This window comes from Oncorhynchus keta, chromosome 12 (genome assembly GCF_023373465.1).
Source record: "Oncorhynchus keta strain PuntledgeMale-10-30-2019 chromosome 12, Oket_V2, whole genome shotgun sequence".
In the NCBI taxonomy this organism is placed as follows: domain Eukaryota; kingdom Metazoa; phylum Chordata; class Actinopteri; order Salmoniformes; family Salmonidae; genus Oncorhynchus; species Oncorhynchus keta.
The window spans coordinates 39,754,151-40,186,650 of record NC_068432.1 but is presented as its reverse complement, the minus strand read 5'-3'; the positions used below and the strand labels follow the sequence as shown (position 1 = coordinate 40,186,650).

The 432,500-nt window shown below is 43.8% G+C and overlaps 12 protein-coding genes and 2 long non-coding RNA genes across 62 annotated transcripts; 8 read left to right on the top strand and 6 right to left on the bottom strand.

Annotated features, from left to right (window-relative positions):
• Positions 1-7,433: 7,433 nt before the first annotated feature.
• On the bottom strand, positions 7,434-182,087 carry LOC118372715 (A disintegrin and metalloproteinase with thrombospondin motifs 6-like). Its single transcript, XM_052458315.1, has 25 exons — positions 181,621-182,087; positions 179,474-179,977; positions 178,288-178,688; positions 170,211-170,391; positions 165,980-166,230; positions 165,177-165,260; positions 160,619-160,764; positions 143,483-143,526; positions 138,784-138,889; positions 128,372-128,518; positions 116,313-116,454; positions 102,350-102,457; positions 93,760-93,905; positions 91,360-91,423; positions 68,727-68,829; positions 67,801-67,934; positions 48,300-48,423; positions 43,994-44,074; positions 39,710-39,873; positions 37,847-37,985; positions 32,127-32,256; positions 20,919-21,123; positions 20,563-20,739; positions 15,059-15,215; positions 7,434-7,910 (listed from the first exon to the last, which is right to left on the bottom strand). Exons 2-25 carry the CDS (start codon positions 179,571-179,573, stop codon positions 7,801-7,803), a joined length of 3,444 nt encoding a protein of 1,147 aa, XP_052314275.1. The 5' UTR covers positions 179,574-179,977; positions 181,621-182,087; the 3' UTR covers positions 7,434-7,800.
• Positions 118,984-125,993, bottom strand: LOC127906369 (uncharacterized). Of its 5 annotated transcripts, none has more exons than XR_008061062.1 (4): positions 125,610-125,993; positions 123,349-123,426; positions 120,134-120,237; positions 118,984-119,207 (listed from the first exon to the last, which is right to left on the bottom strand). It is a non-coding gene; the product is annotated as an uncharacterized LOC127906369 (long non-coding RNA). The 5 variants fall into 5 exon arrangements; XR_008061059.1 differs by having other exon boundaries at positions 120,134-120,341; positions 123,375-123,426; XR_008061061.1 differs by lacking the exons at positions 118,984-119,207; positions 120,134-120,237 and adding an exon at positions 120,680-120,881.
• A 12,985-nt stretch (positions 182,088-195,072) lies between the features above and the next one.
• Positions 195,073-195,988, top strand: LOC118372718 (serine protease inhibitor Kazal-type 1-like). Its single transcript, XM_052458314.1, has 4 exons — positions 195,073-195,215; positions 195,304-195,329; positions 195,469-195,578; positions 195,843-195,988. The coding sequence occupies exons 1-4, from the start codon at positions 195,164-195,166 to the stop codon at positions 195,886-195,888; spliced, it is 234 nt and encodes a 77-aa protein (XP_052314274.1). The 5' UTR covers positions 195,073-195,163; the 3' UTR covers positions 195,889-195,988.
• On the bottom strand, positions 195,979-203,731 carry LOC118372717 (COP9 signalosome complex subunit 4-like). 3 transcript variants are annotated; one of them, XM_052458313.1, is made up of 10 exons: positions 203,621-203,731; positions 202,463-202,542; positions 202,160-202,311; positions 201,943-202,046; positions 201,510-201,814; positions 201,144-201,314; positions 200,928-201,043; positions 200,398-200,442; positions 197,553-197,637; positions 195,979-197,271 (listed from the first exon to the last, which is right to left on the bottom strand). In XM_052458313.1, coding segments are annotated over exons 2-10 (1,113 nt in total). In that variant the 5' UTR covers positions 202,464-202,542; positions 203,621-203,731; the 3' UTR covers positions 195,979-197,137. The 3 variants fall into 3 exon arrangements, with proteins under 3 accessions (XP_052314273.1, XP_035614575.1, XP_035614576.1); XM_035758682.2 differs by lacking the exon at positions 203,621-203,731 and adding an exon at positions 203,104-203,271; XM_035758683.2 differs by lacking the exons at positions 200,398-200,442; positions 203,621-203,731 and adding an exon at positions 203,104-203,271.
• LOC118372716 (protein lin-54 homolog) lies at positions 202,283-223,856 on the top strand. 4 transcript variants are annotated; one of them, XM_035758680.2, is made up of 14 exons: positions 202,283-202,406; positions 211,441-212,206; positions 212,526-212,637; positions 212,857-212,969; positions 214,370-214,498; positions 214,710-214,911; positions 215,037-215,110; positions 215,254-215,448; positions 215,525-215,616; positions 215,822-215,893; positions 216,059-216,161; positions 216,344-216,481; positions 219,921-220,123; positions 220,372-223,856. In XM_035758680.2, the coding sequence occupies exons 2-14, from the start codon at positions 211,472-211,474 to the stop codon at positions 220,565-220,567; spliced, it is 2,364 nt and encodes a 787-aa protein (XP_035614573.1). In that variant the 5' UTR covers positions 202,283-202,406; positions 211,441-211,471; the 3' UTR covers positions 220,568-223,856. The 4 variants fall into 4 exon arrangements, with proteins under 4 accessions (XP_035614573.1, XP_035614570.1, XP_035614574.1 ...); XM_035758677.2 differs by lacking the exon at positions 202,283-202,406 and adding an exon at positions 208,917-209,138; XM_035758681.2 differs by lacking the exon at positions 202,283-202,406 and adding an exon at positions 210,209-210,507.
• Positions 220,892-240,822, top strand: LOC118372713 (stearoyl-CoA desaturase 5-like). The gene is made up of 6 exons (XM_052458731.1): positions 220,892-220,900; positions 224,381-224,488; positions 236,464-236,577; positions 239,322-239,527; positions 240,131-240,363; positions 240,599-240,822. The coding sequence occupies exons 1-6, from the start codon at positions 220,892-220,894 to the stop codon at positions 240,820-240,822; spliced, it is 894 nt and encodes a 297-aa protein (XP_052314691.1).
• A 9,104-nt stretch (positions 240,823-249,926) lies between these two features.
• LOC118372721 (transmembrane protein 150C) lies at positions 249,927-255,336 on the top strand. 3 transcript variants are annotated; one of them, XM_035758704.2, is made up of 10 exons: positions 249,927-250,384; positions 250,854-250,990; positions 251,161-251,200; positions 251,390-251,471; positions 251,556-251,609; positions 251,704-251,736; positions 251,829-251,896; positions 252,244-252,371; positions 253,795-253,972; positions 254,203-255,336. In XM_035758704.2, the coding sequence occupies exons 4-10, from the start codon at positions 251,398-251,400 to the stop codon at positions 254,409-254,411; spliced, it is 744 nt and encodes a 247-aa protein (XP_035614597.1). In that variant the 5' UTR covers positions 249,927-250,384; positions 250,854-250,990; positions 251,161-251,200; positions 251,390-251,397; the 3' UTR covers positions 254,412-255,336. The 3 variants fall into 3 exon arrangements, with proteins under 3 accessions (XP_035614597.1, XP_035614598.1, XP_035614595.1); XM_035758702.2 differs by lacking the exon at positions 250,854-250,990 and having other exon boundaries at positions 249,928-250,384; XM_035758705.2 differs by lacking the exons at positions 250,854-250,990; positions 251,161-251,200.
• Positions 255,337-255,475: 139 nt separating this feature from the next.
• LOC118372723 (enolase-phosphatase E1) lies at positions 255,476-267,135 on the bottom strand. Of its 3 annotated transcripts, none has more exons than XM_052458311.1 (6): positions 266,994-267,135; positions 261,416-261,517; positions 257,762-257,964; positions 257,094-257,226; positions 256,874-256,997; positions 255,476-256,128 (listed from the first exon to the last, which is right to left on the bottom strand). In XM_052458311.1, the coding sequence occupies exons 1-6, from the start codon at positions 267,021-267,023 to the stop codon at positions 255,989-255,991; spliced, it is 732 nt and encodes a 243-aa protein (XP_052314271.1). In that variant the 5' UTR covers positions 267,024-267,135; the 3' UTR covers positions 255,476-255,988. The 3 variants fall into 3 exon arrangements, with proteins under 3 accessions (XP_052314271.1, XP_052314270.1, XP_052314269.1); XM_052458310.1 differs by lacking the exon at positions 266,994-267,135 and adding an exon at positions 262,128-262,376; XM_052458309.1 differs by lacking the exon at positions 266,994-267,135 and adding an exon at positions 261,633-262,158.
• On the top strand, positions 263,029-268,203 carry LOC118372720 (heterogeneous nuclear ribonucleoprotein D-like). 5 transcript variants are annotated; one of them, XR_004823273.2, is made up of 10 exons: positions 263,029-263,264; positions 264,023-264,191; positions 264,354-264,515; positions 264,752-264,883; positions 265,103-265,223; positions 265,652-265,813; positions 266,493-266,599; positions 266,875-266,922; positions 267,012-267,115; positions 267,871-268,203. XR_004823273.2 is itself a non-coding variant. In XM_035758701.2 (8 exons), exons 1-7 carry the CDS (start codon positions 263,176-263,178, stop codon positions 266,561-266,563), a joined length of 906 nt encoding a protein of 301 aa, XP_035614594.1. In that variant the 5' UTR covers positions 263,029-263,175; the 3' UTR covers positions 266,564-266,599; positions 267,871-268,203. The 5 variants fall into 5 exon arrangements, 3 of the variants coding, with proteins under 3 accessions (XP_035614594.1, XP_035614592.1, XP_035614591.1); XR_004823271.2 differs by lacking the exon at positions 266,875-266,922; XM_035758701.2 differs by lacking the exons at positions 266,875-266,922; positions 267,012-267,115.
• A 709-nt stretch (positions 268,204-268,912) lies between these two features.
• hnrnpd (heterogeneous nuclear ribonucleoprotein D) lies at positions 268,913-273,432 on the top strand. Of its 16 annotated transcripts, XR_004823268.2 has the most exons (9): positions 268,913-269,073; positions 269,804-269,972; positions 270,325-270,486; positions 270,763-270,894; positions 271,110-271,209; positions 271,357-271,521; positions 271,920-272,019; positions 272,374-272,475; positions 273,289-273,422. XR_004823268.2 is itself a non-coding variant. In XM_035758697.2 (8 exons), exons 1-7 carry the CDS (start codon positions 268,913-268,915, stop codon positions 271,988-271,990), a joined length of 945 nt encoding a protein of 314 aa, XP_035614590.1. In that variant the 3' UTR covers positions 271,991-272,019; positions 273,289-273,432. The 16 variants fall into 16 exon arrangements, 12 of the variants coding, with proteins under 12 accessions (XP_035614590.1, XP_035614586.1, XP_035614583.1 ...); XR_004823265.2 differs by having other exon boundaries at positions 271,920-272,864; positions 273,289-273,429; XR_004823266.2 differs by having other exon boundaries at positions 271,920-272,666; positions 273,289-273,427.
• Positions 273,433-273,711: 279 nt separating this feature from the next.
• LOC118372722 (vesicle-associated membrane protein 8-like) lies at positions 273,712-276,040 on the bottom strand. Its single transcript, XM_035758706.1, has 3 exons — positions 275,810-276,040; positions 275,091-275,252; positions 273,712-274,911 (listed from the first exon to the last, which is right to left on the bottom strand). The coding sequence occupies exons 1-3, from the start codon at positions 275,810-275,812 to the stop codon at positions 274,768-274,770; spliced, it is 309 nt and encodes a 102-aa protein (XP_035614599.1). The 5' UTR covers positions 275,813-276,040; the 3' UTR covers positions 273,712-274,767.
• Positions 276,041-278,488: 2,448 nt separating this feature from the next.
• Positions 278,489-322,257, top strand: mat2al (methionine adenosyltransferase II, alpha-like). Of its 4 annotated transcripts, XM_052458306.1 has the most exons (10): positions 282,422-284,334; positions 284,549-284,729; positions 287,461-287,733; positions 287,851-288,048; positions 316,594-316,706; positions 319,802-319,945; positions 320,765-320,983; positions 321,314-321,496; positions 321,617-321,750; positions 321,969-322,257. In XM_052458306.1, the coding sequence occupies exons 4-10, from the start codon at positions 288,018-288,020 to the stop codon at positions 322,069-322,071; spliced, it is 927 nt and encodes a 308-aa protein (XP_052314266.1). In that variant the 5' UTR covers positions 282,422-284,334; positions 284,549-284,729; positions 287,461-287,733; positions 287,851-288,017; the 3' UTR covers positions 322,072-322,257. The 4 variants fall into 4 exon arrangements, with proteins under 4 accessions (XP_052314265.1, XP_035614601.1, XP_052314266.1 ...); XM_035758708.2 differs by lacking the exons at positions 282,422-284,334; positions 284,549-284,729; positions 287,461-287,733; positions 287,851-288,048 and adding exons at positions 278,490-278,726; positions 282,050-282,127; positions 282,265-282,387; XM_052458305.1 differs by lacking the exons at positions 282,422-284,334; positions 284,549-284,729; positions 287,461-287,733; positions 287,851-288,048; positions 321,969-322,257 and adding exons at positions 278,489-278,726; positions 282,050-282,127; positions 282,265-282,387 and having other exon boundaries at positions 321,617-321,754.
• Positions 285,031-286,913, bottom strand: LOC127906368 (uncharacterized). Of its 12 annotated transcripts, none has more exons than XR_008061049.1 (7): positions 286,690-286,815; positions 286,538-286,613; positions 286,386-286,461; positions 286,082-286,233; positions 285,626-285,853; positions 285,322-285,549; positions 285,031-285,094 (listed from the first exon to the last, which is right to left on the bottom strand). It is a non-coding gene; the product is annotated as an uncharacterized LOC127906368 (long non-coding RNA). The 12 variants fall into 12 exon arrangements; XR_008061052.1 differs by lacking the exon at positions 285,031-285,094 and adding an exon at positions 285,106-285,246 and having other exon boundaries at positions 286,538-286,689; positions 286,766-286,913; XR_008061046.1 differs by lacking the exon at positions 285,031-285,094 and adding an exon at positions 285,106-285,246.
• A 666-nt stretch (positions 322,258-322,923) lies between the features above and the next one.
• LOC118372726 (uncharacterized) lies at positions 322,924-372,714 on the top strand. Of its 3 annotated transcripts, XM_035758709.2 has the most exons (11): positions 322,926-324,567; positions 332,618-332,808; positions 349,238-349,356; positions 350,059-350,148; positions 356,295-356,415; positions 365,484-365,623; positions 365,801-366,003; positions 366,263-366,372; positions 366,528-366,669; positions 366,789-368,846; positions 368,988-372,714. In XM_035758709.2, the coding sequence occupies exons 1-10, from the start codon at positions 324,509-324,511 to the stop codon at positions 368,809-368,811; spliced, it is 3,198 nt and encodes a 1,065-aa protein (XP_035614602.2). In that variant the 5' UTR covers positions 322,926-324,508; the 3' UTR covers positions 368,812-368,846; positions 368,988-372,714. The 3 variants fall into 3 exon arrangements, with proteins under 3 accessions (XP_052314263.1, XP_035614602.2, XP_052314264.1); XM_052458303.1 differs by lacking the exons at positions 349,238-349,356; positions 350,059-350,148; positions 356,295-356,415 and having other exon boundaries at positions 322,924-324,567; XM_052458304.1 differs by lacking the exons at positions 322,926-324,567; positions 349,238-349,356; positions 350,059-350,148; positions 356,295-356,415 and adding an exon at positions 329,943-330,522.
• Positions 372,715-432,500: the final 59,786 nt, after the last annotated feature.

Sequence of the window (432,500 nt, the reverse complement as noted above, 5' to 3'; positions counted from 1 at the left end):
CTGTAGCCAGACCAGACCTAGTCGAAGTGGGGACGGAGGAGGTACTGTAACCTGACCAGACCTGGTCCCAGTGGGGAAGGAGAAGGTACTGTAGCCAGACCAGACCTGGTCCCAGTGTGGATGGAGGAGGTACTGTAGACAGACCAGACCTGCTCCCTGTGTGGACGGAGGAGGTACTGTAGCCAGACCAAACCTGGTCCCCGTGTGGACGGAGGAGGTACTGTAGCCAGACCAGACCTGGACCCAGTGGGGACGGAGGAGGTACTGTAGCCAGAACAGACCTGGTCCCAGTGGGGACGGAGGAGGTACTGTAGCCAGACCCGACCTGGTCTCAGTGGGGATAGAGGAGGTACTGTAGCCAGACCAGACCTGCTCCCTGTGTGGACGGAGGTGGTACTGTAGCCAGACCAAACCTGGTCCCCGTGTGGACGGAGGAGGTACTGTAGCCAGACCAAACCTGGTCCCCGTGTGGACGGAGGAGGTACTGTAGCCAGATCAAACCTGGTCCCAGTGCGGACGGAGGAGGTACTGTAGCCAGACCAAACCTGGTCCCTGTTGTGACGGAGGAGGTACTGTAGCCAGAACAGACCTGGTCCCAGTGGGGACGGAGGAGGTACTGTAGCCAGACCCGACCTGGTCTCAGTGGGGATAGAGGAGGTACTGTAGCCAGACCAGACCTGGACCCAGTGTGGACAGAGGAGGTACTGTAGCCAGACCAAACCTGGTCCCAGTGGGGATGGAGGAGGTACTGTAGCTAGACCAAACCTGGCCCCTGTGGGGCCGGAGGAGATACTGTAGCCAGACCAGACCTCTTCCCAGTGGGGACGGAGGAGGTACTGTAGCCAGACCAAACCTGGTCCCAGTGGGGATGGAGGAGGTACTGTAGCTAGACCAAACCTGGCCCCTGTGGGGCCGGAGGAGATACTGTAGCCAGACCAGACCTCTTCCCAGTGGGGACGGAGGAGGTACTGTAGCCAGAACAGACCTGGTCCCAGTAGCCAGACCAAACCTTGTCCCAGTGGGGACGGAGGAGGTACTGTAACCTGACCAGACCTGGTCCCAGTGGGGAAGGAGAAGGTACTGTAGCCAGACCAGACCTGGTCCCAGTGTGGATGGAGGAGGTACTGTAGACAGACCAGACCTGCTCCCTGTGTGGACGGAGGAGGTACTGTAGCCAGACCAAACCTGGTCCCCGTGTGGACGGAGGAGGTACTGTAGCCAGACCAGACCTGGACCCAGTGGGGACGGAGGAGGTACTGTAGCCAGACCAAACCTGGTCCCAGTGGCGACAGAGGAGGTACTGTAGCCAGAACAGACCTGGTCCCAGTGGGGACGGAGGAGGTACTGTAGCCAGACCCGACCTGGTCTCAGTGGGGATAGAGGAGGTACTGTAGCCAGACCAGACCTGCTCCCTGTGTGGACGGAGGTGGTACTGTAGCCAGACCAAACCTGGTCCCCGTGTGGACGGAGGAGGTACTGTAGCCAGACCAAACCTGGTCCCCGTGTGGACGGAGGAGGTACTGTAGCCAGATCAAACCTGGTCCCAGTGCGGACGGAGGAGGTACTGTAGCCAGACCAAACCTGGTCCCTGTTGCGACGGAGGAGGTACTGTAGCCAGAACAGACCTGGTCCCAGTGGGGACGGAGGAGGTACTGTAGCCAGACCCGACCTGGTCTCAGTGGGGATAGAGGAGGTACTGTAGCCAGACCAGACCTGGACCCAGTGTGGACAGAGGAGGTACTGTAGCCAGACCAAACCTGGTCCCAGTGGGGATGGAGGAGGTACTGTAGCTAGACCAAACCTGGCCCCTGTGGGGCCGGAGGAGATACTGTAGCCAGACCAGACCTGTTCCCAGTGGGGACGGAGGAGGTACTGTAACCTGACCAGACCTGGTCCCAGTGGGGATGGAGGAGGTAGTGTAGCCAGACCAGACCTGGTCCCAGTATGGACGGAGAAGGTTCTGTTGCCAGACCAAACCTGGTCCCTGTGTGGACGGAGGAGGTACTGCAGCCAGACCAGACCTCTTCCCAGTGGGGACGGAGGAGGTACTGTAGCCAGAACAGACCTGGTCCCAGTAGCCAGACCAAACCTGGTCCCAGTGGGGACGGAGGAGGTACTGCAGCCAGACCAGACCTCTTCCCAGTGGGGACGGAGGAGGTACTGTAGCCAGACCAGACCTGGTCCCAGTAGCCAGACCAAACCTGGTCCCAGTGGGGACGGAGGAGGTACTGTAGCCAGACCAGACCTGCTCTCTGTGGGGATGGAGGCGGTACTGTAGCCAGACCAGATAGACTGAAGTGTGGACCTTCATCTCAACATTTCCTTAGTAACCAAGGGTGACAGTTACCCTGAGGAGAATAGGGAATTGTAGAACTATACCCTCTATAAGGGAGTTGTGGTCGCCACTGGATGGGTTAGTGGCAAAGTCAAAATCGGCTATATTTTAAACATTTATCAAAACAAAGGTTTCTGTTAACCTTAGTTGTAGGTTGTCAATTTGATTTTAATAAGTGAAATTGTAGAAATAGGTGGGGTTTATGACTTTGCCACCTGCCCAGATACTGACAATCGGTAAGGGTGGCGAAGATTGGGTAGCCTTGCTCTGTGGTAGTAACTGCAGTGAATAGATGCACTTGTTGGTTGTTGTTAACAGGTATTCAGTATTCTGGAGTGCTGTCATCAGGTGTTGGAGCCTCAGGTTCCCAGTACTGGAGGAATGGACTGACTACTATCACATTATGGATGGTGGCCAAAGCTTTTACCAGCCGGACAACAAATAGCACCCTGCTTGAATAAGAGTTGTTAATAATTAAGTCCACTAAGCCCCTTCAGTCTGTCCACTCTCTTTTAGAACCTCGGAAGAGTCTTAGAACGTCCTTAGAAGAGTCTCAGAACGTCCTTAGAACAGTCTTAGAACGTCCTTAGAAGAGTCTCAGAACGTCCTTAGAAGAGTCTTATAACGTCCTTAGAAGTCTTAGAACGTCCTTAGAAGAGTCTCAGAACGTCCTTAGAAGAGTCTTATAACGTCCTTAGAAGAGTCTCAGAACGCCCTTAGAAGAGTCTTATAATGTCCTTAGAAGAGTCTCAGAACGTCCTTAGAAGAGTCTTATAACGTCCTTAGAAGAGTCTCAGAACGTCCTTAGAAGAGTCTTAGAACGTCCTTAGAAGAGTCTCAGAAAGTTCTGAGAATAGTGTCAGAACGTCCTTAGAATAGTCTTATAACGTCCTTTGAATAGTGTCAGAACGTCCTTAGAAGAGTCTCAGAAAGTCCAAGAGTCTTATAACGTCCATAGAAGAGTCTTATAACGCCCATAGGAGAGTCTTAGAATGTCCTTAGAAGCTCAGAAAGTCCTTAGAAGAGTCTCAGAACGTCCTTAGAAGAGTCTTACAACGTCCTTAGAAGAGTCTTGTAACGTCCATAGAAGTCTTATAACGTCCCTTAGAAGAGTCTTATAATGTCCTTAGAAGAGTCTCAGAACATCCTTAGAAGAGTCTTAAAACGTCCTTAGAAGAGTCTCAGAACGTCCTTAGAAGAGTCTTATAACGTCCTTAGAAGAGTCTCAGAACGTCCTTAGAAGAGTCTTGGAACGTCCTTAGAAGAGTCTTATAGCGTCCTTAGAAGTCTTATAACATCCTGAGAAGAGTCTCAGAAAGTTCTGAGAATAGTGTCAGAACGTCCTTAGAATAGTCTTATAACGTCCTTAGAATAGTGTCAGAACGTCCTTAGAAGAGTCTCAGAAAGTCCAAGAGTCTTATAACGTCCATAGAATAGTCTTATAACGTCCATAGGAGAGTCTTAGAATGTCCTTAGAAGCTCAGAAAGTCCTTAGACGAGTCTCAGAACGTCCTTAGAAGAGTCTTACAACGTCCTTAGAAGAGTCTTAGAATGTCCTTAGTAGAGTCTTAGAACGTCCATAGAAGTCTTAGAACGTCCTTAGAAGAGTCTCATAACATCCTTAGAAGAGTCTTAGAACGTCCTTAGAAGAGTCTTATAACGTCCATAGAAGAGTCTCAGAACGTCCTTAGAAGTCTTATAATGTCCTTAGAAGAGTCTCAGAACGTCCTTAGAAGGGTCTTACAACGTCCTTAGAAGAGTCTTATAACGTCCATAGAAGAGTCTTATAACATCCATAGAAGAGTCTTATAACGTCCATAGAAGAGTCTCAGAACGTCCTTAGAAGAGTCTTATAACGTCCATAGAAGAGTCTTATAACGTCCATAGAAGAGTCTTATAATGTCCATAGAAGACTTAGAATGTCCTTAGAAGTCTTGGAACGTCCATAGAAGAGTCTTAGAATGTCCTTAAAAGTCTTAGAACATCCTTAGAAGAGTCTTAGAATGTCCTTAGAAGTCTTAGATCGTCCATAGAAGAGTCTGAGAATGTCCTTAGAAGTCTTAGAACATTCTTAGAATAGTCTTAGAATGTCCTTAGAAGAGTCTTAGAATGTCCTTAGAAGAGTCTTAGAATGTCCTTAGAAGAGTCTTAGAATGTCCTTAGAAGAGTCTTGTAACGTCCTTAGAAGAGTCTTATAACGTCCATAGAAGAGTCTTGTAACGTCCTTAGAAGAGTCTCAGAACGTCCTTAGAAGAGTCTTATAACGTCTTTAAATCTAAAATCTGGAAGCACAGACACAAGTTTTGTTGGAGAAAACAGAAGCCAGCAAACACAGAGTCTCTTCAGAAGCTGTTGTTTTTATTGACCTGATATATCTACAGTAATACAGTTTGGTGAAGGGGCCTATTTCACTGTATTTCTTTGTCACTAGACTAACGTTCTGTTTGCATGCAGTGAACAAAAATCTACAACAAGTGACACATGGAAATAAATTAGCATATCATTTACAAAAAAAACAATTGTAACAGTGTACCAACATTAATACTGAATATGAAATAAACATAACTCTTCAAATAATGCTTTTTGTTTTCCATTCTCTCTTGCACTTGAAGGTACAGGGTAAAGCAGTGACATTGATAACATCTATGAGTACCAGTTTAATTGAGTGTCTTCTAGAGTGTCTCTGTCAGTCCATCTGTCTCATTGTCTGTAGGCCCCGTGTCCCAATGCCAGTAGATGGTTACTTCAAGCCTCAGGATTTATGGAAGAGAACGAACAGCTCTGGAAGAAGAGCCAGCATGTTGAGTTGAATGTAGTTGAAATGCTTTAGTTTTCATGGTCCACTAATGTCCAAATGTCCTGGTTCAATGTTTCATCACCAAAGATCACGGGTCTCACATCCTTAGTTAAACTGAGGGTGGCTACCAAGTAGCATAGTCCTATGATTTTAGCAGTCCACATGTGTTTCCTTTGTGACTCTTTAATTGTCTTTCCGATTGGTCTGGGGGTTCCATCAAGTCCTATTGGTTTATCCTCCACAGCAAGGTTCCATCTGGGCCTGGTCTGTCTGGTCCGCTGGGTCAGTACCACACGGGTGGCGGTCCCTTTTCACAACCCCAACCAACGCCAGAAGCAATGTCACTTGTGGAGGTTTTATATTAGAAGAATGTTTGACACCACTAGGAATAACACAGGATACAACTGGGGAAGTCCATGTGAAGGGGTGAGAGGTGAGGGGTGAGAGGTGAGGGGTGGTGTGTTGGTACTACACCATCAATGAACATTCCCAGTGTGAGGTAAGAAGATATAATTTTAAACAAACAACAACATTGCTAGCATTAACCAACATATAGATATGAATGTCTTAGTGTTCATATTACTCAGATCAGATCCAGCCTATAGTCACTGTATAGTAGTGGGAGTGAAAGCACCAATTATATAACACCATGGGTCAGAGAGAAGAGTCAGGGAGAATAGCCAGGGAGAAGAGTCATGGAGAAGAGTCAGGGAGAAGAGTCAGAGAGAAGTGCCAGGGAGAAGAGACAGGGAGAAGCTCTAGGGAGAAGAGTCAGGGAGAAGTGCCAGGGAGAAGAGTCAGGGAGAAGTGCCAGGGAGAAGAGTCATGGAGAAGAGTCAGGGAGAATAGCCAGGGTGAATAGCCAGGGAGACCTGAACCCAATAGAAAATCTTTGGAGGGAGCTGAAAATCCATATTGCCCAGCAACAGCCCCGAAACCTGAAGGATCTGGAGAAGGTCTGTATGGAGGAGTGGGCCAAAATCCCTGCTGCAGTGTGTGCAAACCTGGTCAAGAACTACAGGAAATGTATGATCTCTGTAATTGCAAACAAAGGTTTCTGTACCAAATATTAAGTTCTTCTTTTCTGATGTATCAAATACTTATGTCATGCAATAAAATGCAAATTAATTACTTAAAAATCATACAATGTGATTTTCTGGATTTTTGTTTTAGATTCCGTCTCTCACAGTTGAAGTGTACCTATGATAACAATTACAGACCTCTACATGCTTTGTAAGTAGGAAAACCTGCAAAATCGGCAGTGTATCAAACACTTGTTCTCCCCACTGTATGTATGTATGTATGTATGTATGTATGTATGTATGTATGTATGTATGTATGTATGTATGTATGTATGTATGTATGTATGTATGTATGTATGTATGTATGTATGTGTGTGTGTGTATGTGTGTGTGTGTGTGTGTGTGTGTGTGTGTGTGTGTGTGTGTGTGTGTGTGTAGTACTGTCCCTTCCCTTAACTCCAGTCACAGTGCTGAAGAGGCTGTGAGATCTTCCCATGCTGATGAAATCTCAACACTACACAATATACTGTGAAAGGGCTGATACAGAGATCCTCTGTGTTTGATAACAGTATGGTTCACTAATTGTTACTATCTCCAATGTTCACAAGAGGTGGATTATCCGAACTACATGATATTAACAACAACAATAATAAGCTATGGTTCTTCAACGTCAATACAGTACTTTAATGCCAAACTGTGCAGTTTGCAATATTTGTGATTATTCACAAATCCACAATTTGGTCTCCTTTTGAAAGGTTCTGGCACAAAGTGAGTGTTGTTCAAAACGAAGCACCCCTCTTTTAGAAAAAAGAAACCAAAAAAGAGAAAGGACAATAAACAGAAGAACGATTTGACCGTACCTGACCTCTGATAACATGAAGTAGAAATAACCTCTAATTGTAGCACCTTTTTTCCACTTCCAGCACAGAACATTCTAGAAACATGCGCTCTGCCATCCCACTGGCCTCCACTGACAATATGTGGCATAACCACAGACAGATTTAAATCAATTGCTTGAATGACACTACGGGCGATGACATCTCGAACAGTTCATTCCAGTACTGGTGTGTTTTGTGATGTGTTTGGGTATAATTTATGGAATATTCTGTCTGTCTGTCTGTCTGTCTGTCTGTCTGTCTGTCTGTCTGTCTGTCTGTCTGTCTGTCTGTCTGTCTGTCTGTCTGTCTGTCTGTCTGTCTGTCCATAGTACCATTACACCCCCATCCACTCTTCAGCTACACTCCCTCCTCCTCTCCCCTCTCCTCCCCTCCAGTGGCTATTCCTTCCATCCCTCCTTCCCTGTGGTGATTCTGCTCTATGTGTGATGTGTCCAGCACTTTGGATTCAAAAACAACTACAAAAAAACAATAACAACAAACAGATGACAATAAAATAATAAAAATAATATTAATATTATTATTATAATAAAAATAACATCAGTAACAACAATCCTCTAAGGTTCCCACTTCACAGAAGTGACAGTAATAAAAATGTGTGTCAGCGTGTCTGCTGAGCAGTGGTTAGGTTTCCACGGTGATGGGGAGGGGGGAGGAGGTGTTTTCACTCTGCCCGTTGCCTGTGTGTCTCTTTCTCCTCCAGCTCCCTCTGTTCCTCTCCTTATTTCTCTCGTTCTCTCTCTGTGTGGGTCAGCGTTCTTGGCACGTCTTGCAGCACATCTGTCTGAAGTACGCACGGCCACAGAACTTGAACTTCAGCACCAGTGGGCAATATGCCACTTTGTTTACGTCTTTGCATTCTGGAGAGAAAAATACAAAAGTTACACAGGAAATAAAGGAAAGAAGAAGAAGTGGAAGTGGGTGTCTATTAACCACCTGGGCTTGTGTGTGTGTTTGTGTGTGTGTGTGTTTGTGTGTGTTTGTATGTTTGTGTGTTTGTATGTTTGTGTGTTTGTATGTTTGTGTGTTTGTATGTTTGTGTGTGTGTGTTTGTGTGTGTGCGTGTTTTGGGTGTGTTTGTGTGTGTGTGTGTGTGTGTGCGTGTGTTTGTGTGTGTGTGTGCGTGTGCGTGTTTGTGTCTGTGTGTGTGTATGCGTGAGTGTGTGTGTGTGTGCTGAAGTGCGTGTCCATGTTGTAATATTGCTGTTCTGTTAAAATGTATTAAACTCTTTCTAGACTAGTACTTGTCAACCTCCGTCCGGAGCACTGGCACCAGTCCCACAGATAGTTGTCTGACGCCTATTTAGTCAGTTCTCAGCTGTTAGTTTTAATATAAGCAGCCCTCCGGGCACGTCCCTGGAACAAAAAGGTTGAGCAACTGTGGAGTACTCCAAGTTCCTGTTGTCTCGGACAATGACCGGCCCATAATACATTTTCTGATAATGGGCCTCTGTACGCCTATGTAGATATTCCATTAAAAAATCACCTGTTTCCAGCTACAATAGTCATTTACAACATTAACAATGTCTACACTGTATTTCTGATCAATTTGATGTTATTTTAATGGACCAAACATTTGCTTTTCTCTCAAAAACAAGGACATTTCTAAGTGGCCCCAAACTTTTGAACGGTAATTGTCTTTGGATGACATAGTGTACATAAACAGATTGGTGGTATTTACAGTGTTGTCTGTGTTCCACCGGCTCCTCTTTTCTCATGGTAACGGGCCACACACATTGCAGATGTGATGCACATTGTGGTATTTTGCCTAAAAGATATGGTAGTTTATCAGTGTTGGATTTGTTTTCAAATTCTTTGTGGATCTGTGTAATCTGAGGGAAATATGTGTCTCTAATATGGTCATACATTTGGCAGGAGGTTAGGAAGTGCAGCTCAGTTTCCACCTCATTTTGTGGGCAGTGAGCACATAGCCTGTCATCTCTTGAGAGCAAGGTCTGCCTACGGCGGCCTTTCTCAATAGTAAGGCTATGCTCACGGAGTCTGTACATAGTCAAAGATTTGTAAAATGTTGGGTCAGTCACAGTGTACTCGTTACCACTGTGTACTCTCTGTTTATGGCCAGGTAGCATTTCAAGTTGCTCAGTTTTTTGGTTGATTCTTTCCAGTGTGCCAAATAGTTATATTTTTGTTTTCTCATAATTTGGTTGTGTTGCTGTCCTGGGGCTCTGTGGAGTCTGTTTATGTTGGTGAACAGAGCCCCAGATACTGGTGGAATGTGTGGGCATCACTTCCTTTTAGGTGGTTGTAGAATGTTACAGCTCTTTTCTGGATTTTGATAACTAATTCTGCTCTGCATGCAATTGTTTGGGGTTTCGCGTTGTACACAAAGTATATTTTTGTAGTATGCTGCATGCAGTTTCAATTGGGTGTTTGTCCCATTTTGTAAATTACTCTTTAGTGAGTGGACCCGAGACCTCACAACTATAAAGGGCAATGGGTTTTATAACTGATTAAAGTGTTTTTTTGATGTCATAGAAGGCTGTTCTTGACTTGTCTCTCAGATCGTTACCTGCGGTGTTGATGTTTTGGCCAAGGTAGGTATAATTCTTGGTGTGCTCTAGGGCAACAGTGTCTAGAAAGAATGTGTATTTGTTGTACTGGCAACTGGACCTTTTTTTAATCTCTCTCTCTCTCTCTCTCTCTCTCTCTTTACACTTTTTATCCCCCCCTCTGCGTGCTATACGTTTATGTAAGGAGAACACACCATTTTTATTTTTTATTTCACCTTTATTTAACCAGGTAGGCTAGTTGAGAACAAGTTATCATTTGCAACTGCGACCTGGCCAAGATAAAGCATAGCAGTGTGAACAGACAACACAGAGTTACACATGGAGTAAACAATTAACAAGTCAATAACACTGTAGAAAAAAGGGGAGTCTATATACAATGTGTGCAAAAGGCATGAGGAGGTAGGCGAATAATTACAATATTGCAGATGAAAATGGGTGGGCTATTTACCAATAGATTATGTACAGCTGCAGCGATCGGTTAGCTGCTCAGATATCTGATGTTTGAAGTTGGTGAGGGAGATAAAAGTCTCCAACTTCAGCGATTTTTGCAATTCGTTCCAGTCACAGGCAGCAGAGTACTGGAACGAAAGGCGGCCGAATGAGGTGTTGGCTTTAGGGATGATCAGTGAGATACACCTGCTGGAGCGCGTGCTACGGATGGGTGTTGCCATCGTGACCAGTGAACCGAGATAAGGCGGAGCTTTACCTAGCATGACCTTGTAGATGACCTGGAGCCAGTGGGTCTGGCGACGAATGCATACAAGTCGCAGTGGTGGGTAGTATAAGGTGCTTTAGTGACAAAACGGATGGCACTTTGATAAACTGCATCCAGTTTGCTGAGTAGAGTGTTGGAAGCGATTTTGTAGATGACATCGCCGAAGTCGAGGATCGGTAGGATAGTCAGTTCTACTAGGGTAAGCTTGGCAGCGTGAGTGAAGGAGGCTTTGTTGCGGAATAGAAAGCCGACTCTTGATTTGATTTTCAATTGGAGATGTTTGATATGGGTCTGGAAGGAGAGTTTGCAGTCTAGCCAGACACCTAGGTACTTATAGGTGTCCACATATTCAAGGTCGGAACCATCCAGTGTGGTGATGCATGCGGGTGCAGGCAGCGATCGGTTGAAAAGCATGCATTTGGTTTTACTAGCGTTTAAGAGCAGTTGGAGGCCACGGAAGGAGTGTTGTATGGCATTTAAGCTCGTTTGGAGGTTAGATAGCACAGTGTCCAATGACGGGCCGAACGTATATAGAATGGTGTCGTCTGCGTAGAGGTGGATCAGGGAATCGGCCGCAGCAAGACCAACATCATTGATATATACAGAGAAAAGAGTCGGTCCGAGAATTGAACCCTGTGGCACCCCCATAGAGACTGCCAGAGGACCGGACAGCATGCCCTCCGATTTGACACACTGAACTCTGTCTGCAAAGTAATTGGTGAACCAGGCAAGGCAGTCATCCGAAAAACCGAGGCTACTGAGTCTGCCGATAAGAATCTGGTGATTGACAGAGTCGAAAGCCTTGGCAAGGTCGATGAAGACGGCTGCACAGTACTGTCTTTTATCGATGGCGGTTATGATGTCGTTTAGTACCTTGAGTGTGGCTGAGGTGCACCCGTGACCGGCTCGGAAACCAGATTGCATAGCGGAGAAGGTACGGTGGGATTCGAGATGGTCAGTGACCTGTCTGTTGACTTGGCTTTCGAAGACCTTAGATAGGCAGGGCAGAATGGATATAGGTCTGTAACAGTTTGGGTCCAGGGTGTCTCCCCTTTGAAGAGGGGGATGACTGCAGCAGCTTTCCAATCCTTGGGGATCTCAGACGATATGAAAGAGAGGTTGAACAGGCTGGTAATAGGGGTTGCGACAATGGCGGCGGATAGTTTCAGAAATAGAGGGTCCAGATTGTCAAGCCCAGCTGATTTATACGGGTCCAGGTTTTGCAACTCTTTCAGAACATCTGTTATGTGGATTTGGGTAAAGGAGAACCTGGAGAGGCTTGGGCGAGGAGCTGCGGGGGGGCCGGAGCTGTTGGCCGCGGTAGGAGTAGCCAGGCGGAAGGCATGGCCAGCCGTTGAGAAATGCTTGTTGAAGTTTTCGATAATCATGGATTTGTCGGTGGTGACCGTGTTCCCTAGCCTCAGTGCAGTGGGCAGCTGGGAGGAGGTGCTCTTGTTCTCCATGGACTTCACAGTGTCCCAGAACTTTTTGGAGTTGTAGCTACAGGATGCAAACTTCTGCCTGAAGAAGCTGGCCTTAGCTTTCCTGACTGACTGCGTGTATTGGTTCCTGACATCCCTGAACAGTTGCATATCGTGGGGACTGTTCGATGCTATTGCAGTCCACCACAGGATGTTTTTGTGCTGGTCGAGGGCAGTCAGGTCTGGAGTGAACCAAGGGCTGTATCTGTTCTTAGTTCTGCATTTTTTGAACGGAGCATGCTTATCTAAAATGGTGAGGAAGTTACTCTTAAAGAATGACCAGGCATCCTCAACTGACGGGATGAGGTCAATGTCCTTCCAGGATACCCGGGCCAGGTCGATTAGAAAGGCCTGCTCACAGAAGTGTTTTAGGGAGCGTTTGACAGTGATGAGGGTGGTCATTTGACTGCGGCACCGTAGCGGATACAGGCAATGAGGCAGTGGTCGCTGAGATCCTGGTTGAAGACAGCGGAGGTGTATTTGGAGGGCCAGTTGGTCAGGATGACGTCTATGAGGGTGCCCTTGCTTACAGAGTTAGGGTTGTACCTGGTGGGTTCCTTGATGATTTGTGTGAGATGGAGGGCATCTAGCTTAGATTGTAGGACTGCCAGGGTGTTAAGCATATCCCAGTTTAGGTCACCTAACAGAACAAACTCTGAAGCTAGATGGGGGGCAATCAATTCACAAATGGTGTCCGCAAAAGGGCACAGCTGGGAGCTGAGGGGGGTCGGTAGCAGGCGGCAACAGTGAGAGACTTATTTCTGGAGAGAGTAATTTTCAGAATTAGTAGTTCGAACTGTTTGGGTATGGACCTGGAAAATATGACAATACTTTGCAGGCTATCTCTGCAGTAGACTGCAACTCCTCCCCCTTTGGCAGTTCTATCTTGACGGAAGATGTTATAGTTGGGTATGGAAATCTCTGAATTTTTGGTGGCCTTCCTGAGCCAGGATTCAGACACGGCAAGGACATCAGGGTTAGCAGAGTGTGCTAAAGCAGTGAGTAAAACAAACTTAGGGAGGAGGCTTCTGATGTTGACATGCATGAAACCAAGGCTTTTTCGATCACAGAAGTCAACAAATGAGGGTGCCTGGGGACATGCAGGGCCTGGGTTTACCTCCACATCATCCGCGGAACAGAGAAGGAGTAGTATGAGGGTGCGGCTAAAGGCTATCAAAACTGGTCGCCTTGAGCGTTGGGGACAGAGAATAAGAGGAGCAGGTTTCTGGGCATGGTAGAATATATTCAGGGCATAATGCGCAGACAGGGGTATGGTGGGGTGCGGGTACGGCGGAGGTAAGCCCAGGCACTGGGTGATGATGAGAGAGGTTTTATCTCTGGACATGCTGGTTGTAGGAGGTATCAGGGGTATGATGAGTGGGAGTGGGGGCTCCATTGTGAACTAAAACAATGATAACTAACCTGAGCAACAGTATACAAGGCATATTGACATTTGAGAGAGACATACAGCGAGGCATACAGTAAACACAGGTGTTGAATTGGGAAAGCTAGCTAAAACAGTGGGTGAGACAACAGCTAATCAGCTAGCATAACAACAGCAGGTAAAATGGCATTGACTAGGCAACGGGGCCGACAGATAAAACAAACAAGCAGAATGGAGTACCGTGATTAATGGACAGTCCAGCGTGCATCAGCTATGTAGCCAAGTGATCAGAGTCCAGGGGCAGCGGTGGATGGGGCAGGGGGGCTGGACTGGCGAGTGTTATCCAGGTTTAAAAAAACTAACAATGACTAAATAGCTTGTAGCTAGTTAGCTGGTTAGCTTCTGGAGGTTCTTGAGTGTGTTCTAAAAATAAAAAATAATAGCGATTCCGTATCACATTGGGTGAGGCAGGTTTCCGGAAGGTATAAACAAATTTTAAAAATCGGGAAGAGATAGAAAGTACATATGGGCCACTGCGATGCAGACGGTTAGCAGGCCTGTGCTAACAAGCTAACAGATTAGCAGGCCGGGGTAAACAAGGTAGTAGTTAGCGGACCTGGGCTAAACAAGCTAGCAGTTAGCATGCCGAATTAGCAAGCAAGGAGATAGCGAGGGCTAGAGAGTTAGCCTTTGGAGGAGGTCGCGATGGGGTGAGTCTGTTTATTCCTCTTCATGCAGTGACATCGATAGACCGGTCGTGGGTCCGGGTATAGAAGCCCAGGAGTATGCTAGGAGCACAGGAGCTCTGGCTGGGCTAGCTTCAAGCTACGTGGGTGGAAACGCTAGCCAGGAGTAATCAACCAGGGTTGCGGTTTAGCTCGATAGCTAGTTGTGAAGATCCAGCTGAAAAAAATGTTCCGTTTGCGGAGGAAATTCGGGGATAAAAAATAAATAGGTCCGTTATGCTCTGGTTAGCGTCGCGTTGTTCGAACTGGCGAGAGCTTTCCGAGCTAAAGGTTAGCTGATGACCGCTAGCATAGCTGGTGGTTAGCTGGCTAGCTTCAGTTGAGGGGTTCCGGTTCCGAAGTAAATATAAATACTATAGGAAAAGTAGCTACATTGGGTGAGGCGGATTGCAGGAGAGTATTTGGAAGCTTAGGTTTAGCAAAATGTTTTTAAAGATATGCGAAGAAAAATATCTAAAACGAAAAAGAGACGATATTTACAGATATTTACAGAGAGACGATACGACAGGATGACTTACTGCTACGCCACCTTGGATGCCAAAGGAACGTCTGGAATTATCGGACTTCAAATGAGCGGTGCGCACTTTTCTGTTAATCCATTTGGCCCTCTCTTCTGAGGACTATCATTTGTGTTTTCTAAGCTCTTACTGTTACCGGTTTTGTGCAGACATTTGATTTATCAATTCAGGTTGGTCTAGTAAAACTTATTTTTTAAGAAAGACATTCATAATCATAAGCAACCCCCACGCTGCTGTCTGTCTGTCTCTCCGTCTGTCTGTACGGGACAATTAGCCGAAGCTCTTCTCATTAGCCGTTAGCGTCTCCACACACCCTGCTCTCCCTACCGGTTCCATTCAGCTCGATTGACGAGTGGACTGGGCCTGTCTCTATGCATCCTAACACACATCTGTCATAGCATGGAGAGGATGGAGGGTCCAGGCTGCTCTGACCAGCAGACAGCTCAACCTCACTGGGAAGATGAATGCGCTCTGTAAGAGCTGTGTCATCCCAACGGCTGAATGGAGCTGAGATGGAACTCCGGTATAGGGATGGCTGGATCGTTGTGAGGGGTCTGTGTGTGTTTGTGTGTGTGCATGGGTGGTGTGTTTGTGTGTGGGTGCCAGTATGCTTGCACACGTTTCTGTACTCACCGTCTCCGTTAGCGATGGGCGTGGCGCCACACTTGCTCTCACACTGCTGCATGTTGGGGGGTCTGAGGGCCTCGGGACAGTCACTGGAGAGCTGGCCTGTGTAGGAGAGACACTGCACTGTCCGCATCTGCTGGCCCAGCCCACACTGCGCTGAACACTGTGGTGAAACACACACACACACACTATTAACCACCCTGCACCAGACACTGACCACATAAACACTATTAACCACCCTGCACCAGACACTGAACCACATAAACACTATTAACCACCCTGCACCAGACACTGACCACATAAACACTATTAACCACCCTGCATCAAACACTGAACCACATAATCACTATTAACCACCCTGCATCAAACACTCAACCACATAAACACTATTAACCACCCTGCACCAAACACTGAACCACATAAACACTATTAACCACCCTGCACCAAACACTGAACCACATAAACACTATTAACCACCCTGCACCAAACACTGAACCACATAAACACTATTAACCACCCTGCACCAAACACTGAACCACATAAACACTATTAACCACCCTGCATCAAACACTGAACCACATAAACACTATTAACCACCCTGCACCAAACGCTGAACCACATAAACACTATTAACCACCCTGCACCAGACACTGAACCACATAAACACTATTAACCACCCTGCATCAAACACTGAACCACATAAACACTATTAACCACCCTGCATCAAACACTGAACCACATAAACACTATTAACCACCCTGCACCAAACACTGAAACACATAAACACTATTAACCACCCTGCATCAGACACTGAACCACATAAACACTATTAACCACCCTGCATCAGACACTGAACCACATAAACCATATTAACCACCCTGCACCAGACACTGAACCACATAAACACTATTAACCACCCTGCACCAGACACTGAACCACATAAACACTATTAACCACCCTGCACCAAACACTGAACCACATAAACACTATTAACCACCCTGCATCAGACACTGAACCACATAAACACTATTAACCACCCTAAACCAAACACTGAACCACATAAACACTATTAACCACCCTGCATCAGACACTGAACCACATAAACACTATTAACCACTCTGCACCAAACACTGAACCACATAAACACTATTAACCACCCTGCACCAAACACTGAACCACATAAACACTATTAACCACCCTGCATCAGACACTGAACCACATAAACACTATTAACCACTCTGCACCAAACACTGAACCACATAAACACTATTAACCACCCTGCACCAAACACTGAACCACATAAACACTATTAACCACCCTGCACCAAACACTGAACCACATAAACACTATTAACCACCCTGCACCAAACACTGAACCACATAAACACTATTAACCACCCTGCATCAGACACTGAACCACATAAACACTATTAACCACTCTGCACCAAACACTGAACCACATAAACACTATTAACCACCCTGCACCAAACACTGAACCACATAAACACTATTAACCACCCTGCACCAAACACTGAACCACATAAACACTATTAACCACCCTGCACCAGACACTGAACCACATAAACACTATTAACCACCCTGCATCAGACACTGAACCACATAAACACTATTAACCACCCTGCACCAGACACTGAACCACATGAACACTATTAATCACATACTGCATTCAAAAGACACAGACATAGTTATTTCCCCTCAGCACAGCCACACTGTTAAAACTCCTACCCACTACATGTGTTAGAACTTAGAGTAACTGAGTCACTGAGACAGTCAAACAGCACTTCTCCTGGCTGTGTCATTCTGATGACGTCCTGTATGGGCCAAGCCAAGCTTAGCCTGAGTTTGAAGATTCTCACTGCACCCTGTTTTACTTTCCCAGCAGACACTCAACAGTTCTGTCTAATCACTAGGGATACTGTAGCTTATCCTATGAGAGAGAGCGAGAGAGAGAGAGATGGAGAGAGATGAAAGAGAGAGAGAGAGAGAGTGAGAAAGAGAGATTGAGCAAGAGATGGAGATGAGAGAGATAGAGAGAGATGAAAGAGAGAGAGATCGAGTGAGAGATGGAGATGAGAGAGATGAAAGAGAGAGAGAGAGAGATCGAGCAAGAGATGGAGATGAGAGAGATAGAGAGAGATGTAAGAGAGAGAGAGAGAGAGAGAGAGAGAGAGAGAGAGATCGAGCGAGAGATGGAGATGAGAGAGATAGAGAGAGATGAAAGAGAGAGAGAGAGAGAGAGAGAGAGAGAGAGAGAGATCGAGCGAGAGATGGAGATGAGAGAGATAGAGAGAGATGAAAGAGAGAGAGATGGAGATGGAGAGGAGAGAGATGAAAGAGAGAGAGATAGAGATGAGAGAGATATAACTAGAATTAACATGCATTAATGGGAGAGGGCAGAACTGGTGGGTTCTCCTTCCTCACAGAGAGGCCTTAGTGTGTGTGTGTGTGTGTGTGTGTGTGTGTGTGTGTGTGTGTGTGTGTGTGTGTGTGTGTGTGTGTGTGTGTGTGTGTGTGTGTGTGTGTGTGTGTGTGTGTGTGTGTGTGTGTGTGTGTGTGTGTGTGTGTGTGTGTGTGTGTGTGTGTGTGTGTGCGTGTCTCTTCTGTTCAGGCCAGTTGAACCTGGTATGACCTGGGAAGAAGGTAATAGTAATTCTTTAATGGGCATCAGTGAGACTGCAGTCTGCTGGACTACATTAGAAGAGAGAGGTGGTAGCTACCAGCTAGAGACACAAGAGAACATGTAGTTTGTTGCATCAGCTTGGTATATGTAGTCGATTACATCAGCTAAGAATATGTAGTCAATTACATCAGCTAGGAATATGTAGTCAATTACATCAGCTAGGAATATGTAGTCAATTACATCAGCTAAGAATATGTAGTCAATTACATCAGCTAGGAATATGTAGTCAATTACATCAGCTAGGAATATGTAGTCAGTTACATCAGCTAAGATTATGTAGTCAATTACATCAGCTAGGACTATGAAGTCAATTACATCAGCTAGGACTATGCAGTCAATTACCTCAGCTATGAATATGTAGTCAATTACATCAGCTAGGAATATGTAGCCAATTACATCAGCTAGGAATTTGAAGTCAATTACATCAGCTAAGAATATGTAGTCAATTACATCAGCTACGAATATGTAGTCAATTACATCAGCTAAGAATATGTAGTCAATCACATCAGCTAGGAATATGTAGTCAATTACATCAGCTAGGAATATGTAGTCAATTACATCAGCCAGAAACATGTAGTCAATTACATCAGCTAGGAATATGTAGTCAATTACATCAGTTTGGAATATGTAGTCAATTACATCAGCTAGGAATATGTAGTCAATTACATCAGCCAGAAACATGTAGTCAATTACATCAGCTAGGAATATGTAGTCAATTACATCAGCTAGGAATATGTAGTCAATTACATCAGCCAGAAACATGTAGTCAATTACATCAGCTAGGAATATGTAGTCAATTACATCAGCTAGGAATATGTAGTCAATTACATCAGCTAGGAATATGTAGTCAATTACATCAGCCAGAAACATGTAGTCAATTACATCAGCTAAGAATATGTAGTCAATTACATCAGCTAAGAATATGTAGTCAATTACATCAGCTAGGAATATGTAGTCAATTACATCAGCTAGGAATATGTAGTCAATTACATCAGCTAGGAATATGTAGTCAATTACATCAGCCAGAAACATGTAATCAATTACATCAGCCAGAAACATGTAGTCAATTACATCAGCTAGGAATATGTAGTCAATTACATCAGCTAGGAATATGTAGTCAATTACATCAGCCAGAAACATGTAGTCAATTACATCAGCTAAGAATATGGAGTCAATTACATCAGCTAGGAATATGTAGTGAATCACATCAGCTAGGAATATGTAGTCAATTACATCAGCCAGAAACATGTAGTCAATTACATCAGCTTGGAATATGTAGTCAATTACATCAGCTAAGAATATGTAGTCAATTACATCAGCTAAGAATATGTAGTCAATTACATCAGCTAGGGGTTATCAGTGCAACTCAACAGTTCTCCTGTATATGTTATTCTCTGTACCGTAGTAGTTCTGTCTGTAACATACTAGTCATATTACAGAAAGAATTTCTCTGGTCACGTTCTCGAGTAGACTTTACGGACACTTCTAGATATACCTGGATGTTATTTAGTGGCCTTGTTGTGGGATTGCAGTGGTGGACTTTGTTGTGGTAGTAAAGTGGGGGTTAGAGGTCAGACTCCAGAGGTTAGAGGTCACGGGCTATGGTTCAAGGGTTCTAATGGCAACCATATGTACGCTCACACACAAACAACAACATCCGGTGTCCCAACTTCAATCAGAAGGCCGGGGGCTCTATTCAATCCGTATCGTGGAAGTTCAGCGCCAAAGCCCAATTGTATTTTAAAGGCAATTCTCCCGTGTTGGTGGAGAAACCATTCACGGTAAACGCTGCATTTGTCGGCTCAATCTGAAATGTATAGCAAACACTTCAGGGATACATATTGAATTGAGCCAATGGCTGATAACCTCTCTGTGGCCCGTCAAAGGACAGGGTCAGTATCAGTGTGGCCTATTACACACCAGAAACACCAGTTTTAAGTCTATTTGGATTAAGGACTTTCTCACGCACTGGCCAAGGTGATGTCTGTCTGTCTCTCTCTCTCTCCCTCTCCCTTTCTATCTCTCTCTCTCACACTATATATATCTCCCTCTCCCTCCCTCCAGCCCCTCTTTGCCTCACCTCCTCCTCTACTCCTGTCTCTCACCCGTCTCTTCCTGAGCTGTATAAAGGGCAGATTGAAGTGAAGACAGTGCTTTCCTCCACAGTCTCGCTGGCGGAGGCCAAAAGGTCACTGGTTCAAATCCCACTTAAGACCATGCATTGACGTAGGCCATCTGTCAGGGCCGGCCTGGGCCCTAATAAAGACTGTCTAATTTGGAGGGGATGACATGCAGGCTGGGATGTGAGGCTCCACAGAGTCTGATCTGAAGGGAAGGTAAGCCTGGTGGCCCGGTGGGCACAGAAGTCAGACACAAGTTGATGGGATGGCTGAGACCTGACTGGGGCCGCAGTACTCAATCACACACACACACACACACACACACACACACACACACACACACACACACACACACACACACACACACACACACACACACACACACACACACACACACACACACACACACACACACACACACACACACACACACACACCGGCATGCACAAGCACAGGCAGGCAGACTGGTTGGACAGGCACATGTGATCAGCACTAGGGACACCAGTTTATGATCAAAGTGTAAATTCTGTTGACTGTTCACCAAAACAGGATGTGGTGTCTGTTCATCTTACAACAGTTCATTTGAATTGCCAACAAAAACGTTGTTGTTTTGATATCCCCATGTCAAGACATATCAAAGCAATGAAAAGTGAAAGGAAGCAATGATTTCTGAAGGGGGAACAATCGTACCTGTCCCCATTCCCCTAGGATCCATCTAGGTGGTGGACAGTGTCCCAGACTGCAGCGGGTCCTGATGGGGGGCTTGTTGTGGCCGGAACAGTGGGCGGGGGGAAAGGTCTTGGTCAGGTTGCTGCTCTTACACAGAATGATGCGGTGCTTGAACCCAGGGCCACATCTGGGTGTACACTGGGGGACAGAAGGAACAACACACAAGCTCAATAAAACTATTCAACTTATTCTAGGTCTCTATTGAAACCACTGCTGTAACTCAAAGTGATTCCAGCTGAAAGAAGCGGTTAAAATGACAACATTATGTTTTTCCTGCTGGGACGTCAACAAGTGAAAAGGAGTAGTCCTTCTCTCACCTCTGACCAATCCAGAGTGATCCACTGAGGGGGGCAGGACTGGTTGTTGCAGGCTTCTCGTTCTATTGGTCGGTGCGTCAGACAGTGGCTGTCCTCCAGGGTCTCTTCCTCGGCAGGCCCCATTTTCCTGATACAGAGAACCGTCCGTGTCCGTATCCCGCCATCACACGTCTTCCCACAGGCCGACCAGTCCCCGATAAACCACCTACAACAACAACCACACAATGGTGTAAAGTACTTAAAGTACTACTTAAGTCGTTTTTATGGGTATCTGTACCCTACAACACCTTTTACATCACTACATTCCTAAAGAAAATAATGTACTTTTTACTCCATATATTTTCTCTGACACCCAAAAGTTACATTTTAAATGCTTAGCAGGACATGAAAATGGTCCCAATCATGCACTTATCAAGAGAACATCCCTGGTCATCTCTATTGCCTCTGATCTGGTGGACTCACTAAACACAAACACTTTGTTTGTAAATGATTGTTAAAATGTTTAAGTGTGCCCATGGCCATCCTTAAATAAAGTATTTGCTTAGTATGAGGAATGTGAAATGATTTATACTTTTACATTTACTTTTGATACTTAAGTATATATATATATATATATTTTTACATTTTATTTCACCTTTATTTAATCAGGTAGGCCAGTTGAGAACAAGTTCTCATTTACAACCTGGCCAAGATAAATCAAAGCAGTGCGACACAAACAACAACACAGAGTTACATATGGAATAAACAAACATACAGTCAATAACACAGTAGAAAAGTCTATACACCGTGTGTGCAAATGAAGTAAGATTAGGGAGGTAAGGCCATAAATAGGCCATGGTGGCGAAGTAATTACAACTTAGCAATTTAAACACTGGAATGATAGATGTGCAGAAGATGAATGTTCAATTAGAGATACCGCGGTGCAAAGGAGAAAAATAATTAAAATAACAATATGGTGATGAGGTAGTTGGATGGGCTATTTACAGATGGGCTATGTACAGATGGGCTATGTACAGATGGGCTATGTACAGGTGCAATGATCTGTAAGCTGCTCTGACAGCTGATGCTTAAAGTTAGTGAGGGAGATATGAGTCTCCAGCTTCAGTGATTTTTGCAGTTCGCTGCAGTCATTGGCAGCAGAGAAATGGAAGGAAAGGCGGCCAAAGGAGGAATTGGCTTTGGGGGTGAGCAGTGAAATATACCTGCTGGAGCGCTTGCTACGGGTGGGTGCTGCTATGTTGACCAGTGAGTTGAGATAAGGCGAAGCCTTACCTAGCAAAGACTTATAGATGACCTGGAGCCAGTGGGTTTGGCAACAAATATGAAGCGAGGGCCAGCCAACGAGAGAATACAGGTCGCAGTGGTGGGTAGTATACGGGGCTTTGGTGACAAAACGGATGGCACTGTGATAGACTGCATCCAATTTGCTGAGTAGAGTGTTGGAGGCTATTTTGTAAATAATATCGCCAAAGTCAAGGGTCGGTAGGATAGTCAGTTTTACGAGGGTATGTTTGACAGCATGAGTGAAAGATGCTTTGTTGCAAAATAGGAGCCGATTCTAGATATAATTTTGGATTGGAGATGCTTAATGTGAGTCTGGAAGGAGAGTTTACAGTCTAACCAGACACCTAGGTATTTGTTGTTGTCCACATATTCTAAGTCAGAACCGTCCAGAGTAGTGATGCTAGATGGGCGGGCAGGTGTGGGCAGCGATCGGTTGAAGAGCATGCATTTAGTTTTACTGCAGTTGGAGGCCACGGAAGGAGTGTTGTATGACATTGAAGCTCGTATGGAGGTTAGTTAACACAGTGTTCAAAGAAGGGCCAGATGTATACAAAATGGTCTCGTCTGCGTAGAGGTGGATCAGAGAATCACCAGCAGCAAGAGCGACATCATTTATGTATACAGAGAAAAGAGTCGGCCCGAGAATTGAACCCTGTGGCACCCCCATAGAGACTGTCAGAGGTCAGATTGCCTAGCGGAGAAGGTACGGTGGGATTCAAAATGGTCGGTGATCTGTTTCTTAACTTGGCTCGCGAAGACCTTAGATAGACAGGGTAGGATAGATATCGGCCTGTAACAGTTTGGGTCTAGGGTGTCTCCCCCTTTGAAGAGGGGGATGACCGCAGCAACTTTCCAATCTTCGGGGATCTCAGATGATACGAAAGAGAGGTTGAACAGGCTAGTAATAGGGGTTGCAACATTTGCGGCGGATAATTTTAGAAAGAGAGGGTCCAGATTTTGCAGCTCTTTTAGAACATCAGCAATCTGGATTTGGGTGAAGGAGAAATGGGGGAGGCTTGGGCAAGTTGCTGTGGGGGGTGCAGAGCTGTTGACTGGGGTAGGGGTAGACAGGTGGAAAGCATGGCCAGCCATAGAAAAATGCTTACTGAATGTGGATTTATCGGTGGTGATATTTAAAAACAAATACTTTTACTCAAGTAGTATTTTACTGGGTGACTTTCACTTTTACTTGAGTAATTTTCTATTAAGATATCTTTACTTTTACTCAAGTATGACAATTGGGTACTTTTTCCACCACTGCAACCACATTGGAACAACGACTTAACCAGAATGAACTGTCCCTTTAACTTAGCTATTGGAACCATATGGATCAGATCATTATTCATACAGCTGACAGTACTAGTACTATACAGTTTATATAAATTGCATATTGTTTCAGGTGTACACTGAGTGCACAAAACATTAGGAGCAACATCTTACGTCTCACGTCACCCCGCTCCTCCGCTCTCTCCACTGGCTTCCAGTTGAAGCTCGCATCCGCTACAAGACCATGGTGCTTGCCTACGGAGCTGTGAGGGGAACGGCACCTCAGTACCTCCAGGCTCTGATCAGGCCCTACACCCAAACAAGGGCACTGCGTTCATCCACCTCTGGCCTGCTCGCCTCCCTACCACTGAGGAAGTACAGTTCCCGCTCAGCCCAGTCAAAACTGTTCGCTGCTCTGGCCCCCCAATGGTGGAACAAACTCCCTCACGACGCCAGGACAGCGGAGTCAATCACCACCTTCCGGAGACACCTGAAACCCCACCTCTTTAAGGAATACCTAGGATAGGATAAGTAATCCTTCTCACCCCCCTAAAAGATTTAGATGCACTATTGTAAAGTGGCTGTTCCACTGGATGTCATAAGGTGAATGCACCAATTTGTAAGTCGCTCTGGATAAGAGCGTCTGCTAAATGACTTAAATGTAAATGTAAAATGTTAATATTGAGTTGCACCCCCTTTTGCCCTCAGGACAACCTCAATTCGTCGGGGCTTGTCTCTATAAGGTATCTAAAGCGTGGCACAGGGATTCTGGCCAATGTTGACTTCAGAGCTTCCAACAGTTGTGTCAAGTTGGCTGGATGCCCTTTGGGTGGTGGACCTTTCTTGATACACACAGGAAACTGTTGAGCATGAAAAACCCAGAAGTGTTGCATTTCTTGACACACTCAAACCGGTGCACCTGACACCTACTACCATACCCCTTTCAAAGGCACTTAAATATTTTGTCTTGTCCATTCACCATCTGAATGACACACATACACAATCCATGTCTCAATTGTCTCAAGGCTTAAAAATCCTTATTTAACCTGTCTCCTCCCCTTCATCTACACTGATTGAAATGGATTTAACATCAATAAGGGATCATAGCTTTCACTTGTATTCACCAGGTCAGTCTATGTCATGGAAAGAGCAGGTGTTCCTAATGTTTTGTACACACAGTGTGTATTCTGTAGTAAATAAGAGTGTTTTCTTGTATATATACCAAGACTAATTCAGAAAACAGCGACAGGGTCGTCTCCAGGGTCGCTCTTAGGCTCTGGAACTCCCTCTCTCCAGCCATCTGTGACCCCCCCCGAATTTATTCACGTTTTTGTTTCGTCTGATGTTGTGTTTGAAAAGCTTTGTATAAGTCACATGTAAAATATTATTATTATTATTACTATTATTAGTATTATTACTACAATCAACACAGATATATAGACTGTGAGCCGTTACAGTCCTGAATCCATTTCACATCATCTACAGGAATGTATCCTAAATTAACAATGTCTCCCAATATCTGGGTTGCCAACAATCATGTTTAAACAGCTCATGTTGAGACTGTACTGTGAACACTATGTTAGCGTTGCTGATTGAAAAATCACAGCATGTGTTTGTTGCAGTTCAGTTTGATACTGCAATGTACAACAAGGGATTGTCTGAGATTCTGAGAAGAGTAGAAAGGAGTCCACTAACAAGCTGAATACACATAGAAAGTGGCCCTTAATGAAGTGAGTTGATAAATTCAAAGATAACTTTCTTGGACATTGGGTGAAGCCAGGAACAGCTTAAGACCAGAACTTCACATCGGTTCATTACAGATGCCCATCTAATGGTAATGACTCACTCATATACACCCCTATATACACACACACCACTATTGGCAGACGACTTCAGCCCATTGGCCAACAGTATTTAATCCCTTCACCTTATTGGCCAACTATTTTTAATCCATTCAGCCAATTGGCCAACATAAATTAATCCCTTCAACCCATTGGCCAACAGTAATTAATCCCTTCAGCCTATTGGCCAACTGTTTTTAATCCATTCAGCCTATTGGCCAACTGTTTTTAATCCATTCAGCCTATTGGCTAACATAATTTAATCCATTCGGTCCATTGGCCAACAGAATTGAATCCCTCTTTTTCCAATGGAACATATGAGACATGATTGAACTCTGTCTGACCGTTCCCCCAGCCCTCGTAAAAGAAGCTAAGCACATTTGGCCACAACACATACACACCTACACACACTAAGGCCTCCAGTTCTCCAGAGAAACCACCAGTTCTGCCCTCTCCCATAGCAACAATTCACCTGGTCATAATAATTACAGAAAGAAGAGTTACCACGCCAACAACTTAATTCCACAGAATGCTTTCTAAACCAATGGCCTGATAAACGTCTGTGCATGTAGAATGTTCATTCTACTTCTATGCATGTACTTGTATTTGTGAGAGGTATTGCCATGATGAATGCACCAAGCTGTCTGTCTAAACTACTGGCACACAGCTCAGACACCCATGCATACCTCACAAGACATGCCACAAGAGGTCTCTTCACAGTCCCCAAGTCCAGAACAGACCATGGGAGGCACATGTATGTATGTATGTATGTATGTATGTATGTATGTATGTATGTATGTATGTATGTATGTATGTATGTATGTATGTATGTATGTATGTATGTCTCTCTCGCTCTTATGTGGTTCAGTGTCTGATGCAGGGTGGTTAATAGTGTTTATGTGGTTCAGTGTCTGATGCAGGGTGATTAATAGTGTTTATGTGGTTCAGTGTTTGATGCAGGGTGGTTAATAGTGTTTATGTGGTTCAGTGTCTGATGCAGGGTGATTAATAGTGTTTATGTGGTTCAGTGTTTGGTGCAGGGTGGTTAATAGTGTTTATGTGGTTCAGTGTCTGATGCAGGGTGGTTAATAGTGTTTATGTGGTTCAGTGTCTGATGCAGGGTGGTTAATAGTGTTTATGTGGTTCAGTGTTTGGTGCAGGGTGGTTAATAGTGTTTATGTGGTTCAGTGTCTGATGCAGGGTGATTAATAGTGTTTGATGCAGGGTGGTTAAAAGTGTTTGATGCAGGGTGGTTAATAGTGTTTATGTGGTTCAGTGTCTGATGCAGGGTGATTAATAGTGTTTATGTGGTTCAGTGTCTGATGCAGGGTGATTAATAGTGTTTATGTGGTTCAGTGTTTGGTGCAGGGTGGTTAATAGTGTTTATGTGGTTCAGTGTTTGGTGCAGGGTGGTTAATAGTGTTTATGTGGTTCAGTGTCTGATGCAGGGTGATTAATAGTGTTTATGTGGTTCAGTGTCTGATGCAGGGTGGTTAATAGTGTTTATGTGGTTCAGTGTTTGGTGCAGGGTGGTTAATAGTGTTTATGTGGTTCAGTGTCTGATGCAGGGTGGTTAATAGTTTTTATGTGGTTCAGTGTCTGGTGCAGGGTGGTTAATAGTGTTTATGTGGTTCAGTGGTTGGTGCAGGGTGGTTAATGGTGTTTATGTGGTTCAGTGTCTGATGCAGGGTGGTTAATAGTGTTTATGTGGTTCAGTGTCTGGTGCAGGTTGGTAAATAGTTTTTATGTGGTTCAGTGTTTGATGCAGGGTGGTTAATAGTGATTATGTGGTTCAGTGTTTGGTGCAGGTTGGTAAATAGTGTTTATGTGGTTCAAAATGTGTAGAATTGCAGAAACTCGCTTTAAAATTGCAACATTAAATATTTCTTAGGGCCCCCAAAATGCTGAATTTTCTGAACCCACTCCACTCAATAACTACTGTTAGTTGGTCTCTGGTTGTCAGTCATTAAAAGGTTGTATGTAATACATGTTCTGGACCTGAGGTCCAACACTATTAGTATTTTCTCTGAGCCAAGTTAGCATACAGTACATCCATCCAGCATAGTTTAGCACAATTATCTTTCTGTTCCAAGATGGACATGAGGTTCACAGCGTCTGAGGGTCTTACATGCTGTACGTGATCCCTGTATTGTATTGTATTGTACTGTACTGTACTGTATGTGATGTTGGTTGAGCGTGACAGGCATCTACTAAGCTTGACCACTGTATAGGACTGTGTTGAGCCGTATTGTCCTGTATAGTACTGTGTTGAGCCGTATTGTCCTGTATAGTACTGTGTTGAGCCGTATTGTCCTGTATAGTACTGTGTTGAGCCGTATTGTCCTGTATAGGACTGTGTTGAGCCGTATTGTCCTGTATAGGACTGTGTTGAGCCGTATGTCCTGCATAGTACTGTGTTGAGCCGTATTGTCCTGTATAGTACTGTATTGAGCCGTATTGTCCTATATAGTACGGCGTTGAGCCGTATTGTCCTGTATATTTTTATTTATTTTATTTTTATTTCACCTTTATTTAACCAGGTAGGCTAGTTGAGAACAAGTTCTCATTTGCAACTGCGACCTGGCCAAGATAAAGCATAGCAGTGTGAACAGACAACACAGAGTTACACATGGAGTAAACAATTAACAAGTCAATAACACAGTAGAAAGATGGGCAGTCTATATACAATGTGTGCAAAAGGCATGAGGAGGTAGGCGAATAATACAATTTTGCAGATTAACACTGGAGTGATAAATGATCAGATGGTCATGTACAGGTAGAGATATTGGTGTGCAAAAGAGCAGAAAAGTAAATAAATAAAAACAGTATAAAAACAGTATGGGAATGAGGTAGGTGAAAATGGGTGGGCTATTTACCTATAGACTATGTACAGCTGCAGCGATCGGTTAGCTGCTCGGATAGCTGATGTTTGAAGTTGGTGAGGGAGATAAAAGTCTCCAACTTCAGCGATTTTTGCAATTCGTTCCAGTCACAGGCAGCAGAGTACTGGAACGAAAGGCGGCCAAATGAGGTGTTGGCTTTAGGGATGATCAGTGAGATACACCTGCTGGAGCGCGTGCTACAGATGGGTGTTGCCATCGTTACCAGTGAACTGAGATAAGGCGGAGCTTTACCTAGCATGGACTTGTAGATGACCTGGAGCCAGTGGGTCTGGCGACGAATATGTAGCGAGGGCCAGCCGACTAGAGCGTACAAGTCGCAGTGGTGGGTGGTATAAGGTGCTTTAGTGACAAAACGGATGGCACTGTGATAGACTGCATCCAGTTTGCTGAGTAGAGTGTTGGAAGCCATTTTGTACATGACATCGCCGAAGTCGAGGATCGGTAGGATAGTCAGTTTTACTAGGGTAAGCTTGGCAGCGTGAGTGAAGGAGGCTTTGTTGCGGAATAGAAAGCCGACTCTTGATTTGATTTTCGATTGGAGATGTTTGATGTGAGTCTGGAAGGAGAGTTTGCAGTCTAGCCAGATACCTAGGTACTTATAGATGTCCACATATTCAAGGTCGGAACCATCCAGGGTGGTGATGCTAGTCGGGCATGCGGGTGCAGGCAGCGATCGGTTGAAAAGCATGCATTTGGTTTTACTCGCGTTTAAGAGCAGTTGGAGGCCACGGAAGTAGTGCTGTATGGCATTGAAGCTCGTTTGGAGGTTAGATAGCACAGTGTCCAATGACGGGCCGAAAGTATATAGAATGGTGTCGTCTGCGTAGAGGTGGATCAGGGAATCGCCCGCAGCAAGAGCAACATCATTGATATATACAGAGAAAAGAGTCGGCCCGAGAATTGAACCCTGTGGCACCCCCATAGAGACTGCCAGAGGACCGGACAGCATGCCCTCCGATTTGACACACTGAACTCATTTACATTACATTACATTTACATTTAAGTCATTTAGCAGACGCTCTTATCCAGAGCGACTTACAAATTGGTGCATTCACCTTATGACATCCAGTGGAACAGCCACTTTACAATAGTGCATCTAAATCTTTTAAGGGGGGGGGGGGGTGAGAAGGATTACTTTATCCTATCCTAGGTATTCCTTAAAGAGGTGGGGTTTCAGGTGTCTCCGGAAGGTGGTGATTGACTCCGCTGTCCTGGCGTCGTGAGGGAGTTTGTTCCACCATTGGGGGCCAGAGCAGCGAACAGTTTTGACTGGGCTGAGCGGGAACTGTACTTCCTCAGTGGTAGGGAGGCGAGCAGGCCAGAGGTGGATGAACGCAGTGCCCTTGTTTGGGTGTAGGGCCTGATCAGAGCCTGGAGGTACTGAGGTGCCGTTCCCCTCACAGCTCCGTAGGCAAGCACCATGGTCTTGTAGCGGATGCGAGCTTCAACTGGAAGCCAGTGGAGAGAGCGGAGGAGCGGGGTGACGTGAGAGAACTTGGGAAGGTTGAACACCAGACGGGCTGCGGCGTTCTGGATGAGTTGTAGGGGTTTAATGGCACAGGCAGGGAGCCCAGCCAACAGCGAGTTGCAGTAATCCAGACGGGAGATGACAAGTGCCTGGATTAGGACCTGCGCCGCTTCCTGTGTGAGGCAGGGTCGTACTCTGCGGATGTTGTAGAGCATGAACCTACAGGAACGGGCCACCGCCTTGATGTTAGTTGAGAACGACAGGGTGTTGTCCAGGATCACGCCAAGGTTCTTAGCGCTCTGGGAGGAGGACACAATGGAGTTGTCAACCGTGATGAACTCTGTCTGCAAAGTAATTGGTGAACCAGGCAAGGCAGTCATCCGAAAAACCGAGGCTGTTGAGTCTGCCGATAAGAATATGGTGATTGACAGAGTCGAAAGCCTTGGCGAGGTCGATGAAGACGGCTGCACAGTACTGTCTTTTATCGATGGCGGTTATGATATCGTTTAGTACCTTGAGTGTGGCTGAGGTGCACCCGTGACCGGCTCGGAAACCAGATTGCACAGCGGAGAAGGTACGGTGGGATTCGAGATGGTCAGTGACCTGTTTGTTGACTTGGCTTTCGAAGACCTTAGATAGGCAGGGCAGGATGGATATAGGTCTGTAACAGTTTGGGTCCAGGGTGTCTCCCCCTTTGAAGAGGGGGATGACTGCGGCAGCTTTCCAATCCTTGGGGATCTCAGACGATATGAAAGAGAGGTTGAACAGGCTGGTAATAGGGGTTGCGACAATGGCGGCAGATAGTTTCAGAAATAGCGGGTCCAGATTGTCAAGCCCAGCTGATTTGTACGGGTCCAGGTTTTGCAGCTCTTTCAGAACATCTGCTATCTGGATTTGGGTAAAGGAGAACCTGGAGAGGCTTGGGTGAGGAGCTACGGGGGGGCGGAGCTGTTGGCCGAGGTTGGAGTAGCCAGGCGGAAGGCATGGCCAGCCGTTGAGAAGTGCTTATTGAAGTTTTCGATAATCATGGATTTATCGGTGGAAACCGTGTTTCCTAGCCTCAGTGCAGTGGGCAGCTGGGAGGAGGTGCTCTTGTTCTCCATGGACTTCACAGTGTCCCAGTACTGTGTTGAGCGGTATTGTCCTGTATAGTACTGTGTTGAGCCATATTGTCCTGTGTTGAGCCGTATTATCCTGTATAGTACTGTATTGAGCCATATTGTCCTGTATAGTACTGTATTGAGCCGTATTGTCCTGTATAGTACTGTGTTGAGCCGTACTGTCCTGTATAGTACTGTATTGAGCCATATTGTCCTGTATAGTAAGTACTGTGTTGAGCCGTACTGTGCTGTATAGTACTGTATTGAGCCGCACTGTGCTGTATAGTACTGTGTTGAGCCGTATTGCCCTGTATAGTACTGTGTTGAGCCGTATTGTCCTGTATAGTACGGTGTTGAGCCGTATTGTCCTGTATAGTACTGTGTTGAGCCGTATTGTCCTGTATAGTACGGTGTTGAGCCGTATTGTCCTGTATAGTACTGTATTGAGCCATATTGTCCTGTGTTGAGCCGTATTGTCCTGTATAGTACTGTGCTGTATAGTACTGTATTGAGCCATATTGTCCTGTATAGTACTGTATTGAGCCGTATTGTCCTGTATAGTACTGTGTTGAGCCGCACTGTGCTGTATAGTACTGTGTTGAGCCGTATTGTCCTGTATAGTACTGTGTTGAGCTGTATTGTCCTGTATAGTACAGTATTGAGCAGTGTTGTCCCATATAGTACTGTATTGAGACGTTTTGTCCTGTATAGTACTGTATTGAGCCGTATTGTCCTGTATAGTACTGTGTTGAGCCGCACTGTGCTGTATAGTACTGTGTTGAGCTGTATTGTCCTGTATAGTACTGTATTGAGCAGTACTGTGCTGTATAGTACTGTATTGAGCAGTACTGTGCTGTATAGTACTGTATTGAGCAGTACTGTGCTGTATAGTACTGTGTTGAGCAGTACTGTGCTGTATAGTACTGTGTTGAGCAGTACTGTGCTGTATAGTACTGTGTTAAGCAGTACTGTGCTGTATAGTACTGTGTTGAGCAGTACTGTGCTGTATAGTACTGTGTTAAGCAGTACTGTGCTGTATAGTACTGTATTGAGCAGTACTATGCTGTATAGTACTGTATTGAGCAGTACTGTGCTGTATAGTACTGTATTGAGCAGTACTGTGCTGTATAGTACTGTATTGAGCAGTACTGTGCTGTATAGTACTGTATTGAGCAGTACTGTGCTGTATAGTACTGTGTTGAGCAGTACTGTGCTGTATAGTACTGTGTTGAGCAGTACTGTGCTGTATAGTACTGTGTTAAGCAGTACTGTGCTGTATAGTACTGTATTGAGCAGTACTGTGCTGTATAGTACTGTATGTGATGTGAAGGTCTTACTGTACGTACTCTGGGGGGCAGAGTTCAGTGTTGCAGGACCTCTGGTTCCCTGGAGGTTTGCTTTCTGCTTCACAGTAGCTGTTCTGCACCACAGAGTTATCATCCAGACGCTTACACACCACTCCCTGCTTCTGGGAACCTAGCAGGCAAAGGAGTACAAACACAACACCCAGTTAATATCCACCCTCTTACTGTGTGATGCACTGCTTCCTGAGAACCCTGACAGAGAAGTAGTCTGGGACATCCCCGACCTTGGAGCAACGTAAGCTCATAGGCAAATGCATTCAAAGATGGCAGAAGTAAACCGCTTGGCTCAAGAGTCTAACAGAGAAGAGGAGTAAAAATCCACACAACAGCCATGTCCCTGATTAACTACTGATTCCTGAAAATGTAAGAAAGTACAGTACCGAAATCACTGTGTTATTCTCCTGCACGTGACCCAGAGTGCAGTGTGTCCTGTGTCTCTGTGTCTGGGTGGAGAAGTAAGGTATGGTTTCAGTCTGTAGTAGAAGCAGATGAATGCCTGGTGCCTTGCAGGATACCTTGTCAAATCACTTTTATAGAGCTGCAGCCCTTTACTCTGGCTGCTGGGGTCTGATGGCTACCATATCACTGTCACCGAACTCTGTGTGTGTGTGTGTGTGTGTGTGTGTGTGTGTGTGTGTGTGTGTGTGTGTGTGTGTGTGTGTGTGTGTGTGTGTGTGTGTGTGTGTGTGTGTGTGTGTGTGTGGCCTCTCTATGGAGTCTAAATGGGACATACCCTACACCATACTGGTCTGACCGTTGTAACGAGATGTGCATGTGTGTGTATGGTGACAGAGAGAGAGTGTGTGTGTCTGCCTGCTTGTCTGTGAGCGTGTGTACATGTGGGACAGTGCATACATGGTGGGACAAACACCAATAGTATAGCTGACATATGGATTGGTGGTAGAGAATCATGCTTGGAGAGGGTAGGGAAACTGAAGTGGCCAGGATGGATGTCAGAAGAGCTTGTATTAGCACAGCAATGCATTCAATGAATCTTTCTGATTAAGGGTGTCAGCTAAATTCACCGGCTATATGAATCAAGGCCCACATCCAAAGTGTAAGGATCTGTTGTGTTGAGATTGATACGGTATAAAACGTTGCTTTGTAGAAGTCCTGAACCCCAGAATGTCATCTACATTACAATACAAAGGTATACACATCTACATTACAATACAAAGGTATACACATCTACATTACAATACAAAGGTATACACATCTACATTACAATACAAAGGTATACACATCTACATTACAATACAAAGGTATACACATCTACATGACAATACAAAGGTATACACATCTACATTACAATACAAAGGTATACACATCTACATTACAATACAAAGGTATACACATCTACATTACAATACAAAGGTATACACATCTACATGGCATCTAGAGCTCTTTGCTTTGGTCCAGCATAGATCTCTTTTTAAAAACTTTTGTTTTTGTTTAATTTGTTGCTAGAATATTGCAGGTATTTAGTGGCCATTCTTGAGAGGAACAGTATTTATTTTTTCATAAAAGCCCATTGCTTTTGGGGGTAAAATGATTTTGTTTAGTCATTGTTGAGGCAGTGGTGGACATTTCACTGTGGTTTCAGAGTTAGGCGGTTCCAGTATGCAGTAGGACACGGGTTTTGGAGAAGCAGGCATCTGTGTGTTTGGCTTGTCTCTCTCTCACCACAGCCACTGTATCTCTGGCAAGTCAGACTGTATGCTTGCTAGCCCTGGTTAACCAGAAGACATTCAAAGCAGCTCATTCATAGAAATTACACCATATTCTTGTGCTTGGCTTAAATATGTAAAACACATATTCGTTTTTTCTTAAAAGCTAAATCTCCATTTAGAAAGCAATAACGTTATGATCCTACACACCCATGTCAAAGTATCATACTGGGTTAGCCCCAAATTATTCTCCACTATTTCTAGAAGTATTGGTTGGTCAGGATTGGAAAGACACAATGTACCTCATGAAAGATACTATTATTTAAAAGAAAACAATAAAAGAAAACAATAAATGGCCTCCAGAGTGGAGCAGTGGTCTAAGTAAGGCCCTGCATCGCAGTGCTTGAGGCGTCACTACAGCCCCAGGTTTGATCCCAGGCTGTGTCACAGGTGGCCGTGACCGGGAAACCCATGAGTTTGGCCCAGTGCCAGTGCCGTCCGTCACACCTTGTGATGGGCTGGGCGCCTGCAAGCTGACTCCGGTCGCCAGTTGTAAGGTGTTTCCTCCGACACATTGGTGCGGCTGGCTTCCAGGTTAAGCGAGCAGTGTGTCAAGAAGCTGGCAGGGTCGTGTTTTCGGGGGACGCATGGCTCTCGACCTTTGCCTCTACCGAGCCCATACGGGGGTTGCAGCGATGGAACAAGCGATGGGACAAGACTGTAACTACCAAACGGGAAGAAATTGAAATGGAAAATAATTAAATAATAAATAACTGAAAAACAGCCCCAGCCTGTAACCATATTCTAAAGAAAAATAACATATGTTGTATTGTCACATACACCGCAGGTGAAATGTGTTGTTTTACAGCATCAGCCATAGTAGTACAGCGCCCATGGAGGAAATTAGAGTTACAGTTGAAGTCGGAAATTTACATACACCTTAGTTAAATACATTTAAACTCAGTTCTTCACAATTCCTGAGATTTAATCCTAGTAAAAATTCCCTGTTTTAGGTCAGTTAGGATCACCACTTTATTTGAAGAATGTGAAATGTCAGAATAATAGTAGAGAGTTATATTTATTTCAGCTTTTATTTCTTTCATCACATTCCCAGTGGGTCAGAAGTTTACATACACTCAATTAGTATTTGGTAGTATTGCCTTTAAATTGTTTAACTTGGGTCAAACGCTTCGGGTAGCCTTCCACAAGCTTCCCACAATAAGTTGGGTGAATTTTGGCCCATTCCTCCTGACAGGGCTGCTGTAACTGAGTCAGGTTTGTAGGCCTCCTTGCGCGCACACGCCTTTTCAGTTCTGCCCACAAATTCTCTATAGGATTGAGGTCAGGGCTTTGTGATGGCCACAATACCTTGACTTTGTTGTCCTTAAGCCATTTTGCCACAACTTTGGAAGTATGCTTGGGATCATTGTCCATTTGGAAGACCCATTTGTGAGCAAGCTTTAACTTCCTTACTGATGTTTATACTTGCGTACTATTGTTTGTACAGATGAACGTGGTACCAATTTCCGTTTGGAAATTGTTCCCAAGGATGAATCAGACTCGGCTGATTACTTTTGATTTTTCCATGATGTCTAGCAAAGTGGCACTGAGTTTGAAGGTAGGCCTTGAAATACATCCACAGGCACACCTCCAATTGACTCAAATTATGTCAATTAGCCTATCAGAAGCTTCTAAAACCATGACATCCTTTTCTGTAATTTTCCAAGCTGTTTAAAGGCACAGTCAACTTAGTATATGTAAACTTCTAACCCACTGGAATTATGATACAGTGAATTATAAGTGAATCTGTCTGTAAACAATTATTGGAAAAATTACTTGTGTCATGCACAAAGTCGATGTCCTAACCGACTTGCCAAAACTATAGTTTGTAAACAAGAACTTTGTGGAGTGGTTGATAGAGGAATTTCTAAATTCCTTATAGTTTTACAGCCAAAACCAAATTCGCACTCGTTTCTAATTCATTAATGAGGTGTAAGTTCATTAATTATGTATGAAGTAGATCGAGACCAGTCTCAAAAGTCAGGTAAGAGCGTTTAATTCCAGAGAGTACTAAATGCATACACACATTTCCACAGGTTATAAACTGAAAATGACGTCAGCGTTTTCCAAACGTTCTATTTCACAAGCAGAGGGGGGCCCCCTAGCTCTTGAGCCTTCGCGTTATCAGCACGAAGTCAAGGCCAGTCAGTATAAATCAACATTCTCGACAATCTGGAGATGGCCCGTTCCCACCACCTGGAGATTTGTACAACTGAATGAACTAAGGAACAGACCTTCATTGTTAGTAAACTCCTGACTACATTATATACAATTGGGAAAGGGAGCAAGAGAGAAAATTCACATGTACAGTACATTATAGCATTTGGACTAGTCAGTTCTGATTGGAATGTATACATAATTAGTCATTTCAACCATAATTTCCTCTATCAGTGGTTTAAAAGCAAGTTTTAATGACACCAACCTAAGTGTATGTAAACTTCCGACTTCAACTCTAAGTGCCTTGCTCAAGGGCACATCGCAAGATTTTTCACCTTCTCCGCTCAGGTATTAGAACCACCTTTTGGTTACTGGCCCAACACTCTAACCACTAGGCTACCTGCCATCCTATTCCATTAACAGATAGCTCGAACAGCACTGTTAATAGGGAAAGGGGGATACCTAGTCAGTGGTACAACTGAATGCCCTCAACTGAAATGTGTCTTCTCTGAATCAGAGAGGTGCAAGGGCCTGCCTTAATCAACATCCATGTAATCGGAGCCCGGGGAACAGTGGGTTAACTGCCTTGCTCAGGGGCAGATCAACAGATTTTTACCTTGTCAGTTCGGAGATTCGATCCAGCAACCTTTAGGTTACTGGCCCAACGCTCTAACTAATAAGCAATAGACGTCTGACACCTAAATGAATGATCCCCAGAGTCTCCATATTTCCAGTGATGTGTTCAGTAGGCACAATGATGTGCGTAGCCAAACTGTTTTGCAATAGAATGCAGAAATCCACTTCTTTATTGAAGTAGCACCTCAAGTACCTCCCAGTTTCAAAATGATTTACCCTGTTTGGTGGCTACTGAACAGGACCCAGGTCAGATACATTCACTGAGTGTACCAAACATCGGCTTTTAGCTTTTAGGTTATATTTATTCGCACCAAACAAAAGAAGTGAAAGACAAAACAGTAGAGATAAATAACTGGTAAAAACGGTGTGCCCAAAAGTGCTGATATGTTTGTTCAAGCATATTCATTATAATTGTACATGATATGCTCAGTATACAAGAAAACCATGTTTGATTATGTGTAAGTGTGAGGGTTAGGCTACATGGAGGGGACTATTGGTAGATTGATTCATCAGGTTGACCCCCAGTATTCACTTGAAGTTATTGAGGGATGAGGTTTTCGCAATCTAAAGATAATTATTCCAGAGTATGGTACCTCTGTAACTGATAGATAATTGACTATGTGAGGTGTGTCAGTGGGGAGGGGGAAGATCGTCACAGTGTCTTGTGTTATATAGATAGACACCTTCCTAATACTGAGTTGCCCCCCTTTGCCTTCAGAACAGCCTCAATTAGTCAGACCATGGGCTCTACAAGGTGTCGACAGCGTTCCACAGGGACGCTGGCCCATGTCGACTCCAATGCTTCCCACAGTTGTGTCAAATTGGCTGGATGGTAGAGCATACCTTGATACAAACGGTTGAGCATTAAAACCCCAGCAGCGTTGCTGTTCTTGACTCAAATGTTGCGCCTGGCACCTACTACCATACCCCGTTCAAACGCACTTACATCTTTTGTCTGAATGACACACACACACAATCCATGTCTCTATTGTCTCAAGGCTTCAAAAATCCTTCTTTATTAACCTGTCTCTTCCCTTTCATTTATACTGATTGAAGTGGATTTAACACTTAAGGGATCATAGCTTTCACCTGGATTCACCTGGTCAGGCATGGAAATGAGCAGGTGTTCCTAATGTTTTGTACACCCAGGGTACATCAGCATGTAGTTGGTGCAGTGCCTACCTCCAGCGCAGGTGGCGGAGCAGTCGGACCAGGCCAGATGGTTCCAGGAGAAGCCCACCTCATTGTCTCCACTTCCTGTCCTCTGGATGGGAACGTTGAATTTATAACGGATCCCCGTGTTCTGCTCCTGGAGAAGAACCTGGAGGTGAGACGAAGACATTATTTGATTACATACATTTATAGCATTGGTTTCAGTTCCATATTAAATCATTTCAAGGTCATTATTTCATGTCATGACTTCCCTGTCAAAATAAAGGTTAAATAAAATTAGAAAAAAATGAAATCAAACAACTCAAATGGAATTGACCTAAGCCTTAATCAACAGAAAATGTCCACACTATTTGCTGTTTCTCTGCTATACTGAAGCAGAGACTCAAATGTTATCCAATGGGCAGTGGCGGCACTGTGTTTATGTTCGTGTATGTGATGCAGAAAGGGACCAGAATTCTGCACAGCTTTCAGTTGCCACAAAGGAATGGCCTGTGGTGGGATGGAAAGCTATGTCTATTCCTAACCCTAACCGGCTTAACCCCAGCCCTATTCCTAACCCTAACCGGCTTAACCCCAGCCCTATTCCTAACCCTAACCGGCTTAACCCCGGCCCTATTCCTAACCCTAACCGGCTTAACCCCAGCCCTATTCCTAACCCTAACCGGCTTAACCCCAGCCCTATTCCTAACCCTAACCGGCTTAACCCCAGCCCTATTCCTAACCCTAACCCTATTCCTAACCCTAACCGGCTTAACCCCAGCCCTATTCCTAACCCTAACCCTAACCCTATTCCTAACCCTAACCGGCTTAACCCCAGCCCTATTCCTAACCCTAACCCTAACCCTATTCCTAACCCTAACCGGCTTAACCCCAGCCCAATTCCTAACCCTAACCCTAACCCTATTCCTAACCCTAACCGGCTTAACCCCAGTCCTATTCCTAACCCTAACCCTAACCCTATTCCTAACGCTAACCCTAACCCTATTCCTAACCCTAACCCTAACCCTATTCCTAACCCTAACCGGCTTAACCCCAGTCCTATTCCTAACCCTAACACTAACCCCAGCCCTATTCCAGTGAAGCTGTGGGGTCTGGTATTTCATGTCCAGGGAAAAGCCACTGTGGTCCTGAGTGCCAATGAATGGGACGGCTTAGAGAAACACACACAGCACACACAACACACACACCACGCACAACATACACACACACAATACACACACTATCATGCACATGCACACACTCAGATACTCACACATTCCATTACACACACACACACACACACACACACACACACACACACACACACACACACACACACACACACACACACACACACACACACACACACACACACACACACACACACACACACACAGACTTTCACATGCCAGAAAACGCTCGCACACTCAAACACACACCCTCACCAAAACACATGCCCATGTGCATTTGAATTTAGCCAGAAATTGCTTTTTCAATATCCACATTGCACATTGTTGTATGTATATTGCTGTGTGTATATATATAGCTGTTAACCCCAAACCACCATGGTCTTACTGGTCTGGAGGTCAGCTAAGGTTTGCTAGGAGCAGCTGTTGGGCTTTATGTGAATTCAAACTGACAATCTCTCTAGACATTACAAACAACAATGACCCGTTTCTCTATAGGTGGGTAACATCTGAAGGTTGTCTTTGTGAAATTCCCTTTTCCATGGAAAACCCCCATCTCCAACTTCCCAAATAGACTAAAGACTCCCGGTAGGCTGAAAGATGCCTGAAAAAGCACTTCTGAGTTTGATCATCTTTCTGTGCCAGAAAGGCAAAGCCCTCCCACATTGTTTACCTGACACACAACAAAACAGCAAAGTGTGGTTACCATGACGACTAGGATTTCCGTGGTGGCTCCCAGGGCCTCTATTGACTCGGGTTCGTCAAGGGGTCTCTTGTAGTGAAACGCCGTGCCTGCGATATCAAACTTTCTGGGCCAGTCGATGGTCCACGCTCCGTTTATGTAGTAGTCATCTCCCTCCGACTTCAGCGCTACAGATGGGTACAGATAGAACACATAGAAGCCCCAGGTAGAAGAATTTTGCTGGGGGAGCTAAGACAAGTCTTCAGCTCATAGGCAGGGTTGAGTGTAGTTCACTGAACCCCCTACAGCTATATAAGCAGCCTGTTAAAATGCTGATAAGAGTATTGAGCAAGAGACTGCCCAGGAACGGTTGCCAAGACAACAGGTTGTGGTAATGTTTTGGTGTGATGTCATCGCCATCAATCATCATCATCTTCATCCAGGAGCTCCCCTAATGTCATTGGGAAATTTCGCACACACACGCGCACACACACACACACACACACACACACACACACACACACACACACACACACACACACACACACACACACACACACACACACACACACACACACACACACCTTTCAGAGGGAAATGGAAAAAAACACACACACACACACACACACACACACACACACACACACACACACACACACACACACACACACACACACACACACACACACACGCACACACACACACACACACACACACACACACACACACACGCACACACACACACACACACACACACGCACACACACACACACACACACACACACACACACACGCACACACCTTTCAGAGGGAAATGGAAAAAGCACACACACACACACACACACACACACACACACACACACACACACACACACACACACACACACACACACGCACGCACGCACGCACGCACACACACACACACACACACACACACACGCACACACACACACACACACACACACACACGCACACACCTTTCAGAGGGAAATGGAAAAAGCACACACACACACACACACACACACACACACACACACACACACACACACACACACACACACACACACACACACACACACACACACACACACACACACACACACACACACACACACACACACACACACACACACACACACACACACACACACACACACACACACACACACACACACACACACACACACACCTTTCAGAGGGAAATGGAAAAAGCACACACACACACACACTTCAGGTGAAAGCCTGGAAGAATCCCATGAATACCATTCCTGCATGTCGTCAAAACAATGGAGTCGTCTCCAAGCACAACACATCTCAAAATATCCACTTTCTCTGGGTTGAATGGGGAGAAACGATCCAACCACTCTGTTGTCTGTTCTCTCTCTCTCTCTCCATGTGCATGCACTTCACAGCATTTACTTTATTTTACTCCTGTTTAGGGGGATAACTTAGAGTTCATTCTTTACTGCCACCTCCTCTACACAGAAAAACGCTATAATGTTCAGCTCTCAGTCCATCTTTACTGTTCAAATGGTCAGCTCTCAGTCCATCTTTACTGTTCAAATGGTCAGCTCTCAGTCCATCTTCACTGTTATAATGGTCAGCTCTCAGTCCATCTTTACTGCTATAATGTTCAGCTCTCAGTCCATCTTTACTGCTATAATGTACAGCTCTCAGTCCATCTTTACTGCTATAATGTACAGCTCTCAGTCCATCTTTACTGCTAAAACAGTCAGCTCTCAGTCCATCTTCACTGCTATAATGTTCAGCTCTCAGTCCATCTTTACTGCTAAAAATGGTCAGCTCTCAGTCCATCTTTACTGCTAAAAATGGTCAGCTCACAGTCCAGCTTTACTGTTAAAACAGTCAGCTCTCAGTCCATCTTCACTGTTATAATGGTCAGCTCTCAGTCCATCTTTACTGCTATAATGTTCAGCTCTCAGTCCATCTTTACTGCTATAATGTACAGCTCTCAGTCCATCTTTACTGCTATAATGTACTGCTCTCAGTCCATCTTTACTGCTATAATGTACAGCTCTCAGTCCATCTTCACTGTTAAAACAGTCAGCTCTCAGTCCATCTTCACTGTTATAATGGTCAGCTCTCAGTCCATCTTTACTGTTAAAACAGTCAGCTCTCAGTCCATCTTTACTGCTATAATGTTCAGCTCTCAGTCCATCTTTACTGCTAAAATGGTCAGCTCTCAGTCCATCTTTACTGCTATAATGTTCAGCTCTCAGTCCATCTTTACTGCTATAATGTTCAGCTCTCAGTCCATCTTTACTGCTATAATGTTCAGCTCTCAGTCCATCTTTACTGCTAAAATGGTCAGCTCTCAGTCCATCTTTACTGCTATAATGTTCAGCTCTCAGTCCATCTTTACTGCTATAATGTTCAGCTCTCAGTCCATCTTTACTGCTAAAATGGTCAGCTCTCAGTCCATCTTTACTGCTATAATGTTCAGCTCTCAGTCCATCTTACAGATATAATGTACAGCTCACAGTCCATCTTTACTGTTAAAACAGTCAGCTCACAGTCCATCTTTACTGCTATAATGTACTGCTCTCAGTCCATCTTTACTGCTAAAATGGTCAGCTCTCAGTCCATCTTTACTGCTAAAATGGTCAGCTCTCAGTCCATCGTTACTGCTAAAATGGTCAGCTCTCAGTCCATCTTTACTGCTATAATGTTCAGCTCTCAGTCCATCTTTACTGTTAAAACGGTCAGCTCTCAGTCCATCTTTACTGCTATAATGTTCAGCTCTCAGTCCATCTTTACTGCAAAAATGGTCAGCTCTCACACATTACTTGGAAGGGAAATAGAGAGTGCAGTCTACACAATAGGACACAGTGACAATCGTTAAACTTGGAGATAACAACAACTTTTATATATTTATATGTTTTATAAACATCATTGTATCCACTTGAATCCATGAGAGATGTCACCACATGGCTGTCACAACTGAGATGTCACCACAGGGCTGTCACCACAGGGCTGTCACAACTGAGATGTCACCACAGGGCTGTCACCACAGGGCTGTCACCACAGGGCTGTCACAACTGAGATGTCACCACATGGCTGTCACAACTGAGATGTCACCACAGGGCTGTCACCACAGGGCTGTCACCACAGGGCTGTCACCACAGGGCTGTCACAACTGAGATGTCACCACAGGGATGTCACCACAGGGCTGTCACCACAGGGCTGTCACAACTGAGATGTCACCACAGGGCTGTCACAACTGAGATGTCACCACAGGGCTGTCACAACTGAGATGTCACCACAGGGCTGTAACCACAGGGCTGTCACCACAGAGCTGTCACCACAGGGCTGTCACCACAGGGTTGTCACCGCAGAGCTGTCACCACAGGGCTGTCACCACAGGGCTGTCACCACAAGGCTGTCACCACAAGGCTGTCACAACAGGGTTGTCACAACAGAGCTGTCACCACAGGGCTGTCACCACAGGGCTGTCACCACAGAGCTGTCACAACAGAGCTGTCACAACAGAGCTGTCACCACAGGGCTGTCACCACAAGGCTGTCACAACAGAGCTGTCACCACAGGGCTGTCACCACAGAGCTGTCACCACAGGGCTGTCACCACAAGGCGTTCACCACAGGGCTGTCACCACAAGGCTGTCACAACAGAGCTGTCACCACAGGGCTGTCACCACAGAGCTGTCACCACAGGGCTGTCACCACAAGGCGTTCACCACAGAGCTGTCACCACAGGGCTGTCACCACAGAGCTGTCACCACAGGGCTGTCACCACATGTCTGTAACTCTAATGACGCCTGACATTTCAAAGCCTGACTTCAGTCCTCCATCAACACCCTCAGCAGTAAACTTCACCACTCTGTCACACGGCTCTGTCTCTAGTTAATGTCAGATCAGACAACAACACTATATTAAGTCCCCTTGTTTGATTGTTTTTCTGTTTAGTCTGGAACTAAGACGGAGAGACTAACGCCGAGACTACCTCTGGACATGCACGGAATACTTCATGGCATCGTCTGCTCTGCTCTAGACTGAGAAAGCACTAAGGGATGAGGAAGACTGAATCTTTAAACAAAGAACAGAACCAAACTGCTAATATTATACAGGTTGATTTCACACTGCTTTCCATTACTGTTAAAAAGTTGTGTGGAGTTAAGGACAGGCCATAATGACTCTTAACATTCACAGAGGGATAGAATGATAAGAAATAAAGGGTCATCAAAATAATGAAATAATCTTATTTCTTATAATGACGATGGTCACTTTTCTTGTTGGTTTCATTTTATAGCGTATGAATGAGATCCCTTACCGATGTAGTTTTTGGACATGGCAATTTCTTTGATTTCTATGTGGACTGACCCCCTTGGTATCTGAACAGCCTCCATGTAGCCTGGAAGAGAAGGGGACAAAACCATTACAGACACAGCATAGAAGGAAAACGTGTTTTTATCTAAAATCAAATCAAATTGTATTTGTCGCATGCGCTGAATACAACAACCTTACCGTGAAATGCTTACTTACGAGCCTTTAAGCAACAATGCAGTTCAAAAAATGTATTTAAGAAAATATTTACTATATAAACTAAAGTAAAAATAAAATAAAAAGTAACACAATAAAACAACAATAATGAGGCCATATACAGGGGGTACCGGTACAGAATCAATGTGCGGGTACGGTTAGTCAAGGTCATTTGTACATGTAGGTAGGGGTAAAGTGACTATGCATAGATAATAAACAGAGAGTAGCAGCAGTGTAAAAACAAAGGGGGAGGGTCAATGCAAATAGTCTGGGTGGCCATTTGATCCATTGTTCAGAAGTCTTATGGCTTGGGGTTAGAAGCTGTTAAGGAGCCTTATGGACCTAGACTTGGTGCTCCGGTACCGCTTGCCATACCGGAAGCAGAGAGAACAGTCTATGACTTGGGTGACTGGAGTCTTTGACAATTATTTGAGCCTTCCTCTGACACCACCTAGTTTAGAGGTCATGGATGGCAGGAAGCTTGGTCCCAGTGATGTACCGGGCCCTACGCATTACCCTCTGTAGTGCATTATGGTCGGATGCCGAGCAGTTGCCATACCAGGCGGGGATGCAACCGGTCAGTATGCTATCGATGGTGCAGCTGTAGAACTTTTTAAGGATCTGGGGACCCATGCCAAATCTTTTCTTTTCAAATCGTCTCCTGACTGTTGTTGTGCCCTCTTCATGACTGTCTTGGTGTGTTTGGACCATGACAGTTTGTTGGTGATGTGGACACCTTTCGACCCGCTCCACTACAGCCCCGTCAATGTGAATGGGGGCAGGTTCGGCCCTCCTCTTCCTGTAGTTCACGATCAGCTCCTTTGTCTTGCCCCTGTTGAGGGAGAGGTTGTTGTCCTGGCACCACACTGCCAGGTCTCTGACCTCCTCCTTATAGGCTGTCTCATCATTATCAGCAAACTTAATGATGGTGTTGGAGTCATGCTTGCTCACGCAGTCATGGATTAACAGGGAGTACAGGAGAGGACTAAGCATGCACCCCTGAGGGGACCTGTGTTGATGTGTTGTTGCCTACCCTTACCACCTCAAATCAAATCAAATTTTATGTGTCACATACACATGGTTAGCAGATGTTAATGCGAGTGTAGCGAAATGCTTGTGCTTCTAGTTCCGACAATGCAGTAATAACCAACAAGTAATCTAACTCTAAATTCCAAAACTACTGTCTTATACACAGTGTAAGGGGATAAAGAATATGTACATAAGGATATATGAATGAGTGATGGTACGGGGCTGCCCTTCAGGAAGTCCAGGATCCAGTTGCAGAGTGAGGTGTTTAGTCCTTAGCTTAGTGATGAGCTTTGAGGGCACTGTGGTGTTGAACGCTAAGCTGTAGTCAATGAACAGCATTCTCACATAGGTGTTCCTTTTGTCCAGGTGGGAAAGGGCAGTGTGGAGTGCAATTGAGATTGCGTCATCTATGGATCTTTTGGGGCGGTATGCAAATTGGAGTGGGTCTAAGGTTTCCGGGATGATGGTGTTGGTGTGAGCCATGACCAGCCTTGCAAAGTACTTCATGACTACCAATGTGAGGGCTACAGGGCGGTAGTCATTTAGGCAGGTTACCTTCGCTTTCTTGGACTATGGTGGTCCGCTTGACACATTACGGACTTGGTCAAGGAGAGGTTGAAGATGTCAGTGAAGACACTTGCCAGTTGGTCCGCGCATGCTCTGAGTATACGTCCTGATAATCCGTATAGCCACGCGGCCTTGAATGTTGACCTGTTTAAAGGTCTTGCTCACGTAGGCTACGGAGTTGTCCGGAACAGTTGGTGCTCTCATGCATGCTTCAGTGTTGCATGCCTTGAAGCGAGCATAAAAGGCATTTAGCTCATCTGGTTGGCTTGCTTCACTATGCAGCTCGCGGCTGGGTTTCCCTTTGTAGTCCGTAATAGTTTTCAAGCCCTGCCACATCCAACGAGCGTCAAAGCCGGTGTAGTAGGATTCAATCTTAGTCCTGTATTGACGCTTTGCATGTTTGATGGTTTGTCTGAGGGCAGAGCGGGAAGCCATATCTTCACTAGTCTTGAACCCAGAGCCGGAATGAAGGCAAATCTCAACTAGTCTTGGACCTGGAGCCAGAATGAAGCCATATCTCAACTAGTATTGGACCTGGAGCCAGAATGAAGCCATATCTCCACTAGTCTATGACACAGTGGCAGGATGAAGCCATATCTCAACTAGTCTATGACACAGTGGCAGGATGAAGCCATATCTCCACTAGTCTATGACACAGTGGCAGGATGAAGCCATATCTCAACTAGTCTAGGACCCAGTGCCAGGATGAAGCCATATCTCAACTAGTCTTGGACCTGGAGCCAGAATGAAGCCATATCTCCACTAGTCTAGGACCCAGTGGCAGGATGAAGCCATATCTCAACTAGTCTAGGACCCAGTTCTAGGATGAAGCCATATCTCCACTCTGAGTTCTTCATTGGATGATGTAGTTAATGTGAATATATTATTCTTCCATTTATGTTTTGACAACATGTTTCTCAACTCCCAAAAACATATGCTTTATCATTGGGTGACAAAGGGGGGAAAGATTTCCATGAAAAATTAAGTGTTTTGGCTACATTGGCCCTTGGACAGGGCTGCTCTGCCAAAAATAGTTTTTACCTTGCTTTTCAGCATGGGGATGTGTCTCCCGGAAAGTGATTACAAATGTGCAGTGTTTGGCAGCTTTCAGTTCGCACAGAGTAGCGGACACTCTCAGAAACATAATTTACTCTTCTCTATACACTTGTCTTCTCTACACTATAAACTCCTCTCTACTCCTACATTCTCTCCACTATAAACGCTTCTTCTCTTCTCTACTCCTGTCTTCTGTACACTATACACTCTTCTTCTCAACTCCTGTCTTCTGTACACTATACACTCTTCTTCTCTACTCCTGTCTTCTGTACACTATACACTCTTCTTCTCTACTCCTGTCTTCTGTACACTATACACTCTTCTTCTCTACTCCTGTCTTCTGTACACTATACACTCTTCTTCTCTACTCCTGTCTTCTGTACACTATACACTCTTCTTCTCTACTCCTGTCTTCTGTACACTATACACTCTTCTTCTCTACTCCTGTCTTCTGTACAATATACACTCTTCTTCTCTACTCCTGTCTTCTGTACACTATACACTCTTCTTCTCTACTCCTGTCTTGTGTACACTATACACTCTTGTTCTCTACTCCTGTCTTCTGTACACTATACACTCTTCTTCTCTACTCCTGTCTTCTGTACACTATACACTCTTGTTCTCTACTCCTGTCTTCTGTACACTATACACTCTTCTTCTCTACTCCTGTCTTCTGTACACTATACACTCTTCTTCTCTACTCCTGTCTTCTGTACACTATACACTCTTCTTTCTCTACTCCTGTCTTCTGTACACTATACACTCTTCTTCTCTACTCCTGTCTTCTGTACATTATACACTCTTCTTCTCTACTCCTGTCTTGTGTACACTATACACTCTTGTTCTCTACTCCTGTCTTCTGTACACTATACACTCTTCTTCTCTACTCCTGTCTTCTGTACACTATACACTCTTGTTCTCTACTCCTGTCTTCTGTACACTATACACTCTTCTTCTCTACTCCTGTCTTCTGTACACTATACACTCTTCTTCTCTACTCCTGTCTTCTGTACATTATACACTCTTCTTCTCTACTCCTGTCTTCTGTACAATATACACTCTTCTTCTCTACTCCTGTCTTCTGTACAATATACACTCTTCTTCTCTACTCCTGTCTTCTGTACACTATACACTCTTCTTCTCTACTCTTGTCTTCTGTACACTATACATTCTTCTTCTCTACTCCTGTCTTCTGTACAATATACACTCTTCTTCTCTACTCCTGTCTTCTGTACACTATACACTCTTTTTCTCTACTCCTGTCTTCTGTACACTATACACTCTTCTTCTCTACTCCTGTCTTCTGTACACTATACACTCTTCTTATCTTCTCTACGCTTCTCTTCTTCACACAATACACTCCCCTTTTCTTTGTATGGAACTTAAACATTTGCACACCTGAAGTAAGGAGCCCTATCAGGTTCTGTCCCCAGCCTGGGGCTTACCTCCTCTGGGCAGAGAGTCATTGAACAGTCCCTCTGTGGCCTCACAGGTGCTGCCGTCCCCTCCACACACCCGGCAGCGGTCCTCCTTGGCATCTGAGCTCAGGATGTTGTCACAGCCTACGTGCTGAGAGAGGAGACATGGTACCATGTTATATTACATTAAGTACAACTTACAATATACTATAATAATACTGTTTAATAATACCATAATAATATCAGAGTAATAAAGACAAGTGCTAAAGAAATGACTTTATGTCTGTGGAGACTGCATGGAGCAGCAGTTTTACGTCAATTAAAATGCTGACTCATGATTGGATAGTACCTGGGTACTACCAACAGTAGTAGTATTTCCAACAGTAGTATTTCAGCATTTTACACACTCTGTTTTAAGATAATTGAGACTAAAACATGTGATGGGGGAATTATGGGTGTCACCTTAACAACAGGAGAGAAAAATACATTCTCACAGACATCCCTCACAATCACTCTTTGTCTCTTTCTCTCTCACTCTCTGTCTGTCTCTGTTTCTGTATGATATGTCAGATTAAATAATAAAGACAGACACAAATGTCAAGTTCAATAGTCATGTTCAAGTATTGTACAAGTCCCTACATACAGGGTCCGTGGAGCAGCCCAGCTAGTTGATTACCAATCAACTAGACTCCGTAACATCATCCTTTTCAATAGAAAGTGCAAACATAACAGCATAACATTACGTTTTTAACACTCAAGTCATAACAAATTAAAATTAATTACATGTTCTTTTTACTTCAGTTGTCGTCTTCCTCTTTTCTTAAAACTATTGTTTTAAGTAACAGAGGACAGGTTAACACAGTCACTTCCTTACAGAGTAAGTCTGTCCGGTGGCTTCCACAGCCGAACCACCTGTGAGTAAGTATGGGCCCTGACAGGGGTAGGTCAAGGGTCACGAGCTGGTGAGCCTGGTAAGGTAGAAGCCTCACCCTCAGTTGGCTCATGTCTCAATTCTGCACCCCTTGCCTTTAGGCCTGGACTGTGATCCAGCTCATCTAGGTGAGTGTATTGTGTGTTCTGGTTTGTCTGCTCTGCTACGCGCAGATCCACCTGACTACAACGTTAGAGGGAGCCACCAACATCCAGCAGGTAAGAATGTGGTGCTACTCTATGCAGGCATGTGCCCGGGCTCCAAAGTCCTGAGTGGTCTCCCGACAGCGGTTTCATCCTTATCGTTTCATCTCCAGCTCTGGTAGGTCTCAAGCAGTCCGGTCGTAGAAGCACTTAGCGAGCTGCTTTCTGTGACGTAGTTTGTCCGTGACACCAACCATGACTCAGGGCTCAAGTAGCTTGTTGGCTACAGGGATGGTAGTCTTCAGACGTCAGGACAGAAGACGTTGTTGCTGGGCTGCTGTCCTTTCAAGGGGTAATTTCCGTCACACAAGGCCCTGCGTAACAGGTTTATATCAGGGGTCGTTGCCATCATGCAAGGCCCTGCGTAACAGGTTTATATCAGGGGTCGTTGCTATCATGCAAGGCCCTGCGTAACAGGTTTATATCAGGGGTCGTTGCTATCAAGGAAGGCCCTGCGTAACAGGTTTATATCAGGGGTCGTTGCTGTCACGCAAGGCCCTGCGTAACAGGTTTATATCAGGGGTTGTTGCTATCAAGCAAGGCCCTGTGTAACAGGTTTATATCAGGGGTTGTTGCTGTCACGCAAGGCCCTGCGTAACAGGTTTATATCAGGGGTCGTTGCTATCATGCAAGGCCCTGCGTAACAGGTTTATATCAGGGGTCGTTGCTATCATGCAAGGCCCTGCGTAACAGGTTTATATCAGGGGTCGTTGCTATCATGCAAGGCCCTGCGTAACAGGTTTATATCAGGGGTCGTTGCTATCATGCAAGGCCCTGCGTAACAGGTTTATATCAGGGGTCGTTGCTGTCACGCAAGGCCCTGCGTAACAGGTTTATATCAGGGGTTGTTGCTATCATGCAAGGCCCTGCGTAACAGGTTTATATCAGGGGTCGTTGCTATCATGCAAGGCCCTACTTAACAGGTTTATATCAGGGGTTGTTGCTGTCACGCAAGGCCCTGCGTAACAGGTTTATATAAGGGGTCGTTGCTATCATGCAAGGCCCTGCGTAACAGGTTTATATCAGGGGTCGTTGCTATCATGCAAGGCCCTGCGTAACAGGTTTATATCAGGGGTCGTTGCTATCATGCAAGGCCCTGCGTAACAGGTTTATATCAGGGGTCGTTGCTATCATGCAAGGCCCTGCGTAACAGGTTTATATCAGGGGTCGTTGCTATCATGCAAGGCCCTGCGTAATAGGTTTATATCAGGGGTCGTTGCTATCATGCAAGGCCCTGCGTAACAGGTTTATATCAGGGGTCGTTGCTGTCACGCAAGGCCCTGTGTAACAGGTTTCTTGCAATCTTGACAGCTGACTCTGCCTTGCCATTTGCTTATGGGTGCCTTGAAGAGGAGGTCACGTGGTCAAACTCCCATTCTGAGGCAAAACACTTTAACTGTGCAGTGAATTTTGGGCCATTGTCTGTGATTACCTTGTCAAACTGCGCCTTGCAGCGCTTTATGACCGTCTCTGCAGACAAGTCAGGGAGCAGTTCAATTTCCCAAAAGTCAGAGTAGTGATCAACGATGAGAAGACAGTCCTTTTGTCTGTGGCTGAATAAGTCCATGCTGATGATTTGCCAGGCCCTTGTGGGCCATCTGACATCATGCTTTCCTTTTGCTGTTCATGAGTGTACTCGTTGCACGTGGTACAGCTGCTGACAAAGTCTTTCATTTCTGCTTACATGTTTGCGTGCCTGGTGATAGCACCTACAATGTGACTGGAGTGTATGCGGGTAAACATCTCTGGACGTAGTGATTTGGAGATAATGATCTTCTGATCTCTGAACAAGATGCCATTTTGCACGCTGATCCCGTCTCGAAAGGTCCATTATTCTCTCATGTGAAAGGTGTCTCCTCCTTCAGTATGGCCAACCTGTGAGAACCATGGACTTCAGTGACTGCAGGTGTTCGGCCTAGTCAGTGTGTTGTCTGATCTGGGCTAGGCGGTGATCTGTGATGTTCAAGTAGTCTGCCTGATTGATCTGTCGAACATCTTGTTGTTCCTGCTGTAGCAAACAGATGGCATGTCACTGATAGGCAGTGCCTCTGCCTGTACATTGTGCTGTTGCCCTGCTCAGTGTGTATACATCTCTGGTCCTGGCTTGTAGATGACCTTCAGGCTGTAATTTTGCAGAGTCAGGAGCATGCTTTGAAGCATCTTGGGCTCGTTGAGGAGAGTTTTACTGAATATGGCAATGAGTGGTTTGTGGTCAGTTTCAGCTGTGACCATATAAGTAGTGATGGAATCACTGGAGAATAGACCATGCTGAGGCACTCTTTCTCAATTTGTGCATAGTTTTGTTTGGTGGGGCTGAGCGCTCTTGAGGCAAATGCAACGGGCTGGCCTTCCTGCCTAAGGCAGCACCCAAGTCCACATTGCCTGGAGTCGCCCTGGATTGTGACAGGCTTCGTAACGTTGTAGTCGCGCAACACAGGCATGGATGAAGCCAGAGATTGAATCTCTTGCACTGTGGCCTCGTGTTTGGATAGCTGTGCCATGGTGTGTCTTAGTCCACCAGCTGCTGATAGGTATGCCGATTAGACGCTGCACTCATTTTGCATCAGACGGGTTTGTCGAGGATCGCTCTGACTTTGTCTGGGTCTGGCTTCAGGCCTATGGCTGAGAGAATGTGACCATGGAAGTGGACGTCTTTCACCTTGAGCTGCAGCTTCTTCAGGCCAAGGCGCAGCTTAACTGATCGGCAATGCTCCATCAGTGCCAGGAGCTTCACATCGTGGTTGCATACTGCTTCTTTGTCACCGCAACCTACAATCAGGACATCATCAGCAATAGGTTCAATGTCCTTGAGCCCAGCCATTAACTCGTGCTGCTTGTGTTGGTCTACCTCAGGCGCCTCAGAGACACCAAAGAGGTGAAAATCCTGGCCTTGGGAAGCTTGTAGAGGACATCCTTCAGTGTCGGCATGATGTAGTGGAAATTTTGCAGTTCTTGGTTCAGATGCTTTGGGTCAATGCAGACTCTCAGCTTCTCTGGTTTTTTCACTATGACCATATTGCTGATCCAGTCAGTTGGTTCAGTCACAGATGTCATGTGGCCATCGCCCTCATACTTGTCAGCTGGGCCTTCACAGCCACTTTCATTGCAATGGGCACATTACGAGAAGCACGCTAGACTGGAGTGACACTGTCATCCAATTCAAAATGTACCCCTGCAGGTACTGATTCAACAGGTCTGTTGAATACATCGTCATATCTGCTGAGTAGTTGTTCTTTGGCGGGGGATCCATGCTGGACATGCTCCACAATGTGCAGGTCATTTGGTACGGGGAACTGCATCAGTTCCAGGCGTTCACATGTATAGCCTTAGAGGAGAGGATGTTGACTGCTTTTCACGATCTCAAACTCCAGCTTGTATTTGTGTCCCCGAATAACACATTCAGTTTCAAAGATGCCCATAGAGCTCATTAGCTCTCCTGAGTACAACTTTAGTCTAGTATCGCTGGGCAAGAGATGTGTGTCAGGTGCCAGATTGATTCCGTTGCACGTAGCACCGGAATCCAGTTTACTTTTTGCAGCTTGTTGTGTTATCGTAGTGTCACAAACAATTTCTTCCCTCTTGAGTGTACAATCCCAATGGATTCATACATGTAAATGTCACTTTCACTGTTCTGAACATTGAGTGACATCATCAACACAGTGACTCTTGCCCTCACTCACCCTTCTTTTGCTTTTGAGACACACTTTTGCAAAGTGATTATTAGTTCCACAAGCTCTGCATGGCTTTCCATAGGCAGAGCAGTGGTCTTTGCGTCTTGCGTGTGCATTTCCACAGTATTTGCATGCTATGGGGCTATCTGTGTTCGCCATTCGTGGTGAATTACTCTGCCTTGATTGGTTTTGTCTGAATGTTTGCCTGGCAACAGCGTGAACAGTCTCAGCGTCAGTGTGTGGGGTTTCCATTTATATTGCTCTCATTCTCATGTCAGTGACGACTTCAGCAGGGCGGCACATTTCAATGGAATTTACTAGAGGTTGACCGATTGTGATTTGTCAACGGCGATACAGATACCGATTATTGGAGAACCAAAAAAAGCCGATATTTTATATATATATTTGTAATAATGACAATTACAACAATACTGAATGAACAATGAACACATATTAGAACTTAATATAATACATCAATAAATTCAATTTAGTCTCAAATAAATAATGAAACATGTTCAATTTGGTTTAAATAATGCAAAAAAAGTGTTGGAGAAGAAAGTAAAAGTGCAATATGTGCCATGTAAAAAATCTTAACGTTTAAGTTCCTTGCTCAGAACATGAGAACATATGAAAGCTGGTGGTTCCTTTTAATATGAGTCTTCAATATTCCCAGGTAAGAAGTTTTAGGTTGTAGTTATTATAGGACTATTTCTCTCTATACAGTTTGTATTTCATATATCTTTGACTATTGGATGTTCTAATTGGCACTTTATTATTACCAGCCTAATCTCGGGAGTTGATAGGCTTGAAGTCATAAACACGCTTGAAGCATTGCGAAGAGCTGCTGGCAAACACAGGAAAGTGCTGTTTGAATGAATGCTTACGAGCCTGCTGCTGCCTACCACCGCTCAGTCAGACAGTGCTATCAAATCATAGACTTAATTATAATATAATAACAACCAGAAATACGAGCCTTTGGTCATTAATATGGTCAAATCCGGAAACTACAATTTCGAAAACAAAATGTTTATTCTTTCAGTGAAATACGGAACCGTTCCGTATTTTATCTAACGGGTGGCATCCATAAGTCTAAATATTGCTGTTACATTGCACAACTTTCAATGTTATGTCATAATTATGTACAATTCTGGCAAATTAGTTCGCAACGAGCCAGGCGGCCCAAACTGTTGCATATACCCTGACTCTGCGTGCAATGAACGCAAGAGAAGTGACACAATTTCCCGAGTTAATATTGCCTGCTAACATTAATTTATTTTCACTAAATAGGCAGGTTTAAAAATATATGCTTCTGTGTATTGATTTTAAGAAAGGCATTGATGTTTATGGTTCGGTGCAGTCGTGCAACGGTTGTGCTTTTTTCGCAAATGTGCTTTTGTTAAATCATTCCCCGTTTGGCGAAGTTGGCCGTCTTTGTTAGGAAGAAATAGTCTTCACACAGTTCGCAACGAGCCAGGTGGCCCAAACTGCTGCATATACCCTGACTCTGTTGCACAGAACGCAAGAGAAGTGACACAATTTCCCTAGTTAAAAGAAATTCATGTTAGCAGGCAATAAATATGCCAGTTTAAAAATATATATTTGTGTTGATTTTAAGAAAGACATTGATGTTTATGGTTAGGTACACATTGGTGCAACGACAGTGCTTTTTTAGGCTGTAATTCGATGATAAATTAACAGGCACCACATTGATTATTTGCAACGCAGGACAAGCTAGTTAAACTAGCTACCATGTGTAGTTATCTAGTGATTATGTATGATTGATTGTTTTTTATAAGAGAAGTTTAATGCTAGCTAGCACCTTACCGTGGCTCCTTGCTGCACTCGCGTAACAAGTGTTCAGCCTGCCACGCAATCTGCTCGTGGATTGCAATGTAATCAGCCATGATCGGTGTCCAAAAATGCAGATTACCGATTGTTATGAAAACCTGAAATCGGGCCCTAATTAATTGCCCATTGCGATTAATCGGTCAACCTCTACCATTTACTAATGTTAAACTTCTCTCTCTTAGTAGACACCGGCGTGTGTCCTCATTTGCAATTCCCAATACTATTTTGTCACAAATCAGTTCATCTTTCAATCCCCCGTATTCACAAGTAGCGGATCTTTCCCTCAAACCGGTTACAAAGTTGTGTACTGACTCACCCTCTTCCTGTTTGCAGCTTCCAAAAACGAATTCCCCAATGCATCCATTATGGCCTTTGCATCACCCTGTTGTTGTGTTGCGTGGGTGAGATTGTGCGTGCCGGCAGATGTGCCTGCATTCGCTGCCCACTAAGCTCCTCAGAGTTGCCGCTTGGACCTCATTGGGTTTTTCATGTAGACCAGTCCCTAGCGCATAGTCCTCGAATTCATCCCTGAAGTTGTCCCAAGTAGTATTCCAGTCCCCTGTGAGAACCACGGGTTTTGGTAGCGGAATGTTTGCTGCCATAGCGATGAAAAAGGAGATCTCTTTGCCTTCAGCCATCGAGGTAGGTGGTGATGGTAGCCAGACAGCCAGCTAACAACAATTTGATCAGTGGTGTGACTAACATTAGCAGTAGACTACGGCATGCGTTCACATTTGGAACCTAACTGCGCCTATAATGTACTTAGCTACAAAAATAACAAACGTCGAGGTTTTCGAGCTGATACCATGTTTCTGTATGATATTTCAGATTAAATAATAAAGACAGACACAAATGTCAAGTTCAATAGTCGATTCAAGTAATAGTATTGTACAAGTCCCTACATACAGGGTTCGAGGAGTAGCCCAGCGAGTTGATTACCAATCAACTGGACTAAACTAGAGTTTTATTTGTCACATGCGCCGTTTTCAACAGTGAAATACTTACTTACAAGCCCTTAATCAATAATGTCGTTTTAAGAAAAATAAGTGTTAAGTAAAAAATAGATACAATTGTTTTAAAATTTTAAAATAATTAAAGAGCAGCAGTAAAATAACAGGAGCGAGGCTATCAGGGGGCACCAGTTAGTCGAGGTAATTGAGGTAATATGTACATGTACTGTAGGGAGAGTTAAAGTGACTATGCATAGATAATAAACAGAGAGTAGCAGCAGCATAACAGAGGGGGGGTAAAAACAAAGGGGGGGGTGACAATGCAAATAGTCTGAATAGCCATTTGATTTGCTGTTCAGCAGTCTTATGGCTTGGGGGTAGAAGCTGTTAAGAAGCCTCTTGGACCTAGACTTGGCGCTCCGATACCGCTTGCCGTGCGGTAGCATTGAGAACAGTCTATGACTAGGTTGTCTGGAGCTTTTGACAACTTTTAGGGCCTTCCTCTGACACAGCCTGGTATAGAGGTCCTGGAGGGGCCCCGTGTTGAGGATCAGCGTGGCGGATGTGTAACATTCTCTGCTCTGTCTGTTCTCTCTCCTTCTCAATCTCTTAATTTCTCTGCTCTGTCTGTTCTTTCTCTCCTTCTCAATCTCTTAATTTCTCTGCTCTGTCTGTTCTTTCTCTCCTTCTCAATCTCTTCATTTCCCTGCTCTGTCTGTTCTTTCTCTCCTTCTCAATCTCTTCATTTCTCTGCTCTGTCTGTTCTCTCTCCTTCTCAATCTCTTCATTTCTCTGCTCTGTCTGTTCTTTCTCTCCTTCTCAATCTCTCCATTTCTCTGCTCTGTCTGTTCTCTCTCCTTCTCAATCTCTCCATTTCTCTGCTCTGTCTGTTCTTTCTCTCCTTCTCAATCTCTCCATTTCTCTGCTCTGTCTGTTCTTTCTCCTTCTCAATCTCTCCATTTCTCTGCTCTGTCTGTTCTCTCTCCTTCTCAATCTCTCCATTTATCTGCTCTGTCTGTTCTCACTCTCCTTCTCAATCTCTTCATTTCTCTGCTCTGTCTGTTCTCTCCTTCTCAATCTCTTCATTTCTCTGCTCTGTCTGTTCTTTCTCTCCTTCTCAATCTCTTCATTTCTCTGCTCTGACTGTTCTCTCTCCTTCTCAATCTCTTCATTTCTCTGCTCTTTCTGTTCTCTCTCTCTCCTTCTCAATCTCTCCATTTCTCTGCTCTGTCTGTTCTCTCTCCTTCTCAATCTCTCCATTTCTCTGCTCTGTCTGTTCTTTCTCTCCTTCTCAATCTCTCCATTTCTCTGCTCTGTCTGTTCTCTCTCCTTCTCAATCTCTTCATTTCTCTGCTCTGTCTGTTCTTTCTCTCCTTCTCAATCTCTTCATTTCTCTGCTCTGTCTGTTCTTTCTCTCCTTCTCAATCTCTTCATTTCTCTGCTCTGTCTGTTCTCTCTCCTTCTCAATCTCTTCATTTCTCTGCTCTGTCTGTTCTTTCTCTCCTTCTCAATCTCTTCATTTCTCTGCTCTGTCTGTTCTCTCTCCTTCTCAATCTCTCAATTTCTCTGCTCTGTCTGTTCTCTCTCCTTCTCAATCTCTCCATTTCTCTGCTCTGTCTGTTCTCTCTCCTTCTCAATCTCTCCATTTCTCTGCTCTGTCTGTTCTCTCTCCTTCTCAATCTCTTCATTTCTCTGATCTGTCTGTTCTCTCTCCTTCTCAATCTCTCCATTTCTCTGCTCTGTCTGTTCTCTCTCCTTCTCAATCTCTTCATTTATCTGTTCTGTCTGTTCTCTCTCCTTCTCAATCTCTCCATTTCTCTGCTCTGTCTGTTCTTTCTCTCCTTCTCAATCTCTCAATTTCTCTGCTCTGTCTGTTCTCTCTCCTTCTCAATCTCTCCATTTCTCTGCTCTGTCTGTTCTTTCTCCTTTTCTCAATCTCTCCATTTCTCTGCTCTGTCTTTTCTCTCTCTCCTTCCCAATCTCTCCATTTCTCTGCTCTGTCTGTTCTCTCTCCTTCACAATCTCTTCATTTCTCTGCTCTGTCTGTTCTTTCTCTCCTTCTCAATCTCTCCATTTCTCTGCTCTGTCTGTTCTCTCTCCTTCTCAATCTCTCCATTTCTCTGCTCTGTCTGTTCTCTCTCCTTCTCAATCTCTCCATTTCTCTGCTCTGTCTGTTCTTTCTCTCCTTCTCAATCTCTCCATTTCTCTGCTCTGTCTGTTCTCTCTCCTTCTCAATCTCTTCATTTCTCTGCTCTGTCTGTTCTTTCTCTCCTTCTCAATCTCTTCATTTCTCTGCTCTGTCTGTTCTCTCTCCTTCTCAATCTCTCAATTTCTCTGCTCTGTCTGTTCTCTCTCCTTCTCAATCTCTCCATTTCTCTGCTCTGTCTGTTCTCTCTCCTTCTCAATCTCTCCATTTCTCTGCTCTGTCTGTTCTCTCTCCTTCTCAATCTCTTCATTTCTCTGATCTGTCTGTTCTCTCTCCTTCTCAATCTCTCCATTTCTCTGCTCTGTCTGTTCTCTCTCCTTCTCAATCTCTTCATTTATCTGTTCTGTCTGTTCTCTCTCCTTCTCAATCTCTCCATTTCTCTGCTCTGTCTGTTCTTTCTCTCCTTCTCAATCTCTCAATTTCTCTGCTCTGTCTGTTCTCTCTCCTTCTCAATCTCTCCATTTCTCTGCTCTGTCTGTTCTTTCTCTCCTTCTCAATCTCTCCATTTCTCTGCTCTGTCTGTTCTCTCTCTCCTTCTCAATCTCTCCATTTCTCTGCTCTGTCTGTTCTCTCTCCTTCTCAATCTCTTCATTTCTCTGCTCTGTCTGTTCTTTCTCTCCTTCTCAATCTCTCCATTTCTCTGCTCTGTCTGTTCTCTCTCCTTCTCAATCTCTTCATTTCTCTGCTCTGTCTGTTCTTTCTCTCCTTCTCAATCTCTCCATTTCTCTGCTCTGTCTGTTCTCTCTCCTTCTCAATCTCTCCATTTCTCTGCTCTGTCTGTTCTTTCTCTCCTTCTCACTCTCTCCATTTCTCTGCTCTGTCTGTTCTCTCTCTCCTTCTCAATCTCTCCATTTCTCTGCTCTGTCTGTTCTTTCTCCTTCTCAATCTCTTCATTTCTCTGCTCTGTCTGTTCTTTCTCTCCTTCTCAATCTCTCCATTTCTCTGCTCTGTCTGTTCTCTCTCCTTCTCAATCTCTCCATTTCTCTGCTCTGTCTGTTCTCTCTCCTTCTCAATCTCTCAATTTCTCTGCTCTGTCTGTTCTTTCTCTCCGTCTCAATCTCTTCATTTCTCTGCTCTGTCTGTTCTCTCTCCTTCTCAATCTCTTCATTTCTCTGCTCTGTCTGTTCTTTCTCTCCTTCTCAATCTCTTCATTTCTCTGCTCTGTCTGTTCTCTCTCCTTCTCAATCTCTCAATTTCTCTGCTCTGTCTGTTCTCTCTCCTTCTCAATCTCTCCATTTCTCTGCTCTCTCTGCTTCTCAATCTCTCCATTTCTCTGCTCTGTCTGTTCTCTCTCCTTCTCAATCTCTTCATTTCTCTGATCTGTCTGTTCTCTCTCCTTCTCAATCTCTCCATTTCTCTGCTCTGTCTGTTCTCTCTCCTTCTCAATCTCTTCATTTATCTGTTCTGTCTGTTCTCTCTCCTTCTCAATCTCTCCATTTCTCTGCTCTGTCTGTTATTTCTCTCCTTCTCAATCTCTCAATTTCTCTGCTCTGTCTGTTCTCTCTCCTTCTCAATCTCTCCATTTCTCTGCTCTGTCTGTTCTTTCTCTCCTTCTCAATCTCTCCATTTCTCTGCTCTGTCTGTTCTCTCTCTCCTTCTCAATCTCTCCATTTCTCTGCTCTGTCTGTTCTCTCTCCTTCTCAATCTCTTCATTTCTCTGCTCTGTCTGTTCTTTCTCTCCTTCTCAATCTCTCCATTTCTCTGCTCTGTCTGTTCTCTCTCCTTCTCAATCTCTCCATTTCTCTGCTCTGTCTGTTCTCTCTCCTTCTCAATCTCTTCATTTCTCTGCTCTGTCTGTTCTTTCTCTCCTCAATCTCTCCATTTCTCTGCTCTGTCTGTTCTCTCTCCTTCTCAATCTCTCCATTTCTCTGCTCTGTCTGTTCTTTCTCTCCTTCTCAATCTCTCCATTTCTCTGCTCTGTCTGTTCTTTCTCTCCTTCTCAATCTCTTCATTTCTCTGCTCTGTCTGTTCTTTCTCTCCTTCTCAATCTCTTCATTTCTCTGCTCTGTCTGTTCTTTCTCTCCTTCTCAATCTCTTCATTTCTCTGCTCTGTCTGTTCTCTCTCCTTCTCAATCTCTTAATTTCTCTGCTCTGTCTGTTCTTTCTCCCCTCAATCTCTCCATTTCTCTGCTCTGTCTGTTCTCTCTCCTTCTCAATCTCTCCATTTCTCTGCTCTGTCTGTTCTTTCTCTCCTTCTCAATCTCTCCATTTCTCTGCTCTGTCTGTTCTTTCTCCTTCTCAATCTCTCCATTTCTCTGCTCTGTCTGTTCTCTCTCCTTCTCAATCTCTCCATTTATCTGATCTGTCTGTTCTCACTCTCCTTCTCAATCTCTTCATTTCTCTGCTCTGTCTGTTCTCTCCTTCTCAATCTCTTCATTTCTCTGCTCTCTGTTCTCTCTCCTCAATCTCTTCATTTCTCTGCTCTGTCTGTTCTTTCTCTCCTTCTCAATCTCTTAATTTCTCTGCTCTGTCTGTTCTTTCTCTCCTTCTCAATCTCTTAATTTCTCTGCTCTGTCTGTTCTTTCTCTCCTTCTCAATCTCTTCATTTCTCTGCTCTGACTGTTCTCTCTCCTTCTCAATCTCTTCATTTCTCTGCTCTGTCTGTTCTTTCTCTCCTTCTCAATCTCTCCATTTCTCTGCTCTGTCTGTTCTTTCTCTCCTTCTCAATCTCTCCATTTCTCTGCTCTGTCTGTTCTCTCTCCTTCTCAATCTCTCCATTTCTCTGCTCTGTCTGTTCTTTCTCTCCTTCTCAATCTCTCAATTTCTCTGCTCTGTCTGTTCTTTCTCCTTCTCAATCTCTCCATTTCTCTGCTCTGTCTGTTATTTCTCTCCTTCTCAATCTCTTCATTTCTCTGCTCTGTCTGTTCTTTCTCTCCTTCTCAATCTCTTCATTTCTCTGCTCTGTCTGTTCTTTCTCTCCTTCTCAATCTCTTCATTTCTCTGCTCTGTCTGTTCTCTCTCCTTCTCAATCTCTTAATTTTTCTGCTCTGTCTGTTCTTTCTCTCCTCAATCTCTCCATTTCTCTGCTCTGTCTGTTCTCTCTCCTTCTCAATCTCTCCATTTCTCTGCTCTGTCTGTTCTTTCTCTCCTTCTCAATCTCTCCATTTCTCTGCTCTGTCTGTTCTTTCTCTCCTTCTCAATCTCTTCATTTCTCTGCTCTGTCTGTTCTTTCTCTCCTTCTCAATCTCTTCATTTCTCTGCTCTGTCTGTTCTTTCTCTCCTTCTCAATCTCTTCATTTCTCTGCTCTGTCTGTTCTCTCTCCTTCTCAATCTCTTAATTTCTCTGCTCTGTCTGTTCTTTCTCTCCTCAATCTCTCCATTTCTCTGCTCTGTCTGTTCTCTCTCCTTCTCAATCTCTCCATTTCTCTGCTCTGTCTGTTCTCTCTCCTTCTCAATCTCTCCATTTCTCTGCTCTGTCTGTTCTTTCTCTCCTTCTCAATCTCTCCATTTCTCTGCTCTGTCTGTTCTCTCTCCTTCTCAATCTCTCCATTTATCTGATCTGTCTGTTCTCACTCTCCTTCTCAATCTCTTCATTTCTCTGCTCTGTCTGTTCTCTCCTTCTCAATCTCTTCATTTCTCTGCTCTCTGTTCTCTCTCCTCAATCTCTTCATTTCTCTGCTCTGTCTGTTCTTTCTCTCCTTCTCAATCTCTTAATTTCTCTGCTCTGTCTGTTCTTTCTCTCCTTCTCAATCTCTTAATTTCTCTGCTCTGTCTGTTCTTTCTCTCCTTCTCAATCTCTTCATTTCTCTGCTCTGACTGTTCTCTCTCCTTCTCAATCTCTTCATTTCTCTGCTCTGTCTGTTCTTTCTCTCCTTCTCAATCTCTCCATTTCTCTGCTCTGTCTGTTCTTTCTCTCCTTCTCAATCTCTCCATTTCTCTGCTCTGTCTGTTCTCTCTCCTTCTCAATCTCTCCATTTCTCTGCTCTGTCTGTTCTTTCTCTCCTTCTCAATCTCTCAATTTCTCTGCTCTGTCTGTTCTTTCTCCTTCTCAATCTCTCCATTTCTCTGCTCTGTCTGTTATTTCTCTCCTTCTCAATCTCTTCATTTCTCTGCTCTGTCTGTTCTTTCTCTCCTTCTCAATCTCTTCATTTCTCTGCTCTGTCTGTTCTTTCTCTCCTTCTCAATCTCTTCATTTCTCTGCTCTGTCTGTTCTCTCTCCTTCTCAATCTCTTAATTTCTCTGCTCTGTCTGTTCTTTCTCTCCTCAATCTCTCCATTTCTCTGCTCTGTCTGTTCTCTCTCCTTCTCAATCTCTCCATTTCTCTGCTCTGTCTGTTCTTTCTCTCCTTCTCAATCTCTCCATTTCTCTGCTCTGTCTGTTCTTTCTCCTTCTCAATCTCTCCATTTCTCTGCTCTGTCTGTTCTTTCTCTCCTTCTCAATCTCTCCATTTATCTGCTCTGTCTGTTCTCACTCTCCTTCTCAATCTCTTCATTTCTCTGCTCTGTCTGTTCTCTCCTTCTCAATCTCTTCATTTCTCTGCTCTCTGTTCTCTCTCCTCAATCTCTTCATTTCTCTGCTCTGTCTGTTCTTTCTCTCCTTCTCAATCTCTTAATTTCTCTGCTCTGTCTGTTCTTTCTCTCCTTCTCAATCTCTTCATTTCTCTGCTCTGTCTGTTCTTTCTCTCCTTCTCAATCTCTTCATTTCTCTGCTCTGACTGTTCTCTCTCCTTCTCAATCTCTTCATTTCTCTGCTCTGTCTGTTCTTTCTCTCCTTCTCAATCTCTCCATTTCTCTGCTCTGTCTGTTCTTTCTCTCCTTCTCAATCTCTCCATTTCTCTGCTCTGTCTGTTCTCTCTCCTTCTCAATCTCTCCATTTCTCTGCTCTGTCTGTTCTTTCTCTCCTTCTCGATCTCTCCATTTCTCTGCTCTGTCTGTTCTTTCTCCTTCTCAATCTCTCCATTTCTCTGCTCTGTCTGTTATTTCTCTCCTTCTCAATCTCTTCATTTCTCTGCTCTGTCTGTTCTTTCTCTCCTTCTCAATCTCTTCATTTCTCTGCTCTTTCTGTTCTCTCTCTCTCCTTCTCAATCTCTCCATTTCTCTGCTCTGTCTGTTCTCTCTCTCCTTCTCAATCTCTCCATTTCTCTGCTCTGTCTGTTCTTTCTCTCCTTCTCAATCTCTCCATTTCTCTGCTCTGTCTGTTCTCTCTCCTTCTCAATCTCTTCATTTCTCTGCTCTGTCTGTTCTCTCTCCTTCTCAATCTCTCAATTTCTCTGCTCTGTCTGTTCTTTCTCTCCGTCTCAATCTCTTCATTTCTCTGCTCTGTCTGTTCTCTCTCCTTCTCAATCTCTCCATTTCTCTGCTCTGTCTGTTCTTTCTCTCCGTCTCAATCTCTTCATTTCTCTGCTCTGTCTGTTCTCTCTCCTTCTCAATCTCTTCATTTCTCTGCTCTGTCTGTTCTTTCTCTCCTTCTCAATCTCTTCATTTCTCTGCTCTTTCTGTTCTCTCTCTCTCCTTCTCAATCTCTCCATTTCTCTGCTCTGTCTGTTCTCTCTCCTTCTCAATCTCTCCATTTCTCTGCTCTGTCTGTTCTTTCTCTCCTTCTCAATCTCTCCATTTCTCTGCTCTGTCTGTTCTCTCTCCTTCTCAATCTCTTCATTTCTCTGCTCTGTCTGTTCTCTCTCCTTCTCAATCTCTCAATTTCTCTGCTCTGTCTGTTCTTTCTCTCCGTCTCAATCTCTTCATTTCTCTGCTCTGTCTGTTCTCTCTCCTTCTCAATCTCTTCATTTCTCTGCTCTGTCTGTTCTTTCTCTCCTTCTCAATCTCTTCATTTCTCTGCTCTGTCTGTTCTCTCTCCTTCTCAATCTCTCCATTTCTCTGCTCTGTCTGTTCTCTCTCCTTCTCAATCTCTCCATTTCTCTGCTCTGTCTGTTCTCTCTCCTTCTCAATCTCTCCATTTCTCTGCTCTGTCTGTTCTCTCTCCTTCTCAATCTCTTCATTTCTCTGATCTGTCTGTTCTCTCTCCTCAATCTCTCCATTTCTCTGCTCTGTCTGTTCTCTCTCCTTCTCAATCTCTTCATTTATCTGTTCTGTCTGTTCTCTCTCCTTCTCAATCTCTCCATTTCTCTGCTCTGTCTGTTCTTTCTCTCCTTCTCAATCTCTCCATTTCTCTGCTCTGTCTGTTCTCTCTCCTTCTCAATCTCTCCATTTCTCTGCTCTGTCTGTTCTTTCTCTCCTTCTCAATCTCTCCATTTCTCTGCTCTGTCTGTTCTCTCTCTCCTTCTCAATCTCTCCATTTCTCTGCTCTGTCTGTTCTCTCTCCTTCTCAATCTCTTCATTTCTCTGCTCTGTCTGTTCTTTCTCTCCTTCTCAATCTCTCCCTTTCTCTGCTCTGTCTGTTCTCTCTCCTTCTCAATAATCTCCATTTCTCTGCTCTGTCTGTTCTTTCTCTCCTTATCAATCTCTCAATTTCTCTGCTCTGTCTGTTCTCTCTCTCCTTCTCAATCTCTCCATTTCTCTGCTCAATCTGTTCTCTCTCTCCTTCTCAATCTCTTCATTTCTCTGCTCTGTCTGTTCTTTCTCTCCTTCTCAATCTCTCAATTGCTCTGCTCTGTCTGTTCTCTCTCCTTCTCAATCTCTCAATTTCTCTGCTCTGTCTGTTCTTTCTCTCCTTCTCAATCTCTCCATTTCTCTGCTCTGTCTGTTCTCTCTCTCCTTCTCAATCTCTCAATTTCTCTGCTCTGTCTGTTCTCTCTCTCCTTCTCAATCTCTCCATTTCTCTGCTCTGTCTGTTCTTTCTCTCCTTCTCAATCTCTCCATTTCTCTGCTCTGTCTGTTCTCTCTCTCCTTCTCAATCTCTCCATTTCTCTGCTCTGTCTATTCTCACTCTCCTTTTCAATCTCTCAATTTCTCTGATCTGTCTGTTCTCTCTCCTTCTCAATCTCTCCATTTCTCTGCTCTGTCTGTTCTCTCTCCTTCTCAATCTCTTCATTTCTCTGCTCTGTCTGTTCTTTCTCTCCTTCTCAATCTCTCCATTTCTCTGCTCAATCTGTTCTCTCTCTCCTTCTCAATCTCTTCATTTCTCTGCTCTGTCTGTTCTTTCTCTCCTTCTCAATCTCTCAATTTCTCTGCTCTGTCTGTTCTCTCTCTCCTTCTCAATCTCTCCATTTCTCTGCTCTGTCTGTTCTTTCTCTCCTTCTCAATCTCTCCATTTCTCTGCTCTGTCTGTTCTCTCTCTCCTTCTCAATCTCTTCATTTCTCTGATCTGTCTGTTCTCTCTCCTCAATCTCTCCATTTCTCTGCTCTGTCTGTTCTTTCTCTCCTTCTCAATCTCTCCATTTCTCTGCTCTGTCTGTTCTCTCTCCTTCTCAATCTCTCCATTTCTCTGCTCTGTCTGTTCTTTCTCTCCTTCTCAATCTCTCCATTTCTCTGCTCTGTCTGTTCTCTCTCTCCTTCTCAATCTCTCCATTTCTCTGCTCTGTCTGTTCTCTCTCCTTCTCAATCTCTTCATTTCTCTGCTCTGTCTGTTCTTTCTCTCCTTCTCAATCTCTCCATTTCTCTGCTCTGTCTGTTCTCTCTCCTTCTCAATCTCTCCATTTCTCTGCTCTGTCTGTTCTTTCTACTTCTCAATCTCTCCATTTCTCTGCTCTGTCTGTTCTCTCTCTCCTTCTCAATCTCTCAATTTCTCTGCTCAATCTGTTCTCTCTCTCCTTCTCAATCTCTTCATTTCTCTGCTCTGTCTGTTCTCTCTCCTTCTCAATCTCTCCATTTCTCTGCTCTGTCTGTTCTTTCTACTTCTCAATCTCTTCATTTCTCTGCTCTGTCTGTTCTTTCTCTCCTTCTCAATCTCTTCATTTCTCTGCTCTGTCTGTTCTCTCTCCTTCTCAATCTCTCCATTTCTCTGCTCTGTCTGTTCTCTCTCCTTCTCAATCTCTCCATTTCTCTGCTCTGTCTGTTCTCTCTCCTTCTCAATCTCTCCATTTCTCTGCTCTGTCTGTTCTCTCTCCATCTCAATCTCTTAATTTCTCTGATCTGTCTGTTCTCTCTCCTTCTCAATCTCTCCATTTCTCTGCTCTGTCTGTTCTCTCTCCTTCTCAATCTCTTCATTTCTCTGATCTGTCTGTTCTCTCTCCTTCTCAATCTCTTCATTTCTCTGCTCTGTCTGTTCTTTCTCTCCTTCTCAATCTCTTCATTTCTCTGCTCTGTCTGTTCTCTCTCCTTCTCAATCTCTCCATTTCTCTGCTCTGTCTGTTCTTTCTCTCCTTCTCAATCTCTCCATTTCTCTGCTCTGTCTGTTCTCTCTCCTTCTCAATCTCTCCATTTCTCTGCTCTGTCTGTTCTCTCTCTCCTTCTCAATCTCTCAATTTCTCTGCTCTGTCTGTTCTCTCTCCTTCTCAATCTCTCCATTTCTCTGATCTGTCTTTTCTCTCTCTCCTTCTCAATCTCTCAATTTCTCTGCTCTGTCTGTTCTCTCTCTCCTTCTCAATCTCTCCATTTGTCTGCTCTATCCCTATCACGTTCTTCTTTCTTTCATTTTCTAATTGTTCTCTCTCCCCCTCTGTCTTTCTCCCAACACGTGTGTAGGCCTATACACATTATATTGAGCATTTCTGAGCAGCCTCCAAGCCTCCATAAGACCAACTGCTGCTGAAATAAAAAATACACCTTGGACTGTGACTAGGAATAAATGTGTCCCAGTACTCTGCAGGAAGAAACCTCCAACACACACACACACACACACACAGGCATACATACACACAAAAACACACATACACAAAAACCCTAACTCATTGTTCTGTATAGTGCACACACACAGAACAAAGACAACATTAGGTCCCAGATCTCAGTAATAAACAGCGATTTGCAGATGACTCCTATCTCTCTCTCTCTCACCTTGCCCTCTCCATTGATGCAGATGTCCAGTGAATCTAATCAACACAAACACTGTGACTACAAACTGAGTCAGCGGGTCAGGTTTCCTGGTCAGGAAAGCCTCATGGACACTTCCATTACATTATGTTACAGTCATCTATTTTATTAGCTTGTTGGTTATAATGTAATAAGGTCATGTCCATGGTAGAGTGCTTCTCCTATGGGTTAGTCAGTACCCACTGGTGGGCTCTGGGCCACAGGCTGTCTTATTTAGGGTCTGGATCCTATCTGGAAGCAGCGTGGGTCTGGTTGATCTTTGTCTTGTTGACTGGGGTGACTCACAGCACAAAGTGTGGGAACCAGAAGGGGAAAAATATGCTACAACCTAAAAGGGATCTTCGGCTGTCCCCATAGGAGGATTGGCTGAAAGCCGTGTCCCCATAGGAGGCTTGGCTGAAAGCCGTGTCCCCATAGGAGGATTGGCTGAAAGCCGTGTCCCCATAGGAGGATTGGCTGAAAGCCGTGTCTCTTTGAAGAACATTTTGGAGTTCCATGTATAACCCTTTAAACAGAGGGTTCTACATGGAAACAGAAGGGGTGATCCTATGGGGATAGCCGAAAAACCCTTTTCAAACCCTTTTTTCTACCAGTGTACTTTAAGCAGACGCTCTTATTTGGAAAAATGTACAGTCATTGAACCTTGATGTAACCACCACTAAGTTACAAGAACACTTACCACACTCAAGACACGCAGACAGACACGCAGACAGACAGACAGACAGACAGACAGACAGACAGACAGACAGACAGACAGTCTCTCTCTCTCTCTCTCTCTCTCTCTCTCTCTCTCTCTCTCTCTCTCTCTCTCTCTCTCTCTCTCTCTCTCTCTCTCTCTCTCTCTCTCTCTCTCACCTTGCACTCTCCATTGATGCAGATGTCCATTGAGTCGGCCTGGCAGCGTGTTCCATCGATGACGGCCGGGGAGCGCTCAGTGTAGAAGTTATATCCCTCCGCCAGACAGTTCAGAGCACACGGCTTCACACCACCTGGAGCACACAGGGCAGAGGTCACAAGGTCAAACATAGTGGACACACTTCCACAGGGCAGGTGACAAGTCATGTACACTTAGTTATAAATACAGTAGAGAGAGTTCAGCAAAAACAGAATATATAATATATGCCGTTTAGCAGACGCTTTTAACCAAAATAACTTATAGTCATGCATACATTTTACATATGGGTGGCACCAGGGAGAGTCAAACCACAGCCCTTGGCTTTGTATGCACCATGTTTTACTGACTGAGCCACACTGACCACAAACTTAGTGTCATTAGAGACATTTGTCACAGAGACAGTAACCTGGACCAACACCCACAAACAGGAAGTAGAGGGCCCAGACAGAAAACTAAGGTTCAGCCAGAAGGATTACAGGTTCCCACACAAATTATAACAGGTTCTATAACATCATCCATGATGAGTGACATCAGTAGGAATTCATCTATCTACAGTAAAATAAAATAATTCTGTTTACTATATTGATTTAAAAAAGCACAGAATTCCTTTTGTGGTGTTAGTTGTGAGCTAGGAGTCCCAGGAGACCAAGCAAGGCCAGGGCTGAGCTGTGCTCCTCTGCTCTCCTCTAGAGTTTGTTGATAGTAATAAAGAGTTCTATTCGTCAGCCCCCAGATCCTGGACCTGGGGAATGACGTCACTACAGCACTGTCACCGGGAGAGATAGCTGGGGCTGCCAACATAAACCACCGTTACACACACACACAACTACAAACGGGTGGAGAAAGACAGAGCGATGGATGGATTGACACATTATTCCGATCTCACCTCCGGTGTAGGGCTTCCAGTTGTAGTATTTCCCACGGAACGGCAAACTGTCGAAGTCGGCACACTGCTTCTCACGGAAATCCCGCGATCCCAATGGACACGCCTGGAAAACAGAAAAACAAAACGTTAGAATATGTCAGGGTATGCATCGCAGTGCTAGCTGTGCCAGCAGAGATTCTGGGTTTGAGGCTCATGGGGTGACGCACAATTGGCCTAGCGTCATCCAGGTTAGGGAGGGTTTGGCCGGCAGGGATATCCTTGTCTCATCGTGCACTATTTTTATTTTTATTTTACCATTATTTAACTAAGCAAGTCAGTTAAGAACAAATTCTTATTTTCAATGACGGCCTAGGAACAGTTCAGTTCAGATCTACTTCCGGGTTGGAGCGAGCGGTCGCATTCGCACTTCGCTCCGCAGGTAGTATTACTTTTCATTACTTTTCATTACATTTCATTATAGTACAACGGTATGATTTGTCTAATCTTAGCAATTTCTTCTTAGTTAGCTACATAGCCGTCTTTGTATCAAAGATAATTGCGTAATTATCGTATTTCGTCGTCCTAACGTAGTCTACTGCCCAGCAGCTAGCCACATAGCTAACGTCCACCGTATAACAGCACTGTAGAAACTATTACACTCAACTGAACGACTTGATTAGTGTAGTGTTAGCTAGCTACATAGTTGTCTTTGCTGTCTTCGTATCCAAGATAATTGTGTAGTTTAGAGTGTGTAGTCTTAGAGTGATTATCTTAATTTACCGAGGTTAGCTAGCCAGCTATTTGTCGTCCTTAACGTAGGAGCCACTGCTAGCTAGCTAACAGCTAACAGCTAACAGCTAGCCAACGTCTACCGAATATAACTTCTGCACTCAACAACCCGGTCGCATTCCGCTTCACTCCACAGGTAGTATCACATTTTCATTGCATTTCATTACAGCACAACGGTTTGATTTGCTTGATCGTAGCTAGCTACATAGCTAGCTACATAGCCGTCTTTGTATCAAAGATAATTGTGTAGTCTAGAGCGATTTTCTAGGTTAGCTAGCCAGCTATTGTCGTTCTTTTAACGCAACGTAACGTAATCAACACTGCTAGCTAGCCAGCTAGCCCCCGAATAGCTGCACTGTAGAAACTATTACACTCAACGGAACGACTTGATTAGTGTAGTGTCAACAACGCAGCCACTGCCAGCTAGCCTACTTCAGCAGTACTGTATCATTTTAATAATTTTAGTCAATAAGATTCTTGCTACGTAAGCTTAACTTTCTGAACATTCGAGACGTGTAGTCCACTTGTCATTCCAATCTCCTTGCATTAGCGTAGCCTCTTCTGCAGCCTGTCAACTATGTGTCTGTCTATCCCTGTTCTCTCCTCTCTGCACAGACCATACAAACGCTCCACACCGCGTGGCCGCGGACACCCTAATCTGGTGGTCCCAGCGCGCACGACCCACGTGGAGTTCCAGGTCTCCGGTAGCCTCTGGAACTGCCGATCTGCGGCCAACAAGGCAGAGTTCATCTCAGCCTATGCCTCCCTCCAGTCCCTCGACTTCTTGGCACTGACGGAAACATGGATCACCACAGATAACACTGCTACTCCTACTGCTCTCTCCTCGTCCGCCCACGTGTTCTCGCACACCCCGAGAGCTTCTGGTCAGCGGGGTGGTGGCACCGGGATCCTCATCTCTCCCAAGTGGTCATTCTCTCTTTCTCCCCTTACCCATCTGTCTATCGCCTCCTTTGAATTCCATGCTGTCACAGTTACCAGCCCTTTCAAGCTTAACATCCTTATCATTTATCGCCCTCCAGGTTCCTCGGAGAGTTCATCAATGAGCTTGATGCCTTGATAAGCTCCTTTCCTGAGGACGGCTCACCTCTCACAGTTCTGGGCGACTTTAACCTCCCCACGTCTACCTTTGACTCATTCCTCTCTGCCTCCTTCTTTCCACTCCTCTCCTCTTTTGACCTCACCCTCTCACCTTCCCCCTACTCACAAGGCAGGCAATACGCTCGACCTCATCTTTACTAGATGCTGTTCTTCCACTAACCTCATTGCAACTCCCCTCCAAGTCTCCGACCACTACCTTGTATCCTTTTCCCTCTCGCTCTCATCCAACACTTCCCACACTGCCCCTACTCGGATGGTATCGCGCCGTCCCAACCTTCGCTCTCTCTCCCCGCTACTCTCTCCTCGTCCATCCTATCATCTCTTCCCTCTGCTCAAACCTTCTCCAACCTATCTCCTGATTCTGCCTCCTCAACCCTCCTCTCCTCCCTTTCTGCATCCTTTGACTCTCTATGTCCCCTATCCTCCAGGCCGGCTCGGTCCTCCCCTCCCGCTCCGTGGCTCGACGACTCATTGCGAGCTCACAGAACAGGGCTCCGGGCAGCCGAGCGGAAATGGAGGAAAACTCGCCTCCCTGCGGACCTGGCATCCTTTCACTCCCTCCTCTCTACATTTTCCTCCTCTGTCTCTGCTGCTAAAGCCACTTTCTACCACTCTAAATTCCAAGCATCTGCCTCTAACCCTAGGAAGCTCTTTGCCACCTTCTCCTCCCTCCTGAATCCTCCTCCCCCTCCCCCTCCTCCCTCTCTGCAGATGACTTCGTCAACCATTTTGAAAAGAAGGTCGACGACATCCGATCCTCGTTTGCTAAGTCAAACGACACCGCTGGTTCTGCTCACACTGCCCTACCCTGTGCTCTGACCTCTTTCTCCCCTCTCTCTCCAGATGAAATCTCGCGTCTTGTGACGGCCGGCCGCCCAACAACCTGCCCGCTTGACCCTATCCCCTCCTCTCTTCTCCAGACCATTTCCGGAGACCTTCTCCCTTACCTCACCTCACTCATCAACTCATCCCTGACCGCTGGCTACGTCCCTTCCGTCTTCAAGAGAGTTGCACCCCTTCTGAAAAAACCTACACTCGATCCCTCCGATGTCAACAACTACAGACCAGTATCCCTTCTTTCTTTTCTCTCCAAAACTCTTGAGCGTGCCGTCCTTGGCCAGCTCTACCGCTATCTCTCTCAGAATGACCTTCTTGATCCAAATCAGTCAGGTTTCAAGACTAGTCATTCAACTGAGACTGCTCTTCTCTGCATCACGGAGGCGCTCCGCACTGCTAAAGCTAACTCTCTCTCCTCTGCTCTCATCCTTCTAGACCTATCGGCTGCTTTCGATACTGTGAACCATCAGATCCTCCTCTCCACCCTCTCCGAGTTGGGCATCTCCGACGCGGCCCACGCTTGGATTGCGTCCTACCTGACAGGTCGCTCCTACCAGGTGGCGTGGCGAGAATCTGTCTCCTCACCACGCGCTCTCACCACTGGTGTCCCCCAGGGCTCTGTTCTAGGCCCTCTCCTATTCTCGCTATACACCAAGTCACTTGGCTCTGTCATAACCTCACATGGTCTCTCCTATCATTGCTATGCAGACAACACATAATTAATCTTCTCCTTTCCCCCTTCTGATGACCAGGTGGCGAATCGCATCTCTGCATGTCTGGCAGACATATCAGTGTGGATGACGGATCACCACCTCAAGCTGAACCTCGGCAAGACGGAGCTCCTCTTCCTCCCGGGGAAGGACTGCCCGTTCCATGATCTCGCCATCACGGTTGACAACTCCATTGTGTCCTCCTCCCAGAGCGCTAAGAACCTTGGCGTGATCCTGGACAACACCCTGTCGTTCTCAACTAACATCAAGGCGGTGGCCCGTTCCTGTAGGTTCATGCTCTACAACATCCGCAGAGTACGACCCTGCCTCACACAGGAAGCGGCGCAGGTCCTAATCCAGGCACTTGTCATCTCCCGTCTGGATTACTGCAACTCGCTGTTGGCTGGGCTCCCTGCCTGTGCCATTAAACCCCTACAACTCATCCAGAACGCCGCAGCCCGTCTGGTGTTCAACCTTCCCAAGTTCTCTCACGTCACCCCGCTCCTCCGCTCTCTCCACTGGCTTCCAGTTGAAGCTCGCATCCGCTACAAGACCATGGTGCTTGCCTACGGAGCTGTGAGGGGAACGGCACCTCAGTACCTCCAGGCCCTGATCAGGCCCTACACCCAAACAAGGGCACTGCGTTCATCCACCTCTGGCCTGCTCGCCTCCCTACCACTGAGGAAGTACAGTTCCCGCTCAGCCCAGTCAAAACTGTTCGCTGCTCTGGCCCCCCAATGGTGGAACAAACTCCCTCACGACGCCAGGACAGCGGAGCCAATCACCACCTTCCGGAGACACCTGAAACCCCACCTCTTTAAGGAATACCTAGGATAGGATAAGTAATCCTTCTCACCCCCCTAAAAGATTTAGATGCACTATTGTAAAGTGGCTGTTCCACTGGATGTCATAAGGTGAATGCACCAATTTGTAAGTCGCTCTGGATAAGAGCGTCTGCTAAATGACTTAAATGTAAATGTAAATGTAAACAGTGGGTTAGCTGCCTGTTCAGGGGCAGAACAACAGATATGTACCTTGTCAGCTCGGGGATTCAAACTTGCAACCTTTCAGTTACTAGTCCAATGCTCGAACCACTAGGCTACCCTGCCACCCCAGAGACTCCTGTGTCGGGCCGGATGCAGTGCACGCTGACCAGGTCGCTAGGTGTACGGTGTTTCCTCTCTGTGTGTGTGTGTGTGTGTGTGTGTGTGTGTGTGTGTGTGTGTGTGTGTGTGTGTGTGTGTGTGTGTGTGTGTGTGTGTATGTCTGATTTGGTCCTGCCGTACATACCTACACGTACACTACGGTCACAAGACGCAGGCCTCCTAATTGTCCCTAGAATTTCTAAGCAAACAGCTGGAGGCAGGGCTTTTTCCTATAGAGCTCCATTTTTATGGAACGGTCTGCCTACCCATGTCAGAGACGCAAACTCGGTCTCAACCTTTAAGTCTTTACTGAAGACTCACCTCCTCAGTGGGTCATATGATTGAGTGTAGTCTGGCCCAGGAGTGGGAAGGTGAACGGAAAGGCTCTGGAGCAACGAACCGCCCTTGCTGTCTCTGCTTGGCCGGTTCCCCTATTTCCACTGGGATTCTCTGCCTCTAACCTTATTACAGGGGCTGAGTCACTGACTTACTGGGGCTCTCTCATGCCGTCCCTGGAAGGGGTGCGTCACCTGAGTGGGTTGATTCACTGATGTGGTCATCCTGTCTGGGTTGGCGCCCCCCCCTTGGGTTGTGCCATGGCAGAGATCTTTGTGGGCTATACTCAGCCTTGTCTCAGGATGGTAAGTTGGTGGTTGAAGATATCCCTCTAGTGGTGTGGGGGCTGTGCTTTGGCAAAGTGGGTGGGGTTATATCCTTCCTGTTTGGCCCTGTTCGGGGGTGTCCTCGGATGGGGCCACAGTGTCTCCTGACCCCTCCTGTCTCAGCCTCCAGTATTTATGCTGCAGTAGTTTATGTGTCGGAGGGCTAGGGTCAGTTTGTTATATCTGGAGTACTTCTCCTGTCCTATTCGGTGTCCTGTGTGAATCTAAGTGTGTGTTCTCTAATTCTCTCCTTCTCTCTTTCTTTCTCTCTCTCGGAGGAGAGAAAGGACCGTGCCCCAGGACTACCTGACATGATGACTCCTTGCTGTCCCCAGTCCACCTGACTGTGCTGCTGCTCCAGTTTCAACTGTTCTGCCTTATTATTATTCGACCATGCTGGTCATTTATGAACATTTGAACATCTTGGCCATGTTCTGTTATAATCTCCACCCGGCACAGCCAGAAGAGGACTGGCCACCCCACATAGCCTGGTTCCTCTCTAGGTTTCTTCCTAGGTTTTGGCCTTTCTAGGGAGTTTTTCCTAGCCACCGTGCTTCTACACCTGCATTGCTTGCTGTTTGGGGTTTTAGGCTGTGTTTCTGTACAGCACTTTGAGATATCAGCTGATGTACGAAGGGCTATATAAATAAATTTGATTTGATTTGATATGTGTGTGTGCGTATGTGTGTGTGAAAGCCAGCAGCACTTTCCCTCAGGACAAATAAAAACTCTGAGTTTGCTCAGGTCAAAGCTATATCTCACAGGCTGAAAGTAGAGCAGGCTAAACAGGACTGAACACCCCCACACACACACACTCCAGGCCTGAACCCAGCTGAAGGAAAGGGTGACCGACGTTCATTACTATGCTGCATCAGATGGAGTGCTGCATCAGATGGAGTGCTGCATCAGATGACCTGGCCTACACAGTCACTCGGCCTAGACCCAATTAAAATGGTTTGGGATGAGTTGGACTGCAGAGTGAAGGAAAAGCTGCCAACAAGTGCTCAGCATATGTGGGAACTCCTTCAAGACTGTTGGAAAAGGATTCCAGGTGATGCTGGTTGAGGGAATGCCAAGAGTGTGCAAAGCTGTCATCAAGGAAAGGTGGCTACTTTGAGAATCTCAATTCTCAAATACATTTTTGGGTTACTGCATGATTCCATATGTGTTATTTCATAGTTTTGATGTCTTCACTATTATTCTACAATGTAGAAAATTGTAAAAATAAAGAAAAAGCCTTGAATGAGTAGGTGAGTATGAATCTTATGTCTTAATTAAAGGGGCAGTGTTGTATTTTTAGACAGGCTTGATAATGGAAATAAGCCAATAGGCAGAGGGGTTAACTAGATTTTATTTTATTTATCCGTTATTTTACCAGGTAAGTTGACTGAGAACACGTTCTCATTTGCAGCAACGACCTGGGGAATAGTTACAGGGGAGAGGAGAGGGGATGAATGAGCCAATTTTAAAGTGGGGATTATTAGGTGACCGTGATGGTTTGAGGGCCAGATTGGGAATTTAGCCAGGACACCGGGGTTAACACCCCTACTCTTACGATAAGTGCCATGGGATCTTTAATAACCTCAGAAAGTCAGGACACCCGTTTCACGTCCCATCCGAAGGACGGCACCTTACACAGGGCAGTGTCCTGTCCTCACTGCCCTGGGGAATTGGGATATTTTTTCTTCGACCAGAGGAAAGTGTGCCTCCTACTGGACCTTCAACACCACTTCCAGCAGCATCTGGTCTCCCAGCCAGGGACTGACCAGGACCAGCCCTGCTTAGCTTCAGAAGCAAGCCAGCAGTGTTATGCTGGGTGGTATGCTGCTGGCAAATCGTCTAATTCTCTGTATGGCAATAATAATGAATTTACAACACAATTACAATGCATTTTACAGCCACCTATTTGACCCATGGTGTTACAGACAATGTACAAAATCATGAATTAATGTCAAGCCCTTCATAATGTAAAAACCTTTTTAAAAGTCTTACACAATGTAGGCCTCATTGAACACCACATGTAGGCTACTGTAGGCTACATCATAGAAATCAAAAGCTATTTCCATGTGAAAATGTTCTGGGATTTGTTCCATTTGGTTTTGTTGGTAGGCCTACATTGTGCTCCAATATCCACAATAGCCTATTGGCTACAGTCTAAAACTCAAATTGCACAAGTTTCCACTCACAACACCTAAACATTTGCTCAGTGCCTCAAAATATCAGAAGGAACATTGGTGAGTGCGCAGTGCGGACCACTGCTCTAGAGAACAACATATACTCAATTGTACCTGCATTCAATACTAATTTCAGGTCAATAAAATTTTCTGTAATAAAATGAAGGCAGTCTGCAGTTCAGATAGAGACTGGTCAACCTTGGGGGCAATAGCATACACAACAGTATCATCGGCATACAAGTGCAGGTTACAATTTTTTACAGACAAGATATTGTTAATGTAAACAATAAAAAGTACAGTACTTGGGCTGCCTTCCAAACCTTGTGTCACGCCCTGGCCATAGAGATGTTTTATTCTCTATTTTGGTTAGGCCAGGGTGTGACTAGGGTGGGCATTCTATGTTGTTTTTTCTATGTTTTTGTATTTCTTTGTTTTTGGCCGGGTATGGTTCTCAATCAGGGACAGCTGTCTATCGTTGTCTCTGATTGGGAACCATACTTAGGTAGCTCTTGCCCACATGGGTTTTGTGGGTAGTTGTTTTCTGTATTGTTGGTTTCCTTACAGAATTGTTCGGTTTCCTCTTTGTTATTTTTTGTTGTAGTGTTCTGATTTTAATAAAATATCATGAACACGTCTCATGCTGCGCTTTGATCCAGTCATTCACAGGAAGAGGATCGTTACACCTTGGGAATAGTACCAGATATGATCGTCAGGTTAAACATATCGGTTAATGATCCAGCAATCAGGGGGGCAGAGAGCTGCAGTATAAATGGATGAAGCTCATCAGCCCTAGCTGATTTTATTTTTTTACACCAATCTTAAGGCATCTACTGTAGCACATCACAGGTAGAAAATTGTTGAAATGAAAACAAAGATGCACTAGAAGTTGAAAGGTTACCCGTCAGAGGGAAGAGGAGTCGATTGACTGACCAAGGTCAATTAAAACACTGTTTCTCTCAAATAAAAAGCCTGCAGAGATAAAATGATAAAAAGCATCACTTATCTCATTCTTCTCAGTTCTGATGCCAGAGTCAGACAGAACCTGCTCAGGCAGGGAAGAAAAGGGATTTGTACGCTTCAGTGCATTACTGTTTTCCAAAATGTTGAAGGATCAGAGAGAGCTTAAAAAGAAGCCTGATTTAGCAGTCTTAATGGAGATAGTACATCTGTTTCTCAATTGTCTGAAAGATTGCCAGTCCATTAGAGTCAATTTTCCTTGCTTTGGCCCAGGCCTGATTTCTCATCTGAAAGAGCTCAGATAGCTCATTGTGTTAATTTGCCAGAGGAATATATTTGAAGGAGAAAGGGTCAGGAATACAGGGTATAGTGGCTAAATCAGATAAACTGGGTGGTTCGAGCCCTGAATGCTGACTGGCTGAAAGCTGTGGTATATCAGACCACATACCATGGGTAAGACAAAACATTTATTTGTACTGCTCTAATTATATTGGTAACCAGTTTAAAATAGCAATAAGGCACCATAGGGTTTGAGAAATATGTTTGGGTTTGTGAAATATGGTCAATATACCACGGCTAAGGGCTGTGTCCTTGTCACGACTGTTGAGGTGAGGACCAAGGTGCAGCGTGGTACGTGTTCATCCTTTTATTAATGGAACTGAACACTGATTAACAAAGAGAACAATAAAAAAAGTTCTGTCTGGTGCAGACACAAAAACAGAAAGCAACTACCCACAAAACCCATGTGGGAAAGAGCTACCTAAGTATGGTTCTTATTCAGAGACAACGATAGACAGCTGTCCCTGATTGAGAACCATACCCGACCAAAAACAAAGAAATACAAAAACATAGAAAAAACAACATAGAATGCCCACCCTAGTCACACCCTGGCCTAACCAAAATAGAGAATAAAAGCCTCTCTATGGCCAGGGCGTGACAGTCCTAGCACCACACGTTGCGTTGTGCGTAAGAAAAGCCCTTAGCCGTGGTATATTGGCCATATACCACACCCCCTCGGGCCTTATTAAGTAGAAAATGTCATGTAAAAAGCCTTGAGGAGAAAAAAAATATACTCTTAATTAAACAAGGATGAGTATTTTGCTGTTTCGTATCTCTAACACATGCACTATATATACAAAAGTATGTGGACACCCCTTCAAATTAGTGGATTCGGCTATTTCAGCCACATCCGTTGCTGACAGGTATATCAAACCGAGCACACAGCCATACAATCTCAATAGACAAACATTGGCAGCAGAACGGCCTTACTGAAGACCTCAGAGCACTCTGTCTAGAGGTAACGCACTCTGTCTAGAGGTAACGCACTCTGTCTAGAGGTAACGCACTCTGTCTAGAGGTAACGCACTCTGTCTAGAGGTAACGCACTCTGTCTAGAGGTAACCCACTCTGTCTAGAGGTAACCCACTCTGTCTAGAGGTAACGCACTCTGTCTAGAGTTAACGCACTCTGTCTAGAGGTAACGCACTCTGTCTAGAGGTAACCCACTCTGTCTAGAGGTAACCCACTCTGTCTAGAGGTAACCCACTCTGTCTAGAGGTAACCCACTCTGTCTAGAGGTAACCCACTCTGTCTAGAGGTAACCCACTCTGTCTAGCGGTAACGCACTCTGTCTAGAGGTAACGCACTCTGTCTAGAGGTAACGCACTCTGTCTAGAGGTAACGCACTCTGTCTAGAGGTAACGCACTCTGTCTAGAGGTAACCCACTCTGTCTAGAGGTAACCCACTCTGTCTAGAGGTAACCCACTCTGTCTAGAGGTAACGCACTCTGTCTAGAGGTAACGCACTCTGTCTAGAGGTAACGCACTCTGTCTAGAGGTAACGCACTCTGTCTAGAGGTAACGCACTCTGTCTAGAGGTAACATACTCTGTCTAGAGGTAACACACTCTGTCTAGAGGTAACACACTCTGTCTAGAGGTAACCCACTCTGTCTAGAGATAACATACTCTGTCTAGAGTTAATGCACTCTGTCTAGAGTTAATGCACTCTGTCTAGAGTTAATGCACTCTGTCTAGAGGTAACGCACTCTGTCTAGAGGTAACGCACTCTGTCTAGAGGTAACGCACTCTGTCTAGAGGTAACGCACTCTGTCTAGAGGTAACGCACTCTGTCTAGAGGTAACCCACTCTGTCTAGAGGTAACATACTCTGTCTAGAGGTAACGCACTCTGTCTAGAGGTAACGCACTCTGTCTAGAGGTAACGCACTCTGTCTAGAGGTAACGCACTCTGTCTAGACGTAACCCACTCTGTCTAGAGGTAACGCACTCTGTCTAGAGGTAACGCACTCTGTCTAGAGGTAACGCACTCTGTCTAGAGGTAACGCACTCTGTCTAGAGGTAACATACTCTGTCTAGAGGTAACGCACTCTGTCTAGAGGTAACGCACTCTGTCTAGAGGTAACGCACTCTGTCTAGAGGTAACGCACTCTGTCTAGAGGTAACGCACTCTGTCTAGAGGTAACGCACTCTGTCTAGAGGTAACCCACTCTGTCTAGAGGTAACCCACTCTGTCTAGAGGTAACGCACTCTGTCTAGAGGTAACCCACTCTGTCTAGAGGTAACCCACTCTGTCTAGAGGTAACCCACTCTGTCTAGAGGTAACGCACTCTGTCTAGAGGTAACATACTCTGTCTAGAGGTAACGCACTCTGTCTAGAGGTAACGCACTCTGTCTAGAGGTAACGCACTCTGTCTAGAGGTAACGCACTCTGTCTAGAGTTAACGCACTCTGTCTAAAGTTAACGCACTCTGTCTAAAGTTAACGCACTCTGTCTAGTTTTAACGCACTCTGTCTAGAGGTAACGCACTCTGTCTAGAGAAAACACACTCTGTCTAGAGGTAAAGCACTCTGTCTAGAGGTAACGCACTCTGTCTAGAGGTAACGCACTCTGTCTAGAGGTGACGCACTCTGTCTAGAGGTGACGCACTCTGTCTAAAGTTAACGCACTCTGTCTAAAGTTAACGCACTCTGTCTAGAGTTAACGCACACTGTCTAGAGTTAACGCACTCTTTCTAAAGTTAACGCACTCTGTCTAGGGGTAACGCACTCTGTCTAGAGGTAACGCACTCTGTCTAGAGGTAGCGCACTCTGTCTAGAGGTAAAGCACTCTTTCTAGAGATAACGCACTCTGTCTAGAGGTAACGCACTCTGTCTAGAGTTAATGCACTCTGTCTAGAGGTAAAGCACTCTGTCTAGAGGTAACACACTCTGTCTAGAGGTAACACACTCTGTCTAGAGATAACATACTCTGTCTAGAGTTAATGCACTCTGTCTAGAGTTAATGCACTCTGTCTAGAGGTAACGCACTCTGTCTAGAGGTAACGCACTCTGTCTAGAGGTAACGCACTCTGTCTAGAGGTAACGCACTCTGTCTAGAGGTAACGCACTCTGTCTAGAGGTAACCCACTCTGTCTAGAGGTAACATACTCTGTCTAGAGGTAACGCACTCTGTCTAGAGGTAACGCACTCTGTCTAGAGGTAACGCACTCTGTCTAGAGGTAACGCACTCTGTCTAGAGGTAACGCACTCTGTCTAGAGGTAACGCACTCTGTCTAGAGGTAACCCACTCTGTCTAGAGGTAACCCACTCTGTCTAGAGGTAACCCACTCTGTCTAGAGGTAACATACTCTGTCTAGAGGTAACGCACTCTGTCTAGAGGTAACGCACTCTGTCTAGAGGTAACGCACTCTGTCTAGAGGTAACGCACTCTGTCTAGTTTTAACGCACTCTGTCTAGAGGTAACGCACTCTGTCTAGAGAAAACACACTCTGTCTAGAGGTAAAGCACTCTGTCTAGAGGTAACGCACTCTGTCTAGAGGTAACGCACTCTGTCTAGAGGTGACGCACTCTGTCTAGAGGTGACGCACTCTGTCTAGAGGTGACGCACTCTGTCTAAAGTTAACGCACTCTGTCTAGTTTTAACGCACTCTGTCTAGAGGTAACGCACTCTGTCTAGAGAAAACACACTCTGTCTAGAGGTAAAGCACTCTGTCTAGAGGTAACGCACTCTGTCTAGAGGTGACGCACTCTGTCTAGAGGTGACGCACTCTGTCTAGAGGTGACGCACTCTGTCTAGAGGTGACGCACTCTGTCTAAAGTTAACGCACTCTGTCTAAAGTTAACGCACTCTGTCTAGAGTTAACGCACACGGTCTAGAGTTAACGCACTCTTTCTAAAGTTAACGCACTCTGTCTAGGGGTAACGCACTCTGTCTAGAGGTAACGCACTCTGTCTAGAGGTAGCGCACTCTGTCTAGAGGTAAAGCACTCTTTCTAGAGATAACGCACTCTGTCTAGAGGTAACGCACTCTGTCTAGAGTTAATGCACTCTGTCTAGAGGTAAAGCACCCTGTCTAGAGGTAACACACTCTGTCTAGAGGTAACCCACTCTGTCTAGAGATAACATACTCTGTCTAGAGTTAATGCACTCTGTCTAGAGTTAATGCACTCTGTCTAGAGGTAACGCACTCTGTCTAGAGGTAACGCACTCTGTCTAGAGGTAACGCACTCTGTCTAGAGGTAACGCACTCTGTCTAGAGGTAACGCACTCTGTCTAGAGGTAACATACTCTGTCTAGACGCACTCTGTCTAGAGGTAACGCACTCTGTCTAGAGGTAACGCACTCTGTCTAGAGGTAACGCACTCTGTCTAGAGGTAACGCACTCTGTCTAGAGGTAACGCACTCTGTCTAGAGGTAACCCACTCTGTCTAGAGGTAACCCACTCTGTCTAGAGGTAACATACTCTGTCTAGAGGTAACGCACTCTGTCTAGAGGTAACGCACTCTGTCTAGAGGTAACGCACTCTGTCTAGAGGTAACGCACTCTGTCTAGAGGTAACGCACTCTGTCTAGAGGTAACATACTCTGTCTAGAGGTAACGCACTCTGTCTAGAGGTAACGCACTCTGTCTAGAGGTAACCCACTCTGTCTAGAGGTAACCCACTCTGTCTAGAGGTAACCCACTCTGTCTAGAGGTAACATACTCTGTCTAGAGGTAACGCACTCTGTCTAGAGGTAACGCACTCTGTCTAGAGGTAACGCACTCTGTCTAGAGGTAACCCACTCTGTCTAGAGGTAACGCACTCTGTCTAGAGGTAACATACTCTGTCTAGAGGTAACGCACTCTGTCTAGAGGTAACGCACTCTGTCTAGAGGTAACGCACTCTGTCTAGAGGTAACGCACTCTGTCTAGAGGTAACGCACTCTGTCTAGAGGTAACGCACTCTGTCTAGAGTTAACGCACTCTGTCTAAAGTTAACGCACTCTGTCTAGAGGTAACGCACTCTGTCTAGAGGTAACGCACTCTGTCTAGAGATGACGCACTCTGTCTAGAGGTGACGCACTCTGTCTAGAGGTGATGCACTCTGTCTAAAGTTAACGCACTCTGTCTAAAGTTAACGCACTCTGTCTAGAGTTAACGCACACTGTCTAGAGTTAACGCACTCTTTCTAAAGTTAACGCACTCTGTCTAGGGGTAACGCACTCTGTCTAGAGGTAACGCACTCTGGCTAGAGGTAGCGCACTCTGTCTAGAGGTAAAGCACTCTTTCTAGAGATAACGCACTCTGTCTAGAGGTAACGCACTCTGTCTAGAGGTAACGCACTCTGTCTAGAGGTAACGCACTCTGTCTAGAGGTTAACGCACTCTGTCTAGAGGTAACGCACTCTGTCTAGAGGTAACGCACTCTGTCTAAAGTTAACACACTCTGTCTAGAGTTAACGCACTCTGTCTAGAGTTAACTCACTCTGTCTAAAGTTAACGCACTCTGTCTAGACGTAACGCACTCTGTCTAGACGTAACGCACTCTGTCTAGACGTAACGCACTCTGTCTAGAGGTGACGCACTCTTTCTAAAGTTAACGCACTCTGTCTAGGGGTAACGCACTCTGTCTAGAGGTAACGCACTCTGGCTAGAGGTAGCGCACTCTGTCTAGAGGTAAAGCACTCTTTCTAGAGATAACGCACTCTGTCTAGAGGTAACGCACTCTGTCTAGAGGTAACGCACTCTGTCTAGAGGTAACGCACTCTGTCTAGAGGTTAACGCACTCTGTCTATAGGTAACGCACTCTGTCTAGAGGTAACGCACTCTGTCTAAAGTTAACACACTCTGTCTAGAGTTAACGCACTCTGTCTAGAGTTAACTCACTCTGTCTAAAGTTAACGCACTCTGTCTAGACGTAACGCACTCTGTCTAGACGTAACGCACTCTGTCTAGACGTAACGCACTCTGTCTAGAGGTGACGCACTCTGTCTAGAGGTAAAGCACTCTGTCTAGAGAAAACACACTCTGTCTAGAGGTAAAGCACTCTGTCTAGAGGTAACGCACTCTGTCTAGAGGTGACGCACTCTGTCTAGAGAGGTGACGCACTCTGTCTAGAGGTGACGCACTCTGTCTAGAGGTGACGCACTCTGTCTAAAGTTAACGCACTCTGTCTAAAGTTAACGCACTCTGTCTAGAGTTAACACACACTGTCTAGAGTTAACGCACTCTTTCTAAAGTTAACGCACTCTGTCTAGGGGTAACGCACTCTGTCTAGAGGTAACGCACTCTGTCTAGAGGTAGCGCACTCTGTCTAGAGGTAAAGCACTCTTTCTAGAGATAACGCACTCTGTCTAGAGGTAACGCACTCTGTCTAGAGTTAATGCACTCTGTCTAGAGGTAAAGCACCCTGTCTAGAGGTAACACACTCTGTCTAGAGGTAACCCACTCTGTCTAGAGATAACATACTCTGTCTAGAGTTAATGCACTCTGTCTAGAGTTAATGCACTCTGTCTAGAGGTAACGCACTCTGTCTAGAGGTAACGCACTCTGTCTAGAGGTAACGCACTCTGTCTAGAGGTAACGCACTCTGTCTAGAGGTAACGCACTCTGTCTAGAGGTAACATACTCTGTCTAGAGGTAACGCACTCTGTCTAGAGGTAACGCACTCTGTCTAGAGGTAACGCACTCTGTCTAGAGGTAACGCACTCTGTCTAGAGGTAACGCACTCTGTCTAGAGGTAACCCACTCTGTCTAGAGGTAACCCACTCTGTCTAGAGGTAACATACTCTGTCTAGAGGTAACGCACTCTGTCTAGAGGTAACGCACTCTGTCTAGAGGTAACGCACTCTGTCTAGAGGTAACGCACTCTGTCTAGAGGTAACGCACTCTGTCTAGAGGTAACACACTCTGTCTAGAGGTAACGCACTCTGTCTAGAGGTAACGCACTCTGTCTAGAGGTAACCCACTCTGTCTAGAGGTAACCCACTCTGTCTAGAGGTAACCCACTCTGTCTAGAGGTAACATACTCTGTCTAGAGGTAACGCACTCTGTCTAGAGGTAACGCACTCTGTCTAGAGGTAACGCACTCTGTCTAGAGGTAACCCACTCTGTCTAGAGGTAACGCACTCTGTCTAGAGGTAACATACTCTGTCTAGAGGTAACGCACTCTGTCTAGAGGTAACGCACTCTGTCTAGAGGTAACGCACTCTGTCTAGAGGTAACGCACTCTGTCTAGAGGTAACGCACTCTGTCTAGAGGTTAACGCACTCTGTCTAGAGGTAACGCACTCTGTCTAGAGGTAACGCACTCTGTCTAAAGTTAACACACTCTGTCTAGAGTTAACGCACTCTGTCTAGAGTTAACTCACTCTGTCTAAAGTTAACGCACTCTGTCTAGACGTAACGCACTCTGTCTAGACGTAACGCACTCTGTCTAGACGTAACGCACTCTGTCTAGAGGTGACGCACTCTGTCTAGAGGTGACGCACTCTGTCTAGAGGTGACGCACTCTGTCTAGAGGTGACGCACTCTGTCTAAAGTTAACGCACTCTGTCTATAGTTAACGCACTCTGTCTAGGGGTAACGCACTCTGTCTAGAGGTAACGCACTCTGTCTAGAGGTAAAGCACTCTTTCTAGATGTAACACATTCTGTCTAGAGCAGGGGTGTCAAACATACGGCCCGCGGGCCGGAACCGGCCCCCAAGGAGGTTCGATCAGGCCCGCAGGATAATTTGAAAGTGGAAAAAATGCATAAAAGACATGGAATTAATATTTTTAATTCGCTGCAATTCATGGATTATCCGCTAAGGGGCGCACTCTTTCCATCAGAGTAGAAGACAAGCCGCATCACTGAGACAGACTGAAAACAGCAGACGGTATCAATGCGCCATCTGCTGCTTGTTACGACGTTGTTAATATCATTAGCCAAAATGTCGTTATCCAAACGGAGAAAAGTAGATAAGGAGTGTAGAATTTTCAAAGAAAAATGGACCACGTCCTATTTATTTACAGAGATGCACGGAAAACCTTTGTGCTTGGTGTGTTTGCAACAAGTTTCAGTATTGAAGGAATATAATATTCGACGCCACTACGAGACTCATCACAGCGAAAAATATGACGGCTTGCAAGGACAACTGAGAAGAGATAAGATTAACGAATTGCTGGCGGGTCTGAGGAAACAGCAGTCAACTTTCATCCAGAGCCGAGAAGTCAGTGAAGCAGCGGTAAAAGCCAGCTACCTAATTGCTAGCGAAATAGCATTAGCATCGAAGCCGTATTCCGACGGTGACTTTGTTAAACGATGCATGATGAAGGCGGCTGAACTTGTATGTCCCGAGAAGCGACAAGCTTTTGCCAATATTAGCCTGACGAGGAATACTCGGCAGATTTGAAGGGCAAATTTGCCTCTGTAGGTCTGGACAGATTTTATCAGTATCTACTACCAGGGTACCCCAAATTAACAGCCCTGGCTGCTAAAATTTTGTGCATGTTTGGGACAACCTACCTTTGTGAACAAATTTTCTCAGTGATGAATATCAATAAAACAAAAATGCGTTCAAGGCTCACAAACAAGCACTTAAATGACATTCTGAAAGTGACAGCTAGTCAGGACATGACACCTGGTGTTGATGCACTTGTACAGGCCAAAAGATGCCAAGTTTCAGGTACAAATACAAGTCCAGACTAGACTAACACCTTTAAAATGCTGCCTTAGATACTGTTTGCATTGAAAGAATACAGCTCTGTGAAGATGAATCCTTACTGTGGTGATTTAAAAAATGTGCACTTTAATGTTAGTCAGCAGCTTCAAAACAAAAGTTGTGTGATGGAATTCTACTGTTCATACAACTCCATAAATTTTCAGTATGTATTGTATGTGTATGTATGTTTCATGTATGAAGTTTACAGATTTACAGGACAGGCGAACACTTTCTTCATTACACATTTAAAATCACTCTCCTTAGTTTGTAAGGTGTACGCAGGGATTACATTTAGATTTTATATGCGTATGTGTAAGTGGTTTAAAAATTCCTTTCTTTAAAAGTCTCATTTAATCTTAAAGTGCATTACTATATTTTTCAGTACCAATTAAAGTTTTGTGCCTTTGTACAATCAGTGGGATCAGTTGCAATGCATATTTGTGAATGATAAAAGTAAATTGCACATTTGTCTAAGGAAATATGAGGTGTTTCATGAAATGTTTTGTAAAAGGATAGTTCATTAAATTTCAATATTTTCCTAATGTTCTTGTGCTTCTTTACACCAAAACAAAGGAAAGACATGATATTTTGGTTATTTATAGCAGAGTATGGTATAATTTTAATGGTCCGGCCCACTTGACATCTCCCTAGGCCGTATGTGGCCCACGATGCGAAATGAGTTTGACACCCCTGGTCTAGAGGTAACCCACTCTGTCTAGAGGTAACACTCTGTCTAGGGGTAACGCACTCTGTCTAGAGGTAACGCACTCTGTCTAGAGGTAAAGCACTCTTTCTAGATGTAACACATTCTGTCTAGAGGTAACACTCTGTCTAGAGGTAACACTCTGTCTAGAGGTAACACACTGTCTAGAGTTAACACACATTGTGTGAGGCACTACAGAGGAACCTCTAACACCCTGCAGGGCCTCCCTACCTCCATTGTTGCCATGCTTCCAATTAAATTAGGAGGTGACATTTAATAGTACAAAGATCTCCTGAACTAGGGCTCTGATATCACTAACAGTCCTGAACTGGTTGCAGGGGACAGTGGGAGGGAGGCAGGGAGGGGGGTGTTGAATTATCATTGTTGTGAAAGCGAGAACAAATGAGTGCTGACCTCAGCAGGGAACAATGACGAGGACAGGAACCACAGGCAGTAGGGGAGCTGGGAGTGTGTGTGTGCAAATTAATTAAGTCATTACACACACACACACACACACACACACACACACACACACACACACACACACACACACACACACACACACACACACACACACACACACACACACACACACACACACACACACACACACACACACACACACACACACACACACACACACACACACACAGGTCAAGGATGTGGGAGAAGTTATCTTCTCTGAGAGCCATGAGCGATCTTCTCTGAGAGCCGTGAGGTTATCTGTGAATGTGTGTGTGTGCGTGTGCGTGTGCGTGTGTGTGTGTGTGCATGCGTAGGATCTTTGTGGACCGTACTACAACGCGTTTGTGTTGGACGTGCTACAGTCGGGGTAAGGAAGCAGAGGTCGGGGATGGTGTTTGTTTTCCAAAGTAAACATTCAATGCTTGCTCTCAGCTGTTATTTTTAAGATTTGTGGTCAAGTATCCACAAGTCTCCAAACTGGCTAAATGTTCACCTTCAGAAATAAAGGCCACCTAGAAATAGTTAGGAGGAATGGGGGGCTTGCAGCCTTACAAGTTTGCAGCCTTACAAAATATTTTTTCAATGTATTTTTTGGGACTGAAGTGCTGCATTTAAATGAACTTTTAATAGACTTTAAAGTAAAAATGGTAATTGTGCATTCAACAATGTCATTCAACAAGGTGACTAAGAAACGCTACAAACAACCTAAATTCCCCAGGACCAAAACATTTCCCCATTGACTAGTTGAATCGATGTTGTTACCACATAATTTCAATGAAATTATGTTGAATCAACGTGGAAAAGACGCTGAATTTATGTCGGTGCCCAAGGAGTAGTATCCTCAGTGCTCTCTGTTTTCCCAAAACCGCTCTTGCGTTAAATCTGTTCCATCAATCAAACAGTCAGTGATACTCCATTCATTATCTTGACACAGTCAGATAGTCAGGCTTTAGTGAATGGCTTTAGGGATATTGGCTGATGTTTACTTCCAACAGAGAACAATGAACAACTTAGTATGTTCGTCCTCTTAGCAACCTTAAAAACAGAGGGATTGCCCAACAACCTTACAGGAGTGAGAGAGAAATGGGAGGGAGGGAGGGAGGGAGGGAGGGAGGGAGGGAGGGAGGGAGGGAGGGAGGGAGGGAGGGAGGGAGGGAGGGAGGGAGGGAGGGAGGGACATAGAGAGAGACAGAGAGAGACAGAGAGAGAAATAGAGAGAGAAATAGAGAGAGAGACAGAGAGAGAAATAGAGAGAGAAATAGAGAGAGAGACAGAGAGAGAAATAGAGAGAGAAATAGAGAGAGAGACAGAGAGAGAAATAGAGAGAGAGACAGAGAGAGAAATAGAGAGAGAGACAGAGAGAAATAGAGAGAGAAATAGAGAGAGAGACAGATGGAGACAGAGAGACAGAGAGAAAAAGAGAGAGAGAGAGAGAAAGAAAGAAAGAAAGACAGTGAGAGACAGAGACAATGCGAGACAGACAGAAAGACACAGAGAGAGAAGGAGAGATGATCTAATAATGATTGCATCATGATTTTCCAGAGAAGATCCAGGTTTCAGGGAATTATAACAAAGTTCTCAATTGGTGCAAAATATATAGAGTACTACAAAAAATACAACTGCTTAGGTTTAACAAGAAGCTCAACTGGACACCTACATGAGGCAGTGAATGAACTGAGAGAGAAAGCAAAAAACACACTTAAATGCGTCATTGAACCAATTGCACTTTATGCCAGTGAGGTGTGGAGTTGACTTGCAAAACAAGATTTCATCCCATCGAAACCCTGCATGCAGAGTTCTGTAAGATTATCTTACATGTCCAGAGGAAAACTACAAACAATGCATGCAGGGCAGAATTAGGCCAATATCCACTAATAATAATAACTAAAAAAATAACAATAAAGTTTTGGAAAAAGGCAGTGACCCCATCTCATATCATTACCAAGCCCTGCAATGCCAAGAGCTGAGCAAAGAAATGAGTCCCCTCATCCGGCTGAGTTCACAAATCTGTTCTACTAACACACTGAAGCCTCGGGACCAGAAAATCCAATCAATCAGAATAAACCAAATTACAACACAGTCAAAACAAAACTACATGACCTATTGGGAAAGCAAAATGCAGTGCTATCTGGCCCTACATCTAGAGAGAGAATGTGTTTTCAAATAGCATAGAATGCCCTGCGTGCTTCCTCTCTCTCCTCTCTGATTCTCTGATCCACCTCTACTCAGACAACACCATTCTGTATACTTCTGGCCCTTCTTTGGACACTGTGTTAACTAACATCCAGACGAGCTTCAATGCCATACAACTTTCCTTCCGTGGCCTCCAACTGCTCTTAAATGCAAGTAAAACTAAATGCATGCTTTTCAACAGATCGCTGACTGCACCTGCCCGCCCGTCTTGCATCACTACTCTGGACGGTTCTGACTTAGAATATGTGGACAACTACAAATATCTAAGTGTCTGGTTAGACTGTAAACTCTCCTTCCAGACTCACATTAAGCATCTCTAATCCAAAATTAAATCTAAAATCGGCTTCCTATTTCGCAACAAAGCATCCTTCACTCATGTTGCCAAGCATACCCTCGTAAAACTTGACTATCCTACCGACCCTTGACTTTGGCAATGTTATTTATAAAATAGCCTCCAACACTCTACTCAGCAAATTGGATGCAGTCTATCACAGTTTTGTCACCAAAGCCCCATATACTACCCACTTGCGACCTGTATGCTCTCGCTGACTGGCCCTCGCATCAAATTTGTCGCCAAACCCACTGGCTCCAGGTCATTGATAAGTCTTTGCTAGGTAAAGCCCCACCTTATCTCAGCTCACTGGTCACCATAGCAACACCACCCGCAGTACGCGCTCCAGCAGGTATATTTCACTGGTCTTCCCCAAAGTCTATTCCTCCTTTGGCCGCCTTTCCTTCCAGTTCACTGCTGCCAATGACTGGAACGAATTGCAAAAATCACTGAAGCTGGAGACTCATATCACCCTCACTAACTTTTAACATCAGCTGTCAGAGCAGCTCACAGATCATTGCACCTGTACATAGCCCATCTGTAAATAGCCCATCGAACTACCTCATCCCCATATTGCTCCTTTGCACCCCAGTGTCTCTACTTGCACATTCATGTTCTGCACATCTTTCACTCCAGTGTTTAATTGCTAAATTGTAATTACTTCGCCACTACGGCCTATTTATTGCCTTACCTCCCTAATCTTACCTCATTTACACACACTGTATACAGATTTTTCTATTGTGTTATTGACTGTACTTTTGTTTACGCCATGTGTAACTCTGTGTTGTTGTTTGTGTCGCACTGCTTTGATTTATCTTGGCCAGGTCGCAGTTGTAAATGAGAACTTGTTCTCGACTGGCCTACCTGGTTAAATAAAGGTGAAATAAATCAAATAAAAACAAATATGAGGAAGTACACCATGGCTATTTGACCATGGTTACTGACCTTCGAAAAACCTTTACAAAGTACTTTCTCAGTGAGCACAGCCTTGCCATTGAAAAGGGTAGACAGGAAAACCTGGCTCTCTGTAGAGGAAAGGCTGTGCAACCACTGCACAACAGCAGAACCTGAGACAGACCCAAATGTAAAAAATCTAAAACAATTAGAGAGTGTCATTTCCCCAAATTTGAAACACTTATTCAATGTTTCAAAGATCTCTCTGATGAGAATAGGCTCCCCGTCCTGTTGGGGGAGGAAGCAGAGAGCTGTGGGTTGGCAGCGTACTACATTGCTGCCTGCCATAAAATGAGGGGCAGTGTCTGAGTGACCAACCAACCTGCACATGTCCTCTAAACCATTGTTATTGTTATTGTTCAATGTATGGTTATTTTGACCCTTGATTATTGAAGTTACTGTTGTCCTGTTGACAGTATTGATTATTATTACTTTAATTTAATCTCCAAAGTAAGCTTTGGCAATATGCGTATTGTTACGTCACGCCAATAAAGCACATTGAATTGAATTGAGAGAAAGAGAGACAGAGCGAGAGAGAGAGTGAAGAGAAACAGCGAGAGAACGAGAGAAAGAGTGAGAGAGAGAAGCAAAGAGAGGAGGGGGGGTGGAAGAAAAAGAAGGGGAATGTGAACTCACATCTGTGTTACACGATCTGTAGCGCTTCCTCTCTCCGAGACAGTACTTCCCTCCTCCAGAAGGCCTGAAAGAGAGGAGAGAAACGAGGGAGGAATAAAGGGTTCCAAAAGTTTTTTGGTGCTGTCCCCAGGAGAACCGTTTTTGGTTCCAAGTAGAACTCTGTTAAGTTCCATGTAGAACCCTCTGCGATTCTGGTGCAGCCCATGCGGCCTACAAAGTTACAAAGTTACAAGCATAGGCTAGCAAATGTTATTTTCATTTTGAAATATAATAGGGCCTATTTGTATAACTAGTAGGCTGACGCATATATTCCTTTCATAATATTTCCCATTATTAGCCTACCTCCTCTTTCTCTCTCTATTGTTGCTTCAATTCTTCCTCGATTTCAACAGTTCAATTAAATAAGTTTAGCTGTCTTTATCTTAATCCTTATTGTTTTGTATTTTGGGGGGGTATTTTAACCCCTTTTTCTCCCTAATTTCGTGATATCCAATTGCGATCTTGTCTCATCGCTACAACTCCCCTGTCACGCCTTGGTCATAGTATTTTGTGTTTTCGTTATATATTTGGTCAGGCCAGGGTGTGACATGGGTTTATTTGGTTGTGTTTCGTATTGGGGTTTTGTAGGTATTGGGATTGCGGCTGAGTAGGGGTGTAGCATAGGTTTGGCTGCCTGAGGCGGTTCTCAATCAGAGTCAGGTGATTCTCGTTGTCTCTGATTGGGAACCGTATTTAGGTAGCCTGGGTTTCACTGTGTATTTCGTGGGTGATTGTTCCTGTCTCTGTGTAGTTGTTCACCAGACAGGCTGTATAGGTTTTCACGGTCCGTTTGTTGTTTTGTATTTGTATCGTTATTTCATGTATTTCGCTATTCGTCATTAAAGAACATGAGTAACCACCACGCTGCATTTTGGTCCGACTCTCCTTCAACAAACGAACGCCGTTACATCCCCAACGGTCTCAGGAGAGGCGAAGGTCAATTCATATGTTCTCCAAAACATGATCCGCCAAGCCTCGTTCCTTAACACCTGCTCACTTAACCCTGAAGCTAGCCGCACCAATGTGTCAAAGGAAACACCGTTGAACTGATGACCGTCACTAGAGTAAAGCCCCCCCAGCCAAAACCTCCCCTACCCCAGACAACGCTGGGCCAATTGTGCGCCGCCCAATGGGACTGGGATCAATCCCAGATCTGAAGTGATGCCTCAAGCACTGCGATGCAGTGCCTTAGACTGCTGCACCACTCAGGAGGCCTATCTTAACCATTCTAATGACATCCTTGAATCATATAGGACTAGAAGTGGATGTAGAAGGCGTTCACTTCTCTTCAGGAACATTGAATGTTTATGGGTCTGAATAAATAACTGCTATAGCTTACCGGCATCGTACGTTTGCTCTTCTTTCAAACTGCAGCGAGTTCTATTGGCTGCTGTTTTTAACATTCATCAAAAAATAGCTTTTTAATTGGTATAAGAAATGCAAAAAAGTGTAATAATTATGTACAGCAAGCTATTCTAGTCTAGCTTTTCCTGCCTGGGACTCCAAGAGCTAAGGAGCGTTTTTTTAAGGAGAGGCCAGCAGAGCACAGATGCTTTTGTATTGCGCAAGAGACAAAGGCTATAAGTTATAAACGTATTATACATAACCCATAGTTAATTAGCTAAATATAAGTCTAATACTGCATTGAATGTATAACTTGAAAGAGGTAGGCTAGGACATCTTTATATAGGGCTATATTTCAATCTAGAACAGGATGATCTATTTTGGAATGGAGTTAATGAAGAGAGAGAAAGACTGGGTGCACTGATTTAAAGCAACGATATTCAAGTGATAGGCTGTTTTACTTTTGCAACACATTTTTACAATGTATCTTTACAATGAAAAAACAAGGTGATCCCTGAAAGCCTGATGGAGCTGGGTAAATTAGACGCGCATTCAGTCTTTTATTACTGTAGCAGAGGCTATGGTTCAGCAAATGTAGGCCTACCTGTCACAAGATAAAAAGTTAGCACGCTGTGAACTGCATTGTAAACGGCGCTCCATAGTGAGATGGGTCTGTTCCCACCCTGAGCGTTGATTCATGCAGAGGCCGTAGGGAAGACAGATTTAAACATTGCATATCATTTAACAGTTCCGTTTCACACCATGCTGTTCATATAAATAATTGATTATAATTTACCGGTTCCTCATAGTTATTTATCCCGGGAAAAGGGAGTGGTTTTGGGCGGAAGATCTCAGTAACCGGGTTCCCGCCATTCAACCTAGTATCTACTGGTTATCGACACAGTATACTTAATAAATATTTATATGATCAACGCATTAGTGATCACACACACACACCTGTAGGTGAGGTCCTGGATGTGTGTGTTCAGCTTGCTGTGGCTTACTTTGCCTACTTACGCTGGGCTGTCACAGTGTCTCATGGAGGATGAGACTCCCCCTCCGCAGGTCCTGCTGCACTCCCCCCACGATGACCAGGGACCCCAGCCTCCGTCCACACTCTGGGGCCACGTCCCGAATATCACACACTCCCCCTGGTAGCACCACTGAGAGGATGGAGGGGTTTAATCATGGGTTAAGGTTGTAGAGGTTGTAGGTCTGTAACTGTGTCAGTGAGTACGGTTACATGCACACAATAATGTGATTATTGTGGATAATCAGATTAGTATAATAGTTTGATTCAACCGTTTTTCATGCTTTGCAAGAAGAATGATTTCCTTAATAATCCTGTTTACAGGGACACATCTGAATTCAGGCTACCTGATGGCACTCTGATAAATGCAGAAAATCTCCATCAAAATAAACGTTCTATCACAGCAACCGTGTTCTTTTTGGGAAACATATCTAGTTCTGAGTTGGAACATATCAAGTTGGTATGTGAAAACTACTTCTAAGACACACATATTCAGTTGTTCTGAACTCACTTCCCTCACGGGAGTTAGCATATGTGCAGATCAAATACACCGCTGGAACGCCCATTAATAGTTTGAAAGATTGCTTTACACCGATTAAGATAAGCAGAGTAAGATGTTTACATGACTGTTGCATAATCTGCCTAGGTGCCATAATCAGTTTAAAATTGAATTATTACCCTCCCTCCCTCCCTCCCTCCCTCCCTCCCTCCCTCACTCACTCACTTCCTCACACACTCACTCACTTCCTCACTCATTCACATCAGAGATGAACAATGCAGAAGGACAGAGGCAGACAATACACAGTGGCAGAATACCTGACCACTGTGACTGACCCAAAATTAAGGAAAGCTTTGACTATGTACAGACTCAGTGAGATTAGCCTTGCTATTGAGAAAGGCCCCGTAGGCAGACATGGCTCTCAAGAGAAGACAGGCTATGTGCTCACTGCCCATAAAATGAGGTGGAAACTGAGCTGCACTTCCTAACCTCCTGCCCAATGTATGACCATATTAGAGAGACATATTTCCCTCAGATTACACAGACCCACAAATAATTTGAAAACGAATCCTATTTTGATAAACTCCCATATCTATTGGGTAAAAAAACGCAGTTTGCCATCACAGCAGCAAGATTTGTGACCTGTTGTCACAAGAAGAGTGCAAACAGTGAAGAACAAATACCATTGTAAATACAACCCGTATTTATGTTTATTTATTTTCCCTTTTGTACTTTAACCATTTGCACATCGTTACAACACTGTATATAGACATAATATGACATTTGAAATGTCTTTATTCTTTTGGAACTTCTGTGAGTGTAATGTTTACTGTTCATTTTTATTGTTTATTTCACTTTTGTTTATTATCTACTTCACTTGCTTTGGCAATGTTAACATATGTTTCCCATGCCAATAAAACCCCTTGATTTGAATTGAATTGAGAGGGATAACCAGGTCAGTGTACTCATTCTCCTTGGCTCAGAGCAGAGAAAGGCAATGCACTAACATACTGTATAAACAAGATTAACACTGCAGGGAGAGGGAGAGAGAGGTCAGTGAAGGAGAGAGAGAGACGGCAGTGAAGAAGAAAGACGGAGAGTGAGAAAGAGAGAGAGAGTCCTTAAGACCTTGTCTGTGTTTCCAGTTTGACTGAAATAGCCTGGGAGAGAATGCCTTATCAGAGAGGAGCTGACACACACTACCTATCTATCACCCCGCACACCTATCAGCCTTTCACCACCTGCAAGTGTGTGTGTGTGTACCTGTGTGTGTGTGTGTGTGTGTGTGTGTGTGTGTGTGTGTGTGTGTGTGTGTGTGTGTGTGTGTGTGTGTGTGTGTGTGTGTGTGTGTGTGTGTGTGTGTGTGTGTGTGTGTGTGTGTGTGTGTGTGTGTGTGTGTGCCACAGAAAGCTGTGACCTTTGGGTGACACGACTACTGTACCAATGTCTAGGACAGTAGCATAATAGTCTTTCCTGGGAAACCACTTATTTTCTCTCTCTTATCTCCTTTCTTCTCCTTATCTCTCCCCCTTCTCTTGCTCTACCCCATACCTCATTCTTCCCTCTTAAACATCACTACTTCCTTTCTATCCTCTACCTTTCTCACCACCAACACTTTCCCCTTTGTCCCCCTCCACTTCTCCCTCCCTCTCCTACCATATCTCCCCCCCTTCCCTCTAGTTGGCAGGGCCTCTCCATTACAGGCCTGGTGACAAATGGTTGACAGTCGTGTTCCTTTGAAGCCGCCCCACATCCCCCTCACCACCCACCCTCAACCCAGACAGGAGCGCGTCATCAGCCTCCCCCCAAAGCCCCCTGTCCTAAAGCCCCCTGAGCTGATCTCAACTTGGGCCCCCTGTGTAGCCGAGGACCTGGTCGGTGGCCCCGAGCTCTGAAAGGCTCCAGTCAGCAGACAGTAATGACACATGACAGCCTCCTATTCTTTCCTTTTAGACCTCAGACCATCCAGTGACAATGGCCGCCGTAATCTGTGTTAAAACTGTCTCACTGTCGTCCGTCTAACCTGACCGCGGCGTGGCGAGTCACACTGGGACTAGGGTCAGTGCTATGTGGAATCCTTGGGACGTCCCTACCCTAAACTCTAAAGGCTGGTTTACAGTCCGTCTATCGTCTGTAGACAATTGCCGTAGCGACATCATGAACAGTCTATTGTCGTCTGACATCAAACTTGTCGTTATTTATTTTATTTTATTTAACCTTTATTTAACTAGGCAAGTTATGAGAAAGTAGAAACACTAAACGACAGTCTTTGCATGACATCAGCAGCCCAGGGCTCCAAATAGCGTACGTGCTCTATTTTAACTCCAATAAACCCATCCGTTTAAATAGATTCAATAAATGTCAGCCTAGCAGGCGAGGCAACTAAAATACATTTTCTAAACAATGTTTTTGTTTGTTGCTAGCTAGTTAGCCACCAAGTTGGCTAGCTATTTAAAATAATGACCGGAGTATAACTGACAACATCTTAACTTAAGCTATTTTTTTATTAATTATTACAGGAAAATAAACCCACAACAACATAATTATTTACAAGGTAAACAGAAAATAGCGTACTGCCACAGTGTGGAGATGGCCGCCTCGCTTCGCGTTCCTAGGAAACTATGCAGTTGTTTGTTTTTTTACGTGTTATTTCTTACATTAGTACCCCAGGTCATCTTAGGTTTCATTACATACAGTCGAGAAGAACTACTGAATATAAGATCAGCGTCAACTCACCATCAGTACGACCAAGAATATGTTTTCCGCGACGTGGATCCTGTGTTCTGCCTTACAAACAGGTCAACGGAATTGATTCCATGCAGCGACCCCAAAAAAAAATGACTTCGTAAAAGAGGGAAACGTAGCGGTCTTCTGGTCAGACTCCGGACACGGGCACATCGCGCACCACTCCCTAGCATTCTTCTTGCCAATGTCCAGTCTCTTGACAACAAGGTTGATGAAATCCGAGCAAGGGTAGCATTCCATAGGGACATCAGAGACTGTAACGTTCTCTGCTTCACGGAAACATGGCTCACTGGGAAGACGCTATCCGGGGCGGTGCAGCCAACGGGTTTCTCCACGCATCGCGCCGACAGAAACAAACATCTTTCTGGTAAGAAGAGTGGCGGGGGCGTATGCCTCATGACTAACGAGACATGGTGTGATGAAAGAAACATACAGGAACTCAAATCCTTCTGTTCACCTGATTTAGAATTCCTCACAATCAAATGTAGACCGCATTATCTACCAAGAGAATTCTCTTCGATTATAATCACAGCCGTATATATCCCCCCCCAAGCAGACACATCGATGGCTCTGAACGAACTTTATTTAACTCTTTGCAAACTGGAAACCATTTATCCGGAGGCTGCATTCATTGTAGCTGGGGATTTTAACAAAGCTAATTTTTTATTTTTTATTTTATTTCACCTTTATTTAACCAGGTAGGCTAGTTGAGAACAAGTTCTCATTTGCAACTGCGACCTGGCCAAGATAAAGCATAGCAGTGTGAACAGACAACACAGAGTTACACATGGAGTAAACAATTAGCAAGTCAATAACACAGTAGAAAAAAATGGGCAGTCTATATACAATGTGTGCAAAAGGCATGAGGAGGTAGGCGAATAATACAATTTTGCAGATTAACACTGGAGTGATAAATGATCAGATGGGCATGTACAGGTAGAGATATTGGTGTGCAAAAGAGCAGAAAAGTAAATAAATAAAAACAGTATAAAAACAGTATGGGAATGAGGTAGGTGAAAAAGGGTGAGCTATTTACCTATAGACTATGTACAGCTGCAGCGATCGGTTAGCTGCTCGGATAGCTGATGTTTGAAGTTGGTGAGGGAGATAAAAGTCTCCAACTTCAGCGATTTTTGCAATTCGTTCCAGTCACAGGCAGCAGAGTACTGGAACGAAAGGCGGCCAAATGAGGTGTTGGTTTTAGGGATTATCAGTGAGATACACCTGCTGGAGCGCGTGCTACGGATGGGTGTTGCCATCGTGACCAGTGAACTGAGATAAGGCGGAGCTTTACCTAGCATGGACTTGTAAATGACCTGGAGCCAGTGGGTCTGGCGACGAATATGTAGTGAGGGCCAGCCGACTAGAGCATACAAGTCGCAGTGGTGGGTGGTATAAGGTGCTTTAGTGACAAAACGGATGGCACTGTGATAGACTGCATCCAGTTTGCTGAGTAGAGTGTTGGAAGCCATTTTGTAGATGACATCGCCGAAGTCGAGGATCGGTAGGATAGTCAGTTTTACTAGGGTAAGCTTGGCAGCGTGAGTGAAGGAGGCTTTGTTGCGGAATAGAAGGCCGACTCTGGATTTGATTTTTGATTGGAGATGTTTGATGTGAGTCTGGAAGGAGAGTTTGCAGTCTAGCCAGACACCTAGGTACTTATAGATGTCCACATATTCAAGGTTGGAACCATCCAGGGTGGTGATGCTAGTCGGGCATGCGGGTGCAGGCAGCGATCGGTTGAAAAGCATGCATTTGGTTTTACTCGCGTTTAAGAGCAGTTGGAGGCCACGGAAGGAGTGCTGTATGGCTGTATGTATAATCTGAAAACAAGACTCCCTAAATTTTATCAGCATATCGATTGCGCAACCAGGGGTGGTAAAACCTTGGATCATTGTTACTCTAACTTCGGCGACGCATATAAGGCCCTGCCCCGCCCCCCTTTCGGAAAAGCTGACCACGACTCCATTTTGTTGATCCCTGCCTACAGACAGAAACTTAAACAAGAGGCTCCCACGCTGAGGTCTGTCCAACGCTGGTCCGACCAAGCTGACTCCACACTCCAAGACTGCTTCCATCACGTGGACTGGGACATGTTTCGTATTGCGTCAGATAAAAATATTGACGAATACGCTGATTCGGTGTGCGAGTTCATTAGAACGTGCGTTGAAGATGTCGTTCCCATAGCAACGATAAAAACATTCCCTAACCAGAAACCGTGGATTGATGGCAGCATTCGCGTGAAACTGAAAGCGCAAACCACTGCTTTTAATCAGGGCAAGGTGTCTGGTAACATGACCGAATACAAACAGTGCAGCTATTCCCTCCGCAAGGCTATTAAACAAGCTAAGCGTCAGTACAGAGACAAAGTAGAATCTCAATTCAACGGCTCAGACACAAGAGGCATGTGGCAGTGTCTACAGTCAATCACGGACTACAAGAAGAAACCCAGCCCAGTCACGGACCAGGATGTCTTGCTCCCAGGCAGACTAAATAACTTTTTTGCCCGCTTTGAGGACAATACAGTGCCACTGACACGGCCTGCAACGAAAACATGCGGCTTCACTGCAGCCGAGGTGAGTAGAACAGTTAAACGTGTTAACCCTCGCAAGGCTGCAGGCCCAGACGGCATCCCCAGCCACGCCCTCAGAACATGCGCAGACCAGCTGGCTGGTGTGTTTACGGACATATTCAATCAATCCCTATACCAGTCTGCTGTACCCACATGCTTTAAGAGGGCCACCATTGTTCCTGTTCCCAAGAAAGCTAAGGTAACTGAGCTAAATGACTACCGCCCCGTAGCACTCACTTCCGTCATCATGAAGTGCTTTGAGAGACTAGTCAAGGACCATATCACCTCCACCCTACCTGACACCCTAGACCCACTCCAATTTGCTTACCGCCCAAATAGGTCCACAGACGATGCAATCTCAACCACACTGCACACTGCCCTAACCCACCTGGACAAGAGGAATACCTATGTGAAAATGCTGTTCATCGACTACAGCTCGGCATTCAACACCATAGTACCCTCCAAGCTCATCATCAAGCTCGAGACCCTGGGTCTCGACCCCGCCCTGTGCAACTGGGTACTGGACTTCCTGACGGGCCGCCCCCAGGTGGTGAGGGTAGGCAACAACATCTCCTCCCCGCTGATCCTCAACACGGGGGCCCCACAAGGGTGCGTTCTGAGCCCTCTCCTGTACTCCCTGTTCACCCACGACTGCTTGGCCACGCACGCCTCCAACTCAATCATCAAGTTTGCGGACGACACAACAGTGGTAGGCTTGATTACCAACAACGACGAGACGGCCTACAGGGAGGAGCCCTCGGAGTGTGGTGTCAGGAAAATAACCTCACACTCAACGTCAACAAAACTAAGGAGATGATTGTGGACTTCAGGAAACAGCAGAGGGAACACCCCCCTATCCACATCGATGGAACAGTAGTGGAGAGGGTAGCAAGTTTTAAGTTCCTCGGCATACACATCACAGACAAACTGAATTGGTCCACTCACACTGACAGCGTCGTGAAGAAGGCGCAGCAGCGCCTCTTCAACCTCGGGAGGCTGAAGAAATTCGGCTTGTCACCAAAAGCACTGGTACGGCAACTGCTCCGCCCACAACCGTAAGGCTCTCCAGATGGTAGTGAGGTCTGCACAACGCATCACCGGGGGCAAACTACCTGCCCTCCAGGACACCTACACCACCCGATGTTACAGGAAGGTCATAAAGATCATCAAGGACATCAACCACCCGAGCCACTGCCTATTCACCCCGTTATCATCCAGAAGGCGAGGTCAGTACAGGTGCATCAAAGCTGGGACCGAGAGACTGAAAAACAGCTTCTATCTCAAGGCCATCAGACTGTTAAACAGCCACCACTAACATTGAGTGGCTGCTGCCAACACACTGTCATTGACACTGACCCAACTCCAGCCACTTTAATAATGGGAATTGATGGGAAATGATGTAAATATATCACTAGCCACTTTAAACAATGCTACCTTATATAATGTTACTTACCCTACATTATTAATCTCATATGCATACGTATATACTGTACTCTATATCATCGACTGCATCCTTATGTAATACATGTATCACTAGCCACTTTAACTATGCCACTTTGTTTACTTTGTCTACATACTCATCTGATATGTATATACTGCACTCGATACCATCTACTGTATGCTGCCCTGTACCATCACTCATTCATATATCCTTATGTACATATTCTTTATCCCCTTATTGTTAGTTAGATTACTTGTTGGTTATCACTGCATTGTCGGAACTAGAAGCACAAGCATTTCGCTACACTCGCATTAACATCTGCTAACCATGTGTATGTGACAAATAAAATTAGATTTGATTTGATTTGAATAAAAGTATCAGAGAATCTCTGAACTCCTACATCCTCTTGTCAGAGAAGAATTTGGTTTGGTTGCTGTGGCAGTCCGGTAACCACAACAACGGATGTTGTGACAGTCGCAGAGACTGAAGGCCAGTTTATACTTGGTCTAATGACATGTCAACATCCGCTGTCGTGGTTACCGGAATGCCACAGCAACCAGGCCAAATTCTCCTGTGACAAGATGATTCAGAAGTTCAAAAATGGAAAAATGTTTGCGGCCCCAGCATGTTAAAAAAAAGGTGCGGTAATCGACCAATATTTAGTTTTTTAATTGGGTCTATGACAGTATATTACAAATCAGTCTGACAGAATTTCAATCTGAAATGACAAACGTATCACAAAGATATTGGGTTCAGAAGATCATCAGGCAATAATGTTGTATTTTTTATTTAACTAGGCAAGTCAGTTTAGAAAAAAATATTATTTTCAATGACGGCCTAAGAACATTGACGGCCCCTGAACTGCCTTGTTCAGGGGCAAAACGGCAGATTTTTACCTTGTCAGCTTGGGGATTGGATCTAGCAACTATTCGGTTACTAGTCCAACGCTCTAACCACAAGGCTACCTGCCGCCCAATGATCTTCTGTGTAGAAAATAACATAATCATTGAGGGAAACAGTGAGTATGTACATGTTCCTGATGGAGCCATAATATTTTGTGGCTTAAACCATTCAAAAGATAGAGCCACATTTGTAGGAAGAAAACCGAAACCGCTCTGTTGATTACAACCACATCTAGCAGCTACCGGAGGTTACTGATATAACCCCGGTTCTATGAACCAAGCGCACCTTTTCTCTCGTGACCCTATTTTCAAATCCGGCGACCCTACATCGGGTTGCGACCCGTAGTTTAGGAAACCCTGGTGTAGACTATAAGAGACAACAAGTGTGTAGACAATGAGACTGCTAGTATAGACTTACCCCTTTCTCAATGCTTCCCGTCTGACACAAGGTCCCCTCGGCAGCAGGGATACTGTTGGTGACACAGCGGTTGCTTTTGCTAAGGCACCAGAGCTCTCTACACACTTCCTAGGAAAGAAGGCAAAAGCAAGTTGGTCAGAATAAAGCAATTCACTGCAGAGAGTGTATTACAAGCAGAGCAATTGCCATAGATCGAGCTGTTGAAGTGAATTAGAGATCTACTCCAAAATTTAGTGTAACTTCCCCTCCTCATCTCATGTCCTTCATCTGCACTGAGGTGAAAGAACTGAACAGAAGGCGAGGAGCATATCCCTGGCTGTAGTCAGCCGACATATTGGCAAACCTGGGTCAAATATAGGTTGCACAGTTTGGAGACACTGTGGACTATTCCATAGGCTCCATTTCACCAGGCAAACTAACTCAAGCTCAGCTGAAATATGTGGAAGTAGTAGACATATATATTTGACCCAGGTCTGATGGAGTAGCTATATATTTGACCCAGGTCTGATGGAGTAGCTATATATTTGACCCAGGTCTGATGGAGTAGCTATATATTTGACCCAGGTATAATGGAGTAGCTATATAGTTGACCCAGGTATAATGGAGTAGCTATATATTTGACCCAGGTCTGATGGAGTAGCTATATAGTTGACCCAGGTATAATGGAGTAGCTATATATTTGACCCAGGTCTGATGGAGTAGCTATATAGTTGACCCAGGTATAATGGAGTAACAGAAACCACTGTTAACCAGTTGTAGGAAATCACTCTGGCACAACAGAGAGCATATTCAAACTGCCCCTCAGAGAGGAGACAGTCTCAGGGAACAGAGACTGTAGACATAACAAACATATTTGTCCCACAGGAAGTTATAAAACAAACAACTTCTTCTGTTTCTACGATTTCTCCATCTTATCTCCTAGCTCTTATAACAGAGGGAGAACTCTTTATGTCTGGACAGAGACAGAGACAGAGAGAGAGAGACAGAAAGAGAGAAAGAGAGAGAGAGAGAGAGAGAGAGAGAGAGAGAGAGAGAGAGAGAGAGAGAGAGAGAGAGAGACAGAAAGAGAGAAAGAGAGAGAGAGAGAGAGAGAGAGAGAGAGAGAGAGAGAGAGAGAGAGAGAGAGAGAGAGAGAGAGAGAGAGAGAGAGAGAGAGAGAGACTTTTGACTTTTGGTCTTTCTTTATTGAAACATTCTTAATTCATTTAAAACTCACCCCCCCACTCCTAAAATAAAAAAATAAATAAAAATATATCCTATACTGCATACATGTACCATACTCACCTTTCCATCTGCCACATGATACAAATCACCATACACAAAAACCCTCTCCTACAACCGTATATCCAAAACATCTTCCCCAGCAATACAGACAGCCCCCCCAACACACCATATCTCCTCAAACATCTCCACACATTTGATCATTTTATAGAACTCAAACTCAACCCTAAGGCGCGCAGAGACCATCCCATTAAACAGTAGTAAAGGGTCTGTTATCCCCCCACCTTTGACCCTGTTCCTCCTTGTTAGCCAAATAGCTAACTTTGCCTGAGCAAACAGAAAATTAAACAAAACACATTTTTCCTTCTCCTTACTCGAATACCTGTATCCCATTATAAACATCCCAACAGCAAAAACCACCCCCAACCTGTCACACAGACATTCCAACAGAGACATTAATGACATTAACCTGGTGCACACAGAAAACACATGAATTACAGTTTCTTTCATTTGACAGAAAGTGGTCCTTCTGTAGCTCAGTTGGTAGAGCATGGCGCTTGTAACGCCTGGGTAGTGGGTTCGATTCCCGGGACCACCCATACGTAGAATGTATGCACACATGACTGTAAGTCGCTTTGGATAAAAGCGTCTGCTAAATGGCATATATTATTATATTATTATTAGAAAGGACACCAATGCCCAATTCCCGGATCAACCCGTGCCAACCAGCTGTTAGTGGCCAGGGCTCCATGAAGAACCCTCCACTGGAGGTCCCCTGACCTCTTTGGTACTGGGGGTTTGTAGAGCGCCCTCCATCTAAAACCCACCATACTCTCCGCCCCACATACCCCCTGCCACTGATGTGCCTTCACTCCTGTTAGGCTTCTAATGCTCCTCACCTTAACGCAGAGGTTGTAGAGGGCTTTACCTCCCACCCCCTCAAACTCCCCCAGGCTCGGAGTGTTAAAATCTAACAAGTCCTCCAGACCCCCTTGCCAGTCTCCAGTCTCTGCCGTCACCTGCAGTGGCGGGAACATTGGTGGCCCCTCTCCCTTTGGCCTCTCAAACACCCCCCTTACCGGCTCAGACAGTGCCTCCTGGACCTCCTCCAGAAATCTCTCCAGCAGCCTAAGAGACGTTATTCCTGTTTGTTGCGCCAAGACCTCCGGGGTTTTCCACCCCTCCTCTCCCAGCAGTCTCAGGTCACCCAGCCTTTGTAAACCCCCTGCCATCAGTTGCCTCTGCAGGGTGGCCGACTGAACCGATCTCAAAGGGATGGCTGGGTTGTGGAAGATGGGTTCCTCCCACACCCACTGCCCAGGCTCCACACCCCCTTCTCGTGTGGGCCTTAGCAGCTGCCAGGCCCTCAGCACCGCAGAGTAAAACTCTGAGAGACCTGCTGTACTCAGCCTCTCCAGCTTCATGAGGAACAGCTGCCGGTCCAACCCTAATCCGCCAGCTCTCCTCAGCAGCGCATGCTGGTTCCCTCCAGCCAACATCAGTGTGGTACAGCAGTCTCTGCACCGCCTTTAGTCGGAAAGCAGCCATCCTGCTCTCCAGTTCCACCAGGCCCTGTCCTCCTTCGTGGACGGTCATGTACAAAACTGCTGCCTTCAGCCAGTGATGTCCCGACCAAAAAAAGTCCACCAGCTTGCGTTGCAGGTCTGCAAGCAGACCGGCGGGGGGGTTGAGGACAGCCAGTTTATGCCACAAGGAAGATGCCACCAGGTTGTTGATTATCAGCACCCTCCCTCTATATGACACTTGGGACAGGAGCCACCTCCACCTGGCCAGTCTTGACACCACTGCCTGTGTCAGCCCCTCCCAGTTCTTGCTAACCCACCTCTCCGAGTCCAGGTACACCCCCAACACTTTAAGCCCTTCACAACCCCACTGCAAACCCCCTGGAAGCAGAGGAGGAGCCCTATCCCCCGATGCCCCACATAACAGAGCTTTGCTCTTTCCCCAGTTTACCTTAGCTGATGAAGCTCCCTCGTACACCTTCAGACTGGTCTCTAGTTCCTGCATATCTTGCCCATCCCTGACCATCACAGAAACATCATCTGCATATGCTGAGACTGCAATTCCTCTCACCACATCCATGCCTGTCCAGCACACTCCCCGCAGTCTCCTGCGTAGCAGTCCTAAAAAAGGCTCAATGGCTAGTGTGTACAGCTGCCCAGATAGAGGGCATCCTTGTCTAATGCCCCGTCTCACCCAGACTGGCCTACTGAGCCCCCCTCCCACCTTAACCATACATGACGCCCCAGCATACAACAGCTTCACACAGGTCACAAAACTCTTCCCAAACCCTAACACAGACATCACATTAAACAGATACTCATGATCCACTCTATCAAAAGCCTTCTCTTGATCTAAAGAGACCAGTCCAAAGTTCACATTAGAACCTCTCGACAAGTCCAACATGTCCCTAATCAAGAACAAGTTGTCCGTGATTGAGCGTCCCGGTACACAATATGTCTGGTCCTTGTGTATTATAGAGTCCAGATGGGACTTCAGTCTGTTAGAGAGGACCTTGGCAAAAATCTTGTAGTCCGCACAGAGTAATGCCACAGGCCTCCAGTTCTTAAGTTCACACAAGTCCCTTTTTTGGGCAGGAGAGTCAGAGCCGCCCGACGGCAGCTCATCGGCAACTCTCCTACCCCGACGCATTCTCGCAACACGCAAAAGAAATCCTGTCCAATTGTTCCCCAGAATTTTTTGTAAAATTCCACTGGAAGTCCATCGACCCCGGGTGCACGACCGGGGGACATCTGGGTTACTGCCTCTGACAGTTCATGTGACAACAGAGGAATGTCCATTTCATCCCTCTGTGCCCGAGATAGCTTAGGGAGTCCTGCGAACAAGACCTGAGCACACATAGGATCACACATTTCTGCCCTATACAATTCAGTATAAAACTCCACAGTCCGCTCCCGCATCTCCCCCACCACAGAGGTCACCCGCCCATCAGACAGCCGTAGACAATGCATACCCTTGGCTTCACTGCTCTGTCTTTCCAAACCAAAGAAGAAGGAGCTGGGAGCATCCATCTCCTTGAGCATGGAGAACCTAGCTCTTACAAGTGCTCCCTTTGCTTTAACCTGGAAAAAACTGCCCAGGTCCCTACGTAATTCGGCTAAGTTAGCCTGGAGGCCTACATTGCCTTGCCCCACCATCTCTACCTCCATCTCACTAATACACCGCTCTAGTTCCCCCAATACTCTCCTAGCCTCTGAGGATGAGAGAGCTGTGTACTGTTGACAGAAAAGCCGAATTTGCACTTTCCCCACATCCCACCACTGACTCAGAGACTCATACTCCTCTCTTCGCTGCCCCCATCTTTCCCAAAAAGTCTGGAAACCTGAGCAAAAAGTGGCATCTTGTAAGAGCTTTACATTGAACTTCCAATAAGATGCCTGCCGGGGCCCTGGTGAAATAGACAGCCGAGCCATGGTTATGTGGTGATCCGAAAACCCCACTGGGAGAATGGTAGCACCCAGTAGCCTATTGCTCTGATTCCTGGACATGTAAAAACGATCAAGTCGAGCTGCACTCACCCTAGCTCCAAAAACCTTCACCCACGTATACTGTCTTGTGTTTGGATGTTTAGTTCTCCAAACATCCACTAGGTCAAACTGATTAAAGATGCCCCTTAACACTCCCACTGACACTGAATGAGGCTCTTCCCCATTTATGTCTTTTGTCAAATCCATTGTACAGTTCCAGTCACCTCCGATCACCAGCGTCTCCTCAGGCGCTACTTGTGAGAGTTCCTGTCTAAGACTCCCAAATAGAACCCCTCTTTCTCTCCCTGTGTTAGGCGCATACACATTTATAAAGACAAAACACATGTTGTTAATTTCTGCTTTAACAACAAGCAACCTACCCCTACACACCTCCTTTGAGGAGCAAATTTTTACAGCCAGACCCGGTGCAAAAAGGACTGCCACCCCTGCACTAAGATTTGTCCCATGGCTCAACACACTTGCCCCTTTCCACCAGAGCCCCCAATCAACTTCATTCACCACATCACTATGCATCTCCTGCAGAAACAACACCTGTACTTTTTTTTGTTTTACATATTCACTCAACACACTCCTCTTTCCCGCATCTGGTGCCATTTATATTGAGAGAGCCTACCCGAAGAGTCTCCATAAGAAGTGGGAGAAAAGCCAGCAGAGAAATAGACCAATAGCAAAGCTCAAAAAGCCCCAGTGTCAGTAAGAAATTAAACATTTAAACAGTGTCTGAAGGTAAACCTTTAGCCTTGCTATTGAGAAAGGCCGCCGTAGGCAGACATGGCTCTCAAGAGAAGACAGGCTATGTGCTCACTGCCCACAAAATGAGGTGGAAACTGAGCTGCACTTCCTAACCTCCTGCCCAATGTATGACCATATTAGAGAGACATATTTCCCCCAGATCACACAGATCCACAAAGAATTCGAAAACATATCCAATTTTGAAAAACTCCCATACCTACTGGGTGAAATTCCACAGTGTGCCATCACAGCAGCAAGATTTGTGACCTGTTGCCACGAGAAAAGGGCAACCAGTGAAGAACAAACACCATTGTAAATACAACCCATATTTATGCTTATTTATTTTATCTTGTGTCCTTTAATTATTTGTACGTTGTGTGTATATATATATATATATATATATATATATATATATATATATATATATATATATATATATATATATATATAATATGACATTTGTAATGTCTTTACTGTTTTGAAACTGTTGTATGTGTAATGTTTACTGTTAATTTTTGTTGTTTTTCACTTTATATATTCACTTTGTATGTTGTCTACCTCACTTGCTTTGGCAATGTTAACACATGTTTCCCATGCCAATAAAGCCCTTGAATTGAATTGAATTGAATTGAGAGAGAGAGAGAGAGAGAGAGAGAGAGAGAGAGAGAGAGAGAGAGAGAGAGAGAGGTAGAGAAAGAGAGCAATACTCAATCATGAGGCATCAAAGCCAAAGGAACTGAGTAACATTAAAAAATGCTATAGATGGAAGGAATGCAGTTTGGAAACCTACCAAAAAACAATTAGGCAACAACAAATTCAATCCCTTTTAGACAATTTCCTGGGTAAAACGTTCCACTGTAATAGTGAAGGTGTAAACTTGGCAGTAGAAAATCTTAACAGTATATTTGACCTCTCAGCTTCCCTATCAAATCTAAAAATCTCAAATAGAAAACCGAAGAAAATTAACAATAATGACAAATGGTTTGATGAAGAATGCAAAAATCTAAGAAAGAAATTGAGAAACCTGTCCAACCAAAAACATAGAGACCCGGAAAACCTGAGTCTACGCCTTCACTATGGTGAATCACTAAAACAATACAGAAATACACTACGGAAAAAGAAGGAACAGCATGTCAGAAATCAGCTCAATGTAATTGAAGAATCCATAGACTAACCACTTCTGGGAAAATTGGAAAACACTAAACAAACAACAACACGAAGAATTATCTATCCAAAAGGGAGATGTATGGGTAAACCACTTCTCCAATCTTTTTGGTTCTATAACAAAGAATAAAGAGCAAAAACATATACATGATCAAATACAGATCTTAGAATCAACTATTAAAGACTACCAGAACCCACTGGATTCTCCAATTACATTGAATGAGTTACAGGACAAAATAAAAACCCTCCAACCCAAAAAGGCCTGTGGTGTCGATGGTATCCTCAATGAAATGATCAAATATACAGACAACAAATTCCAATTGGCTATACTAAAACTCTTTAACATCATACTTAGCTCTGGCATCTTCCCCAATATTTGGAACCAAGGACTGATCCCCCCAATCCACAAAAGTGGAGACAAATTTGACCCCAATAACTACCGTGGAATATGTGTCAACAGTAACCTTGGGAAAATCCTCTGCATTATTATTAACAGGAGACTCGTACATTTCCTCAATGAAAACAATGTACTGAGCAAATGTCAAATTGGCTTTTTACCAAATTACCGTACAACAGACCATGTATTTACCCTGCACACCCCAATTGACAACCAAACAAACCAAAACAAAGGCAAAGTCTTCTCATGCTTTGTTGATTTCAAAAAAGCCTTCGACTCAATCTGGCATGAGGGTCTGCTATACAAACTGATGGAAAGTGGTGTTGGGGGTAAAACATATGACATTATAAAATCCATGTACACAAACAACAAGTGTGCGGTTAAAATTGGCAAAAAACACACACATTTCTTCACACAGGGTTGTGGGGTTAGACAGGGATGCAGCTTAAGCCCCATCCTCTTCAACATATATATCAACGAATTGGCGCGGGCACTAGAAAAGTCTGCAGCACCCGGCCTCCCCTGCTAGAATCCGAAGTCAAATGTCTGCTGTTTGCTGATGATCTGGTGCTTCTGTCACCAACCAAGGAGGGCCTACAGCAGCACCTAGATCTTATGCACAGATTCTGTCAGACCTGGGCCCTGACAGTAAATCTCAGTAAGACCAAAATAATGGTGTTCCAAAAAAGGTCCAGTCACCAGGACCACAAATTCAAATTCCATCTAGACACTGTTGCCCTAGAGCACACAAAAAACTATACATACCTTGGCCTAAACATCAGCGCCACAAGTAACTTCCACAAAGCTGTGAACGATCTGAGAGACAAGGCAAGAAGGGCATTCTATGCCATCAAAAGAAACATAAATTTCAACATACCAATTAGGATTTGGCTAAAAATACTTGAATCAGTCATAGAGCCCATTGCCCTTTATGGTTGTGAGGTCTGGGGTCCGCTCACCAACCAAGACTTCACAAAATGGGACAAACACGAAATTGAGACTCTGCACACAGAATTCTGCAAAAATATCCTCCGTGTACAACGTAAAACACCAAATAATGCATGCAGAGCAGAATTAGGCCGATACCCACTAATTATCAAAATCCAGAAAAGAGCCATTCAATTCTACAACCACCTAAAAGGAAGCGATTCACAAACCTTCCATAACAAAGCCATCACCTACAGAGAGATGAACCTGGAGAAGAGTCCCATAAGCAAGCTGGTCCTGGGGCTCTGTTCACAAACACAAACACACCCTACAGAGCCCCAGGACAACAGCACAATTAGACCCAACCAAATCATGAGAAAACAAAAAGATAATTACTTAACACATTGGAAAGAATTAACAAAAAAACAGAGCAAACTAGAATGCTATTTGGCCCTACACAGAGAGTACACAGCGGCAGAATACCTGACCACTGTGACTGACCCAAAATTAAGGAAAGCTTTGACTATGTACAGACTCAGTGAGCATAGCCTTGCTATTGAGAAAGGCCGCCGTAGGCAGACATGGCTCTCAAGAGAAGACAGGCTATGTGCTCACTGCCCACAAAATGAGGTGGAAACTGAGCTGCACTTCCTAACCTCCTGCCCAATGTATGACCATATTAGAGATACATATTTCCCCCAGATCACACAGATCCACAAAGAATTCGAAAACAAATCCAATTTTGAAAAACTCCCATATCTACTGGGTGAAATTCCACAGTGTGCCATCACAGCAGCAAGATTTGTGACCTGTTGCCACGAGAAAAGGGCAACCAGTGAAGAACAAACACCATTGTAAATACAACCCATATTTATGCTTATTTATTTTATCTTGTGTCCTTTAACTATTTGTACATTGTATCTATATATATATATATATATAATATGACATTTGTAATGTCTTTACTGTTTTGAAACTTCTGTATGTGTCATGTTTACTGTTAATTTTTGTTGATTTTCACCTTATATATTCACTTTGTATGTTGTCTACCTCACTTGCTTCGGCAATGTTAACACATGTTTCCCATGCCAATAAAGCCCTTGAATTGAAAAAATTGAATTGAATTGAGAGAGATGTAGAAAGACAGGGGGAGAGACAGAGAGAGACAGAGAGAGAGGGGGGAAAGAGTGGAAGGAGAGGTAGAAAGAGAGAGAGAGAAAGAGACAGAAAGATAGGGAGAGAGACATAGACAGAGAGAAAGAGAGCCAGAGAGAGCCAGGGAGAGAGGGGAAAGAGTGGAAGGAGAGGTAGAGAGAGAGAAATAACAAAAGAGACAGAAAGAGAGGGAGAGAGACAGACAGAGAGAGAGAGAGACAGAAAGAGTGGAGAAAGAGTGGAAGGAGAGGTAGAAAGAGAGAGAAAGAGAGAGAGATATTTGCACATCATTACAACACTGTATATAGACATAATATGACATTTGAAATGTTTTTATTCTTTTGGAACTTTTGTGAGTTTGATGAAAGAGGAGATAGAGAATCCAAGTCAGAGTCACTCTGGAGTAAATTCAATCGTAAAACCGAGTGTGTGTAACAAGGACAGCTCTGCACAACCCTGTATTCGATTTCTCATTAAAGCTCTTTGGTTCCCCTCCGCCTCTCCACTTCAAAGGCTTTACTGGATAACTGTGTACGGCAGAGCAGAAGAGGAGCAGCGTCATGAAGAAGAGTTACGGCCCTGAGCCCAGGCTCTGACCCCACGGGTCAGTAAATAAGGTCCAGGCCCTGCTGGTCTCTACAGGTCTCATCTACTGCTGCTAGACGCTATAGATTAAATAAAGCTGTAAACTGCCACTCTGAGTCGGCCCTGTCTCACTGCGCCACCCCCCCTAAACCAGGTCTAAATGAACATGTGTCCCTGGTCTGGTCTGGTCTGGTCTGGGGGATATACACTATCTAGCTAACAGAGAGGAAGTTAACCCTAACCATTTTCCTAACCTTAACCTCACTCTCTTTTTACCTACTACGTTCATTCTCCTAACCTGCTGCATAAGTTCTTCTAACCTACTATGAAAAAGTCCATTCCGGTCATAGCTGTATTCCACTTAGATAGAACCCCTGGTGACTTCAACATTCTGAGAGTGTCAGTTCGAAATGACCATTCAATTGACCCTTCACTAATTCCCGCCCCTGAGTCCGACACACCCATGATCACAAGCCATTGAGGGCTATGGCAAAAACTGAGTTCTTTAAAAAAAATACATGTTTAAATGGCTAAATAATTTAACAGAGCACCAGAAGTACTTGCTACTGTGATTCCTGGAATGCAAAACCTGCTGATGGTGTATTTTTTGTATCTGAAATGATAGTTTTGTTACATTGTTTGCTAGCTCAGCTGGTTAGCTAGCTCTCAGTCTCATTGATCACCAAACATTGCTAACGCTAGCTAGCCACTTAATATAACCTGTTTTCTCAAAATGTATGTTCGCTAGCTAAGTCAGCAATGCTGTAAATACACCTACCATCTGCTGTCGACATCATGATACATACAATTTGAGAGCACTAGTTAGCTCCAAAAGAGGTTATAGCTTTGACTGTATGCCAACAGTGAATTCAGAGCCATTCAGTGGCTAGCTACACTACCAATATAATTTGACCAGGTTCCTGTGAAGTAATTGTAATAACAGTCCGTCACAACATACTCAATAGTTTCCTGATTAGCAAGGGAAAGTCTGTGTTTCATTTCATTGTGTATTAAAAACACAGTTTGAGATCACTGTGAGGGGATTTCACCAGTGGTTGAATGGGGAATTGGGCTTCCCTGGAAAATGTTGTCTGAGGTTGCAACAGGGCTTAGTGAAGGGTCAATTAAATAAGTTCTGTGAGTCCAAAAATGTTTCAACAACTATTTCTCGGCTTCTTTTATACCATTTCACAGGAGAAAGCATTGAAACACTTCACTAAACCACTGCTATGCTGTCGGGTCTTATCAGTAGGAGCAACAGCAACTTTCTCTCCCCATTAGAACCTGGGTTGGGAATGGAGAGTTCTACTTCCAGGTCAAAAACATAATGGGCACCACAACCATTATGTGTAAGAGTGACTGTTAAGTGTTACTGCACCTCTCTTACCCCACCATATCTTTTAGTGGTTCTCTTTAGTCTTTAGTGGCACTAAAGCAGGCTCTGCTCTGCTTTATGTGTTGTACAGAGTAACTGTCTCCCAGATAAGAGAGGTCACCTTTCCTACACTCTTAGAAAAAAGGGTTCCAAAAGGGTTATTCGGCTGTCCCCATACGATAACTCTTTTTGGTTCCAGGTAGAACTACCCAAAAGGGTTATTCAAAGGGTCCCCTATGGGGACAGAACTAGATAGCATCTTTTCTTCTAAAAGTGTAACATCAACTCTGAAAGTAAACTACACATTCAGTCATAGATATTTGACTTGTTTATATGGTTACATGGGTTTGATCAGCGAGCTCTTAATTAAAGACAACTCTTTACTAGACATCTGGCTGGCTGAGTGAAACCGATCTGATTCCAGGTCAGAATCCAGAATCCTAGCAGATAAAAGACTACATTCTGGAAGCAGCCCGGCACAGAGCAGCGCAGAGCAACACAGCTGAGCCAGGCTCTGGAGGAATGCTTTCCTTTCATAAATGTTTGTCTTTCATGCTGATCTAAAACCACAATTAAGAGCTTAAGAGACAAAATGACAGGGTTTAATTTGGGGCCTGTGGTAATCTGCTGTCAGATATGTCTTTCAATGAAACAAAATAAACTCTCTTGATCTCGGCTAATGGTAGACTCTTTTTCTGTCCTTATTGGTTCATTAATTCGTTGTGGCTTTCATTCAACATCTCCTGTTTCTGTGGCTTGGTTTAGTTCTCCCTCTGCTCGTGTTTCTTTATTTACCCTGGGTTGTTATTCTACAAGGTGGTGGGAGGGGGGTAATCATTAGCATTCCATGAAACTGTGGTGTGTGTGTGTGTGTGTGTGTGTGTGTGTGTGTGTGTGTGTGTGTGTGTGTGTGTGTGTGTGTGTGTGTGTGTGTGTGTGTGTGTGTGTGTGTGTGTGTGTGTGTGTGTGTGTGTGTGTGTGTGTGTGTGTGTGTAAAAACCTCCCTCGTCAGACCTGTGATGAGACGCCTCTATCCCATGTGCCAATGATGTCTCCTTCTGGTGATATGAAGATTACACCCGTAACCCTGATTATGATGATAACACCCTGATTATGATATTAACACCATGATTATGAGAATAACACCATGATTATGATAATAACACCCCGATTATGATAATAACACCCCGATTATGATAATAACAACATGATTATTATAATAACACCCCGATTATGATAATAACACCCCGATTATGATAATAACAACATGATTATGATAATAACACCCCGATTATGATAATAACAACATGATTATGATGATAACACCCCGATTATGATAATAACAACATGATTATGATGATAACACCCCGATTATGATAATAACACCATGATTATGATAACACCATGATTATGATAATAACACCCCGATTATGATAATAACAGCATGATTATGATGATAACACCATGATTATGATGATAACACCCCGATTATGATAATAACATCATGATTATGATAACACCATGATTATCATAATAACACCCCGATTATGATAATAACACCATGATTATGATGATAACACCATGATTATGATGATAACACCCCGATTATGATAATAACACCATGATTATGATGATAACACCCCGATTATGATAATAACACCATGATTATGATGATAACACCCTGATTATGATGATAACACTCCGATTATGATAATAACAACATGATTATGAGAATAACACCATGATTATGATCATAACACCCTGATTATGATAATAACACCCTGATTATGATCATAACGCCCTGATTATGATCATAACACCCTGATTATGATGATACCACCCTGATTTTGATAATAACACCCTGATTATGATAATAACACCATGATTATGATAACATCATGATTATGATAATAACTCCATGATTATGATAATAACACCCTGATTATGATAATAACACCATGATTATGATGATAACACCCTGATTATGATGATAACACCATGATTATGATAATAACACCCTGATTATGATGATAACACCCTGATTATGATGATAACATCATGATTATGATGATAACACCCTGATTATGATGATAACACCTTGATTATGATAATAACACCATGATTATGATGATAACACCCCGATTATGATAATAAGACCATGATTATGATAATAACACCCTGATTATGATAATAACACCCTGATTATGATGATAACACCCCAATTATGATGATAACACCCTGATTATGATAATAACACCATGATTATGATAATAACTCCATGATTATGATAATAACACCCTGATTATGATAATAACACCTTGATTATGATAATAACACCATGATTATGATTATAACACCCCAATTATGATAATAACACCATGATTATGATAATAACACCATGATTATGATAATAACACCCTGATTATGATAATAACACCCTGATTATGATGATAACACCCCAATTATGATGATAACACCCTGATTATGATAATAACACCATGATTATGATAATAACTCCATGATTATGATAATAACACCCTGATTATGATGATAACACCCTGATTATGATAATAACACCATGATTATGATAATAACACCATGATCATGATAATAACTCCATGATTATGATAATAACACCCTGATTATGATAACAACACCATGATTATGATGATAACACCCTGATTATGATAATAACACCATGATTATGATAATAACACCATGATTATGATAATAACACCCCGATTATGATAATAACACCCTGATTATGATGATAACACCCTGATTATGATCAACTATTCCCTTAACAGCATGGTCCTCCGATGTAGGGGAGAGAGACTGTATGCATACTGTAGAGTCAGAGAGACGCGGGTTTCTTACCCCATATTTACACTGTCGTGAAGAGGCTCCGTACTGGAAGCGACACTGCTCGTCTGCGTCGTACACCTGCCCCGGGGCCACTGTTGGGTACAGGAAGTCTCGTTTCAGAGGTTCATTGTCCAGACACGTCCCCCGACCTGAGCTGTCAAAAAAACAAACCTACAATAGGATTGTTTCTTACACACCACACCCACAGAGCCTATGGTGGCGGTTCCCAAACTTTCCTCCAGTACCCCCCAGCTGTTCAAGACTAGCTCTCCTCCAGTACCCCCCAGCCGTTCAAGGCTAGCTCTCTCCTCCAGTACCCGCCAGCCGTTCAAGGCGAGCTCTCCTCCAGTACCCCCCAGCCGTTCAAGGCTAGCTCTCCTCCAGTACCCCCCAGCCGTTCAAGGCTAGCTCTCTCCTCCAGTACCCGCCAGCCGTTCAAGGCTAGCTCTCTCCTCCAGTACCCGCCAGCCGTTCAAGGCGAGCTCTCCTCCAGTACCCCCCAGCCGTTCAAGGCTAGCTCTCCTCCAGTACCCCCCAGCCGTTCAAGGCTAGCTCTCTCCTCCAGTACCCGCCAGCCGTTCAAGGCTAGCTCTCTTCTCCAGTACCCGCCAGCCGTTCAAGGCGAGCTCTCCTCCAGTACCCCCCAGCCGTTCAAAGCTAGCTCTCCAGGTCTGTTCCAGGTCTACCGCACCTTATTGGACTAATCAAGGGCTTGATGATTAGTTGAATGGTTGAATCAGGTGTGCTAGCGTTGGAATAGATCAAATAAATGGAATGGCTCCGGGAGAGTTTTGGAAACACGGGGCAGACGGAAGCTACTAGCTAAGTAAACATACTGCAGCCCTCCATGACCAGGAGAGAGGATCACTGGTTTAGCAGCATAACATCAATCCTTTCTTTTACAGGCCACCTCTCACCCTATACTGTACACATTCTCTCACAATTTCACCACAATGAATTCAAATGACTTATGATGAAAATACAGTTTATAACAACCCTAGTCACACCTGTCTTGTATGGTTTCAATTGTGTGGCACTGCATCATTCATGTGTCAAAACAGAGAGGAACCCTTGTCTGCCTCTAACCTTACAGATAGAGTGAAGGGGGAGAAGTCTGCCTCTAACCCTATAAATAGAGTGAAGGGGGAGAAGTCTGCCTCTTACCCAATAGATAGAGTGAAGGGGGAGAAGAGGTGAAAAAATGTATAGACGAGGAAAAACACAACAAGGAGTAGAGAGGAGGAAAACCCAGACTATGAGCAGCCAACGGTGTCTGTTTGTCTGTCTGTTTGTCTAAAACTCACTGCTCTCCGCTGATATGGCGCTGTGACGGCACCGTAAGTATGGAATCCACAGAGGAGCCAGTAAAATGACAGAAGGAGAGAAAGAGAGAGAAAAGTCCTGAGGTCACCAGTCCAAAGCTGGAACTCTGTTTAATCTGTTTGTCAGATAGAAATATGTCCGATGCACACACGCACACACGCACTTACACACAAACACACACACAGAGAACTCACTCTGAAAACAAGCACACACACAAAAACACACAAACACACACACAAAAACACACACACAGAAAGACAAAGCACAGAGAACTCACTCTGAAAAGTCACACAGAGAAAGACTGCAATTTTGTATTCTGGTTTAGCAACTTTTTAACGCTGCCCGAAAAAACAGAAATACTAAAAGTGTGGCCAGGAAAGCAGGCAGGACAGACAGAGCAGCTTTTGTTAGGTTGGTTGTGTGTGTTTATTCTGGGTTGGGAAGTTGAGCTTGTTTAAGACATGGTGGTGTTGCTGAACGGATGCGTCTCTGTTCTCTCCCTGTCTCCCTGTCCGCTCTGAGGGCAGACGACTGGCTCTTACCGAAGACTATTACTATGTCCTGCTCTGCTATATTTACGATAGCTATAACTTTTACTTCTACGATAACCACTGGTACTATTATTACTACAACTACTACTACTCAGGGTTAGTAATAGTCATTGTAATACACATTAGAGTCATTGTAATACACATTAGAGTCATTGTAATACACATTAGAGCCATTGTAATACACATTAGAGTCATTGTAATACACATTAGAGTCATTGTAATACACATTAGAGCCATTGTAATACACATTAGAGTCATTGTAATACACATTAGAGTCATTGTAATACACATTAGAGTCATTGTAATACACATTAGAGTCATTGTAATACACATTAGAGCCATTGTAATACACATTAGAGTCATTGTAATACACATTAGAGTCATTGTAATACACATTAGATCCATTGTAATACACATTAGAGTCATTGTAATACACATTAGAGTCATTGTAATACACATTAGAATCATTGTAATACACATTAGAGTCATTGTAATACACATCAGAGCCGTGGCAGCAGTAGCAGTGTGCTGCAGAATGCTTCTCATCCCTCGAAAGGATAAGATGGCTCGCTGACAACATAAACGCTTAGATACGTTTAGTTTATGAATTCACAGACCCAGAAAGAGAGAGGGGGAAGGAGAGAGAGGAATGACAGAGAGAACAGAAAGAAACAGAATAGAGGAAAGAGGGAGTGAACTCGAGAGCTGTGCCATCACAGTCTCCCTCTTCTTGATCAGAGGTTGGGACTGTCTGATCAGAATAACCATTTCACCTACAAGTTGTCTCATCAGTAGGAGCTACACCGAAACTATCAGACTGCACATCTAATCCACACTATCAGACTGCACATCTAATCCACACTATCAGACTGCACATCTAATCCACACTATCAGACTGCACATCTAATCCACGCTATCAGACTGCACATCTAATCCACACTATCAGACTGCACATCTAATCCACACTATCAGACTGCACATCTAATCCACGCTATCAGACTGCACATCTAATCCACACTATCAGACTGCACATCTAATCCACACTATCAGACTGCACATCTAATCCACACTATCAGACTGCACATCTAATCCACACTATCAGACTGCACATCTAATCCACACTATCAGACTGCACATCTAATCCACACTATCAGACTGCACATCTAATCCACGCTATCAGACTGCACATCTAATCCACACACAGACTGCTGCACATCTAATCCACACTATCAGACTGCACATCTAATCCACACTATCAGACTGCACATCTAATCCACACTATCAGACTGCACATCTAATCCACACTATCAGACTGCACATCTAATCCACACTATCAAACTGCACATCTAATCCACACTATCAGACTGCACATCTAATCCACACTATCAGACTGCACATCTAATCCACACTATCAGACTGCACATCTAATCCACACTATCAGACTGCACATCTAATCCACACTATCAGACTGCACATCTAATCCACACTATCAGACTGCACATCTAATCCACACTATCAGACTGCACATCTAATCCACAATATCAGACTGCACATCTAATCAGACTGCACACTAATCATCAGACTGCACATCTAATCCACACTATCAGACACTAATCAGATCTGCACATCTAATCCACACTATCAGACTGCACATCTAATCCATACTATCAGACTGCACATCTAATCCACACTATCAGACTGCACATCTAATCCACACTATCAGACTGCACATCTAATCAGACACATCTAATCCACACTATCAGACTGCACATCTAATCCACACTATCAGACTGCACATCTAATCCACACTATCAAACTGCACATCTAATCCACACTATCAGACTGCACATCTAATCCACACTATCAGACTGCACATCTAATCCACACTATCAGACTGCACATCTAATCCACACTATCAGACTGCACATCTACTGCACCTCACACTATCAGACTGCACACCTAACCCACACTATCAGACTGCACATCTAATCCACACTATCAGACTGCAAACCTAACCCACACCATCCGACTCAACATCTAATCCACACTATCAGACTGCACACCTAACCCACACTATCAGACTGCACATCTAACCCACACTATCAGACTGCACATCTAATCCACACTATCAGACTGCACATCTAACCCACACTATCAGACTGCACACCTAACCCACACTATCAGACTGCACATCTAATCCACACTATCAGACTGCACATCTAATCCACACTATCAGACTGCACATCTAATCCACACTATCAGACTGCACATCTAATCCACACTATCAGACTGCACATCTAATCCACACTATCAGACTGCACATCTAATCCACACTATCAGACTGCACATCTAATCCACACTATCAGACTGCACATCTAATCCACACTATCAGACTGCACATCTAATCCACACTATCAGACTGCACATCTAATCCACACTATCAGACTGCACATCTAATCCACACTATCAGACTGCACATCTAATCCACATCAGACTGCACTAATCCACACTATCAGACTGCACATCTAATCCACACTATCAGACAGCACATCTAATCCACACTATCAGACTGCACATCTAATCCACACTATCAGACTGCACATCTAATCCACACTATCAGACTGCACATCTAATCCACACTATCAAACGGCACATCTAATCCACACTATCAGACTGCACATCTAATCCACACTATCAGACTGCACATCTAATCCACACTATCAGACTGCACATCTAATCCACACTATCAGACTGCACATCTAATCCACACTATCAGACTGCACATCTAATCCACACTATCAGACTGCACATCTAATCCACACTATCAGACTGCACATCTAATCCACACTATCAGACTGCACATCTAATCCACACTATCAGACTGCACATCTAACCCACACTATCAGACTGCACATCTAACCCACACTATCAGACAGCACATCTCCAATCAGACTGCACATCTAACCCACACTATCAGACTGCACATCTAATCCACACTATCAGACTGCACATCTAATCCACACTATCAGACTGCACATCTAACCCACACATCAGATCTAATCCACACTATCAGACTGCACATCTAATCCACACTATCAGACTGCACATCTAATCCACACTATCAGACTGCACATCTAATCCACACTATCAGACTGCACATCTAATCCACACTATCAACACTGCACATCTAATCCACACTATCAGACTGCACATCTAATCCACACTATCAGACTGCACATCTAATCCACACTATCAGACTGCACATCTAATCCACACTATCAGACTGCACATCTAACCCACTATCAGACTGCACATCTAATCCACACTATCAGACTGCACATCTAATCCACACTATCAGACTGCACATCTAATCCACACTATCAGACTGCACATCTAATCCACACTATCAGACTGCACATCTAACTGCACCACACTCAGACTGCACATCAGACTGCACATCTAATCTAATCCACACTATCAGACTGCACATCTAATCTAACCCACACTATCAGACTGCACATCTAACCCACACATCTAATCCACACTATCAGACTGCACACCTAACCCACACTATCAGACTGCACATCTAATCCACACTATCAGACTGCAAACCTAACCCACACCATCCGACTCAGACTGCACATCTAATCCACACTATCAGACTGCACATCTAACCCACACTATCAGACTGCACATCTATTCTACACTATCAGACTGCACACCTAACCCACACTATCAGACTGCACACACTAACCCAGCACATCTAACCCACACTATCAGACTGCACATCTAATCCACACTATCAGACTGCACATCTAATCCACACTATCAGACTGCACATCTAATCCACACTATCAGACTGCACATCTAATCCACACTATCAGACTGCACATCTAATCCACACTATCAGACTGCACATCTAATCCACACTATCAGACTGCACATCTAATCCACACTATCAGACTGCACACCTAACCCACACTATCAGACTGCACATCTAATCCACACTATCAGACTGCAAACCTAACCCACACCATCAGACTGCACATCTAACCCACACTATCAGACTGCACATCTAACCCACACTATCAGACTGCACATCTAATCCACACTATCAGACTGCACATCTAACCCACACTATCAGACTGCATCTAACCCACCTAACCACACTAAATATCAGACTGCACACCTAAACCCACACTATCAGACTGCACATCTAATCCTAATCCACACTATCAGACTGCACATCTAATCCACACTATCAGACTGCACATCTAATCAGACCACACTATCAGACTGCACATCCCCACACTATCAGACACACTATCAGACTGCACATCTAATCCACACTAATCAGACTGCACACTATCAGACTGCACCCTAACACTATCAGACTGCACATCTAATCCACACTATCAGACTGCACATCTAATCCACACTATCAGACTGCACATCTAATCCACACTATCAGACTGCACACCTAACCCACACTATCAGACTGCACATCTAATCCACACTATCAGACTGCACACCTAACCCACACTATCAGACTGCACATCTAATACACACTATCAGACTGCACATCTAATCTACACTATCAGACTGCACATCTAATCCACACTATCAGACTGCACATCTAACCCACACTATCAGACTGCACATCTAATCCACACTATCAGACTGCACATCTAATCCACACTATCAGACTGCACATCTAATCCACACTATCAGACTGCACATCTAATCCACACTATCAGACTGCACATCTAATCCACACTATCAGACTGCACATATAATCCACACTATCAGACTGCACATCTAACCCACACTATCAGACTGCACATCTAACCCACACTATCAGACTGCACATCTAACCCACACTATCAGACTGCACATCTAATCCACACTATCAGACTGCACATCAAACCCACACTATCAGACTGCACATCTATTCCACACTATCAGACTGCACACCTAACCCACACTATCAGACTGCACACCTAACCCACACTATCAGACTGCACACCTAACCCACACTATCAGACTGCACATCTAATCCACACTATCAGACTAACCCACACTATCAGACTGCACATCTAATCCACACTATCAGACTGCACATCTAATCCACACTATCAGACTGCACATCTAACCCACACTATCAGACTGCACACCTAACCCACACTATCAGACTGCACACCTAACCCACACTATCAGACAGCACATCTAATCCACACTATCAGACAGCACATCTAATCCACACTATCAGACTGCACATCTAACCCACACTATCAGACTGCACATCTAATCCACACTATCAGACTGCACACCTAACCCACATTATCCGACTGCACATTTAATCCACACTATCCGACTGCACACCAAACACACACTATCAGACTGGACATCTAATCCACACTATCAGACTGCACACCTAACCCACACTATCAGACTGCACACCTAACCCACACTATCAGACTGCACATCTAATCCACACTATCAGACTGCACATCTAATCCACACTATCAGACTGCACATCTAATCCACACTATCAGACTGCACATCTAACCCACACTATCAGACTGCACATCTAACCCACACTATCAGACTGCACATCTAATCCACACTATCAGACTGCACACCTAACCCACACTATCAGACTGCACATCTAATCCACACTATCAGACTGCACATCTAATCCACACTATCAGACACTATCAGACTGCACATCTAATCCACACTATCAGACTGCACACCTAACCCACACTATCAGACTGCACATCTAATCCACACTATCAGACTGCACATCTAACCCACACTATCAGACACACACTATCAGACTGCATCTAACCCACACTATCAGACTGCACATCTAATCCACACTATCAGACTGCACATCTAATCCACACTATCAGACAGCACATCTAATCCACACTATCAGACTGCACATCTAATCCACACTATCAGACTGCACATCTAATCCACACTATCAGACAGCACATCTAATCCACACTATCAGACTGCACATCTAATCCACACTATCAGACTGCACATCTAATCCCACACTAACCACACTAATCCACACTATCACATCTAACCCACACTATCAGACTGCACATCTAACCCACACTATCAGACAGCACATCTAATCCACACTATCAGACAGCACATCTAATCCACACTATCAGACTGCACATCTAACCCACACTATCAGACTGCACATCTAATCCACACTATCAGACTGCACACCTAACCCACACTATCAGACTGCACACACCTCAGACTGCACCATCAGACTGCACATCTAACTATCAGACTGCACACCTAACCCACACTATCAGACAGCACATCTCCACACATCAGACTGCACATCTAATCCACACTATCAGACTGCACATCTAATCCACACTATCAGACTGCACATCTAATCCACACTATCAAACGGCACATCTAACCCACACTATCAGACTGCACATCTAACCCACACTATCAGACAGCACATCTAATCCACACTATCAGACAGCACATCTAATCCACAATATCAGACTGCACATCTAACCCACACTATCAGACTGCACATCTAATCCACAGCATCAGACTGCACTTCAACCCACACTATCAGACTGCACATCTAATCCACACTATCAGACAGCACATCTAATCCACACTATCAGACTGCACACCTAACCCACACTATCAGACTGCACATCTAATCCACACTATCAGACAGCACACTAATCCACACTATCAGACTAACCCATCAGATATCTAACCACACTACTCAGACTGCACACCTAACCCACACTATCAGACTGCACATCTAATCCACACTATCAGACTGCACATCTATCCCACACTATCAGACTGCACATCTATTCCACACTATCAGACTGCACATCTAACCCACACTATCAGACTGCACACCTAACCCACACTATCAGACTGCACATCTAACCCACACTATCAGACTGCACATCTAATCCACACTATCAGACTGCACATCTAACCCACACTATCAGACTGCACATCTAATCCACACTATCAGACTGCACATCTAACCCACACTATCAGACTGCACATCTAATCCACACTATCAGACTGCACATCTAATCCACACTATCAGACTGCACATCTAACCCACACTATCAGACTGCACATCTAATCCACACTATCAGACTGCACATCTAATCCACACTATCAGACTGCACATCTAATCCACACTATCAGACTGCACACCTAATCCACACTATCAGACTGCACATCTAATCCACATCTAATCCACACTATCAGACTGCACATCTAATCCACACTATCAAACGGCTAATCCACACTATCAGAATAACCCACACACATCTAACCCACACTATCTAAGACTATGCACATCTAACCCAGACTATCAGACTGCACATCTAACCCACACTATCAGACTGCACACCTAACCCACACTATCAGACTGCACATCTAATCCACACTATCAGACAGCACATCTAATCCACACTATCAGACAGCACATCTAATCCACACTATCAGACTGCACATCTAACCCACACTATCAGACTGCACATCTAATCCACACTATCAGACTGCACATCTAACCCACACTATCAGACTGCACATCTAATCCACACTATCAGACTGCACACCAAACCCACACTATCAGACTGCACACCTAACCCACACTATCAGACTGCACATTTAATCCACACTATCCGACTGCACACCAAACCCACACTATCAGACTGCACATCTAATCCACACTATCAGACTGCACATCTATCCCACACTATCAGACTGCACATCTATTCTACACTATCAGACTGCACACCTAACCCACACTATCAGACTGCACACCTAACCCACACTATCAGACTGCACACCTAACCCACACTATCAGACTGCACATCTAATCCACACTATCAGACTGCACACCTAACCCACACTATCAGACTGCACATCTAATCCACACTATCAGACTGCACACCTAACCCACACTATCAGACTGCACACCTAACCCACACTATCAGACTGCACACATCTAATCCACACTATCAGACTGCACATCTAATCCACACTATCAGACTGCACATCTAACCCACACTATCAGACTGCACATCTAATCCACACTATCAGACTGCACACACTATCACATCCACACTATCAGACTATCACATCTAATCCACACTATCAGACTGCACACCTAACCCACACTATCAGAATCAGACAGCACATCTAATCCACACTATCAGACTGCACATCTAATCCACACTATCAGACAGACTGCACATCTAATCCACACTATCAGACTGCACCTTCTAATAAGAACCGGTCCCTCAACTCCCACCTTGGTCAGCTATGTTAAGACTAGATATTTTATTATTTATTTATTTAACCTTTATTTAATTTGGCAATTCAGTTAAGAAATGTCTTATTTACAATGGTGGCCTACCCGGGCCAAAACCAGACGACACAGGGGCAATTGTGCACCGCCCTGCGGGACTCCCAATCACGGCTAGATGTGATACAGCCTGGATTCGAACCAGGGATTGTAGTGACGTCTCTGCGCTGGATTTACAGTGCCTTAGACCGCTGCGCCACTCGGGAGCCCATAGATATTAACTAGATTAACTCGGAATTATTACTAGTTATAATAATATAAGAACGTATTTCATTCTATGTAATGTAACTTTCAAATTACAGCAATCGTCCCTGTATGATTCATTTTGCATTATGTGGGGACGATTTCTATATTAAGAAAGTTACATATCTTGAAAACTTGATTGTTGACAAGCAAACCATTTTTGGGACTATGTCAACAATGGACTAATGAAACAAATACCAAAAGATAGTATTTGGGTGGAATATTCCTTTAAGACTAGATATTGGTTCAATACAAAAGCTCAAAAGGATTGGCCAGTGACCACACTGGAGTGTTCGCCATGTCCTATGTCTATAGTGAACGTAACTAGGCTAAAAGTTACTAAACTATTGATTTATGACATACTGTGTCTGAACTATGTTTGCATTCATAAACCATTCTTCAGAACCCCAAAAACCAGCCACATATTGCACCAGTGTATCTAGGCCAAGACCACAGCCAAAGTTTTTTACTTGGCAAGAAGAAACGTGTGACATATCTACAAATCTGTTGGAGGGAGAGAACCCTCGGGAGGGTGAGTCTAGTTTACAGACAAAACTTCATAGGAGAAAGACAGACATGAAAAAGTAAAAAGCAGAACTGAAAAGACACAGACAAAAATGAATTCTGTGAAAGCTTATACAATCCATCTACAACAGACTTTCAAAGGAGAAACAGTGCCAGAAATAAGGGGTCACAAAATATGAATCCTCTATGCCCATGGTCTGAAACAGTACTAGACTCCAAGATGATCCAACTGTGAGAAGAGAAGGCCATAGTGAGAAGGTCCAGAAACCGTGAAGAGGCATCCCTGTGTGTTACTGTGAGAAGTTGGCACATGGTACTGTAATGTCTATGTTTATGTGCCAATGCTACTTTGTGTTGCAAGTAGCACTCTGAAGGCTTTCACCAAAGAACACACTCTGACAACCAGAACCACCATTATCCCTGCTCACACACACACACACACACACACACACACACACACACACACACACACACACACACACACACACACACACACACACACACACACACACACACACACACACACACACACACACACACACATATATGCTCACTGAAAACCATTCAACGAGTTTAAGAGTTGAGGACCTTCAAGGCCAAGTGACTTTGTTTTCTATGGACGCTGTCTGACTGGAAGATTTATTTCATACTTCTAAACCCAGACTCTATCTGCTACCATCAGCCAGTCCTGAGGGACACTTATCAAATTAAGACAAATATTTGAAATAATCTAAGAATTATCCTTCTTCACTGAAGCAAGAAAACAAATCGATCTGTTATTCAAGGCATGGAGAGAAAGATCATCTTGAGGAGGAGAAGTGTAGGCTTTCTGTTTGTCTCAAAACCTAGGATCAATGTTTGGATGGCTGGAAGGCCATACATGTCTTTTTACAGACTGAGGAAGTTAAGGATTGGTTCAGGATATGTACAAGAGTTTCAATAGGTGGTTTTAAGTGAGAATAAACTGAGATATCTACACACAGGCAGAGATAGGTACACACACACACGCTGAGGAATGTCCCTCTTCCACTTACTCGAGGAAGCTGGTGATGTAGTTCTTACTGCAGGCCGACCAGGAGAAGGGGTTGGTGTTAGCTGTGATGTGGGCCGCCATCAGCTTGGCTGCTTCATGGCCTTTAGTCCCACATGAGTTTCCTATTCCATCATGGTTCATCCCGAAACTGTAAGTGCAAAATGGAGGACAGAGAGGAGGGCGGGTCAAACATGGAGAAAGATGAAATTGCCTCAAGACTTAAAGATCTACAGTCAGTTTTTCTTTTTCCAACCATATAGGTTAAGGTATGGTTTGGGGGAGGATCAGATTATCTTAGATCTGTGCCTGAGGACAGCTTTTACCCAGATTGGCCAAAAATGCCATTCAAAGAGAGATGGGTGGTGTCACTGAGAGAGATAACTAATACTGTGGCCGATGGGTGCAGAGCAGTCAGATAAGGTTCAAACTTAATTACCTCTGGGAATGTATCTCTACCACCCTCTATCTCATTTTACAGACACTCTTATCCAGAGTGACTTACAGGACCAATTAGAGTTAAGTGCCTTGCTCAAGGGCACATAGACAGATTGGTCACCGAGTCGGCTCGGGGATTCAAACCAGCAACCTTTCAGTTACTGGCCCAATGCTCTTAACCGCTAGGCTACCTGCAGCCCTTTTCTACCTCTTCTATAACTTTGCCCGACACCTCCCCTACATGTAGGGCAGGGTTAGAGATGTTAGAAAGGGCTCCGTGGCTCCTGGATGTAGCAGCTGGTGTAGAGGGGACTAGAGGTCAGGGGTCAGGCTTTGTCTGGAGCGCTGGAGGGAGCAGAGAGTTTTAATCACCACCCTGATGCTACCTGCCTGTCAATCAGTCACCATCTACAGGTCTGGACTGGCCAGTTACAGAACAGCAGCCAGCTACAGACAGGGGAAGAGGGAGGTGGGGATAGACCAGAGCCAAACTCTCTATGCTCTCAATGAGACTTGGGGAGACAGACAGAGACACAGACAGACAGACAGACAGACAGACAGACAGACAGACAGACAGACAGACAGATAAAAAAAAAAATTTTTAAAAATTAATAAAAGATAAAAGATAAAGAAAGAGGTTCAACCTAGGGTTGGGCGATATCGCCAAAATATCATATCATGGTATTTTTGATGGTATTTGATGGTATTTTATGTTTTTGATGAATAAAAGTTCTAAATTTGCTTCATGAGTAGTGCGTGACCCTAGGGTGGTATCACATATATTAAACATTATTTCAGTGAGTCTTTCTGCATTCGGATTGTTTTATACTGTTCAATTCAACTTCAACCTAAAATAATTTCCTGCATTTCATTAAGCTCTGCATTTCCTGCACTCATGTGAGATCATATCCACACTGCCACGATATGGGCAAAAAACTAGGACTTATATTTAACCAAATGTTGCAATTGCGAATTTAGAGCAAAACACTTGGGTGAACTTTTGGAATCATGGAAATAGGATGTTTATTCTAATTATATAGTTAGCATATAAATCATAATGGGCACTTTGAATACAGTGTTGATTGACATGACAACAAATGGAAATGCCATGGACGATGTTCAGTGTTTCCTAGGGGACCCTATAATCTTTGGCTACATTAAATCTTTATTCATATAGCCAACATTTTCATTCTTCACCTATTCCTCTTTGATTTAGAAGATACTAATATTGTAATTATAAAACACTGGATTTCTATTAAGATCAAAGTGGAAACAACATTGTTGCATGTGCTGCATTGACCACGCAGACTGAACGAAAGTGTCTCGTGGTCAAGCAACAACAAATGCAAACCTTGAGTGACAGGGGGTGGGACTAGGTCTGTATGGAAAGCGGCATGGAGAGAGAGAGAGAGAGAGAGAGAGAGAGAGAGAGAGAGAGAGAGAGAGAGAGAGAGAGAGAGAGAGAGAGAGTGGCAGAATACCTGAACACCGTGACTGACCCAAACCGAAGGAAAGCTTTGACTATGTATAGACTTAGTGAGCATAGCCTTGCTATTGAGAAAGGCCGCCGTAGGCAGACATGGCTCTCAAGAGAAGACAGGCTATGTGCTCACTGCCCACAAAATGAGGTGGAAACTGAGCTGCACTTCCTAACCTCCTGCCCAATGTCCAATTTTGAAAAACTCCCATATCTACTGGGTGAAATTCCACAGTGTGCCATCACAGCAGCAAGATGTGTGACCTGTTGCCACGAGAAAAGGGCAACAGTGAAGAACAAACACCATTGTAAATACAACCCATATTTATGATGATTTATTTTCCTTAACCATTTGTACATTGTTACAACACTGTATATATATACACTGCTCAAAGGAACTTAGGAAGCAACACTGATTGACAATAAATTTCACATGCTGTTGTGCAAATGGAATAGACAACAGGTGGAAATTATAGGCAATTAGCAAGACACCCCCAATAAAGGAGTGGTTCTGCAGGTGGTGACCACAGACCACTTCTCAGTTCCTATGCTTCCTGGCTGATGTTTTGGTCACTTTTGAATGCTGGCGGTGCTTTCACTCTAGTGGTAGCATGAGACGGAGTCTACAACCCACACAAGTGGCTCAGGTAGTGCAGCTCACCCAGGATGGAACATCAATGCGAGCTGTGGCAAGAAGGTTTGCTGTGTCTGTCAGTGTAGTGTCCAGGGCATGGAGGCGCTACCAGGAGACAGGCCAGTACATCAGGAGACGTGGAGGAGGACGTAGGAGGGCAACAACCCAGCAGCAGGACCGCTACCTCCTTTGTGCAAGGAGGAGCAGGATGAGCACTGCCAGAGCCCTGCAAAATGACCTCCAGCAGGCCACAAATGTGCATGTGTCTGCTCAAATGGTCAGAAACAGACTCCATGAGGGTGGTATGAGGGCCCGACATCCACAGGTGGGGGTTGTGCTTACAGCCCAACACCGTGCAGGACGTTTGGCATTTGCCAGAGAACACCAAGATTGGCAAATTCGCCACTGGCGCCCTGTGCTCGTCACAGATGAAAGCAGGTTCACACTGAGCACATGTGACAGACGTAACAGAGTCTGGAGACGACCGTGGAGAACGTTCTGCTGCCTGCAACATCCTCCAGCATGACCGGTTTGGCGGTGGGTCAATCATGGTGTGGGGTGGCATTTCTTTAGGGGGCCGCACAGCCCTCCATGTGCTCGCCAGAGGTAGCCTGACTGCCATTAGGTACCGTGATGAGATCCTCAGAACCCTTTGTGAGACCATATGCTGGTGCGGTTGGCCCTGGGTTCCTCCTAATGCAAGACAATGCTAGACCTCATGTGGCTGGAGTGTGTCAGCAGTTCCTACAAGAGGAAGGCATTGATGCTATGGACTGGCCCACCCGTTCCCCAGACCTGAATCCAATTGAGCACATCTGGGACATCATATCTCGCTCCATCCATCTGTCCATCTGTCCAGGAGTTGGCGGATGCTTTGGTCCAGGTCTTGAAGGAGATCCCTCAGGAGACTATCCACCACCTCAGCAGGAGCATGCCCAGGCGTTGTAGGGAGGTCATACAGGCACGTGAAGGCCACACACACTACTGGGCCTCATTTTGACTTGTTTTAAGGACATTACATCAAAGTTGGATCAGCCTGTAGTGTGGTTTTCCACTTTAATTTTGAGTGTGACTCCAAATCCAGACCTCCATGGGTTGACAAATTTGATTTCCATTGATAATAGGATGTGTTATTTTGGTGTTTCCTTTATTTTTTTGAGAAGTGTATATATATATATATATATATATATATATATATATATATATAATATGACATTTGTAATGTCTTTACTGTTTTGAAACTTCTGTATGTGTAATGTTTACAGTTAATTTGTATTGTTTATTTCACTTTTGTATATTATCTACCTATCTAACCTTTGGTTAACATACGTTTCCCATGCCAATAAAGCCCGTTGAATTGAATTGAATTGAGAGAGAGAGAGCGGAGAGAGATGACTCAAGTAGCAGAGTAAACTATAAAAATGGACATTACACACGGCGTATCACATTTAACAAACCAAATATTCAAATACCGTTATAGAATATACAGTACACAGCCCAGGCCTGGATCAAACCCCTACTCTTCCACCCTCCCCCATAAACACAAATACTGCTCTCTCTCTCTCTCTCTCTCTCTCTCTCTCTCTCTCTCTCTCTCTCTCTCTCTCTCTCTCTCTCTCTCTCTCTCTCTCTCTCTCTCTCTCTCTCTCTCTCTCTCTCTCTCTCTCTCTCTCTCTCTCTCTCTCTCTCAGCGTCCATCTGATCAGAGCTGCTCTCTAGTGTGAACTTCCTGACAGAAAGAAAGGTTTCTGCTTTCTGGTTTCTGCTGCCCAACTTGACTGAGCACTGGCTTGGCTGCAAATAAATCTGTTTCACAAAAAAATGTATGTAACTCAAAAACTGTATCTGTCTGAATATCTAAACGAAAGAAAAGCTTGCGTTACGGCAGGAAGCCGAAGCTCAGTTGTAATGTATATAACAACCCACCACATCCCACAGCCCGGCCTGTTTTTCTAACGCTGGCGTTTATGACATTTTACCCTACTCTGGAAATAAATCAGCCGTCCTGAGACCGTGGCTAAGTTTTTTTTATACATCCTCTCCTTGCAGAGACCATTTTTACAACTGCCCCAAAACAGAAGCAGACACGAGACATTATAAAGGAAATGGCCATCTCTGTGAACCCCAGGGAGTGGATACGTAGACCAATATATCATCATTATTCAACTTTATATTCAGGAGGTATGTGGACACTGTCATTAGCATGAGCAAACACAGCATGCATTGCATTCGGAAAGTATTCAGACTCCTTGACCTTTTTCACATTTTGTTACAATTCCTCATCAATCTACACACAATACCCAATAAAGACAAATCAAAAACAGGTTTTTAGAATTTTTTGCAAAGTTATTACAAATAAAAACAGTAATATCACATTTACATAAGAATTCAGACACTTTACTCAGTACTTTGTTGAAGCACCTTTGGCAGCAATTACAACCTTGAGTCTTCTTGGGTATGACGCTACAAGCTTGGCACACCTGTATTTGGGGAGTTTCTCCCATTCTTCTCTGCAGAACCTCTCAAGTTCTGTCAGGTTGGATGGGTAGCGTTGATGCACAGCTCTCTGTACTTTGGGGACCTTCAATGCTGCAGACATTTTTTGCCACCCTTCCACAGATCTGTGCCTGGACACAATCCTGTCTCTAAGCTTTACGGACAATTCCTTCAATCTCATGGCTTGGTTTTTGCTTTGACATGCACTGTAAACTTTGGGACCTTACATAGACAGGTGTGTGCCTTTCCCAACCATGTCCAATCAATTGAATTTACCACAAGTGGACTCCAATCAAGTTGTAGAAACATCTCAAGGATGATCAATGGAAACAGGATGCACCTGAGCTCAATTTTGAGTCTCATAGCAAAGGGTCTGAATACTTATGTAAATAAGGTATTTCTGTTTTTATTTTTAATACATTTTTATAACTTTCTATAAACCTGTTTTCGCTTTGTCATTATGGAGTATTGTGTGTAGATTGATGAGGAAATGTTTTATTTAATCAATTTTAGAATAATGCTGTAACGTAACAAAATGTGGAAAAAAGGAAGGTGTTTGAATACTTTCCGAATGCACTGTATATTAAAAAGTATGTGGACACCCTTTCAAATTAATATATTCATATAAACCCATTGCTGACAGGTGTATAAAATCGAGCACACAGCCATGCAATGTCCATAGACAAACATTGGCAGCAGAATGTCCTTACTGAAGAGCTCAGTGACTTTCAACTTGGCACCGTCATAACAACAAGTCAGTTCATCAAATTTCTGCCCTGCTAGAGCTGCCCTGTAAGTGTTATTATTGTGAAGTGGAAACATCTAGGAGCAACATCGGCTCAGCCGTGAAGTGGTAGGCCACACAAGCTCACAGAACGGGACTGCCGAGTGCTGAAGTGCTTAAAAATCCTCTGTCAAGGTTGCGACACTCACTACTGAGTTCCAAACTGCCTCTGGAAACAACCTCAGCACAGTAACTGTTCATTGGGAGCTTCATGAAATGGGTTTCCATGGCTGAGCAGCCGCACACAAGCCTAACATCACCATGCGCAATACCAAGTGTCGTCTGGAGTGGTGTAAAGCTTGCCGCCATTGGACTCTGGAACAGTAGAAACGCGTTCTCTAGAGTGATGAATCACGCTTCACCATCTGCTAGTTCGATGGGCAAATCTGGGTTTTCTGAATGCTAGGAGAACGCTACCTGCCCGAATGCATAGTGACAACTGTAAAGTTTGATGGAGTAGGGAAAATGGTCTGGGACTGTTTTTCATGTTTCGGGCTAGGTCCCTTAGTTCCAGTGAAGGGAAATCTTAAAGCCATAGCATGCAATGATATTCTAACTGCTTCTGTGCTTCCAACTTTGTGGCAACAGTTTGGGGAAGGCCCTTTCCTGTTTCAGCATGACAATGCTCCCGTGCACAAAGCAAGGACCATATAAAAATGGTTTGTACACAGCCCATCTGTAAATAACCCACCCAATTACCTCATCCCCATATTGTTATTTCTTTGTTGTTGCTCTTTTGCACCCCAGTATCTCTACTTGCACATCATCATCTGCACATCTACCACTCCAGTGTTAATGCTAAATTGTCAATTTTTCACCACTATGGGCTATTTATTTATTGCCTTACCTCCCTAATCTTACTACATTTGCACACACTGTACATAGATTTTTATATTGTGTTATTGACCTTTAAGTTTGTTTATCCCATGTAAAGTACTGACCTATTGCACCCTTGACAACCACTGTGATTATTATTATTTCACCCTGTTGGTCATCTATGAACATTTGAACATCTTGGCCATGTTATGCTATAATCTCCACCCGGCACAGCCAGAAAAGGACTGGCCACCCCTCATAGCCTGGTTCCTCTCGAGGTTTCTTCCTAGGATCTGGCCTTTGACATCTACTTTTTGCATGACACACATAATTTTTCCAACAATTGTTTACAGACAGATTATTTCACTTATAATTCACTGTATCACAATTCCAGTGTGCCTTTAAACAGTTTGGAAAATTCCAGAAAATGATGGCTTCTGACAGGCGAATTGACATCATATGAGTCAATTGGAGGTGTACCTGTGGATGTATTTCAAGGCCTACCTTCAAACGCAGTGCCTCTTTGCTTGATATCATGGGAAAATCAAAATAAATCAGCCAAGACCTCAGTAAACAAATTGTAGACCTCCACAAGTCTGGTTCATCCTTGGGAGCAATTTCCAAATGCCTGAAGGTACCACGTTCATCTGTAGAAAAAATAGTCCGCAAGTATAACCACCATGGGACCAGCCGTCTTACCACTCAGGAAGGAGACACGTTCTGTCTCCTGGAGATGAACTTACTTTGGTGCGAAAAGTGCAAATCAATCCCAGAACAACAGCAAAGAACCTTGTGAAGATGCTGGAGGAAACAGGCACAAAAGTATCTATATCCACAGTAAAACAAGTCCTATATTGACATAACCTGAAAGGCTGCTCAGCAAGGAAGAAGCCACTGCTCCAACATCACCATAAAAAAAAGACTACGGTTTGCAACTGCACATGGGGACAAAGATCGCTCTTTTTGGAGAAATGTCCTCTGGTCTGATGAAACAAAAATATAACTGTTTGGCCATAATGACCATTGTCATGTTTGGAGGAAAAAGGGGGATGCTTGCAAGCCGAAGAACACCATCCCAAACGTGAAGCACGGGGATGGCAGCATCATGTTGTGGGAGTGCTTTGCTGCAGAAGGGACTGGTGCACTTCACAAAATAGATGACATCATGAGGATGGAAAATTATGTGGATATATTGAAGCAACATCTCAAGACATCAGTAAGGAAGTTAAAGCTTGGTCGCAAATGGGTCTTCCAAATGGACAATGACCCCAATCATACTTCCAAAGTTGTGGCAAATTGGTTAAAGGACAACAAAGTCAAGGTATTGGAGTGGCCATCACAAAGCCCGGACCTCAATCCTATAAAACATTTGTGGGCAGAACTGAAAAAATGTGTGCGAGCAAGGAGGCCTACAAACCTGAATCAGTTACACCAGCTCTGTCATGTGGAATGGGCCAAAATTCCTCAAACTTATTGTGGAAAGCTTGTGGAAGGCTACCTGAAACGTTTGACCCAAGTTCAACAATTTAAAGGCAATATTACCAAATACTAATTGAGTGTATGTAAACTTCTGACCCACTGGGAATGTGATGAAAGAAATAAAAGCTGAAATAAATCATTCTCTCTACTATTATTCTGACATTTCACATTCTTAAAATAAAGTGGTGACACTAACTGACCTAAGACAGGGAATATTATCTTGGATTAAATGTCAGGAATTGTGAAAAACTGAGTTTAAATGTATTTGGCTAAGGTGTATGGACCCTCAAAGCTCATGACTAAGCTAAGGATCCTGGGACTAAACACCTCCCTCTGCAACTGGATCCTGGACTTCCTGATGGGCCGCCCCCAGGTAGTGAAGGTATGTAGCAACACATCTGTCACGCTGATCCTCAACACTGGAGCTCCCCAGGGGTGCGTACTCAGTCCCCTCCTGTACTCCCTGTTCACCCACGACTGCATGGCCAGGCATGACCCCAACAGCATCACTAAGTTTGAAGACGACACAACAGTGGTAGGCCTGATCACCGGCAACGACGAGACAGCCTATAGGGAGGAAGTCAGAGACCTGGCCCGGTGGTGCCAGAATAACAACCTATCCCTCAACGTAACCAAGACAGAGGAGATTATTGTGGACTACAGGAAAATGAGGACCGAGCATGCCCCCATTCTCATCGACGGGGCTGTAGTGGAGCAGGTTGTTCAAGTTCCTTGGCGTCCACATCAACAGCAAACTTGAATGGTCCAAACACACCAAGACAGTCGTGAAGAGGGCGCGACAAAGCCTATTCCCCCTCAGGACACTAAAAAGATTTTGCATGGGTCCTGAGATCCTCCAAATGTTCTACAGCTGTTCTACAGCTGCAACATCGAGAGCTGGTTGCATCACTGCCAGGAATGGCAATTGCTCGGCCTCTGACCGCAAGGCACTACAGAGTGTAGTGCGAATGGCCCAGTACATCACTGGGGCCAAGCTGCCTGCCACCAGGACCTCTACACCAGGCGGTGTCAGAAGGTCCTAAAAATTGTCAAAGACCCCAGCCACAGACTGTTCTCTCTACTACCGCATGGCAAGCGGTACCGGAGTGCCAAGTCTAGGACAAAAAGGCTTCTCAACTATTTTTACCCCCAAGCCATAAGACTCCTAAACAGGTAACCAAATGGTTACCCAGACTATTTGCATTGAGTGCCTCCCCCAACCCCTCTTTTTACACTGCTGCTACTCTCTGTTTATCATATATGCATAGTCACTTTAACTATAGATTCATGTGCATACTACCTCAATTGGGCCGACCAACCAGTGCTCCCACACATTGGCTAGCCGGGCTATCAGCATTGTGTCCCGCCACCCGCCACCCACCACCCACCAACCACTCTTTTACGCTACTGCTACTCTCTGTTCATCATATATGCATAGTCACTTTAACCATGTCTACATGTACATACTACCTCAATCAGCCTGACTAACCGGTGTCTGTATGTAGCCTCGCTACTGTATATAGCCTGTCTTTTTACTGTTGCTTTATTTCTTTACCTACCTATTGTTCACCTAATACCTTTTTTTGTACTATTGGTTAGAGCCTGTAAGTAAGCATTTTACTGTAAGGTCTACTACGCCTGTTGTATTCAGCGCATGTGAAAAATACACTTTGATTTGATTTGATGTAAACTTCCGACTTCAACTGTACCAACCCAAACCAACACACACCAACCCAGACCAAACCAACCCAAAGATCTGGTTATTCTTTAGGAATAGTTCCAAATAAAATAAAATACAATTTTATTGGCAGATGATATTGCAAAATAGCGAGTCACATTCTCTGTGTAGTAATATATGTATTATTATATACATACCGTTCAAAGGTTTGGGGTTACTTAGAAATGTCTGAATGTAAACAGTGAAGAGGCGACTCCGGGATGCTGGCCTTCTAGGCAGAGTTCTTCTGTCCAGTATATGTGTCCTTTTCCCCATCTTAATCTTTTCTTTTTATTGGCCAGTCTGAGATATGGCTTTTTTTTTGCAACTCTGCCTAGAAGGCCAGCATCCCGGAGTCGCCTCTTCACTGTTGACGTTGAGACTGGTGTTTTGCGGGTACTATTTAATGAATCTGCAAGTTGAGGACTTGTGAGGCGTCTGTTTCTCAAACTAGACACTAATTTACTTGTCCTCTTGCTCAGTTGTGCACCGGGGCCTCCCACTCTTCTTTCTATTCTGGTTAGAGCCAGTTTGCGCTGTTCTGTGAAGGAAGTAGTAAATGTGAGCGGACTCACTTGTGGCCAATCTCGTGAGCGATGGTGAAAGCAGAACCCAGGCCGATGTCTTCATTGATGCTGCAACTCCTCTCCGTCTCACACATCCCAGCTACCGACGCCAAGCCTGGACACACACACACACACACACACACACACACACACACACACACACACACACACACACACACACACACACACACACACACACACACACACACACACACACACACACACACACACACACACACACACACACACACACACACAGAGAACTTCTTAGGAGTGGTGGCTCTAAAAGCTGGATCTCCCTGGTGTTAAAGGAAGAGCAGCAGGAGGGAGGTAGAGAGAGAGGTAGAGAGAGAGAGAGAGAGAGGTAGAGAGAGAGAGGTAGAGAGAGGTAGAGAGAGAGAGAGCGAGAGCGAGAGAGGTAGAGAGAGAGAGCGAGAGAGAGCGGTAGCGAGAGAGAGCGAGAGAGAGGTAGCGAGAGAGAGCGAGAGAGAGGTAGCGAGAGAGAGAGAGCGAGAGAGAGGTAGAGAGAGAGAGAGAGAGAGAGAGAGAGAGAGAGAGAGAGAGAGGTAGCAAGAGAGGGGTAGAGGGAGAGAGAGCGAGAGAGAGAGAGAGAGGTAGAGAGAGAGGTAGGGAGAGGTAGAGAGAGAGCGAGAGCGAGAGAGGTAGAGAGTGAGAGCGAGAGAGAGAGGTAGCGAGAGAGAGCGAGAGAGAGGTAGCGAGAGAGAGAGAGCGAGAGGTAGCGAGAGAGAGAGAGCGAGAGAGAGGTAGAGAGAGAGAGAGAGAGAGAGGTAGCAAGAGAGGGGTAGAGGTAGAGAGAGCGAGAGAGAGAGAGAGAGAGAGAGAGAGAGAGAGAGAGAGAGAGAGAGAGAGAGTAGAGAGAGAGGTAGGGAGAGAGCAAGAGAGAGAGAGAGAGAGAGAGAGAGAGAGAGAGAGAGAGAGAGAGAGAGAGAGAGAGAGAGAGAGAAGAAGGCAACTCTAAACTTCTCAGGCTGCACCCTATTCCATTTATAGTGCACTACTTTTGACCAGGGCCCATATTGGAAATATGGTTCTATTTGGGACGTTGGCTAAGAACTTTGAGAGTTAACTTCTTCTCTCAGGGCTCTGGAAAATTGTAGTGCACTACATAAGAAATAGGGTGTGATTTGGGACACAACCTCAGTTCATGCTGCTGCTGCTATTCTCACCAGCAGGACCTGACTTCAGCATCAACTGGCTAGACATTAACTTTTTTCAACCTAAAGTCAGAGCTGGAAAATGTCTAGACAGGCTTGGATTTATACATTTCACTTCAAGTAACAAGGGACCACCTAGTGATGCAGGATATTGAATTTAAGAAAACATCCCCACCCCCCCTAAAAAATATAGAGTTCCAAAGAGAAAGCAATAGGCATATTCTTTATATTGGAGAAAGAGCTCTTTTGGAAAGAGAAGCAGAAGAGTGAAAGAACGCTGAGTAAACTATACATTTGCCTGTCTGTGTGTGTGCGCTTGTGTGTTGGCGTGTCACTGTAGTATGTGCATTTCATCTTATGCAAGATAAGATTAAATGCAGGTTATTTTTAGCTTTGTCAAGAAGCAAGCATATATAGTTCTACATGTTTTGTGTGTGTGTGTGTGTGAGGTTGGAGAGTAGAGCCATCCAGGTGTCTCTATTCTTCCCCCAGAGGGTAACAGGTCAGATAGAAAGAGAAGAGATTCCATCTACAGGTTACTGGGAAGGGTTTCACATAACACTCAGAAGTGGGGTTGGTTAGGTATTATCTCCAACTCAGATTACCCAGAGACCCAAGGGGAAAAGAGCTGACCTGTAGCATGACCCCTAATGATAGGGTGAGGAGGGAAGGAGATGAGAAGGGTTGAGAGGGACGGAATGGAGGAGAGGAAGAGATGAGGAGGGTGTTGAAAAGGGAGGACAAATGGAGAGGGAGAGGGGAAGGAGGAGAGGATATGGGGAAAAGGGTGAGGGGAACGGGGTTGAGACGGGAGAAGAAATGGAGAGGGAGAGGGGAAGGAGGAGAGGATATGGGGAAAAGGGTGAGGGGAACGGGGTTGAGACGGGAGAAGAAATGGAGAGGGAGAGGGGAAGGAGGAGAGGATATGGGGAAAAGGGTGAGGGGAACGGGGTTGAGACGGGAGAAGAAATGGAGAGGGAGAGAAGAAGGAGGAGGAGAGGAGAAACAGAGGAAAAGTGAGTGAGGAGAAGTGAGTGAGAGAGAACGAGGAAGCCAAGCAGATGCTGGTGCAATTAAAGCGACGGGGGGAATGTGACGAATGCGGTCAATCTGTCAAACCCCCCCAGAGTCCCAATATTACCTCCAAGATATACTGTGGAGCCTGCAGGGGCTCTACACCATCAGAGGGAGGGAGGCAAGGAGGAGGGGAGATGCTGACACTCCCTGCCGTCCTTTCTCCACCACAACGCTCTCTTTCTCTCTCTCTTGTTATCTCTGAATTTCATCCTTCACTTTCTATATGTCCCTCTATCTTTCTGTTTTTTCTCCCCCTTGCCTTCCTGAGCTTGGTTACAGAAGCTTAACAAGTTTGTAATTTAAGTTTGCCACAGTTTCTGTCACAGTGGAGACACATGTCAAACCAAACCCCTGGCAAAAATGACTGGAAACCAGTGTCCTTAAAGTACTGTAGCAGGAGAAAAACACGCCATATGGACTTATAAATATCCACATTATTTGAGCTATATTGGTAGAAGGACACAGTCAAGTGCACTTGGAGGTTACCACGCCTGTGCCCTGCCCTGCACGGACCTAACCCCGTCTGTACCCACCCCGACGACAGTAAACGCCACCTGGTCTCTCTGACCTGTCTTTCCTTGCCTCCAGGCCACAGAACAGAGAGCAGAGAGCAGAGAACGGAGAAGAGATAAGAGAACAGAGAACAGAACAGAGAGCAGAGAACAGAGAGCAGAGAAAATAACAGAACAGAGAGCAGAGCAGAGAAAAGATCAGAACAGAGAACAGAGAAAGGAACAGAACAGAGAACAGAGAACAGAGAACAGAGAACAGAGAAAAGAACAGAACAGAGAACAGAGAAAAGAACAGAGAACAGAGAGCAGCGAACAGAGAAAAGAACGGAACAGAGAGCAGAGAACAGAGAAAAGAACAGAACAGAGAACAGAGAAAGGAACAGAACAGAGAACAGAGAAAGGAACAGAACAGAGAACAGAGAAGAGAGAAAAGAACAGAACCGAGAAAAGAACAGAGAACAGAGAAAAGAACAGAACAGAGAGCAGAGAACAGAGACAATAACAGAACAGAGATCAGAGAACAGAGAAAATAATAGAAGAGAGCAGAGAACAGAGAACAGAGAAAAGAACAGAACAGATAACATAGAGCAGAGAAAAGAACAGAACAGAGAGCAGAGAACAGAGAAAAGGGCAGAACAGAGAGCAGAGAAAAGGACAGAACAGAGAGCAGAGAACAGAGAACAGAGAAAAGAACAGAACAGAGAGCAGAGAACAGAACAGAACAGAGATCAGAGAAAAGAACAGAACAGAGAACAGAGAACAGATAAAAGAACCGAACAGAGAGCAGAGAGCAGACAAAAGAACAGAACAGAGAACAGAGAGAAGAGAAAAGAACAGAACAGAGAGAACAGAGAAAAGAACAGAACAGAACAGAGAACAGAGAAAAGAACAAAACAGAGAGCAGAGAACAGAGAAAAGAACAGAACAGAGAGCAGAGAAAATAACAGAACAGAGAGCAGAGAACAGAGAACAGAGAAAAGGACAGAACAGAGAGCAGAGAAAAGAACAGAACAGAGAGCAGAGAACAGAGAAAAGAACAGAACAGAGAACAGAGAAAAGAATGAAACAGAGAGCAGAGAACAGAGAACAGAGAAAAGGACAGAACAGAGAGCAGAGAAAAGAACAGAACAGAGAGCAGAGAACAGAGAAAAGAACAGAACAGAGAACAGAGAAAAGAACAAAACAGAGAGCAGAGAACAGAGAATAGAACAGAGAATAGAACAGAACAGAGAGAAGAGAAAAGAACATAACAGAGAGCAGAGAACAGAGAACAGAGAAAAGAACAGAACAGAGAACAGAGAACAGAGAAAAGAACAAAACAGAGAGCAGAGAACAGAAAATAGAACAGAACAGAGAGCAGAGAGCAGAGAAAAGAACAGAACAGAGAGCAGAGAGCAGATAACAGATAAAAGAACAGAACAGAGAGCAGAGAAAAGAACAGAACAGAGAGCAGAGAAAAGAACAGAACAGAGAGCAGAGAAAATAACAGAACAGAGAACAGAGAAAAGAACAGACCAGAGAACAGAGATAAGAGAAAAGAACAGAACAGAGAACAGAGAATAGAAAAGAACAGAACAGAGAGCAGAGAGAAGAGAAAAGAACAGAACAGAGGGCAGAGAAAAGAACAGAACAGAGAGCAGAGAAAAGAACAGAACATAGAACCGAGAAAAGAATAGAACAGAGAGCAGAGTGCAGAGAAAAGAACAGAACAGAGAACAGAGAGAAGAGAAAAGAACAGAACAGAGAGCAGAGAGAAGAGAAAAGAACAGAACAGAGAGCAGAGAGCAAAGAAAAGAACAGAACAGAGAGCAGAGAAAAGAACAGAACAGAACAGAGATCAGAGAAAATAACAGAACAGAGAGCAGAGAAGAGAGAGCAGAGAAAATAACAGAACAGAGAGCAGAGAAAAGAGAAAATAACAGAACAGAGAGCATTGCCACTCACCTAGAGTCCCACAGGGTTTGTTCTTGTAAGTGCAGATGTCGTACCTGAGGGAGAAAAAGAAGAGAGAAAAAAACATGAGACATGATTCTTCTGTCAGGCGCTCTCTAGTTCTATTCTATTCTACTATATTCTACTCTACTCTATCCTAGTCTATTATATTATACTAAATTCTACTCTACTCTATCCTAGTCTATTATATTCTACTCTACTCTATCCTAGTCTATTATATTCTACTATATTCTACTCTACTCTATCCTAGTCTATTATATTATACTATATTCTACTCTACTCTATCCTAGTCTATTATATTCGACTCTACTCTATCCTAGTCTATTATATTCCACTATATTCTACTCTACTCTATCTTAGTCTATTATATTCTACTCTACTCTATCCTAGTCTATTCTATTCTACTATATTCTACTCTACTCTATCCTAGTCTATTATATTATACTAAATTCTACTCTACTCTATCCTAGTCTATTATATTCTACTCTACTCTATCCTAGTCTATTATATTCTACTATATTCTACTCTACTCTATCCTAGTCTATTATATTATACTAAATTCTACTCTACTCTATCCTAGTCTATTATATTCTACTCTACTCTATCCTAGTCTATTATATTCTACTATACTCTATCCTAGTCTATTATATTCTACTATACTCTATCCTTGTCTATTATATTCTACTCTATCCTAGTCTATTATATTCTACTATATTCTACTCTGCTCTATCCCAGTCTATTATATTCTATTAAATTCTACTCTACTCTATCCTAGTATATTATATTCTACTCTACTCTATCCTAGTCCATTATATTATACTCTACTCTATTATATTCTACTATATTCTACTCTACTCTATCCTAGTCTATTATATTCTACTATACTCTATCATAGTATATTATATTCTACTATATTCTACTCTACTCTATCCTAGTCTATTATATTCTACTCTACTCTATCCTAGTCTATTATATTCAAATCTACTCTATCCTAGTCTACTATATTCTGCTCTACTCTATCCTAGTCTATTATATTCTACTATATTCTACTCTACTCTATCCTAGTCTATTATATTATACTATACTCTATCCCAGTCTATTATATTCTACTCTACTCTATTATATTCTACTATATTCTCTTCTACTCTACTCTATCCCAGTCTATTATATTCTACTCTACTCTATCCCAGTCTATTATATTCTACTCTACTCTATTATATTCTACTATATTCTACTCTACTCTATCCCAGTCTATTATATTCTACTCTACTCTATCCCAGTCTATTATATTCTACTCTACTCTATCCTAGTCTATTTTATTCTACTATATTCTACTCTACTCTATCCTAGTCTATTATATTATACTATACTCTATCCCAGTCTATTATATTCTACTCTACTCTATCCCAGTCTATTATATTCTACTCTATCCCAGTCTATTATATTCTACTCTACTCTATCCTAGTCTATTATATTCTACTATATTCTACTCTACTCTATCCCAGTCTATTATATTCTACTCTACTCTATCCCAGTCTATTATATTCTACTCTACTCTATCCCAGTCTATTATATTCTACTCTACTCTATCCTAGTCTATTATATTCTACTCTACTCTATCCCAGTCTATTATATTCTACTCTACTCTATCCCAGTATATTATATTCTACTCTACTCTATCCTAGTCTATTTTATTCTACTCTAAGCACCTCTGCTGTTGAAATGGGGCATCTCGGGCATCCACCTGCAGTATTTGACCGTGGTTTTTATACTGCAACTGTCACGACTCCCACAGAAGGTGGCTCCCCTGCCTGTTCGGGCGGCGCTCGGTGGTCGTCGTCGCCGGTCTACTAGCTGCCACCGATTTTGGGCGTTAGCATTGGATACCGAAATAAAGTCCAGTTTCCCCAGTATCCTCTGCTCTCTGCATTTGACTCCGCACCCACCACTCCAGGCGTTGTGACAGCAACAGATTAGTCAAATCATGAAGGTTTGTCCTTCTATAAATGTATTTAAATGTCAACCAGCTAACACACAGGCAGGCAGGCAGGCAGGCAGGCAGGCAGGCAGGCTGGCAGGCAGGCAGGCAGGCAGGCAGGCAGGCTGGCAGAGAGCAACACAGTCTTTGAAGTCTATTAAGACCCTGCTGTGTCCCTGTTGTAGCCCTCTCTGTCTGTCTGTCTGTCTGTCTGTCTGTCTGTCTGTCTGTCTGTCTGTCTGTCTGTCTGTCTGTCCCTCCGTCCTCCCATTTATTTGTCTGTCTCTCTGATAGAATACTAATCCAATCCAACGCAGGACAAACCCCTGAATGTTAAACAACACATCATACATTTACCAGTCATTCCTAAACTTTTCATCTACTAAAAACCCAATGACACTGCAAATAAAATGTTGTTTTGCCCCCCTCGGTCCGTCTCCCCTCCACCCCCCTACCCTGGTAGACCGGTTCCAAACCCATGAGGTACGGTCTCCAGGACAAACAGACTCCACCTCATTTACAAAATCTATTTATTTAGATTTATGTCCTTTAATTTCCCCCTGGGTTTCTCAAACACCACGGGCCACGTTCCAAACTAGACACAAACCCAGAACCTAATAAAGCAACAACAGCGAGGGAAGGAGAGGTCACTATGTATAGCACAGTGCCTAGAGGGATGAGCTGGACCTGTACCATACATAACCTCCTCAGGGATAATGACTGTAACGACGGCAGAACAAGAGAACCATAAGAACATAGGAGAGAGAGAGAGCGAGAGAGAGAGAGATGTATTATTTTATTACAATGTATATTGTATACATTATTGCTTTGGTAATAGTTGGTTTTTCATGCAAATGAAGCAGCTTGAATTTGAGAGAGAGCGAGTGCGAGAGCAAGGGGAGCGGAGATAGAGAGACAGAAATAGACATACAGACAGGATAGTGAAGGATATGTCACCATCATTCCTCGAAGAATGAGCTATCAGAACAGACCGTCCACCTCAAGGATAATGTCTCTTCCTTATGTTTCTGACTGACCACAACCAGACCGCAACCACAGGATACCAACGCCATGACAACCTCTGCCATGAACACTTCTACTATGACATCATGCTTGCTGTGTGCTCACTGTAACCACAGTCTGCGCTCTGCAGGGTGAACCAACCTCACATTGCACGCTTAGAAGTTTGATTTAATTTTATGGATCGTGGGCTTGCGTTAAGGCTAGGGATTCCCTTGGTGTCGTTAGATCGACCTTTCCCCGTGCACTCCTTAGATAGCCGACCATTAGGGTCAGGAGTAATTAGGGAGGCTACGGTGCCGCTGGACATGGTAACGCAGGGTGATCATAAGGAGCAGATTAGCCTGTTCCTTATAGATTCACCTGCGTTTCCAGTGGTGTTGGGGGTTCCCTGGTTAGCTCAACACAGCCCAGTGATTTCTTGGCGACAGGGGGCTCTTAAGGGGTGGTCAGAGGAGTGTTCAGGTAGGTGTATAGGAGTTGCCGTTGGTGCGACTACGGTGGAGAGTCCAGACCAAGTTTCCACCGTGCGCATTCCCTCTGAATATGCCGATTTGGCTATCGCCTTCAGTAAAGGGAAGGCGACCCAATTACCACCTCATCGTCGAGAGGACTGCGCGATAAACCTTCTGGAAAACGCTGCACTTCCTAGGAGTCACGTGTATCCATTGTCCCAGGAGGAGACAGTTGCGATGGAAACATATGTTTCCGAATCGCTGGGACAAGGGTACATTCAGTCCTCCATATCACCCGTCTCCTCAAGCTTCTTTTTTGTGAAGAAGAAGGATGGAGGTCTGCATCCGTGTATTGATTATAGAGGTCTAAATTCCATTACAGTGGGGTTTAGTTACCCACTACCTCTCATCGCTACGGCAAATGGAATCATTTCACGGGGCGCGATTCTTCACAAAACTGGACCTGAGGAGCGCGTATAATCTGGTACGTATCCGGGGAGGAGATGAGTGGAAAACCGCATTTAGTACTACTTCTGGTCATTATGAGTACTGCGTCATGCCATACGGGTTGAAGAATGCTCCAGCCGTTTTCCAATCCTTCGTAGATGAGATTCTCCGAGACCTGCTCGGGCAGGGAGTGGTAGTGTACATTGATGACATCTTGATCTATTCTGCCACACGCGCGGAGCATGTGTCTCTGGTGCGTAAGGTACTTGGGCGACTACTGGAGCATGACCTGTATTGCAAGGCGGAGAAATGTGAGTTTTTCAAACAGTCAGTTTCCTTCCTGGGGTATTGTATTTCCACCTCCGGGGTGGTGATGGAGGATGATCGCGTTACAGCCGTGCGTAATTGGCCGACTCCGACCACGGTGAAAGAAGTGCAGCGGTTTTTAGGGTTTGCCAATTACTACCGGAGGTTTATCCGGGGTTTTGGTCAGGTGGCTGCTCCCATCACCTCACTGCTGAAGGGAGGACCGGTGCGCTTGCGCTGGTCAGCAGAGGTGGGCAGAGCTTTCAGTCATCTGAAGGAGCTGTTCACCAATGCGCCCGTGTTGGCGCATCCGGACCCCTCTTTAGCGTTCATAGTGGAGGTGGATGCGTCCGAGGCTGGGGTTGGAGCCGTGCTGTCCCAACGCTCGGGCGTGCCATCCAAACTCCGCCCGTGTGCTTTCTTTTCGAGCAAGCTCAGCCCAGCGGAGCGAAACTATGATGTGGGGGACCGGGAGTTGTTAGCTGTAGTCAAGGCTCTGAAGGTGTGGAGACATTGGCTTGAGGGGGCTAAATACCCTTTTCTCATCTGGACTGACCATCGTAATCTCGAGTACATCCGGGCAGCTAAGAGACTAAATCCACGTCAGGCTAGATGGTAAATGTTTTTTACTAGGTTCCAGTTTACCCTCACATATCGGCCAGGCTCCCAAAACACCAAAGCTGAAGCACTGTCTCGCCTCTATGATACCGAGGAACGGTCAGTAGAGCCCACTCCCATCATTCCACCGTCATGTCTCGTGGCACCGGTGGTATGGGAGGTGGATGCTGAGATAGAGAGGGCCTCACGGTCAGAGCCGGCTCCTCCTAACTGTCCAGTAGGGACCAAGTACGTGCCGAGGGTGGTCCGGGACAAGCTGATTAGGTGGGCTCATACTCTTCCCTCCTCGGGTCATCCTGGTATCAAGAGGACAGTGCAGAGTCTGAGAGGGAGATACTGGTGGCCCACACTGGCTAAAGACGTGAGATTTTATATCTCCTCCTGCTCAGTGTGTGCTCAGAGCAAGGCTCCTCGGCACCTACCTAGAAGGAAATTACAACCCCTCCCCATTCCACAACGGCCGTGGACACATTTATCGGTGGATTTTCTTACCGACCTTCCCCCGTCCCAGGGAAGTACTACGATCCTGGTCGTTGTGGATCGGTTTTCTAAGTCCTGTCGTCTCATTCCGTTGCCCGGTCTTCCTACGGCCCTGCAGACTGCTGAGGCTTTGTTTACCCATGTCTTCCGGCACTATGGGGTGCCTGAGGACATCGTCTCTGATCGGGGTCCCCAATTCACGTCCAGAGTGTGGAGGGCGTTTATGGAGAGACTGGGGGTCTCGGTTAGCTTAACCTCAGGTTTTCACCCCGAGAGTAATGGGCAGGTGGTGCGCGTTAACCAGGATGTGGACAGGTTTCTGCGGTCCTATTGTCGGGCCCGGCCTGGTGAGTGGGCAAGGTATGTTCCATGGGCCGAACTAGCCCAGAACTCCTTACGCCACTCCTCTACTAACTTCTCTCCTTTTGAGTGTGTGTTAGGTTACCAGCCGGTCCTGGCTCCATGGCATCAGAGTCAGACCGAGGCTCCTGCGGTGGAGGAATGGGTACAGCGCTCCAAGGACACCTGGAAAGCCGTTCAGGACTCATTACGGTTAGCGGGAGAACGGCACAAGAGGAGCGCTGACCAGCACCGCAGTGAGACCCCCGTGTTTGCACCGGGGGACAGGGTCTGGCTCTCGACCCGAAACCTGTCTCTCCGCCTGCCCTGTCGGAAGCTGGGGCCGTTCAAAGTCCTGAGGAGAATAAACGAGGTGTGTTATAGGTTACAACTGGACATCGATGGGCCCCCGGCGTATACAGTTCGAGGCATTCTGGATTCTAGGCGCCGGGTGGGGGGCCTACAGTACCTCGTGGACTGGGAGGGGTACGGCCCGGAGGAGAGATGCTGGGTTCCGGTGAGGGACATTTTGGACCCTTCTCTCCTGATAGAATTCCACCGCCTCCACCCGGATCGCCCAGCACCTCGTCCTCCGGGTCGTCCTCGAGGACGGTGGCGGCGCACTGCGGGAGCCGCGCGTCAGGGGGGGGTACTGTCACGACTTCCGCCGAGGTTGGCTCTCCTGCCCGTTCGGGTGGTGCTCGGCGGTCGTCGTCACCGTCCTACTAGCCACTACCGATCCCTTTTCGTGTATCTGTTGGTTTTGTCTGATTGTTTTCACCTGTGTGTTGTTTAGTTAATTAGTGTCTGTATATAATGTAGGTTGTCCCGCCCTTGTTTTGTGCGGGATTGTTTATTTTGTCATTAATTTCGTCTGTCTGTGTTTTTGTGTTTATTATTCTCCGGTTAGTCTGTTATCCTGTTTTGGATCATTTCACCCTGTGTGTATTTGGGTTGACCGTGTTTATTTTGTTCACCGGAGAATAAACTTTATATCGCTATTTGCTCTCTGCGCCTGATTCCACCCACCTTGATTAGACGTGACACTAGTAGTGTATTCAAGGTTTAAAAAGGCTTCTAAAGTTTGTAATTTCTATTTTAAAATCTCAACTTGATTTTTCCTAACAAAAAATGTATCAACCCCTACAAAAAAAATGAATTAATTTTAATCCACATAATAATTCACATTTCCCGTTGCTGCAGGATTATTTTCCTGCTGTAGCAAACTGGCTCAAATGAAGATCCTACATCTGTATACACATCAATACGGACTTAGTAGTGACAGAGTCTCCAATGCAATACACAAATATCTGTTAAAAACAGTAAGCACACAGCTGAAACAAGGAGATGGAGAACTATGATAAACTGCATGGCCTAGGGCAACCCTCATCAAAATCACTCATTGTCTTGGCTAGGTATTATCTCTAACCCAGATTACTTAGAGACCCAAAAGGGTAAAGAGCTGACCTGTAACATGACCCCTGATGAGGAGGAAGGCGAGGGGTAGGGTAGGGGAGAGGTTGCTGGTTCAAATCCGTGATCAGACTACGTGAAAAATCTGCCAATGTGCACTTTAACAAGACACTTAACGCAAATGTCTCCTGTAGGCTGCTTTGGATAAGAGTGTCTGCTACAGCAGCCTTCTGCTGCTACAGGTACTGGTCTGTACTGGTAAACTTACATCACATCAGCCTTCTGCTGCTACAGGTACTGGTCTGTACTGGTAAACTTACATCACATCAGCCTTCTGCTGCTACAGGGACTGGTCTGTACTGGTAAACTTACATCACATCAGCCTTCTGCTGCTACAGGTACTGGTCTGTACTGGTAAACTTACATCACATCAGCCTTCTGCTGCTACAGAGACTGGTCTGTACTGGTAAACTTACATCACATCAGCCTTCTGCTGCTACAGGGACTGGTCTGAACTGGTAAACTTACATCACATCAGCCTTCTGCTGCTACAGGTACTGGTCTATACTGGTAAACTTACATCACATCAGCCTTCTGCTGCTACAGGGACTGGTCTGTACTGGTAAACTTACATCACATCAGCCTTCTGCTGCTACAGGTACTGGTCTGTACTGGTAAACTTACATCACATCAGCCTTCTGCTGCTACAGGGACTGGTCTGAACTGGTAAACTTACATCACATCAGCCTTCTGCTGCTACAGGTACTGGTCTGTACTGGTAAACTTACATCACATCAGCCTTCTGCTGCTACAGGTCTCTCCAGCATGTGTCTGATGCTAAACCAACACTAGCTGCTAGCCGTTCACTAAAGCCTTTTGTTGTATGCACAGGGAATGCTGTACGCTGCTTACAGAGTTCAGTGATGTTCAGTGACTGTGTTTGTATTATATGCCCTCTACAACATCTCATTATTGTATGAGAGAACTCAATGTCATTGAAGAATCCATAGACTCTAACCACTTCCGGGAAAATTGGAAAACACTAAACAAACAACAACACAAATAATTATCTATCCAAAATGGAGATGTATGGGTAAACCACTTCTCCAATCTTTTTGACTCTATAACAATGAACAATGAACAAATAGCAAAAACATTTACATGATCAAATACAAATCTTAGAATCACTTATTAAAGACTCCCAGAACCCACTGGATTCTCCAGTTACCTTGAATGAGCTACAGGACAAAATAACAACTCTCCAACCCAAAAAGGCATGTGGTGTTGATGGTATGCGCAATGAAATGATCAAATATACAGACAACAAATTCCAATTAGCTATACGAAAACTCTTTAACATCATCCTTAGCTCTGGCATCTTCCCCAGTATTTGGAACCAAGGACTGATCACCCCAATCCACAAAAGTGGAGACAAATTTGACCCCAATAGCTACCGTGGGATATGCGTCAACAGCAACCTTGGGAAAATCCTCTGCATTATCATTTACAGCAGACTTGTACATTTCCTCAGTGAAAACAATGCACTGAGCAAATGTCAAATTGTTTTTTTTACCAAATTACCGTACAACAGACCACGTATGCACCCTGCACACCCCAATTGACAAAAAAACTAAACAAAACAAATTCAAAGTCTTCTCATGCTTTGTTTCTAGGTTAGACTACTGCAATGCTCTACTTTGCGGCTACCCAGATAAAGCACTAAATAAACTTCAGTTAGTGCTAAATACGGCTGCTAGAATCCTGACTAGATTGGTCCTGCCGAACATACCTACCTGAACAATATTAACATATGTTTGCAGCATGTTACATTTCTAATCCTGAGTTAAGAGTAAAAAATAAAAACATCGTAGGTACGCTACGGTCACAAGACGCAGGCCTCCTAATTGTCCCTAGAATTTCGAAGCAAACAGCTGGAGGCAGGGCTTTCTCCTATAGAGCTCAATTTTTATGGAATGGTCTGCCTACCCATGTGAGAGACTCAACCTTTAAGTCTTTACTGAAGACTCATCTCTTCTGGCCCAGGAGTGTGAAGGTGAACGGAAAGGCTCTGGAGCAACGAACCGCCCTTGCTGTCAATGCCTGGCCGGTTCCTCTCTTTCCACTGGGATTCTCTGCCTCTAACCCTATTACAGGGGCTGAGTCACTGGCTTACTAGGGCTCTTTCACACCGTCCCTAGGAGGGGTGCGTCACTTGAGTGGGTTGAGTCACTGATGTGATCTTCCTGTCTTGGTTGGCGCCCCCCCCTTGGGTTGTGCCATGGCGGAGATCTTTGTGGGCTATACTCGGCCTTGTCTCAGGATGGTAAGTTGGTGGTTGAAGATATCCCTCTAGTGGTGTGGGGACTGTGCTTTGACAAAGTGGGTGGGGTTATATCCTTCCTGTTTGGCCCTGTCCGGGGGTGTCATCGGATGGGGCCACAGTGTCTCCTGACCCCTCCTGTCTTAGCCTCCAGTATTTATGCTGCAGTAGTTTATGTGTCGGGGGGCAAGGGTCAGTTTGTTATATCTGGAGTACTTCTCCTGTCCTATCCGGTGTCCTGTGTGAATTTAAGTATGCTCTCTCTAATTCTCTCTTTCTCTCTTTCATTCTCTGTCTCGGAGGACCTGAGCCCTAAGACCATGCCTCAGGACTACCTGACATGATGACTCCTTGCTGTCCCCAATCCACCTCCAGTTTCAACTGTTCTACCTGTGATTATTATTATTTGACCATGCTGGTCATTTATGAACATTTGAACATCTTGACCATGTTCTGTCATAATCGCCACCCGGTACAGCCAGAAGAGGACTGGCCACCCCACATAGCCTGGTTCCTCTCTTGGTTTCTTCCTAGGTTTTGGGCTTTCTAGGGAGTTTTTCCTAGCCACCGTGCTTCTACACCTGCATTGCTTGCTGTTTGGGGTTTAAGGCTGGGTTTCTGTACAGCACTTTGAGATATCAGCTGATGTACGAAGGGCTATATAAATATATTTTATTTTATTTTATTTTGATTTGTTGATTTCAAAAAAGCCTTAGACTCAATTTGGCATGAGGGTCTGCTATACAAATTGATGGAAAGTGGTGTTGGGGGAAAAATAACATTATAAAATCCATGTACACAAACAACAAGTGTGCGGTTAAAATAGGCAAAAAACACACACATTTCTTCCCACAGGGCCGTGGGGTGAGACAGGGATGCAGTTTAAGCCCCACCCTCTTCAACATATATATCAACAAATTGGCGTGGGCACTAGAAAAGTCTGCAGTACCCGGCCTCACCCAATTCGAATCTGAAGTCAAATGTCTACTATTTACTAATGATCTGGTGCTTCTGTCACCAACCAAGGAGGGACTACAGCAGCATCTAGCTATTCTGCACAGATTCTGCCAGACCTGGGCCCTGACAGTAAATCTCAGTAAGACCAAAATAATGGTGTTCCAAAAAAGGTCCAGTTGCCAGGACCACAAATACAAATTTCATCTAGACACCGTTGCCCTAGAGCACACAAAAAACTATACATACTTTGGCCTAAACATCAGTGCCACAGGTAACTTCCACAAAGCTGCAGGGGCAGCAGCGTAGCCTAGTGGTTAGAGCGTTGGACTAGTAACCGGAAGGTTGTGAGTTCAAACCCCCGAGCTGACAAGGTACAAATCTGTCGTTCTGCCCCTGAACAGGCAGTTAACACACTGTTCCCAGGCCGTCATTGAAAATAAGAATATGTTCTTAACTGACTTGCCTGGTTAAATAAAGGTAAAAACAAAATATAAAAAAAAAACCTGTGAATGATCTGAGAGACAAGGCATCAAAAGGAACATAAAATTCAACATACCAATTAGGATCTGGCTAAAAATACTTGAATCAGTTAAAGAACCCATTGCCCTTTATGGTTGGGAGGTCTGGGCTCACCAACCAAGAATTCACAAAATGGGACAAACACCAAATTGAGACTCTGCATGCAGAATTCTGCAAAAAAATCCCCCGTGTACAATGTAGAACACCAAATAATGCATGCAGAGCAGAATTGGGCCGATACCCGCTAATTATCAAAATTCAGAAAGGAGCTGTTCAGTTCTCCATCCACCTAAAAGGAAGCGATTCCCAAACCTTCTGTCTGCGATTCCCAAGCCATCACCTACCGAGAGATGAACCTGGAGAAGAGTCCACTAAGCAAGCTGGTCCTGGAACTCTGTACACAAACACAAACACACCCCACAGAGCTCCAGGACAGCAACACAATTATGAGAAAACAAAAAGATAATTACTTGACACATTGGAAAGAATTAACAAAAAAACAGAGCAGACTAGAATGCTATTTGGCCCTAAACTGACTGACCCAAAATGAAGGAAAGCTTTGACAATATACAGACAGTAGCATAGCTTTGCTACACAGAGAGTACACAGCGGCAGAATACCTGACCACTGTCACTGACCCAAACCGAAGGACAGGTTTGACTATGTACAGACTCAGTGAGCATAGCCTTGCTATTGAGAAAGGCCACCGTAGGCAGACCTGGCTCTCAAGAGAACACTGCCCACAAAATGAGGTGGAAACTGAGCTGCACTTCCTAACCTCCTGCCCAAATTATGACCATATTAGAGACACATATTTCCCTCAGATTACACAGATCCACAAAGAATTAAAAAACAAAACCGATTTTGATAAACTCCCATATCTACTTGGTGAAATACCACAGTGTGCCATCACAGCAGCAAGATTTGTGACCTGTTGCCACAAGAAAAGGGCAACCAGTGAAGAACAAACACCATTGTAAATACAACCCGTATTTATGTTTATTTATTTTCCGCTTTGTACTTTAACCATTTGTACATCGTTACAACACTGTATATATACATAATAAGACATTAGTAATGTCTTTATTATTTTTGAACTTCTGTGAGTGTAATGTTTATTGTTCATTGTTATTATTTATTTCACTTTTGTATATTATCTACCTCACTTGCTTTGGCAATGTTAACATGTGTTTCCCATGCCAATAAAGCCCCTTGAATTGAATAGAACACAGACAGACAGACAGACAGACAGACAGACAGACAGACAGACAGACAGACAGACAGACAGACAGACAGACAGAGTGAATCAGAACTTTGTTAGGGCCTGAGTATAATGGAACATCAAGTTGTGTGTAGGCGATGAGATGAGCTGTGCTGAGCGTCAGGATGCTAACATGCATCTATAAATAGTTAATGATGGACCCAGGAAGCTTTCATTAACCACTGTGTCTGCTAGAAAATCCCCCCATTCCCTGATGGAATCCACCTAAAGAAAGAGCACAGCGATTTTAAGACTGTTTACGTTAGCAACGCGCAACTTTACTGTGTGGCCATTACATTTATGACTAAAAATATCCCTGGAAAAATATCAGGTTAAAACAGGGTTTTATGAGACGATGAGTGATTTTGATGAGGGTTGCCCTCGGCCATGCAATTTATCATAGAACGACACTATCTATACTAAAGTATGTGGAAACCCTTTCAAATGAGTGGATTGGGCTATTTCAGCACCCCTTCAAATGAGTGGATTGGACTATTTCAGCACCCCTTCAAATGAGTGGATTGGGCTATTTCAGCACCCCTTCAAATGAGTGGATTGGGCTATTTCAGCACCCCTTCAAATGAGTGGATTGGGCTATTTCAGCACCCCTTCAAATGAGTGGATTGGGCTATTTCAGCACCCCTTCAAATGAGTGGACTGGGCTATTTCAGCACCCCTTCAAATGAGTGGATTGGGCTGTTTAAGCACCCCTTCAAATGAGTGGATTGGGCTATTTCATCACCCCTTCAAATGAGTGGATTGGGCTGTTTCAGTACCCCTTCAAATGAGTGGATTGGGGTATTTCAGCACCCCTTCAAATGAGTGGATTGGGCTATTTCATCACCCCTTCAAATGAGTGGATTGGGCTGTTTCAGCACCCCTTCAAATGAGTGGATTGGGGTATTTCAGCACCCCTTCAAATGAGTGGATTGGGCTATTTCATCACCCCTTCAAATGAGTGGATTGGGCTGTTTCAGCACCCCTTCAAATGAGTGGATTGGGGTATTTCATCACCCCTTCAAATGAGTGGATTGGGCTATTTCAGCACCCCTTCAAATGAGTGGATTGGGCTGTTTCAGCAAATCAAATCAAATCAAATTTATTTATATAGCCCTTCGTACATCAGCTGATATCTCAAAGTGCTGTACAGAAACCCAGCCTAAAACCCCAAACAGCAAACAATGCAGGTGTAAAAGCACGGTGGCTAGGAAAAACTCCCGAGAAAGGCCAAAACCTAGGAAGAAACCCCTTCAAATGAGCACCCCTTCAAATGAGTGGATTGGGCTATTTCAGCCACGCTCGATGCTGACAGGTGTATCAAATCCAACACACAGCCATGCAATCTCCCTAAACAAACATTGGCAGTAAAATGGCTCAGCGACTTTCAACGTGGCACTGTCATAGGATGCCACCTTTCCAACAAGTCAGTTTGTCAAATTTGTGCCCAGCTAGAGCTGCCCCGGTCAACTGTAAGTGCTGTCTCAGCCGGGAAGTGGGAGGGCACACAAGGGTCTCTGGAAGTGACGTCAGCACAAGAACTGTTCATCAGAAGCTTCATGAAATGGGTTTCTATGGCAGAGCAGCCACACACAAGCTTAAGATCACCATGCGCCATGCCAAGCGTGGGCTGAAGTGGTGTAAAGCTCGCCACCATTGGACTCTGGAGCAGTGGAAACATGTTCTCTGGAGTGATGAATCACACTTCACCATCTGGAAGTCAGACGCACGTATCTTGGTTTGGAGGATGCCAGCAGAACGTTACATAGTGGGAAATGTCAAGTTTGGTGGAGGAGGAATAATGATCTGGGGCTGTTTCTCATGGTTCGGCTCTCATGGTTCATGCACAGAGCCCTGACCTCAAGCCCATCGAACACCTTTGGGATGAATTGTAAAGCCGACTGCGAGCCAGGCCTAATAGCCAAACATCAGTGCCCAACCTCACTAATGCTCTTGTGGCTGAATGGAAGCAAGTCCCTGCAGCAATGTTCCAACATCTAGTAGAAAGCCTTCCCAGAAGAGTGGATGCAGCAAAGGAGGGACCAACTCCATATTAATGCCCATGATTTTGGAATACTATTGGTCATGTAGTGTATGACTATCTCCTTTCCGTCCTTTTCAAGAAGTTCCAAAATAATAAAGACATTACTGATGTCATATTATGTATGGTTACAGTGTTGTAACGATGTACAAATGGTTAAAGTACAAAAGTGAAAATAAATAAACATAAATATGGGTTGTATTTACAATGGTGTTTGTTCTTCACTGGTTAACCTTTTCTTGTGGTAACAGGTCACAAATCTTGCTGCTGTGATGGCACACTGTGGTATTTCACCCAGTAGATATGGGAGTTTATCAAAAACGGGTTTGCTTTTCAAAATTCTTTGTGGATCTGTGTAATCTGAGGGAAATACAGTATGTGTCTCTAATATGGTCATAATTTGGGCAGGGGGTTAGGAAGTGCAGCTCAGTTTCCACCTCATTTTGATGGCAGTGTGCACATAGCCTGTCTTTTCTTGAGAGCCAGGTCTGACTAGGGTGGCATTTCTCAATAGCAAGGCTATGCTCACTGAGTCTGTACATAGTCAAAGCTATCTTTAGGTTTGGGTCAGTCACACTGGTCAGGTATTCTGCCACTGTGTACTCTCTGTTTAGGGCCAAATAGCATTCTAGTCTGCTCTGTTTTTTTGTTCATTCTTTCCAATGTGTCAAGTAATGATCTTTTAGTTTTCTCATGATTTGTTTGGGTCTAATTGTGTTGCTGTCCTGGGGCTCTGTGGGGTGTGTTTGTGTTTGTGAACAGAGCGCCAGGACCAGCTTGCTTAGGGGACTCTTCACTGTAGGTGATGGCTTTGTTATGGAAGGTTTGGGAATCGCTTCCTTTTAGGTGGTTGTAGAATTTGACAGCTCTTTCTTGGATTTTGATAATTAGTGGGTATCGGCCTAATTCTGCTCTGCATGCATATTTGGTGTTCTTCATTGTACACGGATGATATTTTTGCAGAATTCTGCGTGCAGAGTCTCAATTTGGTGTTTGTCCCATTTTGTGAATTCTTGGTTAGTGAGCAGACCCCAGACCTCCACAACCATAAAGGGCAATGGATTCTATAACTGATTCAAGTACAACAAAAGGCATACAACAAAAGGCTTTAGTGAACGGCTAGCAGCTAGTGTTGGTTTAGCATCAGACACACGCTTGAGAGAACTGTCGCAGCAGAAGGCTGATGTGATGTAAGTTTACCAGTACAGACCAGTTCTTCGATATTTATCAGACACTCTTATCCAAAGCAGCTCACTGGTCACCATGGCAACACACACCCGTAGCACACTCTCCAGCAGGTATATTTCACTGGTCATCCCCTAATCCAACACCTCCTTTGGCCGCCTTTCCTTCCATTTCTCCGCTGCCAGTGACTGGAACGAATTGCAAAAATCACTGAAGTTGGAGACTTATCTTCCTCACTAACTTTAAGCATCAGCTCTCAGAGCAGCTTACCGATCGCTGCAGCTGTACACAGCCCATCTGTAAATAGCCCATCCAACCAACTACCTACCTCATCCCATATTTGTTTTTGTTTTCTGCTCTTTTGCACACCAGTGTTTCTACCTGCACATCCTCATCTGCACACCTCTCACTCCAGTGTTAATTGCTAAATTGTAATTACTATTGGCCTATTTATTTCCTGACCTCCGTACCTCCGTACGGTTATTTCCTTACCTCCGTACTTCATTTGATCACACTGTATACAGATTTTTCTATTGTGTTATTGACTGTACTTTTGTTTATTCCATGTGTAACTCAGTGTTGTTTCTATCGCACTGCTTTGCTTTATCTTGGCCAGGTCGCAGTTGTAAATGAGAACTTGTTCTCAACTGCCCTACCTGATTAAATAAAGGGGAAATAAAAATAAACAAATAAAAAGCAACTTACAGGAGAAATGTGCATTAGGTGCCTTGCTAAAGGGCACATTGGCAGATTTTTCATGTATTCTGATCGGGGATTTGAACCCGCAAACTTTCGGCGATTGGCCAAAAGCTCTTAAGCACTAGGTTACCTGCCACCCCTATCTTTATGGTCACTCCTATGGTCACTTCACCAAGTGGTAACTTTACAACAACAGGACTCTGAAGCTGGAGAACGTTACTTGACAGACAAACAACTAAAGTAAACTAGCACTAGTCTAACATTAGTAGAACACCTGGTTTGTACACATCCAGGCAAGGAGAGACAAAAGCAGGGCTTTAACCCATGCCATTTAACCCACAAAACAACAACCCCCCTGCAGTCAAAATAAGTAAGGAATACACATGTTAGTTGCTAGGTTATGTGGTCAAAACAGCTCAGGCAACAATTTAGCCAATAGCAGGTAATGAAATAGATTTTGCTGCAGCAAGGTTACCATGCATTAATGTAGTATGACTGGTATGACAGAGAGGATAGTTTCCCGTTGTCGGTAGCTGTAAGAGGTACAGTACAGTAGGTACTACATACAGACTGAAGCCAGTAATAGATATGAGTAATGACTTGGCTGTGTGTTTCAAAGTTACTGTAGTGTTCTGTCTGTGTAATGCCAACGCAGCACAGAGTCGGAAGGACAGAGTCGGAAGGTGGAAGGACTTCTAAAGTAGGACTGCTAAAGTATTTAAGTAAACATGCTCTCATTGTCCAATGAGTCATCTAAATAAATGTTTGGTCAAGAAGAGTAAGAGACGAACAGTAAGCTAAATAATGACACACTCTTACCACTGGAATAATAATAACAGTGTGTGTGTGTGTGTGTGTGTGTGTGTGTGTGTGTGTGTGTGTGTGTGTGTGTGTGTGTGTGTGTGTGTGTGTGTGTGTGTGTGTGTGTGTGTGTGTGTGTGTGTGTGTGTGTGTGTGTGTGTGTGTGTGTGTGTGTGTGTGTGTGTGTGTGTGTGTGTGAGAAGTTGGAAAGTAGAACCTTTCCCCCATCCAGGTGTCTCTGTTCTTCCCCCAGAGGGTAACAGGTCAGATAGAAAGAGAAGAGATTCCTACCTTGTGATGAGGACAGCGTTGTCATGGTGAGCCATGCCGTTCTCTGGGATGCTGTTCCCATCTCCTTGGTGACTGAGGATAGACTTCTGCCACTTACAAAAGCTGTCTAGAGACTTGTCTGCATGGTGGTTGATCTCCAGGTTGGGCTGGATAGAACATACAGACATTACAACACAGTCTGAATATACAATCCAGATCAGTCTGAATACATCCACAACCCAGAAGAGTCTGAATACATCCACAACCAAGAACAGTCTGAACACATCCACAACCCAGAAGAGTCTGAATACATCCACAACCCAGAACAGTCTGAACACATCCACAACCCAGAAGAGTCTGAATACATCCACGACCCAGAACAGTCTTAATCCACAACCCAGAAGAGTCTGAATACATCCACAACCCAGAACAGTCTGAACACATCCACAACCCAGAAGAGTCTGAATACATCCACGACCCAGAACAGTCTTAATCCACAACCCAGAACAGTCTGAACACATCCACAACCCAGAAGAGTCTGAATACATCCACGACCCAGAACAGTCTTAATCCACAACCCAGAACAGTCTGAATACATCCACAACCCAGAAGAGTCTGAATACATCCACGACCCAGAACAGTCTGAACACATCCACAACCCAGAACAGTCTGAACACATCCACAACCCAGAACAGTCTGAACACATCCACAACCCAGAACAGTCTGAACACATCCACAACCCAGAACAGTCCGAACACATCCACAACCCAGAACAGTCTGAACACATCCACAACCCAGAACAGTCTGAACACATCCACAACCCAGAACAGTCTGAACACATCCACAGCCCAGAACAGTCTTAATCCACAACCCAGAACAGTCTGAACACATCCACAACCCAGAACAGTCCGAACACAATCCACAACCCAGAACAGTCTGAACACATCCACAACCCAGAACAGTCTGAACACATCCACAACCCAGAACAGTCTGAACACATCCACAACCCAGAACAGTCTGAACACATCCACAACCCAGAACAGTCTGAACACATCCACAACCCAGAACAGTCTGAACACATCCACAACCCAGAACAGTCTGAACACATCCACAACCCAGAACAGTCTGAACACATCCACAACCCAGAACAGTCTGAACACATCCACAACCCAGAACAGTCTGAACACATCCACAACCCAGAACAGTCTGAACACATCCACAGCCCAGAACAGTCTTAATCCACAACCCAGAACAGTCTGAACACATCCACAACCCAGAACAGTCCGAACACATCCACAACCCAGAACAGTCTGAACACATCCACAACCCAGAACAGTCTGAACACATCCACAACCCAGAACAGTCTGAACACATCCACAACCCAGAACAGTCTGAACACATCCACAACCCAGAACAGTCTGAACACATCCACAACCCAGAACAGTCTGAACACATCCACAACCCAGAACAGTCTGAACACATCCACAACCCAGAACAGTCTGAACACATCCACAACCTAGAACACACAACACAGTCTGAACACACAGAACCCAGCATTCCGACCAGAACAGGCCCAACATTCTGCACTTGACATATCTAGTGCTGAATTAAGATTAATGCAAGCCACTCAGACTTTCACTTAAATCTCCCATTTTAGATACATTTTAGGACGGGGCAGCAGCGTAGCCTAGTGGTTAGAGCGTTGGACTGGTAACCGGAAGGTTGTGAGTTCAAACCCCCGAGCTGACAAGGTACAAATCTGTCGTTCTGCCCCTGAACAGGCAGTTAACCCACTGTTCCCAGGCCGTCATTGAAAATAAGAATATGTTCTTAACTGACTTGCCTGGTTAAATAAAGGTAAAATTAAAACTGAGATTAGAGAAATACATTTATGTTGATGTCGATAGAAAGAGGGGAACACAGAGAGATAACGAGGAAGACAGAGAATGAGAGAGATGTAAAGAGAGAACGATGAAGACAGAGAGGCAGATTAGGCACATGATCCTATCCGGTTGTATCATTTCCGGTCAAAACTTGTTAACTTGTTGCCAACCTTTGCTACCTGACAACTTTACGGTTTTTACTTTTTAATTACCGTTTATATTTTTTGTTTTTCCCTCACTCAACTTTTTTTCATTCAACTTTTTCACTCCGGACGCTTTATCTGGACGTGGTTCGTCAGGACCTCCACCAGCCGAAGCTAAGTAGTAACATTAACATGATGCCTTCTAATTCCAGTCGCTGTACTCATAATGTACAGGAGAATGATCGCCTTACGGCGAGGATAGCTGTGCTACAAGCCCAGCTTCAGACGCAACCGTTAGGCAAGGGTAATGTCAGTGTAGGAAAAGATGAAACAGCGTCTGTGCCACCAGTAAGTACAGGTAGTAACGTTAGTATAAATCCCCTCGCACGGTCCCTGCAGGACAACTTTCTCATGGCTTCTGGAGGAAAATGCTGTAGGAATGCTCAACCGGTGTCGTTCATTTAGCCGACAGAAACTTTCAACTGGTTTTCCCCATTAAGCAGCGAGTCGGAGTCTGAGGCCAAGCCTTCTCTGGTCTTTTCTCCTCCCGTTACGGGGTCTGAGACGCCGAAGCTTCCCACCATTAGCTTTGACAAATTGAAAACCCTAGTCATTGGCGATTCCATTACCCGCAGTGAGTTCCCTGAATTCCTATTGGACCTTGTAGTCATAGCAGATAATATTCTAATTTTTGGTGACTTTAATATTCACATGGAAAAGTCCACAGACCCACTCTAAAAGACTTTTGGAGCCATCATCGACTCAGTGGGTTTTGTCCAACATGTCTCTGGACCTACTCACTGTCACAGTCATACTCTAGACCTAATTTTGTCCCATGGAATAAATGTTATGGATCTTAATGTTTTTCCTCATAATCCTGGACTATCGGACAGAAAAATGTAGAAAAAATAATCCTTGCTTTTGTTACTTCTAGGTTAGACTACTGCAATGCACTACTTTCCGGCTACCCGGATAAAGCACTAAATAAACTTCAGTTAGTGTTATATACGGCTGCTAGATTCCTGACTAGAACAAAAAAAATGTATCATATTACTCCAGTGTTAGCCTCCCTACACTGGCTTCCTGTTATGGCAAGGGCTGATTTCAAGGTTTTACTGGTAACCTACAATGCATTACATGGGCTTGCTCCTACCTATCTTTCTGATTTGGTCCTGCCGTACATACCTACACATACGCTACGGTCACAAGACACAGGCCTCCTAATTGTCCCTAGAATTTCTAAGCAAACAGCTGGAGGCAGGGTTTTCTCCTATAGAGCCCCATTTTTATGGAATGGTCTGCCTACACATGTGAGAGATGCAGACTCGGTCTCAACCTTTAAGTCTTTACTGAAGACTCATCTCTTCAGTGGGTCATATGATTGAGTGTAGTCTGGCCCAGGAGTGTGAAGGTGAACGGAAAGGCTCTGGAGCAACGAACCACCCTTGATGTCTCTGCCTGGCCGGTCCCCCTCTCTCCACTGGGATTCTCTGCCTCTAACCCTATTATCCCTAAGATATCCCTCTAGTGGTGTGAGGGCTGTGCTTTGGCAAAGTGGGTGGGGTTATATCCTTCCTGTTTGGCCCTGTCCGGGGGTATAATTGGATGGAGCCACAGTGTCCCCTGACCCCTCCTGTCTCAGCCTCCAGTAATTATGCTGCAGTAGTTTATGTGTCGGGGGGCTAGGGTCAGTTTGTTATATCTGGAGTACTTCTCCTGTCTTATCCGGTGTCCTGTGTGAATTTAAGTATGCTCTCTCTAATTCTCTCTTTCTCTTGGAGGACCTGAGCCCTAGGACCATGCCTCAGGACTACCTGGCATGATGACTCCTTGCTGTCCCCAGTCCACCTGGCCGTGCTGCTGCTCCAGTTTCAACTGTTCTGCCTGCGGCTATGTAATCCTGACCTGTTCACCGGATGTGCTACCTGTCCCAGACCTGCTGTTTTCAACTCTCTAGAGACAGCAGGAGTGGTAGAGATACTCTTAATGATCGGCTATGAAAAGCCAACCGACATTTACTCCTGAGGTGCTGACTTGCTGCACCCTCGACAACTACTGTGATTATTATTATTTGACCATGCTGGTCATTTATGAACATTTGAACATATTTGAAAACATACTGGCCACCCCTCATAGCCTGGTTCCTCTCTAGGTTTCTTCGTAGGTTTTGGCCTTTCTAGGGAGTTTTTCCTAGCCACCGTGCTTCTACACCTGCATTGCTTGCTGTTTGGGGTTTTAGGCTGGGTTTCTGTACAGCACTTTGAGATATCAGCTGATGTACGAAGGGCTATTGATTTAGATACAGAGAGAGAGGAAGACAGAGAGAGAAGCAGAGAGAAGCAGAGAGATACAGAGAAAGAGGAAGACAGAGAGAGAGGCAGAGAGAGAAAGAGGAAGACAGAGAGAGAAAGAGGAATACATAGAGAGAGGAAGACAGAGAGAGAAAGAGGAAAACATAGAGAGAAGAAGACAGAGATAGATAGAGGAAGATAGAGAGAGAAAAAGGAAGACAGGGAGAGAAAGAGGAAGACAGAGAGAGAAGAGTGCCCTCACCTGGTCCTCAGTCAGTACGATCAGGCGGGTTACTATAATGTTCACAACGTTTCCTAGGCTGGCATCACGGTAAAGTTTGGCAACCTGACCTCCAGAAAAGAAGAAAAGACACAAAGTCAGACAAACTGTCACAACACTGGATCTGTGTTTTCTTCACACATACTAGGGTTGAAAACAGCAACCACACATCCAGATCACGCTGCGATTTAAATGTCTGTTTTCAGTTAGAGAGAACATTCTGTTAAAATGTTAATGAAAACAAAATTCTATCCAAAGAGAGAAACGCTTCGAATAAGTCCATTGTTCATGTTCTAATACTCTACATTGGCCTGTTTCCAATATCAGCAGGCTAGAGGTGCATCTTAATATCTTTCCTCCAGTCCTTCATCTGTATTGATGTGAAAGACCTGGACAGGTGAAAGTGAGTCCTGACTGCTTTGTAATATTCTGTGAACTCAAACTAACAAAGGGCAGGAGATGAGGAAACAACTACATTAGACCATTGACATGAACCCATTTAAATTGTTTTTTGACCTTTATTTAACTAGGCAAGTCAGTTAAGAACAAATTCTTATTTACAATGACAGCCTACACCGGTCAAACCTGGACGACGCTGGGCCAATTGTGCGCCGCCCTATGGGACTCCCAATCACGGCAGGATGAGATTCAGCCTGGATTTGAACCAGGGACTGTAGTGACACTGCGCCCCTCGGAAGCCCTAGTGATTGACTCCAACTCTATTGTCAGGCTTTTCTTTGAGGCAAAACAACAGTAATCAAAGCGAAAAGCCGGATCAAACTTACAATATTCATCACAGACAGGATATAGTGCTCGATGTCTTTGCGTCCATGGTAACCAACCATCATCTTATCAGCTACCACCAGAGTCTCTACAAAGCGCTCCATGCTGACCGACCGCCTCGGTCTGTAGCCCCTGCCGGGAAGGGAACTGTTGGACCCAGGGGCTGGGGTGGGAGAGAAGGAGTGAGAGGAGGAGGTTGGAGAGGTTGGGGAAGGAGTGCTATGTTGGCAGGGGCTCCCGCTTTTTGTGAGGTCTGCGGATGAAAGAGAGGGAGAGAAAAAAGATGCTCAACCAAGTGAGTAAAGTTGTTGTCTGATGATATGCTGTGAAAAAGAACCATCTCAGATGATTAAATGAAATGGTTTATCTGATGATCATCTTCACAGGGTGTGGTAACTTCAAAAAGAAAGGGAGCCTTTCATACTGTTCACCTCGAGGAAGATTATAAACCCCTGATGATTTGATAACCAATAATCAGTTGAACATTTATTAAACATTAAAAAAACTATTCACTAAATTAAAACAAAATGAATCAGATATACAGTAGCAGTCAAACGTTTGGACACACTTACTCATTCCATGGTTTTTCTTTATTTTTACTCTTTTCTACATTATAGAATAATAGTGAAGACATCAAAACTATGAAATAACACATATGGAATAAAGTAGAAAACAAAAAAGTGTTAAACATTATTTTTTTTATATATATTTGAGATTCCAACCTTTGCCTTGAGGACAGTTTTGCAAACTTGGAATTCTATCAAAAGGCTTCATGAGGTCGTCACCTGAAATGTAAGTCGGACCCGAATTCACTCAACCAGATTCATGAGGTCGTCACCTGAAATGTAAGTCGGACCCGAATTCACTCAAACAGATTCATGAGGTCGTCACCTGAAATGTAAGTCGGACCCGAATTCACTCAAACAGATTCATGAGGTCGTCACCTGAAATGCATTTCAATTAACAGGTGTGACTTGTTAAAAATAAATTTGTGTAATTTCTTACCTCCTTAATGCGTTTGAGCCAATCAGTTGTGTTGTGACAAGGTAGGGGTGATATACAGAAGATAGCCCTATTTGGTAAAATACCAAGTCCATAATATGACAAGAACAGTTCAAATAAGCAAATAGAAACAACAGTCCATTACTTTAAGACATGAAGGTCAGTCAATCTGGAACATTTCAAGAACTTTGAAAGTTTCTTCAAGTGCAGTCGCAAAAACCATTAAGCGCTATGATGAAACTGGCTCTCATGAGGCCAAGCAGGGTGGCCAGGAGGAATGGACATGGGAGGAAATCCTGGATGGAGAAGGACCCTGGACGCAGGCCGGAGAGTATCGCCGTCCAAGAGAGCAGTTGGAGGCAGCGAGAGCGGAACAGCGATGATACGAGAAGATAGAACAACGACGGAAGCACGAGAGGCAGCCCCCCCCAAAATATGTGGGGGGAGGCACACGGGGAGATTGGCAGAGTCAGGGTTTAGACCTGAGCCAACTCCCCGTGCTTACCGTGGGGAGCGTGTGACTGGTCAGGCACTGTGTTATGTGGTGATGCGCACGGTGTCTCCAGTGCGCATTCACAGCCTGGTGCGCTCTGTTCTAGCTTCCCGCAGTTGCCGTGCTAGAGTGGGTATTCAGCCAGGACGGATTGTGCCGGCTCAGCGCTCCTGGTCTCCAGTACGTCTCCTCGGTCCAGGACATCCTGTGCAGGTTCTACGCACTGTGTCGCCAGTGCGCCTTCACAGCCCAGTGCGTCCTGTGCCTCCTCCCCGCACTCGCCCTGAGGTGCGTGTCATCAGCCCGGTGCCACGCACCAGGCCTCCAGTGCGCCTCCACAGTCCAGTATGTCCTGTGCCTCTTCCTCACACTCGCCCTGAGGTGGGTGTCATCAGCCCGGTGCCACCTGTACCGGTCCCATGCATCAGGCCTCCAGTGCACCTCCACAGTCCAGTACGTCCTGTGCCTCCTCCCCGCACTCGCCCTGAGGTGCGTGTCACCAGCGCGGTACCACCAGTTCTGGCACCACGCATCAGGCCTCCAGTGCGCCTCCACAGTCCAGAGCTTCCAGCAACAGTTCCCAGTCCACAGCTTCCGGCGACAGTTCCCAGTCCAGAGCTTCCGGCGACAGTTCCCAGTCCAGAGCTTCCGGCAACAGTTCCCAGTCCAGAGCTTCCGGCAACAGTTCCCAGTCCAGAGCTTCCGGCAACAGTTCCTAGTCCAGAGCTTCCGGCGACAGTTTCCAGTCCAGAGCTTCCGGCGTTGTTTCACAGTCCGGAACCTCCTGAGAAGGTCCACGGTCAGGAACCTCCAGAGACGGTCTAGGGTCCGGAACATCCTGAGACGGTCTACGGTCCGGAACCTCCTGAGACGGTCTACGGTCCGGAGCCTCCTGAGACGATCTGCGGTCCGGAGCCTCCAGCGACGGTCTGCGGTCCAGCGCCTTCAGCAGGGGTTCTCAGTCCAGAGCCTCCTGCGACGATCTACGGTCCGGTTCCTCTGGCGACGATCCACGGTCTGGAGCCTCCGGCAACGATCCACGGTCCGGAGCTTCCGGCGATGCGCCCCACACAGGAGCCGCCCCCGACGCCCTGTGTCATCCATCATAGATGCCCACCCGGACTCTCGCCTATTGAGTCAGGTTTTGCGGTTGGAGTCCGCATCTTTGGGGTGGGTACTGACCATAGTAAGCTGTTTATTCTCTGTGTTGGTTGGGGCGTGATAGTGACTTGGGTGGGTCATCTAGGTGAAATGAAAGGTGAAATTTCTATGGTGGCCTGATATGGTTCCCAATCAGAGGCAGCTGTTTATCGTTGTCTCTGATTGGGGATCATATTTAGGTAGCCATCTCCCTCATTGTGTTTGTGGGATCTTGTCTACATTTAGTTGCCTGAGTGCACAATAGTAGCCTTACGTTTCGTTTGGTTGTTTGTTGTTTTGTTCAGTGAGTTTCAGTTTATTAAAATTATGTGGAACTCTACGCACGCTGCGCCTTGGTCTACTCATTACGATGAGCATGACAGGAAGTCAAAGTTTCAGACAAAACAACTGACATACGCTAACACAACAATCCCCCGACCTCAACCGAATTAAGATGGTTTGGGATGAGTTGGACCACATAGTGAAGGAAAAGCAGCCAACAAGTGCTCAGTATATGTGGGAACTCCTTCAAGACTGTTGGAAAAGCATTCCAGGTGAAGCTGGTTGAGAGAATGCCAAGAGTGTGCAAAGCTGTCATCAAGGCAAAGGGTGGATACTTCGAAGAATCTAAAATCTAAAATATACTTTGATTTGTTTAACACCTTTTGGTTACTACATGATTCCATATTTGTTATTTAATAGTTCTGATGTCTTCACTATTATTCTACAATGTATAAAATAGTACAAAGAAAGAAAAACCTTGAATGAGTAGGTGTGTCCAAACTTTTGACTGGTACTGTATGTCCATGAAGGCATAGCCAGAGCAGAGCCAGGAGAGGGCTGGAGATAGAATGGCAGTCAGACACACATTGGGAATCTGGTCCTTTGAACCTTGCAGCTGAAGGCTTCCCTTCCTTTATGGCCCAGATGCTCTGGGGAAGGGCTATAAGATAGAACATGTCAGGGCAGGTCAACTTCCTGCCCGTGACAGCCTTCGCTGCTACTTATAAGATAAAACCTTGGCCCAAATACCTCCACATCCACCTGGTTCCCCTCCAATTCCCATCCCACCACACCACATCTCACAGGACACAGCTCTGCGGAGAGCCAGAGTATGTGTATTGTTCATAAAAACACTTAATGTGAAAAGGAGTGTCCATTTGAATTCAGTGGTAGTAGTTGCTCTAGTTCTATAGTGCCCAGTCACAAGGCCTTTTTAGGATCCGTTTCTGGTGTATACACCAGGCTGAGTGGAGGACAGAACGGGTCAAGCTTACAGCAGCATGGTCATATACACCGGAACCTGGGCCTAGAACCAAACCAGCACATCCTCTGTCCTGCTATGTATAGCTGCTTGTTTATGTCAGTCACCCAGTTCAGAGTCGGTCCAGGCTGAGAAGAGGGGAGGGGAGGGGAAGAGAGGAGAGGAGAGAAGGGTAGTGAAGAGAAGGGCAGAGCAGAGAAGAACAGAGAAGAGAAGTGCAGAGAAGTGCAGAGAAGAGAAGAGCAGAGAAGAGCAGAGAAGTGCAGAGAAGTGCAGAGAAGAGAAGAGAAGTGCAGAGAAGAGCAGAGAAGAGCAGAGAAGATTCTTCACCAACCTGAGATGCCACAGCTGAACTCGTGTTGGCTGGGTTGCTGCTGCGGCGAGGGAATGGAAGACTTTTTATATATAACATGCTGCTGTCCTTCTCCCTGGTCCCATTGGCTGGAAGTTGTGGAGGATATATTCTTGAGTGGCTCTATTAAATACTGCTCTTCTTCTGTTGTAATAACACCGTGCTTGTTGAGAAACAAGAACATCGAGAGAGACAGGTTATAAGTAAAGAATGCAAACAATGTCACAACACTCACACTTAAACACAACATTTCAATTGATCTTATTGTAGTTTTTAAATAATTACATAATACCATAAAAAATATCTAACAATTTTGCCAAAACTAATTCCAAGTATGACCAGCCTACATGGCCTTACAGTAAACCATTTTAAGCTGTTTATATGAAATTGCTTTTGACAAATAACCATTTTCAATATAGTCATCAACATATTGTTTTACGAATGAGTATTATTAACCAGTATTATTATTATTAACCAGGTTGAACGCTTTGTTCAGCACAACAACAATCATTTGTCAGGGCTAAATGGCTAATGGTGTGTTACAGCCTGAGTCAGGGCTAAATGGCTAATGGTGTGTTACAGCCTGAGTCAGGGCTAAATGGCTAATGGTGTGTTACAGCCTGAGTCAGGGCTAAATGGCTAATGGTGTGTTACAGCCCGAGTCAGGGCTAAATGGCTAATGGTGTGTTACAGCCTGAGTCAGGGCTAAATGGCTAATGGTGTGTTACAGCCCGAGTCAGGGCTAAATGGCTAAATGGTGTGTTACAGCCTGAGTCAGGGCTAAATGGTGTGTTACAGCCTGAGTCAGGGCTAAATGGTGTGTTACAGCCTGAGTCAGGGCTAAATGGCTAATGGTGTGTTACAGCCTGAGTCAGGGCTAAATGGCTAATGGTGTGTTACAGCCTGAGTCAGGGCTAAATGGCTAATGGTGTGTTACAGCCTGAGTCAGGGCTAAATGGCTAATGGTGTGTTACATCCTGAGTCAGGGCTAAATGGCTAATGGTGTGTTACAGCCTGAGTCAGGGCTAAATGGCTAATGGTGTGTTACAGCCTGAGTCAGGGCTAAATGGCTAATGGTGTGTTACAGCCTGAGTCAGGGCTAAATGGCTAATGGTGTGTTACATCCTGAGTCAGGGCTAAATGGCTAATGGTGTGTTACAGCCTGAGTCAGGGCTAAATGGCTAATGGTGTGTTACAGCCTGAGTCACATAACATTGCAGGCTGCAGCACATAGAACTAACAAACAGCTCCGCTTTGCTCTGTGTGTTGCATTGCAGTCAGATGTCGAAACACCCCATACTCTGAAGCAATTTGATAAATCATGTTATAACAACCAATTACACCTAGAACAACGCTGTAATTACTGTGATTGGAACCAAAGTACACAGCTCTCTGCCCTTGAACACCCCCTTTGTAACATAAATTGAAAAAGTACTTCAGAATGTGTTTATAAAAAACATTGGCATGCTGTTTCCCTCCGTAAAAACCCACAACAAAACCTATTAACCAAATATGACAACTTGGCACACTCCGGCAAGAAACACTGATTTGATAAATGCAGAGTGTGATGTCAAGATATCAAATATGTCTAGCAACTTACAAGATTACACTTCAGATACATTTCAGTTTTGTCCATTTTTGGTACTATTAAAATGGTCAGAGGCGAAACAGACCTAATTCAACGTATGATACTGTACATTTGGTCGCAGCAACAGTAATACATGTTTTTCTCCACGTAATTGTGATTGGCACAGAGGAACAGAGCTTTCTTCTTGTTCTGAGATGTTTCAAAGTAAAAGAGGGGGATGAGAGGGGGATAGGGTGATAAGAGGGTGGATAATGTGGTATAAGAGGGGGGATAAGAGGAGGTATACGAGGGGGATAAGAGAGGGGATAAAAGGGGGATAAGAGTTTGGCCAGTCTGTCAGTGGTGAGTTTTAATGAAGACAGTCTGGCTGTCTATCAGTGGTGAGTTTTAACAAAGACAATCTGGTCAGTCTATCAGTGGTGCGTTTTAACAAAGACAGTCTGGCAGTCTATCAGTGGTGAGTTTTAACAAAGACAGTCTGGTCAGTCTATCAGTGGTGCGTTTTAACAAAGACAGTCTTGCAGTCTATCAGTGGTGAGTTTTAACAAAGACAGTCTGGCAGTCTATCAGTGGTGCGTTTTAACAAAGACAGTCTGGCAGTCTATCAGTGGTGAGTTTTAATAAAGACAGTCTGGCAATCTATCAGTGGTGAGTTTTAACAAAGACAGTCTGGTCAGTCTATCAGTGGTGAGTTTTAATGAAGACAGTCTGGCAGTCTATCAGTGGTGAGTTTTAACAAAGACAATCTGGTCAGTCTATCAGTGGTGCGTTTTAACAAAGACAGTCTGGCAGTCTATCAGTGGTGAGTTTTAACAAAGACAGTCTGGTCAGTCTATCAGTGGTGCGTTTTAACAAAGACAGTCTTGCAGTCTATCAGTGGTGAGTTTTAACAAAGACAGTCTGGCAGTCTATCAGTGGTGAGTTTTAACAAAGACAGTCTGGTCAGTCTATCAGTGGTGCGTTTTAACAAAGACAGTCTAGCAGTCTATCAGTGGTGAGTTTTAACAAAGACAGTCTGGCAGTCTATCAGTGGTGCGTTTTAACAAAGACAGTCTGGCAGTCTATCAGTGGTGAGTTTTAATAAAGACAGTCTGGCAATCTATCAGTGTTGAGTTTTATTGAAGACAGTATGGTAGTCTATCAGTGGTGAGTTTTAATGAAGACAGTCTGGCAGTCTATCAGTGGTGAGTTTTAACAAAGACAGTCTGGTCAGTCTATCAGTGGTGCGTTTTAACAAAGACAGTCTGGCAGTCTATCAGTGGTGAGTTTTAATAAAGACAGTCTGGCAATCTATCAGTGGTGAGTTTTAATGAAGACAGTCTGGCAGTCTATCAGTGGTGAGTTTTATTGAAGACAGTCTGGCCAGTCCATCAGCGGTGAGTTTTCACAAAGACAGTCTGGTCAGTCTATCAGTGGTTATTTTTAACAAAGACAGTCTGGTCAGTCCATCAGTGGTGAGTTTTAACAAAGACAGTCTGGTCAGTCCATCAGTGGTGAGTTTTAACAAAGACAGTCTGGTCAGTCTATCAGTGGTGAGTTTTAACAAAGACAGTCTGGTAGTCTATCAGTGGTGAGTTTTAATGAAGACAGTCTGGCAGTCTGTCAGTGGTGAGTTTTATTGAAGACAGTCTGGCCAGTCCATCAGTGGTGAGTTTTAACAAAGACAGTCTGGTCAGTCTATCAGTGGTGCGTTTTAACAAAGACAGTCTGGCAGTCTATCAGTGGTGCGTTTTAACAAAGACAGTCTGGCAGTCTATCAGTGGTGAGTTTTAACAAAGACAGTCTGGCAGTCTATCAGTGGTGAGTTTTAACAAAGACAGTCTGGCAGTCTATCAGTGGTGAGTTTTAACAAAGACAATCTGGTCAGTCTATCAGTGGTGCGTTTTAATAAAGACAGTCTGGCAATCTATCAGTGGTGAGTTTTATTGAAGACAGTATGGTAGTCTATCAGTGGTGAGTTTTAATGAAGACAGTCTGGCAGTCTATCAGTGGTGAGTTTTAATGAAGACAGTCTGGCCAGTCCATCAGCGGTGAGTTTTAACAAAGACAGTCTGGTCAGTCCATCAGTGGTGAGTTTTAACAAAGACAGTCTGGTCAGTCTATCAGTGGTTATTTTTAACAAAGACAGTCTGGTCAGTCTATCAGTGGTTATTTTTAACAAAGACAGTCTGGTCAGTCCATCAGTGGTGAGTTTTAACAAAGACAGTCTGGTCAGTCCATCAGTGGTGAGTTTTAACAAAGACAATCTGGTCAGTCTATCAGTGGTGAGTTTTAACGAAGACAGTCTGGCAGTCTATCAGTAGTGAGTTTTAATGAAGACAGTCTGGTCAGTCCATCAGCGGTGAGTTTTAACAAAGACAGTCTGGTCAGTCCATCAGTGGTGAGTTTTAATGAAGACGGTCTGGTCAGTCCATCAGTGGTGAGTTTTAACAAAGACAGTCTGGTCAGTCCATCAGTGGTGAGTATTTAACAAAGACAGTCTGGTCAGTCCATCAGTGGTGAGTTTTAATGAAGACAGTCTGGTCAGTCTATCAGTGGTGAGTTTTAACAAAGACAGTCTGGTCAGTCCATTAGTGGTGAGTTTTAACAAAGACAGTCTGGTCAGTCCATCAGTGGTGAGTTTTAACAAAGACAGTCTGGTCAGTCTATCAGTGGTGCGTTTTAACAAAGACAGTCTGGCAGTCTATCAGTGGTGCGTTTTAACAAAGACAGTCTGGCAGTCTATCAGTGGTGAGTTTTAACAAAGACAGTCTGGCAGTCTATCAGTGGTGAGTTTTAACAAAGACAGTCTGGCAGTCTATCAGTGGTGAGTTTTAACAAAGACAATCTGGTCAGTCTATCAGTGGTGCGTTTTAACAAAGACAGTCTGGCAGTCTATCAGTGGTGAGTTTTAACAAAGACAATCTGGTCAGTCTATCAGTGGTGAGTTTTAATAAAGACAGTCTGGCAATCTATCAGTGGTGAGTTTTATTGAAGACAGTATGGTAGTCTATCAGTGGTGAGTTTTAATGAAGACAGTCTGGCAGTCTATCAGTGGTGAGTTTTAATGAAGACAGTCTGGCCAGTCCATCAGCGGTGAGTTTTAACAAAGACAGTCTGGTCAGTCCATCAGTGGTGAGTTTTAACAAAGACAGTCTGGTCAGTCTATCAGTGGTTATTTTTAACAAAGACAGTCTGGTCAGTCTATCAGTGGTTATTTTTAACAAAGACAGTCTGGTCAGTCCATCAGTGGTGAGTTTTAACAAAGACAGTCTGGTCAGTCCATCAGTGGTGAGTTTTAACAAAGACAATCTGGTCAGTCTATCAGTGGTGAGTTTTAACGAAGACAGTCTGGCAGTCTATCAGTAGTGAGTTTTAATGAAGACAGTCTGGTCAGTCCATCAGCGGTGAGTTTTAACAAAGACAGTCTGGTCAGTCCATCAGTGGTGAGTTTTAATGAAGACGGTCTGGTCAGTCCATCAGTGGTGAGTTTTAACAAAGACAGTCTGGTCAGTCCATCAGTGGTGAGTTTTAACAAAGACAGTCTGGTCAGTCCATCAGTGGTGAGTTTTAATGAAGACAGTCTGGTCAGTCTATCAGTGGTGAGTTTTAACAAAGACAGTCTGGTCAGTCCATTAGTGGTGAGTTTTAACAAAGACAGTCTGGTCAGTCCATCAGTGGTGAGTTTTAACAAAGACAGTCTGGTCAGTCCATCAGTGGTGAGTTTTAACAAAGACAGTCTGGTCAGTCCATCAGTGGTGAGTTTTAACAAAGACAGTCTGGTCAGTCCATTAGTGGTGAGTTTTAACAAAGACAGTCTGGCCAGTCTATCAGTGGTGAGTTTTAACAAAGACAGTCTGGTCAGTCCATTAGTGGTGAGTTTTAACAAAGACAGTCTGGTCAGTCCATCAGTGGTGAGTTTTAACAAAGACAGTCTGGTCAGTCTATCAGTGGTGCGTTTTAACAAAGACAGTCTGGCAGTCTATCAGTGGTGCGTTTTAACAAAGACAGTCTGGCAGTCTATCAGTGGTGAGTTTTAACAAAGACAGTCTGGCAGTCTATCAGTGGTGAGTTTTAACAAAGACAGTCTGGCAGTCTATCAGTGGTGAGTTTTAACAAAGACAATCTGGTCAGTCTATCAGTGGTGCGTTTTAACAAAGACAGTCTGGCAGTCTATCAGTGGTGAGTTTTAACAAAGACAATCTGGTCAGTCTATCAGTGGTGAGTTTTAATAAAGACAGTCTGGCAATCTATCAGTGGTGAGTTTTATTGAAGACAGTATGGTAGTCTATCAGTGGTGAGTTTTAATGAAGACAGTCTGGCAGTCTATCAGTGGTGAGTTTTAATGAAGACAGTCTGGCCAGTCCATCAGCGGTGAGTTTTAACAAAGACAGTCTGGTCAGTCCATCAGTGGTGAGTTTTAACAAAGACAGTCTGGTCAGTCTATCAGTGGTTATTTTTAACAAAGACAGTCTGGTCAGTCTATCAGTGGTTATTTTTAACAAAGACAGTCTGGTCAGTCCATCAGTGGTGAGTTTTAACAAAGACAGTCTGGTCAGTCCATCAGTGGTGAGTTTTAACAAAGACAATCTGGTCAGTCTATCAGTGGTGAGTTTTAACGAAGACAGTCTGGCAGTCTATCAGTAGTGAGTTTTAATGAAGACAGTCTGGTCAGTCCATCAGCGGTGAGTTTTAACAAAGACAGTCTGGTCAGTCCATCAGTGGTGAGTTTTAATGAAGACGGTCTGGTCAGTCCATCAGTGGTGAGTTTTAACAAAGACAGTCTGGTCAGTCCATCAGTGGTGAGTTTTAACAAAGACAGTCTGGTCAGTCCATCAGTGGTGAGTTTTAATGAAGACAGTCTGGTCAGTCTATCAGTGGTGAGTTTTAACAAAGACAGTCTGGTCAGTCCATTAGTGGTGAGTTTTAACAAAGACAGTCTGGTCAGTCCATCAGTGGTGAGTTTTAACAAAGACAGTCTGGTCAGTCCATCAGTGGTGAGTTTTAACAAAGACAGTCTGGTCAGTCCATCAGTGGTGAGTTTTAACAAAGACAGTCTGGTCAGTCCATTAGTGGTGAGTTTTAACAAAGACAGTCTGGCCAGTCTATCAGTGGTGAGTTTTAACAAAGACAGTCTGGTCAGTCCGTCAGTGGTGAGTTTTAATGAAGACATTCTGGCCAGTCCATCTGTGGTGAGTTTTAACAAAGACAGTCTGGCCAGTCTATCAGTGGTGAGTTTTAACAAAGACAGTCTGGTCAGTCCATCAGTGGTGAGTTTTAACAAAGACAGTCTGGCTAGTCCATCAGTCTAAGATCAACAACTTTAAGAGGAACAATACCTAAGCTTTGATTAGCTGCCTCGTTAAGGCCCACAAAAAGCAACACAATCCTTTCTTTATTTTTTCACTGGAGAAACTCAAGCCCCGTTCATAACCTCCTTGTCTAGTCCCTTACCTCCAAACAGACACGTCTCATAGATCTGACACTACCAGATAGTCCTGGGCTGGGGCTGTGTGGAGCTATTACCATATCACCTGCACTCATCCATCCAACCTCTTCAGATCTACAACAAATGCCTAGGGGTAAGTTAGGGGCTAGGGGTTGATTTGGGACTGGGCATTAGTTTATCTGGGGAAACTGAAACCTGAGGAAAAGTTTGATGCATCCCCAAAACAAGAGAGTTGGTCCTGACTGTTTAGTAAGCATACAGAAAGACAGCCCTGCATATTTACTGTCACAGTCCATTGAGAAGGATAGGTGTGGGGTACACTATGGTGAACTGACTGGCTGGCTGCCTGGCAATGTGTTAGGTTCTTTATAGTGGGCAGACTAACTGGTTGGCTGTCTGGTTTCTGGCTGGCTGCATATTAGGTTCTTTATAGTGGGTGGACTGGCTGGCTGGATGGCTGACTGCCTGGTTGGCTGGCTTGCTGGCTGGCTGTGACTAGAGCTCTGATGATCCTGTAGAGAACTTTCCTCATCAGCCTTATCTTACTGTGCCCTATCCTAACAGTGTCACTGTTCCCTATCTTAACAGTGTCACTGTGCCCTATCCTAACAGTGTCACTGTGCCAGGTGGAGGGAGGCCAACATGCTATTTAGCAAACTACACTCTGTCTAATCCTGTAGAGCTGTGGGTTTGTCTGAGGTAAGCAGAGCAGCAGAGCAGAGAGACGGCATAGTAATAACTCTCTGTGACTCAGACAGGGAGAAGACTGGTCAATGGGGGCCTCCTGGCCTCCTCACAAAACAGGTCCTTGAGTACTATTCAAACACACTCAAATATACACAAATACACTCAGACATACTCAAAACTAAAGTTACAGAAAGCTATGAAGGGGAGTAGAGTGGTGGTGGGTGTTCTACGAAACACAAAGATCAGGTTGTCCTCTCTTCCATCCCATCATCACACATTCCAATACTGCTTGGCTACTACATACAGCAGCTTCCTTCCAACACACCGCCGAACCAAACACATCCCATGGTACTCACCAAGCCCTTACAGTTACTGAGCGCTACTCTGGTGGAGCTGTACTGATCCTGCAGGTATCCTACATAGTGGCAGTTCTCCACCATGTCATGTCTCCACTCCAGGCCCTCTCTCCCCCAGTACTCCACCGTGAAATGTTTGGACACCAGGTGGGGGTTGAGGGTCAGGTTTAAGTGAAAGTGCTTTCCGTAAGCCGACAGTCTGTAGAAGAGCCGGGACTGGGCCGGGTCCTGTTCGGCGTGGTCGGTTGGCTCTGGGCCAATGGTGGTGTTGGTGGCGTCAGCGGTTCGTCTCCTGCGACCGGGCTTGTGATGTTTCACAGTGTAGCTGAGGAAGTCCCCGTTCTCGTCCACTCGCACTGGCACAGTCAGCTGGAAGTGCTGCAAGTAGGACAGGTACTCGTCTTTTACAGAAAATAATGAATGGGGGGATGGAGGGACGAGCCATCGGAGGAGGGGTGTATGAGGAGGAGAAAGAGACAAATGAGAGGGATCTAGCCATTGCAGAATACATACAGGATACACACTACAGATAGTAGGACTCATAGAAAGTAGAATGTTAGTGTATGTCTATAGTGGAACTCAGACAGTGACAGGACAGACATGACCTCACAGTGTGCCAGAGCTAGCAGGTTGTGATTCATCCCTCTAAAACAACAGTGAGGTCAGGATCACCAGATGTTACAGATGTCTCAATGACTGACTGACCACTGACCATGTGCAGCAACCATGCCTACACCTGCCTCACTGCTTAGAGAAATCACTTTCTCTAAAGGAGAGCATTTCTAGTACCTTGATAGATGTGCACAAACCCCTTTTATGCAGTCTATCACGTATAGTGTCCTCTAGTGGCCACATGGATGGAATGTTAATCATAATTTTCATAATTTCATAATTAATAAAGGTTATAAAAAATAAAAATGGTATTTCTATGTCAAACAGTTTTGGTATATTTCAATCTTCTGTGATGTATATAAAGTGTAATATTGGGATGCAAACTCAAAATGGAATAAATTTCTACTCTATATCTAACATGGTACAGGTGTCGTCTTTTTTTAAGCCCATAACCATTTGTTTGAGGTGTATCCTTTTGTTTCAAAGTAGATCTATTTAAGACGACCATGAATCACTGTATGACCCAGATTTAGTCCACTTCAGTAAAAGGTTATTAAGCAATGCGCAATCATACCTTGTGAGTTGTGCGAAAGTCTTTGAAATTCAGAGGAAGCCATGACCACCACCATACTCAATATCAATATCCAAGTCAGCGTCTTCCACAAAATCTCCATAATTTAGAGAAAGGTCTGACATGGGATTGGGGGGAGGAGGGTTGAGGGGGGTGGTGGTGCTATTGATGGGCTAGGAAAACACGTTCAGTACGGCGTGCCTGGCACCATAACAAGCCCATGGTTTTAGGTTCTCTGTGTGGGAAATGTTATCACTACTTCTCCTTCTCTTCTCGTCTCATCCAGGTCTCACACAGAGAATGTCTCAGAGACACTCAGCTTCTTCCTGAGGGCAACTGACACTTCCAGACCTCACTGGCGTTTCCCTCTGAGCTCATGTCAGCCACGCGGTGGTGATGCTAGAATCCAGCAGTAGATCAGTCAGTCTCTTCAAACACATTCCATGCAGCAGATCTATAGATCTAGATCTATATTGAAAGCTTGTCTTGACCAATCCATATGCATACCTGTGAATACATAATTTCATAGGTAAATAAGCATACCTGCTACAAAATAACTGATAAACCAGTACTGATAAACCAGCCTGATAAAACAGCCTGCTAAAACAGTACTGCTAAACCAGCTTGCTAAACCAGTACTGCTAAACCAGCCTGCTAAACCAGTACTGATAAACCAGCCTGCTAAACCAGTACTGCTAAACCAGCTTGCTAAACCAGTACTGCTAAACCAGCCTGCTAAACCAGCCTGCTAAACCAGTACTGATAAACCAGCCTGCTAAACCAGCCTGCTCAACCAGTACTACTAAACCAGCCGGCTAAACCAGTACTGCTAAACCAGCCTTCTAAACCAGTACTGATAAACCAGCCTGCTAAACCAGCCTGATAAACCAGAGGTGTGTGTTTAAGGACGGTTATGACACACACAGTTCAACAGCAAGTCAACAACCACAACAACTCATCGATCAAGTACAAAAGCAGCGTGTGCTGATGTCCACCAGCCTCCCCAGTCAACACAGCACCTGTCTCTATAACAGGTTGCACACATTCATCACATTCATACATTATTAACCTATCAAGCAATTGATCAATAAATCAATAAAAACATGTATATTTCAAATCACTTACCGGATATTCTTCAAGAAAGAGAAGGTCACTCACTCACACAGCTCATAAATTGCATGTCATACTGTTAGAACCAAGCGCAGGCGAGGTTCCAAGTTTAGGTCCTAGCGAAAATGACGCGTAAATTCCACCAATCACCTCTGATCTATCCGATGCGCGTAAAGACAGTACGGGTGGGTATCTATCTGTGGATAGGATCCATAGTGTTGGAAGCGGCGTGTTGTATCTTCTCTAAAGGCTATATAACCAACATAGCTGCACATATCCAGACAGCAGCGCTAAATCTACTTGGCCACTCCGTCTGACCCAGACAGTTGGCACTCGGCCCGAATACATCAGACTGCAACGACCGACCAAGCGACAAACCGATCGCTCAAATAAAAACAAGTGACTTTACACTGCTCCTGTTAATCTGTAATTCAACTACAACTGGAATGTAATACAAACAGTCCAGCGCTGTTCTTATTTTAGGGATTTCGAAAAGAGTTTGAAAATGCCGGGAATCATTATTGTTAGTAGCCTCGCCTAGGCACTCTATCTCGGCAAGTAATTTGGGTTTGTTTGACTTTGCCGACACAGACAGACTGTTCTTACAGATGTGGATCTGTTTTAGTGAGTTACAAATGTAACAGTGCAAGTTAAAGTAGCCTGGGCTATGCCAAGTGCTCATAGGCATCAAACCAGTTTTAAAAGATACACTGTTCTATAAAAATTATGGAATAAATAGTGGATGCAAGTTTGCAACTTTAACCAACATTTAGGCTACTCACCAAACACCGTGTCAGGAATTGTAAGTGCCTATAGGGTATACTTTTTCACTTTTGATCTATTTCTCGTGTTGTTAAAATCACAAAAGAGATTTTCCAAAATATGTAGTCCACAATGTGAAAGATGAGTCATTGCATTTTCTGTTATTTTCTAAAGATGGATAGCCTACAGGTTTTAAAGAAGAGGGATCTGCGTTGGCTCCGTTAAACGTGCATGAGTTGTGTCTATGGAGTGCTGATAGACTTCAAGCAGATAGTTACCGTCTTCATTTTCATTGGCAGCGACAAAACCCAACTGTGGAGAGTAGAGTACAGATTGCAGACAATAGACTTCGTCTACACTGAGTTCCGTGGTAGCCAGATCACTTCTCTCCTCTGTGCATCTCTTCTCGGTTTATGCCATTCTCTTTTTCTTGGACTCTCATACCGCTACTGCAGTGGCTCGCTCCCCTTGAGAAAACAGAGGAGCACAGGCTAAAATACAACTCACTTTGCAGAAAATAGTCTATCCCCAAGAATAAGGAGACCTAATTTATAGCCCAACTGTCCTTTTTAAAATAGACTTGGTGTGTTTGCTGAGTTGTTACTTTTGGATAACGCAGGTAGTACTCTACTTAATAATAGCAAATAGACTAGGTCTATGACAGTGCATGTAACACAGCTAAATTGAGATGAAGTATAGCTCCCTTTAATACAGTATACCCGGTCTGGAACCACAGCCAAGTTCCGAGCTGCTTCAAATTGGCAGCTTTTTCAGGCTGGGCGGTTCAGTTTACGTCATTGCAGATGTGCCTAGCCTAACCATGTGTGCGCATGCTCCGATCTAATATCACGTGCGGGGGGGGGGGGTAGAAATAGGGCGCAAGAACCGTCAGCGCAAAGTGTAGCATCATTTTTATTTTTATTTCACCTTTATTTAACTAGGCATGTCAGTTAAGAACAAATGCTTATTTACAATGAAGACCGAACAAACGGCAAAAGGCCTCCTGCGGGAACGGGGGCTGGGATTGAAAAAAATAAAAGCATGTAAATATAGAACAAAACATACATCATGACAAGAGAGACAACATAACACTACATAAAGAGAGCCATAAGACAACAACATAGCAAGGCAGCAACACACGACAACACGGTAGCAACACAACGTCACAACAACATGGTAGCAACACAACATAGTACAGACATTGGACACAGACAACAATACATCACGCAAATCAGCCACAACTGTCAGTAAGAGTGTCCATGACTGAGTCTTTGAATGAAGAGATTGAGATAAAACTGTCCAGTTTGAGTGTTTGTTGCATCTCGTTCCAGGGGCTGCAGCGAACTGAAAACACGAGTGACCCAGGGATGTGTGTGTTTTGGGGACCTTTAACAGAATGTGACTGGCAAAACGGGTGTTGTATGTGGAGGATCACAGCTGCAGTAGATATCGCATTGACAATATATGCCAACAATAAAAACACATAACTATTTGAAGGACTGTTGCGCCATCAAGTGTTCAAAAACTATATAGCAACTTTCACATTTCACAATTACCTGTCATCATTACCTGATTGAATTCCAGCCTAAATTGCAAAACTGAAATGTAAATAATCCTCCAGGGAGTCTTTGATCAAAGGGAATCCCATCCAGTTCTCTCTCTCTCCCACACACACACACACACACACACACACACACACACACACACACACCTGTAATCAGAGTATCCCTCCAAAAAACATGATCCACTATGCTTATGGTAGATATGTGACTAGGGTTAGATGGTTTAACCCCAGTCCACATGTGTATTACAGACACCAACACATGGGGTGCAGCTGCCAGTTTGAACCTAGACCTCATAAATTCAAATTACCTGCCAAAAAATCAATACAGGGATCCTTGGGGATTGTTATCGGTTTGTAAGGTTAGCCCCTTTAGTCTTGGTCCTTAACCTGGTACTTACTCACCCTCATGCATATACAGTGCTTTTGGAAAGTATTCAGACCCTTTCCCTTTTACCAAATTTTGTTACATTATGCCTTATTCTAAAATGGATTAAATAAAAAATAATCCTCATCGATCTACACAGAATATCCCATAATGAAAAAGTGAAAACAGGTTTTTAGACATTTTCGCAAATGTGTAATAAAAGAATAAAGCTCAAGTGCGTCCTGTTTCCATTGATCATCCTTGAGATGTTTCTACAACTTGATTGGAGTCCACCTGTGGTAAATTCAATTGATTGGACATGATTTTGAAAGGCACACACCTGTCTATATAAGTTCTCACAGTTGACAGTGCATGTCAGAGCAAAATCCAAGCCATGAGGTCGAATGAATTGTCCGTAGAGCTTCAAGACAGAATTGTGTCCAGGCACAGATCTGTGGAAGGGTACCAACAAATTTCTGCAGCATTGAAGGTCCCCAAGAACACAGTAGCCTCCATCATTCTTAAATGGAAGAAGTTTGGAACCACCTAGACTCTTCCTAGAGTACTCAACCAATCAGGCCTTTATGGTAGAGTGGCCAGATGGAAGCCACTCCTCAGTAAAATGCACATGACAGCCCGCTTGGAGTTTGCCAAAAGGCACCTAAAGGACTCTCAGACCATGAGAAACAAGATTCTCTGGTCTGATGAAACTTTGAAAGTTTCTTCAAGTGCAGTCGCAAAAACCTTCAAGTGCTATGTTGAAACTGTCTCTCATGAGGACCGCCACAGGAAAGGAAGACCCAGAGTTATCTCTGCTGCAGAGGATAAGTTCATTAGAGTTACCAGCATCAGAAATTGCCGCCCAAATAAATACTTCACAGAGTTCAAGTAACAGACACATCTCAACATCAACTGTTCAGTTGATGTTCACGCAGAATCAGACCTTCATGGTCAAATTGCTGTAAAGAAACCACTAATAAAGGGCACCAATAAGAAGAAGAGACTTGTTTGGGCCAAGAAACACGAGCAATGGACATTAGACCAGTGGAAATCTGTCCTTCGGTCTGATGAGTCCAAATTAGACCTTTTTGGTTCCAACCGCCGTGTCTTTGTGAGACGCAGAGTAGGTGAATGAATGATCTCCGCATGTGTGGTTCCCACCGTGAAGCATGGAGGAGAAGGTGTGATGGTGTGGGGATGCTTTGCTGGTGACACTGTCGGTGATTTATTTAGAATTCAAGGCCCACTTAACTAGCATGGCTACCACAGCATTCTGCAGCGATACACCTTCCCATCTGGTTTGCGCTTAATGGGACTATCATTTGTGTTTCAACAGGACAATGACTCAACACACCTCCAGGCTGTGTAAGGGCTATTTGACCAAGAAGGAGAGTGATGGAGTGCTGCATCAAATCATCTGGCCTCCACAATCACCCGACCTCAACCCAATTGAGATGGTTTGGGATGAGTTGGACCGCAGAGTGAAGGTAAAGCAGCCAACAAGTGCTCAGCATATGTGGGAACTCCTTCAAGACTGTTGGAAAAGCATTCCAGGTGAAGCTGATTGAGAGAATGCCAAGAGTGTGCAAAGGTGTCATCAAGGCAAAGGGTGAAATGCCTGGAAATTCCCTGGAACAAAGAATCCCATTTTCAAACTCTCAAAAAATAGAAAATTGACTATTCTAAAAAATTGCTATTAACTGAAAAATAATTGGATGTAGTTTCTTGCAATAGTCCTTTGTGACTAGAGAATATTGATCTCAAAACTTTGATTCCTGAAAGATTTGGTTTACTCCATCAGATTTGTCTATAATCCAAATTGAATCAGGAATGAGCAGGGTCAGCTATACCATAAAGACCCCTTCTTCCTGTCCTCATTACATGTAGTGCAACAAATCAAATCAAATCAAATGTATTTATATAGCCCTTCGTACATCAGCTGATATCTCAAAGTGCTGTACAGAAACCCAGCCTAAAACCCCAAACAGCAAGCAATGCAGGTGTAGAAGCACGGTGGCTAGGAAAAACTCCCTAGAAAGGCCAAAACCTCGGAAGAAACCTAGAGAGGAACCAGGCTATGTGGGGTGGCCAGTCCTCTTCTGGCTGTGCCGGGTGGAGATTTTAACAGAACATGGCCAAGATGTTCAAATGTTCATAAATGACCAGCATGGTCGAATAATAATAAGGGAGAACAGTTGAAACTGGAGCAGCAGCACGGTCAGGTGGGCGGCAAGGAGTCATCATGTCAGGTAGTCCTGGGGCATGGTCCTAGGGCTCAGGTCAGTTGAAACTGGAGCAGCAGCACGGCCAGGTGGACTGGGGACAGCAAGGAGTCATCATGTCAGGTAGTCCTGAGGCATGGTCCTAGGGCTCAGGTCCTCCGAGAGAGAGAAAGAAAGAGAGAAGGAGAGAATTAGAGAACACACACTTAGATTCACACAGGACACTGAATAGGACAGGAGAAGTACTCCAGATATAACAAACTGACCCTTGCCCCCCGACACAAACTACTGCAGCATAAATACTGGAGGCTGAGACAGGAGGGGTCAGGAGACACTGTGGCCCCATCCAAGGACACCCCCGGACAGGGCCAAACAGGAAGAATATAACCCCACCCACTTTGCCAAAGCACAGCCCCACACCACTAGAGGGATATCTTCAACCACCAACTTACCATCCTGAGACAAGGCTGAGTATAGCCCACAAAGATCTCCGCCATGGCACAACCCAAGGGGGGGCGCCAACCCAGACAGGATGACCACATCAGTGAATCAACCCACTCAGGTGACGCACCCCTTCCAGGGACGGCATGAGAGAGCCCCAGTAAGCCAGTGACTCAGCCCCTGTAATAGGGTTAGAGGCAGAGAATCCCAGTGGAAAGAGGGGAACCGGCCAGGCAGAGACAGCAAGGGCGGTCCGTTGCTCCAGAGCCTTTCCGTTCACCTTCCCACTCCTGGGCCAGACTACACTCAATCATATGACCCACTGAAGAGATGAGTCTTCAGTAAAGACTTAAAGGTTGAGACCGAGTTTGCGTCTCTGACATGGGTAGGCAGACCGTTCCATAAAAATTGAGCTCTATAGGAGAAAACCCTGCCTCCAGCTGTTTGCTTAGAAATTCTAGGGACAATTAGGAGGCCTGCGTCTTGTGACCGTAGCGTACGTGTAGGTATGTACGGCAGGACCAAATCAGAGAAATAGGTAGGAGCAAGCCCATGTAATGCTTTGTAGGTTAGCAGTAAAACCTTGAAATCAGCCCTTGCTTTGCCAGGAAGCCAGTGTAGAGAGGCTAGCACTGGAGTAATATGATCAAATTTTTTGGTTCTAGTCAGGATTCTAGCAGCCGTATTTAGCACTAACTGAAGTTTATTTAGTGCTTTATCCGGGTAGCCGGAAAGTAGAGCATTGCAGTAGTCTAACCTAGAAGTGACAAAAGCATGGATTAACTTTTCTGCATCATTTTTGGACAGAAAGTTTCTGATTTTTGCAATGTTACGTAGATGGAAAAAAGCTGTCCTTGAAATGGTCTTGATATGTTCTTCAAAAGAGAGATCAGGGTCCAGAGTAACGCCGAGGTCCTTCACAGTTTTATTTGAGACGACTGTACAACCATTAAGAATAATTGTCAGATTCAACAGAAGATCTCTTTGTTTCTTGGGACCTAGAACAAGCATCTCTGTTTTGTTCGAGTTTAAAAGTAGAAAGTTTGCAGCCTTCCACTTCCTTATGTCTGAAACACATGCTTCTAGCAAGGGCAATTTTGGGGCTTCACCAACAAGACCCCTCATGTTCTGTATAGTTTTCTACTTTTGATAGATTGAAGCAAAACATATTGGAATCACCATGGTCACAAGCATAAACTGTCAACTCCATCTGCCTGAGAGATTAAAATTGAATATGAATTTTGGTTTGAATATGTTACATTTAATTCGGTTCTAGAGTTATAAAGCAACTGTGGAAAAACAAAATTGCAACTATGTATACCACTTGAATGAAGAAGAAAAATTACATAAATGCTGTCAGATTTTTGTCTAACATAAACTCAGTCAGATTGCTGAAAGATCTTATAGAATGGTTATGTTTTTATTGGGGATTTTCAAATAAATAATTTTCCATATTTTACAAATATTTGTATTGAACTTTTATTTTTAGAGGCAAAAAATATGTCTGTTTTAAGTGTCTGTTGTCAACTCCGTCACTGATGGCTAACTCCTTTAAGATGTTTTTTTTTGTCAATATTATGGAGTTGGCAGACAGCACAAACAGATCTGGTACCAGAGTACATACACTGAGTATACAACACATTATGAACACCTGTTATTTCCATAACATAGACTGACCAGGTGAATCCAGGTGAAAGCTATGATCCCTTATTGATGTCACTTGTTAAATCCACTTCAATTAGTATAGATGAAGTGGCGGAGACAGGCTAAATAACGATTTTTAAGCCTTGAGATAATTGTGATATGGATTGGGTATGTGTGTTATTCAGAGAGTGAATGTGAAAAACATAAGATTTAAGTGCCTTTGAACAGGGTATGATAAAGGTGAGGGTTTTTTGCTTTGGGGAGGGTTGTGTGGTTTTTTATTGGGCACAAGGGAGGGTAGTGTGTTTTTTATTGGGCACAGGGGAGGGTAGTGTGTTTTTTATTGGGCACAGGGGTGGGTAGTGTGTTTTTTATTGGGCACAGGGGAGGGTAGTGTGTTTTTTATTGGGCACAGGGGAGGGTAGTGTGTTTTTATTGGGCACAGGGGAGGGTAGTGTGTTTTTTATTGGGCACAGGGGAGGGTAGTGTGTTTTTCATTGGGCACAGGGGAGGGTAGTGTGGCTTTTATTGGGCACAGGGGAGGGTAGTGTGGTTTTTTATTGGGCACAGGGGAGGGTAGTGTGTTTTTATTGGGCACAGGGGAGGGTAGTGTGTTTTTTATTGGGCACAGGGGAGGGTAGTGTGTTTTTTTATTGGGCACAGGGGAGGGTAGTGTGGTTTTCTATTGTGCACAGGGGAGTGTTGTGTGTTTTTTATTGGGCACAGGGAGGGTTGTGTGGTTTTTTATTGGGCACAGGGAGGGTTGTGTGGTTTTTTTATTGGGCACATGGAAGGTTGTGTGGTTTTTTATTGGGCACAGGGAGGGTTGTGTGGTTTTTTATTGGGCACAGGGAGGGTTGTGTGGTTTTTTATTGGGCACAGAGGAGGGTTGTGTGTTTTTTTATTGGGTCTAATGGTCTATCCTGCCCTCTATCCACCATTCATAGTGACAGTAGTGGTAGGTGGATCGTTTGTCCAGATATGCAATAGGCTAACTAAAAATATATTAACCATAAAAGCATTCAAAACTGCATCAATTTTCAATATGAATTCACAAGAACAAATCCGAATAGCTGATAGGCAGTGGAGAGGCAAGGTGCATCATTGAGCATGAAAGAATATCAAAGACACAGAAAGGCACAGTAGCAGACCAGTCTGGCTGTATTTTTATTTCTGATACTGAATGCGCTGTCTATTGCAAATCATTATTCTCCCAAGTCCTATAATCATATGGCCACATAGATAAACAAAGATAAATCACATAAAGAATTATATAAAAATGTGAGTAAAAAGCTTAAATGAAAATTTGGGCAAAAAGGCAAACTCAGCTCCATCATTCAATTAATCAAATGGCTCATTCATCACAAAACCCACTGATATGACCAATTACTTTAATTGCCTTTTTAATTGGGAAGATTAGCAAATTTAGGCATGACATGCCAGCAACAAACACTGACACTAAACGTTGAAGTATAACTGATAAAATTATGAAAGACAAGCCTTGTAATTTTGAATTCTATAAAGTGAGTGTGGAAGAGGTGAAAAAAATATTGTTGTCTATCAACAATGACAAGCCACTGCGGTCTGACAACGTTGATGGAAAATTACTGAGGATAATAGTGGATGATATTGCCACTCCTATTTACCATATCTTCCATCTAACCCTACTAGAAAGTGTGTGACCCAGGCCTGGAGGGAAGAAACGTAATTCCGCTACTTAAGAATAGTAAAACCCCCTTTACTGGCTCAAATAGCCGACCAATCAGCCTGTTACCAACCCTTAGTAAAGGGAAGGACATTCAACAAGCACTTCACTTACACAAATGGCTGCTGATTGTCTCAGAGAAATTGCTAATAATAGCTTTTTTCTTAGATTTCAGTGTGGCTTTTGACATTATCGATCATAGTCTGCTGATGGAAAAATGTATGTGTTATGGCTTTACACCCTTGCTATATTGTGGATAAAGAGTTACCTGTCTAACAGAAAACAGAGTTATTTAATGGAAGCCTTTCTAACATAATCCAGGTAGAATTAGGAATTCCCCAGGGCAGCTGTCTAGGCCCCTTAACTTTTTAAATCTTTACTATTGATATATGCAGGTCAATCTCTCATGGCTCAAAGTGGAGGAGAGATTGACTTAATCACTACTTGTTTTGTAAGAAGTGTTGACATGCTGAATGTACCGAGCTGTCTGTTTAAACTACCAGCACACAGCTCGGACACCCATGCATACCCAACAAGAACATTTCACAAGAGGTCTCTTCACAGTCCCCAAGTCCAGAACAGACTATGGGAGATGCACAGTGCTACATAGAGCCATGGCTACATGTAACTCTATTCCACGTCAGGTAACTGATCCAAGCAGTAGAGTCCGATTTTAAAAGCAGATAAAAATACAACTTATGGAAAACCAGGGACTGTGAAGAGACACACATACGGACACAGAAACACATACAAATGAAGTCGAAAGTTTACATACACTTAGGTTGGAGTCGTTAAAACTCGTTTTTCAACCACTCCACAAATTTCTTGTTAACATACTATAGTTTTGGCAAGTCGGTTAGGACATCTACTTTGTGCATGACACAAGTAATTTTTCCAACAATTGTTCACAGACAGATTATTCCACGATATCACAATTCCAGTGGGTCAGAAGTTTACATAAACTTAGTTGATTGTGCTTTTAAACAGCTTGGAAAATTCCAGAAAATGATGTCATGGCTTTAGAAGCTTCTGATAGGCTAATTTATATAATTTGAGTCAATTGGAGGTGTACCTGTGGATGTATTTCAAGGCCTACCTTCAAACTCAGTGCCTCTTTGCTAGACATCATGGGAAAATCAAAAGAAATCAGCCAAAACCTCAGAAGAAAAATTGTAGACCTCCACAAGTCTGATTCATCTTTGGGAACAATTTCCAAATGGCTGAAGGTACCACGTTCATCTGTACAAACAATAGTACGCAAGTATGAACACCATGGGACCACGCAGCCGTCATACCACTCAGGAAGGAGACGCATTCTGTCTCCTAGAGATGAACGTACTTTAGTGCAAAAAGTGCAAATCAATCCTAGAACAACAGCAAACGACCTTGTGAAGATGCTGGAGGAAAAAGGTACAAAAGTATCTATATCCACAGTAAAAACAAGTCCTATATCGACATAACCTAAAAAGCTGCTCAGCAAGGAATAAGCCACTGCTCCAACACCGCCATAAAAAAAGGCAGACTACGGTTTGACACTGCACATGGGGACAAAGATTGTACTTTTTGGAGAAATATCCTCTGGTCTGATGAAACAAGAATAGAAATGTTTAGCCATAATATCCATCGTTATGTTTGGAGGAAAAGGGGGAGGCTTGCAAGCTGAGGAACACCATTCCAACCATTAAGCACGGGGGTGGCAGCATCATGTTGTGGGGGTGCTTTGCTGCAGGAGGGACTGGTGCACTTCACAAAATAGATGGCACCATGTGGATGAAAAATTATGTGGATATATTGAAGCAACATCTCAAGACATCAGTCAGGAAGTTAAATCTTGTTCGCAAATGGGTCTTCCAAATGGACAATGACCCCAAACATACTTCCAAAGTTGTGGCAAAATGGCTAAAGGACAACAAAGTCAAGGTATTGGAGTGGCCATCACAAAGCCCTGACCTAACACACCTGACTCAGTTACACCAGCTCTGTCAGGGTGAATGGGCCAAAATTCACCCAACTTATTGTGGGAAGGTTGTGGAATGCTACCTGAAACGTTTGACCCAAGTTCAACAATTTAAAGGCAATGCTGCCAAATACTAATTGAGTGTATGTAAACTTCTGACCCACTGGGAATGTGATGAAAGAAATAAAAGCTGAAATAAATCATTCTCTCTAATATTATTCGGACATTTCACATTCTTAAAATAAAGTGGTGATCCTAACTGACCTAAAACAGGGAATTTTTACTAGGATTAAATGTTAGGAATTGTGAAAAACTGAGTTTACATGTATTTGGCTAAGGTGTATGTAAACTTCCAACTTCAACTGTGCAATTGATGACACACACTCTACACATGTGCACACATGGACCTTGAATTGTAGATATGTGATAGTAGAGTAGTGGCCTGTGGGAACACACTTAATGTGTTGTGAAAAGTGTTATGAAATGTAATGTAATATTTTAAACTGTATATTATTATTACCTTTATTTAACTAGGCAAGTCAGTTAAGAACAAATTCTTATTTTCAATGATAGCCTAGGAACTGTTCAGGGGCAGAACAACAGATTTGTACCTTGTCAGCTCGGGGATTTGAACTTGCAACCTTCCGGTTACTCGACCATCACTCTAACCACAAGGCTACCCTGCTTTAATGTTGCTGCACCCAAGGCATCCTTAATGAATACAAATACTCCTGGCAGGCCCAGTTATTCAAGAAAGCTTACACATCTTTCCAATTCCCGAACTATTCCTTGTGAACCTAACACTTCAATATAACCTAAATATGTCACGGGCGGCATAAGAAGTGGACCAAAGTGCAGCGTGGTGAGCGTACATTACTTTATTTCTAATGTCGCCAACAAAACGACCGTGAAGCTTAAGCAGGCTATAGTGCCACTAACAAAGTCAACTACCCACACTGAAAGGAGGGGAAAAAGGGCTACCTAAGTATGATTCCCAATCAGAGACCACGATAGACAGCTGTCCCTGATTGAGAACCATACCCGGCCAAAACATAGAAATGATGATCGATGCTTGGCTGCCATTTGACCAATAAAAACAATCTCGCACTTTTGTCTATAGTAATCTCATCATGTAGTAGGCTATACCTTAACTGTAGCTGTTGGCTAGAGAGCACGTGCCCATACCAGAGTGGGCACAAAAGCTATACTTACTTAACAGTTTTAGTGACAGTAGGGCTAGAGTTGAAAATGCCATGGAAACCCATTTAACTTGTATTTTTTATTCGGTACATGGGAATTTAACCTCAAAAGTTATATTTATGTGCACTATGTATTTATTATGCACAGACTTTTATTTGCAACAAGTCAACTGGATGGAAACACAACTGTGATAGGAAAATGGAATAGTGGACAGTAATGAATCTCTTAACTTTACTGAACAAAAATATAAACGCAACATGTGAAGTGTTGGTCCCATGTTTCATGAGCTGAAATAAAAGATCCCAGAAATGTTCCAAGAATAAAAAGCTTATTTCTCTCAATTGTGGTGCACAAATTTGTTAACATCCCTGTTAGTGAGCATTTATCCTTTGCCAGATAATCCATCCACCTGACAGGTGTGGCATATCAAGAAGTTGAATAAACAGCATGATCAATAATTACACAGGTGAATTGAATGAACTGTAACTCAGTAAAATCTTTTAAATTGCTGCATGTTGCTTTTATATTTTTGTTTAGTAAATATTTGAACCCAGACACTGAATGTGGTTACATAGCAGTACTAACGTTGATAACATTATAAAGCATAGAATCACATGACCTATTGTATTGACTTATTTGTGAAGTACTATGTATACTACATATTACTACATATTAATACATTTTATATCTATGGTATATACAGTATATACATTTTAATATCACAATCAGACCATTTTGGCACCAGTGGATTCATTTCTTACACTAGCTGAAAGAATAATCCATTTGATTCTGCATTTCACTACAAACAAATGGAGTGATTTGCATCTTCTACCAAAGTAGAAGGCCCAGGACACAGTCACTGTAGTAGGGAGAGGTAACTTCTACTGATCACTATCACATGTACACAGTACACCCACAGTACCATATGCACGCAATACTGTCTATGCAAAGGTGTTCTTTATGTAAGCTGATGAGGACACTGTTGTGCAGTAACAAGGCTTTCTATGTAGTGTTGACACCGATGCTGTTAGTCTCAGCCTCCTGTCCTTTAAAGGTTAGAGTCAGGTTCAATTGTGTCATTTGCGTTTGAAGTGAAAAAACAGCACATTCCAGTAAACAACAAATTGCCATATTCAATTGATGGTTCCCCCCTCTCATTGACTCCCTCCCTGCCTCCCTGCCTCCCTGCCTCCCTCCCTCCTTGTTGTGGTTATTGGTGCTTCCCATGTCTGTGCTGCTCTGTCGCCAGTGATATGGATGAGTGTTGTCTGTGTGGGTCTTCCATGGACATGCGCACCATGTACCGCACCAGACACAACATTAGGGTGAGTTCCTTTCACTTAGCTTATACTCTAACAGTCATAGGCTGCTCTAGGTCTGTTATTCTGTCACATGAAACATTCTAATCAGATGGAAAGGCTCTGGTGTATGTATGATGACGCTCTCCCTGTCTCTCCCCTGACCTGGACTAAGCGTCTTGTTTGGTTTGGTGTCTCCCTGTGTGGGGACTTCTGTGCCATCTTGTGGTGTCAGCTGTGCTCTACCTGTCAGCTGAAAAGAGACATAGATCTACGTAAGGAGCAGGGGATCTTCTGAGCTAAGGTACAACCACAAGTCTGTTAATGTTTCACAGAGCAATACACTGAATATCCCATAGTTCTGTGGAAACTGTAGTGGCACCTGATTACATAGCTTTAGACCTACTGACACTTGAACCTTACTGTATAAAGTAATGTTTGACTATAAGTGTAAGACAGTGAGTCATTTTAGTACTTTGTGGTATGGGTCATCATTGTACAGTAGAGTAGGTCAAGTGTTTCAGGCAAAAACGAAAATGAAAAAGTGTGTTGTGGTATTCATGTCTATTTTCCTCTAGATGGCGTCAGAGATCTGAAGAAAAAAATCTGAGATCGAATTCCGGTATCCTGAATACGTTTTTACTTTTGAATTATATTTTCTTGATGTAGGAAATACATTGCAATAAATGTAATTTTTGCCGATTTGTTAATATGAATGCTATAGAAATGCTAAAATGGGACATACATTGTGGCTTGATCATTCAGTAATTCCTAGAAAGTGTATATCATCAGTAAAAGATATTCTGAGCATCAACATAACTCCAACACACCTCGGGCCAGTGTGAAGCACTGAACACATGTATTGGTTAACCTGGTAATGATTACTATAGGACTACTAGCTACTCATGGTTTGTCATCCAGATAAAGTCAGTGAGAAACTATGGGAAACACGCGTGGACAGGATGAAGCTGTAGAGAGACCATTAGAGATAAATGAATCATTGACTTGTCAAACGGAGCCCTATACCATGCAGGTCTGTTTGATATGTTCCCCTCTGTTGTGTGTGATTTGTGTCCCCCTGACATGATCATTCTCAATAAGTACAAAACTATTGTTTGTCCTTCTGAATATTGCCTTGAAGAGACATCATAACAGCTAGCTGAATGAATGAATGAACAGGGAGTGTGGTTGTAACAATAGTAATGTTCAACATTGGTCTTCACAAGAGCTTGGATGTCTGCATGGTGCTACTGTTTGACATTTTGTTTTAAGACTAGAGACAAACATGTGTGTCACTGTCAATAGAACCGAAGGGGGACTTTGGCCAGAAATGAGGTCATTGAAGTTTCCCAAAACACTAATAGAGTATATAGACATGTATTACTAGGAGAAACACTCACTGTAGCGAACTACTGCAGTTGCCAATATGCCTGGAAAACCTATTTTTTTCCTTCTTCTCATCATATCTTGCCTCTCAAGTAAGCATACTTCTTCACCATTGAAATGTACTTTTAGTATGTATTGTTAATGTTGTGTCACTATCAATGACAATGTTTTGTCCAACAGATGTGCAGGGGGCAAATTTTAAGAAGGTAATGTATCCAGTTATTCATATTTTGACACAAAGAGTTAACTAGTTTTTCTTGTGTAACTGATCATAATGGTCCATTGAAATGAATTAAAACTGGGCGGAAAGACAAAGCTCACAACACTGAAACATCTTTCCTTTAGCCAGCGTGCTACAACTATCAGCAGCCTGGCTGTCCCTTCCACTTTGAGCCTGTGTGTGGATCCAACGGAGTCACTTACACCAACGAGTGTGTGTTGTGTGACACCGTAAGGTACAACAAAGAAACACTATCAGTCATTGTTGTTATAAAAGGAGTTGTTTGGATCCTGTATGCTGATTATAAAGAGGGACTGGAGATGGAAAGTACATGGTTAAATCTAGTTGTAAAACCTTATGTTACCTGATTACTATATGCAAGTCATCATCTATAAGCTGACTATCTCTATCCTGCTGATTCCAATCAAACTGGTGAGAGTACAATGTCATTTATACTGACAGGGTCGAAGGAAATTGCAATTAATTTTTCCTCTTGCAGAGAAACCAGGGAGAAGATACTTATTGTCAAACATGGACCTTGTTGAAGAAGTCAGATATGGCAAATGCAACATTATAAACCACGGCTGAAACACAAAGTGATGAAAAAGAGCTTTTCTGAACAAATAAAAAATGTACACTGACTTATTTTTTGATTTATTCATCTCTTTGTTGAAGTTGCACTCCAGGTCTGACAAAATGTTTCCAAACAGAATGTAATAAAATCATTGTACAAGAATACAGCAACAAATTAAGTGGCGGTAGGCATGGCCTGTGTGTCTTTCACATTTCAAATAGAATCACTAACACCTTTGTCGTGGGACATCAGTGTTTGCGTTCTCTGGTTTGTATTACATGAAATCAAAGTATATATGAGATTGCAACCACTGGTAACTTGATGAGCCTATGGATTCAAGTATCCATTTATTAGTCCTAGAAAGATGGTAAACTCCAAGCATAATATACAGCAGCCTTCTTCTGAGAAACATGCTAGAGAAGTACCAGATTGGAACATGTCTCACACTTAACTGGGCGAGACAGTGAGAGAGAGAGTGAGAGTGAGAGAGAATGTGGGGAGGAGTGGCCAGTGTTTCCCCTACCACTACTAAGACGGGCGCTCGGCTAAGCTCTACTAACCCCTGCCAAAATACAACAGAATTTGGCTTCAGCTGGTTTCAACTGAACAATTTCGTGTTTGCAGTCTTCAGTACAGTACGATCTTACAAAACTTTGCACTTAGCCCAGCCACCCAGCCAAAATCGCACCCTCCATAGTGAATAGGGAGTAGGGTGCCATGTGAGATGTGCCCTGGTGTGTGGGGTATTCCAGGCCAGGTGTGCCCTGGTGTGTGGGGTGATGTGAGATGTCCCAGGCCAGTGGGTGTGCCTGGTGTGGGTGATCATGTGAGATGTCCCAGGCCAGTGGGTGTGCCTGGTGTGGGTGGTCATGTGAGATGTCCCAGGCCAGTGGGTGTGCCTGGTGTGGGTGGTCATGTGAGATGTCCCAGGCCAGTGGGTGTGCCTGGTGTGGGTGATCATGTGAGATGTCCTAGGCCAGTGGGTGTGCCTGGTGTGGGTGGTCATGTGAGATGTCCCAGGCCAGGGGGTGTGCCTGATGTGGGTGGTCATGTGAGATGTCCTAGGCCAGGGGGTGTGCCTGGTGTGGGTGGTCATGTGAGATGTCCCAGGCCAGGGGATGTGCCTGGTGTGGGTGGTCATGTGGAGTGTTCCAGGCCAGGGGGTGTGCCTGGTGTGGGTGGTCATGTGGAGTGTTCCAGGCCAGGGGTTGTCAGTCAGTCTACTGGGTCATCTGAGCCTCCATGGCCTGGGCTGTCCACTCAGGAGCAGCAGCAGTGATCTTTTCCAGCAGGTTGTTCACCTGAAAACATAGAGACTGGATCTGCTTGTCCCAGGTGGGCAGGGGCTCCCGTGCTGAGAGACAGAGAGGAAGGGAGAAAGAGGGTTAGGTATCTATTTGAAAATAAATAACACATTTTAATAAGAACATTTAAAAAAAGCATAGGATTACATTAGCTAGAAAAGCAGAAACTTAAAAAGGAACCATGGAATCTTACACTGACAGGAATTAACCAAGAGGAACCAGGCCCTAGCCTAGAGAGAGAGGCATTTCATCCTCCTAGAGCTAACTGAGCAGTGGGCATAGCCTTCTGTAAATAGAGAAGTCCATGCACAGCTAACGGCTAAGTACTCACTCTCAAAGTGGACGATTCCGTCTATCTGGTCAATAAAGCCGTTCATGCGTCCCTCTGTTATCATCTGGGAGGCGATCTTCTCAGCCTGGGGACAGGGACAGACACACAGGGATAGTTCACTGGCATCGCCATGGCACACACACTATACTACCAACTACACATAGGAACATGTCAGTAACATGTTAACAGCCCTGTCCAGAAACAACAGCCTCATGTGCTATTAGCCATACTGCTAAGTAGTGTTTGGTTTTTCTTTGGGACCCAAATTGAATCAGGTTGTTTCAGTCTTGACCCAATTTTTTGAGGTTCAAAATACAATCTGAATGTTTGTATTTTTATGCTATATTGATAGTAAATGTAGCAATTATATGATAAGGGAACAACATTCCCACCTTTTTTGTTGTCAATAATTAAATATCGAAATCAACTTATATTTTGTTAAATGCAGGTTCATGATAATTTCTACACACCTTCTACCTGGTTTTAGTTTTTCTTTTTACTCAGACACCCCTGACCAATCGACCCAAATTTAGGTCACAACCCACCAGTTGAGAATCACTGGCTTATGGTACAATCCTTTCAGGTCCCCATGAAGTGGGTAGTGGTAGGTACTAGGGGTTGTTTCTGGATCAGGCCAGTGAAACATGGTCAGATTCATTTCAGGCCGATACAACAAGTGTTGTTAAGTGCTAGTTAGTCTGTGTACATAACTACTGTAATATTTCACAATACAGCCAACATGTACAGGTAACTGCCAAAATACAGGAAACATTTGAGTAAATTAAGTATATTGAACAAAAATTTTAAAAACGCAACATGCAACAATTTCACACCTGACAGGCACAGCCATGAGTGGGCATAGGCCCACCCACTGGAGAGCCAGGCCCAGCCAAACATAATTATTTTTTCCCCCCACAAAATGAGCTTTATTACAGACAGAAATACTCCTCAGTTTCATCAGCTGTCCGGGTGGCTGGTCTCAGACAATCCCGCAGGTGAAGAAGCCGGAAGTGGAGGTCCTGGGCTGGCGTGGTTACACGTGGTCTGCGGTTGTGAGGCCGGTCAGACGTACTGCCAAATTCTCTAAAATGCCGTTGGGGGCGGCTTATGGTAGAAAAATTAACATTCAATTCTCTGCCAACAGCTCTGGTGGACATTCCTGCAGTCAGCATGCCAATTGCACGCTCAATCAAAACTTGAGACATCTGTGGCATTGTGCTGTGTGACAAAACTGCACATTTTAGAGTGGCCTTTTATTGTCCCCAGAACAAGGTGCACCTGCGTAATGATCATGCTGTTTAATCAGCTTCTTGATTATGTCACACCTGTCAGGTGGATGGATTATCTTGGTAAAGGAGAAATGCTCACTAACACAGAAATAAACAAATGTGTACAGAACATTTGAGAGAAATAAGCTTTGTGCATATGGAACATTTCTGGGATCTTTTATTTCATCTCATGAAACATGGGACCAACACTTTACAAGTTGTGTTTATATTTGGTTCAGTATATATTGAAAGCAGGTGTTTCCACACACGTTTCCTTAAATAATTAAGAAATTAACTTCCAATCATGCTTAGGGTCATGTATACCATGGCTAGAATAGATCTCAGTGACATTGAAAGCAGGTTCCCAAAGGAGCATAGGGGTTTAAATTGTGTGCGTGTGTCAGTCACCAGATTTCAATCTAATTGAACACTTATGGGAGGTTCTGAAGTGGCAACAAGACAGTGTTTTCCACCACCATCAACAAAACACCAAATGATGGAATTTCTCGTGGAAGAGTGGTGTCGCATCCCTTCAATAGAGTTCCAGACACTTGTAGAATCTATTCCCAATGCCCTTAAAGTTGTCGTTTCCTTTATTTTGGCAGTTACCTTTATGCGTCAGCAGTAAATGTATGCATTACCTACAAATGACAATGTCTTTTGGTCTAACCCAGCCCAATGGAGAACTGTAGTGTAGCGTCTCACTCCCGTTATAATTGACTAACACCATCCCACTTTTCAATTCAATATGTACACTAAGTCCACTGTAACCAGACATGCAGTTCACAATCTTTCAACAACAAATATCTCATAGGTTTACTCTTTATTTAGATGTTGTAACCTAGTGCACTAACACACAAACCAATGAGTAGTTCACATAGCTAACTAATATTTTCAATTCAGCAGAGTTGAAAAAGTCATACTGGGGAGAATAGCAACAGAAACGTTCTGTACTTGAAACATACTGTGGGATATAAGATATGCATGCAATAAATGACTGGGTAATAAGAATAAACTATATATACAATAGGGAATTCAGTAGGCACTGTTCCATGATGATAGAACAGAAATACTAAGCAACCTTTCTAATGTCTGTATCATTCAACTTTAACAATCTCAACAGCTTTCCTATCATTGCAACACAGGCTATTTATTTGTACAGTACAAGGTTTGTTTTCAGTAGAAACCTAATTGACTACTTACCACAGAAACAATAAATTACAGATCAATGTCATACCTAGGTGCCCCTTATCAACTTGATCATCAAATAAGACTACAATTTCACATGGTTATGAGTAATGTATCCCCAATCCCACTACCCAAAATAACCTACTTCCCTAAATATGACACAATATGAGTCTTTAGGAATTACAAGAACACCCTTTATGTTAACAAAAACATCAGCCACAGCATTTAGCTGGTATTATAAGGGGAGTGCACATTCCATTCTGATTACCTCTATCTTCAACCAAGAAGTTGCGAGAGAGAGCCAACAAGGCTTTATTTCACTGTATTTTAGTTGTGTATTTTTGGTTTCACACCCCATTCATTAGTAAAGTAGTGATTATGTTCCCTACCAGACTGCATCTGTAACCAGGGACCTCACCATGGAGATAATCGTCCTGCACAACAACATGTATATTCAAAATACAAGCCTTCTAGGTAATGCTGCTGCTTTAAAACTGACACTTCAACTTTCATAATAACGGACCACAAAATATTATTCTGTTTATATTTTGGGATAAATACTGCATGCCTGTGAAAATACTATAAATTGTTTTTTTAACTTCAACCTCTCATACTAAAGGTGTTGGTTATGCCCTCAAACGCTACATTCATCATAAATTACATCCCGAACTCTTTCCCTGAAAAGTGATTTTCTCCATCAGATACTTAACGTCTTGAGGAATAAGATGATATGCATACACCAACTGTCAATCTTGATAACAAATTAAAGAATTGTTTAAAACGCACCTGATTTTCAATATTTACAAATACACTAAATTAAACGATGCATTACCAAAACCCTAGACCTACCCCCCCCCCGGGAAAAAAACATACACCTGTGAAAGTGCTACTGAGTCTTGTATGTTGAAATCCATCTTACCTTAGCGGGAGGGATCTCCAGAAGCGCCCCTAGCTCTTCAAACGTGATGTTGTTGTAAAGTTTGCTAGCAGACAGCAGGTTGTGTTCAATAACAGCTCTGTCTAATATGCTGGAGCCTAAAAACAGAATCCCACAGTAATGGAGCAGAGCATTTTTCTTATTACACAATCAATTAAATAACTAGTGACTATGGAGAGGATGAGTTGGGAGACTGACCATCCCCAGTGGTGGCTTTCTGGTGGGGCATAAGCATGGCAGCAAACTCCTGCAGCTGGTTCCCCCTGATTATGCGGTCCAGGTACATCTTCTCTAGGATGCCGTAGGCCGCCAGCTGCTGACAGCGCTCGTCTTTAAACAGGGTGGCTAACATACGGGAGCGCTGCTGGCCTGGAGAGAAAGAGGAGAGAGGGAGGGAGAAGAGAGAAGGAAGAGGGAGAGTGAACTTTACTGTTAATACATTGCAGTCCAAATATAGTGCAACAAAAAACTGGAGCCAAAAAAGTAACGACACAGTTAGAGCTGCTTTGACTACACGCCTTTCTCAATGTTGTGAAAGATAATAGACAAACCAGTGGCAGGTACCTGCTGATGCCAGGATGGTGCAATGAAGAGCGTGCTTCAGGGCCTCTAGACGCTCTGTCTCGTGGACGATGGACTTGTAAGAGAGCTCGTTGTACCGCTGTGCAGCCTCGATAAACTTCCTCCTGTAGTCCAACACTCTGGCGTAGCACACTTTGTAGTGGACCTGTAGCTGTTCGTTGGTGGACTCGTTCTGGAGCAGAGAGGCTCTGTTGATGTAGGCCTCGGCCTGAACAGGGTCATCATCCTCCAGGTACAGACGGGCGATCTTCAGGTACGTGTCCAACTTATAGTCTACGTTGTACTGCCTGACCAAGAGGACAAGAGGGTTTATAAGTTGAATCAGACGTGTTAGTGCTCAGCGAGAACCAAATTGTACACTCCCGGCGAGTCGCGCAACATTATATTGGGGAAACACTGGAGTAAATTGACTTACTTCTGTCCTGTCTCCAGAGGAATGCCCACTAGAACCTGAGCAGCGTTTCTCCAGTCCTCCTCCTTCTCATAGATGGTGGATAAGTGCTGTCTGATGGAGGCCACCTGGGGGTAGACATGGGATTTAAACATAGGGTAGACATTTGTGTTATTTATTTCAAACCAGTCTCTAGGCTAGATCTGGGAAACCAGGTGTGTGCAATGAACACAGTACTCACCTGTTCTTCAAACGAGATGACCCTGGGCTGTATCTTCTCTAGTGTGAAGTGGTAAACTGACTTGGCTGTGCTGTCAGGAAGACTGGGTATGTTTGTGCAGAAGTCTGTCAGCAGCTGTCTAGAGATCACTAAGCTGACATTCTCATTGACCACTGCAGGACAGGAGAGGATTAGTTAGACAGGATATACAGTAATGTGATTTATGAGTAATGATTGTACAAAGGAAAAGGTGGACTTTATGTAACAGGTGAGTAAATGGTAAGCAGGATTTATTCCACCCTGTACTTTATACAGGATACGTACTTGCTTCGACGAATGCTTTTAATGATTCCAATTGTTCTGCATCTGTAAATTGGATGGCCTTCTCCAGAATCTGTCGATATCTACAATTGATCAAACAAGGGGTGTATTAGCTAGCTAGCTATCTTAAATGAAAAATGATATTCATGACTTGAGAATTTACCATTATTTTCAATTACAATTGAAATGGAATAGCAAGCCTGCAATATCAAATGCAAATCAATGCACACATCAAATCAAAAGCCAACTACAGTTAGCTAGCTATATTTAGCTAGCCATCTACATTACCAAAAGCCATAGCTAGCTGACGTTAATAAACTAAACTGTAGCTAATCGACTAGTGCACACTGTTGACAACACAATATATTTGGCAATCATTTTATCCAGACACTGTCTAGCTAGCTTGCTGATAATTAACATTAGCTAACATACCGGTAGATAACGTTAGATACATACAGTACCGGTAAAACGTCTAACCTATGCTAGCCGCAATGTGATGCTAATAGCTATTGCTAGCTAGCATAACTAGCATCGGCGGGCTGCTCATTGACACTTTCATAATTCACTGTAAACGTCACACTCGGGTCTAAAGTAATGTATATCTCCACGCACATATATTTTCATCTATCTTGGCCAATACATACTTTCCAGCGAGATCTTTGTGAGATCCGCTTGAATTCATAAGTTGTGCAAGCTCCTGTCTCACTCCAGCCGCCATTTTCTCCGACGAAGTGTCAACGAGAATTATCAGCGGACAAGAGGGTATGCTGTCCACGCTACACTGGGAACGCCTAGAAGGTCCTCCAAGACTTGTAACAGATCTGTACAGCAGATTTAGACGTTCAAATCAAATCAAATCAAATGTATTTATATAGCTCTTCGTACATCAGCTGATATCTCAAAGTGCTGTACAGAAACCCAGCCTAAAACCCCAAACAGCAAGCAATGCAGGTGTAGAAGCACGGTGGCTAGGAAAAACTCCCTAGAAAGGCCAAAACCTAGGAAGAAACTTAGAGAGGAACCAGGCTATGTGGGGTGGCCAGTCCTCTTCTGGCTGGCCAGGTGGAGATTATAACAGAACATGGCCAAGATGTTCAAATGTTCATAAATGACCAGCATGGTCGAATAATAATAAGGCAGAACATTTACATTTACATTTACATTTAAGTCAGACTGGAGCAGCAGCACAGTCAGGTGGACTGGGGACAGCAAGGAGTCATCATGTCAGGTAGTCCTGGGGCACGGTCCTAGGGCTCAGGTCCTCCGAGAGAGAGAAAGAAAGAGAGAATTAGAGAGAGCATATGTGGGGTGGCCAGTCCTCTTCTGGCTGTGCCGGGTGGAGATTATAACAGAACATGGCCAAGATGTTCAAATGTTCATAAATGACCAGCATGGTCAAATAATAGTAAGGCAGAACAGTTGAAACTGGAGCAGCAGCATGGCCAGGTGGACTGGGGACAGCAAGACGTTGGTCTCTAAAACAGATATTCGTTTTCTCTTTAGACTTTTCTGATATTACTATGCAACAGCGCAACGTCTAACAACGTTTTACTGAATAAAAAGTTATTTTCGTGTCTGTATTTTCCAAATAATTAGACTCGTGTGCCTGGTCACGTTTTATGCTTAGGCAGCTGTCATTTTATTATGTTAATTAACACAGGTGTGATTTAAAAATATATTGGTCAACCTTGACACAACACACCTTAAGATAGATAGAGCCCATACAGTATCTGAACAACTAAATGAGACATGAGAAAAGAATGACTGTATGCCAAAACAAACAATGTGACAAGGCACAAGAGTAATTGCCAGCTGAAAGGTAAAAAGTTAGCTCTACTACTATAACTAAAGTTATAACCCAAATGGTACCATATTCCCTATGTAGTGCACTACTTTTGACCTGGTCACAAGTGTTACACTTTATAGGGAATAAAGTGCTATTTGGGACAGACACTTAGATCGGGTGGCAGGTAGCCTAGTGGTTAGAGCGTTGGGCCAGTAACCAAAAGGTTGCTAGATCCAATCCCCAAGCTGACAAGGTAAAAATCTGTCATTCTGCCCCTGAACAAGTCAGTTAAAACGCTGTTCCTAGGCCGTCGTTGTGAGAATTTCTTCTAAACTGACTTGCCTCGTTAAATAAAGGTTTTAAAAAATCTAATCAAAATGTATTTCCTGAATACAACCTTACCATGAAATGCTTACTTACAACCCCTAAACCAACAATGCAGTTAAGAAAAATATGACAGTTAATAAAATATTTACAAAATAAAAATAGTAACACAATATAATAACGAGGCTATATACAGGGGTACCAGTACTAAGTCAATGTGCAGGGTACAGGTTGAGTGTGGTAATTAAGGTAATATGTACATGTAAGGGTAAAGTTACTATGAACAGATAAACAGCGTGTAGCAGTGTGAAAAAAACAACAATGCAAATAGCCATTGGATTAACTGTTCAGCAGTTTTATGGCTTGGTGGGTACAAACTGCTAAGAATCCTTTTTGACCAAAGACTTGGCACGCCGGTACTGTTTTCCATGCGGTAACAGAGAGAACAGTCTATGACTAGGGTGGCAGTAGTGCTTGACAATTTTTAGGGCCTTAGATGAAATAGAACAAAAGAGCAAAAAAGGGCATCTTTGGACAATATCATAATCCATAATGCTTCAGGAAGGATCATATTTCTGGACAACACAAGTATTACAGTACAGTATAGTGCTCAACTAGCAATAAACATAGTTTGAATTTGACAAAAGCATCTTCCCTGTGTTCTTTGTCTGAAAATGTCTTGTTGCATTTCAGCAGAATACCATTTTTTTTATAAACTAAAACCACACACACATCTGAACACCCTCCCCATTCCCTGTATTTTCTAAAGAATCATACTAGGATGGACAAAATACATGCCTATGGGAACCCTATGTGCCCTGGTAAAGTTTCACTAGAGGCAAGAAAAAGTATGTGAACCCTTTGGAAATAGCTGTATTTCCACATAATTTGATCTGATCTTCATCTAGGTCACACCAATAGACAAACAATCAGCTTAAATTAATAACAAACGATTATATGTTAATGTCTTTATTGAACACACCGTGTAAACATTCCTAGTGCAGGGTGAAAAATGTATGTGAACCCTTGGATTTAATAACTGGTTGACCCTCATTTGGCAGCAATAACCTCAACCAAATATTTTCTGTAGTTGCGGATCAGACCGTTGTACTGGTCAAGAGGAATTTTGGACCATTCCCCTCTACAAAAAACTCTTTCAGTTCAGCAATATTATTGGGATGTCTAGTGTGAACTGCTCTCTTAAGGTCATGCCACAGCATCTCAAATCGGGTTGAGTTCAGGACTGACTGGGCCATCTCAGAAGGCATTTCTCTTGTGCGTTTTGGGTCATTGTCCGGTTGAGTCACCCGACTTCTGTTGAGCTTCAATTGGTCGGACAGATAGCCTAACATTCTCCTGCAAAATGTCTTGATAAACTTGGGAATTCATTTTTCCGTCAATGATAGCAAGCTGTCCAGGCCCTGAGGCAGCAAAGCAGCCTGTGGAACATCCAGGTGTAATTTTGCAAACTTCTGACATGCAGCAATGTTGTTGTTTTTTTGGACAGCAGTGGCTTCTTCCATGTTGTCCTCCCATGAACACCATTCTTTTTGAGTGTTTTACGAATTGTAGACTCGGAGAAGTTAGCATGTTCCAGTGATTCATGGAAGTCTTTAGCTGACATTCTATGATTCTTCTTAATAACCTCATTGAGCATTCTGCACTGTGATCTTGCAGTCATCTTTGCAGGACAGCCACTCCTTGGGAGAGTCACAACAGTGCTCTCCATTTATAGACTATTTTTATACATGATCCTAAGCATGATGGGATTTTAATTAACTAAAATCACACCTGTGCAGAAGCACCTGCTTTCAATATAGTGAGGGGGTTAGATTATCTGTCCCAGGTTACTCTGGTGGGAGGCTAAACATCAATACATATTTATTTGTCACATGTGCCATAAACAACAAGTGTAGACTAACAGTGAAATGCTTACTTACAGGCCCTTCTTAACAATGCAGAGAGAAAAATAGAGAAATAATTGAAAAATACTCATTTACGGAATAAATACAGAATGAGTAACGATAACTTGGCTATATACACGGGGTAGCAGTACTGAGTCTATGTGCAGGGGTATGAGGTAATTGATGTAGATATGTACATATAACCAGGAATAGGGTGACTATGCAACAGGATAGCAAATTAACAGTAGCAGCAGCATATGTGATGAATCAAAAAAGTTAGTGCAAAAAGGGTAAATGCAGATAGTCTGGGTAGTTATTTGGTTAATTATTTAACTAACTATTTAGCAGTCTTATGGCTTTGGGGTAGAAGCTTTTCATGGTCCTGTTAGTTTCAGACTTGGCATGATATTTCCACCTTCAGATTTTGTGGCATAGAGAAAGTTAAGATATCAGACAGGGGAGGAGATAATAATACTGAGTAAAAGAGAATGTTTTTGGATTTTCACCCTCCAGACATTATTTCCTAAAGGACTTAATTAGGAAATGCCTATGTATGTTATGTTGTGAACTAATGAAAACTTGCTATGTCCTCATTGAGATTTTACAGACGTGTTTAATACGCCTTATTTATACACATTTGTAATATTTATGAAATGCATATTGTTATATTTGGTAGCAGTTATTTATTTTTCCTGTGCCTCCAACTCCCTTCGATGTGTAGAACGGATGTGGGTGGGGCCAGATCCACATAATGGTGCAACTTTCAAAAAATCCCCAAAGCTCTCCCGAAGGCCGTGTGGCCGGTACGTAAGCTTATTAAAGATCGGTGATACTATCAAGAGCAGTGTGCTGTTTCCTTTTTCCTTCAGTTTCAGACCTGGTGCATTGGTACCGCTTGCCGTACGGTAGCAGAGACTACAGTCTATGACTTGGGTGACTGGAGTCTTTGATATTTTTTTTTAGTTTCCTCTGACACTGCCTGGTATAGAGGATGGCAGGAAGCTTGGCCCCAGTGATGTACTGGGCCGTACGCACTACATTCTGTAAAGCCTTGCGGTCAGATGCCAAGCAGTTGCCATACCAAGCAGTGATACATCCAGTCAAGATGCTCTCAATGGTGCAGCTGTATAACTTTTTGGGGATCAGTGGGCCAATGCCTAATATTTTCTGCCTCCTGAAGGGGGAAGAGGCGTTGTCGTATTATTATTATTATTATATTATTCAAGACAGTGTGGGTGTTTGTAGACCATAATAATTCCTTAGTGATGTGGACACCGAGGAATTTGTTAATTATATGACCACCCTACCTTAAATTCTTGGGCTTGAGTTACTGTAATGATGTTTTCCGTACTGTTTAATTAGCATATTAACTGCCTAATTTGCATAATACCGCATATTCATTTAACACATTTGACTTGTATTTGAATCATCTCTGTGTTCTACTCCAACCCTGAAAGTGTCATAACAATATGACCACCCTATCTGGAAATATTGGACAAAAAGTGTTGAATTTAAGATTTCAGACAGGTGCCTTATTGATAACAGATTATCAATGACCTATCCGCAACCTTTTCCGATCACTTCAAAAAAATCTCAGCAATGGTAAATCCTATCCTCGTGAAATAAATTGTGTTCCCAAGAAGCTGGTCTACAACATGGAATACAAAGTATCCCCCTGGGAACACACTGGTTGAATCAACGTCTTTTTCACTTCATTTAAAAGACGTTGAAACAACATGGAATAGACCTTGAATTGACGTCTGTGCCCAGTGGGATAACACCATAACCACATTGAGTAGGATTATGTTTTCACATGCAAATGTGATCGCTTTTGATTAAAAAAACACGCTTTTTCAGCCTTTCCAGCGAAAAAAGGATCGACAATAAGAACATATGTTTGATGGAAAATAAATGTTTGTTTCTGGACGATGCATCATGCTACCTTGATAACATGCCCAACTGGCGCAGATTACTGTTCGATTTGAGGATGGCCAACTACTTTACCGCTTTTACCCGTTTACGTCATGGGTCTAGGACATATTGGCACTCCCAAGTAAGAGTAGTTCATGTTTTAAGGACAAAATGACATGGCTTTTTTTGTTGCAGTTGGGCCTGTAACATTAGTCATCTCTAAAAATTATACTTATATTTTTCTGTTTAGCTCACATAATATCAGTCAACAGTATGCATGAAGGTGTCTGTAATATAATACATGTGGTAAAAACGAATGTAAAGGTTAAAATGATGACGGCACTGTGGCTTCAACATAGCGCCCCTTATTAGAAATCGAGTCTATATATACATAATTTGGTGCACCGCGGCTCAGGTTAATACAATTTGCCTCGCTCTGTAACTCTCATTTACTCAAGTGTTTCCTTTATTTTGTCAGTGCCTACCGAGTTGTTGTGTAGATCTGTCACACGCTGAGAGCGAGACCGGAAGTACTTCGATCAATGACGCGCCATGTGGTTGTCAAGGAGTGCGTGACATTATTATGGGATGTTGGGGGTGAAATGGCGCTCGGCGCGGTATTTTGAACAATCGTCTACGTTTCTGTGCTTTTTACCGATATGTTGCTCCGCCTGTATGGACCGGTGAAAGTGTATCTGAGTTAAGGCGTTTCGAGACACTAAAAATCATAGCTTCAAGGGGAAAAACAAACCACGTAAGAATCTGTTCGCTGTGTGAAAGGGGCAATACTTTGTGTTGCTGCTGGCTAGGCTTGCTAGCTAGCTAACAGCTGATGATATCAATTTGGCCAGTTAGCAGACAGCTAGCAGCAACACATGAAGATACAATATATAGTAACGTTACTTGTAGTATGTAGTATGTACTTACAAACTGTGGAAATACCTTATTCTAGTTAGCTAACGTAGCTTTGTTGTAGGATTCATGTTGTTGGAGCAATATGAAGTTGGAAAATATCCATTAACTTTATTCACCATTCATTCGGATAAAGGAAACTAACGTTGCATATATTTCATAGATAATTATTATTTTACTGATGTTTGAGAGTTACATTGATTATTCAGCCTGTAGCTTTGTGTGATTATAATGACCTAAAATTCATTGCAAATGCAGCTCTCTCTCTTTTCCAGCACTACGACAGATGGACAGCAATTTCTGATTTTGCTAAGCCAGTTGTCCATTAGGGCCTGTCATTGTTTAGCTTCCAGAGGTTAATGCCGCTGTAGTAATCCTGTCTATTCAATATTGGCTAGACGGAAAAATACCTTCCTAGTATAGTCTGTGTGTCTGCTTTGTGAAATGACTTGAAGGCAGCTGGGGCTTTGACTGTCAAATAGATGATTACGTCGAGGGTTCCTCTCAAGGTTTCTTTCTTCCAAAAGGAAGTCATATCCCCATTTGATGTAGGTCTCTGGGGGTTTGTTATTTGACAAATGACTATTAAGCGTTGGTCTAATGAATGTTCTTATTCTACATTTGAATATGTTTACCAAAAACACGTAACAGTTCACCAGTTGTCTTCAAATGTGGACATTTGAGATAATTTAGATGTATTATTCGTGACGTTATTTACGTAAGTTGTATAGTTCTACACAGTACACAGAGTATCATGCAATTATTTACAGGCTCATAAGGCTTGTTACAGTATGTGACACAAGGCGGAGAACTCGTAATATTATTACTGTTTTACACTACCAGGTAATCTATTGCAAGCTGTGACCCCATTACTTTATTGGGAAACAAGATTCCTGACATGGGCGTTCATATCTATTGCTCGTTCTTCCTCTCATCTCTTTAGTTGAACTCATGACGAGGTGAAAATGGCGGATATTTCGAAATCCAACCCGGCCTGAAAATAGAAACGTAGCTAGCAAGCTATAGCTGGTCGTTTTTACAGTGCTGCTCCTGTCACAAATTCATGATTTTGACAGGCTGCTTAATAGTTGAGAGAACAAAAAGCAGGCCCCGATCATATATCCTATCGAAAATTGAGGGGATGAACATCGACCCCTCCCCCTAGTTTATCAACTTGTATATTATCCTGTCTTATTTTGCGTATGCCGGAGGTAGGACAAAGATTTATTTTCTGGGATGTCCAAAGCGGCCTAGCCAAGCTAACTAACCAGCTATCTACACCTCCGCTATGCAATCCATGACATGTTAGCCAAACTATTTAATTGGCACCGTTCGAGATTCGGCGGATTGTGTTGCAAAGTAGGCTTTTGATCTAGTTGTGTTGCAATCAAAGTTAGGATCATAACGTCGTTGCATAAACATGTTTGTTATTGTTCTTGGTGGCTAGCTAAACTAACGTTAGCGTATTCAGCTTCGTTTAGCTAGCTAGCTAGTGTTAACAACCATAGAAAGCACTGTTAGTTACCGCTGCAGAGCCATTGCAACACTGCTAATGCTAGCGAAACAGATTATTTATGAATTTATATTGTAACGTCAAGTACTTTATTTTCTATTGCCTGTGTGTGTGTTCTGTAACACCCTTTTCATTGCTTATGAATTAATCGCTGTCTTTGAAACTATTTGGTGTATTTGCGCTTGTGTTTTTGATAGTAGATGTATAAATCTAATATATTCACTAATGTCACACACTGCATGTTTTTGCTGTGTATTGTGACAATGACATCATTCAAATCCATGGTGATTTGCGCCTTCCATTGTCTTTGCAGTGGTGTGTGTGTGCAACATCATATGCAGGAATTGGTCATTCTGTTTTAGGCTTCTCACTGTATTTTGTTCACATAGAAAATACTTTTGTAATTGTTCTTGGTTGCCTAACAATTGCTTATGGGCACTAACCAATAGGTATAAAAACCTATTGTTATAAATGCACGTTTATAGCCCAAGTAGCAGCTATCTATATCTGTTTTATAATGTACTGGTACTTTCCTGTCAGTCATTCTACTGAAAGAAAAGTTGTTTAACACATCCAATGGCTTGGTGGAGCTATTGGACTGACATTCTGATGCTTCCTGTTCTGTTTCCAGTAGTGACTGAGCTGAGTGTAAACCTACAGACATGGACGTGGTGTCGCCAGAGCTGAACAGTCTGCTCCCTGATGAGATCATGGACACAGAGGCCATCATCATGGATGACGACCCCCCCGCCGAGTCCCCTGCAGCCTCTGGCCAATCACAGCCTAGTGACGACTCACCAGTCCCCATGGAAACGGATGTGCCCGCTGTCCCAGAGATCGTAAGCCTGTGTTCGGACGCCCCCCCAACCCAGCTGACCCAAGCCGGGACCACCTCCACCCCCACAGGTTCCACCCTCTGTAGCACCACCTCTGCTACCCAGCTCCTCCTCACCTCTTCCACGATTTCATCCTCCTCCCTCACCTTGCGACCCGCCACAGCCTCCACCCTAACCTCAACCACCCCTAAAACCACCAGCAGCCTCTCCCGGGTTAGTCTCACCTCGGGGGGCTTACAGAAGCTCTCAGCCCCCTTCACCCTCTCAGCTAACCACCAGATCATCCTCAACAAGGTGGCCTCATCCCCAGGCGCAGACACCACCAGGTCTCAAGGCACCACCACCACTTCCACTACTCCAGGGGGCCAGCAGTTCATGGTGACGGCCATAGGAAAGTCTGGCCAGCCTATTGTGCTGCAGCTGCCCCACACAGGCTCCAAGTCTGCCTCAGTGCAGGGTCTTGGGGAGGCCAAGGCCAACCCGCAGCATTTCAAGGTGGTGACGGTCAGCTCAGCCAGTCAGGTATCCACCCTGCAGGCCCAGCAGCTGAAGACTGTACAGGTGAGACCTGTTTGTTTACTTGTTTATTGACTTGTTTACCTTTTTGTCTCAAGGGTCTGGATTCTTTGCAATTTATCAGAAAGTAATTCGGTGGCTTTGCTATGCTGTGCTCACATTGTTTAGTGAGGAGATTCATTTAGTTATGTGTTGTCATGAAGAGCCTTATAAGGCTGGAAATCAATCCCCAACTGTAACCCCTCCACAAACACCATATGTGATCATCTTGGTGGTGGATGAAGTTGACGGGATTTATAGGTCTGGGCTTTATCTCTAAGCTGTAGTTTGTGCAGTGAAGGTAAATGAACATATTTCTCAATAGATTGCTAAGAAAACTCAGGTGTCTTCGGCTGGACCAATCAAGTTTGTCTTCACTAAAGCTGTCAACAACAAAGGTCTGACTGCCCAGACATCAGTATCCAATGTCATTACAGGTAATCCCCCTGACATGCTCTTCATATTGACGTCTTCATAGAAAGAATGCTTGGTTTCCAATGTGCCACACACACCCATGGATAGCTGTGTAATTGAAAGTTCAGACTATTATAACTGCTTTGAGCCATAGAAATGTATATAGACTTTGATCCCTGCCCCAATTGGTTCTGACCTTTATTGTTGTGATTCTGTGCCCTCCCCTAACCCCACCCACCCAGGTCGGGTCCTGTCCACAAGCAGCCCGGTGACCCCCCCGCGGACCATCACCCTCTCTGAGACCCTCGGCTCCAGCAACAAGATCGCCATCTCCCCCCTCAAGTCGCCGAGCAAGGTCAGACATGCTGCCACTCAATCCCTCTGACCCCACTTTGAGTGAGGGAGACAGAACCAGTGCAGTTTCAGGGTCTGACATTAGAGTGGCCTACTGGCCCAGGGCCAGTAAACGCATTTCCAGTCAGTGGATCTCCTTTTTGCGTTCCAGTTCAACGTATACTTGCTCTGTCGCAGTCTACCATTGAAGACTACATACGTAAAAGTCATGTTATTTCTATTTGCGCAATATGATTATGATTAGCCATTCACTAAAGCACCACCACGCTGCCGTGAGTCACAACGTCTTGAGAAGTAGAAGAGTTCGGCACGCGCAAGCACGGCGCATGGTGTCCAGAGCAAAAACAAGCACCCATCAATCTACTCGCTCAGCTTATTTATTTTAACTAAGGAAAGTGATTTACAAAAGTGAACATACTAGCAATATACTGGCTACTGTTGATAGTCTGCAAAAGACACTTTAGCATTTGTCTTGGCTTGTCTACTGTAGCCAGGTCAATATCTTTTGAACCCAATTCTCTTAAAGGAGCATTGTCCTATTTTGAGATGATACATTTTTTTTAGAAAATCATCTCAAAAGGACATGCTTAAGAAACAAAAATTAATGCAGTTAATACATTTTAAATTCTAAATAATAGAGTAATGACTTGCATTGTACAAAACGTTAGGAACACCTTCCCACTATTGAGTTGCGCTCAGAACAGCCTCAATACGTTGGCGTATGTACTCTACAAGGTGTCGAAAGCGTTCCACAGGGATTCTGGCCCATGTTGACTCCAGTGCTTCCAACAGGTGTGTCAATTTGATTGGATGTCCTTTGGGTGGTGGACCATTCTGAATACACACAGGAAACTGTTGAGTGTGAAACCCAGCAGCATTGCAGTTCTTGACACACTCAAACCGGTGCACCTACTACCATACCCTATTCAAAGGCACTTAAATATTTTCTTTCCCATTCACCTGCTAAATGGCACAAAAACACAATCCATGTCTTAAGGCTTGAACATCCTTATTTAACCTGCTTCTTCCTCTTCATCTACACTGATTGAAGTGTATTTAACAGGTGACATCAATAAAGGATCATAGCTTTCAACTGGATTCACCTGGTCAGTCTGTCATGGAAAGAGCAGGTGTTCCTAATGTTTTGTACACTCAGTGAATATTACACCACTATTTAATACATATCATAATAACCAAATCTAGCATATTTAATAGCTGCAAATAAAGAGAAAGCATGCCAACCTATAGGTCCCGCATGACCCCAATCCATTTCGAGACTATACCATGTCTGGGCCAGTGAGTGGGACCCTGAGTTTTCTCCCATGTTGTGTTTGGATGACAACTTGGAGCTATTGACATGTATTAGTAAACATATCATTCTGTTTTCTCTTTGTGTGACAGCTGACGGTGGTGTCGGTGGCCTCACAGGTCCCCAACTCCCCTCAGAAGTCAGTGTCTCTGCCTCTCAACATGGCCCACCTGGGACATCAGATACTATTACAACAGTCTACAGCCACCTCCCCAGCCAAGGTAGTCTCAACCCATTCTACTGTGCGGCTACAACTAGCTTTTATAACAGTGTTTCTCAACTGTGACCCCCAGAACTGCACATTTTTTGTTTTATTCAAACACTGGAACACCTGATTCAACTAGCCAACTAACCACCAAGACCCTGATCATCAGGTATGCTACTGCTGATGCTCTTGGAAATAATCTTGACTGTTTTCTCCCCTCCTCACAGACCATGAAGCCTGTGCAGACTGTGACGGTGGGAGGGGTGGGCGCCACCCAATTTAAGACCATCTTTCCCCTGTCCACCCCATCCAACGTGCAGCAGATCCAGGTGCCAGGCAGCCGCTTCCACTACGTCAGGCTGGTCACTGCCACCACGGGCAGCAGCACGGGACATGCCGGCAGCCCCATCACTAACTCATCCATGACAGGTAGGAGCCAGACTCCCAACTCACCATCCATACAGAGTGGCAGGGAAAGGATTTTAGGTCCAAACAGTGCCATAAATATATAGTGTATGTACAATGGTATATAATGACCTGTTTTCCTTCCACAGCCAAGCCCATGGTGGTCAACACAACCCAAGTCAGGATGTCTGTCCCCATTGTCCCAGCACAGACAATGAAGCAGGTGAAACACACGTGACACGAACACACTACTTACTTACAGATTGAATTGGTCCCCTAATCATACTTTCACTCAGCCACGACAACATGCACTATCAATAAGGTGAGTGTAATTGAACACATTTAATTGTTCTCTTCCTCTCTCAGGTGGTGCCTAAGCCCTTGACATCGTCAGGCCAGGTGCTGACCACTCAGACCCAGCAGAGGTTGATCATGCCCGCCACATCTCTACCCCAGATTCAGCCCAACCTCACCAATCTACCCCCGGGTACCGTATTGGCGCCTGCCCCTGGCTCTGGGAACATGGGCTACGCCGTGCTGCCCGCACAATACGTCACACAGGTACAGGGCTGGAATGTGTGTTGAATGCATTTTAAACGTGTGTGTTTGTGCTCTCACTTCTCTCTCTCTTCTCCAGCTCCAGCAGTCGGCGTATGTGACTCTGGCCAGCAGCTCTGGGTTCTCCACCCCTACAGGCATCCAGACTCAGGCCAGACTGCCTCTCAATGGGTAAGCACAACACCACACAGGAAATCCCCAGCTGGAGTATGATCTGTGGTTTGATGGCAAAGAAGTCCTTGTCAGTAGAATAAGTCAGTACAATAAAGCACCTTTGTTTGAAGGTTTTAAATTCCTTTTGATATGAAATGTTATGACAACGTTGAAATAAACTCACTGACCTGACTAATTATAAGCATATTCCCTTCTCCCACAGCTTATCAACATCAGGTGCTGCCTTCAGACCACGGAAGCCCTGTAACTGCACCAAATCTCAGTGTCTCAAACTGTACGTACTATAATAACTTACAGGGAACTCAACCTACTCAACTATTGATGTTTAAAAGGATTCCTGCTTTAAAAAGTAAATGTCCTGTATTTAGACGTGTAGACGTCATTTGAGATGGGCCTAACCTCTAGCTGTCTATGTTGTGTCTGAATGCTCTCTCTGCAGGTACTGTGACTGTTTTGCCAACGGGGAGTTCTGTCAGAACTGTAACTGTACCAACTGCTTCAACAACCTGGAACACGAGACGGACCGAGCTAAAGCCATCAAGGTGAGGAACAAGACCTCAGATTTGACTCAACTTTATTTGTCTCACCTTATTCTTCCTTTATGTGAAAGAAAAGCTTGGTGTGACAAATGTACTCTTTGATTTGTGATATGATTTGGCCTTGTGTAATATATCTGACTCCTTGTGTACAGAGTTGTTTTAAAAGGAGTGTATCATTTCCCCAGGCGTGTCTGGACCGCAACCCGGAGGCGTTCAAGCCGAAGATCGGTAAAGGTAAAGAGGGCGAGTCGGACCGCAGACACAGCAAAGGCTGCAACTGTAAACGCTCAGGCTGCCTGAAGAACTACTGCGAGTGTTACGAGGTGGGTCTCTCTCTCGCTCGCTCTCACGCTCTCGCTCTGTGTGTGTCAAGCAAGTGAAATGGTACAAGCTGTAAACATTACACTCACAAAAGTTTCAAAGCAATGGAGATGTCATATTATGGCTATGTGCAGTGTTGTAATGATGTACAAAAGGGAAAATAAATAAACAGAAATATGGGTTGTATTTACAATGGTGTTTGTTCTTCACTGGTTGCCTTTTCTTGTGGCAACAGGTCACAAATCTTGCTGCTTTGATGGCAAACTGGTATTTCACCCAGTAGATATGAGTTATTTTCAAATTCTTTGTGGGTCTGTGCAATCTTTTTACATTTTTTTTATTTAACTAGTCAGTTAAGAACAAATTCTTATTTACAATGATGGCCTACCGGGGAACAATGGGTTAACTGCCTTGTTCGAGGGCAGAACACCAGATTTTTACCTTGTCGGGGATTCGATCCAGCAACTTTTCAGTTACTGGACCAACGCTCTAACCACTAAGCTACCTGCCACCCCAATCTCAGAGAAATATGTGTCTAATATGGTCAAACATTTGGTGGGAGGTTAGGAAGTGCAGCTCAGTTTCCACCTCATTTTGTGGGCAGTGAGCACTTTGTGCCTACTGCGATCTCTCTGAATAGCAAAGCTATGCTACTGTCTGTATATTGTCAAAGCTTTCCTTCATTTTGGGTCAGTCAGTTTAGGGCCAAATAGCATTCTAGTTCTCTTTTTTTGTAAACTCTTTCCAATGTGTCAAGTAATTATCTTTTTGTTTTCTCATGATTTTGTTGCGTCTAATTGTGTTGCTGTCCTGGGGCTCTGTGGGGTGTGTTTGTGTTTGTGCACAGAGACCCAGGACCAGCTTGCTTAGGGAACTCTTCTCCAGGTTCATCTCTCTGTAGGTGATGGCTTTGTTATGGAAGGTTTGGAAATGGCTTCCTTTTTAGGTGGTTGTAGAATTTAACGTCTCTTTTCTGGATTTTGATAATTAGGGGATATCGGCCTAATTCTGCTCTGCGTTCATTATTTGGTGTTCTACGTTGGACATGGAGGATGTTTTTGCAGAATTCTTCATGCAGTGTCTCAATTTGGTGTTTGTCCCATTTAGTGAATTCTTTTTGTTGGTGAGCAGACCCAAACCGTAGAGGGCAATGGGTGGTTCTAAAACTGAGTCAAGTATTTTTTTCCCAGATACTGACTGGGTTGTTGATTTTTTTTTTATGTTCCTGGAGAGTCCAGTTGGTTCTGGTATTCTTTAATAGCTTATTCTAAGATATGTATTTGATCATGGACATGTTTTTTGCTGTTTGAATTTTGTTATAGAAACAAAAGGATTGGAGAAGTGGTTATCCATACATCTCCATTTTGAATAGTTGCAGTGCATTCCGAAAGTATACAGACCCCTTGACTTTTTACACATTTTGTTACGTTACAGCCTTATTCTAAAATGGATTCAATTGTTCCCCCCCCCCCTCATCAATCTACACACAATACCCCATAATGACAAAGCAAAAAGAGGTTTTTAGAAATTTTAGCAAACTTATAAAAAATTAAATGGAAATATTACATTTACGTAAGTATTCAGACCCTTTACTCAGTACTTTGTTGAAGCATCTTTGGCAGCGATTACAGCGTTGAGTCTTCTTGGGTATGACACTACAAGCTTGGCACACCTGTATTTAGGGTTTCTCCCATTCTTTTCTGCAAATCGTCTCAAGCACTGTCAGGTTGGATGGAGAGCATTGCTTTTCGTATAATATTCTAATCAAGTGAGGGAGACTCATTTCTTCAACAATCCCCCGATTGAGGCCACTGTGTTCTTGGGGACCATCAATGCTGCAGACATTTTTTTTGTACCCTTCCCCAGTTCTGTGCCTCGACACAATCCTGTCTCTGAGCTCTATGGACAATTCCTTCCACCTCATGGCTTGGTTTTTGCTCTGACATGCACTGTCAACTGTGGGATGTTATATGTGTGTGCTTTTCCAAATCAGGTTATAAAAACATCTCAAGGAAGATCAGTGGAAACAGGATGCACCCAAGTTCAATTTCAGGTCTGAAAGCAAAGGGTCTAAATATTTATGTAAATACGGTATTTCTGTTTTGCAACAACAAAAAAAGTCCATAAACCTGTTTTCGCTTTGTCATTATGGGTTATTGATTGAGGATTGTATTTAATCCATTTTAGAATATGGCTGTAATGTAACAATGTGGAACATGTGAAGGGGTCTGAATACTTTCTGAATTAACTAACTCTTCGTGTTTGTTCCAATTTTCCCGGAAGTGGTTAGATTCCATGGATTCTTGAATGACATTGTGTTGATTTCTGACGTGATGTTCCTTTTTCTGTAGTGTTTCATTGATTCACCATAGTGAAGGTGTAGGCTCAGGTTTTCTGCATCTGTTTTTGGTTGGACAGGTTTCTCCATTTCTTTTGTAGGTTTTGCATTCTTCATCAAACCATTTGTCATTGTTTTTTTATTTTCTTAGGTTGCCTGCTCAATTTTTAGGTTTGGGAAGCTGAAATGTCAAATATACTGTTTAGGCTTTCTACTGCCAAGTTTACACCTTCACTAAATACAGTGAAATGTTTTATCCAGGAAGTTATCTAAAAGGAATTAAATTTGCTGTTGCCTAATTGTTCTGGTTTTTTTCGGTAGGTTTCTACACTACTTTCATTCCATCTATAGCATTTTTGTTATATTGTGCAGTTCCTTTGGCTTTGATGCCTCTACTTGAACAGAGCAATATTCAATCATAACTATGATTTTGCTGATAGGGGTGTCAGTGGGATGACTGAACACTCTGAGAGACTGGGTTGAAGTCGGTGATAAAGTAATCTACAGTACTACTGCCAAGGGACGAGCTGTAGGTGTACCTACCATAGGAGTCTCCTCGAAGCCTACCATTTACTATGTACATACCCAGCGTGCAACAGAGCTCCAGGAGTTGTTTTATTTTTTTATTGAACCTTTATTTAACTAGTTGGGGGGGACGGGGCCCATATAGGGTGTGGCCAGGGTTTGTTGGGGGGGGTCTCAGCTGGTTGGGGGTAAGGGCTGTGATCTGGGTGTATGTCCTCTTGGCGTGGCTTCTCTTGATGCAGGTCCTTCTGGAAGGGGTCTCGCAGGTCTGAGATGGTGTCTTGGTGGGATATCTGTTGCTCCTGTGTGAGGTGCTGCGGTTGAGGGTGACTTCCTTCAGGGTCCGGGCAAAAGTTGGGATTGCTGCCTTGTAGAGGTGGACCTGGTCGTAAAGACTGTTCAAGTCCAGGGTGGACTATAACGTTGTACTCTGTTCTATTATATGTTGCACGCCACTTTACATCAGGTGTGGCCAGTCTTATCCCTGAAGCGGTGGGTCCAGGCTTCTGGTCCGACCTTCTAGTAGCACACCACGTTCTTGGTCACGCCTGCTTATTTATTGAGACTCTCTCTGCCAGGCCAAGATCATGTGCTCGTCTACCTGTAAGTGTGTGGGCTGTAAGAACTTTGAAGAGAGCCCTGAGAGGAAGACTCTGATGCACCTGGCCGACGCAGCTGAGGTCAGAGTTCAACAACAGACGGCAGCCAAGACCAAGCTGTCATCACAGATCTCAGACCTGCTTACACGGACCACTCCCGCCATCACCAGCGGAGGGGGGAGGTAAGACTCCCTCCCTCTCTACACTCGCCCTCTCCAGCCTCACCCCTCTCTACTCACCCCCTCTACCTACCCCCTCTCCTCAACGCATCTTCTCTAGATTTATTTTCTCTATCCTTAACGCCTCCTCCCTCTCACCCCCCTCTCTCCAGCCTCGGCTCCCCCTCTCTCCAGCCTCGGCTCTGTACTCCCCATCTATGCTGTATCTTGTTCTAGAGCAGTGGCTAATCTCTTCATCCTCTCTCAACCAGGATGCCCTATACGTTTGTGACGAAGGAGGTGGCGGAGGTGACGTGCGAGTGTCTGCTGGAGCAGGCTGAGCAGGCAGAGCTGAACCAGCAGCCCCAGGCCACCGCAGAGAGGATGATCCTGGAGGAGTTTGGACGCTGCCTCATGAGGATCATCAGCTCGGCGGGCAAGACAGACTGTCCCTCCATCAACTGCTAGGCTAGGTCCAAGGGCTCTCTCGATTTGCCTCTCACCCAGCGCAGAGAGAACTCGTTCCTGGGATACTGAAAGGGTGGCCCCCTTTCTCCCCAAGCCCCAGAGCTAAACATTGGTACTGGCGAGTGGTGGTGATCCCTGGGAGGTCCTTGGTTTCTCTGTCTCCCAGGCTAGCTATCCCCATAGACATTGGATTGGGAGGAGAGTAGACTGCCCCGTCAACTGTTATCTAGCTAGACCCAGCACCAGGAGGCAAGGACAGCCCTGTGCAATGCTTACCCAGCCTCAGAGCTCTAGCATTGGGAGAACTAAGGGACATTAATTGCTATGGCGCTGGTGCTGCTCCTTCTTCACAGTTAGTGGGAACAGCCTTGGCTGAAGGAAGGGGCTGTCCCCATGCCTGCCTGAAAAAACAAGGATTGTGGGAGAGACTTGGCTGAAGGGAGGGGCTGTCCCCATGCCTGCCTGAAAAAACAAGGATTGTGGGAGAGACTTGGCAGAGAAAGAGGTGCAAAGGTAGAGCAAACGAGCGGGACCAGGATTTGGGTTTTAACCAGTTCTTGGTTTCGGTGCACCCTCTGACTGAGTGGAATAGCACAGTTTGTTTGTGTTTTTGGAAGGGGGTTGTTTTAGACTTACCGTGCACACTTTTTGATAATGGGTATTTTTACATGTTTTGTTTTTTCTTCTAATGTACTTTTTTTCTACCATCTTATCATGGCTGTGTTTGTCCCTCTCCTTCTCTCTGGTGTGATATTAACATGTTTTAATCATTTCTGATGATTCTTCAGTTAGTAGCCCAGGTTCTAATCATGATGCTGATCTCTCTACAGTTGCTAGCTTTTACTGTAGCCCACAAGATACCCCCACTATTTATTTTCCTCAACCACTGTTTCAACTTGTGCTTATAAAAATGTCTAGGAACAAATTCTAAATTCCCGCTTTTGATTTTATCATGGATATGGAGTCTATTTACCATTTTTAAACAAATAATTGGTAACTATTTAAATTTACATTCACCAGATTGGGTTTTGGGGTAGCATACAGTCCTGTTTCTGACACTTTCAGGTAGGGTAAAGTTTCACAATATCAAATCCAAGTTATTTGCTCTGCTAAAGTGCTTATGGTACTCTAAATGAATTGTGAAGGTAGGAAAGTTGTCCACTTATTAGGTAAATAGGAATATTGGAATCTAAGTGACCCTACTTTAACTTCTTTGTGAATAACAAAGATGTAGAGTAATGTATGTAGAATAGTGCACACATCCATGTTGGATCACTGTCAAGGGGCAGATTGTTGGATTGGATAATGAATCTAGCCATCGTATCACCGTATGTCAGGAGCACTGCAACTATTTTAGCATAGCAGAGTGCCTTTAGTCTACAGTGAGCTGATGATATGGCATGGTAACATTTTTCTACAATGTCATCATGGATTAGGCTACCAGGTAACCCATGGTTTGGCCTCTGTGTGTCACACTAACTCTGTCTTCAGGTATGTGTTCAACAGCATCTGGGTGGTGTTTCTAAAACCCGTATTATCATGTCCACTAGTCTGGCTAACACACAACTCTCAAGTCCTCCTGACTTCAGTCTGGAATGGCTCCTCCATGTTGGCACAATGCGTTGATAAGGAGGAGGGCCGTGTTTTTACTGGTTGGTTCTCTTCTGTATTATTCTCACTCAAACACCAACATGCATGGCCACACAGCCCCCTGAGCGCTGCCCCTTCCATTACAATGGTTGTATTTTAAAAACAACAAGAGGTCTCAACCTCTGAGGGGGAAAAAATCACATTTGATTGAACCAATCAAAGCCATTGCTCAATTTCTGAGTGAATATTGCATTAACGGCCTTCTTTCCAGACCAGTGTACGACAGCTGTCCCTGTGTTGTGAGTCATGTGGGTCGCGCCAGCCTACATTTCCCCCTCACAAAGCCGATCCCTCTCTGTTTTTGTATTGGGTGAGTCTTGTGTGTGTTTGGGTGTTGTTTTTAAAATACTGTTATTAGTAGATGTATTTCCCCCCAGAATACCTTTGCCTTACGTTCCCCAGTCTGCTCAGGGCATTGAAGGACTTTTACTACGTTGTCAATTGTTTCCCCCAATGTTGTTGAAGACTCACACATACTTATTAAAACACGCTCAAGATCTATCAAAAAGCAGCCGTTTGTTGATATAGATTGCCCTTGTCCAAAAGAGCATGACCATGTTATAAACCATCACACATCCTTTTTAAAGTTGTAATCATCCCTATGCACTGAAAACTTTGTTTATTGTATGGGATGATCTTGCAGGTTATTACAAAATTGCTGTACAGGAGCATCAACAATTGGTTTGAGCAGCGTGATGCATCCCTAATAAAACACATTTCTCTAGGCCCTGTTCAGGAGGGTGCAATGTTACAGAACGTTCAGATAGAAATGTATTGTGTAGAACTAATACAGTGGTATTTCAGGTAGAGGATTGGAATTATTGGCACTGTTACATTTCTATTTGTAACATTTGTTGAGTCTCCCCTCATTGAATACAGCCCTAGTATCCATTGTCAACCCACAAAGTGGGATGTTTCAAAGGGCTTCCAATAGTTGAGCACAAACAGAACGCTGCTCTGAAAGTGCTCTGCCCAGCTCACTCCCTTAATCTGATGTTGAAAGGTGGTGGGAAATTGTTTTTAGATTGTCTTCTAACAGAGAGAAATGTAACAAAAAATACATTTATATTATCAATAAAACTAAACAGCAAAGTTGTGCTCTGTCTGTGAACAGAAAAGTTCCTATCAAATCTATATATTTCAGGAGAAACCTAGCCTTCTATCAGGTAACCTAACCCATGGCATCTGGCAGTGCTCTGTACACTAGACAAAACAATAAACCTTCTTTGTACCTTCTCAATGTTTGCAATATCAGGCTTTTTTCACTGAGGGAATCTCTGTACTGAACTGATCTGTGTAAATCTGTTACCTGCTGCCCCTCCATGTATAAAAGCCCCTGTGCAACAGCTTAGTAGTACTACTTGGTTGTTTGATTGTATATCGTATGTTAAGTGACCATTGCCTGTTGCTTTTTAGGTGAAATCATGTTTGTCTTTTTTCTTATGTCACCGTTCTTGTAAACATCTGTCTGTCTGGAATTATTTATCTCATGTTATCCTGACTATAACACAATATCACCAAAATTAAAGTACTTTTAATTATTTTCAGATTTCTATTGAGTAAAGCCTATGTAAGATGTTGTGACTGTAATGTAAGCTAAATACAAAGCAAATAAAATTTATACAGTTCTGTAAAAAAATGTTTTCTCAATCTTTGCACTAAATTGCATTCATAATTCACTAATTACATAGAATAGGGCGATCAGATATTGTCATATTTCTGATAAGCCAATTTTCTGATTTCAGATGTCTGATTGTTTTAGACAATAACATGAAGTTGATTTGTACGTGATTGATGCTGTGCATTAACACTACACTGTAATTAACACTACACTGTAATTGTAAGATATTTTATGATCAGATGAATTGCAATTAATTGCAAAGTCCCTCTTTGCCATGCAAATTAACTGAATCCCCCCCCAAAAGATTTCCATTGCATTTCAGCCCTGCCACAAAAGGACCAGCTGACATCATGTCAGTGACTCTCTCGTTAACACAGGTGTGAGTGTTGACGAGGACAAGGCTGGAGATCACTCTGTCATCCTGATTGAGTTCGAATAACAGACTGGAAGCTTCAAACGGTGGGTGATGCTTGTAATCATTCTTCTTCCTCTGTCAATCATGGTTACCTGCAATGAAACATGCCGTCATCATTGCTTTGCAGAAAAAGTGCTTCACCAGCAAGGATATTGCTGCCAGGAAGATTGGGGCGGAGCATCTGGAGAAAACACAGAGGAAGTACTTAACCAAGACTCCCAGCAAGATCACCAAGGTAACTAAACACAGTAACATAACGTGACATGCTGGTGTGAATAACCAATGCAACGGTGTTGTAGCAAGGTGCTTCCCACTGGGCAGCAGTTGCTTCACAGGGAGACTGTATCCCAGGTGGCTGGTGGTAGCTAATGTGGAACATTTTGTTCCACACTCAATTATATTTTGAATAGTATAGCAGCCTACAGGATAAATAACTTGTAATATTGGAAGTAACCATCTGGATGTCACCGTGATAGTCTACTGCTCAATGGGGAGAGTTTGCGCTGCAAGCCGGCAACACAACAGCACCGTGCAGTATCCTTCGCTCCCGGGTCCCGCTTGCCGAGGACTTCTGTCTTGCAGTAACTTAGAGGGAAGTAGCTAGATAGTGTAGCTAATGTCAGGCCAGGGTGACAGACAGCTAAAGCACATTTATTGCTTTTGCAGTTCAGTATAAACAGAATGATTCTGAACACTCCCAACTTCAGCAGACCAGTTTTAAATTGTCTCTGAAGTTTCTAGCCGCAAACCTAAACTATCTATCTTGGGAGGGCTCATCAGGACGACTGACTGAGCTGATTGAACCGAATCCGTTCGTCTCCACTTAACTTGTGACATACGTCATGAATTTTGGGTCTGTCCGTATAGCCTCTCCCATCACAAGAGTACCTCTATCATGATGAGGGCCACGGCCATGTGATCAGGTAGTTTTTAATTCATGGTATTGGCTACTGTTCTACTCATTGATTATTGACAACATATCATTCTTCAGCTGATCAGTGGGGGTGTTGAGGAACTGGCAGAGGGAGGTGTATTATCATATTGATAATTGGTTATTGATTTGCAGCTGATCAGTGCAGTGGTGATGAGGGCCTGGCGTGATGTCCAAAATCCCAGAGTATCCCTTTTAAAGGTCAATTCCACAACTTTCAACTTCATATTCATCATCTCCAGCACCATACCTGTGTCTACATGTGACATATCAGCATGTTTCTATGATCTGTGGTTGAAAATATATTTTTTTAATTCTTTAAAAATGTGAAGTAAAATACGGTATTGTCTTGCTCAACATGTGAATCTGTGCTTGAAAATATATATTTGAACTTTTGTTGTCATGGGGTATAACTTTTGAACTTTATTTTTTTTACTACAAGATGTAGAAACGTGCACTTTTCACACATGTATACTCTGGTATTGTGCTGGAGGTAATGAATATGAGTTTGAAAAGTGGTGGAATTGCCCTTTAAGACATAGGAGAGGGAACGTCTCAAGTTGGGGTTACGTAAGGATTCACCGATATGCAGATGCCAATGCAACCGATCCAAATGAAGCATAAGTCCTTTAGTTGAGAGACAACCAAGGTTATTTGTTAGCTTATTTTCTACAGTACATTAAGCTTCCACCGGAGACCACTCTCATCTGGCTGTAGGTAGGCTACATGCTGATCGAGGCTTACATTAGAATTTTTGCTTGAATCAATCATTGTGTATGGTCATTTTTAGATATACAGAGTAAAGTTGATAATTTCATAACGAGGAGAGCAAACTTTTGCGAGGCACACTGCATGTTCGAAGCGGGAGAAGAAGAGAAGCTCACTCCAACAGGGTTGTTAGGTCTAGTAAAAATTCCTTAACCAATGACCTTTCTGAACCCTCCCTAAATGCCTGAACTAGCCCAACATTTGTTTTGCAGCAAGAGAGGAGGTCCCACATTTATACAATAAACCCTTTTCCCATCATGTTATCGACGTAACCTGTAACAATGTTAGAAACTACATTTGTTTATTATCAAAATAATTATTGTTGGGACATAAATTAATTTTAATATGTTGCATGAGAGAACATAATTCACCCTTTATAAAACTTGCAAAATCCTTTTCCATCAATGGATGTCGATTTAACTCGTTTGACTGTTATGATTAAGAAATAAGACACAAGGAGGTGTGGTATATGTCCAATATACCACGGCTAAGGGCTTTTCTTATGCATGATGCAATGTGGAGTACCTGTATACAGCCGTTAGCCGTGGTATGCTTTCCAGTGATTTGCCGACATTATTTCTTGATGGACATCAGTTCTAGCATGTTAATATGTTTTTGGGAAAAAAATAGGTGTCTCCAAAATGACAATCTAAATAGCCTACCTACAACCGTTAAAAAGTCATGACGTGTGCGCGTGCTGCTCTGTCTCCTCTCTCACTCATGTGACTGAGCCATTAGGGGATTAAGATGCCTGCTGCAGTGATCTCAACACACACACACACACCTGCAACATAGTTTTCAAAGTAGCCTAATCTAATTGATAGTGGGGTGGTAGATGCCCAGTTTCCCTTATGGCTCAGGTCAGGTGCCTACAGTGCATACTCCATAGACATACACTACATGACCAATAGTATGTGGACACCTGCTTGTCAAACATCTTATTCCAAAATCATGGGCATTAATATGGAGTTGGTCCCCCCTTTGCTGCCAGAACAGCCTCCACTCTTCTGGGAAGGCTTTCCACTAGATGTTGGAACATTGCTGCGTGGACTTGCTTCCATTCAGCTACGAGCATTAGTGAGGACGAGCACTGACGTTGGGTGATTAGGCCTGGCTCGCAGTCGGCGTTCCAGTTTATCCCAAAGGTGTTCGATGGGGTTGAGGTCAGGGCCCCAAACACACTTCAAAAAGCACCAATGAATGGTTCAAGATCAAATGCTGGACTGTTCTGAAGTGGCCAGCAATGAGTCCAGATCTAAATCCCATTCAAAAGTTGTGGAGAGATGTGAAAACTGCAGTGTGGAGAAGATACCCTTCAAATCTGGGAGAATTGGAGCTGTTTGCACAAAATGAGTGGATCAAACTGCCAGTACAGAGGTGCAGGAAGCTCATTGATGGCTATAGGAAGCGCTTGATTGCAGTTATTTTGACCAAAGGCTGTGCTACCGAATATTAATTTAGTCAATGCCATCTGTTTATTTTTTAGATTTAAATGGATATATTAAGTTCTGAATCAAACAAAGGTTCTGTAATATTGACAGTGAAATAAAGAATTGTGGAGACCAAATACTTTGGTCAATTTCAACAAATTGTGAGTTACTTGAAAAAAGTGCCGATATCTTTGGCAACAACTGTACTTTTGAACTAAGTTGAAGCATTTGTCTGTACTGTTACCATATATTGTAATTATTAACAGAGAAAAATGCTTCCATTTCACATTTCCTGAACTGCTAGAAATTAGAATGTATGTTACTTTTGTATGTTACTTTTGTTAAAGACCCACAGTGAGTACTGTTAGTTATGGGGTCGCCTGCCTCGTACATGCTGCCTCCTCCACCAACCGGATCATCATGTACGCAGCCTGATCATGGCTCTGCCCCTCTCGCCATCCACCAATCATCTACAACATGCCAGTTCTCAGAGGTGTCACTTGACCTGTTCCAACATCACAATTGCCCTTTAGAAAAAACGATGTATCGGACCTGTATTCTAAAGTGCTATGCTAGTGTGGATATTGGAACAAAGCCATATTTCAGTTTAAATGGCCAATCAAATGTCATGTATAGGTTTAGAGACCAGCATAGGAAGCTAGGGCTCCATATGGAACTGGTCTTAAAATGGAGTAAGTGACAGACAGCTGCGTAGACAGTGTCCAAATATAAGGCCATAGGGAGGCAGGAGTCAGTGTGTGTGCTATCTATCTGCTTAGTGAGCACAGTGCAGACAGCCTTCAGACAGTCAACAGCTGCTGTTCCAAGCATCTCTCACCTATATCCCTGGGTGGGGAAAGCTGAGGAAGCGTTTCTCAACTGACACACTGTTACTCCTCTGAAATATGGCTGATACTTATTAACATGGCCCTTTCTGGCCTTCTGGGGTAACCGAAGTGTGCGACGTTATTAGGATCTTGTTAAATGAAATGGGACTTTATTAGGTGTAAACAGGTACAGTAACAACAACACATTTGTGGGAGGTGCGGCAGGTAGCCTAGCAGTTAAGAGCGTTGGTCCAGTAACCGAAAGGTCACTGATTCGAATCCCGAGGTGAAAAATCTGTCGATGTGCTCTTGAGCAAGGCACTTAACCCTAATTGCTCCTGTAAGTCACTCTGGATAAGAGTGTCTGCTAAATGACTAATTTAAATGTTGAGTGCGAGTGTACTATTAGTAGTTCCCTAGCTATCATTGTCATTATCAAATTACTGTTCTCTCACATGTGCCCTGTTGGTTCTGGGAAATGTTGTAGAGTGTATTTGTTTCATTCACAGAAGGATATTTTTATTTATTTATTTTTTATTTCACCTTTATTTAACCAGGTAGGCTAGTTGAGAACAAGTTCTCATTTGCAAATGCGACCTGGCCAAGATAAAGCATAGCAGTATGAACAGACAACAACACAGAGTTACACATGGAGTAAACAATTAACAAGTCAATAACACAGTAGAAAAAAGGGGGGAGTCTATATACAATGTGTGCAAAAGGCATGAGGTAGGCGAATAATTACAATTTTGCAGATTAGCACTGGAGTGATAAATGATCAGATGGTCATGTACAGGTAGAGATATTGGTGTGCAAAAGAGCAGAAAAGTAAATAAATAAAAACAGTATAAAAACAGTATGGGAATGAGGTAGGTGAAAATGGGTGGGCTATTTACCAATAGACTATGTACAGCAACAGCGATCGGTTAGCTGCTCAGATAGCTGATGTTTGAAGTTGGTGAGGGAGATAAAAGTCTCCAACTTCAGCGATTTTTGCAATTCGTTCCAGTCACAGGCAGCAGAGTACTGGAACGAAAGGCGGCCAAATGAGGTGTTGGCTTTAGGGATGATCAGAGAGATACACCTGCTGGAGCGTGTGCTACGGATGGGTGTTGCCATCGTGACCAGTTAACTGAGATAAGGCGGAGCTTTACCTAGCATGGACTTGTAGATGACCTGGAGCCAGTGGGTCTGGCGACGAATATGTAGCGAGGGCCAGCCGACTAGAGCATACAAGTCGCAGTGGTGGGTGGTATAAGGTGCTTTAGTGACAAAACGGATGGCACTGTGATAGACTGCATCCAGTTTGCTGAGTAGAGTGTTGGAAGCCATTTTGTAGATGACATCGCCGAAGTCGAGGATCGGTAGGATAGTCAGTTTTACTAGGGTAAGCTTGGCGGCGTGAGTGAAGGAGGCTTTGTTGCGGAATAGAAAGCCGACTCTTGATTTGATTTTCGATATAATCCAGACAGTACCTGTTTCATGGAAGGTGAAGGTGAATTTAAATAGACAGCTCTGCTCTGCTACCTTATATAAATACTGCCCGGAAATGTCTGCCACCGGGCCTGACCAGATCATACTAATCAATGTAATCAAAATCATAAAAAGTGCTTGCCAATATTCCTGATGACCAACAGCATGTTAGTTGCATTTCCGCTTCTGTTTTATAGATTCATATTTAATCAAAGAACCAACTTTTTAAAAAAATTAACCAGCTGATTTTAACGGGAACTATCACGTTATAACGGGAGCTATCACGTAATAATGTTTTGTTACACTGTAACTGTCAGCTTTTTGTTTTGTTACACTGTAACTATCAGCTTTTTGTTTTGTTACACTGTAATTATCAGCTTTTTGTTTTGTTACACTGTAACTATCAGCTTTTTGTTTTGGTACACTGTAACTATCAGCTTTTTGTTTTGGTACACTGTAACGATCAGCTTTTTGTTTTGGTACACTGTAACGATCAGCTTTTTGTTTTGGTACACTGTAACGATCAGCTTTTTGTTTTGGTACACTGTAACGATCAGCTTTTTGTTTTGTTACACTGTAACGATCAGCTTTTTGTTTTGTTACACTGTAACTATCAGCTTTTTGTTTTGGTACACTGTAACGATCAGCTTTTTGTTTTGTTACACTGTAACTATCAGCTTTTTGTTTTGTTACACTGTAACTATCAGCTTTTTGTTTTGTTACACTGTAACTATCAGCTTTTTGTTTTGTTACACTGTAACTATCAGCTTTTTGTTTTGTTACACTGTAACTATCAGCTTTTTGTTTTGTTACACTGTAACTATCAGCTTTTTGTTTTGTTACACTGTAACTATCAGCTTTTTGTTTTGTTACACTGTAACTATCAGCTTTTTGTTTTGTTACACTGTAACTATCAGCTTTTGTTTTGTTACACTGTAATTATCAGCTTTTTGTTTTGTTACACTGTAACTATCAGCTTTTTGTTTTGTTACACTGTAACTATCAGCTTTTTGTTTTGTTACACTGTAACTATCAGCTTTTTGTTTTGTTACACTGTAATTATCAGCTTTTTGTTTTGGTACACTGTAACTATCAGCTTTTTGTTTTGTTACACTGTAACTATCAGCTTTTTGTTTTGGTACACTGTAACTATCAGCTTTTTGTTTTGTTACACTGTAACTATCAGCTTTTTGTTTTGTTACACTGTAATTATCAGCTTTTTGTTTTGTTACACTGTAATTATCAGCTTTTTGTTTTGGTACACTGTAACTATCAGCTTTTTGTTTTGGTACACTGTAACTATCAGCTTTTTGTTTTGGTACACTGTAACGATCAGCTTTTTGTTTTGGTACACTGTAACTATCAGCTTTTTGTTTTGTTACACTGTAACTATCAGCTTTTTGTTTTGTTACACTGTAACGATCAGCTTTTTGTTTTGGTACACTGTAACTATCAGCTTTTTGTTTTGGTACACTGTAACTATCAGCTTTTTGTTTTGGCACACTGTAACTATCAGCTTTTTGTTTTGGTACACTGTAACTATCAGCTTTTTGTTTTGGTACACTGTAACTATCAGCTTTTTGTTTTGGTACACTGTAACTATCAGCTTTTTGTTTTGGTACACTGTAACGATCAGCTTTTTGTTTTGTTACACTGTAACTATCAGCTTTTTGTTTTGGTACACTGTAACGATCAGCTTTTTGTTTTGGCACACTGTAACTATCAGCTTTTTGTTTTGGTACACTGTAACTATCAGCTTTAGATACAGTAATTCCTATGATTTCATAACTAAAAGGTATTCTCATGTAAGAGGTGTTACATCCAAGTCAACAAATATGTAGATATGTTGATGTATATTCTTTTTGCTGTGAGAGCTTTTCAGATGACAATTGAACAGCATGAACAGATTGTGCCTTTAAAGTGTAATGGCATCAAGTACTCTCCATGTCAGAAACAGCGGGCATCTGAATTGGGGAACTCGCTATACAACCAGGGTCTTGTTTTATAAGCATTTCTAAATGAAACCTGTTAAAAAGATCAAGTGAGGAAGTGTATTGATTACCTAAAATATGAATATATGTTAGGCAATATCCAGAACTAATTTAAACTAATTTAAAATCAAGTTGTGTTATCGTCTGCCAAATGAGCATATTATTATTGGCTGCATCCCCATTTTGAACTATTAAGATATTAAGGGATTACCATAATCTGTCATTTGTTTATTTTCCTGGAAAGCGTTGAAGCTGAACCAATCCCAGTTTGTCCAGCCCTCTATGGGCAGTGTCTGTCTGGGTCGCACTCTGGATGGGTGTTTGTCAGTCAGTCATAGTGATGCACAGTTCCTGGAATCAATTCCATGAGACACCAGACAGCATAGCTTTCCAAGTGGAACCCTTTTCATTAGTCTAGTAATTCATCGTTTGAACACAGGGGACACTATTTTTAGCTGCATAGCCTCCACTATATGAGGCCACATCAGAGACGGAAGAGGAAGCGAGACACTCCACTTGCTGTATTTTTTTTATGGTTCAATGAATGTCAGTTAACTAAGTATACCAGACCCAGCTGCTATAAAGACATCCATTTAAGTAGACCAGAACCAACCATTTTTGTTCAATGACAAACTGCCTGAGTGAACTATCTTCATTTATCAATCATCTATGGCCACGTTATTCAAAAGCACCTATTTTTGTGACCTGTGTGCCTTACAGATATATTTGGTTAAGCCTAAACTCTCAGCCTGGTATCCACCTGTAACATGTAATACACTGCTGACCCTGCCTCTCTTGCAAAAGCGATTTAATTTCAGTGAGACTAATCTATACTGAACAAAAATATAAACACAACATGTAATGTGTTGGTCTCATGTTTCATGAGATGAAATCAAAGATCCCAGAAATGTTACATACGCACAAAAATTGTATTTCTCAAATTTGGTGAACAAATTTGGTTACATCCATGTTAGTAAGCACTGCTCCTTTGCCATGATAATCCTTCCACTTGACAGGTGTGGCATATCAAAATGCTGATTAAGCAGCATGATCATTACACAAGTGCACCTTGTGCTGGGGACAATGAAAGATCACTCAAAAATGTGCAGTTTTGTCACACAACACAATGCCACAGATGTCTCAAGTTTTGAGGGAGTGTGCAATTGACATGCTGACTGCAGGAATGTCCACCAGAGCTGTTGCCAGATAATTGATTGTTAATTTCTCTACCATAAACTGACTCTAATGTCGTTTTAGAGAATTTGTCAGTACATATACAACTGGCCTTACAACCACAGACCACATGTATAGCGTTGTGTGGGCAAGAGGTTTGCTGATGTCAACATTGTGAACAGAATGCCCCATGGTGGAGGTGGGGTTATGGTGTGGACAGGCATAAACTACAAACAATGAACACAATTGCATTTTATTGATGGCAATTTGAATGCACAGAAATACCGTGAAGAGATCCTGAGGCCCATTGTGAGGCCCGTTTTTGTAAGGTATCTGTGACCAACAGATGCATATCTGGATTCCCAGTCGTGAAATCCATAGATTAGGTCCTAATACATTTTTTTCAGTTGATTGATTTCCTCATATGAACTGTAACTCTGTAAAATCTTTGAAATTGTTGCATGTATATTTTTGTTCAATATATATATATATATATACAGTGCTCAGTGGGGCGGCAGCGTAGCCTAATTGTTAGAGCGTTGGACTAGTAACCGGAAGGTTGCAAGTTCAAACCCCTGAGCTGACAAGGTACAAATCTGTCGTTCTGCTCCTGAACAGGCAGTTAACCCACTGTTCCTAGGCCGTCATTGAAAATAAGAATTTGTTCTTAACTGATCTTGCCTAGTTAAATAAAGGTAAAATTAAAAAAAATAAAAAATAGAAAGTCTACCCCCCACCCCCCTTTGTCACGATCGTCGTAAGCATACTCAGACCAAAGTGCAGCGCGAAATGGGTTCCACATGTATTTTTAATGAAACGCACAAAAACAAAGAACAAATGAAGCGTGACGTTCCGGAGTGCTCACAGGCAACAACACAAAAACAAGATCCCACAAAACACAGTGGGGAAATGGCTGCCTAAATAGGATCCCCAATAAGAGACAACGACAAACAGCTGCCTCTGATTGGGAACCATACCAGGCCAACATAGACATAAACAACCTAGATTAAGTACACCCCCCCTAGTCACACCCCGACCTAACCAAAATAGAGAATAAAAAAGTATATCTATGGTCAGGGCGTGACATCCTTGGATTTCTTCACATGTTATTGTGTTACAAAGTGTTACAAATATATTTTTTTGTTAGTAATGTACACAATACTTTGCAATATTAAAGCGGATGTAAAATTAAACAATAATATTCCTCCCGAGTCAATATATGTTAGAATCACCTTTGACAGCGATCACAGCTGATTCTTTCTGGGTAAGTCTTTGACAGCGATCACAGCTGATTCTTTCTGGGTAAGTCTTTGACAGCGATCACAGCTGAGTCTTTCTGGGTAAGTCTTTGACAGCGATCACAGCTGAGTCTTTCTGGGGAAGTCTTTGACAGCGATCACAGCTGAGTCTTTCTGGGGAAGTCTTTGACAGCGATCACAGCTGAGTCTTTCTGGGGAAGTCTTTGACAGCGATCACAGCTGAGTCTTTCTGGGGAAGTCTTTGACAGCGATCACAGCTGAGTCTTTCTGGGGAAGTCTTTGACAGCGATCACAGCTGAGTCTTTCTGGGGAAGTCTTTGACAGCGATCACAGCTGAGTCTTTCTGGGGAAGTCTTTGACAGCGATCACAGCTGAGTCTTTCTGGGGAAGTCTTTGACAGCGATCACAGCTGAGTCTTTCTGGGGAAGTCTTTGACAGCGATCACAGCTGAGTCTTTCTGGGTAAGTCTTTGACAGCGATCACAGCTGAGTCTTTCTGGGGAAGTCTTTGACAGCGATCACAGCTGAGTCTTTCTGGGTAAGTCTTTGACAGCGATCACAGCTGAGTCTTTCTGGGTAAGTCTTTGACAGCGATCACAGCTGAGTCTTTCTGGGTAAGTCTTTGACAGCCATCACAGCTGAGTCTTTCTGGGTAAGTCTTTGACAGCCATCACAGCTGAGTCTTTCTGGGTAAGTCTTTGACAGCCATCACAGCTGAGTCTTTCTGGGTAAGTCTTTGACAGCGATCACAGCTGAGTCTTTCTGGGTAAGTCTTTGACAGCGATCACAGCTGAGTCTTTCTGGGTAAGTCTTTGACAGCGATCACAGCTGAGTCTTTCTGGGTAAGTCTTTGACAGCGATCACAGCTGAGTCTTTCTGGGTAAGTCTTTGACAGCGATCACAGCTGAGTCTTTCTGGGTAAGTCTTTGACAGCGATCACAGCTGAGTCTTTCTGGGTAAGTCTTTGACAGCGATCACAGCTGAGTCTTTCTGGGTAAGTCTTTGACAGCGATCACAGCTGAGTCTTTCTGGGTAAGTCTTTGACAGCGATCACAGCTGAGTCTTTCTGGGTAAGTCTTTGACAGCGATCACAGCTGAGTCTTTCTGGGTAAGTCTTTGACAGCGATCACAGCTGAGTCTTTCTGGGTAAGTCTTTGACAGCGATCACAGCTGAGTCTTTCTGGGTAAGTCTTTGACAGCGATCACAGCTGAGTCTTTCTGGGTAAGTCTTTGACAGCGATCACAGCTGAGTCTTTCTGGGTAAGTCTTTGACAGCGATCACAGCTGAGTCTTTCTGGGTAAGTCTTTGACAGCGATCACAGCTGAGTCTTTCTGGGTAAGTCTTTGACAGCGATCACAGCTGAGTCTTTCTGGGTAAGTCTTTGACAGCGATCACAGCTGAGTCTTTCTGGGTAAGTCTCTAAGTGTTTTGCTCCCCTGGATTGTGCAATGTTTGCTCAATTATTATTTTCTAAATTATTCAAATCAAATCAAATGTAATTTTTTTTGTTACATGCGCCGAATACAACAGGTGTAGGTAGACCTCACAGTGAAATGCTTACTTACAAGGCCTTAACCAACAATGCTTTAAGAAGTTAAGGAAAAATTGTGTTACGTAAAAAAGCTCTGTCAAAGTGTTGGGGATCATGGCTAGACGGCCATTTTCAAGTCTTGCCATAAATTTTCAAGGAGATTTTATTTTAAAAAATGTAATGAGGAGGATTCACTGTCTTATGTACTGTGTATACTGCTATTTCTATTGTTGTTTTTTAATGAACATTTGAATTGTTTTATTTAACTTAGTCCTGCATGTTCGGGCTCAGAGCCTAAGATGTTTACTGTACCCTGCAATCACACATGCATCCCTGTACATGTGACTATTAAACACTGTCAATCTGAATTGAGTGTAGATTTGTTGTAGGTTGTTGTCTTTCTGAAAGGTGAATACCTCTCCCAGTGTCTGGTGTAAAGCAGACTGAAGCAGGTTATCCTCTAGGATTTTGCCTGTGTTTAGCTCCATCCTGTTTCTTTTCCTCCTGAAAAACTCCCCAGTCTTTGCCGATGTCAAGCATACACATACCATGATGCAGCCAACCCCATGCTCGAAAATTACTCAGTGACGTGTAGTGTTCGACTTGCCCAAAACATAAGGCTTTTTATTTAGGCAAAAAAGTGTATTCGTTAGCCGTGCTTTTTTTCAGTATTAATTTAGTGCCTTGTATACATAACCATGTTTTGGAATATTTATATATTGTTTCCTCTGGTGTGTAACAAGCTGGTATTCACCCTTTCGGTTTTTAAATGGCTCTGTTGTGTTTTCTGGTGTGTGTGTTACAGCCTGTGTGTTTCATCGTTACAGCCTGTGTGTTTCATCGTGACAGCAGGGGTCCATCGGCTGTGGAGCCACCGCTCCTACAGAGCCAAGCTCCCTCTCAAAGTCTTCCTCGCAGCCGCCAACTCCATGTCCTTCCAGGTTAGTTCAAGTTCATTTTCTTATTATTTCTTATTCACATTAAGTGATGAATGCATACAATGATAAAACTACAGCAGCAACCCAGCAACCCTTCAGCATCCAACCATAACAACAGGATGTAACAACAGGGTTTATCGGCTTAATCAACCATTGTTTTCCAAATCAAATACTGTCGAAGTACCTCTCCTCCTTTATTCTACTCTTCCTCTTTTCTCAAGTGTCCTCCATCCCTCTCTCCCTCAGCTGTTGAAGTGTCCTCCATCCCTCTCTCCCTCAGCTGTTGAAGTGTCCTCCATCCCTCTCTCCCTCAGCTGTTCAAGTGTCCTCCATCCCTCTCTCCCTCAGCTGTTCAGGTGTCCTCCATCCCTCTCTCCCTCAGCTGTTGAAGTGTCCTCCATCCCTCTCTCCCTCAGCTGTTCAGGTGTCCTCCATCCCTCTCTCCCTCAGCTGTTCAGGTGTCCTCCATCCCTCTCTCCCTCAGCTGTTGAAGTGTCCTCCATCCCTCTCTCCCTCAGCTGTTGAAGTGTCCTCCATCCCTCTCTCCCTCAGCTGTTCAGGTGTCCTCCATCCCTCTCTCCCTCAGCTGTTCAGGTGTCCTCCATCCCTCTCTCCCTCAGCTGTTGAAGTGTCCTCCATCCCTCTCTCCCTCAGCTGTTGAAGTGTCCTCCATCCCTCTCTCCCTCAGCTGTTGAAGTGTCCTCCATCCCTCTCTCCCTCAGCTGTTCAGGTGTCCTCCATCCCTCTCTCCCTCAGCTGTTCAGGTGTCCTCCATCCCTCTCTCCCTCAGCTGTTGAAGTGTCCTCCATCCCTCTCTCCCTCAGCTGTTGAAGTGTCCTCCATCCCTCTCTCCCTCAGCTGTTCAGGTGTCCTCCATCCCTCTCTCCCTCAGCTGTTGAAGTGTCCTCCATCCCTCTCTCCCTCAGCTGTTGAAGTGTCCTCCATCCCTCTCTCCCTCAGCTGTTGAAGTGTCCTCCATCCCTCTCTCCCTCAGCTGTTGAAGTGTCCTCCATCCCTCTCTCCCTCAGCTGTTCAGGTGTCCTCCATCCCTCTCTCCCTCAGCTGTTGAAGTGTCCTCCATCCCTCTCTCCCTCAGCTGTTCAGGTGTCCTCCATCCCTCTCTCCCTCAGCTGTTGAAGTGTCCTCCATCCCTCTCTCCCTCAGCTGTTCAGGTGTCCTCCATCCCTCTCTCCCTCAGCTGTTCAGGTGTCCTCCATCCCTCTCTCCCTCAGCTGTTGAAGTGTCCTCCATCCCTCTCTCCCTCAGCTGTTGAAGTGTCCTCCATCCCTCTCTCCCTCAGCTGTTGAAGTGTCCTCCATCCCTCTCTCCCTCAGCTGTTGAAGTGTCCTCCATCCCTCTCTCCCTCAGCTGTTGAAGTGTCCTCCATCCCTCTCTCCCTCAGCTGTTGAAGTGTCCTCCATCCCTCTCTCCCTCAGCTGTTCAAGTGTCCTCCATCCCTCTCTCCCTCAGCTGTTCAAGTGTCCTCCATCCCTCTCTCCCTCAGCTGTTCAGGTGTCCTCCATCCCTCTCTCCCTCAGCTGTTCACGTGTCCTCCATCCCTCTCTCCCTCAGTTGTTGACAACCTCTGAAGATATTTGTTAATTAGTCCAGGTGGGAATTTTAATTTTAATTAGCCGCCACTGTTTTGGGCAAGTCGAATCTGTCACGATAGACTAGGTGTGTGAGGTAGGAATCAGGCGCAGAGAGTTCCAAGGGAGAAGTGCACTTTAATGTGGCACCAAAATACAATGCCCAAACACAGGGCGCGAAAATACGGACCAACCTAAAACACAGGGTACCAGATCCGGAGCATGAACACACCCAACAACACAACAAGTAACACTAGAATAATCCCGCACAAAACAAGGGCGGGTTTGCTAGCCTTAAATAAGGGACGCCCATCAGGAAAACATAATAGGACACAGGTGCAACTAATAAAACAAAACAAACAGAAAAGGGAAAAGGGATCGGTGGCGGCTAGTAAACCGGTGACGACGACCGCCGAGCACCTCCCGAACAGGCAGGGGAGCCACCTTCGGTGGGAGTCGTGACAGAATCATTATAGAGAACCTTCATAAAGCACAGGGATGAAGATACAGCTTCAATGTAGTATTGCTGGTCTTTCTGCCCTTTCAGACACATAAAAGACATAAAAGAAACAGGTGGATATTAATTATTTACTTTTACTTCTACAAATCAAAAGCTATTTCTTCCAAAATGTCTCTGAGAGGCGGCAGGTAGCCTAGTGGTTAGAGTGTTGGGCCAGTAACCGAAAGGTTGTGGGTTCGAATACCTGAGCCGACAAGGTGAAAAATCTGTCGATGTGCCCTTGAGCAAGGTACTTAACCATCATTTGCTCCAGGGGCACCATACTACTATGGCTAATCCTGTAAAACAACAACTATAGACAAAACTCCCCTCTGGAACCTATGACTCCATTTGATTTGAGTTTCAGGTTAATGATTCTAATTAAGTTGCTGACCACTGTGCTCTCAGTCTCGTCCTAGGACCTGAACTATATTACATCACTGGTTTCTAATTATGACAAAGCAATAGAGCCATCTAACGCAGGGAGACGATGGCTGCTGTGGGGGGTCTGCTGGACAGAAAGAATAGTAGTGTTGTCATGACTACCAAGGTGCACTGTGAGAGACTGTCCTCTTTATGGAAAATTTGCCTGAATGCAGGATTCAAAAAGTTCACTTCACACATTTCCACACATCTTTTTCCTCCTCTCTCCTCCAAAGAATGACATCTATGAGTGGGCGAGAGACCACCGTGTGCACCACAAGTTCTCAGAGACAGATGCAGACCCCCACAATGCAACACGAGGCTTCTTCTTTGCTCACATTGGCTGGCTGTTTGTGCGTAAACACTGTGATGTCATCGAGAAGGGAAAGAAGCTGGACGTTACTGACCTCTTGGCTGATCCCGTCGTCCAGTTTCATAGAAAGTGGGTCCACTGCCCCATTTCACATTGACCCCTAGCTCTAGCCCTGTTTGATTGATCAGAACACAACAACACCCTAGCTTTGCACTTGTCTTCCTGTAAGTCAGGGTTCCCCAACTGGCCCACGGGTGGTTTTATTTGGCCCCCCAATGTTGTTGTTTTTTGTAGAATTTTCATTGTTGGACATAAGACTGTAAAAAAAATCACCAGGTCATTTTCCTTTAAGAAATCTGTTTCCAAGTTTTCCCACGCATAATAGAGTGACATGACGTGATCGTATACAAATGTAATCTAGGTTTGAAATTATTATGTTTTAGTCAAACTTAAAATTTGTTTGGGCTTCTTCTGGACAATTTGCAGTCTACAAATTATTTGTAATTATGTTCCGGTCCCCTAATTATCCGCTCAAGAAAAAATCGTCCCATGGCTGAATCTGCTTGATGATCACTTCTGTAAGTCATAAATTACTCTGGATAAGCCCTATAAGATATTCTCCTCTCCGCTCATCTCTGCTCTTCTCCTCTCCTGTCTTCCATCGACTCTCCTTTCTTCTATTCCCTCTCCTCTCTTCTCCTCTACCTTTCTTTTGACACTATTCTATCCCAGGTACTATAAGACCACGGTCCTGATAATGTGCTTCCTGGTTCCCACCATGGTTCCCTGGTACTTCTGGGGCGAGACACCGTGGAACTCCTACTTCCTGGCGTCCATCTTGCTTTACACCGTCTCGCTCAATGTCACCTGGCTGGTGAACAGCGCCGCCCACATGTACGGGAACCGACCGTACGACCAGAACATCAGCCCCCGGGAGAACCACTGGGTCACCTTCGGAGCTATCGGTGAGTCTGGCTATGACCTGTTATAACATGTTATTAACTCATAAACAATTTATTCTACTGTAGTGTCTCATAATGTTGTTATATCTATGGTCCCTCCTTTAGTGATTCTACTTTGTATTGTCGGATATTGTAAGATTCAAATTAATGGATTGAAATGATTGGAATTGTATGCAAAAGAATGCATCTAACATTTGTACTTCCACTCCCTACCCATCCCCCATCCACATCCCCCTAGGTGAAGGTTTCCATAACTTTCACCACACATTCCCCTTTGACTACTCTGCCAGTGAGTTCCGGCTGCGTTTCAACCCCACCACATGCTTCATGAATCTCATGTGCTGGATGGGCCTGGCCAGTAACGGCAAGAAGGCATCCGTGGAAATAATACAGGCCAGGAAACTAAGGACAGGGGGTGGGAGCTACGGGGCAGTCAACACTAGACAAGAGAAAGAAACATGAGTGGTGGTTCTCACTGAACCAAGTTGTGGTTCAGAAGTCCATGATGAAGATGTCAATATTTTCTTATGCCGCCATGCATTATGATTTCTAATCATGATTTGCCTGCTATATTTTCTACTTTGTTCTTTTTGGTCCCCACAATTGCATATTATGTTCTGACACAAAGGTGTAGTTTTTGACTCACTGGTTAGTTAATCCAAGGATTGATGTGGAAACCAAAGACAACCAGACACCTTTTGAAATCAGAATATCAAATCCTAGCATTGATACTGACCTGTTGCAAGAGCTTCCACAAGCTAGGTTCTACAGTGCAATACCCTGTGGAGAAGGGTTTCTACTGCAGGGTGACTGGTGGTGAGACATGACCACTCCTGCATTCAGGAGACACGTGCTGTTTATTGTCAACATTTTGGTTGTCGTGGCTTGGAAAAGGTCACAGAATGAAACGTGGACAGTAAATGTCACATGCAGAGGTAATGGTGTGTGGGAGTTTACTCCTGTCACCTGTACCAAGTCACCCCACCCCCTCCAATCCTTCATCACATCTAGAGATCAACATAGGTGGTGTGAAAAATGTGTTCTGGGTACAGCCTACCAGACACCCAGACATACAGAATACATGAATGTCTAAATAAGTTTATTGCTAGTGTCACTCTGACTGAGTGACTGACTCACTGACTGACTGACTGATGACTGAGGACTCACTGATTGACTGAGGACTGAGGACTGACTGACTGAGGACTCACTGACTGACTGATGAATGAGGGCTGACTGAGGACTGACTGACTGACTGACTGAATGATTGACTGACTGAGGACTGACTGATGACTGAGGACTGACTGACTGAGGACTGACTGCCTGATGACTGAGGACTGACTGACTGAGGACTGACTGACTGCGGATTGACTGACTGACTGAATGATTGACTGTGATTGAGGACTGACTGAATGACTGAATGACTGATTGACTGATTGACTGAGGACTGACTGACTGACTGAGGACTGACTGACTGACTGAGGACTGACTGATGACTGAGGACTGACTGAGGACTGACTGAGGACTGACTGAGGACTGACTGACTGAGGACTGACTGAGGACTGACTGACTGAGGACTGACTGACTGAGGACTGACTGACTGAGGACTGACTGACTGAGGACTGACTGAGGACTGACTGACTGACTGACTGACTGACTGACTGAGGACTGACTGACTGAGGACTGACTGACTGAGGACTGACTGACTGAGGACTGACTGACTGAGGACTGACTGACTGAGGACTGACTGACTGAGGACTGACTGACTGACTGACTGAGGACTAACTGACTGACTAACTGACTGAGGACTGACTGACTGACTAACTGACTGAGGACTGACTGACTGAGGACTGACTGACTAACTGACTGAGGACTAACTGACTGAGGACTGACTGACTAACTGACTGAGGACTAACTGACTGAGGACTGACTGACTGAGGACTGACTGAGGACTGACTGACTGAGGACTGACTGACTTACTGAGGACTGACTGACTGACTGAGGACTGATGACTGAGGACTGACTGACTGAGGACTGACTGACTGACTGACTGACTGACTGAGGACTGACTGACTGACTGACTGATGACTGAGGACTGACTGACTGAGGACTCACTGACTGACTGATGAATGAGGGCTGACTGAGGACTGACTGACTGACTGACTGAATGATTGACTGACTGAGGACTGACTGACTGAGGACTGACTGACTGAGGACTGACTGACTGCGGATTGACTGACTGACTGAATGATTGACTGTGATTGAGGACTGACTGATTGACTGATTGACTGAGGACTGACTGATGACTGAGGACTGACTGATGACTGAGGACTGACTGACTGACTGAGGACTGACTGATGACTGAGGACTGACTGACTGAGGACTGACTGACTGACAGGACTGACTGAGGACTGACTGACTGAGGACTGACTGAGGACTGACTGACTGACTGACTGACTGACTGACTGACTGAGGACTGACTGACTGAGGACTGACTGACTGAGGACTGACTGACTGAGGACTGACTGACTGAGGACTGACTGACTGAGGACTGACTGACTGACTGACTGACTGACTGACTGAGGACTGACTGACTGAGGACTAACTGACTGACTGACTGAGGACTGACTGACTAACTGACTGAGGACTGACTGACTGAGGACTGACTGACTGAGGACTGACTGACTGACTGATGACTGACTGAGGACTGACTGACTGAGGACTGACTGACTGAGGACTGACTGACTGACTGACTGACTGACTGAGGACTGACTGACTGACTGACTGACTGACTGACTGACTGACTGACTGACTGAGGACTGACTTACTGAGGACTGACTGACTGACTGACTGATGACTGACTGAGGACTGACTGACTGACTGACTGACTGACTGACTGAGGACTGACTGACTGACTGACTGACTGAGGACTGACTGACTGAGGACTAACTGACTGACTGACTGACTGAGGACTGACTGACTAACTGACTGAGGACTGACTGACTGAGGACTGACTGACTGACTGACTGATGACTGACTGAGGACTGACTGACTGAGGACTGACTGACTTACTGAGGACTGACTGACTGACTGAGGACTGACTGACTGAGGACTGACTGACTTACTGAGGACTGACTGACTGACTGAGGACTGACTGACTGATGACTGAGGACTGACTGACTGACTGACTGATGACTGAGGACAGACTGACTGACTGACTGATGACTGAGGACTGACTGACTGACTGAGGACTGACTGAATGACTGAGGACTGACTGACTGACTGACTGAGGACTGAATGAATGAGGACTGACTGACTGACTGACTGAGGACTGAATGAATGAGGACTGACTGACTGATGACTGACTGACTGACTGACTGAATGACTGACTGACTGACTGACTGACTGACTGACTGAGGACTGACTGAGGACTGAGGACTGACTGACTAACTGACTGAGGACTGACTGACTGAGGACTGACTGAGGACTGACTGAGGACTGACTGATGACTGACTGATGACTGAGGACTGACTGACTGAGGACTGACTGACTGACTGACTGACTGACTGACTGATGACTGAGGACTGACTGACTGACTGAGGACTGACTGACTGACTGAGGACTGACTGACTGACTGAGGACTGACTGAATGACTGAGGACTGACTGACTGACTGACTGAGGACTGAATGAATGAGGACTGACTGACTGATGACTGAGGACTGACTGACTGACTGACTGAATGACTGACTGACTGACTGAATGACTGACTGAGGACTGACTGACTGAGGACTGACTGACTGACTGAGGACTAACTGATGACTGACTGATGACTGAGGACTGACTGACTGAGGACTGACTGACTGACGACTGAGGACTGACTGACTGACTGAATGATTGACTGACTGACTGACTGACTGAATGACTGTGTGGATGAGTAATACTGGTCTTTAACTGATCAGTCTTGAATGATAAGAGGAGTTGAACTATTTTTTCAGAGAATCTAACAGACTGTGGAAGAAGTGTTAGGCAGATATTCAATATGTACTTCAGAGCAAGGACATACTGTAGTTTTAAGTTTTGCAGGATAACTTTTCTCATCACTAGCTGGCATAGCCACAAAGTAATAAAATATTATTTAAAACCTAACTCTCAACTTAACCACACTGCTAACCCTAATGCCTAACCCTACCCTAACATTACATTAAGACCAAAAAGCAATTTTTGTTTTCATGAATTTTTACAATATAGGCAATTTTGACTTTGCAGCTAGCCCATCTAATGGAAATTGCTCAGTTCTGCCTCAAGGACAAGACTCGTCCCAACAATTGTCAACCTGCTCAAGTTTCAAAGTTTCTTTGTCACGTGCAAAGGATGCAAGCTTTTCCCAACATTGAATGCAGTAGTCAATTACAAAGTGAGAGGAAATGTGTAACGGGGTGAGTGACTGGTTGCCGGGAAGTCAGGCGCAGGAGAGCAGAGATGGGTGATAACAGTAGAACTTTAATATACACCCTGGCTCAAAGGCACAGGCGAGGCAGCACAAAGCACAACCACGGTAACATGAACCGGATTAAACAAAACAGGTTATAAACAAACCTAGCGCAAGCCAGGCTGTAGCGTAACACCCTACACAAAGAACAATTCCACATACAGACATGGGGGAAACAGAGGGTAATGTACATTTAGTCTGATGAGGGAATGTGAACCAGGTGTGCGGGAGAACAAGACAAAACAAATGGAAAATTAAAGGTGGCGCGGCGATGGCTAGAAGACCGGTGACGTCGACCGCCGAACGAACAAGGAGAGGGACCGACTTCACAGAAGCCATGACAAAATGATATAAAGTAAAAATATAAAGTAATAATATAAAGTAAACATGAAAACACAAGCTACAGTGGCAAGAAAAAATGTGAACACTTCGGAATTACCTGGATTTCTGCAAAAATCAGTCATAAGATTTGATATGATCTTCATCTTAGTCACAACAATAGACAATCACAGTGTGCTTAATAAACTGATAACACACAAATTATTGTATTTTTCTTGTCTATATTGAATACATCCTTTAAACATTCACAGTGTAGGTTGGAAAAAGTATGTGAACCCCTTGGCTATTGACTTTTCCAAAAGCTAATTGGAGTCAAGAGTCAGCTAACCTGGAGTCCAATAAATAACACGAGATTGGAGATGTTGGTTAGAGCTGCCTTGCCCTATAAAAAAACACTTACAAAATTTGAGTTTGCTATTCAGCATTGCCTGATGTAAACCATGCCTCGAACAAAAGAGATCCCAGAAGACCTAAGATTAAGATTTGTTGACTTGCATAAAGCTGGAAAGGGTTACAATAGTATCTCTAAAAGCCGTGATGTTCATCAGTCCACGGTAAGAGACATTGTCTATAAATGGAGAAAGTTCAGCACTGTTGCTACTCTGCCTAGGAGTGGCCATCCTGCAAAGATGACTGCAAGAGCACAGAGCAGAATGCTCAATGAGGTAAAGAAGAATCCTAGAGTGTCAGCTAAAGACTTACAGAAATCTCTGGAACATGCTAACATCTCTGTTGATGAGTCTACGATACGTAAAACACTAAACAAGAATGGTGTTCATGGGAGGGCACCACGGAAGAAGCCACTGCTGTCCAAAAAAAACATTGCTGCATGTCTGAAGTTCGCAAAAGTGCACCTGGATGTTCCACAGCGCTACTGGCAAAATATTCTGTGGACAGATTAAACTAAAATTGAGTTGTTTGGAAGGAACACACAACACTATGTGTGGAGAAAAAAAGGCACAGCATGCCAACATCAAAACCTCATCCCAACTGTAAAGTATGTTGGAGGGAGCATCATGGTTTGGGGCTGCTTTGCTGCCTCAGGGCCTGGACAGTTTGCTATCATCGGCGGAAAAATGAATTCCAAAGTTTATCAAGACATTTTGCAGGAGAATGTCAGGCTATCTGTCTGCCAATTGAAGCTCAACAGAAGTTGGGTGATGCAACAGGACAATGACCCAAAACACAGAAATAAATCAAGAACAGAATGGCTTCAACAGAAGAAAATACGCCTTCTGGAGTGGCCCAGTCAGAGTCCTGACCTCAACCCGATTTAAAATGCTGTGGCATGACAACGAGAACAGTTCACACTAGACATCCTAAGATTATTGCTGAACTGAAACAGTTTTGTAAAGATGAATGGTCCAAAATTCCTCCTGACCGTTGTACGGGTCTGATCCGCAACTACAGAAAACGCTTGGTTGAGTTTATCACTGCCAAAGGAGGGTTAACCAGCTATTAAATGTAATGGTTCAAATACACTTTCCACACTTCACTGTGAATGTTTACACAGTGTGTTCAATCAAGACGTAAAAATGTATAATTGTTTGTGTGTTATTAGTTTAAGCAGACTGTGTTTGTTGTTGTGACTTGATGAAGATCAGATAAAATGTTATGCAGAAATCCAGGTAATTCCAAAGGGTTCACATACTTTTTCTTGCCACTGTATATACAGGCTCAGTGTTAGTACCAAAATTACAATGTGCAGGGGTAGTTGAGTAACTGTTGCTTCGATGGTGATGAATTCATCTCCAACAATAATTTTAAAAAGTAATAATTTTAACAGGTGCCCTTATACTTATAGATGGAGTTCATTCTCCATATTTACTTCAGCCTGAAACAGGTTGACAACTTCACATTCTTAAATTCTTTGCACGAATTGGTATTTTGTTTTGTAATCAGATCAGATCTGCAATAGATATGATGTGAAAAGATCTAATGTTATTGGTCAAAATACCAATTAGTGGAAAAAATATCTGAATTTGTCTGCCTGCGTAAACGCAGCCATAATGGGGTTAGATTGTGCTAGGAATATTCTCAGTAACTATTCGTTTTTATCCAACTCTTCATGATGCATACTGATATAATAGAATGTTAATATGGTTTCCCTGTTTGAATCAGTTTGGTTTCCCTGTTTGAATCAGTTTGGTTCCCCCTGTTTGAATCAGTTTGGATCCCTGTCCCCCTGTTTGAATAACACAAAACCGCACCACTACTCTCAGGAAGACGTGTGTCACTCTGTCATGATGTACTTTATAGTGGGAGTAATTCAGATTTAATTAAATGCAAGACAGAATGTGACAAAAAGCTATATGAGATATGAGAGCATCTACCAAACTTTGAATCTATCCATTTGATTCATTGGAAATATTAATTTCACTCTACTGTTATGTATAGTGAGAGTTAGTGTTGCCGTAGTGCTTCTAGCTATTACAACGGTACTGTGTTTATATCAGAGTATCTTTGACAATTGAGCTTGTGTTATATGCTTGTATTTTCCTGTCAGTTGTGGAAGGACTGTTTTAGTTGTATTCTGTACCTGTCTTCGGCAGGCTTTATACTGGGTCTATATCAATAGCCAAAACTGTTTATTTCTGGTTTAGTTGTTTATACACTGTCTGATTGGGGGGGACACAGAGAGTATGGTGGCGTTTCCTTTGTGATGATTGGATCTGGCTGAGATGATGCATATGATTAATCTGATGTGTAGGTAACTGAATGTACGTACAGTTGAAGTCGGAACTTTACATACACCTTAGCCAAATACATTTTAACTCAGTTTTTCACAATTCCTGACATTTAATCCTAGTAACAATTCCCTGTCTTAGGTCAGTTAAGATCACCACTTGATTTTAAGAATGTGAAATGTCATAATAATATTAGAGAATGATTTATTTCAGCTTTTATTTCTCTCAACAAAGTCCCAGTGGGTCAGAAATTTACATACACTCAATTAGTATTTGGTAGCATTTCCTTTAAATTGTTTAACTTGGGTCAAACATTTGGGCTAGCCTTCCACAAGCTTCCCACAATAAGTTGGAGGAATTGTGGTTCATTCCTCCTGACAGAGCTGGTGTAACGGAGTCAGGTTTGTAGGCCTCCTTGCTCGCACACGCCTTTTCAGTTCTTCCCACAAGTTTTCTATAGGATTGAGGTCATGGCTTTGTGATGGCCACTCCAATACCTTGACTTTGTTGTCCTTTAGCCATTTTGCCACAACTTTGGAGGTATGCTTGGGGTCATTGTCCATTTGGAAGACCCATTTTCGGCCAAGCTTTAACTTCCTGACTGATGTCTTGAGATGTTGCTACAATATATCTGCATGATTTTCCATCCTCATGAATCCATCTATTTTGTGAAGTGCACCAGTCCCTCCTGCAGCAAAGCACCCCCACAACATGATGCTGCCACCCTCGTGCTTCACAGTTGGGATGGTGTTCTTCAACTTGGAAATTGCTCCCAAGGATGAACCAGACTTGTGGAGGTCTACAAATTGAAATACATCCACAGCTACACCTCCAATTGACTAAAATTATGTCAATTAGACTATCAGAAGCTTCTAAAGCCATGACATCTTTTTCTGGAATTTTCCAAGATGTTTAAATGCACAGTCAACTTAGTGTATGTAAACTTCTGACCCACTGGATTTGTGATGCAGTGAATTATAAGTGAAATAATCTGTCTGTAAACAATTGTTGAAAAAATGACTTGTGTCATGCACAAAGTAGATGTCCTAACCGACATGCCAAAACTATAGTTTGTTCACAAGAAATTTGTGGAGTCTTGTGACTTCAACTATATGTATGTATGTGTATCATCATCATTATTATAGCTAAGATAAATTATTTTATAGATATACTTCATGTGTGTGTTAGTTGACTTTGTGCCATTCATTAGAGAGGACTTTTTCAATAATAAACTGTTGGATATGAAAGTTCGGTGTTTATGTTTATTGCCTGGAAAATAAGCAGATTTTCCTCCCAATTCCTGTGAGGGTCGAGGTACATTTATTAATTTGCTTTTTCAATTGAATCACAGAAGATCCAAGATGTTTTTCTTAAATGAACAACATGCCAACGTAACATGATGCTATTATAGTAGCATTATTTCATTAGCATAATTGAATAACATTAGCTGAATTGAATAAACCAGAAATCCACATACAGTGCATTCGGAGAGTATTCAGACCCTGAATGAAGCATGGTGGTGGGAGCATCATGCTGTGGGGATATTTTTCAGTGCCAGGGACTGGGTGACTAGTCAGGATCGAGGGAAAGATGAACAGAGCAAAGTACAGAGAGATCCTTGATCCTTAATGAAAACCTGCACACCTTCCAACAGGACAACGACCCTAAGCACACAGCCAAGACAACGCAGTAGTGGCTTCGGGAAAAGTCTCTGAATATCCGTGAGTGGTCCAGCCAGAGCCCGGACTTGAACCCAATCAAACATCTCTGGAGAGACCTGAAAATAGCTGTGCACTCCCCATACGACATGACATAGCTTGAGAGGATATGCAGAGAAGAATGGGAGAAACTCCCCAAATACAGGTGCCAAGCTTGTAGCATCATACCCAAGATTCAAGGCTGTAATCACTGCCGAAGGCGCTTCAACAATGTACTGAGTAAAGGGTCTGAATACTTATGTAAATGTGATATTTCAGTTTTTTATTTTTAATAATTTTGCAAAAGTGTCTAAAAAACTGTTTTTGCTTTGTCATTATGGGGTATTGTGTGTAGTTTGATGAGAGGGGATTTTTAAAAAACAAGGCTGTAATGTAACAACATTTGGATGAAATGAAGGGTTCTGAATACTTTCTGAATGCACCCTACCTCTTAGTGAAGTGTCCCACAGCAGAGCAGCTACAGGTTGCCTACTATCATGTCACAGGTTATAGTGTAGGATAGGACAGTTTACATGCTGGAAACGAGGCTTACTGCTATTGCTCTTTCCTACGGTAGAAGGCTCTTTCCTCGCTCGCCTAAATATTCAGTGCTGCAAAGAAAAGGTTCGCCCATGGCCACAGTGTATATTCGCGACTGCACACTCCATTTCACTATCTCCGGATTTAGTGCTCTCAGGCACATGTTTATATGACCATTTGTGACTACGACTGATAACAAAACTGCGTGTTTCAGTCAATTATGAAATTAGAAGAAGACGGAATCTAAATCCAACAGGCGCTGGCTGGCAACGAGGTATTTCATTTTTCTGTCTGACGATTGATCAGAGACAGATAGAGGGGGGTATTGGGATTGGGGAAGGTATCCTCCATTTTAAAGGTTGTGGGGAACAATACAATAAAACACTGTTTGGGAAAGTGAGCTGTTATCAGTGACCTACATGTCAATCTGTCGATGTTGTGAAAGTATCATGGTAGAAATTACATAATATATTGACAGGGTAGGTGTTAAATACCTAACCGGCCCGCGGTAGAATGTAAAATGTAGGCCTACATGCTCGCTACATCGTTTTCATTCAAGGCTATGCACTAGGCAAACACATTCACCTATCTATGCAGTCATCACAAAAATATACATTTTCTTGGCTCAATCTGATGCACGTGCAAATTGACTGTCGGTGAGTGATTGTTATTGCTGTTGCTGTACTGAGTGGCTATAATAAATAGTGCTTTATTGGTCGTCCTTGGCTATTTGCATTCCCCAGCTTTGTAGACACGGGAGCTGTCCAGTAGCAGTGGTGCTGAAATCAACGGCTGCAGAACATTGGCCCAATGGGCTTTTCGCCGCTATCCAGTGCTGAAATTATTCTGGTTCTAGATACATACACCTTTCCGTTTACATGTCAGTTAATTCAAGGTTTTAATAAGTGCAATTAATTACACGAGCCTTACGTTAACTAATTGTTGTAAGAGCCTAGCAAGCTACTAGCCATTCAATGTTAGGTTAATCCGGAAAAGATAACTGCAGTCTCAAATTGTAAAAACACATAATATTGTGTTTTTCTTCTGTAGATTAACCCCCGGACCTGACTTTGGCTTGGTCTTATCATTCGTAAGTGTGGCATTGGAACAGAACAGCATTTCTGTACTTCTATTTTGAGTTACAGTAATTCCCTCAAACATCTCAGGACAGGTTTTACATGTTCTGCCGCAGGTGGTTCTAAAACAGTTCTACCTCCTTCCATTTCCTGTCTCACCATTTCCAGGGAGTGGAGAATTTTTAAATGTTTTTTGTTTACAGGAGACACCATGAGGAAGTGCAGTCCCTGGACGTTTCTCCCTATCATGTACTCTCTCTTCACAGCCGCTGGACTCTGGGTTGTGTAAGTGTCTTATTTTTCCAGATCTCACGCACCATTCGGCTTTACAGCTGTGTGTGACTTTAACATAAATTACTTTGGTTACAGGTATTTTATAGCTGTTGAAGATGAGAAGATAACACCCCTGAGTTCAGAATACAAGTAAGGTGGAATATAAATGAAGAATGTAGAAATATGTTATTCCAGTCATTATGACCATGCACTATTTCTAAACATTAGATGCAATTTTTCACAGGCGATCTGGAACTAAATCCCCTCCATATATAAGGTACACAGCCTATGAGTACCAACCTAATTGGTTAGTGATCTTTACCTAGGATTCGTGCTTCCTGTCAATACAATTCTCTCTCTCTCTCTCAGCATTGCAGGCAATGCTCCCCCAGCCAGCTGTGTTTTTAGCCAGGTCATGAACCTGGCTGCCTTCGTAGGTAAGCCTGATGCATGTTCTCCTATCTTCTATCATAGAAAGTTTACATGTACATGAAAACATATTGGACATTGTACCATAATAATGGCAGGATATGAGATGGACGATAGAGACAAGAATAGAAACAACAGGATTATAAAATGGGGAAGTACTGTCTATTGATTTGGATGGATTTACAGTCAGCAGTTCCAGCAGCAGAACATGTAATGCTCATTACAAAGTTATTGATGAGGTTAGTATTGAGCAGAAACAAAAGCCTGCACACCCTGTGGGTCCCCAGTACAAGGAATGAAATGGCTAGAGAGACTGCCAGAACAGAGAGATCCCTTATGGGTCTTCTCCTTTCAGGGTTCATCATTGGTGTCCTCAGATACCTGCAGCTGAAGCCCCGGGTCCATAAACCCTGGCTCAATATTGGCAGTCTGGTGGCCCTGTCCCTGGCCTGCTTCGGCATGACCTTGGTGGGAAACTTCCAGGTAGGAGTCGCTGGCTCTGTCCAGAAAATAAACCTTCAGCCCCTAGACACTTCCCCTAGTCCCTAACTTCCCCTTTCCCAAACTTGGTCCTTGGGACCCAAAGGGGTGCACGTTTAGTTTCTTGCCCTAGCACTACACAGCTGATTCAATCAATCAACTAATCATCAAGCTTTGATTATTTTAATCAGCTGTCTAGTACTAGGGCAAAAACCAAAACATGCACCCAGGGCGGGCCCCAGGACCGAGTTTGGGAAACACTTCCTTAACCGCTAGACCAGGGCTCTCCAACCCTGTTCCCAGAGAGCTACCCTCCTGTAGGTTTTCGCTCCAACCCTGTTCCCAGAGTTCTACCCTCCTGTAGGTTTTCGCTCCAACCCTGTTCCCAGAGAGCTACCCCCCTGTAGGTTTTCGCTCCATCCCTGTTCCCAGAGAGCTACCCCCCTGTAGGTTTTCGCTCCATCCCTGTTCCCAGAGAGCTACCCCCCTGTAGGTTTTCGCTCCATCCCTGCTCCCAGAGAGCTACCCCCCTGTAGGTTTTTTTTCGCTCCAACCCTGTTCCCAGAGAGCTACCCACCCCCCTGTAGGTTTTTTTTCGCTCCAAAAATGTTCCCAGAGAGCTACCCCCCTGTAGGTTTTCGCTCCAACCCTGTTCCCAGAGAGCTACCCCCCTGTAGGTTTTCGCTCCATCCCTGTTCCCAGAGAGCTACCCCCTGTAGGTTTTTTCGCTCCAACCCTGTTCCCAGAGAGCTACCCCCCTGTAGGTTTTCGCTCCAACCCTGTTCCCAGAGAGCTACCCCCCTGTAGGTTTTCGCTCCAACCCTGTTCCCAGAGAGCTACCCCCTGTAGGTTTTTTCGCTCCAACCCTGTTCCCAGAGAGCTACCCCCTGTAGGTTTTTGCTCCAACCCTGTTCCCAGAGAGCTACCCCCCTGTAGGTTTTCGCTCCAACCCTGTTCCCAGAGAGCTACCCCCCTGTAGGTTTTCGCTCCAACCCTGTTCCCAGAGGGCTACCCCCTGTAGGTTTTCGCTCCAACCCTGTTCCCAGAGAGCTACCCCCTGTAGGTTTTCGCTCCAACCCCAGTTATAACTAACCGATTAAACTTTTCAACCAGCTAATTATTAGAATTAGGTGCGCTAAATTTGGGTTGGCACGAAGGAGGTAGGCTCTCCATGAACAGGGTTGGAAAGCCCTGCCCTAGACTGTCCCTGGCGTACTTCGTAGGAGTCACTAGTCTTACACAACCCTTAGCCCCTACATACAGACCCAAAACGTTTGAGAACCACTGACAAAATCTACAAAAACCTCATCTTGGTATGCAGTGATAATCAGAATTTTATCAGTGTGTGTAGCAGGGTCACAGTAATGAAATGAAACAGATAACAGCCATCCATGTCTGTCATCTGTCTGTAATGTGTCTGATCCAGCTGTCAAATGACGAGGAGCTCCACAACATTGGGACGTCCATGACGTTTGGCCTGGGGACGTTGTTCTGCTGGGTGCAATCTGTCATCACCCTGAAGGTCAACCTGAGGAACGAGGGCCGGAGGGCGGGCATCCCTCGCTTCCTACTGTCAGGGGCTGTCACCGCCTGCATGCTGCTCTGTATCCTTCCTCTGGATTGCACCAGGGACTCACTCTGTCACTTAGTAATACCCATAGTAATGAGGGCATTACTATGGGTATGTTGGCTGGATACAGCTGTAGTAGTGGAAACCTTTCTTTCACTTATTCAGTTAAATCAGTGTTTACCATGAAAGAGGAAGCCAGGAATTACGCATTTTGAAAGTACATTTTGTAGTGTTTGTTTGACCCTTAACCCCCACCCCGTTCAGACTTTGCCCTAATGGCGCAACGTCTTCACATGCACGCGGCGCGGGCGCAATGGGCGCTGGTCATGTTCTTCCTGGGCTTTCTCGCCACCTTTGCCATCGAGTTCAGACACTACCACTTCGAGATTGTCTGCACCGACGACCGTGATCCACCTCTCAGCCTCTCAGAAACCTTCTCCGAGGTGTCAGAGTACCAGTCGGACCAGCTATAGGGCGGCTCCAGAGAACAGAACCAGCTATAGGGCGGCTCCAGAGGACAGAAGCAGATATAGGGCGGCTCCGGAGGACAGAACCAGCTATAGAGCTTTGGCGTACTACAAAAGTTAGCTTGCCTGTGGTTGTCAGTTGGGGGTAATTTACAAATTAACATATTTGTAAGGGCTCCAGTTTGTCTCTGTTAGTTACTGAAGAAGAGTTAGTTAAAAACTACTGCATGTCTGAACACAGCCTGTGAACGACTGTCTTTCTACTACTACTGTACCTTGAGGTGATATTTCAAAAGCAACAAACTCTTTCCATGAGCACAAAGAAGGCATCATTATCTTTGTCAACTCATCAACAGTAACAGGGATGTTCGCTAAAAGTTGCTAAATGGTTTAATTGAAGATGGCTGTTTTATGTAGCTGTGAGTTGTAGAAGGATAGATATCTCAGATTGATAGTGACACTACCCCACTGACCTTCCTTTCATATGAATGCAGCCAAATCCTCAATAGAATGTGTGATGGGAGTCATCACCACTCCCATTTTGAGTCTTCTCATTCTACCGACAGAGGTATTCTGCTGCGTTCTCTCTATTTCCTGTCCGTCTGTCTACCTCCCTCTATTTTCAATCTGAATTAAGACAGACAACAGTTTGTGATGAAGCCGATCTCAGCTTCTCTGTGAAGATGAGTAGTACAGTAGTATTATCATCCAGGTACAATGATGCCATTTTGAACCATATCACTGTTGCACCCATTAAACACAAGTCATGGGAACCTTTTTCAGTGTTCTCTCTATTTCACATTTCTTAGTACAACACTAGGCTTTATTATTACCATTCAAGCATAACAGACAAATGCATCTTAGTGTTGTACTGCTGTTTGTTAGAACATTACAATTATATTTTACAATAAAACTTGTCTTTGCATTCTGATTGATGGACTTGTTGAGTATAGCCCAATCCTGTACATGTTTCAAAGTGACTCAATGTACAAAACCCGCTGTGCAGTGATGTAGCACTCAACTTCCAAGAGCCTATTTAACCATATTACAGTTAAAGAAATACTAAGTGATCAACTTAAATAGTTTTTATTTAAAATGTTTAAAAAAAAGAAGCCCTGTCATGTCCCTTAAACGTGCAGTCTGCAGACTGGTACGGCTCTTAGTGCTTGTTGCCCACCACCCACCCTGTGCGTAGCCTGAATACCCGACAGTTCCTGTGTTTAACAACAGAGGAGCGTCCATCACGTGGCTCTTACCGTTCCAGTCCTTTCATTAGACCTAAGGGCAGCAGGTGCTAGGGGAAGTGGGAACTTGATAGAACAGGGCCAGTGAGTGAGTGTATTCTCCCACTCTCTGGTTGTGTTCTGTTTCTCTACCCTTCTTCTCCCTGAAGTGTGCATTCGTTACTCCCCCTCAGATTTAAAAACAATGCAAAGGTGTAAGATATGGTGAAAACTCCCATGTGAAGACCAATACTTTTTTGTATCCCCAAGGGGGAGTCAATGAGCATACACTTTGGGGAGGTGAAGGGGAAAATCAGACGGCAGCATTTCTACCCCCTCCCCCTACCCTCTTCTCCAGTGTTAAGCGCTGCCATTCACTTCCAGTTGGCTGAAGGTTGTAATGAGGTTATAGTGAGACCTTTCTTCCTCTGTCAACTCCATGTTCCCTGGACGCACCACTACAGCCACGTTCACACCAGCATCCTCCGCTGCCTTGGCCTCTGCAGGGTAGAACAAAACACACTACTGTAATATCCTCCTCTCAGTCATCCATGTCCCATGAGCTACACTAGGATCCCACAACAGCAGGCTTACTCAAGTCCCAGTCATGGTTTAACAGAATGTTTTAAGTTAACATTCTACACAACAAAGGAAAGTAGAACATGTGACACGGAGGCCTCATGGTGGTTGTGGTCCCAGCCCCTGAGGTAACTGTATGACTCTCTATGCGTTAGTGCACCGCTACACTAACATGATGGCATCTGCATTCCCTCAGGGGGAGGCCCTCGCTGCAGTGCAGTAGAGCACTAATACAGTACTGATTTAACTCTGATACAACAGCCTTTCCAAATGCTATTCTGGATTAGTGCAGGGCTAGCTACATGGCTTTGGATATAAACATCTGATCAATGTATTATTTCCCTTCCTTCATGTTAACCAGTAGGTTATTGGGAACATGTGTGTCCATAAAACAGTTCATAATATAGTCAAATAAATAAAAGTTCAAATATACCTAATTGATATTCTATAAGAAGCAGCTCTCCTGGCCTAATGCTGGCTGGGTTGTTGTAGTTCAGGACAAGCCCTTTGACTAGCTAGTGGAAAAATCCACTGTTGAATTCAGAGTAACAGCTAAGGCTGGCAAGGCTTCGGAGGGGGATCCTGCTAGATAGAAAGGCTCTGGCTCAGTCTGATTTATGTAAATGACATTCAGTGTTAAACTAATCCGCCTGCTACAACACTTACCTCGTGTGACATCTGTCAGGAACATGATTTCTTCAGGTGGGCAGCCCATTCTCTCTGCAATCCTCACATAGCTTTTGCTTTCTACTTTAGTGCCTATGTTTGTGTCGAAGTGGCCATCAAATAGCTGAAAGGAAGAGAGAATCTGAATTTAGCTGGGAGTGTATTACAATGAAGATTAGTGTGTGTTCTAAACAGTGTATAAAAGAGAAGAGTTCCTTACATCTAGTACGTCTCCCTCTACAGAGTATCCAAACAGTAGTTTCTGAGCCTCCACACTGCCAGAGGAGTAGATATAAACCTTCAGGCCCTGCCGTCTCCACCTCCTGATGGATGGAACCACGTCCTGGTACACCCTGGTTCACACACACACACACACACACACACACACACACACACACACACACACACCTTAGTAATCCTGTGTTTTCATCGGGATGAATCATCGGGTTTGAAGGTGACATTTGGAAGAAATGCGACAGTACAATAGGACTTGATCCTCCCACAGGCGGTTTAGAAGCCATCACCTTGAGTACAATAACATTGGGCTACACATTCATGCAGGGAAGAATCTAATCTTGCAATCTGTGCACACATATCTCTGACTTATGTTAACCATGAAGTGAGATTTGCACTAAGATTGATTAAGGATTCATCCCTCCTACAATAGTACCCTCAGACAGTAGTAACCTTTAGTCATTTTCAGCAGATGCTCTTAGGTTAAGTGCCTTGCTCAAGGGCACAGACAGATTTTTCACCTAGCTGGCTCAGGGTTTCGAACCAGTGACCTTTAAGTTACAGGCCCAATACTCTTAACCGCTAGGCTACATGCCGCCAGTAACCTCCGACATCCCCATCCGTCCAATAGAAGGAACACTCCCAGCTACTTACTCGCCTTTGATTCTCCCAGCAGCGTAGGCCGCCCTCCACATGTGTCCCTGCAGCTGTTTCAGAGCCGTGGACTTCCTGTCCGAAGCCATCTGCCACAGCACGTTGTCCACCACCTCCCTGATGGCTTTCTCCTCGTCCGTGTGCCCAGACTGGTCCAGGGAGTGCTGCGCACAAGCCCGATGCAGACGCAGGTCCTCCTCAACCTAACATGATGACCGGGACAGAACATGGTCAATCAGGTCATGTTCATTAGGAAGCAGGGTTCGATTACACATTGACAGCCATCGTTCTGCCTTCTCCAATTCAGTAAGCTCATTGGAGAAAAGATCTCATTGCTCAAACCTCCTGGCTGCATATCTTATTGAGGAACCTAATAATGTTCACTAATTTACTTTAAATTGGTTTGTCTGGTGAAAAAAAGCAGCATCCTGTAGTAGCCAGTGAATATGAATGCAGCTCTGAAAGCTTGTCTCATCTCCTGCACTCACATCATCCCATATGACTTCTATGGTCGGTAACTAATCAAATACACCAATTATCTGTGACCTACATAGCTATATAGTGGGACAAAAAAAAGTATTTAGTCAGCCACCAATTGTGCAAATTCTCCCACTTAAAAAGATGAGAGGACTGTAATTTTCATCATTAGGTACACTTCAACTATGACAGACAAAATGAGAAAAAAAATCCAGAAAATCACATTGTAGGATTTAATGATTTTATTTGCAAATTATGGTGGAAAAATAAGTATTTGGTCAATAACAAAAGTTTATCTCAATACTTTGTTATATACACTTTGTTGGCAATGACAGAGGTCAAACATTTTCTGTAAGTCTTCACAAGGTTTTCACACACTGTTGCTGGTATTTTGGCCCATTCCTCCATGCAGATCTCCTCTAGAGCCAGTGATGTTTTTCCCTCCAAATATTTTCTATGGGGTTGAGATCTGGAGACTGGCTTCAAGGCCACTCCAGGACCTTGAAATGCTTCTTACGAAGCCACTTCTTTGTTGCCTGGGCGGTGTGTTTGGGATCATTGTCATGCGGAAAGACCAAGCCACGTTTCATCTTCAATGCCCTTGCTGATGGAAGGAGGTTTTCACTAAAAATCTCACGATACATGGCCCCATTCATTCTTTCCTTTACACGGATCAGTCGTTCTGGTCCATTTGCAGAAAAACAGCCCCAAAGCATGATGTTTCCACCCCCATGCTTCTCAGTAGGTATGGTGTTCTTTGGATGCAACTCAGCATTCTTTGTCCACCAAACACGACGAGTTGAGTTTTTACCAAAAAGTTATATTTTGGTTTCATCTGACCATATGACATTCCCCAATCTTCTTCTGGATCATCCAAATGCTCTCTAGCAAACTTCAGACGGGCCTAGACATGTACTGGCTTAAGCAGGGGGACACGTCTGGCACTGCAGGATGAGTCCCTGGCGGCGTAGTGTGTTACTGATGGTAGGCTTTGTTACTTTGGTCAAAGCTCTCTGCAGGTCATTCACTTGGTCCCCCGTGTGGTTCTCGGATTTTTGCTCACCGTTCTTGTGATCATTTTGACCCCACGTGGTGAGATCTTGCGTGGAGCCCAAGATCGGGGGAGATTATCAGTGGTCTTGTATGTCTTCCATTTCCTAATAATTGCTCCCACAGTTGATTTCTTCAAAGCAAGCTGGTTACCTATTGCAGATTCAGTCTTCCCCTGGTGCTGGTCTACAATTTTGTTTCAGGTGTCATTTGACAGCTCTTTGGTCTTGGCCATAGTGGAATTTGGAGTGTGACTGTTTGAGGTTGTGGACAGGTGTCTTTTATACTGATAACAAGTTCAAACAGGTGCCATTAATACAGGTAACGAGTGGAGGACAGAGGAGCCTCTTAAAGAAGAAGTTACAGGTCTGTGAGAGCCAGAAATCTTGCTTGTTTGTAGGTGACCAAATACTTATTTTGCACCACAATTTGCAAATAAATTCATTAAAAATCCTACAATGTGATTTTCTGGATTTTTTTCCCTCATTTTGTCTGTTATAGTTGAAGTGTACCTAATGATGAAAATTACAGGCCTCTCATCTTTTTAAGTCAATACACAGAAGTGTATATTTTTTAAACCTGCATATTTAGCTAAAATAAATCCAGGTTAGCAGGCAATATTAACCAGGTGAAATTGTGTCACTTCTCTTGTGTTCATTGCACGCAGAGTCAGGGTATATGCAACAGTTTGGGCCGCCTGGCTCATTGTGAACTAATTTGCCAGAATTTTACGTAATTACGACATAACATTGAAGGTTGTACAATGTAACAGGAATATTTAGACTTAGGGATGCCACCCGTTAGATAAAATACCGAACGGTTCTGTATTTCACTGAAATAATAAATGTTTTGTTTTCGAGATGATAGTTTCCGGATTCGACCATATTAATGACCAAAGGCTCATATTTCTGTGTGTTATTATGTTATAATTAAGTCTATAATTTGATAGAGCAATCTGACTGAGCGATGGTAGGCAGCAGCAGGCTTGTAAGCATTCATCCAAACAGCACTTCCGTGCGTTTTGCCAGCATCTCTTGGCAATGATTCAAGCATTGAGCTGTTTATGACTTCAAGCCTATCAACTCCAAAGATTAGGCTGGTGTAACCGATGTGAAATGGCTAGCTAGTTAGCGGGGTGCGCGCTAATAGCGTTTCAAACGTCACTCGCTCTGAGACTTGGAGTAGTTGTTCCCCTTGCTCTGCATGGGTAACGCTGCTTCGAGGGTGGCTGTTGTCAATGTGTTCCTGGTTCGAGCCCAGGTAGGAGCGAGGAGAGGGACGGAAGCTATACTGTTACACTGGCAATACTAAAGTGCCTATAAGAACATCCAATAGTCAATGGTATATGAAATACAAATGGTATAGAGAGAAATAGTCCTATAAATACTATAATTACAACCTAAAATCTCTTACCATGGAATATTGAAGACTCATGTTAAAAGGAACCACTAGCTCTCATATGTTCTCATGTTCTGAGCAAGGAACTTAAACGGTAGCCTTTTTTTTTTCTTTTACATGGCACATATTGCACTTTTATTTTCTTCGCCAACACTTTGTTTTTGCATTATTTAAACCAAATTGAACATGTTTCATTATTTGATGCTAAATTGATTTTATTGATGTATTATATTAAGTTAAAATAAGTGTTCATTCAGTTGTAATTGTCATTATTACAAAAACAAAAATGGTTCCATTAATCGGTATCGGCTTTTTTTGGTCCTCCAATAAATCGGTATCGATGTTGAAAAATCATATATATATATATATTTGTGCTAAACCCAAACCCACTGGATTACAGCAAACAATGAAAACACAGGAAATCTCAAATCCATGTAGGCCTCACTCTTTAGAAAAAAATAAAAACATTGTTTAAATATTTTAAAACAGGCGACAATAATAGTTAACTACACGAGATGAGGTTGCTATGGCTGTTGGCACCAAACTCTGAACAGCAGTCGTTTAATGTACTAATCACACCACACAAGCAATCATTAACTGGTTCAACAAATCAAAATGTACAGGTTTTCAACCAAAATTAATGCATGGGTGTTGCATATTCTGTCTGAGATTGTGTGCAGTCACTGCTGACTGGTCATCATTGTCCACAGTTTGCAGAAAACCAGTTACCTGTTTCTTAAGGAGATGCACGTCTTGTTTGCATTCATCTTCTTCCCAGTGCGCCGACAGATACTCCTCGAGATGATCTTTGATGTATGGGAATAAAATGTCCTATAGTAGAGAAATAGCACCGTTATCATGTAGCTAGCTAACTGTCAAACCATCGGTCTACCAAAAAAAAACCACCACAAAAGCCATGCATGTCTCGGTTTGTTGTCCTAGCTACCTTTACAAACGTTATTGGTGTCGTAGTTCCTTCAATATCCAGCAAAAGTGCGGTAGTGTTTTCAGGGATTGAAACACTGGCCATTTTCCTGTCTGAAGCCGTCTACTGTAGTTAGTAGCTAACTGTTAGCTTGGCTATCTAACGTTACCCCGCTACCCAGGCTGGAGAAAAGCGAGCAAACCCTAACAGGGGATTACCAACTCCTTTCCAAATATATATATATATTTTTAGGTTACTTTTCAATTAGCTATTGTTGGGTAGAGCAGACTCGTCAGCACACATGAAGCAGCCAGACCCATTGAACGTGCTCAAGAGCAAAGAAAGTATTCTGTTTCCAGGAAGGCGTGATAATGACGACCACGAGGGTAAAGCACTGCTACTCATAAAATGTTAAATGACAAAACCAAACATTTAGCTAGGTTAGGAAAATAGAAAAGGAAACAGTGTGCTGCAATATCATAACATTGCTCATTTCGCTACAATAGTTGTATTTACTGGTGGGTGGGGCACAGGCCATGCGCAGTCGAACGTCCCATTCCACATATTCTAGAATGTGTGACGCGTTGCATAACCATATCAAGAGATTCTCTGCTCTGTCGTAGCTAATTATAAGGCCAGTGTTTGGGCACAACATGTGTACAGTGCTTTCAATATATTTGGCTGGTACTGTATGAGTATGACCGGTGTGAAATGGCTAGCTAGTTAGTAGAGCGCGAGTAGTACTTTATAAAAAAAACTTCGTTAGTAGCGTTTAAATCGGTGACGTCACTCACCCTTGAGACCTTGAAGTAGTTTCAATTCAATTCAAGGGCTTTATTGGCATGGGAAACATTGCCAAAGCAAGTGAGGTAGACAACATACAAAGTGAATATATAAAGTGAAAAACAACAAAAATTAACAGTAAACATTACACATACAGAAGTTTCCCAGACCGCGGCTTTGGTGGCGCCATAGGCAACGATGCTTCGAGTGCCACTGTCTGAAAAGTAAACCTAGATGGCGACAGAGCCACATGCGTTTGCGCAGATATCATACTTTCCTGGGTAAATATTACAGTATCTGACAGAAGTGTTTGCAGAGATGTTTGAAACCTCTGTTCAGTCTCTTTGGTGTTTGTTGATAATAATGGAAATCATATGCAGTATTTCGTTTTGAGTCAACAAAAAGGTCATTTACTGTGTTGCTTTTAATTTTCGAACCATAATGAAGAAAGTAAAAACAGAGATTTTAGAATAAATTGCCATTGGTAAAATGTTATTAAACCCAGGAAGTTGTTTGTAATGACGATCATCTGTGATCAGAAGGTAACATCACCAATCAGTAATTTCCGTAAAAAAGTGCTTGTAGCAAAGACAACAGCGCCTCCCCCACTGAGCCGCCGCAAACAAACCACATCATCTGCGTCACTCCCCGCAACCCAGTCCGCCCTTGATGTCAGCCATTTTACATAGCAATCGCGACTGAATTCGTCCCCAAAAGTATTTTGCAATCAGGCCTAACGTTAAATACACATTTCTATTTAACAACCGGGTGACATTCGAAAATGGAGACCGAAGGCCAGGTTGACTTCAGTACAGACGAGTTTCCAGAGGGCTCCAAGATAAATGCAAGCAAAAACCAGCAGGACGACGGGTAAAGCGGCTTGACGTTAGCCTAGCTAGCTACTTTCAGCAAGAGTAGCTAGCTAATAGGTGTAGCTAACCAGCTACTGTTATTTCTGCCAGCTGGAGACAACCTACGTTGTCTTTGATTCAAACGTAGCGTGTTATTGGAGTGGTAACACGTTAACGTGTATTAGGTTACTAGCCAATATTAGCCAGACCCTGTTGTGATCATGCATGCAAAGCTAGCTAACGTGAGCAAACTAACTGGCGTCATGTCATTCAGGCCAAGTTCCCTAAGTGGGCAAACGGGGTTGGCTATGTGCTGTGACATGTAGTCACCGCGTTATTTGTAGTTAGCTAGTTTATCATCAGATTGACGTAGATGGTTATTGGCGCTCTTTTTTTCTCTTACACTACGTTAACGTTACTGCTGGTTTTTCGAATACTGACAGAACAACAAATAGCTACACATGTCCTGTACATGCACTTAGTGGCCACCCAAGCTAGAATCAGAAGTGTGTGTGTGTAGTATCTAGTTAGATACAGTTTACTGATCTAGCTGTTGCCTTTATAGCTAACCGTTATATACAGTTTGAATCGTTAGGCCTAATCAGCTAGCTGGTGACAACCGCTTGACCTAAAGTAAATTAGGCATTTATTTAACTAAGCAAGTCAGTTAAGAACAAAGTCATAGCTAGTGACTCAGGTTGTTAGGGATGTATAACAAAGATGTAGTTATGACTGTCTGATAAGACTGCATTTGTCTCCTTGGTTCTCCATTCACAGCAAGATGTTCATTGGAGGGCTCAGTTGGGACACCAGCAAAACAGACCTCACGGATTACCTGTCGAAGTTTGGAGAGGTTCTGGACTGCACCATCAAAACAGACCTGATGACGGGCCGGTCCCGGGGCTTCGGCTTTGTTCTCTTCAGAGACTCAGAGAGTGTAGACCGGGTAAGCACTAGAACAGACTCTATGAGCAGAGAACAGGACAGGCTGTCTCTAGTCTTGCTCTCTTAATTCTGAACAAAATAATTTCAAGACATACATAGTTGGCATCCACTCACATCACTTGATCGCACACCCTGTTTTACTGACACATTATCCTGTATGCAGGTGTTGGAGCTGAAGGAGCACAAGCTGGACGGGAAGCTGATCGATCCAAAGAGGGCCAAAGCCATGAAGGGGAAGGAACCGCCCAAGAAGGTGTTTGTTGGAGGCCTCAGCCCAGATACCCCAGAGGAGGAAATCAGAGAATACTTTGGCGCTTTTGGAGATGTAAGAGTGACAGAATGAGTGCACTGTCAATGTATTCATATGTTTTATTCTACGTTTTTAGATATGGTAAACCCACACTTTTTTAGGAAGCTGTAAGTCCACTGAGCGAGTGTGGCAATGGAGCTAGAGCTGATGCTATTGTATAATTTACCGCCTTCACATGGTACAAAGACTGAGGTACGCAGAATTATATGATTACTGTCTTCATTAGCCACTGAGAGAAACCTTGTTTCCAGATTGACAGCATTGAGCTTCCCATGGACACCAAAACCAACGAGCGACGTGGGTTTTGCTTTGTGACCTACTGTGAGGAGACTCCTGTTCAAAAGCTGTTGGAGTGCAGATACCACCAAGTTGGGAGTGGAAAGGTAGCTGGATTCCGCTTATTCACAATGACCATTTGAACGCTGTTACACATCTTGCGCTGATAGGCAAAGCTATTATTTCTATGCTATTTAACCAACTTAGTTTAGACAGCCATTTTGAAGAATGTTGGCAGTCAAATAACATGTGACTGTAGGTACTTGAAGAAAGTGTCATCACTGTTTTCCACAAGTGTCTTGGTTAATGGGCTGATTTCTCTGCAGTGTGAAATCAAAGTGGCCCAGCCCAAAGAAGTGTATAGACAGCAGCAACAACACAGAGGAGAGCGGGGAGGCTACGAAGGAGGGAGAGGAGGTGGCGGATACAGGGGCCGGGGACGAGGAGGTAAACACTGAAGAATGCACATCTTTTTTCTTCTCCCGTCTGTCCGTATCATTATTTATTCTTCCAAAAAGGAATTTCTTGTGTGGCATTTGACACATGCAACAATGACAGTACTGACAACTGAAAAGGGCATGTATTTTTTATTTTACCTTTATTTAACCAGGCAAGTCAGTTAAGAACACATTCTTACTTTCAATGACGGCCTGGGAACAGTGGGTTAACTGCCTGTTCAGGGGCAGAACGACAGATTCGTACCTTGTCAGCTCTGGGGTTTGAACTCACGACCTTCCGGTTACTAGTCCAACGCTCTAACCACTATGCTACCCTGCCGCATTACAGTACATTGAAAAGAAAATCAAGACATACAAATGCCTTTGAAACTACAATATAGGCTTGTCACACTGAACCTCTCCATTGTCTCTGTGCAGGTCAGAGTAACTACAACCAAGGTTACAACGGCTACTACAGCCAGAACTATGGTAGCTACGGCAATGGATACAACCAGGGCTACAATGGCTACGCGGGCTATGACTACTCTGGCTACAACTATAATAGTTATGGTTATGGACAGGGATACGACGACTACAATGGTAAGCTACACTATTGATGCCAACTATCGAAACAAGCAGTGCCTTTCAGCCCCCAACAACAACTCATGTACTTCTAGCTAAGACAACAGGCGGAAAAAATTATCCTTGTATGTAATCAATAGCTCTGGAAAAAAATAAAACAGATGTCTGTAATGCTGCCTGCCTTGGGTCTCTTTGCTCTGGTGCATGTTTGAGGGGTCCTCCATATCCAGGCAATGCACTTTTATTTTACGGGGAACACTTGCAACATTAATGATCATTCAGCCCATGTAAAGTTCTAAGATTACATTTGTATTGCACACACTTCTGAGAGTACTTGTAGTTCAATTCCTGGGTATATAATATAAAACACAGCTGAGCTTAGAGTTTTTGGTACATATGTCTTGACACATGATTGTGCATCTCAATACTGATACAATAACATTGAATTTGAAAGTCCAAGCAAAAATAACACAACTGGGTTAACAAACACTGCAGACTACATCCCACTGATGTGATTACTGCTGCCATTTACCCCAAAAAAGAAAAGTGAACTTTAAAAAAACTCCCATGCACCGTGACTGCCATGTCAACTGAACACCATTGATAAAACCTTGATAGGATTTCCTTTTGCTAAGTTTTTGTTTAGTTAGCCTGTGACACTCATCTTCCTGATCTCTAACCCTTGACCTTCCCATAGGCCAGCAGAGCAGCTATGGGAAGGCCTCTCGAGAGGTCACAACCCACCAGAACAACTACCAGCCTTACTGAGCTGATCTGATCCAACAGGACCTGCTTAGAATTCTGGTAAGACAACACTCCCACCCAAGGCTTGACTTTTAAAACAAAACTTCAAAATTTAAAGATCAATAGACACTAAACAATTACTCAAACCTATCATGAGAGAAAGCAAGTGGTTACTATTACGATGCACACCCCCATTTTGACAAAACTAAAAAGTAATGTCTATAGATCTTTAATTGCAAAAATGGTTGTGCAGCGTTTTATTTTTATTAAGCTCTCCAGAAAAAAACGTATGCTTTTTTTCTGTAGATTCTCCTTTTTCCCTTGCTTTTTAACAGGTGTTCATAAGGAAATAACATAAAGAGACTTGATAGCATTGTTAACAGGTAAAGTACTGCTATGGGTACAGAGTAAGGACCTATCCTTAGTTTTCCTTTTCCTAACTCTGATGTTGTACCTTGTTTGTACCTGCCAGCGGGGACTTCATTGCAGGCCGTGTGTCGCCTGATCACGACAATCTCTGGGCGACGCACATAGCGGGCAGAGAGCACGGCATGCACAAGAAAACGCTGTCCTGTGGTATGGTCTCTTCACACTTCCTGTAACCAGCGATAAACAAAAAGAAACATAAGAGAAAGGAAATTAATCTCTTTTCAGTTTTTAAAGTGTTTGCTATAACGATTTGTTTGAAATTGATTTTTTACAGGATATTAATATGAAAGTGTAAAAATGTACGTTTGACTTGTATGTGTTTCTCTTAATTTTAGTGGTCTTGTTTCAGTTCTGGACCAACAGTGTTTTTTCTATAATGAACCCCTTAAATTGCTAAAACTCATAATGATTGCTTTTTCTTTATAGCCCTTAGAGAACTTCACTTGATAAACACCAAAAAACTTTTTATTTGATTTTTTACTTAGGTGTTAAAGATCATATGTAAACCAGCTTTATGGTGCCATAAAAAGCTGACAACTCAAAATATATTATGAGCTATTTGTGTATCTGTCTTTAAATGTCCACCAAAGTTGTTATCTTTTAGTTTAGATAGGGTCACATTTGGGCTTGGTCCTTAATGGTGAAATTTACTCACCAATTCATTGGAGCTGAAGCTTTTGCTGGCCGGTGAGCTGTTACAGGACCGGTTACAGAACCTTGGTGAAGCTGAGTTCTACACATGATCTTTAAAACGGAATGTGGAAAAATAAACTATTAATAGTTTAAGTTGACGACACAAGCAGAAGTTAAACAGTGAAACATGGACGTGCAAGGTTCACTGTGCCCTGCAGAGCTCCAAAGTTGGTAACATCTACTGTGTTGTGTTGTGTCCTTGTTTGCAGACGGGCTGGCTGGAGAATGACCCTGTACCCAGGTGGAAGCTTTGGGGGCTGAATCCTGTCCTGTCCTCAGATCAGCTCATGTTTTAAACACCAGGCCCTTATTTCGTTGTCCTCTTCCTGAGTTGAAGCTGGCATGCAGTGTGTCTGACTTTGTAAATAGCGAGGTTGCTGCTTTTTGGTTCCAGTCCCCCCCTTCCCTTCATCTTGTAGGTCTAGGTTTCATGTAATGTGTTCTTATCACCTTGATTTTCAACCTGTCCTGCTTTTGTTTTAAACGTGGATTTTCTGCAGTTTTTTGGATAAAGGGATTATTAAAGAGGGTACAAAACTCAAGAGCTTGACTTTGTCATACTTTATATTCTGTTTTGCATTTCATAACACCGAACTATAGCTGCCGCGTCATTCTTTGACTTGAACATTTAGGCCTGTAGGTACTTCAGCCTAGGTGCAGTCATCGATACACACAACAGTAATGTACTAAGAGTTTGTTTATCGTGACATGAGAATAAACCCTGCCATATTTTCTAGATCTGTTTAGCGATATTATTGCGTATGGAACCTGTCAAATTCAGTCAGTGCGAAAAATATCAACCTGTTGTCATACAAAGCAGACGGTTATATAACATACTGCAGTGCAATACGTTTCAAAGCATAGCAAAAGTTGTTCTATTTGAGAATTGCTTTCAATAGTCTGGAAATACACCTCCCTGAAGCAAGTCCCACCATTTTATACATGACGCCATTATGTTTACGTAGCTGGCTAGCAAAATAGCAAGCTGCCAACAGCTGGTATCTTGCAAACATATAAAATAAAGTAGTACAGTTGGTCATTGTCAGCAAATGCAGAGTGGGTGGTTCTGTTGTGACTGTTTTATGCCTAGTGTCTGATCTTTAGCAACCTACTAACCTGGGGCAAAATAGAACGAGTCCCATTTCGAACGCAAACGAGACAGACAGCAGCTGTAGTACGCTCGCGTTAGCACGCAACCTCGACAGCAGCTGATTAGCTAGCTACCTTTAGCAATTTGTGCCATATAAAAAAATGTCGGACCTTGAAACAGGTGAAGATCCAACTGTGGTGAAAATGGAGGAGGACGGAGAGGCTAGCACCGAAGAGCAGACGCCGACTGTTGCAGAGGGCGGCCAGGCAGGAGAATCCGAGGGATCAAAGATTGATGCCAGCAAAAACGAAGAGGATGAGGGGTGAGACCGCTAACTAGCTAGCCTAACGATAACTGTCGTTCCCTATATGGCTAGCTAGTTAGCTCAGTTTTGAAGAAGGGACAAGTAGCTAATTGTCATAATTTTGACATTTTCTCGCATCGTTGGCAAGCTTAAATGGGGAATAACTTGAGTTGAATGCCGATACCTAAATATTACAGACAGGGTACTGATGATGGAGGGATGGATGATCCCTCCAGGGCAGGTCAGTCAGGTCAGCAGCATCACTGTCTCTGTTGTGGCTGTCATCCTTCAGCTCTCATGCGACCAGAACCTTCCATTTTGCTAACATAGACAGACGGTGCTTGCTGGATTTAGAGTTGTGTATGTGAGAAATGGATAGAAATAGGATACTGCTAGGCAGATGCTGGGGTGGCCTAGGGATGCTGTCTCTGGGTAAGTTTTAGTGGCGACCTGGGAGATGTTAGTTAAATCATCCACTACAAACATACAGCTTGTAAAAGCTACAGCATTATCAAATGATGTCTTTGCTAATTGTCATAATCATAGCTATAATGATAACGTTGACCCTAAACCAGGACTTTGGCTATGTTCCCTCTCTAAAGGTTTTAACTCTTTCTTTCCTTCTTCCTACTGACGGGTGAAAGGAAAGCATATGAGAAAATAACATTATTAGAGATAATTGGAACACAGCTGCAGTCTGAGAATTTGTATGCAGAATGGAAATATCCGTATCTGTCTCAAAATGCAGGAAAATGTTTGTTGGTGGTCTGAGCTGGGACACAACAAAGAAGGATTTGAAGGATTACTTCTCCAAGTTTGGGGAGGTGGTAGACTGCACCCTGAAGCTTGACCCCATGACAGGCCGGTCCCGAGGGTTCGGCTTTGTTCTGTTTAAAGCAGCTAACAGCGTTGATAAGGTATTCCTGATTGTGTTCAATGGTATTGATCATGCTGGATGATTGTGATATATTATTTTATATCTATCTCTCTTATATAGTGTGAATATGGTATTATGTTTACATTTTAGTCATATAGCAGAAACTCTTATCCAGAGCGACTTACAGGAGCAATTAGGGTTAAGTTCCTTGCTCAAGGGCACATCAACAGATTTATCACCGAGTCAGCTTGGGGATTCGACCTAGCATTGTTCTGGTTACTGTCCCAGCACTCTTAACCTCTATAGCATGGCAGCAATGGGATGGGAATCTTTTTTTGCTCTATCAGTTTCTTTATTATAATGATGTTTTATCTGTGGCTTGCCTCTGGTAGGTAGTTTTACAGAAGGACCACAAGCTGAATGGGAAGGTGATCGACCCTAAGAAGGCCAAGGCCATGAAGAACAAGGAGCCCATCAGAAAGGTCTTTGTAGGAGGTCTTTCTCCAGATACTCCAGAGGAGAAGATCAGAGAATATTTTGGTGCCTTTGGAGAGGTAGGCTACTACAGTAGACTTAAAATATATGCTATATATATTAAAAAAAAATATATATAGAAAAATATATATATATATTACGTTGTCAGATGTTCTGTAGAGTTTTCTAGCCTGGGTGCCATTTTGAATGATAGGATCAGACCAAACTAGTTAGCGAAACGAGCTGATATTGAGTGTTTGTTTCCTCACAAGTCGACAAGCCTTCTAAATATTTCCAAACTTCCAAACCTTGCTGAATAAGAGGTTATTATATTCCTGTGTTGTCTGTGTGAACAGGTGGAGTCCATTGAGCTCCCCATGGAAACCAAAACCAACAAGAGACGAGGCTTTTGCTTCATCACCTTCAAAGAGGAGGAGAGAGTAAAGAAGATCATGGAGAAAAAGTACCATAATATAGGATTAAGCAAGGTACAGTACATCATGGCTTGCCCTGCTAATACTTCCCACAGAATATGTTTGGTAGCTCAAAATTTGCCTTCAATGCATGTTTTTCAGATGGCATTTCCTTGCCAGGTCCAGTTAGATCTATTAGTATTATTAATGAGAATACACTGCAGTGTAATGTCAGTCAGAGTTTGAAGCTTTAAAGCATGGTTATTGAAACGTTTTATTCCTGTCTTCAGTGTGAGATTAAGGTGGCCATGTCCAAGGAGCAGTACCAGCAGCAGCACTGGGGGGGAGGAGGCAGAGGGGGATACCCCTCCAGGCCTCCCGGCAGACAGGGTAAGTTGGCTGGATAGAATAGGTTGTTTCCTGCACCAATACTAGTACTGTATTACATTTGAGTAATGATATGTATGATGTTGTTTGTTAAATCATATGTTTTTGGTCAATTCAATCATACCAAATGGACAATTTGTTGTATTTCAGGACCCAATCAGAATTGGAACCAGGGATATGGCAACTACTGGAACCAAGGTTACGGCAACAACTACGGCAACAACTACGGCAACTATGGCTACAACAACCAAGGCTACGGTGGCTATGATTACTCTGGTTACAACAACTATTACGGCGGATATGGTGACTACAGCAGTATGTAATCTTTTTGGTGAAGGCACACTAAGAAAACAATGTACTTATTAAGTATGTAAATAACATGTATGTATGGATAATTTGACAATGGATTTTTTTCTCTTTAATCTTTAATCTTATTGATTAACTGTATGGTTTATATTTTAGTATTTGAGTGAAATTCCATCATGCTGTAAATAAATATAAAAAAATGACATTAAAACCAACAATATTGTTTAAAACGCATTACCTTTATTCATTGTTTTCTGTTTCCTAAATGACTAAATATTCAACACAACAAAGGATATATGTAATGAAAATGACTGATTTTGAATATGTACTACTATCTTAACTAAGAGCTAGAACTATCATTTACTCATATAATTATGCTTTTTCTGTGTGTGTTTGTGTCCAATCAGCAGACCAGCAGGGTGGTTATGGGAAGTCCCCCAGGCGAGGTGGTCACCAGAACAATTACAAGCCGTATTGATGTAACAGAAGTACCACACCCACAGACAGGTATGTTTTATAAGTCACCTACAACAAACCTAGATAATGTGCAATGTATCTACCTCTGTATAATAATAATAATAATAAACCCTCATAATGTTTTTCTCTTTATAGTTTTTCACAGCACCTGAAAAGTGCTTTACAGTAGTCTTAACATAGAGGCTACAGTCTTTTTTTGGTGAATTATTTCTGCTGCCTCTTATGAGCCATTTTGTAACTGTAAAGTTAACAGGTATAGTACTACTATTACTACAGTAAAATGGATACCAAGAGTTAAGGATTTACAAGGGAAAAGAGAGTGAAAGAGAGAAAATAATAATGTTGTCTCCTAACTCTGACATATACCTTGTTTGTACCTGCCAGCGGAGCTTCCTTGCAGGCCATGAGCTGACCTCCCCGGTACTCTCTGGCCCGCTCAATGCGGACCGGGTACGAGAGGCGTACGCTCTCGAATGCTGCCATTTGGTATGGTCTTCCAACATCCTGTCTCAGCATTGTAAATAAAAACTAAGTGGGACATGTCCGGCTTTGTCCACTTTTTTTATTTTCATTTGTTTAATTTCTGTAATGTGTTTTTTTGTAATGTAAAACTTAAATACAAATTATGTAATTTTAATGCCATTTTTTACAGGCCCTTACTCCCCCGTCAAGTAATGGTAAATTACAACATGATACTGAGAAAATAACTATTTACTTTTCAAAGGACACGGCTTTCTCTGGACTTTCCAGTGTCTTTTTCATTCCTAATCATACCTGTAATTCTTGCTTTTCTTTATTTAGCTCTTGTAGCAGTAATAGCCAGTAGTCCATGAGCTAAAACCTGGTTTGTACTTGGATGCTACTGCGTTGGAGAAGTGCGTTATTTTTGTACTTGTATTGTTTGCTTGTGTTACTGACAGCGGTGGGAAAACTTCTCCTTTAAACGTTAATTTTCCTCTAACAAAATTCTCTTTTTAACCTTTTGAGAAAGTATCAAAGTATCTCTACGTTTCCTGGAAATTTGCATGTAATGCTTTCTTTAATGTGTATCCTTTTGACCAATTGAAGGCTTTACTCATTGGTTTTGTATTTGGGCTTTGAACTCTTTAATTTGTCACACTTCAGGATTTCTAGCTTATGGACTAACTTGTTTTTAATTCTTAATTGTAAGACATATTTTTATCTATTGTATTGTGTTTTCTTAATGGAAATGGTAAAGACGGGATTCCTTTGACATTAAGTTGTAGCCCTACTAGTAGTAACCATCATTAACAGTTTGACTTGTTTTGTCTTTTTCAGGATGGAAGATTGAAGGATATCTTGTGAAGGAGCGTTGGCAGACGAAGTGACAGGTTTCAGTCAAGAGTTTCCTTTATTATGGACGGCTTGAGGCAGGACACAGTCAGAGTATTCAGTTGATCTACGCACATTGAATTTATGTTCAGTGTTGTATTTCGTTGTTTCTTCTTGCAAAGCTTTTAAAAGTTTCCTATTCGTCTTGTATTGAGTTACACTGTGTGAAAGGAATATATGCAGAATTATATTTAAGAGTTGATTGTTCACTTAAGCTCAGTGTTATCCCTTTTGTTAAATGTGTGTAATATTCTATGTACATTGCTTTTTGTTAAGGCATAAATGACCATTATTGAAACCCAAATAGGACTAGGATACTTAATTGTCCCTGAGGTGGAAATTTGTCTTCGATAAATAAAATTGGATTGGTCAGGGCCAGAAAATAAATGATTTATATTGCGGTCAAAAGCAAATGGGCCCTTAAATAAATCTACATCCTTTATCGTAGTTATCACAAGTAAACATTTTGTTAATATATATTTGACATGGTACACAGAAATATAGAACATTCAAGAAATCATCAAAACATTTAAATAAAAAAACGTATCTGAAATTGAAATGGATTGTTTTTTTACAGTGTGAACTGTTTGTTACATTAAGCTTTACCTTTGGACAGTATTATATTGCTAGTGGAGTGTAACTATATACTGTAATGAAGTGAACTATTGTGGCCATCATTTCTAAAGCAGTAAATCAGCAGTTGAAACAATAACAAAGCGACCCCCCCCCCCCCTGTTTCGGTTAAAAGTTGAGGGATGGGGTTGGAGAAATGTAACTACTCAAATTCATAGACGGTGCCATGGATGAAAGGACTGACTATCCATGATATAGCATTTGTAGTTTTAACCATGGTTTGAGGATATAGTGTTTGTTTACATTTACTTTGTTTACAAACATTGAAGTAAAACAAGCTCGTATTTTGGGTTCTGATGGGGTACGACAGTTGAACTAAGCTCATGAGGCATTTATAAGTTATATTCTTCAAGAATCAATGGGTATAAATCATTAACTTATAAATCAGAATATGTATGTAGTAACTGCAGATTGCCCCTTTAAGCACAAATATAAAGCATTCAATGAACCCTAATGCTGTGGGAAGAGACTCCTTACCTGTAATGTTTCTCTTGGGACAAAAATACACAATCAAATGTATCTACAAAAATGATGAGATGTATGTTATTAAACATCAAATGAACAGATATAATCTAAAAACAATCAAACAAATTCCAGGATGCTTATTTACAGAAGTCATAATGTGAAATGTTATATTTTGTCACGATACTATACATAATCCACCTTGAGCCTTGGGGAGAAGACCAGAATGAAACTACAGTTTCATCAAATTCAAAACATGACTGTTGGTGATTGTGGTTCATCCTATTCCTTTTAGCGAGAATGTAGTACTGTAGGAGTCTGTGAGGCAATTTAACTGGGGATGACACCTGTAGCAAACAGGATGATGAGGATGAGGATGATCAGAACTATCACTCCAATGATGATCATCATCTTGGCGTTCTTCCACCAGTACTTCCGGGCTACCCGCGTGGATGTCCTCTGAAAGGAGTCTGCCTGAAAATTCAAGGAATTATGGAAGGTTAAGTCAAATATAATTGGGTTTCAAGCAAGTTTAAGCAGAAACAGACAGGCAAACCAGAAGCATATTGGCTGTTCAACACCTTTCTCTAGACTAGAGGGACCACTACTTATCACCTCAAAAAATACTATTGTCTTTCTCTTATAATACTTACGGTTGCTTGTAGGTCATGTGTCTTGTCAACCAAGTCATCTAACCTCTCTCCCCTCTCCAGTACTTTGTTGATGTTGTCTTTGAGTATAACTTTAACTTCATTGACTTGGCCCTGCACTGAGTCCATCTTAGAGGAGGCTGGCTGTTGAGAACTGTAGTCAGCCTACGGAGAGGAAGAGGAGAGAATCTGCTCTGAATATTATCAATATATTAGGTTTGACATACCATAGTTTTCAGAATAACATGACACTGCTATTGTATTGAAATGTTAATCTGACTTTGCAAAAAAAACAAGACTCATCCATATCAATTCACACAAATACAGGAGCCAATACACAGGGCAGAATGCAATTCAACAACACCAGGATATACAGTATAATTTGAACATACCTGAAAGCAAATATTGCTCTATCGCTCAGCCTCAGCCATTCCTGTATTGACACATTCCCGACTAGACAGTTTTTTTATCACTTCCTACAAAACAGCTAGGTCACTGCTTTCTTTAGTCCCAAAGGTTATTGGACTGTCAGACATTTACTTACACGGAAGTCACATGTAAATAACTATATTCACAGCCTAGCCTGCCTGATCCTGTTGTTTATAGTCTTTGTTCCTTTAATACCACTGCTCTACTCACTGTAGTGCTTATAGTTCAGATCATTAGTGTGCCCTCAAGGCCTCACATTCACAGCTTCCACATGACAAAGTAAATACACTTACCATGTCAGAACAAATTAATTTATCCACAAAATAACTACTCCACTTCAGAGGGTAAATGTTTCACAAAGATGTATTATCCAGACGAATTACTAGCATAGAAAATAAAGAGACAAGTAAAGTATGCTTCAGACAGCTGTAGATTGAGACACAGGCGAAAAGGCAGGTACAGACACAGGTTCCACACAGCGCTGCCCCTCCCTGTAGTTACACATTAACTACTTCTGCTGCACTGGAGCTCTACCATTGGCCTGACGTTAGTCACTCATCTCTTTACATAGAACTAGGATTAGTAGAATTGAGATTGCTCTGAAACCCCCCAGATGTCCATGGTCCACCCCAAAGTGCACATATAGCACTTGAGATAGAAACAAGATTTGGAGAAATTACATGACAAGCTGAACTTCTGAATTTGAATGCCCATTCTACCTATTCTGATTCTATGTGTCTTTAGGACATACCATCAGCTGTCCTAGCACCTGATGCAGGTCAGCACTGGTCAAAGGTCACTTTATTTATCAGGGGGCTGTTAGCAAAGGAACTGCAGATCTTGAAGGCAATAAAAAGTGAAGTCACTTGCTTGCTACATAAGCTACATCTGATTTCATAAGAATGCTAAATAGTTAGTTAAATAGTTACCCGGACTATCTGCATTGACTCTTTTTGCTCTAACTTTTTTGATTCATCACACTCTGCGGCTACTGTTTTTCTATCTGTTACTTTATTCCTATTCATATGTACATATCTACCTCAATTATGTACCTTGTAGCCTTGCACATTGACTCGGTACTGGTATCCCCTGTACTGTAGAGCTACCTTATCGTTCCTCATTGTGTATCTATTATTACGTGTTTTATTTGATTATTTCTCTATTTTATTTTTCTCTGCAATGTTGGAAAGGGCCCGTCAGTAAGCATTTCACTGTTAGTCCACACTTGTTATTTATGAAGCATATGACTAATACAATTTGATTTGATTTCCATGGCTGGCCATGTTGTTCAGATCGCTCTGTTCCAAACATGAGGCTAGTACCAGGAAGAGGAGGGCATACACTTATTTATGGAAATAAGCTCCACTCTTGTTATTTTAAAGAGACAGATATTCCCTCCCTCAATGCAGTCTAAATGTTTTGACATGTTTGAGTGTTACTGTATTTTATAGTAAAACTGAATCACTCTTCTTCTCTAAATAGGGTATAACTTGAAGAAAATAAACAATTTCACATGAAACATTCCCCTTTCTTTGGCCATCAAACAGTAGGAAAAGACTACTGTAGGTATGTGTAACCCATATGATATCCCCTTGATTTGTGGTGAAATCTGTCCTTGTAACTCCATCTATTCCAGTACAGTATACGGTTGTAAATGGATATTGTTAAGAAATTGATGGGCCCTACTGGACTCATACTGTCGCTGAGCTCTGTGACACAGATTTAGACACCCCATCCTCTGACAGGATGTGGTATCTGAACCTGATTGCCAGCACATGGAATGGTCACCCATCCAATGGAATGGTTCTTCGATACAGAGCTCCAAACGGCAGTTGGGTTAGGAATAATTGACCCCTACCCCCCTCTCTCTCACACACACACACACACACATAAAATATTCCACCTCTGACAGCAAGGTCAGCAAGGATGATCTAGCTTCTAGCTACAATGCAGTACACTATTGGCATGGTCTTGGTTGATAGGCTACAACAAGTTAAAACTGCCGCATTTATGCTGCAATAGTTTGTGTCGGGGGGCTAGGGTCAGTCTGTTATATCTGGAGTATTTCTCCTGTCTATCTGGTGTCCTGTGTGAATTTAAGTATACTGTCTAATTATTCCTCTCTTTCTTTCTTTCTCTCTCTCAGAGGACCTGAGTCCTGGGACCAAGCTTCAGGCATACCTGGCCTAATGACTCCTTGCTGTCCCCAGTCTACCTGGTCGTGCTGCTGCTCCAGTTTCAACTGTTCTGCCTGCAGCTATGGAACCCTGACCTGTTCATTGGACGTGCTACCTGTCCCAGACCTGCTGTTTTCAACTCTCTAGAGACAGCAGGAGCGGTAGAGAAACTCTGAATGATCGGCTATGAAAAGCCAACTGACAATATACCATGGCTGAGGGCTGTTCTTATGCATGACATGGAGTGTCTGGATACAGCCATTCGCCGTGGTATATTGGCCATCAAAGCAGTAAAAATACATGTTTTGTCATACACATGTTATATGGTCTGATATACCACGCTGTCAGCCAATCAGCATTCAGGACAGGACTCGAACCACCCAGTTTATAATAATTACATAACCAACATCTCTAGTAATACCTGTCCAATAGGGATATAACATAGCACATAATAGGGTTATCAGCGTGGAGTGCGCCGGGGGATCAGTCAAGGCTGAACAGCATGAATATAACTGAGATATTGTAGTTCTTACACATCACCTATATTCAAACAGGATAGGCCTTCTATAGACTAAATTGATGAGCAAATGGGCAGCATCATGCACATGTCAGTCCTCCAGAACGCAAATGTGTAGTCTTACTAGTAGGACTCTGCAATAATGAAGTGGTGTGTACGTGTTTGCACAATCGTTTCAACGTGTTTTGGGAGTCGAGCAAGAGTCGATTCCAACCAAAGGAGTCGGAGTCGACTCCAACAATCCTGGAGTCGTGCATCACTATACATTTCCAGTAGGCGGCGCTAGATCAGAAGCAGAACTTAAAATATTGTCGCCTACTGTAGGTTAATGATTAGTCGATACGATAGTAAGTAGCCTATATATATAGCATCTGTTTCAGTTCTAACTTCAAATTCAACAAGCTTTTGATTGTAGCACTTGTTCAACCGACCAACTGAAGATGAATCCCAGCGGCAACAGACCCAGTGGGAAAACATTCCTTTTTACATCGGAGTCAGTTGGAGAGGGACATTCTGGTTGGTGGTTACTTCCCATGCGTTTGTAGGCTATGTTGTATCTAATGTTGTTGTACGAGTGTAGCACATTTAGCCGACTGAACTATCACACGTAGCTTTACTCGTGCATGACATGTGCTCTTTCTCTGTTATGGATGTCAGTTTGAGGGCTAATACCAGCATTGCATACTGTTAAGCATGGATAGTAGTGTCTGTTTTTATTATCGGATCGTGCTTACTGTTTAAACTGGGACACATTCTTTTCACAACACCCCGATATATGGAGGATTATTGCTAACCCTTAACCTAATAGCCCTAACCTGCTACGAAAAAGTCACTTCCGGTCGTAGCTGTATCGAAGTGTCGTGAAGCGAGTGTTTCTCACGTAAACTTTCACTTCCACATGCGCATCTGCAGTAGTAAACTCGCAAGACTTTCAGATGATTGTACGATGTTACATCATCTGCAGGGCTTTGGAAAAATGTCTGTCAACCCATCCATACTATCCGGGAACCTTGGGACGTCCCGAACCTTAACCCTACCCTTACCCAACATTAACCATTTTAAATGTCAACTTCAATGGGGGTAGGGATGTCCTAAGGTTCCCAGATAGCATGGACCCTTCAGTTTCGGGTGGATTCACAATAGTTTTAAAGCTAATTTCCTGCAATTCTACACATTTTGCCATGATTTATGCCAGAGTGAGAGTGACTAACAAAATCAACGGGGGGCCCCATGGAGGTCATGGACCCTGGGCACCTGTACTGTGTGCCTGATTGGTATTTGGCCATGATTACTACAAGTTTAGATAGCTGGCTAGACACATTTACCAATAAATAAAAAATTGCTTCGCTGACAATGCTAATTGAGTGACTGTCAGTGACTAAAATAACAACAGAAAAATTGCTGATGCACAAATACATTTCGAACTTGCACCTTGTGTATTCTAACTCTCAACAGTAAGTTGAGACCCCGACTGAGTTCCCTGGCAGCAGTGGTTAGAGCGTTGGACTAGTAACCGGAAGGTTGCGAGTTCAAACCCCCGAGCTGACAAGGTACAAATCTGTCGTTCTGCCACCTGAACAAGGCAGTTAACCCACTGTTAGGCCGTCATTGAAAATAAGAATTTGTTCTTAACTGACTTGCCTGGTTAAATAAAGGTAAAATAAATCAAAATAAAAAACTGCTCAAAAAAATAAAGGGAACACTTAAACAACACAATGGAACTCCAAGTCAATCACACTTCTGTGAAATCAAACTGTCCACTTAGGAAGCAACACTGATTGACAATAAATTTCACATGCTTTTGTGCAAATGGAATAGACAACAGGTGGAAATTATAGGCATTTAGCAAGACACCCCCAATAAAGGAGTGGTTTGGCAGGTGGGGACCACAGACCAGTTCCTATGCTTCCTGGCTGATGTTTTGGTCACTTTTGAATGCTGGCGGTGCTTTCACTCCAGTGGTAGCATGAGACAGAGTCTACAACCCACACAAGTGGCTCAGGTAGTGCAGCTCATCCAGGATGGCACATCAATGCGAGATGTGACAAGAAGGTTTGCTGTGTCTGTGAGCGTAGTGTCCAGAGCATGGAGGCGCTACCAGGAGACAGGCCAGTACATCAGGAGACGTGGAGGAGGCCGTCGAAGGGCAACAACCCAGCAGCAGGACCGCTACCTCCGCCTTTGTGCAAGGAGGAGCACTGCCAGAGTCCTGCAAAATGACCTCCAGCAGGCCACAAATGTGCATGTGTCTGCTCAAACGGTCAGAAACAGTCTCCATGAGGGTGGTATGAGGGCCCGACGTCCACAGGTGGGGGTTGTGCTTCCAGAGAACACCAAGATTGGCAAATTCGCCACTGGCGCCCTGTGCTCTTCACAGATGAAAGCAGGTTCACACTGAGCACATGTGACCGTCTGGAGATGCCGTGGAGAACGTTCTGCTGCCTGCAACATCCTCCAGCATGACCGGTTTGGCGGAGGGTCAGTCATGGTGTGGGGTGGCATTTCTTTGGGGGGCCGCACAGCCCTCCATGTGCTCGCCAGAGGTAGCCTGACTGCCATCAGGTACCGAGATGAGATCCTCAGACCCCTTGTGAGACCATATGCTGGTGTGGTTGGCCCTGGGTTCCTCCTAATGCAAGACAATGCTAGACCTCATGTGGCTGGAGTGTGTCAGCAGTTCCTACAAGAGGAAGGCATTGGTGCTATGGACTGGCCCGCCCGTTCCCCAGACCTGAATCCAATTGAGCACATCTGGGACATTATGTCTCGCTCCATCCACCGACTGTCCAGGAGTTGGCGGATGCTTTCGTCCAGGTCTGGGAGGAGATCCCTCAGGAGACCATCCGCCACCTCATCAGGAGCATGCCCAGGCGTTGTAGGGAGGTCATACAGGCACGTGGAGGCCACACACACTACTGAGTCTCATTTGGACTTGTTTTAAGGACATTACATCAAAGTTGGATCAGCCTGTAGTGTGGTTTTCCACTTTAATTTTGAGTGTGACTCCAAATCCAGACCTCCATGGGTTGATAAATTTGATTTCCATTGATAATTTTTGTGTGATTTTGTTGTTAGCACATTCAATTATGTAAAGAAAAAAGTATTTAATAAGAATATTTCATTCATTCAGATCTAGGATGTGTTATTTTAGTGTTCCCTTTATTTTTTTGAGCAGTGTGTATATATGTATGTGGTTTGTTTTTTGGTCAGAGGGCCCCCCCTAATGGCCTAGGGCCCTAAGCGACTGCTTATTTCGCTTATGCTTGGAGCCGGTCCTGCTATAGAGAGCCATAGTAATGGTGTATTTTTGTAGGCACTAACTCCGTCACGTCTTGTTGCCCAAAGCCTATGGAGAAATTAATGGGATTTTGGGATAGACGCCCAAAATAAGGTCTGTGGTAAGCACAGGCTTAGGAGATCTTATACGTTTTGTTCCATGTGCTAATCTTCAGCTAATGTCCCTTTTTTGTGCATTTTGAAGCATTTATTCAATCAAAACAAGCACATAAAGGCTTCATAGTTTATTAAGGTCATGTTAACTGACTGATATGATCTCATAGAACAAAATGTAGATCTCATAAGCCTGTGTGAACCTCAGACCTAATTTTCGGCATTTATCCCATAACCCCATTCTTGCCCCATTAATTTTCCCCATAGGAATGGCTGAACGAACCAGAGGTAACTAATTTCTGTTTTTTTAGGACTACAAACTGGCGAGCTCTCAAGTAGCTCTGTATGAATGCAAATGACTTTACATTAATTACTGTCACACAGAATATATATTTATTTTTTAGCACATAGGATATCAATATTTATTAAACCATATCATTTTTCCCCAGACAAAATGTGTGACCAAATAAGTGATGCTGTCCTTGATGCATACCTAACTCTGGACCCTGACTCCAAAGTGGCTTGTGGTAAGTTTATCCAGTTTTACATTCTCTAAAGCTCTTATATGTTAATAGACAAACAAGACTTTATCAATAGTTGTTTTTCATTATTTCATATCTGAATGACCTTTCACCTCAACATTACTGACCTCTTTCGGCACTAGAAACTGTTACGAAGACTGGTATGATCATGCTGTGTGGAGAGGTCACCTCCAAGGGTGTAGTGGACCTCGTGGAGGTGGTCAGGAACACCGTTAAGAAGATTGGTTACGATCACTCCTCCAAAGGTACAGTCACTCACAGAGCAGATTTAGCCTCAGCCAGGGTTACCAGCCTGTTCATGCATTTAGCAGTGGTATATCTAATCTGTGCAAGAGAACATCCACAATTTAATTAGAAAATACAGTAATTTGGTTTTGACAGATATAGCATGAGGTGAAAGACTAAGTGAAAGCGACTTATATGTAGGGCTGGTGTTTCTTCCAGGATTTGACAATAAGATGCAACTGTGTAACTGTCTGCTTCTATTTGACTACTGTCTCCTACACTACATGATGTGACTTACAATGTAGGATCTTAATATTAGCCAATTTGCTACAGCAAGTTAATTGTCCTGCAGTAACAAGAAATGTGAATTATTATGTGGAATATAATTAATGGATATGTTTGTAGGTGTTGATACATTTTTCATTGGGGCATATTCAATTCTGAAATTTTGAAAGTGGAAATTAAAACTTTAGAACCTTTTTTAAAGCTAAAATACACTACAAGTTTGCAGCAACAAAAGAGTGATCAAATTAACATACTACATCTGTAAGGTCCATGTGCTAATGGATAATTCATTTTTCTTATTATCTTGTCAAGGCTTGTGCTTGTCAAGGCCAAACAAGGAAATTAATAATTGTAGTTGAAAACGGAAATCGGATATCAGCTTATTTTTTCGTTTATGGTGTCCAATTTCGGCATCGAGTAACAGAAAACAAATAACAACATTTATCCCATTTTTCATTTAATTCATAACTGGAAGTACACACCGCCTAATATAATATTAACAGTGCATAGCAGGTATTTGCTTAGTCTGGGTTGAGCTGCAGTGTCGGCAGCAGAGTGCTATAGGGACAAACAAAATCTGAATACAAGCTTTGGGTGGATAGGCAATGGCGAGAGAGCTTGGGGTTGTTTGGGAGGGAGTTTAGCCCCTCAGTGGTTCTTCCTGCTATTCTACCTTGGTTTCTCCCTCAGCCAGTGATAGATCTAAGGTTGCTTGAGAGGCTAAGAGTTGAGGAAGGAGTAGATTCAGTTGTAAGTGAACATTTAAGAACACAGTACAATGCTTTTTTAGATCCATCCAGATGGATCTAAGGACCCTAAAACAGGCATGACAGGTGCAGCTTTTGGTGTTCCTGAGTTTAAGGTGGCAGTGACAAAAAGAGCCACAGATCATTTATCTGTTTACACAATGGAGTTGTTGGCCATACTATTGGCTGCAGAGTAGGTGGAGGAGGTGAGGCCAGACAGAGTAGTCATCTGCTCTGACTCCTGTGCAGCATTGATGAGCTTAAATTAATTTGTGTCTCAGAGCAGACAGGATGTGTTGTATGAGGTTTTGCAGTGTTTGTATAGGGTGAAACAGGTCGTGGTATTTGTGATGTTCCTCTGGGTACCAGCTCATGTGGGAGTAGAGGGGAATGAGGAGGTGGATGTTATCACCAAGCAGGCTCTTAAACATCCCAGTGTTGAGATTGAATTGTCAATCAGTAAAGCAGAAGCCAAGGGGTTAATAAGAACAGTGGTTAAAAACAAATGGCAAAGAGTTGTGGAACCAGGGAGAGAAAGGGAAGTCACCTGATCCAGGAAAAGTTGGTGGCAGGGAGGTCCTCAGGTCGAAGGGAGGAAAGTGTAGTCACAAGGCTAAATAGTACATTGACATTTGTAGGGAAACATTAGACTGGGGGGTGTGATCATTGTCAGGAGGAGATGGAGACAGTTGAAAACAAGCATGCCAATAGGACGAACTCTACAACAACTGAACATAGTTGCTTGCACCACCTGGATAGCTAGCATTAGCCGGCTAACGTTACTGCTGACTGGTAGCAAGCTAGCAGGCTGGCTAGCTAGCCCTAACTGGCTACTGGCTATAGTCATGTTAGCTAGTAGTAGCTAGTGGAAGTAAGTTAGTCCCTCGACCAGCTACAAGATGAAGCTGCCCGGCCAGAGGTACCTGCTGCAGAAAGGTGAGATTTCTACAGTACTTTCTGTAGCTAATTTAGCTAGACAGTCTGTCCGGCTGGTGCTTATTGACTGAGTAGGCTAATAACGAACTGCAGTTATTGTGAATGGTTAACCATCTGGCCCTTTGCATAGCTATTTCTTACACATTCAATACAACTATATCCATTTAAGCTACAGTCAATGCTGATATTTTGTGTGTGTGGGTGGGGGGGTCAGAACGTGCCTGCAAAAGGACAGTCCGCATCTGAGCAGATCATCAACTTCATCCAGTTACATCAGCCAATACAGTAAGTTTACAATCGGGGTCTGCCCTGACAGTCCCGAAGAACGACGGAAAGGACTACATCTTCACCACGGCAAACCGATCCCTCTGTCCAGACCTTCAGTTCTGCTATCGGTAAGTTAGGGAAGGTGCCAAAGAAACTGGGTGATATTTTTAGAATTCAGGACAGTCTTGTGTTATGATGATTATCATAATTTCCTTTTGTATCGTGGTATGTTTTACAGTATTAGTAGTGAACTTGTGGACACATCATTGTGCTACTTTTACTTTTTGCACAGATTGTACCACAGTGTGTTCAGGCAGGCATATGGGGAACAGAATATGCCTGAGAGGCATGTTGAGGAGTATATTCTTAGGTGCTGGCGATATCTGGGCCAAGATAGAGAACCTCTTGTAGGAACACCTCGCGTGGCTATCTATTCCCCACTGATGAAGCGTGTCCATCAGGCCAGACACAGTGAGAACCTCTGTAAGAACACCTCGCGTGACTGTCTATTCCCCACTGATGAAGCGTGTCCATCAGGCCAGACACAGTGAGAACCTCTGTAAGAACACCTCGCGTGGCTGTCTATTCCCCACTGATGAAGCGTGTCCATCAGGCCAGACACAGTGAGAACCTCTGTAAGAACACCTCGCGTGGCTGTCTATTCCCACTGATGAAGCGTGTCCATCAGGTCCGACACAGTGAGAACCTCTGTAAGAACACCTCGTGTGGCTGTCTATTCCCCACTGATGAAGCGTGTCCATCAGGCCAGACACAGTGAGAACCTCTGTAAGAACACCTCGCGTGGCTGTCTATTCCCCACTGATGAAGCGTGTCCATCAGGCCAGACACAGTGAGAACCTCTGTAAGAACACCTCGCGTGGCTGTCTATTCCCCACTGATGAAGCGTGTCCATCAGGCCAGACACAGTGAGAACCTCTGTAAGAACACCTCGCGTGGCTATCTATTCCCCACTGATGAAGCGTGTCCATCAGGCCAGACACAGTGAGAACCTCTGTAAGAACACCTCGCGTGGCTGTCTATTCCCCACTGATGAAGCGTGTCCATCAGGCCAGACACAGTGAGAACCTCTGTAAGAACACCTCGCGTGGCTGTCTATTCCCCACTGATGAAGCGTGTCCATCAGGCCAGACACAGTGAGAACCTCTGTAAGAACACCTCGCGTGGCTGTCTATTCCCCACTGATGAAGCGTGTCCATCAGGCCAGACACAGTGAGAACCTCTGTAAGAACACCTCGCGTGGCTGTCTATTCCCCACTGATGAAGCGTGTCCATCAGGCCAGACACAGTGAGAACCTCTGTAAGAACACCTCGCGTGGCTGTCTATTCCCCACTGATGAAGCGTGTCCATCAGGCCAGACACAGTGAGAACCTCTGTAAGAACACCTCGTGTGGCTGTCTATTCCCCACTGATGAAGCGTGTCCATCAGGCCAGACACAGTGAGAACCTCTGTAAGAACACCTCGTGTGGCTGTCTATTCCCCACTGATGAAGCGTGTCCATCAGGCCAGACACAGTGAGAACCTCTGTAAGAACACCTCGCGTGGCTGTCTATTCCCCACTGATGAAGCGTGTCCATCAGGCCAGACACAGTGAGAACCTCTGTAAGAACACCTCGTGTGGCTGTCTATTCCCCACTGATGAAGCGTGTCCATCAGGCCAGACACAGTGAGAACCTCTGTAAGAACACCTCGTGTGGCTGTCTATTCCCCACTGATGAAGCGTGTCCATCAGGCCAGACACAGTGAGAACCTCTGTAAGAACACCTCGCGTGGCTGTCTATTCCCCACTGATGAAGCGTGTCCATCAGGCCAGACACAGTGAGAACCTCTGTAAGAACACCTCGCGTGACTGTCTATTCCCCACTGATGAAGCGTGTCCATCAGGCCAGACACAGTGAGAACCTCTGTAAGAACACCTCGCGTGGCTGTCTATTCCCCACTGATGAAGCGTGTCCATCAGGCCAGACACAGTGAGAACCTCTGTAAGAACACCTTGCGTGGCTGTCTATTCCCCACTGATGAAGCGTGTCCATCAGGCCAGACACAGTGAGAACCTCTGTAAGAACACCTCGCGTGGCTGTCTATTCCCCACTGATGAAGCGTGTCCATCAGGCCAGACACAGTGAGAACCTCTGTAAGAACACCTCGCGTGGCTGTCTATTCCCCACTGATGAAGCGTGTCCATCAGGCCAGACACAGTGAAAAGCTCTGCTTCATTGATTTCTCTGGGAACATGGAACAAGAGAACTGCAGAGGTTTACTTTTTTTCTTCTCTTACCCACATCTGTGCTGGCGGTCTCCCCCTTGGGGTTTCCTTATTCAATCTGAGGATGAGGCAACAGTCTTCAACTGTTGAAGGACATCCTTAGGGAGGATGCCTTTGCAGGGAGTGGTCAGGCTGATCCTCTCCTCATTACAGATGACTGCAAGGCAGAGAGGGGAGCATTAGGGAGGCCATTTCCAGGGTCCAAACTGCTCCTCTGCACCTTCCACCTACTCCAGGCAGTGTGGCTGTGGAGAGAGGCATAGACTTGAGAGACAGGCAGACCCTCTTCCCTGTCCCAAAGACATCATGTATGACAGGGAAGAGATAGTTGAGCCCCTCTATCAGCAGGCAGATCAAAACACATTTGTAGCCAGATTAGTGTAGTATAACAGTATAATGAGGTGCAGTCTATTAACTTATGGTTTATTCTCAGTAACTATTCAGTTTTAGTATTTTCTAATTTAAATTGACCCAGTCCTTGTTTGGGATATGTTGTTATTTGGGATACATTTTCCCTTTATAGTTTGTAACCAGTATGTGATAGTTCAAGTACATATTTTACTCTAATTACAGGTACAAGAAATTCACGACCTACTTCCATTGACTGTTCACTCGTCTAAAGTGTTGGGCATTCAGCTGCCAACCTGAGGGAGTGACACCAATAAGGCAGCATGTGGATCCTTAAGGGTTAACTCCTCCAGAGGACGAAAGTGTTAAATCTCCCTGCGCCTGAAGGCTTACTATGATGCATGGGTGACGGACATTGTCCTTGGCCGCTGGGAAATGTTCCAGCACTCACATTTTCTGGCACAGGATAGTAGCGTCAACCCATCTGACATTGAGCAGGTAAATAGTGATGAAATACAGGTTTGTAATACATTTTTTAAATATTATGTGGTCTTTTATTATTTGTTGTATCTTCTATTATAAGCTGTATATCTTCTCTCTCCTAATGTCTGTCAGGTGTGTGGAGAAGCAGTAGAGGGTGAAGGGCACCACACCAGGCCAGGCCTACACTGCGGACATGCATTTGTTCAGTAGGGCACACGGGAGCTCCATGCAGACACCAGGCTGCTGTGGTCCAGATATATGAATGCCTGTCCAGCAACTTCCTCCTGACAACATTGGAGATGAGGGATGAGTTGCTGAAGACAACAGGAGGTAAAATAGTGGCAATTTTATTGTTGTTTATGGTTACAATCATTTTCATGTGAATATTTGATGTACCGATGCAGAGTGCTGAAGTTGATTAAATATCTCTTACAGCAGTAAAACCTCTATTTACTGCAGCCACTGAGACAGCCCAGTCAGTCACTAGGGGGCGAGAACAGCCCAGTCAGTCACTCGGGGGCATATGAGGCGACAATACAGAATGTAATCTTATTTGATTTATTAATCTATTTAAGCGTTTCACAATGAAAACATGCAAATGGTTTGAAGAGTTTCATATCTCCATTTGAATAATTCGTCAGCGTCTGGACAATTTGGTGATGTCACACCCCAGCTGGTGACTGAAGTAGTAACAACGAGTGCTTTTTTTACTTTAGCATTACCACAGCTATGTTACTTATTTGCTTTATGAAAGAGTATTATAAGGTACAACATTTGTTTTATTTATTATTGAAATATATACAGCTACAGTTTAGGTGACGCAATGACTTCAACAAGAGGACCTTGCAAACGGTTCGTTAACAGATTAATCATCTAATCATCTCTACATATCTAGATTATAGACCAGGGTTCCCCAACTAGCAGCCCACAGTGATTTTATTTGGTCTCCCAAATATTCTGAGCAAAAAATATATACAATTATTTATTTTTTGTTTTTATGTTGTTGAACATAAAATACTATAAAAACACTAGCAAATCAGCTCGAAGTGATTTTAATTGAGGAAATATGTTCCAAATACTCCCACGCATATTAGAGATACAGTTCCTTCGGAAACTGTTCACACCCCTTGACCTTTTCCACATTTTGTTGTTACAGCCTGAATTTAAAATGGATTATATAGAGTTTTTTTTTGTCACTGGCCTACACACAATACCCCAGAATGTCAAAGTGGAAGTATGTTTTTCGAAATAATATAAATAATATATGCCATTTAGCTGACGCTTTTATCCAAAGCGACTTACAGTCATGTGTGCATACATTCTACGTATGGGTGGTCCCGGGAATCGAACCCACTACCCTGGCGTTACAAGCGCCATGCTCTACCAACTGAGCCACAGAAGGACCATGGTTAACATTTTAATAAAAAGCTGAAAAGTCTTGAGTTAATAACTTTTTGAATGAGTACCTCATCTTTAGACCCCACACTTACAATTATCTGTAAGCTCCCTCAGTCAAGCAGTGAATTTCAACCACAAAGACCAGGGAGGTTTTCCAATGCTTCACAAAGGACACCTGTTGGTAGATGAGTAAAAATTAAAACAGCTGATATTGAATATGTCTTTTTAGTATGGTGAAGTTATCAATTACACTTTGGATAGTGTATACATACACCCAGTCACTACAAAGGTACAGACGTCCTTCCTAACTCAGTTGCTGAAGAGGAAGGAAACCACTCAGGGATTTCACCAAGAGGCCAATGGTGAGTTTAAAACAGAGTTTAATGGCTGTGATAGGAGAACTGAGGATCGATCAACAACATTGTAGTTACTCCACAATACTGACCTAATTGACAGGGTGAAAAGACAGCCTGTACAGAATAAAAAATATTCCAAAACATGCATCAAGGCACTAAAGTAATAATGTAAAAAATGTGGGAAAGCAATTAACTTTTTGTCCTGAATACACATTGTTGTGTTTGGGGCAAATCCAATACAACACTTTACTGAGTACCACTCTACATATTTTCAAGAATAGTGGTGGCTAAATAATGTTATGGGTATGCTTGTAATTGGGACTGGGACTGGGGAGTTTTCCAGGATAAAAAAATAAGCACAGGTAAAATCCTAGTGGAAAACGTCTTCAGTCTGCTTTCCAGCAGACATTGGGAGATTAATTTACCTTTCAGCAGAACAATAACCTTAAACACACGGGAGTTGCTTGCCAAGAAGACTGTAAATGTTCCTGGGCAAATGTTGCACAATCCAGGTGTGGAAATCTTAAAAATTTACCCAGAAAGACTCACAGCTGTAATTGCTGCCAAAGGTGCTTCTACAAAGTATTGACTCAGTGGTGTGAATTATTGTCATTATGGGGTTGTCGTGGAAATTTCCTCTATTTACCAAATCATGGGAGCAAACCACACACACAAGTCAGAGTTAGTTATAAAGGTAATTTGCTAGCTAGCATTAAACTTAATTAATCAAAATCACTAGTTATAACTACACTTGGTTGATGACTAGATTTACTAGATTATCTAGCATGTCCTGCATTGCATATAATCGATGCGGTGCGCATTCGCTAAAAAGGACTGTCGTTGCTCCAACGTGTACTTAACCATAAAGACTAATACCTTTCTTAAAATCAATACACAGAGTTATATATTTTTAAACCTGCATATTTAGCTAAAAGAAATCCAGGTTAGCAGGCAATATTAACCAGGTGAAATTGTGTCACTTCTCTTGCGTTCATTGCACGCAGAGTCAGGGTATATGCAACAGTTTGGGCCGCCTGGCTCATTGCAAACTAATTTGCCAGAATATTATGTAATTATGACATAACATTGAAGGTTGTACAATGTAACAGGAATATTTAGACTTATGGATGCCACCTGTTAGATAAAATACCGAACGGTTCTGTATTTCACTGAAATAATAAATGTTTTGTTTTCGAGATGATAGTTTCCGGATTCGACCATATTAATGACCTAAGACTCGTATTTCTGTGTGTTATTATGTTATAATTAAGTCTATGATTTGATAGAGCAGTCTGAGCGATGGTAGGCACCAGCAGGCTCATAAGCATTCATTCAAACAGCACTTTTGTGCGTTTTGCCAGCAGCTCTGCTGTTTATGACTTCAAGCCTATCAACTCCAGAGATTAGGCTGGTGTAACGATGTGATGTGAAATGGCTAGCTAGTTAGCGGGGTGCGCGCCAATAGTGTTTCAAACGTTACTGGCTCTGAGACTTGGAGTAGTTGTTCCCCTTGCTCTGCATGGGTAACGCTGCTTCGAAGGTGGCTGTTGTCATTGTGTTCCTGGTTCGAGCCCAGGTAGGAGCGAGGAGAGTTACGGAATCTATACTGTTACACTGGCAATAGTAAAGTGCCTATAAGAACATCCAATAGTCAAAGGTATATGAAATACAAATGGTATAGTCCTATAATAACTACAACTTAAAACTTCTTACTTGGACTCACTCATATTGAAGACTCATGTTAAAAGGAACCACCAGCTTTCATATGTTCTCATGTTCTGAGCAAGGAACTTAAAACGTTAGCTTTCTTACATGGCATATATTGCACTTTTACTTTTGTCTCCAACACTTTGTTTTTGCATTATTTTAACCAAATTGAACATGTTTCATTATCTGAGGCTAAATTGATTTTATTGATGTATTATATTAAGTGTTAATTCAGTATTGTTGTAATTGTCATTATTACAAATACATTTTTAAAAATCGTCCGATTAATCGGTATCTGCTTTTTTTTGTCCTCCATTAATCGGTATCGGCTTTCAAAAGTCATCTGTCCAAATATTCTAGTTCAGAACCGTCCGAAGTAGTGATGCTAGTCGTGCGGGCGGGTGCAGGCTGCGACCACCCGGGTGGAGCAGTGGTTAAGAGCACCGTACTGCAGCGCCAGCTGTGCCACCAGAGACTCTGGGTTCGCGCCCAGCCTCTGTCGTAACCGGCCGAGACTGGGAGGTCAGTGGGGCGACGCACAATTGGCCTAGCATCGTGCGGGTTAGGGAGGGTTTGGCCGGTAGGGATATCCTTGTCTCATCGTGCACCAGTGACTCCTGTAGCGGGCCGGGCGGTTGCCAGGTGTATACTGTGTTTCCTCCGACACATTGGTGCGGCTGGCTTCCGGGTTGTATGCGCGCTGTGTTAAGAAGCAGTGCGGCTTGGTTGGGTTGTGTATCGGACCTTCGTCGTACGGGAGTTGTAGCGATGAGACAAGATAGTAGCTACTAAAACAATTGGATACCACGAAATTGGGGAGAAAAAGGGGTAAAATTCAACAAAATAAAAGCATGCATTTAGTTTTACTAGCAGTTGGAGGCCACGGAAGGAGAGTTGTATGTTGTGGACTCATTGAAGCTAGAGGTTTGTTTACACAGTGTCCAAAGATTTTATTGATGTATTATACAGAATGGTGTCGTCTGTGTAGAGGTGGATCAGAGAATCACCAGCAGCAAGAACGACATCATACAGAGAAGAGTCAGCCTGAGATTTGAACCCTGTGGCACCCCCATAGACTACCAGAGGTCCGGACAACAGGCCTGCTGATTTGACACACTGAACTCTGTCTGAGAAGTAGATGGTGAACCAGGCGAGGCGGTCATTTGAGAAACCAAGGCTGTTGAGTCTGCAAATAAGAATGCGATGATTGACAGAGTCGAAAGATTTGGCCAGGTCGATGAAGATGGCTGCACAGTACTGTCTTTTATCGATTGCAGTTTAGGACCTTGAGCGTGGCTGAGGTGCACCCATGACTAGCTAGGCCAAATCTCAAAGAACACCAAGACTCTGTGCATTTGTGGAGATCTGTGAGGATTTGATTGGTATAAGCAATATGGTGAAGCTTCAACTTTCAACCTATCAGAGGACAACAAGGTGGAAACATTATCATATTGATTGCACCTGTCAAGTTTATATGGTCTGGGGGTCCATTTGGGATTGTGCCTTAGTCTGAAACCAGTCTCTCCAATTGTGGACTCAGGTGCTCTCTATACTCCTACCTCTAAAACGTTGTGGTAGGTTTGATCACACACAGCTAAACGTTTGGTAAACCTTTCTACATAATATTACAGTTACATTTGTCATGTTAGGAGGCGGAAGGTGGCCTAGTGGTTAGCGCGTTGGGCCAGTAACCAAAGTTTCTAGTTTTAATCCTAGAGTTGACAAAGTGAAAAATCTGTCTGTGCCGCAAGGCACTTAACCCTAATTGGGTCTTTCTATAAATAAGGGGGCCGATGTGTGACATCAGGGTCAAAATGGTTTGATATACATTTTAAATATGATTTTTCTTGCAGTTTCATATGTGTAGTTAGGCACAATGAGACCATAACCACTTGGCATCAACAAAACATCTACATGTCATTCAAAGTGGCACAGGTAACATTGACACTGCATGTTTAATTGTCATGCATAGAAACCAAATCTATTTCTACTTTTCTCAATTTCCCTATCATTTATAGCCATGTTGAACCTTCCTGAAGAGAAGATAAACAGCATTTCAATATTTTTAATAGTTATAATAATACAATGGGTTCTGTCAAATCATTGACAAAAATAATCAATAGTGAAATTAATATAATCAGTAAACGCTTCAAGTATTGTGTGTGTTACACTGTATACCCTATTTTCACTTACAGTCCGTTCTCTGGCTTTATGACATCATTAGATCTCTGACACCACCATCATCAATACTCCTCCAGCACTGTGTGTGTGTGATGTCATCCATATTGTCTCTTGCATCTCTTTCTAAGTTCTGGTAAGGAAACAAAGAATCACATGAGGTTATTGAGATGTCATTTAATATCAAACATGATTTACGTTATGTAAGCATTGTGTTACTTACCATGCAGACGATGACGTTTTACCTCTCCATTACTCAACACACAATCGAGTGTCACTGACTCTAATCCCATGGATACAAGAATCCCAGAAGCAGCTGAGGTTTCTGGTTGCCACTACCCCGCCCTTGTCTGTTTTGATGCAAAGCAACTTCATGGTGCCAGGCGCTTGCTTCAGACTACGGTGACTTTGGTTTCTTTCAATGACCTCACTGGGTGTTGTGTAGCACTCTCGTGGGTCCAGTAAGCCCCCTGGGCCTCTTGCTGGTACCTGCAAGTGTAGTTCTTGGCAAAGTTCAGGATACCCAATACTGTGTGGTCTGGGAGGTTGGCTTTCACTTTTGCTAATTGGTTGTTCTGCCAGTCCTTGATAAACAATGCTTAATCAATAAGCATCTTCACAGATCCACACTTTCATACAAAATGTCACTTTTTTATGGTGTACTCTTGTTTCCATTTGTTACTTTTTGTCTGACAATCTATCTTTTCCACTCTACATCGGTGTCCTTTTTTTAGGAGGGGGACAATAATAATACTGCTGTATGGACACCACATTCCTTGCACTGATACACTTAGGATAGTAGGAGTCATTCCCTGTAGTTCTCACACATGACACTGCTGAATGCTTACACCCCTTTTATGGTTGATGAATGTCTGCTCACCAGATGTCCATTCGCTGTCTGTAATTTCAGTTTTGATATTTTCATTGTATTCGTAGAGGCAACCCACAAGTGTTGCACTTCTCTGTGGTTTAATGGTTCTTGGTCCAAATCTGTGAAATATAGCAGCTCCTATTGAGATACCATGGTTGGCTTTGAGACATTTTTAGTGCAGTGGAGGGGTCAAGAAAGCTGGTTGCCTTCCCAGACTTCTTGCTCACCTTTTTCTTATCTGGCATTTTGAAACTGCTTCATATCATTTTTCCACTGCTAAGGCTCTATGTCAATCTCTTGTTTTTTTTAAAGCTTACCTTTAAAAGTTTTCTACTGACCCCAAATCATTTTGCAAACTGTCTCTGTAGTTTGTATTTCAAGATCATATTCAGTGAACAAGCCAAAGCCTTTCTAGTTGGAGATTGTCTAAACTCTGACAGGCCATTGGCTACTGCTTCAACAACTGCCACTTCCAACTTCCCCTCTGGTTCTGATGTTTTTCTGACAGAAAATAGCTGCTTTGTCAATAAGGGTCCATGGTAGTAGTGACATACTGTGCTGCCTGTTTTGGAATACAGGCTTTAGCCCTTTTGAAGGGTCATCCTTCTGGCAGATGGACCCCGTACATCTTGCTTTGCTGTCTGCAAGGCTCTTTCAGAATGTTCAAGTTGCTTTTTCTGTTCCTCTAATTTATTCTCTAGTTCCTTGAGACGAATCCTCTCTGCCTCTAATTTCTCTTGTGCTTTCACCTGCTTTGCCTGTTCTTTGTTCTGACCATATTTTCCCTGTCTTTTTTATTTCTCTTTCATGCTCTTTTGACCTAGCTGCTCTCTGTTCACTTTTTTTAAAGTTGTCTTTGCATTCTTCTTTTTCTGCTATTCTGTGAAGTGTTTTCTTAACACATTTCTGGTTTCTCTTCCTCTCCTCGCTTTGCTCTCATCTCCCACATTCTCTGGGAAAGGCTTTTCTGCCTTCTCCCTTTCTTTGCATGAATGTTCCTCTTTTTTTAGGATACTATCAGCAAGAGACATCATGTCTGTTTTGTCCTTTGTTAAATATTCCACATTTTTTTAGGGTCTTTAATCTTCATGCTGGTTCTCCAACTTGGCTTTCTAGTTCCACTATTTATTTTCGGAGAGGATTGGACTCGTTCTTCTACCTTATTGCATCTTAATGTGTAGCATGTACAGCACTTTTTAAGGAGCCATTCTGCAACTTTTTGAGCTTTGAACCTGTAAAAATCTAAATAAAATTTGATTGTAAATACCACACACAATTAAATCAAATGCAATAAAAAGTGTATTTTAGAGCTGTTTAACTTCTGTCAGGCTATTTAAAATAATGTCATTGATTCATCATAAAGACCTATAGGGAAAACTGCAGATTTTAGAAAATGCTCTATTTCTTTTTTTCTCACAATTTTTTTTCTCTAAAAACTAGAACATTGGTTGTTCTATATCCACAACAATTCTTAAACCACATCAGTAAAACATTTATAAAAATAGGTGTAGTTCTCTTTTTATTCAACTGTGCACCTCAGTTCCCCTTTTAATTCAACTTCCCACCTCTCAATTAACCATTGTTTGGCTAGGTTGTTTCTGTAGGCTACTAGACATGTGATGGGAGAGTTTGCAAAACAAACGAATGCCCACCTGATTGATGTAAACCATCATATCAATCTGCTAGGTATGCTTTCTTTGCAGTCAACATTTTAATTGGGGAAGTTTTGGGGGAAAGCCTTAAGAAATGAATTATGATTGTGCATGGCACTCATGTTGTGCACGATGATGGCTCTATGTAACACACTCTGTTTTTCAAGCCAGTCATAAACAGTTACCACACATTATGTTTGTACATTTCCAAACAATAATAAGCCAAATTAAAAGCTAAAACCTCTAACAAAAATGTGGGTACTTGAATTAGTTCAATTGTATTTTCTCTAGTATTTTGATGCCAGTCTCAGCACACGTCGCTGTCTTTGACAGTTGGCATCAAATATTAATGGTGCATTACCGCCACCAGCTGGATGGGGTATTGAACGAGAAAATAAACATCCATTGTGGGAGAGAGGGAAAACAACATCATACAAAAAAGACATGTTAGCGAACACAATCCATCACACTTATTCAATCAGTCCATTCCAAAATACATCCCTACACAGGCTAAGGGGTCTGTGAGGGTGGAACATTCAGCAACAGGATTTCTTGCAAGGCCTCTGCTGTGAAATCATGAAGTCCCAAGAAACGTTCAGCTGCATTCACAGTTATTCTAATTTCTCTGCTTGTGCTGTACAGTTTCACAATTTGCAATGAATAATACAAGGTCCACCTTGTTAACATGCAACATTTCACAGTCCCTCGGTTGATTGGAAAAACCTTCACTGGTCGTGGTGGCTCTGCCAGTGGCGGTCGGTGCCGTTTTAAGATGAGGAAGGACTTTTTCCTTTTTAGCATGGCCTTATTTCTATTACAACTTATTGGATGACTGCCATTCATATTCCATTCACCCAGCTCAATGTAACATCAATATGTTTAGGGTACTACATGATACTCAAGTTTTCCCTAAACCTATTATGAGGTTGCTACCACCTATCCCACGAATGAACGTTTACAATTTAGATGCACAGGTTGACAAAATTGAGTAATTAAGGTGACAGACAGACAGTGACATATTATTAAATACTGCCTTGCACAATCTTGACTGCATCTTGCTGATCTAGGTTGTAATCTTAGTCCAACAGTTACAAACAAGAGTTCCTAGTGGACAAATTCAGGTATGTTTATCCCCGTTTCCTTCCGTTTGTTTCTGTTTAAGAAACATTTTTCAACAGAATCGTTGGAATGAATATACCCCTGATCACATGCAAACACAGAACTAGCAGCCACATACAAACAGAATGATCACTTTGCTTGTTGTGTGTGTATATATAATTCCTTTTCGCATCTACATGCTCGCTCACTTTTTTTCCCTATGTTTGTGGAGTTCAGTGCACAATACAACAATTGTCTGTGACCAGGCAAGACATTTTTTCATTGTCACCATATTACCTAACGTCATAGTCAACATGGTTATAGTAGCTAACGCGCTAGTCAACCCTCTACAATCATGCAATACAGTGTACAGCAAGCAGTTTAGTCAACTACTCACCACGTTTTATGCACTACAGTGCTATCTAGCTGTAGCTTACCATGATGCTACACCAGAGTGCTGTTGAGACTACTGTAGACCTTCATTGCAAAACAATGTTTTATCAATTTAAAATACATTTGAATATACTTACCAAAGTTTTTATCTTAAAATGATAACTTTTTATGTTTCACAATTTTTATTCTTCTGAAATTCACTGAGTAGTATGGTCCTCCCCTTCCTCCTATGAGGAGCCTCCACTCGGCTCTACTACCAACTAAGGGGCCTAGCCTGAGCCATAAACAGCCCCAGACTATTATTCCTCCTCCACCAAACTTTACAGTTGACATTATGCATTGGGGCAGGTAGCGTTCTCCTGACCGTCCGTCCGACTGCCAGATGGTGAAGCTTGATTCGTCATGGTGACGAGCTTTACAACACTCCAGCCGACACTTGGCATCGCGCATGGTGATCTTAGGCTTGTGTGCGGCTGCTCGGCTACTTGGTATTGGGTGTTATGACCGAGGATAGACTATTCAGCACTCTGCGGTCCCATTCTGTGAGGTTGTGTGGCCTACCACTTCGCGGCTGAGCTGTTGTTGCGCCTAGAGGTTTCCACTTCACAATAACAGCACTTACAGTTGACCGGGATGGCTCTAGCAGGGAGGAAATTTGACTAACTGTCTTGTTGAAAAGGTGGCATTTCATGACGGACACACGTTGAAGGTCACTGAGCTCTTCAGTAAGGCCATCCTGCTGCCAATGTTTGTCTATGGAGATTAATGGCTATGTACTCGATTTTATACACCTGTCAGCAACTGTGTGGATGAAATAGCCAAATCCACTAATTTGAAGGGGTGTCCACATAATTCTTGCGCCACCCCAGAAATAACCCCCTTGATAGGCACCATGCTTTGAAAATCCAAACAGTAAACATTCCACTCTAATATCTTTTTGTCTTAAAACATGCTTCTTCTCTGCGGCAGACACACAAATCTAAAGACCACTTCTTTTGACTCCACACTTTCCTCCAACACTCCCGATTTTCCTCGAGACATTAAACAGATTTTCAGGTAGCATTGGTCCAACATCTTCACCCCCCCCGACTCGACTAAAAACGAGTGTAGGGCTTACCTAGTTTCCACCACAACTTTACTTCTCATTTCCTTTCTTCGCCACGGTAACACATTCTCTCACTATGCTATTTTCATCGATAAGCACCTTCACGGCAAGTGCCTGCTTTTTCCCTGTCTTTTGACAGGCGTGCGCTTGGCTGAGGCTCTCTGTGGGGGGGAGACATGCAGCATCCTCATGCTTATCAAACTTTGTGGCTGTGTTAGCACAGCAGGCTCTGGGGCACAAAAGGAGAACATCATACCTGCAGTAATTGTATAGTACTTCATCTGTTCTCCTTTTTGTTTTGTCAACTTTTCTGCATTTTCTCTGAAGTGGGCTACTGGACTTTTGTTTCTTTTTCCACCATGGCTTAGTATTAGCACGCGAGATATCTGACGTCTATCTATTTTAGATTTTTCTCGCTATAGCTATTAGATTTTCCTCATTCTCCCTCAGCCTGGTGAATTGCATGCCTCCCCCTTGCTTTGGTAGCTAACTCAGCCTGCACTCTTTTACAAATAAGTTCCCATCGGATGGGCCCCAGCAATTAATCTGTAAGTCTCTGCTCTCTCTTTGCGTCATGTTTTAGTTGTGTTCTAGCTGGTTTCCAGTTGTTGGGCTCTGGCTTGCCGACCAAACCCGTGATGGTTGGCTAAGCTAATAGCATGTTGTCTAAATGGCTAACGGTAGCTGGCTGGATAACTTCATATAGCGATCATTCTTTGATAACTGGTTAATGGCATTATGTATTTTCAAAACTTTGGTTTACTTTAAGGTAGCTTTAAGTTAGCTGTTGATATTAACTGGCTGACTTATGCAGTGGTAATTTAACATTAGCAGGCTGGTAGGGCTAACGTTAGCAGGTCAGTAGGACTAATATTAGCAGGCTAGTTGCTAGCAACCTTGCAATTTGTTTGTAAATACATTCATAAAGTCTTTGCTTGTAAGTTGGCAGAAAATGTCATTAAAACCAGTAGTCATGAGTGCAGACAATTTGGTTTAATTTTAAGTTATACATTTTGAAGTTATTTCTGTTTACATTCTAGGGAATTGTCTGGCTTGCCGGGTCCACCATATTACATTACACACAGGCAAAACATTTTCTGACATGACTTTGGCATTCTCATTGGTTTGATGTAGCTAGTAACTTAAAAGTTGAAAAGTGAGAACTTTAACTAGCTAGCTAACTAATGATTTGCCTCAACACTTAGCTATATATTTGGGGTGAATAAGTTGCTGTACCAATAACATGCTGTCAATATGCTAGTGTAACTATTCAGAAGCATGTTAGTTAGCACAACAATATGAGCGGACTTGACATCAAAGCAAAACTTCACTTTTGCAGATGGATACCCTTTTACTACCTGTGGTGTGGGAAAAGGATACATCAACACCCTGAAGAGATGTTTGTGGTGTACTCACTCATAACATGTTTTTGAGTGATTAATGAGTAGCATCTTCAAGGTTGATAAGGTAAGCAAATGCATGTATTATTCTCGTAAATGTAGTCTATATATGAATTTGTAACAATTGGATCTTTCATTGCTTTAAACTAGTAACTAGCTCATCCTGATCATGTGTTGTTCCTTTCTTTCTAGAAGCAATCAGTTACAAGTCAAAAAGACAGATTGAGGCCTTCAATCGAACTGAGGTCAGAGAAATATGTGTGCACCGGGTCAAGGCTTCTTGCATGCATAACTTTTAGATTAACTTTTAGCAAGTTCTTTAATTCATTTTGGAAAAATAATATGAATTGCCATATTTCTTCTGCCCAAGCCTCGTACACCTTAGTCAGGAAGAAGAGAATACTAGTTGACAACTGGCTCTTAATGATTAAGTCTAGATTGAAGATCATAATTAGTTGATTAGTTTGAATCAATTGTGTTGATTGTGTTGGCTTGGCTGTAGAAAAATATTGTATGTGGCTCTCTAAGACAGGGGGCACCAATGTTTTGTGGGAGGGTGCGGGACCTTCCCTGATTTGAGGGAACAATATTATTTTTTACAAATTACGTTTTGGTTATACCGATTTTTAAAACAATGCATAAATGCGCTATGCTTTAGGCTAAAAACAGGTGGTTAAATGCCTGAGGAAGATGTGACTCTGCACATGGGAATATCTTTGGTATGTCTCTGACATTCAGAAGCTGAGGTAAGACCTTCTGAAGTCGAGGAGTCAAAGAAATTATACTTATACAATGTGTGACTGTCACTATCAATTGTTCGATTGATCTGTATTAAAAATGGTGCCGGAAAAGAAGGCAGACGTTTTACGTGTCCCCAACCGATTTTTATTTATTATTATTTTTTTTCATTTGCGTTGTTTGTAACTTACTTTTTAAACTTATTTTGTATGTAATATTACCGCTACCATCTCTTATGACCGAAAATAACTTCTGGACATCAGGACTGCGATTACTCACCACGGACTGGCAGAATCCTTTTTTTCCTTTTAATGAGTCTGATGAGGCCGACTCGAATGATGTACTGCTTTCTCGGGAACAGGCCCAGATCCCGGTGATTTGCATGAAGAGGAGAAAGAGAGAGGGGCCAGAGGGCAGGCGGCCTTCTGAGAATTTATAGGTGATCGAATAAACCCCCACTTCCTTCCATTCTATAGCAAACGTGCAATCTTTGAAGAATAAAATCGATGACCTACGCGGGAAGATTAAACTACCAACAGGGACATATCTTATGCTTCACAGAGTTTTGGCTGAACGATGACACTATCAACATACAGCTGGCTGGTTTAACACTGTCTAGAACAGCAGTATCTGGTAAGCCAAGAGGCGGCGGACAATGTATTTTTGTAAATAACAGCTGGTGCACAATATCTAAGTAAGTCTCGAGCTATTGCTCGCCTTAGGTAGTGTGGTTTATAGCTTATGAGATACTCTATCTACCTAGAGTTTCAATATGTATTTTTCGTAGCTGTTTACATACCACTAAGACAGTGTTGCATGAGCTGTATTCTTCCATAAGCAAACAAGAACAAGGCCCTCCTAGTAGCTGGGGACTTTAATGCCGGGAAACTTAAATCCGTTTTACCACATTTCTATCGGCATGTTAAATGTGCAACCAGAGAGAGGGGGGGAAACTCTGGACCACCTTTACTCCACACACAGAGACGCATACTCCCTTGCCCTCCATTTGGCAAATCTGACCATAATTATATCCTCCTAATTTCTGCTTACAAGCAAAAATTAAAGCAGGAAGCACCAGTGACAAGATCAATAAAAAAGTGGTCAGAGGAAGCAGATGCTAAACTACAGAAATGTTTTGCTAGCACAGACTGGATTCTTCTGATGGGATTGAGGAGTACACCACATCAGTCATTGGCTGTAGAAGCCAATGACGTCATCCCCACAGTGACCGTACGTACATACCCCAACCAGAAGCCATGGATTACAGGCAACATCCACACTGATCTAAAGGCTAGAGCTGCCGCTTTGAAGGAGCGGGACTCTAACCCAGAAGCTTATAAGAAATCCTGCTATGCCCTTTGATGAACCAGGACTAAGATTGAATTGTACTACACCGGCTCTGACGCTCGTTGGATGTGGCAGGGCTTGCAAACCATGACAGACTACAAAGGGAAGCACAGCCGAGAGCTGCCCAGTGACACAAGCCTACCAGATGAGCTAAACTACTTCTATGCTCGCTTCAAGGCAAATAACACTGAAACATGCATGAGAGCACCAGCTGTTCCGGAAGACTGTGTGATGACACTCTACAACCGTTGTGAGACCTAGCAAGTGTCTTCACTGACATTTTCAACCTCTCCATGTCCGAGTCTGTAATATCAACATGTTTTAAGCAGACCACCATAATGCCTGTGCCCAAAATTACTAAGATAACCAGCCTAAATGACGACCGACCCGTAGCATTCACGTCTGTAGCCGTGAAGTGCTTTGAAAGGCTGATCATGGCTCACAGCAACACCATTATCCCAGAAATCTTAGACCCTCCCCAATGTGCATACTGTCCCAACAGATCCACAGATGAAGTGATCTCTATTGCACTCCACACTGCCCTTCTCCACCTGGACAAAAAGAACACCAATGTGAGAATTCTATTCATTGACTAGAGCTCGGTGTTCAACACCATAGTGCCCTCAAAGCTCATCAATAATCTAAGGACCCTGGGACTAAACACCTCCCTTTGCAACTGGATCCTGGACTTCCTGATGGGCCACCCCAGGTGGTAAGGGTAGGCAACAATACATCTGCCACACTGCTTCTCAACACAGGGTGCTCAGACCGAGTGCACGCCCCCATTCTCATTGACAGGGCTGCAGTGGAGCAGGTTGAGATCTTCAAGTTCCTTGGTGTCCACATCACCAACAAGCTATCATGGTCCAAGCACATCAAGACAGTCATGAAGAGGGCACGACAACCTATTCCCCCTTAGTAGACTGAAAAGATTTGGCATGGGTCCTCAGATCCTCAAAAGGTTCTACAGCTGCACCATCGAGAGCATGGTTGCATCACTGCCTGGTATGGCAACTGCTCAGCCTTCGACCGCAAGGCACTACTGAGGGTAGTGCGAACGACCCAGTACATCACTGGGGCCAAGCTTCCTGCCATCCAGGACCTCTATACCAGGCGGTGTCAAGAGGAAGGCCCTAAATATGGTCAGACTCCAGCCACCCTAGTCATAGACTGTTCTCTCTGCTACTGCACGGCAAGCACTGCCGGAGCACCAAGTCTAGGTCCAAGAGGCTTCTCAACAGCTTCTACCACTAAGCCATAAGACTCCCGAACATCTAATTAAATGGCTACACAGACCATTTCCATTGCCCCGCCTCTCCTCTTTTACACCGCTGCTACTCTGTTGTTCTCTATGCTTCGTCGCTTTAATAACTTTACCTACATGTACATATTACCTCAACTAACTGGTGCCGCACATTGACTCTGTACTGGTACCACCCTGTATGTAGTCTCGCTATTGTTATTTTACTGCTGCTCTTTAATTACTTGTTACTTTTATTTCTTATTCTTATCTGTAAGTTTTGTACTGCATTGTTGGTTAGGGGCTCGTAAGTAAGCGTTTCACACCTGTTGTATTCGGCGCATGTGACTAATAAAATGTAGATTTTTATTCACTTTATGTTAGAAAATATGTATAATTAAATTGAGATTTCATATAAATTATCATAAAAAAAATTGGTAGTGGAATAACATTTCATATGGGGAGATTGTGTGTAGATTCTTTCTTTATTATTGTTATTATTAAATGGAATTGCAGGAAATGGGTGTCAAAACATGACATTTTTCAAACGTTAAAAGGGGGAGAGGGGGGTTGGGGAATCCCTGCTCTCGGAATAGTTTGCTATACATTCACTTGAAGTTAGGCCTACTAAATCTATGTCCCAGTTTATGCTAGCTACATTTGTTTTTATATATTTATAACTGGCAGATACATTGTTTCCTTGCTGAAAAATACTGTATATACAGTTGAAGTCAAGAGGTTTACATACACTTAGGTTGGAGTCATTAAAACTCGTTTTTCAACCACTCCATTAATTTCTTGTTAACAAACTATAGTTTTGGAAAGTTGGTTCTTGTGCATGACACAAGTCATTTTTCCAACAATTGTTTACAGACCTATTATTTCACTTATAATGATGTCAAGGCTCTAGAAGCTTCTGATAGGCTAATTGACATTTGAGCCAATTGGAGGTGTACCTGTGGATGAATTTCAAGTGCCTCCTCTGTTGACATCATGGGAAAATCAAAAGAAATCAGCCAAGAGTTCAGAAAAAAATTGTAGACCTCCACAAGTCTGGTTCATCCTTGGGAGAAATTTCCAAACGCCTGAAGGTACCACGTTCATCAGTACAAACAATAGTACTCAAGTATAAACACCATGGGACCACGCAGCCGTCATACCGCTCAGGAAGGAGATGCTTTCTGTCTCCTAGAGATGAACGTACATTGTTGCAAAAAGTGCAAATCAATCCCAGAACAACATCAAAGGACCTTGTGAAGATGCTGGAGGAAACGGGTACAAAAGTATCTATATACACAGTCAAACAAGTCCGAAATCGACAACCTGAAAGGCCTCTCAGCAAGGAAGATGCCACTGCTCCAAAACTGCCATAAAAACGCCAGACTACGGTTAGCACATGGGGACAAAGATCGTACTTTTTAGAGAAATGTTCTCTGGTCTGATGAAACAAAATAGAACTGTTTGGCCATAATGACCATCGTTATGTTTGAAGGAAAAGGGGGAGGCTTACCTGAAACGTTTGACCCAAGTTAGACAATTTAAAGGCATTGCTACCAAATACTAATTGAGTGTATGTAAACTTCTGACCCACTGGGAATGTGATGAAAGAAATTAAAGCTGAAATAAATCACTCTACTATTTTTCTGACATTTCATATTCTTAAAATTCAGTGGTGATCCTAACTGACCTAAAACAGCGAATCTTTACTAGGATTAAATGTCAGGAATTGTGAAAAACTGAGTTTAAATGTATTTGGCTAAGGTGTATGTAAACTTCTGTCTTCAACTGTATAATGCCAGTTTCAGTGAGAAGCATAGCAACATCAAGGTAACATTAACAGCTGACCCCATTTTTCCAAAGCCAAACCCGACCATTAGCCACTGACTACCTTTTTTTAAGATGCCAAAATAGAAAATGCTTTCAGTAACCATAATGTTGTTTTTGTTTTCTGATTGTTTCAGTGCATGTATTCAAATCTTTGGACGACGTACTTCCACAGGGCTGCCATCTACAAAGTTCACTCAAAAAGGCTATAGTTCTGAACCAAGTTAGATTTTTAGTTTTAATTCACATTCTGATCTCTTTTAAGCTTCACTTGGTTAATGGCTAATTGCTCAGTTATGACTTGGCTCATGTAAATTCTGTAGTTTCCCCTCTAAACATCCTAAGGTCAACATCCTCATAGTGTTCACATATTTCTCATGTAAATGTTGTTGCTACATAAAAATATTAAATAAACAATTTATTTGGGAAATATTCAGTCTGTGCTTTTTTCTTCATTAGCATGCTGATGATTTGAAGTGTTGGATTTATTTTGTTCTGTTAAGACATTGAATGTTGTTTAGTACATTTTGTATGTTTAGTTTTCGGTGAGAAGCAAGATAATTCCAATTTATATATGAATTGGTTCGTGTAGATATGGCATTTCAATGTTAAAACACAAAGTAACAAAAAAAAAACTAACATTAGCATATTCATAAGGAGTTTACAGCAAATTTGCACAATTTCCCAGGATTGTTTGCCAGATGTTCACAAGTCGCTGCAAGTTTGCCCAACGACTCCTTTGTATGTGAAAATATGAGCTTGCCGCTGTCTGTTTCTACAGGTTATTACTATGACGTGTAACTGTATACAGTGTCTTCAGAAAGTACTCGCACCCCTTGACTTTTTCCACATTTTGTTGTTACAACCTGAATTTAAATTGAAAAACAAGTGTCACTGGCCAACACATAATACCTCATAATGACAAAGTGGAATAATTTAACAAATTCATAAAAAGTGAGCAAGCCTAAATTAGTTCAGGAGTAAAAATGTAACAAGTCACAGAATAAGTTGCATGGACTCACTGTGTGTGCAATAATAGGGTTTAACATGATTTTTCATTGACTATCATCTCTGTACACCACTCATGCAATTATATGTAAGGTCCCTCAGTCGAGATGGGTGACAATACAAAAAGCAGACATTAAATATCCATTTGAGCATGGTGAAGTTATTAATTACACTTTGGATGGTGTATCAATACACCTTCTCACTACAAAGATACAGGCATAGTTCCTAACTCAGTTGCCGGAGAGAAAGGATACCACTCAGGGATTTCACCATGAGGCCAATGGTGACTTTAACCCCTCTGGGATATGTGGGACTGTAGCGTCCCACCTCGCCAACAGCCAGTGACAGCCAGTGCAGGGCGCCAAATTCAAAACAACAAAAATCTAATAAATTCCTCAAGCATACAAGTATTTTACACCATTTTAGAGATCAAATTCTCGTTAATCCAGCCACAGTGTCTGATAAAAAAATAAAAAAATGCTTTACAGCGAAAGCACCACGATTATGTTAGGTCACCACCAACTCACAGAAAAACACAGCCATTTTTCCAGCCAAAGAGAGGAGTTACAAAAAGCACAAATAGAGATAAAATTAGTCACTAACCTTTGATGATCTGCATCAGATAACACTCATGCTACACAATACATGTATGTTTTGTTCGATAAAGTGCATATTTATATAAAAAAAAATCTCATTTTACATTGGCGCGTTACGTTCAGTAGTTCTAAAACATGCGGTGATTGTGCAGAGAGCCACATCTATTTACAGAAATACTCATTATAAATGTTGAGGAAAATACAGGTGTTATACATGGAATTAGAGATATACTTCTGTTTAATGCAACTGCTGTGTCAGATTAAGGAAAATGGAAAAAGCAAACCATGCAATAATCTGAGTACAGCTTTCAGACAACAAAGCAGCCAAAAAGGTATCCGCCATATTGTGTTGTCAACATTAGTCGGAAATAGCATTGTAAATATTCACATAACTTTTTCTTCCTTTTTTGGGGGGGAATTTTACCCCCTTTTCTCCCCAATTTCAATGTATCCAATTGTAGTTACTATCTTGTCTCATCGCTACAACTTCCGTACGGGCTCGGGAGAGACGAAGGTCGAAAGCCATGCGTCCTCCGAAACATTACATTACATTTACATTTAAGTCATTTAGCAGACGCTCTTATCCAGAGCGACTTACAAATTGGTGCATTCACCTTATGACATCCAGTAGAATAGTCACTTTACAATAGTGCATCTAAATCTTAAGGGGGGTGAGAAGGATTACTTATCCTATCCTAGGTATTCCTTAAAGAGGTGGGGTTTCAGGTGTCTCCGGAAGGTGGTGATTGACTCCGCTGTCCTGGCGTCGTGAGGGAGTTTGTTCCACCATTGGGGGCCAGAGCAGCGAACAGTTTTGACTGGGCTGAGCGGGAACTGTACTTCCTCAGTGGTAGGGAGGCGAGCAGGCCAGAGGTGGATGAACGCAGTGCCCTTGTTTGGGTGTAGGGCCTGATCAGAGCCTGGAGGTACTGAGGTGCTGTTCCCCTCACAGCTCCGTAGGCAAGCACCATGGTCTTGTAGCAGATGCGAGCTTCAACTGGAAGCCAGTGGAGAGAGCGGAGGAGCGGGGTGACGTGAGAGAACTTGGGAAGGTTGAACACCAGACGGGCTGCAGCGTTCTGGATGAGTTGTAGGGGTTTAATGGCACAGGCAGGGAGCCTAGCCAACAGCGAGTTGCAGTAGTCCAGACGGGAGATGACAAGTGCCTGGATTAGGACCTGCGCCGCTTCCTGTGTGAGGCAGGGTCGTACTCTGCGGATGTTGTAGAGCATGAACCTACAGGAACGGGCCACCGCCTTGATGTTAGTTGAGAACGACAGGGTGTTGTCCAGGATCACGCCAAGGTTCTTAGCGCTCTGGGAGGAGGACACAATGGAGTTGTCAACCGTGATGGCGAGATCATGGAACGGGCAGTCCTTCCCGGGAGGAAGAGCAGCTCCGTCTTGCCGAGGTTCAGCTTGAGGTGGTGATCCGTCATCCACACTGATATGTCTGCCAGACATGCAGAGATGCGATTCGCCACCTGGTCATCAGAAGGGGGAAAGGAGAAGATTAATTGTGTGTCGTCTGCATAGCAATGATAGGAGAGACCATGTGAGGTTATGACAGAGCCAAGTGACTTGGTGTATAGCGAGAATAGGAGAGGGCCTAGAACAGAGCCCTGGGGGACACCAGTGGTGAGAGCGCGTGGTGAGGAGACAGATTCTCGCCACGCCACCTGGTAGGAGCGACCTGTCAGGTAGGACGCAATCCAAGCGTGGGCCGCGCCAGAGATGCCCAACTCGGAGAGGGTGGAGAGGAGGATCTGATGGTTCACAGTATCGAAGGCAGCCGATAGGTCTAGAAGGATCAAATCAAATCAAATCAAATTTTATTTGTCACATACACATGGTTAGCAGATGTTAAATGCGAGTGTAGCGAAATGCTTGTGCTTCTAGTTCCGACAATGCAGTGATAACCAACCCAACCAAGTCGCACTGCTTAACACAGCACACATCCAACCCGGAAGCCAGCCGCACCAATGTGTCGGAGGAAACGCCGTGCACCTGGTGACCTGGTTAGCGTGCACTGCGCCCGGCCCGCCACAGGAGTCACTAGTGCGCGATGAGACAAGATATCCCTGCCGGCCAAACCCTTCCTCACCCGGACGACGCTAGGCCAATTGTGCGTCGCCCCACGGACCTCCCGGTCGCGGTCGGCTGCGACAGATATTCACTTACCTTTGTTGATCTTCATCAGAATGCACTCCCAGGAATCCCAGTTCCACGATAAATGTTTGATTTGTTCGATAATGTCCATTTATGTCCAAATAGCTTCTTTTGTTATCGCGTTTGGTAAACAAATCCAAACACGCATTCAGGTCCAGCTGAACGTCGGACGAAAAGTTCAAGAAGTTATATTACAGCCCGTAGAAACTTGTCTAACTAAGTATAGAATAAATCTTTAGGATGTTATCATAAATGTTCAATAATGTTCCAACCGGAGAATTCCTATGTCTGTAGAAAAGCAATGGAACGAGAGCCAACACTCGTGACCGCGCATCAGACTGTGGCACTCTGCCAGACACCTGGCTCAATCAGCTCTCATTCGCCCCCACTTCACAGTAGAAGCCTGAAACAACGTTCTAAAGACTTGACATCTAGTGGAAGCCTTAGGAAGTGCAATATGACCCAATTTACACTGTATATTGGAATGGCAAAGAGTTGAAAAACTACAAACCTTAGATATCCCGATTTCTGGTTGGATTTTTCTTAGGTTTTTGCCTGCCATATGAGTTCTTTATACTCACAGACATCATTCAAACAGTTTTAGAAACTTCAGAGTTTTCTATCCAATACTATTAACCTCTATCGTCGAGCAATCCCGTATCCGGGAGCGTAATCATAGCCTCAAGCTCATTACCATAACGCAACGTTAACTATTCATGAAAATCGCAAATGAAATGAAATATATTGGCTCACAAGCTTAGCCTTTTGTTAACAACACTGTCATCTCAGATTTTCAAAATATGCTTTTCAACCATAGCTACACAAGCATTTGTGTAAGAGTATTGATAGCTAGCATAGCATTAAGCCTAGCATTCAGCAGGCAACATTTTCACAAAAACAAGAAAAGCATTCAAATAAAATCATTTACTTTTGAAGAACTTCGGATGTTTTCAATGAGGAGACTCAGTTAGATAGCAAATGTTCAGTTTTTCCAAAAAGATTACTTGTGTAGGAGAAATCGCTCCGTTTTGTTCATCACGTTTAGCTAAGAAAAAAATCAGAAAATGCAGTCTACAACGCCAAACTTTTTACCAAATTAACTCCATAATATCGACAGAAACATGCAAACGTTGTTTAGAATCAAGCCTCAAGGTGTTTTTCACATATCTATTCGATGATAAATAATTAGTGGCAGCTGTGTTTCTCCTCGAAGCAAACGAAAAATACACGCAGCTGAAGATTACGCAATAATTGCAACGGACGACACCAAGCGGCCACCTGGTAGATGTAGTCGCTTAAGGTCAATCTTCCAATGATTTGCCTACAAATACGTCACAATGCTGTCGACACCTTGGGGAAACGACAGAAAGTCAGCTCATTCGTGACCCATACACAGCCATATAAGGATACATTGGAACACAGCACATTCAAAATCTGGGGCACTTCCTGTATGAAATTTAATCTTGGTTTCGCCTGTAGCATTAGTTCTGTGGCACTCACAGACAATATCTTTGCAGTTTTGGAAACGTCAGTGTTTTCTTTACAAAGCTGTCAATTATATGCATAGTCGAGCATCTTTTCGTGACAAAATATCTTGTTTAAAGAACGTTTAAATGTTTTTTTATCCATAAATTAAAAGAGCACCCCCTATATCCAAGAAGTTAATAATATGCATAAATTAGCATCTGACAGAATAGCAGGCAGTTTACTCTGGGCACTTTATTCATCCAAGCTACTCAATACTGCCCCCCTGTCACCAAGAAGTTAATGCAGTTAGATTTTAATGGCTGTGACAGGAAAAAACTGCAATTTTAAAAACATAACAATACATTCACAGATTTTACAACACACTGTATTCCCTCAGGCCCCTACTCCACCACTACCACATATCTACAATACTAAATCCATGTTATCGTGTGTGTGTATGCATGTGTATGTGCCTATGTTTGTGTTGCTTCACAGTCCACGCTGTTCTATAAGCAGTGGTTTTTGGGGTTATCTGTACTTTACTATTTATGTTTGACTACTTTTACTTTACTACATTCCTTAAGAAAATATTGTACCTTTTACTCCATACATTTTCCTTGACACCCAAAAGTACTAGTTACATTTTGAAGGCTTAGCAGGACAGGAAAATAGTCCAATTCACACACTTATCAAGAGAACATCCCTGGTCATCCCTACTGCCTCTGATCTGGCAGACTCACTAAACACACATGATTTGTTTGTAAATTATGTCTGAGTGTTGGAGTGTGCCCGTGGCTGTCCGTAAATTAAAAAAACAAGAAAATGGTGCCATCTGGTTTGCTTAATATAAGGAATTTGAAATTATTCATACTTTTACTTTTGATACTTAAGTATATTTGAAACGAAATACTTTTAAGACTTTTTCTCAAGTAGAATTTTACTGGGTGACTTTTACTTGTCATTTTCTATTAAGGTATCTTTACTTTTACTCAAGTATGACAGTTGGGTACTGTTTCCACCACTGTCCGTAAGGTTTATTTTTATATTTTAAATCAAATTATACTGCTTGCATCAGTTACTTGATGTGAAATGGAGTTCCATGTAGTCATGGCTCTATGTAGTACTGTGCGCCTCCCATAGTCTGTTCTGGACTTGGTGACTGAAGAGATCAAGTGACTAAAGATTGAAAAAGTAATGGGCCTAGACAGCTGCCCTGGGGAATTCCTGATTCTACCTGGATTATGTTGGAAAGGCCCGCTGTGTTCTGTTAGACTGGTAACTCTTTATCCACAATATAGCAGGGGGTGTAAAGCCATAACACACAAGTTTTTCCAGCAGACTGTGATCAATAATGTCAAAAGCCGTACTGAAGTCTAACAAAACAGCCCTCACAATTGTATCATCAATTTCTCTAAGCCAGTCATCAGTGCTGTGCTTGTTGAATGTCCTGGTGAAAGTTTGTCAATTTGTTCACTGTAAAATAGCATTTTTAAAACACAATTTATTCCAAAAGTATACTAAGGGTTGGTAACGGGCTGATTGGTTGGCTATTTGAGCCAGTAAAGGGGGCATTACTATTCTTTGGTAGCGTAATTACTTTTGCTTCTCTCCAAGCCTGGGGGTACACACATTCTAGTAGGCTTAAATTGAAAATGTCAAATATGAGTGGCAATATCGTCCGCTATTATCCCCAGTAATTTTCCATTCAAGTTGTCAGACCCCAGTGGCTTGTCATTGTTGATAGACACCAACATTTTCTCACCTCTTCCAGACTCACTTTATAGAAGGCAAAATTACAATGCTCGTCTTTCATAATTTGGTCAGATAGATATCTGTCTGGATATGTAAGTGTCATCATTTGTTGCTGGCATGGCATGCCTAAGTTTGCTAATCTTGCCAATGAAAAAAATCATTAAAGTAGTTGGAAATATCAGTTGGTTTTGTGATGAATGAGCCATCTGATTCAACGAATGGAGCTGAGTTTGCCTTTTTACTATCCTTCTTTGTCATTTATCTTTGTTTCATGTGCCTTTTGCTGAGGAGTGGCTTCCGTCTGGCTACTCTACCATAAAGGCCTGATTTGGTGGAGTGCTGCAGAGATGGTTGTCCTTTTGGAAGGTTCTCCCATCTCCACAGAGGAGCTCTGTCAGAGTGACCATTGGGTGACCAGGTCTTGGTGACCAGTTTACAATCTGTGTTAAGGAGAGAGATTGGTCTATAGGAGGCGCAATTTAGCGGGTTTTCCCCTTTCTTGTGGATTATAGTAATCACTGCTTGAGAGAGAGACTCTGGAAAGCGGTTGTCTTCCCTGGCTTTTTTAAGTACCTCCATAAGGTAGGGGACCAACAGCTCCCTAAATTCTTTATAGAACTCTGGAGGGAAGCCAAGCTCCCCAGGAGATTTATTAGAAGTTAAGGATTTAATGGCCTCCAACAATTCAGGAACTGAGAAGTGTTCACTCAGGCGCTCTCTGTCTTCCTCTGACAGGCATGGGAGGTTGAGAAAGGAGTCGATCTTTGATAGATCATCGCTTGATTGGGAAGTGTAGAGGTTGTTAAGATAATTTTGTTCTCAATGTTCATAAACTGAACTTCAATTAACTTCTCAGTCTGTAACCCAGAATTTGTAAGATACTGGTTGAAATGAAAACAGACAGAGGCCCAGCCTACAAGTCAAATGTTTATTCACGAGAACGTTCTGAAGTCCACAATACAAAGACATCCATTTTATAGCAGCGCACATACTTCCACACAAACATTAGGTATCCTACGCACACACTGTCCTTCTTCCCAGCCGACAAAGATTAGGGGAGGCCGTGAGAATCACTCCCCGTTCTCCCTCAAGATAGGGAGACCGTGGGAAGTACTTCCCGTTCTTTACCCAATCTCTGAGGCCCTAGCCAGGTCGGCACCGAATTCTGCTACTACAGTCTGTGTTTAAGATACTGTGGAGACATATTTGTACAGACATATTGTTTTACTGACTAAAACTACACCCATCATTAATTATTTATGATTCTAATCAATTTCATACAATTATATGGTTTCAGGGTGGAGTATTCTAATCATTCATTTAAACCTATAAATTCCATCAACAGAGGTCTTCATAGTATTTCTTTAAAGTATTATTAATTTCAGTAGGGTCGAAAGATATCTCATTAGTAAGAGTTTCTATAGCATTAATTGTCCTCTTATTTTCCTCTGCTTTCAGTTGCCATGCCAATACTTTGTTAGCTTTCTCTCCAAGCTCTTAATAACACTGTTTTGATTTAGTGATGGCCCTCTCAGCTTGATATGTGTTCAGAATATTACATTTCCGTTTTTTATTTACCAAAAGCCTGTATAGATCTTTAGTCGGGCCTCTTTGGTAGGTTTTCTCTAGCTCAGAGATTTCAGATTCAAGGGCACTCAGTTCCGCACTTTCTCTTCAGCCCTTTAGTATAGGAAATGATCTGACCCCTCAGATAGGCTTTCAATGTGTCCCAAAGAATGAAACTGTCAGGAGCGGAGGATTTGTAAAAATATTGATCTGCTCTTTGATGAATGCACAAAATTCAGGTTGCTTTAGGGGTGTAGAATTTAGTCTCCATCTATATGCTCCATTTGCCTTGGTAGGAATGGAGATTGATAATACCAGAGGAGAATGGTCACTAAGCAATCTGGGGAGATACTCGATATCTAACACTATGATATAGTTGGGTCGATAGTAAAAAGTTATCTATGCGTGTGGGTGTGAATAAAAAGAGTAGTCCCTATCCTGTGAGTGCATCTGTCCCCAGATGTCTAGCAAATTGAGATCTTTCATGAATGACATGGTGAGCTTGTCGGCTTTGGTAAGAAGTGAGGGTTTATCAGAGGAACTATCAAGAACTGTATCTAAACAAAAATGTATATCTCCTCCAACCAGTAGCCATCCTGGTGGTGCTTGAGCGACCTGAAGGAAGACATTCTATGACATATGGTCATCGAAGTTAGGAGCATAAATATTCAATAGGGTCCAAGACTCTGAGAACATGTGCCCCTGCACCAAAGCAAACCTGCCCGAGGGATCTGATGTGGTGTTGTTGACGCAGAAGGGGATGTGTCTACTTATCAAAATTGCAGTTGCTCTTGCTTTGGAGTTAAAAGAGGATGCACAAACTTGTCCTACCCATTCCCTCTTCAATTTCTTGTGTTCACAGGCTGTAAGATGTGTTTCTTGTAAAAACACAATGTCAGACTTTTATTTCTTCTTATGTATAGACTCTTTTCCTTTTAATCGGGCTGTTAAGAACTTTTACGTTGAATGTGACGTATTTTAGTGGATTAAGCAGGCTGGGTTTCAAATGTGTAACCGAATGGAAATCTCTCATGTGTAAATAGTCAGGAAATGTGGCAACTTTGGTTTGAACACAGGAAGGAAAGGAAAAAAAATCCCGCCCACCCCGATTGTCAGACTAAAACAACAATCAAACATGAATAGACTTGTAGAGATACGTTGCTGCTCGCTTTCCATCTTGCTCTTACTAGCTAAACCTTGGCGTAAACAAAAACCTGCGAGCTCTCTTAAGTTGAAAACAAATGTTGTGAATAGACATTTATGGCTGAATATTTACTGCCCATGGTAAGGGCTGCTTGAGTCTCTTTTCGTAAGAAAAACATAAATTGGGGGGAAAGCAGTGGGCCTGAGCCCACTTATTTGCTTCGCCCAGTGGATATTGACTAAACCAAAATATACTCTCCTGTAAATGTAATAGAACTCACCCCTGGAAAAAAACGGTTAGTTGAAAATGTACAAATCAATTATAGCGACCGGATATCGGGGTAAACGGATATTCCAAGAATATATCAGCAGTTCATAAGAGAAAACAAACAAACTACATCTTATCCCCCAGAGAGACCGTCCTGGTTCAGCGGTTCAGTTCTTTGAGAAAAGTGAACACTTCTCCCGGTGTGTTGAAGAGATGCTTTCAGCCTTTGAACTGAACTTTCATCCGCACAGGGTGGATGAGGTAGCCGGTGATGTTCTTCTCCTTCAGTGCTTTAATATATATATATGCCATTTAGCAGACGCTTTTATCCAAAGCGACTTACAGTCATGTGTGCATACATTCTACGTATGGGTGATCCCGGGAATCGAACCCACTACCCTGGCGTTACAAGCGCCATGCTCTACCAACTGAGCTACAGAAGGACCATTTGGCGGCAGGTCTGAACTGCTTGCGTCTGGCGAGGTCCGCGCTCATATCTGGGAAAAGGCTGACCCTCTTCCCATCGATGGCGATGTCCCCTATGGCTCTTGCGAGTTGCAGTATCTTCTCTCTGTCTTGGAAACGGAGGAACCTGTTCAGGACGGCCCATAGGGGCTCATCTGGCCGGGGTTTCTGCGCTGATGTTCTGTGGGCACGTTTGATTTCCAGCGGCTTGGTGAAGTTGATTATGCCTAGGACCTCCGGGATCCATTGAGTGAAGACACGGACCGGGTCACGGCCCTCGCTGTCCTCTTTCAATCCCACCACACGGATATTACTACGTCTACTCTGGTTCTCCATCTGGTCTACCTTGTTTTTGAGGTTGGCATTGTCCTTCTGCAGTTGTATCAGAACCTGGTCATGTCGAGTGATGGTGTCTTCAACTGTACTAATGCACAACCTGCCTCAGTCGTTCTCAAAAGGAGATCATTCATGGAGGATTTCAGGTCGTCAATGGAAGAATGGAGTTCAGCCGATTTCTTGTCAATTTTCATAGAAAGACCTTTGTTACCATCCTGAATTTCCCGGAGGAGAGTAGCCAGCATGCGAGCTTGCCGAGAGCAACAGTCTGGAACTATCGTCTGAGTTATGCTAATCTTGCGAGATGTAGCATTATCGTTATCTTGGGAATCAACAACGTTTTGGTCGTTCTTCTTGCCTCTCGGTCAGAGGTCCATGCCTCTTTGGGAAGGTAAGTACTTGACAATTTATCAGCCGATGTTAGAATATTGTTTCACCGTTATTTAGGTAATAATAGAATAACTTTGAAGAGCTCGGATTGTCAACGTCTGCTCAGCTCTGCGTCATCACGTGCTCCTTTTTTACTTTATTTAATCTATTTTATAATAAGGATATAACTTAAAGTTTGAAAAAGTCAAGCGGTCCGAATAATTTTCGAAGACACTAAAAGAGATATTTCTGTTTTTAATTTTCAATGCATTTGCAAAAATGTCTAAAAACATATCACTTTGTATTGTGTGTAGCTGCGTGAGAGGTAGGATAAAAACTATTTAGTCCATTTCAGGCTGTAACACAACAATGTGGAATAAGTCAAGGGGTTTGAATGCTTTCTGAAGGCCCTGTAACTGTCTTTCTACAGGGTTTGACTATAAGACGTGTAACGTGCTGGTGGCCCTAGAGCCCCAGGCAGAAGAGATATCAGTATGTGTGTTTGAAGGCAAGGATCAGGATGACATCGGAGCAGGAGACCAGGTACACTTTAAATTACACTTCCACCAATTGAGAAATTTAACTTTGTAAAATAAAATGTTTGATTTCAATAAATGTTTACATTGTCATAGAGACACATTTTCAACTTCATAAAAAAAAATATTTTTCCCATCTCAAGAGGTTAAATTAAACTATATTAAGTGCCAAATAAAGTAACATGGTTGAATGTAAGAGGGTTGATTTGATCTTAAATCGGACAAAAATCCCCTTGTGACGGGGAATGGAAGGAAGATAGCTTTTTTCATTATGAATCTGGCAACTCTACAGAGTGGTCACTAGCTGGCACCCAACATGAACCCCACTGCTCACCCTAATGCCTAACCTTAAATTAAGACTAAAAAAGTTACAAATATATATATATATATATTCATACATTTTTACAATGCACCCAATTTTGACTTTTGACCTATCCAATTTGCTCAGTTCTGCCTCCAGGACAAGACTTGTGGCAATAAACGTCAACCTCTATTTGGCAGCTTTATGTGTACAACACGGTGTGGTAGTTGAATGCAAGCTTCACCCCAAAATTGTTTTTGTTAAAAACATTCTAGTCTATCTATGGGTAACAGGGTTAACATGTTATTCTCTACCAACCCTCTCAGTTTTCCACCACAAAACACCAGAAAACGACATAAAAGAGTAGAACCAGCTCACCTGGTTTTACTCTATGATTTGAATATTAGATGTTCAATGTTTCTTTAGAAAAAAGGGATAGTTTCACCTTATTAAAATGAGAGTTCAGTTCACGTAATAGGGTTGACCTTAAAATGAGGGACAAACGTATGTGAATTACTAATCACATAAAATAAATAATATTCAGAAATGACTTTCTCAAAGCAGCAAGATAACTAGCTTTACAATGATGGTGAAAACTCAGTGAAATCTTGGTGATGTGGGTTAAAATCTTAGAAGTCAGAGGGTGCACAAAGGGTCATGTCAAAATGCTGAATTTTGGCAATTTAGCAAGTCTTTATTCATACCATATAGTATTAATAGAAGATGTTCTGAAAGAGCTGCAAAACCTGGACCCGTATAAATCAGCTGGGCTAGACAATCTGGACCCTCTCTTTCTAAAATTATCCTTCGCCATTGTTGCAACCCCTATTACTAGTCTGTTCAACCTCTCTTTCGTACTGTCCGAGACTCCTAAAGATTGGAAAGCTGCCGCGGTCATCCCCCTCTTCAAAGGGGGTGACACTCTAGACCCAAACTGTTACCGACCTACATCCATCCTGCCCTGCCTTTCTAAAGTCTTCGAAAGCCAAGGTAACAACCAGATCACTGACCATTTCGAATCCCACCATACCTTCTCCGCTGTGCAATCCGGTTTCCGAGCTGGTCATGGGTGCACCTCAGCCACGCTCAAGGTACTAAACGATATCATATCCGCCATATCCGCCATCGAAGACAGTACTGTGCAGTCATCTTCATCGACCTAGCCAAGGCTTTCGACTCTATCAATCACCACATTCTTATCGGCAGACTCAACAGCCTTGGTTTCTCAAATGACTGCTTCGCCTGGTTCACCAACTACTTCTCAGATAGTGTTCAGTGTGTCAAATCGGAGGGCCTGTTGTCCGGACCTCTGGCAGTCTCTATGGAGGTACCACAGGGTTCAATTCTCGGGCCGAATCTTTTATCGGTATATTTCAATGATGTCGCTCTTGTTGCTGGTGATTCTCTGATCCACCTCTACACAGACGACACCATTCTGTATACTTCTGGCCCTTCTTTGGACACGAGCTTTGATGCCATACAACACTCCTTCTGTGGCCTCCAACTGCTCTTAAACGCTAGTAAAACTGAATGCATGCTCTTCAACCGATCGCTGCTCGCACCAGTCTGCCCGACTAGCATCACTACTGTGGACAGTTCTGACTTAGAATATGTGGACAACTACAAATTGCTAGGTGTCTGGCTAGACTGTAAATTCTCCTTCCAGACTCATATTTAGCATCGCCAATCCAAAATGAAATCTAGAATCAGCTTCCTATTTTGCAACAAAGCATCCTTCACTCACGCTGTCAAACATACCTTCGTAAAACTGACTATCCTACCGATCCTCGACTTTGGCGATGTCATTTACAAAATAGCCTCCAACACTACTCAGCAAACTGGATACAGTCTATCACAGTGACATCCATTTTGTCACCAAAGCCCCATATACTACCCACCACTGCGACCTGTATACTCTCGTCGGCTGGCCCTTGCTACATATTCGTCGCCAGACCCACTGGCTCCAGGTAATATATAAGTCTTTGCCAGGTAAAGCTCCTCCTTATCTTGGCTCACTGGTCACCATAACAACACCCACCCGTAGCACACGCTCCAGCTGGTATATTTCACTGGTCATCCCAAAAGCCAACACCTCCTTTGGCCGCCTTTCCTTCCAGTTCTCTGCTGCCAATGACTGGAACGAATTGCAAAAAAATAATTGAAGTTGGGGACTTATATCTCCCTCACTAACTTTAAGCATCAGCTATCAGAGCAGCTCACCGATCGCTGCAGATGTACACAGTCCATCTGTAATAGCCCATCCAACTACCTACCCTCATCCCCATATTATAGTTTTTATTTACTTTTTTTTGTTGCTCTTTTGCACACCAGTATATCTACTTGCACATCCTCATCTGCACATCTATCACTTCAGTTTTAATTGCTAAATTGTAATTACTTCACTACTATGGCCTATTTATTACCTGACCTCCTTACTCCATTTACACACACTGTATATAGATGTTTCTATTGTGTTATTGACTGTACGGTTGTTTATCCCACGTGTAACTGTTGTTTTTTGTCGCACTGCTTTGCTTTATCTTGGCCATGTTGCAGTTGTAAATGAGAACTTGTTCTCAACTGGCCTACCTGGTTAAATAAAGGTGAAAAATACAATTTAAAGGTTTCTTAATTTAAAGTAACCGGCTTAAAATTCTATATTGGTATACAAATCCTACTTAAAATGTCAAAGGGATACAAAATGCACTCATTTCGCGAAACAACCCATTTACACACACGTGCATTCACACACTGCCTTGGCTTAAGTGAATGTCTAATGATCTAGCCTGTGGTCCTGCCAGGGCCTGATGTTTGGCTATGCTACAGATGAGACAGAGGAATGTATGCCTCTCACCATCTTACTGGCCCACAAACTCAACCACAAGATGAAGGAGCTGTCTGCCAACGGCGAGTGTCCTTGGATCAGACCGGACTCTAAAACTCAGGTGAGCCCTCTAGTGATGAGGCCAGTCTATCAGAATGAGTGACGTAGAACCTAGTTAGTGAATGTCCCCAATCCTGCACAAATCATGTAACGACAGAAATACAAGTGGATTGGAGACAGATTGAGGTGATGCATATTTATCCCCAATATTAAATTGGTTTGAAATGAGTCTCAGATCAGATTAAATACTAATACAGGGGTCTGACATAATGTATTTTATTTCACCACCACTAATGAGATTGGTGTGCTTGACGCATGTTGTGTCGGAGCTTCTCAAAGTCAGGGGGCGTGGTCGACAGTGCGTACCTCATCTCTCCTATCACATTCAACTATGATCGATATTTGTTTTTATTGCAGAGGAGCCAGGATCACAGTCAAACAGACTGTGATTCAGTCACTCATCTATCACTTTTTTTGTATTTTGCTTGTATTCAGTTTGTTCAGTTTATCAAATAGGCTAGGTTCAGTCATTTTCCTCTTGATTGCCAGCTATAGCATCAATTCTTAGTTTCACAGTGTTATCTGACAAAGGTATTGATGTGAGGTTCTGTGCCTCTGCCTCCCCACACATTGTTTTCATCATATCATTTGTGGCCGGTGAAATCGAAGTCTCTACAATAGTGTGTGGTTCATAGCGTAGCAGGCCTAGCTATTTCATATCAGTTGTGACCCCTTGTTTGGGAACCGCTGTACTAATACAACTAAACAACATAATATTTTTGCATACAACTTCAGAAATATTTCTTCAGATAACTTCTGTCTTGTCCTCTTGTCAGTTATGACCAAACTCTGACCTTTGAACTGTCCCTCTGTCTCCAAGGTTACAGTGGAGTACCGTGATAACAGTGGGGCCATGGAGCCGGTGCGTGTCCATACAGTGGTCATCTCTGTGCAGCATAGCCCTGATGTCAGTCTGGAAGAGATACGCCGTAGCCTGATGGACAGCGTGGTCCGGAAGGTCATCCCCGCCCGTTACCTCGACGACAAGACCATCTACCACCTGCTGCCAAGTGGGAAGTTCCTTCTGGGCGGACCTCAGGTAAGAATGGGGCTTTCAAATAATACACCATTATTCCCTAACCAAGTTTGGGAATTTATTTAAATTTTATTGAACTAACAAAATCAAATGCCTTATACATGGTTTAAATGCTTGTAAATGTTTATACATGTGGAGTTTCTAATTTGTCGATATGTACACATACTGTAACTTCTTTTGTTTATAGATTCTTAGCAATTCAAGGATACATATATAGTGTTATAAGGTGTTTCCTTGCAGGAGTGCTGGTTTTACAATGTATGAATCATCTCCCAGGCAATTAGATGTGTGGTGTGTGTATTTTATGTTTTGTATTTGTACTCTTCTGGACAGAGTGATGCAGGACTGACAGGTCGTAAGATCATAGTGGACACGTATGGAGGGTGGGGAGGGCATGGTGGAGGGGCCTTCTCTGGAAAGGACTACTCTAAAGTGGACCGCTCTGGGGCCTATGCAGCCCGCTGGGTGGCCAAGTCTCTGGTGAAAGCCAAGCTCTGCCGGAGAGCCTTGGTTCAGGTCAGTCAAAATCCTTAAAAGTATGTACTAAAATTCTGCATTCAATATCTGTGTGTGACTTTTTTTTAAACCTTGTTAATCTTTTATGGGAGTGTGAATCTTCTGTTTCTGCTGTCCCAGGTTTCGTATGCCATCGGTGTGGCTCACCCTCTGTCCATCTCTGTGTTCCACTATGGAACGTCCACCAGGCAGGAGGATGAACTGCTGCAGATCGTCAACAACAACTTTGACCTCAGGCCTGGGGTAATTGTCAAGTAAGTACAATATCACTGTCTTGTGATCTGTGGCTTTTTATCAAATTGAGATACTAAGCTATTTGACTAATTGATCTTGCTGATGAGCTGCTTCTGCTTTGGGTCAAGTTGGGGCGTTTGGGAATCACAACGATTATGCCAAAGAGAGGTGGAGAATCTTATGCAGCAGGCTAATTTATGGCACATTCTGATGTGTTAACATATTCCCTCTTCTCCAGAGAGCTGGGTCTGAAGCGGCCTATCTACCAGTCCACTGCCTGCTATGGACACTTCGGCCGGGACGAGTTCCCCTGGGAGAAGCCCAAGCCACTGCAGTTCTGATGGAAACAACCACTCTTATCACCTGGCTGTTTCTTGTAAATCTGACTGCCAAATAACACTATCAGATAAAAAGTATAGATTCTTTCTCTTTATGATTCAACATGTAATTGTAAACTGTGAATCATGGGCCAAATTCTATCTTTTATCCTACTGAAATTATAAATTGACATTTCAGCAACACTGTGACACTTGGTTGTGTAATTTAAGCAAGGTTTTGTAATGGCCTCCAGAAAAGTGAAAGGCGCAATATTCACCATTACCTCTAGAGGGAAGTAGTCATCTGTTGATTACTCAACGGCATCCGGGAGGGAGAGAAAAAAGTATCAAATCAAAGTGTATTGGTCCGTCACAGATGATCCATTATATTGACCAGATGGTCACTCTAAGTGGTCACTCTAACACTGAAAAAAAAACATCTGAAAAAATGGAAGGCTATTGAGTCGGGAGCAGGCAAGGTCCGATGGGACCATTCTAGCCAATGAGAGGGCAGATATGCTTGTAAAGAACAGGTACAACTCTGATATATAGTATTTTTTCAAGGATGTCACGTGTCCTACTCATATCAGTACACTAACAACCTAAGCATTACGCAACTTCTATTCTATCATATAAGCCCAATATAGAAAATAAGCCTTTACATTTTTTCTTAACCCAATTCGACACTCATTGATCTCCATACAAAAAGTTCTTGCTTGGTGAGCGGTGAAAAAAACCGGACAAAACACCACGTGCTGGAGGAGACAGGTTTAGGGCACAGTTATCCCTCTGCTTCGCCTCTTACACCTCGATCACACCGATAGTGCTTATTATTTTCCAATGGAACGTTGCGTCAGCATTGCGTTGCAGAGGCAGTTGCAGTGCGTTCTGTGTGGTGCATACGTTGTATTTATCCAACGTATGCTAGACAGCTTGACAGAAATGGTAGCAGAAGATGAATGTCCAGATGATTCTGCATACCATTTTGCGTAATGGTATGCAGCATCTGAATGTGTGCAACAAAAATGTAACATTCACCTTCTGCTACCATTTCTGTCAAGCTGTTTACACACAGTTTTTGTTCGATAAATCCAACTGTATGCACCACAGGAGGTTGGTGGCACCTTAATAGGGGAGAATGGGCTCGTGGTAATGGCTGGAGCGGAATCAGTGGATTGGTATCAAATACATCAAACACGTGGTTTCTAGGTTTTTGATGCCATTCCATTCACTCAGTTCCAGCCATTATGTTGAGCTGTCCTCCCCTCAGCAGCCTCCACTGGTATGCACCACACAGAACACACTGCAACTGCCTCTGCAATGCTGCAAGGCAAACACAGCATTCCATTGGAAATGAATGTACTTCTGGTGTACCGAAACGCAAAACTCTTGTCTGTGTGATTGAGGCTTATGAGGCGAAGCCAGAGGGATAACTGCGCCCGAAATCTGTCTTCTCCAGCAGGTGGCGTTTTGTAAAACACTGTCGGTGTGTTCTTGGCGTTACTATATGGGCGCTACGGTTTAGCAGGTGTTATAGCAGATATTGCGAGAAGCTTTTTACTCGCTCATAACAATGCAGTAAAAATGTCAAACAGTATACAAATTATAAAAAACTAGACGCAGAACAACTGTTAGGTTAGGTAAAAGTTTCCTGTTTGATGAGATATTGCATAGTTTGTTACTTTGACGAAACATGTCAAACATCCGATTCGGGTCGACTGTTTCAGAATTATTTGAAGTTGTTTCTTTCTGTTGCTTATGAAAGATGGTAATGAGAGAGTTCTATTAACCTGAACGGGGCTATTGCCATGAACCTGACACGAGGAAGCCGGTGAGGTGAGGCGCGCCCTGATCGATCAAATCGAACGATAATCTGCGCCACTCGTTCATATTGTAAACATTACAGCATGCTGCATCATGCAGGAAAAATACATATATTTTAAAACTAGTTTTAATTGTATGCAATCAACACCCGGTTCACCCGGGGCATGAATAGAATCCCCCCTATATTAGTGAATGTACACCAATAATATTCGGTGTGACAGAGCGCTATATGTTACAGTGATTTCGATTGGTTGAAACCTATTGCGAGAAAGAAGACTTCTTACGTAATCAGGTCGAGTTTACTTTGAGGAACCGGAGGGACAACTTTCACATTGCATTTCGATGAACGAGGGTAGTGATAAACGTGGTTTGGGACTGGACTCAAGTGTAGTTTTCGTGACTTTGTAGGACCTCGGACCCCACGCTCCGACCAACATTTTATCGACCTCAGAATAGCAGAGCAGATAACAAGGGTCTCTTTGGACCAGCAACAAGCATGCTAACTTCTCTGTTCGCATTTGGAACTGTTATTCGTGCTTGTTATGCGTATGATTTTTTTGAAGTTCGTGGGTAATCGGGGAGGAAAATTTAAACTAGATTTTTTATTTTTTTATTTTTTTTAAAAGTCAAAATAACTATGTTGGGGAATGAGGGGATCTATGCAGCGAAGAAGAGGAAGAAACCCGTCCAGAAAAGGTAATAATATTTGTAGGCTAAGATGTATTCACTGCTTTCTGCTTCTGAATGGATGCCTATTCTTATATATAATTAGTGGGCGTGATGGTGGGAGGAGGGTGTACAACATCAACACGGCATCATAATCATTTCAATTTAAGGGCTTTATTGGCATGGGAAACGTATGTTTACACTGCCAAAACAAGTGAAATAGATAATATGTTTAGGCCGAGGTATGTATAGTTTTTTGTGTGCTCTCGGGCAAGTGTCTAGATGGAATTTGTATTCGTGAGCCTGGGAACTGGACCTTTTTCAGGAACACCATTATTGTTGTCTTACTGAGATTTACTGTCAGTGTCCAGGTCTGACAGAATCTGTGCAGAAGATCTAGGTGCTGCTGTAGGCCCTCCTTGATTGGGGACCACAAGCGCTATCCCAATTCCCGTCTTGAATATTTGGTCCAAAGTCAATAGTCTACCTAGTTGAGGAAGCTCAACTCTGTTCTCTTATATCGAGGCAGAGTTGATTTTGAATAACTGGTCGCTCGATTTGCTAGAAACAAGCTGGGCCAAAGTGTAGTTTACTACAGCAGAGCAGAGGAGGCACATGGTTTTCCTCCCCGAGTACAGGCTGCTGACTGGGAGTCCACGGACAAACATCTTCAGGACAAGTTTTTTTTTTTTTACAGAAACAACACTGTAAAGTAGACTATTATAAAGTCACTGTAGTGTGTTAAAATAACTTTCCTCTGGTGAGAATGAGAGGTGTGCGTTGACACAGCCTCTGTTGTTCCCCCTCAAACAAACATTTAAAGTGACTCCAAGGAGGGATTTTAACATCTGTATGAGTGTGATGATGTTTACCTGGCTGGCTTCCTCACACACAAACTTGACCTGCAGACAGACAGACAGACAGGCAAGAAGGCAGACAGACATGACAGCTATTCAGGCAAAAAGACAGACCGGCAAGAGGGCAGACAGACATGGCAGACAGACGGAAACCTCACACCAAATAGCTCAGGGGGCTGGGATTCATTTACACTAAGCCACAATTTACAGTAAGACTCAACTGTTATGGGAAACCTCACAAAAATTGTTTTGTTTGGTTATTGTGCACTAATGCGGAATAGTGATGGCAGAGTGGACTGTGAGGTTGTTTGAAGGACAGTGAAGTTTACTCAAGAGTCTACTATAGTTTACTCTCTAGGGTAGTTTGCTCTTTTCTCTTTCTTCCAAAGGAATGCAATGTCGCCCGATTGCCTAGCTTTACTAAGGATATTAACCACTGTGAGCGAGTGGAAGCTCCAGAAAATGATCCAATCAGTGTTGATCTATCTGGTATAATTCACAATGCACGTACAGCCTATCCTCATGCTTTTATTCCAAGTTCTCCAGGCCCTGCTTTCTCTTTCCTCTGTATTTCTTTATTCCCTTATCTTCTCTTTCCTATATCTCTTCTCCCTCTCTCTCTCTCTCTCTCTCTGTGTCTGTCTCTCTCTCTCTCTCTGTCGGTCTCTCTCTCTCTCTCTGTGTCTCTCTCTCGCTCTGTGTCTCTCTCTCTCTGCGTCTTGTCGTGGCATTTTTCTGCTTTACCAAATGAGTTACAAACTTCACACACCAGTCAGAGTTATACTTAAACTACATATGTTTTAATAATAAGCTTTGCAATAGCCTTTTTGCCTTTCAATGATGCACCATCTCTAATGAACCATTGAAAAGTACCACCAGAAAAGTACAAAGATCTTTTATAGCCAAGATACACCCCTCTCAACTTACACTGACGAACACACAGATCTTAGGAACAGTGCACAAAGGTGAAGATTTGCTGTGTCAACAGTTCTCATTGTAAAGACCAGTGTCTGGCCCCCTCAATAAATCAAATCAAAATCAAATGTATTTATATAGCCCTTCGTACATCAGCTGATATCTCAAAGTGCTGTACAGAAACCCAGCCTAAAACCCCAAACAGAAAGCAATGCAGGTGTAGAAGCACGGAGGCTAGGAAAAACTCCCTAGAAAGGCCAAAACCTAGGAAGAAACCTAAGAGAGGAACCAGGCTATGAGGGGTGGCCAGTCCTCTTTTGGCTGTGCCGGGTGGAGATTATAACAGAACATGGCCAAGATGTTTAAATGTTCATAAATGACCAGCATGGTCAAATAATAATAATCACAGTGGTTGTCGAGGGTGCAGCAAGTCAGCACCTCAGGAGTAAATGTCGGTTGGCTTTTCATAGCCGATCATTAAGAGTATCTCTACCAACTCTCTCTAGAGAGTTGAAAACAGCAGGTCTGGGACAGGTAGTACGTCCGGTGAACTCCACTCACTCCAAAAGGGAACTGTCTCTCCCTGATAAGGCATAGAACAGAACCATTAGCTCATGTTATCTGGAATGCTCTTTAGGCTTTATTACCCAAAGACAATCTCCTCTGTCAGTGCCATCTCATAGAGGCCCATCCTCAGTGGAACACACACACAATACTCTATTCTGTCGAATGTAACAACTATTATAATGCAATACAAAGATTATAATATAATCTTACAAGCATTATAACATAAACGTTCATTTTTCCACGACAGTCTCTCTGTCTCTCTCTGTGTCTCTCTCTCTATGTGTGTGTGTGTGTGTGTGTGTTATGGGAGGGAGTGTTGGCAGACTGTGTGTCGTGTCCAGGCCTGTTCTAGCAGAGTAATCCTACTGTAATGTGTTGTAGTTACACTGGCAGAGCCCCGGTAGACCCTGTGATGCTGCAGGCTCGCAATGATGACATCACTCCTTTTTAGGATGTTTTTATGGTTTCTTTAGTGCACAATCAATGCTTCGAAAGAAAAGCCCTTGTCTAAGGCACTGCATCTCAATGCTTGAGGCATCACTACAGACACTCTGGTTCGATTCCAGGCTGTATCACAACCGGCCGTGATTAGCAGTCCCATAGGGCGGCACATAATTTACCCAGCGTCGTCCAGGTTTGGCCGGTGTAGGCAGTCATTGTAAATAATAATTAATAACTTGCCAAGTTAAATAAAAGATCAAATAAAATAAAAAATGGTGTACTTTCCCCCTCTTGAAATTGTATTGGCCCTGTCAGATGTCTTTGAAATTGACCTTAATTGGGACTCTAGAAGGCATCACTGGTTAACGATCGTGAAATGCTATAATGCTATAATGCTGTAATTCCCAAAGGACATACCATGGGTTCAGTAACCATGCCTCCTCCCACTCCTCCCCAAGGTATAGAGGAGCCAGCCAGTCAGCAGGACATACCATGGGTTCAGTAACCATGCCTCCTCCCCTCCTCCCCAAGGTATAGAGGAGCCAGCCAGTCAGCAGGACATACCATGGGTTCAGTAACCATGCCTCCTCCCCTCCTCCCCAAGGTATAGAGGAGCCAGCCAGTCAGCAGGACATACCATGGGTTCAGTAACCATGCCTCCTCCCCTCCTCCCCAAGGTATAGAGGAGCCAGCCAGTCAGCAGGACATACCATGGGTTCAGTAACCATGCCTCCTCCCCAAGGTATAGAGGAGCCAGCCAGTCAGCAGGACATACCATGGGTTCAGTAACCATGCCTCCTCCCCTCCTCCCCAAGGTATAGAGGAGCCAGCCAGTCAGCAGGACATACCATGGGTTCAGTAACCATGCCTCCTCCCCAAGGTATGGAGGAGCCAGCCAGTCAGCAGGACATACCATGGGTTCAGTAACAATGCCTCCTCCCCTCCTCCCCAAGGTATAGAGGAGTCAGCCAGTCAGCAGGACATACCATGGGTTCAGTAACAATGCCTCCTCCCACTCCTCCCCAAGGTATAGAGGAGCCAGCCAGTCAGCAGGACATACCATGGGTTCAGTAACAATGCCTCCTCCCCAAGGTATAGAGGAGCCAGCCAGTCAGCAGGACATACCATGGGTTCAGTAACAATGCCTCCTCCCCTCCTCCCCAAGGTATAGAGGAGCCAGCCAGTCAGGACATACCATGGGTTCAGTAACCATGCCTCCTCCCCTCCTCCCCAAGGTATAGAGGAGCCAGCCAGTCAGCAGGACATACCATGGGTTCAGTAACCATGCCTCCTCCCCAAGGTATAGAGGAGCCAGCCAGTCAGCAGGACATACCATGGGTTCAGTAACAATGCCTCCTCCCCTCCTCCCCAAGGTATAGAGGAGCCAGCCAGTCAGCAGGACATACCATGGGTTCAGTAACCATGCCTCCTCCCCTCCTCCCCAAGGTATAGAGGAGCCAGCCAGTCAGCAGGACATACCATGGGTTCAGTAACCATGCCTCCTCCCCTCCTCCCCAAGGTATAGAGGAGCCAGCCAGTCAGCAGGACATACCATGGGTTCAGTAACCATGCCTCCTCCCCTCCTCCCCAAGGTATAGAGGAGCCAGCCAGTCAGCAGGACATACCATGGGTTCAGTAACAATGCCTCCTCCCCTCCTCCCCAAGGTATAGAGGAGCCAGCCAGTCAGCAGGACATACCATGGGTTCAGTAACCATGCCTCCTCCCCTCCTCCCCAAGGTATAGAGGAGCCAGCCAGTCAGGACATACCATGGGTTCAGTAACCATGCCTCCTCCCCTCCTCCCCAAGGTATAGAGGAGCCAGCCAGTCAGGACATACCATGGGTTCAGTAACCATGCCTCCTCCCCAAGGTATAGAGGAGCCAGCCAGTCAGCAGGACATACCATGGGTTCAGTAACCATGCCTCCTCCCCTCCTCCCCAAGGTATAGAGGAGCCAGCCAGTCAGCAGGACATACCATGGGTTCAGTAACCATGCCTCCTCCCCTCCTCCCCAAGGTATAGAGGAGCCAGCCAGTCAGCAGCAGTGGAACAGAAATCCTGTTTGTCCTTAGCTATGCTGCCTGGGGCTGCAGAATGGCCCCTGGATTAGACATCACACAGGCTGCATCTCTATAATGGAAAGTTCTGTTTGTCCTTAGCTATGCTGCCTGGGGCTGCAGGATGGCCTCTGGATTAGACATCACACATGCTGCATCTCTATAATGGAAAGTTCTGTTTGTCCTTAGCTATGCTGCCCGGGGCTGCAGAATGGCCCCTGGATTAGACATCACACAGGCTGCATCTCTATAATGGAAAGTTCTGTTTGTCCTTAGCTATGCTGCCTGGGGCTGCAGGATGGCCTCTGGATTAGACATCACACAGGCTGCATCTCTATAATGGAAAGTTCTGTTTGTCCTTAGCTATGCTGCCTGGGGCTGCAGGATGGCCTCTGGATTAGACATCACACAGGCTGCATCTCTATAATGGAAAGTTCTGTTTGTCCTTAGCTATGCTGCCTGGGGCTGCAGGATGGCCTCTGGATTAGACATCACACAGGCTGCATCTCTATAATGGAAAGTTCTGTTTGTCCTTAGCTATGCTGCCTGGGGCTGCAGAATGGCCCCTGGATTAGACATCACACAGGCTGCATCTCTATAATGGAAAGTTCTGTTTGTCCTTAGCTATGCTGCCTGGGGCTGCAGGATGGCCTCTGGATTAGACATCACACAGGCTGCATCTCTATAATGGAAAGTTCTGTTTGTCCTTAGCTATGCTGCCTGGGGCTGCAGGATGGCCCCTGGATTAGACATCACACAGGCTGCATCTCTATAATGGAAAGTTCTGTTTGTCCTTAGCTATGCTGCCTGGGGCTGCAGGATGGCCCCTGGATTAGACATCACACAGGCTGCATCTCTATAATGGAAAGTTCTTTTCTCTCCTGTCCCTCAATTTTATAGTCTGAAGGGGCTTGTCTCTTTCAAGCCCCTGAAAACATATTGTAAGTGACAGCAGTAGCCAGATGATTACCAGTGTAAAGACAGACATTGGGAGACGAGAAGCAAGTACAGGGAGTGAACATTTATTAAGCAACGGACATGAAACAGAACACAGACAGCGCATGGACATGGGAAAAATAACATCAATGTTGACACAACTGAGGAACAGACTGATAAAGAGGGGCAATCAACAAAGTGAAGGAGTCCAGGTGAGTCCAATATTGCGCTGATGTGCGTAATGATGTTGACAGAGGAGCGGGAGCTGGTGTGACAACCAGACCTGTCATGAAGAATGAACTCTGTTTCCCAAAATCTGTTACTGCATTCATTTTACATGTCCTGATATGCTTATAGAAGTGAGTCTTTGTTGTCTATTCATGGAACTGGTGTTGAGAAATTGACCTGAAACAGCTTCTTATTCTCAGCCATCTGTTTACTACAGGGGCAGGGCATTTCAGGACAGATTACATACAGTACCATTTAAACGTTTGGACACACCTACTCATTCAAGTGTTTTTCTTTATTTTTACTATTTTCTACATTTTAAAATAATAGTGAAGACATCAAAACTATGAAATAACACATGGAATCATGTAGTAACCAAAAGAGTGTTAAACAAATCAAAATATATTTTCTTCAAAGTATCCACCCTTTGCCTTGATGACAGCTTTGCACACTCTTGGCATTCTCTCAACCAGCTTCATAAGGTAGTCACCTGGAATGCATTTAAATTAACAGATGTGCCTTGTTAAAAGTTCATTTGTTGAATTTCTTTCAGTTGTGTTGTGAAGAGGTAGATGGCCCTATTTGGTAAAATACCAGGTCAAAAACAGCTCAAATAAGCAAAGAGAGTCCATCATTACTTTAAGACATGAAGGTCAGTCAGTCCGGGAAATTTCAAGAACTGTGAAAGTTTCTTCAAGTGCAGTCGCAAAAACCATCAAGCGCTATGATGAAACTGGCTCTCATGAGGACCGCCACAGGAAAGGAAGACCCAGAGTTACCTCTGCAGAGGACAAGTTCATTAGAGTTACCAGCCTCAGAAATTGCAGCCCAAATAAATGCTTCACAGAGTTCAAGTCACAGACATCTCAACATAAACTGTTCAGAGGAGATTGAGTGAATCAGGCCTTCATGGTCGAATTGCTGCAAAGAAACCACTACGAAAAAGAGACTTGCTTGGGCCAAGAAACATGAGCAATGAACATTAGACTGGTGGAAATCTGTCCTTTGGTCTGATGAGTCCAAATGTGAGATTTTTGGTTCCAACCGCCTTGTCTTTTTGAGACACAGAGTAGGTGAATGGATGATCCCTGCATATGTGTTTCCCACTGAAGCAGGAGGTGTGATGTTTGGGGGGTGCTTTGCTGGTGATACTTTGATTTTTTTTTATTCAAGGCACACTTAACCAGTATGAGTACGACAGCATTCTGCAGCAATACACCATCCCATCTGGTTTGCGCTTAGTGGGACTATAATTTGTTTTTCAACAGGACAATGACCCAACACACCTCCAGACTGTGTAAGAGCTATTTGAATAAAAAGGAGAGTGATGGAGTGCTGCATCAGATGACCTGGCCTCCACAATCACCAGATCTCAAACCAGTTGAGATGGTTTGGTATGACTTGGACCGCAGAGTGAAGGAAAAGCAGACAAAAAGTGCTTAGCATATGTGGGAACTCCTTCAAGACTGTTGGAAAAACATTTCAGGTGAAGCTGGTTGAGAGAATGCCAAGAGTGTGCAAAGCTGTCATCAAGGCAAATGGTGGCTACTTTGAAGATTCTCAAATATATTTTGATTTGTTTAAAACCTTTTGGGTTACTACATGTGCTATTTCCTAGTGTTGATGTCTTCGCTATTATTCTCCAATGTAGAAAAATAGTTTAAAAAAATTAAAAATAAACCTTGAATGAGTACCCAAACTTTTGACTGGTACTGTAAGTGTGACTGACCAGGTTTCCAATCTTATTACACTTCACTTCCTTTGACCACCTCCTCTCCGGAATGACCCCAGCAGCTGATAGGCATCACCTGACAGAATCTGTGTCATGGCACCAATGTGACTGACTCGTGTCTGACTGGTTTTGAACCTGGGTTGTCTGTTCACCACAAGACTGTGTTAGCTTGCTACTGAAAATCATATACTCTAGTAGTGCAAAGTCTGTGTTCAGTAGATTCCTAACCTTCCCTTGTCCTCTCTGGTCTGTTAACCTCTGCGCTAAAGCCTCTGACAATCAGCTGCAGTTCAGCTCTGTTCAGTAGATTACTAATTCCTCCCTCTCTCCTCCTCTCCTGTCCCCAGTCTGAAGCATGCTCCAGGTGACGGTGTGGTAAAGACCAACCCTTCAAAACGTCACCGGAATCGTCTGAACGGGGAGCTTGACCGGCTGACCAGCCTGCTGCCCTTCTCCCCAGAGGTCAGGGGTAGGTTGGACAAATTGTCTGTCCTGCGGCTCAGCGTGGGATATGTCAAGGTCAAGAGCTTCTTTCATGGTGAGTGGGGTTGGAGGTGCACACACACACCATACATACAGGCACGCACACACTACATTTATCGTTAAACTCACTGTTGGAAAGTAATGCACAGGCTATTAACATGCTCAACTAGATTCAACTCGAGTGGATGGTCAGGGGGCCGGAAACATAACTGCAAATCATTTGTAGATTGCAAATTGACTGCAAGTGTTTCCAAGCGTGTGAATGAGAGCACGTTCTTTGGTATTTTTCTCTGGTAAAGACAATAACAATTCTTCGTCTTAAATAGTTTATTTGCATATTAGGGTACCTAAGGTTTGATTATAAACATTGATTGACTTGTTTGGATAAGTTTATTGGTAATGTTTGATTCATTTTGTATTTTGTTTAATTTTTTATTTTACCTTTATTTAACCAGGCAAGTCAGTTAAGAACACATTCTTATTTTCAATGACGGCCTAGGAACAGTGGGTTAACTGCCTGTTCAGGGGCAGAACGACAGATTTGTACCTTGTCAGCTCGGGGGTTTGAACTCGCAACCTAGTAGCTCTAACCACTAGGCTACGCTGCCGCCCCATGCATTTTGAAAGAGGGAAACCGAGTGGATTATTGACCGAAGCGTGCCAGCTAAACTAAGTTATGGATATAAAGACTGACATTATCGAACAAAAGGACCATTTGTAATGTAACTGACCTTTGAGTGCCAACAGAAGAAGATCTTCAAAGGTAAGGCATGTATTATATCGCTATTTCTGACTTCCGTGTCGCAACTCCCTGGTTAAAAGTGATTTGTTATGCATTTGTGTGCTGGGCGCTGTCCCCTGGGGAATTCCGGATTCTACCTGGATTATGGGAGAGGCTTTCATTAAAGAACACCCTCTGTGGTCTGTTAGACAGGTAACTCTTTATCCACAATATAGCAGGGGGTGTAAAGCCATAACACATACGTTTTTCCAGCAGCAGACTATGATCCATAATGTCAAAAGCCACACTGAAGTCTAACAAAACAGCCCCACAATCTTGTTATCTTTCATAATTTGGTCAGATATACCAGTCAAAAGTTTGTACACATCTACTCATTCCGGGGGTTTTCTACATTGTAGAATAATGGTGAAGACATCAAAACTATGAAATAACACATATGGAATCATGTAGTAACCAAAAAAAAATGTTAAACAAATCAAAATATATTTTATATTTGAGATTCTTCAAAGTAGCCACTCTTTGCCTTGATGACAGCTTTGCACACTCTTGGCATTCTCTCAACCAGCTTCATGAGGTAGTCACCTGGAATGCATTTCAATTAACAGGTGTGCCTTGTTAAAAGTTAATTTGTGGAATTTCTTTACTTCTTAATGCTTTTGAGCCAATCAATTGTGTTGTGACAAGGTAGGGGTGGTATAAAGAAGATAGCCCTATTTGGTAAAATACCAAGTCCATATTATGGCAAGAACAGCTAAAATAAGCAAAGAGAAATGACAGTCCATCATTAATTTAAGACATGAAGGTCAGTCAGTCCGGAAAATGTCAAACACTTTGAAAGTTTCTTCAAGTGCAGTTGCAAAAACCATCAAGCGCTATGATGAAACTGGCTCTTATGAGGACCACCACAGGAAAGGAAGACCCAGAGTTACCTCCGCTGCAGAGAACAAGTTCATTTTTTCAATCACCCGACCTCAACCCAATTGAGATGGTTTGGTATGAGTTGGACCGCAGAGTGAAGGAAAAGCAGCCAACAAGTGTTCAGCATGTGGGAACTTCTTCAAGACTGTTGGAAAAAGCATTCCAGGTGAAGCTGGTTGAGAGAATGTCAAGAGCTTGCAAAGCTGTCATCAAGGCAAAGGGTAGCTAACTTGAAGAATCTAAAATATATTTTGATTTTAAAACTTATTTGGCTAGTACACAAATTCCATATGTGTTGTTACAAATCCCTTTTGGCCCGACAGTCTAGGGGGAGGGTAATGAGAACCGTAACAGTCTGGGGGGGGTAGGGGTAGCCTAGCCTACTTTAACAACAGCTAACTAACCAGAAATACAGTGGGTGGTCCACCCAGTTCTAACTGGTGTATTTAACAAAGTTTACCTACGGGTAGTTTATGCCCATGGGCGTCTTGTCTTGGTTTCCCCTTTTCCTACTAGCAAACACCATAACCAAAAACAATACTCACAGGTGAGGACAAAGTGCTATGGAGGTGCGAAAAACAAAAGAGAGGTTAATGCACAACGAGAGAGTGAAACACAGAGACCTACAGACATGGCATTTACAGAGAGATTTAGCTCTAGAGCAAACAACTGATGGGGTTTTTAAACCAAGGGAAAGGAACTGTGATTGGATAGGAAACAGGAGGTGTGTCTTCTGATTGATGATTGTTGACTGATTGGGGAGTGATGATTTTCACCTGTGAGGGGAGAAGGAGAGAAAAGAAACACACACACACACACAGGATACTTGTATCTGTAACAGTGTTATTTCATTGTTTTGATGTCTTCACTATAATTTTATAATGTAGAAAATAAAGAAAAACCCTTTAATGAGTGTCCAAACTCTTGACTGGCACCGTACCTGGATGTGTAGTGTTAGCTTTTGTTGCTGGCATGTCATGCCTACGTTTGCTTATCTTGCAAACCAAAATCATTAAAGTGGTTGGCAAAATCAGTTGGTTTTGTGATGAATGAGCCATCTGATTCCATGCCTTTTTTCCCATGCTCCAAAGTTTTTTTTATCATCATTCTTTATGTAATATATCTTTGTTTCAAAGTGTAGGTTCTTCTTCTTTTTAATTAAGTTTAGTCATATGATTTCTCAATTTGCAATGCGTTTGCCAATCGGTTGTGCAGCCAGACTTATTTGCCATTCCTTTTGCCTCATCCCTCTTAACCAGACACTTTTTCAATTCATCCTCAATCCACAAGGATTTAACCGTCTTTACAGTCATTTTCTTAATGGTGCATGCTTATTAGTAATTGGAATAAGTAATGCAGCGTCTGTTTGCTCCTCATTACACACCACGGACCAACAAATGTTCTTTACATCAACAACATAGGAATCACTACAAAACTAATTTTATGCTAGTGGTTGTATCAATTTGGGATCTATTGCATCCCACAAGTTGCCCAGACTATGTTTGTAACATTTATTTCTAGCACAGAATAGAAAAGGTCAACTTTTGTACAATGGGAATAGTAGATTGACATAGGCTATTGCTTTTTCTGTTCGTTATGCCTATTGATCTTGTTGGCTGACAAAAAGTAAATGTGCACAGTTCTTCCAATATCTTCAATATGTGGTTCGGATTTGGATAAGGATGAGTGCAGTTGCGTCCTCGATGTGTCTGTTTTCACTTGTAGCCTGTGAGAAAGACCTGATCACGTGACAGAGAGCCATGTGAGTGAGAGGTGCTTTGGCACACAGCCAGGAGAAGGGAATTATAGTATTCAGCCCAAGGGCACAACAGCCACTGGCCGCAAGAGGCATGGGAGGATTACGGCTACACGAAGGGGATGCAGCGGGGAGATTTGAGGTATCATGGAAAAAGATTTGGTTTAATAAGTAATATTTTTTTATATCTGAAGTTAGGATTCAGTCTTTCATGTTGAGTGTTTTTTCCTCTGAGTTTAGGTGCAGCTCTTAAGGATCGGCATGGTGAATGGTTGTGTAGTTTCCATGTCTATGTCCTGTTGTCTGTCTGAGGTGGCTGAAGCCTAGCTGTCTGTTGTCTGTCTGACTCAAAGGAGAACAGAGAGATTGAAATAAGAGTTGACACGGAATCCTTCTGACACAGATTTGCGGTTGATGTGTGTGTATTTGTGCCTGGGCCTTTTTATTGGCCCTGTGTGTGTGTGTGTGTTTTCTGTAGTAATTGTCTGTGAGGAGCATGTCTGTACTGCCAGGGTACAATGCCATCCCATGTCTACGGTATACTGCCAGGGTACAATGCCATCCCATGTCTATGGTACACTGCCAGGGTACAATGCCATCCCATGTCTACGGTATACTGCCAGGGTACAATGCCATCCCATGTCTATGGTACACTGCCAGGGTACAATGCCATCCCATGTCTATGGTACACTGCCAGGGTACAATGCCATCCCATGTCTACGGTATACTGCCAGGGTACAATGCCATCCCATGTCTATGGTACACTGCCAGGGTACAATGCCATCCCATGTCTATGGTACACTGCCAGGGTACAGTGCCATCCCATGTCTATGGTACACTGCCAGGGTACAGTGCCATCCCATGTCTATGGTACACTGCCAGGGTACAGTGCCATCCCATGTCAAACACACCGCCCGGGCAACGAAGGAGTGGCTTCGTAAGAAGCATTTCAAGTTCCTTGTGTGGCCTAGCCAGTCTCCAGATCTCAACCCCATAGAAAATCTTTGGAGGGAGTTGAAAGTCCGTGTTGCCCAGCAACAGCCCCAAAACATCACTGCTCTAGAGGAGTTCTGCATGGAGGAATGGGCCAAAATACCAGCAACAGTGTGTGAAAACCTTGTGAAGACTTAAAGAAAATGTTTGACCCCTGTCATTGCCAACAAAGGGTGTATAGCACAGTATTGAGATAAACTTTTGTTATTGACCAAATACTTATTTTACACCATAATTTGCAAATAAATTCCTTAACAATCCTACAATGTGATTTTCTGGATTTTTTTTCTCATTTTGTCTGTCATAGTTGAAGTGTACCTATCATGAAAATTACAGGCCTCTCTCATCTTTTTAAGTGGGAGAACTTGCACAATTGGTGGATGACTAAATACTTTTTTGCCCCACTGTACCTATCCAGTTCCTCAGATCTGCAGTTGTTTTGGGACTGAAACATCATTATGATGTTTTTGTTGTTGAAGCCCACTGGTTACAGTCACTTCTTGCTTGTTTATGGGGTTACAGCCTCCAGGGCCAATCAGATGTTTATCAGGCTTTTGGTGCTGCTGTGTGTGCAAATGGCTGATCATCAGGCCTGTTTCCTGTGTTTGTTGATAAGGAGGGGTGAGGGAGGGAGAGCTGAGGAAGGGGGTGAGGGAGGGGGGGGTTGAGCTGGGTTGAATCCCAGTCAGTCCAGTCATTAACCTAATCATTGGTTTCCTCTGGAGTGAGTGGTCCACTTTTACACTCCTCTAATTGATTGGATATTGTTAAGATGTACAGTCAACTGACAAGTGCAAGCTCTGTTAAGTGTAATACAAATTTCAACTACTTGTATTTTAATAGCTCCTGATAACTGCATGCTCTGGTCTAGTGCACACTGACTGTCACAACTGCCTCAGCTGCCTCAGTTTCCAGGACTTGACTGTTATACCAAGTCTTCAAAGTGCCGGTACCTTGTATGGAGGGAACTCATCTATTAGCCTACCAATGTTTATCACCAACTCTCTCTCTTTCTGTGTGTGTGTGTGTGTGTGTGTGTGTGTGTAAGGGAGGCAGAAGTCAAATTCTGTTTCTCACAAAAATAGACATGCTGTTCTATCCACGAAGTTCCTCCTTTTCTGAGCTCTGATAATGTTTCGGACCCTAACCTTGACCCGTGAACCAACGTGGTGGCTGATATCAGTCCCTAGCAGTGTCAGGGTTTACCAGAATTGGACCCAGAAGCAGACCAGGACAAGGTGAGTATAAAGATGGTGAGTATTTATTAATCAATGAGAACGTGGAGGTAGATAGTTCTGGGTGGAGGAGCGGGCAGCGGAGGTGGGTTGATGGGAGTGGATAGGCTGATCCAATGGATAACACACTGGTGACGAGCAGACAGGGATGGGGTATGTCAGGCATGGGGTATGGGTTCCGGGTGGAGGAGCGGGCAGCGGAGGTGGGTTGATGGGAGCGGATAGGCTGATCCAATGGATAACAACACACTGGCGACGAGCAGACAGGGATGGGGTATAGGTTCCGGGTGAATGGCTGTAGGGAAGATGTGGGAAGATGCTGGAGGAAACCGGTCAATAGTATCTATATCCACAGTAAAACGAGTCCTATATCGACATAACCTGAAATGCCGCTCAGGAAGGAAGAAGCCACTGCTCCAAAACCGGCATAAAAAAGCCAGACTACGGTTTGAAACTGCACCTGAGGACAAAGATCGTACTTTTTGGAGAAATGTCCTCTGGTCTGATGAAACAAAAATAGAACTGTTCGGCCATAATGACCATCATTATGTTTGGAGGAAAAAGGGGGAGGCTTGCAAGCCGAAGAACACCATCCCAACCACAGCAACATCTCAAGACATCAGTCAGGAAGTTAAAGCTTGTTCGCAAATGGGTCTTCCAAATGGACAATGACCCCAAGCATACTTCCAAAGGTGTGGCAAAATGGCTTAAGGACAACAAAGTCAAGGTATTGGAGTGGCCATCACAAAGCCCTGACCTCAATCCTATAGAAAATTTGTGGGCAGAACTGAAAAAGCGTGTGCGAGCAAGGAGGCCTACAAACCTGACTCAGTTACATCAGCTCTGTCAGGAGGAATGAGCCAAAATTCACCCAACTTATTGTGGGAAGCTTGTGGAAGGCTACCCAAATGTTTGACCCAAGTTAAACAATTTAAAGGCAATGCTACTAAATACTAATTGAGTGTATGTACACTTCTGACCCACTGGGAATGTGATGAAATAAATAAAAGCTTAAATAAATCATTCTCTCTACAATTATTCTGACATTTCACATTCTTAAAATAAATTGGTAATACTACCTGACCTAAGGCAGGGAATTCTTATTCGGATTAAATGTCAAGAATTGTTAAACTGAGTTTAAATGTATTTGCCTAAGGTGTATGTAAACTTCCGACTTCATACATACATACATACATACATTTTTTTATTTTTTTATTTCACCTTTATTTAACCAGGTAGGCAAGTTGAGAACAAGTTCTCATTTAAAATTGCGACCTGGCCAAGATAAAGCAAAGCAGTTCGACACATACAACGACACAGAGTTACACATGGAGTAAAACAAATATACAGTCAATAATACAGTAGGAAGAAGTCTATATACGAGGTGAGCAAATGAGGTGAGATAAGGGAGGTAAAGGGGAAAAAGGCCATGGTGGCAAAGTAAATACAATATAGCAAGTAAAACACTGGAATGGTAGATTTGCAGTGGAAGAATGTGCAAAGTAGAAATAAAAATAATGGGGTGCAAAGGAGCAAAATAAATAAATCAAATAAATACAGTAGGGAAAGAGGTAGTTGTTTGGGCTAAATGATAGGTGGGCTATGTACAGGTGCAGTAATCTGTGAGCTGCTCTGACAGCTGGTGCTTAAAGCTAGTGAGGGAGATAAGCGTTTCCAGTTTCAGAGATTTTTGTAATTCGTTCCAATCATTGGCAGCAGAGAACTGGAAGGAGAGGCGGCCAAAGAAAGAATTGGTTTTGGGGGTGACCATAGAGATATACCTGCTGGAGCGCGTGCTACAGGCGGGTGATGCTATGGTGACCAGCGAGCTGAGATAAGGCGGGACTTTACCTAGCAGGGTCTTGTAGATGACATGGAGCCAGTGGGTTTGGCGACGAGTATGAAGCGAGGGCCAGCCAAAGAGAGTGTACAGGTCGCAATGGTGGGTAATTTATGGGGCTTTGGTGACAAAATGGATGGCACTGTGATAGAATGCATCCAATTTGTTGAGTAGGGTATTGGAGGCTATTTTGTAAATGACATCGCCAAAGTTGAGGATTGGTAGGATGGTCAGTTTTACAAGGGTATGTTTGGCAGCATGAGTGAAGGATGCTTTGTTGCGAAATAGGAAGCCAATTGTAGATTTAACTTTGGATTGGAGATGTTTGATGTGGGTCTGGAAGGAGAGTTTACAGTCTAACCAGACACCTAGGTATTTGTAGTTGTCCATGTATTCAGAGCCGTCCCGAGTAGTGATGTTGGACAGGCGGGCAGGTGCAGGCAGCGATCGGTTGAAGCGCATGCATTTAGTTTTAGTTGTATTTTAGAGCAATTGGAGGCCACGGAAGGAGAGTTGTATGGCATTGAAGCTTGCCTGGAGGGTTGTTAACTTCTTGCGTCGAGCCATCCCGGATCCGGTATCGTGACTACAGCCTCAAGCTCATTACCATAACGCAACGTTAACTATTCATGAAAATCGCAAATGAAATGAAATTAATCTATTTGCTCTCAAGCTTAGCCTTTTGTTAACAACACTGTCATCTCAAATTTTCAAAATATGCTTCTCAACCATTGCAAAACAAGCATTTGTGTAACAGTATTGATAGCTAATGTAGCATTTAGCGTAGCATTTAGCGTGCAACATTTTCCACAAAAAACAGAAAAGAATTCAAATAAAATAATTTACCTTTGAAGAACTTCAGATGTTTTCAAAGAGGAGACTTTGTTAGATAGCAAATTTTCCGTTTTTACAAAAAATATTATTTGTGTCGACTAATCGCTCCGTTTTGTTCATCACATTTGGGGAGAGAGAAAAAAAATATATATATATTAAGTCATTAAAACTTTTTTCCAAATTAACTCCATAATATCGACAGAAACATGGCAAACCGATGTTTCGAATCAATCCTCAAGGTGTTTTTCACATATCTATCGACGATAAAATCCATTGTGGCATTTTACTTTGTCTTCTGAAGAAATGGAATGCGCATGGACCTACAGATTACGCACACAGGACACCGGGCGGGACACCAGATAAATGTAGTCTCTTATGGTCAATCTTCCAATGATATGCCTACAAACACGCCACAATGCTGCAGACACCTCAGGGAATAGACAGAAACCGCAGGCTCATTCCTGGCGCATTCACAGCCATATAAGGAGACATTGGAACACAGCGCCTTCAGAATCTGGGGCATTTCCTGTATGGAACCTCCTCTTGGTTTTGCCTGTTGCATTAGTTCTGGGGCACTCACAGATAATATCTTTGCCGTTTTGGAGACGTCAGAGTTTTGTCTTTCCAAGGCTGTCAATTCCATGCATAGTCGAGCATCTTTTCGTGACAAAATATTGCGCTTAAAACGGGCACGTCTTTTTATCCAATAATGACATAGCGCCCCCATAGGTTGAACAGGTTAACGCAGTGTCCAAAGAAGGGCCAGAAGTATACAGAATGGTGTCGTCTGCGTAGAGGTGGATCAGAGACTCACCAGCAGCAAGAGCGACATCATTGATGTATACAGAGAAGAGAGTCGGTCCAAGAATTGAACCTTGTGGCACCCCCATAGAGATTGCCAGAGGTCCGGACAGCAGACCCTCCGATTTGACACACTGAACTCTATCAGAGAAGTAGTTGGTGAACCAGGCGAGGCAATCATTTTAGAAACCAAGGCTGCCGAGTCTGCCGATGAGGATGTAGTGATTGACAGAGTCGAAAGCCTTCTCCAGATCAATGAATACGGCTGCACAGTAATGTTTCTTATCGATGGTGGTTAAGATATCGTTTAGGACCTTGATCGTGGCTGAGGTGCAACCATGACCAGCTCTGAAACCAGATTGCATAGCAGAAAGGTTATGGTGATATTCGAAATGGTCGGTAATTTGTTTGTTGACTTGTCTTTCGAAGACCTTAGAAAGGCAGGGTAGGATAGATATAGGTCTATAGCAGTTTGGGTCAAGAGTGTCCCCCCCTTTGAAGAGGGGGATGACCGCAGCTGCTTTCCAATCTTTGGGAATCTCAGACGACACGAAAGAGAGGTTGAACGGGCTAGTAATAGGGGTGGCAACAATTTCGGCAGATCATTTTTAGAAAGAAATGGCCCAGATTGTCTAGCCCGGCTGATTTATAGGGGTCCAGATTTTGCAGCTCCTTCAGAACATCAGCTGACTGGATTTGGGAGAAGGAGAAATGGGGAAGGTTTGGGCGAGTTCCTGTGGGGGGTGCAGTGCTGTTGACCGGGGTAGGGGTAGCCAGGTGGAAAGCATGGCCAGCGGTAGAAAAATGCTTATTGAAATTCTCAATTTTAGTGGATTTATCAGTGGTGACAGTGTTTCCTATCTTCAGTGCAGTGGGCAGCTGGGAGGAGGTGTTCTTATTCTCCATGGACTTTACAGTGTCCCAGAACTTTTTTGAGTTAATGTTGCAGGAAGAAAATTTCTGCTTGAAAAAGCTAGCCTTGGCTTTTCTAACTGCCTGTGTATAATGGTTTCTAGCTTCCCTGAAAAGCTGCATATCACGAGGGGCTGTCCGATGCTAATGCAGAACGCCATAGAATGTTTTTGTGTTGGTTAAGGGCAGTCAGGTCTGGGGAGAACCAAGGGCTATATCTGTTCCTGGTTCTAAATTTCTTGAATGGGGCATGCTTATTTAAGATGGTTAGGAAGGCATTTAAAAAACAACAGGCATCCTCTACTGACGGGATGAGATCAATATCCTTCCAGGATACCCCGGCCAGGTTTATTAGAAAGGCCTGCTCGCTGAAGTGTTTCAGGGAGCGTTTGACAGTGATGAGTGGAGGTCGTTTGACCGCTGACACATTACGGATGCAGGCAATGTGGCAGTGATCACTGAGATCTTGGTTGAAGACAGCAGAGGTGTATTTAGAGGGCAAGTTGGTTAGAATGATATCTATGAGGGTGCCCGTGTTTACGGCTTTGGGGAGGTTCCTGGTAGGTTCATTGATAATTTGTGTGAGATTGAGGGCATCAAGCTTAGATTGTAGGATGGCTGGGGTGTTAAGCATGTTCCAGTTTAGGTCGCCTAGCAGCACGAGCTCTGAAGATAGATGGGGGGCAATCAGTTCACATATGGTGTCCAGAGCACAGCTGGGGGCAGAGGGTGGTCTATAGCAGGCGGCAACAGTGAGAGACTTGTTTTTAGAGAGGTGGATTTTTTAAAAGTAGAAGTTCAAATTGTTTGGGTACAGACCTGGATAGTAGGACAGAACTCTGCAGGCTATCTTTGCAGTAGATTGCAACACCGCTCCCTTTGGCAGTTCTATCTTGTCTGAGAAAGAAAGAAGGAGAGAACTCTGTCTGTCTGTCTGTCTGTCTGTCTGTCTGTCTGTCTGTCTGTCTGTCTGTCTGTCTGTCTGTGTCTGGTTTGTTCAGTCTGTCTGGTTTGTTCAGTCTGTCTGTCTGGTTTGTTCAGTCTGTCTGGTTTGTTCAGTCTGTCTGTCTGTCTGTCTGTCTGTCTGGTTTGTTCAGTCTGTCTGTCTGTCTGGTTTGTTCAGTCTGTCTGTCTGTCTGTCTGTCTGGTTTGTTCAGTCTGTCTGTCTGTCCTGTCTGTCTGTCTGTCTGTCCTGTCTGTCTGGTTTGTTCAGTCTGTCTGTCTGTCTGTCCTGTCTGTCTGGTTTGTTCAGTCTGTCTGTCTGTCTGTCCTGTCTGTCTGGTTTGTTCAGTCTGTCTGTCTGTCTGTCCTGTCTGTCTGGTTTGTTCAGTCTGTCTGTCTGTCTGTCCTGTCTGTCTGGTTTGTTCAGTCTGTCTGTCTGTCCTGTCTGTCTGGTTTGTTCAGTCTGTCGGTTTGTTCAGTCTGTCTGGTTTGTTCAGTCTGTCTGGTTTGTTCAGTCTGTCTGTCTGTCTGGTTTGTTCAGTCTGTCTGTCTGTCTGTCTGTCCTGTCTGTCTGGTTTGTTCAGTCTGTCTGTCTGTCTGTCCTGTCTGTCTGGTTTGTTCAGTCTGTCTGTCTTGTCTGTCTGGTTTGTTCAGTCTGTCTGTCTGTCCTGTCTGTCTGGTTTGTTCAGTCTGTCGGTTTGTTCAGTCTGTCTGGTTTGTTCAGTCTGTCTGGTTTGTTCAGTCTGTCTGTCTGTCTGTCTGTCTGGTTTGTTCAGTCTGTCTGTCTGTCTGGTTTGTTCAGTCTGTCTGTCTGTCCTTCTGGTTTGTTCAGTCTGTCTGTCTGTCCTGTCTGTCTGTCTGTCTGTCTGTCCTGTCTGTCTGGTTTGTTCAGTCTGTCTGTCTGTCCTGTCTGTCTGGTTTGTTCAGTCTGTCTGTCTGTCCTGTCTGTCTGGTTTGTTCAGTCTGTCGGTTTGTTCAGTCTGTCTGGTTTGTTCAGTCTGTCTGGTTTGTTCAGTCTGTCTGTCTGTCTGGTTTGTTCAGTCTGTGTAGAGTAGACTGCGTGGGTGGTTTGTTGATGAGAAAACCATAAAGTCTGTGTCTCTCAGGACTTGGCAGAATGTGATGTAGGATAATTCATGATGATTGACTTGTCACTTTGATGTGACATGTATGTACAGTATAGAACGTATGCCAAGCTTTTCATCACAGTAGTTCTCAGTTGTAGTACATTTATTAAAGACTGTGGAAATCATCATGCCAGTCTTTGGCAGGCCATGGTGTCTTTCTGGGTAACTGTAGGTTTTGCTGTCATGAGTTGGGTCTTGGTCTGACTCACAAAGGCTCCAGACAGTCCTGTCTCCTCTTTGTCTATGGTGTGGACTGTACACTGCAACTAAATCTAAGGACTAAGAACTAAATCTGAGGACCAGTGTTTCCTCTGGGAAAAACAATTGGCCTGTGGGGAAAAGGTTGCGGATGAACCACCCACAGATAATTTTTATGTAGAAGGATTGAGTTCTGGTGACCTTTTAAAAGGACATTTTACACCCAAAATAAAATGATGCTGACATAATTTCCACCTCCAGAAATAACCAATGTACACATTGGTACAATAATTTGTAAATGTGTAAAATTATTAAATCAAGATAATACACTTTTTAATAACCCATGAGCTTGTTGTGTTGCGAATTCCATTCTGTGAGCAGTGAGGCAGACCGAAGGCTATCAGCCACGCCCCTCATTAAGAGTGAGTGTGTGGAGCCGTGAACTGTCCCTTATTTGTGTGGTGCTAAAAGGTTCTAATTTGTCCACATGCAGAGTTTATGTTCCCTTTCCCCACGTGAAAATAAGACATGTTGCCAAGTTCACTTTCACTGGATAGCCTATAAGCAGACAATGAAAGCTCTTACAATATTTGATTTATTACATTTCTCTAAAACAAGTTATAGGCTACAGTAGAACAGTTAGAACAGTAGGTGAAAACTAAAAGGGGTAAATAGACCAAATGATTAGGGTGAGGCACATGGGCTACTAACATCTTTCTACACAACATACACTTAGTATTACTGTCTTAGCTACAGTATATATATACAGTGTATATATATCTCCCTGGTATATTACATAATTTATGAAGCAGCATACAAAACATTTTTGGACTTACATTGTCCATGCTGTGCTCACTTGAACAGGAAGGTGGTCCTCTGAGTTAACCGTTGTTTTGAGTGCGGCACAAATCATGCTTCATTGACAGCATGTCCAATGTTGAATGTTTTATCATTTTAAATTTCAAAAGAGCCCCTTAATCCCAGACATGGAACCAAAGAGCCACTGTCGCCGGTTCCTTCCAAACCACCCGTTGAATTTACGATTTCCAACTTGTTGTTTAATGTTTATGTCCAATGGCCGATGAGCACCAATACGTTTTATCTATAATTTCCCTTCATTATTTCTCTTCATATGACAAGGATTAAAAAGTATTTGCCAGTAGTTTGTCGACCTGATTCATGATGATGACTGCTAGCTAAGATTGTGGAAGTATGATGTTGACTAGAGGTCGACCAATTCTGATTTTTCAACGCCGATACCGATACCTATTATTGGAGGACCAGAAAAAGCCGATACCAATTATCGGCCATTTTTTAAAAACATTTATTTGTAATAATGACAATTACAACAATACTGAATGAACACTTATTTTAACTTTATATAATATATCAATAAAATCAATTTAGCCTCAAATAAAGTGAAACATGTTCAATTTGGTTTAAATAATGCAAAAACAAAGTGTTGGAGAAGAAAGTAAAAGTGCAATATGTGCCATGTAAGAAAGCTAATTAAATTCCTTGCTCAGAACATGAGAACATATGAAAGCTGGTGGTTCCTTTTAACATGAGTCTTCAATATTCCCAGGTAAGAAGTTTTAGGTTGTAGTTATTATAGGAATTATAGGACAATTTTTCTCTATACGATTTGTATTTCATATATTGTACCTTTGACTATTGGATTGGATGTTCCTATAGGCACTTTAGTATTGCCAGTGTAACAGTATAGCTTCCGTCCCTCTCCTCGCCCCTACCTGGGCTCGAACCAGGAACACATCGACAACAGCCACCCTCGAAGCAGCGTTTCCCATCGCTCCACAAAAGCGGCGGCCCTTGCTGAGCAAGGGGAACAACCACTCCAAGTCTCAGAGCGAGTGACGTTTGAAACGCTATTAGTGCGCACCCCGCTAACTAGCTAGCCATTTCATATTGGTTACACCAGCCTAATCTCAGGAGTTGATAGGCTTGAAGTCATAAACCGCTCAATGCTTGAAGCACAGCGACGAGCTGCTGGCAAAACGCATGGAAGTGCTATTTGAATGAATGCTTACGAGCCTGCTGCTGCCTACCATCGCTCAGTCAGACTGATCTACCAAATCATAGACTTAATTATAACATAATAACACACAGAAATACGTGCCTTAGGTCATTAATATGGTCAAATCAGGAAACTATCTTCTCGAAAACAAGACGTTTATTCTTTCAGTTAAATACGGAACTGTTCCGTATTTTATCTAATGGTTGGCATCCATAAGTCTAAATATTCCTGTTAGATTGCACAACCTTCAATGTTATGTCATAATTACGTAAAATTCTGGCAAATTAGGCAGCCCAAACTGTTGCATATACACTGACTCTGCGTGCAATGAACGCAAGAGAAGTGACACAATTTCACCTGGTTAATATTGCCTGCTAACCTGGATTTATTTTAGCAAAATATGCAGGTTTAAAAATATATACTTCTGTGTATTGATTTTAAGAAAGGCATTGATGTTTATGGTTAGGTACACATTAGAGCATGACAGTCCTTTTTCGCGAATATGCACCGCATCGATTATATGCAACGCAGGACACGCTAGATAAACTAGTAATATCATCAACCATGTGTAGTTAACTAGTGATTATGATTGATTGATTGTTTTTTATAAGATAAGTTTAAAGCGAGCTAGCAACTTACCTTGGCTTCTTACTGCATTTGCGTAACAGGCCGTCTCCTCGGGGAGTGCAATGTTATCAGGTGGTTAGAGCGTTGGACTAGTAACTGAAAGGTTGCAAGATTGAATCTCCGAGCTGACAAGGTAAAAATCTGTCATTCTGCCCCTGAACAAGGCAGTTAACCCACCGTTCCTAGGCCGTCATTGAAAATAAGAATGTGTTCTTAACTGACTTGCCTGGTTAAATAAAGGATCAATAAAGGTGTAAAAAAAACAACAACAATCGGCCAAATCGGTGTCCAAAAATACCGATTTCCGATTGTTATGAAAACTTGATATCGGCCCTAATTAATCGGCCATTCCGATTAATCGGTCGACCTCTAATGTTGACATGATCAGTCCAATCAAAGCTACTGTACATATAGTGTGATTTGACATCATTTTATCTGTGGCCAATGACCTTGAGCCTTCTTGGATGGGCACTTCTTTGGCAGCAGCCGAAGGGCAAACATTTTCAAGGTATCCTCTTACAGGCAGTGACCTAGACTTGGCACTCCGATAACGCTTGCCGTGTGGTACAGAGAGAACATTCCATGACTAGGGTGGCTTGAGTCTTTGACCATTTTTAGGGCCTTCCTCTGACACCGCCTAGTATAGAGTTCCTGGATGGCAGGAAGCTTGGCCCCAGTGATGTACAAAGGCCAAGCAGTTGCCATACCAGGTAGTGATGCAACCAGTCAGGATGCTCTCGATGGTGCAGCTGTAGAACCTTTTGAGGATCTGAGGACCCATGCCAAATCTTTTCAGTCTCCTGAGGGGGAATAGGTTTTGTCATGTCCTCTTCACAACTGTCTTGGTGTGTTTGGACCATGATAGTTTGTTGGTGATGTGGACACCAAGAAACTTGAAGCTCTCAACCTGGTCCACTGCAGCCCCGTCGATGAGAATGGAGGTGTGCTCGGGCCTCCTTTTCCTGTAGTCCACAATCATCTCCTTTGTCTTGATCAGACTAAATTCAGTTCTGGGAATTCTCTCCCTATGGCACTTGTAACTTAAATGCGCCATTGAGAGAAATATTTATCTAGAGCACACAACAACAAGCCGATTAGGTAAATAGATAAACTATTCTACTATGGGGTTGTCTGATTTTTATATTCATTACTTGTTTTGTTTGCAGAGGAAAAGTAAATGTGGATTGTTCCAGCATCTTCAAAAATACACAATCCTTTTTTCAGTTACATTTTCTGTGACATTAGATTATTCCAGTTACCATCGCCATGGCATTTTCCATTAGCTGTTATAAGAGGTACTATTTTTTTCATGTTCCATATTTTGGGTGCGTGGCGGCATTGATTGCAGCCGAAACACTGCTAAGGACTAAGAACTAAATCTAAAAACTAAGTTTAAGTACGAAGAACAAATAAATAAATCTAAGGACTAAGAAGTGAATCTAAGGACTAAGAAGTAAATCTAAGGAATAAGAAGTGAATCTAAGGACTAAGAACTAAGCCATGTTCTCCTCTCCTGTGTTCCAGCGACCCTCCAGAAGAAGTGTGAGTGGCCGGCCCCCCCTCTCAGTGGGAACTGTAGGAACGGACGGACAGCCACTTCTATAGACGGAGTCAGCCTCTCCGAGGGAAACCTACTGCTGCAGGTATACAGAGTGTGTGTGTGTGTAGGGTTTGTCTGCATCAAAAAGGGGCTTAGGTGGTGTGCGTGACAGGGGGTGTGGCAATGAGCGCAGTTGGCTGTTGGTGCGGCTAAATTGTAGAGCATTTTAATTATTTATTATTATTAAGGCGCCCATCTTGGAGGTGTAGAGAAATTTCCTACAATTCTACACATTTTGCTATGCAGCTGAGAGAAGGTAATTTCCTGTAATTTGACGGATTTTGCCATGATGCTGAGAGAGGATTTTGCCATTTTAAAGGTAATTTCCTGCAATTTTATGCATTTTGCCATGGCTATTGCTGTGTTCTTCTGCTCAAACATAATAACAAAATTAATTGTTTTGATCATTTTTCAATTTTCCCTGACTTTTATTTTATTTTGATGATTGTTAGTTCACAAAGATTATATTATAAAAATATATGTAGGTCCATAATCTGTTCCACATACTTTATATCTGATTTTAGTCATTTAAGTTTACACTGAAAGCTTTTTACCAAATGTTTTACACTGTGTGGACTTTGGTGACCACAAAAAATGCTTAGGCAGTCCGCCCTAGGATTACAATGGTTGTGTGTGTGTGTGTGTGTGTGTGTGTGTGTGTGTGTGTGTGTGTGTGTGTGTGTGTGTGTGTGTGTGTGTGTGTGTGGTGTGCGTGTGTGTGCGTGCGCTCTCTCTCTCTGTGTAGGCCCTGAATGGTTTTGTCCTGGTGGTCACCACTGATGACTCTATCTTCTATGCCTCTCCAACCATCCAGGACTACCTGGGCTTCCACCAGGTACAACATTATTATTACTTATTGATTATGCTTATACAGTGCATTCAGAAGTATTCAGACCCCTTGACCTTTTTTTTTTTTTTTTTTTTAAACCTTTATTTAACCAGGCAAGTCAGTTAAGAACATATTCTTATTTTCAATGATGGCCTGGGAACAGTGGGTTAACTGCCTGTTCAGGGGCAGAACGACAGATTTGTACCTTGTCAGCTCGGGGGTTTGACCTTCTGGTTACTAGTCCAACCAACGCTCTAACCACTAGGCTACGCTGCCGCCCCTTTTCCAAATTTTGTTACATTACAGCTTTATTCTAAAATGGATTAAATATCAATCTACACACAATACCCCATAATGACAGAGCACATTTTTATACATAAAAAAATAACAAACTGAAATATCACATTTACATAATTATTTAGATCCTTTACTCAGTACTTTGTTATAGCACCTTAGCGATTACAGCCTCGAGTCTTCTTTTTGGGGAGTTTCTCCCATTCTTCTCTGCAGATCCTCTCAAGCTGTCAGGTTGGATGGGGGTCATTGCTGCACAGCTATTTTCAGGTCTCTCCAGAGATGATTGATCGGGTTCAAGTCCGGGCTCTGGCTGGGCCACTCAATGACATTCATATTATTATAGACTTGTCCCGAAGCCACTCCTGCATTGTTTTGGCTGTGTGCTTAGGGTCATTGTCCTGTTGGAAGGTGAACCTTTGCCCGAGTCTGAGGTCCTGAGCGCACTGGAGCAGGTTTTCATCAAGGATCTCTTTGTACTTTACTCTGTTTATCTTTCCCTCAACCCTGACTAGTCTCCCAGTTCCTGCCGTTGAAAAACATACCCTCAGCATGATGCTGCCACCATCATGTTTCATTGTGCCAGGTTTCCTCCAGACGTGACGCTTGGCATTCAGGCCAAAGAGTTCAATCGCAGGTTCATCAGACCAGCGAATCTTGTTTCTCATAGTCTGAGAGTCCTTTAGGTGCTTTTTGGCAAACTCTAAGAGGGCTGTCATGTGCCTGTTATTGAGGAGTGGCTTCTGTCTGGCCATTCTACCATAAAGGCCTGATTGGTGGAGTGCTGCAGAAATGGTTGTCCTTCTGGAAGGTTCTTGCATCTCCACAGAGGAACTCTGGAGCTCTGTCAGAGTGACCATCAGGTTTTTGGTCACCTCCCTGACCAAGGCCCTTCTCCCCCGATTGCTCAGTTTAGCCCGGCGGTCAGCTCTAGGAAGAGTCTTGGTGGTCCCAAACTTCCTCCATTTAAGAATAATGTAGGCCACTGTGATATTGGGGACCTTTAATGCTGAAAAAATATTTTGGTACCGTTCCATAGATCTGTGCCTCAACACAATCCAACACAATTCTGACCTGATGGCTTGGATTTTACTCTGACACGCACTGCCAACTGTGGGACCTTATATAGACAGGTGTGTGCCTTTCCAAATCATATCCAATCGAATGTATTTATTTACTACACGTGGACTCCAATCAAGTTGTCGAAACATCTCAAGGATGATCAATGGAAACAGGATGCACCTGAGCTCAATTTCAAGTGTCATAGCAAAGGTTATGAATTCCTTTTTTTCTTTTCTTTTCTTTTTTATAAAAACCTGTTTTCGCTTTGTCGTTATGGGTATTGTGTGTAGATTGATGAAGAAAAATAGATTTAATCCATTTTAGAATGAGGTTGTAACGTATCAAAATGTGGTAAAAGTCAAGGGGTCTGAATACTTTCTGAATGCACTGTAGGATTATTGATTATAGGATTTTGACAACTCAGGCTGCTTTCTATCTCATTATTTAGGACTAACTCTACTTTGAGGATTCTGAATATCACTCCGGGTATTAATGTGTTTAGTAATGTACACACTACCAGTCAAAAGTTTGGACACACCTACTCATTCAAGGGTTTTTCTTTATTTTTACTATTTTCTACATTGTAGAATAATAGTGAAGACATCAACACTATGAAATAACACATGTGGAATCATGTAGTAACCAAAAAAGTGTTAAACAAATCAAAAGCACCCTCATAGACGTCATCCTGACCAACTGGCCCTCCAAATATACCTCCGCTGTCTTCAACCAGGATCTCAGCGATCACTGCCTCATCGCCTGTATCCGCCACGGAGCCGCAGTCAAACGACCACCCCTCATCACTGTCAAACGCTCCCTAAAACACTTCTGTGAGCAGGCCTTTCTAATCGACCTGGCCCGGGTATCCTGGAAGGACATTGACCTCATCCCGTCAGTTGAGGATGCATGGTCATTCTTTAAAAGTAACTTCCTCACCATTTTAGATAAGCATGCTCCGTTCAAAAAATGCAGAACCAAGAACAGATACAGCCCTTGGTTCACTCCAGACCTGACTGCCCTCGACCAGCACAAAAACATCCTGTGGCGGACTGCAATAGCATCGAATAGCCCCGTGATATGCAACTGTTCAGGGAAGTCAGGAACCAATACACGCAGTCAGTCAGGAAAGCTAAGGCCAGCTTCTTCAGGCAGAAGTTTGCATCCTGTAGCTCCAACTCCAAAAAGTTCTGGGACACTGTGAAGTCCATGGAGAACAAGAGCACCTCCTCCCAGCTGCCCACTGCACTGAGGCTAGGAAACACGGTCTCCACCGATAAATCCATGATTATCGAAAACTTCAATAAGCACTTCTCAACGGCTGGCCATGCCTTCCGCCTGGCTACTCCAACCTCGGCCAACAGCTCCGCCCCCCGTAGTTCCTCACCCAAGCCTCTCCAGGTTCTCCTTTACCCAAATCCAGATAGCAGATGTTCTGAAAGAGCTGCAAAACCTGGACCCGTACAAATCAGCTGATCTTGACAATCTGGACCCGCTATTTCTGAAACTATCTGCCGCCATTGTCGCAACCCCTATTACCAGCCTGTTCAACCTCTCTTTCATATCGTCTGAGATCCCCAAGGATTGAAAGCTGCCACAGTCATCCCCTCTTCAAAGGGGGAGACACCCTGGACCCAAACTGCTATAGACCTATATCCATCCTGCCCTGCCTATCTAAGGTCTTCGAAAGCCAAGTCAACAAACAGATCACTGACCATCTCGAATCCCACCGTACCTTCTCCGCTGTGCAATCTGGTTTCCGGGCCGGTCACGGGTGCACCTCAGCCTCACTCAAGGTACTAAACGATATCATAACCGCCATCGATAAAAGACAGTACTGTGCAGCCGTCTTCATCGACCTCGCCAAGGCTTTCGACTCTGTCAATCACCATATTCTTATCGGCAGACTCAACAGCCTCGGTTTTTCGGATGACTGCCTTGCCTGGTTCACCAATTACTTTGCAGACAGAGTTCAGTGTGTCAAATCGGAGGGCATGCTGTCCGGTCCTCTGGCAGTCTCTATGGGGGTGCCACAGGGTTCAATTCTCGGGCCGACTCTTTTCTCTGTATATATCAATGATGTTGCTCTTGCTGCGGGCGATTCCCTGATCCACCTCTACGCAGACGACACCATTCTATATACTTTCGGCCCGTCATTGGACACTGTGCTATCAAACCTCCTAACGAGCTTCAATGCCATACAGCACTCCTTCCGTGGCCTCCAACTGCTCTTAAACGCGAGTAAAACCAAATGCATGCTTTTCAACCGATCGCTGCCTGCACCCGCATGCCCGACTAGCATCACCACCCTGGATGGTTCCGACCTTGAATATGTGGACATCTATAAGTACCTAGGTGTCTGGCTAGACTGCAAACTCTCCTTCCAGACTCACATCAAACATCTCCAATCAAAAATCAAATCAAGAGTCGGCTTTCTATTCCGCAACAAAGCCTCCTTCACTCACGCTGCCAAGCTTACCCTAGTAAAACTGACTATCCTACCGATCCTCGACTTCGGCGATGTCATCTACAAAATGGCTTCCAACACTCTACTCAGCAAACTGGATGCAGTCTATCACAGTGCCATCCGTTTTGTCACTAAAGCACCTTATACCACCCACCACTGCGACTTGTATGCTCTAGTCGGCTGGCCCTCACTACATATTCGTCGCCAGACCCACTGGCTCCAGGTCATCTACAAGTCCATGCTAGGTAAAGCTCCGCCTTATCTCAGTTCACTGGTCACGATGGCAACACCCATCCGTAGCACGCGCTCCAGCAGGTGTATCTCACTGATCATCCCTAAAGCCAACACCTCATTTGGCCGCCTTTCGTTCCAGTACTCTGCTGCCTGTGACTGGAACGAATTGCAAAAATCGCTGAAGTTGGAGACTTTTATCTCCCTCACCAACTTCAAACATCAGCTATCCGAGCAGCTAACCGATCGCTGCAGCTGTACATAGTCTATAGGTAAATAGCTCACCCATTTTCACCTACCTCATTCCCATACTGTTTTTATACTGTTTTTATTTATTTACTTTTCTGCTCTTTTGCACACCAATATCTCTACCAGTACATGACCATCTGATCATTTATCACTCCAGTGTTAATCTGCAAAATTGTATTATTCGCCTACCTCCTCATGCCTTTTGCACACATTGTATATAGACTGCCCATTTTTTCTACTGTGTTATTGACTTGCTAATTGTTTACTCCATGTGTAACTCTGTGTTGTCTGTTCACACTGCTATGCTTTATCTTGGCCAGGTCGTAGTTGCAAATGAGAACTTGTTCTCAACTAGCCTACCTGGTTAAATAAAGGTGAAATAAAAAATAAATAAATAAATAAATAAAAAAGATATATTTTATATTCTTCAACGTAGCCACCCTTTGCCTTGATGACAGCTTTGCAAACTATTGGCATTCTCTCAACCAGATTCATAAGGTGGTATGCATTTCAATTAACAGGTGAGCCAAAGTTAATTTGTGTAATTTTCTTCTTTAATGCATTTGAGACAATCAGTTGTGTTGTGACAAGGTAGGGATGGTATACAGAAGATAGCCCTATTTGGTAAAATACCAAGTCCATATTATGGCAAGAACAGCTCAAATAAGCAAAGAGAAACAACAGTCCATCATTACTTTGAGACATGAAGGTCAGTCAAAACAGAAAATCTCAAGAACTTTTACATTTTCTTCTAGTGCAGTCGCAAAAACCATCAAGCGCTATGATGAAACTGGCTCACATGAGGACCACCACAGGAAAGGAAGACCCAGATTTACTTCTGCTGCAGAAGATAAGTTCATTAGAGTTACCAGCCAGAGAAATTGCAGCCCAAATAAATGCTTCACAGAATTCAAGTAACAGACACATCTCAACATCAACTGTTCAGAGAAGACTGCGTCAATCAGGCCTTCATAGTCAAATTGCTGCAAAGAAACCACTACTAAAGGACACCTATAAGAAGAAGAGACTTTGCTGGGCCAAGAAACACGAGCAATGGACATTAGACCGGTGGAAATCCGTTCTTTGGTCTGCTGAATCCAAAATGTAAGATTTTTGGTTCCAACCTCCTTATCTTTGTGAGACGCAGAGTAGGTGAACAGATGATATCTGCATGTATGGTTCCCACCGTGAAGCATGGAGGAGGAGGTGTGATGGCATGGGGGTGCTTTGCTGGTGACACTGTCAGTGATTTATTTAGAATTCAAGGCACACTTAACCAGCATGGCTACCACAGCATTCTGCAGCGATACACCATCCCATCTGGTTTGTGCTTAGTAGGACTATCATTTGTTTTTCAACAGGACAATGACCCAACACACCTCCAGGCTGTGTAAAGCCTACTTGACCAAGAAGGAGAGTGATGGAGTGCTGCATCAGATGACCTGGCCTCCACAATCACCCGACCTCAACCCAATTGAGATGGTTTGGAATGAGATGGACCGCAGAGTGAAGGAAAAGCAGCCAAAAAGTGCTCATCATATGTGGGAACTCCTTCAAGACTGTTGGAAAAGCATTCCTCATGAAGCTGGTTGAGAGAATGCCAAGAGTGTGCAAAGCTGTCATCAAGGCAAATGTGGCTACTTTGAAGAATCTCAAATATAAAACATATTTTGATTTGTTTAACAGTAACACTTTAGGTTACGACATGATTTCATAATTGTTATTTCATAGTGTTGATGTCTTCACTATTATTCTACAATGTAGAAAATAGGAGAAATAAAGAAAAACCCTTGAATGAGTAGGTGTAGGTGTTTGAGGAGGTGTTTGACTGGTACTGTGTATTTCTGTCCAGTCTGATGTGGTGCACCAGAGTGTGTATGAGCTGATACACATGGATGACAGAGCCATGTTCAGGTGTCAGCTTCACTTCGCCCTCAAACCCAACCAGCCCGACTCAGAGGCCGGACCAGATGGTATGTTCAGTATATGTATTTATTTATTTTAATTAACCTTTATTTAACTTGGCAAGTAAGTTAAGAACAAATTATTATTTACAATAACAGCCTAGCAAAATGCCTCCTGTGGGGACGTGGGATAAAATATATATATATATATACAGTGGGGAGAACAAGTATTTGATACACTGCCGATTTTGCAGGTTTTCCTACTTACAAAGCATGTAGAGGTCTGTAATTTTTATCATAGTTACATTTCAACTGTGAGAGACGGAATCTAAAACAAAAATCCAGAAAATCACATTGTATGATTTTGAAGTAATTAATTTGCATTTTATTGCATGACATAAGTATTTGATACATCAGAAAAGCAGAACTTAATATTTGGTACAGAAATCTTTGTTTGCAATTACAGAGATCATATGTTTCCTGTAGTTCTTGACCAGGTTTGCACACACTGCAGCAGGGATTTTGGCCCACTCCTCCATACAGACCTTCTCCAGATCCTTCAGGTTTCGGTGCTGTCGCTGGGCAATACGGACTTTCAGCTCCCTCCAAAGATTTTCTATTGGGTTCAGGTCTGGAGACTGGCTAGGCCACTCCAGGACCTTGAGATGCTTCTTACGGAGCCACTCCTTAGTTGCCCTGGCTGCGTGTTTCGGGTCGTTGTCATGCTGGAAGACCCAGCCACAACCCATCTTCAATGCTCTTACTGAGGGAAGGAGGTTGTTGGCCAAGATCTTGCGATACATGGCCCCATCCATCCTCCCCTCAATACGGTGCAGTCGTCCTGTCCCCTTTGCAGAAAAGCATCCCCAAAGAATTATGTCTCCACCTCCATGCTTCACGGTTGGGATGGTGTTCTTGGGGTTTGTACTCATCCTTCTTCTTCCTCCAAACACGGCGAGGGGAGTTTAGACCAAAAAGCTCTATTTTTGTCTCATCAGACCACACAACCTTCTCCCATTCCTTCTCTGGATCATCCAGAGGGTCATTGCAAACATCAGACGGGCCTGGACATGCACTGGCCCTGAGCAGGGGGACCTTGTGTGCGCTGCAGTATTTTAATCCATGACGGCGTAGTGTGTTACTAATGGTTTTCTTTGAGACTGTGGTCCCAGCTCTCTTCAGGTCATTGACCAGGTCCTGCCGTGTAGTTCTGGGCTGATCCCTCACCTTCCTCATGATCATTGATGCCCCACGAGGTGAGATCTTGCATGGAGCCCCAGACCGAGGGTGATTGACTGTCATCTTGGCCAATATGGAGTGGTTGGAGTCTGTTTGATTGAGTGTGTGGACAGGTGTCTTTTATACAGGTAACGAGTTCAAACAGGTGCAGTTAATAAAGGTAATGAGTGGAGAACAGGAGGGCTTCTTAAAGAAAAACTAACAGGTCTGTGAGAGCCGGAATTCTTACTGGTTGGTAGGTGATCAAATTCTTATGTCATGCAATAAAATGCAAATTAATTACTTAAAAATCATACAATGTGATTTTCTGTTTTTTTTGGGGGTTCTCCCCACTGTATATACACATACAGTTGAAGTCGGAAGTTTACATACACCTTGGCCAAGTACATTTAAACTCAGTTTTTCACAATTCCTGACATTTTCCTCCTCATGATGCTATCTATTTTGTGAAGTTGCACCAGTCCCTCCTGCAGCAAAGCACCCCCACAACATGATGCTGCCACCCCCGTGCTTCACAGTTGGGATGGTGTTCTTCGGCTTGTAAGCCTCTCTCTTTTTACTCCAAACATAACAATGGTCATTATGGCCAAAAAGTTATATTTTTGTTTCATCAGACCAGAGGACATTTCTCCAAAAAGTATGATCTTTGTCCCCATGTGCAATTGCAAACCGTAGTCTGTCTTTTTTATGGAGGTTTTGGAGCAGTGGCTTCTTGCTTGCTGAGCGGTCTTTCAGGTTATGTCGATATAGGACTCTTTTTACTGAGGATGTAGATATTTTTGTACCGGTTTCCTCCTAGATCTTCACAGGGTCCTTTGCTGTTGTTCTGGGATTGATTTACACTTTTCGCACAAAAGTACATTCATCTCTAGGATACAGAATGTGTCTCCTTCCTGAGCGGTATATCGGCTGCATGGTCCCATGGTGTTTATACTTGCGTACTATTGTTTGTACAGATGAACATGGTACCTTCAGGCGTTTGGAAAAGTTCTACAAATGTTTTTCTGAGGTCTTGGCTGATTTTCTTTTGATTTTCCCATGATGTCAAGCAAAGAGGCACTGAGTTTGAAAGGTAGGCCTTGAAATACATCAACAGGTACACCTCCAATTGACTCAAATGATGTCAATTAGCCTATGAGAAGCTTCTAAAGCCATGACATAATTTTCTGGAAATTCCCAAGCTGTTTAACCTTTCTAGCGCAGGTGGAACCCCTCGACAACATTCCGCTAAAAAGGTGGCGTGCAAAATTCTAAAATATTTTTTAGAAGTATGTAACTTTCACACATTAACAAGTCCAATACAGCAAATGAAAGACCAACATCTTGTTAATCTACCCATCGTGTCCGATTTCAAAAATGCTTTACAGCTAAAGCACAACATATGATTATGTTAGGTCATAGCCAAGTCGAAAAAACACAGCCAAAGATTGGAGTCACAAAAAGCAGAAATATAGATCAAATTAATCACTAATCACTAACACTCATAGGACATCATGTTACACAATACATGTATGCTTTGTTCGATAATGTGCATATTTATATCCAAAAACCTCAGTTTACATTGGCGCATTACGTGCAGTAATGTTTTGATTCCAAAACATCCAGTGATTTTGCAGAAATACTCATAATAAACATTGATATTGAACATTGTTATACACAGAATTAAAGATAGACTTCTCCTGAATGCAACCGCTGTGTCAGATTTCAAAAGAACTTTACGGAAAAAGCATAATCTGAGAACGGCGCTCAGAACCCAAAACAGCCAGAGGAATATCCGCCATTTTGGAATAAACAAAGTTAGAAACAACACCATAAATATTCACTTACCTTTGATGATCTTCATCAGAAGGCACTCCCAGGAATCCCAGTTCGACAATAAATTACTGATTTGTTCCATAAAGTTCCATCATTTGTGTCCAAATAGCCACTTGTTGTTAGCGTGTTCAGCCCAGTAATTCATCTTCATGAGGCGCAGGCTCTTCATCCAGACAAAAACTCAAAAAGTTCCATTACAGTCCTTTAGAATCATGTCAAACGATGTATGGAATCATTCTTTAGGATGTTTTTAACATAAAACATCAATAATGTTCCAACCGGAGAATTCCTTTGTCTTCAGAAAAGCACTGTAACGAGAGATAATGCATCATGAGACCAAGGCTCTCTGCCAGACCACTGACTCAAAGAGGTCTCATGAGCCCCTCCTTTATATTAGAATCCTCAAACCAGTTTCTAAAGATGGTTGACATCTAGTGGAAGCCGTAGGAAGTGCAACCTCATCCATATCTCAATGTGTATTCGGTAGGCCAAACTTTGAAAAACTACAAACCTCAGATGTCCCATTTCCTGGTTGGATTTTTCTCAGGTTTTCGCCTGCCATACGAGTTCTGTTATACTCACAGACATCATTCAAACAGTTTTAGAAACTCCAGAGTGTTTTGTATCCAATACTAATAATAATATGCAAATATTAACATCTGGGACAGAGTAGGAGGCAGTTCACTCTGGGCACGCTATTCATCCAAGAGTGAAAATGCTGCCCCCTATCCCAAAAAGGTTAAAGGCACAGTCAACTTAGTGTATGTAAACTTCTGACACACTGGCATTGTCATATAGTGAATTATAAGTGAAATAATCTGTCTGTAAACAGTTGTTGGACAATTTACTTGTCATGCACAAAGTAGATGTCCTAACCGACTTGCGCCAAAACTGTAGTTTGTTAACAAGAAATTTGTGGAGTGGTTGAAAAACGAGTTTTAATGACTCCAACCTAAGTGTATGTAAACTTATATATAAAATATATAAGCAACTTCCTCTCACTGTCAACTGTGTTTTTTTCTCCAGCAAACTTAACATATGTAAATATTTGTATGAACATAACAAGATTCAACAACTGAGACATGAACTGAACAAGTTCCATAGACATGTGACTAACAGAAATTGAATAATGTTTCCCTGAACAAAGGAGGGATCTAAATAAAAAGTAACAGTCAGTATCTGGTGTGGCCACCAGCTGCATTAAGTACTGCAATGCATCTCCTCCTCATGGACTGCACCAGATTTGCCAGTTCTTGCTTTGAGATGTTACCCCACTCTTCCACCAAGGCACCTGCAAGTTCCCGGACATTTCTGGGGGGAATGGCCCTAGCCCTCACCCTCCGATTCAAAAGGTCCCAGACGTCCTCAATGGGATTGAGATCCTGGCTCATCGCTGGCCATGGCAGAACACTGACATTCCTGTCTTGCAGGAAATCATGCACAGAACGAGCAGTATGGCTGGTGGCATTTTCATACTGGAAGGTAATGTCAGGATGAGCCTGCAGGTACCACATGAGGGAGGAGGATGTCTTCCCTGTAACTCACAGTGTTGAGATAGGCTGCAATGACAACAAGCTCAGTCTGATGATGCTGTGACACACCACCCCAGACCATGATGGCCCCTCCATCTCCAAATCGATCCTGCTCCAGAGTACAGGCCTCGATGTAACGCTCATTCCTTCGACGATAAACGCAAATCCGACCATCACCTCTGGTGAGACAAAACCGCGACTCGTCAGTGAAGAGCACTTTTTGCCAGTCCTGTCTGGTCCAGCGAGGGTGGGTTTGTTCCCATAGGCCACGTTGTTGCCGGTGATGTCTGGTGAGGATCTGCCTTACAACAGGCCTACAAGCCCTCGGTCCAGCCTCTCTCAGCCTATTGCTTACAGTCTGAGCACTGATGGAGGGAATGTGCGTTCCTTGTTTAACTCAGGCAGTTGTTGTTGCCATCCTGTACCTGTCCCGCAGGTGTGATGTTCGGATGTACCGATCCTGTGCATGTGTTGTTACACGTGGTCTGTCACTGCGAGGATGATCAGCTGTCCGTCCTGTCTCCCTGTAGCGCTGTCTTAGGCGTCTCACAGTATGGACATTGCAATTTATTACCCTGGCCACATCTGCAGTCCTCATGCCTCCTTGCAGCATGCCTAAGGCACGTTCACACAGATGCAGGGACCCTGGGCATCTTTATTTTGGTGTATTTCAGAGTCAGTAGAAAGGCCTCTTTAGTGTCTTAAGTTTTCATAACTTTGACCTTAATAGTCTACCTACCGTCTGTACGCTGTCAGTGTCTTAACGACCGTTCCACAGGTGCATGTTCATTAATTGTTAATGGTTCATTGAACAAGCATGGGAAACAGTGTTTAACCCTTTACAATGAAGATCTGTGAAGTAATTTGGATTTTTATGAATTATCTTTGAAAGACAGGGTCCTGAAAAGGGGACTGAGTTTATATATATATAAAGGACCAATCACACATCACGGCAAGAGAGACAGCACAACACTACATAAAGTGAGACCTAAGACAACAACATAGCAAGGCAGCAACACTTGACAACACAGCATGGTAGCAACACAAAGTCATAACAACATGGTAGCAACACAACATGGTAGCAGCACAAAACATGGTACAAACATTATTGGGCACAAAGGGCAAGAAGGTAAAGACAACAATACATCACGCAAATCAACCACAATTGTCCAGTCGCTGCAGCGAACTGAAAAGATGAGCGACCCAGGGATGTGTGTGCTTTGGGGACCTTTAACAGAATGTGACTGGCAAAACGGGTGTTGTATGTGGAGGATGACGGCTGCAGTAGATATCTCAGATAGGGAAGAGGGAGGCCTAAGAGGGTTTTATAAATATGCATCAACCAGTGGGTCTTGTGACGGGTATACAAAGATGACCAGTTTACAGAGGGGTATAGAGTGCAGTGATGTGTCCTATAAGAAGCATTGGTGGCAAATCTGATGGCCGAATGGTAAAGAACATCTAGCTGCTCGAGAGCACCCTTACCTGTCGATCTAATAATTATGTCTCTGTAATCTAGCAAGGGTAGGATGGTCATCTGTCATCTGAATCAGGGTTAGTTTGGCAGCTGGGGTGAATGAGGAGTGATTACGATAGAGGAAACCAAGTCTAGATTTAACTTTAGCCTGCAGTTTGATATGTACTGAGACAGTGTACCATCTAGCCATACTCCCAAGTACAGGTACAGGTGACTACCTCAATCTCTAAACCATCAGAGGTTGTAATCACACCTGTGGGGAGAGGTGCATTCTTCTTACCAAACCACATGACCTTTGTTTTGGAGGTGTTCAGAACAAGGTTAAGGAGAGAGAAAGCTTGTTGGGCACTAAGAAAGCTTTGTTGTAGAGCATTTAACACAAAATCCAGGGAGGGGCCAGCTGATTATAAGACTGTATCATCTGCATATAAATGGATGAGAGAGCTTCCTACTGCCTGAGCTATGTTTTTTTATTAAGGTATTAACCCTTCCACCCCCCCACCCTCTGGAGGACAAATATCTTTCTTTTTTAACAGCTTTTCTGCTACATATACATACATTTTACGTATACATTTTATATAAAGCAATCACATAACAATAATATATTACCAAACATAAGCTCTTTAATCCCACCCGTTAGTCACTCTCAGCCCATCACACCTATCACCACAGACCACCCTCGTTAGGTTTCCATGTGCCATGTATTTTTCAATTGTGCTGTGATGTTTTACATACATTTGAACCTTTCTAATTGTATAGTATCCACAGATTGTGAGATAAAGATTAATCTTTCCTACAAGTATTATATTATTTATTCACTGACAATGGCTTTCCAAATCGCTCAACACTTCTATTTGTAAGGTTAATTTTAAGTGTATGTTGTGATTTTTTTTTTTACCATTCCTGAACCTGAGCCTGCGCTATGTTGTTGATGTAAATTGAGAAGAGCGTGGGGCCTAGGATCGAGCCTTGGGGTACTCCCTTGGTGACAGGCAGTGGCTGAGACAGCAGATATTCTGACTTCATACACTGCACTCTTTTGAGAGAGGTACTTAGCAAACCAGGCCAAAGACCCCTTAGACACGAATACTCCTTAGCCAGCCCATAAGAATGGAATGGTCTACCGTATCAAAAGCTTTGGCCAAGTCAATAAAAATAGCAGCACAACATTGAATCAAGGGCAACGGGCAAATAACAAATATTCCGTGTAGCCATTTGATTAGCTGTTCAGGAGTCTTATGGCTTGGGGGTAGATGCTGTTTAGAAGTCTCTTGGACCTAGACTTGGTGCTTTGGTACTGCTTGCCATGCGGTAGCAGAGAGAACAGTCAATTACTAGGGTGGCTGGAGTCTTTGACCATTTTTAGGGCCTTCTTCTGACATCACCTGGTACAGAGGTCCTGGATGGCAGGAAGCTTGGCCCTGGTGATGTACTGGGCTGTACGCACCACCCTCTGTAGTGCCTTGCGGTCGGAGGCCGAGCAGTTGCCATGCCAGGCAGTGATGCAACTCATCAGGATGCTCTTGATGGTGCAGCTGTAAAACCTTATGAGGATCTGAGGACCCATGCCAATCTTATCAGTCTCCTGAGCGGGGATAAGTTTTGTCGTGCCCTCTTCACGATCGTCTTGGTGTGCTTGGACCGTGTTAGTTTGTTGGTGATGTGGACGTCAAGGAACTTGAAGCTCTCAACCTGCTCCACTACAGCCCTGTCAATGAGAATGAGGGCGTGCTCGGTCCTCCTTTTCCTGTAGTCCACAATCATCTCCTTTGTCTTGATCACATTGAGGGAGAGGTTTTTGTCTTGGCACCACACGGACCTCCCTATAGGCTGTCTCATCGTTTTCGGTGATCAGGCCTACCACTGTTGTGTCATCAGCAAACTTAATGATGATGTTGGAGTTGTCCCTGACCGTGCAGTCATGAGTGAACAGGGAGTACAGGAGGGGACTGAGCACACACCCCTGAGGGGCTCCTGTGTTGAGCATCAGCATGGCTGATGTGTTGTTACCTACCCTTACCAGCTGGGGGCGGCCTGTCAGGAAGTCCAGGATCCAGCTGTAGAAGGAGGTGTTTAGTCCCAGGATCCTAAGCTTAGTGCTGAGCTTTGAGGGCACTATGGGGTTGAACACTGAGCTGTATTTAATGAATAGCATTTTCACATAGATGTACCCTTTTTCCAGGTGGGAAATGGCAGTGTGGGGTGCAATAGAGATTGCATCATCTGTGGATCTGTTGGTGTGGTATGCAAATTGGAGTGGGTCTAGAGTTTCTGGGATAACACATCCATAACCTGAGCGTTAACCAGATTGCATACCAGAGAGAATACTATAGACATCAAGAAAGCCAGTCAGTTGATTATTGACAAGTTTTTCCAACACTTTTCCAACATAAACATGGCAAAATAGAAATAGGCCTATAACTGTTAGGATCAGCTTGATCTCCCCATTTAAATAAAGGACAACAGTGGCTGCCTTCCAAGCAATGGGAACCTCCCCAGAAAGGAGAGATCGGCTTGACGATTATAGGGGCAGCAACCTTAAAGAAGAAAGGGTCTAACCATCTGACCCAGATGTTTTTTTGGGGTCAAGTTTCAGGATCTCCTTTAGCACCTCGGACTCAGTGACCGCCTGCAGGGAGACACTTTGTTGCGAGGCAGAGGAAAAAGAGGGAGAAACGTCGGGGCTAGTCACATTAGAAGGGGTGGGAGATGAGGGAATGTTTGACGGGCAAGGAGGCATGGCTGAGTCAAATAGGAATCCAGACTTAATGAAGTGGTGATTAAAGAGCTCAGCCATGTGTTGCTTGTCAGTAACAACCACATTAACTTTACGGTACATGGGCAGCTGTGAGGGGGGTTTATTCCCCAGGTCAACTTTGGCCTTCCTGCTAGCCTGAGTACACTTATTTCTCATTTGCCTGGACGAGAGCCAGTCAACCTGAGTATGCATATGCCAAGCTTTTCGCCACAGCCCTCTTAATATGCTGTTTCTTTTACTGATTGGTCATGTATTGATTAAACAGTCCAAAGATCTCAAACATGTATCTGATGGTAATGTCCTCTGTCCTATGCAGCCATCGAGTCTAGCAGCAGACCCCACAGTGAGTCTATGAGCTACCCGCCCCAGCACATCCCTGAAGAGAACAGGTCCTTCCTAGAGAGAAGCTTCTGCTGTCGCTTCCGCTGTCTCCTAGACAACTCCTCCGGCTTCCTGGTAGGACAGCATGAAAATAAATAGATATGACTAATATATGAAATATAATCCATAGATCCATATATTACATAAATACATTATCCATTTAATCCATAAATGACATGGACATTATCCATAATCTACTCTCCCAAAATCTATTCAAATTATTCATTGCATACAACACTCTCTCTCCTCTAGGCGTTGAACTTCCAGGGACGTCTGAAGTATGTTCGAGGCCAGGGAAGGCTGGGGGATGACGGGGCCTCGGTCCCCGCTCAGCTGGCCCTGTTTGCCATCGCCACACCCATGCAGACCCCAGCTGTCATGGAGATCAGGACCAAGACACTCATTTTCCAGACCAAACACAGACTCGACTTCGCCCCCATAGGCATAGATACTAGGTACCATTATGACAGGGAAACTCTGAATGTACTCCTTCATCACATCTCATAGCACCACTGGGAACACAATACCCTCCCAGGGTCTTATAAAGAGGGAACTTGAGAGGACAAATGTTTGTTCCCTGAGAGGTGTGTGTGTGTGTGTGTGTGTGTGTGTGTGTGTGTGTGTGTGTGTGTGTGTGTGTGTGTGTGTGTGTGTGTGTGTGTGTGTGTGTGTGTGCACACACATCTGTCTGTGTGTCTGTTCTTCCCCCTTCAGAGGTAAAGTGGTGCTGGGTTACTCTGAGACAGAGTTGGTCACTCCAGGCTCAGGTTACCAGTTCATCCATGCTGCTGACATGATGTACTGCGCAGACAACCACATCAAAAGTGAGTTACACTATAGTTACTCATTACACACACATCTGAGTCTTATCTTATTAAAGGTTTGATCTGGTATTTCGCAAGCAAACATTTACTATGATGCAGACTCTGACTCCCTCTCTCTCTCTTGCTCTCTCTCTCTCTCCTCTATCTCTCTGTAGTGATAAAGACAGGAGAGACTGGTTTCACCATCTTCAGGCTGCTGACTAAGCCAGGTGTGTGGGTGTGGGTTCAGGCCAACGCCAGGGTCGTCTTCAAGGCAGGGAGACCCGACTTCATCATCGCTCGACAGAAAGCCCTAACGTGAGTCCACTGTTGATATTACGATTTACTCTCCCCAACAGTTATAGTTGTATCATTCCATGGTATTTATATACGCTTATATACAGTATGTTTTAGTGACCTTTGTCACCTTTCTACAGAAACGAAGAGGGTGAGGAGCACCTGCGTCAGCGGAGAATGCAACTTCCCTTCAACTTTGCCACTGGGGAGGCTCTGCTGTATGAGTCCTGTCCCTCTGTGAATACTGCCATTATGCCTACAGGACCACCCATCCCCCCTGGCCTCACTCCCCCAGGTTCCTGCCCTGAGGACAAGCCCCTGGACCCTGCGTCTCTCCTGGGGTCTCTACTCAGTCAGGGCCGCTCTGTTTATACTCAGCCCCAGGACGCTAACCCTAACCTGGACCTCCAGGTCTTTTCCCCCAACCTAGACACAGCCTTCCCCCAGGACCAGGACCCAGGCCTGCAGAGAGCCTTCCTGGATAGCCACGCTCTGCTGAGTGTCCCTGGGGAGCTCCAGGTCTTTTCCCCCAACCTAGACACAGCCTTCCCCCAGGACCAGGACCCAGGCCTGGAGAGAGCCTTCCTGGATAGCCACGCTCTGCTGAGTGTCCCTGGGGAGCTCCAGGGGCCCCAGAGGCCCAGCAGGGGAGAGCCCACAGCGCAGGCCATGATGGACTCTCTGGGGGAGATCCTGGAGGAGATGGGGGCGGGGGGCTTGGAGGGGCTGGAGGTGGAGGAGACAGAGCTGAGGGAGTGGGAGAGCACCCTCCTCAGGATCAACATGGAACAGCAGGATGTGACGGGGGAGCTGGATGATATCTTAGCCAATGATGTGTTCTCCTACGTGGAGGAGGCTCTGATGAGAGAGTGTGATGATGGATGTGTGATGGGCAGCTTGGGACAGGGCACTGAGCCAATCAACAGACTTTCTGCTCACATCACTGCCAATCAAAACATACTACGTGGGTTCCCTCACTCCCAGAGTTCCATATTGCCAGGCAACCAGGGGTTCAATGGCGGGAACGGCTCCCACAGTGAGAACCAATGGCAGTTGTCTGGTCCACACATGACCTCTAACCTCAACAGCTTTGGAGAGCAGAGGTTGCTAGGAAATGGAGTTGTTGGTGGTGTGGAGCATGGGCTGGGTTGTAGTCCGGGGACTGTGAGACAGCCACGGAGGACTGTAAACACAAACACACTACCCAGAGCTGCTCAGACTGTTGCAAGGCAATGGACTCAAGGAAGCTGTGCGGCTCTTCATGGCAACCAAATGGTCCCACAACCTTCTCATACTATCAACCAACCAGAGTCCTGGATACCCTCCATCCAAAATATAAATGGTAATAACCACACCTCTCTCCCTGTCCCTCTCCCAAACTTTAACAACTATCTCCCAGAGGCCTTTGACCAAACCATGCAGCCCAGCTGGGAGTTATACCACTCTGAGACTGGAGATGCAAACAGGCAGTTCTCAGGGCAGCCCTATCCAGGTCTGTCATATCAGGACCCAAGGCGGATACCACAGGGTTTTCCTGCAAAGCCAGTAAACAGACATTGTCACACACACCCCAAACACAGCACACACATACCGTCCAATAACGCACCCAGAACTCAAACACTCACACACACCACACACACACCCTCAGGCAGCTGTATGTTTGACAAGACGACTCCAAATGTCTCCAACCCCTCCAGCCCCCTTACAACTGCCCCAAGCAGATCACACGGTCTCATACCTGCCCCCACTTACTACAATGAACCCAGACCCTCTCCCACTCTTTCCAATGACTGTAAAACCAGCTCTTCAACCCAGGCCCCCAAAGTATTTATGACTTACCCTCAAGCATCCATAATCTCAAGATCTACCAAATCTTATCCCCTAGCCTCCATCCCCACCCCCATCCCCGCCCTATCCAGAGGGGCTCAGATGGATAAGGACACAGGAGCTATCCCTGCCTGGTCTGGGGCTCCGTACCTGGGCATGAAGCAGCTCCCAGGCCCCTTTCCCAGCCCCAAGCAGGTTCCCCAGAGCACCAGGGGAAATGGCAGCTGTAGTGATCCCAGTGAAGGAAGCTTGATGCTGGGTCAGAGGGGGTTGGAAGAAAGCCTCCTTCCTGGAGGTCCGACGCCAGGATTTCCTCCTGAGAGAACGGATCTGTAGAGTCATCTTTATTCTACTGGAATGGACAAACACGGGTGAGACAGTGCCGAACTTCATCTCACTACTGTTTTAACAAGATTCTGGGGGCCTCCCATCCTCACAAGTTTAGATACTGGAATGTGACCTAAAATGACCCTCCAATGTGATCGGTCTTTAACTCATCTGTCCTTCCATAGGTCCCTACCAGTCCTAATGGTGATGCGGATCCTTTTCTCTTCACTGGCAACATCTTCTAGATTCTCTAGGACTAAGAGGAACCTACAAGTAACCATCTCCACAATGGAACCACAACATCTTTCGGAATCTAGGACCTACCTTGGAACCACCAACATCTTCTGGAAGAATACAACTGTACAAAAACCAGCACCTCTATCGAAGACTGTTCCTTGGAGCTGGATAATATTCTATATTATATTTAATTTCCTTGTCTGGTTGAAGGGTGCTGCTTTCCAGCCATGGACAGCCACCGGTTTAATGTTCAGACTAGGGCTGTTACGGTGACCGTATTACTGCCACACCGGCAGTCACTAGTCATGACCGCAATCAATTTCCATGTGACCGTTTAGTCACGCTAACTAGGCTTCTCCCAGCTCTGATTCTGCTGATGGTCATAACTGCTTGGCACTCAGCACTTTATTGTCCCTCTAATCACTCTGGCATCAATGCAAATGTAATTGAATATCAAAAACACTTCATGAGAGCCCATAAGCTATGGAATTGCATGAGAAAACAGAGTGATGGCCTCTATTAAAAAGAGGAGGATCCCATCAGCTTTCTATTTTTCAACTTTCCTAATATTAAGCACATTGCTTCGCTTTACAACAGGAGTATAGCCTACCTGGCAGGCATGAAAATGAACCACGTAAAATCATCTTCCATTTGCTATTTAAGTGCGTAGATGACATGTATTTGTTTCCCCTGCCCCTTGTTCGAAACAGGTGCATGATCATGGTCCATTCTAAATCCAAACTAATTTCACACATATATTATTTAGTATATGTAAAGACAATATCAAATTAAGAATAGTCTGAATATTAGCCTTTCACTTGTGAATGATGTATTATCACTTGTGAATGATGCCCAGCATGTGTAGTAAGGCAAGAAACAGCACATTCCTTTTTTGTTGTTGACTTTTTCAAATCCTAGTCAAACACCTCATGTAGCCTATAGCCCATAGACTTATATATGTTGAAAGGGTTTGTATCACAAGTAAAGTTGCCAAATAACTTCTTAAAATGAAGAACATTAATCCACTTTACAACTGGTGTAGAGCATACATGGAATACATAGGCGGCACATGATTTTCAAGTTTGGGGAAGATAATTTTCCCCATAAAATGCACTTTTATAATAAAGCATTACATGCTGTTGAGAAGCCTTTGTTGAGAAGCATTTGAAGTCACTTTTTAGAATGGTGTTTTCCTGTCAATTGATTGCATTTTGGAGCATTCATGCTTACAGCGTACTTCCGTGTGTGCATTGCTGTGCTTATAATGTGAAGAAATAGCCTAATAGTTTATCAACATTTTAAGCTAAACTTTCTGATCTGTTGCATTAGCCTCATTGCTTTTAAAATGTTTTATTCATTTGGGATCTAGTGCATCCCACAACTGTTCCAGACTATGTTTTGAATATTTCTTTCTCACACAGAATAGAATAGGTCTACTTCTGTACTATGGGGGATAGTAGATTGACATAGGCTAGTGCTTTTGCTGTTGGTTAGGACGACTCCTCTTGTTTGCTGATGAAAAGTCAATGTGGACAGTTCTTCTAACATCTTCAAAATGGGCCTGGGAATTTAATGAGAAGGAAGAACTCCGTTGCGTCCTCAATATGTCTTCACTTGTAGCCTACTTCAGAGCTGAGATGCCTGTGAGAAGGACCCGATCACCTTGACGGGCATTGCCTAATAAGAATTGATAATATCTGAGAGAGCCATGTGATTGAGAGATGCTTCGGAGAGCGGCGATTTGCAGCCGGGAGAAGGGAATTATAGTTATTATATTCAGGCCAAGGGCAAAAGGCATGAATATTGTTAGAGGGCATTACGGCCACCCAAAAGAGGGTGCCGCCGGGAAATTCTAGGCCTGGTGAGAATATTATCAAGTGCATGTCAAATTGTGAATGAAGGGGCCTCCCGGGTGGTCTAAGACACTGCAGTGCAGTGCTAGCTGTGCCACTAGAGATTCCGGGTTCGAGTCCAGGCTCTGTCGCAGCCGGCTGCGACCGGGAGACCCATGGAGCGGCGAACGCAGGCCCTCGACCTTCGCCTCTCCCGAGTCCATACGGGAGTTGCAATGAGGAGACAAGACTGTAACTGCCAATTGGATACCATGAAATTGGGAATAATTTTTTATTTTATTTTTTACAAAAATAAAAAAAACATCAAATGTTTCATACAACTTTTTTCAAATCATCATTAGTCACATCATGTAACCTTAGAATGTATGAAAATCTAAACATACAGTCCAGCGTTTGTATCACAACTAAAGTTACATAACTCTAAATGAAGCATATAGGGGGACCAGTTTCTTTGTTAACCCCTCAACACAGAATAGCCACGTGTGCACTCCCTCAGAAATTGCTTGGTGAAAATATCCTTTCTATTTTATTTAGTTATGTTCAATTGTATTCTTCATACTATAAAATAATTCCAAGGAATTCAAAGTAAATCTTGTCAGCTAAATGATCTAGTGTAGCCCACAGCCATATGGCATAGCCAGATCAGGACCTAACATAAGGACAACTCAGAGTATGCTATTCTGTTCTTCTGAAATAGACTACATTTTTTTCATATCATGTTTCTTTAGACCTGTCTAAAATAAATAATGGATTTATTGTGAAGGTGTAGGCTATCTTACATTAATTTATTATACTTTTTAAAAATGTAGTTCCAAAATTCTGCATAAGTGGCTTGTAGACTATGTGTGGAAGCCAGGAGATGTTAAGTATGTTTATGTTAATTAACGGTAAATTACCGTGAGTCCGCCAGTTATTTGCTTGACAATCACCGGCTGACAAAATGTCATGACCGCCACAGCCCTAGTTCAGACTGTGTGTTAGTGGCATAGTGGCTGCAGCTGAGGGTCCATTCAGATGGACAGAAGATGTGTTTACGTATATGAAATGTCATCATTGATACAAAGGACTTCACTCTCCCCACCACATAACAATGTGAATTTATCAACACAACATCTGTTTGAGCAGGATCTGTTTATGTTTTCAAAGTCATTTTCTCTCCCACTCTATAGCCTGGCCATTCTGTCAGCTCAACTTGAGTTTCTTGTGCACTTCTCATCATGTTTTCTTTTTTGTCTGTTTCCATTCCAAGAAACAAGAAGGCTGAACCTCTAAGCTTTAAAGACAGACAGGAGGTAATGTTTTTTGGAAGTTGCAAAGGCTTTTAAAAAATGTTTTAAACCCAAATACAGCAGTTTGAGTATGATTGAGTGTCCATGTTGATACGATAAGCTTCAAAAGGAGTGCATTGTGTTCATGCTTCATCATGTTTGTTTGTTTTTAACTTGTTTCAAAGACATGTTATTGTGTTGATATTATTGTTTCTGTTCAAGCTTTAGCTGACGAGCCTGTAGCCCTAAGAAACATCAGCATTACCAGGGAAACAGCCTGCCTGCTTTTTGTGCCTTGGCCATAGACTGTTTGTCCCAATATGTTAGAGATCACATATAGCACTTAATTGGTCAACCATTGACTTTATTACATTATGATTGCTTTACCTGTGTAACTATTTAAAATTACCCAACAAATCATGCTTAACGTGTCATTGACTTATACGATAAGTATGTATAACATTAAATGTGTAACATATTGTATTTGAATATTTGAGGTTATGAATGGTTGGACAGGTTTCTAGCTATTCACTAAGTAAACAATTTGTACATTTGGTGATCATTTTGAGATTTTTATATAAGTTGCACAAAGCTGTTTTGAAGACACCAGCCCAGATCCGCACTCTGTATTTTGATATAAACTGTACTAATGTCCAGTAGTCATAGGAGTTAGAGGACTTTCTACTGTATCTGACACATAAACTATCTATCCCCTTCATCCCTGGATACTGGTTGATCACAGTATCCTGCATTATTGTAAAAAGAGAAACCTATTTAATGACTCAAATGCACTAATTGATTTAAAAAATATATATTTTCGATATGTTCTATTGGAACCCTGGTGAGTGGAGGAGGGGTAGTTTGATATGTTATATTGGAACCCTGGTGAGCAGAGGAGGGGTAGTTTGATATGTTATATTGGAACCCTGGTGAGCAGAGGAGGGGTAGTTTGACATGTTATATTGGAACCCTGGTGAGCAGAGGAGGGGTAGTTTGATATGTTGTATTGGAACCCTGGTGAGCAGAGGAGGGGTAATTTGACATGTTATATTGGAACCCTGGTGAGCAGAGGAGGGGTAGTTTGATATGTTGTATTGGAACCCTGGTGAGCAGAGGAGGGGTAATTTGACATGTTATATTGGAACCCTGGTGAGCAGAGGAGGGGAGGTTTGACATGTTATATTGGAACCATGGTGAGCAGAGGAGGGGTAGTTTGATATGTTATATTGGAACCCTGGTGAGCAGAGGAGGGGTAATTTGATATGTTATATTGGAACCCTGGTGAGCAGAGGAGGGGTAGTTTGACATGTTATATTGGAACCCTGGTGAGCAGAGGAGGGGTAGTTTGACATGTTATATTGGAACCCTGGTGAGCAGAGGAGGGGTAGTTTGATATGTTATATTGGAACCCTGGTGAGCAGAGGAGGGGTAGTTTGACATGTTATATTGGAACCCTGGTGAGCAGAGGAGGGGTAGTTTGACATGTTATATTGGAACCCTGGTGGGCAGAGGAGGGGTAGTTCGATATGTTATATTGGAACCCGGGTGAGCAGAGGGGGGGGTAGTTCGATATGTTATATTGGAACCCGGGTGAGCAGAGGGGGGTACTTTGACATGTTATATTGGAACTCTGGTGAGCAGAGGAGGGGTAGTTCGAACAGGTTATATTGGAACCCTGGTGAGCAGAGGAAGGGAAGTTCGACATGTTGTATTGGAACCCTGGTGAGCAGAGGGGAAGTTTGATATGTTATATTGGAACCCTGGTGAGCAGAGGGGTAGTTTGATATGTTATATTGGAATCCTGGTGAGCAGAGTAGGGGAAGTTTGACATGTTATATTGGAACCCTGGTGGGCAGAGGGGTAGTTTGATATGTTATATTGGAACCCTGGTGAGCAGAGTAGGGGAAGTTTGACATGTTATATTGGAACCCTGGTGAGCAGAGGGGTAGTTTGATATGTTTTATTGGAATCCTGGTGAGCAGAGTAGGGGAAGTTTGACATGTTATATTGGAACCCTGGTGGGCAGAGGGGTAGTTTGATATGTTATATTGGAACCCTGGTGAGCAGAAGGGAAGTTTGATATGTTATATTGGAACCCTGGTGAGCAGAGGGGTAGTTTGATATGTTATATTGGAACCCTGGTGAGCAGAGGAGGGGTAGTTTGATATGTTATATTGGAACCCTGGTGAGCAGAGGAGGGGAAGTTTGACATGTTATATTGGAACCCTGGTGAGCAGAGGAGGGGTAGTTTGATATGTTATATTGGAAGCCTGGTGAGCAGAGGAGGGGTAGTTTGACATGTTATATTGGAACCCTGGTGAGCAGAGGAGGGGTAGTTTGATATGTTATATTGGAACCCTGGTGAGCAGAGGAGGGAAGTTCGACATGTTATATTGGAACCCTGGTGAGCAGAGGAGGGGAAGTTTGACATGTTATATTGGAACCCTGGTGAGCAGAGGAGGGGTAGTTTGACATGTTATATTGGAACCCTGGTGAGCAGAGGAGGGGTAGTTTGATATGTTATATTGGAACCCTGGTGAGCAGAGGAGGGGTAGTTTGATATGTTATATTGGAACCCTGGTGAGCAGAGGAGGGAAGTTTGACATGTTATATTGGAACCCTGGTGAGCAGAGGAGGGGTAGTTTGATATGTTATATTGGAAGCCTGGTGAGCAGAGGAGGGGTAGTTTGACATGTTATATTGGAACCCTGGTGAGCAGAGGAGGGGTAGTTTGATATGTTATATTGGAACCCTGGTGAGCAGAGGAGGGGAAGTTCGACATGTTATATTGGAACCCTGGTGAGCAGAGGAGGGGAAGTTTGACATGTTATATTGGAACCCTGGTGAGCAGAGGAGGGGAAGTTTGACATGTTATATTGGAACCCTGGTGAGCAGAGGAGGGGTAGTTTGACATGTTATATTGGAACCCTGGTGAGCAGAGGAGGGGTAGTTCGACATGTTATATTGGAACCCTGGTGAGCAGAGGAGGGGAAGTTCGACATGTTATATTGGAACCCTGGTGAGCAGAGGAGGGGAAGTTCGACATGTTATATTGGAACCCTGGTGAGCAGAGGAGGGGAAGTTCGACATGTTATATTGGAACCCTGGTGAGCAGAGGAGGGGAAGTTTGACATGTTATATTGGAACCCTGGTGAGCAGAGGAGGGGAAGTTCGACATGTTATATTGGAACCCTGGTGAGCAGAGGAGGGGAAGTTTGACATGTTATATTGGAACCCTGGTGAGCAGAGGAGGGGAAGTTCGACATGTTATATTGGAACCCTGGTGAGCAGAGGAGGGGAGGTTTGACATGTTATATTGGAACCCTGGTGAGCAGAGGAGGGGAGGTTTGACATGTTATATTGGAACCCTGGTGAGCAGAGGAGGGGGGGTTTGATATGTTGTATTGGAACCCTGGTGAGCAGAGGAGGGGTAATTTGACATGTTATATTGGAACCCTGGTGAGCAGAGGAGGGGAGGTTTGACATGTTATATTGGAACCATGGTGAGCAGAGGAGGGGTAGTTTGATATGTTATATTGGAACCCTGGTGAGCAGAGGAGGGTAATTTGATATGTTATATTGGAACCCTGGTGAGCAGAGGAGGGGTAGTTTGACATGTTATATTGGAACCCTGGTGAGCAGAGGAGGGGTAGTTTGACATGTTATATTGGAACCCTGGTGAGCAGAGGAGGGGTAGTTTGATATGTTATATTGGAACCCTGGTGAGCAGAGGAGGGGTAGTTTGACATGTTATATTGGAACCCTGGTGAGCAGAGGAGGGGTAGTTTGACATGTTATATTGGAACCCTGGTGGGCAGAGGAGGGGTAGTTCGATATGTTATATTGGAACCCGGGTGAGCAGAGGGGGGTAGTTCGATATGTTATATTGGAACCCGGGTGAGCAGAGGGGGTACTTTGACATGTTATATTGGAACCCTGGTGAGCAGAGGAAGGGAAGTTCGACATGTTGTATTGAAACCCTGGTGAGCAGAGGAGGGGTAGTTTGACATGTTATATTGGAACCCTGGTGAGCAGAGGAGGGAAGTTTGATATGTTATATTGGAACCCTGGTGAGCAGAGGGGTAGTTTGATATGTTATATTGGAATCCTGGTGAGCAGAGTAGGGAAGTTTGACATGTTATATTGGAACCCTGGTGGGCAGAGGGGTAGTTTGATATGTTATATTGGAACCCTGGTGAGCAGAGTAGGGGAAGTTTGACATGTTATATTGGAACCCTGGTGAGCAGAGGGGTAGTTTGATATGTTTTATTGGAATCCTGGTGAGCAGAGTAGGGGAAGTTTGACATGTTATATTGGAACCCTGGTGGGCAGAGGGGTAGTTTGATATGTTATATTGGAACCCTGGTGAGCAGAAGGGAAGTTTGATATGTTATATTGGAACCCTGGTGAGCAGAGGAGGGGTAGTTTGATATGTTATATTGGAACCCTGGTGAGCAGAGGAGGGGTAGTTTGATATGTTATATTGGAACCCTGGTGAGCAGAGGAGGGGAAGTTTGACATGTTATATTGGAACCCTGGTGAGCAGAGGAGGGGTAGTTTGATATGTTATATTGGAAGCCTGGTGAGCAGAGGAGGGGTAGTTTGACATGTTATATTGGAACCCTGGTGAGCAGAGGAGGGGTAGTTTGATATGTTATATTGGAACCCTGGTGAGCAGAGGAGGGAAGTTCGACATGTTATATTGGAACCCTGGTGAGCAGAGGAGGGGAAGTTTGACATGTTATATTGGAACCCTGGTGAGCAGAGGAGGGGTAGTTTGACATGTTATATTGGAACCCTGGTGAGCAGAGGAGGGGTAGTTTGATATGTTATATTGGAACCCTGGTGAGCAGAGGAGGGGTAGTTTGATATGTTATATTGGAACCCTGGTGAGCAGAGGAGGGGAAGTTTGACATGTTATATTGGAACCCTGGTGAGCAGAGGAGGGGTAGTTTGATATGTTATATTGGAAGCCTGGTGAGCAGAGGAGGGTAGTTTGACATGTTATATTGGAACCCTGGTGAGCAGAGGAGGGGTAGTTTGATATGTTATATTGGAACCCTGGTGAGCAGAGGAGGGAAGTTCGACATGTTATATTGGAACCCTGGTGAGCAGAGGAGGGAAGTTTGACATGTTATATTGGAACCCTGGTGAGCAGAGGAGGGAAGTTTGACATGTTATATTGGAACCCTGGTGAGCAGAGGAGGGGAAGTTCGACATGTTATATTGGAACCCTGGTGAGCAGAGGAGGAGGTTTGACATGTTATATTGGTTGAGCAGAGGAGGGAGGTTTGACATGTTATATTGGAACCCTGGTGAGCAGAGGAGGGGAGGTTTGATATGTTATATTGGAACCCTGGTGAGCAGAGGAGGGAAGTTTGACATGTTATATTGGAACCCTGGTGAGCAGAGGAGGGGAGGTTTGACATGTTATATTGGAACCCTGGTGAGCAGAGGAGGGAGGTTTGACATGTTATATTGGAACCCTGGTGAGCAGAGGAGGGAAGTTTGATATGTTATATTGGAACCCTGGTGAGCAGAGGGGAAGTTTGATATGTTGTATTGGAACCCTGGTGAGCAGAGGAGGGGTAGTTTGATATGTTATATTGAAACCCTGGTGAGCAGAGGAGGGGTAGTTTGATATGTTATATTGGAACCCTGGTGAGCAGAGGGGAAGTTTGATATGTTATATTGGAACCCTGGTGAGCAGAGGGGAAGTTTGATATGTTGTATTGGAACCCTGGTGAGCAGAGGAGGGGTAGTTTGATATGTTATATTGGAACCCTGGTGAGCAGAGGAGGGGTAGTTTGATATGTTATATTGGAACCCTGGTGAGCAGAGGAGGGGTAGTTTGATATGTTATATTGGAACCCTGGTGAGCAGAGGAGGGGTAGTTTGATATGTTATATTGGAAGCCTGGTGAGCAGAGGAGGGGTAGTTTGACATGTTATATTGGAACCCTGGTGAGCAGAGGAGGGGTAGTTTGATATGTTATATTGGAACCCTGGTGAGCAGAGGAGGGAAGTTCGACATGTTATATTGGAACCCTGGTGAGCAGAGGAGGGAAGTTTGACATGTTATATTGGAACCCTGGTGAGCAGAGGGGAAGTTTGATATGTTATATTGGAACCCTGGTGAGCAGAGGGGAAGTTTGATATGTTGTATTGGAACCCTGGTGAGCAGAGGGGGGTAGTTTGATATGTTATATTGGAACCCTGGTGAGCAGAGGAGGGGTAATTTGATATGTTATATTGGAACCCTGGTGAGCAGAGGAGGGGTAGTTTGATATGTTATATTGGAACCCTGGTGAGCAGAGGAGGGGTAGTTTGATATGTTATATTGGAACCCTGGTGAGCAGAGGAGGGGTAGTTTGACATGTTATATTGGAACCCTGGTGAGCAGAGGAGGGGTAGTTTGATATGTTATATTGGAACCCTGGTGAGCAGAGGAGGGGAAGTTTGACATGTTATATTGGAACCCTGGTGAGCAGAGGAGGGGAAGTTTGACATGTTATATTGGAACCCTGGTGAGCAGAGGAGGGGTAGTTTGACATGTTATATTGGAACCCTGGTGAGCAGAGGAGGGGTAGTTTGATATGTTGTATTGGAACCCTTGAGCAGAGGAGGGGTAATTTGACATGTTATATTGGAACCCTGGTGAGCAGAGGAGGGGAGTTTGATATGTTATATTGGAACCCTGGTGAGCAGAGGAGGGGTAGTTTGATATGTTATATTGGAACCCTGGTGAGCAGAGGGGTAATTTGATATGTTATATTGGAACCCTGGTGAGCAGAGGAGGGGTAGTTTGACATGTTATATTGGAACCCTGGTGAGCAGAGGAGGGGTAGTTTGACATGTTATATTGGAACCCTGGTGAGCAGAGGAGGGGTAGTTTGATATGTTATATTGGAACCCTGGTGAGCAGAGGAGGGTAGTTTGACATGTTATATTGGAACCCTGGTGAGCAGAGGAGGGGTAGTTTGACATGTTATATTGGAACCCTGGTGGGCAGAGGAGGGGTAGTTCGATATGTTATATTGGAACCCGGGTGAGCAGAGGGGGGTAGTTCGATATGTTATATTGGAACCCTGGTGAGCAGAGGGGGGTACTTTGACATGTTATATTGGAACCCTTGAGCAGAGGAAGGGAAGTTATGTTGGAACCCTGGTGAGCAGAGGAGGGGTAGTTTGACATGTTATATTGGAACCCTGGTGAGCAGAGGAGGGAAGTTTGATATGTTATATTGGAACCCTGGTGAGCAGAGGGGTAGTTTGATATGTTATATTGGAACCCTGGTGAGCAGAGTAGGGGAAGTTTGACATGTTATATTGGAACCCTGGTGGGCAGAGGGGTAGTTTGATATGTTATATTGGAACCCTGGTGAGCAGAGTAGGGAAGTTTGACATGTTATATTGGAACCCTGGTGAGCAGAGGGGTAGTTTGATATGTTTTATTGGAATCCTGGTGAGCAGAGTAGGGGAAGTTTGACATGTTATATTGGAACCCTGGTGGGCAGAGGGGTAGTTTGATATGTTATATTGGAACCCTGGTGAGCAGAGGGGAAGTTTGATATGTTATATTGGAACCCTGGTGAGCAGAGGAGGGGTAGTTTGATATGTTATATTGGAACCCTGGTTGAGCAGAGGAGGGGTAGTTTGATATGTTATATTGGAACCCTGGTGAGCAGAGGAGGGGAAGTTTGACATGTTATATTGGAACCCTGGTGAGCAGAGGAGGGGTAGTTTGATATGTTATATTGGAAGCCTGGTGAGCAGAGGAGGGGTAGTTTGACATGTTATATTGGAACCCTGGTGAGCAGAGGAGGGTAGTTTGATATGTTATATTGGAACCCTGGTGAGCAGAGGAGGGGAAGTTTGACATGTTATATTGGAACCCTGGTGAGCAGAGGAGGGAAGTTTGACATGTTATATTGGAACCCTGGTGAGCAGAGGAGGGGTAGTTTGACATGTTATATTGGAACCCTGGTGAGCAGAGGAGGGGTAGTTTGATATGTTATATTGGAACCCTGGTGAGCAGAGGAGGGGTAGTTTGATATGTTATATTGGAACCCTGGTGAGCAGAGGAGGGAAGTTTGACATGTTATATTGGAACCCTGGTGAGCAGAGGAGGGGTAGTTTGATATGTTATATTGGAAGCCTGGTGAGCAGAGGAGGGGTAGTTTGACATGTTATATTGGAACCCTGGTGAGCAGAGGAGGGGTAGTTCGATATGTTATATATATATATATATATATATATATGTTATATTGGAACCCTGGTGAGCAGAGGAGGGGAAGTTTGACATGTTATATTGGAACCCTGGTGAGCAGAGGAGGGGAAGTTTGACATGTTATATTGGAACCCTGGTGAGCAGAGGAGGGGTAGTTTGACATGTTATATTGGAACCCTGGTGAGCAGAGGAGGGGAAGTTCGACATGTTATATTGGAACCCTGGTGAGCAGAGGAGGGGAAGTTTGACATGTTATATTGGAACCCTGGTGAGCAGAGGAGGGAAGTTCGACATGTTATATTGGAACCCTGGTGAGCAGAGGAGGGAGGTTTGACATGTTATATTGGAACCCTGGTGAGCAGAGGAGGGGAGGTTTGACATGTTATATTGGAACCCTGGTGAGCAGAGGAGGGGAGGTTTGACATGTTATATTGGAACCCTGGTGAGCAGAGGAGGGGAGGTTTGACATGTTATATTGGAACCCTGGTGAGCAGAGGAGGGGAGGTTTGACATGTTATATTGGAACCCTGGTGAGCAGAGGAGGGGAGGTTTGACATGTTATATTGGAACCCTGGTGAGCAGAGGAGGGGAGGTTTGACATGTTATATTGGAACCCTGGTGAGCAGAGGAGGGGAGGTTTGATATGTTATATTGGAACCCTGGTGAGCAGAGGAGGGGAAGTTTGACATGTTGTATTGGAACCCTGGTGAGCAGAGGAGGGGAGGTTTGACATGTTATATTGGAACCCTGGTGAGCAGAGGAGGGGAGGTTTGACATGTTATATTGGAACCCTGGTGAGCAGAGGAGGGGAAGTTTGATATGTTATATTGGAACCCTGGTGAGCAGAGGGGAAGTTTGATATGTTGTATTGGAACCCTGGTGAGCAGAGGAGGGGTAGTTTGATATGTTATATTGAAACCCTGGTGAGCAGAGGAGGGGTAGTTTGATATGTTATATTGGAACCCTGGTGAGCAGAGGGGAAGTTTGATATGTTATATTGGAACCCTGGTGAGCAGAGGGGAAGTTTGATATGTTGTATTGGAACCCTGGTGAGCAGAGGGGGGGGGGTAGTTTGATATGTTATATTGGAACCCTGGTGAGCAGAGGAGGGGTAATTTGATATGTTATATTGGAACCCTGGTGAGCAGAGGAGGGGTAGTTTGATATGTTATATTGGAACCCTGGTGAGCAGAGGAGGGGAAATTTGATATGTTATATTGGAACCCTGGTGAGCAGAGGAGGTGTAATTTGATATGTTATATTGGAACCCTGGTGAGCAGAGGAGGGGTAGTTTGATATGTTATATTGGAACCCTGGTGAGCAGAGGAGGGGTAATTTGATATGTTATATTGGAACCCTGGTGAGCAGAGGAGGGGTAGTTTTATATGTTATACTGGAACCCTGGTGAGCAGAGGAGGGGAGGTTTGACATGTTATATTGGAGCCCTGGTGAGCAGAGGAGGGGAGGTTTGATATGTTATATTGGAACCCTGGTGAGCAGAGGAGGGGAAGTTCGACATGTTGTATTGGAACCCTGGTGAGCAGAGGAGGGGAGGTTTGACATGTTATATTGGAACCCTGGTGAGCAGAGGAGGGGAGGTTTGACATGTTATATTGGAACCCTGGTGAGCAGAGGAGGGGAAGTTTGATATGTTATATTGGAACCCTGGTGAGCAGAGGGGAAATTTGATATGTTATATTGGAACCCTGGTGAGCAGAGGGGAAGTTTGATATGTTGTATTGGAACCCTGGTGAGCAGAGGGGGGGTAGTTTGATATGTTATATTGGAACCCTGGTGAGCAGAGGAGGGGTAATTTGATATGTTATATTGGAACCCTGGTGAGCAGAGGGGAAATTTGATATGTTATATTGGAACCCTGGTGAGCAGAGGGGAAGTTTGATATGTTGTATTGGAACCCTGGTGAGCAGAGGGGGGGTAGTTTGATATGTTATATTGGAACCCTGGTGAGCAGAGGAGGGGTAATTTGATATGTTATATTGGAACCCTGGTGAGCAGAGATTGGGTAGTTTGATATGTTATATTGGAACCCTGGTGAGCAGAGGAGGGGTAGTTTGATATGTTATATTGGAACCCTGGTGAGCAGAGGAGGGGTAATTTGATATGTTATATTGGAACCCAAGTGAGCAGAGGAGGGGTAGTTTGATATGTTATACTGGAACCCTGGTGAGCAGAGGAGGGGTAGTTCGACATGTTATATTGGAACCCTGGTGAGCAGAGGAGGGGTAGTTTGATATGTTATATTGGAACCCTGGTGAGCAGAGGAGGGGTAGTTTGATATGTTATATTGGAACCCTCGTGAGCAGAGGAGGGGTAGTTTGATATGTTATATTGGAACCCTGGTGAGCAGAGGAGGGGTAGTTCGACATGTTATATTGGAACCCTGGTGAGCAGAGGAGGGGAAGTTTGACATGTTATATTGGAACCCTGGTGAGCAGAGGAGGGGTAGTTTGACATGTTATATTGGAACCCTGGTGAGCAGAGGAGGGGTAATTTGACATGTTATATTGGAACCCTGGTGAGCAGAGGAGGGGTAGTTCGACATGTTATATTGGAACCCTGGTGAGCAGAGGAGGGAAGTTTGACATGTTATATTGGAACCCTGGTGAGCAGAGGAGGGGAAGTTCGACATGTTATATTGGAACCCTGGTGAGCAGAGGAGGGGAGGTTTGACATGTTATATTGGAACCCTGGTGAGCAGAGGAGGGGAGGTTTGACATGTTATACTGGAACCCTGGTGAGCAGAGGAGGGGGTTTGATATGTTATATTGGAACCCTGGTGAGCAGAGGAGGGAAGTTCGACATGTTGTATTGGAACCCTGGTGAGCAGAGGAGGGGGTTTGATATGTTATATTGGAACCCTGGTGAGCAGAGGAGGAAGTTCGACATGTTGTATTGGAACCCTGGTGAGCAGAGGAGGGAGGTTTGACATGTTATATTGGAACCCTGGTGAGCAGAGGAGGGGAAGTTTGACATGTTATATTGGAACCCTGGTGAGCAGAGGAGGGGAAGTTTGATATGTTATATTGGAACCCTGGTGAGCAGAGGGGAAGTTTGATATGTTGTATTGGAACCCTGGTGAGCAGAGGAGGGGTAGTTTGATATGTTATATTGGAACCCTGGTGAGCAGAGGAGGGGTAGTTTGATATGTTATATTGGAACCCTGGTGAGCAGAGGAGGGGTAGTTTGACATGTTATATTGGAACCCTGGTGAGCAGAGGAGGGGTAGTTTGACATGTTATATTGGAACCCTGGTGAGCAGAGGAGGGGTAGTTCGACATGTTATATTGGAACCCTGGTGAGCAGAGGAAGGGAAGTTCGACATGTTGTATTGGAACCCTGGTGAGCAGAGGGGAAGTTTGATATGTTATATTGGAACCCTGGTGAGCAGAGGGGTAGTTTGATATGTTATATTGGAACCCTGGTGAGCAGAGGAGGGGTAGTTTGATATGTTATATTGGAACCCTGGTGAGCAGAGGAGGGGTAATTTGATATGTTATATTGGAACCCTGGTGAGCAGAGGAGGGGTAGTTTGATATGTTATATTGGAACCCTGGTGAGCAGAGGAGGGGAAATTTGATATGTTATATTGGAACCCTGGTGAGCAGAGGAGGGGTAATTTGATATGTTATATTGGAACCCTGGTGAGCAGAGGAGGGGTAGTTTGATATGTTATATTGGAACCCTGGTGAGCAGAGGGGTAATTTGATATGTTATATTGGAACCCTGGTGAGCAGAGGAGGGGTAGTTTGATATGTTATACTGGAACCCTGGTGAGCAGAGGAGGGGTAGTTCGACATGTTATATTGGAACCCTGGTGAGCAGAGGAGGGGTAGTTTGATATGTTATATTGGAACCCTGGTGAGCAGAGGAGGGGTAGTTTGATATGTTATATTGGAACCCTGGTGAGCAGAGGAGGGGTAGTTTGATATGTTATATTGGAACCCTGGTGAGCAGAGGAGGGGTAGTTTGATATGTTATATTGAAACCCTGGTGAGCAGAGGAGGGGTAGTTCGACATGTTATATTGGAACCCTGGTGAGCAGAGGAGGGGTAGTTTGACATGTTATATTGGAACCCTGGTGAGCAGAGGAGGGGTAGTTTGACATGTTATATTGGAACCCTGGTGAGCAGAGGAGGGGTAGTTTGACATGTTATATTGGAACCCTGGTGAGCAGAGGAGGGGTAGTTTGACATGTTATATTGGAACCCTGGTGAGCAGAGGAGGGGAAGTTCGACATGTTATATTGGAACCCTGGTGAGCAGAGGAGGGGAAGTTTGACATGTTATATTGGAACCCTGGTGAGCAGAGGAGGGAAGTTTGACATGTTATATTGGAACCCTGGTGAGCAGAGGAGGGGAAGTTCGACATGTTATATTGGAACCCTGGTGAGCAGAGGGGAGGTTTGACATGTTATATTGGAACCCTGGTGAGCAGAGGAGGGAGGTTTGATATGTTATATTGGAACCCTGGTGAGCAGAGGAGGGAAGTTCGACATGTTGTATTGGAACCCTGGTGAGCAGAGGAGGGGAGGTTTGACATGTTATATTGGAACCCTGGTGAGCAGAGGAGGGAAGTTTGATATGTTATATTGGAACCCTGGTGAGCAGAGGGGAAGTTTGATATGTTGTATTGGAACCCTGGTGAGCAGAGGAGGGGTAGTTTGATATGTTATATTGGAACCCTGGTGAGCAGAGGGAAGTTTGATATGTTATATTGGAACCCTGGTGAGCAGAGGGGAAGTTTGATATGTTGTATTGGAACCCTGGTGAGCAGAGGAGGGTAGTTTGATATGTTATATTGGAACCCTGGTGAGCAGAGGAGGGGTAATTTGATATGTTATATTGGAACCCTGGTGAGCAGAGGAGGGTAGTTTGATATGTTATACTGGAACCCTGGTGAGCAGAGGAGGGGTAGTTTGACATGTTATATTGGAACCCTGGTGAGCAGAGGAGGGTAGTTTGATATGTTATATTGGAACCCTGGTGAGCAGAGGAGGGGAAGTTCGACATGTTATATTGGAACCCTGGTGAGCAGAGGAGGGGAAGTTTGACATGTTATATTGGAACCCTGGTGAGCAGAGGAGGGAAGTTTGACATGTTATATTGGAACCCTGGTGAGCAGAGGAGGGGAAGTTTGACATGTTATATTGGAACCCTGGTGAGCAGAGGAGGGAAGTTCGACATGTTATATTGGAACCCTGGTGAGCAGAGGAGGGGAAGTTTGACATGTTATATTGGAACCCTGGTGAGCAGAGGAGGGAAGTTTGACATGTTATATTGGAACCCTGGTGAGCAGAGGAGGGGAAGTTCGACATGTTATATTGGAACCCTGGTGAGCAGAGGAGGGGAGGTTTGACATGTTATATTGGAACCCTGGTGAGCAGAGGAGGGGAGGTTTGATATGTTACATTGGAACCCTGGTGAGCAGAGGAGGGGAAGTTCGACATGTTGTATTGGAACCCTGGTGAGCAGAGGAGGGGAGGTTTGACATGTTATATTGGAACCCTGGTGAGCAGAGGAGGGAAGTTTGATATGTTATATTGGAACCCTGGTGAGCAGAGGGGAAGTTTGATATGTTGTATTGGAACCCTGGTGAGCAGAGGAGGGGTAGTTTGATATGTTATATTGGAACCCTGGTGAGCAGAGGGGAAGTTTGATATGTTATATTGGAACCCTGGTGAGCAGAGGGGAAGTTTGATATGTTGTATTGGAACCCTGGTGAGCAGAGGAGGGGTAGTTTGATATGTTATATTGGAACCCTGGTGAGCAGAGGGTAATTTGATATGTTATATTGGAACCCTGGTGAGCAGAGTAGGGGTAGTTTGATATGTTATATTGGAACCCTGGTGAGCAGAGGAGGGGAAATTTGATATGTTATATTGGAACCCTGGTGAGCAGAGGAGGGTAATTTGATATGTTAAAAGGAAACACTGGTGAGCAGAGGTGGGGTAGTTTGATATGTTATATTGGAACCCTGGTGAGCAGAGGAGGGGTAATTTGATATGTTATATTGGAACCCTGGTGAGCAGAGGAGGGTAGTTTGATATGTTATACTGGAACCCTGGTGAGCAGAGGAGGGGTAGTTCGACATGTTATATTGGAACCCTGGTGAGCAGAGGAGGGTAGTTTGATATGTTATATTGGAACCCTGGTGAGCAGAGGAGGGGTAGTTTGATATGTTATATTGGAACCCTGGTGAGCAGAGGAGGGGTAGTTTGATATGTTATATTGGAACCCTGGTGAGCAGAGGAGGGGTAGTTTGATATGTTATATTGGAACCCTGGTGAGCAGAGGAGGGGTAGTTTGATATGTTATATTGGAACCCTGGTGAGCAGAGGAGGGGAAGTTCGACATGTTGTATTGGAACCCTGGTGAGCAGAGGAGGGGAGGTTTGACATGTTATATTGGAACCCTGGTGAGCAGAGGAGGGAAGTTTGATATGTTATATTGGAACCCTGGTGAGCAGAGGGGAAGTTTGATATGTTGTATTGGAACCCTGGTGAGCAGAGGAGGGGTAGTTTGATATGTTATATTGGAACCCTGGTGAGCAGAGGGAAGTTTGATATGTTATATTGGAACCCTGGTGAGCAGAGGAGGGGAAGTTTGACATGTTATATTGGAACCCTGGTGAGCAGAGGAGGGAAGTTCGACATGTTATATTGGAACCCTGGTGAGCAGAGGAGGGAGGTTTGACATGTTATATTGGAACCCTGGTGAGCAGAGGAGGGGAGGTTTGATATGTTATATTGGAACCCTGGTGAGCAGAGGAGGGGAAGTTTGATATGTTATATTGGAACCCTGGTGAGCAGAGGAGGGGTAATTTGATATGTTATATTGGAACCCTGGTGAGCAGAGTAGGGGTAGTTTGATATGTTATATTGGAACCCTGGTGAGCAGAGGAGGGGAAGTTCGACATGTTATATTGGAACCCTGGTGAGCAGAGGAGGGGAGGTTTGACATGTTATATTGGAACCCTGGTGAGCAGAGGAGGGGAGGTTTGATATGTTATATTGGAACCCTGGTGAGCAGAGGAGGGGAAGTTCGACATGTTGTATTGGAACCCTGGTGAGCAGAGGAGGGGAGGTTTGACATGTTATATTGGAACCCTGGTGAGCAGAGGAGGGGAAGTTTGATATGTTATATTGGAACCCTGGTGAGCAGAGGGGAAGTTTGATATGTTGTATTGGAACCCTGGTGAGCAGAGGAGGGGTAGTTTGATATGTTATATTGGAACCCTGGTGAGCAGAGGGAAGTTTGATATGTTATATTGGAACCCTGGTGAGCAGAGGGGAAGTTTGATATGTTGTATTGGAACCCTGGTGAGCAGAGGAGGGTAGTTTGATATGTTATATTGGAACCCTGGTGAGCAGAGGAGGGGTAATTTGATATGTTATATTGGAACCCTGGTGAGCAGAGGAGGGGTAGTTTGATATGTTATACTGGAACCCTGGTGAGCAGAGGAGGGAAGTTTGATATGTTATATTGGAACCCTGGTGAGCAGAGGGGAAGTTTGATATGTTGTATTGGAACCCTGGTGAGCAGAGGAGGGGTAGTTTGATATGTTATATTGGAACCCTGGTGAGCAGAGGGGAAGTTTGATATGTTATATTGGAACCCTGGTGAGCAGAGGGGAAGTTTGATATGTTGTATTGGAACCCTGGTGAGCAGAGGAGGGGTAGTTTGATATGTTATATTGGAACCCTGGTGAGCAGAGGAGGGGTAATTTGATATGTTATATTGGAACCCTGGTGAGCAGAGGAGGGGTAGTTTGATATGTTATACTGGAACCCTGGTGAGCAGAGGAGGGGTAGTTTGACATGTTATATTGGAACCCTGGTGAGCAGAGGAGGGGTAGTTTGATATGTTATATTGGAACCCTGGTGAGCAGAGGAGGGGTAGTTTGATATGTTATACTGGAACCCTGGTGAGCAGAGGAGGGGTAGTTTGACATGTTATATTGGAACCCTGGTGAGCAGAGGAGGGGTAGTTTGATATGTTATATTGGAACCCTGGTGAGCAGAGGGGGAAGTTCGACATGTTATATTGGAACCCTGGTGAGCAGAGGAGGGAAGTTCGACATGTTATATTGGAACCCTGGTGAGCAGAGGAGGGGTAGTTCGACATGTTATATTGGAACCCTGGTGAGCAGAGGAGGGGAAGTTCGACATGTTATATTGGAACCCTGGTGAGCAGAGGAGGGGAAGTTCGACATGTTATATTGGAACCCTGGTGAGCAGAGGAGGGGAAGTTCGACATGTTATATTGGAACCCTGGTGAGCAGAGGAGGGGAAGTTTGACATGTTATATTGGAACCCTGGTGAGCAGAGGAGGGGAAGTTCGACATGTTATATTGGAACCCTGGTGAGCAGAGGATTGGTAGTTTGATATGTTATATTGGAACCCTGGTGAGCAGAGGAGGGGTAGTTTGATATGTTATATTGGAACCCTGGTGAGCAGAGGAGGGGTAGTTTGATATGTTATATTGGAACCCTGGTGAGCAGAGGAGGGGAAGTTCGACATGTTGTATTGGAACCCTGGTGAGCAGAGGAGGGAGGTTTGACATGTTATATTGGAACCCTGGTGAGCAGAGGAGGGGAAGTTTGATATGTTATATTGGAACCCTGGTGAGCAGAGGGGAAGTTTGATATGTTGTATTGGAACCCTGGTGAGCAGAGGAGGGTAGTTTGATATGTTATATTGGAACCCTGGTGAGCAGAGGGGAAGTTTGATATGTTATATTGGAACCCTGGTGAGCAGAGGAGGAGGTTTGATATGTTATATTGGAACCCTGGTGAGCAGAGGAGGGAAGTTTGATATGTTATATTGGAACCCTGGTGAGCAGAGGAGGGGTAATTTGATATGTTATATTGGAACCCTGGTGAGCAGAGTAGGGGTAGTTTGATATGTTATATTGGAACCCTGGTGAGCAGAGGAGGGAAGTTCGACATGTTATATTGGAACCCTGGTGAGCAGAGGAGAGGTTTGACATGTTATATTGGAACCCTGGTGAGCAGAGGAGGGAGGTTTGATATGTTATATTGGAACCCTGGTGAGCAGAGGAGGGAAGTTCGACATGTTGTATTGGAACCCTGGTGAGCAGAGGAGGGGAGGTTTGACATGTTATATTGGAACCCTGGTGAGCAGAGGAGGGGAAGTTTGATATGTTATATTGGAACCCTGGTGAGCAGAGGGGAAGTTTGATATGTTGTATTGGAACCCTGGTGAGCAGAGGAGGGGTAGTTTGATATGTTATATTGGAACCCTGGTGAGCAGAGGGAAGTTTGATATGTTATATTGGAACCCTGGTGAGCAGAGGGGAAGTTTGATATGTTGTATTGGAACCCTGGTGAGCAGAGGAGGGGTAGTTTGATATGTTATATTGGAACCCTGGTGAGCAGAGGAGGGGTAATTTGATATGTTATATTGGAACCCTGGTGAGCAGAGGAGGGGTAGTTTGATATGTTATACTGGAACCCTGGTGAGCAGAGGAGGGAAGTTTGATATGTTATATTGGAACCCTGGTGAGCAGAGGGGAAGTTTGATATGTTGTATTGGAACCCTGGTGAGCAGAGGGGTAGTTTGATATGTTATATTGGAACCCTGGTGAGCAGAGGGGAAGTTTGATATGTTATATTGGAACCCTGGTGAGCAGAGGGGAAGTTTGATATGTTGTATTGGAACCCTGGTGAGCAGAGGAGGGGTAGTTTGATATGTTATATTGGAACCCTGGTGAGCAGAGGAGGGGTAATTTGATATGTTATATTGGAACCCTGGTGAGCAGAGGAGGGGTAGTTTGATATGTTATACTGGAACCCTGGTGAGCAGAGGAGGGGTAGTTTGACATGTTATATTGGAACCCTGGTGAGCAGAGGAGGGTAGTTTGATATGTTATATTGGAACCCTGGTGAGCAGAGGAGGGGTAGTTTGATATGTTATACTGGAACCCTGGTGAGCAGAGGAGGGGTAGTTCGACATGTTATATTGGAACCCTGGTGAGCAGAGGAGGGGTAGTTTGATATGTTATATTGGAACCCTGGTGAGCAGAGGAGGGGAAGTTCGACATGTTATATTGGAACCCTGGTGAGCAGAGGAGGGGAAGTTCGACATGTTATATTGGAACCCTGGTGAGCAGAGGAGGGGAAGTTCGACATGTTATATTGGAACCCTGGTGAGCAGAGGAGGGGAAGTTCGACATGTTATATTGGAACCCTGGTGAGCAGAGGAGGGGAAGTTCGACATGTTATATTGGAACCCTGGTGAGCAGAGGAGGGAAGTTCGACATGTTATATTGGAACCCTGGTGAGCAGAGGAGGGGAAGTTTGACATGTTATATTGGAACCCTGGTGAGCAGAGGAGGGAAGTTCGACATGTTATATTGGAACCCTGGTGAGCAGAGGAGGGGTAGTTTGATATGTTATATTGGAACCCTGGTGAGCAGAGGAGGGGTAGTTTGATATGTTATATTGGAACCCTGGTGAGCAGAGGAGGGGTAGTTTGATATGTTATATTGGAACCCTGGTGAGCAGAGGGGAAGTTCGACATGTTGTATTGGAACCCTGGTGAGCAGAGGAGGGGAGGTTTGACATGTGTAGTGGCTTCCTTTCGTCTTTACCATAGCCACTGCCCAAGCCTGAAGCGGGGTTGTTTGGTACGCATACAGTCCACACTCAAGGTTTCCAAACGGCCAAACATTCCATGACATCCAGGGATATGGTGCAACAAAAATGTTTATTCTTCTTATATCTAACAAATAAATGATATGGAAAATACATATTATGACATGTCTGTATGTCTGTATGTCTGTATGTCTGTATGGTCAAAAAACTATACCGCTCCCGCATCTAGCAAGGACTCCCTCTCCCGAAGGCCCAACTTCCTGCCTTTATCCTAACACACTTACCACAATACAATGAACAGGCAAGAGGGGGGGCCAAATGGCCGAGTTACACTAACAACAAATTAATATATCTCAATCGGGTAAATATAAATCATAAAGGTACGTACCTAATATTTAATCATTTACATTAATATTTAATATATTTACACAAATATACATGGAGCTCCATATGTTCGGTCTTTTATACAAATATGTCCAAATCGGCTCTAACATACCGGCCCCTAATTGTTGACTGCACTGAATGCACAACAATTACTTTCAAACGTAGAGCCAATACACAAAACATTCTCTACCAGAGCACTATTACAGTTCATAGCTATATACAAATATACAAGGTACCATATAGGAAAATAGTCCATAGATCTCAGTCTGAGTTGAAGTGTAAAGGTGTTCAACTTCGAAAAATGTCAAGAGTTTGACGTCCAAAAATGTATGACATCAAATAATGTAAGAGTGCGACATCAACGAATCAGAGGTGCACGTGATTCTAAGATGGAGCACTGTGTGTGTGTGTGTCACTCCGTCGCCTCAAGGAGCAGACAGAGTTTATTGATAGGTCTCTGTAAGATATTGGTCTTAGTCTTAACCATGACGCTCCGGACAAGACCTTTGGCCCCTGGCAAAGCCTCCACCACACGCCCCATTAGCCAAGAGTTCCTTGGGGCGGTGTCATCGACGATGACCACGAGGTCACCAGGACTGAAGTTTCTCTTAGTTTTGTTCCACTTGTTCCGCTCCTGCATAAGTGGAAGATACTCCCTGATCCATCTCTTCCAGAAGAGGTCAGTGATATATTGTACTTGCTTCCATCTCCTTCGTGAGTATAGGTCGCTTCTCTGGAATAGTCCTGGTGGCAGGACTGGCTTGGCCTTCAGATGAAGCAGATGGTTGAGTCAGGGGTTCTAGATCATTAGGGTCATTTGTTACAGTAGTGATTGGTCTGTCATTCATAATCGCCTCAACTTCACACAAGGCTGTCTGCAAAGCCTCATCATCCAGTACTTGCTCTTTAAGGACTGAATAGAGAATCTTTTCACCAGTCGGATCAACCTCTCCCATACCCCCATGGTGGGCTCCAGAGGGAGGGTTGAATGACCATGTCACTCCTTTCTTCAGTAATTCTTTTGAATCTTGTTGTGATCCAGCTCTTTCATAGCTTCTCCTAGCTCTCTGTGTGTTCCAACAAAGTTGGTGCCATTGTCTGTTCTGATACTTGTTACTGGGCCCCTTCGACAGATGAACCTGCGCAGGGCATTGATGCAGGAATCAGTATCCAGATAACTAGCAACTTCAAGATGGACAGCTCGACTCACAAGGCAAGTAAAGATCACACCATACCGCTTCACATGAACGCGGCCTCGCTTCACCTCTATGGGGCCGAAGTAATCTATGCCCACATGAGTGAAAGGCGGCAAATCAGGTGACACCCGATCTTGTGGAAGGTCGGCCATCTTCTGTTCTCCAGCTCTAGCTTGCATCCGCCTGCAAAAGATACAGCTCTTAAGGATCTTCCTTGCTAAAGAGTTGGCACAGGGTATCCAATATCGTTGGCGAAGTCTAGAAAGCATGTGACCTCTCCCAGAGTGGCCAACCTGCTCATGGATGTGGAGTAAGATCAGTCTAGAGATGTAGGAGTCTTTGGGCAGGATCATAGGATTCTTTAGTTCCGTAGGCATAGCAGCTTTGCTTAACCTTCCTCCTACTCTCAGAATGCCATTGTCAATAATTGGATCAAGCTTACAGATTGAGCCACTTCTCTTGGCACATTGTTTTCCTTTCACAACTAGTGCAATGTCTTGTTTAAAGTGCTGTCGTTGTTCAAATCGAATGATGACCTTTTCTGCTTCATCTAGGTCATACACAGACAGACTTTCTTTTCAAACGTCAGTTTCAACTTGTCAATTTGTTCCTTCAGTGAGTTTGTCAGACTCTGATCTGGACCAGTTTGAGAGAGAATTTTCCTTTTCTGGCTTAACTGTAGAAGACGTTTCTTCAGTTTCAGCATCCAGGCAACTGCTTTCTTCAAGCTGTTCCATGTTGAATAGTACTCAATCAGTTTGCTGGTTGGACTCTTTTCTTCCACACTTGTATGGTTTACGATTACGTCTTTTCTCACCTCTGGATCATCCGGAGGGATGGAGCCAAGCTCCTCGGGGACTTTCGGCCATTGAGTTTCTGGTTTCTCCAGGAATTCTGGTCCTTTATGCCATCTCTTTGAGTTCAGGAACATTTCAACGTATAATCCTCTTGAGGCATCATCGGCTGGGTTGTGTTTTGAGTTCAAATACCTCCACTGTTTTGCTTTCGATAGGTCACGGATCATAGCAACCCTATTAGCCACAAAGGTATGGAATCTCTTGGTATCATTGCGGATGTATTTTAGCACAGACTGGCTGTCCGTCCAAAAGTTGACTCCTCAAGTTCAATCTGGAGCTCCAACTTTAACATCCTGTCCACTCGCACTGCCAATGTTGCTGCAGCAAGTTCCAGTCTGGGGATTGTCATCTGCTTGAGTGGAGTCACCCTTGATTTCCCTAGTATGAATGCAATGTGAACCTTTTCCATACCGTTTGTGAACCTAAGGTAACTTGCCGTGCCATAACCTTGTTCACTTGCATCACCGAAGTGATGCAGCTGTGCCGTCTTGACTTGACCAAAGTTCTCAGGCATCATACACCTGTCTATCTGGAATCTGGAGAGCTGGTCCAGCTCTGAGAGCCATCTCTGCCATGAAATAGAGTGTTCTTCAGGGATGACTTCGTCCCATCCACACTTTAGCTTGCAGAGCACTTGAAGGATTTGCTTTGCCTTTAATACAAATGGGGCGAGGAAACCTAATGGATCATAAATAGAGCTGACAGTTGAGAGAATACCTCTTCTTGTAAGGGGTCTGTTCTTGACAGTAACTCTGAAGGTAAATGCATCACTTTCAATGTTCCATCGGATTCCAAGTGCTCTTTCAACAGGCAGCTTTTCTCTGTCCAGGTCCAGTTCTTTTATCTGCTTGGCTTTGTGTTCATCAGGGATAGAAGCCAGCACGGTGCGGCTGTTGCTGACCCACTTGGTCAATTTGAACCCACCCTGAGAGCACACATCCCTGAGGTTTTTCGTGAGAGCTATGGCTTGTTCTTCTGTGGCCACTGACTTGAGGCAGTCATCAACATAGAAGTTGGACTTGACTGTTTGAATTACCTCTTCATCGTACCTCTCACAGTTGTCTTCTGCAGTCTTTCGCAGTGCAAAGTTTGCACAACTTGGAGAGGATATAGCACCGAAAAGATGTACTGTCATTCTGTACTCCTCCAATCTTTTGTTAGTATCACCATCCGGCCACCATAGGAATCGCAGGAAGTCTAAGTAATCTTCATGGACACGTACTTGATGGAACATTCCTTCGATGTCTGCCATCATGGCAATGTGCTCTTGCCTAAATCTTAGCAAGACTCCTATAAGCGTGTTTGCCAGGTCAGGGCCTTGAAGGAGTTCACTGTTAAGAGATGTACCTTTATAGGATGATGAACAGTCAAACACTACTCGTATCGTTCCTTTGCGCTTATGGTGAACGCCATGGTGTGGTATGTACCATACCTTGCCTTTCTCTCCGAGGAGCTGTTCTTGTGGTACCTTCTCGGCGTAACCTTTGTTATCATCTCTTCCATGAAGCCTTTGTACTCTGCAGCGTAACCTTTGTCCTTCTTGAACTTCCTGATAATATTTATAGCCCGCTGCTTTGCCATGTCACGATTGTTTGGCAGGACAACATCCTTTTTGCGAAAGGGCAACGGTAAGTAGTAGTGATGGTCTTTGAGGGTTATGGAACTTGATACGATCTCCATAAACCTATGATCCTCAGCTGACATCTCACTTTTCTCTTCATACCCTCTCTCAGGGAAGTCATGGTTGTACTGATTTACAAGAAGAACCCCCAGGTCGGCAATTGAGATACGATTGGCCATCACCGTAGTGTGCCCAGATTCTTCTGCCATGGTACAATTGTTAAGAGGACCGTTCATCACCCATCCAAAGAGGGTTTTCACTGCATACGGTCCGTTGCCTTCACTATTTATGATTTTCCAGGGTTCCATTGCCTTTGGAGCATTTACGCCAATCAGGAGTTCGATGTCGGCGTCAATTTCCTTCAACTGAACTTCTTTCAGGTATGGCCACCTTTTGAGATCTTTCTGAGTGGGAATGTTCTCTCTTGTCACTGGGATCTTATTTTGGGTGTAGACCTTTGGTAATGCAAGAAATGTGTCACCTTCCACATTGCCAATCTCTAATCCAGATATCTCAAAGCTCTTGGTAGGACTCTCCTGCCCCATTGTGCGTAGCAGAATTTCAGTCTCACTGCCTTTAGCTTGCAACTGCCTCATGAGTCTCTCCGTACAAAATGTTGCTGAGCTACCAGAATCGAGAAATGCATAGGTTAACGTAGACTTGCTTCCATTTGCCATCTTTACTTGAACTGGCACAATCGCAAGTGCACAATCTGTACCGGCCCCGGTATCTTCACCAGCTTCCAGTGAAACAAGAGCACTGCTGACAGTCTCCTCCCGCTTTACTGCTACACCCCTCGTATCTGCCTTCAGAGATCTAAATCTCTCTCTTCCTTCAATGTGCAGGATAGTGGGGTGCTTTCTTTGACATTTCTGACAGGTCATCCTTCTTTTACATTCTTTGCTTAAGTGTCCTCTCATCAAACAGCCAAAACAAAGGCCTTTTGATCTCAGAAACTCAACCTTGGCTTCGTGTGGCTGTGCCTTCACCTGTTGGCAGTCGACCAGGAAATGCTCACCAGCGCAAAATACACATGAGATACTGGGAGCATCAGAAGGGTAGGTGCCTGGTTTCTTGACTTTAAATGTTTGTTCTTTTAGATGTTTTTCCGAGTCACAATCTGCCAGTACATCTACTGCAGTGGCAAAGCTGCTTCCCCTACTCTTGGACTTGAACTGCTGTTTAAAGTCAGCTTCTGTTTTGGTTTTAAAAAACCTTTTGTTGGTCAGGGGATCTTGGATATCTCCGTACAACGGATCCTGCAGTATTTTTGCCTGTTTTTCCATGAACGTCACAAGGTCACTGAACTGGGCCCTCAGGTGGCTTCTCTCTAAAATATCACATGCTGTAGACCTCCATTTTTCCCTTAGTTTGTAGGGAAGTTTTGAAATGATCAACTTTATGTTGGAGGGAAGATTAAGCTCTTCCATGTTCTGTAGGTCTTGCATAGCGTTACAGCATCCTCTAAGATAGAGTGCATAGCCACCCAGTCCCTTTCCATCATCCGGTTTGATGTTTATCCAGTTCCAAGCTTTTTCCATGTAAGCAGTGGTGACTTTGATTTCATTGCCAAAGTGTTCCTTTAACAACCTCTTAGCCTCTGCATAGCCTCTTCTGGCTTCCATATGCAGACAACTACGGACTAGATCCTTAGGCTGACCAGAGGTGTACTGTTCCAGGTAATAGAGCCTATCCTGGTGGCTGCTTGTCTTATCTTCTATTCCATGCTCAAATGCACGCATAAATGGCCTAAAGTTTAGAGGATCACCGTCAAACATAGGTATCTCCCTAACAGGGAGTGTGGCCTGTTTGTGCTGTAGTACAAGGAGGTCAGCAATTTCATTCTGCCTTTGCATGACAGTAGTGAGGTTATCATGGCTGGTATTATGGCTGATACCCGCAGTGTTGATTCTGTGTTGATTGCTAGACCTTGATGTTGGCTGCTGAAGGGTGTGGTTTATGACGGTTTTCTGAATAGGTTTTGATGGCTTTGTGGTCGGTTGTTGTAAAACTCTTTGTAGTGGGGTCTTTGGAACTGCACCTAATGCACCAAATGCAACAGGTGATGGTTCAGGTTCCTTATAGACCTCAGGTTCCTGGTTCTCAAAATAAGAGTTCATTCCATCTTCTTGGCTTAGAAAATGGGCTGCCACAGAATGGGATTGAGAAGTTGACTCAACACTCTCCAGAACCTTCAGTTTGGCATTATATGCTGCTATGTCCGTTTCCAGTGCCATTTTTTCCATCCTAACATTCCGTTGAGCTTTCTGTTGTTCCAGTTGAGCTTTCTGTTGTTCCAGTTGAGCTTTCTCCAGTTCCAATGCATGCTTGTCCTGTAATGATGCTTCGCGAGCTAGTAGAGCTGCTCGTTCTGCCTCAGCTTTTAGGCGTGCAGAGGACACTGAGGAAGCAGTTTTAGAAGACTTCGTTTTACTTGACGTTTTTGACACATTGGAAATGCTGTCGTGTGGTTCAATGAGCGTTTGTGGCTCGATTTCAGCTTTTTTCCATATTTCCACCTCTTTCAGGAAATGTTCATAAGTTCTCATTCTTGGTTGATAATAGTTAATGCTCTCCTGTTCGTGTTCCTCCTCTGTGACCAGCTCTAGCACAGAATTGTGAGCATTCTTAAAGTCATTGAGAACAGCATGGAATGCTTCAAGACTCTCATCCACAGTTTCAATGTTTCCTCCATCAACAAGAAGGGCTTTTATTTCATTCATTTTGCGTGTACATACTCCAAGTTTGCCTCTCCGGGCTGCATAGAGTGAATTTAGATGCTCCTCTGCCCTCTCCAGTGGAGTCTTATTTGGGATTTCATCCTCCATCATTCACTTTTAGTTCACTCAATTTACAATGATACAGTTGTTGGTTTTTGATTGTTAAACGTAATGCCCCTTTAGACCTCCTTTAATGCTTTAAAACACAGTCCTCCATTTCAGCATATTGACCCATTTGAATTGAACATGTGCAAGTTCGGCATTTTAGATGCGTTTTAAACATTTCATCCCATTATAAGTTGTCCCTTTAATGAAGTTTAAACACGCAATATCTTTAGATCCTTAAGATTGCATTCGTTGCGTTGATGCATTGCATTTCCACGTTAGGCCAAATATTAGACATAAGATTAGGCTACATTGTGCGTAGGATCTCAGTGTTTCCCAAACTTAAACTTCTTAATTGTTTTCACAACGCTGTGTTTTGAATTCCATTCCCAAGTTTATCAAACATTCCAATTAAAAGCACATTTGCGCTTCCATAATATGCATGATCAAATGATCGCATTGAACAGGGCAGCTCATTCATTCGCAGTGGTTACTCACGGCTGGCGAATTCTAGGAGTTCAAATCCTTCCAATCGAGCTGTCCTTACGATCCGAATGCAATTACAAATAGAACAATATCCAGCGTGTGTCCGAACCGGAGATTTCCTTCCGATAGTAATCCTTCACGGAGTTTTTTGACTTGAATGTAGTGGCTTCCTTTCGTCTTTACCATAGCCACTGCCCAAGCCTGAAGCGGGGTTGTTTGGTACGCATACAGTCCACACTCAAGGTTTCCAAACGGCCAAACATTCCATGACATCCAGGGATATGGTGCAACAAAAATGTTTATTCTTCTTATATCTAACAAATAAATGATATGGAAAATACATATTATGACATGTCTGTATGTCATGTCAGTATGTCTGTATGGTCAAAAAACTATACCGCTCCCGCATCTAGCAAGGACTCCCTCTCCCGAAGGCCCAACTTCCTGCCTTTATCCTAACACACTTACCACAATACAATGAACAGGCAAGAGGGGGGGCCAAATGGCCGAGTTACACTAACAACAAATTAATATATCTCAATCGGGTAAATATAAATCATAAAGGTACGTACCTAATATTTAATCATTTACATTAATATTTAATATATTTACACAAATATACATGGAGCTCCATATGTTCGGTCTTTTATACAAATATGTCCAAATCGGCTCTAACAACATGTTATATTGGAACCCTGGTGAGCAGAGGAGGGAAGTTTGATATGTTATATTGGAACCCTGGTGAGCAGAGGGGAAGTTTGATATGTTGTATTGGAACCCTGGTGAGCAGAGGAGGGTAGTTTGATATGTTATATTGGAACCCTGGTGAGCAGAGGGGAAGTTTGATATGTTATATTGGAACCCTGGTGAGCAGAGGAGGGAAGTTTGACATGTTATATTGGAACCCTGGTGAGCAGAGGAGGGAAGTTCGACATGTTATATTGGAACCCTGGTGAGCAGAGGAGGGGAGGTTTGACATGTTATATTGGAACCCTGGTGAGCAGAGGAGGGGAGGTTTGATATGTTATATTGGAACCCTGGTGAGCAGAGGAGGGAAGTTTGATATGTTATATTGGAACCCTGGTGAGCAGAGGAGGGGTAATTTGATATGTTATATTGGAACCCTGGTGAGCAGAGTAGGGGTAGTTTGATATGTTATATTGGAACCCTGGTGAGCAGAGGAGGGGAAGTTCGACATGTTATATTGGAACCCTGGTGAGCAGAGGAGGGGAGGTTTGACATGTTATATTGGAACCCTGGTGAGCAGAGGAGGGGAGGTTTGATATGTTATATTGGAACCCTGGTGAGCAGAGGAGGGGAAGTTCGACATGTTGTATTGGAACCCTGGTGAGCAGAGGAGGGGAGGTTTGACATGTTATATTGGAACCCTGGTGAGCAGAGGAGGGGAAGTTTGATATGTTATATTGGAACCCTGGTGAGCAGAGGGGAAGTTTGATATGTTGTATTGGAACCCTGGTGAGCAGAGGAGGGGTAGTTTGATATGTTATATTGGAACCCTGGTGAGCAGAGGGGAAGTTTGATATGTTATATTGGAACCCTGGTGAGCAGAGGGGAAGTTTGATATGTTGTATTGGAACCCTGGTGAGCAGAGGAGGGGTAGTTTGATATGTTATATTGGAACCCTGGTGAGCAGAGGAGGGGTAATTTGATATGTTATATTGGAACCCTGGTGAGCAGAGGAGGGGTAGTTTGATATGTTATACTGGAACCCTGGTGAGCAGAGGAGGGAAGTTTGATATGTTATATTGGAACCCTGGTGAGCAGAGGGGAAGTTTGATATGTTGTATTGGAACCCTGGTGAGCAGAGGAGGGGTAGTTTGATATGTTATATTGGAACCCTGGTGAGCAGAGGGGAAGTTTGATATGTTATATTGGAACCCTGGTGAGCAGAGGGGAAGTTTGATATGTTGTATTGGAACCCTGGTGAGCAGAGGAGGGGTAGTTTGATATGTTGTATTGGACCTCTCGTGAGCAGAGGAGGAGTAATTTGAAGAGTTATATTGGTAACCTGATGAGCAGAGGAGGGGTAGATTGATATGTTATACTGGAACACTGGTGAGCAGAGGAGGGGTAGTTTGACATGTTATATTGGAACCCTGGTGAGCAGAGGAGGGGTAGTTTGATATGTTATATTGGAACCCTGGTGAGCAGAGGAGGGTAGTTTGATATGTTATACTGGAACCCTGGTGAGCAGAGGAGGGTAGTTTGACATGTTATATTGGAACCCTGGTGAGCAGAGGAGGGGTAGTTTGATATGTTATATTGGAACCCTGGTGAGCAGAGGAGGGGAAGTTCGACATGTTATATTGGAACCCTGGTGAGCAGAGGAGGGAAGTTCGACATGTTATATTGGAACCCTGGTGAGCAGAGGAGGGTAGTTCGACATGTTATATTGGAACCCTGGTGAGCAGAGGAGGGGAAGTTCGACATGTTATATTGGAACCCTGGTGAGCAGAGGAGGGGAAGTTCGACATGTTATATTGGAACCCTGGTGAGCAGAGGAGGGAAGTTCGACATGTTATATTGGAACCCTGGTGAGCAGAGGAGGGAAGTTTGACATGTTATATTGGAACCCTGGTGAGCAGAGGAGGGGAAGTTCGACATGTTATATTGGAACCCTGGTGAGCAGAGGAGGGGAGGTTTGACATGTTATATTGGAACCCTGGTGAGCAGAGGAGGGAGGTTTGATATGTTATATTGGAACCCTGGTGAGCAGAGGAGGGAAGTTCGACATGTTGTATTGGAACCCTGGTGAGCAGAGGAGGGGAGGTTTGACATGTTATATTGGAACCCTGGTGAGCAGAGGAGGGGAAGTTTGATATGTTATATTGGAACCCTGGTGAGCAGAGGGGAAGTTTGATATGTTGTATTGGAACCCTGGTGAGCAGAGGAGGGGTAGTTTGATATGTTATATTGGAACCCTGGTGAGCAGAGGGGAAGTTTGATATGTTATATTGGAACCCTGGTGAGCAGAGGGGAAGTTTGATATGTTGTATTGGAACCCTGGTGAGCAGAGGAGGGGTAGTTTGATATGTTATATTGGAACCCTGGTGAGCAGAGGAGGGGTAATTTGATATGTTATATTGGAACCCTGGTGAGCAGAGGAGGGGTAGTTTGATATGTTATATTGGAACCCTGGTGAGCAGAGGAGGGGAAATTTGATATGTTATATTGGAACCCTGGTGAGCAGAGGAGGGGTAATTTGATATGTTATATTGGAACCCTGGTGAGCAGAGGAGGGGTAGTTTGATATGTTATATTGGAACCCTGGTGAGCAGAGGAGGGGTAATTTGATATGTTATATTGGAACCCTGGTGAGCAGAGGAGGGGTAGTTTGATATGTTATACTGGAACCCTGGTGAGCAGAGGAGGGGTAGTTTGACATGTTATATTGGAACCCTGGTGAGCAGAGGAGGGGTAGTTTGATATGTTATATTGGAACCCTGGTGAGCAGAGGAGGGGTAGTTTGATATGTTATATTGGAACCCTGGTGAGCAGAGGAGGGGTAGTTTGATATGTTATATTGGAACCCTGGTGAGCAGAGGAGGGGTAGTTTGATATGTTATATTGGAACCCTGGTGAGCAGAGGAGGGGAAGTTCGACATGTTGTATTGGAACCCTGGTGAGCAGAGGAGGGGAGGTTTGACATGTTATATTGGAACCCTGGTGAGCAGAGGAGGGGAAGTTTGATATGTTATATTGGAACCCTGGTGAGCAGAGGGGAAGTTTGATATGTTGTATTGGAACCCTGGTGAGCAGAGGAGGGGTAGTTTGATATGTTATATTGGAACCCTGGTGAGCAGAGGGGAAGTTTGATATGTTATATTGGAACCCTGGTGAGCAGAGGAGGGAAGTTTGACATGTTATATTGGAACCCTGGTGAGCAGAGGAGGGGAAGTTCGACATGTTATATTGGAACCCTGGTGAGCAGAGGAGGGGAGGTTTGACATGTTATATTGGAACCCTGGTGAGCAGAGGAGGGGAGGTTTGATATGTTATATTGGAACCCTGGTGAGCAGAGGAGGGGAAGTTTGATATGTTATATTGGAACCCTGGTGAGCAGAGGAGGGGTAATTTGATATGTTATATTGGAACCCTGGTGAGCAGAGTAGGGGTAGTTTGATATGTTATATTGGAACCCTGGTGAGCAGAGGAGGGGAAGTTCGACATGTTATATTGGAACCCTGGTGAGCAGAGGAGGGGAGGTTTGACATGTTATATTGGAACCCTGGTGAGCAGAGGAGGGGAGGTTTGATATGTTATATTGGAACCCTGGTGAGCAGAGGAGGGGAAGTTCGACATGTTGTATTGGAACCCTGGTGAGCAGAGGAGGGGAGGTTTGACATGTTATATTGGAACCCTGGTGAGCAGAGGAGGGGAAGTTTGATATGTTATATTGGAACCCTGGTGAGCAGAGGGGAAGTTTGATATGTTGTATTGGAACCCTGGTGAGCAGAGGAGGGGTAGTTTGATATGTTATATTGGAACCCTGGTGAGCAGAGGGAAGTTTGATATGTTATATTGGAACCCTGGTGAGCAGAGGGGAAGTTTGATATGTTGTATTGGAACCCTGGTGAGCAGAGGAGGGGTAGTTTGATATGTTATATTGGAACCCTGGTGAGCAGAGGAGGGGTAATTTGATATGTTATATTGGAACCCTGGTGAGCAGAGGAGGGGTAGTTTGATATGTTATACTGGAACCCTGGTGAGCAGAGGAGGGGAAGTTTGATATGTTATATTGGAACCCTGGTGAGCAGAGGGAAGTTTGATATGTTGTATTGGAACCCTGGTGAGCAGAGGAGGGGTAGTTTGATATGTTATATTGGAACCCTGGTGAGCAGAGGGGAAGTTTGATATGTTATATTGGAACCCTGGTGAGCAGAGGGGAAGTTTGATATGTTGTATTGGAACCCTGGTGAGCAGAGGAGGGGTAGTTTGATATGTTATATTGGAACCCTGGTGAGCAGAGGAGGGGTAATTTGATATGTTATATTGGAACCCTGGTGAGCAGAGGAGGGGTAGTTTGATATGTTATACTGGAACCCTGGTGAGCAGAGGAGGGGTAGTTTGACATGTTATATTGGAACCCTGGTGAGCAGAGGAGGGGTAGTTTGATATGTTATATTGGAACCCTGGTGAGCAGAGGAGGGGTAGTTTGATATGTTATACTGGAACCCTGGTGAGCAGAGGAGGGGTAGTTTGACATGTTATATTGGAACCCTGGTGAGCAGAGGAGGGGTAGTTTGATATGTTATATTGGAACCCTGGTGAGCAGAGGAGGGAAGTTTGACATGTTATATTGGAACCCTGGTGAGCAGAGGAGGGGAAGTTCGACATGTTATATTGGAACCCTGGTGAGCAGAGGAGGGGTAGTTCGACATGTTATATTGGAACCCTGGTGAGCAGAGGAGGGAAGTTCGACATGTTATATTGGAACCCTGGTGAGCAGAGGAGGGGAAGTTCGACATGTTATATTGGAACCCTGGTGAGCAGAGGAGGGGAAGTTCGACATGTTATATTGGAACCCTGGTGAGCAGAGGAGGGAAGTTTGACATGTTATATTGGAACCCTGGTGAGCAGAGGAGGGAAGTTCGACATGTTATATTGGAACCCTGGTGAGCAGAGGAGGGGTAGTTTGATATGTTATATTGGAACCCTGGTGAGCAGAGGAGGGGTAGTTTGATATGTTATATTGGAACCCTGGTGAGCAGAGGAGGGGTAGTTTGATATGTTATATTGGAACCCTGGTGAGCAGAGGAGGGAAGTTCGACATGTTGTATTGGAACCCTGGTGAGCAGAGGAGGGGAGGTTTGACATGTTATATTGGAACCCTGGTGAGCAGAGGAGGGGAAGTTTGATATGTTATATTGGAACCCTGGTGAGCAGAGGGGAAGTTTGATATGTTGTATTGGAACCCTGGTGAGCAGAGGAGGGGTAGTTTGATATGTTATATTGGAACCCTGGTGAGCAGAGGGGAAGTTTGATATGTTATATTGGAACCCTGGTGAGCAGAGGAGGGGTAGTTTGACATGTTATATTGGAACCCTGGTGAGCAGAGGAGGGAAGTTCGACATGTTATATTGGAACCCTGGTGAGCAGAGGAGGGAGGTTTGACATGTTATATTGGAACCCTGGTGAGCAGAGGAGGGGAGGTTTGATATGTTATATTGGAACCCTGGTGAGCAGAGGAGGGAAGTTTGATATGTTATATTGGAACCCTGGTGAGCAGAGGAGGGGTAATTTGATATGTTATATTGGAACCCTGGTGAGCAGAGTAGGGGTAGTTTGATATGTTATATTGGAACCCTGGTGAGCAGAGGAGGGGAAGTTCGACATGTTATATTGGAACCCTGGTGAGCAGAGGAGGGGAGGTTTGACATGTTATATTGGAACCCTGGTGAGCAGAGGAGGGGAGGTTTGATATGTTATATTGGAACCCTGGTGAGCAGAGGAGGGAAGTTCGACATGTTGTATTGGAACCCTGGTGAGCAGAGGAGGGGAGGTTTGACATGTTATATTGGAACCCTGGTGAGCAGAGGAGGGGAAGTTTGATATGTTATATTGGAACCCTGGTGAGCAGAGGGAAGTTTGATATGTTGTATTGGAACCCTGGTGAGCAGAGGAGGGGTAGTTTGATATGTTATATTGGAACCCTGGTGAGCAGAGGGGAAGTTTGATATGTTATATTGGAACCCTGGTGAGCAGAGGGGAAGTTTGATATGTTGTATTGGAACCCTGGTGAGCAGAGGAGGGGTAGTTTGATATGTTATATTGGAACCCTGGTGAGCAGAGGAGGGTAATTTGATATGTTATATTGGAACCCTGGTGAGCAGAGGAGGGGTAGTTTGATATGTTATACTGGAACCCTGGTGAGCAGAGGAGGGGAAGTTTGATATGTTATATTGGAACCCTGGTGAGCAGAGGGGAAGTTTGATATGTTGTATTGGAACCCTGGTGAGCAGAGGAGGGGTAGTTTGATATGTTATATTGGAACCCTGGTGAGCAGAGGGGAAGTTTGATATGTTATATTGGAACCCTGGTGAGCAGAGGGGAAGTTTGATATGTTGTATTGGAACCCTGGTGAGCAGAGGAGGGGTAGTTTGATATGTTATATTGGAACCCTGGTGAGCAGAGGAGGGGTAGTTTGATATGTTATATTGGAACCCTGGTGAGCAGAGGAGGGGTAGTTTGATATGTTATACTGGAACCCTGGTGAGCAGAGGAGGGGTAGTTTGACATGTTATATTGGAACCCTGGTGAGCAGAGGAGGGGTAGTTTGATATGTTATATTGGAACCCTGGTGAGCAGAGGAGGGGTAGTTTGATATGTTATATTGGAACCCTGGTGAGCAGAGGAGGGGTAGTTTGACATGTTATATTGGAACCCTGGTGAGCAGAGGAGGGAAGTTTGACATGTTATATTGGAACCCTGGTGAGCAGAGGAGGGGAAGTCGACATGTTATATTGGAACCCTGGTGAGCGAGTTCGACATGTTATATTGGAACCCTGGTGAGCAGAGGAGGGTAGTTCGACATGTTATATTGGAACCCTGGTGAGCAGAGGAGGGGAAGTTCGACATGTTATATTGGAACCCTGGTGAGCAGAGGAGGGGAAGTTCGACATGTTATATTGGAACCCTGGTGAGCAGAGGAGGGGAAGTTCGACATGTTATATTGGAACCCTGGTGAGCAGAGGAGGGGAAGTTTGACATGTTATATTGGAACCCTGGTGAGCAGAGGAGGGGAAGTTCGACATGTTATATTGGAACCCTGGTGAGCAGAGGAGGGGAGGTTTGACATGTTATATTGGAACCCTGGTGAGCAGAGGAGGGGAGGTTTGATATGTTATATTGGAACCCTGGTGAGCAGAGGAGGGGAAGTTCGACATGTTGTATTGGAACCCTGGTGAGCAGAGGAGGGGAGGTTTGACATGTTATATTGGAACCCTGGTGAGCAGAGGAGGGGAAGTTTGATATGTTATATTGGAACCCTGGTGAGCAGAGGGGAAGTTTGATATGTTGTATTGGAACCCTGGTGAGCAGAGGAGGGGTAGTTTGATATGTTATATTGGAACCCTGGTGAGCAGAGGGGAAGTTTGATATGTTATATTGGAACCCTGGTGAGCAGAGGGGAAGTTTGATATGTTGTATTGGAACCCTGGTGAGCAGAGGAGGGGTAGTTTGATATGTTATATTGGAACCCTGGTGAGCAGAGGAGGGGTAATTTGATATGTTATATTGGAACCCTGGTGAGCAGAGTAGGGGTAGTTTGATATGTTATATTGGAACCCTGGTGAGCAGAGGAGGGAAATTTGATATGTTATATTGGAACCCTGGTGAGCAGAGGAGGGGTAGTTTGATATGTTATATTGGAACCCTGGTGAGCAGAGGAGGAGTAGTTTGATATGTTATATTGGAACCCTGGTGAGCAGAGGAGGGGTAATTTGATATGTTATATTGGAACCCTGGTGAGCAGAGGAGGGGTAGTTTGATATGTTATATTGGAACCCTGGTGAGCAGAGGAGGGGTAGTTTGATATGTTATATTGGAACCCTGGTGAGCAGAGGAGGGGTAGTTTGATATGTTATATTGGAACCCTGGTGAGCAGAGGAGGGGTAGTTTGATATGTTATATTGGAACCCTGGTGAGCAGAGGAGGGGTAGTTTGATATGTTATATTGGAACCCTGGTGAGCAGAGGAGGGGTAGTTTGATATGTTATATTGGAACCCTGGTGAGCAGAGGAGGGGAAGTTCGACATGTTGTATTGGAACCCTGGTGAGCAGAGGAGGGGAGGTTTGACATGTTATATTGGAACCCTGGTGAGCAGAGGAGGGAAGTTTGATATGTTATATTGGAACCCTGGTGAGCAGAGGGGAAGTTTGATATGTTGTATTGGAACCCTGGTGAGCAGAGGAGGGGTAGTTTGATATGTTATATTGGAACCCTGGTGAGCAGAGGGGAAGTTTGATATGTTATATTGGAACCCTGGTGAGCAGAGGGGAAGTTTGATATGTTGTATTGGAACCCTGGTGAGCAGAGGAGGGGTAGTTTGATATGTTATATTGGAACCCTGGTGAGCAGAGGAGGGGTAATTTGATATGTTATATTGGAACCCTGGTGAGCAGAGGAGGGGTAGTTTGATATGTTATATTGGAACCCTGGTGAGCAGAGGAGGGGAAATTTGATATGTTATACTGGAACCCTGGTGAGCAGAGGAGGGGTAGTTCGACATGTTATATTGGAACCCTGGTGAGCAGAGGAGGGGTAGTTTGATATGTTATATTGGAACCCTGGTGAGCAGAGGAGGGGTAGTTTGATATGTTATATTGGAACCCTGGTGAGCAGAGGAGGGGTAGTTTGATATGTTATATTGGAACCCTGGTGAGCAGAGGAGGGGTAGTTTGATATGTTATATTGAAACCCTGGTGAGCAGAGGAGGGGTAGTTCGACATGTTATATTGGAACCCTGGTGAGCAGAGGAGGGGTAGTTTGATATGTTATATTGAAACCCTGGTGAGCAGAGGAGGGGTAGTTCGACATGTTATATTGGAACCCTGGTAAGCAGAGGGGGGTAGTTTGACATGTTATATTTGAACCCTGGTGAGCAGAGGAGGGGTAGAAAATAACCATTGTGTCGCTCTTTTTTCTCATATTGTTTGCATTTTGTCCGTTTTGACAAACTAGTGACTATATACTTCTAAATAATATCTGGTTCACTCATGACTGCATGGCCAGGCACGACTCCAACACCATCATTTAAGTTTGCAGATGACACAACAGTGGTAGGCCTGATCACCGACAACGATGAGACAGCCTATAGGAAGGAGGTCAGAGACCTGGCCGTATGGTGCTAGGACAACAACCTCTCCCTAAACGTGATCAAGACAAAGGAGTTGATTGTGGACTACAGGAAAGGAGGACTGAACAGGCCCCCATTAACATCGACGGGGCTGTAGTGGAGCAGGTCGAGAGCTTCAAGTTCCTTGGTGTCCACATCACCAACAAACTATCATGGTCCAAACACACCAAGACAGTCGTGAAGAGGGCAAGACAACCTATTCCCCCTGAGGAGACTTAAAAGGTTTGGCATGGGTCCTCAGATCCTCAAAAAGTTCTACAGCTGCACCATCGAGAGCATCCTGACTGGTTGCATCACTGCCTGGTATGGCAACTGCTCGGCCTTCGACCACAAGGGTGTACGGCCCAGTACGTCACTGGGACCAAGCTTCCTGCCATCCAGGACCTCTATACCAGGCAGTGTCAGAGGAAGGCCCTAAAAATGGTCTAAAAAGACTCCAGCACCCTAGTCATAGACTGTTCTCTCTGCTACCGCACGGCAAGCGGTACCAGAGCGCCATGTATAGGTCCAAAAGGCTTCTCAACAGCTTCTAACCCCAAGCCATAAGACTCCTGAACAGCTAATCAAATGGCTACCCAGACTATTTGCATTGTCCCCCATCCCCTCTTTTACGCTGCTGCTGCTCTCTGTTTATTATCTATGCATAGTCACTTTAACTCTACCTACATGTACATATTACCTCAATTACCTCGACTAACCGGTGCTCCCGCACATTGACTCTGTACCTGTAACCCCTGTACATAGCCTTGCTATTGTTATCTACTGCTGCTCTTGAATTATTAGGTTACTTTTCTTTCTTATTTTTTACTTAACGTATTATTCTTAAAATTGTATTGTTGGTTAATACCTGTTGTATTTGGTGTATGTGACAAATAACGTGATTTGATTTGATTCAACACTGACCAACTTTGAGCGACTTTAACACTGACCACTTTAACACTAACTGACTTGCATCCAGACTCTGCTGATACTGGTTAGTTAGCATGTTTCCACTGTTTGTTTTCTTTTCTCTTCCTTCTCCCTCATCACTCTTTCTCAGGAGACTCTGTTCCCACAACACCCTTATGTAACTGCCTGCATTACTCTCTCTCTCTGTTGCCCCTTACCCATCTACTATCAGTGTCTGTGTCCTCAGAGCGCGCTCCTGGCCTAGTCTCTGATTGGCTCTGACAAAGTAAACATGGCTGCCATCAGAGCCCTTGTAAGTGGAGGAAGGAGGAGGGGGAGATATGGAAATCACTAGATGGCCACGCTAGAAACAACGTCAGCTATTTCACATGACCTGTTGAGATAGTACATGAGCTATCTGCTCTGAATCTACATCTAGGGTTATGTCTAAGATTAGGATATAGGTTCATGGTTAAAGTAAGAGGTTAGACAAAACATAGTAAATGTAAATCCGACACTTTTTAGTATGATATGTTACGTTTGGTATTACATAAGAGAGAAGTTTACTTAATGCAAAAACAAAAGTAGGGTGGATGGATGGACATATAACACTAAAGTTTAGCAACCGAAGGTTGCGTGTTTGTATCTCATCACAGACAACTTTAGTATTTTAGCTAATTAGAAACTTTGCATCTACTTAATACTTTTTAACAACTTTACAATTACTTAGCGTGTCAGCTAACCCTTCCCCAAAACCAGCGGGCGGTTCCCAAACTAGGGGTTGGGAGAATTTCCAAAATCCGGATGAAAATAAATATACACACAGTACCAGTCAAATGTTTGGACACACCTACTCATTCAAGGGTTTTTCTTTATTTTGACCATTTTCTACATTGCGGAATAATAGTGAAGACATCAAAACTATGAAATAACACATATGGAATGTAGTAACCAAATGAGTGTTAAACAAATAAAAAACACTTTAGATTTTAGATTCTTCAAAGTAGCAACCATTTGCCTTGATGACAGCTTTCCACATGCTTGGCATTCTCTCAACCTGCTTCATGAGGAATGCTTTTCCAACACTCTCCAAGGAGTTCCCACATATGATTAGCACATTTTGGCGGCTTTTTCTTCACTCTGCGGTCCAAGTCATCCTCAACCATCTCCTCCTCCATGCTTCACGGTGGGAACCACACATGCGGAAATCATCTGTTCACCTACTCTGCATCTCACAAAGACAGCAGTTGGAACCAAAAATAGCAACTTTGGACTGATCAGACCAAAGGACAGATTTCCACCAGTCTAATGCCCATTGGTTGTGTTTCTTGGCCCAAGCAAGTCTCTTCTTATTATTGGTGTCCTTTAGTAGTGGTTTCTTTGCAGCAATTCAACCATGAAGTCCTGATTCACACAGTCTCCTCTGAACAGTTGATGTTAAGATGTGGCAGGTACTTGAACTCTGTGAAGCATTTATTTGGGCTGCAATCTGAGGTGCAGTTAACTCTAATGATCTTATCCTCTGCAGCAAAGGTAACAGCAAAGGGTCTTCCTTTCCTGTGGCGGTCCTCATGAGAGCCAGTTTCATCATCGCGTTTGATGGTTTTTGCGGCTGCACTTAAAGAAACTTTCAAAGTTCTTGAAATGTTCCCGGATTGACTGACCTTCATGTTTTAAATTAATGATGGACTGTCGTTTCTCTTTGCTTATTTGAGCTGTTCTTTTCAAAATACGGACTTGGTCTTTTGCCAAATAGGGCTATCTTCTGTATACCACCCCTACCTTGTCACAACACAACTGATTGGCTTAAATTCTTGTTATTTTTTTTATTTTTTATTTGACCTTTATTTAACCAGGTAAGTCAGTTAAGAACATATTCTTATATTCAATGACGGCCTGTTCAGGGGCAGAACAACAGCTCGGGGGTTTGACCTCGCAACCTTCCGGTTACTAGTCCAACGCTCTAACCACTAGGCTACGCTGCCGCCGTTACTTTAACTGCACTGTCCGATTTACAGTAGCTATTACAGCAAAAACATGCCTATGTGATTGTTTGAGGTTGGCGTCCCACATCAAAATATTTTTCCACCTGCACAGGTTTCATACATTCACAAATAACGATTAAATATTCACTTACTTTTTAAAAATCTTCCTCTGATATGTCATCCAAAGGGTCCCAGCTATAACATGTAGTGTCGTTTTGTTAGATAAAATCCTTCTTTATATCCCAAAAAATCTGTTTAGTTGGTGCCATCGAGTTGAGTTATCCACTCGTTCAACGTGCAGAAAAAGGAATCCAAAAATCTACCCCTAAACTTTGTTTCAACAAGTCAAAATCCGTTTCTATTGAAACCTCGGATACCCTAAAATGTAATCAAACTATAATTTTTCTTACGGAAAGCAGGTGCGTATTGTCTTCATGGCGCGCGCAAACACGAATTTCCAAGACTGTGTCCTTTTGCTAAAACTGATATTTCTTATTCGTTTTTGAAGTTACAAGCCTGAAACCCTAAACATAGACTGCTGACACCCTGTGGAAGCCATAGGAATTGCTTCCAGGGAGCTCATTTTCAATATGACCTTACTGTAACGTTCTGACCTTAGTTTGTTTGTTTTGTTTTTGTTTTAGTATGGTCAGGGTGTGAGTTGGGGTGGGCAGTCTATGTTTGTTTTTCGAGGTTGATTTTTGAATTTGGCCTGGTATGGTTCTCAATCAGAGGCAGGTGTCGTTAGTTGTCTCTGATTGAGAATCATACTTAGGTAGCCTTTTTCCACCTCTGTTTTGTGTGTCATCACTAGACAGGACTGTTTCGTTTGTTCGTTCTTCCTAGTTGTTATTTTGTTTAGTGTTCAGTTTTGCTTATATTAAATATCATGAACACTTACCACGCTGCACCTTGGTCCTCACCTTCTTCCACCGACGACGGCCGTTACACTTACTCTTGCATTTCTATTCTCCTACAATATTTTAACATTTCTACAAACTTCAAAGTGTTTTCTTTCAAATGGTACTAATCAAATCACATTTATTTATATAGCCCTTCGTACATCAGCTGATATAAGCTAATTATATGCATATCCTGGCTTCAGGGCCTGAGCTATACAGGAAGTTTACTTTGGGCGTGACAGGAAGTGGAGGAAAAAGGGGCATAGCCCTAAGAAAGGCATTAAGAAGGAAAGAAATTCCACAAATTAACTTTTATCAAGGCACACCTGTTAATTGAAATGCATTCCAGGTGACTACCTCATGAAGCTGGTTGAGAGAATGCCAAGAGTGTGCAAAGCTATCATCAAGGCAAAGGGTGGCTACTTTGCAGAATCTCAAATGTAAAACATATTTTGATTTGTTTAACACTTTTTTGGTTACTACATGATTCCATATGTGTTATTTCATAGTTTTGATGACATCACTATTATTCTACAATGTAGATAATATTAAAAATAAAGAAAAACCCTTGAATGAGTAGGTGTGTCCAAACTTTTGACCGGTAGTGTAACGTTATATATATATATTATAATACCGTCTTTGTGTCTCAAAGGCATTGTAATGTGGTTAACCTTAAACATTTAAATGATTCAAATCTGAAAGATCAAATTCAACAAGATTAGCGCCCTTAGATAATGGGAATTGGCCGCACTTGACCGTTGCACTTAAATCATTCCCACAGTGAATGTTTAGGCCCAGTACGCTATGAAACCTCACACCATTGCAGAGACTTTTATATTACTGGTCGCAATTGATATGGTGAAGACAATGTGTGGGGAAGCAGAGGCACAAGAAACTCACATCAATAGCTTTTTTTCAGATAAAACTGTTAAACAAAGAATTCATGCTTTGATTGAACGACTCAAAAACTCCTCAGCTTATACTCACCAAATGGACTTTAGCTATGAGGGCCGAGATGCATTGACTTTTGTTTACTACACATGTCGAGGGATGCTATTCACAAGGACATATTGATCTGTCTCACCATTCCCGAACATGAAAAGGCACAGGGGATGTTCAGTGTGCTGCATGGCTATATTGATGAAAAACAGATTCCATGGAATCGAATGGTGGGCTTTTGCACAGATGGGGCTCCATCTATGGCGGGACGGCGGGCAGGCCTCTGCACTCTAGTTTTGAATGTGTCTCCCTCTGCCATTGTATCATACACTGAGAGCAACTGGCAGCAAAAGAGATGAGCACAGAACTGAGATACACTGCAACAGGTAACTTCGATTGTAAACTACATCAAAAAAGTTATTGGCGCGCATGCCTGTTCTCAAAACTGTGGATTTACACTGAGGCTTTGGTGGCTAGATTTTTCAAATTGAGAGAGGAACTGTTGTCATTCTCAATGGATGTAAAAAAAAACTGACTTTCTTGACTCTTGAGTAATGAAAATAAAATAACAGGAAACAGCATCAGTAAGTGTCCCACATTAGTGATGACTCCTCACCTCCAATTCTCCCGCCTGTCCGGCACTGCCTGAGTCTCCCGCCTGTCCGGCGCTGTCTGAGGCGCCAGAGCCCCTCAGCCCAGAGGCACCAGAGCACCTTATTGAAAACAAACATGAATTTCAACCACGCTGCATTTTGGTCCTCCTCTCCTTCAATGGAAGAATCCCGTAACAGAATCACCCACCACAACAGGACCAAGCGGCGTGGTGACAGGCAGCAGCAGCAGGAGCAGCGCAAGGAGGACTGGACATGGGAGGATGAGTTGGATGGAAGAGGACCCTGATCACAGCCTGGAGAATATCGCCGCCCCAAAGAAGAGCTGGTGGCGGTGAAAGGTAGAGAGGCGCTGGTATGAGGAGGCAGCACGGCGACGCGGATGGAAGCCCGAGAGTCAGCCCCAAAAATGTCTTGGGGGGAGGTACACAGGGAGTATGGCGAAGCCAGGTAGGAGACCTGCGCCAACTTCCTGTGCTTACCGGGGGGTTAGAGAGACCGGGAAGGCACCGTGTTATGCTGTGAAGCGCACGGTGTCCCCAGTGCGGGTGCATAGCCCGGTGCGGTACATTCCAGCTCCGCGTATCTTGGCTAGAGTGGGCATCAAGCCAAGTGCCATGAAGCCGGCTCTACGCATCTGGTCTCCAGTGCGTCTCCTTGGGCCGGCTTACATGGCACCAGTCTTGCGCATGGTGTCCCCGGTTCGCCTGCATAGCCCAGTGCGGGCTATTCCACCTCACTGCACTGGCAGGGCGACCGGGAGCATTCAACCAGGTAAGGTTGGACAGGCTCGGTGCTCAAGAGCTCCAGTGCGCCTGCACGGTCCGGTCTATCCGGTACCACCTCCACGCACCAGCCCTCCGGTGGCAGCCCCCCGCACCAGGCTGTCTCTCCATCTCATCCTTACAGGTGCTCCCGCCTGTCCAGCGCTGCCGGAGTCTCCCACCTGTCCGCCGCTGCCGGAGTCTGAGGCGCCAGAGCTTCTGCCCCTCTGTCCCGAGCTGCCCCTCTGTCCCGAGCTGTCCTCTGTCCCGAGCTGCCCCTCTGTCCCGAGCTGCCCCTCTGTCCCGAGCTGCCCCTCTGTCCAGTGGGGTCATTTAGAAGGGTCGCCGTGGTTTGGAGGCCACGGAAGCGGACAATGGGGCGGACCAAGACTATGGTGAAGTGGGGGCCACGTCCAGCACCAGAGCCGCCACCGCGGACAGATACCCACCCAGACCCTCCCAAATAGGATCAGGTTTTGCGGCTGGAATCCGCACCTTGGGGGGAGGAGTACTGTCACACCCTGACCATAGCTTGCTTTGTATGTCTCTATGTTTTGTTTGGTCAGGGTGTGATCTGAGTGGGCATTCTATGTTGTGTGTCTAGTTTGTCTGTTTCTGTGTTTGGCCTGATATGGTTCTCAATCAGAGGCAGGTGTTAGTCATTGTCTCTGATTGGGAACCATATTTAGGTAGCCTGTTTGGTGTTGGGTTTTGTGGGTGATTGTCTCCTGTGTCAGTGTTTGTACCACACGGGACTGGTTTCGGGTTTTCACATTTATTGTTTTTGTACTTTATTCATGTATAGTTTTCTTATTAAAAACAAACATGAATTTCAACCACGCTGCATTTTGGTCCTCCTCTCCTTCAACGGAAGAATCCCGTAACAACGGAGTAGTTTTGGTTTCTGATGTCTCCCTCTGAGCATTAATGTCGCATTCAGAACAATGTGGAACTGGGAACTCGGAACTGGGAACTCGGGAAAGAAACTAACTCTGAATGGGAAAAATCATTTTTAACAGTTATCAGACTCTGAATTCTAACTTAAGAACTCAGGGCTCTTTCTATAACTCAGACTTTTTGACCTTAAGATCCCTGATGTCATGATTTCACCTTGTATTTTCGGAGTTCCCAGGTGTCTTGAAAGCAGATCTGTGTGAAGCTGGATTCAGTGCTCTCGTCTGCATTAAACCAAAGATCAATCCAGGTTGGATGTGACAGCAGAGATGAGGTGCACGCTGTCGACCACACCCCCTGATTTTGAGAAGCTCCGACGCAACAAGCACACCAATCTCATTAGTGGTGTTGAGATAAGAGACGTTATGTCAGACTAATTTTAAATTGACTGTCATAGACCCACATTAAAAGTATGTGATGGTGAGTTGCGAAACAATCAGAAATACTGTTAGAAGGTTTTTGAATTGACTGTCATAGCCCTAAATTTAAAAATAAATAAAAATCACATGGTTGGGGTCGTGAGTATTTTCAGATATCAAAATGGAGTCATGGGTCAAAATAGTTTGTGAATACCCTGCCCTAACCCTTGTAACCTAACTCCTAACCCAAACCTTAACCCAAATTGTAATTAGTAACATATCACAAGTTTTGCAAATTCCTAACATATTGTACGAATTGCAATTCTTAACATATCATACGAAATGGATAATGGACATCCATAAATTGAGATCTACCATATGAAACGTAACATATAATACTAATTGGAGTGTCCCGGATTTACTATGTTACATCTACCCCTGAGTCTAGGTTGCAGCTTCATGTTTTAGTTTAGAAGTTTGGTTAGTAGTTAAGAGGAGGTTTTGGTTCAGTGGGTCCTCCTTAGAAGTTAAGTATTGAAATCCAATTGGATCTACCTAACTCCATACAGGATCAGGTTCAAATTCTCCAAAGTTTGACAAGCAAATGGAAAAATAGCTAGAATGTAAAACAAGTCAAAGACATTTGGTTAATGTTACTGGATGTCAAATGGAGTTAGATCAGTTTGTTAAGAAACTCATCCTCAAGTCTACCCCTTTGGTCTAGAGAGCCATGTGAATTGGTTTGTTCTTTATTTTTGTTTTCTTTCTTTCTCTTGTTTGTTTGTTTTCTTTCTGTCTTCATTTCTTTCCTTTTTTCTATATTTCTTACATTAAGCTTTCATTATGATTTCTAGTAGCATACATTTATCAGAACTGCAGAACAGTACAGTTGTGTGTGTTATGTTGAGAAGTTTCCTCTGGGTTAAAACTACCAATGAGTTCTGACTAAATGAGCAGTCACCTGATGGAACACTAAACCAGGAATCTTCTGTGGCAGAAAATATGCCAAAAGAGCTGCATGTTTTGAAGCGTGAGTGTAAATCCAGGACTGTAACCTTAGCTGTCCCCATAGAGCAGCTCCATTGGTCTGGCTGAATAAGGGATTCATTTAAAGGAAAATAGTGAAATGTTATATCAACATCAACTGGACCTAATGCCATGGTCTCACGCAAGGAATCTGATTCTCTGTCAGTCTGAGAGAGAGCGGAAAGAGAGAGACAAAGGGGAAGAGAGAGAGAGAGTGAAAGAGAGAGAGTGGAAGAGAGAGAGAGAGTGGAAGAAAGAGAGAGTGGAAGAGAGAGAGTGTGGAAGAGAGAGTGAGTGTGGAAGAGAGAGGGAGAGGGGAAGAGAGAGAGAGAGTGGAAGAAAGAGAGAGTGGAAGAGAGAGTGGAAGAGAGAGAGAGTGTGGAAGAGAGAGTGAGTGTGGAAGAGAGAGAGAGTGTGGAAGAGAGAGAGAGGGGAAGTGAGAGAGAGGGGAAGAGAGAGATAGTGAAAGAGAGGGGAAGAGAGAGTGAGTGTGGAAGAGAGAGAGAGAGGGTAAGAGAGAGAGTGAAAGAGAGGGGAAGAGAGTGAGTGGAAGAGAGAGCGAGAGAGGGAGGGGAAGAAAGAGAGAGTGTGGAAGAGAGAGTGGAGAGAGAGAGAGAGAGAGAGAGAGAGAGAGAGAGAGAGAGAGAGAGTGGAAGAGAGAGAGAGACAGGGGAAGAGAGAGAGTGGAAGTGGCCTCTTAAAAACAAGTGACTTCTGTTCTGTTAGTTCTGGGAGAAAAGTGGTTTATGAAATCTGAGGTTGAGGAGATGTTTGTAGACAAAGTGAGAGAGCGAGAGGGAAGAGGAGGGGGAAACATATGTTTATATTGACAAAGCAAGTGAAATAAATCATAAACAAAAGTGAAATAAACAATAAAATGAACAGTTAACTTTACACTCACAAAAGTTCCAAAATAATAATGGCTTTTCAACTGTCATATTATGCCACATTATGTCTATACACAGTGTTGTAACAATTTGAAAATAGTTCAAGTACAAAAGGGAAAATAAATAAACATTCATATTTACATATTGTATTGTATTTACATGGTGGCAACAGGTCACAAATCTTGCTGCTGTGATGGCACACTGTGGTATTTCACCCAGTAGATATGGGAGTTTATCAACATTGGGGTTGTTTTCTAATTCCTTGTGGGTCTGTGTAATCTGAGGAAATATGTGTCTCTAATATGGTCATACATTGGGCAGGAGGTTAGGAAGGACAGCACAGATTCCACCTCATTATGTAGGCAGTGAGCACATAGCCGGTGTTCTCTGGAGAGCCAGGTCTGCCTATGGCGGCCTTTCTCAATAGCAAGGCTATGTTCACTGACTCTGTACGTAGTCAAAGCTTCATTTCCTTAATCTCTCCTTTGAACAATGATCCCATTGTCTTCTAGCTAGCCCTCCTCCACTGTCAAGCTAAAAGGTGAACTCATGTTGAGCTTTTGCATTGTTAATGGTTAACTTTGCTATTTGTCATGACTCCTGATACAACAAAACTTTGACCAGGCTATTTTATGCTTAGTCACACTGCCTTTCATTCTCAATCTGTCTAACTCTTGCTTACTGTAAAGGCTCCATGTAGAAATGACACATAAACACACCCGCCCCTCAGCAGTCAGTCCTACTCTATAGTGATTCAGTGAGAAGTCATCTTCATCTTCTGTACACCATTGCTGCCCTCTTGTGGGCACGGGGTATAATCCCATTGCACTGCCTGGGAATGTTTTGTTTTTTTAACACAAGGGATACAGTGCCATCAGAAAGTATTCACACCCCTTCATTTTTCCAAAAATATGTTGTGTAACAAAGTATGATTAAAATGAATTTATTCTTCTTTTTTGACAACGATTTTCACAAAATACTCTCTAATGTCAAAGTGGAGAAAAACATTTCTAACACTTGTAAAATATAGCTACTCTTCCTGGGGTCCGAACAGGAAACAACACAAATAAAATTCATAATATACTGTACATAAATATACTTACATAGCACTACATTTACAGTACAATTAGCGAAATGCTTGTGTTCCTAGCTGCAACAGTGCAGTATTGTTTAACAATTCACAACAATACACACAAATCTTAAAGTAAAATAATGGAATTAAGAAATTTATAAATATTAGGACAAGCAATGTCGGAGTGGCATTGACTGAAATACAGTAGAATAGAATACGGTATGTACATATGAAATGAGTAAAACAGTATGTAAACATTATTAAAGTGATTAGTGTTCCATTATTGACCAGTGATGCCATATCTATGTACATAGGGCAGCAGCCTCTAAGGTGCAGGGTTGAGTAACCGGGTGGTAGCCAGATAGTGAGGGCTATTTAACAGTCAGATGGCCTTGAGATAGAAGCTGTTTTTCATTCTCTCGGTCCCAGCTTTGATGCACCTGTGCTGACTACGCCTTCTGGATGATAACGAGTTGAACAGGCTCGGTGATTGATGTCCTTGATGATCCTTTTGGCTTTCCTGTGACATTGGGTGCTGTAGGTGTATGGAGGTTAGGCAGTCTGCCCCTGGTGATGCTTTGGGCAGACCCACCACCCTCTGGAGAGCCCTGTGGATGTGGACGGTGCAGTTACCGTACCAGGCGGTGATAAAGCCCGACAGGATGCTTTCAATTGTGCATCTGTAAAAGTTTGTGAGGGTCTTAGGGGCCAAGCTAAATTGGAAACTACTATGGGGCATTCTACTCAAATGTGGCTGTCCAGGCAAATTTGCAACATCCTTTGCCAGTTCCATGATGGGATGGTGGCTCGGGTGGCCATAGGAAGGCAGGAGTCAGTGCCCTTTGGAGTAAGCATTGGTGTGAGGCAGACGTGTGTGCTGGCATAGGTACTCTTTAACATCTTCATCCTATGTGTCACCCACATTTCTTCAGCATCCACTGTCTGTGTGGTGGACCATTTCAGTTTGTCAGTGATGTGTACACAGAGAAACTTGAAGCTTTTCACCTTCTCCCGCAGCGGTCCGTCCGATGTGGATAGGGGCTTGCCCCCGCCAGGTCCCTTACCTCCTCACTGTGGTAATCAGGCCTATTACTGCTGTGTCGTCCGCAAACTTGATGATTGCGTTGGAGGTGTGCGTAGCCAGGTAGTCATAGGTGAACAGGGAGTACAGGAGGGGGCTGAGCACGCACCCTTGTGGGGCCCCTGTGTTGAGGATCAGCGTAGTGGAGGTGATGTTTCACACCTTCACCACCTGGGGGTGTCCGTCAGGAAGTCCCGGACCCAGTTGCACACGGCGAGGTTCCGACCCCTGGCCCTGAGCTTAATGATGAGCTTGGAGAGTACTATGGTGTTGAAGGCTGAGCTATAGTCAATGAACAGCATTCTTACATAGGTATTCCTCTTGTCCAGATGGGATGGATCAGTGTGCAGTGCGATGGCAATTCATTGGCATTACTGTCTCTTCTGTAGATGTTATAGCCATATATTGCTACCACTGTATCATCAAAATAATAATCTAAGTGAGGTTCAGAGATAGCCAGTATATAAATGCTGTCTGTTGCTAGTTAATATATATTGATTAGATAAGTTTTCAGTACATGTTAGAATCACATTTGGCAGTGATTACAGCTGTGACTCTTCCTGGGTAAGTCTCTAAGAGCTTTCCACACCTGGACTGTGCAACATTTTCCCATTATTCTTTTCAAAATTCTTCAAGCTCTGTCAAATTGGTTGTTGATCACTGCTAGACAACCATTTTCAAGTCTTGCCACAGATTTCCATGCAAATTTAAGTCAAAATTGTAACCAGGCCACTCACTGTCTTTTTGGTAAACAACTCCAGTATTTAAAATCAAATCAAATCAAAGTTTATTTGTCACGTGCGCCGAATACAACAGGTGTAGGTAGACCTTACAGTGAAATGCTTACTTACAGGCTCTAACCAATGGTGCGGAAGAAAACAAATGTATGTGTGTGTGTGTGTGTGTGTGTGTGTGTGTGTGTGTGTGTGTGTGTGTGTGTGTGTGTGTGTGTGTGTGTGTGTGTGTGTGTGTGTGTGTGTGTGTGTGTGTGTGTGTGTGTGTGTGTGTGTGTGTGTGTGTGTGTGTGTGTGTGTGTGTGTAGGTAAGTAAAGAAATAAAACAACAGTAAAAAGACATTTGAAAAAAGAATAGCAAGGCTGTATACAGACACTTGTTAGTCAGGCTGATTGAGGTAGTATGTACATGTAGGTATCGTTAAAGTGACTATGCATATATGATGAACAGAGAGTAGCAGAAGCGTAGAAAGAGGGGTTGGCGAGTGGTGGGACACAATGCAGATAGCCCGGTTAGCCAATGTGTGGGAGCACTGGTTGGTCGGGCCAATTTAGGTAGTATCTACATAATAATAATAATAATACATGAATGTATAGTTAAAGTGACATTGCATATAAGATAAACAGAGAGTAGCAGCAGTGTTAAAAAGGGGTTGGGGGGGCACACAATGCAGATAGCCCGGTTAGCCAATGTGCGAGGAGCACTGGTTGGTAGGGCCATTTAGGTAGTATGTACATGAATGTATAGTTAAAGTGACATTGCATATAAGATAAACAGAGAGTAGCAGCAGTGTTAAAAAGGGGTTGGGGGGGCACACAATGCAAATAGTCTGGGTAACCATTTGGTTACCTGTTTCAGGAGTCTTATGGCTTGGGGGTAAAAACTAATGAGAAGTCTTTTTGTCCTAGACTTGGCACTCCGGTCCTGCTTGCCATGCGGTAGTAGAGAGAACAGTCTATGACTGGGGTGGCTGGGGTCTTTGACAATTTTTAGGGCTTTCCTCTTGACACCGCCTGGTATAGAGGTCCTGGATGGCAGGCAGCTTTGCCCCAGTGATGTACTGGGCCGTATGCACTACCCTCTGAAGTGCCTTTCGGTCGGAGGCCGAGCAATTGCTGTACTTGGCAGTGATGCAACCAGTCAGGATGCTTTCGGTGTTGCAGCTGTAGAACCTTTTGAGGATCTCAGGACCCATGCCAAATATTTTAGTTTCCTGAGGGGAAATAGGCTTTATCGTGCCCTTTTCACGACTATCTTGGTGTGTTTGGACCAATCTAGTTTGTTGTTGATGTGAACACCAAGGAATTTGTAGCTCTCAACCTGCTCCACTACAGTCCCATTGATGAGAATAGGGACGTGCACGGTTCTCCTTTTCCTGTAGTCCACAATCATCTCCTTAGTCTTGGTTACATTGAGGGATAGGTTGTTATTCAGGCACCACCCGGCCAGGTCTCTGACCTCCTCCCTATAGGCTGTCTCATCCCTATAGGCCTACCACTGTTGTGTCGTCAGCAAACTTAATGATGGTGTTGGAGTCGTGCCTGGCCATGCAGTCATGGGTGAACAGGGAGTACAGGAAAGGACTGAGCACACACCCCTGGGGAGCTCCAGTGTTGGGGATCAGCGTGGCAGATGTGTTGCTACCTACCCCCACCACCTGGGGGCGGCCTGTCAGGAAGTCCAGGATCCAGTTGCAGTGTTTAGTCCCAGGATCCTTAGCTTGGTGATGAGCTTTGAGGGTATTATGTTGTTGATCGCTGAGCTGTAGTCAATGAACAGCATTTTCACATAGGTGTTCATTTTATCCAGGTGGGAAAGGGCAGTGTGGAGTGCAATAGAGATTGCATCATCTGTGGATCTGTTTGGGCGGTATGCAAATTGGAGTGGGTCTAGGGTTTCTGGGATGATGGCCTTGTGTTTTAGGTAGTGTCCTGCTGAAAGGTGAATTCATCTCCCAGTGTCTGGTGGAAAGCTCCTTTAAGATTACAGGCATACCCATAACATGATACAGCCACCACTATGATTCAAAATATGGAGAGTGGTACTCAGCCATGTGTTATATTGGATTTGCCCCAAACATAACACTCTGTATTCAATTATTTTGCATTATTGCTTTAGTGCCTTGTTGCCAATACGATGCATGTTTCGGAATATATTTGAATGTCTTCTGTTCACAGTTCTCTTATCACAGCCATTCAACTCTGTAACTGTTTTAACGTCGCCATTGACGTCATGGTGAAAAATCCCTTATCGGTTTCCTTCCTCTCTGGCAACTGAGTTAGGGACGACGCCTTTATCTTTGTAGTAGCTGGGTGTATTGATACACCATCCAAAGTGTAATCAATAACTTCACCATACTCAAAGGGATATTCGTTGCCTGATTATTATTACATTTTTACCCATCTACCAATAGGTGCCTTTCTTTGTGAGTCATTGGAAAACCTCCCTGGTCTTTGAGTTAAATCTGTGTTTGAAATTCGCTTCACAGACTGAGGGAACTTGCAGTTAGTTAATTGTATGTGTGGGGTACAGAGATGAGGTAGTCATGTTAAACAGTATTATTGAGTCCATGTGTAGCGATCGTCTGTGGTGGAAGAAGGTGAGGACCAAAGCTCAGCGTGGTAAGTGTTCATGTTTTTTAATAAAGTAATGAACACGGAACAAAACAATAAACGTGAAGTCATCAAACAGAAACAGTCCCGTGTGGCACAGACACTAACACGGAAAATAAACACCCACAACTCAAAAGTGAAACCAGGCTCCCTAAGTATGATTCTCAATCAGGGACAACGATTGACAGCTGCTTCTGATTGAGAACCATACCAGGCCAAACACAGCAATCCCAAATCAAAAGAAAAAATAACATAGACAACTCACCCAACACACGCCCTGACCATACTAAAACAAAGACATAATAAAAGAACTAAGGTCAGAACGTGAAACCATGCAACTTATTATATAACTTGTTAATGCATGTTTACTCCTGAACTTATTTAGGCTTGCCATAACAAAGGGGTTGAATACTTATTGATTCAAGACATTTCAGCTTTTCATTTTTAATGAATTTGTAAAAATGTCGAAAAAAATAATTCCACTTTGACATTATGGGGATCAGTGACACAACATCTACATTTAATCCATTATACATTCAGGTTGTAACACAACAACATGTGGAGAAAGTTAAGGGGTGTGAATATTTTCAGAAGGCACTTAAGGTGCAGTGAAATGTGTGAAAATTGGTCTACCCATGAATGAACTGGAATACCTTAAGACCATTGAACCATTGAAGGCATAACTGTGTGTGTGAGACTTGAGAAATAAAAGTGTGTGGGAACATTTTCTGATGGAAGTTATTTCAGCAGGACGTTCAAGGACCCTGTCTCTGTCTGTGTGTCCTCTTCAGTAATGAAGCACTCTGTCCCCACGTGACCCAGACAAGCTGGGAGTTATGACCTGTAGGGTCACGGACGCAGTCAAACTCTGACCTTTGACCTCCAGGATAGACAGAGAGAGAGAGAGGAGAGAGAGAGAGAGAGAGAGAGAGAGGGTGAGAGAGAAAGGGAAGGATGTAATAAACATGTCAGAGAGAGCATGTGATATGGGAGGAGGAGAGCAGAAGGAATGACTGTACAGAAGTTTTCCTTTTTCTCAGTGAAAGGAAAAGTATTTGAGTATTTGTTTTTTGCATACAACTTTTTTTGTGGGGAGATACTGCAGATAATTGTTTTCAAATCAAATTAAATTGTATTGTCACACGTGTCGAATGCAACAGGTAACTTTATCATGAAATGCTTGCTTACGAGCCCTCCCCTTTCTATGCAGAGTAAAATAATTGTAAAATAAGAGGAATAAAATACACAAGTACCAGTAGCAGATCAATGTGCAGGGGTACAGGGTACAGTATCTGAGGCAGATATGCACATGAAGGTGGGGTAAAGTGACTCTGCATCAGGATAGATAGTAATAAGAGTAAAATAAAGAACAGAGTAGTGTGTGTGTGTGTGTGTGTGTGTGTGTGTGTGTGTGTGTGTGTGTGTGTGTGTGTGTGTGTGTGTGTGTGTGTGTGTGTGTGTGTGTGTGTGTGTGTGTGTGTGTGTGTGTGTGTGTGTGTGTGTGTGTGTGTGTGTGTGTGTGTGTGTGTGTGTATGTAGTGTATGTCAATGTGTGTAGGTTTTTTGTGTCAGTGTGGTGTTTGTGAGTACAGTGCCTTCAGAAATAATTCATGCACCTTGACTTATTCCACATTTTGTTGTGTTACATTATTAATAAAAAAAATATTTACAAACAAAATTCCACTTTGACATTATGGGGTACTGTGTGTAGATCAGTGACACAAAATCTAAATTTAAACCATTATAAATTAAATCTGTAACAACAACATGTGGAACAGATAAAGGAGTGTGAATACTTTCTGAAGGCATAGTGTGTATATACAGTCTTGTGAGTGTGCATAAAGTCAGTGCAAGATGTGGTTAATGCACATAGTCCAGGTAACCATTTAATGAACTATTTAGCAGTCTTATGGAGAGGGGTAGAAGCTATCTCAGAACCTGTTGCTCCGAGAGCCGATGCTCTGTACCGTTTGCCGGACTGTAGCAGTGAACTTTGTCTTTGGCAATTTTTTGGTCCTTCCTCTGACACCGACCTGATATAGAGATCCTGGACGGCAGGGAGCTCTGCCCCAGTGATGCATTGGGCTGTCTGCACCACCCTCTATAGAGCTTTGCAGTCGAGATGCTCTCAATGGTGCAGCTATAGAACGTTTTGAGGATCCGAGGGCCCATGCCAAATCTGTTCATCCTCCCCGAGGGAGAGGAGGTATTGTCGTGTCCTCTTCACGACTGTGCGGGATGTGTGTCGACCATGTTAAGTCCTTAGTGATGTGGACGCCAAGGAACTTGAAGCTCTTGACCCGATCCACTACAGCCTTGTCGATGTGGATGGGGGCGTGCTCTCCCCTCTTTCTCTAATAGTCCACAGTCAGCTCCTTGGTCTTACTGATGTTGAGGGAGAGGCTGTTGTCCTGGCACCACACTGCTAAGTCTCCGGGCCTCCAATCCTGTAGGCTGTCTCATTGCCATCGGTGATCAGGCTTACCACCGTCATGGCAAACGTGATGATGGTGTTGGAGTCATGCGTGGCCACACAGTCATGGGTTAACATGGAGTACAGGAGGGGACAAAGCACAGACATCTGAAGGGCCCCCTTGTTGAGGATCAGCTTGGCGGAGGTGTTGTTGGCTACCATCACCACCTGGGTCCGGCCGCCAGGAAGTCCACGATCCAGTTGCAGAGTTTTGTGTAAACTTTATACAAGCTTTTGTTAGACTTTTGTGTCTGTATAGACTGCCACCTTTCTGTGCTGTCGCCAGCTTGTTGTTGGCAAGGCAACAGTGTAACATGGGTCAAAGCTGAACAGGAACAGACAGCCAGGTACCCAGGCTGGGCTTTGTCTGGAGTTACTGCAGTTGACGCCTTGGCCACTAGGGGCGATGTTCACCATTCTCTCCCAGTGAACCGTGAGTCCTATAGCATCTAGCCACACTGTGTGATGAAGAAAAAGGCTCTCTAACCCTGTTCCTGGTGAGATATCATCCTGTAGGTTTTCACTCCAACTCTAATTTAGCGCACCTGATTCTAATAATTAGTTGGTTAATAAGCTGAATCAAAGTAGTTACAACTGGGGATGGAGCAAAAACCTACAGGAAGGGATCTCTCCAGGATCAGGGTGTCACGCCCTGATCTGTTTCACATGTCCTTGTGATTGTCTCCACCCCCTCCAGGTGTCGCTTATTTTCCCCAGTGTATTTATCCCTGTGTCTTGTCTGTTTCAAGTCAACCAGCGTGTTTTTCATGTGCTCCTGCTTTGCTATTCTCTCTTTTGCTTGTCCTCCCGGTTTGACCCTTGCCTGTTTTCTGTACTCTGTACCCGCTTGCCTGACCAGTCTGCCTGCCCTGACCGCGAGCCTGCCTGCCACTCTGTACCTCCTGGACTCTGATCTGGTTTTGACCTTTTGCCTGTCCACGACTATTCTCTTGCCTGCCCTTTTTGGTACTAAGAATTATCAAGCACTCAAACCATCTTCCTCCCGTGTCTGCATCTGGTTCTGGCCCTGAGCCCTGATACAGGGGTTGGAGAGCCCTGATGTAGAATATAGAATATGTGTTGTCATTTTAATGTCTGAAAATCAAAACATTATATATTATTATTATAAAAAAGAAGATAACAGCTAAAGACACAGATATGTCTTTTTTTATACAACAGATATGAGATATAATAACTTATTATTTTAAAACCATTTTAATTGTTCCCTCTCAGTTCTGTCTGCAGCCAGAGAATAGGACTGGAGGTTTGTTTTCCACACAACAACAGATGGCAGACTGTCACCGCACACACACACACACACACACACACACACACACACACACACACACACACACACACACACACACACACACACACACACACACACACACACACACACACTCAGAAAGGAAATATACAAATACAAAGAGACAGACTCTGTCAGCTGCAGCTCGGCCCCTTGGGTAAAATTAAGGACAAGTAGCTTTCACCGAGGTGCCAAAACTAGTATGATTATAGGGGGGGAAATTCCACCATTCAGCAATATACTGCATCAGTCATTCTCTAACTTGTTTATGGAAAGTTTGAGTTTGGTGATGTATGGTTGTGTATAAAAATCTCATAAAAATGGTATATCACTCTAAGGTCAAGCTACAATAAGATGACACCAATAGGAAAAACCTGTAGTACGCCTACAGCTACAGAATACGCATAGTGTGTGCGCACACACACACACACACACACACACACACACACACACACACACACACACACACACACACACACACACACACACACACACACACACACACACACACACACACACACACACACACACACACACACACACACACGGGTACTGGAACACGGGAGGATTCCACAGGTAAAGAGAACAAGCTCAGACCTGAACATAGTGACATTTTTATAGTCTGCCTCTGTGATAATCATGTAAATCCTCTTCACCTGTTCTGATGAGAATAACAGAGCTATTTTGTCATTATTATTTTGTAATTGTGTCTTTTCGTTTGTGCAATTTCAACATTCCTTTATTTTCTCTATGTAAAAACACAGACAGCTAAGTACAAGATAGCAAGACAACTAGGTACTAGAAACCCAGACAACTAGCTACTAGAAACCCAGACAACTAGGTACGATAAACCCAGACAACTAGGTACTAGAAACCCAGACAACTAGGTGCTAGAAACATAGACAGCTAGGTACTAGAAATCCAGAAAACTAGGTACTAGAAACATAGACATCTAGGTACTAGAAATCCAGAAAACTAGGTAATAGAAACATAGACAGCTAGGTACTAGAAATCCAGAAAACTAGGTACTAAAAACACAGATAGCTAGGTAACAGAAAAACAGACAACTAGGCACTAGAAACTCAGAGAATAGGGCACTAGAAACCAAGACAACTAGGTACTAGAAACCCAGACAGCTAGGCACTAGAAACCCAGACAGCTAGGTATAGAAACCTAGACAGCAAGGTACTAGAAACCCAAACAGCTAGATACTAGAAACCAAGACAGCTAGGCACTAGAAACCCAGACAGCTAGGTATAGAAACCTAGACAGCAAGGTACTAGATACCCAGACAGCTAGGTACTAGAAACACACACAGCAAAGTACTAGAAACCTAGACAGCAAGGTACTAGGAACCCAGACAGCTATGTACTAGAAATCCAGACAGCTCGGTTTTAGAAACCCAGACTACTAGGTATTAGAAACAATGACAGCTCGGTACTAGAAACCCAGACAGCAAGGTACTAGATGCGCAGATAGCTAGGTACTAGAAACACAGACATCTAGGTACTAGAAACCCCGACAGCTAGGTACTAGAAACCCCAACAACTAGGTTTTAAAAACGCAGACAGCAAGGTACTAGATACCCAGACAGCTAAGTACTAGAAACACACACAGGTAGGAACTAGAAACACAGATAGCTAGGTACTAGAAACACAGACATCTCGGTACTAGAAACCCAGACAGCTAGGTACTAGAAACACAGACAGCTAGGTATTAGAAACCCAAACAGCAAGGTACTAGATACCCAGACATTTTAGTACTAGATACAGAGACATTTAGGTACTAGATACCCAGACAGCCAGGTACTAGAAAAACAGACAGCTAGGTACTAGAACCCCAGACATTCAGCTGCTAGAAACACAGACATCTAAGTACTAGAATGTCAGACAGCTAGGTACTAGAAACACAGAGAGCTAGGTACTAGAAACTCAGACAGCTTGGCACTAGAAACTCAGACAGCTAGGTGTTCGAAACCCAGACAGCTAGGTACTAGAAACACAGACAGCGAGGTACTAGAAACCCAGACAGCTAGGTAATAGATACTCAGACAGCTATGTACTAGAATCCCAGACAGCTAGGTACTAGAATCCCAGACAGCTAGGTACTAGAAACCCAGACAGCTAGGCACTAGAAACCCAGACAGCTAGGTTTAGAAACCCAGACAGCTAGACACTAGAAACCCAGACAACTAGGTACTAGAAACCCAGACAGCTAGGCACTAGAATCCCAGACAGCTTGGTACTAGAATCCCAGACAGCTAGGTACTAGAAACCCAGACAGCTAGGTACGAGATACCCAGACAGCTAGGTACTAGAATCCCAGACAGCTAGGTACTAGAAACACAGACAGCTAGGTATTAGAAACCCAGACAGCTATGTACTAGAAACCCAGACAGCTAGGTACTAAATACCCAGACAGCTTGGTACTAGAAACACAGACAGCTCGGTACTAGAAACTCAGACAGATAGGCACTAGAAACTCAGACAGCTAGGTACTCGAAACCCAGACAACTAGGTATTAGAAACCCAGACAGCTAGGTACTAGACACCCAGACAGCTAGGTACTAGACACCCAGACAGCAAGGTACTAGAATCCCAGACAGCTAGGTACTAGAAACCCAGACAGCTAGGCACTAGAAACCCAGACAGCTAGGTATAGAAACCCAGACAGCTTGGCACTAGAAACCCAGACAGCTAGGTACTAGAAACCCAGATAGCTAGGCACTAGAAACCCAGACAGCTAGGTACTAGAATCCCAGACAGCTAGGTACTAGAAACCCAGACAGCCAGGTACTAGACACCCAGACAGCTAGGTACTATAAACCCAGACAGCTAGGTACTAGAATCCCAGACAGCTAGGTACTAGAATCCCAGATAGCTAGGTACTAGAAACCCAGACAGCTAGGCACTAGAAACCCAGACAGCTAGGTTTAGAAACCCAGACAGCTAGGCACTAGAAACCCAGACAGCTAGGTACTAGAAACCCAGACAGCTAGGCACTAGAATCCCAGACAGCTTGGTACTAGAATCCCAGACAGCTAGGTACTAGAAACCCAGACAGCCAGGTACTAGAATCCCAGACAGCTAGGTACTAGACACACAGACAGCTGTGTACTAGATACCCAGACAGCTAGGTACTAGAATCCCAGACAGCTAGGTACTAGAAACCCAGACAGCCAGGTACTAGACACCCAGACAGCTAGATACTAGAATCCCAGACAGCCAGTTACTAGATACCCAGACAGCTAGGTACTAGAATCCCAGACAGCTAGGTACTAGAAACCCAGACAGCTAGGTACTAGACACTCAGACAGCTAGGTACTAGATACCCAGACAGCTAGGTACTAGAAACCCAGACAGCTAGGTACTAGATACCCAGACAGCTAGGTACTAGAAACCCAGACAGCTAGGTACTAGAATCCCAGACAGCTAGGTACTAGATACCCAGACAGCTAGGTACTAGACACCCAGACAGCTAGGTACTAGAAACCCAGACAGCTAGGTACTAGCTGACCAAGACAACTGGCTGTTTCAGGCCAGGCCATTGCTCGTCATATTTTCTGATTCAGTGCCCGCCATGCTGTGTCAGACGTCACAGAAGAGATTGTTTTGACACGGCCGGCTCATAAAATTTGCAGCCCGATTGAATTGATCATATTTTCATAAGGGCCATCAACTCTGTCTGCCTGCCAGGCCAGACTAGCTGACAGAGAGGGGGGACCATGGAGGTGGACACAGAGGAGAGGGGGATAAGGGAGAGGGGGGATCTTTCCATCTTTCTCTGCTTCCCTCCCTCCCTCCTAAATCTGTTCCCTCCTGCACTTCTCAGCCCCCCTGCGTCTGATTCCTCTTGAGATTTCTTCCTTCTAGGGAGGTTTTGCTTGCCACTGTACTGCTGCTGATGCTACTACAAATAATGTTTCTATCCATCTGCCAGTTTGAACTTCGAACGGAGTGAAGTATGGTTTCTGACCCATATGTCTGCAGGGCTCTCCCTCCCTCTCTCCCTGATCCCTCTTTTTCTCCCCTCTACTCTCTCCCTCCCTCTCTCCCTGATCCCTCTTTTTCTCCCCTCTACTCTCTCCCTCATCCATCTTTCCCTGCATCCCTCTTTCTCTCCCCTCTACTCTCTCCCTTCATCCATCTTTCCCTCCATTCCTCTTTCTGTCCCCTCTACTCTCTTCCTCCCTCCCTCTCTCCCTCCATTCCTCTTTCTCTCCCCTCTACTCTCTCCCTCCTTCTCTCCCCTCTACTCTCTCCCTCCTTCTCTCCCTACAGCCCTCTTTCTCTCCCCTCTACTCTCTCCCTCCTTCTCTCCCTCCATTCCTCTTTCTCTCCCCTCTACTCTCTTCCTCCCTCCATCTTTCCCTCCATTCCTATTTCTCTCCCCTCTACTCTCTTCCTCCCTCCCCTCTACTCTCTCCCTCCATCTTTCCCTCCATTCCTCTTTCTCTCCCCTCTACTCTCTTCCTCCCTCCCTCTCTCCCTCCATTCCTCTTTCTCTCCCCTCTACTCTCTCCCTCCTTCTCTCCCCTCTACTCTCTCCCTCCTTCTCTCCCTCCATTCCTCTTTCTCTCCCCTCTACTCTCTTCCTCCCTCCATCTTTCCCTCCATTCCTATTTCTCTCCCCTCTACTCTCTTCCTCCCTCCCTCCTTCTCTCCCTCCATTCCTCTTTCTCTCCACTCTACTCTCTCCTCCCTCTCTCCCTGCATTCCTCTTTCTCTCCCCTCTACTCTCTCCCTCCTTCTCTCCCTCCATTCCTCTTTCTCTCCCCTCTACTCTCTTCCTCCCTCCCTCCTTCTCTCCCTCCATTCCTCTTTCTCTCCCCTCTACTCTCTTCCTCCCTCCCTCCTCTCCCTCCATTCCTCTTTCTCTCCCCTCTACTCTCTCCCTCCTTCTCTCCCTCCATTCCTCTTTCTCTCCCCTCTACTCTCTTCCTCCCTCCCTCCTTCTCTCCCTCCATTCCTCTTTCTCTCCCCTCTACTCTCTTCCTCCCTCCCTCCTCTCCCTCCATTCCTCTTTCTCTCCCCTCTACTCTCTCCCTCCTTCTCTCCCTCCATTCCTCTTTCTCTCCCCTCTACTCTCTTCCTCCCTCCCTCTCTCCCTCCATTCCTCTTTCTCTCCCCTCTACTCTCTCCCTCCTTCTCTCCCCTCTACTCTCTCCCTCCTTCTCTCCCTCCATTCCTCTTTCTCTCCCCTCTACTCTCTCCCTTCATCCATCTTTCCCTCCATTCCTCTTTCTGTCCCTCTACTCTCTTCCTCCCTCCCTCTCTCCCTCCATTCCTCTTTCTCTCCCCTCTACTCTCTCCCTCCTTCTCTCCCCTCTACTCTCTCCCTCCATCTTTCCCTCCATTCCTCTTTCTGTCCCCTCTACTCTCTTCCTCCCTCCATCTTTCCCTCCATTCCTATTTCTCTCCCCTCTACTCTCTTCCTCCCTCCCTCTCTCCCTCTCTCCCTGCATCCCTCTTTCTCTCCCCTCTACTCTCTTCCTCCCTCCCTCTCTCCCTCCATTCCTCTTTCTCTCCCCTCTACTCTCTTCCTCCCTCCCTCCTTCTCTCCCTCCATTCCTCTTTCTCTCCACTCTACTCTCTCCCTCCCTCTCTCCCTGCATTCCTCTTTCTCTCCCCTCTAC

Bases quoted from the DNA above. Each gene is read 5' to 3' on its own strand.
- LOC118372713 (XM_052458731.1), top strand. The intron at 239,528-240,130 runs GTGGGTCCACTG...ATTCTATCCCAG, and splicing joins GTCGTCCAGTTTCATAGAAA to GTACTATAAGACCACGGTCC. The intron at 240,364-240,598 runs GTGAGTCTGGCT...ACATCCCCCTAG, and splicing joins GGTCACCTTCGGAGCTATCG to GTGAAGGTTTCCATAACTTT.
- mat2al (XM_035758708.2), top strand. From the start codon at position 278,651: ATGAATCCCAGCGGCAACAGACCCAGTGGGAAAACATTCCTTTTTACA. The intron at 278,727-282,049 runs GTTGGTGGTTAC...ATTTTTCCCCAG, and splicing joins AGTTGGAGAGGGACATTCTG to ACAAAATGTGTGACCAAATA. The intron at 321,497-321,616 runs GTCAGTCAAAAT...CTGCTGTCCCAG, and splicing joins GCCGGAGAGCCTTGGTTCAG to GTTTCGTATGCCATCGGTGT.
- LOC118372718 (XM_052458314.1), top strand. From the start codon at position 195,164: ATGCCTGGAAAACCTATTTTTTTCCTTCTTCTCATCATATCTTGCCTC. The intron at 195,330-195,468 runs GTAATGTATCCA...TCTTTCCTTTAG, and splicing joins AGGGGGCAAATTTTAAGAAG to CCAGCGTGCTACAACTATCA. The intron at 195,579-195,842 runs GTACAACAAAGA...TTCCTCTTGCAG, and splicing joins GTGTTGTGTGACACCGTAAG to AGAAACCAGGGAGAAGATAC.
- LOC118372716 (XM_035758680.2), top strand. From the start codon at position 211,472: ATGGACGTGGTGTCGCCAGAGCTGAACAGTCTGCTCCCTGATGAGATC. The intron at 212,638-212,856 runs GTAATCCCCCTG...CCACCCACCCAG, and splicing joins AGTATCCAATGTCATTACAG to GTCGGGTCCTGTCCACAAGC. The intron at 214,499-214,709 runs GTAGTCTCAACC...CCCTCCTCACAG, and splicing joins CAGCCACCTCCCCAGCCAAG to ACCATGAAGCCTGTGCAGAC.
- LOC118372723 (XM_052458309.1), bottom strand. From the start codon at position 261,716: ATGGCCAGTGTTTCAATCCCTGAAAACACTACCGCACTTTTGCTGGAT. The intron at 256,998-257,093 runs GTAAGGAACTCT...TCTTCCTTTCAG, and splicing joins TAGAGGGAGACGTACTAGAT to CTATTTGATGGCCACTTCGA. The intron at 256,129-256,873 runs GTAAGTGTTGTA...TCTACCCTGCAG, and splicing joins CCTGACAGATGTCACACGAG to AGGCCAAGGCAGCGGAGGAT.
- LOC118372720 (XM_035758701.2), top strand. From the start codon at position 263,176: ATGGAGACCGAAGGCCAGGTTGACTTCAGTACAGACGAGTTTCCAGAG. The intron at 264,516-264,751 runs GTAAGAGTGACA...CCTTGTTTCCAG, and splicing joins ACTTTGGCGCTTTTGGAGAT to ATTGACAGCATTGAGCTTCC. The intron at 264,884-265,102 runs GTAGCTGGATTC...ATTTCTCTGCAG, and splicing joins ACCAAGTTGGGAGTGGAAAG to TGTGAAATCAAAGTGGCCCA.
- LOC118372726 (XM_035758709.2), top strand. From the start codon at position 324,509: ATGTTGGGGAATGAGGGGATCTATGCAGCGAAGAAGAGGAAGAAACCC. The intron at 349,357-350,058 runs GTATACAGAGTG...CTCTCTGTGTAG, and splicing joins AGGGAAACCTACTGCTGCAG to GCCCTGAATGGTTTTGTCCT. The intron at 356,416-365,483 runs GTATGTTCAGTA...TGTCCTATGCAG, and splicing joins CTCAGAGGCCGGACCAGATG to CCATCGAGTCTAGCAGCAGA.
- LOC118372721 (XM_035758705.2), top strand. From the start codon at position 251,398: ATGAGGAAGTGCAGTCCCTGGACGTTTCTCCCTATCATGTACTCTCTC. The intron at 251,472-251,555 runs GTAAGTGTCTTA...CTTTGGTTACAG, and splicing joins GCCGCTGGACTCTGGGTTGT to GTATTTTATAGCTGTTGAAG. The intron at 253,973-254,202 runs GTATCCTTCCTC...CACCCCGTTCAG, and splicing joins CACCGCCTGCATGCTGCTCT to ACTTTGCCCTAATGGCGCAA.
- LOC118372722 (XM_035758706.1), bottom strand. The intron at 274,912-275,090 runs GTAAGTATTATA...TTGAATTTTCAG, and splicing joins CACATGACCTACAAGCAACC to GCAGACTCCTTTCAGAGGAC.
- LOC118372715 (XM_052458315.1), bottom strand. From the start codon at position 179,573: ATGGAGATTTTGTGGAAGACGCTGACTTGGATATTGATATTGAGTATG. The intron at 68,830-91,359 runs GTGAGTTCACAT...TCTGTTTTCCAG, and splicing joins ACAGATCGTGTAACACAGAT to GCGTGTCCATTGGGATCGCG. The intron at 37,986-39,709 runs GTAACCACACTT...TCTCACCTCCAG, and splicing joins CGGAAATCCTAGTCGTCATG to GTTCTTCTCCAGGAGCAGAA.
- LOC118372717 (XM_035758682.2), bottom strand. From the start codon at position 203,177: ATGGCGGCTGGAGTGAGACAGGAGCTTGCACAACTTATGAATTCAAGC. The intron at 201,315-201,509 runs GTACCTGCCACT...CTTTCTCTCCAG, and splicing joins CACCATCCTGGCATCAGCAG to GCCAGCAGCGCTCCCGTATG. The intron at 197,638-200,397 runs GTAGGGAACATA...CCCTGTCCCCAG, and splicing joins CTGGTTACAGATGCAGTCTG to GCTGAGAAGATCGCCTCCCA.
- hnrnpd (XM_035758687.2), top strand. From the start codon at position 268,913: ATGTCGGACCTTGAAACAGGTGAAGATCCAACTGTGGTGAAAATGGAG. The intron at 270,895-271,109 runs GTACAGTACATC...TCCTGTCTTCAG, and splicing joins ATAATATAGGATTAAGCAAG to TGTGAGATTAAGGTGGCCAT. The intron at 271,522-271,919 runs GTATGTAATCTT...GTGTCCAATCAG, and splicing joins CGGATATGGTGACTACAGCA to CAGACCAGCAGGGTGGTTAT.